Source organism: Anolis sagrei, chromosome 1 (assembly GCF_037176765.1).
Source record: "Anolis sagrei isolate rAnoSag1 chromosome 1, rAnoSag1.mat, whole genome shotgun sequence".
Taxonomy (NCBI): Eukaryota; Metazoa; Chordata; class Lepidosauria; order Squamata; family Dactyloidae; genus Anolis; species Anolis sagrei.
In genome coordinates, this window is record NC_090021.1 from 309,406,731 (window position 1) to 309,983,446 (window position 576,716).

Below are 576,716 nucleotides of genomic sequence, written 5' to 3' on the forward strand. Positions count from 1 at the left end.
TTGAGGTACAGCACTTACATTGACCCATTAATATGTCAATCCAGGTTTTTGGGTTGGCACTCTCAGAATTTACCTCCAGCACCACAGTTCATAAGTGTCTATTTTCCTTTGCTCAGCCTTCCTTATGGTCCAGCTCTCACATTCATAAGCTACTATGGGGAATACCATTGCTTTAACTATGTGGATCTTCGTTGCCAGTGTGATGTCTCTACTCTTCACTATTTTATCAAGATTGGTCATTGCTCTCCTCCCAAGAAGTAAACATCTTCTGATTTCCTGGCTGCAGTCTGTGTGTGCAATAATCTTCGCACCTAGAAATACAAAGTCTGGCACTGCCTCCACATTTTCTCCTTCTATTTGCTAGTTATCAATCACCACAATATAATTTCCAACCAAGTCTTTAAACTTCAAAATGAACAAATTAGCTGAGTTTTCTTTATTTTCTTACTTTTGAAAAAGTCTTTTGTTAGCTATACTGTTTTGGATTGTTGGGAAGGACCTCCGTTCTTCCCATTCTGGGTAACCTACAGTTTTTGAAAATCTGTTATCTTTTTTCCCTTCTCTGCTCACAGCTAAGGAACAATTGTAGCACTCAGTAGAGCAGAACAAACAACATACTTCCACCCGTGGGACAATCTTCAAAACTAAGCAGCACATGTTCTCATGCTAGCCTGTTGACAATGTAGCTTTTTATTTTAGCACATAATATAGAGCTCCAAAATCCACTTGAAAAAGGACTACTAGAAAGAGCTGCTTGGGGGAGGGGAGGAGAAAGATGAGAACAAAACCCCGGTTCCTTGGCAAGTCAGCCACTTGAAAGTGATCTCATTGCCTAAATGTGTGACAATGGAGAAACTGTATTTTATTTGGCCTTCACAAGCACAATATTCTTGATCAGAAATATGTTGGGGGCTTCAGTGAGAAGGCAAGTGTGTAGTAATACAATACAAAAGTGTTTAAATAACACACTCCAGGAATTAATATAAAAAGATCTGTGACAGAGACAGATTATTAGAAGGAAGTTATGGAAGGAAGACTAGTGGTGGAAATGCTATTTTTTAAAAACTAAAACTCTTAGGAATTCTCAAAATGATTGTCCAAGAAGTAACCTTTTCAATCTCTGTGAAAGATGAGTATTTTGAGAAGAAATGAAGGTTTTGGGCCTTTTCATATAGAGTATGATGGAGTGTCAGCTCACGACGGCTAGGCTCAATGAAGACAGAAGACTTGCATCATGTCAATCAAAGAACTTTACTATCAGATACTGCAACACAGAAAAGCCGGAATTGCTGGATGGCTGCAGGCCACCTCTTATATACCCTCCTACACATTTGAAACATACATTCCCGCCAACCACCAAACTCCCGCCAAAGCTTCCCGCCACCAAGCAAACCGCTGTACTCCAAGGCCACCACCTGCAGGGTCGTTATCAGCTAGGAGTGTCAGGAGTCTAGTTTTCGGCGCCGAAATCAGGGCTACGGAAACTGGATCCTGACATGACTTCCTCCTCCTCTTCTTCCTCCTGAAAGGGAAACGGAACATATATCTAATCGTTTTCTGGGTCGAGGGGCCCCAGGTATTTTTTTAATAGTCCGCAGTGAAATACCGGGTGTATTTTTCCCAAATCCTTCGGTAGCTTCAGTCTATATGTGACCTCGTTTATTTGGTTAATGATTCTGAATGGGCCTATATATCGTGGCGTGAGTTTCTTCGATGGCGTGTTAAGTTTGATGTTTTTTGTGGACAGCCATACCAATCCTCCTTCTTCTAGCTTGTCTCCCTCCCTCCTTTTGCGATCTGCGAACAGCTTATGTTGTTTTTGTGCTTCTCGCAATGCTTTCACCACCTTTTCCCAGTTATCTCTCATTTGCTGGGCCCAATCCTCCCCTCTTTCTTGTTCTCCCTCCGGCCATTCTGGGAGTCTAGGAAGGGGGGCTACTTCTTGGCCATAAATTATTTTGAAAGGTGACTCCTGGGTTGTGGAATGTGGGGCTGAATTGTATGCTAGCTCTGCGAAGGGGAGGATATCTACCCAGTTGGTTTGCTGTTGGTTTACGTATGTTCTGAGGAATGTCCCGAGAGTTTGTTGAGTGCGTTCTACCCCCCCGTTCGTCATGGGATGGAAAGCCGAGCTCAATGTCCTCTCAGCTCCTAGCAACCTCATGAACTCTTTCCAAAATTTCGCAGTAAATTGGACTCCCCTGTCACTAATGACTTGGTCCGGACATCCATGTAACTTGTAAATGTGTTTAACAAACAATTCCGCTAGTTTTTCTGCGGAAGGAAGTTTTGTGAGTGCAATAAAATGTACATTTTTTGAGAATAGGTCTAGGACGGTCCAAATGTAACGTTGCCCCTTACTTGGTGGAAGTTCCCCAACAAAATCAAACGCAATCGAACTCCACGGTCTCGTAGGCTCGGTTACTGTTTGCAAAAGGCCTATGGGTTTCTGTGTGGGGGCTTTGCTCTTAGCGCACGTTTCGCAGTGTGAGACATATGATTTAGTGTTACTTCTCATTCCTGGCCACCAACATTGCCTTGCCAGCAATTTTGTTGTTTTGGTGACCCCAAAATGGCCTGCACTTTTATTATCATGACATCTCTTCAACATTTCCCCCCTCAAAGATTCCGGAATGTACAGTTTTCTATTCACAAACACCAGTCCACCCTTCCATTCCACCTTTTTCTCATTATCTTTTAACCATTCGTCCTTTCTATAGGCCTGTTTCAATTCTTCTTCCCAACTCTCTCCCCCTCCACCTTCTACTCCCACTATCTCTCGATTGCGCTCGGCTTGGGCTCTAGTTACTACGGCCATGTTCCCCCTTTGGACTGATATGAGGCTCTCAGCGGCTCGCTCTCTTCCTCCCTCTTGTCGGGGCATACGTGACAGTGTGTCTGCGAGGACATTCTTTTTTCCTTGATGAAATTTTAATTCAAATTGGAAATGTGAGAAGTATTGAGCCCATCTGATTTGTTTGGCTGACAATTTACGGGGAGATGTAAGATACTGGAGGTTTCTGTGATCAGTCCAAACTTCAAATGGGGCGCCGCTCCCTTCTAGTAAGTGTCTCCAACACTCTAATGCTTTCATGATGGCCAGTGCTTCTTTCTCCCAGATAGGCCAATTTCGTTCTGTTTCGGTAAACTTTTTGGATAGGAACCCACAAGGTCTTAAGGTTCCTTCAGAGTCTCTTTGCATGAGCGCTGCCCCGTATGCCCAATCTGAGGCGTCGCAATGGAGTATGAATTGTTTGGCCATATCTGGGTGGGTTAAAAGTGGTTCCTCAGTGAATCGCTGCTTAAGTTGGTCGAATGCTTTTTGACATTCGTCCGACCACACTAATTTTGCCCCCGGGGATCGTGTCTTGGCTGTTTCCCCCTTCCCTTTTGTTTTGAGTAGTTCTGTAAGGGGTAATGTCAGCTGGGCAAAATCTTTTATGAATGACCTATAGAAATTTGCGAATCCCAGGAATGACTGTAACTGTTTTCGTGTGGCAGGTGGCTCCCAGACCCTCACATCCTCTACTTTCGTAGGGTCCATTGCAATACCTTTGTGGGATATTCTGTATCCCAAGAAATCAATCTGCCTCTTATTAAATTCGCATTTGGCTAGTTTGGCGAACAATTTTGCCTCCCTTAGCCTTTGTAATACATCTCTCACCAACTGACAATGTTCCGATTCATTCTTACTAAAAATTATTACGTCATCGATATAACAAAACACACCCCGGTACAACAAGGGGTGTAGCACCTCATTTATCATCTGCATGAATGCCCCTCCCCCGCCTTTTAGCCCGTAGGGACACACGGAAAATTGAAATAATCCCATTGCGGAAGAAAAAGCCGTCTTCCATTTGTCCTCTGGCTTGATTCTGATTTTGTGGTAAGCCTCCACCAAGTCCAGTTTTGTAAATATCCTCCCTTCCGACAGTCTGGATAGTAGGTCTTTGGTTAATGGTAAAGGGTAACAAGTTGTAGTGCTCACCGCATTCAAACCTCTATAATCTACACACAAGCGCAATGACCCATCCTTCTTCCGTCTAAATAGTACGGGGGCTCCGAGAGGGGAGTCCGAAGGTTCAATGAACCCCCGTGCTAGATTCTTGTCTATGTATTGTTTCAGTTCCTCCATTTCCCTGGCCGACATTGGGTATATTTTTGCTTTTGGAAGCGTTGCACCTTTATTAATCTCAATTTTAACCTCAACCCTTCTTTTAGGGGGTAGTTTGTCGGCCTCTTTTTCATCAAAGACATCAGCAAAGTCTCTATATTGTGGTGGAATGTTCTGTACCCACTCTTCTGGTGTGTTTTCCTCACATCTGCCACCCATCTTTGGTTGTGAGAAGCTTATGCTCCTCTCCTCCCAATTTACTTGGGGGTTTGCTCCTTGTAGCCATGGCATTCCCAAGATTACATGGTATGTTGCTAATGGGGCCACCACAAATGCCACTTCGCCTTCCCAGTCGCCTACTTTGCACTTCACTCCTCCGACCTCATATTTAGCTGGGGCTCCGGAAGCCACCGACCCATCTAATTGGGTAAATGCTATGGGGGTTTGCAAAGCTATGGTCTTACATTTTAGCTCTTCAGCTAGTTCAGGGGTCATGATATTTCTAGAACATCCGCAGTCTATGAAAGCTTTGCAACCGGCCCATTTATCTAACCCCTCTAGTCTTATGGGGAAAATGAGCATTCCATTGCTTTGACTCACCAAAGTTCCCTTAAGACTCTCAGACAGGGAGCATTCCTCTGCTTTCCTCCCGGCCACTGGTTTTGGTATCGGCCGTGAGAGATCCCCTCCCTTCCGCTGCCAGCATGCAGAGGCTCGGTGGCCAAAACGGCCGCAGACATAACATCCGGTTTGTCGGCTTTTCTCTCTGCTCGCTGGCTCCTTCTTTGGCGGCTCTCCCGATGGCTTCCTGTCCTCTCTCCTCTGCGGTCTGGATGTTATGGTAGTTCCTCGGTGTCGCTCAATTTGGCTCAACGTTGTCTCCACTCGTCCGGCTAGTTGGATCCAGCCCTGGATCGTCCCTGGATCGTCGCGATGCAGAGCCCATGTCAGCAGCTCTTTCCTCAGACCTTCCTTGAAGATCTCCACTTTAGTCTGGGCAGACCAATCTGGGACCCGTTCGGCCAGCATCTGGAATTCCTCAGCGAATTCCGATACGCTCCTCTGCCCTTGTGTAATCGTTCTCAGCTTGTCTCTTGCTTTGATGCGTTCAAGGGGGTCTCGGAAGCGTGCCTCTAGTGCAGCCAGGAATGCTCTCACCGACCCTAGGCATGGATCGTGTCGAGCGTGCAGTTGCACGTACCAGCTTGCTGCGCCTCCCCTCAATGCTGCTCCTACAATTCTCACTCGGCTGGCCTCCGACCTGAAGGTATGTGCATTATCTTCCAAATACCCTCTTACCAGTGTCAGGAAGAAGTCAAGGTCTTCAGGCTTCCCTCCGAATTCGGCACGTAGATCCTCCCTTCTCTGTTGTAAAGGCTGGAACTGCATTCCTTGTGAGCCTGCTTGCATCATTCCTACTGGGGGTGCGGGCTGCCCGAATGGTGCCTCTATTCGCCCTGCCCCGCGTCCTGCTCCGGTTCTCATGGGAAGGGGTTGCGGGGTTGTCGTCACTCCCCGGGACGGACCGTCTCCCCCTTCATTCGGTGCCGCTTGGGTCTTGCGTCTCGCTCCCAGGATCTGGCTGCTCCCTGTACTGGCATCCCACGGGGATTCCGTGCGGGGTGGTTGTTCCTCCAGCAGAGGGGCCAGGCGCTCCATTAGTCGGGACATCACGGATAGCGTGGTTTCCATGGCAGCTACTCTCTCTTCTAGGTATCCCTGCCTCTGGGGAGAGTTAAAGTCCATGTCGCTGCTGCCTCCCCCTGCGGTCTCCCTCACTCGCCTTTGGGTGACTCCGTTAGGATTAGCGAACGCTGTTGATGAAGCGAGTGCAGTCACTCTTTCGAGTTCTGCTTCAGCCTCACCCAGAAGCGATGTTGGTTTTCCTCCCATCGCCCCGAGGACGGTGTCTTCTTCCTCCTCTGCAGGGGATTCGTTCCCTTCGTCCATCATATCACCTCACTGCGGTTGCAGGATGGTGCCAGGAATTCCGGCTTAATGTCAGCTCACGACGGCTAGGCTCAATGAAGACAGAAGACTTGCATCATGTCAATCAAAGAACTTTACTATCAGATACTGCAACACAGAAAAGCCGGAATTGCTGGATGGCTGCAGGCCACCTCTTATATACCCTCCTACACATTTGAAACATACATTCCCGCCAACCACCAAACTCCCGCCAAAGCTTCCCGCCACCAAGCAAACCGCTGTACTCCAAGGCCACCACCTGCAGGGTCGTTATCAGCTAGGAGTGTCAGGAGTCTAGTTTTCGGCGCCGAAATCAGGGCTACGGAAACTGGATCCTGACAATGGAGGGCAATGCAAGGACTCTTTTATTACTGCATGTAGTGTACCATGAAACCTTTGTTTTTGTTCATACCTCTGCTAATAGACTGATATTTGTAAATATAATTCAATTCACCTGTTTCTCTGTCTAGCCTTCCTTTGTAATTTCCTTGTTCAAGGACTACAACCTTGAAATGCCATAGTGTGATGGGAGGCAAGCTCATGTGTTCTACGAATCCCTTGTAACAATGTGTTTTAAGCAAGCTGTTTTGAATGGAGAATGCTTTTTAAGTTTCACAGCTGGTTTTCCTATAAAAATATATTTGAATCAAAGATGCAGCTGCAAGAAAGAGGCAATGGCCAAGAAATGGCCATTTACTATTCACATCTGTCTTCATACTCACGTTGTAACTTCTGTATTGTGAATTCGAGAGCTCAATTCATTGTTTTCTTTTTCTTCAGTGTTTTTAAATTACATAATTATAGTGTCATCTGAACAAGTCACTTCACAGTGGTTCTTATGTTCAATATTGGTTTTAAAATATCGCGATGCCCAATGCCATAGGCACCAATCATATGCCTCTGTTCGATCTCAGGTCCGAAATGTGAGACATGAATGGGAACCATATTCCCTCAAAATTGTCTTTGCTATTTCTCCCCTTAATTAATCCAGCTTTTGTTGTCAATCTTTCAGAAAGAACAATCCACCAAAGCCCATCCAACCAAAGAACTAGGGTGGAGAGATAATCCTGAAATTTCCCCAAGACCTTACTGTTTCAGCTTCAGCAAATCTGATCAAAACTCAAGTCAGTTATTTCTGTGGCAGGTATCAATTTTCTCTGTCCAGGATTGAGAGTATATATGAAGTTTCTGAGAAAGTAATATTTGTCATAATTTAATTTAACCATTTTCTGATTTTATCCCCAAATTCCAGCACTTGAGCAAAAGATCCACACATTTTCCAAAAGAGCCTCTACTGCTGCACTGTCTCCAACTCCTGTGAAATGCAAACTTTTTAAATCACTAATTATTTGGGAAAACTGGAAATTAATTTATGGAGTGGTTCAAATGTTCCAGCAATTTCAATCTGGTTTTTAAGATTTGATTTCTGAATTAACTGTGGCTCTTTTTGCGTATGGAATGAGTCCTTTGTGGTGGCTTTGTGGATATTCAAGATAAGATTTTTTAGATTTGGGGGGGATTATGTAGAATATTTTAAGCATGGTCAAGGCTATTTTGATCCTAGAAATTATTTATTATTTATTATTCTTATGCACATTTGTACCGTCCTTCTCATGTGACTCAGGGGGACTCAGGACGGCTTCACAACAGGTAACCATTAGATGCCAACTCACAAATTATATTTTTAAAAATACATTTAAAAACAATTAGTTAAAACATCAATTATTAAAACATCAGTTTAAAATATGCAAATTCAAAATAATGAGATATAAGATAACATGTATTTTTGAACCAAAATGGTCTTAATTCTTCTAGTGGCTTTAAAAAAAACCTCTTGAATTGTAAGGAAATTATACGAGTCTCTAATTCTGTGTTTGTTTTATTTATCAAATCACTCATATTTATTGTTGCGCTTTAGACATTTGGAAAAGGAGCAGAGAAAACACCAATAGAAATAACATTTAATGTATATATTCCAGTAAGACCCCATGTTACAGGAGATACCTTCCCAGTGAGACTGCAGTTACATGAAATCATGGATATAACCAAACACCCAGAACACCACAGGATCCCTTTCTAGGAATTTCCAAAGTAATTCTGTGGTAACATCTGGGGGAATTATATCATAGAATTGCCCCAAGGATCGTTGCAAGTCCCTAGAGAGCACAATTTCCCTCCAGATATGGCTAGGTGAAACCATAGATATGGGTTCTGCAGTTACAGGACTCTTATTATATTTGTAAGTCTTGGAAAAAATTAAACACAATTTTTTAAAAATGTATGGAGTTTGTTCTGTGCCCCCAGGCAACTAAGGTGTCTCCTTTAATAAATTTCCTTAGGTATGGAATGCATGATAATTTTTAAAGTGGGGAGGACTGATCTTGCTGCCTCTCTCTTTCTTTTGCCATCCCCGCTGTTCCACAAAACCGGAGAATCATCTGAAACCTTACACAGTCAGTCCGCAAGTTACAAACATCCAACTTACGAATAACTCAAAGTTAAGAACAGGAGTGAAAATTCACTCTTCTAAGAGTTATCATGGGGTAAAGAGTCTCAATTGAAATTTTATCTGAAATCCTTGTTGCCACAACAAGCCAGATTTCTCAAATTTCAATTATTACAGAGACAGAAAGTGGCGTGAAATCTTCTGAACAGGGGCAAAGATGGCAAAACAAACACCACAAATGTGTTAACCCTTTCCTATGCTATCCAAACTAATATATACTGTTATATTGGCTGCAGTTACACTTAAAAATATACCTGTCCCAACATACATACAAATTCAACTTAAGAACAAACCTACACAATATATCTTGTTCATAACTTGGGGACTGCCTGTATACAGGAATTAAGGGTCCAGACATGGGTAGGCAGAAACAGACCTTGGAAATGTTACCTTAAAAAACCCAATTAACTCCCCAAATCCTCCATCCATCATGATCTCAAGCTCTGGAAAGAGCACACATGTGAGGTGTTATGGATGTTAAAAGACAATGCCCTGTGGCCATCTGCTTCTTATCTGTAAAAAGAGGTCCTACATACATGCTGACATGAATCCCTAGAATCCTTCCATGGAGGGAGGCAGATTGATTCACAAGTGGGCATCCTGATTAAGGATCATCCCTTGCAAGATGAGCAAAGTTTTCATCAGCACTGATCTGGCATTTGTTGCCATTTCATATACAAGTGTAAATGGAAAGAGAGGCTTAGTTCACAGAGGTCCCGATCCTTCACCCACATCTCTGGAGCTGCTGTCTACAAATAAACTTTTTTTAAATGAAGTTCTCATCAAATTACTTCCAGTTAAAAGACCACAAGCTATCATCATAACAGGGATGAACAGAAGATGGCAACGGTATACACAAAACATTGCTAGTAAACCAAAACAAAGTGGTCACAATGGGTTATGCAACAGCAACAAGACACATTTATGTCACATGTTGTTTGGTTCTTGGAAGTATTGAGACATTGCTGCCTCCTCGGGGGATTCCATTTGGTTTCTGTTAGTTTGTTACTTGGTAACATGTAACATCCATGTTATATGAGGTACATTCCAGTCACTCCCTGAGAAATAACAGATTGTAAGCATGCATCACTCTTCTTTTGTTTGGTGGAGTAGCTTTGTTTAAACTCTTCCCCCGCAAAAGAGCTTTTGCCATTAGCCAGAGGTTCTTTCCCCCACTTTTCTCTCCCCTGGTAGAAGCTGAAAATGCACAGATTTTTTGTTTCAGAGGAAATCATGATGTGCACGGGGCTTTCATTCAAGCAAGCAAAGAGCTGATAAAGAAAGCTAACAAAATTGCAGCAGGTGGATCTATGGAGCTGGTAGAGCTCAAGAAACAGGCAGTGAAGGCTCAAGATGACAAAACAGAAGTAGAAAACAGAAGTACAAGTGTATTCTACAAGGAGCTTTTTAAATGGGCCCTTGAGTAATTTGCATTTAGCAGGCTTTCAAGTCCGCTGTCCCTTGATATGGCTTGACTAGAATAGTGCCAATTTAGTAAGCTTTTCCCCAGAACATCAAGCCTGAGTCTTTAGTTTCAGGCTTCACTCTGTAAATAGTGAAGCGGGGGGGGGGGGGGGGACCCCCAATGGTTTCTCAAAGGGTAAACAGAAGCAAGAGAAAAAGCGAGGGTCAGTTATAAAGGTCATTGATTAAAGGGACTGGGAAGAGTCCACTGATGCTTCAAAACCCAATGTAATTGACAGAGCATATGTGAATAAATGCTTGCTGTGTGCTAATCTAAATTTGATAACAATTTAATAAGTTTCTTATTTCATCACAGGACGAACACAAAGCAACCCATCTATTTTTGTTATAAAATATAGAGGTGTTGGGGCAACGTAATCTCCATCTCTCTGTAACATAATTTAGGAGAACATTACATGGTACATATATTTGTTGTTGCTGATGAAAAAGGCCTGGTGTAAACTTTGCTTCAGAGCTTGGCTGTGAGGTATTCGTTCCCTTTCCATGTGTGGAACTGGGAGCCAACTATTCACTGTATCCATTCAGGTACAAAAACACTCCATCCATCTAACATCTTGACAAAAGTTGAAGCTGACATCCAAGTTCCAAAAAGCTTGAGAGACCAAGGACTTGGCAGGTAAACAGCAGAGCCAACTTGAAATGTCCGGGTGCTTCCACAGATATAACCAGTAAGCAGGAGAAAGTTCTCTTCCATTAATGAAGAGAGCAGGGTAGCAAGTTTAATGTGCCGCTATTATGGAACAAGACCTGAGTAGCGTTCTGAAAGTATTTGCACAGAACACTGAGTATTACTGTATTGCTGACTTTAGAATCCAAAAAAACTTTAGCAAAACAGAAGATGAAAGATACATTTTTTTCATCACAGAACAGACTTTTCCACACAGTTACTGTGGAAGATTGGGGCACTGCGGGTACAATTATTGATATTATCATTACATTTAAATTCCACCCTCATTCCAAGAAAATTAGAATGAATTTCTAATAGCTATTTCTAATGGTGAAATCCTAAATGTGCTTACTCAAAAATGGGTCCTACCATGTTTAGTGGGCCCTTTTCCAGATATGTAGGTAGCGGGTTTCAGATATAGCCATATAACAATCATTTGAGGTAAATAAAAGAGAAATAGCTTAAATAACATTACAGTAAAACCTCTACATCTATGGGAGATGTTCTTCAAGTTACCATAGATATTACCATAGATAATAGTGAACCCAATGAATGAATTCCACCAGAAATTATCATCTCGTTGCTTTGGGGAACCTATGCAATTTCTAGAAAACATCCCTATGGCAACTTGTAGCAAAAGTATACCATAGAATTGCCTGGATGACCAAAAAAAAAAACATCATAGAGAAGGTAGGTGAAATCATGGGTAGTGATCCTAAGGGTATGGAGGCCATAGGATATATGCAAGTAAACTCACCTTAGAGTTTCTGGGACTATCATGTATAAACTTTCAAATGCTTCTCACCCTGCATCCCAATCATGCACATAGAAAAGTAGCACCACGGGAAGACTAGTGGTGAGTCCAGGTGAGTGCAATCACCTTGCCTTTGTGCAAAATTCAGACAATTTTCATTTATAATATTACTATAGTTTCCCATCACATCTCTTGTGATTTCTCTTAACATAGAAAAGCCGTGGCAGGAAAGATAGAATAGTGATGCAGAATCTTGTGACTGGTAGTGCCTTGATGCATCTTATGCTTCAACTCTGAATTGGATACACCAATTTCCCAAAGACATAACCTTCTAATATGCAAACATGTGATCATCCTGTTTCTATGGTCATATTGCTGTGCTTTGTAAAACTAGATATATAAATTTCATTTAAATTATATATTGTAGTGTTGCTGTTAGATTGTTTTTACTGATTCCTTGGAAGGAGATCACCACAAATGTGCAATACAGCTGTAATTTCCTGATCTGAATTTTTGCAGAAACTCTGTACTGAATCTTGTCATAAAGGATGGAGTAGCCCATTGTGTCTCGCTCAAGATTATTTAAGATGCAAATGAATCTTGCATGAATGGATCCAATGAATCTGCCCCAAGATATACCACCCACCATAGTGAAAAATACCTGAATGCTGGCTGCTTGTAAGAGGGGAAGAAATAGAAATACTGTACTGAGTATGGATCCCTTCTTTTTTGCACAGAGCCAAGGAAAACCAGTTCATATATCTATTGATGACTATGTAACTTCATGACCATTCACTAACCCTTTTAAAATGTTCCCCATCCATTTAAATTTCTCGTGTAAATGTCTTTTACCATGTTTAAAAGTGTTTATAGTGTGAAAAAAATCTATAGTTTGTCAATAGACAAAACACTGAAGGATTTTTAAAAATGTGATTTTTTTTTTTATCTTCTACCCACAAACCAATTAAAAGGGGAATGGAAAATGGTTTTGGAAAGAGACACCTGGTTGCATGAAAGTCATACCTTGGGGACATGGGAATACATGCAACCATTAAGTTCTCCTCCTTCCTTGTTGCTCTTACGACATTTTGTTCTCCATTAACATATCACTCCAGTCAAACAGGAGTCAACAGGAATCATTTATGAAGCATAATAATGCTACAATGTTACACAGTTAATTCAGTAGCTTTGCTTATGCAGGTTGCTAGGACAGACACACTTCCATACTGGCAGTGCAACTAGGTGACACCCGTCCCTGTCTCTCATCATGACAGGAAGATAATTCCGCTTCCTATATGATGGAAAGGGTTACCTTTGTTGTGTTTGGAGACCTGAGGTCTCCAAAGGGAGAGTGCTGGATTTTCAGGCACTTTGTTGTTCTGTAGTGCCTTTCCTGTCCAAGGCTACAGGCCAACTGTACTAGGCTTGCCAGAACCACAATAGAAAGCAGAATGCACCACACGTACTCCAGGACTTTCTAAGAAACCTCACTTGGATTATGGATCTGCTAGGAAACACATTAGCCTTGTTGTCTCAGTGACACAAAAACACCTTCTTAACCCTGCACAAGAGCAAATAATTTTGCCCCTGTTTTATCACCTAACATAGGTCAACAGAACTGACGTAACAAATTTATATGTCACTTAATATGAAAATTGAAGATCACTAAATGTTGCTTCCTCATATTAAAGTTGCAGACCATGTACACAGGTATTCCTTATCCAAAATGCTTGAGACTAGAAGTGTTTAGAATTTCAGATTATTTTTTTAATTATTATTTTGGAATATTTGTATTTGTATATATGTACACAATGAGATGCCCTGGAGATGAAAACTAAGTCTAAACACAACATTAACTTACTTTTCAGATATACCTTATACACATACCACAAAGTTGATTTTATACATTTTTTCATATTTATGTGCATGAATCAAAGGTTGTGGGCACTGAAGCGCCAGAAAGCAGAGGTGTCATTATTTCAGTCACCCATGTGGAAAACTTTAGGTTTTAGAGTATTTCAGCTTCTGGATTTCTGGATAAGGAATGCTCAACCTGTATCAAAAGCGATCAACACTGGTCTTTTAAATCAGGGGTCCCCAAACTAAGGCCCATGGGCTGGATACAGTCCTCCAAGGTCATTTACCCAGCCCTCGCTCAGGGTCATCCTAAATCTGAAATTTCTTGAAAGCACAGAACAACAACAACAATCCTATCTCATCAGCCAAAAACAGGCCCACCCTTCCCATTGAAATACTAATAAGTTCATATTTGTTAAAATTGCTCTTTTAATTATTGTATTGTTTTCAAGTGGTTTTTGCACTACAAATAAGATAAATGCAGTATGCATAGGAATTCATTCATTTTTCTTCCAAATTATAATCCGGCCCTCCAGCAGTTTGAGGAAGCTGTTTTAGGGCTCTTCCACACAGCTATATAACCCAGAATATCAAGGCTACTGCATGGATATCAGACTCCTCCCAGTAGACTCAAATCAGGAAAAGTTTCATGACCACTACTTCTCTTAATGTTCCCCCAGCAACAGCAAGAGTTTCCCTTGGGATGGGAAATCCCAATGGGATGGCTTCCCATGAATCACAGAATCAAATCAAAGAGTTGGAAGAGACCTCATGGGCCATCCAGTCCAATCCCCTGCCAAGAAGCAGGAATATTGCATTCAAATCACTCCTGACAGATGGCCATCCAGCCTCTGTTTAAAAGTTTCCAAAGAAGGAGCCTCCACCACACTCCGGGGCAGAGAGTTCCACTGCTGAACGGCTCTCACAGTCAGGAAGTCTGCCTCCAGAGGCAAACCAAGAATGAGTAACTTGGAAGTCCCTGAATAGACTCAGAGATAGAGTTGACAGATCAACAGACAACCTGGCTAAATGGCACTACCTAGAAGAATCCTCCATCTTGTGCAACTGTAGAGCAGATCAAACAACTCAGTATCTGTATGTTTGCCCACAACACCCACAGAGGAAGAACTGTTTAAAGCTACAGACCGTACAGTCAATATTGCCCACTTTTGGTCTAAAATTATTTAGCCACTTGGGTTCCCTCTATTTTATCAGTTTTATAGTAATTTATTTATGCAATGCTTTTGACATGAAATAAAATAACCCACAATATTTCCTTTGAACTGGATTATAGGAGTCCACACTGCCATATAATCCAATTCAATGTGGATTTTATACAGCTTGGTGGAATGGACCTTAGTCTATTGCAATAAAACAACAGATTAACGTGGTTTATTCACATTTGTGGGCAGTTGTTCATATGGCAATTAATACCCGCTTACATTTTAAAGTACCACAAACTTTCTTTGCTGCCAAAAGAAGCTGGATGAACTTAGATTTAGTCAGCAGAATGAGAGAACTAGACTGCGCTAGCTGAAAATGCATTGGCTTCCTTTAAAAGTCACCAGGTTGTGCGCTGCTTCTGACTTTTCCACTCCTTTGTACTTCCTCTAAATTGATGTTTTTAGTTGCTTATTAGAAAAATATCACAAAGGTTAATTTTATCAGGGTATTCTAATGCCATCCATCTCACTAGAACAATCATTAGATTAGCTATTGTACTGTTTTTGCTTGAACCATTAAAACCATGTGTACATTACAGATCAGAAGCTATTTGCAATAATTCAGCAATAATTAAGCCAGGTGAAAGTGAGGAGACAGCTGCTTCAGGGGTTTACTAGGAACATCAAGAAAGGGAATATCTGGTGGGAATATTATACATTTTCAGCAACACTTCAAAGTTAAGATGATGCGTCAGTAAATTTAATAAAATGAGTTGAAATGGTGTGATGTTTAGACACTGGTTGTTTTAAGGGACAGGTATATAAACCCAAATGTTCTCAACCTGTGCAACAGGAGCTTACATGAAGTTTCACATTTAAAAAATTACAAATTGTGATTGTTTCCCTTCTACCAAGCAAGAATTAAACTCTTTCATTACATTATTAGGATGTTTTATTGTGCAGAAACAACATTATCCTCATGCTTTGTAATAAAAGTGGTTCATAGCAAGCAGTTAGCTGAACTTCTTCCAATTTTGGAGAAATCTGGATTAAGTTGTGTCCTTTGCTGAGCCTGGGTCAACAAACAGTGGGCCCCAAACAGATTGAAGTACGGAATGTAATCTCAGCTTTGCCTGTACTAAAGGAAATTCATTTCATTGTTTCAGATATAAACCATTTCTATTATTAATCACAGTAATGTAATCATTGCATAATACTTTTGAGGCCTCTTTTGTTGAAAAATGCCATTTCTGCATGCTGATCTCTATACTCAATTATAAAACATCTTATTTACACACAAAGAAATGTCTATTAATTATTTCCTGATTTTTTAAAATGTCATTGCAACTTTGAATGTAAAATGTTATATCTGTATCTCAGTAAAAGAAGTTGAGGACTGGTAAAGGAAAAAGCAGAAGGACATAGTGCCCCATAGAAAAGAGGCTTTGGCATTTTAGAGTATACGATGTACCTTCAGGGTATAACTTGCCTTATTTTAGATATACAATCAAGATGCTGTTTTCAGTCAATATTTGGCATGTGCTGAACTATGGAATTTGCTGTTTTTGTAAATACAGCTGTACGTAGCTGCAGCCAGAACCAAAAAATAAAATAAAATAAAAATGTGCAGATCTGTATTTCTTAAAGTTGAATTGCATATTCTTGTTGCTCTAGTACTTCTCTTTGTCTTTCCATAGCTTCACACCATTGACAGCCATGCTGGTGGCATCTTTTCTAGGAATATTTACATCCAAAGGAATGGTACTTTTGGTAAATGCTACAAAAGAGAAAAAGAAAGAGGCAGTTATTACTCATTTGCTGAAAAGGCAATAGGAGAACAAAACCAGAAGGGACCCCTTTGTAAACAGAGAGAACCTGACCAGAGTTACGTGTAATGTAGGAGTCATGTGGTCCTCTGAAAGTTGAACCACAAGTCCCAGCATCCACTGGCAACATAGCCAATGGGCAGGAATGCTGGGAGGTGAAGTCCAACAACTTCTGGCAACATTCTGTTTGAATTGCACTAGATGTGGAGCTGCCTTTGTGGAATTCTCGGAAACTTAAATTGAGGCTACAGAGAATACAGGGCACAGCTAAATGGCAATTATTTCACCAGCGTACAGAACTTAACACCTCAGGATCACTACTGGTAGGACAGCCACCTCCCTATAGATAACATCGAGAACAGGGCTGGGCAATGTGCGGCCACAGGCTGGATGCAGCTCCCCTCCCCAATGATTTTGTGGCCTTCTAGATTTATTTATTTTTGCTCCAGAATGTTACCAAATTTAGAGGTATGTGGAGGGCATTTCCATGAGACTCCTAAGTATCAAATAATTATTCTGCCTTTTTCCAAACTAATGTTGCCCTCAAATATAACAGAATGTCTGTTGGAAAGCATGAAGCACATTTCTACAACATTTTCTGGGTTTCCTGGATTAAACATGATGAACATGTGCCCATATACCCTAGAGCAGGTCTGCACAACCTACAGCCTCCAGGTGTTTGGGCCTTCAACTTCCAGTAGCTCTAGCCAGCTGTTCCACTGGCCACGGATTCTGGGAGCTGAAGTCCAAAACATCTGGAGGGCTGCAGGTTGTGCAGGCCTGCCCTGGAGGCATTCAGGAATCCAAGGATTTGTAGTTTTCTGAGTCAATAACCCTTGTCCACATGGAAAGATGGCAATGAACTGTGACTGTATTGACGACTTGGCTTGTGTAATGTGATGATGATTTTTTATTGTATATTTTAATGTATAATGATGATGCATTGTGCTGTTTTGTATATTACTGTATATGAACACATGTTGTGAACCGGCCTGAGTCCCTCCTCGGAGGTGAGAAGACCGGTATATAAAACTTCTAAATAAATAAATAAATAAATACTAGAGCTCTCTAGCAGGGTATCTCACACAACTACAAATCTTATGCTTCCTTATAATGGAACCATGGCAGTTCAAGTGGTATCAAAGTGCAAAAGAGACACAACACCGCTGGAAAAGGGTGGAGAGCTAACAATCGGAGAAAAATGGTTTATGCTTTTCTGTGGGTGAAAGCATCTTGTGAGTTAGTATAATTCATTGGCTTTGGAATTCTAACTGTAGATTCAATGGCCAAAATCAAAACTTATATCTTTTTGGCAGAAGTATACAGGCAGTCCCCAAATTACAAACATCTGACTTACATTGGACTCATAGCTAAGAATGAGGTGAGACAACAGGAAGTGAAAGGAATCTATCCATTGGAAAGGAAATTCACTCCTGTAAGAATTACCATTGGGGAAAAGGTGAAATCTTCTGAATAAGCGGCACAGATAGCAAAGCAAACACCATAGGGGTGTTATCCCTTCCCTATGCTAGCAAAAGCTAAGTATAAATATATATTTTGGTTGGAGTTGCACTTGAAAAATGTATCTGTTCAGACTTATGACCTTGTCACACAGCTCCTGGAGTTGTCCCACATCATCTTCTGTCATTGGGGGGTTTGGGGAACCCAGCACCCCACACCCCATATCACCTGGCTCTAGCTGTGGCGGAGAAGCATAGAGTATGAGTGAAGCATGCTGATTCCTCCAATTGATTATGTGGCAACATGGTAAGCTTCTGGCTGAGACATGCACTGGCTCCACCCTACTTCACCCACTGAGTCCCACCGGCATCGTTTGATGGGAGTGGCAGGGTGAAGTAGGGCGGAGATGATACATGCCACCAAAAAGTGCCCTTTGTGGTGAGTTTGTTCCATACAAATTCAACTTAACAACAAATCTACAGAACGTATCTTTCTCGTATCTTGGGGACTGCCTGTACTTATGTTCATGAGTTACCTAAGGCCTCAATGGCCAAGAGCACTGTACAGACAAGGACAACCAGGTTGCTCCCAACAGATGCAAGGAGGCTGTGAGTGTTGTTGCAGAACTGACCTTAACATAAGGCAGAATGAGACTGCCTTGGGGCAGCATAATATGGGTTCATCATTAAAGGGCAGCAAATTGTTAGTTACTTAACTTATTATGATTTCCCCTTTTCATTGCCAGGAAGGAGGAAAGGTGTTTATGAGATTTTCTGCTGGAGGTGTAAAAATAATTTGGCTACATTTAGGTGCAATGCACCATGACTTTAGATGTAGTGGCTGCCAATCATTCTGTGCCTCAGGCACTGAAGCATCTTAAGGTGAGTTGGATGGGTGAAGAATTAGCAGTATGACTAAATAACTGCTGAAATAGATTTGTACCTTTAGTGGTCAGGTCACTGGAGGGAAGAAAGGAATGTGAATATTGCTTGAGATCTCGTTTCTCAATGGATCAGAAAAATCCCTATAGAATGTGGACACTATATTACAGAGGGTTCTCATGAAAGGTGATATCCCGGGATGCTTGTCTGGAGATGTATAAAAGGTCTCTGCAACCAAATAAGCAATAAGGAAGAACCACTGGCTGTTTGTGGTGAACTTCACTAGTTTTAACAGTAACGTCAGGTTTTCTGACAGGATTCATGTTCCAAGGTTTGTGGAAAATGTGACTGCTTCCAGGCTTAGACCAGCTTGGCTGTTTAACAGGGCCACTGTGAACCAGTCTGGGAACAGGATGCCAAGGAAACAGACTGTTCCACAGGGAATTAGACTACGAGTATTTGCTTGTCCACAACTTCGCAAATCCATCTAAGTTTATGGCTTTGACATGGGACATGGCGTACCTTAAAGATTTTCACCAAGCACACACAGATATCATGAATTGTACACAGTGATCTTATAACATTTCAGGCAGAAGATTTAACTTGGATTTTCTTAATGAAGCATAAATTGATACAGATTGAGGCTGGATCTACACTACCATATAATGCAGCTGGGAACTGCATTATATGGGTTTGGACCAGGGCTGCACAACCTACGACCCTCGAGGTGTTTGGACTTCCAGAAGACCTATTCAGCTTGTTCAATGGTCAGGTATTCTGGAAGCCAAAATCCAAAACACTTGGAAGGCCACAGGATGTCCAAGTCTGGTCTTAACTGACCATATAATGCAGTTCGAAACTATACTATACGGTAGTGTAAAACCAACTGGAGGCATAATTTCCCCTGAAGAGCTAGAATTTCAGTTCACCTCCAGTTGGGTACTAAAAATCACTTGATACAAAGAAGACTATCAGAGGGGCTATTTAAATACAACTGAATGTGTGAGAAAACATGAAATAGGGATCAATTCATTCTGTGCAGGATAAACAAGTTTACTATTTGTCCACCATGGAACTTGCTGAGAATTCCTCCACTTTTAAAATGTACTATATATTGCTTAGCTGTAAAATATGTGAAGGACATTGCCTAGGAAGTATCAGCCAATCCTGGTTTCTCAGCTCCTTATCTAATTTAATTCCTCTTTTTACATGCAAATGGACAATTGACAAGTCATGAATATGTGTGCTGCATAAGGTAGGAATGAATCAGTAATATCACCTATATCTAGAGATGCAAGAAACATTGTTGTGTACCGAATGCAGCTGGCCCCAAACAGAGATGAAATGGGTTTCCCTAATGATTATGGAGTAAAAAAAGTACTCACCTCATAGGCATTGCAATTTTTGCAATGTTTTTGACAATTTGGTTTCAATGTAGTTCTTTAGGCATTAATTAATTTCAAAGAAACCTTGCCTTTTATGCAAGGTTTTACAGAAAATCCTAAGATATACCTTTCTTAGAGCCTATCCAAATTCCTGTTGCAAAAGTAGGACAGAAAAATACAAACTCCATAAGTGAAACTCCTACTAAGTCCCAAAATGCCATTTGCTGTTATCATGGAAGTACCACTGACTGTATCTGGCAAACTTTATTAGCGACTCCCATAGGACTCAGCACCAGCAGTTTTTGGAGTATCATACAAAGTTATAACATGCCCTTTCTTTCCCTACCAGTACCACCACCACCCTACCATAAATCTCATGAGCCAGAGGAAAAAAAAGGTTTGTTTTAGTTCTGAAATGAAATATTATATTTTCTGTTATATTTTTTGGGAAAAAACCCTCACTTTTGCTACATTGCTGTAATAGAAACATTAATTGGTTGTGTTGTACACATTTGCAAATTAGTTTGTAACATTTTTACAAACCGTTTAGGCATTAATAAGATTATCTTGCTAATGTCTTTGTTTTGTTTTTTTTTAGTCTACTGGACCAATATGGTAGCAAACATTAGTGCAACCTGTCAACCTGTCTTGCATGTTCACATGCTGTTGATAAGATGAACAAGCAGTTTAATCGGTTTCGTCCCATGGTCAAACAGCCGCCATTTCCAGTTTGTTGAAACTGCTCTCAGCTTCCCCAGGATAACCACACTACACTGAAAAGGTTTCAGTTGTTTATTCTAAATCCTATTAATAACTTAAGTTGGAATTGTTCATATTCTTTTCCAAAGATAGACTTTGAGAGTTCTAACACGTTCAACAATTCACAAGGAAAACTGTCAGAAAGCTCTATTGGCAGCCTTTTCCAGTTTCTGATATCATATATTTTAGGACAAAATAGAATATAAAACACAGGGTATTGGTTATTTTGAATGTGTAATTAATCAACAGATAACATTCTCATTTTTATAACAGAATATGACTGAGTGAGTGAAATACTCAAAGCACTGCAAACACCGGGAAGGACCTGGTGTTGCTCCGGCTTGTAGAGGGGCATGGGGAATCCGGCACCCCACACTCCGTATCACCTGGCTCCAACCTTAGGGCAATCAGATGGGGAAGCCGAGCATGTGTGGTGCATGTGGCTTCCTCTTATGCATTCTATGGCAACATAGGGGCTCTCTCGTGTTGCCCTGTTGGCAGCTGGTGCCGTCTCCAGCCTCCTTCACCTATGGAGCTGGCTTGGCCTCATGTGATGGGGGCCAGCTGGCTCCATAGGTGACCTGAGCTAAAATCGGCACATGCCACTGTTCTGATTTTCGGGTTTTCTTCGCTGACCATATCTTGCTCCTTCTTGACTATACACAAGGAACTCTGTGACTTACTTCTGACAGACCACATCAGTATCTGCCATCTTTATCTTACAAGATTTCCTGAAGCCAATCAGAAGCAGTTTTAGAACAAGCTAAACCTTGGCCCTTCCTCAGTCTGAGGCTGTTTAGAACAAACAGCATTCTTATACTGTCAAAAAGGACCATGAATCTCATCCCATAAGCAGAATGGGAAGTGAGGGGAATCATCTTCTTAGTATGGTGTTCTGTTTCTAAAGGAAATTGAGAATTTCACAACAGTTCTCATCCCACCTTAAAATTAAACAGTTCATATCCTGTCTAAAAATAGTCAGTTTTAACTGTTTCTGTGTGCAGGGAGAGCAGTGGAGTCAATTCTGCCCCAATATTACAATCCTACTATTTCTATACACCAAAAGTAGTCATGTGTCATTTGATTCACTCTGTGGGACTCAGTCTTTAAAGTAAATAGAAACCGGGGGAGGGGGGGGGGCTGCATCTGATGTGGCCAATAGTGAGACTTTATTACACAAACCTGTAATGCCACTATAGTCAATTTATCATTGATACCAGATACATATCACATTGCATACCCTTGATATCACACATTTCATCATTCGCATAATTGCATTGATTTGCCAGTTTATGGTCCTGTGATCACCTCCTTCAAATATCCTTTAACCCTGACTTCCTGCACTACTGTAGTTCCTTATTTATTTTATTTTTGTGAAATTGCTCAATTTCAGCATTAAAACAACAAAAAGGCAAATATATTTGTAAATATAAAAGAAAAAGAAACGAGCTTGGGAATAGTCGGGGGAGGGGGAGGGCAGGAGTAGAATACTGTTCCCTAACATCACTTTACTGTTGGCATGAGAAGCAGAAGGGACCCCATCACATCAAGATAGCAAACAGAAATATTGTGGGATTAGGAGCTATTGACAGATTTTATCCATTAATATCTAGGAATGGGATAATCATGGTGTAGAGGCAGACTGGCAGAAGAATGCACACAGTGTCTTGTGGTAGAGTGCAATCCAGATGTAATGCCAGTTTGTATGACTCATATGATGAAGTCTTTCAAGACAAGATTGTTTGCCAACTGGCAATTAAAAGTGCAAAACATCTTTGCAACCTTGTAAACACCTTGCTTGCTAATGAACAGCTGGTTGGATATCTGAGTTTTATGTTTAACAACACAACCCTATATGTCTCTATCAGAAGAAGGTTCTAGTAGGGTACAATTCAAAGTCCTGGCTTTGGCCTTTAAAGCCCTAAATGCCCCCGGCTGTTTATCTTTACGAACCACTGTGAAGAGTAAGATCTTCTGGGGAGGCCCTGCTCTTGGTACCGCCACTGTCACAGGAACGTTTGGTGGGGACGAGAGAGAGGGCCTTCTCAGTAATTGCCCCTCGGCTATGGAACTGACAAGATTAGATCTGCCTCCTCCCTCCTGTCCTTCAGAAAGATGGTAAAAACCTGGCTGTGGGACCAAACCTTTTGGGCAGTGCAATGAGGCAATAATAGTAGACCCACTCTGCTGACTAGAGCCAGCATGGTGTTTTGAGATAGTTTTAAACAACTGATTAAAGTAGATATAACTGTTTTTAGTGTTTGTGTATATTTATAGCTATTTTTAATGTTCCGGAATTTAATGCTTGCTGTTTATATATGCTATACTCTGCACTGAGTCCCCTTTGGGGTGAGAAGGGCAGAATATAAATGTTTTAAATAAATAAATAAATAAATAAATAAATAAATAAATAAATAAATAAAATACTAAATACTTATTAACATGAGAATATAAAATTACATCTTCAAAATGAAAACAAAAGCTTGAGAGCTTATATGGAAATAAACTATCTTCTATAACACAGGTTACATGAGATGTATTATTTCCATCCTGCTTATATTGTTTAGATTTGCACCTAAAATAAAGAGGCCTAAATACAACTGCTAGTCTCTAAATGGCAAGTTGATACATATATATATATCCCATTTATTTGAATGGTCTGCTTTCAGACTAACAGAAAGATTTAGGCACAGCAGCTTATCTTCCACATCATTAATGAGATAGGTGTTTCTCATGCCTAAGTTGTATATCAGGTTGGGTCATGGATTTTTATAGCTGAGCCCTTGTGACAGTCTATAAAATCTTACTAGCCTGTTAAGAAAATAACACTGAATGTCCACTAAAGAGATAATTCAAACCTTCCACTCTAAATAATGTTAAAAATAATTTGTAACAGAATGGTGGTAAATCAAAGGATGAATGCAGAAGTGAAAAAAATTACTTTGGCTACATCAAAGATCACTGGTATATCCAATAGTTTAACAATCTTATAAAGATTTGCTTTACTAAGGAAAAAAAAGTCTTACCTTTTCTTATAAATTGTAGAATAAAGAAAGAATAGCAATAGTTTTCTGGTTTGGCAGTCAAAATGTATTTATCCCCTTTATATCTGCAAATTAGATATTAACTGTCCCTAAAAAGGTACTTTTGGTGGCTGTAATGGTTAATGTTATTCATCATACCATTATTTTATTTCTTTTAAAAGATGCAAAAAAAGTCTGAAAATTAACAGATGTATAAGGCACCAGATTCTTTCCAATCTCAGAAGCTAAGCAGAGCCAGCCTTGGTTAGTGCCATCAGGAAATATTAGTTGCAGTAGTAAATATTCAGAAGAACACAATGGTAAAACCCCATTGAAGAAATCTTTCCAAGTAAACACTATGAGAGGTTCACTATAAGTAAGAGTCAACTTAAAGGCATATAACAACAACAAAAATGTATCAAAGAGCCTTAAGGGAGACCTTTCATTGACCAATTTGATCTCAAGATCCAATTCTGCTTTGAGAACAAGTGGAAACTATAATATTTCTCGTCGCTGTCTGTTTTGGGATTGGGTTCTGTTTGCAAATCAGGTTAATACATAACCATTTGAGAAGAGGCTGTGTTAGCTGCTACCTAGGCTATGAAGATTGTTTCATTCCCTTTTGCTAGCACTTAGAAATGTATCCTGGCTGAACTGGATTGATAAGCATTGGTGCTATTTTATTCATCTTGTTTGCTATGAAGTTATTTATTGAATGGTTTCTCTATGGAGCTGTTATGAATAGAGCTGCATTAATCTTGGAATGGCCATGGATTGTGTAGATGAAAAAGGAATGAAGGTAGGAATTATATGAAAAAGTCCTTTTCATAAACATGCTAAAACCACATGGAATAGTCTCAGAAGAAAGGTGCTTTCAGGAAACAACTCTGTTTGAATGTACTGGCGACCACACACTTGGGGATCCTTGTAGTCTTATTTACTAGTACATGGGTTGAAGACAGGGTAGCTCTAGTCTTATTATGTCCTCATCAGATGGCCTGCGGCAGGAAGCAGTAGTGCTCCACTTTGCCACAAGGCATGGTAAATCCGACAATGCCTCACCTCGTATTGCCCGCATTGCCTGCTGGGAGGATGATCACATGGAGGGAAGCAGGAACACAAGTGGCTCCCCCCCCCCCCATAGATACAGGCCACCCTCCTTCACTCACAATATCATCTGATGGGATCCGGCCGGTTCCATAGGTGACCAGGGCTTGATCGGCGTATGCCGCTGATTCTAGCCCCATATGAAGAGGTTGTTAGTCTTCCTCTTTCTTCTGCAGAACCTCATAGCCTGTTAGCTTCCCTTCTTTCCTCCTCACCTGCTCCCTTTCATTTTTCTAGGCTACACAGAAAATAATTTGAGAGTTTGCCTATCATCATTGGGAAGCAATGGTCCAAAAGCACTGTGAGCAAAAGTTAATAAATATTAAGCTTTGCACACAGCTAGCAGGTAGATTGCAGAGTTATGAATATTAATGGCCAGATGGGATAGTAAATCCTGTTTACCTTCTCAGTAGTGCAAGAACCAGAAGCTACATGATAAAGATCATAACAGGAATACTCTTTAAATATATTAAAAGAAAATCCTCTTAATGCAGTGCAATATGAACCTTTAGAAACTATTTTGTAAGCCAATAGATGGTGTGCTAATAGGACACCAGGGTTTAAGGAAGGATTGTGGGCCTACAATTTTTTTAAAAAGTCACTGTTACATCAGACATGACATTCAGGAGTCTGGTAACTTGAGTTTTCAGTCTTTTTCATCTTATAAAAGATATATTAGTAGTAATGCCTTAGCCTCTGAAATCGAGCAAACAATCCTGCTTACATTTAACACTGGGTCACCATACTAATGGTACTCATTGCTGCTGTATTTCAATTCTTCTGATCCATGTTCCTAATAATTTCTGGCAGAATGTTGATATAAACAGCCATCTGTACAGAAAGCCATTATAAATGGTGTCTAAACTAATGAGGGTTGGACTTTTAAAATTGCTGTGATCGGGATTTAAGGCGGGTGTAAAGTTTTAATACATTTTATATTTTAATGTACTTACATTGGGTTTTTGTTTTTTTAAAAAAAAAAGCATTGTTTTATATTTATTGTTAGCCATTTCGAGTGCCCACATCAGAGGGAAAACAGGATAAAATAAGGTAAATAATAGTGATTCTTATGGATATTTGTCACCTTCTTATCTTTTTCAACTACAGTGGACCCTTGATATCTGCCAGGATTTGGCACCAGGAATCCCTTGTGGATACCAAGATCAGTCCCATTATATACAATGGCATTATATACAATCTTCTACACTTTACCAAAGATCCACAAAGGTGTTATTCCCCCCCCCCCCCAGGCCGACCCATTATTTCAGGTTCATCTTCAGTGCTGGAACCAGTTGCTAAGTACCTGGACTCTTTTTGCCAACCCTTTGTCCCTCTCTGTGACTCCTATATCAAAGACACTAAGCACTTCATTAATGTTATAGAAAATCTCAAAATAGAGGAGGATAGTGTTTTAGTAACCATTGACGTCACTTCACTGTATACCAACATTCCATTAGATGAGGCCCGTACTACCATAGAGAATGTGCTCCATAACAGAACCAAGTCACACCCACCCACACATTTCCTTATGGATCTAGTAGATATAGTTTTGGAGAAAAATTATTTCCGTTTTCAAAATCAATTTTACTTTCAGATCTTTGGTGTGGCAATGGGCAGTCCATTGGCCCCCTCTGTGGCCAATTTATTTATGGCAAATTTAGAGAAGACTGTATTATTAAATCCATCTTTAAATATGTATCACACCAATATCATATATTACGGACGATTCATTGATGACATATTCATGGTATTTAAATCAACCGAGGCCGCAGTAGGATTCTCTAATTGGATTAACACCATACATACGTCTATTAAGTTCACCAGCCATCTCAACCTGTCACATATTAATTTTCTGGATGTTACAGTCTATAAAGATCACAATAAACTTTTGGTCAAGAACTTTAGAAAACCCACAGATAAAAATTCTTATCTTCATTACAACAGCTTCCACCACTTTAGTTTAAAAACCAATCTTCCATTTTCACAACTCCTCAGACTTAAACGGAACTCAAGCACCAAGGAACAGTTTATTCAGGAAAGTGTCACTTTAAGCCATGAGTTCAGAAATAGAGGCTACCCCAAACATGTAGTAAGAAAAGCATTAACCAAAGCTGATAAAACAGATAGGGCTACTTTACTGAAAGAATGCCCCAAACCCACAAAAAATCAAATTATTTGGACACAAGAACTATCGCACTATTCCAAACAGATTACCCGAATCATCAAAAAGCACTGGCATCTACTTCAAGATATTCCAGGTTGTCAAAAACCACCCATTTTCGGTAATAGGCGTACTAAAAATATAAGAGACTTGTTAATCCATACAGATTTAACCACGTCTACTACTACACCTAAAAGCACTTTAAGAGGCCATTACCCCTGTGGACGCTGTAAATGTTGTCCACAATCATGGAAAACTAAGGAGGTACACAACTATAGGAACAAAGTGGGCACCACGCTCAAACATTTTTCCAATTGTAACAGCAGTAATCTTATCTACCTTCTAACATGTGACTGTGGTTTGTGATATATTGGAAAAACAACAAGACCTCTGAGAATTAGAATTTCTGAACATAAATCCAGAATAAAATGTTTATCTATGGAGTCCCTCCTATATTCACACTTTACACAATACAAACATTCATCCACTTCTCTCAAAATTTGTGCTCTGGAATGCATCACACCAAAACCCCATATGAATTTGGAAGAACTATTATCCCAAAGGGAAATGTTCTGGATCTTTAAGTTGAAAACCCTTTCCCCTCAAGGACTTAACGAGTCACTTAATTTTAGCTGTTTCCTTTAAGTTTCTGATTACTCTTTATAAACCTGTGAATGACCCTTCAGAATTACTCGCAGTGTGAATTTACTCCTAGCAGAGTCACTTTTTGTATTAGCTACTTGGCATGATGTGAGTATATGTTATATGTTTGATGTATCCATTATCTTCACTACTGTAATTGTGCTGGAAAATACTTGTTACTCTATGTGATGTTATGTTTTGTTATAGATAAGAGTCTAGAGTTGCTGAATTTATCAACTCCTGAGGAAGGGGATTGCTTTCCCCGAAACAGGGTACAAAAATACCCGGGCACCCCTGTTGAATGCCATTGGGACTTTTCTTTGAAGACTTATTTTGAGAAGCAGTGCTCCATTTTTCACTGGACTTGAGTTGGATCTTTTCCATGAAGATTGCTTTGAGAGTGACGCTTCATCTCCATTATTGTCTTCAGCTTACATATAGCCTCATGACTCTATACTTACTTTGTTTATATGACTTTTTGCATTGAATATATCCCTGAAGCCTATACACAGTGGAATCCCTATCCAAACCCAGAACTGTTATGTTTGAGAGCGGTTGCTCCTTTTGATTTCTGTGTACCACTGAATTGAGCTTTGTACTGGGGATTTTGGTAAATAGAATATTATATGTTTTCTTGATAATACACTTTGACATTACGCATAGATTGTTTTGTGTTTGTACTGACCTTCTTATCTTTTTCAACTACAGTGGACCCTTGATATCTGCCAGGATTTGGCACCAGGAATCCCTTGTGGATACCAAGATCAGTCCCATTATATACAATGGCAGTAAATAGTGTCCTTTACATCAAATGGCAAAATTAAGGTTTGCTTTTTGGATTTTTATTTCTTTTCTAATTTTGGGGAGAAGGTGGTGTATATTTTCAAACTATGGATGGCTGAAACCATAGATAGAGGGCCAGCTGCACAAAATTCAGATTCATTAAATGATCAAATAATAAAATATTATCCATAAGAGTTCATTTGCCCCAATATTGAGGGAAATGATACTTCTGCACATACCCATTGCTAGACAACATGAATGGAATGATGTTATTGTTACTAATGCCCTTATTATGACTATCTAGTTGACCATTTCATAAACAAAATACCTGATTTGAGAGGTCTGATCCACCAAGAGCTTCTTCAGGTTCACAGTGAGGGTGCCATTCAATGTGGAACAACATGCAGTACCTGTAAGAGGTAGTCCATAATAATGCTACCTCAGGTTTCCATTCTGGCTCATCTTTACAAGCAATTATATCAGTGCTTCAAAATGGGTGAGACACAAGTTGGTGACTGTGGCAAGAAATGGGAAGTCTACAGTCTCAATTTGGGCTACAAATGGGTTATAATGAATTCACCACATCGCAATGTGACGTCAGATGTAGGAACTATGCAGACTTCCAGATAAGGCTGGAAGTCCCAACAGATTTAACCAGCATAGCCAGTGGTGAGGAATGCTGCGAGCTTCAGTCCAACAACATCTGGAGGGCTGTATAATCCCCACCCTTGTATAACAAGGACTTAGTAAGCATGGCATATGTTGTAATAGGTAGAGAAATTTAAGGATGTAATGTTGTTTTGAACACTGTAAGTGGTTATATAAATGAATACCACTTGTAAAAAAAGTGCTGGACATCAGCAGAGCCAAGGTTAACTGAGGGTTGTGATAAAAATATATATGGGAAGCTGTGTTGCTCTTGCCTTTCTCTAAAAGAGGTTGCGGATTTTGAAGGCCTTGGATTAAGACTCAACACAGCGCATGCATTAGAAATTAAATGACTTCTGGGAAAAGATTTGCCAATACACTGAAAGGATAAACACTGTATAAACAGGAAAGGGATACATTTACAACACTAATGCGAAGCATCTGCAGTTGCTAATCATTCGGTAATCTAAAACTAGAGAATAGTATAGTGGATATTATAAATAGTTTTTTGAGATTAATGTCAAGGTAACAGCCAGTAGGTGATTAGTCTTTTAATACATATACTGTGCATGTGTGTGTGCATATATACTGTCAGCCGAAAGTAAAGCTGCCCCTATGAAACATCACTAATGAGCACCTTTTTGTCTAAATTATGCTGTCAGGTAAACCTTTTCCTTCCTGAAAAATATTCAGACTAGCTCCCATAATAACATTATAAATAAATGGTTATGAAAATGAAAAGATACACTACAGTAACTATAGAGATTAAAACCTTGCATACAAAGAAAAGAGGAAAACACAAAGAAGGAGGTAATCTAATTGGTTTCCATTTTACTGCTAGGAACAATTTCACATTAAATGAACCTATGCATTTAAGTAAAAAATTCTCCAAAATATTCTCCCTTTCCTTTCCATTCCACAATTTAGAAAGTTTAAATCTTTAATTGGAAGGTTTTCTGTTCTAACTAGTGGATATTCAACATTTAGAAATCCCAGCCTGGTCCAATTCTGTACTTTCTTCTCACTCCAATTCCTTGTTTCTCTCCCTGCTCCGACTTGTCTTTCTCTCCTTCCACTCTAGTCCCCTTTCAGCCTTGGTTTGCATTACTCTTAGCAGGTATCAGGACCATTTCTATCACTCCTAAATACCCATATTCTTCATTCTCACCTGTGACAACAACATAGAAACATTTTCAAGAGCAGCAAACTTCTGTCTTAAAGAGAGAGGCTTTGACATTCAAGAAATGACACAGACATATACAATTTGTTCTACAGGGTAATGTGGGATGACAAGAGTGTTTACAGAAATACAGAAAACTGCTGTGAAGTCAAATCATGGGCCCAGTTATTTTTCTACAACAATTGGCAACAACTCTCCAAGTCTTCCCACAGCCCGACCTAAAGAAGTTTATGGTTTAACCTAGGATAACATGAATGCAAAACATCTCCTCTGCCAAGGAGCTACATGTTCAGTGTTGTTTACAGAGTGGATAAGTTTTAACTTAACTCAGCAGGCCAATTCCTAGGTGGCTCCCTAACCTTTAAGTAATATACTATGCGCATAAAGAATATCTACAGGTTTTAATGTTGAGAGAATCTGATAAGGTAGTAACTGCTAATTATATTCCATTTTATTATTAGTAATAGAAAGAGTTTTATTAAATAAGAGATAAAACCATATGCAAACACAGCCTGTCCAAATCTGTTTAGCCCACGTCCCCCAATGGCTTGATATGAACAACATATATATTGATATTTCTGTGTAACAAAACTGACTCCTGGATCCTTGCCATCACACAGTTCTCTTCCTGAATTGGTCACTATTTAATTGGAAAACTTAAATCAATGTTTGCAGCTTTTCTACAAGGCTACGACACTTGCAAAATGCCGCACCCAAATTTAATGGATAGATAATAGTATCCCAACTAATGAAGTGCTACCAGCACTGGTGATCTGTGCACCAGTGCTGGTTTGCAAGATATTGGCTACTGATCCATGGAAAGTTTCCAGGAAATGAATAGTTCGAGTCCATGGGCAGAAACATGTTAAGTGGCACATTATGACCAAAAAGAAAATTCTGGTCATGTACGTCTGATAGCTCAAGAGGCATTGAGCTGAAGAAAATCATTGCCCGTTTTGGTCTACCTGACATTCTACAATGTTTGATAGTTTATCGAAAATATCCCAATTTGTCTGATTTCTTCAACTGGGAACAGGATAGGAAAACGATCTTCCCATATTTAGAAAATACCTTCTAGTATTGGAACAGACAGCCTAGCAACTTAGTGGAGAAATAATGATCTTTGCTCAGTTCTGTTTCAGTCTTGTTTATAGATTCTATAGCTAACTTCACTAGAAACTGACTTCTCAGATTAGCATAGGAAAGATCAAACTATACTTTAAAAAGCAAAATGGGGACCTCAGCTTTTATGAAGCTCATCTGAGCCAAACTAGACTTTATCATACACCAGGTGCACAATCTAGGCCTAGTTTCTGTTACAACTACTACAGTGAGCCTCTGATTCCCCTCAATTTTTATCTGCAAATCTCCTTTCTTTCCTTCATAGATGCAGGTCATAGTCTCATTGTCATTGGATGATCTTGGGTTGTCATATGTTCTCTGTTTCACCCACCTCACAGGTTAAAGTTGTGAGAAGGAAAGCCATGTATCCTGTCTTGAGCTCATTAAAGGAAACACAAGTTATAAATGTTTCTAACCAAAGCAAAAAAAACCCCCAGAGAGTTCATAATCCTAGCTGACAGCTGAAGCAGAATTAAACACCGGGAAGGAAGGGCAACAAGGAAAGTGAACAGAAAGGGCTTTGCTGGAGATTCCCTGGGGATGAAAATTACAGTGAAATTCTTTACTAGCTTGGATTAAAATTCAAGCAGTCATAATGGTCACCTTGGGTCTGATATAAAGCATTAGAAACTCCCATGATACATAACCTGTGCCAAATGAATATGATCTTCAGGAAATCATTGTAACAGATATGGATCATAATAAAAATGCAGCAGATTTTCAAAAGGGCAAGATTTTATAGTTCTGCTCAGGTCTCCTGCTAGAGGTTGATTAAACTTGTATTTTGACATATGTGAGGATCACTTAGCACTGAAATGATCCATGCATTCATCAAGCTTTACAGACTGTATACTGCCCATGCTTCCTATAGCAAACTAACAGTAAGCTCTTGCCCCTCTATGCTATTCCATGCATATAGCTAAACTCCATCTATATGCTTGCATAACAAATTTTTTTTGTACGAGATTTTTGCATACGATTTTTAGTGTTACCTTTTGTAGGAAAGGTTCTCTTTTTGTAGACACTTTTATTAATTAAGTTATTGCCCTCTGCCCCAACAGAAAGCAGTCATCACGCACAGAAAATGCACAGGCCAGCCTGGAAACTTTTTTTTGTGCAAACCCCTACAGTTCTCATGCAAAAAACCAATTAAACAAACAAACCTACATATATTTCTGTGCAGAACAATTTTCTGAAACACTTCAGAGTGAGCAGAATAAAAGGTGAAACTGCATAAAATTCTCACTACTGTATCATTCTTCCCAGCTGGGTTTCCAAAGTGTCACTAAAGCCATTCCACAACAACAACAACAACAAAACAATAATGTTGAATGTTATATTTCCATCTTTATTTATTATTTATTTATTTATGCTATGTCTATCTCGCCTTTCTCAAACCCGAACATGACTCAAGGCAGCTTACAACCGGCAGCCATTCAATGCCGTAACAGTATACAATGTATAATTTAAAACATTTAAAGCAAGTTTATAAAAACATACAATAAAACCATATAATCCTTCCCAGGTGTACTCTGCTATGAATATCCTTCCTTTACCTGCACTCTTGCTTTTGTTAAATGCCTTCAAGAGGGCTTAAACCTCCAAGACCCCTTGTCATCAAAAGTCCTTCTCAGGCCCTGCAGATTCAGGACTATAATCTCCTTGATTGAGTCTATCCACCTGCAATGCACTCTTCCTCTATTCCTACTGTTGTATTGATTGGCTACCATATTTCTATTGGAACAAGCCCAAGCAGCATAAAATGGATGGAGAAGAATATTGAACAATGAAAGAAAACACTCTCCTCTGCTTTAGAAACATTCATAGAAATAACATGTCTAATTCCATGTTGTCTGATGTTAAATGGGAAAGTGAATGGCTGGCACTGTACAAGGTTGCTAGAAAATATTTTGTGCTTCATATACCATCACACTGACCCATGAAGCCTTATTGCAATGTATCTCCTTCAAAGACTGAGGCAATGCCATCAAAGAGAGAGATGGCATTACAAAACAACACAGCCAACAATTATTGTTTCATGTAGCATTCTAATGTTTATATTTAGAAAGGCACTATGCCAACCACTTACAAACTGAAGTAATATTTTGCTCAAGTAACAATTTAAACATTCAGGAATCCTTTAGATGGTATGTGTTCTAGTTCATGACCAAACAGAATAGTAATAGACTTATGCTGCATGGATTTTCTCCTTAAGTTTTCACTACACAAATATCACAGCTGAGATGGGCCACTGAAGAATTTAATGCAAGGTGTCAAGAATCATGATTTATTTGGAATTTTAGCACAACATTATTTATGAATTCACATAAACAAAAAGTTTTGGTTTATTGCCAAGAATAAATCATATTTTTGCAAGTCCCTTTCATGAACCAATTTAATTTCTTGCCCATAGAATTGGGAGTATATTAAATTCCTGAGTAAAAATGTTCTTTATGTTGATGGTCTCAAACACAGCCTCAGTTAAGATTATTACCCAAGTTGTTATTGTCTTGAAATATCTTACACACATACACAAGCTATTCAGATGAAAATAAAATCCAAGACATGCTCATTCTCTTGAGAACAGCCTCATTAAGTTCACCCAAGAGGGGAAGGTTATTTGCTGGCAAGAAAGGGACACCAGTTGGCCCAACTGACTTCTTCATATTAAATATTCTAGACAGGGTTATGTGCATTTTCATTGCTGGAAACCATCACATCTTTCAAAACATACCAATGAAGTATTTTAGGAAATTAGAATAAAGCTCTAATTATCTCAATGGGAAAATGGGGGGAAATCACTGTATTATTCCACTTGTTACAGAAGATCTATACTTACATCCTGAATTGGAAAGCAAAGAGCTGGACATAAAGCTGGTATTGGTTCGCCAGTTGGAAGATGCACCTTGTATAGCAGAAATATCAGCCCCAGTTTTCTTATCCTGTAAGAAGCAATGAAAATCTTCCTATGAAAGGCTTCATTTTGATGTATTTCCTTTTATCTTTTGAGATTAAAAACAGCCTAAAGCCAGGGTTATATAATGTGGTAAACTTCTTTTAAACTGATAAAATCTGGCTTCAGTGTTCAGAATGTAAATCTACTTGTTAGCATTAAATCTGATTTCCTTCCAGATTCTGTGTCCTTGTCAACACTTAGAATTCTGGGAGAGGTCGTCTCTTGTACTTGCTGAGAGTTCTGCACATATCTAGGGCAACATGTGGAATAAAATAGGAATCTCATTCTCATCCAAAGAACCTGCAAAGTGGCACTGAGTGAATGATAACTTGCCCAGCTTGTTACACCACAAAACAAGTGTTTTCAAATAAATCAATATATTATTCCACACTGAAAAAATTCTAAAGAGCAGAATACCTGTCTGACATTTTGCTAATGCAAACCCAGCACTAAGGATGCAATCTGATTTGCTGCTCATGCACTTGTGAAAAAGGCAGCACTATAATCTGAAAGGAAAAATGTCAGAGGACTTCTTGGAAAATGAAGTTGTTCATTCTTTTTCCTAAAAATTAACCCATCACTTGAGTATGGATCTTTTCTAGTTCTCTGAAGCATGTTTGAGGGTGCATGAGAAGATGCAGCAGGTGATATGGATCCCACTGACAGGAGTGGTATTGTAAGAAAATGGCCTTGTAAGATCTACCTTAAGGCTTTGTATGATCTGCCTAATTGATGTAGTGAAACGTATGTGCACTGTTGTACTAGTGAGAGGCAACCTTTCACACCATAATCTTGACTTCTAAATGTCCCAATCTTTTTGATAGCTTTTCTAGAGAAGTTGGACTTTTCAATGAACATTATCAGAACTTTCAGATAGAGTGGGCCAACAAGACCTCCTTACCATTCCTTCCCTATATTGTGGGCTGTTGTTTCTGCTAAGTCATAGAATCCTACAAGACAGGAGGAATAAACATGCTGTTGCAGGAGCAGCAGTTGGCCCAGTGACCAAAAGAAGGGATCTGGAAATATCTGGGAACCTACAGTGATATCAGAAATTTACAACTAGAGAGCACAGTGTTTTTGATGAAGATAGAGGTTCCTAAACATGTTCTACCTTGGTGCTAGCTTTCCTGTCCCTGCTGATGAAGGACATTTATAAATTAAATCAGGAGAAGCAGGAGAAGGAAATAGGAGGTAAGAAAGACTAAGGATTTAGGAACTGGTGAATTAAAACCCAATCTTTGAAGCATGACTTTATGTCTCTCTTGAATATGTCCTAATTTGCTTGCGTCTTCTGAATTGGGGCTCTCATTTCAACTTTTTCCAATAATTATTAAATTTGTTGAAACCTGCCCAATACATATAATTAAACTCAATTGTTTAGGTTTTTGAACTATCTTACACTTTGAGGACCATTGAAAGACAGTTGGACATGCAACACAATGTAGTTATCTAACTTAGATGATATTAGAGTCAGTTATCCAAACTCAAGTAGCTTAGATTCTTTCATTGAGTTTACATGGGTTGGCTTCAGTACACTGCAGTCAGACAACTAATCTTGGCTCACCAGACTGTACATGTTTTCTCAGTATTATCCACTGGCTTCTAAGTAGTTTCTAAAACCAATTTGTTGTTCTAGAATTAAAGCCCTAAATGGCTTCACTAGTGAAAGTCTGTCATTCCTTTCAGTATTTTTTTTTAAAGTCTGTGCTCAAGGTGCCTCCACTTGAAGATTAGACAGGTAGTACCAGGAACGGGTAGTCTTTTCTAGAGGGGTGCCTCATTTCTGAGCTTCCCCTTTAGGGACATTTTGTTGGAATAAAATTTACTGTTCTTTGATAAGACAAGCAAAGTTTCTCAGAATCTGAAAGAAAACATTCCTTGGGGGATTTTGCACAATGTCCTGGACATGGATAAAACCTAGAAATTGTAAGGGGATACTTGAAAGCACATCAAGAGCATTGGAAAAGAAAGGAGTAAGTGTTGTGTTCTTTTGACAGCAACAAAAAAGAAACAAAATTAGACCGATTCACTAATTTTCACATAAGACAGTTTCTGTGGAGATCAAGAGAGGGGAGCAATGAAAAGATATTTGCAGACTATTTCAAGCCAGTCAGCGAAACAAACAATGAATACTTTTCTTACTTGCTGTGGATCATTTTATTCCATTTGTAAACAAATATGACAAAAAGGAATATCACATGGGTTAAAGAGATGCCCGTGTCATAGACTTTATTGTCTAAATGAGGGGTGATAGTGAGGGGCTCCATGGCATTATGCTGCTTCCCCCGCCTCCTCCTCTTTCCTCCTCCTGAGAAATGCAGTGAAATTAAAGTTTGGAGCTGCTCAAAGCAGCTTTAGCATTCTCCTGAGGCACAGACCCTTTCTCTCCCACTGCCCAGACTATGTTTCTTGCCAGCCAGGCGTTCACCCATCCCCTTTCCTTGCTTCCAAAGTCCTATTTCCCTTCCACCACTCAGGGGCTGCTTTGATTGTGTTTTTCCTGCATGGCAGAAGGGTGTTGGACTGGATGCCCCCTGTGGCGTTCCACTGAAATACTGTTAAGTTTATTTTGGTTAACATTGTTCTTCATTTTAAATATTGTATTGTCTTCTTCTTTTTTCTTTTTTCTTTTTTGCACTGTGTGAATTAGTTCATACCAACATTCTCCATCCATCTGCCACTGGCCTGGCCCATGCCTAATTTTATACACATTATATATAATATATAAACATTTCTTGGGGATCAATGAGAAATGTTTCTTCGAAAGGATTCTGCGGATGAAAAGGTTTGAGAATTGTTGGAACATTTTAGTAGAATCAGCAGTGTATAGAATTCTTAATATCTAGTACACATATCTATACACATATCTAGACTACAGTAGAAGTAGAAATTGTGTTTCCTGCAGATGTTGTTGAAATGCAAATCTCAGTAGACCCAGCTAGTGTAGCCAATGTAGAGGGAGCTCCAAGTCAACGACATCTCAAAGACCATTACACTTTTCAGCATTGGATAAATTCATGTAGAATAAGGCTATTGTTGCCTTTTAAACAGAGATAAAATGAAACCTCTGTGTTGTTTAAAGGCTGACAAGCTCTGATTATCAGAAGCTGGGGACAAACAAAGAAGAGAGCAACTATTTTTACTGCACAAACTTACTAGGTCACTGTTGGAGACACAGTGCTGGCATTTCGGAGTCTTTCGTCTGACCTACCAAGATGAGTTGAAGTCTTTATATACTTCCAATGAATAGAATTGGCCCTTTGCTCTATGAGATTAAACATTTTGTAGAGTCTAGCAATTACAGCTTATTTCTTTAGTTGTTTCACAAACAAAGGTGGACTAAAGAGATAGGATGTAAACTTACCCTGAAGTCTTCAAGTCTGCGCTTTGAGTCTTCCAGATGCTGCTGTAAAGAGCCCACAATTTCCTTGTATTTACTGCATCTCTCGGCAATAACTTCTGTCTGAGTGTGAGAACCCTGTGGTCAAAGAGAAACAAAAATCCAGCATTAACATGAAATATTAACACTAGTGAAGCTGACAAAATTATGTTCATGGGATAAAGTGGAATACTTAAGATTCTGATATATGTAGATGTCACAGAAAGTTGTCTGATTAACTGGCTATTCAACATATAACATTGAATAGCCTTGTGCAACACAGCCCTACCTAATAACTCTAAAACAGTGGTTCCCAACCTGTGGGTCGCCAGATGTTTTGGCCTTCAACTCCCAGAAATCCCAAGAGCTAGTAAACTGGCTGGGATTTCTGGGAGTTGTAGGTCTAAACACCTGGGGACTCCCAGGTTTTGAACCACTGCTCTAAAAGAACCTAAGTAGGGACAGTCCTAGTTAGTACTTGGTGGCAGACACCAGGCACTGTAGGCTATTTTTAAGGGGAAATAACTCACAAAACCACCTTTGAGTACTTCTTGCCTAAGAAAACTCTATGGAATGTATGAGATCATGATACATCAGAAGGCAACTTGAAGGCACACACACACACACAGCCCTTTGTACAAGCACTGTACTGACACCGTTTAAAATAAAACTGTTTTAGTCCCAGGCTGAGGGATTCTGGGACTTCTAAGCCAAAAGGGGGATTTGTACATGTTCTTATTTTATATGTTTATTCCCGGATGTTTCTGGAGTTGGAAATCTTCAGTTCAAGAATCAAGAGGACCAGGTGGGCATAGACAAGCAAAAGATTTCTACTTCTACAGAGGCCACGCTGCTGCTCCAACTCAAAAAGGAAATTTGGTAGTTTATTATTGAATGAAGAACTTGGTCTCTCCAGCTGCTGATATCTTTCACTTACCATTCCCCTTCCTGTTTCTCTCAAACTTGCCCTGGAACTGAGGACAGTCCCATGCTGGAATCCCCCAAAGTATATACAATTACATGTGTTATCTTGTTCTGATTGAATGTCAGAATGAGAACTCAATACAACTCTCAGTTTCCTCATTCCTGCCTTGTTTTGTCAACATTTGAACAAGACGATACAAGATGGAAGTCTCTCAAACTGACTTTTTAATTCAAGCAAATCACCCTGAATTTATTTAGATAGTTTCACTCATCCAGCAGAGCAATTAAGCACCTGTTCAAAATGACATTAAAAAATTCAGTTCCTACTTAGTGAACTAATTTGTTTTAGTGGGACTTTGAATTGCTTAAGTACTTTGATTGTTTAGAGCCTTGTGACCCATGTCATATGCGAAGCATGGTACTAATTAAGAAAAGCAAACAATGGAATAGAACTACTGAGATATTTTGCATGTTAAATATCTAGCATGAATTTTGTCCCCAGTACAGAAAGGCATATTTACCCAACATAATGAACAAGCCTGATATTCAAACAGCTTTCCTATTGATGTTGTAGTCTTTACAGGCTTATCAATAAGTAATGCCAACTGTGAAACCTTAAGCATCCTGTGTGTCATCATTTGGGAAGCTGTTCTTGGGGACTGAATAGTATTATCTCTCAATAAACCCAACCAAACCAACAACTTTTCAAATATTAACACAAGTAAAAGCTGCTAACAAGCTAATACAAAACAAATCAGCTTATCAAAATATGGCGAACAGATCAGAAACTTTGGCAATGAGAAGATATAATCTCTAATTATATTATCCAACCTTAAAAACCCTGTTTGTTTGTTTTTTAAAAAATATCCAGCACTTTGGAATAGGAATCAAGGGAAGCTAAAAGGACTTATCTTAGGGGATATTCCATCAGAAAAAAAATGGTTGGAAGATAGGGAAGCTGTTCAATAATAATAATAATAATAATAATAATAATAATAATAGTAATAATAATAATAATAATAATAATAATAATAATAATATACTTTAATTATTTTCTGCACTATCTCCCTGAAGGAACTGAGGGCAGATTACAGTACACATATATGGCAAACATTCAATGTCATTATACAATTAACAAGAACAGACAGTACATGAACAGAGGTAAAGAATAGATCTATCCACCCATATAAAGAAAATCCAAGTAAATTGAAGAGTTTAAAATATACCTGGATTTTAAGGGTCCCAACACAGCTGATTTCCTATTGCACAAGATGATGTTAAATATTTTAATCACAACTTATTTTTAATAAATATTTTCTAAAGAAACAAAAGGCAAAAGAGTCTCACTCCCAAATCTCTGGAATCTTCCAAAAAGTTCAGTTTCTCTGGAACAGACTCCAAATGATCCAAGGCCACTCGTGTACTCTGAAGAATATAAATAAAAGAAAAGAAATTTGTGATACTTGGTCTCATTTATTTTTAGTATTAGGTATATGTTCTACTATAATGGAATTAAAGATGGCACACACACACACACACAGAAAAACAAATAAGACTATCTATTATGACAAAACTAAATCAAAGCACAGTTTAAAGTACAGGGTGTATCAAAAAGATGAACCTGATTTGAAATCTCTGTATTTCTGCAACCATCCACAACCTGTGAATGAACCTCTTACTACGTGAAAGGCTGGGTCATAGAGTTTGAAATAATTACCACTAGATCCATTGGGTCCATCATTTTGAAACACACTGAACAATTTTAAAACGTTAAGCAAATTATTGTGTGTCTATATGTGCCTTCAAATCACTTGTTGACTTATGGTGACCCCATGAATGACATAGGCTTTTCTTAGGGAAGGACTACTCAGAGGTGATTTTGCTAGTTCCTTCCTTTGAAATATAGTCTTCAGCACCTGGCAGTCTCCCATCCAAATAACCAGGACTAACCCTTCTTAGCTTAGACGATCAGATGGGATCTGGTGCCTTCAGGTTATTTAGTTTGCCCACCCAAGTGGTAACAACAAGTTTGTTCTCAGCAGCCGGTCACCTGCCAAAGGTTTGCATGAATTTTCTAAGAAGGTCTCTTGCTGTCAGTAGATACAGAACAGAGAGTCTGTCTAGCTTCATTGGCAAACAGTTCCAGATTCTAAGAGGAGCTCCCAAGAAAGTCATCTCATGTGCCTGACAGGGAATGGGAGGGAGAGACAGAACAGCCTCCCCATAATATCTCAAGGTCTGGATAGGCTCATATGGAGGAATAATGTCTTATCACATTTTCTGAAGGGTTATTCTCTATGGGCCACTGCTTCTTAAGCTTTGGGTCCCAACCCCAAACTATAAATACAATTTGTAGACATCAGTAAAATAGAACTACAATTACAATGTTTATTTTGTTCCAAGAGAATCTCTTTGAGCCAAAACACAATAACAACTGAAATCCTCATCAAGATGTTAAAACCTCACTTCAGATTGTCATAAAAGGAAACCTATATCTAGTAGTAACGAAGTATTAGCTATCTCTCAGAACTGAACACTATGCTGCACTGAGCATGTGACTGAACTTGTCATAAAACAGTAAAGCCTATAATTCAATTGAAGCTACTGCCATCATTACATACCAATAAACATATTTTATCACTTTGTGTTATGCCCAGAGATAAACATACAGACAGTGAAGATGTTTTAACAAACAACTTATATGATCCTTGTAACCAGTCCCAGTCAGTATTCCGACTGCATCATTTGCTGTTACCAAAGCCAGCTTCACATAAAGTGTGTTACATTGGTCCAAACAGGATGAAACCAAGGTGTATCTAATTTCTCAAGGAATGGGTATAATTGGTGTGCCAATCTTAACTGTGCAAACACACTCCTGGACACTTCTGAAAGCTCAGCACCCCAAGTTCAGGGTTTAGTTCAAGAGTATACCCAAGTTGTGAGCCTAAGATTTCATGAAGAGTATAATCCCATCCAGCACAGGCAGAATCCCTGTTCTGCCTTTCAACTGATCAGGAACATCTCTTAACACCACTGTTCAAAATTAGAGTCTAAGGAGATTGCTAAAATCTCAAACCCTGCAAAGAATTATCAAAGGGTTAGATTTAGATTGTAAACCAGCGAACTAGAAACAGTTAAAATACCAATTTGTATGCTGTTGTCAATGAAGAGCAGGATAGAAATACTATAAATTGAAAGATAAATAAATAAATAACATTCTGGTTTATTTGACTGGATCACAGTGTTCACAAATAAATAAGTGCAGAATCTGATAAGACTGGCTTATGTTCTCACTACCAAGTCCAGCTCCCAATTAAGTAACAGAACGACATGTATAGACCAATGCTGAAGGAAAAAGAAACTGAAATCAACAAACATCAATCTTGGAAATGGGTTCAATCATAAAAATAAAGTAAGATGATTGCAAAATCTTTCCAGATCCTTCCAGTGGCGCAGTGGGTTAAAGCACTGAGCTGCTGAACTTGCTGATCGAAAGGTTGCAGGTTTGAATCCGGGGAGCGGCGTGAGCTCCCACTGTTAGTTACAGCTTCTGCCAACTTAGCACTTCGAAAACATGTAAATTTGAGTAGATCAATAGGTATCACTCTGGCGGGAAGGTAACGGCACTCCATACAGTCATTCTGGCCACATGACCTTCGAGGTGTCTACAGATAACGCCAGCTCTTCAGTTTAGAAATGGAGACGAGCACCAACCCCCAGAGTCGGAGATGACTGGACTTAATGTCAGGAGAAAACCTTTACCTTTACCTACTTCTATAGGTACCTTTACCTACTTCTATATCTATCAGTTATTATTTTCAAAATAGTTTCACCTGTTATCACTGTATGTGTTAGCTTAAACAAAAGCAAACAAATACCCTAGAAAAAGGGTAACTACAGGAACCTTCCTTTTCAATAAAAGGTAGGTGCACAAATCAAGTACTGTATAAACTGTACAAATTAAGTTAGTCTACATAAAAATATTCAGGGTTTCCACTTTGATTTTACTAACACACAACTAACTTGCATAATTAGAACTGATAAACAGTGTGCAACGGGATTTTCAGCACAAAGCATTCTAAGTTATATGACATGTTTATTGAGACAACTAACCACACCATGCAATATACAATTAGTTTTACACCTTAAAATGGCCAAGAAGTTTTCTCACAAGGCGTTTCTTTACCTTGTCTTTCGCAAACGTAAAAAAAAAATGCTCAGAGGTGTCTATCAATGTCTTTCCCTCATTAAATTGTCCACCACTGTGCTTCTCCCACAAAGAAGCTGCACTCATTCATATTGCATGCTTCATTTATAGTGGCCTTATGTTCATCAAAGCCTTGATTTTCCACTCCATTAATTTATGATGAGTCGCATGGTTTGCTACTTCTTCCCAGAGCCGTTTGTGGCCCTGGTCTCCACAAGGGCTTGAAAGGTTGAGGGATATCTGGAAAAGGCTGCAGATTCTCAGCAAGCCTCCCTCTGTAGTTTTCAGGAATGGAAAAGTTAACTGCACGAGACAGAATAACCAATCCAAACATTCAGCCATCATCTCAGGACAATATGTTTCAGGGATATTTTGTTATTACCACATGAAAAAAAGCTGTATAGCTGCTGATTTTAAACAGAACCACTCGCCCTTAAACTATTTTTTTTCCTTTCTTTCATTACAGACACACTGAAAGTTTACATTAGCAATCCTGGAAAGTAACTGAATCCACTGGAAAGTCAGGCTTCGAAACTTCCATCTCCTATGGAGCCTGATTTGAAATTGCTCCCATTTTGAGGCAGCAACCCATAACTGTGTTACCGTAAATTGACATATTCAGACTTGAGACATGAACTGCAGGGACTGTTTGCAATTTCCAAATTTTCCATTTCTTTGATGGTAATTTGAAACTTTCTATTGTGTGAGTGGGACATTCTTAGCATGCTTGAAAATGAGAAGAGTTGAGTGTTACAGTGCAAACCCGGTCGTGGAGGTTTTATGTTTCAGTTTGCAATAAAACTACATGTGTTTCTGGCTCAATAATGGTTTTCCTACTCCTTCAGAGAACCAAAGCAATATGAGTCCCAATTTTATCTTCAGTGGCAGCTAAAAATATGGTCATTTCTGACCAGGGAAGTAGGAATAGACTTCTTGTCTCATTACGAGGGGCAAGAATAGCATGTTGTAAAGCTACAAAAGAGTGCTGTTTGCTGGGAAGATGGAAAGAACAGCAGAACAGAAACAACAGTCAAAGGGGAGGAAGAAATTTTGCTTTCAGCTGAACCATGGAAGTGGTGCAGTGATAATTTAGTGACTCGCACAACAACCTCCTTAATATGGATCAAGTACCATATTTGTATCATTAATGACGGCACTCTTCTCTATTAAAAGAGATAGGTTTAGCCATGCAGAACCAAATGCTAAAAAGGATGGTGGGCACACCTGACACACAGGGCAATTAAGTACGGCTAATTATTTCCCAGAAACCGCAAATGATGTGCCATAATGCATACAACTAATCTTGTAGAGAACAATCATGTCTGTCTGCTCATTATTTAACAGGGAACAAAGGGCATCGATACCGTGAGTTGATGAAGCTGATAAGTGGCAACAAACTCCAGTTGCACTGATAGAAGCCGCATTGGTGGTAATTTACTTAAAAGCACGCTGTTCTATCATGGGGTGAATGCTATTAATCTTTTCTTGTTTTCTTAACATAAAAGATTATTTACTTTCTAAGAGGTGTGCAGTGTTCTCAGAGAGAATGAAAAAAACAAATTACTCATTTTCCATGACTTCATATAAACACTTTGATGTTTAAAGAGCATGTGAACAGTTAATCCTTCTTAGATTGATGCATTCGCAGTGATAGGCAGCTACGGGTTTTCCCTAGGGACAGATCTAAATCAAAGTCAGATGCTACATTTTATTTTTAGTCTTGAAACCACAGTGATAAACATGAAAATAAAACAAGTTACGCTCCTCTATGCTTTTCATGGGTTTTGGCTTTATATTAAATACATAGGAAAATGTAGAAATAGATTCAGTGTCTAACAATAAAGGATGCCTAACTCCTGAACTAAGTATTGCAAACAGCTATTATTAGTATACATTTTTTTAGAGAAGGCTTAGGGACCAGTTAAGAGATCCTCAGAATATATGGTATAATCCATAATACGACAAAGTGTGCATATTTAAAGTGACTGAAATGTATTTGGTCACACAGTTAGGTATAACTTGACTAAAAGATATAGTTAGAGGTGACCCAAGGATAGTCTCTTTCAAATTGTTAGTCTATAGATATGTAGGAACTACAAGTCAGACTTGGCCACAGTGGTCCATGCTCTCATTACATCTCAGATTACTGCAATGTGCTCTATGTGGGGTTGCCTTTGAAGACTGTTCTGAAGCCTCAAGTAGTCCAACGGGCAGTAGCTAATTTTCTAACTGGAGCGACACATAGGGAGCATACAATCCTCTTACTGAGCCAGCTCCACTGGCCACTGGATGCTGGTTTGCTACAGAGCACAATTCAAAGTGCTGGTGTTAGCCTATAAATCCCTAAATGGTTCCAGTCCAGCTTACTTATCTGAATGTATATCCCTTTATGAGCCAGTTAGAGCATTAAGATCGGCTGAGAAGGTTCTGCTCTCGGTCCCGTCACCTTTGCAGGTGCGACTGGTAGGCATGAGCAACAGGGCCTTCTCCGTGATGGCCACTTGGCTGTAGAACTCCCTCTCCAGCAAAATCAGATAAACCCACTCCCTTCTGATGTTTAGGAAACTACTGAAAATGTGTTTTTTTCAACAAAAAAATCATTTAGGGAGTGAGGTGAAGTAGTCAAGATAACTTTGAGATTGGTGAAATGTTGAATGTTCTAGGTTTTATATTTGTCTGTGTCCGATGTTTTATAGTTCACTGGTTTTAATTCATTGGTAGATGCTATTTTAGTGATGTGATATTTTTAGATTTGTGAGGCATTGAATTTTGCCAGTTACTTGTTGTGAACACTTTAAGTCCCCCTAGGGGTTGAAAAAAAGAGGCAAATAAATAAATAATTAAATGATACAGTGAGTTGGATTGAGACTTAGACTTCATTAGCACAAGTTAAATTAATTTTACTGGGTCCACCCTCAGTATACCTAACTCTGCCCAAAATTTCTTTCCATTAACAGTGCCACATAATTCAGTTTGAAACTGCATTATATGGCAATGTAGATGAAGCTTGAATCATTTTTTTAAAACTCTTGCCAGAAGCTGATAAAAGACAAATCACAGTATTTCAGATTTAGGAGTCCTAGGTTAAGGATGCTAACCCTGTATTTCTTCCATTTCTAACCCAACTTCTTTGTAGGATGAAATTCAAACTGATGTATCAAGAGGTGGTGTGGTTAAATCATTCTGTGTGGTTAACCACACAAGCATTTAACAAACCAGCCTAATTATAGAAGACCTAGAAAAACTCAAAAAGCTACCCTTTTCTGTGGCGGCCCCCAGACTTTGGAACGCCCTCCCCAAAGATCTCAGACAGGCCCCCACCCTAGCCATTTTCAGAAGGAATCTAAAAACTTGGCTGTTCCGTTGTGCCTTCCCAGACTAGGAATCCCCACCCAAGTCCTAGTAGCACCTTAGCATAACAATGTGTCGCTGCACACCGCACTTTCAACCTTACGTGCCTCCTACCAGTTCAGCACTTTTAACCCTTGTACCCCAGTGCGCCAGCCGAACCAGTTTTAATAATGTCCTTGATGTTCTGTTCATTGTCGTTATTTGCTATTTGTTTGATTTGCTTAGTTATTGTGGAGTTATTTTATTTTGTTTATTGTTTGATTTGCTTGTTATTGTGATGTTACATTCTATATTGTATTGTGTCTTGTGGCTTCGGCCTGTGTAAGCCGCATCGAGTCCTCCGGGAGATGCTAGCGGGGTACAAATAAAGTTAATAATAATAATAATAATAATAAATTCTCCAATCTTTCCCCACATCCTGACAACATAGAATGAAACTTGATGAATCAGACAAAGATCAGTATAATCTACTATCCTTTTTCCAACAGTCTAATCCAGTATCCTCTTTCCAATCAGATCTTTCTAGGAAATATCTAAGTTGGGGAAGAAATCCATAATAACTTGTTTGTGTTTTCACTTGGTTCATTAGGGAGACATGGTGACCCAAATAAAGCACTTAGGAAAGTGGCCAGTCATAAACAGAGAAAGCAATTTCTCAAGACATGGAAAACGTTCATCACTTAGCATGCTTTTTAGAATCCCAAAATGATATTCTCCCTGCTCACTTGAAAGCAGTTTTATCTGGGGAAATATTCTTAAGAAATTAGATTAGGATGCTCATCACACCACTATTCCTATTGCTTTCGATTGTGCCTGGCAAACAGACCAGACCCATCAAGGTCTATTAATCTGAAAGGATGTCATTTTGAGAAGGGAGAAAGCTTGTTTTCTATCACTCCAGAGATTACAGGCACAGGTTGACACTATTGTAAACTACATGTCCCAGGATTCCAGTGGTGTCCAACTGCATTAATTTTACAGTGTAGATGCACCCTATGACATGGAGCAATTGATCAAACTACTTGTTGTTTGCTTGCTGTTTTGTTTTTACTGATGTGTTGTTGGAATTGGCCTCATGTAAGCCGCCTCAAGCCCCCTTAGGGAGATGGTGGTGGGGTATAAATAAACGTCTTCTTCTTCTCCTTCTCCTTCTTCCATCGAGACCATTGTTTGTGATACTAGGAGAAGCACCCCACTATTTATATTACACATTATCTCAATTAAAAGTGATAGGGATTAAGTTCCTAGATAATTCTTATAACAAGGGGTCAGAAATAACTCAGATTTCTTTACTATGGCCTATCTTGAATGCCCAATTGTACAGCAATCAATTTCATTGCTCTGCGATTCTGGAATAGTGCATTAAAGACAAAAGTAAGCTCTGTGCTCAAGGAATCTACGTGCCACACGCTCCATTAGAGGCCCCAAGCACTCTAAGATATATTTTGCTGATTAAAGAATGAATGAACCATTTATTGAATAACAATCCCTGAACCTAATGATCAGCTTACCAAGGCTACAGTTCCATCACGTCTGCTGATTTTCTGAGTTAAGCTTATCAGTTCTAAAAATAATTTTGAGAGGCAAGGTCCATCAAACAAAGGCCTTTTTTTTGTTGAAGTGCTAAAATTTTGGATCATCATTCCTTGACCTATCTTTGCTCACATTTTTTGTAATAGACCCAGCTTCTCAAGATGGCGTGCAGCTGCTGTTTTTAACTTCTCCAGCTCCTGTTTTATTATGACAGATGTGTTTTTCAGCTGTTTGAAGGAAAAGGGTGATAACATTGTTTGTTTATTGGATTTATATCTCACTTTTCTCCAAAATGGGATTCAAGGTGGTGCTGCTAAAATAATAATTTACAAACCTTAAAAGGAATTAAATATCCATATTATTTAAAAAGATGGTTTTAAAGATAGTAAAACACCTGCAACATATTTAAGACATGGTTCAAATAAAAGATATTTTGTTTGTTTTGTTTTGGTTTATATTGATTTTTGATTTTTAATTAAAATGTATGCTGTAAAAGAAGTTAAAGAAAAGAAAGCAGAACAGTAAAACATAATTGTTGTATTTCATCATTATACTTTCACTTGACTTAGCCGATGGTTTGTTGACCGAAATAAAGGCTACTGACTGACTGACTGACTGACTGATAATTAAATATTTCCAAAAGTTTGAACTGTAAAGGAAAAGAAAATGAACAAATGGAAAGTTCATACTGATAGAATTTGCTATGAGATAAGGAAGAACAGTGGAGTTCTAGACAGTAGCTTTGCTCTTCTCAAGGTTTCTTTACTTTCAAGTGGCACAGGGAATCAGATCAGAAATTATAAGGAAGCATTCGGTGCCAGAAGTATTTTAGATTTTGGATTTTTTTTGGGGGGGGGGGAGATTGTGGAATATTTGTATTGGAGATGTGCCCCAAGTCGAAACAAGAAGTGCATGTATGTGTCGCATAGACCCTATATAAAATATTGTTTTGGTTTGGTTTGGGTGTTTTTTGTACATTGAATCACAAGAAAGCAAAGGTGTTGATATTTCAGCCTTCTATGTTTGAGGTTTTGGGGTATTTGAGATTTCAGAATTCTGGATAAAAGATGCTTCATGTACATCTAGTCTAAGCACACCGGTGGGGTTTTTCACGCCTCCAGCTTTATATAGGATTGCTAATGATGTGTTTAGCTCCTCAGAAAACTGGATATGATTACTGTGATTAACAGTAAATTAATCACTGAGCTAAAGGGTAAGAGAACTAAAGGACAAGATAGCAGTCTGTTTGATTCAGGACCTCTTCACACGGGCTGTTTTTTGGTGGTGGTAGTGGCGGCAGGTTTTTGGCAGTTTGACCATGGAGCTCGATAGCTACCATCACACCCTAGAGAAGCACTTCCAGGGTGGCTCCATGACAAAGCTGGCAAAAAACTCTGCCGCTGCCCAAAAATTGCTGGTGGAGCACAACCGGAGGCTTACTGAGGCTTCTTCCCATGTGCTGAGGCAGTAAGGTAGCTTAGATGATGCAGGGCATGGAGCGATAACCAGTGATTCTGTTGGCATGTGTAAAGAAGTCGTGAGATAGTGATGCCCAAAGATTAGCCAGTGAGTGTCACAACTGAACAGGATTTTGCTTCAAAATTGGTAACAGCGAAGAAACTGCAACACTCTAAGCATGACAGGATAGGGGAGAAATGGGATTTAAACTAGTCCTCACTGCATTGTTGTTGTTCATTTGTTCAGTCGCTTCCGACTCTTTGTGACCTCATGGGCCATCCCACGCCAGAGCACCCTGTCAGCCATCACCTCCCTCAGCTCTTTCAGAGTCAAGCCAGTCACTTCAAGGATACCATCCATCCATCTTGCCCTTGGTCGGCCCTCTTCCTTTTTCCTTCCATTTTCCCCAGCATAATTGTCTTCTCTAAGCTTTCCTTTCTTCTCATGATGTGGCCTCACTGCATTAGATGAACTAAATTAGATACATACTAACTGAAGTCCCATTAATTTAATGAGCCTACTCTAAATATGATCCATATAAATTGAGATTTTATGGGCATATTGCAGAATGAAGAAACTGTCTGAAATAATACGCAGATGTAATAAAGAATTTATACTACAAGCCTTGCAATAGGAAGAAATTGTGTTTAGTAACTACTGCAATACATATTTCAGGCAGTAGTTTTAGGAAATACATGCTTCATGATTTAATATCTGTTACTTATATATTTATTCACTACTATAAACATGGTTGCTGAAAAGATGTTAGGTTTTTAACCTACTTCCTCCTTGTTATTAATGATGTATGCACTTACATAAAAAGTAAAAGAATGAAACTCTCTCTTATGTTCTCACTTATTCAGAAGTATCTACAGTCAGCCCTCCACATTTACTGGAGTTAAGAGTGGGAAGTAGAAAAACCATGAATAAAAAACATTTTTAACTGGAAGAAAACTACTCTAAGAATCTCTAGATCCTCCAGTGCATTACTATGATCAAGTTCCAGTAATGAGGACACAGAGACTCCTAAAATGACATATTAATACTATCTGCAAATAACACTATATAACACAATTTTTGTTCCTAGGTTAAAAATGTCATTTCATAATTTGTTTTAACATAAAAACCAGGAAAAGTTTCTTAAACTGCAAAAACATTATTATTGTGATACATCCTGCAGCACATTTTGTTATAGTTTTGCAATGAATATCTCACTGAGTCTCAATCAATTCAACATAGTTTGTGGCAGCCAGAAAAACAAACTACAGTAATACCTTGATATACGAGTTTAATTTGTTCTGTGACCAAGCTCAAAACTCAATTTGCTTGTATGTCAAAGCAAATGTCCCCATTGAAATGAATTGAAATTGTATTAATCCATACAATTTCATAAAAACCACACCAATTTTAAATTAAGTTATTTACCTTCAAGATCAGAGAAGATAATGGCAGAGTGGAAGAGACTACCTCACTCCCCTCCCCACCCCCCAGTTCCAGCTCCACTCATGATTGGTGAACTGGGAGCAGCTCCAAAGGCGTGCAGCATAGGTTGCATGTTGCTACTAAGTTGCCGCTACCAGTGTGTTCTTCCTTCTTTTCTTCCTCCCTCCCACTCACTCTTTTTTCTCCTTCCTTCCTTCCTTGTCCTCCTCTTTCCCTCATGAGAGGAGGCAGCCAGCATGTACACATACACCCCCCCCCCCCAAACACTAGCACATAGATTCACCCAAGGAAGAGCAGCAAAACTACTGCTCCTGGCATGATTCAGCAAGAGGGCTCCTCCAGCTCTGCCCCCTCACGAGTGCCATTTGAAGTGCAAAGGGAGGGAAGGAGCATACACATGCATGGAAGAAGGCAGGACTTCTGTGGTGATGCAGGAGTTCCATTAGGAGGCTTGAGGGTGGCACAGAGGTTTAGTCTTCGAAGGGGAGCATGCACGTGCTTGGGTATGGGGGGGGGAGCTGCATGCATGTGCACTTGCTGCCTCCCTCCCACTTATAAGGGAAAGAGGAGGAGACAGGAAGGAAGGGGGAAAAAAGAGATGCAGGGAGGGAGGAGGACTCCTTCATGTGAGGGGAGGGGGCATGCATGCACTCAGGTTTGGGGAGAAGGCTGTATCCATGCATGCGCTTTGACTGCCTCCCTCTTGAAATGGCAGCGGAGATGACAGTGGCCTTTTAGGCCTCTCTGGAGGTCTTCGTGAAGGGAGCTCAGGTGGCTCGTAACTCAAATCTTGACTTGTATTTCAAAGCCAAAAATTGAAGGAGTGAGGGCTCATATCTTGGAAAACTCGTATGTTGGTGCCCTTGTAAGTCGAGGTTTCACTGTACTTTCAAAGTAAATACCACACAATTAAACAGGATTAACCCGTTCAAACCAAGAACATATTTTTTTCAGATTTTGTTACAAAGTATAGTCAAATCTGCAAAAGTGAAACCCAGGAGGCTGAAGCGGGCCATGCTTGCAGGGAGAGAGTAGGGAGGGAGGGAAGGGCCTTAATGTGGATGATGACAGGGAGGCCGAGAAAGGTGGACCACAGCAGGGAGGCCAAGAGGGAGCTGCTCAGGGAAAATTTGCTTTGACATATGTGCTTTTTGAGTTAGGAGCTTGGTCACAGAACAAATTAAACTCGTATGTCAAGGTATCACTGTATACATATTGGTTTCTTTTATTCGATCCTATCAATGTTATGAAGTGTGTCACGCAGGATCTCTAGAATGAGATGTTTGACAATTTCTCATTGAGAAAACCATGGCATAGAAATTGAGAGCCCGCTGCAGAGAAGCAAAACAAAGTTTATGGGAGAAAATAGAGCCAAAGTCTAGCAAGGCAAGCAAGCCAAACAGTACCTATAGAAGATAAAATATGAGTTCAGTCTGGAAACCAAGATCTGAGGGTTGTGGTGGATGAAGCAATTGTGGGGTGTAGCTGAAGTTGCAGTAGCGTTTGGTATGTAGATTGAGTCAAGCTTCATTCTATCACATAAAAAGACTGTGTGCAGCCTAAAGCAATGTCAAGTAAACAAAATAAACTCCACCTTTAGAAAATATCCCTTTTATTGAAGCTAAACCACTAGGAATTTTAAAACAAACATTTGTTGGCACTGAATTCCAAAAAAGAAAAGAGCTGCCCGCCAAAATAACGGAACTTTCAGTCTAGACTCCAGATGTCTTTGGATGGGATAAAACACATTTTAATAATCTTAAAAGTATGACTTCCCTTCCATGTGCAAATGAATTATTTACCTCACTTCACAATCAAGTATCATAGGTCCAATCAGGCCCAAGGAAACAGGAGTTTCTGAAAGTCCTAAAGCAGCTAAAGTATATTGGGTCAGAGTAGGTGACTAGAAATGAATGAGTTCTAGCTCTGTGTAAACTACAAGAAGTTGCTGGTGATAATGCAGGTATTGATATGTCTGTCTGCTGAAACAGCCACTTGATAAAAGATTGACAAATGCACACAGCCTAGTAGATTAAGAATGCTTAACAAACCTTGGAAAGGCAGAATGGTACAAAAAATGGCACAGAAAACATTTTTCCATTAAGATTTTGGGAATACGGTGTGAGTGGAAATTTCCATAGCTGGGCCTAGTTCAAAATTGTCATATAAACCTGACTGCATCCCTGATCAATATAAAAAGAGGTATATTAGAAAAGAGATGATCACATTTTTTCGTGTCTCTTTTTCTTTCCCATGATTTTTATATCTCTTCTGTCTTCCCTCTTGTTTCAATTCTGCTGAAAACCAAGGGTTTTTATTTATTTATTAGGGGAGAGGAAATCAGCCAGCATACCACAACTTTTTGGTAGTGATGAAATTGATGTTTAAATGCCATGAAGTTTAGAATTGCTAGGTTATTCAGAATGCTTTCAAATGCTTTGAAGTAAACAAGGTAGAGAGAATTTTATTAGAGAAGATGAAATGTAGAACCTGAGTGTATAGGATATAATCATATTCTTATTCGAGATGCATTATTAGTTGCTTTGTCAATTATGCAAACTGCTGGTACCCTTTTATTCATATTGCATTGCCTTGTTGATTGCACTGTGCTGCTTTAATGGATTTTCCTTTATGTTCTTTTAAGTTTAAACCACTATTCACTTATTTTTTTATTTCATATCAATAAACAGTTAGAATTTCTTCTGAAAATCCCTGTCCCTAGATTACCTACATCCACTGTTGCACTCCAGCATTGAAAGCACTTTTTCACGCAGCACCACACCAGAGTCCAGTACTTCTATATGAAAATATTTATTGAAGAAAGCAGGTAAAAAGGGAGAAATGGCATTTCAAAAGGGAGCAGCGGAATAGGAAATACAAAATAGTAGAATGCCAAAGTATGTAAAATCAAGAGAACCTAAATCCACAGCAGTACTTTAACGAAAAATCCATCAACCAGAAAGCAAGAACTTTTCCAAGGTAAATCCTTCAAGGAAACACATTATTTATTTATTTATTTATTTAGAGCCCACTTTCTCTCCCCGAAGGGACTCAGGGTGGGACATGAACCAGATAACTTGAAAATGCTTTAATCATGAACTTGAGAGCAGAGACAGGAGGACAGCCATTCCTGTCTCCTCTGAAAGGCATGAAGTTAAGTAAATTAAGTTAAGTCCAACCAAGTAGCCATGAGATTATGTCGAACGCATCTGGGCCTCAAGGTCTTCTCACGGAATCTCTCAGAGAGTCTAATTAGCCTTTTTTTTTTACTCCCTCTGTTCTCAAGCCTAATCTAGCTTCTTGTGAAAACTCTCCATCAGCCAAAGGCTGTTTCCCTTTCCCCTGTGGAATCCAAAACATCTGCCCCTTCTGGGGTCTATTCTGGCTGCAGTTCTTTCCTGACACTGACAACCTCATTGACATGTCAGAGAAATCAGAAAAATCCTCAGCCACTTGCTGAGCTGCAACACCCACTGAGGTGCAATTCTGGCCCCAGATTAAAGTTAAGAGGATATGCTAGCAATGTTTAAACATTTGAAAAGATGTCATACTGAGGAAACTTGTTTTCTGCTGTTCCAGAGACTAAGGGCAGTTCTACATAGACACTTTATCCTGAGATCTATCTGAAGTGTAGAATTTTGGATTGGCTATGGGACGGCTTTTACCGCCAGACCCCAGTGCACTGTGGAGGTGAGAAGGAGTCCTGATCATCCAATGGTGCCAAACACCACTGAAATGGGAACATCCACATCTGTTGCGGGTGCTTTGAATGCACTTTTACTGCTTCTTGGCAGGGGGTTGGACTGGATGGCCCACGAGGTCTCTTCCAACTCTATGATTCTATGGCAAGGCTGGTCATCAAGCAGCACCAAATAAAGTTTGATGCTGTAGCTAGATAGTTAGGACTCTTTCCCTCTTTCATAGGAGCAGTAAAAACCATTGCTGGGCTGATTCAGAATTCAGCACTCTGGATTGCCCTGGGATAAAATGTCTATATAGAACCCCCTCCATGATTGGAAGCAGGTAAGCAACCCTGAGAAAGACTTGTGGATGGCACCACAGTAAGGTGAAACAGACAGTCTCTTCAATTCCCACTACAGCTAATAAATGAATGTTCTTATTCCTAGCTGCACGCACTAAACATATTTCAATGATTATTATTATTATTATTATTATTAACTTTATTTGTACCCCGCGAGCATCTCCCGAAGGACTCGATGCGGCTTACACAGGCCGAAGCCACAACACAATACAATAGAAACATAACAAAGCAAATTAAAAGCAAAACAAATCAAATCAAAATTAGCAATACAACAGTAACTATACATCGGGACAATATAAAAAAACTGGTTCGGCCGGTGAGAGGTACAAGGTTAAAAGTGCTGAAATGGTAGGAGGGGCGTCGGGATTAAAGTACGGTGTGCAGCAATATTAACTGTGCTAAAGTGCTATTAGGACTTGGGATGGGGGTTCCTAATCCGGGAAGGCACAACGGAACAGCCAAGTTTTCAGGTTCCTTCTGAAAACTATTAGTGTAGGGGCCTGTCGGAGATCTTTTGGGAGGGCGTTCCAGAGTCGGGGGGCCGCCACGGAGAAGGCCCTGTCCCGCGTCCCCACCAAACGCGCTTGCGACGCAGGCGGGATCACGAGCAGGGCCTCCCCAGATGATTGAAGCGAGCGTGTAGGTTCGTAGATGGAGATACGGTCACGTAGGTAGGGTGGTCCCAAACCGTTTAGGGCTTTATAGGTGAGCACCTGCACCTTGAATTGGGCTCGGAAGATGAAAGGCAGCCAGTGGAGCTCCTTGAACAGAGGGGTAGACCTCTCTTGATAATGAGCTCCAGTTAGCATTCTGGCTGCTGCACGTTGGACCAGCTGCAGTTTCCGAGCCGTCTTCAAGGGTAGCCCCACGTAGAGCGCATTGCAGTAGTCCATTCTAGAGGTGACCAAGGCATGGACCACCCCGGCCAGATCAGCCTTCACGAGGTATGGTCGCAGTTGGCGCACGAGTCTCAGTTGCGCAAAAGCCCTCCCGGCTACCGCCGACACCTGAGCCTCAAGTGTAAGCGAAGAGTCCAGGAGGACACCCAAACTGCGGACCTGAGGTTTCAGGGGGAGTGTAACCCCGTCCAACACAGGTAACCACCCTATACCCCGATCCGGCTTACGATCGACCAAGAGGACCTCTGTCTTATCGGGATTGATCTTCAGCTTGTTCTTCCTCATCCAGATCGACACAGCGGCCAGGCACTTGTCTAGCACCTGAGAAGCCTCCTTGGAGTTAGGTGGAAAGGAGTAGTAGAGTTGTGTGTCATCTGCGTAGAGATGGCCATTGAATTATTGCCACAGCCAGTTTCCTGTACTGCATGAAGTATGATATAAAATTATGTGGTCTCACCACTCATCTATATTATTATTATTATTATTATTATTATTATTAACTTTATTTGTACCCCGCTAGCATCTCCCGAAGGACTCGATGCGGCTTACACAGGCCGAATCTATATGACTGGATTCACAGTGGAAACACTGCATCCTGGGTAAATCTGTTTTAGCAAACCATACTTTCCATTAACCCAGTCCACAATCTGTTGCAAACAAATGGAATATGGTAAGATAACCTCATTTTATACTGCAAAATATGTCTCACTTGAATGACTGGCAAGGTTTTAAGAAGGTTATTATGGCACAGGTGCTAGGAAAGGAAAGCTTATTTATATAACAAGCATAAAGGCACAGAAAGAACACTGGTTGGGATTTTGTTTTTTTGTTTTTTGCCATTCAAGAAATATTTTCCATTCATGCATTTCTCAGAATTTCCTTAAGGATCATAAACCTTCATTGGCAACAAACTATTTTGTAGATGAATAATATTTTACTAGAGATTCACAAAGGTCATGAGAAAATTATATAACGGCAGCTCAAAAAGAGAAGAGGAATAATGTGCATTGCTTCTGTGGAAGAAATACACTCAAGGATGTGGCATGGATTCTCTTAATTAGAATCCAGTATTATTAAGCAGATGATGCTGGGTGTGTTCCTTACAAGTTCATGCAAATGCCTGTTATAATCATATATATATATTAAAAACTTTGTATACAGTGCAATCTATTTTATCCTACAGATTTAGCATATGCAATAATATAGTGGGGCAAGAAACTGTGAGCACTAGAAACATTTCGCTATGTTTATTTCAGAACAACTATGTTCAAATGTATCCTTGTGTGTTGTTTCTTAAAATATGGTATGAGGCAAAAACATATGAATGGCTTTTTGCATAGTTCAGTGGCATCTCTTTGACTCCCACACATGCAAATTTGAATTAAAACAAACATTTCAAATGCAAGGAACACAATGTTCCTAAAGAGAGCTCTAAGTACTGAAAACAGAGTAAAAACAATATTGTAAGGTATGTATGCTATACAGCCAAAAACACCTCCCTCGCCAGACACTGGTTTTCCAAAATATCTGCCTTAGAGTGAAAAATGAAGTGTGGCGACTATAAAATGATGCCTTTTACAACAAAGCTTCATACTTTGGATAATCATTCTAATCAGAGGGAAACTAGTGGCATTTGTGCAAAACAGCTGAACCACAGGAGCATTGCAAAATTAGAATGGAGAAGATGTGTTTCTCCAGATATGGATGGACTGGAGTTCATTTAAACTTCTTATGAGTGTCTATGGCAAAGAATGCTGATCTGAAATGCAGTCCAGCAATTTCTGGAAGGTCAGGTGTGTCTTACTGCTGTTGTCTCCACAAAAACAAAGGGCATCTTTCTATCTAGATGAGTGCTTCTCACTTTTCCTAATCCCGCGACCCATTAATACAGTTCCTGATGTTGTGGTGACCCCCAACCATAAAATTCATAACTGTCATTTTGCTACTATTATGAATCATAATGTAAATATCTGACATGCAGGATGTATTTTCATTCACCATATTTGGCACAAATACCCGATATGCCCAAATTTAAATACTGGTGGGGATGGGGGGGGGGGGGGGAGAATGATTTTGTCATATGGGGGTTGTAGTTGCTGGGATTTATATCCAAGAGTATTCTGAACTACACCAACGATGGAATTGAACCAAATTTGGCATAGAGAATGCCCATGACCAACAAAAAATACTGGAAGGATCTGGTGAGCATTGACCATAAGTTTTGGAGTTGTAGTTCACCTACACCCAGTCAGCACAGTGGACTCAAACAATGATGGCTCTGGACCAAACTGGGCACAAATACTCAATATGCCCAAATGTGAACACTGGCGGAGTTTGGAGGAAATAGACCTTGACATTTGGGAGTTATAGTCGCTGGAATTTATAGTTTCTGATGGTCTTTGGTGGCCCCTCTGACTCCCCCTCATCACCCCCCCCCTAGGGTTCCCAACCTCCAGGTTGAGAAACACTGATCTGGACAACCATATAGCTGAAGGCAGTTACAGAAAATAACCCAAAAACAACAATGACCACATAGGTCTTCTTGGTACTCATGATACTTGTTGAGCTATTCTTCACTTTTTGAGAAATTCATAATGTTTAAGCTGCCTGCAGGCAGAGAAAACAACCAAGACCTCCACTTTATCTATCGCATATCCCACACCAGAAAACTCTGGAGGGTCCAGAGGCCATTTTCCAGAGGCAGTTGCAGCATCTCCCACTGAAGGAATTTTAATATCACACTTCTGGTTCTTCTTTAAATGTGATTTTTTAAAAAACCAAGATGGGAAGGGCTTTGTGCTATAGAAGAAGCACACTCCTTGGTTTCTGGAGAGATAATCATATATATATATATATATATAGAGAGAGAGAGAGAGAGAGAGAGAGTGAAGAAGACCCAGAACATTAAATGATTTTGGAAAGTTGTATTTGGAGTACATGCCATTCGATTCCAACCCATGTCTTACATCATCTTCCTTATCTACATTCATGCACTCTAAGGACCTCATCACATTAAGGATGGGATTTGCCACAAATTGTGCAGAATCCGGTGGGAACCTGTTGCCTCACTCCCCACCTTGCCCCTCCCCCCATCCCACGGGGGAAGCATCTGCCACTGGCTTTCTTCCATTGAAACACTGGAAGCTCTTTGTGTTGCTGCAGTAGCAGCAGCTTACCATGTTTTCACTTCACTTGTGGCACAGAGCCCCGCAGGAAGTCGATCTACGTCATAAGATGGGAATCAGTGGGCTCCATGCCACACATGAAATGAAAGTGTCATACAAAGGGCATTTTTGCCCATCAGATGAAACCCCTTATAACAAATTAGGTGAAAGGAAGAACCTCTTTGCTTAAGGTATCTATGATAACACATATTTGTTAAACTCGGCTACCAATGACATTCCACTGACATGTAGGAAACCTAGTTGCAAACCCTTCTTTCAGTATGTGAAGGTGGAGTTCCTGGTTCCTATTAGGGTAATAACAAGCCATAAAACTTGTTCCTAAAGTGAAAAGACAGGGACAGGAACGAATGAATCTCCCTTCCCCTCCAAAAATGTCCCAAATTGGAACAGAACAATCCTTACGGCTTATTGTTATGCTATTTTTCTTTTTAAAAAAGAAGCTGAAAAGATAGAGAAATGTGTGGCAATAGCAACTTACAGAGAAAACAGGGAGATTGGAGAGACGTACAACCTTTCTAACAACAGAATGAAAAATTAAATTTTAGGCTGTACTTTGCAAAGTAATGCAGAGTTTTGGAGCTTGTTTCTCTGATCCTTTGCTTATGAGTTGGAGAAATCCAAAAATTCCATATGTACTCCTGACTTTAGTATACCAGGCCAACAAAGAGAGGGTTGTATAAAGAGCAGACAGCATTACTCATGCCTGCTGGTCATTGATCATGGCCACAGAGTTGTAAAGAAGCATATTCAGTGGATTCTCTGGGATTTAGCTCAGAATCCTGATGTGACATTCTCTGGTTTTAATCTTTAAATCACTTTTAAGGTTTTTAAATTAAATGTCTTAGAGGTTTTACAGCATGCTTTGTAAATATCCATGCTTTACCCTGCTCCCGCGTTGACAGAAATGTGAAAAATTGTATCAACCTGCAGAGCCAACCAGTCAGAATCCATACAGCTACGGGGACCTACAGCATGCAGACACTACTAAGGAGGGAAATCTTTAGAATAAATGTATTATTGCCTGCTTTGAGTCACTGCAAATAGCAAGGGGTAACAAAAATATATAAAACCCAGAAGTCAAATGAGACTTCTGGATTTTATATGGATTTGTTACCTCTTGGGTAATAAGAGGTGGGGAAAGTAATCCCCTTTATTCTAAAGCACTAAAAAATCACCTGCACCAGTATCACATGAATAAGCTGAGGACTAGTGTCAGAAAAGGGATGCATCTAAATTGTAGAATGAATGCAATTTGACACCACTTTAATTTCTGTGGTTCAATGCTATGGAATCATGGGAGTTTTGCAGGGTCTTTAGCCTCCACTGCTAAAAAGTGCTAATGTCTTACCAAATGACAATTCTGAAAATTCCAGGTAAAATGTGGCAATTAAAGTGGTATCAAACAGCATTCACTGAACACTGTAGATGCACCCTGGGACTACAATAACAAGCTATGAATTGACTATTTTAATGAAATACTTTGGTAATTAATTTGGGAAAGGCAAGGGCTGTAATTCACTTCAGAAGAAAGTAATTAAGTTATGTCTCTTACTTGGTACAGGGTCTTTTTCATGCTCAGTTTGGAGGGAAATGGGAAGAGAGGAAGAATATTTCATGAGTGACAGCCTCAATTTGCCTCTTTATAAGGTTGTAGTGTTTTAACACTGTCAGCAAGAAAATGAATGCCACAGCTTTTCTACTTAATCAGGTGTAGAGGGGATGTCTACCATGATGAAGCCCCTCAAAGACATTCTTTCAACTGGAGGCCAGTGGAGAGGTTTAGGTTGGGCATCCCTTATCCAGAATTCAAAAATCCAAAATACTCCCAAATCCGAAGTTGTTCACATGGTTAGTAAAGATAGTGACCCCTCTGATTTCTGATGGTTCAGTGTATGCAAATTTCACTTAAAGCACAAAGTTATTGCACAGGCTATGTATATAAGGTGTTTTCAAAACAAATTATTTTCATGTTTAATCTTGAGTCTCATCTTCAAGACATCTCATGATATAAAAATGTAAGTATTCCACCACCACACCACCCCCTGGCTTTAAAAACAGTAAACAATCATTAATGCAGAATGTCTCATATATTCCAATATTTTGCTTTAAAGTAGATAGATATCATACCCTGTGACTTTTTGAAGAGCTGGGAACAGTGAACCAAAATAAAAGAGCACTAGAATTCACATGGTAGAACAACTAAAATGAATGGAGATAAAATAGTCTAGAGCAGAGCTTCTTAAACTTTTCCACTCAGGACCCTAAGGAATTTTTACATAACCCTGGGTATATAGGCATATAAAATCAGATATAAAAAAATCAAACATTTGCAAGCCTTGCTAAAAAGGAGGATTTTCCTTTTTATAAAGTACAGCCAAAGCATCTTCTGCAGAGTCCACTGTAAACAATGCACAACAGATTCATGTAAATGTCTAAAACAGCCACTAAGTGATGTTCAGATTTTTTTTTCAAAACTCCACAATGAGTTAAAGAGCCAGATTTGGGGTTAGGACACATAGTTTAAGAAGGAGTGGTATAGAGTGTAAATCAAGACCCACCATCTAGTACAGACTTTAAAAAAAACCCTTTTATTCATCACCACTACTGATTTCATTCAGTAATATCCAGGGAGTTCTTCCAAGTGATGCTTTGCAACATTCTGTCCAATGTGGAGAAGTTATAGTACCATCGGTGTCCCTGTGAAACACTACCAAGCTTGCCTTCTGGATAAAAGTGCGTAGCAAGTTAACAGCACATTTTTTACTACTCACATCTTCAAGAACCTTCACAGTCTTGGAAAGAAAAACATACATTGCTCTTCAGACCGGTGGTTGAAGTCATAATATTGTTTGGGTTTTTGGTATCCATACAATTGTTCTTTCAACATCCCTATGGCAATTTCCAAATGTTCTGTTAATACTGACACTTAGACACACCTGTTATTTTTAAGTACAGACATATCCTGAAGTGTTGTCTAATTTATACTTCCTGTTGACCTTTAAAATATGGTTGACGTTACTAACACATCTCCATATTAAGTGACCTCATGCGGATGTACTACAGCTTTTTACACACTGTTTGGTTTATTACGGCCAACTGGCAAATACAAAACTCTTAGAAGCCGATTCATAGTTTGTAAAATCTCCTTAACTGGGCCAGACCTATTTAGCTTTTTTAATAAATGAAAATACTGCAAACCAAATTTGTGAAAAAATGCAATTGAAAGAAAAATAGAGACATGAAAACCATCCACTTACTGTTTCCAATGCTGTTATTCGTTCCTGAAAAGAAAAAGAAAACATTATCAGACCGTATAAAAAGATAACCAAAGAAATATGACATATTCATAAGCACACACCTGTAGAAAGCTCTTTTACAAACTGTGGCCATACAGAATTGCCTTTACATATGGTGGTATTGGTATTTCTGCTCCAGATACTAAGAAATATATTTTGATAGAGCAGTATCCAAACATGCCTGGGGATGGGGAAATTTTTATCATCATTTCTCCAGGAAAAGTTGAAAAATAAAGGTAACACACATATATCCACCTGAGCCAAACCTATATAAGTGTATCCATTATTATTCACAGATTGTTCACAACAACATGGTGTTGGAAAGACATTTCTTTCAACATCTTCCCCTTTTCAGAAATTCAGGATTACATCTAAACGCAGACAAGACAAAAAGTCGCTGCAGATCAAAAAGTCTCAGTGCGTTGCTCTGCGAGACCTGGTTGTGGTCCAACATTAAACCTAGGAGATGTTTTTCATATCTTAGGTTTAATCATAGCTTAACATTACCATGCTTTCTTTCGTTCTTTTGTTTCAAGCATTCATAGTTTAAACCAAGAATTGACAATTTTGAAGAGACTAAGGGCCAATTTTTGACCTCATGAATGCTTAACAGACCACACAGTAAGCTTATGAGTTGGAAGGGGCCCCATAGGTCCTTAATCAGAGTAAGATCTCTATCACCAACAAGTAGCTGCCCAGCCAAGTTTGCAAAATTTGTTTTTTTGTTTGTTTTTTTAATCTGTTTGTTTGTTTTGTTCCGTTAGAAATGTAATACAATGTTCTGGTTGCGGATGACACGATAAATAAATAAAGCCTCTTTTGTGAAGACATCCAAAGAAAGATACATTCGTTGTCAACTGGTTCCATGACTGAACTGCTTTTATGGTCAAGAAGTTTCTTCTAATGTTAAATTAAAACTATATTCTATTAATAATAATAGTGTTAGGTTTAGGGTTAGTGGTTATGGCTCACTAATGGAACACTGAAGAAGGAGACAGAAGGCCTGATTCTTGTCACCCAGGAGCAAGCCATCAGAACAAATATAATTAAGGCCAGGATCGAAAAATCAGCTGATGACCCAAAATGCAGACTGTGCAAGGAAGCTGATTAAACCATTTATCATATCCTCAGCTGCTACAAGAAAATTGCACAAACGGACTACAAACAGAGGCACAACTCTGTGACCCAAATGATTAATTGGAACCTATGTCACAAGTACCACCTGCCAGTAGTAAAGAACTGTTAAGATCATAAACCTGCAAAGGTAGTGGAAAATGAACATGCAAAAATACTGTGGTACTTTCAAATCCAGACTGACAAAGTTTTGGAACACAATACACCAGACATCATGATTGTGGAAAAGAAAAAAAGTTTGGATTTTTTATGCTGCCATACCAGGTGACAGTCGCATTGATGAAAAACAACAGGAAAAACTCAGCTGCTATCAGGACCTCAAAACTGAACTGCAAAGGCTCTAGTGTAAACCAGTACAGATGGTCCCAGTGGTAATTGGCACACTGGGTGCCGTGCCAAAAGATCTCAGCCGGCATTTGGAAAAAATAAACATTGATAAAATCATGATCTGTCAACTGCAGAAGACCACCTTACTTGGATCTGCGCGCATCATTCAAAAATATATCACACAGTCCTGAACACTTGGGAAGTGTTCGACTTGTGATTTTGTGATATGAAATCCAGAATATATCTCTCGTTTGCTGCGTCATACTGTGTATTTGTGTCAGTAAAATAATAATATCCTGCTTTTTCTCTCTACAAGGAGACTCAAAGCGGCTCACATTAAAAGCATTACAATACAATTTAAAATATACAAATTTTAAAACAGTATTAAGCATCATTAGTATTGAAAACAATTCAGATTAAATCCATAAAAATATATAAAACGACAGCAGTGCCTGAAATGATCTTAAAAACCTTCATCTTTAAATGCCTGTTTGAATAAAAAAGGGTTTTAACCGCTGCCAGAAGGACAGCAGGGAGGGAGCCATTCTGGCTTCCCTGGGCAGGGAGTTCCAGAGTGGAGGGGCAGCCACTAAGGAGGTCTGCTCTCTCGTTCCCACCAACTGAGCTTGAGATGGAGGTGGGACAGAGAGAAAGGTCTCTCCTGAAGATCCCAGGGCCCGGGCAGATTTTACAAAGAAATACAGTCAGCCAAATAGCCTGGACCTGGACCGTATAGGACTATAAAGGTCATAACCAGCACTTTGAATTGTGCCCAGTAACACACTAGCAGCCAGTGGACCTTCTGCAACAGCAGGGTTATTCGCTCCCTGCAGCCAGTCCTAGTTAGCAACTCTTTGGACCAGCAACCTGGCTGCAACTCTTTAGACTAGCTAATGTTTCCAAGCAGTCTCCAAAGGCAGTCCCACATACAGCACATTACAGTAATCCAGACGGGATGTAACTAAGGCATATACCACCATGGCCAGATCTGGCTTCTCAAGGACGGGCACAGTTGGCGCACAAGTTTCAATTGTGCAAAGGCCCTCCTGTCCACCGTCGACACCTAGGCCTCCAGGTTCAGGTTCAGGATGACCCCCAAATTGCGGACCCATGTCTTCAGGGGGACTGCAACCCCATTCTTATTCTCTGATTTACCTTCTAACTGAGCACGAGTACCTTTGTCTTATCTGGATTAAGTTCCAATTTGTTTGCCCTTATCCAGTCTATTACTGATGACAAGCACTGGTTTTAGGTCAGGACAATTTCCTTGGCATTAGTTGGAAAGGAATAGTAGTGCTGGGTATCATCTGCATACAGGTGGTACCATACGCCAAAACTCTGGATGACCTCTACCAGCAGTTTCATGTATAAATTAAACAGCATGGAGGACAAAATGGAACCCTGAGGAACAAGGCAATGGCCAATGGTTTGAACAGGAGTCCCCCAGCACCACCTTCTGGGTACAGCCCTCCAGGAAGGACCAGAGCTATGTCCCCCATGTTGTTTAACATATACATGAAACTGCTGGGAAAGGTCATCCAGAGTTTTAGACAGTGCCTCCCTGTCCCAACCCAGCGAGACTACCCAGAAGGATACAATGGTTAATAGCACTGAAAGCTACTGAGAAATCCAGGATTACCAAAAGGGGCACACTCCCTGTCTAGTTCTTTAATAGGTCACCCACCAAGGTGTCCGAATTTGTCTGTTCCATAGCCAGTCCTGAAACCAAATTGAAATGTATCTAAATAATCCATTTCATGCAGAAATCCCTGGAGTTGTGATGCCACCACACACTACAAAGCCTTGCTTAAAAATGAGAGGTTGGATGCTACCTGATAGATGCCCTTTATAAAGGGGTTTGGAGATGGCTTTATAAATATAGGTCTCACAAGTGCCTTCTTTAGACAAGTTGCAACTTTGCCTTCTTCCAAGAAAGCATTGATCACCCTCTCTACCTACCCTGACAGTAACGATCGAGCTGGAATGGAGCCACCCCAGCCCCCCAATCCAAAGCCTTAAAATTTTAAAAATTCTTACTGGGTCACCATGAGGCTGCCCCAGCAATGCTTCTGACGCATAAAAAGCACGTGCCAGGTGGTGGGGGTGAGGGGGAAGGAGGATTTTTCCCCCTGTTTTGTCCCAAATTAATCCTCTATTACCTGAGACATTGTTTGGATGCCAAAGGTAAAGTCTGATTGGGCCTGCATTTTGGGCCCTATCTGGTAGGGCCCTTAGGAAAATACACGTCTGAAGGATTTCTCATGTTGATCCTATTTATTCAATGTTATTTATGGAACTTATTACCTGTTTTAACAATTATTGTTATTTGTGAATTTTAATTGCTTGTTTTAATTGTTTTTTGTTTTTGTTTTTGCTCTTATTTATCTCTATTTCGTTTTTGTCTTTGTAAGCCACCCTGAGTCCCTTCAGGGAGAGAGGGTGGGTTAAAAAGTTGTTGTTTATTAAAGGAAATAGCCACCTATTTGTGCATATGGATAATTCTTCTGTGAGGAAAAGAACCACAGTAAATATACTGAAAACATAAAGCAGTTTTCTTTAGTTTATCCCTAAATATTCTGTGACATCTAAATGTATCAGAATTAGTAGCCTCACGCGCTATGTACCTAAATGATTTCCTATCATTCCATTCAATTTGCTCATTTCCATTCCACTTTCAAGACCATTTTCAATCTATGTTTCTTTTATCAGTCATATAACTTTGCACAAGCGCCTGCTAAAACTGTACTGTGCTTATTTGAAGAACTAGGGGCCACAATAATTTTATTTTGGAAAAAGAAAATAAAAATCTGGGAACATTTCCTCTGCTCGCGTTTATTTGTATGTTTGTGGTAGCAAGAGTCATCATGTGACCAAAGACAAAGAGGAATTGCTGGCAGGGCATCTGGTGTGAATTGGGTTCAATTGCCTTGGAATTCAGCCTGGTAATGTGACCAAGATAATCCAATTTGAGAGCCTTCATTAGAGGACATACAGAACCACTCATGCTTTTTTGAAAGAAAGGATTGTGTGGTTAATGGCTCTGAAGAAGAACAGCTCAAAATTCTGGACTAAAGATCAATTGAGACAGATCAGATGTCGATATTATATTTATATACATAGGGGTTTTTTTTTCATAAGACAAAATATTAATTATTCCTCTCCAAATTCAGAATTCTTCTTTGTAAAAAAAAAGTAACTTTTACAACCCTCATCTAGTACAACTATCTTGTTTTTGAGAAGCTGAGAATTGTAGTTTGAAAAGCAGCTCTCCCAAGCTTGGATTTCAGTCAATTTTTAAGAGGTTGAAAATGTAAAAACAGAACACAACAAAACAAAACATTACAAAAGAGATGTTATTTATGGACAAAGAAAGCATCACCATATATTCTTAATTAGCTGTACCTGGCCACGCATTGCTGTGGCCCTCAGAAAACAGAAGATTTCCAGACATGAAACAATCTAGGCTAGGGAAGTCCGCCCACCAAAGGTTTCCTGGTGGCTGGTAAAAGCCAGGCTTTGAAAGGTATTCCAGGTGAGCAATTGTAACATCCGCACTTGGCTCAAGTAGAAATGGAGGGGCAGGGTCAGGGAGTCATTTTCATGCATGCGCTGTAATGTCTTTTTGGTTTGGGGGTTTTTTAAAGTCTTTTCCACTGTGTTTTTGTTTGTTTGTTTATATGAGTGATGGTCACTCGTTGGCCCGATAAGTTTCTTGTGGCCAAATTTGGTGTCAATTCATCCAGTGGTTTTTGGGTTCTGTTAATCCCACAAACAAACATTAAATTTTATTTATATAGATTTGTAACACTCCAGAAAGGATATTGACAATAACCCTTCGGGATTGAGAAGGGCGGTATACAAATATCACAAATAAATATTAATAAGGTGGAAAGTGTCAATAGAAGGGCAACTAAAATAGTAAATGGCCTGAAAGCTAAACCCTATGAGGAGCAGCTTATCAGGATATGTTTCGGCTGGAGAAGAAGAAGTGAAGAGGTAACATGATAGCCACATTTAAATACTTGAGGGAATGTCAAATTGAGGCGGAAGCAAGATTGTTTTCTGCTGCTCCAGAGACTAAGACATGGAGCAAGCCATTCAGAAAAAGATATCCTAATCAAATATTAGGGGGAATAGACTTTCTTCTGGAAAAAATAGTGAAATACACTACCTCAGAGTTTAGTGGAGTTTCCTTCTCTGGAGGTTAGTAAAGAAAGCCTAGGTGGTCAGCTATCGGGAATATATATTTTATGTGGCCATGCCATTTTATGTGATCCTCCAGATGTTGGACTACATCCCTGTATTCCTCATCATTAGATATCATGATTAGAGATACAGTAACATCTGGAGGGCTGCAGTTGGTTCTGTTTATTCAGAACAGTGGGGTTTGAATTTAGATACAAGGCTTGTGAATATGATGTCTGATATAAAAACGTCCTTTAACCCAACCTCGGAGCCACAAGTGCTATTGGGTTGCAATTTCCAATATCCCTGGGCTTTATGGAAGATAATCAAAAGTGATGGGATGTATCATTTAATAATAACTGGTGACTCAAATTGGGTAAAAACTAAAGGACACCTAGTGCTAGATATATAAATTATAGTTGGTTTGTATCCACAGATTCTCCATCCATGGAATCAATGGCTCTTTGAAAGTAACCATAAGGCTGATGTGGCCCTTGATGAAAATGAGTTTGACATCCTGAACTAACACATGTGATCATCTAGGTCAGAATATGAACCACAGGAGTTTATTTTAGAAGCTCTACCCCCAATCTCTTGATAAACCAGAACAAACAAAGGTTAAAATGCTTAAAATATATATCTGTACCTAATATTAGCAGTCTGAAGTCTACTGTGGGTTCACCTTCCTTTCACAGGATGCTTCGGCAGGAAGTGTTGAGGTTAGCAATGCTTCATATAACAAGGAGAACAGGTGGTAGATTTACACACTACTCTTTGGTCATGAATGCCCTTCCTAAGGAGTAGGCAACCATGGAATTTGTCAAGTGGGTTGGTATCTGTTTATATGGAACTCAATATGCTATAGTAATTCCGTCACTGAGTCACATACCTCTTTTTAGAAAGATTTTAAGCTTTCACATTTCGGACAGAGGAGTGATGTTAAAGAGAATATTTTCCCAGTTATGGACTAATGTATATTTTTGTTGGTTTAATCTACAGAGGTTAGCCAAGCATTTCCTTTGGGGTTGGAAAGTTTTGATTAAAAGCAAATAGAATGATTGAAGGAAGCATTATATTTCTCAGTGGAGGAGTCCTTTCTCATGCTGTGTGTGGGTGCTTCAGTAATATGTTTGTTTTCAGGGTAAAAACAAGAGAGTCTTGTGGCAATATAACTTTGAAGAGTATTAATGTATTAAATTTCTTAGTTGTTAAGATATCACAAAACCATGTTGCTGTCATTTTTGTTGTTGCTGCTGTTGAAATCACAGCAACAACTACTCCTTCAAAATTCACTCTTAGTAAAAATGAATGCCCATACATGTATATCAGTGGTTCCCAACCTGTGGTCTGTGGAACACCAGTGGTCTGCAAGAACTAAAATACGGTCCACATCCTCACCATTACTACACCATTGCAATGCGAGAGACTGGTCTCGCGAAACACTCTTATAGTGCCAAGGCTTATTAAATTTGGTTTTCTGTGGGCGAGCAGATGGCAACTACTGGATGGCATATGTTCTGTATCAGAAACTAGAGTTGGTGTGGTCTATCCAATGCAATTTTCTGAATCAGCACCCCAAACCGAATTTAAAGTTGACCAAAACTGATTCGTAACCCTTTCGATACTAATGTTGGAGAGTGGTCCCTGTTCACAGGGTCCCTGATCAAAAAAAGGTTGGGAATCACTGGTGTATAGCAATGGAAGTATACATTCATGTACTAAGGGAAGAGAAGAGTTCATATGTGTGAAAACATAGCTTATAATCCATAAATGTTTATGTACAATGAAATGAGTAATTGCTCTGTGTGTTTACATGTGTGTGCATTTGTTCTAAACTAGGCTGGAGTTTTGCTTTTTTTAAAAAATCACATTGAAAAGTCAGCTGGCTCACGAATTAAGATGTTCTGGTCATACGGCACTAGCCAGAAACTTTTACAATCACAACCAACAACCAATTCAAAAATGGGTTCAAGAAAACTATGAATTGGAACTGAAATCTGACTAAGAATGGGCTACAAATGGTCAAATTTTGCCACAAACATTTGAAGCAAACCCCATGAAAACTGCAGAAGCAATATCAGAATCTCCACAAAGGTCAAGTTAAAAGATAAAATATTTTCATGCAAATAAAGTCTTCTAACATCCTACAGATGTCATAAAATGTGAGTGTGTATTAGTCAAAAAGAGGAGCACACATACATATTTACATACAAACAAAAGAGGCTAAGAGACTAATCCTTTTTTTCTATGTCCAAACAATTTAGGGAAAAATCCTAAGGGAATTACTTCATTTCACATGGCTAGCAGCACAAGAAGATATCAAGATTATGTGTAGTATACACATTCCCTTCTCATGTATTAACAGCTACAAATAGTGGGCAACATGGTACAGAGGGGGCAGAAGCAGTTGAACAAACTTTTGACTGTACATTCTTAGGATGAACCAAATTAATGACCTCCCACATTGTTGCCTTTTGTGGTTGCTCCACAATGTTTTGAAAGAAAAATGCATCTGCTTCCTTTAACATGTACACAGGTAAATCTAAGACTTTTTCACCTTTGACTTTCTTACTAAGTAACGCATCTCCACAATATTTACTTCAGTGGTCAAATTCCCTGCAGCAGGTATGTGCTGCCAATTAGTCTTATCTGCTATTGTCACCTTTAGAGATAAAAACCTAAGCATAATCTTGGGCTGCTTTGATAGATACATACTTGCCAATGATGCTCATCCAAAAATGGTATAACTTTACTATTTGATTATTTATTTTTTTTAAAAATTACAGTGTGTTATTGTTTACACGTCAAATACATACATAAAGCATATTATGAAACTGGGTTGTTGTAGGTTTTTCAGGTTGTTCTAGAAGCATTCTCTCCTGACATTTTGCCTGCATCTGTGGCAAGCATCCTTATTGGGGTATAGGGGTACGAGAGATCCTCATTTTGAGCATGCTTGCCACAGATGCAGGCGAAACATCAGGAGAAAATGCTTCTAGAACATGGCCATACAATCCGAAAACCTACAACAACCCAGTGATTCCGGCCATGAAAGCCTTCAATAATACATATTATGAAATATTGTAAAAGCCTATAAAATAATAATTGAAATAACTATTCTGTTTGTAATTAACATTTGTATTATTATCTGAGATGCTTATAACTTGATTTAATTATTATACTCTATTGCCATGACCAGCTGGTTGAACATGACACCTGAACATAACAGTATAGATTAAAGAAAAGCAAGATGTGATGTATAGCCACAAAAAAATGTCTGAGTTAGGGAATAAGCACTGGTTAGAGAATTTGTGGTGTTGTGTGCTTCTTCATTAATATTCCCATGTGATAGGAAATGCAATGCTCTCACACTCTCAAGACTCAGCTGAATTCTGGTTTAAACCCCATGGTTTTGAAAGATTCAAGCTTTCTTCCTGACTGATGTGGTCTGGCAACATTTACCCTTTTCCACGACTTCTAGGAATTTTGTTCCTGGTTCAACCATTTCATTGAGATATATTATTATTATATTTATTTATATGTTGCTTTTTTCTCTCAAAGGAAAATCAAAGCAGAAAAGCTCAGAAGTCTATGGAAACAAGGTCTGTGTATCCATTGTTTTACTATTGAAAAGGACAGGAAAGGAAGCTAAAACAGGTAATATCACAACCAGTACCACTCCATGCTTTCTACGTATGAAAAAAGTTCAGATGCAACAATGCTGGGGTTTGTTGCAAGTAGAGGGGGTACAAGAGATCCTACAGCAAGTAGACTCCGACAGAATGCAACACCCCCAGATTCAACCAACTGGAGCTTGAAAGTATCCTTGCTCTTGTGTGCTGATGTGCAGGCATATCCTACTGCAATCACCCACTATTTCACAAATGCTCAGTTTCTCACCAGCCCTTGTTTGAGTTGTTCACCATTTAGTACAAGAGATGCCATTTCACTATGCCACTGTATATAATTTGGCTTGAGCATCCATGGATTTTGGTATTCACTGGGGATCCCAAAATCAAATGAGAGCATATACTAATGCTTCATTGAACTGAATCATTTGTGAAACCACAATCTGCAAAATGTATACCTCAGCCAAGGAGCCCATAGTATATATGGTAGCATATTTTGAACAAAGACAGGTGCTGTACACATGGGGATTCATACATGCAAGACAATTATATGGAATACAGGCCTTAGTAGTCCTCTAATTCAACCTGAATGGAGCCCAGTAGCTGGATCTCATGTCCCTACATCTGCATTCCCAGTAGCTCGTAGTAATAATTTATTATTTATTTATTTGAAACATTTATATTCTGCCCTTCTCACCCCGAAGGGGACTCAGGGCAGTGCACAACATATATACCTTCCATGCCAGAACATAAAATAACTATAGATATACTTAATCCGGGGAACGGCGTGAGCTCCCGCTGCTAGCTCCAGCTTCCGCCAAACTAGCAGGTCTAAAACATGCAAATGGGAGTAGTTCAATAGGTACCACTCCGGTGGGAAGGTAACAGCACTCCATGTAGTAGTGCCAGCCACATGGCCTTGGAAGTGTTTAAGGACAATGCCACTAGAAATGGCTTAGAAATGGAGATGAGCACCAATCCCCACAGTCAAACTGGACTTAATTTCAAGGGAAAACCTTTACCTTTACCTATACATAAACACTGGCTCTCTGGGCCATCCTCCAAAAAATCGGGTGCCCTGACAAATTTGTGAAGATCCTGCGGCTCCTCCAAGATGACATGATGACAACAGTTTTGGACAGCAATGGCTCCCAAAGTGACCCATTTAAGGTGGAATCAAGTGTCAAACAAGGATGTGTTATTGCCCCAACCTTATTTTCCATCTTCATCGCTATGACACTTCATCTTGTTGATGGGAAGCTTCCCACTGGAATGAAAATCATCTATTGGACAGATGGCAAGTTATTTAACCTCAGCAGGCTGAAAGCCAAAATCAAGGTTACAACAACATCTGTTATAGAACTCCAATATGCTGATGACATCATCTGTGCGCATTCAGAAGAAGACCTACATTCTAAACACCTTTGCAGAAGCATATGAGAAGCTCAGCCTGTCATTGAACATCGAGAAAACCAAAGTGCTCTTCCAGCAGTCAACAGCCAATCCGTTTGCAATGTCAGAAATACAGCTTAATGGTGTAACAATAGAAAATGTTGACCATTTCCACTACCTTGGCAACCACTTCTCCATAAAAGTCAACATCGACACTGAAATGCAACATCATCTGAGCTCTGTGAGTGCAGCATTTTTCTGAATGAAGCACAGAGTGTTTGAGGACTGGGACATCTTTAGGGATACCAAGGTGCTTGTTTATAAAGCTATTGTCCTCCAAACCCTGCTATATGCATGCAAAACGTGGAGTATCTACAGACGTCACATGCAACTCCTGGAAAAATCCCATCAGCATTGCCTCTGAAAAATCCTGCAAATCTCTTGGGAAGACAGGCTGACAAATGTCAGCATGCTGAAAAAAGCAAAGACCACCAACACTGAAGCAATGGTCATCCACCATCAACTCTGCTGGACCTGCCATGTTATCTGAATGCCTGATCATCGCAGTTGTTCTACTCTGAACTCAAGAAAAGAAAACAGAATGTTGGAGGTCAAGAAAAGAGATTTAAAGATGGGCTCAAACCCAACCTTAAAAACTGTGGCATATACACAAAGAACTGGGAAGCCCTGGCCTTTGAGTGCTCTAGCTGGAGGTCAGCTGTGATCAGCAACACTGTAGAATTTCAAGAGGCACGAATGGAGGGCGAAAGAGAGAAACGTGCCAAGAGGAAGGTGCGTCAAGCCAACCCCAATCAGGACCACCTTCCACCTGGAAACTGATGCCCTCACTGCAGGAGAACATACTGGTCAAGAATAGGGCTCCACGGTCACCTATGGACCCACCGCCAGGACACCGCACTTGGAGGACAATCTTACTTGGACAACAAGGGATCGCTTAAGTAAGTAAGTACATAAACACTAAAATCAGTTACATATAATTTAAAATCGGTTATTTGAAACAATCTCAAAATACCATGCTGGCTCCGGTCAGTGGAGTGGGTTTCCCATTATTGCCATTGCACTGTCCCAAAGGCATGGTCCCACAGCAAGGTTTTTACCATCTTTCTGAAGGACCGGAGGGAGGAGGTTGATCTAATCTCGCCAGGGAGGGCGTTCCATAGCCAGACATTTTTCAGCACATTTCTCAATCATAAAAAACATTATTGGTGGTCAAAAAGGGTATGGCCTTTCCTACTGTGGCACTAAGATTCTGAAAGTGTTCCTCCAAGCAATGTCCTTCTGGCCTCATTTTCACTCAATTTGGGCAGCCAGACAAGACTTATCCAATTACTTTTTACACTAAGGTGCGATGATGATGATGTTTATTTATATATTGCTTTTTCTCACCATACTGAGACTCAAAGTGGCTCACAACTAAAAACATTTCAATACAACTTAAAATATACAAATATTAAAACAGTATCAAACAACATTGATATTAAAACAATCAAGGTTAAAAACATAAAAGCATATAAAATCACATCACAAAATCACAGCAGCTCTTGATTGTCTTAAATACATTGAGTTTTAAAAGCCCCTCTGAATAAGAAGGTTTTAGCCTGCTGCCACAAGAAGAGCAGAGAGGGGGTTATCCCTTCCCTGGGCAGGGACTCCCAGAGTCGTGGGATGCAACCTTGTAAATGGGAACTTACCTGCTGATATCATAAACAGTGCTGAGTTATTAGTTGTTTCAAGACTGAATTTTACCTTTATAGTATAAATAATGAAAATTAGCCCCGGTTAAAGCCAAACTTCTAAGACTGCTGGACTAGTTTCTGTTCTGTTCTGTATCAGAAAAAAAGAAAAGTTTCACCCAGATGTCTTGCCAAGGAGAATTGATAACAGCCACAATAAACTACTTACTTCTTCTGTTCTTTTATACCGTATCTTTTTATGCAAGCATGCCAGCATTGAAGGTGCAGTTCTAGAATTTCCAATTACTGCATAATGAAACCTAATGAGAATGGCCATTTTTATCAGGTGAAAAATAGAGCCAATTAGCTGATTAGGGTGGCTAGAATGGCAGTTGCCACCATCATAAAAAAATTCAGTTCAATAAGCATATCAAAAAAAGAAAAATAGTTAATGTGCATCAGAGGTACTGTAGAGTAATTTCATTTGTAATTATAATACTACAAATAGGTAGCTGCACTCACATATCTTCTCTTCCTCATAGGCTATATGGCCACAACCACTGAGGATGCTTGCCATAGATGCAGGTGAAATGTCATGAGAGAATGCCTCTAGAACATGGCCATATAGCCCGAAAAAATTACAACAACGCAATGTATGGCCAGAGGGTTGCTAGAGTGAAAACAAGAGAGGATTCTTGTATCTTTAACTGTTGTGTAAAAGAGGGGTTTCAGGGGTTAGCATCACACAACCAGGTAACATGCGACACCTGCTGAAATTCCCTCTTCTGCGCAACCATTACAAGCAGTGGGACACTCTCCAATTTTCACTATGGCGACCCTAGAAGGAAGAGTCCACAGAGCTCAGAGACTCCCCTTGCCAAAACAAACACGTAAGCAGATGCTATGAATGAACATTACCTGTGAAACTGGTAAGTGTCAACCATACACCTAATTCATCATTCGTACTGGTGTCACAGAGAGTACTTCTGTCTAAGCATAGCAGACATGTATAGCATATGAAAGGAAAGATCAACGGCTAAAGAAAAGTAAGGCACATTTTCTATCAGCATGCATTATCAGAAGGACTAAAAAAAATAGGTTGGGGGCATTCACAGAAAACAAGATAGCTAGGGGAAGATACTTTATTGGTTTTGTTGCTTGTGCCTTCAAGTCATTTCTGACTTATTGCAATCCTAATATGGGCTTTCTGAGACTGAGCATGTAACACTTGCCCAGAGTCACAGTGTGTTTCTATGGCCAAGTGAGATTTGAACTACTGTCTTCAGAGTTGTAAGTCCAATGCTCAAACACTATGCCACAGGGGCTCTCAGCATTACTTTAACAGTAGGTACTTAATATTTTTTTGTGTCAGAAGTGACTTGAGAAACTGCAAGTTGCTTTTGGTGTGAGAGAATTGGCTGTCTGCAAGGTCATTGGACAGCGAACGCCCAGATGTTTTGATGTTTTACCATCCTTGTGGGAGGCTTCTCACTTGTCCCTGCATGGAGAGCGGGAGCTGACAGAGGGAGCTCATCTGCACTCTCCCCGGATTTGAACCTCTGACCTGTTGATCTTCAGTCCTACTGGTACAAGGATTTAACTATTGTGCCACCAGGGGCTCCATGTACTTAAATATCCTGCATATAATAAAATACAAATATAATTAAATACAATATACAATTCAAGACAAAGGTACTCCAGTCTCAACTCTGCTGGACCGGCCACGTTGTCCGAATGCTAGATCACAGTCGTCCAAAGCAGTTGCTCTACTCAGAACTCAAGAACGGAAAATGGAATGTTGGAGGACAGGAAAAGAGTTTTAAAGATGGGCTCAAAGTCAACCTTAAAAACTCTGGCATAGACACTGAGAACTGGGAAGCCCTGGCCCTTGAGTGCTCCAGCTGGAGGTCAGCTGTGACCAGCAGTGCTGTAGAATTTGAAGAGGCACGAATGGATGACGAAAAAGAGAAATGTGCCAAGAGGGAGGTGCATCAAGCCAACCCCGACCAGGACCACCTTCCACATGGAAACTGATGCCCTCACTGTGGGAGAACATGCGGGTCAAAAATAGGGCTCCACAGTCACCTACGTACTCACTGCCAGGACACCGCACTTGGAGGACAATCTTTCTCAGACAACGAGGGATCGCCTAAGTAAGTAAGTACTCCAATATATAATTAACAGCGCAAAGGACACTGGCAAGAAAATATTGTAGAATTGTTTTTATAATACAGACTCTTTGCCAGTGCCCACCCAGGCCATTCCCTTACAAGGGAATGAATCAAAATCAAGAGAATAAATACTAAAAGTAGCAAGGAGTTATGAAAAGAGTGGAGAATCTGACTCACATGTGCAAGATTCAAATTTGTTGGACAAGTTGTCATCTTAAATTGTGCCCACCTACACATAATAATTATCCCATAGGGTGGCCTTAGTAGAAAGCAAGAAAAGAGTTTTCTGTTGACGTTACTTCTCTCCCCTGCTTAAAACTGCATTTTGCTGTTCAAGGAAGAGCCTTTTAAAATATGCCTTTTAAAAATAGCCAACTAGTTATACCAAGTAGCAAAAAAAGGAAAGAAGCCATGCTTCTCTTTTCACATAAAATGTAAACTGAACAGTGTGTTGGGATTAAGAAGGGACCTCAAGCTCCCTCTCCTGGTCTTTTTCTTTAATGCCTTAGAAGACATCAACAGAATTTGAGGGGGAAGACTTTTTGAATAGTTGGCTTTTCAAAAAATGAGCACAAAAGGAACAAATCCAGATTTCTTAATTTCTGATAAACACTAACATCATTTTATGCATATACAACAGGTTCACATGCCACGCCTAAATACAAACTTTCAAAACTAGACATAACACAACCATTCTTCCTTCTCCAAAGCTGGCAAGGTGACTGGACTTTCTGGAACAAATGTTATCATCATCAGTAATATTCTGCCAATTTTTCTTTCCTGTAGAGTGTTTTATATGTCATATTTCTGAGAAAAGTACAAAGATGTTCTTTTTAGGCAGCCAGTCTAAAAGCCCAATTCACATATATGTCTGGTGGCATGGTCCATCCTTGAAGACCAAGTTAAAGACTCAGCCACTCTGCTTGACAAGCCATTTTAGTGAAGTAGCTTCTTGAAGGGCTGCAGTAATTTCAGCACCATTATCAGAGACTCCTGAAAAAGAGAAGTCGTCCCAGCATGGTCAAAGTTGCCATAACCTACACGGGAAACTGTTTCCCATCTTCTCACAAAAGTTTGGGCTTTTTAGAAATTCTTAGAATACCCGGACAATGTCACTGTCGGGACATACTAGCTAGGGATTTATAAGGGTTGTTGTCAAAAAAGTTACTTTTCTAAGGCCAGCTTTCTACAAAGAATAGCTTCCACATTGTTTGCTTTCTACATACTTTTGCGTATTTCAAGGTGCACAAATGATTCTAGTTCAACGACTGCCATTGGGTGCATCTACACTGCTGAATTACTGCACTGGTGCTTCACCAAACTGCAACTCCCATGATTCCATAGTATTTTTTTCGTGTCAGGAGCTACTTGAGAAACTGCAAATCACTCCTGGCGTGAGTGAGCTGGCTGTTTGCAAGGACATTGCCCAGGGGACACCCGGATGTTTTGAATTTTTACCATCTTTGTGGAAGGCTTCTGTCATGTACCCGCATGGGGAGCTGGAGCTGACAGAGGAAACTCATCCACGCTTTCTCCAGATTTGAACCTCCAACCTGTCGGTCTTCAGTCTTGCTGGCACAAGGGTTTAACCCTTTGCGCCACTGCAGGCTCCTGCTTCCATAACATTGAGCCATGGCAATAAAAGTGCTATTAGACGACATTAGTTTTATTGGGTAGCTGCACCTTTACCTAAGGTAAAGGTAAAGGTTTTCCCCTGACATTAAGTCCAGTCATATCCGACTCTGGAGTGTGGTGCTCATCTCAATTTCCAAGTCGAAGAGCCGGTGTTGCCTGTAGACCCCTTCCAAGGCCATGTGGCCGGCATGACTGCATGGAGCGCCATTACCTTCCCGCTGGGGCGATACCTATTGATCTACTCACATTTGGGGTGATACCTATTGATCTACTCACATTCTGCCAACCCAACAGCTGGGTTGGCAGAAGCTGGGGCTGACGGGCGGAAACTACCACCCCCCGCCCCCTGGATTTGAACCTGTGACCTTTTGGTCAACAAGCTCAGCAACTCAGCGGTTTAACTCACTGCACCACCAGGGGCTCCCTGAACCTTTAACTACCATACTCTAAAGTGGTAGGTGCAAAGTACTCATGAGTCACAATGCAGCCTCTTCGCCCAAATTCAGCATCTTCCCCGCACTCCAGTGCTGCTTCTTTGACCTTCCAGCTGATCGGATTCCCTAGTCTACTATTCTCCAGGATTCAAAATGCCTGAACAAGACTCCTCCCTTCCAGCTAACAAAGTGCAAACTCTCTTCTTCTTAAGCCGCTCCTGTATTTTTTGAAAGCTCTTTTTATCCCACTGTTTAGCCACAAAGGATCTCCCGGCAGCTTATATAAGATCAATTAAGCTTGCCTCCAAGTTGCATTTTTCCCTTGCCCATTTATCCTTCCTTCTTATGTTTCCCACCGTACTGCTGCTTTCTCTAGCCAAGCTTTCCTGAAACTGTTGCTTTTTCAAAGCTTTGCTTACTCTGACTGTGTCTTCCACTTTTACTCCCTTCTCTCCACTATTGGGTTGTTTAACCAAAATAGTGATGGGAATCATGCTGCTCTCCAGATATCATTGGACTAGGACACTCAGTATTCCCTACCTTTGGCTGTGCTGGAGGGTTGCATGAGTCCCACCCGTGAATGAGATGTGTGGGTTTCTAGCCTAAGGCTTTGCAGCCCGCTTGATAGATCTGGTAACACTTAAACAGCTTCTCTTTCTAGTTGTGACCCCCTCCTACATTTCTGCTGAGATTTTGCACAGTTCCCATTGTTTCCACTAATTTGAATGTTCCAGAACATTCTGTGATATCACAGCTATTCAATTCAACAGCTAGGAATAGGGATGGTGATGAAATACTCAGTTGTCACCTTGCTTCATATGTAAAAAGGGAAAGACAGAAAACAGACTTTTAAAAGTGGTGCTTGAGAAGTGTTTGCTAATGGATAACTACAAGCTGGCAGAGGGGGAAAGCTAACATATTTCCCTCTGCGAATGATCTAGGACCTCAAGATCATCCAGCTTTTGTGAAGTTTTGACTTTGTTTGATCTGTCATTTGCATCCACAATTGGGCTTTGTGATAGGAAAGTGTACAGAGTGGAGTATATGTGAGAAGATCATCATGTAGGTAACCTTGACCAAAACCATGTAGAACTTTAAAGGCAATAAGCGACACTCTGTGTTGTCAAAGGCTTTCGTGGCCAGAATCATTGGGTTGCTGTGGGTTTTCCGGGCTGTAGGGTCATGATCCAGAAGCATTCTCTCCTGATGTCTCACTCACATCAGAGGGATGCTAATGACGAAACCCAACCTACGAACTATCTACTGACTCACTAAGAAAATACAACAAATGCTATGTTCAACAAAAGACAAGAGGGATCCTCTCATCTCTGCAGGAGTCTACCATATACCATGCAGGTGTGGACATGTCTACATTAGAACCACCAAATGCAGCACCCAAACACGAATCAAGGAACATGTAAGGCACTGCAGACTAATTCAACCTGAGAAGTCAACCATAGCAGAGCACTTGATAGAACCAACCTGGACACAGCATATTTTTTTTTTGAGAATACAGAAATGCTGGACCACTCAAACAACCATTATATCAGACTACACAGAGAAACTACTGAAATCCACAAGCATGTGGACAATTTCAACAGAAAGAAGAAAACCATGAAAATGAACATAATCTGGCTACCAGTATTTTAAAAAATCATCTAAATTAGGACAGTAAATAAAGAACAACACTCTGAAAACAGGGGAATTCTAGACAGGAAACAATCAGGGCCAGCTAACACCTCCCAACAAAGGATTCCCCCCAGGCAGGAAGCAGCCAGGCTTTGAAGCTGCAAGGTCTTCGCAATGCTAATCAAGTGGCCAATTGCAACATTCACATTTCCCTTCAATAGAAAAGAGTTATTTCTCCCACCCTGGACATTCCACAGATATATAAATCTCCATTGCTTAGTTTCCAATATACCTCTGAAGATGCCTGCCATAGATGTGGGCGAAACATGAGAAAAATGCTTCTGGGACATGGCCATATAGCCCAGAAAACTCACAGCAACCCAGTGACTATGTACTTTGTCTAAAAACTAACTGGCAACCAATGGAGTGATTTTACTATAGGTGTAGCAAAAAGTAGCATTACTAGGTTTTGAAGACCATCCTTTTTGCTTGCTGACGTGTTTGTCCCCTATCTTGAGTAGTAGAGCAGCTCTGGAGATAACAAGAAGCAACTTATTTTAATCCGTCGATATAAAGAATGTCCTGCTTTTATTCATGGAGGCACTCTGCCCTTATTATCTCGATGAATTAAAGTAGCACCAAAGATTTGGTTTTGTTTTATTCAGTAATCACAAACTCAGTCAGTTGCTGGACTTCAATATTTTACAGACCTGTAAATTACTTACAGAATGTCCTATTTGCAGTGTTTATTTTGCCATAAATTTGAGTTTAAAATTAAGTTGCACATTTCTGATAAAACAAAGTGATAAAACTTAATAACCACTGAAAGCAAAGTGAAACTAGATTTTACGAATTCTCTGCTCTCCCAAGAGCCTATAGCACTGTAAATTGAGAACTACTAGCCTAATTGCTTGAAGGACCCTGGCTACCTTTTGGCAACACAGCAACCCCTAAAGACAAAGCTAATTTTATCCTGTCTACAATCAGCAAAAGCAGAGATTAAAAGATCCATTAGGGTATTTAGTCAACTCTTTCGGCAAAACAAGGCTGTACTTTGTCCAGAACACTTTCTCCTGAAACTTCTGTCCAGTTTGGGTTTAAAGGGATTGTTAATGGACATTTATCTCGCAAGACATACAAAATTAAATCTAAAAGAACCATTATCTTCAGTATTTGGTTCCATTTGTTATCTTGGCTACAGGTAAGTTTCATAATGGTGTATTCAGCTACAGTTATTGAGTAGCAACCAAGAAGAAAGGATATTCCCCAAGAAGTCTGTTTTCTAACTTGTTTGCACACCAGCCCCCCCCCCCCCCGCCCCATAATGAGACTTGAAGTATTTCTGGTTGTTGCTTATGATGCTTGTCTTACTATTGTTATAATGTTGTGTTTATGTTGTTTTATATTTTATTTGTTATGTTTTTAACTGTATGTGTTAGGGCTTGGCCCCATGTAAGCTGCCCCGAGTTCTTTCGGGGAAATGGAGGCGGGGTATAAAAATAAAGTTATTAAAGTTATGATAAGTCAGCATTACAGAAGTGCAAGGCTGACTGGCCAATAATGCTGCACTGGAACCCCGATATAGTTAGCCCACATCTACCCTGGACATTGAGGACCAGCACATCATTGCATTGTCCTATCTGAGCTCTGCACTAGTATGAAAGCTATCCTCTCCTCAGTTGTTGTTGAACTGTAGTGGCTAAATACTAAGCTTTATTGGGCCTCACAACCTTACACTGTAAATACCCAAGTAATAAATTGTGCTAGCATTGCATAAAAGGGAAAAGGAGACCCCGAATTCGGCCTGATTCGGACCGCTTTTCCAAATTAATTACTCCCAATAGGTCTCCTAAGGTAATTTGGTGTAACCAGGTGAGCGGGCCCTCTGACTTGAAGGTGGTGTTGTTGAACGCCAGGTCTGTCAACGGAAAAACAACTTGGATCCAGGACTTAATCCTGGAGGAGCGGGCAGACCTGGCGTGCATCACAGAGACCTGGCTGGATGAAGCGGGGGGCGTAAATCTCTCCCAGCTTTGTCCTCCAGGTTTCTCTGTGCAACACCAACCAAGAGCCGGAGGACGGGGAGGCGGGGTCGCAGTGGTCTATAGAGATACCATCCATCTAACCAGGAGCCCCATCCCGCAGACCACAAATTTTGAATGCGTCCACCTGAGGGTGGGTGACCGGGACAGAGTAGGGATTCTGCTAGTGTACCGTCCACCTCGCTGCACTACAGTCTCCCTACCTGAGCTAGCGGGGGTGGTCTCGAGCCTGGCGGTGGAGTCCCAACGGCTTCTTGTGCTGGGGGACTTCAACATCCACGCCGAGACAACCCTCACAGGTGCGGCTCAGGACTTCATGTCCGCCATGGCAACCATGGGGCTGTCCCAACAAATAACTGGCCCCACCCACTGTGCTGGACACACATTGGACTTGGTTTTCTGCCAGGGATGGGAGCAGGGTGGCGGTGTGGAGGAGTTGTCCATCTCTCCGTTGCCGTGGACCGACCACTTCCTGGTTAAATTTAGGCTCACTGCGCCCCCTAACCTCCGCAAGGGTGGAGGACCCATTAAGAAGGTCCGCCCCAGGAGGCTAATGGATCCGAATGGATTCCTGACGGCTCTTGGGGAGTTTCCTGCCACCGCGGTTGGCGACAATGTCGAGGCCTTGGTTGCTCTCTGGAATGGGGAGATGACCAGGGCTATTGACATGATCGCTCCGGAACGTCCCCTCTCAAGTAACCGAGCTAAACCAGCCCCTTGGTTCACCGAGGAGCTGGCAGCGATGAAGCGAAAGAAGAGGGTTCTAGAGAGCGTGTGGCGTTCGGACCCAAGCGAGTCAAACCGAGCACGGTTTGTGTCCTTCCTGAGGGCATATGCCGCGGCAATAAAAGCCGCAAAGAAAACTTTCTTTGCGGCCATTATTGCGTCTGCAAAGAACCGTCCGGCGGAGTTGTTTCGGGTTGTCAGAGGTCTTTTAACTCCCCCCACTGGGGGGAGCCCTGACAACTCGGCAACGCGCTGCGAAGCATTTGCTCGGTTCTTTGCAGACAAAGTCGCTTTGATCCGTTCTGGGCTGGACACCACATTAGATGCAGTCTCCGTGGATGTGACACAAGCACCTGCTTGTCAGATTTTGTTGGATTCTTTTCAGTTTGTGAAACCCGAGGATGTGGACAAGGTACTTGGAGGAATGAGACCCACCACGTCCATCCTAGACCCCTGCCCATCCTGGCTTCTTAAGGAGGCCAGAGGGGGATTGGCCGAGTGGGTAACGGTGGTGGTTAATGCCTCCCTTCGGGAAGGCAAGATTCCAGCGAGCCTAAAACAGGCTGTTATAAAGCCGCTGTTGAAGAAACCATCACTCGACCCCACTAAATTGGACAACTTTCGGCCTGTTTCCAATCTTCCCTTCTTGGGCAAAGTCATGGAAAGCGTGGTGGCCTCACAACTCCAGGTATTCTTGAGAGACACGGATTATCTGGATCCGGCACAGTCTGGTTTCAGACCGGGACATGGTACCGAGACGGTCTTGGTCGCCTTAGTGGATGATCTGCGCCGGGAGCTAGACAGGGGGAGTGTGTCCCTGTTGGTGCTCCTGGACCTCTCAGCGGCCTTCGATACCGTCGACCACGGTATTCTTCTGAGGCGCCTTGCAGAGATGGGCCTTGGGGGCACTGCATTGCAGTGGCTCCGGTCATTTCTGGAGGGTCGTACTCAGAAGGTGTTACTGGGGGATTCCTGTTCAACGCCACGGCCGTTGACCTGTGGCGTTCCTCAGGGTTCCATCTTATCCCCCTTGTTGTTTAACATCTACATGAAGCCGCTGGGTGAGATCATCCGGAGTTTCGGGGTGCGGTGTCACCTGTACGCAGATGACGTCCAACTCTGTCACTCCTTTCCACCTGCTACTAAGGAGGCCGTCGAAGTCCTGAACCGGTGCCTGGCCGCTGTAATGGTCTGGATGAGGGCGAACAAACTGAAATTAAATCCAGACAAGACAGAGGTACTCCTGGTCAGTCGCAGGGCCGAACAGGGTATAGGGTTACAGCCTGTGCTGGACGGGGTCGCACTCCCCTTGAAGGCGCAGGTTCGCAGCTTGGGTGTGACCCTGGACTCATCGCTGAGCCTGGAGCCCCAGGTTTCAGCGGTGACCAGGGGAGCATTTGCACAGCTTAGGCTCGTGCGCCAGCTGCGCCCGTATCTTGGGAAGTCTGACTTGGCCACGGTGGTACACGCTTTGGTCACATCCCGCCTCGACTACTGCAACGCTCTCTACGTGGGGCTGCCCTTGAAAACGGTCCGGAAGCTTCAGCTAGTCCAGCGCGCGGCAGCCATGTTGTTAACGGGAGCTGGACGCAGAGAGCATACAACGCCCCTGCTGTCCCAGCTCCACTGGCTGCCGATTTGCTGCCGGGCCCAATTTAAGGTGCTGGTGTTATCCTACAAAGCCCTAAACGGTTCCGGCCCAAAATACCTTGCAGACCGCATCTCGGCCTACGAGCCCACGAGGGCCTTGAGATCATCCGGGGAGGCCCTTCTCTCGGTCCCGCCTGCCTCACAGGCTCGTCTGGCGGGGACGAGGGAACGGGCCTTCTCGGTGGTGGCCCCCCGGCTGTGGAACGCCCTCCCTGCTGAAGTTAGACAGGCGCCCTCATTGATGGCCTTTCGTAGGAGCCTGAAAACATGGCTCTTCGAGCAGGCCTTCAATTGAGTGTTGAATGACAATGGAATGACTTAGGACTACGAATTTGGCTATGACCCCAGGACTTGGCGAAGCGGATTTTTATATGTTATGTTGTATTTGTCCTGTCTGTATTGTCTTGGCCTACTGTACGCTGTCTTCTTTGTTGCTGTTCACCGCCCCGAGTCGCCCTAGGGCTGAGAGGGGCGGTCAATAAATGCAATAAATAAATAAATAAATAAATAAATATAATACTAGTGGTGCACCTAAATTCTATAATTAATGTAGTTCGATACCACTTTACTGCCAAGACGCAATACTATGGAATCATGAGAGTTGTAGTTTAGCAAGAAACTAGCAGAGAATGCTAAAGACCTTGTAAAACTACAGCTCCCATGATTACATAGCACTGAGCCATGGCAGTTAAACTGCATTAATTCTACAGTCTAGATGCATCCTAGGTCAGTGCAGAGTGAATAATCCTGACCCATCTGTACATCAACCTTTCATAAAACTGTAAAATGTTGTGCAGTCCCATGAGAAAAAAGAGAGTAGTGTGTTGCAAACTTATGATTGAAAGATAATCTAAGTGGTATTTCTCATCCTTTCATAGTCACCTTCCTGCCCCTGTAGCATACAGGTGATTTTCTCCATTTCCCATTTCATTTACTCATGACACTGGCCGGGTGAATACCTTCCAGGTACGGATATGAAGATGTACAAGAGATATAATTTACAGAGTAATCAGGTACCACCCTCCTCCCACTCATTGCTGGGAAAAGGTGTAAGGTTACTCCCAGAGCTTGGCCTGCTTGAACCTAGAACCCACTCCTAATGTGGGAAGTAATATAGTCAAATAATTCATATCATACAAAGATGGGAAGAAATCTCAGAACAAAGATTTTTTTTAAAAAAAAAAATAATGCATTGAATCAACGCATATCAACATTACAGATGGATTCAGTTAGAAATCTAAAGGTATTACTTTGTCAAGATGTGTAAACACTAGGACTCAAATGTTGAAGGCAAAGTGGTGTATTTTCAAGAGCAGACAAATGTGAAATTTGGAAGATGGCGAAAGTGTAGGCAGCATAAGTCACAGAACAAATGCAACTGGAAAATGGTGAAGACAGTTGTGCCTATTAAACATCACTGAGATTCACCATGAAACTGAGGTCTCCTGGGAAACTACATGCATGTTAGACAAGGAGCAGGCAAGCATACCATAGGGCTAGACCAAGATAATTCCGAACTCTCACATGCATATGGGTTTTAAAAAGTGACAGAAAAGACCTCCCCTGTATATATCTACATAGACAGTTTAACTTCTGATTTAGGGATTAGTATTTTCAAAACTGATTATGTATTTAGGGGGAGAATGCTCAACACTATTTTCAACTGCACTGATGTGAAGATTTAGGAAATAACTGTTCTGGTTGCATTAAGTGCTAATAAGACCTCAGCTGGAATGCTGTATTCATTTCTGGGCAGCACTGTTCAAGATGTCAGTCAGCAACTTGGACAAAATTCAGGGGAATTCTCTGAACATGGCAATTGGTCAAGAAGACAAATCGGAAGAAGTGAAGGAAATATGGTATTTGTTTTTAACCTACACAAATTAAGTGGGGAAAATGATGGTTACAGTATTCCCTTGCTAGTTCGCTGTTTGCTTTTAACAGACTTGATGTTTCGGGGTTTTTCAATAAATACAATAATGTACATATTTACACTGGAGCTGCGCCTCTCCTTGCCATGCGCATCATGGGAGATGCCAGCCTGGGAAGCCGCCTCCTGTAGGAGCCCCACTTGGCTAGCTCCTCCTCTTCACCTTCTTCCTCCTCTTCCTCACGCTCCCCTGCAGATGGGGGCCCTTCAGGGTTGAAAGTGGGAGAAAGAGGAGGAGGAGGAGGAAAAGAAGAAAGCCGCACCATGCCAGCCTCTGTAAAGTGCCGCCTCCCTGCCTCCTCTCCTCCTTTTCCTTTCTCCTCCCTCCTTCTCTCTTCTCCTTTCCCTCCCTTTTGCCCTCCTCTCCTTTGCCAACTGGAGCTTGGGATCCAATGGCAGCCTCTTTATGTCTGTCTGTCTGTCTGCCTGTCTTCCTCTCTTTCTCCTTTCTCCCTTGCAAGCTCTCTGGCTCTCTGGCCACAAGCTCCGCTCGAGATGAGGAGGAGGAGGAGGAGGAGGAGGAGGAGGAGGAGGAGGAGGAGGGAAAAAAGGAAGGTTTGGCCCTCTTTTTCTCTCTTGGATGGTCTCTCCCACCTCTGATGCATGACGATACTGAGGCAATAGCTCCCACCAGCAGGCAGGGGAGACTGCAAAGGAACACTTCCCCACCTTTGGTCATTACATCACAAGACCAACCCGGTGCAGGGAGATTTCCGATGAGGTGCCACATATCACCAAACTTACTACAGCTGCATTGGTTACCAATTGAGCACCGGATCACTTTCAAAGTGATGGTACTCACCTTTAATGGTCTTCCGATTTGTCTTCTTGACCAATTGCCATGTTCAGAGAATTCCCCTGAATTTTGTCCAAGTTGCTGACTGACATCTTGAACAGTGCTGCCCAGAAATGAATACAGCATTCCAGCTGAGGTCTTATTAGCACTTAATGCAACCAGAACAGTTATTTCCTCACCTTGCATGGTCTGGGGCCGATGTACCTGAGGGACCGCCTCACCTCCTACCAACTCCAGAGATCCCTCTGTTCTGAGGACCAAGATCTATTGGAAATTCCCAGTGTCAAGACCTTGAGTCTAACAGCAACCAGACGCAGAGCCTTTACAGCAGTGGCATCATCACTCCAGAATACTCTGCCACCTGAAGTCCGTGCCTTGCTTTCCGCAGGGCTTGTAAGACATACCTGTTTCGACAGGCCTTTGATTTTTGATATTGCTGTTTTTAAATTGTTTAAAATTGTTTTTAAATTGTGTTAGATTTTTGTAAGCCGCTCCAAACCCCAGGGGAGTGGCAGCATATAAGTTCGAATAATAAATAAATAAATAAATAAATAAATAAATAAATAAAATGTTAATTTGGTATTTGTCATTAGGGCTAAGAGGTAGAACTAATTACCCATTCAGCAATATTGATATGCAAGTAAGAGCAATTCAGGGGATGCTGTTGTTTTTATCTTTTTAACTTCTTAACTTTGAATTTGTTTTAATGGTTTTAACTGGGATTTTAAAAATGTTTATATTTAATCCTGTTTTAATGTTTGAATATTTGTATATTTTAAAAGGTTATGCTGATGCTTTTATGTTAAGCTGCATCGAGTTCCCTTTGGGGGAGATAAAGCAGAGTAATAATAATAATAATAATAATAATAATAATGCATGTAGACTTCTGCTAATGTAACAAGATTTTTCCTGAACCCTTCCAGAATTGCTTCAGAGGACCATTCAACTGAGAAAAATTGAAAGATTCTTTCAAGTGAAAGTCTACTTGCGCAAGCCTGGATGAAATCTATGGCAGCAAAGGAGACTGTCATGGACTGGTTAACAGCTGTTCCAGCAATAATGTTTAATGTGTTATTGGCAAGAAATGAATTGATCCAGTTTAATAGAGCTACATATTTTTAAACAAAATCATGTTGCCTATTGGTGCTGTCTTAAAATGAACACTGTTCCTTAGCCATGTATGTTATAGAAAAAAATTCCAATTCTCAGGCAATGTTTGCTATGTCATGAATGTTCATCATATACAAAGAAAGAATGTATGGATATGACAGCTTATCCACATACAGATTTGTATAAGATGGTAGAAGAAGACCAATGGCAGCTCACCAATGGCATGCTCACTGGCTGTAGTGAGTTCATGACAGAAGAAAGTTTTGATTCTAGGACATCCAGCTCATAGTCCATGCCCTAGATAACAATGGCCACATCAGTTCTCTTTATATTGAACAAGTTCAACTTGAGTGTTCACAACAAGAGTTCAGTAACAGAATATAATGATGTTTTTCCATTGTGGAATCCCCTTTGTTAGAAAAAGATTTATGAAAGGTTGCAGAAGAATCACTGCAGAGTTGCTTTTTTAGACTGTCTTTACCACACAACATCAAGGACACATGTCTGAAAAAATACCCACTATGGCATATATTTACATTATTATGAAAGAAGGATGAAACAGTCTACTATAAAATTCCTTTCTTATTTGTGTTATGAAGACACACTTACTCTTGTTTGCCAGATGTCATACATATTCATGTATGGAAGCATTAAATATAGCATTGGTCTTCAAGTAGTGGTGTATGATGCTAAAATGAATCATGTCCCCAATCATAGCAATTTTTTACACACAAAAAGGAGAAAAAAGAAATGGGGACAAAGAAATGTTCACCAGCAAGATACTGCTCCTTCACATAACAACTTGGGTTGATGAAAATGTAGCTTACAGGAATAATGCACACACACATAGTTTTATATTCCCACAAAACTTATAGGGAACCCATAAAGCCTTTATAATCCCCATTTTTAAAAACTAGTTGATTTTCCAGTCAAAATCAACACAAAAATGTCCAAACCACCATATGAACATGACAGGTTGGGACCCCACCAAAATGCAAAAAAAATGCAACCCCCCCCCAAAAAAACTCCCATAGACCCCTGTTAAAACCCCTATTAAGCCAAAACCTGAAGTGACACTACTTTTGGTTGTGTTGGGGGGGGGGTTGTCCATCACATTATACATCTTGTGAGACAGGACAATAATGCCACTTTTAGATGGGAGTAGGCATCTGAAGCTGCAAATAACAGTTCACTTAAGCTTGTTGCATTCCAGATAGAATAAAGATTTGGTTTGGTTTGACTACGTTTGCAATTTAGTCTTAACCACTGGACCATGGCAGTTTGTGAGATGAGTAGACGCAGTATAAACAACACAAGAAGTCATGTTTTTTGTTTCAGTTGTGGCTACAAAAGGTGTAGATCAGACAAACAATAGTCTCTAAAAACACATGGGAAATGCTACAGACTGGTTGGGTTGCCTATATTATAAAGTCATTGACTGGCAGTCAGCAACTAAAATCACTCAGTTTAGCTGCTGAGCCATCACAATCAAAATTACATTTGGTTCATGAAACAAACAAATGTGGATAGTCAATATTTAATCAGCAAAAAATAAAAAGAAGGAAATGGGAACAGTCTTAAAATGAGTTCATTTAACTCTAGATAACTACTCTTCCTCTCTTCAGTCTTAAAATGAGTTCATTTAACTCTAGATAACTACTCTTCCTCTCTTCAACGTCTCATGCTAAGGTCTGTCCACCCCTGTTCTCCTGAGACAGTTAATTAGAGATATTGGGGATTCAACCTGCAACCCAAAGAAGTTATTTTACAGCACTATAGGTTAGTATAATCCAATGACTGGAAATACCTGTAAAGCACCTATTTCTTCCTCCTTCCTGAGAGTCTTCTCCAATAGATCTATATAAGAAAAAAAGAAAAAAAACATGCCTGATGAATGGATGTATCTGATCAGTGTTACACATGAATTATCAGAACTACCCCCAAATTTAAAAGAGAAAACAACTTCATGATCTCACACGAAGGTAACACAATAAGAGAACACTAGTCTGATCTCACTCTTTTGTCCAAAGCAAGTACATGTATCATTGTAAACCAGACTGAGCCCCTTCAATTGCTCAGCAAATGAAGTAGTTTATTCATTTATTCATTTATTTATTTACTTTATTTATACCCAGCCTCTCTCACCCTGCAGGGGACTCAAAGCGGCTTACAAACTGTGACAAAAATTCAATGTCTCATCATAAAACAACCATAAAACAAACCATGTCAAACTATAAACAGTTGGTATATATATAAAAAAATTAACACACATAAACACAATAAAACAAGTTAAAAAACATAACTGATTAAAAACAGTAAAGTGCTGAGTCTCAGTTTCCATACATATTGACTTTCTCATGGTCATTATTCAAATTGTTGAGGTCGATTTCGTGTTATCTTATTCTCCGAACGCCTGTGTACAGACCCAGGTCTTTAGCCTTTTCCTGAACACCAGGAGGGATGGGGCCAGCCTGATGTCACTGGGGAGGGAGTTCTACAACCGAGGAGCCACCACAGAGAAGGCCTTGTCTCTCGTCCCCACCAATTGCACTTCCGAGGGGGGTGGGACCAAGAGCAGGGCCTCCCTAGCAGATCTTAAAGCTCTAATTGGTTCATAAAGGGAGATCCGTTCAGACAGGTTCCCCAATAACACATAGAACCTGGCCCTTTCTTTGGAATACAACAACACAACAACTATGATGGGGAAAACAACTAAGGGCTCTTCGGACCCTTCAGAATAAGAATCATGCAGTTTTACAGCAGACATGAGCTCCTCCTCCTCCTCCTCCTCCTCCTCCTCCTTTTTTTTGTATATTTAAGGCTAGCAGTTGGAAGATCACAGATCCAAACCACTGGGATCCCATACCCAGCTACAGAGTTTTTGCAGTTCTTGCAGGTTGCCCTTCCTCCTCTTGAAAATCCACCCCCTTTTCAAACCCATGTCTTCTTAAAAAAGAACATGCCTTCTTGGTTCTCATGTTGGAAGAAATCCAGAATAAAGACTAAACAAATAATTAAACAAATATAGCTGGAACATGGAAGTGACTTGATTGTGCCTCGGACACTTTGCTTCCCCCTTGCCTTGAATGCATGGAGATGCTTGAAGGGAAAGTGGTACTGGGTGCATCGCTAGCATGGAAAGCTCACAAATTCTCCAATATGCTGGCTGAATATGTTTTGCTATTTCCTGGACTTTTTTGCAAGGGAATCTGGTGATGTCAGGGTGACTGTCTATGCCCCCACTATTTTGCACACCACAGAGATTAGCTTTGTGCCAATCTGCTTCCTCAGTCCTGCTTTAAGGCAAATACATAGAAAAAGTCTTCCTCTGCAAGAGCCTCTTAATGGTGCTTCTTTCCATGATTAAAATGGCAAAATAGAGCTACCTTGCTTGATCTGATATTGTGTCATAAGCACTAAAGGAAGGGAGAGAAGAGGAAGAGGTAGGCAAGAAGTATAAGGAAAGCTACAGACATATCAAAAATATTTGCACAGCTGATGTAAATAACTCACTCACAAGAGTTATATTTTTCTCAGCTTTACCTAAAATATAGGAAATCAGCTAAATATAAGTTGTTGAGACTGTAACCCCTTATCCAGGAGGGATAAAAGTATATTTGTTACTTATTTATTTAGATTATTTTAATCCACCAATCCTAAAAGCTGTCTACATATATATTTAATCATTAAAATGTTCAAATTTACATTACAGCTCCATACAATGCTTAAAATTCATTTTGGAATACATCTCTTCTGAATAGCAAGAAGAAAAGAGACGATCTTACAGAATCCAAAATCTGGACTATTAAACTCATGGCCACTTAAAGATCATTGATATTCATTGTTTATATTATCAGGTGGAATGAAGTTTGAGCCAGAGCAGACAAAGCAGAAAACATGTTTCTGCAACAAAATACTTTTCAGATTGTTGGAGTACTAAATACATGAAAAACAATAGAAAGACCAATAAAGATAAAGTATTTCTGCTTCCTACAGTCTGAAAGCAAGTTGTCATCTTAATTGCATGCTGGTTCCAAGGGTTTCTAGCACCATATTCCAGAAGTAGTTCAAGTAATGACACAGGAAGGGATCACATTAAATTTTTACCTATGAGTATACAGACATTTTTCTACCAAAAATACAAAGGACAGTTCATTTTAAACATTTCTCTTGAAGGGCAAGTGTAGGAAACATAGAATCAAAGAGTTGGAAGACACAATCTCAGCTCATGCTGCCATGTTTTTTTCCAGCAATCCCTTCATAGAATCATAGAGTTGGAAGAGACCCCCTGGGCCATCTAGTCCAACCCTCTGCTAAGCAGGAAAATTACATTCAAAGCAACCCCGACAGATGGCCATCCAGCCTCTGTTTAAAAGCCTCCAAAAAAGAAGCCTCCACCACACAGAGACTTCCGCTGCTGAACAGCTCTCACAGTCAGGAAGTTCTTAATCAAACTATGCATTGCGGTTTGCAAAGGGTATTGTTAAAAAGTCCCTTTAACTGTTACATCGATAAAATTCAAGCTTTGCCTGCAGAAGGGAGTGGTAAAAAGCCACTCTCAACCCACTCTCTTCATCAGCCTTACAAAAATACATCCTTAAGGATTGGAGAAGGCTCCTGACTAGGAAAGATGTGAGGTCGGGAGCAAAGGGTTAACAGGAGATGCAGAGATTCAAGGAGAGTTGTCTTCAATAGATGTAGCAGAAATCTCCGAATATGGGAATATAGGAAACTGTCTTGTATTGAGTCAGATGATAGGGACATTTAGAATCATAGAGCTGGAAGAGACCACAAGGGCCACCCAGTCCAATCCTGACATGCACGAATATCAATCAAACTTTATCAATCAAACTTTATTTATATTCCACCCCATCTCCCCATCAAAACACTCCTGAGAGATGGCCATCCAGCCCATGCTGGCCTCCAGAGAAGGGGATTCTACCAGGCTCCGAAAGCATATTCCACTGCTCTTCCAACTGGGAAGTTTTTCTTAATGTTTAGGTAGAATCTCTTTTACTGCAATTTGAATCCATTGCTCCATATGTCACCAGAGCAGACGAAAACATGCTTGCCTCCTCCTCAAAATGGTATCTTAACTTTCTCTTCTCCAAGCTGAATATACCCAACTCCCCAAACCACTCTTAACAGGATTTGGCTTCTAGACTTTTTATTGTGGTCAACCTCCTCTGGATGGCTTGTTAATATCCTTCAGCTTGTTAACATCCTTCTAGAAGTTGTGGTGACCAGAACTGTACAGTGTTCCTGCTTCTTGGCAGGGAGTTGGACTGGATGGTCCAAATTTTATTTGCAAATTTGATCAGCATGCCCTCTGTTTCGTTGTCTAAATCATTGATAAAGATGATGAATAGCACCGGGCCGAGGACAGAATTCTGTGGGCATACCACTAGTCACCTATTTGCAGGATAAAGAATATGCAGGATGAAGGATTTGGGTTCAGCCAATTAACCAATTACACTGACCAACACACATTTGTGTGCCTCAAATGTTAGATCTGTTTCTGGGCATGTTTGAGCTGTTGATTCCAAATACAATGGCAGCTTTCCCCTATCAGCTCTAGATTTTGAGATACAGAACATACACCATATACTAGAATTCATCTGCTCACCCACAGAAAATTATGATAACCTTACCTAAGACATTAGGGCTGGTACAGTCTATCAACGGCAATTTTCCAAATCAGCATCCCAAATAATTCCAGGGACAGACCTAAAAACCAAGGATTTTTTGTTGTTGGCTATGCTATCAATTCACCTAGTAGTAGCACTGTCTAGTCCACATTGTACAGTATTAGCTTGCTTGCAAAAAAATCATAGGGACCTTTTCAAAGGCCTTACTAAAATCAAGATACAGTACATCCACATCACTCCCTTCATCCGCTAAGCTTGTAAATCTGTCAAAAAAGAGATAAGATTAGTCTGGCATGACTTGTTTTTGAGAAATCTATGCTCACTTTTAGTGATCGCAGCATTCCTTTATAAGTGCTGACAGACTGTTTGTTTAATGGTCTACTCTAGAATGTTTCCTGGGATTGATGTCAGGCTGACTGGGCAATATTTGTTTGGGTCCTCTTTTCCCCCCTTTTTGAAGATGAAGACAACCTTTGCCCTTCTCCAGTTTGCTGGGACTTCTCTTGTTCACCACAAATTCTCAAACATGAATGCCAATGTTTCTGAGATTAGTTTTGCCAGTTCTTTTAATACCCTTGGATTCTGTGCATCTGGCCATTGTCTAGAAAGCACAAATCAAGTCCATGGAATAGCTTTCTGGTCTGCAAACCACAGTTCATTTTTATGCAGGATATTTAAAATTTGAATGCCCTCTTATCTCTGCAGATAAAATAAGAAAAATGGCGCATCTACCTTATCCCTTCCCAAGGAGTGTGTGCAGTTCTCTCCAATCATTTTAACCATCAAGACAACTCTAGAAGTAGTAACGGTTGAAAGACAGTGACTGATCCAAGACTAGTCTGTGAAGGAGGATTGTAATCTCCGTCTCCTGCTCAACCATTATACCACACTATCTAAAAATAAGGAAAACTTATACAGGAGATAGGAGTCAACTGACATCTTCAGCCATGTACAGTTTAGCAATGGCAGCTACCAAGATATGAAGTTTACAGATTACACTCAATCCCAGCTGCATGTCTTCAGAGAAAACCAGCATCCAGGATCCAGAGTCATTGATTCACTGCTGAGATTTCTTTCACTTCTCTCATATCCGTGCCTCCAATGCCAAGTATCTAATTTTCTTCTGCTTCAGGTTTATATATTCATATCACAAATGATAAAGTATAATAGAGGTCTTTACAACAGTTTTGTGTGTAGTGGAAATTATGGGTTGAATCCAGATTATGTAAGAAGAATATAGGTTTCGCTGAAACCAGTGTGAAACATTCAATCTAATTTCAAAAGAAATTAAACTGAACTACCTTTATCTGGAGTAAATGTTTTATTTCTAATAGTGGTTCAGCATGTATCTGGAATTGATTTCTTTCTCTGATTTGAAGTCAGTCCCTGTTTTTTAAGGAATTATAAATAAAGCCACAGTAACACACTGATTTAAAAATAACACTTTGCTTGCAACAGTCAGCAGTGCATTATTCTACATGTTTATAACACAAATATTAATTGAAGTCCTTTCAATTCCTTTATCAACTCTTTGTGGTATAAATTGGCATATCCTCCTCATTAGTGCAAATCCTTCAGTTCCACCAAGCAGATGGACAATGCAACTGTGAATGACAGATAGCAAATCTGTAACAGGAAAACAAGCCAAGGCTTACAAACAAACCATCTCAAAGCTCAGTGTCAATATCTATGATCCATGAACCTAGCCACTGTTGCCGTAGTCAGTGCCTCTGACTCCTATGCAAAACCTGCCTGATTCTCAGTTTTTGCTATATTGCTTGCCAATGACCTTCTCAAGGGCCAAATGGAAGGCTAATGCTACCTCCTTGAAACTAAACCAGGAGCCAGCTTTGGGAATGTATATTCCGCTCATCCTCCTGGTCCATGGAATATCCTCTGCTTTCCCATAAATGCATGAAGCCTTTACATTAGTTACAGTTAAGTCTAGCTATACTTTCCCTTAAATTGTTTCAAGCATCACTATGGAAGATGACTTCCATTCCTGTGATAGTTGGGTTGAAGAGTGAATTTCAGCACACACTGCTTGTTTTTAGTTCCATGGTAAACATCAGCTCCTGAATTTCCCTCTTCTACCTAACTATCAAAGGCAAATAAAACATTTTCAGTTTTTTAAACTGGCTGTTGTTGTTGTTTATTTGTTCAGTTGCTTCCAACTCTTTGTGACCTCATGGACCAGCCCACGCCAGAGCTCCCTGTCGGCCGTCACCAGGCCCAGCTCCTTCAAGGTCAAGCCAGTCATTTCAAGGATAACATCCATCTTGCCCTTGGTCAGCCCCTCTCCATTTTTCCTTCCATTTTCCCCAACATTATTATTTTCTCCAAGCTTTTCTGTCTTCTTATTATATGGCCAAATCCTTCCCTCCAGTGAGTAGTCAGGCTTTATTTCCTGGAGTATGGACTGGTTTGATCTTTTTGTGGTCCAAGACACTGGTAGCCATAGATTAAAATGTCAAGATCAGAGCTCAGGAGTCCTAGGTTCAAATTGCCACTCAGTCATGAAATTAACTAGGTGACCGTGGGGCCCTCATATAGCTCAATATCACCTATTCTTCAGGATTACTGAAAAGACTAAGGGAAAGGAGGACCAAGCACATTATACCAAGTCCCTCAGGAGCCCCCAGTGGCACAGTGGGTTAAACCCCTGTGCTGGCAGGACTGAAGACCGACAGTTCGCAGGTTCAAATTCGGGGAGAGGCAGATGAGCTCCCTCTGTCAGCTCCAGCTCCCCAAGTGGGGACATGAGAGAGGCCTCCCACAAGGATGATAAAAACATCAAATCATCCGGGCGTCCCCTGAGCAATGTCCTTGCAGACGGCCAATTCTCTCACACCAGAAACTACGTGCAGCTTCTCAAGTCGTTCCTGATATGACAAAAAACAAAAAACAAAAAACCCAAGACCCTCAAAGGAAACGCAGTATCAAAATGCAGTTAACAAATGTATTGTCAAAGGCTTTCATAGCTAGAATCACTGGGTTGTCACAGGTTTTTCGGGCATCCTCACAACCTCTGAGGATGCCTGTCATAGATGCAGGTGAAACATCAGGAGAGAATGCTTCTAGAACATGGCCATACAGCCCAAAAAAACTGCAACAATGCAGTTAACAAATGTGCTTAACACTAGGCCAGTTACTAGTCTGGTAAAAGTCATTTATTTCAATAGGGTTTACTATTTTCCATGAGGTTCATATTGCAGCTGTTATAGCAACCACAGTGGTCATCTAAAGGTCGGCAAAGAAACTGGAATTGTCTCCATATTTTTCTGTAGTAAAAATATCAAATGTTGTTTGCATATGCATGCCATCTAAGCAGCAGTTTGCTGTCTAAATTTAACAGCACAAAACATATTTTGCAGTTCATGAAAATAAGCTTCACTGAGCGTTACTATAGACCTTTGGGAAAAGAACGTTGGACTAGAAACGCCTTTAGTCAAATCTAGCATGACTCTTCTTACATTGTTAAAAGAGAAGAGCATAAAGAAAATAGAATATAAACAGGAAACCTAAGAAATGTGGTCTAAATTCTCAACTGTTTTAATGGCACCTAATCATTCCAGCTCTCTCCTTACCTAGATGCACAGTTAGGGATCCTGCACACACAAAAATGGATGATAGAAAACTATGTTCTTCCAGACTGCTTCCTGGCATAAAGATAAATCGATCACACCTTCCCAAAATCAAAGTGAGCATACTGGCATTTTTTTCAAGGCAAGGAATATTTCTGCTTTTAAAAAAGGAAAAGGTTTGCAACTATTCTCTTAAGACGCACAAAATTCATATCAGCTCAGCTAAGAATGAACTATTGTCAACTATCAATCTTGGCAATATATTTCTGAGATGATTATAACCATGGGCTTGTTCAACCCCCCTCTCCCAAAATCAGACTAAAATTTAGAGCAGCACAACAAATTGATAGAAGTTGAAAAGGACAGCCACTAAGCAGGATCTTAAACCATTTGTCAGCACATTCTCCAGTTTTATTATACCAATAAAAAGCAAGGACTAGTATAACAATCTTCTGTTTAAGCTGAAGCTATTCAAAACAAAATCACATGTGCTTTAGCTGTTCTCTTTTTTCAATTCACCCAAAATCAACAGCAGATTCAGAAGTTTGTGTGGAAAATACAGGATCATATTTTAAGTCATTTTACCTTACCCACACAAGAAGGGCCACTGTTAGGCAGATGGCCATCTGCTTTGATTCCTGTGAATCATTAAGACACCTATCCACAGTATGGTGATGCCTTCACTAAGCCAACCCAAAAGACACAAGATTCATTTAGCTACAAATGACCTCAGTATTAGTTTTATGGTTAATATAGCTACTCTGCATTATTAAGGCACTAGGCTTCTGTCTTGATCTGCTGCCATCAACTGGTTCTTAAGAAGATAACATAAAATGTTAGCCCACAATGGTTTCAGTCTCCTCTGGATCAGAAATTGCTGCAGGAAATGCATGAGGAAGAATTAAAAACACTGCCAAAGAACAGATACTCTTTGTGGTTTGTCTCAGACGCTGAGACAACATGATGGTTGGGAGATAAATTCCCTAAGACTGTATCAATGAGGTTTTCATAATCCATCATAAGTCTTCCTTGTGTGGGAAACTACTGGAAAGGTCACTAAGAAAAGCTCTCTATTCCATCCCAACTGTTAGTTTTGGTGAATTTAGTATATGAAGATAAACAAAGTCAGATCAGAACAGAGAAAATGGATTCCTTTATGTGCTGGGCATGAGACATACAGATAGGAACATCATGTGTTTTCAGAAAATAGGTTGCTCATTAATATGCTATAACTTTGATCTGAACCGATAAAGAAGCAGTTCAATTTGGTATCCATAAACCTCTCTGCTGAGGTAGCTAAAAATGGTGCCAATTGCGATAGCATGTTTTGTGATGTGGAACAGCTGCTCACTAGGACCTGGATGGAAAATACCTATTCATTTCAGAAGGGACGCTGAGCAAGCATTCGTTGGGAACAGACTTGGAATGCATTTCAAACTCTCCTGCAAATTCTGCAAATAGCTTCCTGCACTCCAACAGCAGTTAATCTGGTATATATAATTTGAACAGCCCTTTTTGTACTGAACAAATTAGAATATCTTTTCATTATGTCGCATGGTTAAGGTCTTCTTATACTGCTAATACGATACAACAGACATTATATCATTGATATAATCTTCAAAAAGATATTTCTTAAGAATATAATGTCTTGATTACTAATCAAGATAGAGAAGCCCTGTGTAAACACAGCTTCTGTAAAGTTTTTTTTAAAAAAATATTGAGAGGTCAGATTAGCTGAACACATTTTTGTCCCACTTGGGATGCATTCAGTACTTTCTATTTACATTATTCGAATGTTAATCTGCATCATCTTGAGAACCTTTTGTCTAAAAGGACATATATAGATATTTTAAGACACAAATAAACAGACTCTACATTTAAGTTTTTGCCTGAAGACTAAATTTCAGAGGAAGTGATTGACAAAACCACCTCTGACTATGTCTTGCCTAAGAAACCCCAATGAACTGGCAGCCATTGCAGAAAAGGTAAACAGAATGACCTTTGCTAAATTTTGGAAACTTGAACTAATCCCTTCAAAAACTCAATGGCTAGACAAAATAATGGAAATAAAGGATATGGACAAATTGACATTCTTGTTAAAGAAGAACAATGGAAATGGAATGAAAATGACGGACTAGACGGTGTTTGAAGAATACATAAACAAGGATGTTAAATAAGAAGAATAATGACATACCAACATAAAATGGAGGAAAATATTTTCTTTTTATTGAGAAATTGTGGTATAATGGTTTAAGGAGCAAAATGAGGAAGAATGGAAGTCTAACACTCTTTTTTTCTTTCTTTTTTCTCTTTTTCTCTTTTTTCTTCTTTTACTGTGTCTACTTTTGTATTTGTATTTCATATTAAGATATTTTATGTTATTTTATGTAATTTACTAATAAAAAAATATTTGCAAAAAAAAAAAAAGAAGAGAAAGAAATTCCAGTGAACTCCAAGGGGTTGCCATAAGTCTATAGGCAACTTGAAGGCACACACACACACATCACAACTTAATCTTGCATTTACATCAGCACAAGACACACTTACACCAGTGAAATTCCATGAACGCAAAGAAATGACTATATGTAGATATGACAGAATCCACAGAAAAACATGACATACTGCCGTATGTGAAGTGAAAAGGACTTTCATAAAAGAGTCTCCAGTCATAGAAAAACATAGAGGAGATCAAGAAAAGTGACATAGGAAACTTAATATATCAATGTGGTAGAGAACGAGCTCCTAGAGATGAAATTTTCCTTTTTCACATAAACTCATGAAATCATACATTGCATCATCTCCCAATTTATGCTACCAATTTTTATGTGAATTCTCTATCCATATCGCATTATACTCTGTAATCGTTATTTCAAAAATCCAAACTTGTTGCAGGATTTCTTTTTTTAAAAAACAAGACATCAACATGTAAAAACTGCCTTACTAAGTTATCTTTCACCAGTAAAAGCACTGGTTCTATTATGGTCCTTTACTCTTGATAACCTGAAATGTTATTGGCATAAAGTTAAGGTTCTACATGTTGGAGACACTAAAACATTCTTGGACAGAGATGCATTTGCCTGAAAAGACTATGCATTTGTGGTGGCTGTTAGACTTGTCAATGTCTGAACATGCATAGCTACTGACTGTGATTACTAGGAAGCTTTTCTAGTAGCTCTGCCTTGTAGGTAGATATGCTCCTATCTGGAGAAGTAGTTGACCTTCATTACCCATGTACAAGTGACAAACTGTGATACATTTTATACGGGGGCTGTGTTTAAGGATGGTTCCATTGGCAGCAAGAATATCTTAACACTCAGAACTAGTTTTGCATCAGCTGCAGTGGTTACCAGTATGTGCTCAAGATTCAATGTAAAATAATGGCATCGTATTTTAAAGCACCGAAGTATTTCAGACTCCATTAACTACATGGTCCTGACCATTCTGCACATTGCCTGAAGGGTAAAAACTGTGTTTAATTCATAGTATTTTCATCATAGCAAAAATACATTGCTTATATTTTCTAATGTGCTTGAATGTGTCGTTTTGGGAGGACTTGGCCAAAAAAGCAAATTGATAAATACTTGGAACAAATACTCATATACTGTAAATACATCAGATGACAAAATGGCCACACTGGAATGGACCTGAGACTAAAATAAATAAGTTATTATATTTCTTATTTCCAGGATAATGCAAGCTTGACACATTTCACTGTAAACCTGTACCCATATAAGAAAGGAGAGCTATACTGGAATTTCATATCATTAATTCTTGGTGGCAGCAACATGTTGGACAACAGAGAGGCCTAGTTCATAATCCATTTTAAAGTATTTCTAATACGCAACCTCCAAGTTACCCCACAGGCAATTATTGACTAAATTATAGATTCACAAGTCACCTACACAGTGGTGTCTGTCAAGTTAAGTGGGCATTTACTGCTAGATTTTTGTGCAGTTGATAAATAGACTCTCAGGGGTTGTTTTCTGTGTAACTGCAGCTCCTGGCTTCAGTTTAAAGAATTGTTCCATTAAAAGGTTTTTTCCCTCACTGTGTTGAATGTAGTCAGAACATGTGGTTTTGGGGAAGAACAGAAAAGCTTGTGCATACACTGAGACAGATTGCCTATACTTTACAAAACTGTATCAAAATGCAGTTACAAGGTTTTCCTTTGTATACTGCCACAATATAGGTCATTTTCATGTTAATAATGATTTTTCATTCATCATATGGAATTCGCATGCTGCTATAGATGGCATCAGTTGCCAGATTCATTTTAAATTCAGCAAAAGACTTGGCTAGAAAGGAATGGTTGCATACCTGCAACCATGTTTCTCTGAGTGGTCATCTGTGAAATTTGCACCTGTGGTAGTTTCATGCATCTGTGCAGTAAGCTTGGATTCTTCTGGAAAGCCCACACTCTCCAGGTGGTAAATAGCCAGTGGGAGGGGATGTAGCCTCAGTTCCTGTGCCGGAGAATGGCAGGTGAAGAACCAAGGCATGATAGGTCACATGAAGTGTGCCTTAATTTGCAAAGGCAATTCTCGCCCTGCAAGCTGTTAAGTGGATCATTGATACGATCCATGATGACAGCCACTGAGAAGAAACTGGAAGCCCACTGATATCCTTCCTGTATTTCAGGAACAGTCTGGGAGACTTCCTGAGGTCAGAGCCCTGTGGACGTCCAAAAGACAGTGTGATCATTCTAGGGGCATAGAGGGTTCTAGAAAAAAAACTGGTAGAATTATGACTTGTGACATACGAAACCTGGAGACAATCTTTGGAAGAAAGGCAACATTCGTATGGAAGGTGACCTTATCTTTATGAAAGCAGAAATATGGCTCATCAGCCTGGATGTCATACAGTTCACTGGCTCTATGAGCAAAGTGATCGCAATGAGGAAAGCTGTCTTCCAGGACAAGTAAAGCAGGCCCACAGATACCATCAGCTCAAAAGGAGGTCTAGTAAGTCTGAAAAGGACAATTCTAAGCTTCATGAGAAGACAGGTGAGGTAACCGTAGGCCGGAGTTTCCTGTAGCCCTGAAGAAAAAGTTTGACCAAGAGATCTGTGAAACAAGAGGAAAGACCTGCTGCTCTTCTATAAGATGAAATGGCCACAAGATAGCACTTGAGAGAGGGAAGAAAAAGGCCAGCGTAAGAAAGGGAGGCTAAGAAGTCCAAGAGAAGAGGTATATGAGCTGTCACTGGATCAGCTCCTAATGACCTGAGAAAAGCAATGAAGCATTTCCACTTGTACAGATAAGAGCTCTTGATGGATGCTCTATGTACTAAATCAATAATGGCCTTTACTGGTTTTGAAAGGGCTGCAGCCAAATTCGCCAGGCTGTGAGACGTAGTTGCTTGCCCTCTGGGTGGAGAACTTGCCCACCTTGAAACACCAAGAGGTTCAGCCTGCTGCCAATAATCAAAATATGGGTAAACAATTCAAAGCTCAAACTCCTCAAGTCCAAAATTAGGCATTGCCCACCATCCCTTTTGGGAACCAGGAAATAAGTGAAAAAAGGGAATGTGGGAACATGGAAGAGTGAAGGGACCTGATTGCACCCTTCTCCAGGAGCACCCGAACCTCTTGCCAGAGGACTGTAGAGGAAGGCACTGTGTGCAAGTGGCTCAGAGCCGGTATACTGGCAAACTCAATAGCATAACCATGTTCCACTATCTGTAACACCCAGGCATCTGTAGTAATCTGTCGCCATGCTGGGAGGTAGGCTGCCAGTCTTGCTCCAAAAGGTTTGGGGAGGGGGGATATGGGAATCAGGTGACAGGGTAGTGAGAATTAGGGTAGCTCTTGCCCCAGTGGCAATGGGGGTTGCCATGGGGTGTAGTCCTACGAATGCTAAAAAGTCATTCAGCATTATCTTGATGCCTTCCCTTACCCTGTTGTTGCCATTTAAATGAAGAACTCCTTCTTCCCGGGGGTGTCCCTCTAAACTGTGGAGTGGTGCTAGATCTGCTGGGCGCTGTGCTTACTGGCTTTCTGTAATGAGAGTGCTGTAGGTCCCCTCCCTCTCGGGTATGAAGCTTGCAGTGAAAAGCCAAACTTGTGTGTGGCCTGATGCATCACATGGGTATGCTTGAGTTGCATGTCAGTGTCAGGGTTAAAAAGGCTGTCATCATGCAGGGTAGTTGTTTGCAGTCCATAGTCAAATAGGATTAAGTAAAGCGAATAGTAAAGTGAGCACAAGATTCCTTAAGTTGCTGTTATGGCGGACAAAATGTTTCTTCAAGTGGTCATCTGTGAAATTCGCACATCCCGTCCATCCTCCCCACTTTCTATCATGCCTTGGTTCTTCACCTGCTGTTCTCCAGCATGGAAACTGAGGCTACAGCCCCTACCACTGGCTATTTACCACCTGGAAAGTGTGGGCAGGGCTGCAACCCTAAAACGTCAGAGACTTTCCAGAAGATTCCAAGCTTACTGTGCAGGTGAATGAAACTATGACAGGTGCGACTTTTACAAAAACCATGAAGAAGAGCCAAATTTATCCTAACATTTTTTTTAAATGTTGGGGCAATTTCCAATACATATGGCAAACATTCATTGCCAGCAAAGAGACATATTAACAAATTAAATCAAAACAAAACACATCTAACAATATACAACAGTCTAACTATACTCTCAACACCAAATAAAAATTCTGAGTTTTGTAGTTGTGAGAAATATTTACTGTTCTCTGTCAAAGAGCTATGGTGCCATAACAATCTACAAAGAATTCTATAGGATGGAGCCATGGCGGTTAAAGTAGTGTCAAATTACGATGATCAACTGAGATTGAAAAATCACTTTAAAAAGGACAGGCAAGAAAAGATTGAAGAACAAGAAAATATTGTGAGTCCATATGGAACACCATTTTATCAAGATATTAATGGGTGTCTATCATGACTGGCAGGACTGAACATAGCAAGAAGGTTGAAAGTGAATATTGGAACTCAATAGTTGAAATTATATTTAATATGTGTATTGTAGATATATTTGTATAAAGACATATTTAACAAATTCTGGCTTTTTCCAAGAATGCTGGGTTACATCCCAATTCAGACACATGCAAGAAGTGAAAGTTGTGGGGCACTGCTGAAGGGAGTAAACTGTAATACAGAAGGGGAAAACATGTTTTCTCATTGCCAACCTGTCTTGCTAAAAGTGTTATAATAACTAGACAGAAAGAGCACAAATGATTTTCATGTTTGTTTCCTACATCTTTTTTTTAAAGCAAGCTTTCCATAGAACACGTGCTTCCCCCACACACAAAATTCCCAGAGCAAAGAGATACACTAGCTTCCTTTCTGAATGAATGGCTCTCGCTTCCTGCTCCAATACTCTTTAGAATTTCTACAGCTGTACAACAACAGCCGCCAACCTCCTATACACAATTGGGTGGGACTAATTCAGAACCGAAGAGCCAGAGACACAACTTAAAACAGCTGTCATAATGTTATTGTTATAAAACTTATGACTAAAAGGAAGGATTATTGTTTCTTTGGTTTTAATCCTTTGCTATTAATGAGAATTAAAATTCACTTTTAATTTTCACGTTAAGAATTAAGGCCCGGCAACTATCAGTGAAAGAAGAGGAAAACTAATAACGTGAAACAATTTTCAGCGTGTGACTGGGAGATACAGCTGGGAGAAACCTCCAAAGCTAATGTTTTCTTTGGAGTTATATTCAGATGGTTAATGGTTTTCATGGCCAATCTCACAGGTCGTTGCTCTCTTTAATTAGTAGCTTTTGCTAAACATAAAAAGCCCCAAGTAATTTTTAATACTGATTGCAGCTGCCTACTCCATTAACAAATTGTTGTATTAACACTGCCCACCTTGCACTGTCTATCTTTAAAGGTTTCTCTGGGGCGCCTTCATAGATTTTAATTAACTCCCCCTGCCCCCATCCCATGCTCATCAGTGAAGGCGCTGACAGCACTGAGGAATCAAACAGTTCGTTTTATTATCGCCTGGGCCAGGAGCATGCCCAGCAAAGCACAGAAAGAATGCCAAGCACACTCACAAGACACCTGGCCTTATCGCTGCTCCTTCCCCTCTGCACCTAAAAATCCAAAAAGTTTCATTTTTTCTTTTAAAAATCCAACAATGGATTAAAGCTTTTCCCTACCCTGTATATTTAGTCTGCACATTCAAGACTCAAGCAGAAGTTCCCAGAGCTTATTCTGGTACTGTCACTATCTTTAGTTGCCATGGTATTGCAGGCAGTAGTTTTTCAAACACACTTCTCCAACATTTGTTCCTTTTGCAGGCATTATCCTCAAGCACCAACACATGCAATCATTACAAATGGGGCAGGGTAGAAAAAAGAAATGGAATTCAGACTTGCCGGCTTTCGACAGAACGTGTGGCATTCGCTATCCTGATTCCCTAAAGAAACAACTTATCAAAGGTGAGGGAAGAGAGCGCACCGTATTTGCACTTAAATCTCTTAAGTTTAACAAGATTTGGGAAGGTTTCCATGGTATATCCAAAAATTCCTCCTGCATCAATGTTATCCTGCCTTTTATTTTCCCCATAAAACACATCTCTGCATTTTGAGATACATGGAGAGAATTTATGTATACAGAAATACATCAAGAAAACAGCACACATTCTCTAGTTTAAGGTAATTTTCATTACATATACTTCTCAAAAAAGTGGAAGTAAGGGGATACTGGTGAGGACACAGTGAGAGCCTATCAGTATAGTCCTAAAATAGTGGAACAGCAATGTTTAAAACTGATGTACGATAACCAAGTCTACCCTTTCCATGCCTCCTAGAGTAGGACAAAAAACAACACAACATTAAAATGCTTTCAGTATATCTTCACATCATTTCTCATTCTCATAACGACAAACCACATTTTGTTGTGTGCCCTTCAAGAAAGGTCACTGTTTCCTGCAAGGTGAAGAATATCAGAGTGTTGAGTTAAGGTAAAGCAATTTTACAGTCCATAGTATAAGAAGATGATGCATGTTCAGCACAATAAGTATCTGACCATTAACTTTCCATGAGTCAATCAACTCATAAAATAGCTACACTGGAGGAAGCCATCAGCAGGCAGCAATGAGAAAGGAAGTTATGCAAGAGAAATACTCTCTCTACAAATCACAACAGAAAATCTCCACTTGCATATGCTGATCAGCTCTTCTGGGCATCTAGCAATTTCCTTTGATAGTAAGACATTTCATACCCCACACTTCTGTGATGTCCAAGGAGGCATTGGTTTATAATGCTACATTTGGCTTTGATAAACTGGCTGTATTAGGGATGTACTTTTTTACACAAATAAAGGTGCTCCCAATGCTGTTGCTACTATCAAAACCTGAAGAAACAAGTTGTGGAATTCAAATGCTAACTTCCCTACAGAGCTAGTCTTATCACAACACTGGCAAAACTGCTGGAAAATAGAAAAATATTTAACGCTTGGAACATCTTCTAGTGCCACAAGCAATTCTTCAAATCAAGGGCATGGACCTAGTGATGTTCAAGATGACATCAAATTATAATTTTAAAGAAGTCAACCATACACCTTTGAAAGGCAGGAGAGGAAGGAACTGGCAGCATGAGAAAAATACAGCCCTTCAAGTGAGGAATTATTGCTTGCTCTTACTAACTGGTTGAGTTAGTTAACTGTACAGAGGGATTTTCAATTTGAGTGCCTGGAGTTAAACTCTTGAGCAAAGAGATCTACAGATATATTTGGAAACATACGAGCAGAAAAACATGGTGGGATAAATTGAAAGAACTGATCATGGATGGGAGGCAGGTGGAAATTAGCTTCCCTGCTGCTTCCCCTTCCTTTCTCATCCCAGAAAATGCTCTATGGTGTATAGGGGTGGAGTGGGATCTACCTCAATGAGACAAGCTGTAGGGTTAGCATAAAATGTGTGCTGAAGACACTCTTATCAACCAGAACATATCTGCTCTTATCAGATGTGAAAAATTAGTAACTAGATGAGTGATTACCAGAGAATATCAGGAACATCCAATTAGAGCTAAGAAATTATCCTGCTCGAAACCACTAAGAGTTAGTCAGTCAGAACTGACAACACTGGGCTAAGTGCACCTATCATCTGACTCAATAATAGTTACCTATGTTTCTATATTTGGTGATTTCTGCTGCCACATCTACTGAGGCTATTTCTACTTAAATATGTAGTCTCTTTTTTTCCCCTTGTCCCCCAAACTCACATCCTGCCCAATCAGCAATCTGTTTCAACCCTTGAGAGAGGATTTTTGGAAGGCTGATGTAGAGTGGGTTGGAAAATGAGCTTCATACTACTCCCTTCTGCAGGCAAAGATGTTTGAAAAGACACAACAGGCGAACAGCATGATCTTTATGAATGTATTACAAATATATAAGTCTAGACACAAGATGTTCTTAAATTTGATCCACCCGCTTTCCTACATGTTACCATTTGTGTCATATACTGTACATTGCTTCTGCTCAGGAACAAACTCCATACTCCAACCATAACAAAACTAGAGGTTGAAACATTAGGAGGAAATGTTAAAAGTGACTACAGCAGCAAAGTCTGAAACTACTACAAGCATAAAAATACTGGTAAGCTTGCATTTTATCAATATAACAGTTAAATAATCTGAAAGGACTGTTTAAAGATACCCATTGCAAACCACAATGAAGTGACACAAAGGGATTGTTGGGGCAGGAAATGAGGTAGGATGGGCGGGGTGGAAAAGAACAACATTAAAAGGGTTGATCATGTTCCCTATTAAGTGATTTGATCAATACATCCAGCAAATCAAGGCACAAATCACCAGAGTTCACCCCAGCCTGGCTGCCCATCAGAATATGCTATCGACACCTGGATATTATACACTATGAATGAATATAGATGTGATTGGGTTGTTGTAGGGTTTTTTTGGGCTATATGGCCATGTTCTAGAGGCACTCTCTCCTGACGTTTCACCTGCATCTATGGCAAGCATCCTCAGAGGTAGTGAGATCTGCTGGAGCTAGGAAAATTGGGTTTATATATCTGTGGAATGACCAAGGTGGGACATCTATAAGCATGTGGACAATTTCAACACAAAGGAAGAAACCATGAAAATGAACAAAATCTGGCTACCAATATTAAAAAAACTCAAAAATTACAACAGCAAAACAACAGAGAGGAAACACCTAATCACTTCTCAACAAAATATTCCTCCAGGTACTAACAAGCCACACCAAAAAACTGCCAGGCCATCAAATGCTAATCAAGGTGGTCAGTTGAAACATTCACACCTAGCTCCAACAAACAAGAGTTCTTTGTCCCACCCTGGTCATTCCACAGATATATAAACCCAATTTTCCTAGTTCCAACAGACCTCACTACCTCTGAGGATGCTTACCATAGATGCAGGTGAAACATCAGGAGAGAATGCCTCTAGAACATGACCATATAGCCCGAAAAAACCTACAACAACCCAGTGATTCTGGCCATGAAATACATAGATGTGATTATGTGGTAAAAAAAAATAGCAGGCTTTTTGATCAAAGGTGAAAGCAAGTGCTGATAAGCGAGTTCTGAAATTTTCAGTGTGGGCTGAGAACCAGACAATTCTGATTGTGTTGTGGCTCTAACAAACAGATATTGGCTACTGCCTACTACATCATCATTCATTAGCATCCCTGTACACACACAAATCACTGGGGTGGCTTATTTTGTAAGATAAACTATAAAACATGTCATTTTATAACTGCATTGGTGCTATTTTAAAATCAATATTAAACAAAAACCAAACAGCAAGCATAAAGCTCAGGGACAAAACTAACTCACTCTCCAATCTAGCATTCAACTTGCCTGTCAATACATCTGTAGAAGGGCAAAACAGTGTTCATTCTGTAGGTGAAGTGCTCTGCTTTAACATGAAAGGCAACAGTACCATCTGTGAATTAATGTGTGATGATAGTTGGGGAAGCTTCATGTCAACCTGCACATTTCTTTCTGGAAACTGCTTTCCACCACTTCTAGTTTAGCAACACAGAAATGAACTGGGGCACATGTGTCGTTCTTCTGCCAATGTGTCATTAGGACACTTTGTTTTGACTGTAAGATTTGCATTGACTTTTTTTCATAACATATGCTCGATTAACATTTGCAAATACCATTGTCTTTGTTCATGAGCAAGTGACTTAATCAACAGAAAGTTTGTGTACGGTCTGCTCAATTAGAGAGCTTGGCCAACGCTTTCCTCCCCTCTCCTGGGCTCCTGTTCCTTTCTGCACCACTGGGCTCCATTTTCTCCCACAGTGGGAAAGGTCCTCATGCAACTGACATGGGCAATCTGCCCATTGTCAAAGATCACATCCAGTTTGAATAAACCAAACTCTATTCACATGAGGCACCATGACTCTGTAAATCAGTAAAGTAGGTCAATAAGAACACCTCGGAGGAATGTTTTCCACAGCCTCTGAAGTAGCCTGGTTTAAAGTAAAGAAGAATGGTTGCACGTCATAGTTCCTAGAAACTCTATTGTGCAAGTCTTGAATAGTTCCCCCTCAAAAGGAAAAACATTACCATTTCGGAAAATGATTTAAATGCTCTACAAGCAAAACCAGAGAGAAATAAAAAGTTAATTTGTTTTAATTCACCTAGTACAAGATTTAAAAGGTAATTTGTCATTTCTGGTTTCAGAAAATGATACCGATACTGCTTATGGGCATGGCAGCTATAGAAGAATAATGGTATGGCTTATATAAAATGACATGACAGGAAATTGAATGCCACATTCTTTAGTAAGTTTTGAGTCTTAACATCCTAGTTTCGTTTTGTCTGCATGTTTTATTGCCTATTCATATTTATGCATGTCACAAACTTTCCTCTTGGCTACATTAGAAATTCAAATTATCTCCCTCTCCTCAGGTTCCCTCCCAAAGCATGCAAGAGTTGATCATTTTCTCTAGAGTAAGAGCTGTTTTCTTCAGGACCAGGCACTGGCTAGGATCATTTAAAGGCTCTTACCAAGTGAAAAACCAGTGACCAGAGACATTTTAATAACCACTTCAACTTGAGAAGGATGCTTCACCAGGCAGGCCAGCTGGAAGATATCAGAATGGAGAAATGAGTGATAGAAACTTTCTTCTGAATTCTTTTTTTAAAAAATGTGTTATTGGAATTAGTACCTGAGGGATGTCTCTGCAGCACCACTTCTCAATTACTGAGTGCTCAAAATAACATATTCTACAATTTCCCATCCTCAGGGCAACAGTTTGTGGAAAATCCAACTTAACAGGTTCTCTTTCCTTTACAAAAAGTAACCTATAGCTTTGACACAAACTCTAAAAATGAGTATTATTTATTATTTATTTATTTATTAGGAGCCTTTCTATCCCGTCCTTCTTGCCTCCGAAGAGGGACTCAGGATGGCTACCAACAGGCACAATTTGGTGCCAAACAATAAAACAAGCATAATACTCAATTAACCTACATTAAAAACAATTATAGATACATTAAAACAGTTTCACATCGTCTTCCAAATCAATCCATTGCCATAATCTAAAAAGTCAATTAAAACCATCTATTCTGCGAATGCTTGATCCCATAACCAGGGTTTGAGCTTCTTCCGGAAGCTCAAACCCTACCTATCTATCTCTATCTAATCTATCGATCTGGAGGATTGCTGGGAGTTGAAGTCCAGTAATTGAATTGGAATTGGAAATATGCATGGATTGGAATGCTCTCAAAGAAATCCAAGGAGAAGAAAGCTTGCATCTGAGAAACAGTGCATTTGGATCATCCTCCTCTCCTAAAGGGGATGCTGAGAGCTGTAGTTTGGAAGAGAGTGTGTAAATGCTATTGTGTGTTTTGTTTGCCAGGAGAGTCGTTTTTACGCATGCGCTGTAGCGTCTTTTTGCTTTTTTGGCTTTTTAAGTCCCTTCTGTTGTGTGTTTCAATGTTTTTATGAGGGACGATCACTCATTTTCCTGATAGGTGTATTGTGTCCAAATTTGGTGTCAATTCATCCAGTGGTTTTTGAGTTATGTTAATCCCACAAATTAACATTACATTTTTATTTATGTAGAATGGCACTTTATGAACTTTATATTAACTATAGTTGGCTAAAAAATTCCTATGGTATAATTCCCTAGTTGTTTGTTAGATAGGGAGACTTCTGTAATGGTCAAATGTCCAATTCCTCCGACATCACACCTGGGCTAAGTTCCAGGGCTCTTGAAGGCCTTGCTCCAAGTACTATGGTTCAGTGGTTTCATTCCAAAGACTTTGAGAAACAAATTGTTGTCCACAACTTTAATTAGAATGAAATGATGCAGCAGACAGGGTTGTGGGAAAGAGACCTCTTATTGTACACATTGCAAGGCTTGTGCTAAACACCAGGTCATTAGTGGCAGTAACCTAGAACCTTGGCTTTGCTTTTTCTTCTAGGATTTTCTTCTAAAGACACAACAAAGAGTGACAACTTATGCATCAGATTTCATCTCCTGCTTTTCAGTGCATTATACTGTGTAGAAGACACCTGAATACCCAACTTAAACTTTGGGATACTCTTAAATGAAGTTTTTGGAATGAAGGCTGAGAGGAGATATGATAGCCATGTATAAATATGTGAGAGGAAGTCACAGGGAGGAGGGATCAAGCTTGTTTTCTGCTTCCCTGGAGACTAGGATGTAGAACAATGGCTTCATACTACAAGAAATCACTAACCAAAAGGTTGGCAGTTCGAATCCAGGAAATGGGGTGAGCTCCTGCTGTTAGCCCCAGCTTCTCTCAACTTAGCAGTTCAAAAATATACAAATGTGAGCAGATCAATAGGTACCACTTCGGCAGGAAGGTAACGGCATTCCATGCAGTTATGCCGGTCACATGACCTAGGAGGCATCTACGGACAACGTTGGCTCATCGGCTTAGAAATGGATATGAGCACCATCCCCCAGAGTCAGACACAACTAGACTTAATGTCAAGGGAAACATTTACCTTTACCTTTAGTGTTCAACCTTCCCTTTTTGAGCAAGGTCTTGGAGCGTGCACTGGCCTCGCAACTCCAGGGATTTCTGGATGAAATGGATCTAGATCCATTTCAATCTGGTTTCAGGCCTGGCTCTGGTTGTCTTGGTGGATGACCTCCGCAGAGAGCCGAACAGGTTCACAAGTCTTCTAGCTACTAGCATAACACCAAAATATGCTTTTCTCCTATCTTCTAATCTGGAAGAAGAAGCACAGAACTCTATAGTAGCTAGAAGTGGCATCCTAGATTAAATCTCCCCTTGCAAGCTTTGATATCTTTTTCAGTCCTCAATAGGGGATATCTGATATTTCCAACAGCTCCAGGAATACACTCCAAGAGGAATGGGATTACTTGTTGGGGTTCAGCCTCCGTGTGAACCTGAACCTGATTCTCTGATTGTATTTCCTGATGCAACTGAACAGGCTACTGAACATGAATTTGTCACTGAAGGTTTGGAAACTGTTGATTCTCAGGTCAGTGGCTTGGAAAGTGAAACTACTCCTGATGGGAATGTTTCTGAATCAAGCGGTGATAGCTCTCCAGAGGAGCTAACACTTGCCTTTTTTAATGAGGATAGGAAAGGGCAGATTTGGAAAAACAGGAGTGAATCGCAAAGTCTGCGAAGGTCAAGCAGATTAAAGGAAAGGGAGGCACAGGCTTCAAAGTCTGGAGGCGTGTCCCGAAACAGTTTCTTTAGCTTTAAGTGTCTCTTCCCGGGCTCTCTCGTTAGATCAAGCATTGTTTAGACCGAGGCATTACCTTGGCAGATTTTCCGGTTTCCATGGCCTGCATTCCCAGAGGCTTCAAGTTTCCAAGTACGGTTAGTGAGATGCTAACAGGTTCCAGGTTTTTCTAGTGCTGCTTTTGGAATTGTGATCTGGTTCATAGATATTCCTGACTGCTGTTTTACTGTGGCTTTTTGGACTTTGTATTTTCCTCTATTTTGTAACCATTTTTTAATCAATAAAAAAGGATTGTTTTTTCCTACAGTCAAGTGTGGTGGATTAATATCTTATGGTCTTGTTTCCTGATCTGGGTTGCAAAAGTACATTGAATTGAACTAGGCATTCCAAACATAAACACAAGAGGAGAATATATTGTCAGATACAGCATAGCATTAAAGATGTTTGCTTCTCCTTCAACACTCTTTCATTCTAATAGTAAGATTATTAATAATCTATTATATTAAAAACAATAATGTGTTTTATGTAACCTCCTTACAATGAGATATTTCTTCTTTCACAGCTAATTTCCTCTAGAAATAGAAACACTTAATTGAACCTAACTGGTGCTGATTTATTGTGAAACACTGCTCCCATTTCCAATTTACAAAACAAAAACAGACAATAAAGAAAGAGGAGACTGAGGCGTAATGTTAGTCATTGTTGGATGTTCATGAGGTATTAAATATTAGGTGTTTTCAGTTATTGTACTCATTCATCAAAAGCTTTGCAGACAAGAGAAACATGTTTTAATTTGAGAATAATATTTTTCAGCTACTGAAAAAGGCATTATGAGTCACAAGAAGATGGGCTGTCATTGCACTTGATTTATTGTGTAAGTACATGCTATGGGGCAGTTCTGAGAAATGATGATAACTATTCTCAAAGCCGGTGTGTAACTATGGAATAGTCATCATTCCATCCTGCTATACACAACCCATCCTCCCACATCTACAATGCAGTCACAAGACACTCTGATAGCTCTACTTTTTAAAAACTCAATTGAGTCAGAGATGTTTCACTAAAAACATACTACTCAACTTTCCAGGAAAAGAATTAAATTTAAATACAATGTTCTCAAAGCAAGGCTATTATTTACAAAGTAAATATATGTGATCATCGATTTGAACATATGGCAGACACTAGTAAACCACTAGATTAGTGTCTACTAGAAACAGCGATATACAGAACATTATTTAGATCACTCTAATCTTCAAATCCTTTCTTGCTTTTTCTCTCTTCAAATTTACTATCTTCACATAAGCAAAAGTTCAGTGCAAGCTGAGGGCAGACAAACTTTTCTTAGAATTCTATCAGTTGCCTTTGAACATTGCAAAATACACATTCAATGTTTAAGTACAGAAGCATATGGGCATTTCTCTGTATATGCAGGTTGTGCAGTACAAATGACTTAGCTGTCAGTACAACCTAGCTATAAATTTTTCAGCCAACTTAACCTATAAATCAAACAGGCCAGAGGGGGCTGGCAAAGTGGATGAAGGTGGTGGTCAATGCCTCCTTAGAAAAAGGCAAAATTCTAGCTTGCCTAAATGAGGCAGCTGTGAGATCTATATTTAAAAAGCTACCCCTGAACCCCTCTATAATGGACAACTATCGGCCAGTGTCCAACCTGCCCTCTCTGAGCAAGGTCTTGGAGTGTGTGGTGCCTCACAACTCCAGGGATTTCTGGATTAAACAGATTATCTAGATCCATTTCAATCTTGTTTCAGGCCTGGCTATGGAGCAGAGACAGCTTTGGTCACCTTGGTAGATGGCCTCTGCAGAGAGCTAGACAAGGGGAGTGTGTCCCTGTTGGTTCTCCTGGATATCTCATTGGCTTTCGATACTATTGACGATTGTATCTTTCTGGGCTGTCTCACTAGGATGGAACTGGGAGGCACTGTTTTACAGTGGCTCCAGTCCTTTCTGGAGGGCCATACCCAGAAGATGGGTGTTGGGGAACTGCTGTTTGAACCCCCAGCCATTGACTTGTGGGGTTCCTCAGGGTTCCATTTTGTCCCCCATACTGTTTAACATATACACGAACCGCTGGGAGAGGTCATCCGGAGTTTTGGAGTCTGGTGCCCTCTATATGAAGATGACACCCAACTCTACTAATCCTTTCCACCTAATGCCAAGGAAGCTTTTCTGACCCTAAATCAGTGTCTGTCATCAGTAATGGACTGGATGAGAGCAAACAAATAGAAACTTAACCCAGACAAGAGAGAAGTGCTCCTGGCCAGTCAGAAGGCAAAACAGGAAATAGGGATCCAGCCTGTGCTGAAGAAACAGGTCTGCTATTTGGGGGCCATCCTGAACTCGGTGCCGAACCTGGAGGCCTAGGTATCTGTGGTGGCCAGGGGGGCCTTTGCACAATTAAAACTTGTGCATCAACTGCACCCATTCCTTGAGAGGCCAGAGCTGGTCATGATAGTACATGTCTTAGTTACATCCCATCTAGATTACTGTAATGTGCTCTATGTGGGGCTGCCTCGGAAGAGTGCTCGGAAATGTCAGCAGGTCCAAAGAGCTGCAGCCAGGTTGCTAACTGGGGTTGGCTACAGGGAACGGTCAACCTCCCTGTTGCAGCAGCTCCACTGGCTGCCACTCTGTTACCGGGCACAATTCAAAGTACTGACCATTAAAGCCCTAGATGGTTCAGGTACAGGCGATTTGGCTGACCGCATCCCCTTGTATGAACCTGCTGGGGCCCTGAGATCTTCAGGAGAAGCCCTTCTCTTGGTTCCACCTCTATCTCAAGCTCGATTGCTGGGAACAAGAGAGCTGGCCTTCTCGGTGGCTGCCAACTCTGGAACTCCTGCCAAGAAAAGCCAGAATGGCCCTCTTCCTGATGTCCTTCCAGCAGCAGGCTAAAACCATGTGACTAAAACCATTTTTTATTCAAACAGGCATTTAAAGGTGAAGGTGTTTATGATCTAGTCAGGGAATGCTACGGTTTTTAAATCTGAATATGTTTGATGGATTTAAACTGAATTTTAAAATACTGTTTATGTTTATTTTGTTTTAATGTTTGCATATTTGTATATTTTGAATTAGATATCAATGCTTTTATGTCAAGCCATATTGAGTCCCCTTTGGGGAGATAAAATGGATAATAATAATAATAATAATAATAATAATAATAATAGAACTGTGATTTCTACATACTGTCTTCAATCACACATAATAAAATATCCCTTCATTTGATGGCTTCAACTTAAAATTAAGTTGAAGCCACTACCAACATTATGACCACAATTCTACCTGCCAAAGGCATTCTCTGTATCATAGGATTCAACAACATGCAGATTCATCCTTAATATGGATAGTTATGAAAATATTCTTCAAATAAAACTAAGGCAGTTTGACTTTTTAAAAAATCATCAATAATAATTCAATTTAATGTGCTCAGAAACATGACAATCTCATGTTTTCAGATAAAAATAGTTTAAAATAATCTTTCCATGTGTGATCACTCTTTCTAATAGAGTACAATGCCCACATCCATGGGGGATATATTCCCAAACTTTGTATGGCTACATGAAACTGTACATAAGACAGAACCCCATTATTTTCAATGGAACAAATGACAAAGCTACTGACAAGCTTGCACATGAGGTTCTAAAGTGAATAAATAAAACCATGTATTTCAATCCCACAGATGTGGGGCTTGTAGTGTATTTCCATTTCTTATTGGGTCAGCGGAATTTTCTTTTTTCTAAAGTTTCAACATTTTACAGAATGATTCATCTCCAGTTCCAAGCAGATTAGTCTTATGTGCTGAGCGGTCACACAATTTTAGTTTCCCAGTTCCATCAATGTCTAACAAAAAGATAGTTGAAGAGTACTGACATGTGTAAAAAGCATTGTAGTAGCAATATGTGCAACACAGCTAGGAGACTTTTTAGAAGAATAGTTATATGTAGTAAAGTGCTGTATCAACCACTGTTAAGAGTTTCTTTTTCTCTTCCTTATAGTTGTAATTCAGATTTTGTCTAAAACCTGTAAATGGGAACTTACGAGATAGGTATACAACCAGCATTGGAAATTGGGTCTTAACACCTCACAGTCTCTCTTTCAACACCAAACAGGGAAACAAACCAATAGAAGATCTGGTGATTCAGTTTTGTGCAATTGTTTCTCAAGAGACAGTATTATTTTTTGGACTATACTGTTATTCTTCTATGAGTATCCACTCCATAATTATAGCACTCTAGCTATTCTTGAATGCATAGTCATCTCAGAAATAACTTCATTACTTAAAAAGCCTAAATACATGTTTGTAAAGCTGAGTGGAAAGCAGATTAGCATGAAAAAGCTGTCTTTCTGGACACCATGCATAGCTGCAAAGAAAAAATTCTTGTGAAGTACCCAGACCCATACTATATCAGAATTCTCTGATTCCTTGAGTAGTAATAGTGCAGGCATGGGCAAACCAACCCCCTGAGCGCTTATGTATGCTCCCTCATTTCCCCTGCCCTGTGGGCATAAATACGCAGTGGAATACTGTATCCTTATGCTGAAAGGATGGGGGAGGAAGGCATGAGGTGGCTGGGAGTCCTCCAGAGAGCTCTCAACTGCCACATACCTTCCTTGGGGGCCCCTCCCAGCATAAGGATGGGGCAAGCAGCCTCATGCTGAGAGAAGGACTCGCCCTCTAGGCGCCAGCCACTCCCATACCAACACCCCCTCTGATGCCCCCGATCCTCCCTCCCAGCCTGACCCACCCCACCTGCCCCAAAGTTTGCCTATGCCTGATATAGAGACACAATCTGTTGAAAATATCAACAGATAACCTCCAGCCTTCTCCATTTTCTAAGGATCAGTCTCTTGGTATATTTGTGAAATGTGATTGGCATACTTCGCAAACTTTTTTTTTTTCTGTTACTGTTTGTAATAAAACAGCTCTGCTTCTCTGATCATGTTGATTGATTCCGTTACTGGAAATTATTTCCAAACAGATATTTTCTGTGTACCTGACAGTGCAAAACGTCCAGGAAGGCACATACATCATTATAACTCTGTGTCTCAAACTGAAAGATAAGAGGCATTGTGAAAAAGAGCAGGTGCAGAATTAAAGCATCCCACAACAAATTTATTTATCTGTTAATTTCCAATTTTTTTAAAAAATGAATGAAGCTGGAAGAGCCCTGAGGCATTGTGTACATTACACGAATCATTAAAAACCTACATCTTTGGTACTGTGACAAGCAATCAAGGAAAAAGGAATCTTATGGAATATTTACACATTTATACAACTATTCTAGTAACATTGTCCATACACTGGGGAAGTAAACATTTTACTTAATTAATCAGTTAGCTGGACAAATCCTATGTAGGTTTATTCAGTTTTAGAATTCAATGAGATCGACTGCCAAATGACAGATGGTACTTCTTTGTATTTCTAAGTTACAAAACTGCTGCAGCAATTTGTGGTTGCAGATACTTTGTGCATATATCCCTGGGCATAAAAGTGAAATCTTGGAGTTGGTTTCAAACAGCAGAGTCTAAAAGAGTTTAGGAAGTAATGGAGTGTTCTAATTTTGTTAAGGTTTTTTGAATTACAATTCCAGTTAGTTTGAATGTCATTTTGAGATGGTTCTCCATCAGCTGTAGCAGTTAAAAACGATTCCACTCCCTCCTCTGTTCTTACTATTTATAGAATAGATGCACAGATCAATGCAATCCATTAGTGGATTGCATATAGAACAGCTTCTATAACTGTTTGCAATGTCTGCTTTGTAGAAGTATTTTACTACATATTCCATTTCCTCTTTCTCTTATTTTTTTCCAACTGACAAAAAATAAGGTGCATTAGGTACCAATGCATCTTAAGAGCATTGAAATGTGCCATTTGTAACTCAAGCTCAAAACATAGAATAGAAGCAATTATAATTTCAAGCTAAATATACTATGTAGCATGGCACTATTGCTTAAAAAGGGCCTAGGTGTTCATCAGATACATGAATATGGGACTTTCCCAAATTAATAAGGTCCCTACCTCTACCATCAACAGTCATAATGGACCCAAACCTAACCAGGATAATCAGAACAGCTCAAGCTACCTTCAAGCCATGCCCCACATAAGATGGCTAGACAACAAGTGTATTCAGGACCAACATATGTGCTAAAATTCTGCTCATACGGGACTTAAACTCTATGAAAGCACACTGTTTTCATGTTGTGTTCTCTGTGGCCTCTGTGATAGACAGTTCTACTGCTATTTGCAATGTGTTCAGCCATTGGACATTCCTGAAAGGTTGACTTTTTAGGCACATGGTTATGATAGAAGGAAAGGTAATCCCATATAGTTTTTAGTTCTGTCAAAACAACAGAGGCAGATGGAGAGACTGGGATCAACAACTATGTTAGAGAACATCAAGATGGGTTGATTATACAGTAGTGAGATTGGAGCAGAGGAATGCCACTTCTTCCCCTCCTGACAACCTGCACCCAAGTCCTAAATGGGAAAAGGCAGAATGTCATTGTGACTCATTGTGTTTAATCTCACTTTTGTGTATTTTTATATTTCATAGAAATAAGTTTTAATATGTATCTTTTATAGAAATACATTTTAATATGTGTATTTGTGGTATTTTTACAATGTGTATGTGTTTTACTTATCCTGTAACCCACCTCAAGCCACAAGGAGAGGCGGGTAAGAAATATTATTATTATTATTACTATTATTATTAATATTATTATTATTTCTGTCTTTTTAGCAAAGGTGACAAAGGGCTAGAGATTTCTGGCAGCCCTAGAAGATAAACAGACTGTTCATTTTACACCACATCCACTTTACACCACATCCATTTTATTAATTCCATGTTTTATCATATTGCTTTGTCCAGCTTGAGAGAATACTAGCACTGTACAATGAGGCTGAGCACTAGAGTTTTCATCTATCTTAATATCAAATAGTACTACATTGTGTGGAATTATCTGATCTGTATAGAAGACATTATGTTCTCTATGTAACTCATCCTGGCTTTCAAAGACAGAACCTGCAGCTCCTCTTCAATTGGAGGTAATATCACTGACTTGAGGAATAATGGATTATTACTTCTTCCTCCTCCTGAATTCCATTAGATTCACAATTGCATTTTACTCTAATACATCTTTAATTCTGAACAATGAGGATATTTTGATTTTTATATATACCCTCAAAATATTACTCTACCCAGAGATGCAAAATTTCTGGTATTTTTGAAGACCCTGAACAAATGAGTTCCTGCCATATTTTTTTTCTGTAAAAGGGAGAAATATTGAAACATATAGGGTTTTTACTCTTATCAAACCTAATATGAGTTATTATTTTGGGAATATAAAATCTGATTAGATAGAGCCGAACATATAAAACTATGCTCTTTGGTATGTTTCCAGGAGCTTCACAAGACTGAAAAAGAGTTGCTAGAGAATGGTGTCCATATGGCACTAACTTGACTTTACTTCTTAGTCATAAGAGGGGCTGAAAACCAAGCCCCAAGGCTTTGAAAAAGGACATTGTAATTATCTTGCAATGTAATTCTTTACTTGGTCTAGTCAGAAGTACTAAGCACCACTGAATGCAGTAAAACCATCTCCCAGATAAATCTGTGCAACATTACAGCCTTCTACATGCACCTAATTCTATTCCTCAAGTGGCTAAAGCATTAAACATAATTTTACATCAAGTACTGCTGAACTGTAAGCATTCACTTCAACTTCATTTGCACATGTTTCAGCAAAAAATATTTACATTAGTGCTTGCTCAACAAAGATCATGTCCTCTGGGAAACTGACCTAGCAAACAGAATCTTTTTTCCACCTTCAGAAATATAAACAGGCCCAACCTATCCAACTGAAAATGCTTTTAATAGAATTCCAATACATAGAAAAATGCAGTACCAAATGGTTTAAGAACTATAAACAATATTATAGAGTGATGCATCAAAGCAACAAAATATGTTTGGATCTATTAAACATTCATATTTAAAATTGTGCTTTGAATGCAGAAGAAACCACCCAGGTTTGAAACTTATCCTAACTGGATTCTTTGGCCCTGCTGAGCTGATATCCACTATGCCTGGATTATATCTGTACTGATGATTCTACGCCCTTCCAGACAGCAACAGAAATAAAAACAAGAATTGATGTAGTTATACTGAGTGTCACTCTCATAGCAACCATGCCAACTGCACAGCACTCATCCAATGACAACAGTCATGCTATGGCTTGCTCAAAACACTCCATCCAAAGGTCCAATGAACTCAAAGGAAAAACAGAATGCTCCCACAAAATATCCCTATTTATTTATGTATTTATTTATTTACCATATTTATATCCCGCCCTTCTCAACCCCAAAGAGGACTCAAGGCAGCTTTACAAATAGGCAACAATTAAACACCTTAAAAACATATAATTAAAATAAACATTTAAATTAAGATTTAAATTAATACACTTTAAAACACTTTAAAAGATTACAACCATTATTAAAACCATGTCATTCACAATCCATTGCACATATTCCACATTCTTCTATTGGACTTCTCTGAAGACCTGATCCCAAAGCCACATTTTCACTCTTTCTGAAGGCCAGGAGGGAGGGGGAGTGATCTACTATCACTGGGAAGGGAGTTCCACAGCTGAGGGGCCACCAGTGAGAAGGCCTGTCTCTTGTCCCCACCAGTAATACCTGCAAAGGAGGCAGGACCAAGAGCAGGGCCTCCCCTGAGGATCTTAATCTCTGAGGGGTTTCATAGGGGGAGATGCATTCAGACAGATAAGCTGAGCCAGAACTGTTTAGGGCTTTATAGGCTAAAGCCAGCATTTTGAATTGTGCTCAGTAGCAAACTGGCAGCCAGTGGGGCTGATGTAACAAGGGAGGTTGCATGCTCCCTGTACATGCTCCATGCACCCTCTGATGAGCAATCTGGCTGCTGCCCATTAGAAAGGCAACCTCATATAGAGCACACTGCAGTAGTCTAATCGGGATGCAATCAGAGTTTGGACTGCCGTGGCCAAGTCTGACTTCCCAAAGTATGGGCACAACTGGCACACAAGTTTTAATTGTGCAAAAGCTCCCTTGGCCACTATGATGAGGCCAGGAGGACTCCCAAGCTGCAAACCTGTGTCTTCAGGGGGAGTGTAACCCCATTCAACACAGGTTGTAACCCTATACCCTGTTCGGCCTTGCAGCTGACCAGCTGTCTTGTCTGGATTCAATTTCAATTTGTTTGCCCTCATCTAGACCGTCACAGCTGCCAAGCACCAGTTCAGGACCTGAACAGTAGGTAGAAAGGAGTAATAGAGTTGAACGTCATCTGTGTGCGACTTTCATGCATATGCGTAAGTGTAACTTACGCATATGTTAAGCCACTTTTGGAATGGCGCATAGAGGGCCATACTGTTGCATTCTGTCCAAAATGTTGTATGCCAGGCAGCCAACAAGCTGCTACTGTTCCTTTTTATCAGCGGGTGGGTAGATTGAGATTATAAAGACAAAGCTACTTTGAGTTCCTGGGATGAAGAACAGATAGGTACCCTCCTATTTGAGAACGTATCCTGGATTCCCTACCCTCAAACCTCCATATGCCTTTGTAAGCTGAACATGCATTTAGCTAGAGAAAAGATCACAGGTTCCAAGAACATAGGATACAATACCAAGCTGCTTTGAAGCTTCACAGGAAAGAGCAATACAACAAGTCAGAAGATGCAAGTAGAACTGTGTTTTGCCTTTTGAGATCTTGACATAACCTCCAAAAAGGCAAACCTCACATCCCTTCTGAGAATTCTGCCGGTTCAAATGCTTTGAGAATCAAATGAGGGAAGTGAAAAAGCAAAAGTGCAAAGCAACAGTCTTGGACTCAAGGATAACATTGGCCCTTGGCATCAGCTCAGAAAGTAGAGAAAATGATGACAGCTACTGTTTGGAACTGACAGATGCACCATAGAGGGAAAAAGCTATTCAAGTGTCAGTTTGAATGTCTGGGCACCTGGGGGAAATTGCCACACTTAGAACAGTGTCCTCTAAGGATAGTGGGAAAATTGGACACAGGGAAGGAGGACCTGCTAGAGCTTCAGTTTTTGTAATACTAGTGTTGGCAAAACTATCTTAAAGAGGCATGCTGGTATTTTTTTTTCAAGCATGTTTGACAGGAGAAAACCTATGTAGCTCAGAACTTAAATTGATTAAACCAAAACCAAACATACAGAAATCCCTTCCAGAACTCCATCAACCCACATCTGAAAACAGTAGTGATTTCATGTCTCTAAATTAAACACATATGTAAAATATTACATTTGGGAGAAAGTGGGTTGGATGCAAATCATTGGTCTTTGGAAACGAAAATCTGGGAAAAAAGAACAAGAAAAAATATAGGAAGGAAAAACTGAGAGTTCCCTTCTTTCTGACAAAATTAAAATTTGATCATTTGCACCGATTTGAGGGGGAAGGTTGGTACTCCCTTTTGCAGGCAAGTCATAGATTAATTTTAAAGCTTTCAGTTTTGTTCGCACATCAAAACTGGCAGGTGTTTTGAGATTTATAAGCAGTTTCCACAATTCCCATTTGGCCAAATTAAAAGCAGCAGGCATTTAATCCAAAGAGCAATACATAAATTTCTGACCTTGAAGTATTGCAGCTTCCCAATTATGGAGAGAAAACATACACAGCTTTATATAACTTTGAATACGTTAATTAAGGTTCTGTATAATTTGCCAGATCTAAACAAATGCATCTGTAGTAATGGAAATAAAACATACTAGATTAATTGAAGCTGGTTGTGTTAAAAGTAATCTTTATAAAGAAAAACAAATGCTCTCTCAACCTTTTTTCTAAGAACTGGGCTTGTGTTCCCAAAACTGTAATTAAAACATTCAGGGTAGGCTTTCTTGGGGTTGATACTGGCAGAGAACGGGGAAAATTGATACCAGACAAACCATTAGTACTTACAGTTCCCATACTGTAATACAAAATGCTGCATATTAAAACAAGCCTTTCCTTTTGCAAAACATGGTGGTTTTCGCAATATAGTAACTTGCTCATTGGTAAAGTCTAAAAGTACACAGCTATAATTGCTGTTATAAAGCAGGCCTGCAAAAGTACTCCCAGCAAGTCAGAGAATGTGGTACTGAACTTTATTTTGCCTGATATAACTCATTTTGCCTGATATAGGAGTTAGTATGGTGTAGGACAGTGGTTCTCAACCTGTGCGTCCCCAGATGTTTTGACATTCAACTCCCAGAAATCTTAACAGCTGGTAAACTGGCTGTGATTTCTGGGGTTCGTAGGCCAAAACACCTGGAGACCCACAGGTTGAGAATCACTGCTGTAGGTCATGCTCTCTCAGTCTTATGGCATGACAAAAGCAAATATGCTTTAAATAAATCTTGCCAAAATGCCCCTGTATTAAGCTATCCATAAGTTGGAGGTGATCTGAAGGTAACCAGAAAGAGTTTCAGCACTTCTTCCATTCTACAGACAGTCACCAGGTTACAAACATCCAATTTACAAACGACGCATAGTTAAGAATGGTTGAGACAACAGGAAGTAAGAGAAATCTACCCCCAGGAAGGGAAATTCACTCATGAAAAAGTTATCATGAGGAAATTATGTCTTCCCTGAAGCTCTATCATCAGTCCTTGTTTCCACAACAAGCTTTCAAAATTCAATTATCACAGGGACAGAAAGTGAGGTGAAACCTTCTGAAGTGGGGCACAGGCCCCAAAACAAACTCCACAGTAGTGTTAACCCTTCCCTATACGATCTAAAGCATTTAGATATTTATTTTATTTATTATTTACTTCATTTACATACCACTTTTCTCCCCCCAGCAGGGGATTCAAAGTGATTTCCAACATATTTATGGCAAAATTTAATGTCTCACATAACAGAAACCTAACAACGATAATTACATACAATTATCAATTAAATTATAAAATACAACATCATTTAACATTAAGTCATGGAACTAAAAACATATAAATATTAAAATCACACAATCCAACAATTGTGGTCCAGACCATTCCAAATATCTTATGTATTGCATGCTTACTGCCCAAAGGTAGTAAGTTAAACAGTTTGGACTACACTAATAATTTCTAATAAAATTGGCTGTTATTAACATAAATGCTATTTATTTTATTTATTTAGAACATTTATACCCCATCCTTCTCGACCTCCAAGGAGGGACTCAGGACAGCTTTCAACAGGCAACCATTTGATGCCGACACAATATAAAACACCAATAAAATACTACAAATACATAAAAATGGTTATAAATATACATTAAAACAGTTTGTCAGGCTAACTATAACTATATGACATTCCCTTTTACGTAAGACTTAGCCAAAATAAATTGTGGCATGCATCAACTGTCTTGTACATAATTAACTTCATTAGGAAACAATGTAAAATAGATCAGAATATAGGTATTCTGATCTATTTCACATTGTGTATTTAAAAAGTTGTTCAAGGAGAGTAGAAATAAAATTTCTATGATTTATTACAGTGTAACAAAATTCTGAATATGGAAGAGAAAATGTTTATGCTGAGTCCCAGAGAAAAAAAATCCACCTTCAAAAAATTACTAGAAAAATACCGTATTCATTATATTAATACAATTTGCTGAAATAAGCTAAATCCTGAGCAAACATACAGCAATACTCTTCTTTATTGTGCCTTGACCACCACACTCTTTGGATAAGCATTAAATATGAAACAGATGAAGAAAAAACAGAAGAACACCAAAATTGGATTTTACAGCTTACCTTTAACTTTTCATGCATTCAGACACTTGGTTAAAAAGAAAAAGTGGCAAAGAAACAAATGATCTAAAGAGAGCACAACATCCTGCAACCTCGCAAATATTCAATAATTATGCAAAATATAGCTAGTAACTAACACCTCCACTCATCCACAGCAACAAGACACTAGTTGCAAGTAGTTTGATTTCCACACCACTAGTACTTTGTGGACGCAGGTTTCATTTGGCAAAGTTTAGAACATGCAACAGCCAAAAAGCCCAAGCAAAACCACCATCCGCCCCTTTAAAGAGCAAGCTCAACTTTAAGCCATGACATCAACAATTAGATTCTATATGACTGCCACAACTTTGCAACAGCTTCATTCAAATTACTGTTTCATTTCTTAATAACAATTAGAGCTTGTTTTTTTCCCTCTTGGACAGCAGTTTTAAATTACTATATTGCAATAAAAGTTCCTGGCAAATTGCCTGGGAAACAGTGCTTCCCAATTTTTTTTGACCAAGGACCACTCTCCAACATTAGTACCAAAAAGGTTACCAAAAATTGACCAAAATTCTAAAGTTGAATTTTGGTCAACTTTAGATTTGATTTGGTTATTTGGAGTGTTGATTCAGAAAAATGCACATCAACTCTGCTTTCTGATACAGAATATATGCCATCCAGTAGTCGCCATCTGCTTGCCCACAGAAAACCATATTTAATAATCTAGAGCTGATGTGGTCTATCCAATGCAATTCTCTGAATCAGCACCCCAAATAACCCCAGGAACAGACCTAAAAAACAAAGGCACCAAGGCACTCCCGCTTCCAGGTGCCACATGGAATGGCTCTGCTCTGGAAGAGGGAGGAGGAGGAGGAGAAACAACAATCAACGGGCTTGTTGTCGCACGTTTTGTGAGTAGTCAGCCTCTCCCCTCCTGACATCCCTGTTGCCTTGGCACTATAAGAGGGCTTTGCAAGGCTAGTCACTCTCATTGCAACAGTGTACTAACAGTGAGGCCGCGGACTATATTTTATTTCTTGGTGACCACTGGTGGTCGAGGGACCACAAGTTGGGAATCACTGCTTTAAAACATACAGTAGTTTTGACTCTCTCTGTAGGTTATTATTATTACGTACTTTGGGAAAACCAGGTGTCAGAATCAAAAAGTAAGAAAAATAATAACATTTAAACCAGCTATAAGAAATTGTTTCCCTATGTATTAGTGTAGTCTTTAAAAGTTCCTCAATTTCAGTATTGATGGTAGTTAACATTCCTTGAGATACAGTCTTTATTCAAGTTAAAACAAACTGTGTGATCCAGTCATCATCTGCAGGATCTGGGAAAAACAACTACCAACTAGACAAAGTAACCCCAGTGAAAACATAAACTTTATTCAGATGTTGCAATATAGAGGCAACTTTTAAATTCTTCTGGTGAATTGCTTGTCATGAGAGAAAGGCAGAATGATTCTCCTCCCGTACCCAATGCGCTAATTCTTCTACAGATTGTTGGATGACCTAAAGAGGACAGGATGGAAAAGTCCGATTGCAAGAGTGCTGGTGTTGGACACTCTCCTATTATGAGGATAAACATGGCATTTTATTTTGTTTGAATAATCCATCATTAAAGCTAATCCCAGTTCCAAGTTTGGCCATAGACCAAAGGGAGTAACAGAGGGAATCAGTTACTCAAAAAAAGGTAAACTAATCATAGATTTATAGAACTAGAAAAGAATGCAAGAAGTTGACTAAACTCTGACACTGCAGAAAACTACAGCAAAGCAGATATGACGGTGCATTTAGTTCAATTGATAAAAGTCTGATCCCACTTAAACTGCTATGGTTCAATGCTATGCAGTCATGGCAGCTGTAGCTTTACAAGGTGTTTGGCCATCTCTGCCCAAGAGTCCTGGTGCCACATCGAACTACAACCCCCATGATTCCACAGCATTGAACTACGACAGATAAAGTGGGATCAAATGGCCTTAAATTACAGTGCAGAAGCACCCTGAGTGCCTATTCAACCTCAGCTTAAAATTCTTCAACAAAATCTAAATACGCACATATTCCCCATTAATGAAATTTCCCCTTTGCAATATTGATTAATGTGTATTCTAACATATTCAAAATGATTGATACTATGTTTTGAAAGCAAGGGTTGAAGTTACTAAATAAATTAACCATAGTTACCATTATCCTAGAAAAGAGTCTCACACAATATGGCAATTAACTCTGTGGAGGTAAGAGTGGAGAGAATTCCTGTAACACTAAGGAGGATGGAGCATTTCAGTATTTCAGTTCAAACAGCATTTCAACTCACATAATTACAATTACGAGTCCAAGATATATCACATCTGCACTGAAGAATTCTGAAGTTAAACTAGTTTTGAAAATACTAGTAACACATAAAGTATTTCCAGATGTGAAGCTGAAGTTGTTGTTTTTCCAGTTTCCTGTATCTGTAATATGTTAATGTATACTAGAAAGTGTACTCCATTTTTTTAAAAAAAAATGTTTCCTTTTTATATTCATTAACAATGTTCACACATGTACAGGAAGAGCGTCAGAGACAGGCAAAAGGCAGCTTTGATGATGTGCAAAAATGCTTTTGGTCCTAAGTCAAAAAACTTCAAATGGATTTCTAAGAAATTGCCACAGCCAGTTTTGGAACTATGACAATTTCCAATGTAATGTTTTCCTCCTGGGGTCCTTTTGAAATGTCTCTCGAAGAAGCACATAGATAAAAATGGCAGGGCTGAATCAGAACTTGGGAAAGTTACTTTTTGGGCTACGACTCCAGGAATCCTACAGCTAGCACAGCCACTGGAGGTTAGTATCAAAAATGTAAGTTTGGTAGTCCGAATTACCCTTCCTAGATTTATTGGAGAATTGGTAGGAATGCATCATGCTTTTGCAACATTTTTCTGAAAAATATACATGAACAGTGTATGTTACAGTACTTATAGTGCTCCAGACAAAGAGATTATGACCACAACCCGCATAATCAGATTTAAAGTCTTTATATAATCTATGTAATTTTTATACATAAGATTTTACAGAAAAACAGAAAATATAATCTATACATAAAATATATTCTCAAACTTCTATGAACATATTTTATTTCAAAAACATGATATGAGATTTCTGATATGAAACACTCAGGTTTGGTCATGAGCATACTTGTGCTCACATGTTGGACTTATAAACACATGAAACTGTCATGTTCAAGAAAATCACTGCCTCCACCAACAGACGATACCATCTCACTTAAAGGTTAAATATATCTGTGCAATATACACAGGACCCCTTTTTGTTCAAAAACATACTATCAAAAGGAACCCAAATGCACACGGGATAGCAATGGCCATATACCCTACATGGGCCATATACCCTGAAGTAGGCAAGAAGTTGTGCCTGGGCATCCCATGATACACAGCACCTTCTTTCCCTTGTCGGGTAACTGCAGTTTGTCCCACGTTTGGTAAAGTCGGGAAATGTTCCAGAGCTTCCCTGAAGCAGCTCTGCACTTCAGCATGTATGTGTGTGACTGGATCAACACTGCCATATAATCCAGTTTCTGATCCCAGATTATCTGCTTTGAAGTGGATTATATGTCAGCGTACACTCAAATAATCCAGTTCAAAGCAAATAATCTGGGATCAGATGCTGGATTATATGGCAGTGTAGATCCAACCTGTAGAATCCAGCCTGCTCTTTAATCCAGTTTCAGGATGTGGATTAACTGCATCAATCTGGATGATAGGGCAGTGTAGACTGATATAGTCTAGTTCAATGCAGTTAATCCACATTCTGAAACTGCATTATAGGACAGTGTAGATCCAGCCTGAGTGTGACCAGCTGGATTGATTCAGAACTGGTGCCACTGTCATATGGGCACCGGAAACCCTGCAGAAAAGGGACCTTGTTGCAAGTTCCTATAGTGCACAAGTTGTGAGATCCCCAAAGATGGATTAGGAACACATAAAGAACTGAGTTGGATTAGACCAGAGGCATATTTATCCTAGCATTCACTTCTCACAATGTCAATAAAATGTCTAGGGGACTTCTTGTTCTTCATGAATTTACTGAATACTCTCTTAAGCCATTTATGATGGTGACCCTTGCTACAAGTACATTTAGTACACTGCAGAGTGCTACTCCTACAAGATATGCCATTTCTTCACACAAGAGAAAAAATCTACTTAAAATCCGGTTTCTGCCTCCTGAAGAATTCTGGGGTTTGTAGTTTAGTGAGGTGGTAAAGGCTCCTCCCTAAACTACAAACCCCAGAATTCTGCAGGCAGAAACTGGATTTTAAGTGGATTTTTTCTCTAGTGTAATGAGGCTTTAATGACACCAGAATATAATTGCTGTCACGAGAAGCAATTGAGCTAGGAATTAGTAAAGCAATTTGTTTCCCAACTGAAAAGAAGCCACTAGGTAACAATACTTAACAATACTAAATTAAGGCTCTTAATTTACGCCTGCATAACATGCTAGGTCTTCGAAACATTAATAATATGCCATGGAAACATTAATATTCTATGGGGGAAGCCTAGTTGTTAACAATAGTTATGTAACCGCTGTTTTATCCACATATCAAATATACAATGATTTGTATCAGTTGCCATCAGTATCACCATGAAGTACTTCCCCTTTATTGATTTTCTAACAACACAAAAATGTGCAAAAGTCTTTTCAGAAGCAATTTTCTCAAAACCTCCCCTGCTGTTCTTTCACCTCTCCATTTTCTGGAACCTGTGAAAACCAAATTCCATTTCTCTGTGTGGTAGGCTAAGCATTTCAAGTTCAAAGTTTAAAGTGACAGTTTGTTCTTGTATATAGCAAGCACATGGCAAACTAGCAATGCCTCAGAAGTGCAAACTGATAGATGGGATCAGGAGAGGACAGAGAGAGAGAGAGAGAATATGTGAAAAGGGAGGTCATAGTCTCAAATCAGTAAAGCAGTTGTTTTGGTAGATTTACTTGAATTTCTTTGTTTGGAAATGGGGAGATACTTCATGGAAATGACTCCATAGTTGACATGAAATGCTGACAAAGCATTGCTTCTTTGGATTATGATAGAAGTTAAGGGCCTAAAGATATACTGGGAACAATGGCAAAATAAACGATTTGTGTCAGCATATCAAAAAAATAAACCCCATCAACGTATTTTTAGATTTAACTATAGAACTCAAGAAGCAGAAGGCTCTGGGGCAACAATTTTATACAGCTTTTAGACAAGTTGCTGTTTTATCAAATATTAGCATGGATGAGAGCTAACATAGCATATCAGAAGACAGATTTAAAGCACTCTACCATTGCCTAGACTACTTTTAAGGTAAAAGAAAAAGAAACTGCTAGTCACATCTGATATCAAAGGCAATGGCTTGCATTGTTTCTGGACAACATCCCAAAAATACTTGCCTCTAAGTAACTACTTCAGATGTTATTTTTCCAGCCAGAGATCCAAACACCGAAGCAACATAACTACTTGAAATCTATTGCTTCAGCCATTTCCCTTCTAATTACAACTTCATATTTAAGGAAAAGTAACTTTTGGAGGGGACACAAAAAACAAACACAATGGAACATAGATCTACAATGTAGCATAAAAGATACTTGAGGGAGACTGATAAAATTCACTAAGAAAAATTCAAATTATAATTCTGTGTTTCAGATTTGAACCTATTACAGTGGAACCTCAACTTAAGGGTGCCCTAACTTAAGACTGTTTTGAATTAAGAGCTGTTGTTTGGCTCTGGTTTTGCTTTGACATATGAACAGCGTTTTGAGTTAAGCACTGGTGCCAGAGGGAGTGCCAGCGCCAGAGGCAGCGCTAGCTTGAGAGTCCAGAGCTTTTGGGCTTCAAGGGAACAGCATCCATGCCTCGTGCTCTTGTCCACTTTGGGAGGTTGCTGTCTGCTTTGCTCTTGTCTGCTTTAGTTGATTTTGTGTGGTTTTTATTACTGGTATGTTTGGTTTCATGAAGAGAGAGGGAGAGGGAGAGAAAGAGAGAGAGGGAGGCTGGAATGAGTACAGGATAAAGAAAACGCTGCTTCTGCCTTTTCACTTTGTGCGCCCTAGCCACAACTTTATGTTTCTATCATTGTGCCTCAACTTTGTGCTTCTACCATTTTAAAGTTGGCATTTCTTTCTTTTTTTTATTTTATGTGAATGTGCAGGTTTTGCCTTACTGTTTCACTGGCCAACACACATTTTGTTGCCTCAAATGTGCTTCTTTGCCACAACTTTGTAATTTCGCTATTTTTAAATTGATCTTTCTTTTTTATTGTTCCACCTGTATGTGCATGAATACATTATTTGTATTACATTATATAAAGTACATTTTTATTTAAAAACATGTAACAAACAATTTTCCCCAAAATAAGACAATGTCTTAAATTATTTATTTCTCAAGAAGACACACTATGACTTATTTTTAGGGTATGTCTTATTTTTAGTAAGTATGGTACAACAATCTGCATTTATTCAAACATAGTGCTGAGTAAAACAGCAGCCACAGCTTTACTTCTTCCTCCTGAGGATGCACAACACCTAAAGCTGAGCATCCTGCTCATCAATTCACTGAGGAGATTTCCCAGGGGATGGGCCAAAGGGAAGCAGCTCTGCCAACAGCAGCCCCATTGGAGCCAGTGACTCTCTCACTCACTCGAGGAGGAAGCCTGGCCTAGCCCGAAGGGAAGAAATAACAGGAGGAGGAGGAGGAGGAGGAGGCGGCGGCAATGGCAGGAAGTGAGAGGAAGGGAGACGTGGACTCACTTCCACCACTGCTACAGAAAGTTCTTGAATTTCACTTTATATGTTTTCTTCTATGCCTCAGCTTGTATCACTAAGTCTTATTTTCAGGGTATGGCTTATATTGTGCAAATGTTTAGAAATCCTGCTACAACTTATTTATGGTATGTCTTATTTTGGGGAAAACACGGTAGCATTTCAATGGGAAAATTTGCTTTAATATAAGAGCAATTAGAGTTAAGAGCTTGGTCACTGAACAAACTAAACTCTTAATTCATTGTAGCTCCATCTGTACAATGAATTTTGAAGGGGAAAGGGGAAAGTATTAAACATCTTTAAATATTTCAAATTCTTTTGACATACCAGAAAAGACTATAATAAATATAATAAAACTGATCAACCAGAAAAGAGAATTAAAAGGAACTGGTGATTAAGGTGTAAGTGGATAGCAGCAAAGGACTGCCAAGTGGGGGGAAAACATATGTTGGTCACACCGCAGAATAATACAGCATTCACAAAACAACAATACTTTTATTGGTCCAATCAAAAATGAAGGAAATACCTTAGACCAAGTACTTGGCTTCTTCAACAGGTGAAGGTATTAAAAATTATAAAGGAAAAGAAGAAGAAAAGATGGAGTCACAGGCTTACGATTTGTCAATATGTTCTTTTTGTTATCAGTTAAGATAATCTGGAAGGATATCAATGAAAACAATGAAAACATTGTCTCTTTGGCCTTGGAAACAAAGAGTTGTGAAACCAGGTAATAACATTTCAATTATATTACCAACCGAAAAAGTAACTTCCCTTGAGATCTAGGTTATTTTCATCCTGGGTGATGCTATTCACCTCTTTCTTAGGCTGAAATATTAAATTCCCCAAGAAGCCTCTGTACTGTTGCTTGAGGTTATGATTTTGAACATTTTTGCCTGATGAAAAAGTTACTGGAGCTTCAAAGGCTTGTACTCTATATTTCGTGCATTTTTAGTTGGTCCAATAAAGACATCACTGTTTTGTGAAATGAAGGAACAATCTAAAACAAGCAATACATTGTCATTTTCCTCGTTGAGACAGAGACAGTGTTGAGAGGGGCAGTCGGTTGAAAATCTTTTGGGAGACCACAGACAGATGCAAGTCATTCTTTATCGTTAGGTGAACATTTTAAAAAAACCCCACATATTTGGAATGTTCTGTTTGTTTCTAACTAGATGTATATTATGCAAATGTAGAGAAATGTAACCCAGTATAAATATTTGTGATGCAACTCTATATACCAACTTCATAAATTAGTTCAATCTACCATCTGTTTGAGAAAGTTTGGAGAAATACAAAAGACGTTTCTTCTAAAAAAAATACAAGGACAAAAAAAGTTAAGCTTGCCCCTACCTATCAAAAAGATGGAGCAAACTTAGGACTCATCTACACCAGATAATTTAACCAGATGTAATGTAAAAGTGCTTTGGGTTCATGCCAAATCTAGGTCTACAGTATATACAGCAAGGGAGCATTGTTTGAGATGGTGTGAGCATCCCTTCTCCTTCTCTGTGATGAGCCCAGGGAAAGAGTGATGTCCCATCTGGACAGCAGATCAGGCTAAACTGGACCCAAAACCTGCTGTTCTGACTGCCACCGGATACTCCATGCAAATATGAGAAGATCAACAGCTACCACTTCCATGGGAAGGTAATGGTGCTCCATGCAGCCATGCTGGCCACATGACCTTGGGGGCATCTACGGACAATGCTAGCTCTTCGGCTTAGAAATGGAGATGAGCACCACGACCCACCACCACCCCCTGAGGCGGACATGACTAGACTTAATGTCAGAGGAAACCTTTACCTTTACTTTAAGCTTCCACAAATGGAGACCACAGGATAGTCTATAGACAAGTCAACAAGAACTCCTCTTCAAATATTTCTGAGCATTAGAAATCAGGAAAGTTAACAAAGTAGTACTAACTATTTAGCAATTATTTCAAGATAATTAAAGCACAGAAGGGAGCTAAATTGTGTCCCTACATCCAACCATAATTTGGGAGTGTCCGGAAATGGAAACACCTGAACTACCAATAGATTGCTTGAAATAGGAGTGAACAAGTGCACAGAGGTGAAGGCCAACCCCCTCCTTGATCCAAAATACTATATTTATTCAGAGTATGCTGTGCCACTTCCAGATGACATTTTGAGGGGGACAGCAACAAAAACAGGGATATGGGAAGAATGTGTCTGGAACATTTTTGCATATCTAAGGTGCGTTCACCCAAATCACCCAAAATTGTGCCAGATTTGCTTTTTTTAATGGAGGGATTGAGGGACTGGCAGGGGGCTTCAGGGGTTGCATGTGGCTCATAGACCATGCTTTAACCACCCTTGCCTTAAACAATGACTCATTGCTGTTCCGTTTAAAGAAAATAACTTCTTTTGCTTTATGATTAACATCATGGCCATCTGTTCAAAGCAGTGAAGCAGTCTGCAGTGTCTGTGAAAAATTTAATAACAATTCAGAAAATAGCAAAGTTGTCACTAGTTGCAATAAAACAATATCAGCAGAGCTGTACTCAACCAGAACATGGAGGATTCATTACCCTTTAACACTGTCCTGCCATGTGTTCAATTTATAACATGGGTCCCACTATTAGAAAGAACATCTCACATTACATGAAATCTACAAGCTTGGGAGGGAAGGGAAAGTGTAAGAACAAGGAAAGAGAAAAGATCTGAATAGACTGTAAGATAAGTGCTGCAAATGCCCCCCCCCCCCTTTCAGTCTATTCAGGTGCCTTCCTCTTTCCGAGAAAGATAATATGGGGAAGTCCTTTTGTTAGAGCAAATGCTTCCACCTGCTCTCTCTGCATCACTACATAAAAGGACCAAGTCCCTTTTTCTGAAATCAAAAGGAAAAGTGTATTACTGGAAACAGATGAATCCTTTCCCAAACTCTTCCTCCTTTCATTCACACATCAAAACTGATATCTGCTGTGGGGAATGAATGGGTTGCCATATATATATATATACTCTCTTTTTGGAAATAAACACGCTTCTTCTAGCAAGGGCATAGGAAACATATTATTTTCTGATGACAGTAGTGGTGACTTTTTCTCATATTAAATTTCCTTTCCTTCTTGCAACCCCAATATTGAGTTAAAACTTAGCTTTCATCTTCTGGAACAAGTTTTTATGTACCAAAGTTTATTCAATATTCCAAGATTTTAAAAAATCTATTTTGAAAATACAAAAAAAAAACCTACCCCCCCCTCCCAACAATTGTCTTAGAAGTAATTTATAAATGCTACTTATTATACAGATTATCTCTAATCCAAAATTCTTGGGACAAGAAGTTTTCCATATTTTTGCCAGATTTTGGAATGTTTGCATATATACATATTCCAAGTATAAACATGTAGTTCATTTATACTTCATATATACCTTATATGTTGGCCTGTAGGTAATTTCATACAATATTGTAAATACATTTGTATATGAGACAAAGTTTGTGTACATTGGACAACCAGCAAATGTTGTCACTATGTCAGCCACACATGTGGACAGTTTTGGACTTCGGAGTATTTTGGATATAGGAATTCCAACCTGCACTTGAATAAGAAAACAGAAATTAAAATACTAGTTGCTATGAGACATTTTTATTTGTCACAATTTTTTTTATCATGTCAGAAGCAACTTGAGAAACTGCAAGTCTCTTCTGGTGTGAGAGAATGGGTCGTCTGCAGGGATATTGCCCAGGGGGCACCCGGATAAATTTTTTTTATAGTGTCAGAAGTGACTTGAGAAACTGCAAGTCACTTCTGGTGTGAGAGAATGGGCCGTCTGCAGGGACATTGCCCAGAGGACACCCGGATAAGTTTATCATGTCAGAAGCGACTTGAGAAACCGCAAGTCACTTCTGGTTTGAAAGAATGGGCCGTCTGCAGGGACATTGTCCAGGGGATGCCCAGATATGTTACCATTCTGTGGAAGGCTTCTCTCATGTCCCCGCATGGAAAGCAGGATCTGACAGATAGGAGGTCACCCTGTCTCACGGATTTGAACTGCCGATCTTCAGGTCAGCAGTTCAGCCAGTGTAAGGGTTTAACCCATTGCCCCACCACGGCTCCTGTCACAAGTTACTTATTTATTCATTTATTTAGTATATTTATATACCGGCTTTCTCACCCCTGGGAGGAATCAAGTTGGTTTACAACATATTAATGGCAAGAATTCAATGCCAACATACATACATACATATAGTAAAATGAAATCACAATAACTAAACACTGACATATAACTATAAATTAAAATCAATACAACCATTAAATATAGGGATATACAACATGTAAACATTAAGACAAAGCATTAAGACATCCTAATACAAATATTAAAATCACATGATCCAAAAAACGTACACCATGGCCATTCCAATTGTCATAGTGCATATTTCTTGATTATTCTTTGCATCCAAATAATTTCAAATTCGAGGTAATTACTCAGGGTGTAGCTAATCATATCTCAAAGTGGAGGGCATCCTGATGCTTCCAAACAATGTGGCATTAATAAGAGAGGTGTTCTGAGCTGTTTCCAAAGAAGATGCAGAAAGTAATTTTTAAACTAATTGGAAATTCAAGGTAATGCCTAATTTAAAGTAAAATAAAATAAAAATATGTAATCGGCTATCTAATGCACACACAAAAAAGGTGCTTTCAAAAAGGCACATCAATTTCTTTAAGGGGCTACAGACACATTTTAAGAGAACTAAGGAGGGATATATTCCATTAGCTAACCTCATTATTGTTTTCAGTTTTAAAAAAAACGCCAAGAACTATAAGCAAGGAAAACAACAATATATATGGAGGCACATATTGTTGTTCCTCTGCTGTTTAAAAATACCCTTGTTGCAGGCAGGAGGTTTCCTTCATTTCATTTTCCTTCGCCTCTTGCACTACACACATAGATGCATGTTTCATTACCTAGCATATCCAGCCGTGAAAGAAACTAGCACGCCTGCAAACAGCTGATCTTGTTTGATACATTATTAATTCTGGAGTAACCAACGTTGAGCTCCTGGGAAAGAATTTGACAACCCTTTGCAGCAATATTTATGTTTCTGTCCATATTGCTTTTCTTATCTCCGCGAAGGTTCGCAGCTTGAATCTACAGGCACCTCTTTGTTCTGAGTTTTCAGTCCTGGTGGATGGCCATTTTGATAATACTCGTGCATAGGAAATTAGGGGGACTTGCTATCTCCCCCCCTCCCCCTTATCCCCTGACTGTTTGCTCTCCATTCATTTTTCTCACAACCCATGCTTTTTTACTTGTGTAGCTCTACCCAGTTACAATGCCGTGTCTTCTTCATGTGTGCTTCTGTTTAATTTCCTCTGGATATTGGTAAAGTGATCATTAAAAAAAATTCAATGTGCACACTTCAGTGCTGATCTCACTTGCCAACAATATTCCCAAAGGATGCTTTTAACCAAAAGTAGTAAAGTAGTTTCAGAGGAAATGTTTCCTCAGGGGAAATGTGGTATCATGAAAAACAGCCATTACATACTTACACACATACGTACAAAAATGTACTATTCTATGAAGATGTAGCTTGAGTACTAGATGTGATGGAACAGGAATAGAACACTATTATTTCATAGTCTTCTTTTGCTAAATGAACTTTCCCCTCAGAACTGTCAGTCAAAATCTTCACCAGTTGAACTGTGCTACAAGGAAGATTATATTCAAGAAAAACTCTTTCAAGTTTTATTTATTTTTTTCCTATAGACTGTTGGTGTTATCACAGATTCCTAGTGGAGGTACAAGACACCATTAATACTAAAAGTCGAAAGGGAAACGTTTTGTGGATTGGTTTGCAAAACAAGATTTACACTGGGTTGTTGTAGGTTTTTCGGGCTGACGTTTCACCTGCATCTATGGTAGGCATCCTCAGAGATTGTGAGGTCTGCTGGAAACTAGGAAAATTGGGTTTATATATCTGTGTAAAGTCCAGGGTGGGAGAAAGAAGTCTTGTCTCTTGGAGTTAGGTGTGAATGTTTTAGTTGGCTGCCTTGATTAGCATTTGATGGCCTGACCATTTTTAGGTGTGGTTTGTTACTGGGGGAATCCTTTGTTGAGAGGTGATTAGCTGTCCTTGATTGTTTCTTGTCTGGAGTTCCCTTGTGTTTGAGTGTTGTTCTGTATTTACTGTTATAATTTTAGAGTTTTTAATGCTGGTAACCAGATTTTGTTGATTTTCATTGCTTCTTCCTTTCTGTTGAAATTGTCCACATGCTTGTGGATTTCAATGGCTTCTCTGTGTAGCCTGACATGGTAGTCGTTAGAATGACAGACAACAGACAAGAGTTCTTTCTCCCACTCTGGACTTTCCACAGGTATCTAAACACAATTTTCCTAGTTTCCAACATACCTCACAAGCCCTGAGGATGTCTGCCATAGATGCAGGCAAAATGTCAGGGGAAAATGTTTCTAGAACATGGTCATACAGCCTGAAAAACCTACAACTCAGTGATTCCTGCTATGAAAGCCTTCAACAAGATTTACATTTTTAATTAGCTAAAAAAAAAAAAGCAAAATTACAGCCAGGGAAATTTTTATTCCAGTTGGCTTTCATCAGAAATTGTCTGTTAAGGGTTTTTAATAGTGAGTTGTTTTGTTGTCTTTTAACAAATGTCTACATTGTTTTATTTCTACAGATTGTTTGATTGCTTTGTAAAATAAGTATTATATATGTTTCACTAATATTTTTGTATGTTTTAAAACTGCTCTGGTTTTAATCTTCTGGAAGCTGCCTTGAGTCCCAATATTGGGGGAAAGGCACAACAACAATAACAGCAGCAACAACTGGTGCCTGCTTTTGATTTTCTAAAGAGGTCTTGTTGCAGTCGGTTTGAACACTCAGTTCCACATTCATGTCGTACAGCATCATTGTTGTTGGAAGAAATAAATGAATGTGAGAGAATATGAGAATTGTCTGAGCCAGATCTGTGCAGTTCTTCAAATGCTGTTGGACTTCATTTCATAGCATTGTTCTCCATCTTAAATGATGCCTAGGGCTCCTGGGCCTTGCAGTTCAAAAATATCTGGAAAGTTACATGACACACTCACAGAAATAGCTATGGGGTGAATTATAGTCTCCATTTCTCCCCATAAAACTATTCACCATTTATTGATCTGTGTATGTAGGATTGAAGACTTTCTACTAGCAGAAAGCCCCTTATTTTATGCAGATTTGGTTAAATTCAACATATCATCTTGGGAAAAGCAGGACCTGAATCAAAAGTGTTGATTTTTATTGTTGTTTGTTGTATTATGTATTTAAGCTCATGGATAATCTGTTATTAATGTTTTGAATTTAAATCATCTCTTCCTTATGCAACATCATTAATGTTCCTTTGCACAAGAAAACAAAGAATATGTATATTATACAGGGCATTTATATACTAGCTGCATATCATCATACTCCATCTCTAATGGATGAGTATGGTTGTCTTTCAAAGGTAGAGTCTTGGCAGTGGGTCCGTAAGTGACTGTAGAGATATATTCTGCATCCACATGGTCTTTTGCAATGAGGACACACATTTCCAGATGAAAGTTGGCCCCAGTGAGGGTTTGTTCGACGCGCCTTCATCTTGGCACATTTCTCCCTTTCGCCCTCTATTTGCGCCTCTTCAAAATCCACAGCACTGTTGGTAACAGCTGGCCTCCAGTTAGAACACTCAAGTGCCAGAGCTTCCCAGTTCTCTGTGTTTATTACATATTTTTTAGGCTAACTTTAAGCCCATCTTTAAATCTCTTTTGTTGCCCACTGACATTTCATTTTCCACTCTTGAGCTGAGCATAAAATTACTGATTTGGGTGATAGTGATTGGGCAATTGCATGGTGTAGCCAGTCCAGCAAATTTGATGGTGGAGGGTCTCAAATCATACACGAGGTCAACTTATACGAAATATATATGACACTGTTTTTCTGTGGTATTCCGCTTCCTTTGAGATAAGCACCACAAATCAGATTACTCTCATACCACTCTGTTTAATTCAGGAGTCAGTGGGCCAATCGATCCACAAGCTAATGGCACAAGAACTACGTTATTGAATGACTCAATATATTCAAAGTAGATCTACGAAAAAGCAACATGCCCTTCTCAATCGCATCTCCACATTACACATCCATAATACACATAATATTTTGTATTTTAATAATTATCCTGTTTATTTAAAAATTTGCACACCTCTGGAAGATTTCATTTTAGATCTGGCAAATAAATGGGAAGGGAGAAAGGGAGGCTCAATGTTGCTCTGATGTTTCTCAGCACTATGTATTAGTTTTATTTCCTCTCTATGTGCAAAAGTCTTTCTCTCATATATTTATTTTATTTCCTTTTGCAGCCATACCCATTTTCTTTGAACCTCCGTTTTTCACATGGACCATACATTCCTTCCAAACACTTCCCAACCAACATGTTGTTACATTATACCAGATACAGATATCATTTCTGCTACACATTTGATCATAGAAAAAAAGAAACAATGTTTTTGCTGATGTCCTTTTTAGTCAGATTGTAGTGGGCAAAAGACAATTTCAAATCTACCTTTTACTTCTCTAAGAGTATTGAACTGCGCTGAAATCCTTCCCCAAAATTTCTTCTTGACTGTTGAGGAAGGACAGTTGACTAAGAAACAGTTTAAAATCAGAAAAAGAGCAGTAAGCAAGGTAGTCAAAGCAGTCTTATTTCACTGAAAAGGCAATAAAGACAGGGAATAAGATGCTAAGTCAGCTGGACATTTTTATGGAGGGATGGGGAAGGGTCCAGTGAAAGAGTCAAGATCAATTTAATAAAAGAACATGCATGTTGAGCCAAGCAGTATTTATGGCCTGTCTAGCATTAGCTACGATCGTTTTTCTCAAAACTGACTAAAGATAAATTCCAGTTTATCTGAAAATCCCCCAGCAGATATTTTTGAAAGCCAAAAATATCAGAGATGAGAAAAGAAAGGTCAATTTATATAAAAGCTTTTAAAAATAAGTTTTGTGTGCTGCTACTTCAGCCCCAGGATAAAATATAGATTTCCAATTCTTTTTATGTCAGACATCAAAGGTAAACACAGATATTTGTACAAAGCAATGGAAAACAACATGAAAAAATACTTGACTGGGGATTATTTTCCGTAATACACATGATTTAACTATTCTCAGTTCAAACAATAGAAAAGTATGCTTCCATGAACATCTCTAAAATATGCAAATATACTTAATTCATACCCTGTGGGTCAAAAGATAAATTCCAACAGTTTTTGTTCCTATTTAAAATCAAAATGAAGTTCAACAGCATATCCTTTGAATACAGAATTTCTGATCTGAAAGCAGTAATGATATCAAAGGTGCTAAAATGAGGGGAAGGACAGAAAGAAAGTGAAAACAATTTTCATGTATAACATGAGAATTTGAGCTTTTTTATTGTTGAATGTTAACTTTTCCTTAAATAAACAAAATAGAAAATATTTCTGTAAATTATTTTTTAAAATGAGGTAAGATGTTCCAGACAAAAGTGAATAATAATAATAATAATAATAATAATAATCTTTATTTATATACCGTACTATCTCCCCAAGGGAAATACGGCAGTTTCCAGCATATAAGGCAACATATTCAATTGCCAAAAAGGGAACCATACAGACAAATAACATTAAAATAAACTTCATAAAACCCAACTAAAACATACACAAGAAATTTAAAACTTGCAACTTGAATTTTGTTTAAAGTTTATACTTGCAAGTTCTCCATAGTAAGGGAAGGAACAATAAAGCTGCAATAATATTGGCACCTCAACTAGAAAGAAAAAAGTGAAAGAGTTAAGAAATGGATGCCTCAACTAAGTTTAGGTCAGTATCCAACTGCTTGTTATCTTCCAATTATGTAGAGCAACTTGGGTATGTCTAAGGGTACAGTTCAACTCAAATATCATAACACATAATACAGCATTAGAAAGGAACAGGAGAATTTGAGCAAGGCGTACATTAGAGTATGCACTGTAGTAGGGTTTCCGTTTAAAAAATCAAAACCTTAGTTCTAGAGATTTCCCCATCCGTTCGTAGAATAGTCCACAACAAAGAATTTGTATATATAAGATTCCTCAATTCAGTTCCTGTTTTGTATGCACAGCAGCATTACCACAACATAATAAGAAAAATTAGGGGGGGGGGGAGCTATCAAACCATTATTTCCCATTACGGGAAGGGTTTTCTTTCCCACAGAAGGCCACAAATCAGAAAGTGAGAATTATTTGTTCAGTAAGAGGCAACAACTGATCCAGATGCAGCACAGAAGTATCATGATTACTAGCCACTGGTATTCTTATTATTTGTAAATGTGTTTAATTCCCTTGCAAAGCTATCTAGTTTGGTGACAGCTGCCACATGAAGTGGAGTGAACTCTGAAATGAGCCACTAAAGGGAATCAGGAGGCTGTCTGAACAGGGCTCTAAAATACACCCCAAAGACATTGAACTGAACATGCAGTAGCTAGAGAGCAGGCTCCTGGGATGTCAGCCACAAAGAAAAATCCTGCTAAGGCGAGTCAAAACACAATACTTTCCAATGTAAAATAAATAAAAGGAAACAACAAGAAAAGAGAAAAAGAGAATAGGTGACTGCTCACAAAGCAACTGTTAATTAGCACAACCGAACCAAAAGAAATCTTGAATTCTTGTTTTTAGGCTTCTTCCTGGGGTTATTTGGGGTGCTGGTTCAGAAAATTGCACTGGATAGACCTAAGCTCTAGTTTCTTAGATATGGTTGTCATATTTTTATGGGTGAGTAGATGAAGAGTGGTGTATGGCATATGTTCTGTATCTCAAAAGCTAGAGCCAATAGGGGAAACTTTTTGGAATAAGCAGGTCAAATATACCCAGAAACAGGTCTAACATTTGAGATATCAAAATGTGTGTTAGTCAGTGTAATAAATTGGATATCCTTCCTGGTATCCATATCAGGTCAATAGTTGCCCAAATCCACCTCCCCCCTTGTATTGTTTTGTTTACCATCGGGACAACATTTTCTTACTTCTAGTTTGCAGAAATTTCACAAAGATTATGAACATGATTCCAAGATTGCTCCTGTAATTTTCTTCCTTATACCCCACCTGGTCCTGGAATCTTTAATTCATTTAAAGTAGCTAGCAGCATGTATTTGTTGACTTGGCTTATATCCCACTTTTTTCATTATGTAAGATTCAAGGGGCATCTATTTCCCAATCTTCGACTGTAGCCCCCTCACTGTATCATTTATTCCATATTTACCAGGTTAGACATTCTTTGTTTCAGGGGGAAAGGCAGAGGCAAATAGACATACACAAGGATGTACTGTTTATACTGTATAAGTTGACCTCATGTATCTATAGAGGGCAGGTTTTGGGGTCCAAATTTGGATTCTGATATGACCTGTAGCTATGCTAAGGGCCATTCCATGGAGAGGGGAAAGCCCCAGAGCATCCCCAAGGGACCAGTTGCCCCTAGCCACTGCCACTGCCATTTTCCCACCCCAGCATTCAAAAATTCAGCAGAGAGTAGAGAGGGTTGGTGCTTCTTTGAATGCCTGGTGTGGACTAAGCTCTAGCCTTTTGTTGGTCTTCTTAGAGAAGGGGATAGTTTCTTTTTTGGCAACTGTTAAGGTACAGTACTTACAACAAGTGGTTTCCAAACTTTGGTCCTTCAAATATTTTGGACTTCAATTGCCAAAATACCTGACTGTTGGCAAAGCTGGTAGAACTTCTGAGAGCCAAAATCCAAAAAATTTGGAGGTCCAAAATCTGGGAACCACTAACTTATGACGTCATCAGACTTGCCGCCAAAATTGCCATAGATCATGGCAAATCATGTGGTGCCCGGCAGGGGTGCAGCAAATCCAGTGGGGGGAACCTGGCACCTCACGCCCCACATCACTGGGCTTTCCCCCACCTCATCCCACGAGGGGAAGCAACCAATGCCCAGCTTTCCCCCATTGATCCAATGCAACATGGGTAGTCTCATGTATTGCCACCACAGTGGCATATGCTGGTTCTTCAGCAGTTTTGCGACAGAGCCCCTCCGGAAGTAGCTCTACATCATGCAGTGGGAGTTGGTGGGCTGCATTGCAAAATCGCTGAGAAACTGGTTTTGCCGCCAAAAACAGCCCCATCTGGTGAGGTCATTATATTGTTCTGTAGATAAGTCAAATCAGGTGTGTTTGTGTGTGTATGCTAAAATGTCTTGTATATGTACGAGTATATACAATAGCACAGATATTCAGATGCTTAAAATAAATGACATGTTAACCTGCATGTACATTTTCTGTTTTCCCTTCTTCAGCATGCCATTTTTATTATTTTAAGATGTGCTGCAACATATAGTATACCACAATGGTTTAGTATTATTCTGGAAGCAGCAGTAGCATTAAACTATTAGATAATTTATTTCTATTTGCAGTTTAACTTAACATCTTTCATCACAGCTCAGAATTTTGCCTTCAAGAAATTACTTACAAAGCTTAATGAATACACCCACAATCAGATATGTCTTGAATTTAACCCTAAACTGCTTAGTATTCTTCTCAAAACTGACGTAATTGTACTCCAAACAAAACCATTTCCTACTTTGATTGCAAATGTAAAGAACAGCTATTCTGACATTAATTTTACATCATGTTTAAGTATTTCAATACTCTTCAAAAAACTTAACACGTACAACACAAACACAAAAGAACATCCCAGGGCAGTTTAGATTTATATCTTTCCTAGGTGAACATTTTAGCAATAATCATTTTGCACAAAATACCTTATATGCATGACACTACATGAGGCTCTAGTAATAAACAAGGTGTGTGTAACTATTAGAATAATTATAAAAATGAAGGCCCACAAAATGACTGCTCTGTCAGTATTTTCTGTGAAGAGAATATATTGAAGTATGCTATATTTTCCCTTCCACTCCCTTTTGCTTCAACAATTATGCCCTCCTTTCTCTACTTCACTTTTAAAGATTGTGCTATTATATCTGTGTCCTGGCTAATGCTGGTTAGTTCTCATAACCATACCGTGAAGTCAGGGTTTGTAATGGATTTGAAAACCATGCTTATGAGTCCAGTTAGCATTAATGAAGACATATAATACCTCTACAGTTTAATTAAACCATTAAAGGGAGAGGAAATTGTGTCATTATAGAAGAGGCAGAATGGAGTGTGTGAATCTATGACACTCTCTTGATAATTGCAAAATGGACCTAGAATCTTCTCACGGCACAGGCCAGAAACTGTAGAGTTTATAGGGACAGAAGTTACTGTGGCATCATTTTGATACTCATACAACAGAGCAAAGAATCTGTGGCTGAGATATAAGGATTTTGTAAATGATTTCATTCTTTAATTCATGCAGATGAAGGTAAACAGCAAAATTCTGCCACAGAATTATATAAGTCTCCTTGTATGGAAAGCTGTCTACAGTAATCCAATTAACGAATTAATGCAAATCAAAGGCCACAAGCTTTTCATTGCTTTTATCAAGTGAATATTTACTGTTTTCATTTGCCTCATTGATGTTTTCTTTTTTAGAGCTGTTTTCAAAGATTGTTCAGTTTAAGAGATTTGCTTTTTTTAATCTCGTAATTTTGTATTTTTAATTTAATATGAAACTAATTGACAATTACACTTCAAGGATGATGAGTCCAGCTAGGGAAGATTTAAAGATTAAAAGAGTATGCTCACAAGATCCATGCATTATACAAACATTTCTCCCCCCCCCCCCCCCCCCGCAATGCAATTTAGGAAAGTCAGGAACAGAAACTACGCAAAACTAATTGTCTTCGTTTTACACCAGGTTCTGCTGTCAAAAACAATTGTGTAGTCCATAATTATGAAACTGAAATGAGACAGCTGTATAAAATAACAGAAGCAAAGGATTATAATTATGGACCACAGCACTCACTTTTATAATTGGGGGAAAAGAAAGGGGTTCCAATATACATTATTAATTCCCTGCACTCAAATTCTTGTAGTGTGATAGATTTTGTGAAAATATGACAATTAAAATCAGAACTGCCAAACAAATAGAGAAAATGTACATATTTATATGCGTGACATTTCATGTAAGTCTTGCCTTAAAAATAGGGGGAAATTACTTTTACATAATTTTTCAAAATTGACTCAGGAAATACCATTTTAGATGAAAAAAATGTCTATGATATTCTATCCCTGCCCAACCATCAGCTCAAAAATTGATTCTCAGAGTTAAGCCTCAAATCCTAAATTTTAATTGTGCCCCTTTATCTTCTTTTTACAGCAGTGAGTCCATCCCACATACCAAAAAAAATATTATTATTAAAAAACCCTTTCCCCCTCAAAATCAATGCTTTTGAAAACTTGTAGAAATCATGATTCTCCTCTGGTGATGACCAAGTATTTCGTATTTGGAATTACCAGCCAATGCCAGAAGGGACAGAGAGTTTCATCTATGCTGATGATTGTGCCATTACTGCTCAAGCAGGGAGCTTTGAGATGGTAGAACAGAAGCTTTCCGAAGCTCTAGGTGCTCTTACTGCCTACTACAGGGAAAACCAGCTGATCCCCAACCCATCTAAAACACAGACATGTGCCTTTCATCTCAAGAACAGAGAAGCATCCCGAGCTCTGAAGATCATCTGGGAAGGAATCCCACTGGAGCATTGCAGCGCACCCAAATACCTGGGAGTCACTCTGGATCGTGCTCTTACCTACAAGAAGCACTGCCTGAACATCAAGCAAAAAGTGGGTGCTAGAAACAATATCATACGAAAACTGACTGGCACAACCTGGGGATCACAACCAGATACAGTGAAGACATCAGCCCTTGCGCTGTGCTACTCTGCTGCTGAGTATGCATGCCCAGTGTGGAACACATCTCACCACAATAAAACAGTGGATGTGGCTCTTAATGAGAGATGCCGCATTATCACGGGGTGTCTGCACCCTACACCACTGGAGAAATTACACTGCTTAGCCGGTATTGCACCACCTGACATCTGCCGGGAAGTAGCAGCCAATAGTGAAAGGACCAAGGCAGAGACATCTCCAGCTCATCCTCTGTTTGGGTATCAGCCAGCACGTCAATGACTTAAATCTAGAGATAGTTTTCTAAGATCTACATAGATACTCGCTGGAACACCTCAGCAAGCGAGAGTCCAAAAGTGGCAGGCTCAAACCCAGAACCTCAACCAATGGCTGATACCAAATGAGAGACTCCCCCCTGGGCACACAGAGGACTGGGCAACTTGGAAGGCGCTGAACAGACTGCGTTCTGATACCACAAGATGCAGAGCCAACCTTCAGAAATGGGGCTACAAAGTGGAATCCACGATATGTGAATGTGGAGAGGAGCAAACCACTGACCACCTGCTGCAATGCAACCTGAGCCCTGCCACATGCACAATGGAGGACCTTCTTGCAGCAACACCAGAAGCGCTCCAAGTGGCCAGATATTGGTCAAAGGACATTTAATCAACTACCAAACTCACAAATGTTGTATTTTGTCTGTTTGTTTGCTTTGTTCTGTTAGAAATGTAATATAATTGACTGGTTTATCTGACACGACAAATAATAAATAAATTTGGAATTACGGAGTAGTAGTGAGGTTCCCTTCCCTACTCTGCCCTACATTAAAAATTTCAGAGAGGTGGTCCACAAAGAGGGTTTCCCTGACCTTTAAAGATACCCAGCTCTTATTTAAATGGTAATGGGTCAGGACAATCTAGTTCTAAACCATCTCTCTATCATGGCTGATGAGAACAAGAAGATCACATTGTCTTTGCCTACTGGTGATCCTGATATCTACTGTGGGTTACTAGAAGTCCCACTTTCAACTCCCTTTTGATGCTACCAACTCAATTCTCTGGAACTATGCAATTTGTACTATCATAGCATTCTTAAGGCTCTAGAAGCCAAACTCAGTATATTAAATTGTGCCCAGAACTGGAGTTTTTGCCACAAACAGGTTGTGTTTTTCCTGTAGCCAGAATGTCTGAACACTTACAGAGGTCAACATTATTATAACTATTGTGAAAATCGTAATGCAGGTTATAAAATATTGTTATTATAGGTTTCATCAGAGGACAAGGAGAAGATGAAAAATCATAGAACCTGACACGAACAATTTTCTGTATATTAAAAGAGACACTCTTTGCATACATGTGGGCGATCATACTCCTGGTATTAAGCTCTAGAGACACTTGCAGTGCATTTAAAAGGAACTGTGCAATGCAGCATGTTCCAATAATTAAAATGTGTATTTACTTGGGAAAGTATCCTCTTAAATTGTGTGAGTGCTTGATTTAGTTGTAGATCGATTTAATGTAACCTGCAATGCTCTTTCTACTCCCAAAGGAGCAAGCACCACTTAAAGCAAAGGAACTTACAATACATTTAAGATGAACACTTAAAAGCATCACATTTTGATATACATATACAAGGTCAACCAATTAATATATTTTATCTATGTGCAAAAGGCACAAAAAACCAAAAGAAAATCTAATTCAAATTATTTAACTCTATGAGCTAAGACAACCTTATCTTTAGGGATATCAACCCCCAGTCATATTAGTGATCCGAGCACCTTAGATCTTATTGCAGCAAAATATGAATATTCTCATTTAAACTAGACCTGTATATGATTTTAGTTGGTTATCTGTCAAATTACATAGTTAAATATCATTTGTAAGTGACCTTACCCCTGAACCCCTGAGAAGAGTAATAACTATTGATGGGAACTGGTTTGTTATTCATCATATGATTACGCTGAATGAAAAACACAGAAGACTGGTAGAGATAGAACCCTAGGGAAAATGCTATCAGGAAAAAGTTTCCATCGCTTGAGATGTGAAAACGTATTCCGCTGTCATGTTCTATAAGCAGATTTTCAGATTCTCGTACTGTTTCTAAAACGGTAACGTCTGTTTGATCAGAAAAGGGAGACAAGCAAACAGATTGTGTATGTACATTGCAGGAAGCAACACACTTTCATCTCTCTCAAAGCTATTGTCTGTCTCCAGCTTAAGAAAATCTGCAAGACTTGGTTCTCAGGAAGTCTTAAAAGATTTACGGAAAAGTGTACAAATGCTACAGATCGAATTACCTTTTTTCCTAGCAGCAAAATGTTTTATCAGTTTGTAGAAAAGAAACATTCAGCGCGGGGGGAGGGGGGGGACTGAGCCATCTAGTTACCATTGAGAAAATGAGCCTCTTGAAAGATAAATTTGACTGGGAAGAGGGGAAGAATAAAATTTAAACAGCTGAAAATGCTAACACATAGACTTCATTATTCTTGGCACCATCTCTTTCCCCATTTTATTTTGTTTTTCCAATATGTTCTTCCCCACTGTATTGACATGCATAGTTGTAAAATTAACTGCAGTTGTGCTTCAACAAGCTTAACGTTGACAGCAGGCATAACGTGTTTCTTTTTGCAAAATTCTTTTCATGTGCTTCCATGACCCGGAAAGCCATTTCCTGTCTAGTACTACACAGAGCAGATATTCATATTTTTCCATTCTTGTGTGAAAATAAAGCTGAGGAACCTGAGACGTCAAGCGAGCTGAACGCTTCATAAAATGATGATCATTTGCACTGTTTGCTTTTATGCTTATTCTTATTTTATTTTAAAGTCATGTGAGAGGTAGTACAAAATTACCCAAATAAATAATTTTAAAATAGATTATATTGCTGTTAGCTATTTAACATAAATGCATGTTACACAAACACAAATTTTATTTGATATATAAACATGTACATATATTGCACAGAAATGGGGAGATGGAAGAAAAAAATCTTCTTTTTATATAGGACGTCTATGTATTTAGATTTATCTATTGACCTAGCTAGCTAGTTTTAAGCAACCAGCATCTGGACACTTTAGTTCACAGCACCACAACCTTTCTGTGTTTGGTACTGTGGTGCTATCTCTTTCAAGTACATGAGATATAAAGAGGGATTCCTGGATCAACACACTTAAAACCTTAGCAGAGCATGGGCTTGACCTAGCAAATACACAATACATACATTATTGTCCCCTTAAGAATGCTGATGACAGAGCTTTCTAAGTTGGCACATTGGATACAGCTTATTTTCATTTCAAGCACCATATGAAGACAAAACCTATCAATATATTTATAAAATACTGTTGGTTAATCATATCAATAAATAAACAGGTGTCCTCGAGAGCCAGTGTGGAGTAGTGGATAGACAGTTGGACTCAAACTTGAGAGATCCAAGTTGCTGAGTGATTTTGGATCATTTGCACTCTTTCAGTCTGGCCTATCTTAGGGTTCTAGTAAAAAGTGTAGTCAAAAATAAAATACACTGTATTCAGCTCAGTGTAGTAAATAAAAATACTTCCAGTATTCTGAGTGTCTTTAGGAAAGCAGAACAAAATCATTTATAAGTATCAAGATGCTTTCAGGACCCCAAAAATTTGCAGAATTACAAAATTAATGTTAGGAAAACCAAACAAACTACCAAGTAACCCAATGAGGACTGAATTTTCTCAGTCACCCAGAAACAGTGGGAGAGGGAAGAAAAACTGAAAGAATTAGGGTGGAGCAGCTGTAAAAGATACTGAAGTAGCACAAAGCTTCTCTATTGCTGAGGGTTGGTATTGAAGGAGTTCTGTTGATGAAGAGTTGCTGTTGGAGAGAAAGTTGCAAATATACAGAAGACTTGGAGAACAAGCCAAGTGAGAGTCTTTTGTAAGTAAGAAGGTTTCAACTACCTGGGAGTGTCTGGAAGAACTCAAGAAGAGTCCCAGTCTTCTACTATACTGTAAATATTCCTTGTATAAAGTCTCATCTACTATAAAGACAAGTTGTGTGGGTATTCTCCTTAATCGGAGGGGGAGTGTTTCTGGAAAAAAGGGGGTTTGTTTCTGTTACTTCATACAAAACGCTATTAATTTCAACGTGACATAGTATGTGTATGGGAGAAAGAGATTCCCAGCAGCCCTGATTTATATTTTCTGATTGGATCCAGTCTACCAAATGTTCTTCACATCCCTCACCAAGTTGCTACATTATCAAAGAAGGGGAGATGCACAGTGCCTATTTGGGACAATAGCTGTACATTAATCATAACATGTGGTTTGGCCTACAGGCAATCTCAGCCCTTTAATGAGTGCACAGGAATAAAACTTTTGTTTGTACACCTGAAATAGGTAATGTAGAAATGTAGAGAACACATGTTTTCAATTAAAGTCTCTTTGCTATACATGTGACACATACAATAAGCAGAGCACTCTTCAGATACATCAAAAATGTTAAACCTCTTCAAAAAGTTAACCTGGGGGAAAGTACATGTTTGTTAAACATATGGTTACGGAATATAAAAGAAAGTGGCAAAGCAAGCAGAAATAACTGTGGAACAGGACTGAGAGAAGTAACAAGATCCCATGAGGATGTTTCTGTAATATTTGTATGCTAATAGAGAAAACTTAAAACATAGAAAACAATGTATTTCTAAAGCCTCCAGAAAAACAAGGTGTTGATAATACATTCTGCTTTATAATTAAGGCATTTAGGTAACAAGATCCTTATATTTGTTTGAGATCTAAAAATTGTCTGTACTAAATACCTTTTCCCCAAAGACAACAGAATAATGTGAAAATAAATTCTAAGGCTCACCTTTTCACCCAGTACATAACTGATCACAATTCATTTTAATTGACACCAAGTGTGTTTTCTGGAGAAATTTAACATGCTATAGGGAAGAGATACCATTTACAGATAACGCTTATAATTAGACATTGTTAGATGCCATATAATGATTTCAAACGTATCTTATAACATTTTCTAGTTTTTTGTGCATGTGTTCTGCATGATGACTGGGATAGCAGTGGCATATACAATTATTTTATCTTATTCAAGAAAGGAAACCAGTTATTAAAGTCAGAATAAATTATAGACTTTATGCTACGTGAGCTTCTTAAAATTATGTTTTCTCTTCTTGTTTGATTCTTTCCTCATTATTGTTCTCATCAATCGTTCAATTGGAAAACCCATTTATTCTACTTCTTGCAATTTTACAAATCCTCGACTGCTTAGATGGTTTAATGTAAGGAAATATGGCACCTAGCAAAAGAGTAATGCTACTTGCTCTACCACAAAAAAGGACTGCTGATGAAACTATAGCCTCAACCACTTCATAAAGTTTGTCATTTTTGTTTATGTTCTAACATTACAGCACTGTGCCTTTAGACACCCCTGTTCCATATCAACGGCTGCTGGTTGTAAAGCGTCAGAGGAAAGACAACAGGACACGAGGTGTGTAGCGCCATGCACTACTGAGAATGAGGGATGAACATCAGGTTGCTACCATAAGTTTAAGTTGCAGCTTCGTGTTTCTGATAATACAGGGTTAGTCAAAATGCATAGGCCAATAAGCCATTCAATTCAATGGTTTATTGGCCTATGCATTTTCACTAACCCTGTATACTGTTCTTCCCTAAGCCAAAGAACCAGAATACTGAATTCCTAGTAGTTAAATCAGGATTGCATTAAACAGAAAGATTATAAACCATTTTGCTCCTGAGGTGGCATAATAAACGCACCTTTCTTTTCTTGGTAAACTTCTTTGAGGAGTTGCTCCTGCTTTTCTATCTGACCAATGAGATTTCGGTGCACTGTCTCTTTGCTCAAGGTCACTTGCTTCAACTGGTCTCGGCTCTGCAGCAACTGACGCCGGAGTTTCTTTTCCTTGCTCTCTCGCTCCTTCACTTCTTCACATAACCATCGGAGTTTAGTCTAAAAGAAAAGAATAGACATTAGCATAATGCTTGCAGTGAAAACCATTATCATAATGTTTCTCAACAACAACTTAACAGGAAACAGGAACCGTTTGCTGAATAAAAAATGAGGCAGGTTGTATTTACTGGACTGGAATATTTATATCTTACTCTATATAACAAGATCACAAAGGGTGGTGTACAATAAAATTAGTTTAACTTATCTAAAAAATATAAAACAGTAAACAATAATTTGATTAGAATAAAACATTAAACAGTTCGACGAGTCAAAACAGAATACAGTAGTTAAAATAGTTTCAAGAAGTTGGAAATTAAAACACTTGTGCAGATTTCGATAAAATCTGTTAGGCCCCCAAGACTCCTGCATTTTTAAGGGGTAACAAAATGCCAACAGAACTAATGCCAATCAGACCTCTATCTATATCAATATTCTCTCTGCCATCCTCTTTCTCATACATACACACATACATAAACTTTACCAGTTGATCCACATATTCCCACGAAAAGAAAGACTAGCAGTATGAAACCAAGTGAAATTCACCAAAACAAGTGCTGCCAGATTCTACCAATTACTATTTCCTATCAGGCTCCAAAGCTATGAATAAATTTTTACGTATTACACTAAATATGTGTGAGAATTAGTAAACTTGGTAATCTGTTCTTATTTTTCTTGCTTTCATTTCTATCGGGTTCTATTTCTTCTCTTTCTCATTATTTTCAGTTGTCCTCTGTGTGCAGAAGACCACTGCGTACAGATAAATTCTGCATTTGACAATCCTCCTGCCCTATGTCCATTCCTATAAAAGGGAGTGCAATCACCAGTTTAAGATATTTGTATCTTGCTTTTCAAAAGCTCAAGTCCTATTAGGCAAATTATTAACATTTCATTAACATTCAAACTTAATAAAAATCTACAAAATGATTAAAAGAATAAACAAGCCCATAAACAGAGAAGAAGACAGGCAAAAATAACAGCAACATATTTTTGGAATCATTAAGTTTCATGTCTTTTATGAAAACTGGAGAAAGAACAGTAGCTTGAATCCCATCATAGAGAACCGGCAATCTATAACTGGATATTGGCTTCAAAATATGACAGAAAATAAGGCCACTATCAAAAGAAAATGTTTCCTACAAAAGATACATACATCTCCCAATTTCCAAAAGCTGTTTCAAAATATCTCAAGTGGAATCCAGAAATGCCATTCTGTATATAGAAGACAATATTCCATTTACAGAAGTGATGTTTCTAGATCTCATATTCATACTAGAACCCCACATTCCGTTTTTAAGACATTCCGAAAATTCTGCAAACCGAAAGTGGACTTCTTGCTCACTGTTTCATTCTGGCGATGTCTTTAATGGGTTTAGTTCAACATAGATCCTCTATGTGCTGTCATATTTGCTTGTCAATGAAGAAATAACTGGGGTAGTTATTACACCCACACCAAAATTCAGTTAAAAACTTAGGGCCCTTCCAGACAGGCCCTATATCCCAGGATCTGATCCCAGGTTTTCTGTTTATCCCAGATTATCTGGCAATGCGGACTCATATAATCCACTTTAAAGCAGAAAACCTGGGATCAGATCCTGGGATATAGGGCCTGTCTGGAATGGCCATAAGTTGATAAGAAGTTTGGGACTCAAATGTAGGTGAAACATTAAGAAGGAAAGACATCATTTCATTATGTGTCATAAGAAAGTTATACTGAAGACACACTTTGATGCCATAACACAGTATTTTAGAATTTATATAGCAGAGCTAGAAATGATGCACCCAACAGCTACTTGGGAGCTTTGGTGGTCCCTTGCAGTCTTTGCCTCTCTTCCTTGCCCCATTTGGTCAAATTTTTAGTCAACAATTCAATCTAGGGTGTATAGCTTTCTTAATCCTGACTCAGAAACAGCAGAAAAGAGCTTCCAAAATCACCTAAATATCACTTCCAAATGGGCAACAACAAATGGGCCATTCCAGACAGGCAGTCTCTGAGGATGTGACATGAGCATCTGCTTGTCCGGTTTTAATGGATTCATTTCAATTGGTTCAGCTCGAGGATGTGGACAAGATCCTTGGAGAGGCGAGGCCTACCACATGCATCCTAGACTCCTGCCCATCCTGGCTGATCAAAGAAGCCAGAGGGGGTTTGGCAGAGTGGGTTAAGGTGGTGGTTAATGCCTCCTTACAAGAGGGCAAGATTCCAGCCAGCCTAAAACAGGCTGTTATAAAACCACTGTTGAAAAAAACATCACTGGACCCCACTCAATTACTCAACTATTGGCCAGTTTCCAATCTTCCCTACTTGGGCAAAGTCATGGAACGTGTGGTGGCTTCGCAACTCCAGGGGTTCTTGGTAGACACCAATTATCTAGATCCGGCACAGTCTGGCTTTAAGCTGGGACACGGTACTGAGACAGCCTTGGTCGCCTTAGTAGATGATCTATGCCGGGAACTAGACAGGGGGAATGTGTCCCTGTTGGTTCTGCTGGAACTCTCAGAGGCCTTCGATAATGTTGACCACAATATCCTTCTGGGACACTTCGCAGAAATGGGACTTGGGGGTACTGCTCTGCAGTGGCTCCAGTCCTTCCTGGAGGGTCGGTCTCAGAAGGTGTTACTGGGTGACACCTGTTCGACTCCACAACCGTTGTCTTGTGGAGCCCCTCAGGGTTCAGTACTGTCCCCGATGTTATTTAACATCTACAGTAAGCTGCTGGGGGAGATCATCCGGAGTTTCGGAGTAAGGTGTTATCTGTATGCAGATTACGTCCAAATCTGTCACTCCTTCCCACCTGTTACTAAGGAGGCTGTTCAGACTTTGAACCGGTGCTTGGCTGCTGTGTCAGACTGGATGAGGGCTAACAAATTGAAATTGAATCCGGACAAGACAGAGGTCCTCCTAGTCAGTCGAAAGGCCGAACAGCGCATAGGGTTACAGCCTGTGTTGGATAGGGTTACAATCCCCCTGAAGACGGAGGTTCGCAGCTTGGGAGTGATCCTGCATTCATCACTGAGCCTGAAACTCCAGGTTTCAGCGGTGGCCAGTGGAGCTTTTGCACAGTTAAAGCTTGTGCACCAGCTGCGCCCGTACCTTTGGAAGTCTGATCTGGCCACGGTGGTCCACGTTCTGGTCACATCCCGAATAGATTACTGCAACGCACTCTACGTGGGGCTGCCTTTGAAGATGGTTCGGAAACTGCAGTTAGTCCAACGGGCAGCAGCTAGATCACTAACAGGAGCTACATACAGGGAGCATAGCACCCCCCTGCTACGTCAGCTCCACTGGCTGCCTGCCCACTTCCGAGCTCAATTCAAAGTGCTGGTTTTGACCTATAAAGCTCCATACGGTTCTGGCCCAGCTTACTTGTCTGAACTCCCCTGCCTCTATGTTCCACCTCGTAACTTAAGATATCCGGGGAGGCCCTGCTCTCGCTCCCACCAAAATCACAAATGTGGCTGGTAGGGACGAGAGACATTTCTGTATTTTAATGGTTTGATGGCTTGTTTAATGGTTATTGTATTAATTGTTCATGTAATGGCATCGAATTGCTGCCTATGTAAGCCGTCCTGAGTCCCCCTTTTAGGGTAGAGAAGAGACGGGATATAAATACCAGAAATAAACAAATAAACAAACAATGGCAGCAATATGTCCTCCTAGGATTCACAAAGGCTTGAAAATAACCTTCTAGTTCTCAGAGTGCCCACCCTTACTACACCCTTACTTGTATATACCCTCACTGAAACCTTTTCGTAAGAAATTAACTGCATGAGGAAAATCTCTGCAGCTTCCTGACATCTGATGCCAAGAAATAGATGTAGAATTCAAAAAGATACTTGTACAATTCCATAAAGGGTTCCTCTTCATGCTCTGCTAATACTAGGTGGGCTTTTTAGGATTTCTGTCCTGTTCTTTATGAAAGGAGTTACATGGTGCCACGGGCAAACTTTTACAATCCTCCAAAAGGTTATAGTGTTCATAATAAAGGCAAAAAGACATTGAGTTTAAAATGGTTCTAGTTCAGCCATTATGAATTAGAACACTGCATTTAGCCATGATGACTATCAAGATAACAAGGGGAGGAGGAAGCATGCTTCAATGGAGATGATCAGTAGCTATGAAGATTTGTTTACATTGCACTGAAATGACAGTAACATATGGTCCCATTACCAGGAGTTTTAAGTGTGTTTTAAAGAAGAAAAGGGGAAAGTCCATAAATATTTCACTGTGCTTAAATGATTTCAGCTGTTGAAATCATATTTTCAAATTGTTACCTTATGAAAGAATGCTTCTGTCTTATATTTCCTTGCTCAGTAATAAGTCCCATATATTTGAAGTTAGCAGCAACATTCAAGCATTAAACTAGTGTTTGAAATAAGGAGCAAAGAAGCACATACTGTACTTCACCCCCTGCCCCAATTGACCTCCATACCAGCTTCATTTCAAAGCTTCAAGCGAATGTACTCAGAGGCCTCTCTGCAATCAAGAGCTATGAAGAAAAGCAGATACCTGTGTTCACTTGAATAGCCCCGTAGAACTACTGCCTATTACTCCAGTAAGCACTGGAGCGGTTGGGTGCTGTATATTATTGTTCTTTGAACATAGAGCCCCCACAGTCATACAAATGGGTACATTTCAAAGCATGGCTAAGCACAAGGAAATCAGGTTCCGACTTTGCAAGCGCAAACATGCTGAGCTCGACCCCTATTTGAAAACCTACAGGGAAATGCCTACCCCCAGCTACCTGTGGAAGCTGGGGGTAGGCACCTAAGAGAGAGAGGTGAGGTTTAGGGAAACTATTTAAGCAAGGCAGCTCCCATTCCATATCTCTCCAATCTTGGTGTTGACTTACTCACCTCTGTGGCACTGTGTGTCTGACTGTCGTCTAGGGGCCGGGTATGAATTTTTCCACACTATGGGTTGGGGACTGGGAAATTAGCTTTGGGTGTGGTCTGTGATTAGTTTTTTGTTATTGACAGGTTTTGTCAATATGGAAATTGGTGAACACCCATGGTGTCCCTTTAGGGTAGAAGTGAGTCATCTGGAACCACCTCTTTAGGTCTTTGTTACTGGAGAGGTAAAGGTACTCTTCTTGGAGGTGACCATGAACCTTACTCCCCCCCCCCCCCCGACCTTGAGGCTTGGGACTTGGGAAGGGGGAGACCTCAGGGCAGCCTGGGAAATAAACCAAGTTTGGAGTCTGGTGTCTTTGCCTGAGATAGGTGGTAGAGTGGTTTAAGAGGATACCTGCTGTTGCCACCTTTTCTACAGTACGCTTTTTGGTTAAAGATATTTCTGGTTCAAAGTTACAATAACTAGCTCAGTAAAGTTGGCCCAGTTTACCAAATGTTCTGGGGTGGTCTCATTATTTCACTGATGGGTCATCAAATTCTCTCCATTTACCTGAGGCAACTCTCAGGTTTTGTGTATGTATGTATTTATTATCTGTGTACTTACAGTGGAATTATTCCTGGTTTGTAGTGACTATGTTAATGCCACACACATCCTTATTGAAACCAAGTGAGAGTGGCATCACTTTTTTCCAATCTGTAAGCTCATTTCAGTGAAAGGGCAGACCTGTGACAATCACATTTGATATACGAATAGACATTGGTGTGCTAATCCTGATATGCAATTATCCTCACAAACTCACCTTCAAAAATCATGACTGTATCCACACAATCACATGTTATTCCTAAATGCAACATCTAGTCCTCACATGCTTCAAGTGATAAGATCACCGTGGAAGATCACAAAGGATTATTTTAGTTGTGGTAAAAATGTTTCTAGGGTTTCAAGACCATAAAACAAACAGAGACCCTGATCAAGACAAAAGGCAAATCATTTCTATATTTCTATATGGAAACCACAAAACATACCCTAATATATAACAGCTACCTCACCAACTCTCTCACAAAGAGACCAGATGCACACTGAATTGTGTACACTGAGTTCCTGCATTTGCTACAGGTGGTCAGTCTGAAGCAAAGCTGTGGGAGGAAAGCCCCTGGTCCCATATAAGTCGTCAATTTATTATCCCTAAGTGCACGGTCTGGTCCTTGGTCCACTCCAGCCATATAAGATCACCAAGCTGGAGACCACAAAAATATTTTTTAACAGCAGCAAAAAAATGCCTGGAGTTTCAGAATCATAAGACAAAGAGACACTCTGATCAAAATAAAAATGTATACTTCTGTACAGAAATCACAAAATGTACAGTAATACATCACAGTTATATCACAAATTAGTAGATCACATTTCTTGGCACCTGTGTATTTGGCAAGCCACACAGGTACATCCCATAATGCATCTTTATTTCTATTTCTTTTGCATGGTAACCTTTTATAAGGAAGTGTTCATTTTATTAGGGTAATGAGCATAAACTTAGTAAAGTTAGGATAATTTACTGAGGCCTCGCTTTTGCTGGCTTGATTCTGGTTAAACCTAGCATTATCAGTTCTCTGTGTTCTACCCCCGTCAGACTAGACACAACACAGGGATATATGGATAATGTTTTTTTCTATGTAAGGCAGAGGAGAGAAGACATGATGTGTTGGGGATGGCGGGAAACCCGACCCTTTTGCTTAAGTTAAGATCTTAATCAGAAACACAAATCCCAGTTTCTTCCTATTTGCATTATCACACGTCTTCAAAAATAAATAAAAAGAATTGCATACCGACAAAATAAAAACGAGTGGCATTTCATGGCAGGAAGGAGCAAAGATCTTCCATTTACCCCACCCTTCACGTCTGAAGTTGACTCAGACTGTGGGGACACATAAAATAACCCAGCTTTCTCAGAAAAGTGTGGGGTAGAAGGTTGATCCTTAAAATTCAGATTTAAGCCCTGAGGGGTAAAAAAGTTGTGTGTTATGTCAACACTGTATACAAGCGGATTTTTTTTTGTTTGAGGACATAACCCCTCAAGCTCTCATCTCTAGTATTACACTGAGTTAATAACACTCACCCATACATATGCAGCATTTAATGGTCATCAAGCATATTCAGCTGTTTCAGGCAGGGAGAGGAACCATGAAACCCTTCAGAAGTTGCTGATCTGCAACTCCCAGCATTCTTTACCACTATCTACACTGGGTAGTGTTGCAGTGTCTAAGCTGGAGGGAAGGCTTCAAACTTAAAGATATCATCCTCGGGATTTTTAAATTTCAACCAGTTTTGGTGTTCCAGACATGCTGAGGTTGGTTTTTTTTCTTGACTCTCAATGGCATCATTTTGCATCCTGTTAGGAACTGAACTCACCATGTACTTGAACTTACCATTAGGAATGTACTGTTACATACACTAGGGTGGTTTTTTTAAACCCTCAAACTATTTTATATACTCAGACCATTTTCAAAACAAGGCAAACTGCTCTTGAAACTGAGGGGACTTTCAAAAAACAATTTCATACACTGTGGGGATCTGGTGTTGAAAGGTGTGAGAAGAAAACAAACAAACAGTATGCTAGCTTGAAAAAAATCAAATAGCTGTTTGGTTTTCAGCACAAGTGAGAGAGGCTTCACTCCATAATTCAAAATCCAACATCAGGGCCAATTTACACAATAAAAGGATGAGACTGCATTACTTTATAATATAAATGGGAGATTACATGTAAATCCCTGGCCCACAAAAAGCTATGACACTGTTTGATGACTGTGACACAGAAACTACTTATATCAGGAAAGAGTGTAAACCCAGACATCTAATAACTTATGAGGAAAGAAATGTACATTGCCATCTCAAACAATTATGTTTTCTATTTAGCATACCATTAGCAGTCTAACACAGAGATACCCATATATCTAGGACTTGCATGACTTCCCTTTGTGCTTTCCAGCTGTCCTCAAAACATATCCAGTGCATTTGTATTTTTCTACAAAGTCTATGTAAATAGATGAGAAAAGGAACAAGTGCAGATGGTGCAAATCATTGTTCCACTTAATTTCCACAAGTCTTCATTGCCTCAATCTGTGTGCATTCATATGTACCTCAAATAAAGAATAAGAACTTAGTTTCCAAATTCCCATACCTTATTATCAATTATCATCAGCACCTCTATCATCCTATTTTGGAGAAAGGAAGGTTATAAACCAAATTATCATAAGCATCATTGTTATTATTTTGCCTTTTTTCCAGGCCAACTCAACGTGACTTAAATAAATTACAATAAAAACAGATACAAAATTCGGATAATTAAAAATATAATTAAATTTGCAGTGGGAATAGTTAAAAGCATGACATTTACAAAGGAAAACAATAAAAACAATAGACATCATGAAACACCCTTCCCCCTAAGTATGCAAGGAAACCAAGGAGGGAGCCAGTCTGACATCTCTAGAAAGGAAGTTCAAAGTTTGGGAGCAGTCACTGAGTGACAAGGCGCTTCACAATGTTCCTACCAGATGTACCTATTAGGATCCCTGGTGTGATGGGAAAAAAACCACCCCTATAAGATATCAAAACTAAGTACATTATAGTTCAAATTTCAAAGCAGTTAGACTGGAGGACAGACTGACTCAAGCAAGGAAGCAAAAACTTTGAGTTTGCAAGATCTGAACAGGGTTTCTTGGAGATGTCTAATTCACAGAGTTAATCTAAGTTAAATATGATTTGGTAGCAAACAAGAGCAAAGACAACAAAATACTCAACAGGATCTTCTAGCATCACAAAGGAACTACAAGAGCCAAATGCGCACTGATATTCTAGATTAACACGACTATGCCTTTGAATTCTAAGAATGACGAAGAATGCTAAAGACTATTTCAATGTTTTCGCACATTTAGCCGCAAATTCATGTCCTTTCCTGACATTGCCCAATTATTTACAGCTTTTTAACCTTAACTGAAGTGGGCTGTATGGATGTGGGGAGACGCTTTAGGGTCAGGTAACTCCAAAATTTCACTTTGCCTGCAAAGCTCACCACACAGCCCTCTAAATCTCAGGCAAAGTCTCTGAGCCCTTTAAAGTCTCCATCTGTAAATGAAAAGAACTCAGGCGATGAGAGAACTGGCAGCTAAAGCCATATTTCTTGCAAACCAATTATTAAGGCTGTTTGTTTTTGGGGTGCAAATGTAAAGAACTACAGTATTTCTAAAGGCCCCTTCATTTCAAGACTCACCTACTATTAACTAAAAAGGACTCAAGTGACAGATTTATGAATCAATTACTACATGCCCTCTGAAAGGTCTTCTTGATACTTGCTGCCTGGGATTTTAGCATCACCAATCTGAATAGTGAGTCTGTTTCCTCTACAGTCCTTGCCTTCCCATTCAAACTCTTATCTCCACTATTTATAGAGATATGTACTCTCAGACCATGCACATTACAAAACTAGCCCATCAATAAATCCAGTGCAATCTTGTTGGCAAACAAATGCAATTTTCCCCAAGTCAGTTGGTCAACTTTTCTTCTCTTGCTGTGACCCCAATATACTATGGGGATAAGTCTTGTCACATGAAGTAGAAGAAGTTGTTTAGATCATGAGAAACTTAATCGTGTTAAAAGATACAAGATAGAGTTGTCTAGAAAGTAAAAAAAAATCAATGATGAAAAGTTACTAGTCATCAGTTATGCTGGGGAGGAAAAAAGAAACCAAACCTTAAAAGCACAATGTTATCAGATGTTTTTAAGAGAATGTGAATTCCAAAGTTCAAAACTCAGGAAGCAAAGTGGAAGAGCCTGGAGCAAAACTTCCAGGGGAGTAAGGTGCTGATCTGTCTCCAAACTGGAATATGTTGTGATAGATCTATTCCTCCCAACATGCTTATAAAATCCCAGTACTTAGTTTATAGAGCTGACCACATTGCAACATTATGTTTTCACCAATGTCTCCCAACTTTTGTTGGGTCTGAATTACAGTTTGCAACCACAATTTTGGGCTGAATTTATATAATCGGTTGATTGGAGTTTACTGTGGCAAGTAGAAATTATTGTACAAATACAATGTAGCATTGATGTCTGGTAACTTCTAACAATTGCTTTTGTACTCTGGTGCTTTCAGCCTGAATCCTATTGGTAATCCCAATCAGAGCAGACACACTAAATTAATGGGATTTACTGAAGTGTTAACTCACCATTCCTCAATTGATCTATGCTCCTATTAGACTACCAATAGGAATTAGGCTTTTGCAAGTTAACAGGTATGTTTTTCATTTTTTAAGAAATACTGTATTCACCACACCCCAAAGTCGGACACAACTGGACTTAATGTCAGGGGAAAACCTTTACCTTTCTTATATTTACCTTTGTTTCTGCTAACCAGCGATGAGGGTCATTCTGTACCCCGGGTGTAAGTGATATTGCCTACAAGAAATTTGAAAAGTATGTAAGAACTAAAATTGCAAACATTGATATTTAAGACAAACACTTTATCTGAATGCCTATTTTAAACTTTAAAATTTGTTTGATCAACAATTAGCAGCATATATTTTTAGCTCAAAAATATATGCCCAATGGGCTGGGAATTTTTGAATAACACCTACCATTTTATATTCCACTAGTAACTGTTAATAAAAAATATTTCATAATGTCATAATGTTAAATGAAAGACATTTAAAATGAAGGCATTGCCAATTCAAGAGGCACTATGCATATTCTGCACTAATTTTGTTTACCATAGTGAAACTGATAAGCAACAAGACAGATTTAAAGAGAGAAATGGGACCAAAGTTACAACTGACTAGACCTGTAAAAAAAACTCAGACTGAAACAGGGAACAAAAGCTTTTGAAACATGTCTTCAGAAAAGGAGACTATTAAGTATATGTTATAGAGGAGAAGGCACTTGAGAAAGCAATCTCCCTGCCCTGAAAGGTGACTCAGAAATAAGGCATTTTTACAAAGGGGGAGTTACAGAAAATTTAATTATTCAGTGTATACTTCGAAACATTTAAGCAGCCGAGGAAATAACCAGCAAATACGGCGGAAATGGTTTTCTTCTTTCAATCCCCCCTCCCATCCCCCTCCCCGCCCCGTAAAATGGACTATCCTTCTGTCTAGCACCCCCTTTAGTCCCCTGCCTGGATAATGGAACAGTACTGAAAATGCAAAGCAGAGGATCAATACTCACATAGGCCCTTATCAATTTTATTTATGTTGGATACTTACTTGTATCACACTTTTCAACAGAATTCTTTGGGCACCAGCTCATTGCTCCAATTGTTAAATGTGAGCACGAAATAGAGTAAGAGCTACTCCTTAATTTGAGATGAGCAGGTGAAAAGGACAGGTTTCATTTGTGGAGTTTTCTAGGTAAAGCAGCTTGATGGAATATCTGCCTATTAGTTTTGCAATGATACAATTAATATCAACAAAAGTGTCACTAAATTATAAAAATTCAAAGTGTTTCCAAAGCCACAAGACATTCATCTAGTATGTTTTTCAACACTAGAACATTACATTACAAGTTGGTCCTCAGTTCATAAAATTAAAATGGCTATTGACAACAGTACAAAATGAAATTGCACACACAATGATATCTGCTGTGATTGTTCATATCTATCTTGTAAAATTATTTCTAAAATCATTAGAGAAAAGAGTCGACACTAAAGAATTGCTAGCTTAAAAACCTTCAAGTTTTCTTGAAAAGCTTCAAGTATTGAAAATGCCTCCCAATGCATGTGAAAACTGACATACTTTCAACTTGTCATTTAAAGCAATTGTTATTCTTCTTTTAGGTGAAATTCAACAAAAGAAAAGAATTAAAAATACATTTAAAATATTATCTTCACGATTTGCCAAAGTAATAGATTATGTTCTATGTGAGTGAAGAATTAGAAATGAGGGACATCTCTTTTTTAATGTATCATATGTATGAAAAGGAAACTACACACAGCAGAAACAGATTATGGTTATAATTCTGTATTTGAAGATTAAATGCTATTTAGAAAGGAAAAAAGAGTAAGTTAACAGAAAGTGGCAAACTAAGCTTTTCTCCCAAGGCTAAAATAATAAAGCTTGAAATCCTGAGGTTATATCATACTGCTCCAGAATAACAGGAAGCTATTATTTACAAGGAAATGCAACTAACTTGAAAAAAAAGTCTGATGATGGCTTTTTTAAAAAAATAAATGAGATGGACAATTATTCCTGAACTATATTACTATGTACTGCAATCTGGAGAACTGCATGATTGAATGCTCAACTATAAAGTAAGCTTCCAATATATATAGAAAACTAGATATTAGGAAAAAGGACTCTACTATAATCTTGTTGATGTGCTAGTTTTGTACAGTTTTGCATCATGTGGTCAACTACACAAACCATGAATTGCAATCTTAGGCTGAAATCCTAAGTGTGCTGGCATAACAACACTTAGGTGGTGGTGACCAGAGAAAATTAGAAGGAAATTAAGAATTAGGATGCTCAGAGCGAGCAAATTTTGTCTGCCTTCCCTCATCACTGCCAAGTGATTCTGGAAAAATACAGCTGCAGGAACAGGAACACACACTGCATTCTGACTACTGGCTTCATTACCTAATTTATTTTGGAAAAATGAATTAAATCTATGAATTATTTCCTCAAATGCATGGAGTGAAGTGCCTAGGAATAGACCTTTAAAGATGGACTATGTGTGTGGACAGTCATAGAAATGCAGAACTTGTGGACATGATAATGGGATGACAAGATCAGTTTTAACTATGATCCTTCAGAGACAAAGCATACAAAGCTAATGAAGTAGTCAATTAATGTTTAAGCTATCTACTTCATTCTCTCAATCTCCAAAATGCTACAAAATCCCTTTGTATATTGATGTTCAAGACTAATATGGGTACCTTTGATTTCTAGATCTATGCCAGCAGACATTACCATCCATCAAAGTTGATAATAAGATATTGTTGATATGAGGGTATACAATGGATAGTGCCATTTTTCAGAAGATAGGAGAGTCAAGTGTATTATCTAGTATCTTGTTTTCTAAGCAAAGGTCAACAAGGAGCCATGTGTAAAGTAAATCACATAAATGAAAACACTCTTTGTTGAAGTCCTTCTCCAGGCACCCTTTTGAAATGAGGTGAGCAGATAGAAAGAACGTCTTCTCCGGCATGTTGCCATAGGAATTTCCTCTTCAGATAACTACACTGGGCAGCTATATGGTAGTCCTTCCATCCCAGATTAAGACTTGCTATTCTCCCAGGTCTTTAGTCTCCCAACTACCACTTTATCTATCTATCTATCTATCTATCTATCTATCTATCTATCTATCTAACAGTTTATCTAAATATATATCACATTTTAGATTCGTGGACAGCTGCTGCCCTCTGATGTTTGCTTAACTTTAGCTTGATATTGTGGCTATTTTCAACTTCTATTATTCCAAAAAAAATGCCTGTATTTTATCAACTGTCCAGAAAACTGCATATATTGGCGAGACTTGTGCATTCAGGACTTACCTTGATCTGTTTTGTGTTCGGTTTTTGGTAGGGCCCCAATGTGTTTTCATCTGAACCTCCCAATATCAAGAGATCAGATATTTGTTTTTCGTTTTGTTTTGGTGTACATTATTTTTTGGGGGAGGACTTCATCTGTCCAGGCCTATGGGTGCAGGCTGTGGGCCTCCATACCTTACTTGGTGCTTGGTGGCAGGCCCTGCCTGGCCCCATGCAATCCAACCGAAAAGCCCACCTACCTTTCATATTGATTGCATTTTTGTTTCAGGATGGGCCTTTCCATTTCGTACCATCCAAATGGACAGAACGAAACGGAAATAAATGGGACAAATTTCAAACCCATGGCTAATATTGGGCAATGCAGAAATCTAATGAATAAGAAACATTCTATGTTCACTTTGTTAGTTCTACAAATCTGAGAATTCATAATTACTGTGTATTTCTCCACCGAATCCCGAGAAAGGACTTCACAAGCAGCATCAATTTCACTTCCTATCATAGAAAAGATGGATTCCTTTTCAGTTTGAAGACTTCGTAGTTGATCATGAAGCTGTAATTTGTCTTCTTCTATCCTCCTTAGGTGATCATCTTCACTATTTATTCTTTTATTCTGAAGCAAGAAAAACAGTTTTTTAAACCACATTAAACATGTAGCAAAATTATCTCTAAAATTCAGTCTTTCTCAAACGGAAAGAAATCATAACTCTCAAGTATATTTCTTCTTGTGGAAGAATGGGTGTGGGATCAATATGGGTCACATAATGTAAGTAGAAATTCAATGTATGCTACAAAAAATTACTATGATTGTTAAGATGTGTCTTTATGTCAGAATCACATAAAATGGGTAAAAACTCAATAGCCACACAGAGAGAAATGCACACAAGGAGTGGAATACTTTTTCAGCTGCTGCATTAGCAAGCCTGGAGTCAACAAGTAGAACAGTAGTATATCTGTGTGTCACATTTGACAGAATTGCTCTGCCCATGCTACAAAAACAACAAAAAAGTGGTGTCACTTTCACTGAAATTTGTTTTCGGAAAGAATGATTCAAAGACCAAAACCCAAACTTCACCTTTTTTCACTTGCAAGCCTGACCAACTAAAAATCTTAGTGTTTCAACTGCTACTACTTTGAAATGTTACGACCCAAGCAAGTCAACAATGATGATTATAGGTTTCACCAGCTACAGAATACAAGGTGTCTACTAAAAGTTCAAGAAGAGAAATGAAAATGAATTGCATTCAACAGCTCTGCTGTTGTCTATTAGTCCTAGAATTTCCAGATTCACAACAACTCTGTTAGCCAGGTCAGGTTGAGAAAAGGTTGACTAGCCCAAAGTCACACAATGAGTTTCATCTCTCCTTGGGACTTCAACTCGACTCTTCAAATCACAATCTAACCACAACACCACACTAGTTCTCTTCTTTATATTGCTATCAAGACAAACGGAAAGAAAATTGACATTTCAGGAAGCCCCTGGATTTCAGTGGGAAGGTTTTACCTTATCTATCTACTCCTTTTTCCTAGGCATATTGTTGCCCTGGCACAGGAAGTGTGATTTAAACCAGAAAGCAGCATATAATTTTTTTACTAAGCTCCTATTCTTTTTTTACCACACCCTAAACCATCTTAATTATTTTATTCTATTGTATAAATATTGCAAAACGTTTGTTCTACTCATTGGGCATAACTCGGGAATGGTATTACTCTCTTAATCATTCTCCCTTATTTTCTTTTAACTGAGGCTTTAAACTGAGCTGTCATGATTGGGACACTTATAGTCTTGGGTGAATGCTGTATATTCAGTACTGAAGTGTACAATTAAATCATCTTGCTTTTAGATAGATTTTGAAGTTGGATAGTTCTGGGTTCTGCTCACGTTCTACATTGAATAATTTACAGAGAGCATCAGCAACTCTGGCTCTCCTTGTCAGTTTTGAAAGACATAGAGACAAACTAAAGAGCAACAATAAAACCAACCAACTTGTGCTTCCTGGGATGGCCTATGTGTGCCTCAGGGTACCTAAGTGCGTTGGCTCTTTTCCGACTCATTTGTTTCTCACTTACATTTTCCACTTTGCTCAACTTTCTTTAGTAGTCAAATGGCAGCTTAACTGGGAGCTACTATTACAACATTATATAGAGGCTGAAAAAGAAGAGCCCTCCCCAGAAGCTGTATGCCTTTCTGAGGGGACATGAGTGTAAATTATTGCTGACACCCTACTTCGCTTTGAAATAAATTACAGAACTCTAGGCATGTTTGCAAGAACCTGAAAATAAAGAACCGAGGGCTCCAACACCAAACGTATTAGTTGTGGTGCAAGGTGGCTGCCATCTATCTTTGGGAACCTGGCGCTTTTTGGTAAATCTTAGCTTTTTCTTCTGACAAAATGGGAAACATTAATTATTATATAATTCTAGAGATATCCTGCCATCAATTAAATGGGCCATAATCCTCTGAACCTTCTCATTTACCTGGTTGGGGAGGAGATGAACCTTTTCCTCTTAATGGCAAAAGAAGCGTCACATGTAATCTTGGATATGGCAAAGAGACTGCAACAGCACAGACTGCCATTAATTCCATAATGACGAAAGTGAAAAAGAGACTGGTGTCTTTGTATCTACAGTAAAACCACGTGTAGATTATACCCAAATCTTATATCTATGTGACATAGGTAGCTAAGCAACTGCTTTCTTGCAAGGTTGGCTTAATCTGTCATATTTATAAGCATTGCTCATTTTTCTTTTAATCTATTTTGAGAGAATTCCAGTATCTTTGGGTTTTCTTTAATATGGCAAAACACCTTTTTCGAAATCACTGTTGGAATAAGGTGTAAAATATTATGTAGAAGTGATAAAACACAACATTAAGACAAATGGAATGTTTTATAATTTAATACTGCAGATTCATTACATTCATTGTCATAAGATATTCTACCATCATGATGAAAATTATGTTTTTAGCACCTAATATAAAATGGCTACCAAACATTTGATGTTTTCACACACATTTTACTAATATTAAGGAAGCTCATGAGGTGTAACAGCTAGTATGGTATACAGGCAGTTCCTGAGTTACGGACAAGATAAACTCTGTAGGCTGTTTTCAGCTGAATTTGTATGTGAGTCATAACAGGTACATTTTAAGTGTAACTCTACCCATTTATTTTTGCTTATGTTTTGGATCACATAGGGCAGGATTAACACCTCTGTAATGTTTGTTTTTCTGTCTGTGCTCCTGTTCAGAAGATTTTGCCTCAATTCCTGTCCCTATGACAATTGGAGTTTGAAAATGTTGGCTTGTCATACAAACAAGGATTGCTGATAATGCTTGAGTAGAGACAGCTTTTTCCCATGATAACTCTTACAGGAGTGATTTTCCCTTTTTAGGGGTAGATTTTCTCTCACTTCCCGTTGTCTCAGAGGCAGGAAGACATTAAATATTTCTAATGAAGATACAGACAGCAGTAAAAATCTCACAGTGGCTCTAACCCCACACCATACTAAACAAAATGTTTTTTTTAAAAATGCATGGAGTTTGACTTTAAATGCAACTTGGAGAGATGTTTGACATGGCATATTATTTATTTTTACCTGTGCACACAAATGCTTAAACATTTTCAAATATTGCAAAAGGCCCAGCACATGCTACCGGATGGCGTACCCACTCCCAGGTTCACCTACAACCCCCCAACCCCTTCCCTCGTATTTGTAACTAGGACTCATATGTCAGTCATGTGTTTGTAACTTTGAGACTTCCTGTAATGGTTTGAGTGTTGGAATAGGATTCTGGCTTTAATTCTCACTCCACTATGGAAGTTCATTAGGTGACTGTGAAGGAGTCGCATTCTCTCAGAGCGCTTCCAGATGGGGCTTAAACCCACTTTGGAGTGGGTTAAAGAAACCTGCTCCAAAGTTGGTTTAAGTCTCCAAGCCCTTCTGAAAGACCCAGGCTTTCCCAGGGGGCTGTCTCCATTCCAGTGTGGTAACTGCCCCCCCCCCACAGCAATTTGCCCCCCCACCACTTCCCAGGGTGTTATTGGTACGCTCCAGGAGGCCTCCAGTGAGGCCTAATAGAGGAGTGTTTTAAGTTTTTCTTTTTTTTTTTCTTTTAAGGCTTTGTGGGTTAGGGGGTGCCTTCCTTGGTTCTCCGGGTTTTTGGAAGCCAAAGTACCCAGGTAGCTTGTGAGGACTGACCCCATGACTGTGGAAGCAGTCCTGTACGTCAGTCCCCACTGGCCCTATACTTCTTTAGACACTTGATACTCCTTTAGACCTGGGCCTTTCAGGAAGACCCAGGTCTAATGGAGTATCAAAGTCATTTGGGACAAAGCACAGCTTACCTACTTTATCTCGGATTGTCTTACAACCATTCTGGCTTTTTGGCAGTGGATACATTATATAACAATGGTTATTTAAATTGTTTATAATTGTTTTCAAACTGATTAGTTTTGTAGGTTTAATAGATTTATATATTTTATTTTATTATTTAAAACTTTGTGGGCAGTTGTTATAATTTGTATATATATATTACTTTGCTTTTATTGGAATGCATCATTTGGACACCTCTGGTTATTTATTTATTTATTTATTTATTTATCATGTCAGTATCAACCAGACACCTCTGGTAAAAGTGTCACAAGGCTAGTATTTTGGGTCCTATCTGGACGGGCTCTAGTCTCACTGGGTAACCTTAGGTTAGTCATGCTGATTTAGCCTTGGCTAATGAGGTTGCTGAGAGGACAAATTGGGACGCAGCATATACTGAGTAAATTTTTTAAAAAGGAACATATATGTAACCAGCGCACAAACAGCAATAAGTAACATCCACCACACAGCATGAGGTGACACCATTTTACCCTCACACCTGCAAAGTCAACAATATGCAAAAACACAAGCAAAGAATCCTCTGGTTAAAAAAGAGTATGAGGCATGTGCGTACACTATCAAGATGAAAAAAATGAGAAGAAATAGAGAACTATCTTGACTTAGATTAAAGATCCATCTAATCCAGTATTCTGTTTGTCACAGTAGCATGCCTTCCCAAGTCACAAGCAGGACATGAGGCCCACAACCCCGTCTCACTATTGCTTCCCTGAATTTGGAGGGTCCATGACTAAAAGCCAGCAACCAAGTTAACCTCAATGAGTTCTATTAATCTTCTTTCAATTTTATCTAAATTGGTTGACAATATTTTTTGGTCATCAACTCTACAGGTCTACGTAGTGTTATTATGATCCTGGAGAACCTATGAGGTATTTTCCCCCGATAGTAGTAACAAGGTATTTTCTAGATATATACTGGAAAGGGGATGGTTATATGTTGGTGTTTTTCAGTAGTCTTTAGCCAGAAGGCAGGTAAAAAATTATGTAGAACACCCAAAGAACTGTATAATATGCAGATCTGGTAGGAAAAGAAATGAATCCCATGAAAGAAGTGATTCTTATGCTCGACTTAGTTCATGGCTGGATAAGTTGACAATTTTGTTGAGTCAGCTAAGGCTGCTTTTCTTGCTATTAAAAGACCTGTGAAATAGTTTATATTATTTCCTTCTGTTTGATAGGTAACTTATTTGTCAGCTTGAACTATGTAGTAGATTGATTCTTCATGTGAGATTCCAAATAAGTTTCCACCTTTATCTTCTATTTGCTGCAAAACATGCTGAGGACATGTCTCAGTAGCTTTCTGGAAGGAGAGACATAATCTTTCATCGAGGTTGGTGGATAATTATAGATTTTTTACCTTATGACCCTTAGAAATTATACTTTCTTGTCTGCTATGCTGTTGAAATATGTTACCTGTTGGAACCTGGATGGGTTTCTTTATAAGGTTGATTAATCCCACTTTGTGTAGCTAAATCTGGTGTCTTACACTGCAAAACCTTTGAGGAGGTAATGGTATCAATCTATTATTGCAAAAGCAGCAAAGAGTTCCAAAGAAATGTTAGAATTTAATGTTAGAATTCACAAACTGCAGCCCACTTCATCAGATGCATAGAGGAGATAGAGAAGACATTTGGACTTCTTGGAAATGCATTTCTGCCTTATCCACAGAAGAAAATTGAAACTGGATTCTATGATCACATTGATATATAGCAATGTATCAATTGGTGTCTTCCCTGCACAAAACTGTGGTCGATAGCAACCGAGTTCTTAGAGATGTTGAGAGCTGCTATCATTGTTGCTTTATAAACATTTCCCTGCTATTTTTGCGCTTTTTGAATTTATCCCAGAGTCATGGTTATGTGAAACCAATCGCTATGGACACAGCAGAACTTGCTTGTGCAATTATTATCATCCAAGTAATAATTTGAAATCTAAATCTTCTAAGAATGTTTTAATTTTGACATTCTGTAGGGACTGATGGATAGGGATCAAACCAGCCTACAGCACCAATGTTTAAAAATATTGCCATTTCAGAAGAGAACAACCTACACCTTTAATATGAAATTGTTCTTATTCTACATATATATTCAGTAATTTAAATAAAAGCAAGATCTTCCCAAACCAAAAGCAATGAAAACATGATGCTAGATTTGAAACAATACCGGCACCAGACTTCAACCTATATACTGGAGCGACTCGAGGAGAAGAAGTGTACCATTTATGTGCCTTGCTATGAGGAATAGAGATATAGCACTACAGTTCCTGTAACACAGCCCAATAAAATTTATTTATTTATTTATTTATTTATTAAGACCATTTCTACCCCGCCCTCACCCCCGAGGGGGGACTCAGCAATATAAAATCCATTACATAACAATTAAGCAGTGATATTAATTAAAATTACATAACCACATAGAACAGATCATGGAGTCACATAGAACAGATCACAGAATCACAATCATTCTTGGTGTCTTGGTTTTTGGGCCAGTTCTTCGGGTTATTTGGGGCACTAATTCAGAAAAGTGTATTAGATAGACTGCAACAGCTCTGGTTTCTTAGATTCAGTTATCATAATTCTTTATGAGTGGGCAGATAGTGATTGGTATAGCTATATATCAATCACTAGAGTCAATAGAGGAAAACTGGTGCCATGTTTGAAATCGGCAGGTCAAATATACCCAGAAACAGGTCTAACATTTGAGGCATCAAGGTGTGTGTGTGTAGAATATACAAACCTGCTAAAGGTAAAGGTTTCCTCTGACATTAAGTCTAGTCATGTCCACCTCTGAGGGGTGGTGCTCATCTCCATTTCTAAGTGGAAGAGCCGGCGTTGTCTGTAGACACCTCCAAGATCATGTGGCCGCCATGACTACATGGAGCACCATTACCTTCCCACAAAAGTGGTACCTATTTATCTATTCACATTTGCATATTTTCAAACTGCTAGGTTGACAAAACCTGGGGCTAACAGCAGGAGCTCATCCCGCTCCCCGGATTCGAACTGTCAACTTTTCAGTCAGCAAGTTCAGCATCTTTAGTGGTTTAACCCACTGTGCCACCTGGGGGCCCCATACCTGATATACATTTAAGAAAAATAATCTATGATTGTGGATTATATAATAGCCACTGCTGACAGTCACCATATGCACAGAAGTATGGAAAGATAGTTGACAATCTCTGCATTTTAAACATTCATGTAACTCTGATATCTGCCCATATTTAGAACTGAAGCATCCCAATGGAAAAAATAATGACTTTGTGTCTACCATATCATCATATTTGTCAGTTTCTTTTGCACAGTAACATTTTATTTTACAACAGTTCAGGTATGTTATGTGTGTGGATAGAAAACGCAAAGGTTTTCATTTGCATATCTTGGACATGGTAGAAGGCTCATTTTTCCCTTTTGCGTTCTTTGATATTTGATATATAAACTGCAATCAGGCTTTAAGCAAAATGAAACCAGACTGTTGAGCGGAAATAAAAAAATGAATACTGATTTGACATTTTGTTATTTGATGGATTTAAGTTTGACATTATAAAAGAGTTAACCCTGAGCAGCTACTCTTATCAGATCCAAAGAACACAACTGAATTGATCTAATCATGGCTCGTTTTAACCCAGGAAATTACTATGATTTGGTAAAAATGGAATTTGTGTTCTCGTGTTGTTACTTTAATTATGTCCACACAGCAAAAAGAGTAATCAAAATGCCTGTCAGCTTTCGCCATGACAGTCTTTGGAAATGGCTCAAATGCACCACCATAACTTTTATTTCCAAGCCAGCATTTTAAACAACATTTTAGTTCTGTAATTGGCTGGAGAACACAGACAACTATCAGTAATTTCCCAAGGATGATATTTTTTAATCCTTCATACTGAAGGATGAACCTAGGGTTTATTAAAAGAGTATAGAATGTTTTGTTCAAAATTTTCATTGGAACGTTACATTATTAATTTGTCACGTCCTGGTAATGTACTTGGAACATGTTAAAATCCCACTGGCACTTACCCCTGGCACTTCCTACAGAATAGCAATTAAGAGATCTCTGAAGCAGTAGCAAAAGTATAAAACCGGTGTGGAAGCCAAACTGAAGTAAATTAAAGACACATCAAGGTATTAACCCATATGCCAACAAAGCCTGGGTCAGAGTTGTATGTTCCTCTCCTTCTCCCAGGGCAAAACCCAACATGTAGTCTTAGGCAAAGGTTTAGAGCAAAAGCTTATACAAAGGAATCCTTACTGTACAGAAGCAAGTTTCGCCTCTGCATCGAGGACAACCTATCAAAAGAAATAGTTTCTCACAAGAAAATGTTGGTCTCGTGTCCCCCTCTCTTTTGAAATGACATGCAAAGTTGAATATTACAGTGTATTTCCTCTAGTTTAAACCAAACATAACCTCAACCTCCTCCGTGCCTGTTCTGAGCTCTGTGCACCACAGATATTCACTGGCAAACTGCTCTTGTGCCAACAGCTACATTCTCTACATAGAGGACAATTTGATAGTAATCATCAGCTGTGCCAACTCAGAGCACATGAACTAAATTACACTGAGGGTCTATCTTGTCCTCACTGGTTCTGTAGAGGGATTGCATGACCAGATCATTTTTTAAAGCTGATGGGCTGCCAAACATTGGTAAAAGTTGACTTGTCTATTACCATCACTCACAATGAAATGTGGTAGCTTCAGCTGTCACTACACAACTAACCTACTCTAACTGAGCTTTCACAAAAACACAACTCTCATCTACTCCGCCTAGTCAAGAGACATACTTTTGATCTGAGTAAACTCTGATATTAGTAGACTATCAGTTCTCAAAGTCAGGACTTCAAATGGTATTTCACCCTATTTTCTTTCTTTCATCTTTCATTTTATATGTTTTTGAAGAGAAAGGAGAAACAGAGGAAAGCAAAAAATATGGAATAAACTTAAGAAGATGTGTATAGTATAAAATAAAGTGTGATTTTGATGTAGCAGGTTGGTGTTAAAGGTGAGCCCCTGTCTAAAAAGGCTTCTTTTACATTACCGGTATCGTTTAAGATTAGAGAGTTTCATTTACCCTTCCATCCAGTTCCTGTTTCATCAGCTGATATTTTCTCCTACATTTTACATTTTCTTCTTCTTTATGGGTTAGTTCTTCTGTCAGCTTATCACATTCCATTTTCATTTTTTCTACCTGTCGGCGATGTGCTTTTACCAAATTTCTTTCCTCTGTAAGTTCTTCCTGTTAAAACAAAAAATAAAATTACAGTGTGTCTGTGCCTTCAAGTATGGGCTGTGACATGACCAAAGCTCACTGCCCTACAATCAGTGCTATGGGTCTTTTCCCTGACAGTTTGTTCTTAAACAAATTTAAAAGATTATACATTCTACCAGGAAGAAATGTAGGGAAACCATGTAGATAAATTGAATCAGAACCTTGATCCTACCATCTAAACTAAGCTGGGCTGTCAGGGAAAAGGATAGGAGGTAAACTAAGTATAATTTACACAAAGAAATAGAATAATAGAATCATAGAGTTGGAAGAGACCTCATGGGCCATCCAGTCCAACCCCCTGCCAAGAAGCAGGAAAATCAAATTCAAAGCACCCCCGACAGATGGCCATCCAGCCTCTGATAGACAGGGTAGATGACCTCAATTTGGAAAAGACTGAGTAAATGGCTACAAAGTGGGAATAAAAGTCTTATCTCCTTCATGGTGGAGCGACTGCTGCTGTGACTATGTTTTGAGGCATGCATCTGTCCCATGTTTTTTTTTAAAACCAATCACTAGTTATCTGCAGAGGCTGCTATCCTAGTCTAAAACACAATATTTTCCCTCCAGTTTGTTATATAAGGAAGGGACAGGAGTACTAAGGTTTTCTGAGGAGAGGGCAGTGCAATTATAGTGCCAGCTCCAATCTTGCTGGTTGGTTGCTATATTTTCTTTTATTGTGTTGGGCGTGTCCCCGTGCTTCAAGAAGGGGACTCAACAGATAATAATGTGGAATAAAAATCTACAGTGAAGAATTAATGCAGTTTGACACCACTTTGACAGCTCAATGGAATCATGGAAGTTGCAGTTTGGTGAGGCACAAGCACAATTTAGCAGAAAAGGCTAAAGACCTTGTAAAATCACAACTCCTGTGACTACATAGCATTGAGCCATGGCAGTTAAAGATTAGATCTACGCTGTCCTACATCCCAGGTCTGATCCCAAATTATCTGCTTTGAACTGGATTTATGATTCTATACTGCCAAATAATCTGGAATAGGCAGATAATTTGGGATCAGATCCCGGCCCGGAATACAGAGCAGTGTAGATCCTGCCGAACTGCACTAATTCTGCAATATGATGCAACCTAAACCAAACCTGTACAGCAAAGATGAGAAAACAAAGGTCCCTTCATAAAGGTTTTGTGGCTTTCAAAGTCCACATCCAAGTGCCCCCACACACCCTCTAAGGAACATGGAAGCAATTTTTCGTTGTGTTTAGCCTCCCTGCAAGGTCATTTTAGGACCATGACAAGCCTTTTCTACAACAGAAAGTCAACACCTAGGTCATTTCCAGCTAGGACAAAATGCTCCCCTATTTCTCAAACAGCCCGGAGAGGGATGCAAACATAGCAAAAAAGCTTCTCCTCTCTACAAGGCATTGGGGGCATTTGGAGGGGCATTTGGAGGGGGGGTTGGTGTGAGGGTCAATCTCCTGGGGGTTGAATGCAGCTTCCTAGACATCACCCTCACACCAGTTGGCCACCCATGGTTTACACCTTTGGAAAAATCTTGTAGAAGGGCACACATTACACCATGAAAAACTACAGCAGTTACGAAGTAGCTCCTTACATTCCATGTTTGCATAATGACATGTACTTACTTACTTACTTACTTACTGGCATGTACAATCTATCACATACACCAAAGTTTTCCTCCCTATGCCTGAATAATGCCCCTTTTGTGAAGGTATTTTGTATGACAATACAGTATAGTGCCAGCATCTTCTCACTGTTTGCTCTAGAGATTAAATCAAGGAATCACACACATCTCAACTTCCTGAGAATCTATTTCAATTTTTAGTTCGTTTTAAATCCTAGATTCTAGCTCTTACAGCTGTTACTCAATTTTCAAACAGTGTAGGTAATATATGCGTAATTTCACAAGAAGGGGAAATGGATGGGTAAGAACTAAACAAACATAGATAGCATTTTAATGCTCCGGATAATTTTTGATACCTTCTTGTCGCAAGTAAAATCAGAATAAATATATTAAGCAAACAATTGCTCATGCACTTCTCCCGAGTACACATCATCACCAAAATGAGAAAGATGACAATATGCACCAAGAGAAGCAGACTCAGAAAGGTCAGGGGCAAGTAAAGACATGTGACTTTAGCCTCCATATCACACCTATCTTAAACGTACTTGAGTGACTTCTATCATTTTAAATCTGAAGACTACATTTGAGAAATTGAACCTTTTTTATTGGCAACCTGCTCACCACTTCTTTGCCACAAAAAACACAGAACACTAGTCAAAGGTAGGAAATGTAAACCATCCTACACAAATACCTTTAACATTCCAATGTGACTAGCAGCTTCTTCCTTTTCTTGACCAAACAGCTTCATCATCTCTTGGACACGTTGGTCATGTTTTGTTTTCACCTGCTGCAACTCTGTGTGAAGTTCTGCCAGTTCTTGTTGGTGGACATCTCTCTCCAACTTCAGCTGCTTGCTGACAGCAGCCATCTCCTCCTGATAAGATTCCCGTTGATTCTGAAGTTCTGTCAGGGACTTCTGCATCTCCTTCTTTGATTTCTCCTCTTCTACTATTCGGTTGGTCAGTTCAGCTCGAATTGCACTCAGATTTTTTATAGCTGCTTGCATTTCTAGCAATCTTGCTTGGTCCTTTTCATGGATCATGTTAATAGATAAAAGCTCCTCTTCTAAGCGTTGTTTATCTGTTCGTATCTGGCTCTGTGTTAGGCTCTGCTTTTGAAGCTCACTGTCCAGTTTATCTGCATTTTCCCTGACCGCCCTGATCTCTTGTTCAAGAGCTATCTGTAGGGATCGAGATTCACTGAGCTTTACTTCTCTACAATGCAGCTCCTCTTCTTGTTTGGCTCTTTTCTCAAGAACATCAGTCAGCTCCTTCTGAAGATTTTCCATCTGGTGCATGGTAGAAAGAAGCTGACTCTTCAAGTCATCCTTTTCTTTAAGAGCCTACAATTCAAACAGAGGTAGAAAGTTAGAGAGAGAATCAAAAGCTCGCTAGGAATCGAATAGTAGATGTGGTCAACTTGTTGCCTTCCAGATATTCCTGACCTAACCAGAATTGCCACTGCTGGGAGATGATGGGAGCCAGTGTCCAACAAAGTCTAGGGGCCCATGGGTTGCTCATCCTGTACTATGGGGAAATAGGGAATGGTTCAAAACAATCCTATTGAGAAAGTATGACACTACACCAAAAAGAATGGCAGTTAACATTTATATTAATTTTGCCACTGTCTAAAAATCTCATCACTGAGATGTGGCTGTGAAACAGCTGAATAGCAGGAAAAAAGGAAATATAGTACCTTGTGGTAGTGAGGAACCCAAATAACATACATTCTTATTTGTGGGATACTACCTGAGAACCACTCTAGAAATAATGGAAAGGCATCTTTGGAGAAAATATTTAGGCCCTAAAACAAACAAAACCACTGGCATCCTATATGTCTCCTACTATTCAGCTATCTATATCCTTTTATTCAATCAAAGGTCCCAAAATATATGAAATCAAGTACTTCTATTTTAATTGGTGAACTTCTATAGGAGATAACTTGCGGACTGTTATAGGAGAAACTAAATGCCACATAAAGAGACTATGCATCTCTTTTTTTCTACCTAAGTGTAGTGCCTTACATTTATCCTTGCTGGAATACATTTTGTTAGCTTTGGCCTAGCTATCCAATTTTGAATTCCAATCCTATCATTTATGGTATTAGCTACCCCTCCTAATTTGGTTCCCTATACAAACTTGATAAGCATGCCCTTCATGCCAAGTCACTGATAAAGATGTTGAAAAGCACTGGGCCATGACATAGCCCTCTGGCATCTCACTAATCACTTCTCTCTAGGATGAGGAGGAGCCATTGGTGAGCACTCTTTAGGTTTGGCCAGTCACCCAATTACAAACCCATCTAAGAGGCAGCATTGTCGGGTCCACAATTCAGTGTCCCTTCTGTCACTCTGACCTTCTTTCCTGTCATGTTGAAGGCTTCCTTGTTAATCATGTACATTCTAGCAGTCCAACTTACTGCCTCAACACCCACAGCTAGCCTCACTCTTTATATTTTAGACTTAATGTTGCCCCTCAGTTGATTGAACATACCAGAGTTATTTCAGATTATAGGTTCTGTTTGTACTTTTACCTCATTTAGTCAGGCAATTTTTAAACCCTGCTAAATAGAACTTGATTTTGACAGATTATACAGCAAGTGAATGATTAATTAATTATAAGGCATAAGGCAATGGAGTCCACCTACTTTTCAAATCTGGAATACATCACATTTGAGCCTCTGGTGCATATACATTCATTCTTCATATGTTGGTTGGCTATTCTCAAATTGCAATGAAATATTTAATTACTGGTTTAAAACATTTAGCTTTCTGGTGGCCATCTGGCATACCTAGCTTCCTTATATGTTTTTACCTCTAGGGTGGAAGAAATAATCTACTATTTTCATAGTATTAATTTTCCACCCATACTTATTACTGCATCAAAATTGTGCTATCTATTCAAATCTCTGTTACTGGACATCACTCATGAACATTTAAATGAAATGCTAATTACTATTTTCAAATGCTAATTTTCTGCTTGATTACTTTAAAAAAACCATACAATTTTCTAAATCACAAATTGAAAACTATAAAACATTAGAATTTTAGGTTGTTAATGGTGTACTGCCAGTGAACAAAGAGTGCAACAAGGCAGAAACAGCAGGGGAGTGGGACACTTCAAGAACCTAAACACTGTATTGGATGATCTATTTGTGTTAGAGACAGCAATCTTAACATGCCTATATTCAGTAGATGTGAGTTTCTTTCCATGAGTTTAGACATAGCACATATTCATGTTATTCCCTGTTTGTTGGACTTTATCAAATCTTCTCTGAGTTTCAGTTTCTTCATTCTCTAGTTCTCTCTCTATCTCCTCAATGTCAGAAGAGCACATATTGCATAGCCTCCCTCTGAGGTATTACAAAAACATTTATCACTTGTTTGTAAACCTATTCCATTTATTTATCATCAAAGAAGAGTGAGTCTGCTTTAATTCTAGACAATGTATGTGTAGGATAACGATGCGGGAAATAATTTGATAATTTGAAGCTGTTGATCCATTTGGTATCTTGAGAAATTTTAGTGACCACGGGATGATATTTTATCATCAGGGAACCTGTACAGTCATTTCAAGGGAAGATGCAATTGAAAACTAGCTTACTTGTAAGACTAGTAAGCAAACCCTTACTAGTTCAGAGTTACTTTGCCTCACCTGGAATACTGCATTCAGTTTTGGGTGCCTCGTTTTAAGAAAAACATAGACAAGATGAAGGAGGTTATGAGAAGGATTACAAGGATGATATGGAGAACTAAATGTATGAGGAAAGGATGGAGGAGCTGGGCTTGTTCAGCCTATTGAAGAGAAGACTGAGTAACATGAGTGCAATTCTTTAAATATCTCAATGGTTTTCACAAAGTAGCAAGGGCAGGGCTATTCTCTGCTTCCCCAGAGATAAGAACCAAATCTAATGAATTGAAGTAAAGGAGAGTAGATTTTGACTGAAAATTTGAACTTTTTGACAGTAAGAGTGGTTTGACAAGAGAACCAATTGTCTAAGGAGGTGATGGAGTCTCCTTCTTTGGAAATCTTCAAAAGATGCTGGGCAGTTATTTGCTGAGGATGCTTTGCAATAAGCAGATAATTGGATATGGTGGCTTATTAGGCCCATTTCTACTTTATGAATCTATGCTTCTTTGGGGCAGCTCTGTATTGTATCTAGCAAAATGTTTGCTGTTTGGAAATCATCTTCAAGGCATTAGACTGTTGTACCTATCTGCTACATGATACATGAGGAACAGCCTGCTTTTCTATCACATGAAGAAGGAAACCTCCCTTCAAGAAGTTGATTTGGATGGTCCTTAAAAATCAAATTTTAATCTTAATTATTTTATACCTAAAATCCAAGCAGATTCCAGAGTCATAGAATCATAGAATCATAGAATCAAAGAGTTGGAAGAGACCTCCTGGGCCATCCAGTCCAACCCCCTGCCAAGAAGCAGGAATATTGCATTCAAATCACCCCTGACAAATGGCCATCCAGCCTCTGCTTAAAAGCTTCCAAAGAAGGAGCCTCCACCACACTCCTGGGCAGAGAGTTCCACTGCTGAACGGCTCTCACAGTCAGGAAGTTCTTCCTAATGTTCAGATGGAATCTCCTCTGTTGTAGTTTGAAGCCATTGTTCCACGTCCTAGTCTCCAAGGAAGCAGAAAACAAGCTTGCTCCCTCCTCCCTGTGGCTTCCTCTCACATATTTATACATGGCTATCATATCTCCTCTCAGCCTTCTCTTCTTCAGGCTAAACATGCCCAGTTCCCTAAGCCGCTCCTCATAGGGCTTGTTCTCCAGACCCTTGATCATTTTAGTCGCCCTCCTCTGGACACATTCCAGCTTGTCAATATCTCTCTTGAATTGTGGTGCCCAGAATTGGACACAATATTCCAGATGTGGTCTAACCAAAGCAGAATAGAGGGGTAGCATTACTTCCTTAGATCTAGACACTATGCTCCTATTGATGCAGGCCAAAATCCCATTGGTTTTTTTTGCCGCCACATCACATTGTTGGCTCATGTTTAACTTGTTGTCCACGAGGACTCCAAGATCTTTTTCACACGTACTGCTCTCGAGCAAGGCATCCCCCATTCTGTATCTTTGCATTTCATTTTTTCTGCCAAAGTGGAGTATCTTGCATTTGTCACTGTTGAACTTCATTTTGTTAGTTTTGGCCCATCTCTCTAATCTGTCAAGATCGTTTTGAATTCTGCTCCTGTCCTCTGGACTATTGGCTATCCCTCCCAATTTGGTGTCGTCTGCAAACTTGATGATCATGCCTTCTAGCCCTTCATCTAAGTCATTAATAAAGATGTTGAACAGGACCGGGCCCAGGACGGAACCCTGCGGCACTCCACTTGTAACTTATTTCCAAGATGAAGAGGAAGCATTAGTGAGCACTCTCTGTGTTCGTCCACTTAACCAATTACAGATCCACCTCACCGTAGTTTTGCCTAGTCCACATTGGACTAGTTTCCTAGCCAGAAGGTCATGGGGGACCTTGTCGAAGGCCTTACTGAAATCCAGGTACGCTACATCCATGGCATTCCCCGCATCTACCCAGCTTGTAACTCTATCGAAGAAAGAGATCAGATTAGTCTGGCATGACTTGTTTTTGATAAATCCATGTTGACTATTAGCGATGACTGCATTTGTTTCTAAGTGTTTGCAGACCGCTTCCTTAACAATCTTTTCCAGAATCTTGCCCGGTATCGACGTGAGGCTGACCGGACGGTAGTTGTTTGGGTCATCCTTTTTTCCCTTCTTGAAGATTGGGACCACATTGGCCCTCCTCCAATCTGCTGGAACTTCTCCCATTCTCCAAGAACTCTCAAAGATGGTTGCCAATGGTTCCGAAATGACTTCCGCTAGTTCCTTCAATACTCTGGGGTGTAGTTGATCTGGCCCTGGGGACTTGAACTCATTAAGAGCGGCCAGGTATTCCTGGACGACTTCTTTCCCAATTTGGGGTTGGATGTCCTCCAATCCCTCATCCACTCCATCTTGCTGAGGTTGAAGACTCTCTTTTTGTGAGAAGACCGAGGCAAAGAAGGCATTAAGTAGTTCTGCCTTTTCCCTATCCCCTGTCAGCATTGCCCCATCTTCTCCTCGAAGAGGTCCTATCGCCTCCTTGTTTTTCCTTTTTCTACTGACATAAGAATAGAAGCTCTTTTTATTGTTTTTAATGTCCCTGGCAAGTCTGAGCTCGTTTTTTGCTTTAGCCTTGCGGACCTTTTCCCTACAGGTGTTGGCTATTTGTTTGAATTCTTCTTTGGTGATTTCTCCCTTTTTCCACTTCTTGTGCATGTCTCTTTTGTGTCTTAGCACAGTTAGAAGTTTTTTGGACATCCAAAAAACTTATCAACTTATCAAAGCTGAAAATAGTGTATTAGCATACATCTTGTTGTTATAATTTGCCTTCAAATTATTTCCAATCTATGTCAACCCTAAGGCAACCCTATTGCATGGTTTTCATGGCAAGATTTGTTCAGAGAGAGTTTGCTTTCTGCTTATACTGAAAGAGCATGACCTGCCCAAGGTTACCCATGGGTTTCCATGGTCAAGTGAGAAACTTGAACCCTGGTCTCCCAAAGTCTTAGTCCAATGGTCAGACCACTACAATGCACTGGCTCTCATAAGCTCACATTTAGCAGATCCGAAATCCAAAATCTAACCAGATAAACATACACAAAAAGTATAGGTACCATGCTAACTACAACTAAACCTCAATTGGCCTATCAGCATCCCTTTTTCTGCATCTGGGTTTCAAAATGGCACAGGAATCATTGAAGCGATGGATGAGACATATTGCCCTGGGAAAGCTCAAAGCCCGCTCAAATTCATCATGTTCCCCTAGATCCCTGAATTTACCATACACTGAGCCATTCAAGTCATGTAAGTATCTTAACAATCTCACAGTGCCTAATTACCATAGACTCTTCACAAAAGGGATACTAAATCTATTTCCATCAGAGCTGCTATATGGCAGAGTATCTGGCATCTCCTACTCCCAAAGATTATACCCGTGTGGTAAAAATGAAATAGAATCACTAGAACATGTTTTGTTGCAGTGTCACTATTACTCAGTCCAACGTGGCTAATTCTTACACCCAATCTTTACCCAATTGTCTGACAATTGCCCGCAAGGGAAAGTCAGACATCTTTTGGAGGATAAGCACCATGGGGTGACCCTCATGATGGCAAAGTTCCTCACAGCGGCAGCAAGACTGAGAAAGAGCCTAGTCTCCGAACAAGGTATTACCTGACACTGTGTAGTATGCGTCTGTATAGTATATTTCTCTGTTTATGAGGGATCTGTAAACTTCTCGATGTTTATTAATTATTTATTTAACAGCTGTTGGTCCATGAACTGTAATAAAGTTCTTACAACTAAACATGACAAATTTATATCACATTGTAGACAGTTCCAGAAAATCATAAGACAATCAGAGCTGAATCAAATTAAAAGTCTGTTTAGCCTAGCATCTTGTTTTTAACCATGGCCAAAATATTTGATTGAATTAAACCACTGTATTATAAAATACTATTGGATGTCTCTAATAAAAGGAATCTGTTCTCCATCTTCTTCAAAAATTACCAGTAACTGGTTTACCCAGTGGCCCATAGTACAAGCAAAGAAAGGGTACCTCAACCCACAGTGACAAAGACCCCACCCCTCAGAATATTGCCAGCAATGATGAATTTTAAAACCTGTAATTAGTAAATAGGTTTCATGTATGTATATTTTAAACAGTCTTGAAATGGGTAGAGGGGCGTGTTTCTAGAATTACTGGATTGAAAGGAAAGGAAAGAATAAAGAAATCCCATACCAGATTGTTCTTCTCCATCAATTGGCTGTGAAGTTCAGTCTGCTTTTCTAGTTCATGTTCCAGTTTCTTACACTTTAGCTTCCAATGTCTAATAGATTCCTGAGCTTTCAGTTTTAACTCCTCCTTCTTCTTTTCATTCTCTAGCCTGAGCACTTCGGATTGTCTGAATTCAGCTAGGTACCTCTCTGCTTCTTTAGTTGTCTCTTCCAATTGGTGAGCCAGTTCTGTGACCTGAAGTTCTGCCGCTCTACGCTCGTTCTCACAGACTCTGTAGTTACTCTGTATCTCTTTCAACTGGCTCAACATCCTTTGCTGCTGGGTCTCCCTTTTTTCCAAGTCAGAGGTTAAAACCTAGAAGGCATCAAAACAAATTTAAGGATTGTCCTGGGGAATACAGGAACAGCACATATATTTGAGACCATATCAGAATCAAACACCTTCAAGCACATAAAGCAACAGCAGAAATATACTCATTCAAGACACTCTTCCCTTTAGTTTCCAATGAAACAATCCATTGAAACAGCTGTACTTAAAGTGACCTGAACAGGTCTGAATGCCTATGTGAAAAGAAAAACATATGCTTTGTCCTGTTGAACTTGCTCACACCAAGACAAAAGGAGGAAGAACAGATACTTGACACAAAAAATATCTCCTGAGAAAGGATGTCGTTATTTCGAGAATAGTGGCTATCTATCTTTGTATTTTCAAATATTCTAGACTTCAACTCCAGGAATCCATTGGTCATGCTCACTTGGGCTTCTGGAACTTGAAGTCCCAAATACCTGGAGGGCCAAAGGTGGAGACCCAATTCTCTAGAGATTAGCAGCTTTAAAAATTTATCCTTCACCCCAGACCTTTCCAAATTGTACACAACATGTCAGTGTGTCAGCTGCTGAATGTAGGTGTGTTGCACAAATGTAATGGGAAACTTCTATGTGAAAGTCTATGTGAAATAAGCATAATTATTTTAAAATATTAATGTTTTTTCCCCGTTGTAACTATACATTTTGTTATTATAGTTTATATATGAGCCCACGTCTTTTATAAGAGGTTGGTTGAACTTCCGGTTGTTCTGAATTACTGTGCTGTGAAAAAATGGATGTCTAAAATGTGTATCACCAACATGAAATGTCTGGAAAGCTCTGTTTTACACTGTAATCCCTTCTAAATTATTTCTTCTGCCAAAAAATCTCTACTTGTTTGTCATAGATAACTATGCATTGCAGGTATCAATAGAAGTAGAAGGTGGTATGTGGCATGTTGTCTAAGTCTCTTGGCCACACATGATTAGTAATTGTGCCCCCAAAATAGAACTTACTCTTTGAAACTGTATAGCAGAGGGCACTATAGTTTCAGATAAAATGTCTTAAAGGGAGGTAATATTACAACAAAAAGAAAAACAAAGAAAATCAAGCTGCTCCATTATAAAAATCTGAAAACACTCAATCACATAATATTTGTATTAAAGCCAACTAGAATATTACATAATGTTGAAGTTAAAAAAAGAAAAAGGCATGTGTGTCACTGTTGATTTTGTCACTTTTTAAGTTTCACTACAATAAAGTTTGAAAACCACTGGTACCAGGGAGATATCAAACTTGGATGGCTCTGAGGTGCAATTAAATAAATTCATGGAACTATCACTGGGACCCAGTCAAGATGGCTAAATATCACCTTTATGATCAGAGACAGAGTGTTTTTATATATCACTACAGAAAAATGTAAAGTGGAATATGCATCCATTGACAATTTGTTGGTCACTGTGAGAAAAACGACCTCTGAGGATGCTTGACATAGATGCAGGCAAAACATCAGGAGAGAATGCTTCAAGAACATGGCTATATAGCCCGAAAACCCTACGGATTATCTGGATCTGGCACAGTCTGGTTTCAGACCGGGACATGGTACCGAGACGGTCTTGGTCGCCTTAGTGGATGATCTGCGCCGGGAGCTAGACAGGGGGAGTGTGTCCCTGTTGGTGCTCCTGGACCTCTCAGCGGCCTTCGATACCGTCGACCACGGTATCCTTCTGGGGCGCCTTGCGGAAATGGGTCTTGGGGGCACTGCTTTGCAGTGGCTCCAGTCATTTCTGGAGGGCCGTACCCAGAAGGTGTTATTGGGGGACTCCTGTTCAACACCACAGCCTTTGACCTGTGGGGTTCCACAGGGCTCCATATTGTCCCCCATGCTGTTTAATATCTACATGAAGCCGCTGGGTGAGATCATCTGGAGTTTCGGGATGCGGTGTCATCTGTACGCAGATGATGTCCAACTCTGTCACTCCTTCCCACCTGCTACTAAGGAGGCTGTCGAGGTCCTGAACCGGTGCCTGGCCGCTGTAATGGTCTGGATGAGGGCGAACAAACTGAAATTAAATCCAGACAAGACAGAGGTACTCCTGGTCAGTAGCAAGGCTGAGCAGGGTATAGGGTTACAGCCTGTCCTGGATGGGGTCGCACTCCCCTTGAAGGCGCAGGTTCGCAGCTTGGGTGTGATCCTGGATTCATCGTTGAGCCTGGATCCCCAGGTTTCAGCGGCGACCAGGGGAGCATTTGCACAGCTTAGGCTCGTGCGCCAGCTGCGCCCGTACCTTGGGAAGTCTGACTTGGCCACGGTGGTACACGCTCTGGTCACATCCCGCCTTGACTACTGCAATGCTCTCTACGTGGGGCTGCCCTTGAAGACGGCCCGGAAGCTTCAGCTAGTCCAGCGCGCGGCAGCCATGTTACTAACAGGAGCAGGACGCAGGGAGCATACAACGCCCTTGTTGTTCCAGCTCCACTGGCTGCCGATCTGCTACCGGGCCCAATTTAAGGTGCTGGTGTTATCCTACAAAGCCCTAAACGGTTCCGGCCCAAAATACCTTTCGGACCGCATCTCGGCCTATGAGCCCACGAGGACCTTGAGATCATCTGGGGAGGCCCTTCTCTCGATCCCGCCTGCTTCACAGGCACGTCTGGCGGGGACGAGAGAAAGAGCCTTCTCGGTGGTGGCCCCCCGGCTGTGGAACACCCTCCCTGTTGACATCAGACAGGCGCCCTCCCTTATGTCCTTCCGCAAGAGCCTGAAGACATGGCTATTCGAGAAGGCATTTAACTGAGTGCTACAGTAATTGCTACAGTAACTGGAAATGACAACTGGAACGGAATATAGACTACGAGACTGGTTATGATTCTATGATAAGACGGAGCGGATTATCTTAGTGTAAATAGATGATTGTGTATTAGTGATATGTTGGTTTTTGTCGTTGTAGCTTATTGTAAATTGTTTTTATATGTTGTACACCGCCGCGAGTCACTCTAGGGCTGAGAGCGGCGGTTAAAAAATGCATCAAATAAATAAATAAATAAATACAACAACCCAGTGATTCCAGCCATGAAAGCCTTCGACAAAGCAGGATAATCTTTTCAATTCAGTCTTGGATACTAAAGATTGGGATTTTACACAATTGAAAACAAGGCTTTTGATGCCTTGGTATTATAATGAAAGCCTAAAACTGAACTGTTTAAATGGAATATTTTCAACAGTGAAAAAGCCGTGTCCGGGCTTTAGTACACATGTAAGTTTTTCAGACCATAAAGCACACAAGAAAACCTTTCTTTCTCAAATACCCAAAAAGTGATTTTTATACACTCAGTTGAGTTCAATCACAAAGGAAGATTTGTATTAATTAAACCTAACCTCTAAGGGCTGTGGAATTTGACCCTGACAGATGTGAAGGGACAGAGACAAAAGCAATCAGAAATCATTACATTTACCCTTCCACAAATTTTGTGAAATGCCTCACCTTCAGACTCCTGTGCTAGATTATCTTCCTTTCAACAGCTATAATTGCTTCCCATCTGGTGATAATATTAAAAGACACCAGTCCTAAATAATTGCGTCTTCAGCTTTTCTGGGTCATTAAAAATAATTATTTTTTCAGAAACTCTATGAGAAAAGATCGTGTACATACAACTAACGTTTCCATGTAGTAGTTAATGAAACAAGATTCAAGGCTTAAGCAAAGTACAGAATATTGTTAAATTAATTGGAGACATTTATCTTATCGTGTAAAAAAACCAAAACAATGAGCTCTATTTTATTAACAGTTAATACTTTCAACAGCAACAAAAAAAAAAACCCTATCAAGCTCTTCACTGAGATTATTTGCCTTAAGGCACAAGGGTATATAATTAATTCCTTGGCATTACTATCTGTCTGATTGGAATCAGAATGACCCTGCTCTCTGCCACCAAAACATTTACATAAAATGTATGTCCAAGTATTTTATCATCTTGCAAGCAAAACACAATTTTTCAGGAAAGAGAAGTATTTTTTTTTTCATACAAGAATTGTACAAAGGAGAATCATTGCATTTTGAAGCTGAAAGAGTCTACAAGGGCCATATAGTTCCCTACCATGCAGGAGTAAAGATAAAGGTTGTCCCCTGACATTGTCCAGTCATGTCCGACTCTGGGGGTTGGTGCTCATCTCCATTCCTAAGCCAAAGAGCTGGCGTTGTCCATAGACACCTCCAAGGTCATGTGGTCGGCATGACTGCACGGAGCATCGTTTCCTGCTGGAGCACGGAGCATCGTTGATCTGCTCACATTTGCATGTTTTCGAAATGCTAGGTTGGGCAGAAGTTGGGGCTGACAGTGGAAGCTCACACCGCTCCCCAGATTCAAACCTACGACCTTTCGGTCAACAAGTTCATCAGCTCAGCGGTTTAACCCACTGAGCCACAGGAACATACAACTAAAGCATTGCAGAAAGATGTCAATTCTTCTTTTCTTTGAAATTAAATGCTGTCTATATGAATCTTTGGCACATCCGCTGATTATCCACCCTATTTCTATTCAGTACTGTAAATATGAGGATAAATGCTTTTTATCTCTTAATGGTTTGCTATACAATCAAAATGCATTTGTTACTGATTAATGTAATGGCAACAGTCAAAGACCAAATGTGCTTTAAGTCCACTGATCACAGCAGGCAGATTGGGATCTGGCTGCCACTTTGGGTGCATCTACGCTGTAGAATTAATGCAGTTAGACATCACTTTAACTGCCATGCTATTAAATCATAGAAATTATAGGTATCAGCTCTCTCTGACAAAGTGTGTTGAAGCCTTACCAAACTGGAATTCCCAGGAGTCCATAACATTGAGCTATAGCAGCTAAAGTAGTGCCAAACTGCATTCATTCTGCAGTGTAGATGCACCCTTAAACAAGGGAAACTTCAGAAAAGGCTCAGAATAGATGCCATCTCCCATCTCCCATCTTTTGTTTTCACAATTGAGAGTCATGATTGAGGAAACAGGTGCACTGAAACTGTCACAATAGGAGTGACAAATTAATGTGGGATCCAAAACAGGTCTCCTTCCATGTTGTCTCTGGCACTTTTCATAACTAACAAACCTTCTTTCGTATACTAATGTCCCTCTGATTGAGCTGGTTTTATTATATTCATTGGCACAAGAGAACTTGGAGCCCCTTGTGCCATCAGGACTGCTGACCAAAAGATCAGCTGTTCGAATCCAGGGAGTGGGGTGAGCTCCCATCTGTCAGCCCCAGCTTCTCATGTGGGCACATGAGATAAGCCTCCCACAGGATGGTAAAATATCCGGACATCCCCTGGGCAATGTCCTTGCAGATAGCCAATTCTCTCACACCAGAAGTGACTTGCAGTATCTCAAGTCGCTTCTGACCTGAAAAAAAGAGAACTTCACCATAGTAATACCACTGTTAGAGCAGCCACCTTGCTTTAGTTAAAATGTACCATATTTTATTTTAAATTTGTTATTTTTCCATTAATGTGTACTCTTGAAAACTGGAAATGAATAATAGATGCAACTCTATTTCTTTTAAACTAGTAAAGAACAAGCTATTATATATCAACAAAATCAATTTATACACGGGCAAGGTATTGCACTACGCTGACACCAAATAAAGACTTCAGATATTTTATATTTTCTTAAGTGTGTGTGTATGTGTAAGAGAATGGAACATGACTGGGAATACTTCCTTTAGACTCCTGTATAAAGCACCGAAAAATAAGACTGCCGGACATGGTACAAGAAAGTAATGCCAAAAAAGCATAGTTCTCCTACTCTGACTACTTAGGATCAAAGAAAAATCTGGAGAAATAAAGAAATTATGTTTATAACAGATGGAAGAAATGTACAAGTTATGAATTATTTTTTTCCACAATTTCCTGACCTGGTAACTGCTAAAAAAATAAAATACTCATATTTACTTGAGTCTAATGTACCACCAAATCTAATGCGTACCTCAATTTTCAAAACCCTGAAATCAAAAAAAGGATTTGCTGGCAAATGTAATATAAAGTGGCAAAAACTGAACTCTTTGTAATTTGCGGGGGGGAAGTGTGGCTGTGTGCTTATAATTTCTCATTTGAAAACAAAAGTGTTCGAATACCAAAGCTTTTAGCAATGGAAAAGATAATCTTGGAGTGCATCTATGCTGTAGAATGAATCCACTTCTGGCTTAATGTTATGGAATCATGGAGACTGTAATTTGGGAACATGGGGGCTGATGCCTCATCAAACTACAAATCCCAGCATTGCATAGCATTGAGCCAGGGCAATGAAATTGGAAATGCCATCCCTCAAATAGGAGCCCCAGGTGCTCCTGAAGCAGCTTCCTATTTTGCCTTGGCTCAGCACGGAGACTACCATATTACATGAATCTAATATCCACTTGATAATGGAGAAAGGCTGGGAGTTTCAGAAAAACATCTATTTCTGTTTTATTGACTATTCTAAAGCCTTTGACTGTGTTGATCATAATAAATTGTGGCAAGTTCTTGGTGGTATGGGGATCCCAAGCCACCTTGTCTCTCTCCTGAGGAATCTGTATAAGGACCAAGTAGCAACAGTAAGAACTGATCAAGGAACAACAGACTGGTTCAAGATTGGGAAAGGCGTACAGCAGGGTTGTATACTCTCACCCAACTTATTCAACTTGTATGCAGAGCACATCATGCGATGTGTGGGTCTTGACAAATGCAAGGCTGGGATCAAAATTCCTGGAAGAAACAACAACCTTAGATATGCAGTTGATACAACTTTGATGGCTGAAAGTGAGGAGGAGCTGAGGAGCCTTCTAATCAAGGTGAAAGAAGAAAGCACAAAAGCTGGGTTGCAGTTAAACATTAAAAAAAAAAAAACCAAGATTATGGCAACCAGACTGATTGATAACTGGCAAATAGAGGGAGAAAACGTGGAAGCCATGACAGACTTTGTATTTTTAGGTGCAAAGATTATTGCAGATGCAGACTGCAGCCAGGAAATCAGATGACGCTTACTTCTTGGGAGGAGAGCAATGTGCATATTCTTTCAAGTCACCTATTGACTTATGGTGGCCCCATGATTTTTATAGGGTTTTCTTAGGAAAGAAATACTCGGAAGTGGTTTTGTCAAGTCCTCCTTCTGAAATAAGGTCTACAGCACATGGTATTCATTAGTAGACTCCCATCTACTACTGTATACTATCCAGGACTGTTTGTGCTTAACTTTCAAGATGAGACAGGATATGGTACCTTTAGGGCAGTGGTTCTCAACCTGTGGGTTAGCAAATGTTTTGGCCTTCAATTCTCAGAAATCCTAACAGCTGCTAAACTGGTTGGGATTTCTGGGAGTTGTAGGCCAAAACACTTGGGGACCTACAGGTTGAGAACCACTGCTTTAGGGTGTTTAAGCCCTGAACTAGCCTTACTATAATGCTTCCAGGTAAAACCAGTGTCTTTGGCAAGACAACAGTAAATACTGACTTTGTTTTCTTGCCTAATACTAATAATACTTTATTGGTATTCTGCCCTCTCTCCCCAAATGGACTCAGGGCCTTACAAAGCAGCTTGGTTACCTTTGGTCTCCCTGCTCACATATGGCTCAGTCTTTAAGCATAAAGGACAGTCTGTCTGCTTACCCCATCCTTTGTCCCAGCATCCCGGGCTATAGAGCCATGTTCTAGAGGCATTTCTCCTCATGTTTCGCCTGTATCTATGGCAAGTATCCTCAGAGGTAGTCAGGATGCCTCACTACCTCTGAGGATGCTTGTCATAGATGCAGGCGAAATGTCAGGAGAAATGCCTCTAGAACATGGCTCTATAGCCTGAAAAAACCCCACAAGAACCTAGTGATTCCAGCCATGAAAGCCTTCGACAATAAACTGACTTCTATTGCTCTAAAGCAAACATGGTTATGTTTGTTGCCAACATCACTACCCTTGATTCACTTAAAATAATTTTAAGTACATGATAGTGTTCAAAGATGGCTTACCATAAAATGCTAGCAACTTCAAAATAGTACATTCATATTTAGAATCTAATAATTTCAGTTGCAAAATTTAGGATAGTTTGGGTTTTTCCCCCCCTTCTGGGATTTTTTCTGAAAGATAAAAACAGTCAGATTTTGTGTTTCTGGCCACCCATATTCTACCATACACAAACCACATCAAGAGAATATTCTGCAATGCTGATGGAAATATATCTAGTGTCTACAGTTATCCCCAAAATAATACTATCCACTAATTGCCACTTTTTGTATTCCAAGTCTAAAAGCTTAAAAACTGTTGAAAGTATTTTAAGGTTAAGAAAATTCATGTCCCATTCCAAAGCTAAAACGTTTGACAGCTGAAAAATAGAATGCAATTTGCCAGACCAACACTACCACACAAATAAATGGCATCCTTCATAGCAAATTGTCAAAACAACCTGCTTAACACTATTTAAGTAGTTGCAGGCAGATTGTTGACTGGGGCTGGTTACAAGGACTTAAATTGTGTGTTTTATTTTGCTTCAACAGAATACTTTTTAGCTCTTCAGTTTTTTAAAAAACAATGTTAAGTTGTTTTTATTTAGCTAATCTCAGATTTTCTGGTGTATACTGGCACATAAATACTTTTAATAAATCAAAAAATCAATCAATAAAATAAAATACTGATTTGTAATAAAGGAACCTCTCAAGTGATTGGATAAATACTTCCCTTTCCCATACAATATTTGATTTTATGATCGACTAAAAGAGCAACGTTTATACCAATTTCTAAGTTAGAAATGTTTTTACTGCTTTAAAATTTGTATTAAAAGATGTGTATTCAATTATATTAGAGTAAATTAGAAATAAATTACAGCACAAAAATTTAATCACCACAAGAAGAGTACAGTTTCTTGGAAGATGGAGATGAACTTAATACATGAAGCAGAGAACCAATTAGAGAAGTTAGATCTTCAACTAAGGAAATCTTCCCACAGATTGCTATGCATCAAAAGTAGTAAATAGACTGTATCATAATTATTCATGTGAACATGACAGAAATATAAATCTTAATGCCACAAGTTAGAATCTTATGCAACTTTTATTTGCAAACAAAACTGCAGATAGAACTGAATGGCTCTAGTCTTAACTGATCACTGAAGTAACTTTACAATTGATTGTAGCCAATGGATTGCTGTTTTTAAATTGTTTTAAATTGTTTTTAAATTGTGTTAGATTTTAGTCATTCTTGTAAGCCGCTCCGAGCCCCAGGGGAGTGGCGGCATGTAAGTTCGAATAATAAATAAATAAATAAATGTTCCAAAAAGAAGTGTCCCTGTTTTTACTGTACTTTCAATAGAGCCCAATTAAAATGATCACAAATCCATTTAAACACTAATGCAGATAAGGTGGTTGCATCAAATAAGCCTTGCATAAACTAAATATCTGGCCCATCATCTTCTTTCCAGCTTTAGATGATTTTCCCACCTCCCTCTCACATTGTAATGAGATTTTCAAGAAGTCCACATTAGTACCAATGGGTGACCTAAAGCCGCATCGAGTCCTGCGGGAGATGCTAGCGGGGTACAAATAAAGTTAATAATAATAATAATAATAATAATAATAATAATAAAGCCTCTCACGTGTCAAAGTCAACTAGATGGCAGTTGACAGCAACAACATTCTAAGCAAACCATAATAATTCACAATTGCCAGGTTAATATGCAGATTGGAACATATATATCCATCAGCACATCTTTTGTATGCTCAAAAGTTGCATACAAAATGAGAATATGTTCAAGGAAAGGTGTCTAGAAATGTGTTGATATTAGAGAAAACACAAGTTCGTGTGTCTGTGTGTATTAGGCTTCATTTTGCGTGTTCTGTAAGTTGTAACTTACTCAAAAACTGAAAACAACTGATTTATGACTATGTACAGGCAGAAATGATATGGAATAGAAAAAAAATTGATTTGTTCATGGCTTGCCAATAAATAATATTTCTCAAAGACAGTAAACCCTTTTTTGAGTATTACAACCATACAACTCCACTGAATTAATGAATTACATTTTATTTTTTCCTAAAGCTTCCTTGAATTATGTAAAAGTCAACCATGGGCTTTTTTTCAGTTCAGCTGACTCAAGGCTGATGAAAATGAAAGAGATTAAATCAGTGACAACCACTGATGAGGGGGGTACTTGGAATTCTTATGAATACAAATGGCCTATGAAGGTTAATGAGGTTCAACATGAGTTTAAAAGAACAGGAAGGATGTATTTTGTATGTACAGTTCATCCGCCAATTTAAGATCTAGGTAACTTTTTGAAAGGTACATTAGTGCAAGCTAAATTAACTTTTTTATTGTTGATTGTAAAATATCTCTCCATTGCTTTTCCAGTCAAATGTCACAGTTAGGTCAAAAGAAGTTTGGAAAATAACACAAAGTAAAGTTAGTATCTCCCCAGAAATATCAATATTTGCTTATGCAAATATGCCTTGACTACTGCAACGCTCTCTACGTGGGGCTGCCCTTGAAGACGGCCCGGAAGCTCCAGCTAGTCCAGCGCGCGGCAGCCATGTTGTTAACCGGAGCGGGACGCAGGGAGCGCACAACGCCCTTGCTGTCCCAGCTCCACTGGCTGCCGATCAGCTACCGGGCCCAATTTAAGGTGCTGGTGCTAACCTACAAAGCCCTAAACGGTTCCGGCCCAAAATACCTTGAGTACCGCATCTCGGCCTACGAGCCCACGAGGACCTTAAGATCATCCGGGGAGGCCCTTCTCTCGGTCCCGCCTGCCTCACAGGCGCGCCTGGCGGGGACGAGGGAGCGGGCCTTCTCGGTGGTGGCCCCCCGGCTGTGGAACTCCCTCCCTGCTGAAATCAGACAGGCGCCTTCCCTCATGGCCTTCCGCAAGGGCCTGAAAACCTGGCTCTTTGAAAAGGCCTTCAACTAGGGATATGTTTTTGGAATGACCACCGGAATGGACTATGACTATGAGACTGGCTATGACCCAAACTAGACGAAGCGGATTTTTATATGTTGTGTTATGGTCTTATGCTACTGTAAATTGTTGTCTTTTTTGTGTTATGTACACCGCCACGAGTCGCCTCCGGGCTGAGAGTGGCGGTTAACAAGTGCAAATAATAAATAAATAAATAAATAATATGCAAAGCAGGCTATAGAATATATGCGAAATGCAGAACTGCTAACTGCTTCGGAAATACACACATGCATAACACACACACACACACACAATATACACCTGTACATATGTGGTTAAGTTTGCTAAATGCAATCAATGCATGCTTCTTTATGGTGGCATTGGTAGTGGTTTCTTTGTCATCCTGACACCTCTCCTGGGCAGTCAGAGAAGCACATATGATTCATTGCCTTATAAAACAGTGGTTCTCAACCTGTAGGTCTCCAGTGTTTTGGCCTACAACTCCCAGAAATCCTAGCCAGTTTACCAACTGTTAGGATTTGTGGGAGTTGGAGGTCAAAACATCTGGGGACCCACTGAGAGAAGCATTGTTATAGAATCATAAAGTCATAGATTTGAAAGAGTCCAACCCCCTGCCAAGAAACAGGAAAATCACATTCAAATAGAATTATTGCATTCTCATAACAACTCTGTGATATGAGAAACAGTGGCTCAGATCATGGGACTGTCTGAAACTACCTGGGAAAAAACATTTTCTCTCCCTCTCTCTCTCTCTCTTGTTGCTATTTTGTTTTTGGTGCACTGCCTGTCATTAATCTTCATGCCCAAGATGGAATATGTTGATCTCTCCAGAATCAGACCAATAAGTTAATCATTCTGCAGCACTGTCATCTGAACAGTTGTAAACAATTTAAACAAATTTCAGTCACTTGCCAGATATACTTTATTTTGACAAATAAAACACACCTGAGAGTTAATTATATGGTTACAAATCTGTTCATATTTACCACTGGAGTACTTCTCTGCCCTAACAATCTTCACCAAAAATTCTCATGTCATTTTGGAGGACTATGATGCATTTAATTTGCCCCCCATAAAGGAAACATAAGGACTATACATTGCACCCTAGTCCTCAATATAAGAAACCTATTTGGAACAGAAAATATAACTCACTCAATGTAAGCTTTCTTACCCTATTGCATGAGTTTCTCACATCTAGGCTTAAGAAGGATTTCTGTCTTAATACAACTTATTATCTTTATTCCAAAGCCAAAGTCCACTGAAGATGAAAGGAAATGAACACTTGACCCAACACTTCTCAAACAAGAAAAACTAATTGGGCCTATGACTAAAGTTATCTAGCATGCTTCATAGTTGAGCAAAGGTTTGAACACAGGTCTCTCTGGTTCTACTCAAATCTTTTATATACAATACCACAATCTCTATAGTTGCTTTAACTCTTGATTTGGAATGAGGTAGACTGAGTTCACTGATTCCAGATCAAGTGATGCAAGCTGATCAGCACCAACGATTTACTCATCAGGAGGATCTGGCCAAATGCTCCAGATATGAAAAATCTTTATAATCTGAACAGGATAAAAAGGAATCCTGGTGCATTACCAGTGGTTTAAAAAATGAGTGTTGATCTTTGGGAATTTTTACTTGATGGTTTCGCTCTGCACACATGAATATGTCCTTTCTAACTTCCAGACTAAAAGAATTTGAGAAATGCAGGTCATCTCTGCCTAAGCAAGTGAAGGAGGGCATGGAGAACTCATACACTTGGCTTGCAAAGAGGTATTTTGAGAGACCGCTAATCATTCTTAATCCCTGTGAAAATATTTGGGTTCTTGTATCCAATTAAGTACTTCTGGTCTACCTCCTAAAAACATATATAGTCTATAATGGAACATCATACCGCAAGAACAACTGTCTTGTAAATATTACTTGTAAAGAACAATGTACAGTGATGTTACTATATAAATAAATTGGGGGGGAGGGGGGGGGAGGAAGAGGAGAAGTAGGGGAAGGATTTTATTTTCTTCCAAGAATCTCAATCATGTAGTCAATCATATGTTTTCCTTGGTTCAGTTCTTCATGAACTATGCCTTTTTCCACAATGCAATATTTTCCAGCTGACCTTTGGTGAAAAGGGGATTTCAACACAGAATTCTACAGCTATGGGGCTCTTTTTAAAAGGGAATATAAAGTCACATCCTTAACCACTCTGAACACAAGTATCCATATGTTTCCAGTGCCTACAACCATTTTAAAGTAATAAATATTCATATTCATATTCAGAGTGCAAGTGATTGTGGATATTCATATGTAGAATTATAGAAAAAACTTGTCACGTTTAAGTGCAGCCTTGAAAATTATTTCTATTTTATCTACAGCATGAGTGACTGTTCAGAATTTCCTCTCCTCCTCTCCCACCTGCAGCCCTCCAAAGGCATCTAAAATGTTTGATGATTCCCAGCACTAAGGAACAGCTTTTAAGAGTGCATGAGGAAGGGCATACTGAGGAGAAGGCATCCTACACTCATTCCATTGATCAAAGCAGTTTCATTAGGGGAAACATCACTAATAGATCCTGGCCATTGCCCTGGATGGGTTTATTGTTGTTTGCCATCTCACTCATCCACACCTATTTCCTACAGAGAAATGCAAGTGTAATGTGACTGCATATGAATCCAACCATCTAATCATTTCCCAAAAAAGTACTAGCATTTTCCTAACCATATTAGGCACATTTACTAATAACATCTGACAAGACATAGTTCATGCCTTTAGAAAGAGATAGACTCTTAGCAAATAATGACCTGAATATTTCCAGGTACCCAAATCCCTATAAACTCTCTGCTGTCTCCAGGCTTATAAGAGTATCTAGCAAACTTCATGAAGACACTGGGCCACAGTTACTTGTGGGTTTGAGGTGGGGAAAATTGCTCACGATCTGAAGTCCTCAGGGTCCCTATTTTAAATCCAAAGAGCCAGAGTAATGGCACTTTAAATTAGGAAAACAATTCAGAAAAGACTCTGCTGTTTCCCGAATCACCAAACGGCAATGAGCAAGCTTGCCCAACTCCATCTGGGGAAAGCACAGAGCTATATCAGCTTTGCAGATGGAAGTGGCACTATAAAGAACAGATCTGATGGAATGATGTTTTACTACTGTAGTTTTCAAGTTCACAGCCTTTTGCATCTTAATGTCGCATCAAGAGGGAAATAATCCATTTCCTTTTTGCCTCCTGCAGCTGCTACTACTGTCTCCCTTGGAGGGTAACGGCAGGAAGCACAAGGTCTATTGTATGATTTGTTCTTGTGAGAAAGACCACTAAACCCTTAGATTTATAAAGCTTACAAAAGCAGGCTGTCTCAGCCACCTTGTAGTATCAAAGCTTGTAAAAAATAATCAAAAGGAACACTTAGATTACTGGAAAACATTCAGCATCTAAACACCATCAAAAAATAATCTGCCACAAAATTAAATTCTTACAAGGCAACATTGTTTTCCTTGCATTTATTACTTTATTTAGCATCTTATTATATTCACAGAAACTGCAATCAGTAATTTCAACACTTCAACAGGTAATCATTCTCGCAAGTTGTTCAATCTTGAAATCCTTCGGGGAGAAATATTAATATTTTATTATACTGAATTTTATTCCTTTTATGGGAAATAAGAAGGCTATGAATATTAGCTTGTAACAAATTTAAAGATCGATCAGTCAGTTTTCCAGTAATGTACATTTTGTATCTGGAGCCGTTCTCTAGTTATTCTGCCATCTATTTCAGAGAAGTCCTTATTAGAATTGTACTTGCAAAGTTATTGCTAAACTCTGATCTGTTCTTAACGGTCTGAGCAAGCTGGCAGCTTCCAATACAATCCTGATTACATAATTATAAAGGAAATTAAACACTACTTTGAGATGCACAGCTATGCCAAATTAAACACTGCTTCTCTAATGGCTACCCATTTATACTATTCAAACTTGATTAACTGGATTTTGATCTTCAAAGAGTAACAGTGTGCTCAAGATTATTTTTTAAATCCCGATGGAAAAGAAGTCTTAACTTTACAGACAGCTCCATAACACCAGTATCTTAAAATAAAACACAAAAGAAAGATAGCTTTTTTTGGCTAAACAAAATACACAAAAGGCATTGTGCAAGCATTTGAAGCTCCACTGGCTTCTCCATCATGCAAAAAATCATACAGGAGAAAGGAAAAATCGGTGATGGTACTTGAATCAAAATGTAGGTTTTACTGTATTTTGTACCTGATGTCTCTGCTACATATCCATTGATCTGGAGGGATAACAATGCAGGCAAAGGGCACATTGTATTTGAATGCTAAGTTCACAGTCCATCACACAGAAAGCATCACAGTATCAATTAATACAAAATGTCCTAGCTACATTTTTAATCACTCCATCTATAAAAATAAAGTATTAGCATTAATACTTTCAGTATTACACAAAGAGTAACAACATTGTTTCCTGAAAGCAAGTGTTTGGGGATTTAAACAAAGTCCCCAAAAACAGCAGGTGCATCTGTTCTAAAATTGCAACTAAAATTAGTCTACACATTAAGTTGAAACAAGGAAGACTTAGAACAAATAATACCAGAAAAATGATTTTATAAGAGTACAAGTGCCCACCATAATCATCAGTGGCAGGTTCTATTCCATTTTACTTTGTAGTTGGATCAAAGTAATTAACCAATTTTTGTGTGTGCTTCTACTCTACATTTCTTGATTCAGGTTTTTGATGTAAATTGTCAAGTAATTAACCAAATAAAACACTATGTGATTATTTAATCTAGAATCTGTTATCCAACAATAAGTGATAGACTGTACATTTTGGCTACAGCGCATCCAAATAATTCTGAACAACATAATCTCACTGAGTGTGTCAACCATTTTATACTGACTACACAATGATAGAATGATGTTCATGTGATTAATAGCTTGGTAAATTCAAGCTGTCTCCACAGAGATCCAGAGAGAAGCTAAATCTGCTGGCGATAGCAATACGTCTATTCTTTTCACAGTCAGAATCATTCTTATATGGCATTATTGGGGATCACTAGTTTGACTACAAACTGAAAACAACTGCAGTATTTATGAGGGGCTCAGCCTTTTGTTGATACATACGTCAAATTCTATCAGGTACCAATTGTTCTAGGGAAAGAGGTAGAAGAAAGGGGGTTTTTCCTTTTGCTCTTTCTCAGTACATCAACAATTTTGTGATGGAGGTTGACTTTATATCAACACTAGACAGAAACTCATACACATAGAGATGTGGATCTCCTTGTTCAAAAGGATGTGGCCAAGTTCTTTCTTCAAAAGACAACTTCAGTCTATGTCTCTCTCTATATGTAAGTTAAAGTATGTGTGTTTGTCCCAAAAAGGCTCCTACATAGCTTGATGGATCTGGTATACATACTCTTCATTACTCAATATAAAAAAATTAAGAGTATGAACTTTAAAAAGCCCACCCCTTATGAGTCTAGAACAGAGGGAAAGGAAAGGAATAAAGCAGATTGGCTGTGGTTAGGTGAAGTGGCCCTCTGTCATGTGATTGGAAAATAAAGGGAGTAGAGAGGATTGGATGTTGATAGGTGACATGTATATGATAGGAAGGAAAGAAAGAAAGAAAGAAAGAAAAACGGTGGGAGGGAGAAAAAGGAGGGAAGGAAGGAAGAGAAAGGAAAGGGGGAAAGATATGAGGGGAAAGGAAAGAAAGAAAAAGAAGGGGAAAGGAAGGAAGGGAAAAAAGAAGGGATTAATAATAATAATAATAATAATAACAATAATTTTTTATTTCTAGACTGCCATCTCTCCTCGAAGGGACTCAGGACTTTTTAAACACAAAAGAAGGCAAACATTCAATGCCCTAATGAACAATGCACAAAATAATAGTAAACTTCTAACAAAAGAATTAAAATACCAAAATGAAAACAAAATAAACATAATCCAATAGGACATAATAACACTAATAGCAAAGCAGATTGGCTGCTAGGTGATGTGTACATGAGAGAGGGATGGATGGATGGATGGATGGATGGAAAGAAGGAAGGAAGGAAGAAGGAAAATAAAGGAAGGAGGGAAGAGAAAAAAGGAGGGGAAGGTAAGGAAGTAAAGGGGAAAGGGCATGATGGGAGGAAAAAGAGAAGTAAATTAAATGAAGGAAAGGATGGAATAAGGAAAGAGAAAAAAGAAAGAAAGAAAAGAAAGGAGTGGAGAGGTGCATGAGGGAAAGCAAGGGAAGAAAGGAACGAAGGAAGAAGAGAGAGAGAAGATGAATGAGGGAAATGGAGGAAGGAAAGAAAGAATCACAAAGAGAACTTGCCCACTGCAGCAAGAGAATTGCAATAGAAATATTGTGAGGTAGGCCTTCTCAGAGCTGGAGAAGAGAGAAAGCAGGCTGACAGTGGCCCTACCAACACCCAGACAACACCAGATATATACCCTAATCTCACATAAAGCTGATTAAATGGCAAGCTCACATCTAGACTAGAAGTGAGGACTTGTAACAATGAATATTTCCAGCACATAACAAAATAAGTTTCAAAAATAAGAATTCTAAGCCTAGCTTTCTTCTGAACAGTCTATGTGAGCCCTCATCTGCAATCTGATCTGATCCAAGCCAACCACAAGATTATCACCTGATTTCCAAATTTGAAAGTTCATGGTTTGGTCATATACACTTTTTCATGACAACATTAAAATTAAAAGGGTCTGGTATTTTATTTTAAAAATATTTACCTCTATTTGCAGTCCAAGCTGTGCTCTTTCTTTGTCCTTGCGCTCTATGCATCGCTTTAATTCTTCTATTTCTGACATAACAGCACTGTGATTTAGCTTTGCTCTCAGTTCCCAGATCTCTTTCTCCATCTCTGTTTTCCCTGGATCAGTCCTCTCTGTCACTGGAATACATGACACAATTGGGCTATGAAATACTACAAGAAGCAAATAAAACCTGCACATATAGAGTTTGCATGGATGCAGTGATAAAAGTTAGTAGGTCAAAATCTACTACATAGAAATGATAAGCTATCTCAATTTGCTTCTACATCAGGTTACAAAGAATTCCTACATCAGCACCATTGAAAGAATGGCAAATGTACAACATCAGGTTTTGAGTAAATGTTTCCACAGCCTACTAGTGTAATTGGTTTTAATGATCATTTTCAGATCGGGTTCTGATTTTTCTTAACAAGGCATTCATCATCTCCGTGCAATACGATACTGTGATCACTATGAAAGAAGAAATCCATGATCAACAAGATATAGACCCTAATAACTATTATACAAAATTAAGAGAGCATTTGCTAAAGGCATTGCTTCCATCAGCAGAATCAGAAGGGGGAAATCAGCCGCATGAACTCTCAAAACAGGCTCTCAACGGCTGGGAAGATCATCAGAGCATAAGAGCAGGAGCTGATGCTGTGGGATACAAGGGGGAGAAGGAAGCGAAATGAGGTTCTGCCATGGTGCAGCTGTAGTGGGAGCACAATCTTGCATTTAATCTAAAAGTTGCAATTCATATTCCTTCAGCAGACAATAAGAAATTGGATCCAAGCTGGTTGAATGTTTGCCTGGTAAAAATCAATGGATAGAATTTCCAAAATTTAACAGAGAATTAAATTCTTGTAAAATAATAATAATAAGATATTACTTCTGAAGTCTATGTACACCAAAACCATCTCCACGGTATACGTCTGAAGATATTATGAGAAATCAAATATTTTAGAGAATATGAAGTAAAATAGGATTAGACCCTTTTTAGGGCTTTGCATGTGAAACCAAAAAAAAAAAAAGACCTACACATAATACATTTTCTATTTGCAAAATTATGATAGCTCTGTCAATACATATGTAGTTCTCACAACTGATTTTAGCCTCTCACACGCACGTTTCAACAGAAACATGTCTATAAACATCTGTAAATTTCAGTCATGAGAAGAATTCAATACAAAGATGCTGTGGAAATTAGACATTTGGTACATGACATTATTTTTAAATGGTTTGGCAAAATGCTTGTAGACTCCCATCCTACCTCCTTTCTGGAAGTTTTGGCAAAATACAATTTATCATTACAATCACTGAATCCATGATACTGTCACAATGTGGCACAATAATGGACGGAAAATGGAGTGGACAGTTCTAATAATAATATAATAATAACAAAACTTTATTTATACCCCACCACCATCTCCACAAGGGGAACGGGGGCGGCTTACATGAGGCCAAGCCCAACAACACATCAGTAAAAACAAAGCAGCAAGTAAATAAAACAGTACAATTAATATAACTTACATATAAACAACAACACTGAGAATTTAAAACCTTATGGCCAGACCAAATGTAATAAATTAAAAATTTTAAAATAAACACTGGGCGTGAACAGAGGTAAGATGTATCTAAGCAGGAGGGTTTTTAAAGTTCTACCTCTTTGCTTCCTCCTGTCATTTTCCTGCTCATTCGGCTGGCTCTGATGTATGGCAACCCGAGAAATTTGATGATGAAGATTCAGGCGCTCCTCTTCTGCTCTAAGGAGTTGGGAACGGAGATCCTCAATCTAACAGACACGTACACACATACACAGACAAGTAGCAACTTTTAAGCACACTAGAAAATGGTTTTATTATTTACTTATTTACTTACTTACTTACTTCATTTATATACTGCTTTTCTCAGCCCTTGGGCGACTCAAAGCGGTCAACAATAGCAACATTCAATGCTCAACATCATAACAAGAATTTAAAAACAGTTAAAAACAATGATATAATAAACAATCAATTAAACATAACTATAACATCTCATTAGCGTCTCATAGGTAGAATCAAGATCCAATCTCACAATCCGTTGTTCCATATTCCTATATTCAATACACTGCCTATTCAAATGCCTGCTCGAACAACCAGGTCTTCACTTTCCTCCGAAATGCCAACAGGGAGGGGGCCGATCTAATTTCTGTAGGAAGGGTGTTCCACAGCTGAGGGGCGACCACTGAAAAGGCCCTGTCTCTCGTCCCCGCCAGACGTACTTGTGATGCAGGCGGGACTGAGAGCAGGGCCTCCCCAGACTATCTTAACGTCCTAGCGGGTTCATAGAAGGAGATGCGTTCTGACAGGTAAGTTGGGCCAGAACCGTTTAATGCCAGCACTTTGAATTTTAGTCACATGTGAAAGGATACATTCATGGTTATTATCAATGAAGCTATCCTAAGCTACAAACAAAACATGGCCATATTTGTACCCGACAAAAAACTAAATCTCTCTTTTAATTGGATATTGCAAATTATCAGGTGGTGCTATTATATCCTTATCTGTGTTCAGGCCCAAAATACATGTTATACTAAAAGTCCTTGACTAGATCTGTTTTATATGAATCTGAAAATGACTGGATTCATACATAACTCTAAAATTTTTAGTCAAAAAAAAGCAGAAAAGTGAAAGGTGAAAGCTTAATCGATCCTAGGAGAACCTTAAAAAAGCACCAAACCGCTCTACTCTCTACTGTGGCATCACCTCTGGCCTGTGTGGGAAACTGGCAGCAGCAGTCAGGGATGGCTGACCTTCTGAGGTAGTGCTGGTGCTTTTCTTTCTCTGAGGAATGACCCTCGAGTTATTCACGTGTCGTATCAAAATCCAGAGTTTTGGTTCAAAGCCTGCTCTTGCTTTAGACATGAAGTCAATGTATATACAAGTACATACAGAAGTTGCCAGGGGCTGCAGATTGTTTAAAAGAGTGAGAGCAAGTAGCTAATCCTTCCTTTACCATTCCATTTTCATATTAAATAATCCATATCCAATTACTGTTTGCTCAGCAAACAGTAGTGGGGGGGGGGGGGGGTTGCTGTTTCCACAGAATAAACAGTAGCATATACATGCAGGCAATCAGAATACACAAGTTGTTGAATGAGAATCTAGGGGGTTTTTTTGTTTGGTTTTGCTTCTGAAAAAAAGTATATTGCTAGATGCCAGAAAAGAGATTAGGCACTGCAAGGCAATTCACTTTCACAAGTTATAATTTGGTTGTGCAAAGAAAGCGGAACAAAATAGCTCCAGGACTGGGAGGAAAGTGTCCAGCCATTCAATTTACTTATTTTTAAGGCAAGATTTTTTTTCCCCTGCTCTTTGAAAATACATCAAAATGTGCCTGTTGGAAAGCCAAACGTTTTGTACAATCACAATATAAACAGGGAGATAGGGTAAATATAAACTGTAAATACAATCTTTAAATCACCTTATTTTTATAGGTAGGAACATATGTGTGCACAAAGGATATCTGATATTTTCATTTGACCCAAAATGAGAAACTAGATTAAATCAGATAATCAGCTAAAATGGCAGATGACTAAGCTCTGCCAACAATATTGGGAGAGAAAGAGGGGAAACCACACAATTAAAGACTATGGAAAGCCCTCATTAGTCATGAACCAACCTATTGCTGTGTAAACACAACTTGTTTCAAGAACATCAATTACAGAAGAAGAGTCAGATACAAATACAGAGAAATCACTGAAAACAAACATAGCAAAATGCCACGTAAAAGAAGACCTTGGAGACACAAATGATAATTTACTTAGCATGGGAAAGTTCCGTTGTTATACTCCTCCCTAAATCCCCCAGACAACATGGCTATTGGTTCTGGGGGTTATGGCTTTTTCCAGTCTTTGTAGATTTTTATCCTGCATCATTTGTACTCCTTCTTGGTTTTTTTTTTTTTTTTTTTTTTTTTTGCATGGCATTAAAATGCTTGATCCATACAAGCCATGAAATTCTGTAGGTGACTGAAGACATTTTTTCATCCCAAGCTACATTATACTAAGAAGAGTAGGCTAGCAAGTACAAAACAATAAAATGAATATTTTTAAAGCTTTTAGACAATATATTTGATTGGTAGAATTGTTATGCCATGAGAGAAATTAAAACAGTAGGTTTTAGTTAAATTTCTTATGCTCATTTTGGTAGAAGAACCTTACATGAAATGTTCTCCTGTAATTGAGTATGGTATAGACTATTCTGGATGTTTTATCACACCTCCTTCTGATTGGCTATTGAACTATTTTTTAGCCACTTCAAAAAGTGCTGCCTACTGTAAAAGGAGATAGATATTCCACAAAAGAAAGCAGCTACCTGGTGGAGAAGAGCTTCTCGGCTGTTTTCTGACTGATCCAGTTTCCTCTGGGAACGTTCCAAATCCTGTTCAAGCTTGTTTGGATTAGAAGCAGTGACAAAATGCATTCAATTACTAGTAATGTTATGAATTTTGAAGATAAATGCTTAATATACCAGAAACACTCTGAATGTTCATTTCTTGAGCAATACTATGATAAGCTCACCAAGTATCTATTATCTCAGTCGTAACTTGGATCAAATTATCTGTTTACAGATACTTGAATTTATTGTATGTTTTCTACCTAAAAACTAGATCACATAATTGAATTTCTAATATATCTCCCTCTCTCACCAAATAACCTCCATCTTCAAGCGGAGCAGAGTATGGTTTTAAGGGATCCCATTGGAAGATAAGAAAACTAATATTTCAGGACACATTGGGGGGGGGGGTCCAAAACTCTCAAGTACAATGGTCAACATATGCCTGTAAGTAATCCAAAACTCAATGTGACTCCTTGAAATGTGCATTGCTCTTAAATTCAAACCTAAAACAAACAAAGCATATCATTTTAGGATCTGACCCAGTTACCTTTTGCTTTCCAAATGCAACTTCACATGCTAAATGCCCTAATATTTCAACTGTTACAAACAACACAATCCTAAGAATTCTACATATCTGTGTGAGCTTGTGGTTATGCACATGTTCACACAAATGTGAATAACGAATAAAACTGATGGATTCTAACAGAGTTATATGAGTTCTTGACACAGTCAGTGGCCTTACATTCAAGTCATGACTAATTTGTCCTACTGATTTCAGTACATCTTCCTTAGTCTGGATCCAATCCAGTATCATTTAAAGATGTTTCCTTCTTGTCTGGCTTGCTATGCTTCATCTAATGATATAGGAACTTGCCAGAGAAAAAATTAGGATCTCCCAGGCGCTCCTGTTTGGGCAAATCAGTTTCACCTTCACTCAATCTATGCAATACCCACTTTTTTCCATATTGCTTATGATGTTCAGTACCAAAATATCAATGGGGAAATCTACTCTGCTCTATGCTTTGGATAGAGCGCCTCATCTAGACTTCAATACTCTATATTTAAACTTTGATTTCTTCCGCCTTGTTTCCCTGATCCATTTTTTCTTGTTATTCTGTTTTCCTACTTTTTCAAAAAGGCAGTTGTTTAAGCTCATTGCAATTGTATGAGGCAGATAAGGTTGACGGGTAGCAATCTGCACCCAGGTAGTCTTCATACCTTTGGGGGCTGTTTAGCTTGGACCTAAGACATGTAAATGGCAATTACAGACATATATTAAATTATCCATTTTTGTGTGTCAGGAGCGATTTGAGGAACTGCAAGTCGCTTTTGGTGTGAGAGAATTAGCCGTCTGCAAGGACATTGCCCAGGGAACGCCCGGATGTTTTACCATCCTGAGGAAGACTTTTCTCATTTCCCCATATGAGAAGCTGGAGCTGACAAATGAGAGTTCACTCTGTTCGCCAGACTCGAACTGCCTACCTTTCGGTCAGCAGTCCTGCTGGCACAACCCATTGTCCCACCAGAGACTCCATTAATTTATGAATGATATAGAGACTACAAGTAGGGAGAAGTTTTCCTTCTTTCTTGATGCCAGCACCCACAATCATCCAATAAAGCTAAATGCTTAAAGATTCAAAACATATAACATATATAGCAACTGACTGGACACAATACTAACGGAATGTTGAACTAGATAAGTCTTTGGTCTGATCCAATATGCCTCTTCTTATGTTGTTGTTGTTGTTGTTGTTTTACAGTAAGTCATTTCCAACTCACAGTGACCCCAAGGAAAGTCTATTACATGGTTTTCTTAGCAAAATTTCTTTAGAGGGAATTTGCAATTGCCTTATTCTGAGGTTGAGATAGAGTGACTTCCCAAGGTTATTCAATGGGTTTCTATGGATGAACCATGGTCTCTCAAACTACTAGTCAAAGACTCAAACCACTACAACATGCTGGCTCACGTGAAACTCTATTCATGTTGCCAAATTCCCTACAAAATTAGAATTGTATGAGTCATATGATGAAGAGTGAAGAACGAACAGTTCTGCCTATTCTCTCCTCCTCATCTCCCAACCACCAACATAGCCAGGGGAGACTGCACCAGTGGGGAAAAAAATAATATTCCACTAATACCAATAAATAGATAGACAGATAGATAGATAGATAGATAGATAGATAGATAAATGCAAACTTACTTTGATTTTTTCACCTTCTATTTTCAAGATTTTACTTTTTAATGCCATGTCTACTTCATTAGATTTAGCATCTTGTTGCTTTAAAGCCTTGAAGGAAAGAAAAAAAAAACATGAAACCCTTAGTTTATAATCACGGCAACAAATCTGCCATTCAATTTTACAATAAGATATCCTCCAGAGCTGACTTTTTGTGTGGAATTATTGGGATTGGAGGGGGGGGGGGATATTGTTAGAGGTATCAATGTGACCCTCCAGTATTCGGGAAGCTGGTGGTACCACTGCATACAGTATTTCCCATGCCCACATGGCTATGTACACAATTGTGTGGGTTTGTGGCAAGGTCATGTTACAAACTCCGATGTAATAGATTAAATGCAAGGGTACAACTGATCCACCATATCCATGAATTTTGTACCCATATATTAAAAATATTCCCTCCACCCTGCCCAAAAACAAACAAATAAAGCAAACCTTGAATTTATTAGTTTTTAAAAGGGACATCAGTTTACTGTGCCATTGTATATGATAGGATTTGAGCATCCATGGAGTCTGATATCCACAGGGAATCCTGGAGCTAATCCCCAGAGGATACCAAGGGGACCATTGCAATTTGCAATTTCAATAAATAACTCTATATAAATAAAAATGCAATGTTCATTTGTGGGATTAATATAACTCAAAAACCACTGGAAAAATTGACACTTAATTTGGGCACAATACACCTATCAGGTCAACATGTGACCATCACTCTTAAAAACACTGAAAAACACAGCAGAAGGGACTTTAAAAGCCAAAAAAGCAAAAAGATACTACAGCACATGCACAAAAATGACTTCCCTTGGCAAACAAAACACACAATAGCATGTCCACACTCTCTTTCAGGCTACAGCTCCCAGCATCCCCTAGACCAGACCGTTTAGGAGAGAAGGATGATCCAAATGCACTGCTTCCAAGCTGCAAGCTTTCTTCTCCTTGGATTTCTTTGCATATTTTCAATTTCCTATTCCTGGACTGCAACTCCCAGCAATTCTTGAGATACATTAGATAGAGATAGGTAGGTAGATAGATTGATTGATCAGGAGGACTGCTGGGAGTTGCAGTCCAAGAATAGGTAGAGAAAGAAGAAAGGGGAGGAAGAGGAAGGGAAATAAAAGGTGTGGGGGAAGGAAGGCAAGGAGAAGAGAAGAAAGGAAGGAGAGAAAGAAAGAAAAAAGGGAAGGAAGGAAGAAAAGAGGGAGGGAAGGAAGGGGAGAAAGAAAGAAGAGAGAGAGGGAAGGTTGGCCACAGCAACGTGTGGTGAGTACAGCTAGTAAATAAATAAATGATCAAATTTATTGCCTATTCCCCGAGTAGCTCAAGGGAATGATGAATTAAGAGCTCAATCCACACATCTCATCCCCATCACTTCTACAATGCAGCAGACTATTAAAATAAAACAGATATTGTATCTTTTGTAAGAAATTTTTCCTGCAAAGCCCACTGGAGCATTCAAGTAGCACATCCTAGTTATTTTCAAAATGGCTAGCAAAATGGCTAGTTGGAAATAACAGTAGTATTTTCAGGGCACAGAAATTATGCTGATTATATGTCTTGTAGAAAAGAAAGCTGTTAGAGACACAGAACAAATATGAACTTGTTTTCTGGCTCTGGGTGTCTGGGCATTGTAGAAGATGTTTGATTTGACACCAATTGATACTCTTGTGGATATTGAACATTTAAAACCCCTGAAACTCACTCGAATTGCAGTGGGTTCAGAAAACACCCCACAAATCAGTACAATGCACCTGGATAACTGTTATAAATTGTATGAAAACAGAAGTGAAATTAGGATTATTTCTGGCTTCTATTTCCATGGCTAAATATAAAACAGGCAGGGTTTTACTTTTAAAATGTCATATAGCACAATGACAAAAAGTGCAGTTAACACATTTATCATTATCATAATCAAACTGACAGGATTTCCAACAGGTTTTTTTTCCAGGAAACCTGTTGCAAAATGTCACAATTCTCCTGAATACCTTTTATGTGCTAATAATGCACACATAGTCCTGAACATCGAACACCTTCAGAATTGCTGACAGCTTCAACATGTTCATAACATATCACATTTTCCCAACACATTTCAATCAAGGAGTGGCAGAGCTGAAGCTTTCCAATATTTTGTTATTAACATTCAAGCTCTAGCCAATACACTACTCAGAGTGCAATCATCTTTCCTTTCTGTTTAGGTCAGTTCAAAAAAGGTATGAGTTGCATTATATGGGGTTAACTTCTGGGCGTTTTAGATGTTTTGGGGATTTTGTGCAAGGAGAAAGCTGCTCATGTGTTTTAGGGAGAAAGAAAATATTGTTGCGTGCTTTCACTACTTACAACTTGGCACTATTGCTTTATTTGATGTGTACCTTCAAGTTATTTCCAACTCTAAGGTGATCCTGATCAAAGAGTTTTCTTGGCAAGATTGGTTCAGAGCAGATTTGCCATTGCCTTCATCTTAGGATGAAAGAATGTAACTTGCCCAAGGTCACCCAAAAGATTTCTATGGCCAAGTGGCAATTTCAACTCTGGTTTTCTGGAGTCCTAGTCCTACCCTCAAACCATTATACTAAGCTGCTATTCTACTGTTGCTGTTTTCTCTGCTCAGTTTTATGGCTCTCACTGCTCCTCGGTGTTAGATTTGTTAGTGTGCTATTGTTGTGGTGGTTTGTCAGCAGCTTAAAAAGACACAATGCTCACTGAAAAAGCAAACCCATTATTTAAAAGCACCTTTACACCACAGAAGCCTCTTTGTAGCCCAGTTCAGTGTTGCACCTTCTTTTCAAAGGACATTGTGGAGCCTGACAGCCATTCCTGATACAACATAAATATGGCAAAGTCAGTGGAATAGCAGAGTTCTTGGTATTCTTGGAGTATTCAGTGGCAAAATTTTGCTATAGAAAAATCAGACTTTATTTTCCATTTATAGGGCAAAATAGTATGTTATCAGTGTTTTCAAAGCTCTTGCACTTCTATATTCTATGCTGCCTCACTTTAAGTAGCCTAGGAAAGAAGTATAACTCTTCATCATCATAGGGATCCCTCATGGCCTAGTATGATTATCTTCCAGAAGCAGTCTTGGCAGTTGGTCCATAGGTGACTGTAGAGACTTATTCTGGATTGGCATTCTCTATCACAATGAGGACATTGATTTCCAGATGGAACGCAGTCCCAACAAGGGTTTGCTTGATGCACCCTCCTCTTGGCACGTATCTTCATTTCACTCTCTATTGATGCCTCTACAAAATCCATAGAACTGTTGGTAAAAGCCGACTTCCACACTGTCTCTTACTACGGAATACACGTGACATTGCTTGTAGTCATCCTGGTTTAAGGGGGAGGGGGGGGGAGTCTGGTAAGCCTCTGGCTCCGGCATGGGCATACTAAGCTCTGCGGACCAGACACAGCCCTCTGGGCTCTTATGTTCAGCCCTCAAAATGCCCCCCATCCACTAGGCATAAGGATGTGGCAGCTTGCCGCATCCTTATGTCGAAAGGATGAGGGAGGGAGGTAAGCAGCAGCTGGGAGCCCTCTAGAGTGCTTACAAGGGTGTGATGAGTGAGAACAGAATACTATGGCTGGGGGGAACAAAACATACATTTTATTAAGGCAGGGAACATGGGTTCAACAGTAGAGAAACTGTGCCAGTGTCAAATTTGCAGCAAGATGAAGAAATGAATATGGCAGCAAGTTGTGAAACCCTTCTGGCTGAAGTAAATACAACCAAAAAGAAGGTCTTGATAGAAGAATCCAAAATGAAAAGTATCTAAGTGGTTCAATGGGAAGTTCTGAGACCCTAAAAGGAAAATCTGAATCTAAGCAGCCCCCTTGGAAACCTAAGTCCCTTTCTGAGTCTCATGGCCACTACTGCCATCTCTTTGGCTCAGAAAGAAATTCCATGCTTGGAAGTAGAGGAGCTCTGACAGAAACAGCACCATCACAAATCTTTAGATTCTCCCATGCAATTCCTCCTCCCTGCCCAGGACCCACTACCAGCAACAATGAAGAAAGATGGGGCACCAAATGTATGTGGAGCAGAATTCCTTGACCCGAATCAGGAGTGTTACTGAGTTTGTGCAGATTGCTGTCCTTTTCTCACCAAACACCTATAAATAAGACCCAACTATTTGTGATGTGAGGGCTTTTCTAGTCAGCTTGAACACCATAAACATCTCAGAAATTGGTGAAAACACTGCAAAATGTTCCTTGATGTTTAATTTATGGATGAAGTTAGGATTAAGGTTATGTACAATCCAGTTTTCCATAGGTCAATTCAAAATCCTAGTTTTGAAAGTTTGGCAGGGCTTCCTCATAGGTTAAATGGGTACTACATGGCACAACTTAAATGGCAAATTAACCTCAAATAAATTGTAACAAAGCTTCCCCCTCCATTAAATAAACCAGAATAGATCTTTGAGCTCACAAACAGTAGTTAACACTGTTCTTTTAGCTTTCCCAGTTCTGAAAATTCATCACATGTATTAAATGGACGAGTGACGATCATAGCCTGAAATACATCGCTTTGAGACTACAGTGCAACAGGCAGTATAAATTCCAGAGAAGTGTTGCCTTGGCACCTGCAAATTTGATGCTTGCACCTAGGAATTTGAAGCAGTCCTTCAACCCTGACAAAGGCAGGCAGAGAGGGCAACTTTTCTTCCAGGCAGGAAGCTGCCTTACAATTTTAAACCCAAGGGAGTGACCATAAGTCACACCAATGTCTCAAAGTGTAATGCATGAACGATTTAAAATGAATCAGAAAAAGAACCGGGATTCAAAACTATTGAATGAGCTAGCCTTTAGTCTGAATATTATCTTGGGTATACCCCATCCATATCATATGGTATCACAGTTGAAGGCCACGTGTTTTGGTAGTAAAACATCCACAAGTCAGTCCTTAGCATATCCAGCTTGTTTTTTAAAGCCAGGCAGCAGACAATGAGCAGAACCTCACTTTGAGAGACTCGGAATTGCTGCTGGTGAAAGCATATAATATTGACAAAATGGACAGATAGTCTGGCCTGACGAAAGGAAGCTACCTCATTCTTTACCTCATGCTCTACTGCTTGGGAGCATCTTATATACTGACTCTGCAGTGTAATATATACTAGTGCAGGGAAAATAGAAATAGCAAGCAACTAGAGAAGATTTCCCCAATTGAGAAAAAGAACCCAGCATCTTCATATTAAGACATCTTAACTCAGAGTCTTGGAAATCAATATGCTACCTCAGCTTAACAAAGCAGCACTGAAGGATATTTAGGTCATTAAACAGCAATGACATGGAATAAAAAAGCAATCTCTCACCCCACTGGTACTTTGAAATATGCCACGCCATTTTATTTTCCAGGTATAGTAAAAATAAATAGTCCATAACTATATTGGTTTTAAGAAAACTGCATATATGACAGAACAGCACACACAGGCTCGTTGCAAAACATTTGAGAGAAATAAAACTACTCCTAGAGCAGGTCTGCAAATAAGTTCACAATACATTTGCTAGACTGCTTGCATTTGGTACATTCATGTTGCCACTTTAGCCTAAAAGAAAGAATACCCTGACCTGATCATGATGTGCTATCATACCTTCTCTGTTCAGATATAACGAAAAATGTTAGCTGAATGGTCTCTTGTGTTGACTGCAATGCACCACAAAAATTGGACTAAAAATAAAGTGCAGGGCATTTGGCTCTGACTTGTTTATGCTTTTGTGTGCCTTAAAGTAATTTCTGATTTATGGTTACCTTACCACAGGATTCTCATGGCAGGATTTGTTCAGAAGGAGTTTGGCACTGTCTTCCTCTGAGAGTAAGAGAGTGTGACTTGCTCAAAGGCATCAATAGGTTTCCATGGCTGAGTGGATATCTGAACTCTGGTCTCCCAATGTCCTAACTAGCTCAACACGCAAAGCACTTCACCAGATAAGCTCCTATATAAAAGGTAAAGATAAAGGTTTCCCCTTGACATTAAGTCTAGTCGTGCCCGACACTGGGGGTGGTGTTCACCTCTATTTCTAAGATGAAGAGCCAGTGTCATGTGACTGGCATGACTTTATGGAGCACCATTACCTTCCCGCCAAAGCAGTACCTATTGATCTACTCACATTTGCATGTTTTCAAACTGCTAGGTTGGCAGAAGCTGGGGCTAACAGCGGGCAATCACCCCGCTCCCCAGATTTGAACCATCAACCTTTCGGTCAGCAAGTTCAGCAGCTCAGTGGTTTAATCCACTATGCCACCATGGGCTCCAACATATCTTCTACATATCTCACTTATTAATGAAAAGTCAATATGTTCAAAGTCAGATCACTATCTCTTTTTAACTGTTCAGCTGTTACTGTGATCAAATAAACATGCTGTCACTCTCCCAGTGCATCACAGCTAGGCTTGAACAAAAACCACAAATCAAATTCAACATGTTTGAGGGGAATTGTTAGCTGAATCTACAGAATATTTCATCTTTAGCTTAATGTCGCTGTTGTTGAAACACAGGCAATATTCCTTGTATTAGAAACCTGAGGGCTTTAGCACAATTTTTTAAACCACCCTTTTTGCTCTACATTTTCTAGGGAAAATTGCTTTTTTACACATGTGGTCTGTGTACCAAATCAGGATCAGAGTGGGATCAGGGTTGGCTGGATGTCACTGCTGTGCAGGTGGGGAGGCAGTTACCTAGGTCTGGAAATCATGTAGTCAAGTGTCACTTTTTTTAAAATTTCAGTCAGCACAAATCCAAAAAAACCAAAAACTAGTATTCTGTGTATATATGAGTAGGAGATAGGCAACTATCACCGCAGGAAGCATTTTACAGGGGTTTACCTTGGCATCCACCTTTTTTTAAATCAGTTTATGAATGTATATGTGTGTGCAAATGTTTGCATATTTGAATATACAAATCAACATCTCGGTTCTAGAATTCCTATAAGCCTTTGGCTATTTGAACATGCTGAGATTAAGACAGTCTGGGCAGGCCCTGCTCTCGGTCCCACCTCCTTCACAGGTGCACTTGGTGGGACTGAGACTTATCAGAACAGGTCCTTCTCAGTGACGGCTCCTCAGCTATGAGACTCAGGTGAAATCACGTCAGCCCCTTCCCTCCTGACCTTCAGAAAGAAAGTAAAAACTTGGCTCTGGGACAAAGCCTTTGGCCAATAGTGCAGTGCAACAAATGAAGTGAAATTATGTGCAATAATGACCAGAACAGCTTTTGGCTATGTCATCAGATTGCGTGATTTTAATAATATGTTTTAATGTTTATATTGCTTTTAATTGATCTTAATGTATATGTTTTATTGTCTGTTGATATGGCATTGAATTGCTGCCAATTGTAAGGCTGCTGTGAGCCCCTTCGGGGTGAGAAGGGCGGGATATAAATATAGTAAATAAATAAATAATATACACAGATACATGCATATGCTGATGTTGTTTTTAAATGCCACCACAAGGCAAACCCCTTTAGTATGCTTCCTGCTATGAACTTTGCCTATTTCTCATTTCTGGGGGGGCGGGCGGGGGAGAGGGAGGCTGTTATATTTATTATTTAGTATTTTATTAACTTTTATTAGATACTATTGTTCCTCCACATTTGGAGCACCTAGCTCAGTCACTCACTTTCTCGTTCACTCACTAAGAGGGCCTGGGAATTGGATGACAGGAGTGCGACAGTGTTCTGGCCTAAAGTAAATGACATGCACACACATACTGGACAGAGAGGTCCAGGGTACAGAGGAAAGGAAAGCAGAGTGAGTGAGCTATTTAGTCAAAGTACAGGTGTAAAGTAAAGGAAGAAAGGCAATCAGTTGAGAGGGTTTCTTTTTTTGTGAAAATAGATATATTCACAAGTATGCAAAAAAGAAACATTATAGTATGAAACACCCTTTTGTACTTAAGTGGAGAAATGTATGGTTGTCAATATCAAATTACACTTGGATTATAATAGCTATGTTTCATGTTAATGAGGTTATGTCAGGTCAGGATACCGCACACTGGAGCTGGGATATAGTCTTAGTGTGGCTTCAGTCTTTGTTTTCTCTAACAGCAAATCTCCCCATGCTGCATGGAAAAGTGCTTCTGATGTTGAGAGGACTTTAAAAGTTTGTGATATGGAGTCAAATATCCCACAGGCAAGCTCAAGCTCTTGGGTATGCTGAAAGCAGCACTTTGGATCCCAGCCCATATTTACTAAGAAACAACCCATTGTTCAGGCTTCAGATTAATGTATTTTAAGTAAGTATCTGAATAAAGCAAGGCAATTCTTCTTAAATAATTAATTTTCATAAATAGCACAACACTTTAACTTAAAAAAAACCCAAAGTTGATGACAGACACTTTCCCCAAAGAGGCTAATATCTAAATAAACACTGATAATGTTGTGAAGTGACAAATTCAGATAAGAAGGGAGAGCAATTATAGCATCAATGTTACGGTGTCAAGAGCAATTGTGTTTGCTGCTATATTTTTCTAATTAAAAGTACAAGACTACCGAAGAATAAATATGAAGCTGCACAGCACATGTGCAATATTGTTGAAATTATTCCCAAAAGGCTCCTGTTTAAAAACTCTCTCTTCTTTTTAACTCCAGGAAATTTCAGAACCATGAACTAAACAGCAGTCCTAAGATAAATCAATGGATAGCATGTTTTGCTAGCATCGCCAAATCTACAGAAGAACAAATATTTCCAAGAACTATGCACCCAAATTCAGTCAAAGGAAATCTTATTTTAGTAGTCTTCTCAAACTCTCTGAAAGTATCCACAAAGATACAGATGGGTGCAATTCTGTAAACATGATACACTTGGAATTTTAAACTCTAGAGGAATAAAACTTTCACTCATTTCATGTTCGGAGTTATAAAATGGTTTGTGTGTTGTTTTGTTTTAGGAAGCTGTTCTCACCAGGACAATCAAATGTTTACAGGATAGTCAAGAAATCTGTACAGGAATGTGAGAAAATCAGGGAAGAAGGAACAATGTGCAGAAATGGAAACCTAACCAGAACTCTACTACCCCTTCTGATGCCCAAAATGGTTTGGAAGAATCTATGTGCTTCTGGGCGTGTACATATAGCAAAGGGGTCCTTCCATGGGAATGCAAATCCTAGCCCATCAGGGGACATCTATAAGTGTATCAGCATCTGGGAGCATGACTAGCCTGCCTCTAGTTTGCCTTTGCTTCCCTTGCTTGTTGTTCTGGTTAGTTTTTGCTTAAGCTGACCTGGCTTGAACTCCTGTCTGCTCTCTGGTAGAAATGCATTGGTCTGAATGGGTCTGAATAGTGAGTCTCTTAACCTCATTTCTGGAATGCCCTTTCTCTGAATGCAATTCTTGCCTGAACCATGGCAACTTAGACATTGCCACCAAAAGCTGCCTGGCATGAAACTACCCATACTGGTAATCTGGAGTACTCAGAATTCGAGGAGACTCATTGATCCAAGCACTTCCATTCCAAATTGGTTTTTTTAATATAGCTATCTACTAAGTGTTGTGACTTATCCAGCCACGGAGTGTTCCTCTCATCACATATATTATCCCCTGATATAAGACTAAAATCATAACATGTAATCCTCTTAGGTGATTACCATATTGTGTCTCAAGACCGATGAAAGTCAGAGTCCCTGCCCATGGTAGATTTCCAAATGATCAATAAGCAAATGTGATGTATAGTCATTGTGTGCCCTTCAGCTCAAAGTTTAAAAATTCACTTTAGCATTATTTCTTTGTTCTGAAACTTCTATGAGTCTGTACATTCTGTCTCTTGTGTCACCTTCCATTTGCTACTAAAATTCAAAGTGTCCCTCTCACTGCATTTAGCTTCCCAAGTACCGCTTCTCTATGTTAACATTCTGAAGTCTGCCCACCAATGTCTTAGGGCATTGGAAAATACTGCAATCATACTGTGGAGGCAAGCAACAGAAGGTGGCTATTTTTAGTTTGCACCTTACTTATCTTCAGCAACTTTTGGCAATTCAGAGACACTGGACTGATTCTATTAGAGACCAAATACAACATTAATTAAAGTCTAGAAGCTACACTCTTTCTTTGAATTATCTCAGCATATGTAGTTGGAACTGGTAGGTCTTTCAAAGCGTTCCTGCAATAAAAAATAAGGGGTTTGGAAACCCCAGTACAGCTCTAAGAATCCTGCAATCAATGTTGCTACTGGTCATGTTGGCTGGAGGATTCTGGGATGCGTAGTGCAAAAAGTACTTTTCCAACCTCTCATAAGGATTAACACTCCCGTATACAACACGTATACATTTGACTGTAGACAAGACCACAATGGGATGATTAAAACATATACATCTCTAACATTGTAAAAAGATACAAGTTCGACAAGTTCCTTATGGTCCGCAATTTAGTCAACTTCGCTGCTGTTCCAGAATGGCAAAATACTGACGTCTTGTGGCCACTATGATTATGCAGGCCTTTCACCAAGATGTATCAGGGTCATAAATATTTGAGATGAAGTGGGGGAAAAATAAGTGGTGAGAAGCAAATTTGATGCCACATAATTCAGTCATCTGGGAATAAATGACTTCTTCCTCTCAACACACAGCTGTGTAGTCTAAGCCACTCCATATTTTAAAGTGGCATCCCTTGGCTTTGAAAGGTTATGAAATTTCTTTTACTCATCCAATCCTCTAATACAGGCTTCTCAATCTAGGGGAAAATATGTTTTAAAAGACAATTTATGATATACACAATTCATTAACATTTTTAGTCACCAATTTAAATTATCACATTCTATAATAGCAACCTAATAGATAAATCCCGGGATGAAATCACTACCAGCCTTTGATCATTACAAGTTGATCATCTTTGCAGAGTTGTGGGTAAGGATCAACAATGCCTCCTTTTCTCATTATACTTACTTCTGGAGTAATGCTGGCATAGTATACACATGCTTGTCTCACACTGGGACTTATGCCACTTTGAAGTGTGAAATAGAATGGTGCTGCGATAGCAGCATCCACACAATAAAGATGCTATGTAAGAGTTGGCTAGTATAATGTGAGCACTAAGGAAGACTACTATCATCTTTAACGATACATCCTAAAGAATGCGTTAAACATGGCGATGCATATATTTTATCATCAGTATAAGAGACAGTATTGTGAGCCAGCATGGAGTAGTGAGTTAAGTGCTGGACTATAACTCTGGAGCTCAGTATTAGAATCCCTGTTCAGCCATGGAAACCCACTTGGGCAAGTGACACTCTCTTGGCCATAGGAGAAGACAAGACAAACCCCTTCTGAATAAATCTTGCCAAAGAAACTCTGTGATAGGGTTTGTCATAGGGTAGCCATGTTGGAAACGGTAACAACATCACAGGCAGTGCCATTTGTGGATGAAAATTACTGTCACAGTACTATTGTGTTTATGTCCTGTATAAAGGAGTTGAGGCTTTATTTGGAGGAATAAAAATCCCAAAGCTGTTCTACCAATTATAACAGTGAAAAAGATTTGTTTGGGAATAAAAAAATCCCTAAAGCAGAAGACCACTTAAATTGGAATAAGGCTTCTGTGATTTTTTTTTTTTTTGGTCGTGTCAGGAGCGACCTGAGAAACTGCAAGTTGCTTCTGGTGTGAGAGAATTGGCCGTCTGCAAGGACGTTGCCCAGAGAATGCCCAGATAAGTTAATGTTTTTATCATCCTTGTGGGAGGCTTCTCTCATGTCCCCGCATGAGGAGCTGGAGCTGATAGAGGGAGCTCATCCGCCTCTCCCCGGATTCGAACAAGCGACTTGTCTATATTCAGTTCTGCCAGCACAGGGGTTTAACCCACTGCGCCACCAGAGGCTCCATTAAAAGCCCCAAAACCAAAAGCTGTAAGGAAAGCTAGAACTTTCTTCTGGCCAAAAACCCTTTTTGAAAGCCCACTGGCCACCATCAACTTAAAAGCACTGATAAGCCCTTGGCTTACTTGAGGTATCTTAGGCAAGAGTGTGTTGGATTAGCCCTCAGGCTTGTACACTGAGGGAACACTAAAAGATTATTATTTAGATTATACGCTGCCACCATAGACTCTTGATTGTTGCAGGAAACTGCTTTTAAAACTTCACCCACAGAGGCACACATGAGGCAGTTGTTGTGAACAACAAAACAATTATGTTTATTTAAGAGAACTGGAACAATTCAGGTATCAAGCTTAGCTGTTTCAAAATACTGACTTAAAAGCGTGTGGTTACTTAAAACAGTTCAGACTTAGTTACACATGATACACTTCTCTCTCCCTCCACAGAATTCACGGACAGGATTTGCTTCTCTGACAGTAATTTCTAAACTCCTCCACACATACAGTCCTATCCTGGATCTACCTCTACAATCCTCCACCAGCTATCTCTCTAATAGCTGTAAAAACCTACTCACTAGCTATCTCTGCTAGCCAACTGACCAATTTCAGGCCTCCCACTAATCCTCTTTACCACTCCAAACTCCTAACACCTTCTCCCTTTGACACCCAGATTCAATCTCCCTTACAGGGTTTCAAAACCTTCCCTTAAAGTCATTTTTTTTCTTTTGCCAAGATGGAGACCAGAGCTCAGATCTTTCCAACTGCAGTTATGGTAACCGCTACACTAATTTTTTTCTAAGACTAGATAGGCTGCTGGGATGATGTAACACAGTTTGTTTTTTCTTCACTTTAGATTTAAATGGTTTTTTATGTTTGATAGACAACTCTAGACAGTCCAAGTTAAACAAGAAGCAGTAGCATCAAAATCCAACTAGGGGAAAAACAAAGCATTCCAGGGTTCTGTACTGGGCCCATTTCTGTTCAACGTCTTTATTAATGACTTAGATGAAGGGTTAGAAGGCATGATCATCAAGTTTGCAGATGACATCAAATTGGAAGGGATAGCCAATACTCCAGAAGACAGGAGCAGAATTCAAAATGCTCTTAACAGATTAGAGAGATGGGCCAAAACTAACAACATAAAGTTCAACAGAGACAAATGCAAGATACTCCACTTAGGCAGAAAAAAATGAAATGCAAAGATAAAGAATGTAGAACGCCTGGGTCAACAGCAGTACATGTGAAAAAGATCTTGGGAGTCCTTGTGGACAACAAGTTAAACATGAGCCAACAATGTGATGTGGAGGCTAAAAAAGTCAACGAGATTTTGGCCTGCATAAATAGTAGTTTAGTGTCTAGATCCAGGGAAGTCATGCTGCCCCTCTATTCTGCCTTGATCAGACCACACCTGGAATCACAATGTGTCCAGTTCTGGCCACTACAGTTGGAGCATGATGTTGACAAGCTGGAATGTTTCCAGAGGAGGGCGACTAAAATGATCAAAGGTCTGGAGAACAAGCCTTTTGAGGAGCGACTTAAAGAACTGGGCATGTTTAGCCTTCAGAAGAGAAGGCTGAGACATGATAGCCATGTATAAATATGTGAGAGGAAGTCATAGGGAGGAAGGAGCAAACTTGTTTTCTGCTGCCCTGAAGACTAGGATGTGGAGCAATGGCTTCAAACTACAGGAAAGGAGATTCCATCTGAACATAAGGAAGAACTTCCTGACTGTAAGAGCTGTTCAGCAGTGGCACTCTCTGCCCCAGAGTGTGGTGGAGGCTTCTTCTTTGGAGGCTTTCAAGCAAAGGCTGGATGGCCAGTTGTCAGAGGTGCTTTAAACATTATTTCCCTGCCTCTTGGCAGGGGGTTGGACTGGATAGCCCACGAGGTCTCCACCAACTCTATGATTTTATGAAATCAACTGGGAGCTGATGTGACAAAACGAACCTCTAAATATAAGCAGAAGGCTATTATACAGAAAGACAGACAACACATGGATTGTCTCTGTAGAAGTAAATGTTCACTTTCTTCCCATACTAACAGACCATCCCAAGCAATTTGTGAGAGGGCTGTACAAAACTACTCTTTTACGCAAGAAGTGCTGATAAACTTGAAGGGCTAAGTATTACCTTTACTCAAATTAAAATGTACATTATCTTCTTTCTTCTTTTTTTGACCTCTAAAGGGAGAGTCACTGTTTCAGAACAGAAAGCGTCAATCCAAATTAATCCTCACCAGCTTATATTGCACTGTATAATCTGCAACTGCCTTTTTTAAAAGCACATAGGTCACCACATGTATTAAAGCAACCAAATATGAAATTAAACTTTTCACAGGCTCTGTGAGACACCAGAGTAAAGTCAGCCAGAGATGACTATCCAAATAATCGCCCAAGCACTTATATTAAATCTAAAATTATGAGGCCTGTATTTTATCTCCCTGGCTTCTCAAGTATTAGGGTGGAGCAAACCCACTACCTCTCCCTGTACACATTTCAGGCATTATTTTCAAAGAGAGAGGCAAAAGGGGCCTTAATTTTCTTTTCTATAGCAAACAATTGCTCAGTTTGTCTCCACAGCAGACTCCTTATACTCTGCCAGAAGCGTTTTGCTTCAAGCATAGCTGATTATACAGCATTAGGAGAACCGGTTACCCATTACATCATATTTGGGCTTCAAGCACACAGTATTCACAAGACGGTTGTTAACAACGCTTTTTAACAGTTTAAACCTTAGATGTAACTGAAATTTGTTTTAAAACAGCTTGCCTTCAAAAGCTGATGTGCATTCCCAACCAAAACATTTAATACTTCCTGCCTCAGGGATGAGAACCTCTTTCATGTATTGCTGTCTGACAGTTTGCTTGATCCCCAGCAAAACACATATGCAAGAACGGTAGTCATCCCTGTAAATAATTAGCAGGGATATAGATAGCTAACAAGTTGCAGCAGCACAGCTCTGTCTGTGCAAAAAGGCCTTTATGCATACCTCTTGGAGATGAACAGACATATGTCCCAGTTGATCCTGGCGTCTTTCTACCAGCTGCCTTTCTGAGCGGATTTCTTGTTCTATCTCCTGGAGTCTTCTCTCTACCCGTTCCGATACCTTCAAAAAAGCAGGGGAGCGCTTGTTAAAATTTGGACTTAAAGACAGAAAAACAGCTTTGCCCCTTCCCCATACACACACACACACACACAATGATGGAAAGATGGTAAAAGAAACTTGAGATATGCAAGGGCCCAAACATAACTGTTAAATCCTTTGTATGAGAACACAAGAAATGGAAAATTTTGCTCCTAGAAGTAATACAAACTGGAAGAGTCTATAAGAGGGAGAAAATAAAGATAATTCACTGAAAACACTGAATGATAAGGAGCCCCCAGTGGCGCAGTGGGTTAAACCTTTGTGCCAGCAGGACTGCTGACTGAAAGGTTGATAGTTCAAATCCAGGGAGCTGGGTGAGCTCCCTTCTGTCAGCTCCAGCTTCCCATGTTGGGACATTAGAGAAGCCTCCCACAGGATGGTAAAACATCCAAGCAACATCCTTGCAGATCGCCAATTATCTCACACCAGGAGCGACTTGCAGTTGCTCCTGACACACACAAAAAAACTGAATGATAAAACAATAAAAACAAAACAAAACAAAAGCCTTTTGTTATATCCAACTGGAGTCCTTTCATTCAAATAAGGGTCTTTGACTCAACTTGGGTTTTATCAATGGAATAGGAAAAGAAGCTATTTCTCTCACTCCTGAACCCTCAGATCTTTGAAAAGTTGGTAACTCTTCAGGACAGAAAGAAAAGTGGTACAGACTGATGCAAGATCAAGAAAAGTCATCTCCCATCCCTGTTGTGATGATGACTGAAATTAACTTCCCCTCCCTGTGGTGCTCATGAAACGCTCTCCTGGATCAAAAAGCCTTATATCAGTACAAGCCCCACCGTGTTACGATTTGCTTGCATGTGATACAGTCTAAAGTCTTTTCAGTGACAGAACAATTTCTTGATCTCTGATTCAAGTCAATGCTCCTCCTCGGTACTGAGCAGTTGTTATATGCCATAAGCACAAGATTTTATCACAATCGGGAGGAGCAGGTGTCAGCAGAATAGGTTATCCAAAGAGCTGTGTGAAGGGAGTCTGAAAAAAGATGGCATTGTTTGAGCAAAGGGAGTTTTGACTTTCTTTGAAGTAACACAACAATGCACAAGTTCTTAACTTTTTCTTAAGAGGAGACAACCTCAGGGTTATGTAGGGCTGCAGAAATCTCAGAAATCAGAGCCTGGATAAGCAGGACTTCTGTTCCTCAGTGGGATTCGCAATTTTTCAAGTTCATCTGCTCAGTTTGAGAGGAGTTGCTTTATCATATTGGTTTTCAGATAGCACACTAAAGCCCAGAACTAGGGTTGTCTGTACTCCTTCACAAGACACAAAGCCTTGACAATCCATCACCATGCTGTCATCCCAATCCAGCAAAGGACATGCAAGGTTATTTAGGTGCAATTATTGCAGATGAAATTCTGTGCTCCATCTAAATCTTATTAGAATAGCAATCTGAGAATGTGTGTGTTTTTTTAATATGAACAGAAATATTCGGTCCCACCAAGGTCACTAGCTGTGTGCAAGTGGAACTTGGCCAGGGACAATATTTACCAATCTGTTAAAATTCCCTCTTCTGTGTAAAATCGCACTAAATTTCCATGTACAGATGCCAGGCTTTTTGTTGTTGTAACTTTACTAAATGACAAATCAAGAACTGAATTTGAATAGTTTCTGGCTTCTAAATAATAAAAAAACATGGCTGAATGAATCAGCAACTTTACTAATATGATCAGAAGAATGATTTGTTGTGATTTCTTTCTTTTATAGAAGGGGACAAAAACAGCAAAGTCTCAGTGGAATAGAGTATCTAGCTACGACATAGGCTCTTCTTATCTATTTGCAGACACTACCCTCTAGTGGCAGATAACATTTTAACAGTTCACACAAACACTTTCTTCGCACCACACGTATAAAAAGGGATGGTTTTAAAACCATCCCAAGTAGGGATTCATATAATCCAATTTAAAGAACTGTATTTGCATAATTATGTATATTTTGCATAAGTCCTTTTGAATATGAACTGCAAAGCATACATTTAAGTTCAATATCATAACAGAACGGCATCATTATTGCAGGTTCATTGGTTTTTGGTTTGATGCTTGCTCTTACATTTTGTTATAATGTTGTTGTTTTATTGTTTTATGCTGTTGCTTATATATTTTAATGTATTATATTTTAACTATGTTAATTGGGCTCACCCCAAGTCCCTCCAGGGAGACTGAGGCAGAAACACCTATTAAAATGAAATATAGTACATGCCATTTTTCCTGGCATTCTTAAGGTACCAGCATGCCTGCAACATTTTTTTAAAAAATTGGCATCCTTAAATTTTTAGCTACTATTATTTTTAATGGCAACCAAAAACACACATCCAATATTTCACAGATGAAAACCAGGATATGTGTGATTAAGCAACATCAGTGTAGCAAAAATTGAATTAATGAGGAAGATATTAATATTATTAATGAAGAAGACCACACAATCCAGGAATTATTAATGAGTTAGACTACATAAGCTACGACCCCTTTCACTGCCCCTGTATCCCAGGATCTGGTCCCAGATTATCTGTTTATCCAAAGTAGGGACTCATATAATCCAATTTAAAGAATTATTTGGGATTAGATCCTAGGATATAGGGCAATGTAGAAGGGGCCTAAGAGAAGTATCCGCCTGTGTCTATAGGAAAGGATAAGATTGCACTACCCTCTCTTATCTTGAACTACAAACTACTTTTGCATTTTGGTCCCAGTTTACAGCAACTGAAGCTGATGACAAGGGGAGAAACAGGAGGAAAAGAGAGAAACTGTGATGTTTTAAAAGCAGGTGAAAAAGTAGAATGGCAAAGGATTTGTTGAGACTGCACCTGCCAAATCAGGACATTTGAATGGTATGAATGCATTGTATACACAGAAGAGTCTACTCAAACTCTACTGCATGCATCCAAAAGTGTTAGAACTGTAGCCAAGAACCTCTTCTGCTCATGAAAAGGCCTGATAGAAGAGCTTTGTTTAAACTAGAGATCTGAAGAGTCTTTCTGTGTGGTCAAACTCTTGCACAAGAGTTTGCACAAGTCCTTCTACTTCCTTGCTTGCCATATTTCTCATCTCTTAACGCGATCCCCAATAAATTTGCAGGAAAGCTACTGAAAGATTTTGCACACAGCAGAGTTGGCTAAACAGCCATAATATGTTTTCCCCTTCCGTTCACGGTTCTTTGGCCCCAAGTCCATAGTTTGAAAATAATTACATTATTATATATTCCTTTTTTGTTTAGTTCAAGCAGAATGTTTTCGACAAAAGCAATCTGTGTTGCATTCTTCTGGAAAGCGCTCTCCTTGCTTTCTCTTTTTGGAAAAGAATAGATGTTTAAAAAGTATCAAGGAATGGATGATTAATCCATGATTACTGAAGGTTAATGCCCAATTTATTGGAGCCAAATTACTTTTCAAACAACATTAGATGGAAGGTTTTCAAGCAACGCTCCAAAAGAAACCAATCATTACAAGTACTTAAAAAACAGCACGCTAGAGTCAAGGGCAGTTAAAAGTCTAAGCAGTTGTAACCATGGAAGAGAACTGCTGAGAACTGAAATTGCAATCCACAAACCAATATGCAACAGCAACTTCCTCCAGAATATAGATTTTTAAATCTAATATGGCACAACATATAAAATACTACCTACTGAAAAGATAAGAAAAAAGAATGCATGTTAGAAACACTGAGCCCCACAAACATCTTCCTTTTTCTTTAACTGCATCTGACATATTCTCCAGTTGTCATTATTGTCTGTATTCTCTTTTATCAGCTGCTTTTAACATGTCCCAGGATGCATCTAGAATGAATGTAGTTTGACACTATGCAACCATGGAAGTTGTAGTTTGATGAGACACCAGCACTCTTTGGCAGAGAAGGCTAAAGACCATGTAAAGCTACAACTCTCACGATTCCAAAGGACTGAACAAATGAAGTTAAAGTGCATTCAAACTGCACTAATTCTTCAATGTAGACAAACTCCATGTTTCTATTCCTTCTTCCACTTACCCCCTTTGTCCTCTGAGGACTTCTATTGCTGCAAACAGACATCAAAGTGGAAAACTAACTTGCATTTCAGTATAGAGAAAGAGGAAAAATCTTGCCGAATTGGTTCAGGCAAAAGCAAACTGCTGCACCCTCTGCAAACCTGTGTGTTCCTCCTCATCAATAACTTTTCCCGTCTGGACTATACTCTGATGTTAATTAGCCAGACATGAGCCAGTTTTTGTTAATCTATGCAAAGTTGGAGAATATGATTTGAGAGTCCTTCATCTAAACTAAAGTATACTGAGTCTGTAAGGAAAAAAGAGGCTATTTTGGGACCCTGGTCCTCTCCAAAGATTGCAATATTTAAAATAACATTTATGATTATTTGTACCTATGTTGTAATCCACCTTGAGCCATGAGGAATGTTAGGGAAAAATAAATTATTATTATTATTATTATTTGAAACACAACAAGATTCGTACACAACAAACAAAACTACTATGCTGATTGTTGTATTGGATCACATGGCAGACAATTATTATTATTATTATTATTATTATTATTATTATTATATCAGAGATGTTAAACTTGTGGTCCTTCAGATGCTTGGGCTAGTTTGTATAATGGCCAGAAATTCTGGGAGCTGAAGTCCAAAAAACCTGGAGGGCCACAAGTTTGACACCACTGGCTTAAATGAAAATATCATATATGCATGTATAAGTCGATCTCAAGTATCTCAAGTATATGTCAAAGTTATGTTTTGGGGGCAAAATTATGGCTTTTAATATGACCTATGGGTAAAACAAAAGTCACTGCCTAGATAGCAGAAAGCAACAATGCCACTGCAGAACCCAGCTGCCCTAGGATGCCATCTCCATTTTATTTTATTTTGACAAAAGAATACATGGATGTATAGGGTAAATAATCAGACATCAACTTCTACTTTCCTTTTCTTTGTTTTGTGAGGATAGGTGGTTTGGTGGCCTTCCATCCAATACCACTCCCAAACACAAAAGCATTCCTCATGGAAGCATTTAAGAGTAGATTATTTTCTTCAAGAGTTTTCATACAGTATGGAGGCTGCTGCTTTTTCCCATGTTGTGTTGGCTCCAATGGAGCCAGCATGGGGCCTCCCCACAATAGCAACACTTTCCCCATGTGATGGAGATAGCATTGCCAAGAGGGAGCTGTGCATGGGGCGACAGGTTTACTCCGCTGCTCCATCTTTCCTCCCAAAAGCTCAGCAAAGTGGGATGCTTCACCAGGGCTTTCTGGTGAGGTCCTACCTTTAATAAGCTGAAAGCCTCATCTGATTTACTTATCTCAACAGAAAAGTTAGAACTCCACACACAGAATAGATGTCCTGAACCCTCTGGTTTATGCTGCTGCAATAGAAGCTACACTATAAGAATCACAAGCCCTGTGAGGTTTTGCTTATTTAGAACTGATAGAAAAGGGTCACTGAACAACTTTTAAAAATTCACTGCACAGGTGCTTCAAAGTACATACCCTTGTATTTAACCCACAATTTATGAGACACAGTCCAGATCTGTTCACAAGCTTTCTTTGAATTTCAAGAAAAAGCTGGAAGGTAACATTCTTTTAAGGCGGCCAGTGTGAAATATTATTATTATTATTAATAATAATAATAATAATAATATTATATGTATTTATACCTGCTTTATCTTCCCCGAAGGGGACTCAAAGCGGCTCCACATAAAAACATCATCATAACAATTTAAAATATAAAAATATACAAACATTAAATATAATATAGGCAGCACAAAAAAATCCTGTTAAAAACCATTAAAACAAATTCAAAGTTTAAAACCTCAGCATTCCCTGAACTGATCTTAAACACCTTCAACTTTAAAAGCCTGCCTGAATAGAAAGGTTTTACTCTGTTATTGGAAGAACAGTAGGGAGGGGGCCATTTTAGCTTCCCTGGGCAGGGAGTTCCAGAGTTGAGGGGCAGCCACTGAGAAGGCCCTCTCTCTCATTCCCACCAAACAAGTTTGAGCTGAAGGTGGGACTGGGAGAAGAAGGTCTCAGGGCCCCAGCAGGTCCGTGCACACAGTACATATAAAGACTTTTTTTAAAAAAATAATGGTTTGAATATTGGACTAGGACAGTGGTAGACTATAGTTTGAATCCACGTGTGGCCATGAAAACTATTGAGTGATTTTAGGCAAGGCATACTCTCAATCTCAAGGAAAGCAAACAGGAAACCTAATATTAATATATCAGAGGCTTCTTGACAATTCCATGACAAAATTGTTGATTTATTCAATGAATCTCGATTTCACTCTACTATGGATTTCTACATATTCACAAATTAAATCCTCCAGCTGAATTATTCATTACAGTATATATATATTTGTATCACTTGCCTTAAAAGTTGAGCTTACATATGAATGAAATGGAAAGTGGATCATTTCAAAATTAGTTGTTTCCTCCCTTATTATCTTTTTAGTTTGTAGATTAACTTCTCAAAGAGAGATGAAGACCAAATTCCACTCAGCCCAGTTCTTTGTGACAAATGTTCTACCAAGTTTCTTTTGTGCTATTTCAGTTCTGGCTGCTGTCAAAAGCATTCCCATCAGCTCTTTTTGAGACAATTGTTTATTTTCTTCTCCAAAATGGAAAGCAATAAATGTTCTCTCTAAGGAGTAATCCCCTCATTTGTCATGCATAAAATAAAATCTATTACTCGGTTTCAGAACTCCTTTATCTTTGGACGTTCTAACCTCAGTATGCCACTTTCCATACAACTTTCCTTGCAGACAACAAAAAGCAGTCTAAAACATAGAAGGAAGTAATGGATTTTTTTTATAAGAGGCGCACCCATGAATACAGAAAAGCTGGAATGCAAATTAGATGACAGTAGATTGTCACAGTTGCAAAAAAATGCAGGTACAGTATTTGCCTTTGCTAAATCTTTGAGATAGACTGAAGGGACACTAAGATCCTTAACAGTGTTTGAAAATGTATGTGTTCAGGCAAATTCCTAGAGCTAGATGAATTATATCTTTAGTTTATTAATTGATATGGAAACCAAGAATATCCTGATTTATCTTGTCTAGCATGGAAACTTGATTCAATTGAACCAAAGCTTCTTGGTTCAATTGAAATTCCCAACCATTTTACTCAATTTCTGCCTCAACAAAAGAATTTTAAAAGTACTGCATAGGTGATGTCACAAATTGACAAGAATGTAAATCCAAAATTTTGTCAAGGATGCAGGGGAAAAGAAAAAAACTGTAAATATCACAATGGATACTCCTGGAACCAGAGAGACTTCAATAGAAAAAGCATGAAACAGTATGAATTATTGTTATTATTATTATTATTATTTACTATATTTATATACCGCCATTCTCAGCCCGAGGGTGACTCAGGGCAGTTTACAAAACGGCACAATTCAATGCCCACAATAGCATAAAAACAGTTAAAACATTTAACATAACTAAAATTCAGTAAATAATAATAAAACCGATAAAAACATAGATCCTCTGTGTCTCATTACCAAAACCATTATCCAATCGCATTGTCCAGTCGTACTGAGTTCAGGGTTTATCTGCTACACTGAATTTGAGGAAAGCCTGCTCAAAAAGCCAGGTTTTACCTTTTTTGTGAAATGTTAAGAGGGTGGGGGCCAATCTAATGTCCCTAGGGAGGGCGTACCACAGCCGAGGGGCCACCACTGAGAAGGCCCTGTCTCTCGTTCCTGCCAACCGAATCTGTGAAGAAGGCTAGACCAAGAACAGGGCCTCCCCAGAAGATCTTAGATTCCTAGATGGTTCATAAGGAGAGATACATTCGGATATGAACATACATGAAAGCTCCCAGTTGGGTTTCTGACATAGCAACACCAGGTATAAAAATATTTGTCTGCTTAATCTAATATGGTCTTCCCAAACTGGCTACAGACCTCCCACATCTCAAGTGGAAGTCTACCACTTTAACCCAATCTCTTTGATGGGAACTGGCCACTTGTTTGTTAAGATTTCCTTGTGTCTAGCTCAACTTTTACTGAAATGAAACTCAGAATAATAACATTTAAATGTTTCAGCCCTATACATATCACTGTCTAAGACTGTATACAACCTAATGTAAAAGCATTATAAAAATCTTATACTCAATCAGAATTCAACAGTGCAATCATCATTAAAACAGACCACCAGCCATTTTTTAAATACTCCAAAACATGAAATTGTCCACATGGCTGAAAAAGTACACAAACTTTGTTTTCTGCAGAAAATTATTTTAAAATATTGTGTATAAAATTACCTTCAGGCTATGTGTATATGAAACATAAATGAATTTTGTGTTTAGACTTTGGTCCCATCTTCAAGATATTACATATGACTATGCAAATACAGGTACCAACTGAGCATCCCTTATCAGAAATTCCAAAGTCCAAAATACTTTAAAATGGCATCTTGTTTTCTGGTGGCCCAGTATATGCAAACTGTTCCATACATATCAATATTTTTAAAATATTGATTATACAATTATCTCCAGGCTACATGTACATGTTGGTGTTAAATGTCCTTTCCTTTATACATGTAAGAAGTTCCATATGTATAAAAGTCAAAGGTAAAAATGGACACCTTTTCCAGGTTACTACAGATGAACAGCAGTATATTTCTATAACACTGTTCCATCTCTGGCTCCCATTTGTAGCAACTAGGCTTAGAAACTGGAAATTCAGTAATTCCTCTCCACTTTAAGCTCTGGAAAATCACTCTCTCCATTTCACCAATGCCACAGAGAAAAGGTTCCCATTGGTATCTGGGAAAACTGAAGCATTTCAACTCCTACCTATTATTCAAAAATTGCTTTTAATTTAATGCTACTTTTATTACAGTTGTATTTCCCTGAACTCTGAAAATTTTCCCAAATTGCAACATGATGATCAGAAAACCTATATGATCATTGCAAATCCTGTAAAGCCTGGGTTTTACATACGGAATTCTTGGATTTGGCACTCAGAAACATATTTCTTTCCTCAAACACATCAAAGGAGCCAAACTTTCACGGTGATATATATGCATTGAAATATTCAGATGAATTGTTTTGCATTTGTATCAGCATTGCCTCAAACTGTGTTAGCAGATGTGCTGCTCTCTTTAGATTTACAAAGCAACCTTTACAAGTTACGCATCCTCTGTTTCCAATATCTTTGCTATCCTTCACTTGCATCTGATAAAGAAAGATGTCACTTATTTTAGAATTACAGGACTCTCCAGTATAAATATTCCACAGGAATAGGGATTTTAAAGTATACTTAAAGTATAGTTAAAGATTTTAAGATTAATACTACTACTGCCACTACAACTAATGTTGTTGTTATCTAAAGATATAGCTCTACAAGCTTCGAAATACTATAATACTTTTGAGACGAAGAAGATAATGTTGCTGTGTGAAGTCATTTAAAATCTAGTTCTGGGTGGCGGTTCTGTCGATACCATGGATTAATAAAAAGACAAATGAATAGGACCTAAACCAATTCACAAGAATAATAATAAAAAAGTGGAAAACAATAGGAAAAGAAGATCACAGTAGAGATAGATTGCCTCAATTAAGGAAACCAAAGCCCTGAGTTTGCAAGACCTGAGAAGGGCAGCAAGAGATCAGGGCTTCTTGGAGGTCAGTCATTCATAAAGATTGCCAATGCCATAAGTCTATATTGAATTGGTAGAAAACAACAAGAATGGACAGCCCTAACTTTTCTATCACACATCATTCCTCTTCCCAACCCTCCCTGGTTTCCATTTTCCCGCTCATACAGATACTCAATATTGAATCATATAATTTAAAAATACTCCAAGAGATAGCTAGTCCAACTATGGTCACTGAATCTGTTCAGTTATTTCTGAATATTCTCGCTTCTCTTTATTTCCCCTCCCAAGGCCCTTTTGTATCTCTGCAAGTTTTTAGGGTACTGTTTCATTATCCAGGCAGAGGCCACAAGGGGCCGCTAGAGAGAGAGAAAAACAGTCCATTTTACTGGGGTGGAGGGTTGGTTGAAGTAGTAAAACCATTTCCCCCTGTTTTCCTATTCCCAACCATGTCTTGTTGTGGAAAGAACCCTCATTTATGACATGGGAAGTAGGGAAGTGGAATAACCAACAAAAACAGGGAAAGTTGTTTTCCTTCTTCAACCCCACCCCCCACCCCAATAAAATGGACTGTCCTTTTCTCCCCCTTGTGGCCTCTGTCCAGATAATGGAACAATGCCGTTTTTAGGATTTCTCCATGCTCAATGATATCATCCTCTCATGCAGAGGTGTTCTGGCATGGATACACAAGACCTTAAGTTTAACAGAAGCAAGCAATGAAAACAACACTTACAACCAATCAACAGCAACATGTGTGAAAATGAAAACCAGAGAGAGTGGAGAAGGGAATGGTGTGTGGTAGAAAAGTATGGCAAATGCATATTAATTTTAATTATTATGCCAACAACATTTTCATCCCAGGGAAAGGAATAAGAAATTGATCTTGTTTAGCCTTCTCCTTGATCTTTGATACCAACCTTACTGTTAACAGTCAACCCCAGAGCCTTTTCTATCTCCCTCAGAAAAACCAGAAACTGCTCAGACTCAAACAAATGGGGATAATATATATTGAGGCAGAGGAAGGATAAATATACTCCTTCTTCATGAGATAGCTCCTTTTCTTCCCTGTCAGGTGTATCAGGAGAAACAAGAGAGTCCATCATTCCAACAGCAGTGACAGAAATCCCATTTTCCTTTTATTTTTTGAGAGGAAGAAGCTATTGAAGACACTTGCTCCATAATATCCCCTCTCCTGAGAGGAGGAAGAGGATTCTGATAGTCAACCATTTTTAGAGTATTTTACATGCTTCTAGATACTAGAAGGCTCCTGAATGTAAGAGGTATTATCACCGAGGCTGCCTTTTCATTTGGCATCCAATATGTCCATCACCTTGAGGCTCCAACGGAGTCACCACTGCTTCCCCACCACAGCCCTGAACCCACAGCTACAAGCACCTATTTTGCAATCCGCAAAATCCAATTACATGGTTCACAGTGGAGTTGCTGCCCATTAATGACTAGAAGGAGAGCACCTGCCTGTGTGACTGAAGAACAGCACTGTCGGCCACTACCATGGCCCCAAAGCATCCCACCTCTGGATCTCCAGAGAGCACCACCTGGTCCAAATTCTCTGTGCTCTGGAGCAACATCCTCTGCTCTATGCTCACTAACCCTTCATACACTGGCCATAAACATGAGCTGAACTACCCCAATTAGGACGGGAATCAATCTGGGACAGAGAAAACCATCTGCTGACTCATCAGCAGCCACAGACACTGAATCACACATAGTCCATAAGGACAATACTGTGCATGCAGAAATTTCCAGAAACCCATAATAAAATATAAAATTAGTCAAAAAGTAAAAAAAAATAGTCAAAAATGAGATTTAACTGGCGCACTCAAGCCCTGCCCTGAATCCAGCAACGGCAGAAGGAACTGAAAAGATGGGACTCTTAAGGTGGTAAAGATTACTCACAAATAACAAGCTCTGCCTGTCAAGTGAGAGGGGCAAACTCTGTAAGAATTTTCCTCCTCACACTGCAGGAAAATACAGTTATTATTAAGACCCTTGTTCTTAATACCACATTCTAAGGCCTTTTAATATTTGTTGAAGAAGCAAATAAAAAAAGAGGCCGACTCACTCATAGTCTGAGGAAAATCCTCTTGCGAATTTGTTCTTGGAGATCAAGCAAAGAAAAGAGGAACTGTCAATTCTAATATTACGTCTCCTCATTTTAGTAAGCATTTATAGTAAAATTAAGCAAGGGGAGTTTAAAAGATCAGTCCCTAATTAACCAGGGACACCTTCTTAGCCAATTAAAAGATTTTAAAACAATTTATAGTCAAACTACTGCAGCCCAACTCAAATGGAGTCAATGGGCCTTATTCCCAGATAAGGGTGCACAGGATTATGGCTACAATAATAATATCCGATACACATCTCCAGGAATTTTCTTGTAGTTTATGTTGGAAAGACGCACACTGGCAGACTAATGAGGTCTCAATTTCAGAGACCAGCATTACTCAGATAAAAAGTTAGTTATAAATTGTTTTTTTCATTCCCCAGAAGGTCCGTCATAATTTGCTTCACACGAAAAAATATACCAAAATACCAAAATAATTATAAAATTCACTTTGAGAGATAATATATTTTTAAGGAGTCCACGGCGATGTAGGGGGCTAAAGGGCAGAGCTGCTGAACTTGCTGACCAAAAGGTCACAGGTTCGAATCTGGGGAGCCACATAAGTTCTCGCTGTTAGCCCCAGCTTCTGCCAACCTAGCAGTTTGGAAACATACAATGTGAGGTACCGCTCCGGCAGGAAGGGAACAGCACACCATGAAGTCATGCTGGTCACATGACCTTGGAGGTGTCTATGGGCAATGCTGACTCTTTGGCTTAGAAATTGAGATGAGCACCAACTTCCAGAGTTGGACACAAATGGAGTCAATGTCAGGGGAAAACCTTTACCTTTACCTATATTTTTAAAACAAATATTTCAATTGCAATGGATTTAAATGAAAGTTTCTTTATGAAGTATATAAAGTTCAGTCAGAAGGAATTAGTAGTGAGCATGTGTGAAAGAGACAGAGCTCAAAAAGACAGAACCACTCATCTCCCATGTTAAGTAGACTAGAAACATTATTTTATAATAACAAGTCCCTGCAGTTTCTAATTTCCCTTATGTTGCAATGCTTACATTTTTCATTAGGTGAAACTGTGTAATCAGAAAAATAAAAACATAGTTTAATAAGTGTTCTTCAAGTATCCAGTTTTCTTTTTTTAGAGGAGACAGAAATAGAAACAAATTTCCTCAGTCCTAATGGCTGCTCTTCAGAGTTTTACTGAAAAGAAAGCCATGGAATACCTCCAAGCTATATTCAACACAAGGACAAGGGGTTCCTTGATTCTCCCACAGCAGTCCACTCTACTGATGAAAGAACATCACACTTTACACTGTTCTAATGCCTTTAAAACAGAGAAAAGGAAGAAAGCACTGTGTATAAAATAAAACATGACATTAAGACTCCAACAACACAAGCAATTGCTGATTACCCATGTCAATAAAAGATGTGGCATGCTCACAAATCAAAAGGAGATGTGGAATGAAGGAGAAAAAATATAGGTGAAGGAAGAGAGCTCTAACAAGATACTGAAGTGAAGGATGTAGTCAACAGCTTTACAGATTTCCACTGCAAACATCAGCCTTGAATGCTCTCTTTTTCCCTTACCATAAACTGAAGTGAATGACTTAACCAGGGATATCATGGCTTTGTTCCTGGACTCACTCCTGCTATCAGGAGCACTCCACAAGTGGAATACTAATCATGAATGCTCTTGTTACACAAGGTAGGAGGAGAGCTTTGCCATTTTTCTCTCCTATGGCACCTTCCCAAATCTGCTGGGGTGAACAAAGAGACCATTTGGAAGAATACGGGAGGTTACAGAGAGGAAAGGGCTGATAAAAATCAAAAACATCCTGCACCTCATCTAAGCTTCTTCTATATGGATTACCCTGATCCAAATTCCTGTATTATTTGAATGCAAGGACTACAGCTATCCAACTCAAAATCAGGCAGAAAAGAACAAGACTCAATTTCAGATAAAACAGATTCTGAGGACTCCAGAAACAGGTTGATAACACCTACAGCATAGACAGAAAACATGGCCATCTAGATACTAAAGGTAAAGTTTCCCCCTTGACATTAAGTCTAATCATGTCCGACTCTGGGGGGTGGTGCTCATCTCCATTTCTAAGCCGAAGAGCCAGCGTTGTCCGTAGACACTGCCAAGGTTACATGGCCGGCATGACTACATGGAGCGCCAGTACCTTCCTGCTGGAGCGGTACCTACTGATCTATTCACATTTGCATGTTTTTGAACTGCTAGGTTGGCAGAAGTTGGGGCTAACAGCGGGAGTTCACCCCGGTCCCCGGATTCAAACCACCAACTTTTCGGTCTGCAAGTTCAGCAGCTCAATGGTTTAACCTGCTGTGCCACTGGGAACACCTGATACTACTGGCCTGCTATTCATAACAGCCACTACTAATTATGTTGATTTGGACTGATGCAATTTTAATCCAACTGTAACTGGAGTACTTTATTTTCTCAATCAATCCTTTGCAAGGATTATGTGCCTGTAAAGCACTGTAGTCTGAAAAGGCTATATAAATGTTGAATACTACCATCATTATCATCCATTAATTTAAGCAGCCCAAGAAGCATTCTTCAGTTTTGCAGGAAGTCAGTGCTTTTTTTCTGAGCCAAGTGAGAAAACCAGTGCCTAAAGTTATTAAGGTTAATGTGGTTGGATGTCCATCTAGAGACCAGTCAAATTAACAAAGCCAGATTTAATCCTGCCCTAGGGATGAACTTCAGGAAACAAAATGGACATCAGGATGCACATTGCAGGAATGCAAGAAGCTGGCTAATTCTCATATCTTGCCCCCACCTCCTTAAAAAAGGCTGATTTTTCAAGGCACTTACTGTTTCCTGTCTTTGGGATTCATTGACTCTGTCACATAAATCTTCTAACCTCCTTTTTGTTTCTGCATCAGTGCTTAGATAGGACAGAGGAAGAAAATGGATTTTAAAAATCAGTTCACAACAGAATGTGTGCTACATTAAGCAAATGATTTTTAGCATTAATATGAAATTATCGCGACTATTTATTAAACATTATTCCAGACCTTGCTTGTGTAACTTATCTAGCTAGTGGAAACTCTCAAAATGACACATTTACAAAGAAAAAACATTTCCTAGACCAGAAAACAAAAAAATAGGGACATCACTTGCTCAGTTTTCAGACATGTGTTTATGTTCCTTCACACCAATTGTTTTTAAATAGGCAACAAAGCAAAGCTAATCTTTTTTTTTAACAGTGTTATTTAGACATATTTATTTCTGGGAAATGTCTACAGGTCCAAAAAACATGCCTGATGTTGCCATTCTGAGCAACTGTTTGAATAAGGGTCTACACACAAAGCACCAGAAACTAAGCTGTCCATCCCATACTTTCCAATTTTGTGGTGAATAACTCACACAGTTTGTTACCTCTTGGAATGTGGTCACATCAAAAATGTTAGTTTAAAGTACAATCCTACCATCCCTATGGTCTAATCATATAATCACACATCTGCACAGATAAAGCTGGGAAGTGGCTCCTCAAAAAAAAAACCCAGAACTGGTGAATTACTAATCGCAGACCAGAAACTTTATTATAAAGAAGGCCTGCACAAACTGGTTGGGAATTATGGGACCTGAAGTTCAAAACGCCTGGAAGGACACAAATGCCTGCCCTTGTCTATTGAAGGACAGATTTTCTACTGGATCCTTTTCTGGGAGAAAAGCAGGACATAAATAAAATAAAATAAATGTTCAGCTACTTCCAGTTTTAAAATGCAGGAAAAAACCCACAGCTTGTTATTATTATTATTATTATTATTTATTGCTCACTTTTTTTCCCACAAGGAGACTCAAAACACAATGTAGCCAATAGAGCCTTCATCATCTGTGGTTCTCCAGGTGTTTGGCACTTCAACTTTCGGACGCCCTAGCCAACTTGTCCAATGGTCAGGAATTATGGGAGCTGAAGTCCAAAACATCTGGACACAGGTTATGCAGGCCTGCAATAGAAGGTTAATGGGAGGCAAACTGGCTCCCAGGAGCTCGGACTTGTCTGCTTCTAGCAGAAAGCTTGTGTCCATAAAGGACACACAGGATATTCTTTTTAAACATAAAATTATGAGGGAGCAGAGTTGTTTTCTGGAGACTAGGACTCGGAGCAATGGGTCCAAATTACAGGACAAGAAATTCCACCTGAACATTAAGAAGAACTTCCTAACCGTAAGACTAGTTCAACAGTGGAACTCTCAGCCTTAGAGTGTAGTGGAAGCTCCTTCTTTGGAGGATTTTAAACAGAGGCTAGATGGCCATCTGTCAAAGGTACTTTGATTGTGCTTTTCCTGAATGACTGAGGGTTGGGCTGGATGGCCCATATGGTTTCGACCAACTCAATGATTATATGATTTAATATAAAATCTAGGATGGTGAGATCAGTTCTTGGTGAAATTAGTTCTTAAACTATAATTTCTATGACAGCACACACATACGTTTTCCTACAAAAGGAAAACATGATGTGTAAGACAGATCAATTCATTATTGCCCAACAAAGATAGTCTACATCACCAAGCATTGACTTGATGAGAGCCAATTAAAAAATATACTGTCTGAAGAACACCAATACTGAGGACGGGATGTCTGTTTTCTACATTATTTTTCCATCTGTTCTATGTGCCAAAGTCATGCTTTCTGTTCATACCGATTTCTTCTTGAGAGCTCTCTGCTGAGATCATCTTCTAAACGAACCTGTTCACTGCTGAGGTCTCTAAGTGACTGGTGTAAAGAGTGCAACTGCAATAGAACCACATACAGACTAAAATTGTGCATGTTAAATACATTTGCTTGATTCAGCACTGCTGTACACCACTAAACTTAAAATAAGCATGTTCTGCATCTTTATAAAATTTGAGGACAAGCTATATATGTTTACAAACCATCTGTTTTTATAGCAAAATAGGTAAGAATTTTAGGAGTTGCAGGACTACTCCAAAAGATTTCATAACGAGTTGTAGAAAAAAAGACCCAAATGCCATTTGGAGATTTTGTTTCATGAATCGTCATGTAACTTTCAGGGCAATTTAGAACCGGGCCCATACCTTACAGCAGGAGTTCTCAATCTTTTTCAGCCACTGAGCCCGTTTGGAAGCAAAAGGTTTTGTAGAGCCCCAAGAAACGTTCACATATATTATATCATATCATATATCATATCATATTATAATGTATATATATCAGGCACGGGCAAGCTTTTTGACCAACATAAATTTAACAGTATTTCAGTGGAAGACCCCAGAAGCCATCCAGTCCAACCCCCTTCTGAAATGCAGGAAAAGCACAATCAAAGCACCCCCTATAGATGACTACCCAGCCTTTGTAATAATAATAATAATAATAATAATAATAATAATAATAATAATAGAGCAACCCCAGGAGCCATTCAGTCCAACTCCCCTATGCCATGCAGGAAAAGCACAATTAAAGCACGCCCTAAGCAGTGGGAGGGAAGGAAGCAAGCAAGGCAAGGGAGAAAGTATCTGGGAGCAAGGGAGGTGAGGGAAAAAAGGCTTTTGGCAGCAAGGGAGATGGGGGAGAGGGAAGAGCAGGAAAGAAGAGGGAAAGCTTGGAGACAGTGGAGGAGTGAGGAGGAAGAGGAGGAAACTGCTGAGCCCCTCAGTATGCTTCACAGTGCCCCAAGGGCTTCACAGAGCACACTTTGAGAACCACTGCCTTACAGAATCTGGACCAATCTTAGATGGGTCTATTTCAGCTTAAATTTTAAAATATGTGTAAATATATTTGTTGTTCAATATTTTCTTTTCATTCAGCTTGACTTTCACTCTTTCCACTCATAAAGGTTCATTGCATCACCATTAAAAAGCCTCTTCCAGAGTTCATCTTAAACTTGCAGAACATGACTGCTACTTTGCCTTTGCTTTCCTCTCCTTCCCATGAAGTGCATGAGAAGAAGAAACATCTCTCGGGTCTATCTAGTTCAACATTCTGTTCACAGAGTGGTCAACCAATTCTCCACTTGCAGAACATAACTGCTACTTCACCTTTCATATAATGCTTTCATCAATTGATATAGAGAGGCACATTGCTTCTGTCACTGACTGCATGGTACCCTGGTTTCCATATAATTATGAAATTAACAAAGCTATCCTTTCTTATCCTTTTGTACTTTTGGATAGACACCAAAATAGCCAAGGAGAGGTAGACTCAAATTTGCATTTCTAGAGACATTCCAGTGTATCTCCTCTTCACAGAATTCAATTTCACCTGAATCACTAAGTTTGGATTATGTCACCAAAATATGTCACTGGGGTCTTTATAATTCCTGTGTCTTTGTGTGGATATTGAAGAGGTAAAACAAGCCAGGAGAGTTTCCTGCACTTTTGGTAAAACATGCCTAGCTTCCAAAAAAATCGTCTGTTAGTTCATTTTATTAAAAGTAACTGTTAAAAAAAAACCCTCTCCGTGCTTAGTTATCTAATGTTGAATGAGAAATTGGAGTTTCTCTGATTTCAGGCTTAGTCTGAGAAATGGCTTCATACAGGTCATGACATAAAGGGAGTTAAAAGTGAGTGAGTAAACTGGAGGGTATTGTTCACATAAGACATAAAAGTTTTATAATAAGCAAAGATGCTGGCAGACTTTATGAAGGATACACACAAAGGTTGTCAGCCACTCTGTAAGGTTGGATAGAGATGCACAGGTTTGCTACATTGGGTGCTTATTCTCAGATAATACTTAGCTATTTTAAATTTAGGAGTTATGGATCTTATTTTGTGAAATGTATGGATCATGGAGCCCCCGGTGGCGCACTGGGTTAAAGCACTGAGCTGCTGAGCTTGTTGATCGAAAGGTCGCAGGTTCGATTCCGGGGAGCGGCGTAAGCTTCCGCTGTCAGCCCTAGCTTCTGCCAACCTAGCAGTTCGAAAACATGCAAATGTGAGTAGATCAATAGGTACCGCTCCAGTGGGAAGGTAACGGCGCTCCATACAGTCATGCCGGCCACATGACCTTGGAGGTGTCTACGGACAACGCTGGCACTTCGGCTTAGAAATGGAAATGAGCACCACACCCCAGAGTCAGACATGACTGGACCTAATGTCAGGGGACTACCTTTACCTTTACCTATGGATCATGGACGTTGGATCTTATTTGAATAAATGTATACTAACAAGTTTCTCTTTGCTTAAACTACAATGCTGTGTACAGATTCTTAAGGGCAAAAACATGAGGAAAATGTATTTTTAAGTAACACTGTAGAAGACTACCAAAGTGCAATGGAATAATCCAGACAATGGAAGCACTCAATCTTCCAACAGCTCTTAGCAGCCATGATTAGTAGGGGTTTCTGCTGGTCAAATTTCAGGAGACCCGCAGATCCGTTTTTGCTCGCCTCCCAAAAACGGGTGGGATGCCAAATAGCCGTTTCCAGTTTGCTGCTGAAAGATCCAGTAAGGTCCAGCCCATTGGTGTGAATGGGGAACTTACGAGGCTCCCTTTTCCGTTCCTGGGAGCCTTTCCTTTCTTCCTTTTAAGGGAGCCTGGGTGTGAGTAATGGGGTTAAGGAAGCATCCTTCCTAGGACGGTTTCCTAGCTCCCTTTCAAGGAAGTCTGGGTTTGAGCAACAGGGTTAAGGAAGCAGTCACGATGTTAAGAAGACTCGTCACGATGTTCTTCTATTTTGATTGGCCCAACAGGCAAGGCTCACAATGAAATCCCATGCAAGCAGAACATGGCAGCCTCTCCACGCTATGTGATGCCAAATAGGAGAAGAGTCATGTTCGGCTGCCACGTGGTCCCGTAACAGATGAAAAAATGTGACAGCTGAGCTCTTACCATTTTGGCCATAGCCGAATAAGCCAGATTGGCCAAAGGGAACTGACCACTCCGAATCCATGCACAAGCCTAATAATTAACATAGTCAATTATATAAAAAATAATCTGGGAATTACAGACCAACTATGTCTGGAGGGCATCACATGCCATGTTGGATGTGAAGAATCATCAACATTCGTATACAAAGCAATTAAGGACAGAGGAAATTCTGTGGTGCATGCCTGCTGTCTTGTTTTTCACCTGTTTCTTAGATCTATGTAACTCAAGAAGTTTTTGCTTCCTGCCTGCATGTAGAAGTCATGGCCTCCTTCACAAAAGTATTTAGTGCTTTATTATCCTTTGTTTGAGAAGAGAGCAGCATAAAGCATATATTAGCCTTAAGATGCCTTACACACAGACATGAGAGTCAGCATTAGGAAGTCTTCAACCAAAAATAGGTAACTTTCTTTTGTTTATCTACTCGTATATGTAAAATGTAATACCATCAACAATAAAAGTAAGTTTTTATCTTTTTAATCCTTTCGAGGGCATCCTGCATATTTTCTCTTCCATTTCCTATCATAAGCTCATACAGAGCACTAGGTACGTTGCACTATACCTAATATTCCTACATGTTCTGACCCCAGAAAAACTGATTTAAGAGCTTCCACCCTTAAACAGGCCTTGCAGCAATTTATCATTCTCAGCATGCTGAATAGCCATATATTAAGAAATAGACCAAATTGCAACAAGCAACTAAAATATAACATTTCTAAACTGTATATACACTGTACTGGCAGCGTTTAAAGGCACACGGAATATAACAATAGTCTTTACTGACTACTCTTTGAAAATAATTTGCCACCCTTTCTCAGAAGGTAATACAATTATTCTTCAGGACCAAGATAATAACAACAGCTCACTCCAATTTACTGTACCAGTTTCAGACTAAATTCAAAACACCAACAGCAATAAACTATTTTAATTCTGAAAGAAAGGAAAGTATACGTTTGGCATTAATGAAGTGGCCACCATCAACTCAGAGTAGCGGGGAATTTGTGATGCTGTGAGGTAACTCAGCTCAGATATTGTTCCACAACACTGCATAAACAACAAGTGATTTGAAGTATCTGTCATGAGGAGATATGTAATAGGGCTTAAATACACTCAATTAGCTTGACAGTTGAAATGCAAACTCCATCATGTGGAAATATAATAAAGATGTTAGAGCCAACATTTTGTAAAGAATTACACCTACCTGGTCTCTGTTATCTCCTCGATCAACAAATCGAACAGCAGATCGAGACCGGCGCTGTCTAGCACCCAACGTTGCACCATAGTCCTTGAGGGGAGAGGTAGGCTGGAAGTGACGACCTTCTTCACAAAACAAAAAGGCAAATCAATATGACTTGCTTGTAAAATTCACTCAAATAGAAGTTCACAGGTGTTAGATCAATTATACCTGTATGATGTTGCCCAGACTCTAAATTCATTTGCAAAGGATCACCAGAAGATTTTGTGGGTTGGTGAGGCACTGTGATAAAGATCTTTTTCTGTGGTGGCCATATTGTTATTGAGATCCCGCATCAAAAAACATGCCTGTTTCCTTTGTTTGTTGTTTTAAACTATCTCAAGCCCCTTCTACACTGACATATAAAATCCATATTATCTGCTTTGAACTGGATTATATGACAGTGTGGACTCAGATAATCCAGTTCAAAGCAGATACTGTAGATTATCTGCCTTGATATTCTGGGTTATATGGCTGTGTGGAAGGGCCCTCAGTCAACCTCAGCCTCTTCTCCTCCCAAATCCACAATCCTGGATTTTCCTTACAGGGCTGTAGTGAGGATTATTGAGAAAATAAATGACTGGCACCTTGAATTATCAGCTTGAAGAAAAGGTATATTATAAATAAATTGACTAACTGATTTGAATTATATCCTCCCAATGATTCAGAAGGTAATTATCAAAACATCACAAAAAACTGCAATGTAAACAGTGATCTTAAGAGTTAGATCTAAGAACAATGTAGCAGGAAGACCACAATAATCTAATATAGAAACTGACTGCTTCGGATAGTTGATGTTTTCCTATGACTAGTGACAGTAGTCCCAAATGGGGATAGGTTCTTATTTAAAAAGTGAAGAACCTTCTCTTTATTATACAGAGAAAAAGCAAGTTACAGCCTTTCCAGAAATCCATTCCTTGTCTTAACAGGTAAGGATACATAGTACTATTCTAAATTACAATTTACTATAATACTGCAGAGTGGGGGGGGGGGGGGAACCACCAAGTATTTTGATATTCTAATAGAACAATCCAATAGTAAGTTGGGCTAAATTTAATTAGGCATCTACCAGGTGTAGTGTAACATTTCATTAAACATACCTGGAGCAGTACTGTCCAGGTCACTTGCATATAAACTTGAAAGAGATGCACTTCTTATACCCGAATTTCTCAATGCACGTTGGCTCCTTAATTCGCCTAGGGATTGTTCCAATGTTTCTTTAAGCTGAATTAAAATAGAAACTTGTTAGACTGACAACAGAAAGAGATTATGTATGAAAAAACTGACACTGTACACAACCAATTAAATAATAATTTAACAGAATAAGGGACAGCAGAGAAGAGAAAAACGCCTGTCAGTCAGTTAGGTTCAACTATTTCTATCATCCATATTTGTGTCTGTCCCAAATAACCATAAATAATACCTTGATTCAAATCCTTTGCATTTTATTTCTGAACTTTCTTTTTTTTCCCGCATGAGAATATACTACAGTGTGCACTACAACCAGGATTAACATGTGTCATGCTTCCAGAAACTACTTTATGATTTACATGACCCCAAGTCCCATTGATTAGAGTCAAGTGCAAAACAGGCATTTTAAAAGAAAATGGGGAACTGAATTAGAATTATAAAATGACTTGCCTTCTTATTACTATCATCAGAACTCAGTTTGCAGGTGTTTCACACAAAAATCCATTAATGTTTTTGTTCATTTTAATACAGTAATTTAGAGTGGAAGGCAAAAAAAGGAGGAAAGAAGCAGAAAAGGGAACATAACAGCACCTTTAAGGCTAGGCTGGTTTTTATTTTTGCATGAGCTTTCTTGGATAAAAACCCACTTTGTGGGATGCAGTACTGAGTGAGAACTCTGGATCACTCTGAAGCCCTGTTGATATCACTACTGTTCTGATACTTACTGTAAGATCTCATTCTATCATCTGGCCACTCCCAGATTACTGTACGTGTCTACAAACTAGGTTAATCTTTACTGTTTATTTTTTTAAGTCGAGAAAGAACTTTAAATGTATTCCTTTCTTCCTCACCTTGCTAAAATGTAAAATGTAAAAAAAAAACAATTGAACAAGAGAAAGAAGACTTGGAATGAATAGCAATGGATGGAAAGATACTAGAAAGCATAACCCATAAAACATGTTTATACAAGTGATCAGGAAGCAGTATCAACATATTTCATACATACAGAAGTCCCAGAATTATGGCATGCATCAGCAGTCCAAAGGGTTGAAATGGGCATCTTGGGCCTGATATGTCTAGTTCTGTGCAACATTAGAAACAAGCTGATACTTGTTTCAGAAATTTTCCTCCCATCCCAACCTATTCCAGTTTAGTGTTATTAATTTTTCAAACCACAACAAAATATTGCCTTGATAAGAATTAACTGTTTCTCACGGCTTCCTTACAGAGAAAAATCATCCATCTGGAAGCACCTAACATTAGCATTCAGAAGAGTCATAACTGAGCACACATTTTAAAAATAAGTGGTTACAATTAGTGCTATTTCACAGCTATTATCCAGAAATCAAGTTAACAACTTAAAACAGTTTCTATAATAGTATTCTTCCTTTCCATGAACAGATTGGATAATTAGCAGTTATACTGAGGTTTCCACTATTCTCACATCTTAATATTATATTCAAGAAGTGAAAGAATTCCAAATCTGAAAGCTCTGATATAGGTATTAGAACCTCACTGAATACAATAGGATACTGACAGCTTAGCATCTGAAAAATATGTTACACTATCCAGCCATTTTTCATCTATTTTGAAATCAAAAATACATAAATACACACACACCCATAACACGGAGAGAGGGGTTAGGCAACTGGGACCTTTCAGATGTTTTTGAACTGCAACTTTTAAAAGCCATGTCATAGAATCATAGAATCATGGAGTTGGAAGACACCTCATGGGCCCTCCAGCCCAATGCCTTGCCAAGAAGCAGGAAATTGCATTCAAAGCAACCCTGGCAGCAGGCCATCCAGCCTTTGTTTAACAGCCTACAAAGAAGGACCCTCCACCACACTCTGGGGCAGAGAGCTCCACGGCTAAACAGCTCTCACAGTCAGGAAGTTCTTCCTTATGTTCAGGTGGAATTTCCTTTCCTGTAGTTTGAAGGATCCTAGTCTCCAGGGCAGCGGAAATCAAGCCTTTTCCTTCCTCCCTATGACTTCCCCTCATATATTTATACATGGTAATCACGTCTCCTCTCTGCCTTCTCTTCTGCAGGCTAAACATGCCCAGCTCTTTAAGCTGCTCCCCATAGGGCTTATTCTCCAGACCCCTGATCATTTCAGTCACCCTCCTCTGGACACATTCCAGCTTGTCAACATCTCCCTTCAATTGTGGTGCCCAGAATTGCACACAGTATTCCAGGTTAGGTCTTATCAAGAAAGGATAGAGGTGTAGCATGACTTCCCTGGATCTAGATATTATGCTCCTATTTATGCAGCCCAAAATCCCATTGGCTTTTTTAGTGGTCGCATGACATTGTTGGCTCATGTTTAACTTGTTTTCCACGATAAATCCTAGATCTTTTTCACACATATTGCTGTCGAGCCAGGCATAATATCCATGATATTATGGACTGTTCAAGGGAAAATGTGTTCCAGTTATTAGAAGTAATAAAGTATGGATCTGTCAGGAAAGAGTGTGAATGCAATACTGAGAGAGGTTGGTGGAATGTTGAAGATTTGAATAAAGCTGGAGTATGAAGATGGGTAGGGAGTAGTGAAGACTGAGTGGTCTATCAGGTTTAGTTCATGACTGGAGCTTAAGAGCTTGAATAGATAAGACAGTCAGAACAGATCTGGATTATCTAGGAGATGAGAATGAGTAATTAAGTTCTTACGTTTAAATTGTTAACAAATTGTTATTTTAGCACCAAACTCTTCTGGGCCTCCAAGAATACAATAATTTTGAAACCTTGGGTTCAGACACAGTCTCTGTGATGATGGCAGCTAATAAAAAGAGGTGATATCCTGCAGGCATAGGAAAAAAAGGAACCACAAGGGCAACTAGAAGGTCCCCACAGTTGATGGCCATGGTAGCAGGACCGGAGGAAGTCCTTACATTGGAGTAGAAAATCACTTTGCCTTTGCTACCACTGCAGTGTATGATTTTAATAGGCAACGCTGAATAAACCACTTAAGAATCCCCAAGTGAGGATCCAGTACCATTCAAAGCCAAATCTCTGTTTTCATGTCTTGACTCTATCTCATGCATGTTTAAATTTTCTTCTTCTGACTTTAAATCTGACATAAAATCATCTTTCTTTCTTCTTTTTGTTTTTGGTATCTTTGAGGGTTACATGCTTTGATTTCCCTGTCCCATTTTCTTGGTTTCTCTATACATGTTCTTGAGTCTGTTCTATTAACTGCTGTTCCATCAGATTTTCCATCTGCTCTCCACAAACGTCTATATTCATTAAGTTTGCATTGTCATCCTTTCTAAAATTCATGGCAGTTAAATTAAATTGAGAATTCAATTTCATTACATAAATGATGTTATTCAAATTCATTGCAGTTGATATGTTTGAATCATTGAAGGTAAATTGAATCCTTTTTTCCACTTCCACATTAATTCATTCTTTAATTTTGCTTTTTATTACAGAGGTATTATGAGGTTGCTGCTGATTTAAGTTCTTAAACTCTTCTTGTTTCACTCCAGCTACATGTAAACAAATTATTTCTCAAGAGGGCTGAAGGAGCAATCCAAAACCACTGGGATAATCCTTCTTGCCAGCTGATCATGACAGATGACCCAAATTTCAAATCCATTTCAAATATTCCCTGCTTGTCTCGTCCCTTCAGTTTTTCTTCTTCTGCCTTGCCAGCTGGTCGCAATTATCTCTTTTCTCTCATTGATGCATAGAATCTTCTGATTCAATGTGGCAACCAGAAGACACAATTTTGCTTAAATTTCCTAATCTCTTTCTCCCTCTAAAAAAACAATGCAGCAAGTCTATTGCCTTAATTTTTTTTTCTTTTTAATTTTCTTAGCTTTTTTATTTTTCCCAAGGTAATTATTATCCTAATCCAACAGTTTTAGTTTTTGTTTTCTTCAAGGGGGCATGGAGAATTTCCCATCTGAATTTTTTCTTTATGAGTTCCCCTGTCAATTCCCCTGTCAATTCCCCTGTCAGTTCCCCTGTCGTAAATAAATAAATAAATAGAGGACAACCTATTTATTTATTTATTTACGACATTTATATGCCGCCCTTCTCACCCCGAAGGGGACTCAGAGCGGCATACAAGTAAAAAGTAAATACAATATATTATATTATTATCATAGCACAATATTAATATTATATATTGCATTGTACTATAATATTATACTGTAATATTATTAGTAATATTACATTTAATATAAAATATATAATTATAATATAATTTTATTAGTAGTAGTAAATTCTATTACATTATAATATTATAATATTATATGTATATACAATATATTATATTATATTATATTATATTATATTATAAGCACAGTGCAGGAGATAAGATGAAACTGCCTTCCTGGTCCCTCTCTTCATTCTAATCTCAGAGCAGCGGTTGGTGCTGGGGGGAGGGGGGGCTCCCAACTGATGACACTGGAGGCAAGATGGAACTGCCTTCATGGCCCTATGTTTTTGGACCGTAACAACCATAATCCTCCAGCCAGCATGACAGCAGGATTCTGGGAATTATAGTCTAAAGGTAACATGTGAACATTGTGGATTCCTGTGGCATCATAGAATTATTATTATTATTATTATTATTATTAATTTGTATACCGCCCTATCTCCCCAAAGGGACTCAGGGCGTTTTCCAACATATAAGGCAAAACATTCAATTGCCAAGAAGAAAATCATACAAACAGGTTAGAATAGAAGCATCATAAGACAACAAAAATCCAACTAAAACATAACAATAAAGATTTAAACCTAATGCAATACTACCGTTTACTGGCTGTCTGCATTCAGCTTGGAAGGGAAATTAACAAGAAAAGAAAAGGCTGCTGTACCATTTGGCAGTCCCCAGCCTTCCTCAGCCATCCATCAACATCTACAACAGTGCTACTGAAAATGGTGGTCTCTGAACCACCCAAGTCATTGAGTGCCAGTTTCTGAGAAGCTTCCAAGAAAGAAGGAAACAATTATAGGCAATGTGCATGTATTTAGTGCTGCCCTCTGCACATCGAAAAAGAGTAAATTCCAGCCCCACATCAAATAGAATGAGGAGCACTGATCTAGATTAATTTAATCTAAACCACTAAGCCTCAGCAGAAAGCAAAAAAAAAAGACACATATATTACATTTTAACGAGCATCAGGTAGTATATTTTAATTTTATCAAGGGCTGCTTACATTTGTAATTGCTTCTGCTTGCTCACTGTTGTACTCTCGATACTGGCCTAACATCTGGTCCACATGTCTCAGGTTGCGATTAGTATCCTTGAGATAGATATCGGAGAAAAATGTAATTAAATAAAAAATCCCAGTTACAAACATGAAAATACTGTAATCTCTGCTACTTCTAGAATCATTCCTGATGCCAAATAAGATAACTCAATTTGGGGATGTTTATAATGGAATAGGACTTACAATCATTGGATACAGAAAGCTCCTGCAAATACTAATGTGGATGAAGAGATCTTTCCACTACGACACCAAAATTTCTCTCCTATTATTAGCCAATTTAAATCTCAACAGTTTGTGAAGTTAAGATATGTCACTCTAAAATGCTTTTGCCTGCCTTTTTCTACCTGCCTGCCCTCTTAGTTCATTAATTCATCTCATATTACCCTTTTAGCCTGTTTGAGGTTTTACTGATTTACTTGATCTACAACAAAATGTGCCTCCTTGTGTTCTTAATAAGACTTTGATAAAACTCTTCACTAGAGCTATTTTGGGGAGAATTCAAACCATATTTTTTACTAAACTGACTACTAGTATCAAAAGCTTTCTGGGAAATAAGCCCACTAATTTCATTTTGACAAAAGACATGCAACATGTTTTGGGAGGTAAATTATTCACAACCTGCAAAGTGCTTGCTAAAGTATGGATCTTCTCTGTGACTTCTTCAACACCATGATTTCGAGTTCTGGTTGCTCTAACAGGACCCCGTCTTCCAATTCTACGGTGCGCATGGTCAGAACCACTGGAGGAATCTGCCATTTGTATCTTAAAGAGACAAAAATAATTCAGAAAACATGAAACATTTGCAACATAACAATTTCTAATATTTTGTCATAATTTAGCTTCACAAGAAATGAAAATGAAATGAAACTCAAGCCTACTGGGTTTGGATTGTTCCACTAGAAGTTGACTGGAAGTTAACTATAGAACTGCACTGGAGAACATAGAGATTCCAAGAAACAACATTTTAATCAAATCTACAAATCTGGATAGCTGACTATATCCTCAAAAATATCAATAACATGACATATTCCTTAAAAAGCCAAAAATGTAGTTTCTTTGGGATTTGTTGAAAAGGCTGAGATTATTTCACAGTAATTTATCACGTTTCTATTTTGTTTGCTTTTTATAAAACATGAATGGGTTCTTGTTTTGGTTTTATCAACAAAATTATATTGTGCTAATCATGGAGTGTAACACTTGCCTCACTTATATAATAATACTTACTCCAAAATTACGGCACTCACAGTTAGAATTTCATTCAGTGCTTCCATGTGAAATTATCAGTAGCAAACATTCAATTCACATACGCATACAAAAACATTAAAAGCATTTATCTCAATATTAAAATACACCATTTAAAATCATCTTGGCTGATCTTGCATTTCAGAAAACATGCAAAACAGAATTGGAAAACCTTTGGTCCTCCAGATCTTGGTAGTTTTCAACTTTAACTTGTCAACTTTAAGCAGCCTGTTCAATGATACGCATGATGGGACTAGGAGCACATCAATAGTTAGAACTCAGGTTTCCACTCCTGATATAAACAAGTTAGTGGGTCACTGCTACGCAGAAACCTCTCCATCTTGCTTCAGTGTCAGTACTACTATTGTCTGATGCTCAAGAGCATTGATAAATCTACTCCCTGCACTCACCATGGTTCCCTTCCCAATCACTAGCTGGAATTCTAGTTGTTACTCCCAGCTACATTAGGTCCACTGAATCAGTTATGGAATGGTGAATAGACAAATCCCATAGATTTAATGGTCCTTCTCTATTCAAACCTAATTATAGTATTTAGGCCTCTCCCAAGTACAGAAGTGTGGGCTTATATATAAAGCATACATCCACGTGAGTGGCAGTAAGAGAAGTGGAATCTTTTCATGATAGTCCTGCTAAGACTGCTGCTATTCTATTCACTGCTTCTGATCCTTTCTGGTTCAAACTCTTGATCAGATTTCCTCCTCTATTTCTGAAAACCTCAGAAAACCTACTAAATATGTCTATTTGTGGTGTTGAGGAGGTGCGTGAGCAGAGAAGGATCCCTGAACTGAAAACTGTACTAATGTCCCCCGTTCTCAGTTCTTCTCTAGGACCCTTGGATGGGCAGTCATATACCACCACCTCTTGCCCTGTAGCCCATCGCAGATGATAACAGACATCATCATGTCCCTGATTGAAGTTCATCCTATCCTGAAAGTACAAGCTGAGATGGAGAAGGAAAACTTTCTTAAATCACTTAAATCTTAAATCACAGCTAGGATTCCTTTTTCTTCTTTCCACTCACCAGCAGTGACCAGTGCTGCAAAAGGGGATGGGAGACGTTCAATCATCTGTAGGCCCAATTAGGCCATTAGTCTGAAAGTTTCCCTTATAGACGATCTCTCTGCATATCTTTCATTCTGGTTTTGTTGAAGACTCAGTAACTACCCTGACATGAAGCATGACAGAATCACATGAACAGGTCTTATGCCGTACTATTAAAACAGTATAGCAATCGGATCACACTGTTCTAAGCACCACAAACATTGTGACTTGTTCATAAAGTCAAACTTAAAAAAGAAACAAAACACAAATCCTATTTATCTTCAGTACAGCATCTCCCAAAACAAATGGTCAATTCAAAAGAATAGAAGCCACATTGTTACAAAGAAAAGGAAAGGCTCACTCAGAAGAGACTGCCAACAGCAGCAACAAAGACAGAAAAAGGAGAAAATGCAATTGACTGAAGTAGTTATACTCATTCCAAAATAGGACAATTTTTTAACAGTGCTCATTCCCACTTAAATAACTAAATAAACAAAAAAAAGTGTTTGGGCCAGTTTTTTTCTCCAAGAAAACAGACTTCAAAAAGGGCTGTGTTAATCTTTGCACTTATTAAATGCATTATTCTATCATTTGCAATCATGCTTCACCGCTCAAAGCAATTTTGGCCAAATTGTTTACAGACTTTATTTTTCAGATGTCTGCTATAAATTGATGAAACATAAATACAATAATAGAAATTGTACATAAAATAACTTGAGTGTTCTACATTAGGTGTCCTAAAATCACATCTGATCTTAAAGAGAAAAATAAACCCATTTTGCCTGTTTCTTATTTATTTATTTGTTTTACAGTATTTATATTCTGCCCTTCTCAACCCAAAGGGGACTCAGAACAGATTACAGAACACATATATGGCAAATATTTAATGCTGTTATACACAGACAAGACAGACAATTGTACATAAATAGAGGAACACATAGGATTTCTCATCTTCAGTATCTTGGAGGCTGTGGGTTGCTATTGCTTGGAGGGGGTGGTGGCTATTGCTCCACTTTCCCTGCTGAAGAGCTTTGTTTGTAAACTTCATTTTTCTCACATTTCCTTATGGGTGCCTTTAAATATCTCCCTGCTGAAGTGGTAACTGTTTATCTACTTATATTGCTGTTTTTGAAACTGATAGGTAGGCAGAAGCTGGTCTAAAGGCCAGGAGCTCACCCTGATCTGGGCTTCGAGATGTCAACCTTTCAGTTGGCAAGATTTACTGCAGCTGGTAGTTAACCTACTGTGGTAAAGCCTGGCCCTTACTGCTTCACTTCTGTTAAACACAAAGGTTTTTAGCTGTCTGTGAGTGAGAGACATTTCCAAGCTTGTGCTCAATCATTTCCCCAAATATGTACCAAGCACCAACTTCCTGGAAGGCAAAAAAATGATGTAAATTGTGGGGTATTCTTTAAAAACCTTTGCCTGTTAAATCTTCACACATCTTTTGCTTAAACTGCACTATATGTATGGTTTTCAAGCATGGCCTATAGTAGTAGCATTCGAGCTTTGCAGAGACAGAGTCTTTCATTAATCCAAATATTATGTTTATTTTTGAAATCTGTATTTCAGCACCCTATTCTTGGGTTGTTTCTTTTTTTTATGGTACAGTTATGCTGCTATTTGGGCCTATCTCAGATCAGGTCAAGCGCTAATACAAGATTTCAGCCCACCAGCTGGAAATCAACATTCAAGGTCACGCACACCCTGTGTTCTGGCAGGGCTTTTTCAGGGGTCAAGTCATTCACATGAGTAGAAAGCAAAGCCTGGAACACATATTCTATATTGTCAAATACAAGTCTAGACATTTTAGTCGAAAAATCAACTTCAAAATCCGGGTTGACTTATCAACTGCTCAATGTGAGCACTGTGCATTAACTCTTTTAAAAAAAGGAATGCTTATTTTAAAAAAGCACAATGATGAAAGGCACAGTGATGAAAGGCAAGAGGTTACTCCATCTTGGAAAAACTTAAAAGAAGCCCTAAACATCCTCAGTTCTATTTGCTAAAGCACCGCTTCTGAATGCCCGAGGGAACATTTCCCCTCTCTGTGGAATGACCCTTAACTTACACACAGGACTTATCCAAATCTATGCTTTTGACCTCAAAACCTGACCTTGACTTACACATGTAGTCAATTTATATGGTATATAAATCCCACTATCTGCATATTTTGAAAAATATCAGTACAGTACAAAAATAGGAAAGCTTTTACAGAGTCTGTCCCCCATTACCAATCTTCTTGCCGGTAGTCCACCTTTTGTAAGCTTCCAAAGAACTCTGCAAATTGCCAGATCTTTGCAGATCACCAGAGAATGTTCCGCCTTAAAGTTACACGACAGAAAATGGCTCTATACAAGAAATACTTCCATCTATCAAGCCAGTAGCAAGCAAACATTTATGAAACCGTTCAACTGGCCACAACTTCTTCATCCTGCAATCAACAGGAAAAGGAAGTTGAGTCATTGGTATCAGCTTAGGCTCAGATGAATAAGCCAATGAGCACTAGCATCTTTGTTCTTATGTCTAGACTAAAACACTGAGAAAAGTAGATTGAAGGGGGAAGGATTTTCTCATATTGCTGTACTAATCCAAGCCATTCTGGATTCCAGTGGAGAAAAACAAAATAAATAATGTTCTACAGCACCCCAACTGTAGTTATTTATTTATTTATTTTTATTTGACTTGTATACTGCTACTCCCAATTTGGCTCGGAGCGGTTTACAGCAGTAGATTAAAACAACACAATTAACTTTAAAATACAATAAAACAAGAACAGACATAGTCCCGAGTTATTCACCCATTGAAAGCTTGTCGGAAGAGAAAGGTTTTACAGGCTTTCCGAAAAGCAAGTAGGTCTCAGATAGATCGGGTTTCAACTGGCAAGGCATTCCATAAATAAGGAATTATAGTTCAGATCATACTATGTCATGATTCAACTATGCACACATGCACAAGACTTGTTCCAGAAATGTTACATCTATTGTGTGATAAGTACAGCCTTCAATTCAAGTTCATTTCCTCCTCCTCCTCATTATTATTATTCTTTGATATACAGCAAGATTAGTACAGAGCAAACAAGATCACTGTGCCGGCTTTTGTATTTGATCAAACGTTGGACACTTCCCAAGTGTCTAGGACTGTGTGATGTGTCGGCGAACAATGCGTGCAGATCCAAGTAGGGTGGCCTTTTGCAGCTGACAGATGGTAATTTTGTGAGTGCTGATTGTTTTTAAAAGCAAACGAAGGTCTTTAGGTACTGCACCCAGTGTGCTGATCACCACTGGGACCACCTTTACTGGCTTGCCGGAGTCTTTGCAGTTCTATCTTTAAATCCTCATATTATTATGATTGTGATTATATTTATGTATACCCCACTTTTAAAATTCCCAGTTAAAAACCGTTAAAACATATTCAAAGTTTTAAAAGTTTTCAACACAGCTAAAGAATGCAATCATGTGGAAGAGTAAATAATTTGTAAGTAATGACAAAAACATTAATAACAAATAATATTTCTTGCAAAATTAAACCAGGGTCAAAAATATAATGGCTAAGCTTAGAAGTAAACCTTAGAGCCGTAGCAAACTACTGGAAGCGAGAGCGAGCTTATGCTCGAGCTCGCTCCGAAGCCCCGCCTTTTTTCCCCCAAGGCTGCTCTCTCTCTTGCTAGTGTGCCTGTTTTCCCTTGCTAGGGAAGCGATGCGAGCGTACTCTCGCAGTTGGCAGAATTCAACTGTGAGCGTACGCTCGCATCCCTGCCCTCTCCAATGGAAAACAGGAACGCTAGCAAGAGAGAGAGCAGCCTCGGGGGGGAAAAAGGCGGGGCTTCGGAGCAAGCCCGAGCGCAAGCTTCCTGTAGTTTGCTGCGGCAGGAGCGTATGCTCGCAACGCTGCCCTAGCAAAGGGAAATAGGCGGAGAAAGAGGTGGAGCATCGCTCGTGCTGGCTTAGTTTGCTCTCGCAAAATCCTAGTTTGCTACGGCTCTTAGAGCCGTAGCAAACTACTGCAAGCGAGAGCGAGCTTGTGCTCGAGCTCGCTCCGAAGCCCCGCCTTTTTTTCCCCCGAGGCTGCTCTCTCTCTTGCTAGTGTGCCTGTTTTCCCTTGCTAGGGAAGCGATGCGACTGTACTCTCTCAGTTGGCAGAATTCAACTGTGAGCGTACGCTTGCATCCCTGTCCTCTGCAATGGAAAACAGGAACGCTAGCAAGAGAGAGAGCAGCCTCGGGGGGGGGGGGGGAGGCGGGGCTTCGGAGCAAGCCCGAGCGCAAGCTTCCTGTAGTTTGCTGCGGCACGAGCGTATGCTCGCAACTCTGCCCTAGCAAAGGGAAATAGGCGGAGAAAGAGGCGGAGCATCGCTCGTGCTGGCTTAGTTTGCTCTCGCAAAATCCTAGTTTGCTACGGCTCTTAAAACTAAAATATTAGTCGAAGATGGCCACTAGCAACTTTCCATGCAGCTTTTGGAGGATACACAGAAATAGAAAAAGGTTGTAACAAGACAACTTCAGTAACACTGTCAGGTCTTTTCACAGCCACAGAAGAAATCCTACACCAGAAATCTACTGAACACAACAATCAAATAATCTAGCCTCATTTGAGCCTATTTAAACTTGTTTTTGCTTCAATTCAAGACTAGGAACAACCGCCTATAATTTCATATTTTACATTTTTCAATAATGATGGAGAACTGTTTCTCACTAACAAGGCAAAAGAAGATTGTGCTGTCATGCAAGGCAGGTCTAAATGAATGTAAAAATCACATGTATATTGCTTCACTAGCAATTCAATGTCAGTGAATGCTTTTGATAGTGTTCTTTGTAGGTCTTTAAAAGTGCCTTTGTGGTAGAAATCTTCCAACTGTGGTTGGATTGCATCTCCAAACAATCCTGGGATTTGCAGTCTAGAAACATCTGGAAGGTCACATGATTCCCAATTCTGTTTTAAAGCTTCCAGGGCAGCCACAAAAAACAATCACAAATAAAACACTTGAAGTCTAGACACACAGCATCCACATGGAAACCAGTTCTAAGAAACATATGAAATACAATTGTTTCAAAAAAATAAATTGTTTTAAATTGCTTTTAAATTTTGTTAGATTTTAGCCATTCTTGTAAGCCGCTCCGAGCCCCAGGGGAGTGGCGGCACATAAGTTTAAATAATAAATAAATAAGGGGAAAATTGGTGTTCTTAACGTCTTGACAGGCAGGATATAGCTATACTTACTCAAAAATAATCCCAACTGAGTTCAATGGAGTTGACTACAAGTTACACCAGGCATGGGCAAACTAACAATAACGTGGTTCATTCCAGCACAGGGCACTCCCCATTTGAGATAGTTTACAGACACAATCTGTGCACCTTGCCAACCCCAGAGGTCATCCAGTCTGCGATGCTATTCAAGCTTACTAACTGCAACATTCACACTTGCTTAAAACAGACAAGAGTTCTTTCTCCCACCCTGGGCATCATTTCGTGTGTTTGTGTGTGTGTGTGTGTGAAGGTTTCCCCTTGACAATAAGTCTAGTCATGTCCAACTCGGGGGGGGGGGGGTGCTCGTCTCCATTTCTAAGCGAAAGAGCCAGCATTGTCTGTACACACCTCCAAAGTCATGTAGCTAGCATGACTGCATGGAGCATCATTACCTTCCCGCCAGAGCGATACCTATTGATCTACTCACATTTGCATGGTTGCTAGGTTGGCAGAAACTGGGGCTAAGAGCAGGAGCTCACCCCACTCCCTGGGTTTGAACCACCAACTTTTCGCAGACAAAACATCAGGAGAGAATGCTGCTGGAACATGGCCATACAGCCCAAAAAACTCACAGCAACTCAGTGATTCTGGCCATAAAAGCCAGGATAATAAATAATTTAAATAAATAAATAAATATTGTTGTTGAAAATAATTTTTAAAATATAAAACATAAACGTTTGCCCATGCCTGAGTTATATATACAGTAAAGTCTCGCGTATCCAACAAAAGCGGGTTGGCAGAACATTGTGTAAGCAAAAATGTTGTATTTTGGTGTGAGAGAATTGGCCGTCTGCAAGGACGTTGCCCAGGGGATGCCCGGATGTTTTTGTTGTTTTACTACTAGCCGGAGCTGACAGAGGGAGCTCATACGCGCTCTCCCCGGATTCAAACCTGCAACCTGTCAGTCTTCAGTCCTGCCGGCACAAGTGTTTAGCCCACTGCGCCCCCAGGGACTCCTAATGTTGGATAATAAGGCCGGATTAAGGAAAATCCTAATAAACATCCAACTATGCTGTGTTTTTACAAATTAAGCATCAAAACATTGTGTTTTATAACAAATCAACAGAAAAAGCAGTTGAATACACGGTAACGTTATGTAGAAATTACTATATTTACGAATTTAGCACCAAAACACCACAATGTATTGCAACAGCCGTGGATCCAGGCGGGAGGTAGACTGCGTTGGATAATACAGAACTTTGGGTGAGTGAAAGTTGGATAAGCGAGACTCTACTGTACAACCAATCCATCCTTATCAACAAATTAAATCAGCCAAGCCTTGTCTTCAACTACTGTAGGGATGAGACTTCCTACAGGCAGGTATCCAGGAAACACAGCAACAGTTAGGAGATGCGACCACAATGTCAACAGGAAATTACAATTCCCATATGTCTATACAACCTTCAAACACAGGCTGGAGAGTGAGTATAGCTGTCATCTCAAGAACCTCTAATTCAGCATTTCTCAACCTGGGGGTCAGGACCGCTGGGGAGGGTTGCAAGGGGGGTGTCAGAGGAGTCACTAAAGACCATCAGAAAACACAATATGTTCTGTTGGTCATGGGGTTCTTTGTGGGAAGTTTGGCCCAATTCTATAGTTGGTGGGGTTCAGAACGCTCTTTGATTGTAGGTGAACTATAAACCCCAGCAACGACAACTACCAAATGTCAAACTCTGTTTTCCCCAAACTCCACCAGTGTTCACATTTGGGCATACTGAGTAATCGGGCCAAGTGTGGTCTGTTGTTGTTAATGCGTTCAGTCGTCTCCGACTCTTTGTGACCTCATGGACCAGCCCACGCCAGAGCTCCCTGTCAGCCATCACCACCCCCAGCTCCTTCAAGGTCAGTCCAGTCACTTCAAGGATGCCATCCATCCATCTTGCCCTTGGTCGGCCCCTCTTCCTTTTGCCTTCCACTTTCCCCAGCATAATTGTCTTCTCTAGGCTTTGCTGTCTCCTCATGATGTGGCCAAAATACTTCAACTTTGTCTCTAGTATCCTTCCCTCCAGTGAGCAGTCGGGCTTTATTTCCTGGAGGATGGACTGGTTGGATCTTCTCGCAGTCCAAGGCACTCTCAGCACTTTCCTCCAACACCACAGCTCAAAAGCATCAATCTTCCTTCGCTCAGCCTTCCCTATGGTCCAGCTCTCACATCTGTAGGTTGGATGGTAGGATGGTCTAGATCCATCATTGTTTGAATCCACCGTGCTCTCTGGATGTAGGTGAACTACAACTCCAAAACTCATGCTCAATGCCCATCACACCTTTCCAGTATTTTGTGTTGGTCATGGGAGTTTTGTGTGCCAAGTTTGAATTCCATCGTTGGTGGAGTTCAGAATGCTGTTTGATTGTAGGCAAACTATAAAACCCAGCAACCACAACTCCCAAATTACAAAATCAATCTGCCCCCAACTGCACCAGTATTCAAATTTGCCAAATCTGATCTAGTGAATGAAAATATCCTGCATATCAGATATTTACATTACGATTCATAACAGTAGCAAAATTACAGTTATGAAGTAGCAACGAAAATAATTTAATGGTCGGGGGTCACCACAAAATGAGGAACTGTATTAAGGGGTTGCGGCATTAGGAAGGTTGAGAACCACTGTTGTAATTCAAGCCTCTCACCCACATTTACTCAGGAGTAAGTCTTAGTGATATATAGTATAGTCTTTGCAGCCTAAAAAGAGTGAAGCACAGTCGCAAGGAAAGGCATTTTAAATCAAGGGAGAAGAGCCAATAGTGAAGTTCAGTATCTGAGAGGTTCAACTCTGCTTTAGGTTCACATTGCAACAGAGGTACATTTACACCAAGCAAGGTACATTTACACCAAGCAGTAGTCTGTTAGGAATTGTAGGAGTTGAAGTCCAAAACACCTGGAAGGCCCAAGTTGGCCCTTTCCTGATCTACACTACAGTATGGCACCACTTTAACTGCCATGGCAACATGCTATGAAATCCTGGGAGTTATAGTTTCATTCTGCCTTCTCTGTCCACAAATCCCAGCCCTGGTAGCGAAAGCGGTGTCAAACTGCTCTACTTCTCTCTCCCAATTAGCACGAGGAGTTTGGGAAATCTGACCCACCTGACACGCCTCCCGGGACACTCAACACGCATCGGCTGCATTCACACGTTCTGGACCCGCAGCGTGTCTCTCCCAGCGCCTCCACGAGAGCGGGCGACTCGTCTCCCTTTCCAAAAGACACCCGCGGGCTCTCGGGTCACGGGACCTCTCAACCGCCCAACAGCCCGCTACCTCCGCCGCTATGGCAACTTGAACTAGCCGCCCTGCCACCGAGGGAGAGCGGCCTCACAAGGCGCCAGGGCTCCCCTGACGCCTTGCATACTGGGAATCGTAGTTCGTGGCTGACACATCACAATTGCGACGCGCCGAGTGCAGGACTACACCTCCCGAGAGCCACCGCGGCAAGCGCTCTGGGATCCGCCTCCTGCATACGACCCTACCAATGTAGCCCTGCGGGAAGGGTGGCGGCCAGGTTGTGGCTGCTTCTTAAAGACACAGGCGCTCATTCCTGTCGAATAGACTGCAGCTTGACACCACTTTCTGCCTTGGTTCAGTGCTATGGAATCCTGCGGGGTTGCTGTTTTACTAGCTTTTACTAGCTTTCTCTGCCACACAGACAAAACATCAGGAGAGAATGCTGCTGGAATATGGCCATGCAGCCCAAAAAACTCACAGCAACCCAGTGATTCTGGCCATAAAAGCCAGGATAATGAATAATTTAAATAAATAAATAAATATTATTATTATTATTTATTTGCTGGTGCCTCACAACAAATCCCAGTATCCCACAACATTGAACTGTGCCAGTGACAATGGTCTCAAACTGCATTCATTCTATATCCAGTTGATCTTTGCACCCCTGTGTTTTGATCTATGTATTATATGTTGCAGATGCAGACTGTAGCCAGGAAATCAGAAGACGCTTACTTCTTGGGAGGAGAGCAATGTCCAGTCTCGATAAAATAGTAAAGAGTAGAGACATCAGACTGGCAACAAAGATCCGCATAGTCAAAGCCATGGTATTCCCTGTAGTCGCCTACGGATGTGAGAGCTGGACCTTAGGGAAGGCTGAGCAAAGGAAGATCGATGCTTTTGAGCTGTGGTGTTGGAGGAAAGTTCTGAGAGTGCCTTGGACTGCGAGAAGATCCAACCAGTCCATCCTCCAGGAAATAAAGCCCGACTGCTCACTGGAGGGAAGGATACTAGAGACAAAGTTGAAGTATTTTGGCCACATCATGAGGAGACAGCAAAGCCTAGAGAAGACAATTATGCTGGGGAAAGTGGAAGGCAAAAGGAAGAGGGGCCGACCAAGGGCAAGATGGATGGATGGTATCCTTGAAGTGACTGGATTGACTCTGAATGAGCTGGGGGTGGTGACGGCTGACAGGGAGCACTGGCGTGGGCTGGTCCATGAGGTCACGAAGAGTCAGAAGCGACTGAACGAGTAAACAACAACAACAACAACAAATAAAATGTACATTTACAAATTTATTTATTTATTTATTTATTGCATCAGAAGCAAACCAAGGGTACAATTGTAAGGTATTTAAGTCCAATATGTAATGGATCATAACACGCACAGAGGCATGAAATGTATTGTAATACTCCAATTTACCAGTTATTAGCAAAACCTACTCCAGCAAAGGATCACCGCCTTGTCGGGGCGCTGGAGCTTGAGCACCTCAATGATGTCATGAGCGAAACCGTGAAGGGACACCCAAGACGGGACGGTTGTGACAGAGAGGTCAGACCAAGCGTGATCCCTGGGGAAGGCAATGGCAAACCACTCCAGTATCCTTGCCAAGAAAACTAAATGGACCAGTACAACCAGAGATATGTCGGTATGCCATTGGAAGATGGGACTCCCAGGTCGGAAGATGGCCAAAATGCTACTGGGGAGGAGCAGAGGATAAGTTCAACTAGCCCCAGATGTGATGACGCAGCTAGCTCAAAGCCGAAAGGAAGGCTAGCGGCCGACGGTACTGGAGGTGAACGACGAATCCGATGCTCTAAAGATCAACACACCATAGGAACCTGGAATGTAAGATCTATGAGCCAGGGCAAATTGGATGTTGTTATTGGTGAGATGTCAAGACTAAAGATAGACATTCTGGGGGTCAGCGAACTGAAATGGACTGGAATGGGCCACTTCACATCAGATGACCACCAGATCTACTACTGCGGACAAGAGGAACATCGAAGAAATGGAGTAGCCTTCATAATTAATAAGAAATTCGCTAAAACGGTGCTTGGATACAACCCAAAAAATGACAGAATGATCTCAATTCGAGTGCAAGGAAAGCCTTTCAACATTACAGTGATCCAAATATATGCCCCAACCACAGCTGCTGAAGAAGCAGAAGTAGATCAGTTCTATGAGGATCTGCAGGAACTACTGGATAATACACCAAAAAGAGACATTATTTTCATTACAGGAGACTGGAATGCCAAGGTGGGAAATGAAATGACAACAGGGATCACAGGCAAGCATGGTCTGGGAGAACAAAATGAAGCGGGACGCAGGCTGATAGAATTTTGCCAGGAAAACTCGCTGTGTATAACGAATACTCTCTTCCAACAACCTAAAAGACGGCTTTACACATGGACCTCTCCAGACGGTCAACACCGAAATCAGATTGACTACATCCTTTGCAGCCAAAGGTGGCGGACATCCATCCAGTCGGTGAAAACAAGACCTGGGGCTAACTGTAGCTCAGATCACGAACTTCTTATTGCCCAATTTAGAATAAAACTAAAGAGATCAGGGAAAATACACAGACCAGTTAGATATGATCTCACTAACATTCCTAGCGAATATACAGTGGAAGTGAAGAACAGATTTGAAGGACTAGATTTAGTAAACAGAGTCCCAGAAGAACTGTGGACAGAAGTCCGAGACATTGTTCAGGAGGCAGCAACAAAGTACGTCCCAAAGAAAAAGAAAACCAAAAAGGCAAAATGGTTGTCTGCTGAGACACTGGAAGTAGCCCAAGAAAGGAGGAAAGCAAAAGGAAACAGGGATAAGGGGAGATACGCCCAGTTAAATGCGCAATTCCAGAGGTTAGCCAGAAGAGATAAGGAACTATTTTTAAATAAGCAATGCATGGAAGTGGAAGAAGACAACAGAATAGGAAGGACAAGAGACCTCTTCCAGAAAATTAGAAACATTGGATGTAAATTTCAGGCAAAAATTGGTATGATAAGAAACAAAGATGGCAGGGACCTAACAGAAGCTGAAGAGATCAAGAGAAGGTGGCGAGACTATACAGAAGATCTGTATAGGAAGGATAATAATATTGAGGATAGTTTTGACGGTGTGGTGAATGAATTAGAACCAGACATCCTGAGGAGTGAGGTTGAATGGGCCTTAAGAAGCATTGCTAACAACAAGGCAGCAGGAGACGACGGGATCCCAGCTGAACTGTTTAAAATCTTAAAAGATGATGCTGTCAAGGTGATGCATGCCATTTGCCAGCAAATATGGAAAACACAAGAATGGCCATCAGACTGGAAAAAATCAACTTATATCCCCATACCAAAAAAGGGAAATGCGAAAGACTGCTCAAACTTCCGTACAGTGGCCCTTATTTCTCATGCCAGTAAGGTAATGCTCAAGATCCTGCAAGGAAGACTCCAGCAATACATGGAGCGAGAGTTGCCAGATGTTCAAGCTGGGTTTAGAAAAGGCAGAGGAACGAGAGACCAAATTGCCAATATCCGCTGGATAATGGAGAAAGGCAGGGAGTTTCAGAAAAACATCTACTTCTGCTTCATTGACTATTCTAAAGCCTTTGACTGTGTGGATCATAATAAATTGTGGCAAGTTCTTAGTGGGATGGGCATCCCAAGCCACCTTGTCTCTCTCCTGAGGAATCTGTACAAGGACCAAGTAGCAACAGTAAGAACTGACCATGGAACAACAGACTGGTTCAAGATTGGGAAAGGCGTCCGGCAAGGCTGCATCCTCTCACCCAACCTTTTTAACTTGTATGCAGAACACATCATGCGATGTGCGGGGCTGGATGAATGCAAAGCTGGGGTGAAAATTGCTGGAAGAAACATTAACAACCTCAGATATGCAGATGACACCACTCTGATGGCCGAAAGCGAGGAGGAGCTGAGGAGCCTTCTAATCAAGGTGAAAGAAGAAAGCGCAAAAGCTGGGTTGCAGCTAAACGTCAAAAAAACCAAGATTATGGCAACAAGAATGATTGACAACTGGAAAATAGAGGGAGAAACCGTGGAGGCCGTGACAGACTTTGTATTTCTAGGTGCAAAGATTACTGCAGATGCGGACTGTGGCCAGGAAATCAGAAGACGCTTACTTCTTGGGAGGAGAGCAATGTCCAATCTCGATAAAATAATAAAGAGTAGAGACATCAGACTGGCAACAAAGATCCGCCTAGTCAAAGCCATGGTATTCCCTGTAGTAACCTACGGATGTGAGAGCTGGACCTTAGGGAAGGCTGAGCGAAGGAAGATCGATGCTTTGAGCTGTGGTGTTGGAGGAAAGTTCTGAGAGTGCCTTGGACTGCGAGAAGATCCAACCAGTCCATCCTCCAGGAAATAAAGCCCGACTGCTCACTGGAGGGAAAGATACTAGAGACAAAGTTGAAGTACTTTGGCCACATCATGAGGAGACAGGAAAGCCTAGAGAAGACAATTATGCTGGGGAAAGTGGAAGGCAAAAGGAAAAGGGGCCGACCAAGGGCAAGATGGATGGATGGCATCCTTGAAGTGACTGGACTGACCTTGAGGGAGCTGGGGGTAGTAACGGCCGACAGGGAGCTCTGGCGTGGGCTGGTCCATGAGGTCACGAAGAGTCGGAGACGACTGAACGAATGAACAACAACAAAGCAAAACCTAAATGAGAATTATATTTGTGGGGAGGGGTGTATACATTTTGGCTTGTTGTAGGCTTTTTCAGGCTATATGGCCATGTTCTAGAGGCATTCTCTCCTGACGTTTCGCCTGCATCTATGGCAAGCATCCTCAGAGGTAGTGAGGTCTGTTAAAATTGTTCCTCTAGAACATGGCCATATAGCCCGAAAAAACCTACAACAACCCAATGATTCCGGCCATGAAAGCCTTCGACAATATGTGTATACATATTCTGTTATTTGGCATTTCCTTATTTTAACATTTTAAATGTGCTTATGATTGTTAGCCACTCAAAACTGTCAGGTTAAGGGCTAGGGTTTTTAAAATGCCAAGCAGAACTGCTTTAATATCTTCCTATTAAGTGATGAGAGTGAAATGAAATGATCATTAGCTCTTATAAATACAAACTAATGACCATATACAAATTCAGGAGAAGGGTTTCTCAAGTAGTCAAGGATGATTTATGTAAAAAAATAATAATGACTACCATTGTAAGAGATAATTGCAAGCGAAACAGATTACCAGATGGGCCTTTAGAATAGTTATTTTCTAATCCCTTGATACCAAAATAATACCTTGCTTTGTAGAAGTAAAACTGTTTTGGTAAAAAGAGAGTCATTAGACCAAAGCTACTGTGGCTCTTCAAATGTTTTTCAGCTGCAATTCCCTTGATCCTTCAATTGTTTTCATACTGCACCTTTCACGATTCTACACCATTTGCTATCCTGACTAGGATTTATGAAAATCACAATCCAATCTCCATGGAATCAGGGTTGGAAGAAACCACAGGGGTCATCCAGTCCAATTGCCTGCCATACAAGAATACACAATCAAAGCACTCCCAATAGATGGTCATCCAGCCTCTGTTTTCAAACCTTCAGAGAGAGAGAGACTCTACTACACTCTGGGGCAGCATATATCACTGTCGAATCACTAATACAATCAAGAAGATTTTCCTAATGTTCAGGTGAAATCTTTTCTTGTAATTTGAATCCATTTCAATATCCAGAGCAGCAAACCACCCCCCCCCCAAAAAAAACCAAAAAACAAGCTTAACCCCTCCATTTAAACATGTCAGTCACGTCTCCTCTGCAACTTCTTTTCTCCAAGCTAGACATACTCAGTTTCCTAAGCTGCTCCTTATAAAGCTTAGCTTCCAGACCTTTTGTTGTTGAACCACAATACCCACCCACCCACCCACCCCCCAAAAAAAGCTCTCGAGTTTGCTAAGGGCTTTACAACAAATACTTTATTTTTGTTATTATTTTCCAATACTTTTTTTTTAACTTTTGCAGTTTTGAAGCATCAGAGTTTTTGAGCAGACTGGCAATGGCTTCTTCCACACAAAGACTTTATCATTCCAAGTATTTATTTATTTATTTCCTGCAACAGTTTAATAAAATACATACATTTTCCAAACTTTCTGTTAAACTTGTATATTTTTATGCACTGTGTCTATTTCTCTATACAAAATGTATAACCTTCCTTGTAAAATGTAGCGAGATGTAGCCCAGAGACATTCATCTCTTTGTAAAGAGCAGGCTTGTTTACTGCTGCCCTAGAAACTAGGACTCTGTGCTATGGGTTCAGATTACAGAAAAGGAGATTCCACCTGAATATTAGGAAGAACTTCCTGACTGTAAGAGTTGTTCAACAGTGGAACTCTCTGCTCTGGAGTGTGGTGGAGGCTCCTTCTTTGGAGGCTTTTAAACAGAAGCTGGATGGCCATCTGTCAGGGGTACTTTGAATGTGCTTTTCCTGCATGGCCCGTGTGGTCTCTTCCAACTCTATGATTCAATGATTCTGTGATTCTATGAAGAAGGGAGGGGACTGAGAATAGTGTCCCATAGAAAATGAATGAAGTTGGAAAAAAATATCTTGAGGGAAGGAGCTGGGTTTTTTTCCATAGAAATCTGATAAGGGAGCAGAAAGTTTACAATTCTGTTTCACAGTGTGTTTTTAAATTAATTAAAGTAAAGCATTATCGAAAGCAAAATTACATTGTAAGGCTTTCAGCTACATATCATGTTGTAATCTCAGTAATACAGGGGATGAAAAAAGAGGGAAATAATTGCTCATAAATTTCAGTAAAAGCAGATCAAATATCTGCATATCAGGAAATTTGTAAATTACATCAAACCATTAGGAAGAACTTCCTGCATCAATTCTACACTGTAGAGGCATCCTCACTTAGATGTTGCAACAAACTTGAAATTCCAGGATTCCATAGGAAAGAGCTATGGAGTTCAATGGGGGCATCTACACTGTAGAATTAATGCAGTTTGACCCCACTTTAACTGCTTTCGCTCAATGCGATAGAATCATGGGAGTTGTGGTTTTAAAAGGTGCTTCACTGAATTGTATTCCACCACATTGAGACATAGAAGCTAAAGTGGTGACAAACTGTGTTAATTCTACAGTATAGATCAGCATTTCTCAACCTGGGGGTCAGGACCCCCGGGGGGGTTGCGAGGGGTTTCAGAGGGGTCACCAAAGACCATCAGAAAACATATATTTCTGATGGTCTTCCCTTTTGGCAGAGAAGGCTGAAAATCTCCACCTGTCATTCTCTTCCTTTTTGGAAATAGACTGCGAATCCTCCCACCAAAACCCCTTCTCCGCTGTGATTGGCTGGCCTCTTAGCCAAGGGGAGGGTTGTTTCTGAGACTCCAAGAAGGGAGGGGAGAGCAGGCATGCTGGGTGCATGGCAGCGTGGTGCACATGTACGGTGAGGGAGAGCGTGCGAGGCTGGAGGGAGGCTCTTGCCAGCAAGTCCTTTCACGGCATGGGAGTTCTGTGTGGGAAGTTAGGCTCAATTCTATTGTTAGTGGTGTTCAGAATGCTCTTTGATTATAGGTAAACTATAAATCCCAGCAACCTCAACTTCCAAATGCCAAGATCTATTTTCCTCAGTGTTCACATTTGGGCATACTGAATATTCATGCCAGGTTAGATCCAGATCTATCATTGTTTGAGTCCACAGTGCTCTCTGGATGTAGGTGAACTACAACTCCAAAAGTCAAGGTCAATGTCCACCAAACCCCTTCTAGTCTTTCTGTTAGTCATGGGAGTTCCGTTTGCCAAGTTTTGTGCAGATCCATTGTGGGCTGGGTTCAGAGTACTCTTTGATTGTAGGTTAACTTTAAATCCCAGCAACTACAACTCCCAGATGACAAAATCAATCCCATGCAACCGCACCACTATTCAAATTTGGGTGTATTGGCTATTTGTACCAAATTTGGTATAGTGAATGAAAACACATCCTACATATTAGATATATACATTACGATTCATAATAGTAGCAAAATGACAGTAATGAAGACGCAACAAAAATAATGTTATCGTTGGGGGTCACCACAACATGAGGAACTGTATTAAGAGGTTGCAGCATTAGGAAGGTTGAGAAACACTGGTGCAGATACACCCCAATTGGTGTCAAAGGCTGGTTCTACACTAGTCATATAATGCAGTTCAATCTGCGTATATCAGACATGGGCCAACTTCAGCCCTCCAAGTGTTTTGGACTCCCTCAACACCTCAGCAAGTGAGAGTCCAAAAGTGGCAGGCTAAAACCCGGAACCTGAAGCCATAGCTGATACCACATGAGAAACTCCCCCCTGGGCACACAGATGACTGGGCAACTTGGAAGGCATTGAACAGACTGTGCTCTGGCATCACGAGATGCAGAGCTAACCTTAAGAAATGGGGCCACAAAGTAGAGTCCACGACACATGAGTGTGGATATGAGCAAACCCCAGACCACCTATTACAATGCAGTATGAGCCCTGCCACATGCACAACGGAGGACCTCCTTATAGCAATACCAGAGGCACTCCAAGTGGCCAGCTACTGATCAAAGGACATTTAATATAATGCCAAGCTTTTAAACTTTGTGTTTCTTTAAAAAAAATTACAACTGTACCCTTGGTTTGCTTCTGATATAATAAAATGAATACTTCCACAATTCCTAACATCCCATGAGCTGTTAGGAATTGTGGGAGCTGAAGTCCAAAACACTTGGAGGGCCGAAGATGGCCATGCCTGGCCTACATGCTCAATGCAGAACCAGCAAAAGAATGCTGCAGTCTTCCAACCCTGCTCTATGCCTATGAAACGTGGACTATCTACAGATATCACATGCAACTCCTGGAACGATTCCATCTGCATTGCCTCCAAAAAATCCTACAAATCTCTTGGGAAGACAAGTGAACAAATGTCAGTGTGCTGGGAGAAGCAAAGACCACCAGCAATGAAGCGATGGTCCTCTGCCATCAACTCCACTGGACTGGCCACATTGTCTGAATGCCTGATCACCGTCTCCCAAAGCAGCTACTCTACTCCGAACTCAAAAACAGAAAACGGAATGTGGGAGGACAGGAAAAGAGATTCAAAGATGGCCTTAAAGCCAACTTTAAAAACTGTGGCATAGACACTGAGACCTGTGAAGCCCTGGCCCTTGAGCACTTTACCTGGAGATCAGCTGTGACCAGCAGTGCTGTAGAATTTGAAGAGACAGGAATGGAGGGCGAAAGAGAGAAACGTGCCAAGAGGAAGGTGCGTCAAGCCAACCTCAACCAGGACCGCCTTCCACCTGGAAACCGATGACCACATTGAGGGAGAAGATGCAGATCAAGAATAGGGCTCCACAGCCACAGATTAACAGATTAGAGAGATGGGCCAAAACTAGCAAAATGAAGTTCAACAGCGACAAATGCAAGATACTCCACTTAGGCAGAAAAAATGAAATGCAAAGATACAGAATGGGGGATGCATAGCTCGAGAGCAGTACGTGTGGAAAAGATCTTGGAGACTTTGTGAACAACAAGTTAAACATGAGCCAACAATGAGATGCGGTGGCAAAAAAAGCCAATGGGGTTCTAGCCTGCATCAGTAGAAGCATAGTGTCTAGATCCAGGGAAGTCATGCTTCCCCTCTATTCTGCCTTGGTTAGACCACACCTGGAATATTGTGTCCAATTCTGGGCACCACAATTGAAGGGAGATATTGACAAGCTGGAATGTGTCCAGAGGAGGGTGACTAAAATGATCAAGGGTCTGGAGAACAAGCCCTATGAGGAGCGGCTTAAGGAGCTGACCATGTTTAGCATGAAGAAGAGAAGGCTGAGAGGAGACATGATAGAAATATTTGAGAGGAATTCATAGAGAGGAGGGAGCAAGCTTGTTTTCTGCTGCCCTGGAGACTAGGACACAAGGGAACAATGGCTTCAAACTACAAGAAAGGAGATTCTATTTGAACATTAGGAAGAACTTCCTGACTGTGAGAGCTGTTCAGCAGCGGAACTCTCTGCCCCAGAGTGTGGTGGAGGCTCCTTCTTTGGAGGCATTTAAACAGAGGCTGGATGGCCATCTGTCGGGGATGCTTTGAATGCAATATTCCTGCTTCTTGGCAGGGGGTTGGACTGGATGGCCCATGAGGTCTCTTCCAACTCTATGATTATATGATTCTACATCACTTGGAGAACCATCATCCTCGGACTAGGAACGATCGCCTAAGCAAGCAAGCATGCAAAGAAGCAGTCTGGATGAAAGGCAGCAAGTGTAGGTGTAGCTTCCCCCAGTTGCCGGTAGATGGCAGCAAAGTCAAGCCCGAAAACGGCTTGATTCCATCGATAGAGATGGGCTTTTGGAGACAGACTTCTTGCAAAGGTCCCGACGCCGCCTCGCAAGTGCCTGAAAGTAAGTGTCTCTCATCTGGAAGTAGAGCTCAGTGCTCGAAGGGACTCTGGAGAGCAGTCTGCGGAGAGGGGAGTTCCTTTCTTTGGAGCCTGGCTGGGGGATTCTGGAAGTTCGAGTCCCAAGGAAGAAACGCGTCTCAACAAAGGCACCTATTTGGGTAAGTGGCTTGCGTGGGGATTTTGAGCAAGAGTAAGGAGAGGCGGGGTATCCCTTATCTGAAAGGCAATGGAACAGAAGTGCTTGGGGTTTATCCCCCCCCCCCATTTTTGTTAAATTACTAGTCCCTAATGAGAACATCTTTGAAATAGGACCCAGATCTAAACTTGACATTCTTTTGAAGTTTCATATACATTTTTTAACGTTTTATACACATACAGGCTGTTAAAGGCTCCCCCCTCAAACTACAAACTCCAGAATTCTGCAGGAGACAGCCACCGGATTTAAAGTGGATTCATTCTCTAGTGTGATGAGCAAGGGAAACCAGTTTTTTGATTCTGGAGCATTTCACTGTATTTATTTATCATGTCAGGAGTGAACCAAAACAGTTGTATTGCATTAAAAACAAACAAAACACAAAGTTTGCAGACTTGGTATGCTATTAAATGTCCTTTGACCAGTATCTGGTCACTTGGAGTGCCTCTGGTCTTGCTGCAAGAAGGTCCTCCACTGTGCATGAAGCAGGGCTCAGGTTGCATTGCAGCAGGTGGTCTATGGTTTGCTCTTCTCCAACCTCGCATGTCGTGGTTTCCACTTTGTAGCCCCGTTTCTTAAAGTTGGCTCTGCATCTCGTGGTGCCAGAGTGCAGTCTGTGCAGCGCCTTCCAAGTTGCCGAGTTTTCTGTGTGCCCAGGGGGGAGTCTCTCATTTGGTATCAGCCATGGCTTGAGGTTCTGGCTCTGAGACTGCCACTTCTGGACTCTCGCTTGCTGAGGTGTTCCAGTGAGTGTCTCTGTAGATCCTAGAAAACTATTTCTTGATTTAAGTCATTGGAGAGACTTATTTTGCATAGAATTGTGGGGGAAAATAGACCCATGCAAGCTGGCTTCAGGAGAGGCAATAGCTGTACATCGCAAGTGTTGAACCTGAAGATGGCTTTGAAAGGCAGTAGATCACAGGAGCTGTCTTCATAGACCTGTCAGCAGCTTACGATACTGTAAACCACTACCTCCTCCTGAGAAAAATGTATAATATCACAAAGGACTACCACTCCACCCGCCTCATAGGAAACCTGCTACAAAACAGGAGCTTTTTTTTTTTTTTTTTTTTTGAGTTCCAGGGCCAAAGAAGCAGGTGGTGAAGAAGAAACAGAAGAACAGCCTGCCTGAGGGGAGCGTGCTTGCTCCATCCGTGTTCAACATTTACACAAATGACCAGCCACTGCCAGAAGGGACAGAGAGTTTCATCTATGCTGATGATCGTGCCATAACCACAAAAGCAGGGAGCTTTGAGATGCTTGTTTGCAACATCATAACATTTAACCATGCAATTCTGTTTGTGTTTACTCAACATGAAAAGGACTGCAGTATTCCACTGGATTCTTATGGCTGTATTTCTTTTACTGGAAGACACACTTCTCTCCCATATAAACATATCATATCAGGAGTGAATCAAGGGTACATTTGTATTGTATTTAAAAAGCAGTGAACAATTCTGGCTCACCAGACCCACAAGGTTCAGTTTCAGACTCAGAATCAAGCTGAGCCTCAGATTCAGCCACAACATACAATTATGCCTTGAGTTAAGAGTTTAATTTGTTCTGTGACTGAGCTCTTAACTCAAATTGCTCTAATCTCAAAGTGATTTTTTCATTGCAATGATATTAATACATTCTGCCCCCCAACCCCCCCCCCCATTTTTACTTTATAAATAACAAATAATGTGTAAATGGATATTCACATGGAACAATCAAAAAAGAAAAATCAACTTTAAAATGGTAGAAGCACAAATCATAGAATCATAGAATCAAAGAGTTGGAAGAGACCTCATGGGCCATCCAGTCCAACCCCCTGCCAAGAAGCAGGAATATTGCATTCAAATCACCCCTGACAAATGGCCATCCAGCCTCTGCTTAAAAGCTTCCAAAGAAGGAGCCTCCACCACACTCCGGGGCAGAGAGTTCCACTGCTGAACGGCTCTCACAGTCAGGAAGTTCTTCCTAATGTTCAGATGGAATCTCCTCTCTTGTAGTTTGAAGCCATTGTTCCACGTCCTAGTCTCCAAGGAAGCAGAAAACAAGCTTGCTCCCTCCTCCCTGTGGCTTCCTCTCACATATTTATACATGGCTATCATATCTCCTCTCAGCCTTCTCTTCTTCAGGCTAAACATGCCCAGTTCCCTAAGCCGCTCCTCATAGGGCTTGTTCTCCAGACCCTTGATCATTTTAGTCGCCCTCCTCTGGACACATTCCAGCTTGTCAATATCTCTCTTGAATTGTGGTGCCCAGAATTGGACACAGTATTCCAGATGTGGTCTAACCAAAGCAGAATAGAGGGGTAGCATTACTTCCTTAGATCTAGACACTATGCTCCTATTGATGCAGGCCAAAATCCCATTGGCTTTTTTTGCTGCCACATCACATTGTTGGCTCATGTTTAACTTGTTGTCCACGAGGACTCCAAGATCTTTTTCACACGTACTGCTCTCGAGCCAGGCGTCCCCCATTCTGTATCTTTGCATTTCATTTTTTCTGCCAAAGTGGAGTATCTTGCATTTGTCATGTTGAACTTCATTTTGTTAGTTTTGGCCCATCTCTCTAATCTGTCAAGATCGTTTTGAATTCTGCTCCTGTCCTCTGGACTATTGGCTATCCCTCCCAATTTGGTGTCATCTGCAAACTTGATGATCCTGCCTTCTAACCCTTCATCTAAGTCATTAATAAAGATGTTGAACAGGACCGGGCCCAGGACGGAACCCTGCGGCACTCCACTCGTCACTTCTTTCCAAGATGAAGAGGAAGCATTAGTGAGCACTCTCTGTGTTCGTCCACTTAACCAATTACAGATCCACCTCACCGTAGTTTTGCCTAGCCCACATTGGACTAGTTTCCTTGCCAGAAGGTCATGGGGGACCTTGTCGAAGGCCTTACTGAAATCCAGGTACGCTACATCCACGGCATTCCCCGCATCTACCCAGCTTGTAGCTCTATCGAAGAAAGAGATCAGATTAGTCTGGCATGACTTGTTTTTGATAAATCCATGTTGACTATTAGCGATGACTGCATTTGTTTCTAAGTGTTTGCAGACCGCTTCCTTAACAATCTTTTCCAGAATCTTGCCCGGTATCGACGTGAGGCTGACCGGACGGTAGTTGTTTGGGTCAAGCTTTTTTCCCTTCTTGAAGATTGGGACCACATTGGCCCTCCTCCAATCTGCTGGAACTTCTCCCGTTCTCCAAGAACTCTCAAAGATGGTTGCCAATGGTTCCGAAATGACTTCCGCTAATTCCTTCAGTACTCTTGAGTGTAGTTGATCTGGCCCTGGGGACTTGAACTCATTAAGAGCGACCAGGTATTCCTGGACGACTTCTTTCCCAATTTGGGGTTGGATGTCCTCCAATCCCTCATCCACTCCATCTTGCTGAGGTTGAAGACTCTCTTTTTGTGAGAAGACCGAGGCAAAGAAGGCATTAAGTAGTTCTGCCTTTTCCCTGTCCCCTGTCAGCATTGCCCCATCTTCTCCTCGAAGAGGTCCTATCGCCTCCTTGTTTTTCCTTTTTCTACTGACATAAGAATAGAAGCCCTTTTTATTGTTTTTAATGTCCCTGACAAGTCTGAGCTCGTTTTTTGCTTTAGCTTTGCGGACCTTTTCCCTACAGGTGTTGGCTATTTGTTTGAATTCTTCTTTGGTGATTTCTCCCTTTTTCCACTTCTTGTGCATGTCTCTTTTGTGTCTTAGCACAGTTAGAAGTTCTTTGGACATCCATTCTGGCTTCTTTGCACTTGTCCTATTTTTTCTCTTTGTTGGCACGGTTTGCAATTGCGCCTTGAGTATTTCACTCTTGAGAAATTCCCATCCATCCGTAGCTCCCTTGTCTTTTAGTATCTGTGTCCACAGAATGCTGCTCAGCGTTTCCTTCATTTTTTGGAAATCAGCTCTCCTAAAGTCCAAAATGCGGGTTTGACTTGTCTTAGTTTCGGCCTTCCTTTGTACCTCAAATTGCAGGAGCACATGGTCACTTGCCCCTAAGGATCCTACCACTTCGACCGCATCGATCAGGTCCTCCGCATTTGTTAGGATGAGATCAAGAGTAGCCAATCCCCTTGTTGCCTCTTCTACCTTCTGGACCATGAAATTGTCTGCAAGGCAAGCGAGGAATTTGTTGGACCTTGTACTCTTGGCCGAGTTTGTTTTCCAGCAAATATCGGGATAGTTGAAATCGCCCATGACTACTACATCTCTTTTCTGTGCCTGTTTGGTCAACTGTTGGCAGAAGACTTCATCAAGATCTTCCTCCTGGCTTGGGGGTCTGTAGTAGACGCCTACAACGACATCTTTTTGAGTCCCAGTTCCCTTGATTCTTATCCAGATGATTTCAAGCTGGTTTCCCAGATTGCTGTCTTGAATTTCTTCTGCAGCATAAGAGTTTTTGACATATAAGGCTACTCCGCCTCCTCTCCCCTTTGTTCGGTTTCTGTGAAAGAGGTTATACCCCTCGATATCTACATTCCAGCGATAGGAATCATCCCACCAGGTTTCAGTGATGGCTATGATATCATATTTGTGGTGTAGTGCTAGAAGTTGGAGTTCGTCTTGTTTATTTCCCATGCTCTGTGCATTAGTGTAAAGACATGTGAGCCCCTGGGATCTTCCCTTGAGCTGTTTAATTGGGATTATTATGCTTTTGGTACTTGGTCCTTGTTGTGTTTGTGCAGCCCTCCGTTTAGCCTTCTGGCGATTCCCAGACATTATGGGTAAAGTAGTGTTCGCAAGGCTGTTGTCCCCCTCCCCCGGTGGACCTAGTTTAAAGTGCGTCTAATGAGGTTTGCGAGTCTGTGAGCAAAAAGGTGTTTTCCTACTTGTGTGAGATGCACCCCATCCCTTGCCAGTAGGCCATCCTCCTGGAATAGCAGGCCATGGTCAAGGAAGCCAAAGCATTCCTCCTGACACCATTTTCTAAGCCAGTCATTGACCTGTACTATTTTTCTGGCTCTTGTGGGTCCGTGTCTTACAACAGGGAGGAGGGATGAAAAGACCACCTGTACATTACATTCTTTTAGCATTGCTCCTAGAGCTCGAAAATCATTTGTGATCTTTTGAAGCGTATGCCTTGCAGTATCATTGGTTCCTACATGAATCAACATGAGGGGAGGACGGTGATAGGGCTTGAGGAGCCTGGTGAGCCTCTGAGTGATATGGTGTATTTTTGCCCCCGGTAGGCAGCATATTTCTCGAGCCATCCCATCTGGTCTGGAAATGACAGCTTCCGTTCCTCTAAGGAGGGAGTCGCCTACTACCAAAATCTGTGACAAGGAAGCACAAAGTACAAAGTGAAGAGGCAGAAGCATCATTTTCTTCGTATTGCACTTATTCCAGCCTCCCTCCCTCTCTTGCACTCTCTCCCTCTTTCTCTTCATGAAGCCAAACATAACAGGAATAAAAAAACACACAAAATCAACTAACCCAAAGTTCTTCATTTCAGGCAAGAGTAAAGCAGACAGCAATCTCCCAAGGTGGACAAGAGCGCAAGGCACAGAGTCTGCTCTCTTGAAGCCCTAAAGCCCTGTCCTCTTGTTCAATGTAATACCTTTCTGACCTCAAACCAGTTACTTGCATAGCTCATGCAGCAAAACCAGTTCCTTCGAAGCTGGATTATAGAGTCAGTGTAGGAGCACCCTGAGCTATGAGTTAAAGTGGTGTCCAGCTACATTGATTCTACATTGTAGATGCCCATCAATCCCTGGAATGAGGTAGGATGAATACCAGCACTAAATTGTTGGGATGGTATTTGTGAAAAGTCATATGGAGGTGATTAAAAGGGATTTGAAATTTTGTCCTTTTGTTTTGCTTACGGCATTCTGTCAGAACAGGGAGATGCAGGTGGAGTTTTTATTTTTCCTTAAGGGACACAAGCTTTTCTCTGTTCCTTTTTTTCAGGGAAATAAAGTTACTTATCTTCCTTTTCTCTCTGCGTGATGAAAGATTGTACAAAGCCATGAAGTCAGTAATGCAACATTAGGTCTAAGAAGATGAGGTGCCTCACTGAATTTCTTCATTTGCTGATTCTGCTGGAAATGGGACAGAGAAGTCAGAGCACCGAGGAGTGCCCTTCCTCCTGCGAGTGCTTGGATGGGATTCACTACAAAATTACCTGCCGGGAAATACATTTCATCCCCAGCCTCCCACAAGGAACTCAGATTTTGTGAGTATCCATTGTGTTGAATATGTGGGTGAGAGGCAGATGTGTAAGTGACTTCCCATCTTTGATGGATGTGTTTTATCCACAAGTCATTGTATTCAGACATTGGGCTTTAGGAATGCAGAAACTGTAAATTATAGTATATCTTCATATATATACACATTTCATGTATAAGTCAAGAGCTGGTTTGGGGGCTAAAATTATGGATTTTTATATGACTCATGGATAAGTCAAGAGCCATTCCATGGAGAGCGGAAAGCACCAATGCTTCAAGGGTGCAGCCACGCTTGGCCATTGCCATCATTTCCCCACCTAGGCATTCAAAAAGGATAGAAGCAGTGCCACTGAGGAGAAAGTAGAGGAAGTCAGTGCTTCTTTTAAGTTATCCTGGAATGGACTAAACTCTTGCCTTTTGCCACTCTACAAAGTGAAGGGGATGATTCCGTTTTTGGTAAAGGTTAAGATAGCATACTTGTGTTACTCCATGGATAAGTTAACCTATTTTTATTGATTTTTGACTAATATTTCTAGACTTATACATGAGTATCTAGAGCACAACTCTCAAATGCAAGGCCCACGGGCCGAAACTGGTCCACCATGTTGTTCTATGTGGCCCACGAGGTTTTGAATGCCAGGGCAACATAGTTACATTTATATAGTCTTACAATTACAGCCTTTTGAAGGCAACCATTAGGCTGATGTGGCTCTTGGTGAAAATGAGTTTGACACCCCTGATCTAGGGTAATGTTTCCAACAAAAAGCATGTACTTCTGATTGGCCTTGTACTATCATTTACTCCAGAGTTGCTAAAGATGGTACCTTAATTCAGACGGTACCTCCAAGAATGAGAGACTAAACTTGGAACAGTTACCTTTTTGACTACATCTCCATGAATCCAGTCCAACGGAGGTTGAACGTGGAGGATTACTGTGGGAATGGGCAAAACTACATTGTGTGTAATGGGGGTGAATATATTAGTAGGGTTGATGTGAGTTTTCTGGGCTGTATGGCCACATTCCAGAAGCATCCTCTCCTGATGTTTTGCCCACATCTGTGTCAGGCATCCTAAGAGGTTGTGAGATTTGTTGGAAACTGGACAAGTGAGGTTTATATTTCTGCGGAATGTACAGGGTGGGAGAAAGAACTCTTGTGGGTTTCAATGGCTTCTCTGTGTAGTCAGACATGGTGGTTGTTAGAGTGGTCCAGCATTTCTGTGTTAACAAATAATATGCTGTGTCCAGGTTGGTTCATCAAGTGCTCTGCTATGCCTGACTTCTCACGTTGAGTTAGTCTGCAGTGCCTTTCATGTTCCTTGATTTGTGTTTGAGCAATGCTGCGTTTGGTGGTCCCAATATAGACTTGTCCACTACTGCATGGTATGCAGTAGACTCCTGCAGAGGTGAGAGAATCCCTCTTGTTCTTTGCTGAATGTAGCATTTGTTGGATTTTATTAGGGGGTCTATAGATATTTTGTAGGTTGAAGCTGCAAGGCTATTCAATGCTAATCAAGGTGATCAATTGCAACATTCACACTTACTTCAAACAGACAAGAGTTCTTTCTCCCACCATGGACATTCCACACATATATAAATCTCACTTTTCTTGTTTCCAACTAACCTCAAAACCCCTGAGGATGCCTGTTATAGATGTAGGCAAAATGTCAGTAGAGAATGCTTCTGGAACATGGTCATACAGCTGAGAAAATTTACAGCAACCCAATGATTCTGGCCATGAAAGCCTTCAACAACACAGCAGAGTTGCTGTTGACCTGTTTCTGGTCTGGTCAGCTTTCAGAACAGGCAATAAAATCAACATAATCTAAGATTTACCTCTGGATTGGGGGACATGAGAGAAGCCTCCTCGCAGGATTGCAAGACATCCGGGCATCCCCTGGGCAACGTCTTCGTAGACGGCCGATTCTCTCAACCCAGAAGCAACCAGAGACGACTTGAAGCATGCAAACAAGGAAGCAAAACAACCAACAGTCCTTTTCAGGACCAACCATGACAATAATCGCAATCAACATCGAAGGCATGTCAGCTGCCAAAGAACAACTGCTCTATGAACTGTGCCGAGATAAGAAATGTGACGTGCTGTGTGTCCAAGAAACACACAGGGATGAACGACAGAAACGACCCAAAGTTCCAGGAATGATCCTAGTAGCGGAAAGACCACATGCGCAGTATGGAAGTGCTGTCTTTGTCAAACCAGGCCTCCAAGTCAGCAGTGCCCACAACACTGAAGAAAACAATATCGAGGTTATAACAGTAGAGCTTAATAACATCACCATCACCTCTGTGTACAAGCCCCCAAATGAAGATTTCTGCTTCTCCTCCCCCAAGAACTTTGACAGGCACCAAAGGGCAGTAGTAATTGGTGACTTCAACAGCCATAGCCATGTATGGGGCTATGCCCAAGAGCACAGAAATGGAGTGGCTGTCCTGTCCTGGTCTGAACTGCACAAACTATCACTCATCCATGATAGCAAGCTCCCACCATCCTACAACAGCAGGAGATGGCACCGAGGTTATAACCCAGACCTCTTATTTGTGAGCGACAGCATCGTACAGCAATGCACCAAATCAGTGGGACCACCAATCCCAAACACACAGCACCGACCAATAATATGCCAACTGTTCCCAACAATAAGGCCTCAGGAAGTTCGATTTAAACGAAGATACAACTTCAGAAAGGCAGATTGGACTAAATTCTCAGACATGTTAGACGACATGATCACATCGGTCGCGCCAATCCCTGAGGAATACGAACATTTTATTGAAATAGTGAAAACCTGCTCACGGGCCTCTATACCGAGAGGCTGCAGAACCCACTACCTCCAGGGCATTACTCCTGAAACAGCTGCCTTGTTGGAAAACTATTACAGGCTCCACAACGAAGACCCATTCAGTGAGCAGACTCTTCAGGCAGCGCAGAGCATTGTGTCCTCCATCTCTGAAGCCAAGAAAGAACAGTGGATCAAGTTGATCACAGAGGTCGACATGGGTAGGAGCAGCCAGAAGGCGTGGAGGCTGCTGAGACGACTGAGCAACGATCCCTCACAAACTAATACCCATGCCAACATAAAGGCAGATCAGATAGCACACCAACTCTTGAAGAATGGGAAACCCAACCTTGCCACCAAAGTAGGAAAGAAACCAATAGCCAGACAACCAGAGATTGAGAACAACAACCTCCATGAACCCTTTACATCTACTGAATTGGACATGGCTCTCAACAAATGTAAGAATGGCAAAGCAGCTGGCCTGGATGATCTACGGATGGAACAAATCAAGAACTTTGGTCCAAAAGCAAGGCGCTGGCTGCTGGAGCTGATGAACAACTGCACTGCATCCTGTCAGATCCCCAAAATCTGGAGGAAAGCAAGAGTCATCGCCATCTTGAAGCCAGGCAAAGACCGTAATGACCCAAAAAGCTACAGACCAATCTCCCTGTTGTGCCACCTCTACAAAGTTCTGGAAAGACTTATTTTGCATAGAATTATGGAAAATATAGACCCCTGTCTGATTCCACAGCAAGCTGGCTTCAGAAAAGGCAAAAGCTGCACATCGCAAGTGCTGAACCTGACCCAGCACATAGAAGATGGCTTTGAAAGGCAGCAGATCACAGGAGCTGTCTTCATAGACTTGTCAGCAGCCTATGATACTGTGAACCACCACCTCCTCCTGAGAAAAATGTATAATATCACAAAGGACTACCACCTCACCCGCCTCATAGGAAATCTGCTACAAAACAGGAGCTTTTTTTGTTGAGTTCCAGGGCCAGAGAAGCAGATGGCGGAAACAGAAGAACGGCCTGCCTCAGGGGAGTGTGCTTGCTCCATCCATGTTCAACATCTACACAAATGACCAGTCACTGCCAGAAGGGACAGAGAGTTTCATCTATGCTGATGATCGTGCCATTACTGCTCAAGCAGGGAGCTTTGAGATGGTAGAACAGAAGCTCTCCGAAGCTCTAGGTGCTCTTACTGCCTATTACAGGGAAAACCAGCTGATCCCTAATCCATCTAAAACACAGACATGCGCCTTTCACCTTAAGAACAGACAAGCATCCCGAGCTTTGAGGATTACCTGGGAAGGAATCCCACTGGAGCATTGCAGCGCACCCAAATACCTGGGAGTCACTTTGGACCGTGCTCTGACCTACAAGAAGCACTGCCTGAACATCAAACAAAAAGTGGGCGCTAGAAACAACATCATACGAAAGCTGACTGGCACAACCTGGGGATCACAACCAGACACAGTGAGGACATCTGCCCTTGCGCTATGCTACTCTGCTGCTGAGTATGCATGCCCAGTGTGGAACACATCTCATCACACTAAAACAGTGGATGTGGCTCTTAATGAGACATGCCGCATTATCACGGGGTGTCTGCGCCCCACACCACTGGAGAAATTACACTGCTTAGCCGGTATTGCACCACCTGACATCCGCCGGGAAGTAGCAGCCAATAGTGAAAGGACCAAGGCAGAGACATCTCCAGCTCATCCCCTGTTTGGGTATCAGCCAGCACGTCAACGACTTAAATCAAGACATAGTTTTCTTAGATCTACAGAGACACTTGCTGGAACACCCCAGCAAGCGAGAGTCCAAAAGTGGCAGGCCCAAACCCAGCACCTCAATTCATGGGTGATACCAGATGAGAGACTCCCCCCTGGGCACTCAGAAGACTGGGCGACTTGGAAGGCACTGAACAGATTGCGCTCTGGCACCACGAGATGCAGAGCCAATCTTAAGAAATGGGGCTACAGGGTGGAATCCTCGGCATGCGAGTGCGGAGAAGAACAAACCACTGACCACCTGCTGCAATGCACCCTGAGCCCTGCCACATGCACGATGGAGGACCTTCTTGTGGCAACCCCAGAGGCACTCCAAGTGGCCAGATACTGGTCAAAGGACATTTAACCAAATACCAAATTTACAAAATCTGTGTGGTTTTTTTTTCTTTTTTTTTCTTTTTCTTTTTAAACTCTGTGTTTGTTTTGCTCTGTTAGAATTGTAACACAATGGTTGCTGATGACACGATAAATAAATAACCTCTGGATTTTATGTACTAACCAAATAGTTGACTGTTCCCAAAACATGGGCCTTTAGCTTTACTACATGTTTGGAACACAGCTTTGGTTTTCCTGAAAGCCGATACTTGGAGATGTTACAGAACATCTCCTTGCTTTTAAATTATATTGCTCAGTTGGCATTTTCTTTTTAATGTTGGCTTTGAACTATGCCATAATTGAGGTTCAAAAAAATGATTGGCCATTCAGGTTCTGCTTGTTGCATGAACTCAAATTCTAAGGCTTGTAAAGCTACAATAAAGCTCAAGAACTGAAGATGTACTTCACCATTCAAAATGCCAGCACTAATTGGTTTCTCTTTCAGTTTGTTCCAATTGTTTCAGAAGTGGCTAAAGGGTTTGTTTCGAACAAATGAGTCATACAGGCTTTTTGTAATAATACTTTTGTAGTTATATATAGGCATATATTTTTCAACAAAAACTAGATCTAGACCAAGGGTCCTCAAACGAAGGCCCAGGGGCCGGATAAGGCCCTCCAAGATCATTTACCCAGTCCTGAAATGACCTGAAAGCACACAACATTAACAATCCTATCTCATCAGCCAAAAGCAGGCCCACACTTCCCATTGAAATACTAATAAGTTTATATTTTCTAAATTTGTTCTTCATTTTAATTATCATATTCTTTTAAGTATTTTTACACTTAGTGAAATAAGACATGTACAGTGTGCATAGGAATTCATTCATGGGTTTTTTTTTTCAAATTATAATCCGGCCCTCCGACAGTTTGAGGGACTGTGACCTGGCCCTCTGTTTAAAAAGTTTGAGGACCCCTGATCTAGACCAATGTGCAGATATTCAGACAATGCCCATATCCTGATCCGAAGGGGAACACTTAAAGTCTTTTACATGACAAATAATTAGTACAGAGTTAACAAAGCTTCTGGCAAAGAAGCTCTTTTTTTTCAAAGTCTTTTTTATGCCTGTCCAGACCACTTTTTTCTTCATCCTCTGTCTTGCTGGAAGGTTTTCAGCAGCATTGGCATTGGGAACATGGTGAAGGAAGCTGGAGAAACACAGCTTTTTAGTGTCAGATTGCAACATCATATCTACAAGAAATAAATGCAATATTGAGGTTGGGAAGACAGGATTTTAAGCTTACTGAACATGCATAAACTGCAAAAGAGGGAGAACAGATAAGTCTTCCTTGTCATCTTCAAACAGTAATGTTAGAAAAGAGAGCATCGATCTGTAAGTTTGGTCAATAAAAAAGAAATCCTAAGAAAGGTGGAACCTGCTAAAATAAAAAAAAAATGCCCCTGGATGCATTTGGAAGAAGATTTTAGTTGAAAAGGGTTTTCTTTGACAAGGTTTGATCTGGTTGCTTAATTTTATGTGTGTATATTGTCAGTTTTGGACAAAACTTTTTCTTTTTTAAAATTAGTGTTTATTGAAGTTTTGCATATCTTCTATATACATAGTAAAAGTGAAAAATGTGTATATGGCGGTGGTGTCTACTTACACAGACAGCCTCCAGCCTCCATAAACAGGCTATCGTTCCAAGTGCTGAGAAGCCTCCAAAGGTACTCCCTCAATGGACATTGTGAAGCCCCCAGTGGCACAATGGATTAAACCCTTGTGCCAGCAGGATTGAAGACCGACAGGTTGGAGGTTTGAATCCAGGGAGAGCACAGAGGAGCTCCATCTCAGCTGCAGCTCCCCATGCGGGGACATGAGAGAAGCCTCTCCAAAGGATGGTAAAACATCAAAACATTCAGGCATCCCCTGGGCAATGTCCTTGCGGACAGCCAATTCTATCATACCAGAAGTGACTTGCAGTTTCTCAAATCGTTCCTGGCAAGAAAAAAAACCTGACATTGTAGGTTGTAGTGAGCACCATGAACATGTAGCCCCAACACTGCCAATGTCCTCTCCAAGCACCACGGCCTGTCACTCGAGGAATGCTTTCATTCGAGGAGAATGTCATCCTAGATTTGAAGTGTTTCCTCCACCACATACAGGCATCCCAGGGTTCCTTGTGTGGAATTTGCATGACCCTGCCCACTGCCTCTCCCTTAACCCTTTCCTATGGTACACAGCAATCACAGAAGAATTGATCAGCAACTGAAGAGACTGGAGAGGTTTGGGGCACTGACTCAACAAGATGGAAGCTGTAGTTCACCCTGCATCAAGGAAGAGCATTGTGCTGGTTTTTTTCTAATAAATAGTGTTACTAATTAACTACATAATACTACCTTTCACCTCAAAACACAAACAATGACTTTTTCAAATAATGCAGGCACTGCTGGGTACTCAAACTAGTATAAAATAAAACAAAGAGAGAAAAGTAAAGGAGAAAGAAAAAGGAGATAACGCATAAAAAAGCAATATATATATATACTGTATGTATGTATGTATATACATATGTGTGTGTATGAGAAAGTCAGAAAAATCAGAAAAAACAAAGTTCTGCACTGCCAGTCTTCTTCATCATGTTTAATTTCATCTTTTTTTTTCTTTCCAATCTTATTTTTGTTGTTGTTATTGTGAGCTTCACTTCTTCTTTCTTCCCAATGTCAGACAGTGCTTCTTATCTTTGTAGAACTTGTCTAGATCAGTAGTTCCCAACCTTTTTTTTTTTTACCATGGGCCACTTTGATTTTTTTTTGTTGTTAGCAGGGACCACAAGATTCGCAAATAATAAAGTGTGTTAATCTAGAAATAAACTTTAATCAAAACTTATTAACATATTCGTTAAACTGAATAGTCACATTTGTGAGGCTTGTGTAACAGGCTGATTTGCCTGAAGCAGTTTTCTGCAGAGTCCACTGTAAACACTACCATGTTGTCACGAAACAGATTTGTGTAAATACCAAGGTGGGAGCTCAGAAACCTTAGCCACGTTTTTTTCATGGCCCCACCATTTAAGAAGCAGCGCTCCGCCCAAAGGAGGAGGAAGGGGAGTCAGGCCCAGAGATGAATGCCTCCTGCAAGAAAGAGTGAGGGCTCTTCCACACAGCCATATCATCCAGAATATCAAGGCAGAAAATCCCACAATATCTGTGTTGAACTGGGTTATCCAAGTCCACACTGCCATATATTCCAGTTCAAAGCAGAAAATTGGGATTTTCTGCCTTGATATGTTTGTAGAGTTTAAAGGACATAGAATGACAATACGATTGGCGAGACTGTTTTTATTATTTATTGTTTTAATGATTGCTTATGTACTGTCTAATTATGATTTATGTTTAACTATCCGTCCCCTGCCACACGTTGCTGTGGCCCACATGGGGGTTCTGTGTGGGAGGTTTGGCCCAATTCTATCATTGGTAAGGTTCAGAATGCTCTGTGACTGTTGGTGAGCTATAAATCCCAGCAACTACAACTCCCAAATGTCAAGATTCTATTTTCCCCAAACTCCACTAGTGTTTACATTTGGGCATATTGAATATTCATGTAGAGCTTGGCCCAGATCCATCATTGTTTGAGTCCACAGTGATCTCTGGATGTAGGTGAACTACAACTCCAAAACCAAAGGACACTGCCCACCAAACCCTTCCAGTATTTTCTGTTGGTCATGGGAGAACTGTGTGCCAAGTTTGGCCCAATTCCATCATTGGTGGAGTTCAGAATGCTCTTTGATGCCATTTATTAATTTGGAACATGATAGTCTACTGTATCTCCCTATATGAGCCTGCCTGAGTTGTCTTATTTTTGATGATGGGCTTTCTCTTTGTCCCAGCACTGTAACTGCACACTAGGAGAAAACCTTCTCAGCTACTGCTCCTATGCTATGGAATTCCTCCCTTGTGAAACTGAGTTCCCTGTTTTGGTCTTTGCCCAGGTAGGCAAAAATAGGCTTTTGGCTATTAGTTGGTTGTGGTAGAAAGGTCTTTTAATGAGGAATACTGTTCCTTTCACTAAATTAAATTTTTTCTTTAAACATTTAATCTTTGTTGTGCTGTCGCACGCTGGGCCTGTACATTACACTGTACACAGGACATAAATTCTCTGTGCCCAACGGGACGCCGGGGCTGCCTCAGAATAAAAGGCCCTTAGATTTCCCCAAACAGAGTCTTTAGAATGCTTAAAGTAAGTCCAACAAAGTTCTTTTATTAAGGAACAAACAGGAACAAACAGGTACTTTAACGGTTTTCTTAACAGTCTATAGGCTATTTCAAATCTTGTCCACTAGGAACAGGCACTGTCTTCTTAACTGTAACTAACCGATGGGGAAATCCTAGCTTCTAATCTGGGCAGTCTGTACTTGCCTCTGTTGACGTGGAGCCCCTGCACCCGGTACCAACTGCGTCTGGCTTCCGCGAGTGACCCTTGCCTCAACAGAGCTTTGTAGACCTCCAGGGAAAAAGAAGGAGTTCAGGTTGCTGTGATGGCCGGCTGGAGTCCCTCAGCCAAGCTGTGGCTGTATGTCTCCTTGCCAAGCCGTAGGGCTGTATAACCCCAGCCAAGCTGTAAAAGACGAAGCTTTTCTACAGGAGCCACTTCGTTCTATGTCCTGTGTGAAAGGCTTCTCTGTGAGAACTAACTCAAAATGGCTTTTTTCCCTCCAAAACTCAAAAAGGGGCGGGATCAGGGAACCTAACTATAACTGGCAGGTGGCTTACCCTATAAATGCAAATTATAACAGGAAGCCCCCTGCTACAAATCCCAAGCATGGGATTGCACACAAACATGCAAACACAGCAAATAAATCTGGAGCTCCTGGAACAGCTGTTCCAGAACACTCCTGGCCTTGATTTCTCAATGATGAGAAATCTACACTATAATAAACGGACCCAAACATCGTGAGTCAAATTCTTATACTTTAGAAACATAGCATTTAAAGTCTTTCTATACAAACCAATCATATGTTTCCACCCACCCCCCATGTGAGACACATGCAGTACATTAAACAACCATGAAACCTTTTCTGTACTCAAATACCTATTGACACTGGGTCCTATCTGGGGGCACTTTTAACTTAGGGATGGTGGCATCAGATGGAGCAGTTTCGGCCCTGGCCATAACAAAACCTAAAGAGTCTTTGCGTCTGGCATAAGCCACAGCTGCGATAGCTTTCTCTGAAGCGTTGCAAAAGACATGGAGTTCAGTGTGTGAGCCTTGCAAAGGGCTCCTGGCCGTGAATTGACATGGGATGCTCAGCTGGTGTAAATCTTGAGCCTGAACGATTTGCTGTTTGGTCTTGGGATCACACTGCATCTTGCATCTCAAAGACTGCAGTCTTTTATCTGCTACTTGTCTGTTGGGAGGCAGGGTAGGCCGGTCTGCTTTGAAGGGCAAAGGGGCGATCCAATTCCCTTCCTTGCTGAGAGTGACCTCGGAGTTCATGACGTTCAGGAAAGCTTGCTCATCTCGGGAGAGCACTGTGTTCTCATCATCCCGGGACACGTCGAAGATGAAAGAAAACTCAGATGAAACTCCTTGGCAGCAAACAGAAATGTGGCTACGGCAAGTTTGCATGAGGGTGACTCTGCCACAGCTGAGGGTGTTGGGTTGATCTGGACACAGAGAAGACGGAGGATGCATTCTGTCGATACATACAGGTCCCTGTATGGTCCATCCTAAAGGAGTCTTCTGTGCCAAAGGTGCACCAGGACGACCTCTCTTTTCAGCTCGGATGCTCATCAAGCTGGGGCAGTTGGATCCAATGAGCAGGACTATGTCGATGCCCGGCTCAAAGGGTGGAATGAGGTCCTGTAGTCCTTTCAGGTGAGGATGTGCTTGCACCATCTCTCTGGTAGCAATCTGTTCCTTATTGCGTGGGATGGACGCACACTCAATAAGATCAGGCAACTCAAAACGAATGTCCTTGCCACATGGCGAAATGATAAATCCAGATGCAACGCGGCCCTGTCTTCGTTGCTTGCCTGTACAAGTAGAAATACAATAGTCAATAGTCTTTGCCTGCCCCTTAAAGATTTCAAAGAAGTCAGGGGTGGCCAGGGAACCATCGCTTTGGTTGTCAAGGGCCACGTACATTTTCTTCTTCATCCAAGGCTTGCTGGCAGGAAAAACCTCTGCCAAACAAATGGGGTGGCAAATCCTAGTTTTCTTTGGGCTGCCGCACAGCTGTGTTCAGGCCACAGATGGTGCCTCAGTGCCCGATGAAGGTCCAGCTGAATCTTCTGGGGAGCGTTGACTGGTGGCCCCGCTCTTGACCTTGGAGGGTACAAAATCCTTGTCATGCATGGCTGAGCAATGCTTTTCGGATTGGCACACCTCGCACTTAACCTTTTCTTTGCATGACTTTGACTGGTGGGGAGTTGCACCGCAGCACCTGAAGCAGATCCTGGACTTCTTGAGGATCTCAACCTTGTCTGCGTGAGGCTTCTTGGCAAACTCCCTGCAGTCGGCCAAACTGTGGGGCTTTGCATGCAGTGGGCACAAAACATCCTTGGGGTCAGCTGGAGATGAGTTGGTCTCCGTGGACTTGACGACGATGTTTCTTTTGGTGCCACTATCTGCAGGTTTCTTAGGGTCTTTAATGGGCCTGTCCGTCCTTGGAGTCCCATAAAGAGTTGGAAATCCCGTCTGTGGGTCGTTGAGTTGCATGGCTGCATTTGTAACAAAGTCCACAAGATGGGTGAACGGTGGGTAGACCTGATGGTTGGCCTGTTTGAATCTGAAGACTTCTTTGCCCCACTCTTCTTGTAAGGAGAATGGCAGCTTCTGGATGATGGCAGTTTGGGACAGGTGTTGGTCCAGACAGGCAAACCCTGGAAGTTGTGGGTTTCCCTTCGCAGACTGAAGCTCAATCAACAAGTCTGATAAGTCCCAAAGCTGTTCAAAGTCCTTAGGTTTGAGCACTGGGAACTTATGAAGTCTGTCCATCAGCGAGGCTTCAATTTGGGTGCTGGACCCGTAGCGCTGGTCAAGCCTTGTCCATGCAGTATCCAGTGCTCTATCTGGTTGGTCGATGAGAGCTGAGAAAATCCTTCTCACCTGCTGAGCCGATACTGGACCAAGCCAGGCGATCAAAAGAGTCAATTGTTCCTCAGAGGAGAGTCTTAAACTCTGAATGGCTCACTGAAAAGTCTTTTTCCAAAGTAGGAAATCTTCTGGCCGGTCAGAGAATTTCTCCACACCTTTGTCCCTCAAATCTTTTCTCGGGTTCCTAAACAAAGACTCAAGCTGCAACTGAGGAGTCTGAAGGAACGGAAGGGGTGTTTGGTCAGGGGTAAAGGTGAAGTTCTTCTGAAATGTAGAAGGCCCATTCCAAGGAACACCTGTGGCCTCAGGAATGGGCGAAACTCTGATTTCTGGGCTAGGCTTTGGTGCCTGAGTTGATGGCTGTGGGCTCCTGGCCCTGAATTGCTCGACCAGCCTGCGTGGCGCGATGTCGCTATCCGCAAGCACCAGGTTGCCATCTTGGAAAGCAACGTGGGCTGGCAGAAGAGGCGTGATTGGAGGCGTTGGCAAAAGGTTGACATTTTCTTGAGACAGTTCTCCTTGCAGTGCCTTTGCCAAGATATTGGCACGGACCCTTTTCTGCGCTGCCTCCTGCTGGATGCGCGACAACTTTAATTTCGCCTCTAACTCGGCTTGTGACTGCCTTTGCTTCGCCTCTAACTCTAGTTGAGCCCGCTCAAAGTTCAGGCCTAGGTCTGCCGCTGCAGCCTCAGCTTCTGCTTCTAGGATTTTTTCTCGCAGTTTGAGACGCCTTGTTTCTCTGTTGTAAAAGGCCACCATAGATGAGGAGCTGCTTCTGGAGACAGACGATCCTGACGCGGAGCCATGTCTGCTGCTATGCCTCCTGCTGGTGTGGCTGTGCTTGCTTTGGCCAGAAGCACCTCCCTGACTGCTCTGCACACTTAAAGCCTTTGAGGAACCTGAGATGTGAGCCATGACAGCAAATTGCCCAAACAGTATAGCAATACAGGTAAAATGCCAATTGGAGCAGTCAGTATATCAATAACCAGCAGTCAATGGAACACACAATATGGAAATGCAGTAATAAAGCAGTCAGTGAATCAATGCAAGTATAGCAAGCAATATATCAATGCAATTTCAATAAGATGCAGAAAACAGCATAAAAATGCAATTGTAACAACAAATACAGCAAGCAATGTAACAGTGCAATTGGCACACACAAATGGCTTACCACTTTAAGGCAAAGAATAAACATAGCAGACGCAATAATTTAAATGCACATCAAACTCTTGCTGAAAGGCTGTAAAAAGCCAAAGGCGGTTGCAAAAAAACCCTTTCCAGGAATCTGGAAGCCAAGCACCAAAGGCTTCTGCAGAGCTGAGCTTCAAAAAGGGCGGGAAAAGCTTGCTCCTGTCTGGAAACTGTAGCTGGACCTAGCAGAGCTTGCTATGTAGATACTTTAGAAAGGACAGGAAGAATGTTGCAATTCCGTGCAGACCTGCTGTGCAGAAGCTGGAGGAGAATTGTAGCAACTTGCAAACTGAGTAGATCTTCAAAATGGTGGGAAGAGAGCTGAAGCAAAGAAGGAGGCTGCCAACCCCTCCCTTCTGGTCTTCCAAAATGGCCAAAAATGAAGAAGCACGAACAGATGGGCTCCTCTTCAAGATGGCCGAAACTCCTCAGACACACACACAGATGGATGGATCCAGGTAATGAAGACTTGAAATGGCTTGTACAAACTTCTTAAAACACTGTTCTGTAGCTGTAAAGCCTTTTTCTCTATTCCCGGGCGGCAGAAGCCACCAGCTCCGTCTTTTACTGTGCTGTCGCACGCTGGGCCTGTACATTACACTGTACACAGGACATAAATTCTCTGTGCCCAACGGGACGCCGGGGCTGCCTCAGAATAAAAGGCCCTTAGATTTCCCCAAACAGAGTCTTTAGAATGCTTAAAGTAAGTCCAACAAAGTTCTTTTATTAAGGAGCAAACAGGAACAAACAGGTACTTTAACGGTTTTCTTAACAGTCTATAGGCTATTTCAAATCTTGTCCACTAGGAACAGGCACTGTCTTCTTAACTGTAACTAACCGATGGGGAAATCCTAGCTTCTAATCTGGGCAGTCTGTACTTGCCTCTGTTGATGTGGAGCCCCTGCACCCGGTACCAACTGCGTCTGGCTTCCGCGAGTGACCCTTGCCTCAACAGAGCTTTGTAGACCTCCAGGGAAAAAGAAGGAGTTCAGGTTGCTGTGATGGCTGGCTGGAGTCCCTCAGCCAAGCTGTGGCTGTATGTCTCCTGGCCAAGCCGTAGGGCTGTATAACCCCAGCCAAGCTGTAAAAGACGAAGCTTTTCTACAGGAGCCACTTCGTTCTATGTCCTGTGCGAAAGGCTTCTCTGTGAGAACTAACTCAAAATGGCTTTTTTCCCTCCAAAACTCAAAAAGGGGCGGGATCAGGGAACCTAACTATAACTGGCAGGTGGCTTACCCTATAAATGCAAATTATAACAGGAAGCCCCCTGCTACAAATCCCAAGCATGGGATTGCACACAAACATGCAAACACAGCAAATAAATCTGGAGCTCCTGGAACAGCTGTTCCAGAACATTTGTTATGAGTTGGAATGGGTCCTGTGGGAGAAACATAGGACTACATCAATAGCATCAATCATGATGGCATACTTCTCTGGAAAGTGTCTTTACTTTTGGAGCAGTGTTTTATCTGAATGGTTTTCAGAATGCTATTGTTACTCTTCTGAGATTTCATCAGCATACTTGTTTTCGTGTCCTGAGCCAGGGATAAAGATTTAATTTTGAAGAGCTCATGCAATAAGAGCCCCCATGCCAATAAACAGGAAACCAGTTCTGGGGATGCAGTGGTGATTCATTGAAGCATATATCATGCTAAAAATGGAATTGTGTATTCGAATTGCTATTTAAGTGTCATTATCAATTCTTAGCTTGGTTATGTCAGTAAAAGTCCTTGGCAGACATTCTCAATGGAAGAAAGAATGATAAAATTGAAATACCTACTGTAGCATCTGTAAACAAGGTACTTAGGTTAATAATTTTCTACATGGCTTTGTGAAAATGCCTTTTGCAGTCGCTCCAGCCTTCAACTTCCAGTTCTTTTGTCCTTCTCCTGTAGATCCAAAAGTAATACATCTTAAATCACTAATTGCACAGATGGCACAAAGGTACACCTGTTATTCCCAATTATCTCATTTTCCTATTTCAACTCCCTCCCACCCTGAATTTTGATGCCTGATTGGTAATTGATGTTGTTCTGAGTGTTGCCTGTGACCACTGGAAAATTGTTCATGGCTAAATTGGCAATATTACTTTGAGGAATTTTTAAGTCTCTCCATGGGCAATTCCGGCATAGGTATGTTTTGTTATGTGAGTTAGTCATCCAACAGTCAGAGTCAGATTAACTCTGTGGTTAATCATTGTGCACCAAAAGCAGCCTGGATTACAACATTTCAAATATTGTCAAATGCACCATGGGCCATCATCTGGCATCCTGTCTAGAGAACATGATGTGAAGAAGGGGCAAAGTTTTAGGGATGCTGGGGAAAAAAGGAAGATGAGAACTCTATTTTATATGGTGCAGTGGTGACGGAGGAAATAATCCAAAATTTTACAGTTAAGAAGTATTTGTATGGTGGCCTGCAGGTGTTTTTAAAGAAAGGAAGTAAAAATATAAACACCAAACACAAAATATAAACAGTACATATAATCTGCACACGTATAATATCCTACCACTAGCTCTGAGAAAGTACTAGCTGCCATCTTCAAGATTGGAGATCGATGTTTTTGAAATGTCCGCTGCCAGGTTTTCTGTTTTTTTCTTAGTATGTAAATGATGAATTTCCTAAAGAATATATCTCCATATGAGAGCCATGATCATGATGTTGGTTTCTATCCCACCCTTTTCCTAGATTAGGATTTGGATAAGCTTGTGATGTTTAAAAAGGGCATCATTAAAAATCCACAAGATAGAAAAGTTAAAACAAGATTTAAACAATAAAAATTAAGGATTAAAACATACATCATTAAAACATATATACACATCAGCAGCACAACAATTAGCAATACCCAGCACATTGTGTAAGGTGGGCCTTAGAGGTCCTATCTACACTGCCGTATAACGCAGTTTTGGAATGCAAATGAACTGCATTGAACTGGATTATATGACATTGTAGACTCATATAATCCAGTTCAACTTGCATTATATGACCCTAAACTGACCATTATAATGTAGTTTGAACTGCATTATATGGCAGTATAATGGTTCTTTAACTTGTTATGATACAATGTAAATTGCTTATTTTAACTTTTGGTTGTGTAATGTGTAGTGTTGTTTTTTTCTGTTTAAAATTTTTATGGTCATTGTTTTTTATATAGGCATTGAATGTTTACCTGGTTTGTTGGAAACCACCCTGAGTCCCCATAAATAATAATAATAATAATAATAATAATTATTATTATTATTATTAGGCCATACAGTCACTACTCCAATGCCTTACAGAATAGAAACATCTTTATTTGTCTGCAAAAAGAAAGTAATAGAGGTGGAATCAGTCTAAATGTTCTGTGAAGATCTCGGGGGTCAGCCACCGAGATGGTCATGTGTTCCCACTGGATGCATCTGTGGAATGGTGGAACAGGGGAAAGTGCTTCCCTGACAGATGTCAAACCATTGGAAGTCTCTGAGGAGCAGCAGTGTGCACCTTGTAGAATGCTTTGTCATATTGCTAATAAGAATTGTTACAGCCTGTAGGGATAAAGGAAAAAGTACCCTTTGTTCTTACGATTCGTGTGGGCACAAATGACATTACCAAGAACACTTTTGGGCAGATCACCTTGGATTATGAAGCCTAAGGCAAGAAAGTAAAGAGTTTAGAAGTATAAGTAGTATTATAACCAGTTCTGCCAGTGAAAACCAGAGAACTATAGGGACCCTCAATTTACTGAGTCATCTGAGGTTGCAAATTGGGAAGACTGCAGAGCCTGTGGACATTGGGTGCATCACCCCACATGAGCTGCTATTGCCTGGGCAGGCTTGTGTTTCATCAGCCTCCATTGGACACCACTGCGTCCCACCAGCCAATGAGTTTCTGAATTCCTGAAGGTTGGCCAAGCTGGTCTGGGCTTCTGGGAATTGAAGCCCTAAATACCGGAAGGACCAAAGTTTGGGAGCTACTGATTTAGATAATCCATTTAATCCAGAAACCTTGGATTTGAGAAGCTACCATGTGCTCCATAACCTTGTCTAAAAATAGAATGAAGAAGGAAATGATTATGGAAGAATTTAGAGAAATAAAATTGACGTGGTTCCATTGTATACAATTAGAACAATGGTTCAAAAATTGGGTATAAAATAATAAAAAATTGAAATAAGCTTAATCAATTTGAACAAATAATACAAAATTGAAGGGATATAGAAGAACATAAAAACTTGAAAGGGATAACTAGTATATAAGATAATAATTGAAATAAACAAAGGAAAAATAAAGAATAACGCCCTCAAGGAATCTGGAAAAAAGATTTAGGCATGAAAATAAAGGAAATTGAGTGGTTACAATTATGGAGACAAAGACATTTGAAAAAATTATCAACTGTCAATATTACTGTAAATTTATATGGAAATTGTACCTAACACCAATAAGAATAGGAAGTATAAATAAAAAACTATTCAAAAAATTGCTGGAGAGGATGCCAAGAATCGGGAACATATATACAAAATGTATGTGGTGGCAATGTAAATATGTAAGTAATTTCAGGGTGAAAGTATTTAGAGAAATAGGGGATATAATGAACATTAAAATAGAAAGAAGTTGCAATATAGCTTTATTATCATTTTATTATAACTAACAGCTGAAAAAAGAGGATGATAAAGATGCAATAACAAACTTATTAACAATATTAAGACTGCTTCTAGCAAGGATTTGGAAAAGAGAAATAAATATATAAATAGAGGAGTTGTATAAGGAAGTATGAAAAGTGGCAATAAATAATAATGGCATGTAAATTAAAAGTTAAACATTTGTTGTTGTTGTTGTTGTTTATTCGTTCAGTTGTTTCCAACTCTTTGTGACCTCATGGACCAGCCCATACCAGAGCTTGGGCTGGTTAAAAGAAGGAAATGGAAACAAAGTGATTTTGATGATGTATGGAGAAAAATTATTGAAAAGGGATTCAAAAAGAAAAATGGAAAGTTACCTCTACAAGAGGATATTAAATTTTGGGCAGATGAAATATAAAAGCAGTGGCTCGGGGGAGAGGAACACGCTGGTGGGGGACAGAAAATATGTATAAGCTTAAAAATAACAGTAGATACCAAAAGTTAATGTATGGTAGATTGTATTGAATATTATGTGTCTGCTGTAAAATCAACGATGTATAACAAATGTATTGAATTATGATAAAAAAAATTGCTGTCTGCTGATTGCTGAGAGCTAGTATCATCTTTTTTAAAAAAGATTTTTTACTTTTTCTCTTTCTTTTTCTCTCCTTTTTTACACTCTTAGTTTTTGCTGTAACTACTAAAAATGCACAATAAAAACTTATTAAAAATTAATAGAATGTTAGAGATTTTAACACTACCAATTTTCAGCAGGAGCGGATAACTATTGAGTAAAAATGCACATTCACTTGTGAAATAGCACTATATGTCAACCCTTCTTCTGCAATCTTGAACTGACCATGGATGTTGGATTTTGGGCAAAAATGTAATGATTCCACTTTGTTTGGAACTAACTATTGGCCTTTGCTTGTTGATTAAATATGAAAGACTGAGAAAATGAATTTCATGTAGAATTTAATTTAGATTAAGGATTTAAAAACATTGAAACAAAGATTTTGTCTAATATTATTTTAGGTACCTTTAGCAATGCAGCCCTCTCATTTGAAGTATATTAACAGAACCAATGAGCTCCACGAGGATTAGGAAGGGCTAATTCCCCTAACCACACTTTTGTTCTTTCTCTCTGTTGTTTCTTTTCTCTTCACTCCAAGTCACGTTTTCTTTCTCACTGGTCTTTCTCTTCATTCCCCCAGTGCCTTTCCTTCAGCAAACTTTCTTTCCCACATGCCTTAACAACTAGCAGTCCATAGTCCCTCATGCTTACAGTTTGAAGAGTCAAGTAGAAAGAAACATAGTGTGGAACTGAAGTGATTACTATTTTCCCTTTGGATAAACATTCATTTGAGACCTGCCAGCAGTTCCAAATCTAGGGACGTTTAATGCCCTGTCTTCCTCCTTCTGCTCTCTCTGAAATGATAAAAACATGGTTTATTTTAGATAATCCTATCACATTACAGAGCATGTGAACACATTCTATCTTTATGCTTAAAATAGTTTCTGAAACAATTCTCTCCCCATGGCAGACTTGCCGAAATGGGCTGAATTTTTTCCTCCTTTGTTTGAAACTGAGAATGCGGGTTTCTTCCTCTCAGAGTTACACTTCAGAATGTGTAACTAAGAAACAGCAGCAAAATAAACCTCTTGTTCTTATGTGCCAGGTCACGAAAGGTGCTTGGAAGATCAGTAGACTGTGAATTCTGCCGTATTTTTACAGTGGTTGAATATGGAGGCAAGTGTGTCACTTCCAAATGATCACGCACTTGCGGTTGTTTTCAAATGAGCAGTGTATTGTAAAGTTAGCCTTTTGGCCATTCTCCTTTACTGTAAGATTGCTCTGAAATGTTTGAAAGATGAGAGGTTTACAGTTAAATCCTCATCATTGGATCTTGGTGCTCTTGGTCCAAGAGCACCAAGGCAGCAGGTTTCTAAATCTGAATGTATAATTATATTTGTAAAGCAACTCTGTAGTACTTGTGCCTCATTCACTTGTGGTAGCTGGAAGCCTTCCGAACTCCATATGCTTCAGTCAAAACCTGTGAAAGAGATCATGAGGTAATGACTCCTGTACTAGGCATCAAGTAGGACAAGACATTAATGTTCTATAACAGTGTTTCTCAACCTGGGGGTCAGGACCCTGGGCGGGGGGTTACAAGGGAGTGTCAGAGGGATCGCCAAAGACCATCCGAAAACACAATATTTTCTGTTCGTCATGGGAGTTCTATGTGGGAGGTTTGGTCCAATTCTATTGTTGGTGGGGTTCAGAATCCTCTTGATTGTAGGTGAACTACAAATCCCAGCAACTACAACTCCCAAATGTCAAGGTCTATTTTCCCAAGTGTTCACATTTGGGCATATTGAGAATTCGTGCCAAGTTTGGTCCAGATTCATCATTGTTTTGAGTTCACGGTGCTCTCTGGATGTAGGTGAACTACAACTCCAAATCTCAAGGTCAATGCCCACCAAACCCCTCCAATATTTTCTATTGGTCATGGGAGTTCTGTGTGCCAAGTTTGGTTCAGTTCCATCATTGGTGGAGTTCAGAATGCTCTTTGATTGTTGGTTAACTATAAATCAAGCAACTACAACTCCCAAATGACAAAATCAACCCATCCCCAACCCCACCAGTATTCAAATGTGGGTGTATTGGATATTTGTGCTTAATTTAGCCCAGTGAATGAAAATACATCCTGCATATTGGATATTTACATTACAATTCATAACAGTAGCAAAATTACAGTTATGAAGTAGCAACAAAAATAATTTTATGTTTAGGGGTCAACACACAACACACATTAAGGGGTCGTGGCATTAGGAAGGTTTAGAAACACTGTTCTAGAGTGAAAAACAGCAGTGGAATTCAAACAGGGGGGAAAATCAGCAACTTAAACCACCTTCCAACTGCCACATGTGTTCAAAACACAATCTTGTACATTTTTCTGAAAATTAGGGAACAGATTTAGGCACAATCCTGGGCTCCCATTTCTTCCATATAGTCCTGGCCATATCAAACCTCTTCTCTGTAGGGCTTACTTAACATGCTGGGTTTGAACATGATTATGGTTGGTGGTGTTACGACCACTAATAATGAGAATGCTTGATTTGTTGAGTTTACATTACTTCAGCAATGGCATTCATAACACTCCATGGGACTGCAAATAATGGCAAGAAAGTTGTTACTGTTAACTCCAGGGACATATGTTATAATTGGCATGTTTAAGTCTGTTGTTTTGCATATATTATTATTGCCATTTTAAAAAGAAAGTTCTTTCAAAAAGTTACAGGGTTGCCTAATTCTGTGGTCTGTGTAATTTAACACGAATGTATTAGCAGAAACGCTAACATTTCTAAGTGCTGTGTTAAACTGTGGAAAGCAGAATTTCTTTTGAGGGCAATGCAACAGATGGTTCCTCTCCTCTGCCCTTCAAAGTTCATCATAGCCAAAATTGGTCAGTTTATTTAGGCACTTGAGGCATATAATTGCATAAGCATCTCTCCTCTTCCATATCAATAAAATGAAACAATAATTTGTTCACCAATAATTTGTGCCTTTTTCAGAATAGGATGGGGATGGGGCAACACTACTTCTTTTGAAGTTTGGAGCATTGAAGCCATTTCATTTTTAACAAGTCAAGATTGACCAAAGATGAGAATGATAATAGAAAAGGCTTAGCCTGTTTCATCAACCTTTACTGAGCTCATCAATTTGTGTTATTTCCAACAACAATAGAAAAATTACACCAATTTGTGGACAGTTTTTCACCACAAATTGACCAAGTCATCCCAAACTTGCTTCAAATGAAGCAGTGTTACTGACCTCCTGAGCTCTTAAACCCCAAAAGACCTCAAGAACAAATGAAAACAAAAAGGTTGAAAATTTCCCCAAATGGCAGGCAGAAGCATTATAATGTTACTTCTGGAGCACCAAAACATAACAGTGCAGTCCACCAGATGGAAAATAAATAAATAAACATGTTGACTTGTTTCTATTATATACCGTTGACAGATAAAATGCTGTGTTATACTTGGATTTATGTTGTTGGCCCAAAAGTGGCACATTTATTTAGTCACTCTATTTTAGGGTTTTTCCACTGCTTTCTCCAACCAAGCATTTTCAAGATTCATACAAATCCCTTAATCTCACTGCATGCTGATTGTGTCTGGTGAAGTCTGTAATCCAACACTTCTGGAAAGTGCTAAGATGTAGATGTAATATAATAAAAACTTTATTTATACCCCGCTACCATCTCCCCAAGGGACTCGATGCGGCTTACATGAGGCCGAGCCCACAGTACATCAACAAAAACAACAACAGCAGTAATACAAAACAATAAAATAAAACTCATAAACAAAAAATAGGCAGTCAAAGATGATGATTATGATGATGATGATGATGATGATGATGATGATGATGATTATGATAATGTTTCTTATCTACCTCTTCCTGTGGATTGAGGTGGGGGGAAAACAAATAACACACCACATTACTTCAATTAAAAGAGTATTTAAAACCAATACGTATTGAAATCCATAAATAAATACTTTCAAATCCATAATTCAAAAATAAACTGGATAGCCTGATGAAAGAAACTGGATTTTTAACAGTGTTTTCAGCTGATGAAGGTCTTCTGACAGGTTATTCCATGATCCAGGGACAGCTGAAGCTGTCCTTATAGTATGCTATAGCAGTAAAATGGACAAAATTCTCTAGTCCTCCAGATTTTGCTGGACTGCAGCATCCCCCACTCTTCATCATAGCTGTTGGGACTTGCAGTTTGGCAACATGTGGAGGGCCACATCATTCCCATCCTTGCTTTAAAGCACCATGTCTAACAACCTGTTGGATCACTTTTCTTTCTTCCACCCTTTTATCCCGTGCAATAGCATGTGCTGTTAGCTCATTTCTCAAACACCAAGAATGACACAAAGTTAGCAATATAACATCTTTAAAATACCTTTCAAAAATTCTAAAAATAATATCTAGAATGTATTACTCATTACACCCAAACTTCTAATGTGTTTGGACCCAGTTATATTGTTTTAGAAATATAACTCAATTCTTCACATCTGTGTAAACGGCTTATTTAATTGTGAATATGCATAAGGGAGCATATGACTGAATTCTAGTTCCAAAATTCTCTTTCACATCTCTTTCACAGCAGCCTGTAGTCAAGAGGTTTTTTTTAAAAGTGCTCTTTGTATATTTGAGTACCTTCCCTTCAAGCAACTACATTGTTCTAATAATTGGAGTTGTGGGAGCGTGGGAGCGTGGGAGCTGTTTTTGAGCTTAGGAGTGTTCTATTGTCACTATGGGAAATATAGTTGGCCCTCCACATTTGTATGTTTGATTTTTCATGGATGTGATTTAAATATTCCTTCTAGGAATCTCTAGCTTCTCCAGTATCAACTTCCACTGGAGTACTAGAGTCACACTGGGGGCCCTAGATATTCCTTGAGAAAACACATCTCCGGAAATCTCTAGGCCCTCCAGTGTGATTTTATGGTCAGTTTGGAGGACCTAAAATTTCCTAGAAAAGTGTTGTCTTAAGAAGAAAGACAGTATTCTTTCTATTTGTGTTACTTCACTTTCACTGGGGTCTTGTGCCCCCAACATCAGGAAAAATGGAGGGATGACTGTCTATTCTCTATATAAACCAGGGTAAAACCAATGCTTAGATAATTCTGCCATACTATCAGGACTATTTGTGAGGATCACCTCTCTTCATCTCCGAGCTCAGTTATTCTTTAGCCGTGTTTCAGACAAGGGCTGGATGCTGATGGATGACTAGACTGATTCTCAGCTAATCTAAAACTAAACTTAGCAGGAAGGATGGGGTACTGAGCTTTAGACTACCTCTCTGAAAACCAGGATTTAAATCCCCACTCAGCCTGAGTGTGTTAGGCTCTTCTGAACCTCTTCTGAACAAATCTTGCCAAGAGAACCCTGTAGTAGGCTTGCTTTTGGTGGAAATGACTTGAAGGCACACAGCACCAAAATTAACCTTAGAAACTGAGGTAACTTCTGTTGAGTAGCCAGAAAGAGCTAGAATCAGAAGCACTCTTTGACAAAGTAGGTTTGAAATAATGTCTCTTGGAGTTCATAAAGGTCTCTGTTTACAATGCCATTTTCTATTTTTAAAAACAGAGGAACAAACCTTTATCCCAAAGGGTTGCTGTAAGTCAGTGGTTCCAAACTTTTTTTGACCAGGGACCACTCTCCAACATTTGTGCCAAAAGGGTTACGAATCCGTTTTTATTCAACTTTCGATTTGGTTTGATTCTCTGGGGTGATGATTCAGAAAATTGCATTGGATAGACCACGTCAGCTCTAGTTTCTGATATAGAGCAGATGCCATCCAGTAGTCACCATCTGCTTGCCCACAGAAAACCATATTTAATAAGCCTCTGCACTATAAGAGGATTTTGCGAGATCAGCCACTCTCTTAAATGAACTGCTATCTTGTGAGTTAATGGTTTTGTATTTCACTTAGAGCAGTGGTTCCCAACCTGTGGTCCACAAGAACTAAAATATGGTCCATGACCTCACTGTTACTACACGGTTGCAATGAGGGTGTTAGCAGCCCATCACCCGTTTGCAGCATTTCAGGAAACCATGAAGACAATTTGAAAGCTTGCTCTCATTGCATCCATCTTTTTGGCATAATTAGAATTGTCCTCATACAGATTAGGAATTTGCATTATACTTGTTACATAATACAGCTGATTCTAAACAGTAGATGGCAGCAGGTTTCTAAATCTGAATGGTATAATCAACAATAGAAATGAATGTATCATTCCACATACTTCCACTAAGCTATTCTTCTATAACTACTTATACCAAGGTTAATCCAGATTTAGTATGCCTCTTCCAAATGTTACACCTCTTAAATGTTGCTGGTCAATGTGCATTTATATGATCTATCTATTTACAATTCTTAAATTAAAAACAAACAAAACAAGTCAAGATATCAACAGGTATTTTATACACATGATTTCTTCTGATATGAAAACATGCAGATTTTGGAACCATGGAAGACCTGGCATGAATTGCTTGAATATATTTATCATCCTTAAATGGTGACAGTATGAAAAAATATGTCAACTGTATATTAATGGTGAGAATCATGTGGCCTTCCAGATGTTGCTGGATTGCAAATCTCAGCAGGTCTGGCTAGAATAGTTAATGGTAAGAAATGATGGCATCTGGTGTCCAGTAATATCTGCCAAAACCTATCCAAGCTAAAAGAAAAACAGCCTTCATGCCATCCCAGCTGTGGAAAACTCTTCCATTTCATAAACCCTGTTTTCCTTGGTTTTTTGATGCCAATAGAAAAACGCTTTCTGGTTTATCTTCCCCTCCCCGAGAATATTTCATTTTAGCCTCAGTTCAAAATGATAATCAGAGTTAGTCCTAGCTCTCCCTATACTTATCTTTGGCTTCCACTAGATTTTAGCTGTCATAGTGACTGCCAAAGTTTATGTCCACCCATTGTTACAATTAGCAGTATGTTCATGTTTAAGTTCCCTTCTTTTTCTTGGTACTTCTTTTCTTGGTTTGACTATTCTCTACTTCTCCATTCTTTCAAACCCATCTAGACTTCTATCAGATTTACTCTGTTCTGATCAATTTTCATTTGCCAGTGTGCTTTTGCTTTTTTCCAATTTCATTTTCATTTGCTCGACTCTTGTACTGCTTTCCCTATACCAGGTAAAATCCAATTGTTGCAGATAATTGAATGTTGACCTTAACCTACATTGGCTGCTTTATTTGAATCAGGTTCTTGGCTGTAACCACTCTTGATGTCCTCTAAAGCTAGTGGAAGAGAGGCATAATTTAATAAAAATGCTATTAGATAAAGCCTAGTTTTAATAAACTTTCCATCTGGATTTCATGTTCATCTCAAAATACAAAAGAGAGTGCTGTTCAACATTTCATTTCCCTTGGTCCAACTTTAATTTGGTTATTTCCCCACCATTCTCAAAGAGATAGTCACATTAATCTATTTCAGTATGAGAAAAGAAATAAAAATGTGCTGGGAGAGAATATAGGATAGTAGAGTTGCTAGATAACCCAAAGTTATCGTATCCCATCTAATTCTGAAAACAAAGCAAGATCTGCCTTGTTTAGAACTAAGGTGGGAGACCACCAATGAATATTAGTTGTTGTGTGCTGTATTTCAGAGGAAGGAACTGGCAAAATCACTTCTATTTATGCTATTGAAATTCATGGAGCTGTCACTAATCGATAGGAAGTTTGACAGTGCACACATGCATACACCCATATACGAAGGTTATCCAGAAAGTAAGGTTACAAGGCACATAGCACTCACGGGGAATTTTCTCAAGAGAAGTTGGTATCTGTTGTGGCTCAGCTAGAGCCTCGGGAAGAGCAGGAAGAGGATGATGGGTTTCAGATTCCTGAACATGTTCCTATTGTTGATACAGATGATGTTGATGCTGAAGATGAGGAGTTCCAGTTTCCCATGGGAACGGATGCTGTCTTAGAAGATGTTTCTGATTTTAGTAAAACTTCACAGGTGCGGGTGGAGGTGGCGAGCCAGCCTGTGAGCTCTCTGCCTGCTGATTCTCAGGCTGCTGATTCCCAGCTCCAGGATAATGAGTTATTCGACCTTGAAGGCTCTGCAGATTTAGATAGGGTGGATTGCTTGCAATTCAGGGTTGCAAACAAGAGAGAGGTTAGAGGTCAGAGGAATGCTTTCATGCTGGGAAAGTATATTTAGTGAGCTAATTGAAGGCAACCTTTTGTCAGTGCAACTTCAGCAAACACCCTGATAACTTCTTTGGATTGACTGGGCTTTTGGGCAATGCTTTGGCTTCTTGGGACTTTGATTTGGATCTTGGCTTCTGGGGACTCTGTCATGCTGCCGTGGAATCTTGTTTGATCAATGCTTATGGATAATGCTTCATGTTATTTGCCTTTGGACTTTGGAAACTCTGCCTTTGCATTTAAGACTCCAAGGTCATGTGGCCAGCATGACTGCATGGAGCGGCGTTACCTTCCCGCTGGAGCGGTACCTATTGATCTACTCACATTTGCATGTTTCGAACTGCTAGGTTGGCAGAAGCTAGGGCTGACAGCGGAAGCTCATGCCGCTCCCCGGAATTGAACCTGCGACCTTTCGATCAGCAAGCTCAGCAGCTCAGTGCTTTAACCCACTGCGCCACCGAGGGCTTCTTTCTCTTTATAACATAGTGTTTCAATAGTTGAGGTTTAGGCTATAGGATATGGATAAACAGATTTCTATGCCCTCCAACTGTCTTGATTTAGAATCAAAGATTTCAAAGAAATCACAAAGTCCATCCAATTAATGGATCATTATAAGTCAATATGCAACTTGAAGGCACGTGCATGAACTGGCAGTGGAGTTGAGATCCAAATAGCTACAGTAATTTGAGGCTGGGTTGATAAATATGGTATGATCTTGAAGCAAACTTGAAAAATTCAAGTGAGAGTGTATTTTGAAAAGAATAGGAGTAGGAAGAAAAATATTTGTCTTGAAACAGGGAAGTAAAGTCTAATTGCATGCATGCTCAGTTTATTCCGAAGTCAATCATCTGGCATAATTATCTGCTCAAAGATAAATATGTACAGGGACCTTTATATTGCAATTCCAAGCATATCTAGTCAGAACTTCATTTATTTATTTATTTATTTATGCATTTATCTATTCCTTATCAATTCATCAATGCACAATGGACAAAAACATTTAACGTGCTATAGAGGAAGTCTTGTCAGGTCACTTATCCAACCTAGGGCTCATTTGTACTGACTCCTTAATCCATAACCTATCTGGAGCAGTAATGCTCTAGATTGGCCCTGGAGGCATCCATATATTTCATTCCCATTCCATGGTGGTGGGGAGGTGGAGTCCGGATGATCTAGCCAGGCCAAGAATTCCTTGGCCCTGTTGGATCATCGCTTTACAATTACCACTGCCAGATTAGAGCTTTTAGCCATTGCAAGCATCCCATGTGGACAAGCCCCCCTCCTTCTTTCTGACTTCATGAACATATTTTCTGATGTCAATATGAGGTGCCCATGATATTCAGGAGCCCTCAAGGAGATCTGTGTCTGTCAAGCAGCAGTAGTGGCAATGGCCCTGATTTGTTCCCCTTTCCCTGAGCAGATCAATGCAGAAAAGGGAAATGGTGATGGCAGCCCATGTTGACAGCGGAGCAGTTCATATTGGACCCAATCCTACTGTCCCAAACTCTGGAATAGCTTTGAAATTTCCTTAACATGGGGCTGAACCAGTTAACCCGGTTTACCTTCACAATAAGGACCAGAAGTTCCAGAATATCATGGGGATAGCCAGTGGCAACTACACAGCAACTATTCAGCCTAGGTAGACAAGCCACTAGTTTCACAGGTGAAGTTCATGTAACAAAGCATCCAATGAGTATCTCTAATATCAGTTAGGGTTATATTGGAGGATATAATCTGATATGGTTCAAAGTCATTTTGAGCATTGCAGTTCAAAATCAACACCTTAAATTGAGCACAAAAATAAACTGGAAGCCAGTGTAATTCTTGTATGATCAGCATTATACTGTCTCATAATCACACACTAGGCAACAATGCCTGCTGCATTTTGAACAAGCAATAGCTCATGAAGATTTTTTAAATAGAGTTCTGCACAGAAGGCATGGCTCAGTTTCGCTAGCCTCTACCTTTATTTCCTAAAGAGAAATAATCCCAATGATTTTCTAGGCGAATGTATTTCTGAATGTACGGTATGTTACTATGGGTGTTACAGGCTGTGCCGTACTTCAAGACTGTGTTTGTGTAGAGTTGTAGCTTTAATAAACTTTATGCAGTTCTGCAATATTTAAACATTTAGGGAGAAAAAACACGCACAAATAAGTCACTATTCATTTTGCAAGCTTGCTACATAAACCTGCACTAATTAGGATGATGGGATAATGATGTTTGTGGAAGAGAAGGGTATATTTCAAGCGGGTGGGATTGTTTCCATGGAATCTTCATGAAGGAACATTTTTGTTCATAAACTGTAATAAGTAGAAAGATTCATAGTAGGCCTGTTTGATTAAGAAAAAATTTGTTTCTAAAATCGATTTGTAATTGGGGTGTTTTTTTGTTTCGATATTTAAAATATTTACAAAACTTTCCAAAAAAATGTTTTGTTATTTACGAAATTTCGTAAATATTTACAAAACATTTTAGAAACAATTTTTTTCTTGATCAAACAGGCCTAGTAAGTGTGAATGTTGCAGTAATGGTCACCTTGATTAGCATTGAATGGCTTGGCTTTCATTTCTCCCACCCTGGACATTCCATAGATAAACTGAAACTCCATTTGCCTAGTTTCCAACAGACCTCTGAGGATGCCTGCCATAGATGTGGGCAAAATGTCAGGAGAGAATGCTTCTGGAACATGGTCATACATACAGCCCTGAAAACTCACAGCAAAAGAGCCTGAAAACTCACAGCAAGAGCGCCATCCGATCGGCTCCGGCTGCTGCGCCCTCCTCCTCCTCCTCCTCCTCCTGGCACTTCCTGCAACACAGCTGGGAGGAGGAGGAGGAGGAGGGCGCAGGAGCGCGCGCGCCATCCGATCGGCTCCGGCTGCTGCGCCCTCCTCCTCCTCCTCCCAGCTGTGTTGCAGGAAGTGCCAGGAGGAGGAGGAGGAGGGCGCAGCAGCCGGAGCCGATCGGATGGCGCGCGCGCTCCTGCGCCCTCCTCCTCCTCCTCCTCCTCCTGGCACTTCCTGCAACACAGCTGGGAGGAGGAGGAGGAGGAGGGCGCAGGAGCGCGCGCGCCATCCGATCGGCTCCGGCTGCTGCGCCCTCCTCCTCCTCCCAGCTGTGTTGCAGGAAGTGCCAGGAGGAGGAGGAGGAGGGCGCAGCAGCCGTGTTGCTCGCGCCGCCCCTTCGCCCCGCCTGCCCCATTTACTGCTGGGTGCTTGGGAGCGCCGGATTGGCTCCCAGGCACCAGCAGCACAGCAGCCTCCATCCCATTAACGAGACGAGCTGAAGCTCGTAAAAAAAATGGGGCTGCTGTTTCGATATTTTTAAACCCTTCCGGGTTTGAAAATATGTTTTGAAATCGCGTCGGATATGGTAAATATAACGATTAAATTACGAAATAACGAATTAACGAACTAAAACCGACAGGCCTAATTCATAGGTATCAGATATTTGAAGGAAAACTCTCCCTATCTGTCCGTTTACATTGAACATTTCATAATGTGTGATAATTGCAAAGAAAACAAATAAAAGGAAAATAAAAATTCAAAAGTATGCTTGGGAAACAGAGACCCACAGGAGTCTCACGGAAGTAATCAGACAATGTAAGGGCACATCCAGTGGGACTCCGTGGTGCTCCATTTCCTAAGTGCTTGAAGATCTCTATTAGGAGTCTGGTGTCAAGACAGAGTAAAGTAGAGAAAAGACGGGAGAAGATGGTGAAATGACGTGGAATGGATGGCCATCCCAGAAGACGGGGAAAGACAGAAGGGAACAGGGTGAGATGTTTTCCCCCACTTTTCCCTGGACTGTCTGATGAAGTCCCTGATAGAGGTCTCCGGGCTCCGTTTCCATGCACTAAGGAAATGGAGTGCTACAGAATCCCACCAGAAAAACCCAAAGCCCTTGGAATGAAGTCTTTAAAATACCTACTGAGCAGGATTTAAATTATGTTGTGAGGAGGAGGTTAGTGATATTCTTGATATTAAAGGAGGGGATTTTTAGATCTACTTCTAGGTAGGGATGAGAAGATTTTCCTTGTGACATTTCTCAGATGTTTGGTCTACTTTATCAGGAGATCATATTAAAGAGAGATATTGTGTGATTAACTAACTCCAGTGTTGCATGCATGCATATGTTCTTCTGCCTCAGTGTCACAGAGATTCTTCTGCCTCAGAGATATTGAAGAATTGGCAATATATGGGGGGAAACCCATATAGTTCCTTATTCTCATGCTCCCTCCTTCTCCTCAAAACATCCTCTATGAGACCTATAATGAAGTAATGAAATGACCTACTCTTTTCTCCTACTTTCATTTCTTTGTTGTCCTGGGCAAAAAAGACCCAGTGGGATCTGTTATATTTGTTGTAAAGTGTGCGTCTAGGCACTTGTCAAATTGGCAAAAGTTAACAAGTAAAATCAAAATGGCTTCTTTTCTGCAATGCTTTGATTCTAATTTGCTAATATCAAAACAAGGTTTTTCAAAGGAGAAATGTCCAAGACAAAATTAACATTAACAAAATATTTACTGAGTATGATTTTTTTTAAATAGACTACTAGTTCCTTATTCTGGTTGGTCAAACATTGCTTTGTAAAATTTTGATTAATGCAGTGAAATTGTCTTCAACTCTCCAGAAATGATATTAACTGAAGAACTTCGTTTCCTGTAGGAGGTTTATGGAAACCCATCTGAGAACAATTCCCAGTGAAGCATTTTCCAATCTTCCCAACATCTCTAGGATGTAAGTATTTCCAATACTATTCCATCCCCATATTTCATTATAATCTGTTGCTCCTTCTCAAGTTCCATCATTCTTATGTCCACATTGAGTTGTAGGTATTTGTATCTCTGTCTTAAATCCTACATCAGAAAGCATATGTCTTGCATATAGCTATGTCTCAATACTATAGTTATTCTCCTCAACACTATCATGTAAGTGTTACAAGATGTATCCAACTGTTTTCTCCTAGCTAGATATGTTGTAACAGACATCCTTTCCAGTACATCCATGAATCCAGTAAAAGAAACTGGATTCGGCCACATTGACCTCTGTGCTCTTCAGCAACACAGAAGTGTAAATGTGGAGCTGGCTGTGTAAAAGGTGTATTTGTGGGGTATTTTGGTTATTCTGAAGTTAGTTGATAATTCCTACATTTGCATCAACCCCAAAAGTGGGTTATAATAGTGTATATCTGACTTATCCTATTTTAGCTCATTAACAGCCTGCCAACCTTTGTTTTCTGTAAGACTTACAAGGATCACAGCGCAGAAGGATATGTTAACTCTTTCTTCCTTCACCACAATGCTGATTAAAATTGTGCTTCCCTCATTTGTTATTTTAATTCAGAAGGAATGCTGTATTCAGTAATAATGATTTGTATGTATAGACGGACCAGCATGGTATAATAGCTTGTGTGTTGGACTAGGATACTGGGAGACCAGGGTTCAAATCCTTGCTCAGCTATGGAAGCCTGCTTGGTGACCTTGGTCAAACAAATCTCTCTCGGCCTCAGAGGAGGGCAAGGACAACCCCCTCTGAACAAATTCTACCAAGAAAGCTCTGTGATAAGACTGCCATAGGGTTGTCATAGGGTCAGAAATTACTTGAAGGCACTCAACAACAGAAGAAGCAGGGAAGAACATAAACATTATATTGATGTCAGTGGGAAAGTATGTAGCAATAAGGCTTTGCCAGTTTGATGGTACCAAATAATTCCAAATGTTCAATTTAAGTAACAATGATGTTAGAAAGATTTCAGTCTATCTTCATGGGACTGAAACATCACAGAGGTCGCAAATGCTTTCATGTGTAGAATGGAATCAGACCAACATATACATAAGAAAGCGCTGCAATGATATGTGACTTCAATTATTGTCAGAAGTACTCTAGAGCAGGACTTCCTAAACTTTTCTACTCACCACCCTTTCAGTCCAAAAAATGCTTATATGACCCTGAGTATATAGTTAAATAAAATAGGTATAAAATTCAAACCTGTTCTGATAACGAATTAACATTTGCATGACTTGCTAAACAGTTCGATTTTCCTTTTTTAGGAAATACAGTTGAAGTATATTCTGTAGACATTGTCAACATTGCAGAACAAATTCATATAAATGTATAAAATAGCCACTAGGTGATGCTCAGAAAACCTTTACTGTTGCCAACTTTTTCCACACCCCAACATTGAGCTAAGGGGACCACATTTGGGGTTTGGATTCACAGTTTAAGAAGCAGTCCTCTAGAGAAATACATGTTTCGTTCATAATGAAGATCTAACATTTTGGCACACCCTAAATGGCTGAACACTAAAATTGTTTACAATGGAACTGATCAGAGAAGTGACTCTGGAATTAATTCTAAATTGCTTCCAAGAGCTGGTGCCAAGGTGACAAAATTATTGTCCAGTTGGAAGGAGTGACTATACTGCTAGCAAAATTATTTTATTTAAGTGGAGGAACTGCCAAGGGAGTCCAACAGTCTTGCTTTTGCTTTGCCTCTGAAATTAGAGGTCAAAAGGAAGCTGATAAAGAATATCAAGAAGTAATATCCTTACAAATAATTGAAAATTATTAAAAACCACAATCATGGAAGCTCCATTAGATTGTATAGCATGTCCTTCAACTATCCAAGTTTGGCATGGATTGTTCCAATTAATCTGTCATTCGATTGCTTTTAAGATGTCCCAGTTCTCTCTCCTCCTCCCATTTTTGCTTATTGTCTTCATTCTTACTTCACTTGCAGCAAACTAAAGTCAAACTTAAAAAGTAGTTTACAGCAAGTTAAGTTTCAGAGGGAGAAGGAAAGAGGGGATGTAATCTAGCTCTTCCCAATAACCTCAGGCAAAAGCTGCAGTCTCTCCTAACTTGACCACACTCTGATGTTGTTTGCCATCATTCCCCAGTTGCCATCTGTGAAGTGGTGAAGGTTATGGTATACTTTGAAGTAAGAAAGCAAGCACAGAATCCAAAATGTCACTGGAACGATTAAGGAGAAATAGCGCAATAGATGTTAGAAAAAATACTTATTTTAGCTGGCAGATTTCTTGTGCAAATACAGAAAACAAAATAAAAAACTCAGAAGTTATAAATGAAGAATATCAGGAACAATGAGTGGCACAAAAACTGTTTTTGAGAAGTATGTGCCAAAGCATATTAAAAGGTAAAGGTTTCCCCTGACATTAAGTCTAATCGTGTCCAACTCTGGGGGGTGGTGCTCATCTTAATTTCTAAGCCAAAGAGCCGACGTTGTTCATAGACACCTCCATGGTCATGTGGCCAGTATGATTGCATGGAATCTCCTCCTATGAACCAGCTAGGATATTAAGATCGTCTGGGGAGGCCCTGCTCTCGGTCCTGCCTGCGTCACAAGTATGTCTGGCGGGGACGAGAGACAGGACCTTCTCAGTGGTGACACCTCGGCTGTGGAATGCCCTTCCTACAGAAATTTGATCAGCCCCCTACCTGTTAGCATTTCAGAAAGTGAAGACCTGGTTGTTCGAGCAGGCATTTGAATAGGCAGTGTAACGATTATAGGAATATGGAACAATTGGATGATGCCACTGGATCTTGATTTTAACTATGCGACAATAATGAGATGCTATATGATGTTTAATTGATTGTTTATCATGCTATTGTTTTAATTATTTTTATCTGTTTTATGATGTTTTAAGCATTGAATTTTGCTATTGTGAATCGCTCTGAGTCGCCTGAGGGCTGAGAAGAGTGGTATACAAATATATTATATAAATAATAAATAATAAATAAATAATGTCATTACCTTCCCACAGAAGCGGTATTTATTTATCTACTCACACTTGCATGTTTGCGAACTGCTAGGTTGGCAGAAGCTGGGGCTAACAGTGGGAACTCATCCCGCTCCCAGGATTCGAACTGCCAACGTTTTGGTCAGCAAATTCAGCAGCCCAGAAGTTTAACCTGCTGCGCCTTCAGGGGTTAATTTTAGGTTATATCAAAAATAAAGTAAAATACAATAAAAAGAAACAGCACCCAACAGTTGTCTAGGCAGGCAGCTGGACCCTTGGATGAAAATAAAGTTAAAACCACACTAAAGGGGGAATAATGATTTCAGATAAGTTGAACAAAGTATTTGTTTTTGTCCAGTTGGGAAGATGTAGGGCAGCTGCTTTTCAGAAAGGAAGTTTAAACAGAGTAGGTAGGTAGTGGTGGCAGTAGATGAGATCTTCAGCTTTAAAATATACATGACATTTGACATTCTTTCTTGTCATTAACATGCTTCTAAATAACTTATGTAGGATCACATGACAATATGTGTTTCAAAAGGCAAAGTTTGTGTAATTCAAGTGGGGCGTGCCATATTTTCCTGTTTTGGGTTGTTGTTGGAGCCAGAGGAATTGAAGCCTTTTATATATTACCATCTGGCTTTTCGTGGATATTGGAAAAACCAACAAGTGCTGTTTCTTCACCTTTGGCCAGCTTCATCATGTGTACCTGTGATGATGCAGATGACTGAGTTATTTTCAACCCATGTTGGCAAATGCAGTCTAAACAAAGTTTACAATCCTGTGCCAAGATCTGACCACATGCTAAAGGGGAGAAGGCATAAGGTTTTCCACTGAGTTTGTTTGAGAGAACCAAGTCCATAATATTTGCCTGAAATGGCACTTTCTATACCTGTCTTCAAATTAATGTGCCAATCACTTTTTACTTAGCAGATGAGATTATCACAGCATGAACTGAAAGCTAAAATGTAAGACTATACAACTAGACAGACACTCAATTTTGTAAACCCTCCATTACCATCACCAGTTTTGGATGCTTCAAAATTGGGAATTAAAATAGAAAATAAAATTACATACCCCTCTAAAAAAACAAACAAACCCCAAGACACATTAAATGTTATTCTAATATATACAATGAAGAGAAGAGAACACTCTGGTGGCATTTAACGAAAATGACATTGGAGACACCGGGAATTTCTTTTATCAGTGTTAACATACAAGATTATTTGAGATTTTTCATGGATATGTTTTTTCCTGTTCTAGGTTGAGAATCTCTTGCTATATCTGAAATTCCAAAATCTAAAAGATTCCAAACTCCAAAATTCTCCACATGGGCTAAGATAGGGACACCTTTGCTTTATGAGGTTCAATCTTTGTTTCATGCACAAATTATTGAAAATATTGTGTATAAAACTAATTTCAGGTTATGTATATAAGGTATATATAAAAAACATAAATGGTTTTCATGTTTGACTTGAAATTCATCTCCAAGAAATAATATTATGCATGTGCAAGAATTCCCAAATCCCCAGTAATCTGAAATGTGGAACATTTTTGATCCCAGACATTTCAGATAAGTGCTACCTAACCTGTATATCAATGTAATGGAGAAGTATAGGCAGGTGAGGTAGATGAATAAGCCCGCAATTTAGTTTTCAAACTAGAAAGCTTCCATAAACTAGAAAGTTTGCAGATGACACCAAATTGGGAGGGATAACCAATACCCCAGAAGACAGGAGCAGAATTCAAAACGATCTTAACTGATTAGAGAGATGGGCCAAAACTAACAACATGAAGTTCAATAGTGACAAATGCAAGATACTCCATTTAGGCAGAAAAAATGAAATGTAAAGATACAGAATGGGGGACGCCTGGCTTGAGAACAGTACATGTGAAAAAGATCTTTGAGTCCTCGTGGTCAACAAGTTAAACAGCCAACAATGTCATGTGGCAGCAAAAAAGCCAATGGGATTTTGGCCTACATAAATAGATCCAGGGAAGTCATGCTACCCCTCTATTCTGCTTTGGTCAGACCACATCTGAAATACTGTGTCCAATTCTGGGCACAGCAGTTGAAAAGAGATGTAGACAAGCTGGAATGTGTCCAGGGGAGGGCGACTAAAATTATCAAGGGTCTGGAGAACAAGCCCTATGAGGAGTGGTTTAAAGAGCTGGGCATGTTTAGCCTGCAGAAGAGAAGGCTGAGATGGCCACGTTTAAATATGTGAGGGAAAGTAATAGGAAAGAGGGAATAGGCTTGTTTTCTTCTGCCCTGGGGACTAGGTCATGGAACAATGGCTTCAAACTACAGAAAAGGAGATTCCACCTGAACATTAGGAAGAACTTCCTAATTGTGAGAGCCATTCAGCAGTGGAACTCTTCCCTGGAGTGCAGTGGAGGTTCCTTCTTTGGAGGCTTTTAAGCAGGGGCTGGATGGCCATCTGTCAGGGGTGCTTTGAACGTGATTTTCCTGCTTCTTGGCAGTGGATTGGGATGGATGGCCCATGAGGTCTTTTCCAACTGTATGATTCTGTGATTCATAAGGGAATTTTTGAGTGCATGCTGATGTTCATGAAGTGGGGTGTTGTGTGGTTTCTGGGCTGTATGGTCATGTTCTAGCAACATTTTCTCCTGACATTTCATCTGCATCTGTGGATGACATCTTCAGAGGAAGATTCCAGCCAGAGATGCAGACAAAACATCATGAGAAAATGCTGCTAGAACATGGCCATACAGCCGGAAACCACACAATGCCCCAGTGATTTAGACCATAAAAGGGGAAGGGGGGGGGGGGGACGCTGCTTCCCTTCACATACAGAGCCTGCTTGTGCCACCTAATGTTTGGAGTAGAAAAAAGAGAGATGTTTCTCTGTGGCAGTGTGTCCCTGTGGAGTTTGTAATCTTATTTTTAAGAAATAAAAAGGGGCAGTGTATTCAAGGATAGCTGTATAATGTGAACGAAATCTTCCCAGGACTCCATTGTCAAGAGCCTCAGCTTTTCATTTCTCAGTTGTATTCCAGGGTACAGTCCGTTCTTTTAATTTAGTCACTGGCCTTGAGAACTCAGGCAATTTCCATGCACATCACTAAATCCCCCCACCCCAATATTTATCTCTACCATTGGTATAATTGAATTTTGAGAACAGAAAAAGGAATTGAGCTGTTTTGTACACTTATGTTATTTTGCAACTAAAATACTAAAAAAATAGCTAGATCTGTTTGAATAGGGAGGGAATTGTATTAATGTTTTCCATGAAGGATTTTTAAAAAGATCACAGTGGAGAAATATATCAAATGTACATTCAACTAGTAGTTAATCTATATAAAGAAAAATGTAATGTTAGTTTGTGGGATTAACATAACTCAAAAACCACTGGATGAATTGACACCAAATTTGGACACAATATACCTATCAGGCCAATGAGTGACCAACACTCATAAAAACACTGAAAAACACAGCAGAAGGGACTTAAAAAGCCAAAAAAGCAAAAACGCGCTACAGCTCATGCGCAAAAATAACTCCTGTTGGCAAACAAAACACACAATAGCATATCCACACTCTCTTCTGGACTACAGCTCCCAGCATCCCCTAAACCAGGCCCTTTAGGAGAGGAGGATGATCCAAATGCACTGCTTCCAAGCTGCAAGGTTTCTTCTCCTTGGATTTCTTTGAAAGCATCCCAGTCCCTGCATATTTCCAATTTCCTATTCCTGGACTGCAACTCCCAGCAATCCTCCAGGTAGATAAATTAGATAAAGTTAGGTAGGTAGGTGGATCGATCAAGAGGACTGCTGGGAGTTGCAGTCCAAGAATAGGTAGAGAAGGAAGAACGAGGAGAAAGAGGAAGGGAAAGAAAAGGGGAGGGGGAGAGGGAAGAAAGGGAAGAGAAGGAAGGAGAGAAGGAAAGAACAAAAAGGAAGGAAGGAAGGAAGGAAGGAAAGAAAGGAGAGAAAGAGGGAGGGAAGGTTGGCCACAGCAACACGTGGCAGGTAAGCTAGTACTCATATAAATTTGTCGGTATCCCTGATGCAAGAGTGGTGTAGCAATTATATAGACTAGGCAGTATACCACAAAATAAATATAACAAAGCCAGTACGTATGGTTTCTTAAATAATAGTCTGGATGGTACCCATGGATTTTGCAGTACAAATTCAGCCATCCACAGCTGGAAAATATTCCTCTTGCCAAAATAAAATATCCAAAACTCAAAACATTTATTTTGCCATTTTATGTAACAGACATCATTTTACTATGCCATTTTATATAATGGGAATTGAGCATCTATTGATATAGGTATTTGTAGGGGCCCTGAAATCTAATCCCAGCAGGGATGTCAAGGGCCTGGTTTAAGTTTATATGTATCCATTTGCTTCCTTTCACTTCTGCTTCAGAGAGATTGTGATGGAAATATTGGAATATTTTGGTTGTTTTTTTCAATTAAATAATCAAAAATGTTTATGTCCAAACTGGTGACTAGAACAGTGGTTCTCAACCTTCCTAATGCTGTGACCCCTTAATAGTTTCCTCAGGTTTTGGTGACCTCCAACCATAAAATTATTTTCGTTGCTACTTCATAACTGTAATTTTCCTACTGTTATGAATCATAATGTAAGTATCTGATATGCAGGATGTATTTTCATTCACTGGACCAAAATTGACACAAATACCCAATACACCCACATTTGAATACTGGTGGGGTTGGGGGAGATTAATTTTGTCATTTGGGAAATCTCATTTGCTGATATTTATAGTTCACCTACAATCAAAGAGCATTCTGAACTTCTCCAATGATGGAATTGAACCATTGGCACACAGAACTCCTATGATCAACAGAAAATACTAGAAATGCTTGGTAGGCATCGAGCTTGAATTTTGAAGTTGTAGTTGACCTACATCCAGAGAGCACTGTGGACTCAAACAATGATGGATCAGGACCAAACTTGGCACAAATACTCAATATGCCCAAATGTGAACACTGGTGGAGTTTGGGAAAATAGACCTTGACATTTGGGAGTTGTAGTTGCTGGGATTTATAGTTCACCTACAACCAAAGAGCATTCTGAATCCCACCAATGATAGAATTGGTTCAAACTTCCCACACAGAGACCCCCATGACCAACAGAAAATACTGTGTTTTCTTATGGTCTTTGGCGACCCCTCTGACACCCTCTCACGACCCCCCGCCCTGACCCGGGGTACTGACATCCAGGTTGAGAAACACTGGACTAGAATATCCCAAATTAGATATACCAACAAATCACATCTAGTTGAAAATGGAAACAAATACTTTTGATGCCTTTGCAATTGAATGGAGAAAAAGGAAAGCAGAGGAAATCTATGAGTCTACGACTTCTTTACAGAGCACTGAGCCACAGTTTAGAGTTATATCTGATAACGACTATTACTATTTTATTTGTTGTGTCAGGGCAACTAGTCAATTATATTACATTTCTAACAGAACAAAGCAAACAAACAGACAAAATACAAAATCTGTGAGTTTGGTAGTTGATTAAATGTCCTTTGACCAGTAGCTGGCCACTTGGAGTGATTCTGTTGTTGCCGCAAGGAGGTCCTCCATTGTGCATGTGGCAGGGCTCAGGCTGCATTGCAGCAGGTGGTCAGTGGTTTGTTCCTCTCCACACTCGCATGTCGTGGATTCCACTTTGTAGCCCCATTTCTTGAGGTTGGCTCTGCATCTTGTGGTAAATGACTATTGTGAAAAAAAATTAAGTGTAAAGGAATATTAACATTTGGGAGCACTGCACAAATGCAGTTACTTTTTGACTTGCTGTTTTGCTTTGTTTGACTTGCCCTTTTGTCTTTCTTATTAGCTATATCAGCATTGATGCAGTGCTACAAGTGCTGGAGGCGTCGTCTTTCAACAGTTTAAACAAAGTTACGCATATGTAAGTAGAGAAAGAAAAACGTGATCAATGTGAAACATCCTTGGTGGTCATTTTGTAAAATAAAATCTGTATCATTTTTAATGCCATCTTTGGGCATTAAGTAATGAATGAAGCTATAACATTAGGAATACGGAAAGTTAATGCTGGGACTAATTGTAAGCTGTGCTTCTGTGTAGCAACACTGGTTGTGAAGCCACGGTTTATGTACAATCATGTTTATAACAATTAACACAGAAGTTCACATTTCTGTCCTCCTAGATAAATTAGATTTATCCGCAGGCCCCTTTATCTGCTGGCCCCATAATATAGCACAGTAATTTAAATATAATTACAGTATAGCCCCCAAATCCTGAGCTTATAGTGGAAACATGAAACCATGCATAATAGTGAACCCTATTGAAATGAATGAGTTCTTCTGGTACTCACAATAGAGTTTTTCTTGAAGACCTAGAAATTTTCTAGAGATATCATATCTAGGAATTTATTTGGTCCTCTGGGCTAATTCTATGGTAGCTTACAGTGAAGTATATCTTAGACTTCCTTGGAAGAGATCAGAATTGGCTGGGTGAGGGTTTGTATGGTGGCCATAAACTTGTTTCTTGGACAGTGTTCGGAAAGAATGTTCCGTAGACTTTCAATTAAGCGGCACCTATGTGGATTGGTAGATACGAGATAAATGTAATTTTTGGTAACTTGAGAGTTACTTTTTTTTTAAAAAAGTCTACTAAAAATATATCTCATATTACAGCATACCATATACTCTGTATTGACTTGACATTAATATTGAATTGCAGTAATTAAAAGCAAATTTGGACAAATAAAGACAAACTTAATGTAACATTTCTGCTAAAAATAGATTTTATTCTAATTTTTATACAAAGTATTAGTTCTTTTTGCTAGTTGCTTGAGAGTTCCAGTAAATGAGAATCTACTATATAATCCTACTTTTTCTCATTTATTTTCTTAGTAAATGCTCACAATCAGAAAGTTGAAACATGGTAGGTTGACATTCGCTTTTAATTCAAAAAGTAGGAGACATATAAAATTAACTTGAATTAATAAAACATGAAAACCTTGACTGTGTGCATAGCAAAGTGCTGTGTGTGTATATGTGCCTTCAAGTTGCTTATCGACTTTTGGCAGCCAAATTAATTTTACAGCATTTTCTTGTGCAAGCAATACTCAGAGATAGTCAATGTGTTGTCGAAGGCTTTCATGGCTGGAATCACTGGGTTGCTGTGAGTTTTCCAGGTTGTATGGCCATGTTCCAGAAGGATTCTCTCCTGATGTTTCACCCACATCTATGGGAGGCATCCTCAGAAGTTGTGACGTCTGTTGGAAACTAGGCAAGTGGGGTTTATATATTTGTGGAATGTTCAGGGTGAGAGAAAGAACTCTAGTCTGCCTGAGGCAAGTGTGAACGTTGCAATTGGCTGCCTTGAATAGCTTTGAATAGCCTTGTGGTTTCAATGGCTGGCTGCTTCCTAACTGGGCAAATCTTTCCTTGGGAGGTGTTCAATAAGAAACAATTAGGGCCAGCTAACACCTCCCAACAAAGAATTCCCTTAGGCAGGATGCTCCTGGAACATGGCCATACAGCCTGGAAAAATCACAGTAACCCACTCAGAGAAGGTTTGAAATACAGACTACAACATCTGGTATTTCTTGGTGGTCTCCCATTCAAGTACTATCCAGGGATTAACCTGCTTACCTTCCAAGATCAGACATATTTGCTGCTTTTTAGCACATTTAGGCTATTATAGCAGTTAACCTGAAGGGTGTTATTCAATGAAAGAAAACTCTTTTGAAATACATTAATTAGAATTGCTTTCTGAATTCCTCATTACATTTAGAGATTGGTAGCTTCTGCGTAAGTATTCTCCAGAGTGCAAGATTGACTGCGGGACAAGTTAATTCTTTATTAGATGTATTCATGTTACCTTACATTTTAGAAGTCTTCACTTCTAAAATAAAATTTATGAATTATTACTATAGTTCGTTTCAAAGTTACTTTTGATTACCTTAAACAGCTGGCGGAAAAACAAGCAATAGAGGGCTGTTCAGATTTAAGGGTGATATGTGACAAAGTTTATTTGTAAAGTACAGTCAGTGGCTAACAGCACAAACTGTATATTTTAAAAAATGTTTTTAGAAATGTGGGGATTTTTTTTCTATCACAAGGGTGAAATGACCTGTTCTGGTTTTCACAATCACTTGGGAGAAAGAGCATAAGGAACATCTCATCCAAATTGTTGTCTCCAACCATGGTTGGACAAATGCTCTTTAAAAGCCTAAAAGGAGAACATAATTTCCTGCTGTTTTTCACTGACATTTACACATTGTCAGAGCACAAATTCAAAACGAAAAATGGCAAACCTCTTCTGAATAAATTTTAGCAAGAAAACCACATAATAGGTTTGCCTTATGGTTTCCATAAGTCAAAACAACTTGGGCTCCATCTACACTGCCATATAGTTGGTTTTATTGCTAGTTAATTTAATGTTAGTTAACGTTCCTTGATCTGTGTTTGGGAGCTGTGTTTGGTGGCTCCTATGTAGACTTGTCCATAGCTGCATGGTATATGGTAGACTCCTATAAAGGTGAGAGGATTCCTCTTGTCTTTTGCTGAATGTAGCATTTGTTGGATTTTTTAAGTAGGTCTATAGATAGTTTGTAGGTTGTGTTTCTTCATCAGGAAACTGATGAAGGGACTACCAAACGCAGCGCCCAAGCACGAATCAAGGAACATGAAAGGCACTGCAGACTAATTCTACCAGAGAAGTCAGCCATAGCAGAGCACTTGATGAACCAACCTGGACACAGCATATTATCTGAGAACACAGAAATGCTAGAGTACTCTAACAACCATCATGTCAGACTGCACAGAGAAGCCACTGAAATGCACAAGCATGTGGACAATTTCATCAGAAAGGAAGAAACCATGAAAGTGAACAAAATCTGGCTACCAGTATTCAAAAACTCCAAAATTAGGACAGTAAAAAACAACACTCAAAAACAGGGGAATTCCAGAGAAGAAACAATCAGTGCCAGCTAACACCTCCCAACAAAGGATGTCTCCAGGCAGGAAGCAGTCAGGCTTTGATACTGCAAAGCCATTCAATGCTAATCATGTGGCCAGTTGCAACATTTACACTTGCCTCAAACAAACAAGAGTTCTTTGTCACACCCTGGACATTCCACAGATATATAAACCTCACTTGCCTAGTTCCTAACAGACCTCAGAATCTCTGAGGATGCCTGCCACAGATGTGGGCGAAACATCAGGAGAGAATGCCTCTGGAACAAGGTCATACAGCCCGGAAAACTCACAGCAACCAAGTGATTCCAGCCATGAAAGCCTTCGACAACACATTTATTTAATATTCTTTATTTTTTAAATTCATAATTGAAGTGATTTACATTTTGTCATGTGCTCAAAATTCCATCCTGACCTTAAAGGACCAAGTAACAATATTTTTATTGCAACTGAGAATACATACAAGAAAGCCAAAGTTGTGCTATGTAACATAATTGAATCGTGGTCTATAAACTAGTAATTGATTTCAATTCTTTTTGTTTCATTTTATTTTATTTATATCCCACTTTCCTCCCAGCATGGCACACAAGATCACTCACAGCATTAATTAAAACAAAGTACTTCTGAAACTTAATGTTGACAATAACAAACCCTAAACAAATCTTAGTTAATTTGTTGTCAAAGGCTTTGGCTGGAATCACTGGGTTGATGTGGGTTTTCCAGGCTGTATGGCCATGTTCCAGAGACATTCTCTCCTGATGTTTCACCCACATCTGTGGCAGGCATCCTCAGAGCCTCTGATGATACTTGCCATTGATATGGACAAAACGTCAAGAGAGAATGCCTCTGGAACATGTCCATACAGCCCAGAAAACTCACAGCAACCCAAATCTTAGTAATAATGAGCTCATGTGATTGTTCTTAGTGAGACCAGTTTATTATTCATTATTATTTTGTTAACAAGCCAAGAGCCTAATGAAGCTCATTTGTGAAAAAGGTTGTGTGTTTCTCAAACTCTAAAGGTAGAGATTCACATAAGAACAAGAAACACTAATGTTCCTTGTGGAAATTTGGTTATGTCTTCAACAGAGAAATCCGAAACGCTAGAAGCTTAAGCTACATACATCCGGAGGCCTTTATCAATCTCCCATTGTTAAAAAACCTGTAAGTACTTCAAGCAAAGTCTTTGAGAAATGCTATCCCTGCACAGTCTGGATGGCTGCAAATTTATTGGCCTTCCCTCTCTATGGATTCTGTAGCCATAGTTTCAACCATTCATGGCTTGAAAATACCGCCAAGAGGTACCTTGACTTTCTTTCTCATTTCATATAGAAGGGACACCATTTTACTGAGCTATTGTATGTAATAGGACTTGAGCATCCATGGATTTGGGTATCCATTGGGGGCAGGGGAGGGGGTCCTGAACCAAAACCAGTCAATACTAAGGGATAACTTTATTCATCTTCCTCATGGTTGCTTCCTTAATCACAACATCAAGCCTGTCAAATGTTTTATATTTCAAAAATAGATTTTGTGTGTGGGGGGGTGTGGGGTTTGGGGGGGGAATATTTCCACATCAGATACAGCTTTGCTAATTCTGTATACTCCAGCACAACATATTTTTCTTTTTTTTTACTTTGTCCTTTGTTTTAGTGTGATTATGAATACTGGACTTGGAGTTTTTCCTGATCTCACCAAAATTGAATCAATGGATATGAACTTTTTGCTGTGAGTATGTACCATCCCAGATATACTGAGCCAACAATGGTCAGCATTGTCTTTTTCAGATACATGAACATCTTACTGTATGAAATACTAGTGATCAGGTGGGGAAATGAATTGCCAACTGATTATTCCATTCATGATATGAATATAAGTGAACAAAATAAAAATATTTCATTTACTTCCAAGGAAGGAGTTTCTACCACACTCCGAGGCAGAGAAGTTCTTCCTAATGTTCAGGTGAAATCTCCCTTTATTTGTCCCTTTGATTCAGTAGGTCGACTCTAGTTAAGTGTAGGAACTAGATTCAGGCCTGTGGAGGATACAGGTGAAAACCTGGTGATTTTTTTCAGTGCAAACTACTAACTTCAAGTGGGATTTCTGAGAGATCATTTTTTTTGTGTGCTGGATATTCTAATTTATGACACAATTAGTATTGTAGGGCAACCCCCCCCCCTTTTTGTGTGTGTGTGTTTTGGAATTTTAATGAATTCTAGTGGAGGAGATGGTATTCTTGGGATACAGGCTAGTAATAACTCTTCACCAAAACCAGTTCTTTGATTAATCAAATTCCCAAAAGGCAAAACCGCAAATGTAGGGAGATAAGGCTTCAGTAGTCTGCTATTGAAGCCTTGGTAGTTAATGTTTCCCATGCCTGGTTAAGTGCTTCCACTACAGGTATTACTTCAGATATATAGGAACTTTCCATGGTACAGGAACATGGTCCCAAACAGGTGTACATCTTTTAAAACTGTCCAAAATCTGGAGAAGATTAACAGCTCCCCCAACACACGAGCAACCAACTTCCATGGCCTTCCATGGGATCCAGTTTGTATCACCCAATGGATGCTAAGATGGAATTCCAGCAAAATAATTTGGGATGACCTAGCCAAAGATTCCTTTCAGTTGCTAAAATACTAGCAGTGGTGGTGGTAAGAATACAAGTAATAAAACAGCAATAATACGGTTTATACACTAGTGTGATAGTGTTTCGTTATATATATTTTCCAAAAGTCAATACATGTTAAGACATATTGCTTCCTACATATATAAATACTGTGTGGATAGATGCAGATGTATCAGAATTATGTTGAAATTGTATTGTTTTATTGTACTACTAAAGCTTTTCCATCTTTTTTCACAGGGAAATTGCTGATAATCCATCCATGAGTTCAGTACCCGCAAATGCATTTCGTGGGCTATGCAATGAATCCCTTATGATGTATGTTGGTCCACCACACTTTCTGCACTCATTTGTTGCCTCTATCATGAAGTTTAACCTTAATGAACATTTAAAAATAGCTGATAAGTGAAGAGTTAACATAGATAATTCAAATACCTGTGTGCCATCCTTTTTTCCAAAAATGTAACCATGATTATGTGTTTAAGAATTTTAACACAGCACAAAAAAACATTGAGGTAGTATGAACACTGAGGTTTTCCTTACCTTTTTTCCTCTCTTAGAGATTTCAGAATCCTATTTTTTAAAAATAAATGTTTACTAATCTACTTCTCTCACTTTGGTTACTTAATGCTTTGAAGCTTTCTTAAGATCTTATCATATGAGTAGGAGGAAAGCAGGGGAAAACGAAGGGAACTGCCTTTCCCCGTTTCCTACTGTCTTTCCCCATCTTCTGGGATATCTAACCATCCCACATCCTTTCCCCATCTTTTACCCTTTTTTCCCTGCTTTCTCAGGTTTGGAGTCGGGTAAGACCTGACTCCTGAAGATGGACCTCTGGCTCCATTTCCATGTGCTGATGAAACAGAGACACATGGAGTCCTACCAGGAGTGCCCTTATGTCATATGATGACCTCCATGGGATCCCCATGAGACTCTGTTTTCAAAGTGCATGGAAATATATAATGCACCCACCACATTTCTAAATTTCTAAATTGTTCATATTGGGACATGACTTTTTTCATAAGTTCCCAGTGAAAATTATCAAATGCTTTCTCAGCATTAAAAAATAACAATGCAATCTCTCTGTTTGGATCTTGTTTAGCTACCTCCATTACATTTAAAATAGTTCTCACATTCTGATTTAACTACTGTCTGGTAGGAAGCCTACTTAACCAGATTTTTTTTAATCTGTTCGCTAAAATCTCTGCAAATAGTTTATAATCACAGTTTAGTAATGAGATTGTCCTATAGTTTTTCACTTGTTCCGCCTCACTATCCTGGTTTAATCTGAGAATTATATTTGCCTCCACCCAAGAGTCTGGAATCTCACCTATCTGCAGCAGTTTGTTTATTACTGATAGTATGATTGGGGCCAATTCTTCTTTATATTCCTTATACTTAGCTGAAAACCCATCTGGCCCAGGAGCTTTATTTATTTTAGCCTTATCAATAGCCCCACCTAATTCCTCCAATGTGGTTGTTTTATCTAAAGCTAAATTCATTTCCTCTAGTTTCTCTTCAGATCATATACATTTTTCACCTTTCACTTTTTGAATTTAGCATTAATCTTTTTTGCATCTTTAAATGATTATTTAAAGGGTGCTGCACCTCTCTTTCATAATAGTCCAGATAGCTACCTCAACTTTGATAAGTTTTACTATAGGCCACAGCAACGCGTGGCAGGGCACAGCTAGTTTTCCATATAATTGCTGGTTAAATGTATAATAGAATTTTGTGTGCATTTGGGTCATTTCCAGTTTAAGGCTGCCCTATTAACAAGATTTGTTCTGAGTGTTTTGCCTTTGTCTTCCTCTCAAACTGAGATGGTGTAATTCATTCAGGGCCACCCAGTAGAGTTTCATGACTGAATGAGAATTCAAACCCTGGTCTCCAGAGACATAATCCATAACCAATACACCACATTGGCTCTCAATAATAAAATACTGTGCCAGATGACAAAAAAAAAATCACTTGCAGTATTAAACTAAGAATATAATAATTCTTAGCTATTATTAATGTCAAAACATAACAATTTATATCTAACCAACTACTAATGGTGTAATTTTTGTTTTATCTACAGAAAACTCTACAATAATGGTTTCACCAGAATAGAAGCCTATGCGTTCAATGGAACAAAGTTAGATTCTTTGTAAGTAAATAATCATAATTGACATTATGGATTACTTAGAATTATACAATCATAGAGAGCCTTCTCCTGTACAATATACCCTAAATACTTAGGTCCTGCAGGAGGCAGTTATTCCAACCAGCCAGAACCTGATTGGTGACTGTCACCCAGAGGACTTTTTCACTGGCCGCCCCAAAACTGTGGAAAGACCTGCTGGAAGAGCTCCAACAGCTAAATGAGCTGTCAGAATTTAAAAACCATCTATATACCGATCTCTTCCAGCAGACCTGCCCAGACAGTTTTTAAACATGAATTTTAAATAATAATAATAATAATAATAATAATTCCCCAGTTTTCCGGTTTAAACCAGGGTGGGTTTGGCTTCCTCACTTTAATCTTAAGCATTAACTGGAAATTATAGAGACAATTGTAGTTTTTAACAAATTGTGCAAGAAATATAAGCAACAAATCACAGTTTGCTGGACAGTTGATTCATTTCATTATAAGTATAAACACTTGAGCTCAGACTGACTTTCCAGAAGATAAAAATATTTTCTCCAAAAATCTGGAAGATCATACATATGTTTTCAATTTCTGGGATAATACAATACATACTTAGAAAGCAGGTGTTTCATATGGAAACTTTCTGCCTTTCTTTTCTTTCAAAAATAAACTTGTAATGGTCATGTATACCATATTTTATATTGAATATATAGTACATGATATATTGTAATATAGGACCCCCCCTGTGGCACAGTGGGTTAAATTGCTGTGCTGCTGAACTTGCTGACCAAAATGTCGGTGGTTTGAATCCAGGGAGCGGGTTAGCTCCCACTGTTAGCCCCAGCTTCTGCCAACCCAGCAGTTAAAAACATGCAAATGTGAGTAGTTCAATAGGTACCACTCTAACGGGAAGGTAATGGTGCTCCATGTAGTCATGCTGATCCCACATGACATTGGAAGTGTCTACAGACACTGCTCTTTGGCTTAGGAATGGAGATGAGCACCACCCCCCAGAGTCTGACACGATTAGACATAATGTCAAGGGGAAACCTTTACTTTATATTATAATATATCAGAATTACATTATAATTATAATTTACATTCCACATGCAATTTATAAAGTGGACCTCATATCCAGACAGACTTAGCTACATTTTTAGTAACTGTTGAGCCTACACTATGAAATCTATTAGAATTTGGAATATTATAACTAGCTAATTATTCCTTTTTCTTCCTTCAGGCACCTGAATAAGAACAAATATTTAAGTGCTATTCATGAAGATGCATTTTTGGGTGTTCAGAGTGGTCCAAGTCTATTGTGAGTAGTAGGTGGGGAAGATGCATTGTTATTAAATGGGATTTGTGTTTGTGTTTGTAAGGGTCTAATCAGCATGCAAAATAAAAAAAATGATTTTATGAACAAATGAAGAAATGAGAAAGAAATAAAACTATCATGGGTGATCACTTGTGATTGACTGTGATTGTCTTGCAGAAGTAGAGTCTTGGCAGTGGGTTTGTAAATGCCTGTGAAAACCTATGATAGATCCACACAATATTTCACATTGTGGTCATAGATTTCCATATGGAAGGTGGTCATGATAAGGGTTTGCTTGATATGCCTTCCTCTTGACACATTTCTGCCTTTTGCCCTGTATTTGTGCCTCTTCAAAATCCATAGCATTATTGGTAACAGGTGATTATATACCAAGTGTCCATGAAGAGTTGGTGTTTTCATGCATATTTCAAAACATTACTGAATGCTCAAAGAGTTCCATCTTCCTATGTCCATTTGGTTGGACAAAGCCACATCCTATTGGAATGGCAAAAACAGCAAACATGTCAAGTGGCCTAATAAAGATGTTGATGCAATGAGCATTGTCTCTGTCATCCCAGCTCTTGACTTGAAGTAGTGACATAAATTATATATTCGTCAAGGTTGCTGTCAAGATAAATCTGTGAATGATATCTGCATGAGGTCTAGAATTGGGGTATCTCTATATGCTCTGTGTAGTCAGATTTTTCAAACGTAGACTGAATAGTAATGTTAGCCAAACTGCTGGTACTATTGGACCAAGGTATTATAGTCAGACGTTGAAATGAATACCCAATACAACCTTTCTAAAAATACTGGTTATAGCAGGAGTATGAATGACATGGCACCATATTAGTTCCCTTGCAGAACCACACCATGCCTCAGATTCCTCCCCCCCCCCCCATTTATTTTACTAAAAACATATTGGGTTGGGGTAATTTTATAATTATAACAAAAAAACATTATTTGTATACCACCCAATCTCCCCAAAGGGACTTAGGTTGGCTTCCAACATGTAAGGCAAACATTCAATTGCCGGAAAGAAACCATACTGACAATTACATCAAGATAAACACATTCAACAATAGAACACAACTTAACAGACAAAATAACAACTAAAAGCATCATACAATTAATCAAATTCTGTTAAAACACACTAAAGATAAAAATATTAAAAAGCCATTTCATTGTAGCTCCTTCAATAGAAGTTCAACAAAACGAATGGCAAGAGTTACAATTTGATGTGGCCAACTATAAAAGGGCTGGGCATTGGATAGTACAAAGAGGAATTCATAGGACCGGAGAAGTGGATGAAGTGCAGGACAGAGTGCTAGCTGGGTACCTGGGAACTAGGCCTAGGGACTAATCATTCTCAAAAACGTGCTGGAACATCCAGGTTTTCAAATCCCTACAAAAGGAGGACAGTGTGGGGGCCTGCCTAATCTCCCTGGGGAGGGAGTTCCAAAGTCAGGGGACCACCACAGAGAAGGCCCTCTCCCTCATTGCCACCAACCATGCTTGTGATGGTGGTGGAAGTGAGAGGAGGGTCTCCCTAGAAGATCTTAGAGTCCATCCTGGTTCATAGGGGGAGATGCGATAAAGATAGACAGGGCCCGAACCGTTTAGGGCTTTGTAGGTCATAACCTGCACCTTGAATTGGGACCAGAAACATATTGGCAACCAGTGGAGCTCCTTCAGTAGGGGCATCGTGTGCACCCTATAATTAACTCTAGTTAGAAGCCGGACTGCTGACCTTCTCTACCGAAAACAAGTATTTTTATTAAACATGATTAAGCAGATGTAATTAATGCTTATTCCTTATAATCTTATATTGCCTTGCCTTCTCATTCATTCCAAAGAAGTTGGAGTTTTTGACTCCACGGTAGTTGGGGGAGGTCTTGGCCATTGCCAGAAGTCTTTGCTGACATCAGAAAAAGTTCCCATGCGACATGAGAAGAGGAGGGAGGTGATCTCCTTCATTTCCCTAGGTTGTGTGGGCAATGGCTAGGAGTTCTCTTTATCAATAGATGCACAGAGAATAGGGGATGGTGTCACTGGCCTGTGTGGAACTGCCCCAGCTGTTCACACTAACCCTGAAGCCACACTGCCATATAATCCAGTTCAAAGCAGATAATCTGGATTTTGTATAGCAGTGTAGAAAGGGGCCTAAGACACAGAGCAATGGATTCAAATTGTAGAAAAAGGGATTCCACCTAAACATTAGGAAAACCTTCCTTGGAGTTTGAGCTGTTTAGCAGATGAATATGTTGCCTGGGAGTGTGGCAGAATCTCCTTCTCTGGAGGCTTTTAAGCAAAGGTTGGATGGCCAACTGTTGGGAGTGTTTTTATTGTGTGTTCCTGCATGACAGAGGGTTGGTCTGGATGGCCCTTGTACTGTCTTCCTACTTTATGATTCTATGAAATCAAATACATTTATACTAACTGATCTCTAAGTATTTCTAATGGTCATTTCTAAAGCCCGGGATCCAAATCTAATTCATGAGTGCTGTCTCGAATATTTCAGGTAATTGTAAACCATAGACACTTCGCTTCATGCTGGTGATGTGAGACTTAATGTTGGCTCCTTTAAAGCATCCTTTAAAGCATCAACCTTAAGGGAACTGTGTAAGTTTGTATGTATTGTTACTCAGCGATGATGAGAAGCCACTGTTCCGTTAGGCAAAAGAAAGACTGTAGTTTGAAATCCCAACTAGAATAGATGCATTGAATCATGTGCTTAATTATAAATCACAGAGTATATCCAAAATGATCAGGAACAGAAGTATTTGGGATTTTGGATTTTCTTCTAGATTTTGGCATACCTTGGAGATGGGACCGAGGTCTAAAAAATAATCTTCATTTATATTTCATATACACTTTGTAGACATAGTTTGAAGGTAATTTTATACAATATTTTAAAATAGTTTTGTACACAAAACAACATTTGTACACACTGAAATATCAGAAAGTAAAGGTCTATCTCAACCACTCACACAAATAAGTTTGAATTTTGAAGTCGTTCAGATAAGGATAATTCTGGATAAGAGATGATCAACCTGCATATGTTGCAAATCCTATTGATTTAGATGATCAACCTGCATATCCTGCAAATCCTATTGATTTAGTACTCTAGTGGAAATTAACAATAGAATACTGGCTTTTGAATTAGCTGCAATCGCTCACATATTTTCTAAAGGGCAAAGTAAACACTATTAACAGCTCCTTTTTGCAATTAAGGCAGCAATGAGAACCTAATCAAAAATCATCCTCCAGTTTGAGGAATGATTACACACTCACTCAGTCCTCTTCATATAATGAGAGTTTGGCTTGAATTCAGAAGCCCAAAGAAGCATAATTTAGCAGCTGTGTCAACCAGCGCAGCTGCCTAAGTTCCAAGCAAAAGAAGTGAAGTCCTGGACAAACTGAGCAAAAACAAATGAGGTTCATAATTTGATCATCTTTTGTAGTATGTGCTGTTCCAAACTCAGGCACAATAGTAATGGTTGCTGTTATCCAATGTTAACAAGAATTTAGATGCAGTATTTTCCAGATTTTGAAATAGTCTTCCCCAAGGAGACTTCATTTGCCTCCTCAATTGGCTACAACTAACTCAGAAAAATACAAGGATAAGAAGCACTCATATATAGTGGTTTGAATGCAATTTTCCTGCTTGTTTTCTACTACCCTGGAGACTAGGACGCGGAGGAATGGCTTCAAACTACAGGAAAGGAGATTCCACCTGAACATTAGGAAGAACTTCCTGACGGTGAGAGCTGTTCAACAGTGGAACTCTGTGTCCACTGTGTGGTGGAGGCTCCTTCTATGGAGGCTTTTAAACAGAGGCTGGATAGCCATCTGTTGGGGGTGCTTTGAACACAATTTTCCTGCTTCCTGGCAGGGGGTTGGACTGGATTGCCCACGAGGTCTCTTCCAACTCTATCATTCTATAGGCTATGATTCTTACAGGTTGAGCAACAAATCCACTTTGCTAACCATATAATTAAATAGTCCAATAGATTTAAAAGAATTAAACAGACTCTGGCTTTCTGATCTCCTGTTGGAGAATTTTTGCTCTGCACCTTGATACATATTTTTTTCATAAGAACTGAATATAAGATTAATGTGTTGTGTTCGTAGATGTATTTCAAGCCAGGTTGAAGGTCAAGACTTTGGATCCTTTGCTGTGCAGACATTTACAGCTATACTTGCATGCAATCTCTGAGCTATCATCTTCTGTTGAATGTATGGAGACTTGGGAGTGAGTATGATCCCAATTGCTGCCTCTACACAACAACATGTTGCTGAATGAATATTCAGTGCCTCAATCTATAAGATGAAAACAGTGAATACCAAAATTTGAGAGTGTGACATTCATAGTTTTACATAGAAACACAGTAAACTGTCACTTGCTGTCATGGGTAGTGTGTGTTAAAAATGCCAAACATAACTATGAGATGATAGATATCAAAATCAAATGCAATTGGGTGTCTAATAGAGGTATCAGATGTTTTTCTAAACGCATGAACTTTCAGAGAATATCTGAAAAATATTCAACATCAAATTAGAGAAACCGCAATGAAGTCATTTCTGGCAACTGAATTATCTAGATATTAGTATTTATGTCTGCGATGAAGGTGAAGGTTCATATTATTAAATTGCCTCACAAAGTATATGGCTTTGCAAGGAAAATGCAAAGTACAAGATTATTAAATATGAAAAGTGGCAAAGATAAATTGTGCATTTTATTTGAGTGCCCCCCCCCCCCCACCCCAACCAAGCTTAGCATTGAGAACTAAAGTAAACAGCAATTCAGGGCAATATGTCATTGTGTTTCCTGCCTTTATATAACTACTAGCTTGGGGACCCGGCGTCGCCCGGGTTATTAGAGAAAGTGGGTTATGGCGGTTCCGTATGCCAAGTTTGGTCTTTATTGGTCTTTGGATAATGGCAGCATTATTTTCAGGAAGTGAGTGAAGGTACTTGAAGTCCCATCATCCATGGGCCATCCTCCTACAAACAGCAGCAGGATATAGAGTGGGTCATGGGGGCTCTGTGTGCCAAGTTTGGTCTTTATCAGTCATTAGATGAGGGTGGCAGTGGTGTCAGTAAGTGAGTGAAGGTATTGCAAGTCCCATCATCCAAAGTCCATCCCCTTTCAAATTGCAGCAGGATGTAGAGTGGATCATGGGGGCTCTGTGTGCCAAGTGTGGTCTTGATTGGTCATTAGAAGAGGGTTGCAGCAATCTTTGGAAGGGAGTGGAGGTACTTGAAGTCCCATCATCCATGGTCTGTCCTCCTCCAAACTGCACCAGGATGTAGAGTGGGTCATTGGTGCTCCATGTGCCAAGTTTAGTCTTGATTAGTCATTGGCGAGGGTCTCAGTGGTCTCAGGAAGTGAGCAAAGGTACTGTAAGTCCCATCATCCATCTCCAAAGTTTTCCAAATAACACCAGGACGTAAAGTGGGTCATGAGAGGTCTATGTGCCAAGTTTGGTGTTGATCCGTCATTGGATGAGGTTTGCAGAGGTCTCACAATGAGAGTGAAGGTACTGGAAGTTCCATCATCCATGGTCCACCCTTCTCCAAAACTGCAGCAGGAGGTAGAGTGGGTCATGGGGGCTCTGTGTGCCAACTTTGGTCTTGATTGTCATTAGATGAGTTCTGCAGCAGTCTTGGGTAGTGGAGGTACTTGAAGTCCCATCATCCATGGTCTGTCGTCCTCCAAACTGCTCCAGGATGTAGAGTGGGTCATTGAAGCTCCATGTGCCAAGTTTAGTCTTGATGAGTCGTTGGCGAGGGTCTCAGTGGTTTCAGGAAGTGAGTGAAGTGACTGCAAGTCCCATCATCCATTGTCAAATTCTTCCAAACCGCACCAGGATGTAGAGTGAGTTATGCAGGCTCTCTGTGTAAATTGTGGTCCTGATCCATCATTGTTGGCAGTTATAATGGTCTTAGGAAGGGAGTGCAGGTATTGCAAGTCCCATCGTCCATGGTGCATCCTCCTTCAAACTGCACCTGGATGTAGAGTGCGTCATGGAGACTCAGTGTGCCAAGTTTGGTATTTATTGGTAATTGGATGAGGGTTGCAGTGGTCTGAAGAATGAGCAATGGTACTGCAAGTCCCATAATCCACGGTCCATCCCCAGCCAAACCACACCAGGACGTAAAGTGGGTCATGAGAGGTCTCTGTGCGAAGTTTGGTCCTGATCAGTCATTGGATAAGGTTAACAGTGATCTCCGAATGTGAGTGGTGGTACTGCAAGTCCCATCTCCATGGTTCATAGTCCTCCAAACTGCAGTAGGATGTAGAGTGGGTGATGGGGGCTCTGTGTGCCTATTTCGGTCTGTATTGGTAGTGTTCTGACCCAGCCCCCTTTGGCCTTTCCTTTCCTCTCTTTCTCATCTCGGAATGTTGGATTTGAGGCTGGCCAATCAGAGACCATATGCAAATTTCCTTCTGTCATGCCCCGTTTCTGCCATGAACCCTCTTCTCCACCAGGGGCTCCTATTGAAGCTGGCCAATCAGAGACCATATGCAAATAGCACCACAGCGGCAGCCAATTAGAACGCTGCCACATACACCTTCCGCCCTCCGCACCTCTGTCCGATACAAACAAACACTCTTCTTTATTATATGTATAGATTACAGGAGGAAGAGTTAATTGATTTATGAGTTAGAATAATTTCCTTTTTTTAAGTGTGCTTTAATTTTTTTTAATCAGGATACACATAATGAATGTATTAGGGCTAGCTTTTTGTGACACTGCTGAGTAATAAATGCTTGTATGAAAGAGAGACATTCTCTTTTTCTGACACACTGGTTGACCTGAATCCTGTTGGTGACTTATATTTGCATAACTAGTACGTTTCTGTCTAATTTGAACATTGCACAAGAAGCTATTCAATGCTTCCTTGTATAATGATCTCCAAAAAGTAGTTTTAAATGGCTGGAGTATGTTTCCAAGACAATTTGCTGATTTCTTGTGGCAACAGAATGTGTCCAGTCAGTATCTACAATCAGGGGAAGTGAATAGATTGTACTCTGTCCACCATAATCTTCAGTGACCACTTGTGGAAAAGGAGATCCATGAAATCCTGTCCTCCACAGATACCTTCCCAGGCACTGCTGAGTTGTATTTTGAAACAAATCAGAATTAGCTGTGGTATGAATTGATAAAACTTCTTTGTACTAATTTCTGCAACCAGTGTCTCACAGTTCTCTCAACATCTTCATCAGAAGCATAATGATGTCCCAGCAGATCTTCTTTCATTATCAGGAACAGATGGAAGTCAGACAGTTCTAAATCTGGAATGTATGGAGGATGAAATATGGTGGTGAGATCCAGTCTCTGAAGTTTCAAATCTGTGCGCTTTCATTTCAGGCGTCAGCATCCTGGGTACCCATCATGCACGGATCTTACGATAGCCAAGCAAAGCAATAATGTGACCCACAAGTTCTTGTGATTATCACTGAGTGATGAGTAATACAACATCATCCTGAATCAACCTATCAACCTTTTGCTTGTGAAATTCAGTGGTTGCTATCACAGGATGTCCAACTCTTTGTTTGTCATGCAAGTCAGATGTTCTCACCTCAACACCTTTAAACTTTCTCGCCCAATGACGCACAGTACTCACATCAACACAATCACCATAAACAGCTTGCATTCTCTGATTAATCTCCTTTGGGGTGACACCTTCTGCTGTCAAGAAATCAATGACTGCACGTTGCTTAAGTCGCATTGGGGTTTCATACTTTGCCCTTTAACAACACAACTGTTCAATGCTAAGGCTTCCCGCCAAAATGGAACTGTAGAGGAGAGTCTACTGAACAAGCCAGTATCTGCCACATACCAGTACTGCCATCTGTTGAGGAGTTATGAAGGTGGAGGCATTACTTTTCATTCAATCCTCGTATACAAATTCGCCTAACCTACACAACCTATCTTGTTTGTAACTTGGGGCCAGCCTGTATTGTAGATAAGGGGGTTGCACTGCATTTAAAGAGATCTATCACGTTTCCCCTCTGTTTTCTGTCACATGGCGTGAACACCTTGTAGATGTAGGCTGCAATCTAGTATATACTCTCCCAGCTTACTGAAAGACTCTGAAGAATAATTCCCCGTTCTCTGCACTGATATTTTCTCCTTCATAGGAATAGGCAGGATCATGGGAGATATCTGGCTATGTCCCCATGTGTACTTTCAAGTCACCTGTCAACTTTCAGCAACCCATAAAATTTCATAGAGTATAGATGTGAAACGATTACAGTGGCACTGAGTCTTCAGGAGGAGCCTGACAAATCTTGGCGGTGATATCATTCCATATGGGGTTTTTTTTTTCTGCCTCCACCCCAAGAAACGGGGAATGGTTGTGATGGGGGCCTTGGACACTATTCAGTAAGTGGGAAAGGGTTATGGATGTTACAGAGAGAGAGAAAGGAAATATCAGCTTTCATAGTGCTCAAGCTTGAAGAATTGGGTCATCTGTTTACTTTGAGCAAAATAGCATAATTCAAAACATTAACACTGAAGTAGTTTTTAAAAATTCAATTAGAAGTGATTACAATGGATTCACCAGGGTTCTAGATTATTATTCTAGTTGTGTTACTAGAAACCTAGATCCTGAGTGAGAAAATGTAACCATCTAAGTGAGGTGCTTTCAGTGAGGATAGAATTCAAAATCATAGCCATCTTAGCCTGGAATATCAACATACAAAGGGATCTTGTAGCAATTTTGAGACTGAGAGAAAGAGATTTTTGCATAACATTTTGTAGATTGTTGTAGATTCTTCAGGCTATATGTCCATGCTTTTAGAACATGGCCATATAGCCTGAAAACCCTACAACAACCCACTGATTCCGGCCATGAAAGCCTTCGACAATACAACTTTTGTAGACTTAGGCTGCAGCTACACTGTATTGTGCATGTGGCAGGGCTCAGGTTGCATTGCAGCAGGTGGTTAGTGGTTTGCTCTTCTCCACACTCGCATGTCGAGGATTCTACTTTGTAGCCCCATTTCTGAAGGTTGGCTCTGCATCTCGTGGTGCCAGAGCGCAGTCTGTTCAATGCCTTCCAAGTCGCCCAGTCTTCTGTGTGCCCAGGAGGGAGTCTCTCATTTGGTATCAGCCATTGGTTGAAGTGCTGGGTTTGAGCTTGTCACTTTTGGACTCTCGCTTGCTGAGGTGTTCCAGCGTGTGTCTCTGTAGATCTTAGAAAACTATGTCTAGATTTAAGTCGTTGGCGTGCTGGCTGATATCCAAACAGGGGGTGAGCTGGAGATGTCTGTGCCTTGGTCCTTTCATTATTGGCGGCTACTTCCCGGCGGATGTCAGGTGGTGCAATACCGGCTAAGCAGTGTAATTTCTCCAGTGGTGTAGGGCGCAGACACCCTGTGATAATGCGGCATGTCTCATTAAGAGCCACATCCACTGTTTTAGTATGGTGAGATGTGTTCCACACTGGGCATGCACACTCAGCAGCAGAGTAGCACAGCGCAAGGGCAGATGTCTTCACTGTATCTGGTTGTGATCCCCAGGTTGTGCCAGTCAGCTTTCGTATGATATTGTTTCAAGCACCCACTTTTTGCTTGATGTTCAGGCAGTGCTTCTTGTAGGTAAGAGCACGGTCCAGAGTGAGTCCCAGGTATTTGGGTGCGCTGCAATGCTCCAGTGGGATTCCTTCCCAGGTGATCTTCAGATTGCTGGAACTAGCCTTGCAGCCTTTATAGGAAAGGAAAATACATAATAATGTATCATCTGCTTTGCTCATCTGTTAAATTTTAGAAAAGATATTATTTTATACAAATATAAAAGGACCTTAGGAAAAAAAGAAAGAAACAACTTGAGAACTTTCAGAGTCCTACACAATTTTAAAGCAATAAAACTTAAGGCGGTGTCTGTTATGTAATATCTGTTTGAGGGTCAGCATACAAGGATTTATGCAATTTATGCAATTATTTCCTGACACTGGCAGAACAATTTCTGGAATGGGGAAAAGGGTAGCTTCTCACCACCACCGCAACACACAGACCACTCAAAATCAGAAAGGAAATACTCTGACACAGATTTTTGGAAGTAACAAAGTACTGCAAGAAGGAATATAGGAGGGGAAAGTCCCCTTGGGAAACAGGAAGTGGACCCTAAGTGACCATCCCACAAAAGCTTCCAAATGTGTACCAAGGGCCAGGTTTTATTAACTTAAATAAAGTTATTATCTAGAAGGCTCCATTAAACATTGAAATAGACCCCAAACCAGCAACAACATCCCTCAAAGACCCAAAGGGTGTCCAAGAGTGCTGCAGCATAACTTCTGCTCTCTCCAAATAGTTACCATATTGAGAAGTCCTCTGGAACTTCAGTGCAGACCCAAATGGCACTGTTCCATCCTCTGGATTTTGAAGCATTTGGTCTAAAGCAGTGGTCTCCAACCTTTTTGGATCAGGGATCACTTGACCAGGGACCACTTTGACTAGGGGCCACTCTCCAACATTAGTACCAAAAGCATTATGAATTGGTTTTTGGTCAACTTTAGATGCAATTTGGTTATTTTGAGTGCTGATTCAGAAAATTCCATTGTATAGTCCACATCAGCTCTAGTTTCTGATACAGAACATATGTCACCCAGTAATCACTGTCAGCTCACCCACGCAAAACCATATTTAATAATCTAGAGCTGATGTGGTAGTACTAATCTGTCGTGGGTAGTCAGTCTCTCCCCTCCCAACATCCCTGTTGGCTTAGCACTATAAGAGGGTTTCACAAGACCAGTATCTCTTGTTGCCTCGTGGTTTTGAGGCAGTGATGTAGTAATGGTGAGGGCATGCACCATATTTTCATTCTTGAGGACTACTAGTGGTCCACGGATCATGATTAGAAACCACTGGTCTAAAGGGTAGTAAAGAGTAACTTTCTGAGTAGGCTCTAACAGCCTGTGATCTTAGTTGAGAAGAAGAAGGTCTTCCAAGAAAAAAGTCCAAGTAAGCTGATATGGTCACAGTTGGTCCTTCAAGCAACTGCACTATAGATCATTTTGAACCTTAAAAATCCATGCCAAGACTTCATGCTGAATTTGAAAGAAGTATGCACCCTATCACAAAGGTAGAACAAAGCTGGAATTGCACACTCCAGTCTTCTGGTGCTGGGTAGATTTTATTGGTCCTTCACCTCTTGCCTTTTCTAAACAACAAATATTGTATAATACTGTGTTCTGTGCAGTAGTTAACATGCATAGGCTTTTGAAAAGAAACTGAAAGAAATGTGACCCCTTGTAACATCTTCTATATGAATACTTCAATGTTAGGAATGCAATTTTACCATGGCAGGGCTTTCTTCGGGTCTGTATAAAGTGCACATCGTGCCTTGAAATATGTGGCCTGGGATTGGCAACATTCTGAAAAAAATGCTTTTTGAATAAAAGTCATTGAGGGGTTGAGTTGAATCTCGTCTAGATACTCTTCCTGAAGTGCTAGCAAACAAATAGCACAGTCCTTGAGATCTGTACCTTTTCATTTCATTTATGGCCATTCCATGGTTGAGATATGTGTACATGTTTTATGACAGTTAATGGACTAGTGTATATATTCTTCTTAAGGGTAACAGAAGTCAGATAGTGTTCTAAATGAATATCCATTTTGTGGGAAGCTAAAAACCTTGTGGCAGAAGACCTACCTATGCTTGCTATGTCCAATTGAGCATCGATATCTCGAGTGCATTGCACGAGCACTTGTTTTGTCCAAGGTCCTAGATCATTCAGAAATTGTAAAGGCAGGCTGATTTTAGCCAACTATACCACTAACCATGATGACCTTTGGTCACACTGGACTTGATCCTCTAGACCAGTGGTTCTCAACCTGTGGGTCCCCAGATATTTTGGCCTTCATCTCCCAGAACTCCTAACAGCTGGTAAACTGGCTGGGATTTCTGGAAGTTGTAGGCCAAAACACCTGGGGACCCACAGGTTGAGAACCACTGCTCTAGACATAGGCGAGGAAATCTACTGGGATTCATCCAGTTTATTTTTGACCAATAATTGAATTGTCTCATTAAGATTTGACCATTTGCTGGGGACATTCCTAGCTCCACCCTTATTCCCGCCGTCAGTGTTGTTCTGGAAAGGCCCAGGAGGGTGCAAAGCTGCTTAACTTGGAAAGCTTCGATTCTGACCAAATTGCTGTGCCCCCGAATTTCAGCCCCAAATATAAGTGTTGGCATTATTTTGTCTTAAAGACTTCCAAGGCAGGTCTAATTTTGCCTGGGTATCTATGATGGTACAGCTTATAAATAGAACCTGCAGCTTTTGTTGCTCTTTGTAAACTATGAGTAAAGTGATTGGCCCAAGCACCAGAAGAAAACATAATGCCTAGATATTTGTAACAATTGATTTGTTCCAAATATACGCCATTCAGGGACCATGTGCTTCTATAGCATAAATCTGCCAGTGGATACTTGTGCCATGATGAGATAATTTAGGATCTTTTCCTCCATATACAGTATGGTAATAACAGTACCAATCTACCTGACAGGTTTGTTTCAAGATTTATAAAATAAATTTTATTAAAAGTGGGTTGAACGCTCAAAAAAACGTGAGATGGACAGGTAGATAATAACACAGTGTCTGAGATCTTATGCTGTGCAGATTCAGTGTAATGCTCTGTTCCCCAGTGCTACATCCCTTCTGTCCCCAGGGCATACTATAGTGATTAATTACTGGCAGAGAGAAGAGGGATGGTGGGATGTATCTCTGGGGCACATTGCCTGGCTGGAGGAGGAAAAAAGGAACCCAGGCAGCACCTAAGTGCGGTTCTGCAGCAAGAATAAATTCGGTGTCTCCTACCTGCATCTCCAACCACACCATAGCAGAATATATTGAATGTAAGAAAACTGGTGGTAGAGGCACAGAGAACACAAGTATGCATAGCCTGAGGTTATGTGTATGTATGTCTAGACATTCTGTGTTCTGATATTTTATTTTGACAGAGTGGTTCTGTGACACTCATGATTCATGAAACACTTTAAGGAAACTTGATCTAATCAATTATCCTTTATTTTTCTTTAAAAATATCATCAGCGATGTCTCCCAGACAGGTATAACTAAACTTCCAGCAAGAGGGCTGGAAAACCTTAAAGAATTGATAGCTGAAAATACCTGGACCCTTAAGAAATTGCCTCCAGTAAAGACTTTTCCTTACCTGATAAATGCGGCTCTCTCATACCCAAGTCACTGCTGTGCTTTCAAGAACTGGAAAAAATCAAAAGGGTGAGTCTTACAATTTAGACTAAATTCTAAATAGCCTGGGCCCTAGGTATCTAATAAGCCATTGCCTTTGACATTTTTGTTTATTGGTTTGTTTAAAAAGTAATTCTTGCCATGTCTCAGGCTTCCAGGCTCTCCAAGGCATTGTACAACTGATGAAATAATTATTTAGAGCTAGTATGCCCTTCTTATTCACAGATTCATATCCACCGTTTTCATTTATCCTTGTGGTCTCAGCCTGTCTGAACCATATGAATGTCTTTATTTGCTTTTAATTACTTCATTTCAATATTAATATCAAGTCAATACAGAGTTTATGGTAGATGATATAGTATATGATATATGGTACAGTATAGTAAGGGGTATAGTATTAGGCTTATTTTTAATATAAACTCTCAAGCAACTAGAAAATACATTGACTTAGCATCTACAAATCCCCATGGGTGCCAATTAATTGAGAGTTTATTGTTAACAATTATTCGCTTACAATGTGCTTGCATAATAAGAGATGTTCTTGAGTTCTAATATGGATAAAGAGCATGGTCTCAGAGCTTTTCATGCTTTGAAGAATGATATGTTTAAGCCTAGATCCTGAAAAATACTTTCCCATTATTACGTTTGCTTTGCCTAAATCCATTTCCACTTCTTTGTGTGTTTATTTATTTAGAATTCTGGAGTCCTTGCTGTGTAATCAAACTAACAATTATAACTTCCGACAGAGAAGATCTACTGGTGCCTTCAGTGGTCCGCTTTACCAAGATTATGCGGAAGATTATTTAGATCGGACTGATACTGTATATGACGAGACCTCCAAATTTAGTGATGTTCGTGCAAATTCTCATTATTATGTCTTTTTTGAAGAACATGACAATGGCTTCGGCCATGAGCTCAAGAACCCTCAAGAGGAGAATATTGCAACATTTGACAACCATTATGAATATACTCTTTGTTCAGGTACTGATGATATTAGTTGTACTCCAGAACCTGATGAATTCAACCCATGTGAAGATGTAATGGGCTACCAATTTCTAAGGATTGTGGTATGGTTTGTGAACTTGCTGGCCATTGTAGGCAATGCTTTCGTTCTCTTTATTCTACTCACCAGCCATTACAAGTTGACAGTCCCACGATTCCTGATGTGTAATTTAGCCTTTGCTGATTTCTGCATGGGATTATATCTTCTCCTGATTGCTTCAGTGGACCTTTACACTAGGTCAGAGTACTACAACCATGCCATTGATTGGCAGACTGGGTCTGGTTGTAGTGCTGCTGGCTTTTTCACTGTCTTTGGTAGTGAATTGTCGGTCTTCACCTTGACTGTAATCACCCTAGAGCGTTGGTATGCTATCACTTTTGCCATGCGCTTGGACAAGAAAATCCGCCTCTGGCATGCTTCTGTTATCATGCTGGGTGGTTGGATGGTATGTTTCCTTCTTGCTCTTTTACCATTGGTTGGCATTAGTAGCTATGGAAAAGTCAGTATCTGCCTTCCTATGGACACCGAAACACCCTTGGATCAAGCCTACATTGTATTTGTTTTACTGCTGAATATCATTGCTTTTGTTGTAATTTGTGCTTGTTACGTAAAAATCTATATTACTGTGCGGAACCCTCAATACAAGTCAGGGGACAAAGACACCATCATTGCCAAAAGGATGGCTGTGCTGATTTTTACTGACTTCCTGTGTATGGCGCCAATCTCTTTCTATGCCTTATCTGCTATTATGAACAAACCCCTGATAACTGTCAGTAACTCAAAAATCCTGCTTGTCTTGTTTTACCCACTCAACTCTTGTGCTAACCCATTCCTCTATGCTATCTTTACCAAAGCTTTCCAAAGGGATGTCTTCATTTTGCTTAGCAAGTTTGGATTATGTGAGCACCAAGCTCAAGTCTACAGAGGCCAAACGGTCTCCCCCAAAAATAGCGGTGGCTCCTATAGTCAGAAGGGCAGTCATGGGATGAGTCAGAATCTCCCACATCTTCACAGCAATTCTCCTGCTTCATCTGGAAATTACTACCCAGCAGTTATGCTGCATAGTCAAGGGACCATGCCAGACAGTAAGATGACTGTGTTGTAGACGCTGGATGCGTAAACGATGATCAGACCAATAGGAGCTTGGCTTAGATATGTAGCTGATAAGAATGTTTTTAGTTTTTGTGTATTCTGATTTTTATGTGCCTTAAATCTAGCTGTAAGAACATAAGAAGACCCATATTGAATCAGAACAGAAACTGTTTCATCCAGTCAGGTGCCTATAGCAAGCCCAAAGCAGAACATTAGCATTCGCCTGCTATGATTTCTCACAGAAATTCAGAGACATTTTGCCCATGACAGGAGAAAACAGTACGGTTTGAAATCCCTTATAAGGAATTCTGAAATTCCAATATGCTAAATTGTCTACATGGGTGTCTTTAGGTGCTACAAAGTCCTCCTTTGGGGGGAGAAGGGCAGGGTATGAGTACAGTAAAAATAAATAAATGAATGAATGAATACAGAGGGATGTAGGTAATATCAGTCCCCACAGGACCCAGAAAACAACATCTGCATGTGTAAGGGAAATTTACACATTTTGATGTCCCTAACAATTCTGGTCCTAGTGTACTAGTTACTTTGTGTCCCAAATAACTATAATAACAATTACAATTTACCCGAGTATCCATTAATGGATCAAAAGCTGGTGGACCAAAAGCTGAGCATCAGCCAATGCTTTGTACCCAAAAACGGTCAAGGGGTAGAATAGCACAGTATTCTGGGTCCGGAAAAGTATGCAATACTTCCAGAGAAGTATGCCATAATTTTTGGCGTTAGATATTTATGGTAAATCCAATAAACCCTTTATGCAACTGACTTTTCTGTATCTGTTGAACTGAGAGTTGTTAGGGAGCAGCAGGTAGAACCACTGAAGGTTGATATCATGTATTTCAATCTTAGGGAAGCCTTTGCATCCTCAGAGATCTAGGAGAACCAGCTGTTTAGTATATTCTCTCTCTCTCTCTCTCTCTGAATCTGAGTATAATTTAATTAGTGGGGTGACCATGGTAGTTTCCATTCCAAAAGAGGTCTAAATCCTGTGGTCTTAAGGTGGTGTTAAGATCCAGATATTCTTCTTTGTGGTCTCTGTGCCTCATGCAAATGTGTCTTATGTTGGAAGTGCAACAATGCTTAGCACTGAAGAATCAAGAATGCCTCACAGTGGGCTGTAGTAATTTGAGTGACCTAAATATATTCTCACTCTCTACCTATCCTGGCCCCTTGTGATGCATGTTGATACACCTGGGATATTTCTCCATCTTTTCTCCTTTCCATGGGTTCTCCTCACTTCTCTTCCCCTAGAATGTAACTAGAGTCGATTGGCACCCCGAGTAACTTTCCTGTTTTAGAATATAATTCCTAAATACAACTTTTTCTTCGTGCTGGCCTTATGGCTGTTGGCAAATTGAGAGAGAAAAAATCCAATGGTATTAGATAGAATCCCAGCTTCTTGTTTGATCAGTAGCACTCTGAGAAGAATAGAAAAACTCCTAAATCGGCATTAGCCAACTTGACAACATACAGATGTCTTGTACTGCTGGGCCAATTAATTTCTGCTTGGATGCAACCTGGTCAAACGGTTCAGGACTATGTATTGTATATAAAAGACACAGCTGATGAGCTGAGACGTTATAAATGGGAACTGGATGACCAATTCCTTAATGCATGCATCTTTAAGTGACTGCTGAAAAAATTGTGCTGGTTTTGAAGGCTCTATCATGTGCAAGCTGCTGACAGAGAAATTTACTAGATCTAAGATTAAAAGGAGATGCTCCTCCCACAACAGATCCTGCCTTTTTGGGGATAAAAACATAGTTTCAACCTCACTAAGTCTTGCTTAGCTGTTAAATGGTATTCATTATAGGCAAAGCCACCATTGACAAGTTCTAGAACTTGGTAGTCCTGGCAGAAGCCTTAATTTGTCCTCTCTTCCACACATGATCCATCTTGCCAACACTACTACTCTCCTCAGTTTCTCTCTGTCTACCATTCAGATTGCCCTTTGTGGTTGGATCTACACTACCCTATAATCCAATTTTGGAATGTGGATTAACTACATTTATTTGGATTATAGGGCAATGTAGACTGATATGCAGTTAATTCACATTCTGGAACTGGATTACAGGGCAATGTAGATCCAGCCTGTATTGCTGAGTAGTTTCATTTCTCTCTAACTTTAAGCTGTTCTTTTCTGGCCTATAAGGCCCTTTTTAAATCTGGTTTCCATTGTGGCAGCAAGTTGCCCTTTCCTGATGGGTACTCACAGTGTTTATTTTACTAGGGTGAATCATATGTCATCCAGCAGTACCAATTTGTTGCTACTTCATTTCACAGTGTCTGAATAACAGAACCTACACTTGAAATTTTAGTGCTGGGAGCAGTTCTTGAAGGTTGCTGATCAAGCCATCCAAAATAACCCTTTACATTTGGCATGTGCTTTGTTATGTAACTCTATGTTATAACCTTTTTTGAAAATGTTGACTGTGACAACTGTTGGTTTGTCTGAATTGTTAACTTCAGATATGGATCCCTTTTCAGTATGGTCTGCTGTCAGTTTTGAGGATCTATCTCTTTCACAGATAGATCCCTCAGTCTCAATATCTGCAGAATCTACAGCAGAAGAGGGTCTGGGTTCTTCTTCAGTCTCAATAGCTCAATAGCTCAGATGGCTTTCAGTCCCATCTGATGGAAGAAAGAAAAGATTTCTCAAGTCTAGGATTCTTGCAAGATGAAAGACAAGAAGCAGCATGATTCTCCCTACAATCTTGGCATTGCCTTCTTTGAAAGTTTCTAAATCCATTTAACAAATTTCTGTATTACCAGTCATTAGTACTGACAATTTAACCATGCCGGCAACCACTTCTACCTCAGTCTATGGAACAGTCTCCAGTTCAATTCATTGATTCCCAGCCTGTTTTCTGATCACCTACTTTAACTTATCACTCTTATTTTCCTCCAACTCACTACTCCTGATCATTTTGGCATCCTTCCCCTACGGATTGTCACCTTTGGATTGATTTGCTTTTTTTGAGGAATGAGTTCCTTCCTATCAGATGCACTCTTCTTTGTACCAATATGTAGCTCATTGTACCATTGTGAGTGGGGGGTCATACCAGAACTACTGATGTCACAAACCCTATTGGCATGAACTTCCTAGATCTTATTAAATTTACTCTCCTTCTCACTGGCATCAAAATTTTTATTGAGACTATTTGTAATGCAGATTATCATGTTACCCTAGGGATGATAGCCAGCCCTGTTCATTTCCTCCATTGGAGGACCACTCCACCTGCTATAACTGTAGTATCTTTGCCTAGATCTCTGCTGTCTCCCACTCACACAACTACTTTTAGTATTTCAATCCTCCATTGCATTCTTGCTTATGTCCTCCAGTTATACTGCACCTATTCTGAGTGTTTACTTCTGACCTCTAGATCACATCCTTGGTCCTTAGTTTCACTGGTGTTTTCCTAAGCTCCACTGCCATTATTTTCAATAGTTTCTGCTTTTCTGGCTGCCTCTGTCATCTGTGCCTGTTGCTGCATCCGAACCCACTAGTTGTCTCATCTGAAGTTGATTACAACTTCTTTACCATTGCCATCATCCTGTGACATTTTCCCCAAACATGGCTGTTGAGGACACTAATCTGGTTGATCCACCTGCTCCTCCTCTATATGGATGTAATACTGTTTGTAGCAAAGTCTTGAGGCTGAAAGTAACCTTAGTTCCGGTTCTGGTACTGGATCCAATTTTTCATAGAGTAAACTCCCAGAATACTACACGTACAATGATGCCTCTCTTGTCTGCCCTCCTTGACCTCATCAGAGAAGTTTGAGCAGCCATAGTAAGATCCAGCTTCTCTGCCTCCTACATTGGACACAATCTGCTGGTAGAAGCCCTGGTGGCACAATGGGTTAAACCCTTGTACCAGCAGGACTGCTGACTGAAAGGACAGTCGTTCAAATATGGTGAGCTCCTGTCTGTCAGCTCCAGCTTCTCATATGGGGACATGAGAGAAATCTCCTACAGGATGGTAAAACATCTGGAGATCCCCTGGGTAACATCCTTGCAGACAGTCAAGCCTCTTACACTAGAAGTCATTCAAGTCTTACACTCAAGTCACTCCCGACACACACACAAAAACCTCTGAGCTAGTGGTGGCACAAGAGGGTTCCCTCTCGCTCTCACAGCTGCCACTCCTGATCATCTTTTAAAAACAGTAACAACAAACCAGTGATTCTAGGACATCAATGTCATTGTTTTTTTTGAACCTCAATTTTTTGAAAAATAGTGCATTTTAGACTAGGAGATTAAGACGCGGAACAATGGCTTCAAACTACAATAAAGGAGATTCCATCTGAACATTAGGAAGAACTTCCTGACTGTGAGAACCATTCAGCAGTGGAACTCTCTGCCCCGGAGTGTGGTGGTGGCTCCTTTCTTGGAAGCTTTTAAACAGAGGCTGGACGGCCATCTTTCGGAGGGTGCTTTGAATGCAATTTTCCTGCTTCTTGGCAGGGGGTTGGACTGGATGGCCCATGAGGTCTCTTCCAACTCTATGATACTATGATTCTAGATTCGGTGAAATCTGGTATTAGCACATGCTTTGTTTTCATGCCAGCTCTTTTGATGTTATCACTTTCTGGTGATAGCGTAAGTGGCTACCACAAACACCTGGCTTCTAAAAAACATGACAGAAGCTCAGTTCCTGAATAACTGTGGTCTTATTCTTTACCAACAGGTCTATAGCAATTCAGAAACTGAGTTTTTGCTTGCTTGCTCAGAACCTACATGCCAGTCATGACAGATGAAATGTTCAGCTGCATATTATCTTCAATCTGGGGTTGTTTTTTAAAGACCCTTTTAAAAAAGGAGAGAAAAGTAACTTAACTAAGTTATTATTGGTATAGCAGTACCTAGCACTAAAATTATGCTGACATTCCCAATTTTAGAGAAAGTGTTTTACTTCTTCTCTGTAGAGACTCTTTGGCTCACCAAAAATGGGGTGCAAGTGGGAAGCATTTTTCTGCACCTCTTTCTGAATTGCTTTTTATAAGATTTTATTTAATTAGATAAATGTTTTCACACTTTTTGTGCACTTTAGATGGTTTGATGAAAATTTCACACCAGTATGGATTTTGATACTGCCCAGCTTGGCTATTTTTGCATATTTTTTCCAATTCTGTAAAGATAAATGTTGGTCATGAACAGAGTCCTTCCATGTGAATTGCTGCTACTGCTCATGCAAGTGGTTTGTTCATTTGAACTGTTGATTGTGGGCATATCTGAAAATATTTTGTTTTACTCTGTACTAAATGGACAGGAACGTTATCTTGTGCTTGCTTAGAATTGTAAGTTGACGTAGGAATCCATCTATGTTAATTTATTTTCAGAAAAGGCTGTATCTTCATGTCAGTCTTTTTAACATATGTAAACTAATTTCTATAGGTTCACTGAAAAAATCATATACGTGTACAGAGATGGTAAAGAAATTAAAGATGAATGTGAAAAAATCTAATTTTTTCATTGGTTTGGGATTCAAATTTGTATACACGTTGTCAGTGTAAATTTTATTAATGTGGCATTATAAAAAAAATTATGCACCCACATGGTTACCATAGTTTTTTGTTATTTATGAGCCATTAACTAAATTAGTGATGGATCAAAGTAAGCATAAGGAAAAGGAAATAGCTCTTCAAATATTGTTAGGTTACAACTCTTTCAATCAGATGGCGAAAAGAAGAACAGACTGCTTCAGGGGAGCATGCTTGCTCCATCAATGATTAACATTTACACAAATGATCAGCCACTGTGAGAAGGGACAGAGAACTTATCTATGCTGATGATTGTTCCATCACCGCTCATGGAGGCAGCTTTGAAATGGTTGAACAGAAGATCTCCAAAGGTGCTCTTACTGCCTATTACAGAGGTAACCAACTGATTCTTAATCCATCTAAAACACAGACATGTGCTTTTCACCTTAAGAACAGACAAGCATCATGAGCTCTGAAGATTACCTGGGAAGGAATCCCACTGGAGCTTTGCAGTACATCCAAATACCTGGGAATTACCCTGGACCATTCTCTGACCTACAAGAAGCATTGCTTGAATATCAAGCAAAAAGTAGGTGCTAGTAACAATATCATATGAAAGCTGACTGGCACAACCTGGGGATCACAACCAGATACAGTGAAGACATCTACCCTTGTGCTTTGCTACTCTACTGTTGAGTATGCATACCGAGTGTGGAACACATTTCACCACGCTAAAGCAGTGGTTGTGGCTCTTAATGAGGCATGTGGCATTGTCACAGGATGTCTGCACCCTACACCACTGGAGAAATTACACTGATTAGCCAGTATTGCACCACATCTGCTGGGAAGTAGCATTCAATCATGAAAGGATCAAGATATTGACATCTCTGGCCCATCCCCTGATTGGATCTCAGACAGCATGCCAACACCTTAAACCAAGAAATAGTTTTCTAAGATCTACAGAGGTTCTCTCAGGAACACCTCAGCAAGTGAGAGTCCAAAAGTGGTAGGCTAAAACCTGGAACCTCAACCCATGGCTAATACCAAATGAGAGACTCCCTCCTGGGCACACAGAAGACTGGGCAAACTTGGAGGGCACTGAACAGACTGCTCTGGCATCACGAAATACAGAGCCAACCTTAATAAATGGGGCCACAAAGTAGAGTCCATAACATGAGTGTGGAGAAGAGCAAACCACAGACCACCGATTACAATGCAATCTGAGTCCTGCCATGGAGGACGTTCTTATAGCAACACCAGAGACACTCCAAGTGGCTAGCTACTGGTCAAAGGACATATAATATAATGCTAAGGTTTTTTAAACCCTTGCTTCGCTTCATTCTTGCTATATTGATTACTGTCCAGCAACATTTGGGAGGCCACACAACCCTGGCCTCTGGCATGTATCTGAAAAAGAAGCGTACTTTTGTTGTTTGTAGAGGCAGTGTTGTTGCTTTGTGGGGGCATTGGGAGGTGCAGTTCACAGTGGGTGAAACCATCAGAGTGGATAGCACTAATTATTCACAACTATTCAGTAGATATTTATTATATTTATGTCCCCAGTACCATGTCCAGCCAGCAAGCATTTCTTCTTGTTCCTCCTCCACTTGTAGGTTTTTGGTGACTCTCAAAGTCATTCACACTCCCTCAGACATTCTCCATGACATTACCATGTGGTGTGTCTCAGTTTTTTTGGGGGGGAGGTTGACTCCTCCCTCCCTGCCTCCCATGCACCACCTGCCCAGTTGAGGGAGCTGACACCATGAGTTACTGCACTGGGTGACACCACTCCTAGTGATGCCACTACAGGCAGAACCTCACACAGAAAATCCTTTGCGGTCTCTGTGACTCACACAAATGAATTAGCTGTGCCTCTGCAGGACATGCTTTGGAGCCTTCTGTAACAGCATTGTAGATAGTCTACATTTTGCAGGCATATAGCAAGGTTGGGAGGACAATAATAATGGCTCTAAAGTACTTACAAAACTAGGTGGCGCTGGTGCTTTGCTTCCTAAGTGTTGCTAAAGTTCTGGTGGTGAAAATTTCAGAGCTCTAACAAAACACTTTAGAAGCAAAGCACCAGCACCCTCTAGTTTTGTAAGTACTTTAGAACCATGGATTGTCCATGCCTACTAACTGTACAAAGCATGAGGAAATGAATTATATATTTCCTATCAATTGACAATACATTATATAGCTAATATGGGAGGAGAAATCAATATTGTTTGATGGAAGAGGTAAGTGCCCAACAGAGTTTGGAGCATTTCCCAACAGAGCGCTTGCAATATCTGGATTGCAAATTAATTTATTAATATTAACCTTAGGAAATTCAGAGTAATTAATTGTCACTAACACATACAACTGAAATATTTTGATTGGTTCATTAAAGTTAATTGATTTGTTGCTGGAACATTATTATCCAGAAGAGAACCCATGGAATGTAGATAGATCTACATTAAGGTTGTCACAAATTACATGACAGGGCACATTTTGATTCCGACTCACTAAAGGTGTTTGTTCTGTTGTTTTAAAGTTGCCTTCCCACCATAAGTCAACAGGTGACTTGAAGATACACATACACATATCCCAACTTGGAACTTTTCCCCAAATAAACTACAAGGCTCATAGCATGATTCTTATTTGTGGATAGTGGTTGTACAAATCATCAGAAACCTGTCAGTTGGAAAAAGCTGTCCTGGAGTTTAGGATCTCACATCATAATTGAGTTTTCTCACTTATCATCATTTCACCTGTACCTGCCAAAATGCACACTTACTAACTCTTCAAATGTCTTGTTTCTTACACTGCACTGGAGAAAGTTGGGTAGAAAATAAGTGTCTTGTTGGAGTGTTTGGAGTCCTTGTTAGGGAAGAGTAACTCCTAGTGATGCACACTTTCAGGAAATGTTGATGCCTTGGGGAAAACAGGATTTTACTTTGGGAATATAAAATTCATTTTATATATAGCTTTGCTTACATCTCTCTCTCTCTCTCTCTCTCTCTCTCTCTCTCTCTCTCTCTCTCTCTATGCATGCTGTCCCCTGCCATTCATTGCTGTGGCCCAGTCTGTGTATATGTGTTTTGTGGGTGTATATATTTGTGTATATGTGTATATATGTGTGTTTGCATTTATATATGTGGTTTTGTGATGCATTGTAATTTTTATTTTATTTTTTGGCTTTTAAAGACTCTTCTGCTGTTTTTCAGTGTTTTTATGAGTGATGGTCACTTGTTGGCCTGATAGGTGTATTGTGTCCAAATTTTGTGTCAATTGGTTGTGGTTTTGAGTTATGTTAATCCCACAAACGAACATTACATTTGTGTTTATATAGATATATGAAGCCGCTGGTGGCATAGTGGGCTAAAGCACTGACCTACTAAACATGCTGACCAAAAGGTCGTAGGTTCGAATCTGGGGAGCGGCATGAACTCCCGTGGTTAGCCATTGCTTCTGTCAACCTAGCAGTTCAAAAACATGCAAATGTGAGATCAATGGATACTGATTTAGCAGGAAGATAATGGCGCCCTGTGCAGTTATGTATATAACACAAATACCACTAGTATAACATAAACAATGATATAATTCAACAACAGTATATAAATATGCTGCACTGTTAACCTCACAGTGACAACAAACAGTATGGTGCAAACTTATAGTACAGTTGTATTTTCTTATAGGTAGCTTGAGTAACAACCTACCACAATTCAACAATATATATACATGCTGCACTTAGCCAGAACTAAACTCAAAGCAGAGTATCTCATACCAACCCAAAAAGATTTGTATCTCCCGTGGAGAACATACTTTCATGTGCATAATTTTTCCACCAGAGGAAGGCCTGAGGTAGGCCGAAACCGGTCGTGGTCGGCTGTCCCACAAGCGACTTATAAGAAGACACGACTGTACTATAAGTTTGCACCACATTGTTTGTTTGTTGTCGCTGTGGGGTTAACAGTGCAGCATGTATATATATTGTTGTTGAATTGTGGTAGGCTGTTACTCAAGCTACCTATAAGAAAATACAACTGTACTATAAGTTTGCACCATACTGTTTGTTGTCGCTGTGAGGTTAACAGTGCAGCATATTTATATACTGTTGTTGAATTATATCATGGTTTATGTTACACTAGTGGTATTTGTGTTATATACATTTCACTCAGGAACCCATCTATATTATTGTATATTGCCCTGTGCAGTTATGCCAGCCACATTACCTTGAAGGTATCTACGGACAACGCCGGCTCTTCGGCTTAAGACATGGAGATGAGTACCAACTGCCAGAGTCTGACATGACTGGACTTAATGTCAGGGGAAAACCTTTACCTTTATGTTTACTTATATGGCCTTTAAAAATGATTTTTGGCTAGGCAATATATGAGCATCTTGTCTTAAAAACATTTTGCATCATTGTAAAAGAAAATGCGTAACAATTTTTTCCGGTTGAGGAGTGGTCTTTAAACAAAGCTAAAATATCTCATTTTCTAGTCCTTCATATCTCTTAATTTCTCTGGTGGAATGCTCAAATGAAGTTCTGAATGTTAGAAGCATAAATTACTAACTCCTTTTGAAATCTATGCTAAAAACAAGAGCAGTAACTGTAGTATCAATTCTTTAGAACACTCAACATCTCCTAGTGTTTAAACTTCACTTTTACTCTTTTAATTCTTCAGACAATTTCTTTGCACTTTTGCTGCCATCTAGAGGTGTAGGTTTAGAGGGAAAAAGGAGATCTCAACTTTAAAGATTACGATATTTCTGAAAATATGACTTGGGTGTATTTGTCACAATTTGTTGGGAAAACTTTCCAGTTTGCCCTTTAGGCTCCAGGGATTTTACCTCCAATGTGTTAGTTCTTTGCCCATTGTGCAAACTTTGACATAGAGAAATTAACATGTAGGGAAGTATATGGAAGGGAAATCGCTACAGGGTGAAACATCCCCTATTTCAGCGAAATTAGTCACTGTATGCCTTCAAATCATTCTCAATTTATGACCATCTTAAGGCTAATCTGATAGGGCTTTCTTGGCAATTTGTTCAGAGGAGGTTTGAAGCTGTCTTTCTTTGAGACTCAATGTGAATCCAAGGTAGAATATAAATGCAACTTTTGCTTACACTATTATTTCTTTATAATAGTGATGCATAGGAGGTAACCTATAGTATCCACTATATCATATGTACTGCATGTGAATTAAAACTAACTGTTCACTCATTGATTAATACAACTTTTGTCCCACTGATTCAATAGATTTATTCCAATTGGGACTAGACCTAAACATAGCCCTACATATGTCCAACTCTTTTAGCATAATACTGGTATATGCTGTGCTGATCATCTGTGTTAAGGACATCATAAAGTAAACACAACTAGATTACACATAAAGGTATTTTAATACACAAAGTAGTAAATAAAAGTGGCAAGCTTATTTTAAATAACATCTTTAATTAATTTTTTGCAAAGGCAAAATATTAAACTTAAAATAGGTCTTAGTACATCAAAATACTAAGTTTTCTAATTGCGTTCCAAGCATGGTCTTTGAAACACATCGTGTACATCCCAGGAAGTCTCCTTGATCTTCAATTGTACACACAGAATTTTACAAACATAATAAATATATTTACCCCCTTACACAGAACAGTATATGTACAACAGCAGTTGACAATTGTAGCTCAGAACAGCAACTAAGGATATTTCCCACTCCCCTATATTGTTTTGGTACCATAGGCACACAGGAGGAAATGAATGTGTGATACTCCAACTCATGGGCAGCCTTCGTATATTAATCCACTCTGAAAAAATGTTTCATTTTCTAAAATCCAAATCAAGGAAAGCTCTGCAAACAAACAAATGGTCTTGTGACAGCCAAGAAAACTAATTTCTCAGCATCACTAGTCCACAAAGATTCTTCTATTTTCTAAAAATGGGTATTTAATTCAGATCAAGCTTGCTCTAGCTCCTTTCAGTTTAAAAATGTGTATAAGACAGAACAAAGTATGCTATGGAGATACAAACAACCAATTATATCTGATTTTTTTAGAAAAATCAAGGCAAGAGGGCTTGTTGTCAAGCAGAAGAGCAAGCATTTCACTGTGAAAAGACTATTTTTGCCTTCTGCACTAGAACTAGAGTTTTTTCAGTGGTGATAGTAATTACTCTATAGGGATTATTGCTGTTCAGTGTGTGGATAAGACCAGATACAAAAAAACCCAGTGGTGCTATCAACTTTTAAAAGTATCACTGGAGTTTGGTTATATCAATTGTTACATGTTATTTGCTTTTTGTGGCAGCTGTGCTTCAATCCTCTTGAGAAGACAGCTAAAATGGCAACTATTTGTGAAATCATGATTCATGTTCAGGGAAATGACAAAAAGCAGACTCCAATATAGGAGAGGAGCAAGGGAGATAAAAACTTAAGACTGCCACTACAGAGCCAGAAGAGGGGGTGGGGTGAGAAGACACCTTACACACTTTAACTTTAAATAGCCCAATATAAAGTTCTTCATGACAGTATCCAAAGCCTTAAAAGCAAGATTTAACATAGATGTTTCAAGTGATTGCACATTCTAGAAAACCAGTAAGATTACACTCAAAATGTTAAGTTACACTTGAAGCTCTGTAGGGAATCTACCACAAAACAGAAATATCTGAAGACTGCAAAGGCACAAGACCCTCACCTTTGTGTATCACTTGTAAATCTCCCATTGTCTCAATCAAGTCTTTAGAAGTTGCTTTCTCCATCTTAAAAGTTTAAAAAGGTGCTCCTATTATCTGTGCAAATCTAAACATAAGCCCTTCTTGCAAACCGTTAATTGCTTCAGAAAGTCAAGATACTGAACTATTTAAATGGAAACTAATTTCACGCCTAAGCAACAACAAAATCAAGTATACATATAGCTGAAGGACTAACTGTGGGAATCCCTTGCCTTCCCAAAGGAATGATGATTTCAATGGAAACTTAACAAAACGATCTGCTGAATTACATTGTTAAAACCATGATTAAAATTCAAGTACAATAATAAGTGTAAGCAAACTATATTCTTATAGCAAGCTGCTACGATAAAATGAAATTAAAAACATGCTTTTTGATTTTAAAAAAGGAACACTTGAAGCAAGTAAGAGCACAAGTTTGGTATGTGACTGGCTTTGAGAAGAACTTTCTCGGTCCTTTCACGAACACCCTCCTCGTCAACCAAAGCACATATCCCATAATCGATTCACAAGACACCACGCCTGCATCCAGACAGACCTACCTAAGTCACTTTTAAAGCTGTGGTTTCCTTTAAAATAAATAAAGAGGCAAGAGACAAGCAGCGCTTTTCAGTGCCCATTATGTACACAATGCTCAGTCATTTGTACAGTGTCTGGGTTCCAGTAAGAAATAGGTAACTGTGACCAACAGGGATTTCACAGTGCAGTATTTCTGGCCTGGTTTTAAGCCTGTGTTTAACCAAACTAAAAGGCCAGAAGATACTGTGAACAGGCCACAACGTACAGAAGGGGAAATGGCAAACCATCTCAATGTTGTCACAAACCTGGCATGTAAACTAGTGGTATGTTTTACACAATGGGAAAAATGATGCCCACACATGTTTAATTTTAGATTTAAAAACCCCCTCTGCCATCAAAAGATTGCAGTTTCAGTCAGAAATGAAGATAAACAGAATTCCAAATCTGCCATGATGTTTACATAGTATATGGGACTTGGATGCCTTATGAATGCCACTGCGAGTAAAGCAATGAATTAGGTCACCTTCACCAAGACCCTGGATGTAGAAAGCCTAACTGCTATGTACAGTGGATTTCCTGTGAACAGCAAGAACGAATGCATTTGAATCGAAATGCAAAGAAATACTTTGGGAGGAAAAGGAAAAAAAAGATAGTATTTAGTTCTGATTAAATTGCACTGGCAATTTTGTTTAACAAAAACACCCCAAAAAGGTTTTGTTTTTCACAACATAAATATCGGAAAAGGGGAAAGTGAGTAATTGCTACTCTGTAGACTCCGTTGGTCAACTCATCCCTTCATGGCTTCTTCTCTTTGCTGTTTTTAAGTGGGTGGCATACTTCAACTAGATCTTGCAATGGCATACCATCTGGAAATGCATGTTTCCTTCAATATAATTGCATCTTGCCAAAACCCCACCACAGTGAACCGAACCTAGATTCCTGAATGCATAGTTTCTACAGAGCCTTGCCACAGCAACAAAGAGAAATTACTCCTCAACAACCAATTTCTGCTATCTGTTTAAATTATAACTTTGTTCAATTATTACAGCTACTGTGATTCTGTTCATGTTACGAACATTATTTAATTACCGAGGGAAAGTTGGAAGCTCTTTCAATGCTGCAGACCCTTTTCCAAAGTGCATAGTCACCTACAACTTCTGATTTCATTGCCAGCCGCGTACATTCACATGGCAATGAAAATACGTCTTAAGTTAAACAGTGAAATTATTTACAGAAGATTGAGTTCTGACTAGCAACAATTCAATGTATAGGCTATTCACTTTGTCCGATCTTCCTCTAAAGACCTTTTGGAAGACAGCAGGGAGACCGAGACATCGGAACCAAACAGCTTCCATTTACAGGTTTCTTTAAAGCACAACATCCTTTTTCAAAAATGAAAGATTGAGAATGATTACATTTGAGATACAATCAAGATCTTTTGGTACCAGGATTACAATTTATATAAAGGGCCTAAATCTGTTGCTAAAATTATGAATGACCCAGCACAAGAAATTTCCAAATAGTTTACTCATCCAAAGTAATCCAAACCTTGGACAACTCTGTCCTTACCAACTGGTTAGAGACTTTCTCAACAGTTTAAGCAAGGCTCTTTCCAACTCCACTCCGAGAAGGAATGGTTCAGCACAATTTATACGCATACACACACTAAGCTTTTCCCATAGTATTGTTACCAAAAAAGAGAGTTCCTTCAAATCAGTGGAAGGGGAGATTAAGCATCACATGCTAGTTATTTATCTATTGGTAGAATTGGTTAATTAAGATATTAATACAAAACCAGCTTTCAGGCATAGCTATCTGCACCAATGCCCCAGTTTTCCCAATTGAAGTAGTGTCAACATTGCCATTTCTCCTAGTAGTCTCAGTTCTACTGTTCCTTCAGGCGCACAGATAGAGATTTCTGTCAACGTGTATGTCCAAATCTCAACCTTTCCCATTTTTTTGCTTTTGAGTTTGTTTTGTGTAAATTTCACCATTCTGCATCTCCAATGGCTTTGGAAAAAACATAATCTCTTCCATTAAGATTCATGATTCCATCTTTGAGGTGAAACTTCCACTTGTTCTTACTTCTATGAATCTGTGGAGGGTAGAGAGTCAAAGTGAGAAACATACCAGGCTAAAAGTCAGTATTTGGTGTGCTGCTCCATCCATACAACAATGTACTGGAAACCAAAGACTGACGTGCTTTTTTGGTTGCTATATTGCTACTATAGAATATGTAACCTTTCCTGCAAAAAAACAATTAAAAGCCCTTTTTTATAAATACGAAAGCTTATTCTAAAAGTATTACAAGTGGGCGTAAAGGCTTTTCAAATATTCCAAGTATGCTTCATCCAAAGTAGCTAACTGCCAGGACAAAATCTGAGACAAAGTCCATTTCCAAGATACAGATAGACATCTTATTTTGAAATATTGCTTTACCTTCCCATATTATATGCCAAAAATAGCTACCATATATACTCTAGTACAGTGGTTCTCAACCTTGGGTCCCCAGATGTTTTTGGCCTTCAACTCCCAGAAATCCTAACAGCTGGTAAACTATCTGGGATTTCTGGGAGTTGTAGGCCAAAAACATTTGGGGACCCCAGGTTGAGAACCACTGCTCTAGTATAAACCGTGTTTTTCAGCACATTATTAATGCTGAAAAGGCCCCCTCCACCTATACTCGAGTGAGGCCTCCTCCTCTGTCGGCACAGCAACCCAGCTGGTGTGTGGAGACAAAAGGAGAAAAAGCTGAATAGCTCATCAGCCACACATCTTCTCACCGGGCCTGGTCTCTCCTCTCGGCACAGCTGTCAAGGAGAGGAGAAGCTGCATGCCTTCCTCTTCTTCCCTCTCAGCACAGTGACCCAGCTCAGTCTCTGTGCCGAGAAAGGAGAGGAGTGTGTGGTATCTATTTTTATTTTGATATTTACCAGTAGCTGCTGTATTTCCCACCCTAGGTTATACTCAAGTCAATAATTTTCCTCAGTTTTTTTGTGGTAAAATGAGGGGCTTCAGCTTATATTTGGGTTAGCTCATACTCGAGTATATATGGGTAAGTATAAATTCCTTCTTTATAAAAAAAATAATTAAATTGTACTCTGCTAACAATGTGGTAGGACTGAGAAATAATCTAGTATGTCAAAAGCTGCTAGCAGAGAAATCTCTTCACATTTTAGCCATCTGTAAATCCAGGACAGTGAGCTTCACAGCTTGGCTGCAGCCACGGGAAAAAAAACCCCTCCTCCTTCCATTCTCACCACATTTCTATTGGTGAGATGCAGAGAAGAACCTCACTTGGAGACGAATTTTATTTTAATTAAAATATCTGTATCTCATTTCATTTCAGGGTAGCATATAATTAAATTGTCTAAACCCATTTATTTAAAACACTCAAAAATAATTTGAACAATTTAATAAGTTTCAAAACAAGTACATGTACAGATTTGGATAAAATTAATTAGGCCTTAAAGGCACGATAAAAAAGGCATTCCCTTTTGCTCTTACTAAAATAGCTTTTAACAGGATGCTTCTTAATATTTCTTGTTTGTTATCACAGGCTTTTAGCTATGTCGTAAAGCCTGCTTTGTCCCATATTGGAAGAAAGGCAGACAAATAAAATAATTCCTGCAATCTTCTGTTGAATATTTTAAAATAGTAATAGTAGCTTCCATCCAGTGGTGTTGGATCTCCCAAAAGATTGGAAAGCGCTGACAGAATAAGTTGCTCTTTCCCCCCAATTGCACCCCTCAAATCTGTTCTCGAGTGTATCCTCTTAAATATACTTTTCTTTTTTGCAGAACAAACGAGTATTGGAGGCATGCAGGTTTTAACAATCATATTAGTCCAATTACCTTGTCATATTGGCACACAACAACATTCTCAGTGTCAAAGAGTTCCTGGCCTTCTTCATCGCTAACATCATCTTCACTATTGAGAGGTTCCTAAAAACAATCAATTTTCATTATCAACTCTATTAAAATTTGCACATCCACATGCAAATCATGGATAATGCCAACACAGCTATTCTACAGGCTCCACCTTCTCCCACACGTAATTTAGATGAGGAAAGAGCCACTCTAAAGGTTTTCCTGCTGAGTGTTCCTCCAATTATGAGGGGATATGCAGCAGATGTGGGACACTTCCTGCCATTTTACAATCATCCTGAAGTTTCAGGCTTCATTTCTGTTTTGCCAAAGAGAATATTCAAAATGTTGGGAACAACAGAGGAAAGAAATCAAGATCACAAAATCAAAAGAAAACTGAAGGGAGACTATTGAAGCTCTATATAAAAAACAGTATAGGAACCTGTTTCTTTAGTCTGCCTTGGAAACGAAGTTTAGATTCCCTGAATCAACATCTGAGAAGGCATCAGCAACAAATAAAATGCCACACAAATGTGACAGGAAGTCAGACTGAATATTTTAGTCCTCTTGAAATAGTCTTTTTTTAAAGGCAAATTTTCTAAAGTGAGATTGCAAGGAATAGAAAATACATCTAAGTTAAACAGCTATAAAAACTGTTAGATTATAATTATAATTCTCACTTTATCACAAGACTGACCCCCCTGAGTACTAGAGTGAGAATAAGCTTTCTTCTATGCTTTTGGTAATGCCCAGAATAGGCAATAACACTTTGAAATTAGAAATGCTCAGTAAAACAATGGTCACAGCTATGTTTATGTATACAATATTGTTTAAGATCACTGAAATGTACAAATATTAAAAGATATATGAGAAGTGCTCCATATAGGGAAATGTATACCTAGAACGCAAGGTCTATGAAAGATAATATGCTGAGGCAGGTAATGTCAATGGAAGAGGAGGTACCTACACTTCTATGTGACATGAAAACTATCCCCCATACATTATGTGTAACTGCATAAATTAATTGTGTTATTTAATAAATATGGAAAAGAAATATAGCATTACATGCTTGTTCTTCCATAACATACATTTCCTGAAAGTGCAAAGATTATTATTTCTAAAGAGAGTTACAATATTGATCTGCTTATTAGACAACACTGCTATTTGTAATCTCAGGACCTCAGGTGAGAAAATTGTGAACTTTAAGATAGATTTTTCTTCCAATTTTTGTTATTGTGTTTTTGCAAACTTCACGTTTCACCCAAGGACACAGATACTTGAGGCCACTCTAACAGAAGATGGTACCAGCATTCAAAGGACCAGGACTTAGAATAAATATAAACACTATTCATTTACGTTCTGCATACATGTTTCGTCCACAAAAGCAGTATAGACTTTCTTTTAGGTAATGGCCAATTCAGTTATAATTCACACATTAAGAGTATTGATAATACATTAACATTACCTCTTCAACCTGGCCATCTTCACCTCCATCCTTTTCTTTATCCTCCTCTTCATCATCATCATAATCTTCTTCTTCCTCTTCATCTTCTTCAGACGATGTATCCCCTGCTCCATCCACCTGTAACACTAAAGGTGCTTGCGGCTGTGCTGGTTGCTGTTGAACTTGCTGCTGCCCTGCCGCCGAAATCTGGGCCTGTGCTTGTGTGGGTGCAGCCATGGTTGTAGGGATTACCTGGGTTTTGTTTCCAGTAAATAAGATTTGCTGGGGTTGGATAATCACACCAGTTTGCTGTGAGAGCCCTCCAGGAATGGGAGCCAAAACCTGTCCAAAAATGAAAGCACAAGTAATTACTGCATCAGTCACCATTTCTAATGTTTTACTTATAGTATTTACATATATAACAGCAAGACAATCCTTGACTATCTTATGAGACTGCATAAACCATGTTTCCTGCAGCACTGCTAATTTATATTTGCATTTAAGCATCAATGGAGAATTCCTTTTCTGAATGCAGCCTAATCTGAAAAACACTTAGAAAAGAAAAATGCAATGTGGGCAGAGCTCAAGTCTTGTTTTTGTTTTGTGTTTCTTAAGTAGTGGCAAGGACCTCACTGCAACAAGAGGTAAGAAACAAAAAGAAAACTTCACATTTTTTTCTAAGATTTTTCAAATCCAGGGTGTGGTTACTGCATTCCTAAATACTGAAAAATTATTAAGTCTGCAAGTTCCTAAAATATTATCAAGCACCAACTAGACATCAAAAGGGTTGGTATTGCTAAACTAGGGACTGGTCCCATAGCAAGGAAGCTTCTTTTCCACATCTCACACAGTAAGCTATGAAGAAGTGAGGGGTGAAGAAAAGAGTCACTCAAGCAGCTCAGAGAAATATACAGAGAGGAAGAAATATACAGAGAGAGGTATTCAATCAAGTAATAGATCAGAGTCCAGAACTGCTTTAGCTTTAAATGTTAATTACCAGCAACATGAATTATGTTACTACACGTGAATCAGAAATTAATTCCAGTATATGTAACATGATACCATTTGTTATCCCTTCACCTTTAAGTCTTCTTTAACTTTCAATATTTGAAACCATCATTTCTTAGATTAAAGCAACAGCTCTCACTGTGAATGTTAGACTTGCTTAAGCATGTGGTAAATCAGCTGATGTGTGTGAGGAGAAAAATTGATGTAGTAGGATGATCCCCTTCCAAGGTCACTTTGTCTTTCAAGCTTTAATCTCTACTATATCCATGAATCCAGGAGTGTTCCACTAAACCCAATGGCACTAATTTCTGAGGCAACACTGCATTACGAGATGCTGTTTTAAAAGGATTTTAAGTTTACAATCGGAGGGAAGGTTGCCTTTAAGACACACTCAGGGTCAAATAATCCTCAGAACTAAAATAAAGAGCTTTTACATGAAACACAGAAACTCCTAGTGCCTGATGAGGAAGGGGGGAAGTTAAGAAACAGGAAGGATCCTCACTTCCAGGCCAAGGAACAGAAAGATTACTCAACAAGGAAATGAGTTTGAAAGGGGAGGTGGGGGGGGGGGGGAGGGTGGAAAATGGAAAAGAGACTAAGTCCAGAAGGCAGGGACAAAGGAGTCTAATCCACTCTAAAATGATATAAACATGCATTTTAAGAAAGGAAAAATGAGTTAAGGGACAAAGAAGAGAAATGGGGCTAGGCTGTAGATAGAACAGGTATTGAATCCACAGAAAATCATGTATGTTCAGAAATTCTGCAAAGTAAAAACACTTTTTAAAAACAATCTTACCTGCTGAATAACAGGTGACTGCACCCCACCAGGTTGCATCTGTGGTATAACTTGTTGCTGCAGGACAACTTGCTGCTGGGGCTGAATGATGTACTGAGCACCATTAGCAGTTCTAACCACCTGTAGAATTTGGCCTGCAATAAAATGAATCCATTTTGGATATTTAATGAAGTTTGCTTTCCCAAAAGCAAATTCCTGCAACAACTGGTATGCACTGGACACATGGAATCAGGAGTGTTAAAAACAAAGAATATTTGTGATTCAAATTCATTTCTCCACAGATCATGCGTAGACAAAAATATTTGTATAGGGAATTATGTAAATTGCAGATATGAAATTTACATAATCCAGTCCCCCATACCTCCCGCATCTTATTCATAACAAATGAGAAGCAATTCTAAGAGCTGCAGAAATGCTACTCTTTTGCTTACAGGGGCATCCAGTTTGTGAAGCAGGAACTCCCACTGGATTGTGTTTCCACATATGCCCTGCCAGTCATTCAAACAATGGGATTTCTCCCCAGCATGGTATACAAGGTAGATTACTATAGCCCAAAATATTATATTTATAAACCTTGTCTAGTGTTTCGTTAGGCAGTCAAGTGTATCAGCTACACTTACAACCTTGCAACTAGTTGGTATCCATATTTATGATGGAGGCACGATCACCACAAGAAACGTCCTCCAAACCCACATGAAAATACAGATGGCCACACTGAAGTATTAAGTCCAGTGGTACTGGTTAGTGGGATGCTAAAAAAAAAGTCCAGCTGCTTCCCATCAGTGAACCATGGCACAAATAAAGGTGGGAAACAGAGCTAGGCATGACAACATAGCTACATGTCCAAAACAGAGTTTCAGCTATCATAATCTATAAATTTTAGATTTATTTTAGCCTTTTCTGTCTTGTGTTCAGCTGGCAACCATCTTGATTAATCCGATGCCCTAAGCTGAAGAGCCGGCTTTGTCTGTAGACACCTCCAAGGTCATGTGGCCAACATGACTGCATGGAGCGCAGTTACCTTCCCGCAGAAGTGCTAGTTATTGATCTACTCACATTTGCATGTTTTCAAACTGCTAGGTTGGCAGAAGCTGGGCCAAACAGCAGGAGTCACCCTGTTCCCCAGATTCAAACTGCCAACCTTTTGGTCAGCAAGTTCAGCAGCTCAGCGGTTTAACCCACTGTGCCACCAGGGGGCCCATTGATGCTCCATACCAGTACAACTTCCTGGACAAGAGCAGCAGCTTCTGCCAGCATTCTGTATTCAGGTGTTGTAACTGTCATAAAATCCAGTTCAAAGCAGATAATCTGAACTTTATATGGTAGCATAAAAGGGGCCTCAGTCAGAGGAGGGAGGGATGATAGAGAAAGCTTGCTTTCAGTATGACAACAATTGTAAATTTGAATGCAACAATTTCATTTTTTAGTCTGATTCCAAAGACAAGTTAGGGAACAGCATCATCCTTCAAGATGTTACAAAAGGCACATCTACTTTTCGGAAGTTGTACTTTTAGAGATTTTTCTGTTACATAGATTTTATGTATGTATTTATAAATGTACTGATTTTTTGTAACAAATAAACAAAAAATGCTTTAGGGTACTGGCTGGAATCCTGCTAACTGGGTCCACTAGAATACACTCATTAAATCACTTTTTGAATTGTAAGTCAACACTATGATAAATGATTCAGTGCTTCACCTCCACTTAGGGCTAACAACAGAATTTAGGTTACCCCACTGGCATAATTACACCACTATGCCAATGAATCTGCCACAGAAAACAGAAATATTACCTGAATTTGTGAGTATCTGCTGAACCGGAGTAACACCAGCAGGCAAAGCCAAGGTAGCTGCAGTAGCAGCAGCACTCTAAAATGTAAGGAATTAATTTTAGCATCAGAAATATATAATACAGCCACACTGAAAGAGAAATCCAGATATGAAGAGCAGAACCTTTGTGTCTGGTAATCCTTTATTTATCAGAATGCTGATGGTCTCCTTCCACATATCAATCTTGAATTACTTGTCAATTACTTGAATTACATATCAATCTTGAATGACTTTTGGAGTATCTCTCATCTGGAATTCCAAAAACTAAAATACTCCAAAATCCAAAAATTGTTCACATGGGTGACTGAGAAAGTGACACCTTTGCTTTCTGATGGTTCAATGTACACAAACTCTGTTTCATTCATAAACATATTAAAGTTAAGACTATTGTATATAAATATGTGTGTATAAGATATATATAAAACATAAATGAATTTAGTGTTCAGAATGGTGTATAAATACCTTCAAGATATGTATATAAGGTATATATAAAACATAAATGAATTTCATTTTTACAATTGGGTCCCATTTCCAAGATATTGTTATGTATATGGAAGTATTCCAACATTTGAAAAAATCCCAAATAGGAAACACTTCTGATCTCAAGCATTTTGTGTAAGGGACAATCAACCACTTTTTCATACTCAGTAAAAAATAACGCAGAACAGTAACTCCATAGGTCTTATGCACTAGAGCTTAAAGAGTAGGCAAAGAATATGCATCCCATCTGAAACCCTGTAGCTGCCTTCTGCAGAATTCAGGGGCTTTTAGTTTAGTGAGGCCCAGGTTCTCTCCAGTTGAGCAGCTCCTCCCCTAAACTATTATTGAGTGCCATTCAATTAGACTTTACAAAACATATAAATAAAAATGTCTACAATAAAATATTGTGACTAGAATGAGCTCTTCCTTTGTGTAGACAGAATTTACTCATAAACATTATTCATACACATACCATGTATCATATCCTCTTACCATGCCTGATGTATTCATGTGCATTAGCTTGGGATCTGGCACAATAACTTGTTGTTGAGGAGCTAAAACACAGAAGACATAATCAGTGCTGGGGATCACAGGATACTTTGCCACAACTTACTGTATTATTTTGTTCAAATGAGGCTGTTCAACTATTCATATTGTGACCATAAATACATACACCAATAGAAAAAAAATCCTAATAAATTTCAATGTTTTGAAAGGATGCTATCACATTCATTAAGGTTTATAATTACTCATATGCTTTCAAAAGAAGTGGGTGTTTTTGTTACATTAATTTTACTAAATAGTAACAGCTAAAATTCTATATTGGGAGACCTACCTATGATACATTTGCCTACTCCCTTTCATCATCTTCCTGCGTTCTCTTCTAGCCATTTAGTGGGTGATGGAAAGTAGGCACATTGAAGAACTATCTGGCTATGGTTCCATAGACAGATGCAAAACAGCATCCTCTGGGAGCTTCAAAGATTACTAGGTGGTCTTGGGCAATGCCTCTGTTACTCCGCCTTTGCCCATGGCGACATAGCTAGACGCATCTTAAATAGGACTGCATTCAACCAGCCATTAAATGGTGGCTGAATGGGAGGGACAGTTTGCAAGAAGAAGGCAAACCCTGTGCTATGTCGTTGATAGTGGATTCCTCCCTCAGCAATGATCAAAACATCCAATACAAAGGCAAAACTGAAAGTATGTCACTAACAGTATGTCACTGTGTATCCTTTACATTATACTACATGGAAAAGAATGTATCCAACCACTTTGAGCAAAAGTCCTCACAATCATTTTAAAAATTCTTTTTTTAGACCAGTGGTTTTTTTTAGACAAGAAGAAGCCAGTAAGGTATATTGGGTCTACCCTACACTGAGCAAGCTGATGCAAAGGCCTTCCATTTCAAAAGCCCAAGACTCCAGTCCTATTAATTATGAATGTTACCTATCTATTCTTTAAACCCCTTTGCTTTACTGACCGAATGGCCTGCCATACAAAAAAAACCCCCAAAAAACAAAACACAAAACCCTAACAGACTCAAAATATGGCTGCTTCTTACCTTACTTATTTATTTGTCGTATCAGAAGCGAATTGAGACTAGTTATAATGTATTAAAAACTACAAATGAAGCTAAAAACTTGGCATTATACTAGATTTTCTTTAACCAGAAGCTGGCCACTTCGACAACCCCTGGTGTCGCTATAAGAAGGTCCTTATTGTGCATGTGGCAGGGCTCAAACTGCACTGTAGTAAATGATCTGTGGTTTGCTCTTCTCAACATGAGAGGGACATGATATAAGCCTCTCCGCAAGAGGGTAATACATCTGGGCATCCATGGGCAACGTCTTTGTAGATGGCTAATTCTCTCACACCAGAAGTGATTTGCAGTATGCAACCAACCATACAAAGAAATGAGACCTTTTCAGGACCAACCTTACCTTGCTGTGTAGCAGGAATAAGGACTTGCTGTGCCTGGGACTGCTGAACTGTTTGTTGTTGTTGCTGTGGTGGGTGATGGTGATGATGGACATGTTGCTGTGGTGGATGATGTTGGTGTTGTTGCTGATGTTGCTGCTGTTGTTGTTGCTGTTGTGCTTGCAACAAAAGCTGCTGTTCCTCTGAATGAAATCCATCTACAGCCTTGGACTGGAGCAGTTTGTTTTCCCAGAGCTGCATTGATTAAAGAAGTGCATCCTAAGCTATTTTCTTTTCATTGATACATATTAGTTGCTCAGTTTGCATCATCATCAACATTGTCGACAGACTGAACTATTCAGATTATATTCCTTTCTAGGGGAAATAATCACAGAGCCTTAGAAAAATTAGGTCCTGTCACTTTAGCTGCATTATGCATTTGATTCCCATTCCACCCCTATTTGCACTAACTACATATGTAATCTTTAAACCATATGGTAATAATTTAGTTTCTTCTGGAAAAACAAAGAATAAAGGAAAAAAGAGGACAGCTGGTTTCATAAGCTCAACTCTAGACAGCCCTAGTTTAATAAAGTCAATAAACCATACCTATTATTTTCCAGAAGATAGTGTATTGAATAGATGTTAATAACAAAGTGTTCTGTTTGGAAATTGCTTTGATTCCTTACTGACTGATGCACTATTGGGATATCTCGTAAAGAGCAACGTCTCTCTACAGAATGAGGAAAGGGAGGATTGTAAATAGGTATGCTTTGTGTTTATGTTGACATTACACTGACACTTTTAACTGTAACTTGTTATATGTATTTTAATTGTTTTGTGTTTTATTTCTTGTTTTAACTCTGTCGTACTTCACTTCAAGCTGCAATGAGAGGCAGGTGATACAATTATCATTATTATCATCATATTATTAAGTCACAATGCATTTTAGAAGAACCAGCAAAGCACCTCCACAAAAGGTTGCCAAGAAAAAAGGGCAGGCTGGATTGCTGGCAGAGAAACCACAGTAAAGTCTGCTTCCTCCACAGATGAAGGAAAGGAATGCCATTGAACTAAAAATGTTATATCCAAAACATACCTGTGAAGTTCATTGCTTACCTAGCTTACCTCTATAAAATAGACAATCTTTGACTTTGCAGAAAAGAATAACCCTATAGTGAAACACTTCCATTCACCAGAAAGGCAAGTTAGCGCATTTATCTGATAGTGATTCAGCCATGGGCAAACTTTGGGCCTCCAGGTGTTTTGGACTTCAACTCCCAGCAATCCCAGCCAGTTTACCGGCTGTTAGGAATTGTGAGATCTGAAGTACAAAACACCTGGAGGGCCGAAGTTTGCTCATGCTTGTGATAGATTCATTTACATCCTTTTCCTGCAATACTGGGGTGCAAAGTAAGACTATCAGGCCTGACTTTGCAAGATAATTCAGAAGGAGAAGCTACACTTTTGGTTACCCAAAAAAGTGGGGGAAATGAGTACTGGCTCTTTGGACAAAAAGATGTAACTCAACACGAAGTACAGCTATCTATGCTATTTGATTCCAGCAGACAAATGAGCATTAAATTTTGCGCAAGTGAGAAAGAAAATGTTTGTGAAGAAACATTCTGGAAGGATACAAAGAACTTGACAGATTTAGTGGCAAAGTTTCTTTTTCTCTGTTGAAACGTCTCTGAAGATTCTTCATCCTTAATTCCATTTCATGTTTTCATCTTTATCTCAATGTGCTTTTAAATGTGTATTGTATACGTTTGAATGATATTGGTATTTTGCCTTTTGTATTAATGAGTCTCTGACCATGCAATAAACTTAACAGAATTACTTATTCAAAGGAAGACAGTGTGACCAAAATTATGAAAATCACAAAACATGATCTGAATATTTCATTTTTGAAAATGTTACATAACAGTCATCTCATCCTAAAGTACAGGGTGAAATTTTGGACATAATTTCAAAGCAGTATAGTTCATGATGGCAGCATGACAAATGTTGGAAAGTGTTTATTTACTTGCCAAGTTTTACTAATCATTTTGGGCCAAAAACAAATCTTAAAAATAACTGTGCAAATGGAGAATATATCATTAGGGGTCACTGTCTTGCGAATGACTAAGGGTAGGGGTTGTTTGTTCACTGGGAAGGGCATCTAACGATAATCATTTGAAACTTGGTGCCCCACCCTTTCAAGAGGTAAGGGTTTTATAGGTGGTCTGTGGTTGCAGAGAAACAGCAATTTCAAATCAGGTCTCTCTTTTTGAAACACTGTATTATCAAAAGCTTTAGATGAGCCACTACCAGATGCAATTTGTATAAGATAACTTCTGTTATGGGGATGTTATAAATCACTCTTCATCGATCTGGCACACAGATGAGTTGGACTACGAGTCTATAGACAGGGTTTCCAAAAATGGAAATCAACTGTTCTCAATTACATGTTACATAAATACTAGCAGCAACATACAGCCCTTACAAGGCTAGTAAGTTTTATGCACAAACAATCTCAGTAATTTTAAATTAATATAACTTACTGTTTTTAGTTCCACAAGGACTTGCTCATCAACACTTGCATCCAGAAAGACTTCTCGGACATCATTGATAACATCTTCAATTACTGATCTATACAGTTTAGGCTTTTAAAAAATGATGATAAGAACCTCTGTTAACAAATTATTCAGTACTGCAAAGTAATTTCAAAAAGTAATTTCACTGAGGTCTTGTAGAATTCAAACTACTGTTACAAGCCTAATCTTTAGAGAAATTTATTTTCTTAAAATTTTATCTTAAAAATATAATGATAATTCATTGTGTAATGTTTTAAAGAGTATTAGCTCTTTGACTTTGAAAATTATTAGATATGCTAAATTCATTCTGCATTTCTGTGACAGATTATAATATATCAAGAGAGTATTTTACATATTGTAATAACTCTTGCAGCAGAAACGTTATCCAAGTTCTTGCCTTTTAATCCCTCAAAACCTAGAAATCACAATTTAAACCAAAAAAGTAATGTGTTCTAATCCAGTCAAGTCCAATTAATATCAGTGGGACTAAGCACTGAAATTCAAAAAATAGCCAGTATTAAGAACAGTTTAGTAGCACTGTTTTCAACTAGACACTGTCTCAACACTTTCTGCTAGTTTAGGAATCAGCTCAAGCCTCAACACCTCAATGATGAGAAAAATGACCACTTTCTTTTCATATTGCACTTCAGGACAGAGATAAATCAGTAAAAAAATTACACATCAATAAATAGATGACTTTGACAACCGAAATGTTTTTATAACACATTTACTAGCCAAGATTGCAATTTCTAGTTCTTATAGTCACCCAATCACTTACATTTGTTTCACTGCATACAAGCACAACACAAAAAATGCTTTAAGCGAAACAAATAAGAAAAGCTAACGGGTGTCCAAGTAGAAGAACCGCAAATAAAATCAAGAGCACCAGCTCACAAAACACCAACTCAAATAGAAAAGCTCTGCTGCTGCGAATAGTGCAATGCTGCAGCTTCCCAGCGACAAAGAGAGCGCTTTCCCAGCCTCTGCTTGTGCTGCGCAGGCACCTCCCAGCCTGCTCTCCGCAGCTCTCTCCCTATTTAAAGGCTGATCTGGTGTTTAAATGGAGAGGCGGTGACGTGGGGCTGGAAAGCACCTTCCCATCCTGGCAGAGTCTATATTAGAGAGCGGCAATGGCTCTATATAAACAGGGCAGCCACAGGGAGGAGGAACACAAGGAGCAGGGAGAGAGAAAAGCAAGGGGAAGCCATGATGGATCTCAGAGCACAAAATGAGAGCCGCCTGGACTCAAGGGTTTGTCAAGCAGCGATTTATTTTGCAAGGGGGGGGGGGGGATTGGAAAGGGCTTTTTTTTAAAAAGTGCATTTAGTTTAGATTGTATTTTTTTTTCTTTAAATGTAGTAAACAATAAAAAAATCAGGGAGGGGCAGGGTATTTTTTTTCTCCTTTCTTTCTTTCGTGTGACTGCTTATTGCAAACCGATGTGAAACCGAGATCCTGAAAAGTGTGCCTGGTAATCAACACAAAAATAAATACAATAACTGGTAGAGAAAAGAGTGGCTTTCTTTACAAATAAAAGGAAGAGTGAGGGAAAGACAAAAAGCATTTGACTGCCGGGGTTGTGGGGGGGATCCGGAAAGAAAAATTTAAGAGAGAGAGAAGAGGGAAAGAAACAGTTGAAACGAAGTGTGTAAAATGATAAAGATGAATAAATAAAATCGGAAAGGGGGGGGGGAGAACAAATGAATTCCTTCAGAAGAAAAAAAGAAATACTGGACTGGATTGAAGAAAGAAAAGACAGAAAGAAGATGAACTGAAGAAAGAGAAGACACAGCCATATAACCCAGAATATCAAGGAAGAAAATCCCACAATGTCGGCTTTGAACTGTGTTATCTGAGTCCACACTTCCATATATCCCAGTTCAAAGAAGAAAATTGGAAGGGGGGGGGATACGAAAGGGGCCTGAAATAAGATGAAGACAAAACAACAGGAAAGAGTGATTTCTTCAGAAGAGGGGGGGAAAGGAGATGGAAAGACAAATACTGAACTGCCCGCATCTAGAAAAGGAGTGGAAAGAAAGACAAGACGATGGATAGCAGTACAGAGTGGTTTCTTCATCCAGGGCCCTTCCACACAGCCATATAACCCAGATCATCAAGGCAGAAAATCCCACAATATCTGCTTTGAACTGGGATATACAATACCATATATTGGCAGTTCAAAACAGAAAATGTAGGAAAAATAAAAAAGAGGAGGGAGGTTAAAGAGAACAATTTGACAGAGATATAGAAAAAGGGGGGGGGGGGAGGAAAAAGAGTGATAAGATGAATAAAGCCATCACTATTGGACAGAGTTATAGAAAAAAGGTGGAGGGGGGGGTTAAAAGGGAAAAGGGGGATAAGATGAGTAAAGGACCAAAGAGTTGTTTCTTCAGAAGGAAATATTGCTCTGCCGGGCTGAGAATTCAAAGTGCTTTTCAACCTTGGCGTCCAGCAGAAGAGGCTAAAAGGGGAGCAAATGGGGTTATATCAGGCCTGGGCAAACTTGGGCCCTCCAAGTGTTTTGGACTCCAACTCCCATCATTGCTAACAGCCTCAGGCCCCTTCCTTTTCCCCCTCAGCGCGGCTGAGGGGGAAAAGGAAAGGGCCTGAGGCTGTTAGCAATGATGGGAGTTGGAGTCCAAAACATCTGGAGGGCCCAAATTTGCCCATGCTTGGGTTATATACACACACATGAGGAAAAGGAAGGGGAAAGAGGGCAACTAGGCGGCTCTTCTCCTCCACTCCCGTCCTTGGGTGCAAAGCAGGCCACGGGGCAGCTCCCCTTCCTTCCTTCTTGCTCTCCTTCCTTCCTTCCCGCCCTGCAGATCAGCCAGTCCCCAGTCCCCCTTCCCGCCCCTCTCCCGCGCCATCCTGAGGCCTTCCCTCCCGCCTCGCCTTCCTTCCTTCCTTCCTTCCTTACCACGGGGTTTGTATTAGTCGAGCTCGCCATGGCCCTTTCCTGAGGGAAAGCAATCTACCGTTCAAGGCGGCAGCACCAACCCCCCCCCCCTTCCTCCTCCCTCCCTCGGGTTTGTTTCTTGTTGTTGTTGCTTCCCCAGCCGGCCCCCCTCCTTCCTCAGCCGGCCTGAGAGCCCCCTTACGAAGCCGCTCCCGCTTTTTTTAAAGTTTCTATATCACCGGACCGCCCTCAGACGGCGGCCCTTGGGCTGCAGCCGCCAGCCAGCCAGCCGCCCGCTCCGCTCGCTTCGCCCCTTTATATAGCGAGTGCCGAGACGCTGCGCGAGCGGCCAGGGAGAAGGGGGAGGCCGAGGAAGGGAGGGGCGGGAAGCCTCGCGAGAAGGAGCGGGACTTCGCCATCCCCCTCCCTCGCGCCCGCCCAGCTACTTCCGCCTTCGCCTCCTGGAGAGTTCTGATTGGTCGCTTCATCCCCGCTTTCCCGCTCTTTAAGGTTGAGAAAAATGACCATAGAGGTAGTAACGTTTAGAGCGCTGCCACTTCTCAGGCCTACAACGCCAGCAGTATGATAATCCTTCCCGCTCTTTAAGGCTGAGAAAAATGACCATTTATTTTATTTATTTATTTGTCGTGTCAGGGCAACCAGTCAATTGTATTACATTTCTAACAGAACAAAGCAAACAAACAAACAGACAAAATACAAAATTTGCAAGTTTGGTAGTTGATTAAATGTCCTTTGACCAGTATCTGGCCACTTGGAGTGCTTCTGGTGTTGCTGCAAGAAGGTCCTCCATTGTGCATGTGGCTGGGGTCAGGGTGCATTGCAGCAGGTGGTCAGTGGTTTGCTCTTCTCCACACTCACATGTCGTGGATTCCACTTTGTAGCCCCATTTCTGAAGGTTGGCTTTGCATCTCGTGGTGCCAGAGCGCAGTCTGTTCAGCGCCTTCCAAGTCGCCCAGTCTTCTCTCATTTGGTATCAGCCATTGGTTGAGGTTCTGGGTTTGAGCCTGCCACTTTTGGACTCTCGCTTGCTGAGGTGTTCCAGCGAGTGTCTCTGTAGATCTTAGAAAGCTATTTCTAGACTATAAACTATGACTATAGAGATAGTAATGTTTAGAGCGCCGCTACTCCTCAGGCATCTGTATAAGGCCCTCAGGAATCTGTATAAAGACCAATTGGCAACAGTAAGACTTACTTTTGGCGATCCCTTGTCCAAGTAGGATAATCTTCCAGGATGGGTCCGTAGGTGACTATGGAGCCCTATTCTTGCTCTGCATCATCTTCCACAGTGAGGGCATTGGTTTCCAGGTGGAAGGCAGTCCCAGTCGGGGTTGGCTTGACGCGCCTTCCTCTTGGCACATTTCTCTTTTTCACCCTCCATTCGTGCCTCTTCAAATTCTGCAGCACTGCTGGTCACAGCTGACCTCCAGCTGGAGCACTCACAGGCCAGAGATTCCCAGTTCTCAGTGTCTATGCCAGAGTCTTTAAGGTTGGCTTTGAGCCCTTCTTTAAAACTCTTTTCCTGCCCGTCAACATTCCTTTTTTCATTCTTGAGTTCAAAGCAGAGCAACTGCTTTGGGAGACGGTGGTTGGGCATCCGGACAACGTGGCTGGTTCAGCGAAGTAAGAACTGACCAAGAACTTTCCCAATCTTGAACCAATAGACAGGTTCAAGATTGGGAAAGTCATACATCAGGGTGTATACCTATTCAAATTGTATGCAGAACACATCATGCGTTGTGCACGGCTTGATGAATGCAAGGCTGGGGTAAAAATTGCTGGAAGAAACATTAACAACCTTAGATATGCAGATGACACCACTTTGATGGCTGAAAGCGAGGAGCTGAGGAGCCTTCTAATCAAGGTGAAAGAAGAAAGCGCAAAAGCTGGGTTGCAGCTAAACATTAAAAAAAACAAGATTCTGGCAATCGGACTGATTGATAACTGGGAAATAGAGGGAGAAAACATGGAGATAGTAACAGACTTTGTATTCCTAGGTGCAAAGATTACTGCAGACGCAGACTGCAGCCAGGAAATCAGAAGACGTTTAGTTCTTGGGAGGAGAGCAATGACCAATCTGGATAAAATAGTGAAGAGTAGAGACATCACACTGGCAACGAAGACCCACATAGTTAAAGCAACGGTGTTCCCCATAGTCACCTACGGATGTGAGAGCTGGACCTTAGGGAAGGCTGAGCAAAGGAAGATAGATGCTTTTGAACTGTGGTGCTGGAGGAAAGTTCTGAGAGTGCCTTGGACTGCGAGAAGATCCAACCAGTCCATACTTCAGGAAATAAAGTCTGACTGCTCATTTGAAGGAAATTAGAGGCAAAGATGAAGTACTTTGGCCACGTCACGAGAACACAGGTCAGCTTGGAGAAGACAATGGAAAATGGAAGGAAAAAGGAAGAGGGGCCGACCAAGGGCAAGATGGATGGATGGTATCCTTGAAGTGACTGGCTTGACTTTGAAGGAGCTGGGGGTGACGATGGCTGACAGGGAGCTCTGGTGTGGGCTGGTCCACGAAGAATCAGAAGCGACTGAATGAACAACAACAAACTTCTCAGGCATTGAAAGTGGACACTGTGACAATCCTTCCCTCTTTTTAAGGCTGTGAAAAATGACCACAGAGGTAGTAACGTTAGAGTGCCGCTACTCCTCAGGTATAGAAAGCGGACACCGTGATGAGGCCTACTTCAATGGTCCTTCCCGCTCTTTAAATCTGAGGGCCCTTCCACACAGCCTAGAATATCAAGGCAGAAGATCTCACAATATCTGCTTTGAACTGGGTTATCTGAGTCCACATTCAGATAATGTGTGATTTGCTGCCTTGATGTTCTGTGATATAGGGCTGTGTGGAAGGGCCCTGAGAGAAATGACCATAGATGTAATAACTTTAGAGGGCCGCCACTCCTCAGGCATCTGTATAAGGCCAACACTGTGAGTCCTCTTTGGTCATTTCGGCCTACTTTCCCGCTCTTCAGTGGAGAAGCCTGGCTACAGAGTCGCAAAGGGTAGAGCGTCTCCAGAAAGAGAACGCGGTTTCTACATATCTTTCTTTCACCAGCCAGGTTTCTTGGCGGGGACTTCAACTCCCAGAGGCCTTTGCCAGCGTGGCCAATTGCCAGGCATTCTGGGAGCTGAAGTCCAAAAGGAGGAGCCAAGCCAGGAAAGGACGGCGCTCCCTCCTTACGGCCGGTGTTATGCGATATAAAATGACACGTTGTCTTTCCTGTCGGCTTCCTTTTCCTTTCCTCCGCAAAAAGGGCGCCATATATATTTTGGTCTATTTTGGCTTTTGGATTATTTGTATCTTAAAGGTAATTGTTTCCCCCCGACATTAAGTCCAGTCGTGTCCGACTCTGAAGGGGTTGCTGCTCATCTCCATTTCTAAGCCGAAGAGCCGGCGTTGTCCGTAGACACCTCCAAAGTCATGTGGCCGGCATGACCGCTTGGAACGATTTGTATTGTATTTGTATGTGTTGTCTGTGTCAGGCATTGAATGTTGGCCTTTTTATATTGGAATCCGACCTGAGTCTCCTTAGGGAGATAGGGCGGAATATAAACAAAGATTATTAAGATGATTATTATATAAAGGTAAAGGTTGTCCCCTGACATTAAGTCCAGTCATGTCTGACTCTGGGGTGTGGTGCTCATCTCCATTTCTAAGCCGAAGAGCCAGCGTTGTCCATAGACACCTCCAAGGTCATGTGGCCAGCATGACCGCATGGAGCGCCGTTACCTTCCCGCCAGAGTGGTACCTATTGATCTACTCACTTTTACATGTTTTCAAACTGCTAGGTTGGCAGAAGCTAGGGCTGACAGCGGACGCTCACGCCGCTCCCCGGAATCGAACCTGCGACCTTTTGGTCAACAAGCTCAGCAGCTCAGTGCTTTAACCCACTGCGCCACCAGCCCCCCCTTATATATTATATTATTATATAGGGGGGGAAATAAGGGACGTTTCTAATACCCCCTTTGTCCCTCCACTCTCAATGTCTTTAGAAACTAGAGTTGGAAGAGACCCCAAGTGCCATGCAGCCTAGCCCCGTTCCCCCTTGCATAAACACCATCAAAGCACCCCTGACAGATGGTCATCCAGCCTCTGCTTATAAACCTCCAGGGAAGGAGATCCATCTCACTGCTAGATAGTTCTTATTGCAAGGAAAGTCTTCCTAAAGCTTAGGTGGGATCTTCCCCCCCTCCCCCTGCCATTTGAACCCGTTACTCTATATCCTAGACTCCAGAGCAGGGGTCCTCAAACTAAGGCCCAGGGGTCCTCAAACTACAGCCCCCCCCCCCAAGGTCATTTACCCAGCCCTCGCTCAGGGTCAACCTAAATCTGAAATGATTTGAAAACACATAACAACAACAACAATCCTATCTCGTCAGCCAAAAGCAGGCCCACACTTCCCATTGAAATACTAATAATTTTATATTTCTTAAAATTGTTCTTCATTTTAATTTTTGTATTGTTTTTCAGTGTTTTTTGCACTACAAATAAGATATGTGCAGTGTGCATAGGAATTCATTCATTTTTTTTTTCAAATTATAATCCGGCCCTCCAACAGTTTGAGGGATTGTGACCTGGCTCTCTTGTTTAAAAATTTTGAGGACCCCTTCGCTAGACCATTAGAAACTAGCTCCCTCCTCAATGTGATATTCTAACATTCCATCCCACATTAAATTAAATGTGTTCAGCTGTTTCCGCACTAATTGGGAGCTCTGAAGACAATTGCTCCCCGATTCCACAAACCTCAGTTTCTGTACATTTTTGAAACAGTTTACATATGGAAGTAGCATCATATGATGGGCTCCATGGGACTCCGTCTGTAAAAGTGTGTAGAAATAGGGACTGGATGGCTATCTGTCAGAGGTGCTTTGCTTGTGTGTGCCTGCATGGCAGAATAGGGTTGGACCTTATGGTCTCTTCCAGCTCTGTGATTCTGTGTTTCAAGTCAGTCTCCAGCCGTCCCTTCTGTTTAACACATTTCCTGGAATGGGGGGAATGAGGTCAAACTATATAAACATTTTGTGCTCTTTCATTTGGCCTATTTTGGTACATTATTTCACAAATACATACTTATGGCCCACCTCATTACCTTTGTTCCTCTATCTCTGCCCAGAAACTCTCCACAACTTCTTGTAGGAGGAAGCAAATTACATCTCGAACATTTCCCAAATCAACAGAAGCATCCTCCTCCCCACACCTTCCTCAAATAAGATCAACCTTTGGAAATTGCTCCCATTCACACTTATGGCCTATCTGTCAACCCATTAGTATCATGCTTAGGATTCATTCCAATCCCATCCTCCTAAGCATCTGTTCCCACCACCCACACAAATACTTCCTTCTTTTCCTGGCTTCCGTCTTGAGTTTCCAGAAATAAAAGTTAATTTTCTGCAATGCCAGTTGTTGTTGAAATGGTTATTAATACAACCTGCCAATAACAGTCCCATGGGCATGAAAGGAAGGAGTCTATGTTTTGCTTTACTTTCTTTTGTTTATGCCAAACAAGTAGTAATCACCCTAGTTAATATTTTATAGTTCAGAAATCAATAAGCATGTTAGGGGCTGAGGGTGATTTGAATGGTGTATTTTTTATTTATTTATATTTGCGGGAAGGGGTTACAAACCAGAATTCTTTCCTTTGGGGCCAAGCATTTGATAAGTAATTGGAGCAGTGCAATAATAGAATGCTGTCCTGAAATGGTTTTTAAGCAACCCATTTTGAAGTGGATATAAGTTATTTTAACATTTGTATATATTTATGGTTTTACGTCCGGACATTGAATGTTTGCTGTATATATGTTGTGCTCCACCTTGAGTCCCCTGTGGGGTGAAAAGGGCGGAATATAAATGTTTTAAATAAATAATAAATATTCCCAGAGTGGGTCCTGATAGATCTACAGATGAGGCAACGTCCCCAGGGCTAGCCTTGATCATATCAGGTAAAATAGAGAAGAGGAGCCCAGGGCTCGACTCTTCAGAGAATATCATGGAAAGGCAATCCGAAATAATCATGTGGCTAGCTATATTTCTCAATGGACACACATCTCATAATTCATAATTGTGGCATCTAATAGACACTATACTATTGATGCAGCCTAGAATGGTGTCTGCATTATGTCCTGAGATTGAATGATGGAGGAGAGGTCAAAGGCATTAAAATAAAATGGAGTGTAAAAATGATAGTGTTATTCTTGTCCCTGTTTTATTTGTCTTTGTTATTTAAAGGTATTTTTTTCCATACTTCAGCCAAAAAAGTCTCTCACAGCACTTTACATAAAAAACCAGTAAGACAGGCTTATCCCTGCCTTTGGGCATATGCTCTAAAAAGGAGGGAAGTGCAGGGAAGAGGAAAACAAACAAACTTAGACAGGAAGCTTTAAAGATCCATAATAAAACATAATCCTTCTGAGGTTGGAGGAGTGATTGAATTTGATATCGGCAATTTCAATAGGATATCTGCTTCTCATCTGTCTCTACTTCATGCAGATTGATAGATAGGCGCTGCCAGTGATACTGAGGTAGAGGGGAGCTTATTGAAACTGGGACCCAGTCACACTACACAATCATGGCACTATTATTTCACTTTAACTGCCACGGGCTGCATCTATACTGTGTAGAATGAATAACAACAATAACTTTGGGGGGCTGGTGTGCAAACAAGTTAGAAAAAAGGCTGGTCAATAAAGTGCATAGATTATATAGCAGCATCGGGATAGAGCAGTTATAACAAGGTCATTATAGCTTGAATAGTGCTGTAGTAAATACAGGGTCTTGATTTTAGGCCATGGTTAGAGGCCATTGGGAATTGTCAATCAAATGCACAACAAAACATCCTTGTCTTTAAGTTCCTTACAAAATGTGGATAAGGAGGGTGCTAGCCTGACCTCCCTGGAGAGAGGGTTCCAGAGCTGAGGGGCCACCTCCGAGAAGGCCCTCTTGTCCTCACCAACCACGCCTGAGATGGGTGGGAGCGAGAGAAGAGCCTCCCCAGAAGATCTTAGAGAATGTGTGGGCTCATAGGGGAAGATACGGTCATGAAGATAGGCAGGTCCCAAACTGTTTAGAGCATCTCGTAGGGATTGGAATGCGGTTTGACACCACTTAAACTGCCATGGTTCAATACTATGGAATCATGGGAGTTCAGGAGGCATCAGCTCTCTTTGGCAGAGAAGGCTAAAGACCTTGTAAAGCTACAGCTCTGGACTAGGTGATCTCTATAACTTTGAAAGCTTACTTTTTGTGTGTGGTTTACATTTTTTGATGACAACCCTTTGGTGTTTTTCTGATCCAAGGCAGTTGACTATTGGGCATCAACTGCAACTGCCATCATTCAAGGCTTGGAGCGAGTGAGCTGGGTCCTGCTTGGTCAGCTGGAACATATTATTTGACTAGCAGCCAGAAAGAAATACCAGGGGGATTATCAAGTGCTATGAAAAGGTGGTGAAAGTGCAAGTCACAGTGAAGGAAGCCTCTTCTGATTGGGTTCTTCATAATGTTTGTGTAGCTCTTGAATTCATACATTGGGAGATGGCAAGCGAATGCTTCCTCCACCTCCACAACTCAAAAGTTATTTCTTTACTCTCATTCAGTGGATGAGGACATAATCCGAAAGGAGAGTCACTAAAGTGAAATCTCAACTTTTTGCACTTCATCAGCATATTCTGATATTCACTATCCAGGAAAATTTCATATACAGTATCTCATTGCTTTCTTGTTGCTTTTGAAGTCACTATATTGACAAAGAAACATAGTAGAATCCAAGAAAATTATATACTTTATGCCTGTTAAATTCAAGCTATGGTGCGTAGAATTTTTTTAATTATTTACTACATGCTTATCTCACTTTTTCTCTAGAGAACAAAAGGAGACCTATAGTGTTGTCTGTTTCTCTTGGTTCCATCCTCAAAACAATCATTATGGCATATGTAGAGCATATCTTAAAGAACTTGCAGCTGCATGATCAAAGATTATAGTGCAGGGTAAGATATGTGACATATTGATTATTCTGAATTGCCCACAAACACGCTGTACTACTAGCAGCAGTAAAATACAATAGTTAAAAAGAAATTGAATCATCAAAAATCTGGGGGGGGGGGGGGGGGGCATCCCTTACTCCAGCATCTTGGCCAAAAGTAGAATACTGGAAACTAGTTGAAAATGATCCAATATGGTGAGATCCAGAAAACACTTTCTTGCTGATTGTTTTATTAACTACCTTCTTCAGGCATGTTGAAACTCTGCTTTGTTTTAGCTAGACATTCACCACACCCTCAACCCACTCAACCTGTTTTCCTGTGGCATTTTTAGTAAGCTACGAAGGACAAGGGTCTGACATACATATATTGTGGAGCTCACCTTGCCCAAAATCCTGCCCACATCACCTAACTTTCTTTTTGTGTCAGGAGCGACTTGATAAACTGCAAGTCACTTCTGATGTGAGAGAATTGGCTGTCTACAAGGATGTTGCCCAGGGGATGCCCGGATGTTTGATGTTTTACCATCCTTGTGGGAGGCTTCTCTCATGTCCCTGCACTGAACAAGCAATAGTTACATCCACTGGATTTGTATAGTGGGTCCTTCAAATCTGCGAATTCAACCAAAAAGAGATAATTGCATCCCATATTATTAAATAGTGGCAATGTAAACACAGATACACTGTAGTGTGCGTATTCATGTTGCTGTCGTTTAATACTATGAGAAAATGTTGATCATTTCCACTACCTCGGCAACCACCTCTCCACAAAAGTAAACATTGACAATGAAATACAACAACGCCTGAGCTCTGCAAGTGCAGCTGTTTTTCCGAATGAAGCAGAGAGTGTTTGAGGACCGGGACATCCGTAGGGATACCAAGGTGCTTGTTTATAAAGTTATTGTCCTCCCAACCCTACTATACACCTACTATACTATACTGTCTACAGACATCACATGCAACTCCTGGAACAATTCCATCAGCGCTGCCTCCGGAAAATCCTGCAAATCTCTTGGGAGGACAAGCGGACAAATATCAGCATGCTGGAAGAAGCAAAGACAACCAGCATTGAAGCTATGGTCCTCTGCCATCAACTTCGCTGGACTGGCTACGTCCGGATGCCCAACCACCATCTCCCAAAGCAGTTGTTCTACTCCAAACTCAAGAACGGAAAACGGGATGTTGGCAGGCAGGAAAAGAGATTTAAAGATGGGCTCAAAGCCAACCTTAAAAACTCTGGCATAGACACCGAGAACTGGGAAGCCCTGGCCCTTGAGTGCTCCAGCTGGAGGTAAGCTGTGACCAGCAGTGCTATAGAATTTGAAGAGGCACGAATGGAGGGCGAAAGAGAGAAACATGCCAAGAGGAAGACGCGTCAAGCCAACCCTGACCGGGACCACCTTCTACCTGAAAACGAATGCCCTCACTGCGGGAGAAGATGTTGATCAAGAATAGGACTCCACAGTCACTCCAGGGACCCACTGGAAGACTATCCTACTCAGACAACAAGGGATCACCTAAGTAAGTACTGTGAGACATGATCATCTCGTCTTTTTCATATCCACACATCATCTTGGAACCAAACTCTCTTGGATGCAGGGGGCACATTTCATAGCATCCAAACCAGAGTGATCCATCCTGAGCAATTTTATCTGCAAAGTGCTGGGTAAGTTGTTCACAGCAAGCAGTCGAATGAGCCAGATCCTCCTCTCAGTCCACACATAAAAAACTGCTGACTAAAAGCAAAACTACTCCTTCCTTTTTTTAAAATCTCATGTGCAGGATTGTTTTTTTTTTGTTTTTTTTTTTAGTGAAGAACTCATAATAGTCTTGTATGTATTACAAATCGTGCTTCCTGAATTTGATGTCATGACTACCAGAGAGAAACTGTAGGCTTGCTGTAACACTTGTTTATGCAATTGCACAGGTTATGAAAATTACTGCTTTGGACTGAAACACTGATAATTGCAGGTGTGCTGCTTTCTGACCAATTCAGAAAGTTGTAGTCCACAGAATAATTCTTCTAAGCACCAAATAAAAACTGTTCATATAGCAGAAAGCCTCTAGAACATGGCCACATAGCCCAAAAAAACCTACAACAACCCACTGTTCATATAACATTTACAAAGAGAGTTAACACTTGCTGGAGTTTAGCTACTGATGGAAACCTGTCAAAAATTATGAGTACAGTAGTTTCTGTCCACTGTTACTGGATTTGGTTTCCACTTAATCTTATGAACATCCAAAACAAAAGTTGATTATGTGTGTGGAATTAATCAGATATTGTTTTTAGTAGAGTTTTGCAATTAAAAACAAGATTGTTTATCGGTTTCTTTCATAATAGAATAATATGTTGTTTAACTTACTTAAATATGATATTTTGTGGTCACTGAATTACAGTCCCAGTATTTCACCACAAGGTGGTGGAAAAGTTCACCACAAGGGAAAATATACAAACCGATTTGTCTTGTTTGGAAATCTATACTGAAGCATCTTCTATGGTTCCAGCAGATGAATTGACTATTCCAATATACTTAGAGCAGTTATGATTTTAAATTTATGCATGGGGTTTTTCCTGTTCTGATTTGATATGATGGTTTTTCTGGAACACAGTGTGGGAAAGTTACATATTTAGGACTGACTTTCTTGCCAGCATGGCCTTTGGCTTTCCCAAATTCTGTCCTGGTAGTTTTGAATGAATCCTAAATCACAATCAAAGAAAGAGCAGAATGCATGATATTGGGCAGATGTAATGAGTTTTATAAATAGTAATATGTTCATAATTTTCAAACTTCATGTGATTTTTATGTCACTGTGGAGTGCCGTTATAATCCTTGGCCTACTATCTCTCCCCATCCACACACATACACCTGCGAAAATGAAAATATTTCAACATTTAGTAATATATTTATATTCCATTCTAACTCCCTGAGGGGACTCGGCAGATTACAGAACACCTATATGGCAAATATTCAATGCTTTTATAAAATTTATAAATTTGGTATGTCCTTATGTGCACCTTTTTATTACCTCCCCGCTTAAAGTGGTACCTATTTATCTACTCACATTTTCCACTAGGATGGAAGTGTGCTTTTGTCAGGTTAGACAATACATAAACAGAGGTAAATACAGTTTTCCCATCTTTTTCCATTTCATGACCATGGGTGTGTGTGTGTGCATGCGCGCTGTCATTCCATCTTCTATGATGAGGAGCTTTGCTGTCCATAGACTTCTCCCGATTGAGTTGTTGGTATGTCCTTATGTGCACCTTTTTATTACCTCCCCGCTTAAAGTGGTACCTATTTATCTACTCACATTTTCCACTAGGATGGAAGTGTGCTTTTGTCACTTGTAACTGACCTTTGTTTTAAAGTTTTAAAAGCATGCTTCCATGATGCCTTTTACCGCATCTGCTGTTGGTCTATCTGGCTCAAAACTTTCAAAAATGCTAAAGATCTAAAACTGGATCAACATTGCTAAATCATGCAGTTTTTGTTGTTGTTCATTCATTCAGTCGTTTCCGACTCTTCGTGACCTCATGGACCAGCCCATGCCAGAGCTTCCTGTCGGCCGTCACCACCCCCAGCTCCTTCAAGGTCAATCCAGTCACTTCAACGATGCCATCCATCCATCTTGCCCTTGGTTGGCCCCTCTTCCTTTTTACTTCAATTTTCCCCAGCATAATTGTCTTCTCTAAGCTTTCCTGTCTTCTCATGATGTGGCCAAAGTACTTCATCTTTGCCTCTACTATCTTTCCCTCTAATGAACTGCATTACATGGCCAGTGTAGATGCAGACCGAACTGGATATCACTTCCATATAATCCACTTCAATGCAGTCAATCTGCATTCTAAAACTGCATTATATGGCAATGTAGATCCAGCCTAGGTCTTCAGAACTCCACTTCTGGTTTTGGAAAACAAATCATCATCGTCATCATCATCGTCGTCATCATCATAATCATCCTGCTTTCCTCTCTTGAAATGCAAGGGCATTTTTTAAAAGTTAAACAATATTTATAAGGTGAGTTTCAGTTCCTGGAAAGAAAGATTGCCGTTTGGGGCAATGCAGAACAGTTAGGGGCTTTGAGAAAAGCCTTGGAGGCTCATGTAAGGTCCCATGGGAAGAGGAGAGAGTTTAAGAATAAGACACAGCTAACTAAGAAGTCTGGGGAATTAAATCAATCAATTGGTACACCAGGAACAGACAATGCAGCCATCCCACATCTTCAATCTAAAGTTTCTTTGTAGGTTAGATTTATATATGAAAAGCTATGTGTTCACCAGTGCTGGAACGTGGCGTTGTTTTATAGTTTTGAAAAACTAAACAGTAGAAATGTAATGAGGAAGCATGTTTACCTTGCATAAAGGTGAAATGAAGATAAATATGAACATAGGATTTATAAACAGGCCTTCACAGCTGTTGTAACATGTACCATGTTATACTCCGCCTGCTCAGTCGTTGAGAACTTTGGATCTTTGGACTGTACTTGGTCTGGAAGCTCCCCCGCAGCCACTCCTGGGAGTGCACAACTCCAGTCGTTGTGCTCGCAGGTTCATTGGAACATGCAAGCCCCCTCATCATGACAAAGGGACAGTCCATCAAGGGGTGTTCGACAAGTACTAGTTGGCATGTAATCCAAAATAACATCCGGGTGTCCCCTGAATAACGTCCTTGCAGACAGCCAAATCTCTCACACTAGAAGCGACTTGCAGGTTCTCAAGTCATTTCTCCACAAAAAGAAGAAGAAGAAGGGGGAAGGGGGGGGGGGAGGAAGACGGCATCAAGTTGAGAAAGGCTGCTTTGGAGTCATTATATAGGAAAAGCAGTTTTCCATGCTAAGTAGACCAAATGCTTTGGGCTGCTGGTTTTCTTTCCTTGGAACTGCCAAAAGCAAATGAGTAATGTAAATCAAGACAAATGTTAACAGCCCTTTCAGTTAGAAATTCTTTCAAAAGAAAGGACTTTGTGTTTTGAACTGAAAAGTATATCAAGGCAGGATTGCCTAATCTTGTGACAAAATGACTCAATAAGCCTGATTATAGAAATGAGTCATTATTCAGCTAAATTTATTTCTGATATTATTAGGCAGCTTGGAAAGATAACTTTTAGGAAAACTCAGATAGATTCTGGAAACAGTAGACCCCAAAAGTAACTTTTTAGGCTCTGGAATATTATAAAAATAGTTCAGAATGTCCCACCACACACACACAACCTTATACATGTAACGCCTGTTCAACAAGGTAAGATTCCTACACGAAGTATCACTGTGCAGTGCTTTCCATAGCAGGCACATGCACATACCTGCAGCATGTCTTTGCACATATATGAGCATGTATCTTGGCATATTCAGAGTTTATTTTCATAACTTTATGAAGCTGTAGCTATATTGCAGATATGCAATGAAACCTGCAGTAGTGAATTTTGTGAAGATGTACACCGGAGCACCGGCAATAGTGTTCCAATATGCATCTGACACTTCTGATGTGCAGTGAATACTACTGATGTACATTGGACACTCCTGTTATGCTCCAGTACTTCCCAGCCGGTGCCTGGATGTGTATTGCCCCCCCCCCCCAATGGGTATCATTGCCCGTTTTGCCTCAGGTTGGGGTCATTAGTGACATTATCATTGCATTATGGATGCCCATACATTGCCAAGGCATCCCATGGGTGAAATTTGATTGTAGAATCACAGAACAGGAAGAAAGCATGTTGGCCATCCAGAAAAACTTGCTGCCATGCAGGAATAGAGTTATCTAGCCTGTTTAAAAACCTCCAGAAAAGAAGACCTCACTACACTCCAAGGCAGCATATTCTACTGTTAAACAGCTCTTACCATCTTTCTTTCAAATGTTTTTGTGTAATTTCTTTTCCTGTACTTTGAATGTTGTGAAACTGTTCAATTCTGCAGACATGTAAGATCATTTTACGAAGATGTATGTTCCAAGCAGAATGCCAACTGATCTTTGCCCTCCTATGAATACTGGTTTCAGTAACGCTTATCGGTACGTAGAAATAATTTCAGCCAAGACAGAATTTCATTTGCATTTATTAAACAGTTTCTCTGACAATTAAGCTCAAAGTGACATTTCTCTGAAACACTGAAAAGGAAGGGGAAGTCATAATAATATGTCTAAAGGATCAGCCAGTGTGTAGACTCTCATAATACAACATCAAAGGTAGAAATCTTACAAAACATGTAAAAAAAACCCACTCAATCACAATAGTGCAAGAAGTTAAAACTATGTCTCTGTATGGAGGCAGTGTAACATAGGCTGAGAACACAAACCCTTTATATATCATAGCAAGGCTTAAAGTTGAAGGGCTCCCGAGTCTACTTTATGAGAAACGGTTAAAAAAAGGTATTCAGCAGTACATTAAACGGAGGGTTCCATTACTTCCTGTACAGCTAGCAATACAGGTTGAGCATCCCTTATCTGGAATTCCAAAAATCCCAAATTGTCTACATGGGTGACCAAGATAGTGACATTTTTCCTTTCTGGTTCAGTGTATACAAACTGTTTCTTGCACAAAATTATTAAAATATTGTATAAAATTACTTTCAGGCTCTGTGTATAAGATGTAGATAAACATACACGAATTTCATGTTTAGACTTGGGTCCCATCTCCAAGATCATTTTGTGCGCATATGCAAATACCCAAAAATCCGAAAAAAAATCAAAAATTCAAAACACTTCTGGTCCCAAGCATTTCGGATAAAGGACATTCAACCTGAGAATTGCTTTTGTCCTTAAGGAAAGAATTTGTTACAGAGTATTTGACATTCTGTAATCTTGTAGATACAGGCAAGGTGAATCTACAGTATGTTCTTGGGCAACAGTGGCAATTCAACTGTGATGCTTCAAGGAACTCTCCAGTTCAGAAGTCTTGTCATCTCATTTACAGATGGTTCTGGGTCTGCTGACTTTGAATTTATAGATGCTAGCTATCATATATATCCTTGGATCCATAACTAAAATAGTGCATTCCACTTAAGGATCACTACTGTAAGAGACTGGTGCTTGGGCCATCTTGACCTCTTGGGCATAATTCACAAAGTGCTCGTGTTTACTTTTAAAATCCTCATAGCCTATGATCCACATGCAATAAGAGGTAACCCTTTTCTTTCCATCCTTGTCCACTAAATTACTTAATCTAAAAAGCAGCTGAAATGTGACTTTCTAAATAACATATACATTAATCTAATTCAGATCACACATATTTTCAAAGAGTACCACCCAATATATACCATCAGGAAATGCTTCTAAAACTTTGTTGCATGCCTTCAAGCTGTTTGTGATTTGCAGCAACCTAAGGTGAACCTGTCAAAAGGTTTTCTTGGCTAGATTTGTTCAGAAGGGGGCTGACATTGTCTTCTTCTTCAGCTGACAGAATATGACTTGTCCAAGGTCAGATGGTGAGTTTCCATGGCTAAGTAGGGATACTCTAGCCTTCAGAGCCAAACCACTACATCCTTTGGGATGCCAATTTTGGGGGATTTAAAAAAATGGGGAATTTTTAAAAAATGAATCATAGGTAAAGAAATATTTGATTATTTGATATTTAATTGCTGGCTCCTGAAAGTATCAACCAAATTCATTGAAATGAGTTTGCCCCAATCTGGTGAGAAAATAAATGCAGATGTATTTGCTATCTCTAAGGAACTGTGTCCCCAAATGGATAGTAGAGTGTTCCATTTTGCAGACATTTCTCTTCATAAGCAGTAACTGTATTTTGTTAGCTATTGGAAGAGGACAAAAACTAGCTGGATTTGAGGTTTCTCTGTTTCACCTTCCCATCAAAGGGCTGAAGGGTATAACTTTAAAAAAATGAACCGTGCATATATACAGTTGGCCTCTAGCTATATGTTAAGAATGGTGACGTGTGATATAGAAGACCTAGCTGAGATACTCTATGTGCAGTGACCCTTCTTCGTGTTAGAGTAGGGCAGTGCTTCCTTCCTGCTCCGTAAAGTGAGATATTTTTGACATATTTGTGGTTGTAGTGCACAGATATGGACAAAAAACTGATACTTAAAGTAGAAAATAAAGGTAAAGTAGCTGATGTAGATCAGCCAGAGGTTGATGGTTTAACTGATGATTTAGAGAGGGATTTCCTGTGGCACAAAGTGATGGGCCCTCAAATCTGGGAAATTCAGGTCTTGGAAATGATGGTTCTCTCCCTGAGAAAACTGGCTTGGAGAGTGCAGGGCCCCAAGGCCAGTCAGAGGAGTCAGAAGTAGCAATAGCAGATAAAGAATTGAGTGAAGAGCTGAGTGATAAGGAGGTTCCCAGGAGAAACCACTTGCAGCTACGGAGATCAACAAAAGTCTTTGTTTACAAATCGGAGCTGAAAATAGATTGTGTCGGTATGAGAGATTACATGAGAAAGTTGTGGAGAAAATTCACAGGAGATGTAATGCTTTCATTGGTGTCTATTAAACAAGTTGGTTATCTTAAGGGCAGTTCAGGTAATGTTGCATTAGACTGAGAAGCTAGGCCGGAGTTCCTGGTTCAAGTCAAGCTTTGGTTTTGGATTTTAATGTCCTGGAAGTTTTCTATCTTCCTGTTAATGTATTCCTGTTCAAGTTTTACTAGTTATACCTTCTTGCTTGTGGACTTATCCTGTACCTGTGATTTCTGTCTGTTCTTGGACTTTGTAACCTCTGGAACTTCATGAGACATTTTAACATGGCTGCTCAGCTCCTGGGAATTTATCATTTTTCACCTACTGTTGTATGACGTTTTACAAGGTTTACCTGGATTAAAGCACCTGGAATCTTATCTACATCTCTTCAGTCAAGTTGAACATTGTCTGGCCACATATATCTGGTGTAAGTACTGGTTAAATAGAGAGCTACACGACACTCCCACAACCTCACAGTTGCAGCCAAGTTATTGAGCTAGAATACCTGTTGCTAAACGTTTTTGGATAATATATCCTCCTTTCTTATTCCTGTTTTTTATATGCTTTTATGTGTTTTACAATAAACTGTTTGCTTATATTCCACCACACTCTTGTGTGGTGCGGTAATCATAGATGTTTCCAGGTCTGGAGTGCAACGGTAGCTGGGGTAAGTGTTATCTGCTGGGGTTTGGGTCCAGAATTCCACAAGGACACCAAAATCCATGGATGCTCAAGTCCCATTGTACACTGATGTAGTAAAATGGCATCTCTTACATAAAATGGTGAACAACTCAAATGAGTTTGAGGACCTGTGAAATGGTAGGAAGCTACAGCAGAATACATCTACACATCAGTCTCGTGCTCAGTCCATGACAAAATCAAGTTTTCCTTTTCTGCCCCCCCCCCCCCCAAATAGTATCAAGATGGTTGGAACTGTCAACACAAAATTCATGGATGCAGAGGGCCAACTGTTAATAAATCTCACAATAAGAACAAATAAATAATGAGGAACTCCTGTTCTTTTGTGATACCCATTTGTTGCTCTCTAAGGAGACTGCCTCACATTATTAAATGGTGGAATTGGCTTTGATGGTTAATTAATTATATATGGGAAGGGGATACCAAAGTGATACAAACATTTCCTGAAGCAATAATATGGGGCACCTATAACCCATCAGTCATTTTTCTTTCCAACAGAATGTCCAAACAGAAATACTACTACTTTGTAACAGTGCTATTCTGAAGGGCATTGCTGATATATAAAAATAGCTCATCCTGTGAGTTGCTCATGGTACGTTCATTTCATAAGTGAAGCTAATGTTGCCAGTGGTAACTCTTCCCTTATAAGAAAAACAGCTCTGGAGATGCAATTTTAATCTGAACTGCATCATGGTATGTACGTGTGTTAAACTCTGTTCCCATGCACTATGGCCTCACCCTATATTTTTCTCTTTCATGTAAAGATATAAAACCTGATCCCATTAACTTTGGCCTTCCTACGAATTTATCTGAAGTAGACATTTGTTGAGAGGAAGGAGAAAAATTGTAGACAGGACTCTATGTTCTTACTCCCTCTTTCTCCATTTCTCCCTTTTCTTTTCCAACATGTAGCCAAATTCTACCATATGAAATAGACTGTGAATATACTAAGCATAATAATGATAATAATAATTCATTTTGTCTAGTAGATATTCAAATGGCTCTAGCCACCATCATCCCAAACATCCTGCTGAGGCATACCAAGGCTTTTTATAACTGTATCATCTAGAAACTAGGATTATAAACACTATGTTTTCCCATTCCTCAAAGTGAAGATTTTTCCATATGCATGTAACTATTATGCAGAAAGTCCTGAAAACAAAGCCATTATGTCTAAATATTATAAAGCAATAACATCCGTTATTGATAGCACACAGAAATTTTGCACTGTAGTCTTCCTAGGATGAGATGTAGTGTTTCAAATTAGCATTGTCAGCATCAGCCAAAAGAACTCAGTCAAATAAACAGAACCATTTTCCACCAAGTTCACTAAAAGGGGGAGTTGTAGTTTCTTGACAAAAATTGAACTAGGGTAACAAACAGTTGCGACTCTACTTAACCATCCAAGAAAAAGTTCAGATGACGTTTGTTTCCTCCAAATATATGCCAAACCAACACTGATCAAATTTCAGCCAAATCCCCTCTAAGGGAAGCTATGGCTTTTTCTAAGGAATAATCCTGCATGTTGCATCAACTGAAATAAAGTAGTTTTTCAATGACTAACAACCACAAAATGTGCAATATTTAAACGTTTTCTCTCAAAGATGACAAATAGAGCAGGCCAATTGACCTGCCTTCTACCTACTGAAATGCCCAGTGGTTGCATGGGTTGAGATGAAAATGTTATTACACGTTTTCACTGAGATGTGAATATTATAGGTTAAAAAAAAGGAATCCCATGGTGTATTTCTCATTTGTCCATTTCTCTGTTATTCTTCAGACTACCTGGGAGACTTTTTCTGAGGACTAAATTACCATCTTTTTAGGACATGTCAAGTACTTACTAGGAAAAAGTTTATTAACAGGACTATGGCCATACCACTTCAGCTGCAGTTCTCAAAATACTATTATTTCACTGCAGGAAGTATAGTGGTATGGGTGAAGGCAGACTTAGATGAACTGTAAAGCCCTACATTCATTGTGGGCTTCTATCAAAGTCACGAAGCTGTTGTAAACAAATCTCAAGGGTTTCTTCTCTAAAGAAGGTTCCAGAGGGCAAGAAAACCTTACAGCCCTTTAAATATTTCCTGGATCTTCTGCCTGTGCAGGTAAGCTGCTGTGTTTTCTCTTCTTCAAGCCCTGTTGATTTTACTGTTCCAACTGAAGATGGACCTTTCCCTCATTGCACAGCACAGTCCTTGGGGTTACTGGTGTCTTCTGCCACCTTGCCTGCATTCAAGCTCTTCTTCTGCTCTATTTCCACCTGGAAAGAAAATGGAAATGAACGAACTATCTGTTTTCTGGTTTCTGTCAGCAGTAACTAAAGTGATAAAGGCCTAGAATAATTGTCCACATCTAAGACTCTTATTTGCCAAAGTTGCACAAACACTCCTCAGAATTACTGGAAATATAGCTAAATGGTATTGAAAAACTGCACCTGTGCATACAAACCAGCATGAGCACTGTGGTTCACAGAGGAGGCCCTGCTCTCAGTCCCACCCCTGTCTCAAGTGCAGTTGTTGGGAATGAGAGAGGGGGCCTTCTCTGAACTCCCTCCCCAAAGAACTAAACATTGCCCCCTCTTTCCTCTCCTTTAAAAAGATTTTAAAAACCCATTTGTGCAACCTAGTTTATAAAGAGGAGGAGGACTAGCATATCATACACACATTCTTGCCCGGACATAGGATACCTATCTCAGTCTGATGATGTAATACATCATACATGTTTTGAATGTATTGTTTTTAATTGGTTTGACTTCTTGTGTTTATTTAGTTTAACCCTCCATTCTGGTTGTTTATAAGTTTATTGAGTCTATTTATTATACGTTTTGCCTTGAGTGCTATTTATTTGTTTTTTGGCACTGAATGTTTGCCATGTCTGTTTTTCTTGTGAACTGCCCTCAGTCCCTTTGGTGAGAGAGGATGGTCTTATAAATAAAGTTTTTAAAATTATTTATTATTAGTATGCAAGAACTTGAATTATTGACATAGTATTCAATATGACAGGAAAAGCTCTTAAACCGGGTGGATATAAATTAGTGTATGGGTTGGTTCAGGTAGGTGGAGCATTAGGGCAGCAATTCTTATCTTTCATTTAAAAATACAGCAAAAAAGTACTGAAAATTCTGAAGTATTTTTCTTTTCTTCCTGTCAGATTCATGGCTAAATAAAATGCTTTATATCTTGTCAGATAAAAGGTCAATTTCAAAAATTGGAAAGCTTATTATTTGGGGCGACAACTCCCAGACTCATCCAGGTAACACAGGTAAATTATGAAGGTTGGCGGATTCTGGAAGCTGTAGTCCAACACATTATTTTTTCCAAGCCCTGGGGAGGGTCTGATAGTTCACTGCAGTGAGTTCTTACTATTAAGAGTTCTTTTGGAACTTATTCGTTCTCCCAGTCCTGACAAAAGAGACGTATGAACATTTATGTTAGTTGCATAATCATACCTTATAACTGTAGTGTGCTGAATAGTTGACCCATTTCCTGACATCAGATTTGCCTTCCACAGAGATAGACCGGATGGTGGCCTTGGATGCAGAAGTAGTTGGCATATCAAATTCCACGTCCACATAGTGGACAAAACTTGAAGGCACTTCTCGGTCTGAGCCAAGTTCCAAGTGGCAGAAAAAACAGTGAGGATGACCTGAAGCTATGGAGGAGTGGAGAAGGAAAACAATGCAAACATTAAAACTTCTCTGTTACAATATAATTTGCATAATTATATTGTGAGCCGCTCCGAGTCTCCTCGGGGAGATGGGACGGGATACAAATAAAGTTGTTGATGATTATGATTACAACTGAACATAGCATGGGAATGTTCCTTTTTTGGATTATAACTATTAGATTCCCCAGTCACAATGACATACTAGTTGGAAGACTTTGAAAAGTGTCACCTTTCCAATAGTTTTCAGAACACTGCAAAACTCATGGGGTTCAGTGTCAATTAGTCCTAAAACCAGGTTACTTTGCAAGGAGATAAAAGCCTAATGGGACTTGCCAAAGATCCTAGTAAGATTTGGGAAATGAATGGAGTTTCACATATGATCAGACTGCAACTACTATCAAATCTGGCCAGCAGAATCACTGATGACAGAGGATGGGATCTGCAGTCCTGACAGCATTGGGAGGGTCACATGTTACCCACCCCATTCTAAAGAATTAATAATAATAATAATAATAATAATTTTAATTCTTATCTGCCTTTAATTATTGTGGCTCGAGGCAGGTTACAACATAGTTAAAACACATAATCATTGTAAGTATTCTATAAAATACACATTTTAAAATATATTTCTATAATAAATAAATAAATAACTTTATTTTTAGCCTGCATTGGAGATAGAATGACACCTTGTGGGATGCCATCTAACCGTTCCTTTTTTGAGGAGCACCTATCCCCAAGCACCACCATTTGGTACCAGCCTGCAGGAAAGTGCCTCAGATTCCCAGCCCATCCAGGAATTCCAGAAGGATACCATGGTCAATTGTATTGAAAAGTGCTGAGAGGTCTGGAAGCACCAACAGGGACACACACATGTTGTCTGCATTAAGACTGAGATTATCTACTAAGGCAATCATAGCACTCTCAACTCCATATCCTGCTCTGAAGCTAGTTTGAAATGGGTCACGGAAGTGTGTGTCATCCAAGACTGTCTAGAGTTGGAGGGTCACTGCCTTCTCAATCACCATACCCCCAAAAGGTTAGACTGTCAATCAGAATTTAAGGTCTGTTCAGCATTTAGGAATATAAAAAATACTTCCTGGAATGCAGAGAATTTATGTCAGTGAGTGGAGAACTATAAAGAGGTCCAAATATCCTTTAGAAAGGACAATAAGAGAGGAAACCCCTATTGAAAAGCTACTGTATAGTTGTGTCTATGTCTTTTTGGAAGCCCTCAACTCTAATCTGGCTACAGCCTTAAATCTACTAGGTGAACATATCCAAATCCTAAAAATTTAATCGAAACACATTGATTCAGAAATTCTTTTTAATGAATAGAATCCTCCCCTCCCTAACCCCATATAAAATATGTAGATTGATCTATAAATCTCTCCCTCCCCCTTTTCTCTCGCTCATATGTGTATGTGTGTGTGTGTGTGTGGGTGGGTATGGTGGAATTAACTTTGCAGGATATGTGCTTAAAAAGTATCTCACTTTTCAGATTCTACTGCTCACTGTAATGCATTTTGAGAAAAAGAGATATTCATTATTGTCTGATATTGATTAAAGGCCAGTTTTCTACAGTATTCAGATCCCAAGCTGTGATTTAAATCCCATTCTTATTTGGTATGCAATGGCTTTCTCACATTCAACGCTGAAACATATTATATGAATCAATGTTTTCTTAACACTTGTTGTTCTGCTTGCCTGCTACCTAACTAAAAAAAAACAACACTCTTGTAATGAATTACTGAATCGTGTCCAGCCTGTAAACAAGGCTTATTGTATCAGTCAGCAGCAGCATGCTGCATATGAATCAGGGAAAATGCCAGAGAACTTACCAAGCTGTTCTTGGAACAATCATAGCAATGCTCTTTGTGGAATACAATTGCTCTGTTTTGATCTTACAGCTCCAAATTGGCCAAACATAATGGTTTTTTTGTAGGACTAGTTTTGTGACATACAAAAACAGCTGTCCTTTAAACACAACATAAGACAGCTGCACAGTTAACAACATCTGCCTTGTGTTTAGCAAGGCGTAACTGGTGCCTGTATGCATCATTGCAAACTCCATCTAGCAAGACCCAAATTGGGTTGATTTTATGAGAAGCCGGAAGTACATATTAATCAGGTTGAGGCCTCAATCTGTACACATTTACAAATAGAACAGAATTTTCTTGTACGTATAAAGGATAGAAGTGTCGTATAAACCACTATATTCAGCATTTTACATTTTATAACAAAACACACTATTATCCAATCAAACTAAGTGATTTATTTCACATTGTGGTGATACACCTATCATATCCACACAAATCTAATGCACACCTTTTAAGGTCAAATTGCATTGTGAAAATTAGGGTGTGTATTAGATTAAATGGTGTCTTAGATTTGATCATGTAAAACAGTTATCTGCACCAGGTTTTGCAAACTGTTGGGTAATCTCATGAGCCTAGGCTCCTTTGTAGCCATTCAGGATGCACGGTCCAAGGGGCAGCAACCAATAAGAATGCTGTGCTGGCGCTTTCTCAGCCAATGGGGAACCTTCTTGGATTTCCCCCCTTGCTAGGGCTGCAGCAAAGTGGAGAAACTCTGAGTGATGCCTCCATTTAAGGAGGCTGCAGCTGCAACCTGGCACTCAGGCAGGTTGAAGGTTGAGAGCTGAGCATGTAACTGTGGACATTATTGTGGCAGCAGGTGAATTAGGAGGGTGGGAGGGGCCAGGAATGTTGGTGGATGTGTAAACCACTATATTCCACAGTCCTCGGCCCACCAGGGGCTATGGCCCCTTTACATGGAGGTGCCACTTGGAGATCCTCACGTGTGCTGCAGCCTGAGTGGGTGGGTGGGTGGGGGGGAATCCAGGGACATTCCCTAATGGCCATTAGGTTTGCTTAAATATCTGGATCGAGTAACTTACTATGAACAGGTGAATACTGTCTTACTGTATCTCATTCTTAATGTAATTTTTATGCAAATAATAGTGTGGGACTTCAACATTTCTTCCCTGGAACCAATGTGACATCACAGAAATGTCAAGAACTACAAATGATAATGGCTGTTTTCTCACCCAAATGATGACTTTTCACATTCTTCTTGTAGGGAAGAAAAACATGAACCTCTGAGGAATACCCGTTTTTTTAAATTAAAAAAAACTTTGATGAAATTAGTGAAATTTCTCTTAAGACAAGGTTTTCCTCCCACACAGTTTGAAACTTATGTTGGAATGCTTTTTTACTCATCAATATCCCAAAATGCTCTACAATTTACTGCAAGATGATCTGGTTGAAGGAGCAATAAACTCACCAGAGTTTTTGTCAGGCAGTCGATTTATCCTCCACACAATAGAATTAAAGGCATGCTCATATTTGGCAGTTCCTAATGTTACTCTCATTACTGGTTCAGAACCAGAAACACCGGCGGATCCAAAGCTAGCACTTTTGTTCACCTTTGCTTTCAAGGACTTTTCACCAAGAACACTGTCCCTGCGGAAGTTTTTCACCCACTCCTGTGGCACAGGATAGCGGACCATCACATTTTCACAGGGAACCTGGTTTAGTGGGTCTCTGTTGGAGGAGAACCCTGGGGACATCATCAGCCAACTCTGAAGCTCCACCTCAGCCCCATGGATGCTAGCTGCCACCCTCAAGGAAAAGGGCAATGTCTTCTCAGAAAATGCCGTCCTAAAGCGCATTAATTCAAACCTGCAGGCATCCAAGGGATTAAACAGAATCGCACGGGCAGTGGCAAATGCCTCCTCATCCACACATGAGTGGAAAAGGCAATCATGTATCTTAATCCACTTGGTGGTGGTGGTGGGCATGATGTCCTGCCGGGAAACAATTTCATTCCCTTTGACAAGGATGTCATTGAGACCCAGCCTGCATTCTGCTAGGCCAGAAAGAAAAGTGAGAACATAGATTCTTGTCAACACATTATGCTGCAAAATCCTGTTGTCTCCTTTGGCCAAAGTGCCATAAAACTCATCCTTTACATCCACAGTAATCTCCTCCTCTTGGTAGTTTAATCCCACAGTGCTCAGGTCTGTCGATGAAGCAGGCAAATCCATCAGTGTATCCTGGACTGACCTGATGAAGCTGAGGAAGTCTTCATAATTGGTGGTGCCTAACTTGATAACCTGTTCTCTCTCTGCTATGTGCAAGACAGATGGTTTTGGCTGGTATTTCTTTTTCTCCTTGTAGGTGGTTCGGTCTATTCTCACACTGTGTATCCTTCCATTCTCATCATAGTTCTGGAGCTTAGGTTCTGAAATTTCATGGTTGATATCAAGTTTGAATTCCTTGAAAGGCTTTTCTAGTCCTTTCTCATAAAAGAGCTGCAAGCATCTGCTCTCAGTCAGTCTGACATAAATTGGTCCCCAGTGCCTAGAGGACATGATATTCTTTTTTTCTGGTATCCTCAACATCATCGGCCAGCCATCTTTTCGCTGAGGTGGTCCCAAACTGGATAAGGTATGGTCCAGCTGAGTTGGTATGCTAGGGTCATCATCAGGTAGAGTAGGGCTGCTGAGCTGATCAGGATCCCCAATCTGAAGTTGTTTCAGTTGTTCAACAGCATCTCTGTGCCTGAGATGTTTACTTGATTCATTGAAGCTGATAGTATCAGCCTCCTGATGGAGAATAATGAGGGAATCTCTCTGGCTTCTACCAGAGTTGCCTGAAGCAAGGTAGGTCTGGGAACGTTTGTCTCGTTCCTCAAAAAAAGAACTGAATGGGTTGATGGGGGAAGGTTGAACATTATTTAGAGAATCATCAAGGAATGGATTAGTAGCACTCCAAGGAGGTGCCCCATCAACTGAATGTAATCTGCTTAAGGAGGAAAGGTCTAGTTTTTGAACTTTAGTGAGATCACCCAGTGCACTTCTGGGACGCTCTCTTTTTTTAAAAGATGAGGAGAGGGTACTAGAGGTCACAGCTATGATCTCTGTTGCTGTTGTTGGTGGTGCTGTTGTTATTGATGATGCTGTTGTTACTGTTGCTGCTTGTGATAGTGTTGCAAATGGTGGTGTGTCTGGTTTCACAGGAGATACAATTGGTGGAGAAGTACATCTGGCTTCATCATCCTCAAATGTCACCCAGCTGGGGAAACGAGCTGTTGTTGAAATTTCGCTGTGGCCATTAATGGATGTACTGTTCAGGTGCCAGCTGGTGGCTTCCATACCTAGCTCTTCATCTTCTAGAAGGGATGAGGAATTGTCTAAAAGAAAGGATGGGGAAAAAAAGAGAGTGTCATGACCATAATAAAAGTTCTAGACAGCTTTTTTCCTTCCTGTATTATTATAACTTGACATCATTCAATAAAGCTAAATGAAGGAAACTGCAGTAAGAACATATGTACTTGCCCAAGTTATAATTAAAACTATATAGGGGTTGTTTTTTGTTTTTTTTAGTAAGATGTACTTAGCTAACTTTAAAGAAGGTTTAAATAGGTTAGTGGCAGATACAAACTCTGCTTTGTCACTAACTTACTACCAACCAGGATTCTGTTTCTTTATTACCCTACAACAGGGGTGTTAAACTCATTTTATTTTTTGAAGACCACATCAGCTTCATGATTGCCTTCAAAGGCCCGTTGAATCCATAGACAGAGAATGTATGGAAACAGAGGGCCAACTAAAATTTCTTTCATAGTGGCTGGTGCACTTCAGTTTTTACTCAATTTGGGTCCCCAGATATCATTAAATGATAACTTCCATCACTTTTGATTATCCACCTTGTGGACTGTGGATAATGAGAACTGCAAATCAACTGCACTTGTGACTCTGAGGTTGTGGAAAGGTTAAAGGACATTTTAAAGTTAGACATCATACCCACAAGTCTTGTATCTAAATTCAAACCCCACGATCTTGACTAAACAGAACAAACCGCAGTCTTCCAGATGTCACTGTATCACACACACATTAGGTCTAGTCACGATGTCTAATGATGAGGAATATAGGAGTTGTAGTCCAGCATCTGGAAGGCCACATAAAATGACATGGTGGACCAAATTTGGCCCACAGGCCTTGAATTTGACACATATACCCTACAAGATAACAAATGGATGAAGTTCATATTCAAATTCAGGACAACCAAAACAATACCTTCTAGGTACATGATAACTTAATCCAGTGGTTCTCAACCTGTGGGTCCCCAGATGTTTTGGACTTCAGATTCCAGAAATTCTAACAGCTGATAAACTGGTTGGGATTTCTTGAAGTTGTAGGCCAAAACACCTGGGGACCCACAGGTTGAGAACTATTGCTTCAATTCTTTCATCCAGCCAGCACTCAGAATGCACATAACTGGACCTATGCTTCTATAAGCATGGAAAACTTTGATAAATAGTAAGCATGCATCAGCAAAGCATGCAAATTACATTTACAGGCATAGCCCTACCCAACCTTCAGTATTTGCAATTATATTAACGTGCTGGTGATGAAGGCATAATTGTAGGCATATTGGACATTTTGTACAAATTACCTAAGGATGGGATAGAATAATACAGTTAGGTTTGATAAGTACACTCTACAGTAGCACAAACAGATGCATATCATCCCATCCACAAATATTTTAAGTTGATCACGCTGGCTGAGGGGCTGCGGGACCTGTATGCCAATAAACCAGTATCTTAACATTTTGGTTAGAGCTGTACCTAGACCACACGAAGGGGTGGTGGTGGTGGTGGAAGAGGAGGAGGAAAGGGAAAACAATGCAAATGCTGTTTACATATGTTACACATCTGACTTGATTCCTAGCCATTTCCCAAATAACAACCACTAGCTAATGTGTGAATTAAGATGTTCACTGCATGCCATATTACCTCCTGAGCTAGACAGAGGTCCATAATCATTAATTTTGTCCACTCTGCTTAATTCTATAGTATGGCCAGAAGGTGGTGCCATACAACTAGACTTAAACAAATTTTGAGTATATTTTCAAATTTGACATATTTAATTGCAGGAGCATTCCTCTTCCTAAAGTGAAATGGTAGAATTGTACTGCAGGGATTCTTACTGCTTATCACAGTTGCTGTCACAATACATTAGCTACCTCATTAGCCGCTTTTCTATTCAAAGACACTTGCTGGCTGGCATACAATGGTATTTACTATCTGAAAGTATTTTGATAGTTGGCATGTGATACTGTATGAACGTAACAACAGCTGACAGATAATTTACATTGGTTGGTAGACCCATTCAATCAATTTTTAATGGTGAGTCAACACAAAGTTAAATCCAGTGAATTTAATATATCTACTCTAATTTTGGCCAATGTGAAACTGTCCAACAACGACAAACAAAACACATTAAAATGCAAATCAAAACTTTTCCATTTTTCATTTGACAACATGAATGATGAAATCAGAACACCAGCCATATTTGAATGTTTTGTTTCAGCTATAGTGAAAGTCAGCTTTAGAAATAAGTCTGTAGGTAGGGCTTCAGCCTTCATAAAGGATACACTATTCCAAGCTCTTCTCTGTATAAGTATGACAACAAGTATCCCCCATTTAGAGGTGAAAAGAAGACATTTTTGAAATGGCATATGTGTGTAGCATGATTGATGCTCATTTCTTCTTGTTGGAAAGGAGAAGTCTGGCACCTATTTTAGCACCACTTAGAAAGCAGAGCTGTTTTCTCCCTCATTTGAAAACTCAAAAGATGGTGTCTGCCAGAATGATCAATGATAATGATCTCCTTCAGTTTAAAATTTTGGCCTAGTGGTTCCCTTAAAAGGACCAGAACTATATTTAGGCAAAGGGAGGTGTCCTTTTTAGGCAGATTTCGTTTGTGTGTGTGTGTTTATATGCCTCTAAATTGCCTGTCAAATTATGGAGACCCCATGAATCTAATAGTGTTTAAGAGGCATGTACACACACAACAACAACAACTTCAGTGAACGTGTGTTCTGCAGCTTATCATACAGGAGAAGCACTTTCATGAATACTGCAGGCTGCGTGGGTTGAAAACTGCATGTGATGGGGGAGAAGCAGAAGAATTCATAAGAGGACCAAGAGTTAATAGCACATTTCCCACCACCTTTATCTGTGCTTTGCTGGCTAGAGAGCTTATTGTTTTAAGTAGTGTTTGAATGAATTTCATAATATTCTCAAAACTGGAGAGTGGAAGACAGCTTTTGATTATCCATACAAGATAAAGGTGAGCAATTATTGGAGAAGCAATATGAAAGTGTCTGTGTGGACAAACATACACATGTATGTAGACAGGCACACAGAGCTTAGGACTGGTTTGCATGTACACAGAATCTTAACCATACACAATGTGTACTAAACTGGCACACTTAAGCTATGTTATTGGCCACTATTTTCATGTCTGATCTACTGGGATTTGATATGGAGCATTTCCAAGGAAACTAGTAGCAAACGCATTAAAGTTTTTGAAATACAGGATGCAATTGTATACTCCGATTTCAATCCAGAAATCAATAGGAAGAAACTGAATGATGGCAGAAATGTCTGTGCCCCACAACTATATGGAACTAGGCTTTCAGAGAGAGACAATGGGCTGTCTTTATAAGAGTGGTTGATTAAGATACTCTGTAATCCCAATGAGGAGAAGTTGAAGGAAACCAAGTGTTTAGTCTGGAGAAGAGAAGACTGAGAAGTCATACAAAAGCCATGTTCAAATATCTGCAGGCCTATCATATAGAAGATGGAGTAAGCTTGCTTTTTGTTGCTCCAGAGGCACAGATTCCAATTACAAGAAATAAGCTTTCATCCAAACATTCGGAAGGATTTCCTGATGGAAAGAGATTTTCAAAATTGGCTATACTTACTTGTGGATGACTCTCTTCTTCACTGGAGATTTTTAAACGTGTGGTTGGATACCCATTTCAGAGATTTACTGTAGTAGTAAATTCTTGCGCAGGCAAGGCTTGGACTCAGATGACCCTTCTGACTATGATTCTATGATGTATTCATGTAGATTTTAAAAAAGTCTTCTAATTGTTTTATCTCATTTCTTGCACACTGAGATTATTTTTCTTGCCAGTAGAATGGTTTTGGCATTTTGACCTGCATTCCTAAACTACATACAGACAGTATGTCATTGTTGCCTGAATTCTACTCTGCCCTGCCCCTAAGAAGCTCAGGGAAGCACTTTATTCTAAGCACAACATTTGGTTGTTGAAATTAGGCAGAAAGATACCAATCTCACCAAGGCTATCCAAGGGCTTCACACTGAGAGGGAGGTGAGACTGGATTTCTATGTATTTTCACATTTACAGTCTCTAAGTCAGGATGGAGCAAGACCATATATGTTTCTTCAGCTCATTGTCACCTTTTTGTTGCTACCATGTTTGCCACTTCAATGTTAAAACAAATGCTTCATAGAAGACACAAATAAAGGTTGCAAACAAGCATAATCACTAATAATTTACTCCAATTGTGTGGTGGGTAAGTTCCAGCTATCTATCACCCTAGCCAGCATGGCCAATGGGGAAACATATGGTTTAGTTAAATTTAAGGCAGTCTCCTGGTTTCAATACCTTCTACTAAAGGAGTATTACAAGAAGGATAAAGATCTAGACTTCACAGAGAAGGATAACTTCTGGGGCTTTATGTATATATACCTTGAAAATTAATAAAAATTATTATACAAAAAAAGAAAACAAACAAGCATAATCACTAATAATTTCCTCCAATCCTATGGTGGGTAAGTTCCAGCTATCTATCACCTTAGCCAGCATGGCCAATGGGGAAACAGATGGTTTAGTTAAACATCATCCAGGAAATCAAAATGTCTTTGTATGTGCATTCAAGTTGCATGTCAATTTCTGGCAACCTCATTAACTGGAATCCACGAATTGCAAGTGTGGAGAAGAGCAAACCACAAGATAACTTACTAGAATTGCAACCTGAGCCTTTTCACATGTACAATGGAGGACCTTCTCTGAGTGACACCAGAGGCACTCCAAGTGGCCAGCTTCTGGTCAAAGGACATTTAACATGATGCCAAGTTATTTTTTAAAAAACTTTTATCTGTACCCCCAACTTGCTTCTGACACAATAAATAAAATAAAATATTAATTCTGTAGGGTTTTCTTAGGCAAGGAATACTTACACCTAGCCTAATCTCACGTTTAAATCTACTCGAGTATTAGTGAACTAGGAATTCAGACAAAATTATAGGAGTCTTGTGGCATGTTAATAAAATTGTTGATTTATTGGTATATAAGCTTTCAAGGACCACTTTATTGTCAGAGTGACCTCTTGAGATTTAAAGTCCCAAATGCTTAAGAGAAGAGCTGACAGTCTGCTAGAGCTATTGGTCTTGAATTACACCTCACACATCTTAACTGTCTGCCTCATCTCAGACTCCTATAAGAGATGGAATACATGCAGGAAGTTAGTTGCTCCTACAAAGGCTGTATTAAGTGTTGATGTCAAGAATATGTCAAAAGGCTGAGAAAGCAACCCACATGCTTTTTCGAAGTATGTTGGAACTTGCAGCCTGGAGATTTTACACAGGATTCATTATTAGTAATCCTGCCCTTTTCTTCAAGAAGTAGAATGACAAACACCAGCAAGAAGTGCATTAAGATATCCAGTGTGCATTAAAGCATCAAAGGGACAGCATGTTCAGGCAAGCTCGCTTTGGTATGGTGCTTCTTTCTTGCTCTTTATCTCATACACAGTCGGTTGCTTGTCTTAAAATCTCACTAAGCACAGTCGTTCTAAGACAGAAATTTTCACTTTTACCTGGTGTAAGGAGAATATATTCTCACACAGAAAATTACATTCCAGTTACTGGAACAATACGAGTTCAAGATCAACAAGAAGTTTTTAGTAAGACAAATATCAAGAAAAAAGAAGCAAGTTTTTCATTTAGAGCTCTGGCGGGCACACGTGCTGCCTGAGAGTAATTTTTTTGTGCTTGCAGCATCCCCTTCTTTGGCCGGGTTGCTATGACTTTGCCTCTCAATCCAAAGCCCTTCCTAAATGGGCTGACTGGGAAGCCAGTGATGGTGAAATTGAAATGGGGAATGGAATATAAGGGTTACCTTGTGTCTGTTGATGGGTACATGAACATGCATCTTGCGAATACAGAAGAGTACATTGATGGAGCGCTATCTGTACACGTTGGTGAGGTTCTGATAAGTTGCAATAATGTCCTTTACATAAGGGGTGTGGAAGAGGAAGAAGAAGATGGAGAAATGAGAGAATAACTATTTTTGGAATTGTGGTTTTTTTTAAAAGTTAAAGCTCTTTCATTGTCACATTTTTAAAGGTTTTGATAAAAGTTTTTCTTTGTTCTGGTAACAATATTTCTGGAGGAAAAATACTGTTGGCAAAGGAAAGTATTGCTCTGAAAAAATAAAGATGCTACTTTTGATGGTTAAAAAAAAGAAAGAAAATAGAAACCACTTGACCTTCTGTCCTGGAAACCTATGTAAGGAAACATGTCTTACAATTGTATCATCTATTCTGTTAATATTTGGACAGTAGACATAAATTAGCAATTATAGAGTAAGAATGAGTTACATATTTATACATGAGAAGTCTGGTTGCAGATATTGATTGAAAGCATCATACCAATTTAATGAGTGATAATTGATGTTCAAGGCTAGAGTTTACTCATGTCTAAGAATACAGGATGTGAGAACAGATTTATAACTTGGCATGAAGGCAAGATGGAAAAGCACTGGTCATTTCTATTTTCAAAACAACATCACCCAGGCCAACCCTCATTGGTTTTCTTCTGGACTCAAAAATAGCAACACTGACTTCCTGCTGTTGGTGCCCAGGAGTGTATTTCCCAGGGATTAAATGTTACCCTGCTTAGTAGTATATATTCTGCTCAGTGTTCCTCAGACTCAGTATATCTTACATTTGCTGAATATTATAAGCAGAAGGAATGCACACAGTGGAAGAAGGAAGGACACAAGCATAAATTACATAAGCTGGCCATTTCTTGGTCTTTCAGTTGGATGCAACTTACGTTCAGGCATCTTATAAAAGTACTCCACAAACTCACTGGCTGTCTTTTATATTACCTGCAGAGAGTCACCAGCTTGGTTGCTGGTAATAAAATTATTGACATTCTTTCATATTTATTGCTGGGGGTAAGATGCTTTTCTTTGAAACTGAACACACGAAAGCCTGACGACAGCTCAATCATGCCACAAGAAGCATCAATATGGATCCATGAAGGGAGGAGTGATATACTCTCCAGAGCTATGACATCTTCCCCCAAACATCAAAGAAAAAAGGAGGCTGCTGATTATCAGGAGGGAACAGGACTAAAGACCTCTCACTGGTTGCTTTGCTGACCTCAAAGGCTAGATTACTTGAGGTTGATGCTGCTGTTTGCAATTTCTTCTACTCTGAAAATGGTTTGACTGTGAGGAAATGGAACAGAACATTGTTGATCTCAAGCTATCAGGCAGGCTGAGGTCACTGGCAAGGCTGATGACCAGATGTAGTCATCCTATTACATGTAGAGATGTGCATGTGATAAAGCAGCACGTATCTGAGAATTGTTTATTCCTTTCACAAACAACAGCATTAATGAAGTTGTGACTCTGTTTGTACGGTCTCATCTCACTTGAGTGTGAGGAAAACTGCCTCCTACTGAATAAGCTGAGAAAACTTTAAAAACAGGATAATAATAATAATAATAATACTTTATTTATACCCTGCTCCATCTCCCCCAGGGGAATTCGGGGTGGCTTACATGAGGCCACACCCATCAAACACAATACACAAAATATTGTGTTTAATATAATTAACAGTATAATGACAGTTTGTTATCTTATTTCTGGATATAATTGTCTTGCAGATTACTGGCAAGTCATTCTGCTGTTAGGGAAGATAGCATTTTTTTACAATATTGTAAATAAGATACCTATATAAAAGACAATTTTCTAGGCGACAGAAAACTTTTAAGGATGATTTTTTTTCCAAAGCCAACCACCAGCCGCATTTTATACACAGTGCTTTGAATTGCCATATATACTCATGTATAAGTCAACCACATGTATAAATCTAGGGCATGTTTATGTGGCCAAAATTATGGGTTTTGATATGACCTATGGATAAGTCAAAGGTCATTCTGTGGAAAAAGAAAAGCATCACTGCTGACTCAAGGGGCCAACTGTACCTGGCTGCCACCACTATTTTCCCATCCAGATATTCAGAAAAGGCAGAAGTGGTGGAGAAGCAAAGAAAAGAGAGGGAGTCAATGCTTCTTTTAGCTTGTCCCAGGAGATACTAAGCTGTCCCCTTTTCTACTCTATTCAGACAAGGGAATGGTTCCCTGTCTGATAAAACTTAAGGTACAGTACTCACATGGATCCATGGATGATGATGATGATGCTGATAAAAACTTTATTTATATTCCACCCTATCTCCCTGAGGAGACACAGGGTAGATTCCAACAAACAAACAAAAAGAGGCAAACATTCAATGCCTCAATGCAACAACAGATACAAACGTAATAGCCCAAAATAACCCCATACATGACAAGAACTTATAACATGACATCTATAAGTTATTCACTAAGATATGTGAGCTAATTGTGTGACCAGTGATGTTAACTGGAAAACATGGTCTGACAATAATGGTTTTCCGTCAGAGGTCTAATAGAGGTCTCTCATCATCTAATACTCCTCCTTTCTGTATGCTATTAGCAAAAGTAAGTTTTCAGGATTTTTTTTTGAATGAGAGAAGGGAGGGGGCAGCTTTATTTCTTTAGGGAGGGAGTTTAAAAGGTGAGGTTGATCATGGAGAAGGCTCTCTCTCTCGTTTCCACCAACCGTGCTTGAGATGGGGGCGGGACTGAGAGTAGGGCTTCTTCCGCTGATAGCAGCGCCCAGGTAGGTTTGTAGGAGGCGATGAAATTAGTCAAATTAGTCAAACAGCCTGGACCCAAGTCGTTTCGGGCTGGATAATTTGATTCAGGTTTTTTGGATTGATTTCTCAACTAACATTTCTAGACTTACATATTGCATTTAAGGTGAATGCATTTGTGAATGCATTCAGTGAATTAGGCTGAGACTTATGGCACTTTGTGCCAAAATTGTATTTGGAGTTCTATTTCTTCCATGTTGAATCAGACTGAGCTCCCCCCAAATAAATATGCAAATGACTGCAGTCTTAAGGTCAAATGGAACACTATGTTAAACACACAGTGTGCAGCCTAAGACTTCTGTTTACTGGACATTGAGCACAATAGCCTCAATGTGGATTGGAACTAGCATTTATGGGAGACTCAATATTTTCCCATCTGATTTTTCTCCCAAAATCCCCTGTTCAAGTCCACTGGTTAAAATAAGAAATGGCTGAAATGTCAAAGTTAACTGAATCCAATCATTTAAAAATTGGTACATAATAGAGTCCCTTTAAAAGGCAATTAATAATTAAAGTCCTTTGAAAGAAGTTCTTTAAAAATGTCCAGATTAACACAATTCACAATTTAAAAGCTGATAAATTATAATTAGAGTCCATTGTAAGAACCGCTCTATACTTTCTATTTACTCCACCTGATGTTTGTGGTAAGCATATCATAATCTTCCCTCAACACCTGCTTTCACATCCACCACTCTAATGTGTTTCCGCCCAATATGTCTGGCAAAAAAATAACATAAAACAAAATCCAGGGCTTGCTTTAAAGTGTCTTTGTCTGATTTGTTGTGAGGAAAAACAATCAAGAATTATGTGGCTGTGCCTATGTTTTAAATGACACAACGGACAAAGCATAGTGTGAAGCTTTGTGGTTTGTTCAGCCCAGAAACCAAAACCAGCATAACCAATATTTTGGAATTCTGGAAATTGAAGTCTAAAACAGCTGGAGGACCAAAAATTGAAAAGCCCGGGTTTAGAACTTCTCTCTGGAAGCAAGGGTGACTGAATACTGTACATCAGAAAACCAATTTTATACCATACGACAGGGTTCCTTCTGCTTCTAGTTTGTGGACTCATGGGACACCAGCTGTAGCTTCAAGAAAAGAGAAATAGCACATAATTTTCCAAGTAAAAGGCCATGCAAAATTTCTTGTGCATGCCAATTTCTGCCCTAAAGTTGCTTGTCACATATTGGTGGCTCCAAAAGGAAACAAGATGATTTCAGCCCTGCTATGCACCTTAGGGCTGCTGTAATTTCCCATCTTGGTTTTAACTAGATTCAATGCTGTGCATCCATGCTATTAGCAGTTTTTAGAAATTATGTTAGATTTCATAGAAATGTAAGTGGCTCAATCTGTGCCTAAACACTCTGTACCCTGAAGATTTGGTTAAAAAAACAATGTCCAAATTTTACTATTATTAAGCAACTAAATGCAGGTTATAGCCAAGTGAAAAATCAATAATAAGAAAAAACAGTGAAAGATAAAAACAGAAGGTTGCAAAATTACTTTAAAATATATCAAGATACATTAACTAGGATGGATTGAACTGAAGTGGACAGCAATTATTTAATTTTATCCCAAGTAGAGAGATCAGATACAGGTTGTAAACTACTTAGCAAGTATTTTTTTATCTTGGAAGTATCATATAATATATAATGTAAGAAATAATGCCACTTTATTTTACAGAAATATCTGTTGGGAACAGCAACCTTCCACAAGCCTTCTGTACTAGTTATTTGTTATGTATATAATTGAGAGTGCCTACTATATTTTATGTATGCATTGGTATGCAGTTTTCCCCTTAACTCTATGTTATTTGAGGTTGTGGGAGGGACTACAGACCATGTGACTAGATCTGGGACTATTCAGACTGAGGCTCCATTTTAGAAGTCAAGATGCAAAAATCAGTATGCATTCGAAGCTAGTTGAGTACAGTATGCATCAGAAGAGAGTTTTAGACTGTATGCAACAGAGAAGAGACTGAAAGAGAATGCTTAAAGAATAAACTAAACTTTGAACCAATAAGCAATGTATCTGTATGCTGAATAAATGAAGCTTTGTAAGTAAATCAACTACGTTAACTTTAACAAATACTACTTGAGAGCATGATTTAAAAGCAATATATTTTATGGGGGAGTAGGTTCTTTTTTTGGGGGGGGGGCAACTAAAACAACACTTCTGAAGATCTGCTATATATTTTGTGCATTGGCATATCTTTGTTCCTAATAGTTTAAAGAGAAACACAGGGATATCAGTCTAACAACTGAGAAGCCTAAATTGCTTTGCATGAATACTAGTGGATATTTACCACTAAGTAGAAGAGTGACTCAAGCGAGTTTTTAACTCTTCTCAGGAAGATCATACTTTACAAAAAGGTTATGATTATTCCAAACAGTGTGAATGCCAACTGATCTCCAAAAAGCTTCCAAATGGCTATGGAGATTCTGGTTTTCCAAAAGGTTATGATCTCTAAAAAGGTCATGCTTTTTCAGAAAATATCAAAAACACATTAGGATTGAAGGAGCATTTAGCTAACTTTCAGCTCACAACAAAATACTCTGGCAATGTACAAACAATTGAAAAAAGTAAGTTACAGAGTCTATTAACTATTCCTAGTCTGGATTAGTGTTATCCTAGAGTCGTCAGGTCATAAGTGACCTGAAAGGCAAGCAGCAACAACTACTAGTTTTTTACCACAGTGCTTATGGATGCCTCATATTTTCTGTGCCTGGGAACCTACACTTGGATTCCAAAAGTATTCTATCTTATCATTTTTTTCCAAATCACCAAAAGCAGAGATTTACAATGCTTTTTTCCCATAACAAGATAGGTATTCATCTACTGACCTTCATCTCTGAAGTGAGAGACCTTGACTTAGTTAGGGATCTCTCTATAAGAGTTACTCCCACCAGTCAGCTAAGCAAGCCTCCATAAGAAAGCTTCAGCTGCTAACCCAACTGCTCACAATTGCAGGAAATTACCAGAAGGCAATATTGGGTTGTTATCATTGAGCTGTCACTTGATTTTGTTGCTTCCCCTTCATTTGTGTGCAAACAGAGCCATCCAAGTTCATGGGGTTGCCAGGGGTCACATCACAGAAGTCCATGAAACGGAATTAACCAAGAGGCCACCATTTCCTCTCCCACAACATTTCACACTCACCTTCTCCTGTGAGTCACATGGATGAACAGGGAGGGGAGGAAGTTTACACTAAAGAATGTTACACACTAAAGTCTCCTCTTTCAGAACAAAAGCTGACCTCCAAGAAAATCACAATATCAAAAATGAGTAATGAACAATGAGCAATAAACAACAGCATGCAATTCATGACAATGACACTGGATAATTATCTTGGAATTACATGCTAAGAAGAGTAGGAAAGCCATTCTTCCTGTCCCATTTCACTCCATTAAGAACAACAGTTCAATATTTTCTTTCTGTTGCTTCTTGAGTTTGACTCCTGGCTATAGATTTATGGTTCCACATATGAGATGCAACAATTGGGAAACATATTCTTTGAGCTGTTTTAAAATGATTTCTGATATGACATTCAAAATCCTGTAGGGCCAGAAATTTTTGCTAGTTGCCCAGAGCACTGAATGGATACAAAAACCCGATTCACACTTTTAAAAAATCTATACTGTGGAGAAAGTTTCATGTGTGAAATATCATTTATGCAGGCCTGGCTTCCAAAACAAGGTTGCAAGGCCATGGTTGAAATCACTAGATTATCTCAGGATCTGATACAGAAGGCTTCTCATGCTGCTACCTCCACGATACTGAGATTTTAGTGCACATGTCAACCAAATCTTACACAGAAAGACAGAAGATAATGCACCAACAGCTGGATGATTTATTTGAAGTACTTTTAAAATTAAAATTACTATACTATTATGTAGTATTTCTACTAGGGCCATGAAGGTTTTGTCCAAAATTAAAAGCTAGCAATTAAATATCAGAAACATAATAAAATTGTGAAAACAGCGTATCATTAAAAACAGCAAACACACAATAAAGCAGGTTATTGGAATTGTTTCTAATGACAGAAAGTGTGGGGCCATTTACTGCCCTAAGGATGAAACATTTCACAAATTAGAAAGACATAGGGGAAAGCCCTTAAGCAACTCTCTAGGTAAATGGTAGTATTTGCATGTAATTCTTAATAAAATGCAGATCTATTGTAAAGACACAACCTTAGATAGCCAGACCCTAACCTATGATAAGCATCAACACGTAAAACTATGTGAAACCACTTGGAGATGTGGATCTGATTTGTTGATTTATATCTTTGCTTTGTATATATCAGGTTTAAACTACTCATGAGAAAAGTGGGACATTAAATAAGTACTACAGTGTATTCTGTGTTGCTCTATATTGAAGATCAATCAGAAACCAGAATAGATGCAAAATGCAGCAAGCAGACCTCTAGCTAGAACAGAGTACTGATATCATATCACTCTAATATCAGAAGATCTGTAATGGTTACCACTGAACATAGTTTACCACTGAACTGGATGGGGATAAGCTGCTTATCCCCATCCAGTCAATTTCCTAATCTAGATATCTTTCCAAGGCAATAAGAAGCAAATCAATATAATGGTGCACATCTCCAAATGACCTCTCCAAGTTGTTTCACATGGAAACTAAATAAGAGAGAAGAGATACAATTCTGTAGCAGACAAAAGACATTGGAGGTAATAGTGATCTCCAAGTACCATTATATGACATAAAGATTGGGGAAACTGCAAAACACTGCACCCAGGGACCCCCCCCCCCCCAATTCCCACCAGAGAATCCAGGAAAATACCATGACTGACAGAATTAGAAGTCAATGAGACGTTTAAGAAGGACTGTTCTTCCCTCTCTCTGTTCCCAGCAAAGAGTGCTTATCAAAGTGACTCAAGATGTTTTCATTCACATACTGGCCAACACCCAAGTGGAATGTGTCTATATAATGAATTCCATATAGATGTATCTATGGATACACAGCCACAAGTTTACCTAGTAATTTAAATTAAAATGGCTAGATAGATCTAGGCAAGGTTTATCTTTAACCCAGGTCTCTCAAGCAAGCAGACACTCCACTATAGTTAAAACCTCAATGAAGGGATTTCTTCCCAATGCACCCTTTTCATCTGATTTGTCTCCCTTCTCCCTTAAGCCTATGTTTTAGATTAGCTCCTTTATCTCCATAACCAAGAAGATGCTTAATTGAAAAACAATTATATTGCAGACAACACAGCCGTCTGCAAACCTAGGTTTTCTGAACAGGAGGGGGAAAATTCTGAACCTGTTGCTATAGCAGCAGGGCAAACAAGATTCAATGGCAAAATTTGTTGCTTGTTCTATGGAGCCCATCAATTCCGAACCCCTGTTCAAGCCACAGCGAATATATTTTAATGAACCAATGTATTGCTGTTAACTCTTTGATAAATTGCTGCGCGGGAGAGAGATGAATAGAGGCAGCTAAAAGATGGGATTAGTGATGCATGGATGGGGAAGACAGAACACTACCAAAAAGAAAACAAACTGAGAAGTTCACAAATAAAATAACTATAGACAAATCACACTGAAAGAACTATATACCATGAACGATAGAAAGCAAACTATGGCAGGCTTCCACTTCTGCATGGCTTAGAAATGCAAAATCATTGCAAAAGTAGGAAAACTGTGAAAACTTCTTTTTCAGAGAATCATAGAATTGGAAGAGATCACATTTGGTCCTACTCCCTGCCATGCAAGAATACACAATCACAGGTCTGCCAACAGGAGTCCTCTTTAGTAATATCTACCTGATCTGGTGGAATATGGCCACCACTAAGAACATCTGTTATTAGTAGATTTATTGGCGAAAGCTTTCGTGGCTGGAATCACTGGGTTGTTGTAGTTTTTCAGGCTGTATGGCCATGTTCCAGAAGCATTCTCTCCTGATGTTTCTCCTGCATCTATGGCAGGCATCCTCAGAGATGGTGAGGTCTGTTGAAAACTAGGAAAATTGGGTTTATATATCTGTGGAATGTCTAGGGTGGGAGAAAGAACTCTTGTCTGCTGGAGGCAAGTGTGAATGTTTCAATTGGCCACCTTGATTAGCATTTGATGGCCTGACAATCAATTAGTAGATTGTTTATGAAACTGGAAACTAATGTCAAACTAAGCAAGAGGCTATCAAAATTGCTGTTCCTAATCTGAGAAAAACTTAGAAACTTTATCTTTGGACTACAAAACCGACAATCACCCAGTCTCAAAATGTAATTCTGCCAAGCTTTGATCTAAATGAGATACCATATACCATAGTACCCTAGGCAAAAAGCAAGCCTTGTGGGTAGAATTACTGTTATTACAGTGTGAGTTTATTACAATTTGCCTTCAAGTTGCATGTTGATTTATGGTGACCCCATGAAGTTCATTGAGTTTTCTTAGGCAAGGAATACTCAGAGGTGGTTCTGCCAGTTCCTTCTTCTCTAATATAGCCCAAGGCACCAGGGCTGAAGCTTAGCTTCATAGCTCAGGATCTTGTGCCTTTAAGGTATTTAGACTTCTATTAAGTACAAATGCCACTATAAGAGGGGTGAGCAATATCATGGATCATATTTCCCCATACACACACATTTTAGCCAAAACGGACTAAATCACACCTACAGAGCATCGAGAAAGCATACTCAGGGTCACGGGGGATTGCTTGCCCTGTTCGAACTCAATATCTAACTATCAATTAGGAAAAATAACCTTTAAAAAAACCCAGTCCTCAGCTTCCATGGACAACTCATAGACATCAGATAGGCAGGGATAGAAATAGTATAAGAAAACCGTTACTAAATGGTATACTTTACAAAAGTTGTGACTGAGCTGTGTGGAATTGGAATATGGATGTTTTGCCTCACTAGAAGAAGCAGGCAAAGGGGTTAAGGCAACATAATCAAAATTTGAGCAACCGGTTTGAAAATTTGAATCACATTTTGTGTTCTTTGAAGCCTTATATTCCATAGGGGAATGGTTTTCCCCTGACTTTAAATCCAGTCGTGTCCGACTCTGGGAGTTGGTACTCATCTCCATTTCTAAGTCGAAAAGCCAATGTTGTCCGTGAACACATCCAAGGTCATGTGGCCGGCATGACTGCATGGAACGAGGTTACCTTCCCACCGGAGTGGTACCTATTGATCTACTCACATTTGCATGTTTTTGAACTGCTATGTTGGCAGAAGCTGGGGCTAACAGCAGGAGCTCACCCTGCTCCTCAGATTCGAACCAGCGACCTTTCAGTCAGCAAGTTCAACAGCTCAGCGGTTTAACCCACTGTGCCACCAGCAAGGAAATCGGACAACTAGGTAAGAAGGGCTAGTCAGAGCAAAAATCTGTCTTGTCATGCACATTTTTTTTCATAGAGTCCAGCCATATGATTCTGGGTGTTGTTGTCTAGTATTAGATCTAAGTTCCATTTCTAAACTTCCAAGAGACATAAAGTCTAAACTTAATTATGTTATGCAATAATAATCCATTATATTCAATGGCATTTATTCTGTAAAAATGTGATAAAGAATTCAGCAGCTGAATATTTACTTATTTAATGGTCGGAATATGTATATTTACTAATTTAATAGCCAGAACACCTTTAAGTTTGTAATGTGTCACTGAATTGTCAAATAGCTGTGGGGAGGGTTCAGAAGTATTCCACTCAGTACAGCTTTTGTGTTTAATGTGATCTTAAATGGTTTGTGGACTCCAAAAAGCTGGAAGCCTGGGCTAGTCCTTTTTGTAAGGGTTCCAGCAGTTCAAGTTAGAACAGAAAAGTTGTTAGATCTGCATTCCTGAGACTATTTCAATCTTTATGTGTCTGGTCATAACCGGCCCCTGTAGGCTATATAATGGCTATAAAAGAGACAAGGAGGAAGGGCTAAAACAACTTCTCTGCTGTTTCCAAGATTTCTACAGCTGAGTTGCATTATAGAAGGAACTATATCCATGGTTCTGAATTGTTCTAAAGTACTTACAAAACTAGGGGGCGCTGGTGCTTTGCTTCTACAGTGTTGCTAAAGTTCTGGTGGTGAAAATTTCAGAACTCTAACAAAACTTTCAACATTTCATTATTATTTCATTATTGGCGATTTTTATGACAGAACCATTTATAACAAAATTTTGAAAGTTTTGTTAGAATTCTGAAATTTTCACCACCAGAACTTTAGCAACACTGCAGAAGCAAAGCACCAGCACCCCCTAGTTTTTTAAGTACTTTAGAATCATTTAGAACCATGCCTAGAAGGGACAATGTATGTTTTTAAATGACAAGGTGCAAGTGCAACTGGAAATACATTGTATAATGAAATTCTAGGAAACAACCACCCACCAGGAAAAAAGGGAAGGCTTGAAAGTTATTGTTTAACAGTAATTTGTTATAGTTCAAGGACCCTACAAACAGGATTAGTTACTGATACACTTATTTCTGAAAAAGGCCTTTTTGACTTCCTCTTTCTCAAAGGTTATTCTAAAACACACAAATATCTGACTGCTCTGAGCACAAGTCTAACAAATACATTAAAATGCAGCATACATATAGGAATGCAAACTTATAATGTATAAGAGAATTGCATAAAAGTATGTCTTGTCCATATTTATGTAATTTTATGCAATGTATTTAAAAGTAACCAATTACACAGAAAAAGCATGCCAACACAATATAACCAAAACAACCAATTATGCTCATTATGCTGAGAAGTAAAAAGTAGCAGATTGCAAAAATCCAGTTCATGTTTGTCTATTCAGAGGTCAAAAGGAATGGACAATTCCAGAATGAGTATGCACATTCTAAGAAATCCAAAATTCACTCTTTAATCTGTAATAGCACTATCAGTTATGATAATGATGTTACCAGTGGTGAAGATCGACAGAAAAACACAACAATCACTTTGCAAGGACACTGTTCTATTCCATCTCCATATTCACAGGGCCCTGCCACACAGATGAATAAAATCCCACATTATCTGCTTTGAACTGGGATATATGGTGGTGTGAACTCAGATAACTCAGTTCAAAGCAGATATTGTGAGTTATTCTGTCTTGATATTCTGGGTTTTATAGCTGTGTGCAAGGGCCCACAGTTACCTCTGTAAATTAGGTATATGTTGCTGGGAAAGTTATGCATGTAATTTAGTTATATGTTATTGGAGAAAGGAACTTATTGCATTCAACTTATTACTTTCTAGTTCTGTGGAGAGACAAGCCCTTCTCCAAACAAAGGGACAACGCAAAGACCTTACTATATCACTGTGAATATTCACACTGTTTGTCCTATACCGGATCAAACCACTGATCTCCAGTCTTCCACTACTGGCGATCCTAAAACCCCCTCTGTTAGATTCTTTTCAACTCAAGCAATCTAACGAGGTTTCACCTTCAGCTCCTTTGCTGAAGAAATATTCACAAATACTAAGAACTGACTGAATCTACACTACTTCACACCACAGAGCCCTAACTGACTCTGCCCTCTTCTCAGGGTCTCATCCTCCTGACTGAAAATTAACTGTCACTTTCAAACCTTTTTCTCCTTAAGCTCCGCCCACCTCCTCTTCTTGCCTTGTCACCATGGCAACCTATCTCTCACAGCTAGGACATGGCAACCAATGTAAAACATAAATACAGTTTAAACACATTATAAATAACACTTTATAATAAACATTATAAATACAGTTTAAACACATTATAAATAACACTTTATAATAAACATATCTCTACAATCACAAACATACTTCAGGCCTAGGAATCCTAGGGCCCTTCCACACAGCCATATTACCCAGAATATCAAGGCAGATAATCCAAAATTTCTGCTTGAATTGGATTAACTGAGTCCACACTACCATATAATCCAATGCAATGTGGATTTTATGCAGCTGTATGGAAGGGGTTCTAGATGCAATTTGTGCATCATGAAACAAAAAGCAAAGCATGACAACACCACTTTGTAAATAGCTGTTATTACTGGATTTTCTGCATGTACATGGACATGCACATACAAGGTGCCCCACAGTAGCCCATGTGCACTGAATTCTGCTCTCCACATGGCCCCTTTAAACATTTTCCCCTCAGTGTGGACTGCTTTTATATCAGCCATTCTCAGATGACTAGATGACTAGAATAATGTGCAAATGATCTGTCACCATGCCAATTCTGGGATTGGGCGCTACATATGTTATACCCACCATGTGGCTGAGTTATTGAAGCATTACCCCAGCCACATGAGAGCCTATGTAAGGGTTTGTTCTCATAGCCAACATCAGGAAGTTTTTAAAGCAAAGCCTTGTAAATGCTTCCAACATTGCTGAGATAAGTCAAGAGCACAACTCACTCCTGCAGGTTTGATCCACATTTTGAAGCTGTCAAGCTAATGAATAAAGCAAAACACATACGGGAACAGGTCACTGGTAGTAACAGCATAGTCTAGCTATATGAACGGATCCTGTTGAACAGAATCCACAGATGGACAGAACATGTGTTTTAGTAATTGTTTTTCCGTTGAACAGATAAACATCATCAGAGGATATATTATGCAATGAATGATCGATTGGGTCCAAACATAATAAAAGGGTGAAACTAAGGTTCTTTTCATACTTAAGGGAGCACCTCACCCTTTATACCTGAAGGCTGAGGTTTGCTGAAGATGCCCTCAGACCAGTGGGAGCAACCGTTGAAGGACATGGGAGAGGGCCTTCCTTGCTTTTTTTACTTTAGAGCAGTGGTTCTCAACCTGTGGGGTCCCCAGATGTTTTGGCTTTCAACTTCCAGAAATGCTAACAGCTGGTAAACTGGCTGGGATTTCTGGGAGTTGTAGGCCAAAACACCTGGGGACCCACAGGTTGAGAGCCACTGCTTTAGAGGCTAGATTGGATTTGGCAACATGGACTTTTGGTGCCAAAGAATAATACTAGTGCCAAGGAAAAACCTAGAGCCCATCCGCTGGTTTTCAACCGCCTAGAGTCACTTAGACTCTTACTGGGGTCATAGCAATATTAGCTAATATCATATAACATCAATTAGCACTTTCGATAGTCATTGTTTGTCATTGTTATCATTGCAAGAAGAACGATTTAGAATACCTAGGCACCTGCCATCTGCTGCTAGATCGCACCAGCACTTTCTCCCCTGCCCTGTCCCTCTGTGCCGCACTTTATATTGCTAAGTAGAGCACTTTAGACCTAGCACCTTATTAACTGTGCCTTGAATGTGTTGCTGCTAAGAATTTACGATCATCTTTGCTCATTGACGGACTGCTCCTGAATTCCTGCACTTTAAGAACTAGCTTATCAATTTTAACACCTGCATCGTTGCTACCCATGTGGTCCCCTGCCCCCCTTTGGATACTGTTCATGTTACTTTGGAGTGGTGGAGGGGGCGGGAGAGGAGGTAGTCCGGAGCCTGGGATTGAGAGTGTGGTAGGGAGGGGGGAGGAGGGGGAGGGGGGATGCTGGCAAGAACCAAGAAACTTAACAAGCATAGGAGAAAGCACTCTTATGGCTCAGAACTGCGGCATGGAGGGGGGGAGGTGTTCCACTAGCCGAGGGGCCCCCATAGAGGTCGTGGTGGGAAGGAGGAGATGCGGGAGAAGGAGACCTCGAATTCGGCCTGATTCGGACCGCTTTTCCAAATTAATTACTCCCAATAGGTCTCCTAAGGTAATTTGGTGTAACCAGGTGAGCGGGCCCTCTGGCTTGAAGGTGGTGTTGTTGAACGCCAGGTCTGTCAACGGGAAAACAACTTGGATTCAGGACTTAATCCTGGAGGAGCGGGCAGACCTGGCGTGCATCACGGAGTCCTGGCTGGACGAAGCGGGGGGCGTAAATCTCTCCCAGCTTTGTCCTCCAGGTTTCTCCGTGCAACACCAACCAAGAGCCGGAGGACGGGGAGGCGGGGTCGCAGTGGTCTATAGAGATACCATCCATCTAACTAGGAGCCCCATCCCGCAGACCACAAATTTTGAATGCGTCCACCTGAGGGTGGGTGACCGGGACAGAATAGGGATTCTGCTAGTGTATCGTCCACCTCGCTGCACTACAGTCTCCCTACCTGAGCTAGCGGGGGTGGTCTCGAGCCTGGCGGTGGAGTCCCAACGGCTTCTTGTGCTGGGGGACTTCAACATCCACGCCGAGACAACCCTCACAGGTGCGGCTCAGGACTTCATGTCCGCCATGGCAACCATGGGGCTGTCCCAACAAATAACTGGCCCCACCCACTGTGCTGGACACACATTGGACTTGGTTTTCTGCCAGGGATGGGAGCAGGGTGGCGGTGTGGAGGAGTTGTCCATCTCTCCGTTGCCGTGGACCGACCACTTCCTGGTTAGATTTAGGCTCACTGCGCCCCCTAACCTCCGCAAGGGTGGAGGACCCATTAAGATGGTCCGCCCCAGGAGGCTAATGGATCCGAACGGATTCCTGACGGCTCTTGGGGAGTTTCCCGCCACCGCGGTAGGCGACAATGTCGAGGCCTTGGTCGCTCTCTGGAATGGGGAGATGACCAGGGCTATTGACATGATCGCTCCGGAACGTCCCCTCTCAAGTAACCGAGCTAAACCAGCCCCTTGGTTCACCGAGGAGCTGGCAGCGATGAAGCGAAAGAAGAGGGTTCTAGAGAGCGTGTGGCGATCGGACCCAAGCGAGTCAAACCGAGCACGGTTTGTGTCCTTTTTGAGGGCATATGCCGCGGCAATAAAAGCCGCAAAGAAAACTTTCTTTGCGGCCACTATTGCGTCTGCAAAGAACCGTCCGGCGGAGTTGTTCCGGGTTGTCAGAGGTCTTTTAACTCCCCCTACTGGTGGGAGCCCTGACAACTCGACAACGCGCTGTGAAGCATTTGCTCGGTTCTTTGCAGACAAAGTCGCTTTGATCCGTTCCGGGCTGGACGCCACATTAGATGCAGTCTCTGTGGATGTGACACAAGCACCTGCTTGTCAGATTTTGTTGGATTCTTTTCAGTTTGTGAAACCCGAGGATGTGGACAAGGTACTTGGAGGAATGAGACCCACCACGTCCATCCTAGACCCCTGCCCATCCTGGCTTCTTAAGGAGGCCAGAGGGGGATTGGCCGAGTGGGTAACGGTGGTGGTTAATGCCTCCCTTCGGGAAGGCAAGATTCCAGCGAGCCTAAAACAGGCTGTTATAAAGCCGCTGTTGAAGAAACCATCACTTGACCCCACTAAATTGGACAACTTTCGGCCTGTTTCCAATCTTCCCTTCTTGGGCAAAGTCATGGAAAGCGTGGTGGCCTCACAACTCCAGGTATTCTTGAGAGACACGGATTATCTGGATCCGGCACAGTCTGGTTTCAGACCGGGACATGGTACCAAGACGGTCTTGGTCGCCTTAGTGGATGATCTGCGCCGGGAGCTAGACAGGGGGAGTGTGTCCCTGTTGGTGCTCCTGGACCTCTCAGCGGCCTTCGATACCGTCGACCACGGTATTCTTCTGGGGCGCCTTGCAGGGATGGGCCTTGGGGGCACTGCATTGCAGTGGCTCCGGTCATTCCTGGAGGGTCGTACCCAGAAGGTGTTACTGGGGGACTCCTGTTCAACGCCACAGCCGTTGACCTGTGGCGTTCCTCAGGGCTCCATCCTGTCCCCCTTGCTGTTTAACATCTACATGAAGCCGCTGGGTGAGATCATCCGGAGTTTCGGGGTGCGGTGTCACCTGTACGCAGATGACGTCCAACTCTGTCACTCCTTCCCACCTGCTACTAAGGAGGCCGTCGAAGTCCTGAACCGGTGCCTGGCCGCTGTAATGGTCTGGATGAGGGCGAACAAACTGAAATTAAATCCAGACAAGACAGAGGTACTCCTGGTCAGTCGCAAGGCCGAACAGGGTATAGGGTTACAGCCTGTGCTAGACGGGGTCGCACTCCCCTTGAAGGCGCAGGTTCGCAGCTTGGGTGTGACCCTGGACTCATCGCTGAGCCTGGAGCCCCAGGTTTCAGCGGTGACCAGGGGAGCATTTGCACAGCTTCGGCTCGTGCGCCAGCTGCGCCCGTATCTTGGGAAGTCTGACTTGGCCACGGTGGTACACGCTTTGGTCACATCCCGCCTCGACTACTGCAACGCTCTCTACGTGGGGCTGCCCTTGAAGACGGTCCGGAAGCTACAGCTAGTCCAGCGCGCGGCAGCCATGTTATTAACGGGAGCTGGACGCAGAGAGCATACAACGCCCCTGCTGTCCCAGCTCCACTGGCTGCCGATTTGCTACCGGGCCCAATTTAAGGTGCTGGTGTTATCCTACAAAGCCCTAAACGGTTCCGGCCCAAAATACCTTGCAGACCGCATCTCGGCCTATGAGCCCACGAGGGCCTTGAGATCATCCGGGGAGGCCCTTCTCTCGGTCCCGCCTGCCTCACAGGCTCGTCTGGCGGGGACGAGAGAGCGGGCCTTCTCGGTGGTGGCCCCCCGGCTGTGGAACACCCTCCCTGCTGAAGTTAGACAGGCGCCCTCACTGATGGCCTTTCGTAGGGGCCTGAAAACATGGCTCTTCGAGCAGGCCTTCGGCTGAGTGTTGAATGACAATGGAACGAACTAGGACTACGAATTTTTGGCTATGACCCCAGGACTTGGCGAAGCGGATTTTTAGTATAAGTATATGTTATGTTGTATTTGTCTGGTTTGTATCGTCATGTCTACTGTACACTGTCTTCTTGTTGTTGTTCACCGCCCCGAGTCGCCTTCGGGCTGAGAGGGGCGGTCAATAAATGCAATAAATAAATAAATAAATAAATAATAGAGCTACACACTCATGACTATTATGCATTAATGATCCCTACGTAGTCCCTACTTTAGGGGCTACATAGAGATCATGAACCCCCCCATGCCCACTTAATGAGCAAGTCAGAATGATCAATGAGAATCTGTTCCCACTGACTGAGTAGCATACCCCCCCCCCCCCCCAATGAGGGCAGTCTGTAATGGAGAACCCACCTCTACCTCTCTGCAATGGATATTGCTCATGGGAAGAAGTGGAAATGGCTGCTTCTCAATTGACAGGGAGGGGAACAGACCCTATCCAAGAGCAGCAGCTGATTCCTAGTAAGTGGCGACTGTAGGGATTGGGACAGGAGTCAATGAGTCACACTGTAACTGCAATGCTTACACATTCATAAATCCCATTCAGGATTCCAGTCATGGCTTTTTACTAGTCTTTATGACCTAGTTGATTTCATTCAAATTTGCATATGTACATGGTCTTAAAATGTTCCCTATTAAAATGCTTTTAATATGTTTACTTTCACTTATTCAAATTATTTTAAATTGGTGACACTGACTATGTGCCAACCTGAGGTGATATGATACAGGGCAGAATATAAAACTATAAAAATTAAATAAATCATGTTCTAGAAAAGCATCAGACTTAGATGACAGTTGGGCAGAGCAGCCATAGCTTTTCATCATTCTTGACATTTTAGTATATAATTCGTTCTTACATCCTTGAAAAAGTAGGATTCAAGGGGCCCGATAAAAAGATTTTTACATAATCGATCTAGCAAGCCTGTCCCCAGGGAAGCAAGGCCCAAAGAAAGGCCTTCCCTGAAGACCAGAAGCCTCTAACAGGATTGTGTGGCAGATTATAGCCCTCTGAATATACCCTGAACCTATTTTGTATGCAATATCCTAATCAGATGTCTCTGGCTGCAAATCTAAGGGCAGCATGTTTTACATCATCATATAATCTCCTCGTTGACAAGCCAGGTTGACTACAGCAGGACTTCTTAAACTTTTTCCATTTATGCTTCCTTCTCACCTGAGAAATTTTTCTGTGGCCCAGGAAAATAGGTATGTAAAATACATATAAAATTATACATTTACTGATAATAAATCAGCATTTGCAAGGCTTGCTAAATAAGATGGTTTTCCTTTTTATGAAGTACATCTGAAGCATTTTCTGTAGAGTTCACTACAAAAACTCCTTTCCCCATTAAGGGCAAATGAATTGTTTTATATTTGTCACTAAAGTGCATGTGTATTTATTGGTTTTATTCACCAGCATTTTAAAACATTTCTCCACGAACAATTTACAGCTAACCTGCAACTAAATATTTAATAAACAAATGTAATATCACCATTGCAAATGCAAAGCTTCTCAATCCCAGAGTGTGTTAACATTTTCCCCTAAAAAATAACCAGGAAACAAAAGCTGCCATGAAATGAGTAGGATTATTCATCAACATCAGAGGATGAGAAGAAAAATTCCAAAACGAAGCTTGGATTAAGAAATGCATAAACAAGATGGATGAGTAAGAGTATTGTTTTTGGAAAGACGCAAGGTGTCAAATTTCACCCACCCCACCCCAATTGCATGATAATGAGGAAAAGACAATATCATATAAGAGTGTACTATCCACCCTCCATGAAGCATGAAAATATATACTATCAACATGGAAATATATACTATTTTTGTAAATACTCCAAAACCTTAATCCAAACTTTCTGGAGCAGGACCTCTTTTTCAATTATGTGAACTCAGTGGAAGAGAATGCTCTGGTGTGATTTTCGGTATAAATACCAAGTCCTCAGGTGACACATGAATTAAACTCATGGAAATGTTCCCAAAAATCACCTCCATAATTTAAATAATAAATAGTGTCACAGTGGTTGGAGTATGGGGAAGAAGTGTACACAGGAGAGGAGAGCCAATGTGTTGGCACTGTTAGAACTGCAGCTATGTTAGGACCTGAAAGACCTCGGTTCACAACCCTGCTGCCACAAAGTCCAACTTGGAATGGACATTTCTGCATAATCCACCTCACAGGATTGTTGTGAAAAGGGAGATGAAATATGACACTTTGGGTTACTTAAAAAAAGATGGATTTGAAAAATAACATTCACAATGTTTCATTTAGTAATTTACGTGTTTACCTACATGACAAATTCAGGCTGATTTTCAGCATATGCAGTTGCTTGCTACACAGAAAGCACATTGACTTTTCTCCAACAGTTAGAATGTCATATAGTGGGACTGACTCTTGTGAATATGCATTTCCCAGAAATTGCTCCCACCCACTCCCCACAAAATGATGAGGCAAGTCTTGAGGTTAGCTAGAAATTGTATTTAATAACAAAGAAGCCCTATGTGCTAAGGCCAGATGACTTGGGACAAATATAGTCAGTCAATAGTAATTCAGACTTCTCTTCGCAATTGCTCTGAAATATGGGCAAAAACCAATAGTCAACTAAGTACATTTCTAGTTGAACTACAGGATGTTCCCCTTGCTCTTATAAGCTTCCCTTACCCAAATCTTCTTTGGAAAGATATCCTAATTCCAAATTGAAATTTAATGATTTACTAGCAACCCAGTCCGTTTGGCAGAGTCTATATTACAACAATGCTCAACAAGATTCACTGGAAAAGGCAATACTTCTCCGTAGTTTTAGGGCACAGGGCACCCACAGAATTGAAAGCCCACACATTAAACTTTTTTAATCTAAGAGAATAACTCTCTAGGAACAGTTAGGTCAGTGGTTCTCAACCTGTGGGTTGCCAGATGTTTTGGCCTTCAACTTCCAGAAATTCTAAAAGCTGGTAAACTGGCTGAGGCTTCTGGGAGTTGTAGGGCAAAACACTTGGAGACCCACAGGTTGAGAACCACTGCGTTAGGTCCTCCAATATGATTCTAAGGTGAACTTCATCTGAATTTCCACCAGCTGACCAGACAAAATTTGCACTGGAGGACCTAGAGATTCCTAAAGAGAACATTTTTAATCAAATCCATGACTAATCAAATTCTCAAAAGTAAATCTTGCAAATGTGGAAATATTGTAATCCTTGGTAAACTTGAAAGCCGTAAGAAAAGAGAAATATCATATTATAGATGAATGTATTCAATAAGGGAAATAACAGACTAGAGCAAGACTTTTGATGATGACACTCTTGGAGGTCTGACTTGAAGGCAAAAACACAATTCTACTATGAGCCTTAGAACTAGCTACAGGATCAGATGTTGTCTAGACTCAACTAAAGAGATTAAATCTACAAGCAATTACAACCCTCTCTCCCACAAGCCATGCTCAAGCCTCTTTTCCACTCATTGTATGTCTTTCACACAGCAAGCAATAACCTGTCTTGTACAGACTTCCAGAGAAAGGTGACAATAAATAGCTATTCAAGCCACCTTTCCAAGAATTTAATTACGCAGCCAGCCTGACAAGCCCTGATGAACTTTATTGTTTGTTTTCAATCAAAAACTGATCAATAATAAGCACCCAAGGTGAACAGATGGCACTAAAAATATATTACTCTTTCATGTAGGGAGAGAAATCAGATATAAGAATGTTAATGTTTATTTTGAAACAAGACTGCACACCCCAAGATTGAGGGGGGGGGGGGGAAGCAATATATTCTGAAACAAGACTATACTTTTACTCCCCAAGAAAAAAAGCAATGCAGGCATATCTCACTTAATAAAGTAGATGTATTCCTTCTTTATCAGATAATTTGGTACTAAAGGCAGAATTAATATGGAATGAACAGAGATAGGTTTCAACAATACAGATGTATTTTATTGAATCCAATTTTATTATCTTTTATAGGTTTTGTTATTTTATGGTTTTTACTAATTTTATGTCTTGTTCTATGAATGGTTTATGTTGGGGTGATATTTTAATGATTCTGTAGGCCACCTTGGATCCAACTGGAGAAAGGCGGGGTAAAAGTGCCATAAATAAATAAATAAATAAATAGGAGGAGTTCAATATATTTCAGCATACAGTTGGCTCTCTGTATCCACAGATTTTGCATCCACAGATATAATTGTTCATTAATTGAAGACACACACACACACACACACACAAAAGAAAACCTTGAATTTGCCATTTCATATAATGGGCACCATTTTATTATTCCATTCTATACAATGGGACTTGAGCATCAATTTATTTTGGTATCCAACGGGGGTTCTGGAACCAAACCCTAGTAGATACCAAGGACCCAGTACACTTTTAAATTCAAAATAAAAACGTGAAATTAAATAACCAACTCAGGTAAGCCACACATATTGTTGTTCTTTATTCGTTCAGTTGCTTCAAACTCTTCGTGACCTCATGGACCAGCCCACATCAGAGCTCCCTGTCTGGTGTCGCTACCCCCAGCTCCTTCAAGGTCAAACCAGTCACTTCAAGGATAACAGATCCATCTTGCCCTTGGTTGGCCCCTCTTTCTTTTTCCTTTCATTTTCCCCAGCATCATTATCTTCTCCAAGCTTTCCTGTCTTCTCATTATGTGGCCAAAATACTTCATCTTTACCTCTAATATCCTTCTCTCCAGTGAGCAGTCGGTCATTATTTCCTGGAGTATAGACTGGTTTGATTTTCTTGCGGTCCAAGGCTCTCTCAGAATTTTCCTCCAACATCACAGCTCAAAAGTCTTTCTTTGCTCAACCTTTCTTATGGTCCAGCTCTCACAAACATAGGTTACTACAGGGAATACAATTGCTTTAACTATGCAAAACTTGGTTGCCAGTGTGATGTCTCTACTCTTCACTATTTTATCAAGATTGGTCATTGTTCTCCTCCCAAAAAGTAAATAGCTTCTGATTTCCTGGCTGCAGTCTGAGTCTGCAGTAATCTTCGTGTCTAGAAATACAAAGTCTGTCACTGCCTCGGTCACGTTTTCTCCCTCTATTTGCCAGTTATCAAACAGTCTGCTTGCCATAATCTTGTTTTTTTTTTAAATGTTTAACTGCAACCCAGCTTTTGTACCTTTTTTTCTCCTTGGTTATAAGGCTCCTCAGCTCCTCCTCACTTTCAGCATATGTAAACAAAACATATGCAAACAAAATGTTTTAAACCATCTAAAGACCCTTTCTAATATGTTTAGAAAGATGTTGGAAGGAGCTAGCAAATCAGGCTAATCTGCTCTCCTCCTTTCTCTTCTTTTATTGCTGTTAATGTAAAGTATTCTTCAGGCAGCTGCTCTTTACTTTGCCTGTTGTAGGCAGACTCACATGCCTTCAGTAGGATTAAGTAGCACACTTCCCATGCTTTCTCAGCAGAAGCACGATTGCATTTTTACTACAGACATGCTGCTAGAACTAGAAATGAAAGTCTCTTTCTCTAGCCCTTTTTCAACACCACTCAGTGTTAATGATGCTAATGATGTGGGAATAAAAAGACTTTAAAAAAAAGGAACTTCTCAGTCAGAATCTTTATTAGCTGTAGTAAACTATTTTAAACACTTATCATAGACATTTATTTTTAGAGTCTAAACCTATTTAATCAGATGTACCCAAGCCCATGAAAACTGCCACTACAGTACATATTTACTTGTCTAAGATGTCACTGGAATCTTCCCTGGGACATATTCAAAACTATTTTGAAAATAAATAAAATATATATCAAGATTTCTTTGAAAATTATACAAATGAATGAAGCCTATTTTGTTAAACTCATGGCATGATTACTCTGGCAAAACTGCAATAAATTTGCTAGACTGAGTTATTTTTTAATGAATTATTTTCTTTATCGTGTCAGGGGCGACTTGAGAAACTGCAAATTGCTTCTGGTGTGAGAGAATTGGCTGTCTGCAGAGATTTTGCCCAAAGGATGCCCAGATGTGTTACCATCCTGTGGGAGGCTTCTCTCATGTCCCTACATGGGAAGCTGGAGCTGACAGGCAGGAGCTCACCCTGTTTCACAGATCTGAACTGCTAACCTTCAGGTCAGCAGTTCAGCCGGCACAAGGGTTTAACCCATTGCACCACCACGGTGCATATAAAGAAAAAACTGAATTATACATACTGTCATTTAAACCTTCCATTTGTTACAGAAATCTGTTTAAAACGTTCTGTTATATCTGGATTAAAAACCCAACAGAGTTTGAATCCGGGGAGCAGTGTGAGTTCCCACTGTTAGGCCTAGCTTCTGTCAACATAGCAGTTCAAAAAAATGCAAATGTAAGTAGATCAATAGGTACTGCTTCTGTGGGAAGGTAACAGTGCTCCATGCAGTCCTACTGGCCTCATGACCTTGGAGGTCTCTACAGACAATGCCGACTTTTCTGCTTAGAAATGGAGATGAGCACCCACTCCCCCAGAGTCGGACACGACTAGACTCGACTAGACTTAATGTAAAGGGAAAACCTTTACCTTTAATATTGATTGTCAATTTGATTGAAATCCACTTTTGGCTGGAATGTAAACTTAAAAAACAAACTCTTTCACACATCACTGTTAGAATAATTGAGATCATAATTATACAGTTCTGATCGTGTTTACTCCAAAGTAAATCCTGGTAGTCTATGTCAAATAATACCATATATAGTGGTAATATGTTCAGGATCATATTGCTATTCTATGCAAGGAAGCCTCTCCAGTATCCTTTAATGACTTTTTTTTTACAGTAGTCCCAACATCCATCAACTAGACTAGAAACAAAAGACAATATTTTGATTTGTCATAATTCACACTGATGTGTCAGTAGTTGTGCAATAGTGATCAGAATGTGGAAGGAATGGTATTTTGTTTTGTAATTCTACCTATATAATGTGATAGGGGATGACCTTTAATTTTGTTATACAATGTACAACGACAATAAAGTTATTCTAGTCTATTGTCTGAACTCAGTTTTTTCAAACAACAATATACAGTCTAAAACTTTATATTCATTTCAACATCCATACAATACTTTCTTCATTACACAAACCTAGTTCATATATGTTGTATGACTGATGACATTCTCGATGGTTGACAACTGGCTGCAAATTACCCAGATTAAACTGCAAGTCTCAATCTACATTCTGCTCAAATTTGCTCTTAACAGAACAATGTTTTTACACTTTATACTAAGAACATGATTTAGCCTGGAATGTGCCATTCAGAAATGTTATAAAGGGCAGAATGCAAAATGCAGCCCTCTTTACTATATTTTTACAAGAATGAAAGCCAATTTAAAAATGATTGCAAACTATTTGGTAAAACAATTGAGGTTTCGTTTTAAGATAACAATGTTAACACCTACCCATAATATTTAACAATATCCTTGGTATTCAAAAACCTCAAGATCTGTTCATGAAACACAGAGAAAAGTTAAACCATCCCAGGATAAGTCCATTATCCATGCTGCTGCACTGATTGAGTCAACTAGAAGTTGGAAAAAGTAGTTTGAAAAAGGTGTGTGCCTGACTGTGGAAAAGGAAGCCCTGTATCGTCCATCTCTGCTCTCAGCTCAAATCTCTAGTTAAGAGCAAACAGTCATCACCTCAGCTCAGTGCTCTCTGGTTACAAATTTAGTTAAGACTTTCAATGTCACGGTTTCAAGCAACGCAACATGCAACCCATTACTCAGCCCTGATTCTTTCCTTTCCTTCCTTATCCCAAACATCTGCTTTTGGTTTTGTGTTTCTTTTTTGCCAGTCACCCCACATTTCAAATGAAAGTAAGCCAAGGATGACCTTGTGCTCCTTACCCGAGAGGAAGGTGCTGTGGTGCCAGTCAGTTCGGCCAGCTCCTGGGGAACGACTGCCAAACCAAGGGCTCCCTTTTACTGCTCTCGGGTTGTCTGTGGGAGTGGTGTGCAGCGAGGTATGCATCATGCATGCTTGAGCAGGACCTGTGGCTGTTTGCCTGCCTGTCAGCCGGCCTGCTCAGTGCTTGTGGGCAGGGCAAAAGTGTGCAGCGTGTGTGAGTGAGCGAGTGCAATGGCAGAAGGTTAATTTCAAATCTAACCAGGCACACTCAAGAGAAAGAAGCAATGGGAAGTCTAGCAGGGACGGGACAACATGATCTTCATAATAGTAACAACCTCTAAATCCTATGAGCCAGGCGAATTTATTATTTTAGTAATTCCCAAGAGGAATGGGAAATAAAGGGTTTTAGTGGGGGAGTTTTCAGAACGAACAGTAGAATGAATACAGTTTGATTGACACCACTTTAACTGCTCAATGCTATAGAATCTTAGGATTTGCAATTTGGTAAAGCACTCCAGCACTCTGTGGCACAGAAGGCTAAAAACCTTATAAAGCTACAAGAAGCTTTTTTTTTTGTAAGAGAAAACTTTGATATGACAGACAATGTTCATCCTGTGGTAAAACAAATGAACTCCGTTTATGCTCTAAGGATTTCTCATTCCACTGAAATGAATAAATTGGAAAGGCAGCTTTTCTTGAAGAACAAATTCATTATTCATGGCAGTTCTTTCCATGGCTATGAATAACATAGGAAGCCAGTTTATAAAAATTCTAAATCCCTATTGACTATTGCCACATCTATTATCCTATTAACTACTGCCAACATTACATTCCTTTCCTTGACATCTGAATTGATGTCCTGCTTAGTCCCATCAGTCTGCTTTTAAAGTTCCAGCAGGGAAAATGTCAGTGCTGGATGGCATTTTGATAATATTTGTAGGAAACCAATTCTTTTCCACTAAGGCAGCACAGAAAGATCATTTGGAGGAACATCTTAAAGCAGCTTTGTGTACAACAATGTTATCAGCACCAATCATCCCTTTCTCCCGGAGACAACCTGAGATTAAAGTCAGGATTTAAAATCCACATTATCTTTCAGCAACTAGTCAATATACCTTCTCAGAGATATATGCCAATTCTCTCAAAAAGTTTGCTTTTCAGGTTTAAATCTTTGTGGAAGGAGAGTGCTTGTTGGATCTAACTAAGGTCATAGTGCAAAAGTAGAAATACTTGTTTACTTACATACTTCAAAAGTTTGTAGCTGTGTCAAGAGCACTCTGGCTCTGAGTTTTCAGTTCCCTGAGGGACACGCTTGGACAATGAAGTCCCATATTCAAATTCATATGAAATCAGGCAGTGAGAAAAAATCCCATAGAGGTACTGCCTTTTAGAGTAAGAGCATTACGTTTTTCTCACGTCCAACATAAGTGCAATTTAATTACATTCTGTAGTTTGTAAACGGTTAATTGGGCACACCACATATTTTCTAACTTTCCAGTCTTTTCATTTGCAAGTTCTGCCCTTCCCATTGCACCCCTTTTGCCCAAGTCCTCCAACCTCAGTGTGCTAGAAAAGGGAAATATAAATTGAGGAAACTTTCATATGGAATTCTAGCTTATCTATTATGTTTATGTGGAATTTCCACTTATATGTAATTTTACATAAACATGCACCTGTTTCTGGAAGACCCTGATTTTGTTGAAGAGCATATCTGAAATAGTATGAACAAAACAACTCCGAGATAACGTTATGCAGAAGAAAACATCCTGAACTATGAACATTCACCTGACCATCATTATAACAGAGAAAAAATATAGCTCGAGCGAAACTCTATCTAGCCAAGGCAATGCATCAAAATTAATTGACTACATAAAGTCAGATAAATAACCGAGAGGTCAATACTGACTCTGAAGGACATGGAGAGTTCTACAACTGAGTGAGGAGGAATTGTCATGCGACAACTAACACCTAGACCAGTGGTTCTCAACCTGTGAGTCCCCAGGTTTTGGTTTTGGTTTTGGCCTACAACTCCCAGAAATCCCAGCCAGTTTACCAGCTATTAGGATTTCTGAGAGTTGAAGGCAAAAACATCTGGGGAGCCACAGGTTGACCTAGATTCTTCACAAGGTTGGGAAGAAGAAAGCCATTGCAGAAACAAATCCCATTTGCAGTTTTCAAAATCGCATACAGGAGATATACATTCACATTCATTTCGTTTAAGAGTGCCACAACATGCTTTCATGAGGCACAAAGACAACATGGTGATAACCCTGAGAATACTGTCTGTGCTAATAATATGATTTGGACGGCATCATATCACTTTTCACCAACATGGACTTGGAAAGTGGTCTAAATAAAGACCAAGGATTGAGGTAGCTAGTCAGAGATCAGGATCGAGGGACTTAAACATAGAACGAATCTAATAGAAAAAATTCTTTCAGTGTGCAAGGGATCTGGGACTGGGATGAAGGAGCACCTTCCAGCAAGAAATGACCCTGAACGAGGTAACCCTAGAAAAATTGAAAAACAAACTAGTTGTATTTGAATAGCCCAGTCCAAGCTCCGACCTCAATTTAATTGAGAATCTATGGCACGACTTTAATGTTGTTATTCACCAAGAGTCCCAATCCAATTTGAGAGCTGCACAAATTTTTGCCAAGGAGGGGCAAAAAGTGCAGGACTCAGCTATCAAGTACTGACTCAAATGGGTGAATATTTATACACCCAGAATATAACAGATTGTTTTTATTTAAACTTTGGTGCTATGGTAAAAGTATTTTGCACTTTTACAGTGTAGACTATTTTGCATACATTAAAATAGATTTAATTGCATTTAATTACATTATGTATACAAAATAGAGATGTAACAATGCAATGAAATCTATTTTAATTCCAGTTTACAACAGAAAAAGGAGTCTTTCTGCAATATATTTTCCTGGAGAAGATAGTAGTAGTAATAGTAGTAGTAGTAGTAGTAATTTTATTTTTATACCCCACCAACCATCTTCCCAAGGGGACTCAGGGCGGCTTACAAGGGACATCATCTTGTGTTTTTCGTTAAGCAACATTAATGTTAGCTGCAACAAGCAACATAGTTTATAAAGACATGCACAAATGTTTAATTGAAGACCATATCTGAAAGTGGTCAAATCGTAGGCAAAAACCAAAACATTGACATGCTAACTTTATTTTGATGGACCACTGTACAACTCAGTCAGAATGTAGATTTTACAAAAGGAAATTGTCCCCTCTGTGAAGTTTAAAAATATTATTTTATATTACATGCGCTAGTGTTTTCACATTTACTTTCTCCTTTTCTTACTTCTCATCTTCTAAATTTTAGGATTGCCATAAAACTTCCACTTTTGAAGGATTTTGAAATGATTAAAGAAATAATCAGAAAATATTATGTCACACCATGCCCCAATCTGTGATGTTATTACTCTTATTCATAACACTACTTTTGCAAAACAAACAAACAAACAAACAAACAAACAAAACAAAACTTTGCTACATCCTCACTGCTTGCAACTTGCTAACTTCTCATCTCTGATCTTGGTAGAATGAAGCCACATCAAATTTGGGGGTTTTGGGGGGGGGGGGGGGGACGGACACGGGACTACATGTATTTTGTGATACATTGCACCACCTCCTGGCCACAGGAGGATAGGACCATTAAGAATTCATGAGAAGGAAAGTCTGATTCATCTTATTGTCAAATGCATAAAATATATCATTTAGGAAAGTTTGAAATATGTGATATGTTGGTTGCAATAAATATTTTGCACAATGATCCATTTCTGACTGTTTTATATACGCTATATGCAAAACACTTCTTACAATCAACGGTTCCCTGGATCTACAGAACAAATAGACTGAAAACAAAAATCCTCCTAGCTACTAGATACAAGAAATCCAGACTTACAAATGACTTATAGTTAAGAATGGGGGTGCAACAACAAGAAGTGAGAGAAATCTACCCTTAGCAAGGGAAATTCACTCCTGGAAGAGTTATCATGGGGGAAAAAGTGTCTCCACTGAAGCTTTACCATCAATCTGTGTTTCCACAACAAGCCAAATTTTTCAAAATCCAATAATCACAGGAACAGAAAGTGAGGTGAAATCTTCTGAACAGGGGTACAAGCAGCAAAACAAACACCACTGAGGTGTTAACCCTTCCCTATGCTATCCAAAGCTTATAGATATGGTTAGAGTTACACTTAAAAATGTATCTATTCCAACTTACATACAAATTCATAACCTGGGGACTGCCTGTACACAGTAAATACTCAATTATTATTTTGCGTCTATGGGAATTATCAGGTGCCAGACAAATGTAGTTTCTGGTTTCTTGAAAGTTACTATTAAAAATAGGCCTAACTAATATTATACAACATTCTATATTATACCAGAAACTCTGTATTGACTAGATGTTAATATCAAATGGAAATACAGTAATAAAAACCAAATAAAGAGAAATAAAACCAAATTCAACTTAACGTAACACAGTTCTGCTTTATTGTGTTTATTATCTTGTCAAATTAGTTTAATTCGTTTGTGATCAAGATTGTAACTCAATTTGCTTGTATGTCAAAGCAAATTTCCCCCACTGAAATGGACTGACAATTAATTAATGAAATCCAGCCCCTCCCCCCCACCCCAATTTCCCCCTTTAAAAGCTCAGTCACAGAATAAATTAAAATAATTTTAGTCTCCCTCTCCCTCCCTTCCTCTCTGTTGGAGGCCTCGCCAGCCAGTACATGTCGCAAACCAAGCTGGAGGCCTCGCTACAGTGCCTGGCAGAGGAGGAAGCCCCGTGGGGCTTGCGGAGGCTCTTCTCCGTCCACCGCTCCACTGAAAGAAAGCCACAAGGAGGCCCTGTGCTGGGGCGAGCCGCATGCCCAGCCGCAGCCAAAGGAGGAGGCTCTGTGCCCCATGAGCAGGCACTGTGCTGGGCCTGGGGGTGAGCCACATGCATGGCCCATGGCCAAAGAAGGCTCTGTGCCCCACAAGTGGGTCCAAGGAGAGCAGTGTGCCTGGCCGTGGTCTGAAGAGGCTCCATGTGTTGGAAAGTGCCCTGAGCCTCCATGGGGAGACAGGGCGGGATACAAATAAATTCTCTTCTTCCTCTTCTTCTTCTTATTATGTGCAAGATGGCAAGTACTCTCAAGCTAGCACTACCTCTTGTGCTTCTGCTAGCGTAACAATATCCACCATCTTGTGCAGGACCTGCTCACAGGGGTGTGGGATCTTCCCCATCTCGTGACTCAGATTCCCCTTTCCCATCTCGTGACTCAGATTGCTGCTCACAAGCTGGAACAGAAAATCAGATAACCAACAATGGACATATTGACATTTTTGCTCCCTGTGAAATCTCTTTGTCTTCATATCTCCCAAAACTTTAAGTAGAACCCTTGTACCACAGCACTTTAGACAGTTTGCTCCTTTGAGCATTCCTGTCACGATGTCAGGGCTCTGCCGATACAGAGGCAGAGATGAACCAAATAAACTCCCAATTTAGGCTAAACAGTTTAATTAAAACAGCACTTACTTCCTGCCTTTTAAATAGTCCAAAATATAAAACATAGCACCCAGCCACAGAATATAAAACAAAAACGGATAGCAAATGCTACACTGTAGTCAAAGGGTCCAGTCCAGTGGTAACATGCCGAGAGTTCAATGAGCAAAGTCCAGTCATCAAGAGTCTATACTGTAGTTGAAAGCCAGTCCAAAGATTCAAGGTTCCAGGGTTCCAAGAGTACAAAAGACAGGTCAGGATAACAAAATCCACAAACCTGGGGGAAAACCAGCAGCATCCGCCACCAAAATAAGACAAATACTTTCCCCCCAAAGATCAGTTCCAAGGTTAGCTCCTTATATCCAGGAACACTCAGCAGCAACCTATCCCTTGAATGCCTCCACCCTTAATTGCTTTTACCTGTAAACTGTTACTTACAAATTACTCAGCCCTTTAGAACTGAGACTTACACTAACTCTTCCATCACCAACTGCTAAGCCTGCCACCACCAACCACCATGATACATGAAAATTCCCATCATCAAAATAATCAATAATAATTATTTAATCTGCATTTCATCACTGGATTTTAACTTGTATTTTAACTCTGTGTATCTTGCTGTATGTTTCTGAATAGTGTTTTATCCCTTGTTTTAATGATGTTGTATCACACCTCGGGCTTCAAGGAGAGGTGGGAAATAAAATTATTATTATTATTATTATTATTATTATTATTATTATTATTCATGGCTCAAAGTGTTGTACAACACAGTTAAAACACTGTACAACTGAAGACTGGGCCTTTGTTTTACAGGATCTGTCTACACTTTAGTATCACATATAGAAGGAAGTACACTATATACATGGCAACTGAAGTTTTTGACCTCCTTACAGAGAACAGAATGATCTGGAAGAAGCGACAGGCTGTATTACATGTTCTCCTGATTTGTCTTGGATCTGGGGCAAGAGAGTTAACATGCCGCTCCAATCAATCAAATGAAGTCTGTGGTATGTGACAGCTCATCTCTCTCATTAAAAAAGAAAAAGAATGAGGGTCCTCCCCATCTTAAAATACATGGTGCTGAACTACTAATTGCTCTGGGAGCCCCAGCAACCCAACAAAAGGTTTTCAGAGTGAATGTATTATGTCTGATTCACTGAGGTCACGATTTGAAAGAAAGCTCGGCTTGAATAAATCCCCCATCGCAGCAACACCAACAGTTTAATGAAGATGTGCTCAGTCACCCTTATTAACAGAGATGAGGAGGCAGAAGGGCTGTTCTGCTGCTTTTTTCAGCAAAACACAATGGAAGCTAATTTCAAAGTGGTGTTTTGCTTGATACTCTTTAAAATTCATAACCATGCCACAGAGTTCATACATCGGTTAAAAGACAAAAAGGAGAGAGATATTTGCATTTTAAGAAATGTTTACTTATATGCAATTCAGTTTTGTAATTGGGATATCTACTGGAAAAAGTAGAGAGTTGTAATAGCATGTATTTGAACAATGAATCGTTTCTCTCCTACTCCCAAAATGTCTTTTACAAAACCACCTTAGATATTTTACAAACTTCTAATTAAAAGTAGTATCAGAACTTGGCCTAAGCAGCCACTTCTCAACTCGATCTATATTTCTATCTACAGTAGATTCTCGTTTATCCAACATAAATGGGCCAAAAAAATGTTGGATAAGTTAAAATATTGGATAATAAGGAGGGATTAAGGAAAAGCCTATTAAACGTCAAATTATGTTATGGTTTTACAAATTAAGCACCAAAACATCATGTTTTACAAGAAATCGACAGAAAAAGCAGTTCAATACACAGTAACATTATGTAGTAATTACTGTATTTACGAATTGAGCACCAAAATAGACAAGGGCTCTTTCTTTCTCCCACCCTGGACTGTGTTGGACAATACATAATGTTGGATGAGTAGAGGTTAGATAAGTGAGACTGTACTATATCTATCTGTCTATCTATCTGTTCTGTTTTTTCCTTCAGATTTGGACACAAGGCAGTTTACAAAAAAGCATACAATAAAACACAGTTGAAAAAATACAAATTTACCATTAAAACAAAAAAATAAATGACATAATTTAAACCATTTAAAATTTTACTTTAAAACAAAAATTAAACATGATTACTAAGTGTTCTAAACTCATTTCTTTACAACTATAGAAAAATAAATGGAAAAAAAGAATACCATAGCTTCAATTAAAAAGAAGAACACCCCACAGCATTGCCACTTTCAGCAGAAGGTTAAGACTGGTTTTACCATTACCATATTGTTCACATCTGAAATGTCCATAGGATCAGTTGAAATGTATTTGTTCGTTGTGATATGACATTAATAACTGAGAAATGCTCTTTCAAATTCTGCCCCAAGAGATTTTGCTGCCCAGGGCTGAATAGCAAATTACATCCCAGCTTCACAAGTTGAGGCACAGAGAATCCTAGGACAGTCAAGTTATCGTGGCGGCAGAAGCAGAAAATTACACACATACCTTTCCTCTGACAGTAAAAATATAATTGAAATGTTAAATTACTGTCTGCCTTTCAGAATACCCCAAATTGCCTTCATGAGGAGGTTAATTCAGCATCTTCCATGCCCTTGCCATCCACATATGGCAACATTTGTAGGTGCTGGCCAAATTCAAATTGTGCAGCTATTCCCAGAATGGAGATCATACTGAAAAATCCCAACTGTCCCAATTTTTGGCAGGAACAGTTCCAATTATTCAACTGGTCCAACGAGCGGCAGCCAGACTACTCACCGGAGCGTCATACAGGGAGCACACCACCCCCCTGCTGTGTCAGCTCCACTGGCTGCCGGTTCAGTTCCGAGCACAATTCAAGGTGCTGGTTTTGACCTACAAAACCCTGTACGGTTCCAGTCCAGTGTATCTGTCCGAACGTGTCTCCCTCTACGTCCCACCCCGGAGTCTGAGATCATCTGGGGAGGCCCTGCTCTCGACCCCACCGCTATCACAAGTGAGGTTGGTGGGGACGAGGAGCAGGGTCTTCTCGGTGGTGGCCCCTCACCTGTGGAACTCACTCCCGGGAGTAATTTGGGCATCAACATCCCTCCTCTCCTTCAGGAGGAAAGTAAAGACGTGGTTGTGGGACCAGGCCTTTGGGCAATCTGACAACTAGATAAGGACAACCAAACGGCTAGGACTGACAGGACTGACAATGTGGAATTGGAAATTGGACTATGAGATAGCGAACACTGACCGTCTATGAGGAGTAACTGGGTTTGCATTGTTTTATTGGTTTTAGGGTTGTAATGCAGGAATTGTTGTTTAACTGTTCAACTGTTTAACTGTTTAATTGATGTCGTCTCTCATGGAGTCCGGCGAGGTCTCAGACCTGGTCTCCCTGCTGGTCCGGAGACATAACTACTGTTATGTGATGCTGGCATCGAATCTGTGCCTTTGCAAGCCGCTCTGAGTCCCCTTCGGAGTGAGAAGGGCGGGGTAGAAGAAACCGAAATAAATAAATAAACAAATAAATAAATATTCTTATTTATTTCTTTACAGTATTTATATTCCAGTCTTCTAACCCAAAGGGAACTCAGGACGGATCACAGAACACATACATAGCAAACATTCAATGCCGATTGTACAATAAGAAGACAGACAACAGATAGTTATATACATAGGTTTTCTCATATTTTGGCATCTTTGGCGGATGTGCTCGGTTCTGGTTACAGAGGAGTGCTGTCTCTCCATCTCCTTGCCAAAGAGCTTTCTTTGTTCATAAACTTTCCTCCTTTTTCTGATTAAATGTCATGCCTAAAATACCTCCCCACTTTAATGTGGTTCCTATTTATCTACTCACATTGCTGTTTTCGATCCGCTAGGTGGGTGGGGAACTGGGCAAAAGGTAAGCAAATCACCCTGACCGGGCTTTGAACTGTCAACCTTTCAGTTGGAAAGATATACAGCAGCTGCAGTTGGTGATTATCCTGCTGTGCTAAATAGCTGGCCAGCCACTTTTCAGTCTCTTTGAAAATGTCCTGGTTTCTTTCCTCTTTCCTTTGTCCTCAGCTTACACCTGTTGTTGCAAACTGAATTCAAATTCCCCAAAGTACTTTGTGTTCAATTAATTCAGCAGGAGGATGAGGAGAGAAAGAAAAAGAATCAGGCAAATGCAAATTTCTGCAGCCTTTTAGCTTGTGTTCTTCCCTGTTGCCATCTTAACCACATTTGGTTGATTGCCACTGGGAGCATATGGGGGCTTTCTTTAAGGGTGTGTATGGCAGAGGTGGATCTCACTAGATCACAGGGGCAGATACCTCCTTGGCACTCCTGGCATCTTCTAATGTGGTTCCTTTCCTGTCATCCCAAGGACGGCTACCCATGTGCTGAGCCAACCCTATTCACAGTTGTAATAATAATACAATAATAATGTTGTGGCCTTCTCTGCCCTTTCAATATTTGTATATTGGTGTTGTCTGTCAAGCAGAATGAACGTGCAAGTGGGTGATATGTATAGGGTTACAAATCAAAAATTTGAAAAGTTAAGAAACAGAAAGGCCTCTGCGCGGATAGGCAAATTGGTCATTTCCAAGTCCTCTGACATTTGAAGTGTTTAAACACAACTTCTTTCTGTTGTGCCTAGGAAGAAATGTGCACAAACAAAAAGAACAGAACATTTTTTCACCCATCTCCAGTTGTGAGTCTCTCTGTTACGTGCCCATGGTTAATTCAATGGCATTAGGAAGGCTACAAGAAGAGAATGGAGCAAGCGTACCTATCAAACAGAGCAGGATATTTTTTACATTTTTTACAAAAGGGATGCAGGAGGGGAGAGGGATACTAAGCAATAGCTCTTGCTGAAGAAAATGTCTGCTTCATACACGGAAGAGAAGCACTGAAAAGGTTTGCAGGGAATTTAGCTGATCTCCAAGGATACCCCGTACTTTGCACTGATATTACGTTGCTTAAGGCAACAGAGCCTCTGCAAACAAATCAGCTCAGGACCAAGAGAAGAAAAGATTCATGAAAGCAAAGCCTTTAGAGACCCAAGTTCTTTTGTATGAAGTTCCACAACTAGATCCTAACGCCATGGCACAAAGGAGGCTTTGCAAAGTATTCTGGGGAAATCAAACTGTCCCACTTTCAGAGCCAAGGCATTTTACGCTACAGAAAAGATCTGCTTTTGCAGGGCTGTGAAATCAATGAAACCAACAAACATCCTGCCCACCTCACCACAACACATAATTCCTAATCCTTGTATTGATAGTATTTACGGAGCCAAAAGTCTGAAGTTCTGTGCTCAGAAGGCATGTGCATCTAGAGACAACTCTTTAAAAAGTCATATTTTGGGGGGCGGGGGGGGGGGGGGCGCGGACTAAACTCTGAACCACTGAAGGGTTTGCCAAAGCCAATTTATAACTAGGATACCCACCTCTAGAAGACTTTCAATATTATAAAAGCTCAGGATTTGATATTTACTTCAACACTACTAAACAGAAGTAAGCATTACATTGCAGATATCCTTATGTATTGTGAAGAGGCTGTGACTATATTATAGTGAATACTAGTATTTACAAAATTTTGGACAATAATAGATTCATTATTTGAATATCAGCATATCTATGAGGTCACCGCCTGTATATTCCCCTCTGATGGGCTAGCCACAGCTTCAAGCTGACTACTAAACTGGAAAATTGGTGTAGAGCAGTGGTTCTCAACCTGGGGTCCCCCAGATGTTTTTGGCTTTCAACTCCCATAAATTCTAACAGCTGGTAAACTGGCTGGGATTTCTGGGAGTTGTAGGCCAAAAACATCTGGGGACCCCAGGTTGAGAACCACTGGTGTAGAGGGAAACACTTCATATGTGTTCCTGCATGGAAGGGGACTGAACTGGATGGCCCTTGCAGTATTCCAACTCTATGATTCTTCCTCTGTTGCAAGTATCCAAGAGTACGGTCAACCTCCTGCAACTACTCTTTGGCTTTAAATAGAAGGAAATTCAATCAAGGATGTTCCATTATGTGTAATTTTACATTCTTTGAATAACACAGAAACACCAGCAAATGTTGACAGCTAGATAAAGGAGATTATATGTTTATATTTGACAAATAGGAATTTGCCTCACTAAATGCTGAGACCTTGGGGAACAATTGTTGCTCATGCTCTGCATTGCAAAATGTTCTAGATGCAGAACCCATTGCATTCCTATATGGGGTCACAGAAGGCATAGCTAGGAAGATGGATGACTTAACCTGGCATATGGTACTTACTTATCATAGAGTGATAAGTATATGGTAGTTACTTACCACTCTATGGCAGCAGTTCTTAACCTGTGGGCCGCTGACCACCAGTGGGCCGCAAGTATGAAAATCTGGTCTGTGAGCCTCCTTCCTCTTTCTTTCTTTATTTTATTTTATTATTTCCACTCCTTTTATGCCACCTGCCACTCATTCCCTATCGCTGACCACGGCATATGTTCTGTATCAGAAACTAGAGCTGATGTGGTCTATCCAATGCAATTTTCTGAATCGGCACTCCAAACCAAATCTAAAGTTGCCCAAAAATTGATTTGTAGCCCTTTTCATACTAATGTTGGAGAGTGGTCCCTGATCAAGTGGTCCTTGGTCAAAGTGGTTCCTGGTCAAGTGGTCCCTGATCAAGAAAAGGTTGGGAACCATTGCTTTATGGCCAAAGACATTCATCATTCATGGGAGTCTACTGATTTTAAACTAGTTTCAGACGTTTTGTGTAATATGTTATATTGTACATATCAACGTGAGAACTGTGTTGTCTGACAGATATTTCATTTTATTGTGAGACGTTTACTTAGAACCAAGCTAATATGACCAACTAATTTTGTACCTAACATCCACAACTGATTAAACTGCTAACAGGGGTCAGATTGTAGTAATAGTTATAGTAGCTGTTGTTGTTGTTGTTGTTGTTATTATTATTATTATTATGGAGCCCCTGATGGTGCAATAGGTCAGGGTTGCTGACCAAAAAGGTTGGAGGTTTGAATCTGTGAAGCAGGGTGAGCTCCCGCCTGTCAGCTCCAGCTCCTCATGTGGGGACATGAGAGAAGCCCCTCACAGGATGGCAAAACATCCAGGCGTCCCCTGGACAACATCCTTGCAGATGACAAATTTCTCACACCAGAAGTGACTTGTTTCTCAAGTTTATCACAAAAAATACTATTATTATTATTATTATTATTATTATTATTATTAATGCCCTGTTTTATCTCTCCTGCAGGAAACTCAAAGCAGCTTAATATAAAAGCATCATCAGCATAAAATTTAAGATATACAAACATGTAAACATTAAAACAGGATTAAATAAAAACAGTATTTAAAAATCTCAGTTAAAATCCATTAAAACATATTAAAAGTTATAAGCCACTGATAGTTATCTGACAGGCTCCAACAAGATAATAATAGCAGCCATAGTTACATGTAATGGGTTACTGATAATCATCTTCTTTTCCTAGTCTTATACCTGATCTGGCTGTGTAGCAGAAATAGTGTTAGCCATTAATGCAGCAACTTTCAAAGGTATGGACCAAGACCCAGAGTTTTTAAATATCACTGAGCTATATGCTGAGTAGGAGAAGCTCCCACATATTCTGATGATAATAGGAGTAACGTCCCAGTGAGACCTCTGCTGCATATTGAAGTTAATGTACAACCTCTGGATTCCTCTTAGCAACCTTGAGTCTATATACAGGATTTCTGCAAGAATGGGGCTGAGATACAAGATCAAAGACTGGGTGAAAAAAAAATAGGTATTTCAAAAGAAAACAATGGTTCCTTGTTTATCTGCTAAAGCAAAAGCCTATCTTTCAGCCACTTTTTTTTTTTTAGGATGACGCTTATCTAAAATTGAGAGGACTTATAGGTTGGTAATTCTTGTGATCAATTCCTTATGAACAGAAACCACAATTGCCATTAATCAATAATAAAAGAAATGGTATTCCAGTTTCCCCAAATTTACATTTCTTTATGCCCCCCCCCCACCGGTGGCACAGCGGATTAAACCACTGTGCTGCTGAACTTGCTGACCGAAAGTCAGCAGTTCAAATCTGGGGAGTGGGGTGAGCTCCTGCTGTTAGCCCCAGCTTCTGCCAACCTAGCAGTTTGAAAACATGCAAATGTGAGTAGATCAATAGGTAGCGCTTTGGCAGAAAGGTAACGATGCTTCATGCAGTCATGCTGCCCACATGACCTAGGAGGTGTCTAAGGACAATGCCAGCTCTTTGGCTTTGTAATGGAGATGAGCACCACCCCGCAGAGTCAGGCACGACTAGACTTAACGTCAAGGGAAACCTTTACTTATTCAATGCAAGGTTTAGGACCTGTCAAACTGCTGGGAGGGGTAGGCATCTTTAAACCCCACCCAAAGGCAAACCACTTGGTATACAAGTTGGTGATCATAAATTGGATAGGAGTCTACTTTAAAACATAATCACCTGAAATGACATGAGTGTAGCTGATGAGGAATCCACACACAGCCAAGTAGTTAATAATAATGTGCCAAGATGAAGGCGCGTCAAGCCAACACCGTCCAAAACCGCCTTCCACCTGGAAACCAATGCCCTCACTGCGGAAGAAGATGCAGATCACGAATAGGGCTCCACAGTCACCTACGAACCCACCGCCAGGACACCGAACTTGGAGGACCATCATCCTCGGACTATCAGAGTAGAGCTGATCAACAGCTCAACTCTGATCTTGCAAATCCAAATTGAATAGGCCTTACTTACATTTATGAGTAATCACTCTTAGGACTTTGCACTTCAAGATTCTGTACGATCAATATTCCAACAATAAGATCAGAACATTTCTGCTTTCTCATTTCCAATTTCTTGTGCATCACCAAAGGCAGTCTGGGGTTAAGTTGCTGGCATTTATTACATTCATGAACATCTATTAAATTATATCTTTGCTCTGAAATCAGCTTCAAGAGATTTCAGGAAATTATAGTGGTGCACTTTTTAATTTCCATCCCCATTTCTGAGCCTCTTTGATAACAATCAGTAAACCTCAAGGCTGGAGTGAGTAAGTGTCTGGGCAGGCGCCTACCTATTCCAATATTACCTGGAGCTCCAATTTCAATCCAACTGGTGATTTGAGCCAAAAAAAATCCCACTGGCTAAACAAAGTGTTTTATTCTTTTCTTGAGCATGTGAGGTGTTTTGTGAGAAACAAACACAGAAATAATAAGCTAACAATCATAAAGTTTGTGTCTCAACAATACATACAACTGATTTTTTCATATAGGCCACAGAAATGTATGTTTTATAAACTGGTGAAATTGCTGGTTGCATTATTTTTAGCAGGTTTGTCACACATTTTTATAGCACATTCTCTTATTTAATGCAAATTATATCACCACACAGGCTTGAGCTCTATGCTACATTCCTAAACTGGCTCCCAATAGATGTAATGGACTACATTACCCAATAGACATGTTGCTTGACAGCTTTGTAGGAAACCAGGCTGGGGGAAGAAAAATGTCTTTAGTACTACTTCACCTAAAATAATCAAAATACTCACATTTTAAAAGTTAAACAGTTCTGTCTACCCATTTACACTAATAATAATAATAATAATAATAATAATAATAATAATAATAATATATTCTGCTCTATCTCCCCAAAGGGGCTCAGGGCAGATTCCAAACATAAAAGGCAAACATTCAATGCCTGAATACAACAACAATACATCCATACTAACAAAATTTATACAACCCAACATATAAATACGAATTATGACTTAAAAGCTAAAATTAAATAAAAAGCACAACCTGTTATAACAGACATAGGACAAAACATCAAATGGAAACAATAATTTCCCATTTCTTTGGGGCAAATTGATTAATGATTGCTCAATATATCTATTGAGCTGGTGAGGTGAGCAGGGCACAGATACGGATGGCAACTATTAATCAGACATATAATGGTAGTATTGCCAACTACTATTCCTTCTCCACATAAGCCAGTGAGCAAAGCTGTTCACTTCAGCTGTTTTTTGAAAGCGGGGAGGAAGGGGGGCATCTTTAATTCCTTAGGAAGGGAGTTCCAGAGATGGGAGGCAACCACAGAGAAGGCCCTTTCTCTCGTTCCCACCAATCGTATTTGGGACAGGGGTGGAACTGAAAGGAGGGCCTCCTCTGATGACCGCAGTGTTCGAGTTGGTCTATAGAAAGCTGCACTTCCTAAGCTAACTCTGGGCACTTCCAGATAGATCTTAAACCCGCACCAAAGTGGGTTTAAGAAACCCACTTCAGCATGGGTTTAAGTCCTCATGCCCACCCAAAAAAATCTGGACTTTCCTGGTAACTCCTGGAGTGGCATGAGGCCATCCAACCCCCCCCTCCCCCGCCACCTTAAAAGTACAAAATGCTTTTAATTATAAAGTGTAGATGCACCCATACCTTCATTTAAAAATAGAAAACCATTTGAGAACAACTGCTCCAAGGAAAATATGAAAGTGGAAGAAGTTATGTCAGGCATACATAATGTTGTACAAATATCTGATAGGCAGCATGAAGGTGAACACTCCCTACTGTTTGGATTGTCTTCATAGTCAGGGAGACTTGATATTTAAAGTGGTACAAGAGAAAGAAAGCTGATCCTGAGCAACTGACCCACTTCGGAATGTTTTTGTGTCAACTGATACATTTTGAAGTTCTCACAAATTCTGTATAAATCAAAAATGTGTATAGTTTTGTGACTGCATGCTCTAATTTCCAATGAGAAAATACGTTCACTGGGGGCTTGTGTTTTACTTCCAGTCTTTAAAAAAATCAGAGAGAGATTGAGAGAGAGAAAGAGATGTAGAACATACCAGAAGCTATTTCAGTGATTTCTGTGCTCTTTGTTGTCTTTGTCTGTGTCAGCAGCGGGATGCAAGCTCTTTGAGCCAGAACCCTTATAGTGTGACAGAACTATGACAGTATCTCATTGCTATCTGTTTAGTGAGTGATGGAAATGAAATATCCCCTCCAGTACCAACCTCAATGTTTTCTTTCTGGATGCACAATAGAAGATATTTTTCTCCTGCTAAATGTCTTGCACTCTGCCAGCTTTTAACAGAGTGGAGAATTGATATTTTCACCTCTGTTGCATGTTATATAGAGACTCTGCTCAAAAACAAATATTTTTTTACAAAAGCCATAAGGATGAGTAAATCTCAGATGGATCAAACTTCTCATTTTGCCTGAAAAGGCTAGAATGGTGCACATATTGTATAACACTATGTACTTGCACTGTAGTCACACAAGATATATGGATAGATACACAGATGTTACCAACCCTACAAACAAAAACATTAAAAGATTTGGGTTGTTGTAGGTTTTTCGGGCTATATGGCCATGTTCTAGAAGCATTCTCTCCTGACATTTTGCCTGCATCAATGGCAAGGATCCTCACGGCCATATGGCTGTGCTCTAGAAGCATTCTCTCCTGACGTTTCGCCTGCATATGGCAAGCATCCTCACAACTTCTGAGGATGCTTGCCATAGATGCAGGCGAAATGTCAGGAGAGAATGCTTCTAGAACATGGCCATATAGCCCGAAAAACCTACAGCAAGCCAGTAATTCCAGCCATGAAAGCCTTCGACAATACATTTGAAAGCTTTGTTGAAATTATAATCGTTATTAACAACAGAGACACCTGAGTCTTGCACAAAGAATGTGTAATGAGACTGTGCCTTGAATATTTCTGAACAAGGAATAAAAAGTTGTTCTTTATTTCAGTGCTAATAGCAGTACTGTTTTGCTATCCTGAAATTCATATCCTGGGACTTCTTTTCAAAGCAAATAAAACAGGATTTACATGCCTGATCAACACTTGCCATAACACTGTCCAAGAAGACAATAAATAATTCAATTTTTGAATCCATCACAAATTGGCTAATGAGGATTCACGTCTTTGAAGATGCTAAGTAACAAATCAACACTCAACATTAGCAACACAATATTTGGGGGGAGGCCATTAAAGCAAAGGCAGAACAAACCCTACAACAGTTTTTATTTCTTAACAATTCATTAAAGAACAGTGACAACATTTTGACCTAAATGTTTTCTCCTTACATTCCTCTCTTCTTTTATATGAAATCTGCTTCCAATTAGCTTTCTGTGCATCAGAATAGCTAGGTCTAAAACTGATCCTCTAAACCTCTCATCACAGCTGAACCACATACTTTTGCTTCTTACCGTTACGATTTCCTCATCCCTTCCCTTGCTTTTGATGCAGCCACATTAAGGTACAAAGAAGTGGAGTCTTATTTCTGAGTAAGGAGCCCACCCCAACCCTTCTGACTCCTTGTGTGGTCCTGCCAGTTTCTGGGGACAGAGCTTGATTATAATGATGGGAAATGCCAGCTTTGGATACGGTTGGCAATACACCCACTCCCAACAGTTTTCTACAGTTGGCAATACACATAAATCCAACACAGGGAGCATATGAGACAAGTTACAAGGAATAGCAATCTGTTCTACCACTAAAACCCCATGGAGTTGATCTTCTGCCATTCAAAAACCACATCAGGAGATGGCAGGCTAATCATCCATGTAGTTAATTCACAAGGAGATGCTAGCTCACTGTGGTGCTGCAGGATCAAGTTTTATACAGTAGTCAGTGAACACTTCTGTTCTACATGTTTACAGTACTTTGACCAATTCTAGCTTGCTCCTGACCACAGGGGCCATACACAAACACACACACAACTCTATATTTGCCTGTTGCTCTTGTTTTCCAACACCACACCTTGTTAGGAAATTGAGGGCTTTCTGCAGCGTCCGCACTCTACGTGGGATTGTCTTTGAAGACTGCTGGGAAGCTTCAAATGGTCCAACAAGTGGCAGCCAGATTTCTAACTGGGTTTGTGTACAGGAAGCACACAACTCCCCTGTTACGTCAGCACTGACTGCCAGTTTGCTACCAAGCACAATTCAAAGTGCTGGCTTTAGTCTATAAGCCCTGAATGGTTCTGGCCCAGCATACCTGTCTGAACACATCTCCCTCTATGAACCATCATGGAAGTTAAGATTTTCTGAGGAGGCCCTGCTCTTGGTCCCACCTCTTTTGCAAGGGTGGTTGGTGGGGACGAGAGACAGGACCTTCTCAGTGGTGGCTCCTTGGCTCTGGAACTCTCTCTCCAGTGAGATTAGATCAGCACCCTCCCTCCTGGCCTTTAGGAAGAAAACAAAGATGTGGTTGTGGGACCAATCCTTTGGTCAGTAAAATAACGTAGTCCAAAGAATAATTAGGAAATAATGTGAAATGACAATTGGAATGGCTACGGTATACAATTTTTGGATCATGTGATTTTAATATTTATTCTAGAGGGTTTTAATGCTTTGTCTTAATGTTTAAATGTTGTTTATGCCTTATGTTTAATGGTTTTGATTATTTTAATTTATAGTTATATGTATTTGTTTAGTTATGATTTTTTTCTTTCCTTTCTACATCTCTGTTGGCACTGAATTTTGCGATTAACATGTTGTAAACCAGCTTGGGTCCCTCCCCCCAGGGGTGAGAAAGGTGGTATATAAATATAATAAAGAAATAAATAAATACAGTCATTGAGTGCTATGTTTTTCTTTTCTCAATCCTACAATTAAATCCCTCCCACTCAAAGAAGAAGACCACACGTTTCTGTCGGCTTTTTGTTTTTAAGAAGTCTCTGTCATAACTGTGCCTTGATGCAAACTGTCACACTAAACTACGGCCCATCACAATGTTGTCTGACTTTCCATAGTGCATGATGATAGATGGATTAAAAAGAGCCAAAAAGAGCATGCCAAACCCAATAAACATCTGCTTATTTGCAAAGCCTTCCCACAATGTTCAGATTGTCCTGTTTTGTTCAGTGTATCACTGTATTTTACCCAGGGAAGCTGAACGTTTCAATTTGAGGCAACTGTCCTTGGAACTTATAATGTATTTTCCTACAGTCTTTAATTACAAAGCACTGTGGTATTGTCCCCCAAACCCAGTGTTCTGGATGCATAAAACAGTCAAAGAAGATCAATTCTTCACATAAACCTTTATGGTCTCTACTTTCAAGCAGACTGAAAATGGGAACCAAGTTTAATTCTAAATTACACATTGGAATCTAACCCTGTTTTGCTTTCAAAAAGTCACACAGAATGAAAAAGAGTTCCCTGACCTAGACACAACAAGGAAAAGCTGGAAACTTGCAAGGTGGAAAAAGTCTATACTTGTGAATGAAGAAAATGAACATGGAACAGCAATAATGCTCCAGTTGCAATTTTAAGTGATCGGTAAAGCATGTGTCAAGATAACCATTGCTTAATGAGAGGAATTCTTTGATAAATGGAACAACAGGAGTTTCAAGAAAAGAATTATAAGAGAATGCAAAGTTTATGCATCAGTTTTTGTCCTTTGTTGTATTTTAATAGTGTACTTGTAATAGGCTGGTAAAGGATGCATCATAAACTGAGACTGACACTAATGGTTTTTTCAGGCAAATGGGACCAACAAAAAGGGAAGCACATAAAAAGCTTGCTTACCAGTTGAGTCTGCTGCAGATACTCCCCCACTGGTCAAATCTTCTGTATTTACAGATTGAAGATCTGTATAAGAAGGAGTGATACTTGGGCTGCTGGTGTTCTCTGAAGTAGTTGTCCAACTGCTATCTGAGGTAAGAGGCTGTTTTTCAGAGGATCCCAAGGGGGGACATGCCCAGCAGAATTTTTTTGGAGGAGAGTCTTAAGAGAGAAATAAATTTGTGGGAAGTGAGAGGCATCAAAAGGGAATAAGGGAGGACCATAAAAACATAGAGTATTACATGGTGCAAATTATCACTGGAATGTTTGTCTAATCAGTTATTGAATATCCTACTTTTTAACAAAGATGAAAACAAAATACTGCAAGGAGCCCATGATAATACTAAAGGATAATGAAAAAGCCAACCAAATCAGGTGGCACAAAGACAAAACTAGCAGCACAAAGACAAAAAGAGGATAGTCTGTCTACTGTCAATATGCTGTCCACACAGTGAAATACATTTCACAGACTATGGCCTGTGACAGAAAAAAGGTTATTCACCACAGCTGATGTAAAATGCATACTGATATCTGATGTCTATCAAATTAAGATCAGGAAGAACTATTTTCCCAATTTTCTGAAGGGTGTACTTAAGGCAAGCCATTGTTTTAGTCAAAGCTGAAGCCCAAAGCCTTCACTATTCTCCTCTTCTACATAAAGAAAGTGTGGAGGTATCATGGAGGTTTGAAGTTTATGAGATGAATTACCTAATTCACAATAATCTTAATTTTTATATTGTTGCAAATTATCTGCACCAAACCATAGTCTACAAGTTGTACACATACAGGCTTTTTTCAAGTAATACCATTCTTTGCAAAATACAGCAAATCCCATTGCGTATACAGATTATCTACTAATTGTATGTACTTGAATTTTAAGCAAACAGATATGATCAACAGACAGATGGGTGAGGAAAGGACTGGGCTTGTTTCCATCATCCCTTTCACCTCTTCAAACACTTGTTCAGAACATGTGAGCAAAGCTGTTCTTTCCACCTCGAAGCTCCAAATCCAAACAGTTTCTATCATTTGGAATATGAAAGCTCACAGCAGAATATATTTTCATAGTTTCTAAAAACAAGCTCTATCTGGCTCAATAATTTTTCCAAATTTCTTTTGACTATCCTATACATCCTTATAGAGGAATGACATTCATAAATCGGAATGGGTTCCATGTAGCTTGTTGCTAATAAACCGATATAGGACTGCAATGTACAATTTTGCTACAATTTCTCCCCTCTTGCACAAGATAGTACTTTAGGAGATTCCATCTGAACATTCCTGACTGTGAGAGCTGTTCAGCAGTGGAACTCTCTGCCCCGGACTATGGTGGAGGCTCCTTCTTTGGAGGCTTTTAAACAGAGGCTGGATGGCCATCTGTCAGGGGCGCTTTCAATGCAATTTTCTGCTTCTTGGCAAGAGATTGGACTGGATGGCCCACAAGGTCTCTTCCAACTCTACAATTCTATAATTTGTTTGGATTTTAACATGCATTCAAGCTCTCCCCATTTTCAGTCAGTGCCTTCACTTTTCCTTAACTACACTGTCATCTTGCTTAATACTTTCCAGCTTCAGAGTGGATATATAATAAGCATTATGTCAGTCTTGCTTTATTGTGCCTCCCCAAGGATGCGAGATAAAAGTCCAAGTTATTTGGGCCATTTAGAATCAGACAGTCCTTGAGAGAAGCCTAGGCAAAAGGACACAAATCACAATAGAGCTTTTTCTTGCTCTCATTTTCAAGCCTCAGTGCATTTCAGAATGCTGCACAATCCAAAAACATATCCGACTAGTGACCTACTGACCTGTGACCTCAATACAACAGACAACTTAAATGAGGCCATGGGTGATTTACACTCCATGCCCTTACATTAACAATGTAATGTATGACATTTCCATCTATCCTGCTATATACCCCACTGGTAAGAATCAGGTTAACATGCAAGTTTTTCAATCAGCAAGGTAATTTACCACAATATCATTGCTGCTATTCTTTCCTAAGACCTGTGTCACACTCTTAATTTAATTTATATCCAAGCGTTTTCCTAGCACAGATAGAAAGCAACTTAGGCTGAGGCACATAGGTTAGAAAAATTGAGCAAATTAGACACATTTATTTTAAGTATTTTACAATGATTAGCATCCAGCAAAATGTTTTGATTACAAGAGATAATAATATCAGGAGGGAATCACGAAATATCTTTTGAAAGGCCCAAGCCAAGTTCTGGGAAATTGTCATAGTTTTTCTGCAGGACTACAAACCTCTAGGTCAAATTATACAGAAGACTCTATATTTTGTCATCAAAGGAATGGTGAATTATATTTTTCCTTTAATTTGTCCTTGATGTCAATCAAATTAAGTACTGTATATACTCAGGTACAAGTCTAGAATTTCTAAATTAAAATATGGATCCCCAAAAACTAGGGTAAGTTATTCACAGGTCAGCATAAGTACTGTGCCTTAAGTTTTAACCCCAAAAAGTAACCATCTTTAGTGAGAGGTAAGAGCTTAATTCCCCCAGGAGAAGAAACAACTCCTTCTACTATCTCTGCCATAGTCATGATTTTCAAAGCTGGGTGGGAAAATGGTGCCCTCGATTTATACATGAAGTTAATTTATTCACAAATATATATGGTATAAACTAATTCATAGTTCATGTTACCCATAATAAACCTTAGTAAAGAATGTCATTCCAACCTGTATGAGTTTGCTCCAGTGAAGTGCTAGTCCAGGGCGCATCCTCAAACTGGACCCATGAGCTAAAGGATGAAGATAAATCAGGCTTTGGGGAGGGACGGTGTTCAGGTGAGCATACTGATGTGGATTCCACAGCTTGTTTGTCCACTGCATCTCCCAAGTCAGCTTGTGCAAGAGTCTGAAATTCTTGATCGAGGTTTTGGATGCTTTCTGAGGATGTATCAGAAGAGGAAAGAAATCCCTCAAGTTGCTCCTCAGTATGGTCTGAAATGACAGCCAAAATGTAAAAGAATAATGTACCAAATGTGTCATGATTTCTTGCTTTTTTGAAGAGAAGTTTTTTTTCATTCTTTATAAATGTCTATGTTAAAAGAAGACTTTAAAATTTTCAGACACTCAGAGTGGAAATATTTGCTATGAGAAACATAACAGTAAAGCAGTTTGGGTCCAGGCTATTTGTCTAATCGCATCTCCCTATACAGACCATCTTGGGCACTGAAGTCAGTGACCTGCTCTCCACTCAACTCTTGCTCCCACCCCTATCACAAGAAAGGCTGATGAGAATGAGAGAAAGGGCCTTCTCCATGATTGCTCCCCATCCCTTCCAAAAGAAATAAAAACAGTCTCCAACCTTCTCTCCTTTAAAAAAAAAAACCTCCTAAAATGCACCTTTGCACTTTGGCATATGTGGAAGAGGAGGACTAGGGCACCTTAGACCACTGTCACTGAAATACTGCCTGGCCTCTTTGTGCCTCATGGCCATTATGGTACATTTCAATAACAACTAGAACAGCCAATGCTCACCCAATTCTAATTGTTCTATTATGTTAAAGCTTTTAATGTTGACCATGTTCTAAAAATGTAATCTGCTTCAAGTGATTAGCTGTTTTATGTCTTTCAGTTTGATGTTGAATTTCTTTATGTAATTAACTCAATGATGTTATTATTTTGTATTATGTTTTATTGCTTTAATGTATTTGTATTTTTGGGGCATTGAACGTTTGCCTTTTTGTGTGTACATCACCCTGAGTTCCCTTGGTGAGATAGGTTTTATTATTATTTATTATAAGACATTCAATTCTTCTCTCTCCCCATTATAGACATTTTGAAAGGTATTCTGCTACTTCCCTGCACCCTCCTGCAGTTGTGCTATGCATTTACCCATCCCTGTTAGACAGTGATGTGAAGATGGGACAGTCAGTGTTGTAATGGTACATTCTGAAGTGCAAGGACTCACCATGACAGTTCCCTTAGCCACAACCCAATTTATTTTTTTTATTAAATGCATGAAAATGCATGTTTGCCTCTTTCCTGATCAGATCTTTAGTAAATCTTGTTTTTATTTATGTGCCTCCAAGTTGTTTATGACTTATGGTGACCTGAAGATGATCCTATCACTGCTCTTTCTTTTAAAAGCTAAATCATGGAGAGAACACTTATATGTTACCTAGCAAGAATATTTTCATAAGAAGCTGTTTAAAAAATTGTCTCTAAAAACAAAACATCTAGTCAACCTCAGAATAAGTCTGTGACCATATTGACCAATAATGACTCCATCCACTCTAAGTGCATTGTTTAATGAAACAAAGTTTTGCTAGACTGCTTTCCTCTGAGTTCATTAGTCTTGTCTCATAAAGTACTGATATTTTATGAATTCTCATCTTGAGGAAATTTGTCATCTGGAAAAATGGAAGAGAAAAGGAAGAGGGGCCAACCAAGGGCAAGATGGATGGATGGTATCCTTGAAGTGACTGGCTTGACTCTGAAGGACCTGGGGGTGGCGACAGCCAACAGGGAGCTCTGGCATGGGCTGGTCCATGAGGTCAAGGAGAATCAGAAGCGACTGAACAAATAAACAACAACATCTTGATAGAGAGAAGATCAACTTCAAACCTTAGCAGTGAGGAAGATAAATCTGAGAGAAGTGCTAATCATTTCTTCAAGATCTTACTCGGAAAGCTATGCCAATACAGAATTCAAAAAGCACAAAATCCCAAGATACCATCAGTCTGCCTCTCCATCAGAATTAATAGAGGTAATGTATATAATGAATTGTGATATTTCATTGCAACCCAGAGAACTCTGGGCCGAGTCCAAAAAGTAACATGTTTCATTTACCAACATGGTCTGATCTATGACAACAGCATATTTCATCAGAGGGAATGAACCTACCTTGCGAGGGAGCAGGTAAGTGGTGCCCATCATTGAAGCAGACCCAGTCAGCCTGCTGGGAAGCAATGACATTTGCCAGTGAGGTCATGATTTTTGCTGGTTATTATGCATCTTCACATTACTAGTAGACAATGCGGTCAGCAGAGGGCAAGTACCTTGCCCCTTTTACAAAGTGCTTGTTCTCATCTGAAAAGCAGTAGCTGTCAGGAAGAAGAAAAGACAGAGATGTACAACTCAATCACACAAATTCAATTTAAGAGGGGAAATAACAGAAAAGAGCAGATTTGCCCAGAATTCCCCACTGGCATTCTTCAGAGGAGATGGATTTCAGTTCCCAGCACATCCCAACTACAGTGGTGATTATGTCTGTGGATAATAGTGGTGGTGGAGGCTTCTTCTTGGAGGCTTTTAAACAGAGGCTGGATGGCCATCTGTCGGGGGTGCTTTGAATGTGATTTTCCTGCTTCTTGGCAGGGGGTTGGGCTGGATAGCCCACGAGGTCTCTACCAACTCAATGATTCTATGATCACCACTGCAGAATCAGTCATGTAACCATCCAGATGTTATCTGACTGTGAACCCCAGCAGCCCTCGCCAACATAGCCATAGGAACATCGGAGTTGCAGTCCAACAATAGGAGGGTCACATGATCTCCCATTCTATTCTATAGTAATTATAGTGAAATAATATGGGGTTCAGGTTTCTTGTGACAAACTCAGTCCCAGTTGCGTCCTAACAACTTTAGTTCCATCTAAATTGCCATATAATGCAGTTTGAACTGCATTATATGGTCAGTGTCATCTCATATAATGCGGATTGAACTGGATTAAACTGGATTAAATGAGTACACTGCTGTATTATCCAGTTCAATCTGCATTATAATGGCAGTGTCGATTGGGCCTCAGATACACAGAGTAGTATCCCTTGCTTTCCCCAGCAAAATGACTCACTTCTCATTGCAAAATCTAAACAATAAAAAGGTACTGCGTAACCAGAGGTTTTATGTGCAGACTGCATTTTAAAACATAGTTCTAATATAATATCAATTATAATATTACACTCAACATTAATTATATAGAGTGCTGAGCCATAGCAGACAGAGCCCATTAGGAAATAAAGCCAGCATTAACACACAGATTGCTGAATATTTATCAATGCAAAGCAGGCAAATGTTCATTAGATCTCCAAAAATGCATAAAATAAACATACTTTAGAAATTTCATTTCTAAAAACTGTCTAGTAGCATGTTCTACAGCCATAAAACACATATATACACACGTACATAGATATATATTTATCCAATTCAACTTTCGTGCTTGCAAAAGTTGACTGGTTCATGCTCCCTTCCAAAACACTTGGGAGTCCAGAGATTCCTGAAAAGATTTAATCAACTGTTTACTCAGTCTGGTGTCCTGAGGAGGTGGATCAGAGATATTCCTAGGACAATGGGATAATCCCTAGCCCCTCACCCAGCAGGTTTCAACATAACTTAAGCAATCATCTGGGTTTTCCCTTGTGTCTGGATTCATGGATATGATTTATTGGAAATAGATACACAATCAATATATTGAGGTTCACAGGCCAGGACAGACCCAGGGTACCCAGAAGAACTCTAATATCTTATGGTGACATGTATATGCTTATGGAACTGTTGGGGTTTGTACATCTGGGAAGCTGTTCTGGCATCCTGCTGGGAGGGAGTCTACTGAACAAGCCAGTACCTGCTGCATACCAGTACTGCCATCTGTTGAGGAGTTACAAAGGTGGAGGCATTACTTTTAATTCAAACCTCATATTACTGTGAATAGCAGAGTGTGTTTCCAATTTATGGCGACCCTAAGACAAACTTATCACTGATTTTTCTTGGCAAAATTTGTTTAGAGGGGTTTTTGCTTTTGCCCTTCTCTGATGCTGAGAGATCTTCCCAAGATCGCCCCAGCAGGTTTCGATAACTAAGTAGGTTTTTAAAGAGTGTTTTTCAGTGTTGTAGTCCAAATCACTACGCCAAGCTGGCTCTCTAGCACCAAATGGTACCCTGACCCTAAATAAATCCATGGAAACCTTTTAGCAAGGATTTTTGTGGTTGGGCCATGGCACAAAAACAGATTCTGATGCTGAGATGTGAGCCCTGGCAAAACTGAAGCCCTCTTGGAAATTCTCCCCATCTCCCACCCCACTCATGTTTATTTAAACATTTATACTATTTCCTTGCTCAGTGCAGAGAAGCAAACTGACAAGTTTTGTTCAAAACAAAGAAGTCTGACTATAGCCTTATAACTGTCTTTTCCCATTAAAGCTTTATGGTGCTATTAAATGTGAATGTGTGTGATTTTTTGTTTTTAAAACCTATCTCCACAAAATACAAGTGGGGCTTTAAGCAAGCAGGCTAAGTTGCTGTGGCCTCTGTTCAAGACATTTAAGGTCACAAATGGTGTGTGTTCTTTCTAGTATTGCCCTTGAGACCGGGAGGGATAGTTTGACTTCAATATCTTGCAGTATTATTTTCCTACCTGACTAATTTAAACTGTTCTTTTGGCTTGCTTGAATAACTGTAACATGAGTAATTTCCAAATAGAAGGCTGATCTCTTCCAAGCATTTTCGGTGAGAAACTCTTGATGGAACTCTAAATAGGGCAGGACATGAAGAAGTAAAACTCTTTATCTTGAGTTTCACACACTTAGTGAGCCTGAGATAAGGCTTTCGACTCCCTTCCTTCCTATTCTTTTTAAGTGTCCCTAAAAGCCATTGGAAAGAGACAGGAAGATAGGCCTCAGCTAAGATAAAATGGCTTGGTTCTCTGGTTTGACACTGTTTATATCCCACCCCTCCCTGCACTGCATCCTGTCAGACCTCCAAAATCTGGAGGAAAGCAAGAGTCATCGCCATCTTGAAGCCAGGCAAAGACCGTAATGACCCAAAAAGCTACAGACCAATCTCCCTGTTGTGCCACCTCTACAAAGTTCTGGAGAGACTTATTCTGCATAGAATTATGGAAAATATAGACCCCTGTCTGATCCCACAGCAAGCTGGCTTCAGAAAAGGCAAAAGCTGCACATCGCAAGTGCTGAACCTGACCCAGCACATAGAAGATGGCTTTGAAAGGCAGCAGATCACAGGAGCTGTCTTCATAGACTTGTCAGCAGCCTATGATACTGTGAACCACCGCCTCCTCCTGAGAAAAATGTATAATATCACAAAGGACTACCACCTCACCCGCCTCATAGGAAACCTGCTACAAAACAGGAGCTTTTTTGTTGAGTTCCAGGGCCAGAGAAGCAGATGGCGGAAACAGAAGAACGGCCTGCCTCAGGGGAGCGTGCTTGCTCCATCCATGTTCAACATCTACACAAATGACCAGCCACTGCCAGAAGGGACAGAAAGTTTCATCTATGCTGACGATCGTGCCATTACTGCTCAAGCAGGGAGCTTTGAGATGGTAGAACAGAAGCTCTCCGAAGCTCTAGGTGTTCTTACTGCCTATTACAGGGAAAACCATCTGATCCCTAATCCATCTAAAACACAGACATGCGCCTTTCACCTTAAGAACAGACAAGCATCCCGAGCTCTGAGGATTACCTGGGAAGGAATCCCACTGGAGCATTGCAGCGCACCCAAATACCTGGGAGTCACTTTGGACCGTGCTCTGACCTACAAGAAGCACTGCCTGAACATCAAACAAAAAGTGGGCGCTAGAAACAACATCATACGAAAGCTGACTGGCACAACCTGGGGATCACAACCAGACACAGTGAAGACATCTGCCCTTGCGCTATGCTACTCTGCTGCTGAGTATGCATGCCCAGTGTGGAACACATCTCATCACACTAAAACAGTGGATGTGGCTCTTAATGAGACATGCCGCATTATCACGGGGTGTCTGCGACCCACACCACTGGAGAAATTACACTGCTTAGCCGGTATTGCACCACCTGACATCCGCCGGGAAGTAGCAGCCAATAGTGAAAGGACCAAGGCAGAGACATCTCCAGCTCATCCCCTGTTTTGGGTATCAGCCAGCACGTCAACGACTTAAATCAAGACATAGTTTTCTTAGAACTACAGAGACACTCGCTGGAACACCCCAGCAAGCGAGAGTCCAAAAGTGGCAGGCCCAAACCCAGCACCTCAATTCATGGGTGATACCAGATGAGAGACTCCCCCCTGGGCACTCAGAAGACTGGGCGACTTGGAAGGCGCTGAACAGATTGCGCTCTGGCACCACGAGATGCAGAGCCAATCTTAAGAAATGGGGCTACAGGGTGGAATCCTCGGCATGCGAGTGCGGAGAAGAACAAACCACTGACCACCTGCTGCAATGCACCCTGAGCCCTGCCACATGCACGATGGAGGACCTTCTTGCGGCAACCCCAGAGGCACTCCAAGTGGCCAGATACTGGTCAAAGGACATTTAACCAAATACCAAATTTACAAAATCTGTGTGGTTTTTTTTTTCTTTCTTTTTTTTTTCTTTTTCTTTTTAATCTCTGTGTTTGTTTTGCTCTGTTGGAATTGTAATACAATGGTTGCTGATGACACGATAAATAAACCCCTCCCTTTCCACACCCAGAAAAAACACCATATATAACCCTCCCAAAACCAAAATAAAACTAATCAGTGTTGAGTGTCTAAAAATTATGCCCTACAGTTGGACAAGTTGAGCCTGGATGCCCGGGTTTTGGTGGTGGCCAGGGGAGCTTTCACACAATTAAACTTGTGCACCAGTTGCACCCATATCTTAGGAAGTCAGACTTGGCCATGGAAGTCCACGCTCTAGTTACAACCTGAATAGATTACTGTAACGGGCTCTATGTGGGGGTGCCTTTGAAAACTGCTTGGAAGCTTCAAATGGTCCAATGGATGGCAGCTAGATTGCTCACCAGAGCAGCGTACAGGGAGCATAAAACTCCCTGTTATGTCAGCTCCACTGGGTGCCAGTTTGCTACCGAGCATGATTCAAAGTGCTGGATTTTGCCTATAAAGCCCTAACGGTTCTGGCACAGCTTACTTGTCTGAACGGATGGATCTCTCCCTATGAACCACTTCAGAGATTAAGATTGTCTGGGGAGGCCCTGCTCTCGGTCCTACCAGTGGTGGCCCCTCGGCTGTGGAACTCTCTCTCCAGGAGAGATCAGCCCCCTACCTCCTGGCCTTCAGAAAGTGAAAACATGGCTTTGGGATCAAGCCTTCGGAGAATAATTGTAGTGCAACAGATGAATATGAATATGTGCAATGACTATTGGGATGGCCCCAGATTACAATTGTGAATGGCATGGTTTTAAATAGTGAATGTAATGTTTTAAAATGTTTTAATGTGGATTAATTTTAATATCAATGTTTATTTTAATTGTATGTTGTTTTTAAGGCATCGAATAGTTGCCTATTTGTAAAGCCTCACTGAGTCCCCTTGGGGGTTGAGAATTGTGTGGTATAAATATGGTAAATAATAATAATAATAATAATAATAATAGCTAAATTATAATCAGAGATTGGAAGATACAAACAATTAAGGTTGTTCTAAATAATTAATTACCCCAATGCAATAACAACCAATTTTCATTATAATAGTAACATAACATGAGGTAAGTTCAAAATTTTCATAATGTAAATGTAACCACATTAGTTACTTTTCTTGTTATGGTGTATGTGGTTTCATTTATACATGATGTTTTTTACCACAGGTCAGCATCTTGCTTTTATTTTCCAAAGTGTAATAGGACAGTAAAAGCAATGATTAAAGTTTCATTTCAATAAACATAGCAAAGTATTTTACTTTGAAAAATTGGAATTGTAACAATAATTAACTTCCAGGGGGCATGATTGAAGGTGCAATTGCAACTTATTAGTTGTTAAAAATGTCTTCCAACATTTTGACTCCTTTAATGTTTTGATTGCTTTCAGGTTGAAGTGAACAATAACTGAGACTAGATGAATAGTATTTTAGGTGTGATCTTCACATTCCTGTTAATACTGCCTAAATAAGGGTTGGCACTTCAGCCGCACAAAGCAAAACGTCTTTGTCTCATGAGCAAAGTCCTAACCACAAATCTGACTCAAATATATGAGCAAAATTCTAGTGACCATGTGAGTCACAATGCCAACACAGCAGCTCACAGGTTTAGGTGGCAAGCAAACTTTCTTTCTTAGGGAATAAGTCTTTCTCCTTTGCAAACACTAGGATCCAGCCTAGCCCAGGGTTCACCAAATTGTGCTTTCTCACTCCACACAACCCCACCAGTTTATTTTCATTCACATCCGAGAAGGAAAGAATGAATTTCCATACAAGCAAGGAGAGCTCAATGTCAGAATGGCATTATTAGAGCTAAGTGCAACCCCCCAACCACTATACTGTATAGCTTTCATTTCTAGTATGAAGCCATTTCCAATTAAACCATGCCTCCAAATCTAGCTTTTCCCCCAGTTAAACCATGCCACCAGATCTATATAATTCTACACAATCTTTTAAATATGGAAAAAGTATCACACCTCAAAATAACAGCAGAGAAGACACTGTTGGCCATGCCCTTGCTGCTGCTACAAACTATTTAATTGGGCTGGTGTGGACACTCAAGAGGTGGCCCTGCAGCAATACGTGAACTGCAGAAGCCTAAATGCCTCTCTTTGAGGAAAATCAACCTTCAAGAAGAAGCATTTCAGCTCCAATAGCTCTCTGGAAAGATGCTCTGGTTACAACTTTCTGGTCTCTCAATTTGAGATGGCATTCCCCAGTTTTGAGGTGGGAATTGATCCAAGAAACCTCATCAGCATCTCTCCTGTTGTAGCTGGTACATTTTGTGTAGTCTATCAAACTTTCATAGTCTATTTAACTATATGAAAAGCAAACAATATTATGTGTACTGTAGTGTCCCAAAAGTCAATTGGGGAGGGCCATTTTGATGATCTTGTTTGCTATTTAAAGACTTCCCAAAGATACTCAGTATTAAAATGTTTTGCCAATGTAATTCAGCCTAGACTACAATTTAGTAGGTAGCATAAAAGGCTGTTGACAGCAGCCTAATATTGCCTGCCATTAAGGCAGCAAAGATATGCATGAGCTGAGGGATGAGAAAGAGGAAATTGGCAAAGGTTAGATGTGTGAAATGAAGTCAACTCTGACCAACTAAAACTGTGTTATAGCATATTTGTAAGGAGCCATGGTGGTGCAATGTGCCAGCTGAACTGCTGACATGAGATGGGGTGAGCTCCTGTCTGTCAGCTCCAGCTTCCCATGTAGGGACATAAGAGAAGCCTCCCACAGGATGGTAAAACTTCCAGGCGTTCCCTAAGCAATGTCCTTGCAGACGGTCAATTCTGTCACACCAGAAACAACTTGCAGTTTCTCAAGTCCCTTCTGACACGATTTTTTAAAAAAAGCTACAAGATTCTTTGTTTTGTTCGAAAGGGGTCACTGATTACTACAGCAAACTACAAAGTTTCCAAAGAGTCTTACTGAAATCATTCGTTCATGCTTACTGAGAGTACAACCTCTTTGGGTGCTTCAGAGTAGGACTCTAGAGAGATTTAAATTAGTATTGTAATATTACAAACAGGATGGAGCAAGCTATGTTCTCTTGTAAAATATCCTCATCAGAGTTGTAGCAGAAAAATCTATTACCTGGGCCACATAAAACAATATCCAGTTATGGAAAGAGTTGGCTTACAGTATTACTCATTGTGTCTTGATGTTTAATACTGATATTGCATTATTTATGCGTGCAAATGTTTTCCTGTTATATAACTGCACTGCAGTCGCAAGTATGATTTTTATAACTATTCACTCACTGCAAATACACAGTTGACTTGTTGAGCAAAAACAAAGTTCGTTCTCTGTAACATGTGTCCCTCCATCTATCACTGGCATTGAGATAATTCATAGGCTCATATATATTTAAGAACATAAGAAGAGCAAAAACCTATACTATTCAGCACTCTGCTCTCAAAGATGCCTAGAGTAAATGCATAAGCTGCACACCCTTCCACACATGTTCTCCAGTAATGAAGATTCCCTCTGACCTCAAAGAAAGTATGGTTAGCCCTCCATATTTGCTATGGTTGGGGGTACAGGACCACCATGAAAAAAAAACCACGAATAAAGAAATTGATTTTTTTTTAAAAAAAAAACTGAGGTTGACCATAGAGTTAAAATGAAAAACCTAGATATTCCTAAAGAACATTTTAAATAAAATCTGTGATTAATCAAATTCACAAAAATAAAAATGTGGAGGGATAACAGATAGATACAAATTTGGCACAAATACCCAATATACCCAAATTTGAATATTGGTAGGGTTTGATTTTGTCATTTGGGAGTTGTAGTTGCTGGGATTTATAGTTCACCTACCATCAAAGAGCATTCTGAACTCCAACAATGATTGAATTGAACCAAGATAGGCACACAGAACTCCCATGACCACAGAAAATACTGGAAGGGTTTGGTGGGCATTGATCTTGAGTTTTGACGTTGTAGTTCACCTACATCCAGAGAGCACTATGGAATCAAACAATGATAGATTGGGAACAAACTTGGCATGAATACTCAATACGCCCAAATGTGAACACTGGTGAAGTTTGGGGAAAATCTACCTTGACATTTGGGAGTTGCCAGGATTTATAGTTCACCTACAATCAAATGGCATTCTGAACCCCACCAACAACAGAATTGAGCCAAACTTCCCACACAGAACCCCCTTGCCTTGAAGTGACTCACTGTCGTGAGCCTCCCTCCAGCCTCAAATGCTCTCCCTCACCGACACATGTGCACCAAGCTGCCATGTGCCAAGCACGCCTGTTCTCCCCACCCCACTTGGGAGTCTCACAAACAGCCCTTCCCTTGGCTGAGAGGCCGGCCAATCACAGCAGAGGAGGGGTTTATGTGGGAGGATTCACCATATGTTGCCAAAAAGGAAGAGAAGGGCAGGCAGAGAGATCTTCAGCCTTCTCTGCCAAAGGGGTTCCTAAGACCATCAGAAATATATATTTTCTGATGGTCTTTGGTGATCCTTCTGAAACCCCCTCATGACACCCCCCCCCATCCAGGGGTCTCAACCCCCAGGTTGAGAAACACTTACCTAGAGGCTCCCAGAGAGGTATTCACTCAGGTAAAAAAAAAAAGAGTGACTTGTTTATTTGAAGTTTTTCACTTTTACAGGGATTTTGTTCCACTAACCCCAGTGAATGTGGAAGGCTGGTATTGTGGGGGAGGACAAATATTTTTGTTCCTGCCTTGATCTGCAAAGTAGCATACCAGGTTGTGACATAACCTAATTTTCCACTTGCACTACAGAAGGAATAATGTAACAAGAGTCTGTGTCATAGGGTGCTTTTCATGGGCATCTGAAAATAACAACACCAGAGGCTGACTAGTTCCTTCACTGGTGTTAGTAATGTACTAATTAGAAACCCACCAAGGGAAAGTGAACCTCTTGGATTCAAAATGTGTAGCTGCAGTTGTTTGAGAAGCATGCCTTTCCACACTAATGATTTCTGTCTCCCTCTAAAAGGCAGAGCTTTTCGTGATCTCCCAGTGACTCATCTGTTCATTTAATTTCAGCTCAAGCAAAATTACTTTCTTTATATGTAGCCAAAGAATACTTTTTTTCTTCCCAGCAATACGAGGGGGAACCCAGTTCTAGTAGTAAACACAAAAGTGACACGAGGCTACATTCAACAATTGTCTTCAGTTTTGCACAGCACACAAGTGGAAATGCCTATAAATTATGCCATTGTATATACCCAGAAGTCTGCCATAAGCTGAAAAATGTCTCATACAGCACAACTCATGGAAACAGTGGCAGAAGTCTATGAAACAGGCAATCTGTCACAAGAGGAAAAACGATTCACTGTTACATAAGCAATTATTTTCTACAGGTCTTTAATTTAAAATCCTTTCTTTGTCAGGAAGGAAGGCAAAAAAAAACCCCAAGCAAATATAATAGCTCTTATTTATAGTAACAAAAGCTTTCAGGGGGTAAGAGATTGCCATATACCTTCATTTGGCATGTGGTAAAATACCTTTCCGAATTTTGGTAACAAGGGCTAAGGACATTATTGCACCATTGCCTTTTAGTATCGCAATCCCAATTTCTTAGAAAATGGAAACATGCCAGGAGTTACCTTTTTCTGGTCCCTATAATAGCGCACTATTAACATATATCATGCTACCTGCTTATTGCACTAAATCAGAAGGCATTCCTCTCTCTCCCATGCTTTGTCCATCCAAGCACAGGCACTTTTTTGAACTGGAAGAATTATGCAATTTTGCTCAACATTGCGAGAATCCACCATTTCATGTTTTTGTTAGCATGCTATTTTGCAACTGTGCAGTATTGCTTTTCTTGTTTTCTGAACCAGAAAAGCATTAACCTCTCCTTACCTCCCATCATAATAAATGTGGACACACTGCTGACTTCAATGAATGACAAATGTATTGCAATCCTACCCTTTTTATGCTGCCAAGGCATGGTGTAGTTATCAGTACTCCATAGTCTTATTATTATTATATTAGTATCCCATTTTTATCTCTGTAGTTGAGACACAAGCTATTTACAACAATAAAAAATACAACTAAAAATCTCCATATAAATATTAAAATAGAATTAAACCTACACATTGGTTAAAATCACTGAAAACATTAAGACCAGTTAAAATACTTTTGGGGCGCTTGGGCCAGAATGGCAGAACTCTGGGGGTTTTGGTCAGTGACAATGTTTGTTCATTTGAATCCAGAGCACCACACACGAATTGAAAGTGTGCATCCACATTTAAAAGGCTATCCTTGTTAACACATCAACACTGTTAACAGGTATGGAATTGACTGGATGTTACAGTTATTAATACTGTTTTTTACTGTTTTAATGAATGTTTTACTTATTGTTTTAATTGTTATTATATTGCTGTGTTATATGTAGTGGCATCAAATTGCTGCCAAATGTAAGCCGACCTGAGTCCCCCTTCGGGGGTTGAGAAGGAACGGGATAGAAATGCCGGAAATAAATAAATAAATAAATAAATATGCAAATGCACGTAAACACACCAAGTAGTAACTTTCCAGGAAATATCCATGCAGTATATCCCACATGAAGGAAATATTTTATACAACAATGAGAAGCAGGATACTGCCAGGAAAGAACTGCAAATATGTGCAGTTAAATAAAAACATTATGGGTAAAAGAAGCAATAGGGACAATTAATGGCAATCTACCTGGAGATCCTCCCCATCAGTTTGCTGGAAGTTCAATGGCCAAAGTTTAGGAAAAGAGAAGAGGAGCAGATAAATGTTAACATACCTATAGTGCTATGTGGATTCACCCGATAGTGTGGCACCACTGCAAGTTACCTTTCAGACCATTCGCAATGCTAGAACAACACACAATCAAGAATCTAATTTGACTAAGTGTGGGATTGTTAGCCACCTTGAGTCATTACGGGGAGAAAGGCAGGGTACAAATAATGTTAATAATAACAATAATAACAACAATAATAATGTATTTCCCAGTGAATGAAAAAAAAGGAGGCAAACAGTAAGGCAAAACCTGAAATACTACTAGTATGCAGAAACATTGTGAGATAAACTTTGAAACAGCTACAAAAATATCCTAAATGACTAGTTTAACACAGCAGGGCAAGAACTTAAAATAATCACCATGGCAATCTATACATGTCAACTTTGTGGAAGCAAGATGGAAGACATCATTTCTTCAAAAAATAACAGAGGTGTTACAACTAAAAACAATTGGTTGATCTAATAAAAGTATTGCACTAAGTATGGGTTCCACATCTGGCAACAGTGATGTTACAAAATGACCATCCCTGATCCAGAAATCCAAAATGTTCCAAAATTCAAAAGTATCCACATGGGTGGCTGAAATATTGACATCTCTGCTCTCTGTTTGTTCAGTGTTATAAATATTTCACATAAAATGACCTTCAGGTTATGTTTATATGAAACAAATGAATTTCATGTTTAGATTCGGGTCTCATCTCCAAGATATCTCATTATGTATATGCAAATATTCCAAAGTCCAAAATCCAAAACACTTCTGGGCCCAAGCATTTCAGATGAAGGATACTCAACCTGTACAACACCAACAACATCTCCATACACTACTGCAACATCCATTTTCCAGTTGAGGGGTTAGAACTTGATATTTAAAGGTGATTTTGTAAAAACAATGTATTTATGATCATTATCTTTAACAAATGGATCATCCCAAGAATGTGGCCATCTGACTTGGGGCAAGGAAATATAAAGCTGAGATTCTCTGTGAGCTGTGGTTGTCTAGCAACAGGAAAGGGTTAGGTTTTGTTGGCTTCCTCTTAGTAGAGAAAAAGGAGCAGTGAGAAAAAAAGGCAAAAATACAAGAGTCATCTCCAATCACATTGGAAAACAAAATTAAGATAGTGCCACAGAGAAGCTGCATGTCTGTTATTCTTCATTGCCTTCAACTTGAATTGCTTATCAATGAGAGATATCCAAGTCACCCTATCCTCAACAGCCTTTCTCAGGACTTGGAGACTCAAGGCCAGGGGTCCTCAAACTAAGGCCTGAGGACCAGATACGGCCCTTCAAGGTCATTTAGCCGGCCCTCGCTCAGGGTCAATCTAAGTCTGAAACAACTTGAAAGGACACAATAACAACAATCCTATCTCATCAGCCAAAAGCAGGCCCACACTTCCCATTGAAATACTAATAAGTTTATATTTGTTAAAATTGTTCTTAATTTTAATTATTGTATTGTTTTAAAGTGTTTTCTGCACTAAAAATAAGATATGCACAGTATGCATAGGAATTCATTCACACATTTTTCAAATTATAATCTGACCCTCCAATAGTTTGAGGGACTGTGACCTTGCCCTCTGTTTAAAAAGTTGAGGACCCCTGCTCAAGGCCATTTGCTTGCCTTTTACCATAGTTGAAATATTACGCTTTTGAGAAAAAGCCACCTTCCGTAAAAGCTGAAACCACTGACTACTATGGCTGTGGAATAGCTGTCAGCATTTTGGCATGAACACCTTCTTTCCGTGCCAAGAGAAACCACTATGGGCAGTCCCTGGAGAGTCTACAGGTTAGGCTCAAGAAAGACCTGTGCAAAGAAGACCACCAACAATGAGATTGTTTTTCCTCTGGGGAAGAGTCCAAAAACAAAAAAAAAAAAAAAGGACAATTTACCCTTTCGGGGAATTATGAGACGGTCCCCCACACTGCAAAAGGTTGTGCTTCTCCTTCAAGCTTTGGTTTTTGGAAATGTTGACAGCACTGAGATAATATCAGAAGAACCAGGCCAGTTTCAAATACTTTGCTACTTTACATCTATAGAAAGAGACTGGATTGTAAATTGAAACATTTTACTGTTTGCAATACAACAAGATCCTCCATTGTACCTGAGGCCAACAATGTAGCTTAGGAAGTGTAGCCCACAGTCCCTGTGGCAAACCACAACATCAACATCTTGATATGGTTTCCTTCCATACAATGTGTCAAGGCAACTATTATACATTGCCTGGCCTTTATTTACATCTTCACACAATGCATAAATTATAGAATTCATCGCCATGGGATGCAGCAATGGCCACCCATTGCTGTTATCCAGTCAACTAAAAGGCAACTGGATAAACACATGAAGGGCACATCCATCAACAGTTAACAATTGTGATGGCTATAAGAAGGGCATGTAGATGTTTCCACAAGAATTTATTCTGTTTTTGCAATCTGTTTGTAGGTTTATAAGAGGCATTCAGTTGATCTGTCTGAGCATGTAAAACTGTGTCTTGCAGATGTGGGAGAAAGTTACTGGACCACATGGGTGTTTGGTATTACAAAAAAATTATTGTGCTTTCATTTCTGAATAAAAGCATGAATTTAAACCTACAGTTCAGGTTTATGATTAAGGCTGCACCTGCACTGTAGAGTTAATACAGTTTGACACCGCTTTAACTGCCATGCCTCAATTCTATGGAAACACTGGGGTCATAATTTGCTCAGACACAAGCATTATTTGATAGAGAAGGCTAAAGAACTCCTAAAAGTTTCCACAGAATTGAGCCATGGCAGGTAAAGTGGTATCAAATTGCATTCATTCTACAGTGTAGATGCATCTACAACAACAACTAACACTATGATTATAAGTAAGAACAAAAATTTAGCTCATCTTTCTGCCAGGGGTCAGACAGTAGGATTAAAGATCCAGAAATGCCATGGAAAAGTTTGTTATAAATTCTATGAAAATCTAGTCTCTTGTAATGCTCACAAATCCATCTGAGGAAACAAAATCCATTGCTCATTGGTTTCCATAAAAATTCAGGCATGCTGCAGGATCTAAAGGAATGCTTTTAGCATTATTTTAAGAAAATACTAGTGTATACACCCATTCCTAATGATACTGAATTTAGAAAAATCAAAGTGAAGCATGTTCAACCAGCCACAAAACTAAAAGGCACTGAGTTTTGTTCATGCATTTTTTGGTTTTGGGATCTCTAAAAAGAAAATGGGGGTATTATCATAATAAAGGGGCAGCCACTTTGAAAGTAGCAAGGTATAATTATCTTAAGAAAATAAATAAGAATAAAAATGTATTGTAGAAAAAGTTAATATAGGTTTGTAAAAGGGCCTTATTACAAAACAATGAAACTAGAAGAGTTGTTTTCACATAGCTGCAAATTCTTTCCCTCCTCTTACTTCGTATTTTTATGCTTTCCTCTTAAGTAATATACTTTTTCAAAGTCTACTTTCAGTTTCCTTGAGTTTCAAAAGAAGTTTCCACAAGATAAAAGGAGCTGGCAGGGAGAAGATACAAACTACACATCCAATGCTAACAAAACGAGTTCTTGGCCTTTGTGAGATGGAGGGAGGGTTTGTAGATATTTAGATCACTACACTTTTACAGCTGACACTACACAATCCTACTACACAATCCATGTATAGTTTTTATAAACTACTATACCAGCAGACAACTGCTCATTGGAGGGAAGTATATTAGAGGCAAAGATGAAGTATTTTGGCCACATGATGAGAAGACAGGAAAGCTTAGAGAAGGCAATTATGCTGGGGCAAATGGAAGGAAAAAGAAAGAGGGGCTGACCAAGGGCAAGACGGATGGATGGCATCCTTGAAGTGACTGGCTTGACCTTGAAGCAGCTGGGGGTGGTGACAGCAACAGGGAGCTCTGGTATGGGCTGGTCCATGAGGTCATGAATAGTTGGAAGCAACTGAATGAATGAACAACAACAACATACCAACAGAAGAACTATTTTAGTAGAAATAACTGAAGACTAGATGCCTGCAGTCAAAAGGTTGACCAATTAAATCATCATGACTTGTACAGGTTGAGCACTCCTTATCTAAAATTCCAGAATATGAAATACTCCAAAAATGATGTTATCCACAAGGGTGGCTAAGATCATGACACCTTTGCTTTCTGATGTTTCAGTGTACACATTAACTTTGCTTCATGGACAAAGTTATGAAAAATATTGTGTATAAAGTTATATTCAAGGCTATGGGTACATAAACAGAAATGGATGTTACCTTTAAGACCTGGGTCGCATCTACATAATATCTCATTGTGTATTTATTTGCAAACACAGTTTTTCCAAAATCCGGGAAAAAAACCCAACTCCACAAACTTCTGGTCCCAAGCATTTTGGATAGAGGATACTCAATCTACATTTGTCTTACTTGTTTGACTAGATAGGGTTGGATTTAAAAAGATCTTGACTGAGACATGAAATTTACTGAGCCTGTGACAATCATGCATAGGCTGACGTGAAGAAAAAAACATAACAACTTTACATCTGCATAAAATTATATGCAGTAAGGACAAGATATTAACAATTACAGCTACTCTCAACACTCTGATCATAGCTCTCACAACTCTTTCTGTTCTTTTTCTCTTTTTCATCTATTCTTCTTAAGGGTTTTCTGGCACTTTGTACCCTGGCTGCTGTATGTCCTTTCCTTAGCCAACTTGTATCTTGGCTTTTTGCCTTTAACTTTTCCAAGGATGTTTTGCAGACTTCAGTCTATCACACAAAGCTTCTAGGGTATATGTAGTCAAACTGCCAGCTTCCTCTTACCTTTCAAAAACAGGCCTCAAAACATATATAATTCATCATAGTGCACTCAGGTGCTGCTTCGGCATTCCATATTATCAGAGAGTATGGGATACAATCAAAGACCTACCACAAGCACAATCCAATATCATACAGACAACTTACTTCAAAATCCATTCCCTTCTAATTTCAACTGGAGAAAGTATAACATAGGAAGGCTAACAATGTGTGGCATGGAAATTATGGAGGATGCTTAGTCTTGGAAACAGGTTCAAGTTTCTTTTTTCACATCAAGGTTTTATTTCTTTTAATGAAGGGAAATATAGCAATGCAAAAGATATTGTGAGAAATAGCTCCAAACAACTGAGGTCGAGACAGAAAATCAACAAAATGCTCCTCTTCCTATAAACACTGGCCATACCACCTTAATGGAAACCTGTGTAAAAAGAACTAGGTCAATAGACCAGGCATGGGCAAACTTTCTAACTTGGGGGCTACGTGGTGGGCTGGATGGGCCAGGAGGGAAGAAGAGAGGAGTTTCTCCCAAGTCCCGTCCCCCCAGCCCTTTCTTCTTCTCTTTTGGAGGCAGTAAGTGAATTAAAAACAGGAAACGTTTGGATCCCAAAAGTGTTAGCCTTTGTTAGGATGAGATGGTGAACAGAAGAGAAAAAGTGTATCCATTAGGTCCCATATTGTCTACTCCTGATATAGAATCGTAGAGCTGGAAGAGATCACCGAGGGCCATCTAGTCCAACCTGCTGCCATGCAAGAAGGCACAATAAAATGCACTTCCGATAGACAGACTCTGCAGAAAAGCCTCCAGAGAAGAAGACTCCACCACATTCCGAGGCAGCCTATGCCACTCTTCAACAACTCTTACTCTCAGTAAGTTCTTCCTAATCATTGCAGTCGAATCTCTTTCCCTGCCATTTGACCCCATTGCTCCCTTGGGCCCTGGTCTGTAGAGCAGCAGAAAGTCAGTTTTCCCCCTCCTCCTCAATGGGACACACTTTTAAATCTTGCAACATGGTTCTTATGTTCCCTCTCTACCTTTTCTTCTCTCGGCTATACATCCCCTAGGAGGCAAGAAGGAAGGAAAAAGAGAAGGAAGGAAATAAGGAAGGAATGGGAAGATGGATGGATGGATGGAAGGAAGGAAGAGTGGAAGGAAATGGAGGGAAGGGAGGAAAGAAAGAAAGATGGAAGGAAAGACAAAAGGGAAGGAAGGAGAAAGAGAGAGTGGGAAGGAAGGAGGAAAGGTGGAAGAAAAGAAAGGAGGGGAGAGGGAGAAAGAGGGAGGGAAGAAGGAAGAAAAGAGAGAAGGGATGAAGGATAGGATGGTGAGAGATTGGAGGGCCTGAGAAAAGAGCCCAAGGGGCCACATCCGGGCCCCGGGCCTGGGTTTCCCCATACCTGCAATAGACTGATGACCCTGACTGGCCTTCCATTAGACAAAGTAAGATGCCATATAAGGCAACTCATTTTGATAGACAACAGACAGGGGTGTTTTTTTTTTTTGGGGGGGGGGGGGTTGGGGCAATTTAAGCATTGTATTTTTACTGCCAGGGAGATAATGAGACCCTTGTGGATTTTCTTCTTCAAGTGCCAGAGTAATGTGATGTACCTTGGAATCTAAGCATCTTGAATTGTGCATGGAGGATTTTTCCCCCACACATTGGCTGCTGTGAATCAGGTGGCAAAATGCCACTGCTGAAATCTGTCTCCTGCTCTGCTCAATGGCTCCTCTACTTCAGACTTGGCAAACTATTTTTTTTCACATACACAGTATTTATTTCGACAGTTTCTCCTCATCAGGAAGAGAATCAGCAAGTGGGGCACCACAAGGTTCTGTCCCTGGCTTAGTTTTGGTTAATATCTTTATAAATGGTTTGGAAGACAGAACAGAGGACCTGCCTATCAAAGTTTCAGAAAACTGGGAATACCCCAGAAGGCAATATTGGGATCAGATTAGACAGCTAGGCCAAAATCAACAAGATACAGTTCAACCTTGGAGGAAAACAAGATATTCAAATATAAGGTGTGTGACATTGACTTGAAAATAATAATAATAAATAATGAAATTTCATTTGTACCCCGCTACCATCTCCCCAAGGGACTCGGTGCGGCTTACATGAGGCCAAGCCCACAGCACATCAATAAACAAATGCGATAACAAATAGTAAATACAAAACAGTTAAAATAAACTCAAAAACAGAAAATACACAATAAGCAATAAACAATAACAATTTCAATAACATACAGCATTTAAAACCTATGAAAAGAATCTATGGCTCTTCGGGCCACAGTGGTGCAACGGCTTAAACCCTTGTGCAGTTGAACTGCTGACCTGAAGGTTGGCAGTTTGAATTCACAGGACAGGGTGAACTCTTGCTGTTAGCTCTAGCTCCTGCCAACCTAGCAGTTTGAAAACATGCAAATGTGATTAAATAAATAGTTACTGCTTTGGCAGAAAAAAAGGCAAAAAAACAAAACAAAAAAACAACAACAACAAAAGGAAGACAGTCCAAGCAGTCTTGCTGGCCACACAACCAGGCTCCTTGGCTAGGAAATGGAGAAAAGCACCTCCCCTAGAGCCAGAAATGAAAGTAGAAGCATTTACCTTGTTTGTGTTTGTGTGTCTCATTGTTTGTGATTGTAAGGCACTGAATGCTTGCTGTATATACTGTAATCAGCTCTTGAGTCCCCAAGGGGAGAAGGGCAGAATATAGATAAAGTGTATTATTGGGAGACCGCAAGCAATGATCTGGAAAGGATTCTAACTCTTGGATTTTTGCCACAGTTCTTTGGATTTGCATACTATCCAAAGGGCAAGGAGATAGACTAGATGCCCTTTGCATCCCTTCCAAGTCTATGATTGTATTATTGTACTGTATTAGCAATGTTTCTGAACCTTGCCAAAAAAAGTCTAAGGGAACCAAAGCAACTTCAATTAAAAATGACCTTTCACTTTTCTAAACATTAGAACACCACTCAAAATATGAATCATACAAGCTTGGATAAGTTAAGCTTACAAGTATTTAAGTAATTGATGTATTGTGAAGAGTGAGGCCACAATGTCAATACATTGTCGATTGGAATTGGCTGAAACCTTCCTCCCTATTGACTGATGTCTGGGAAATGAATGAATTTAGAAGAGAGACAGACCAGGAAATAGGGTGTCCAGGGTGGGAGAAAAAACTCTTGTATGTTTGAGGCAGGTGTGGATGTTGCAATCGGCCACCTAGATTAGCATTGAATGGCCTTCCAGCTTCAAGCCTGGCTGATTGCTGCCTGTGGGAATCCTTTGTTTGGGGGTGTTAGCTGGCCCTGATTAATTCTTGTCTGCTTTTTTTTTTTACTATTGCTCTTTATTTACTGTCCAGACAGTAACAAAGGATTCTCCCAGGTAGCAATCAGCCAAACTTTGAGGCTGCAGGCTATCAGCATTGAATGGCCTTGTAGCTTCAAAGAGTAGCTTGTTTCTGCCTGGGGGAATACCTAGGGAGATTAGGCAAGCACCCACCTTGTCAGCCTTTAGGAAACGTTTGAAAACTTGGCTGTTCCACCTTGCTTGTGATGAATGAATAAGAAATCCCCATATCATGACCATCCAGCATAAGGCACTTTATCTCATCCCTGGCAGGAACATTAAACCCCATAGCTCGTCCCATCCATATCTCTCCCTCTAGATACTACTCCCTTTTCCATCTCACTCAATCTCCCGGGGCACTTTGTTCAACTCCTTTGTTTTTAACTTTTCACCATACCTCATACCTGGTGTTTTATCCCACTGTGTTATTTTTCTTTCTTGTTTATATTTTATTTGAGTTATTATTTGCTGTATGTATTTTATTTTGTTTATTGTATTTGTCAGGCTTGCCTCATGTTAGCCGCCCCGAGTCACTGAGGTATGATGGTGGAGGGGTATAAATAAAGTTTAATAATAATAATAATTGTTGGGAGGTGTTAGCTGGCCGTGGTTGTTTTATGTCCAGAATTGCCCTGTTAGTTGAGTGTTTCTCTTTATTTACTGTCCTGATTTTAGATTTTTTTTAAAAAAATACGGGTAGCCAGATTTTGTTTATTTTCATGGTTACCTCCTTTCTGTTGAAATTTCAATCAGGAGCAGCTAACACCGACCAACAAAGGATTCCCCCAGGCAGAAATCAGCCAGTCTTTGAAGCTGCAAGGCTATTCAATGCTAATCAAGGTGGCCAATTGCAGTATTCACACTTGCCTCAAGCGGATAAGAGTTCTTTCTCCCACCCTGGACATTATTCCATGGATATATAAACCTCACAGTCCTCGTGGACAAGTTAAACATGAGCCAACAATGTGATGCAACGGCAAAAAAGCCAATGGGATTTTGGCCTACATCAATAGGAGTACAGTGTCTAGATCCAGGGGCCAAAACTAGCAACATGAAGTTCAATAGGGACAAATGCAAGATACTCTTACCTAGGCAGAAAAAATGAAATGCCAAGATACAGAATGGGGGATGCCTGGCTAGACAGCAGTATGCATGAAAAGGATCTTAGAGTCCTTGTGGTCAACAAGTTAAACAGTTAACAATGTCATGCGGCAGCAGAAAAGCCAATAGAATCTTGGCCTACATAAAGAGATCCAGGGAAGTCATGCTACCCATGCTCTATTCTGCCTTGGTTAGACCACACCTGGAATATTGTGTCCAATTCTGGGCACCACAATTGAAAGGAGATATTGACAAGCTGGAATGTGTCCAGAGGAGGGTGACTAAAATGATTAAGGGTCTGGAGAACAAGCCCTATGAGGAGCGGCTTAAAGAGCTGGGCATGTTTAGCCTGAAGAAGAGAAGGCTGAGAGGAGACATGATAGCCATGGATAAATATGTGAGGGGAAGTCATAGGGAGGAGGGAGCAAGCTTGTTTTCTGCTGCCCTGGAGACTAGGACTCGGAGCAATGTCTTCAAACTAAAGAAAGGAGATTCCATCTGAACATGAGGAAGAACTCCCTGACTGTGATAGCCATTCAGCAGTGGAACTCTCTGCCCCAGAGTGTGGTGGAGGCTCCTTCTTTGCAGGCTTTTAAACAGAGGCTGGATGGCCATCTGCTGGAGATGCTTTGAATGCAATATTCCTGTTTCTTGGCAGAATGGGGTTGGACTGGATGGCCCATGAGGTCTCTTCCAACTCTACGATTCTATGATTCACTTGCCTAGTTTCCAACAGACCTCACAACCTCTAAGGATGCTTGCCATAGATGTGGGCGAAACGTCGGGAGAGAATGCTTCTGGAACATGGTCATACAGCCTGGAAAACTCACACCACCCAATCATGTATATTGAAGAGGGAGAGGGGGCGGGATATAAATAAAGCATTATTATTATTATTATTATTATTATTATGGTGATTTGAATGCAATAGTCCTGCTTCTTAGCAGGGGGTTGGACTGGATGGCCCATGAGGTCTCTTCCAACTCTTTGATTCTATGGTGATGATGATGATTGTCCCCCCAGGCTGCCTACAGCACACCGTTCCTGCCCTGCTTGAGGGCAGGGAGGGAGGCTTGGGCGGGCTCTCTTGAGTGGAAGTCTTTCCTGGTTTGACTCATTCAGACTACAAGGTGCGCATTTGGGTTTAAAGCAACCGGAGGGAGAAAGAAGAAGCCCAGCCCAAGCTCTCTCTTCCTCTCGCCGGGCTTCCAACCAGCCAACCAGCCAGCCCGCCCTGAGCCCGGATCAGCTAGCCTTTTGTTTCCTTTCCTTTACCAAGCCGGCAGCCAGCTTCCCCCTTTTGCATTGCGATCAAAGCGAACACAACCCGCCTTACCTTTCGGGACCAAGCGCCTCCTGTTTGGCTGCGACCTGCTCTCCTTGCCTTGCCCTCCACTTGCCTCCTTTGCTTCCAAGGGATCTCCCTCTCCCTCCTTCCAGGAATCAAGGTAAAAGGGAAGCAAGCAAAGGGAAACCCAGACCAAACCCGGCTCAGCCGCCGACCTCTCCGCCTTCCCTCTGGAGAGAGGAATCAGGGTTAGAGAGGGGTAGCTCTGGTGGGCGGGACTCCGAAGCCTGATTGGCTGGAGAGGGAGCAGGTGGGCGGGGCGGCCCCTCCTTATCCTCAGCACCTAACTGGGAGTGCATAGCATGCATGCCCTTGCCACCTGCTACCTAAGTGAGCACTTGGAAAACTGAACTGCATCGGGTTGTTGTAGCTTTTCCAGGCTATATGGCCATGTTCTAGAGGCATTTTCTCCTGACGTTTCGCCTGCATCTATGGCAAGCATCCTCAGACGTAGTGAGGTCTGTTGGAACTAGGAAAAAAGAGTTTATATATCTGTGGAATGACCAGGGTGGGACAAAGGACAATCAGGCACATCTAATCACCTCTCAACAAAAGATTCCTCCAGGCACTGCCAAGCCATCAAATGCTAATTAAGATAGTCAGTTGAAACATTCACACCTAGCTCCAGCAGACAAGAGTCCTTTGTCCCACCCTGGTCATTCCAGACCAATCTCGTTTGTCTTTTGAGATCATTTTGAAGTGGTTTCTCTTTTCTTTTTGCTATTTGCTATTTTGCGGTGTTGGAGGAAAGTTCTGAGAGTGCCTTGGACTGCCAGAAGATCCAACCAGTCCATACTTCAGGAAATAAAGCCTGACTGCTCATTGGAGGGAAGGATAGTAGAGGCAAAGAGGAAGTACTTTGGCCACATCATGAGGAGACAGGAAAGCTTAGAAAAGACAATGACGCTGGGGAAAATGGAAGGAAAAAGGAAGAGGGGCCGACCAAGGGCAAGGTGGATGGATGGCATCCTTGAAGTGACTGGATTGACTTTGAAGGAGCTGGGGGTGGTGACGGCCGACAGGGAGCTCTGGCATGGGTTGGTCCATGAGGTCACAAAGAGTCGGAAACGACTGAACAAATGAACAACAACAACAGAAATCTTGTTGATGGGAAGTTTCCCACTGGAGTGGAAATCATCTATTGGACAGATGAGAAGCTATTTAACCTCAGCAGACTGAAAGCCAAAACCAAGGTTACAACAACATCTGTTACAGAACTTCAATATGCTGATGACAATGTTGTCTGTGCGCATTCAGAAGAAGACCTACAAGCCACTCTAAACACCTTCGCAGAACCATACGAGAAGCTCAGCCTGTCATTAAACATCGAGAAAACCAAAGTGCTCTTCCAGCAGTCATCAGCCAACCCTTCTCCAATGCCAGAAATACAGCTTAATGGTGTAACAGTAAAAAATGTTGGTCATTTCCGCTACCTTGGCAGCCACCTCTCTACAAAAGTCAACATTGACACTTAAATTCAACACAGCCTGAGCTCTGCGAGTGCAGCATTTTTCCGTATGAAGCAGAGAGTGTTTGAGGACCGGGACATCCGTAGGGATACCAAGGTGCTTGTTTATAAAGCCATTGTCCTCCCAACCCTGCTATATGCCTGCAAAACACGGACTGTGTACAGACGTCACATGCAACTCCTGGAACGATTCCATCAGCGCTGCCTCTGGAAAATCCTGCAAATCTCCTGGGAAGACAGGTGGACAAATGTCAGCATTCTGGAAGAAGCAAAGACCACCAGCACTGAAGTGATAGTCCTCCGCCATCAACTCAGCTGGACCAGCCATATTTTCCGAATGCCTGACCACCGTCTCCCATCTTTAAGGCCATCTTTAAATCTCTTTTCCTGTCCACCACTATTCCATTTTCCATTCATTACTTGGGAGTATAGTAACTGCTTTGGGAGATGGTGACTGGGCATTCAGACAATGTGGCCAGTGCTGCAAGCTCATGCCTATTTTTTGTTGTTGAGAGATTTGTGAAAGAACCTCTTTGGCCTCTGTATATTATATCTTACATATACAGAGGCCAGGATGACCGCCCCCCCCCCCCCCCGCTTTGGTCTGTTAGGGTTGGGCTTTTAAATATAGTGTGATTGGAATTTTAAGGTGGGCATAAAACTTTAATAATTTTAATATTTTAATGTTTATTAGTTTTAATAGCATACATTATTGGTTTTTGTTTTTTAATTTTATATTTACATTTTAATGTATTCACATGGTTTTCAATTAACATCATTTTATATTGGTCATTAGCAATCAGGAGACAGGCAGGATAAAAATCAATACTGTAACATACATAAATAAATGATGTGTTCAAAGCAAAATCTTTTCAACTTAGGTTTTTCTTGCATGTATGGTTTTCCTGCACAAATAGGCTTCCATAGCTTCCATAGTGTTGATTTTCCTATATTAAATTTTCATTGATTCTGTGAATTCTGTCCCCATTGTTCTCTTTAGGAAAAGTACCAGGGTGAAATGACTTTTAGCTTTCATCACTGTTTTCAATTTCTAGTTTCACATGGTTTGACAGGAGGTTTATTGTAGCTACTTTCCAAATTACAAAACTTGTGTGCTTATCATGTATGTCAATATGCTCACATTTTGTTATATCAGTGTAGGTCTTTAAAGGAAGATTGATATAATAATGATGATAACAAGATAACAATGCACAAGGGTGCTTTGAATGTGATTTTTCTGCCTCCAACTTTATGAATCTATGATTCTATAAAATTTGTTACTTGCCTCTTCTCATGACTTAAGGCTGGGTACAGCATATTTAAAACACATGGATAAAACATAATACCTTTAAAATACATATATTAAAATACGCATAGCTAAGATTTACATGGATACTAATAAAATGTAAAGTAAAATGTATAGTTTAAAATTGGCTGAGTAGGCCTGCTTGAAGAGACAGATCTTCAGTTTTGTCTTGAATGCTGACATCTCATTTAGCTGTTGGAGCTCTTCTGGCAGGTCATTCCATAGTCTTGGGGTATTCAATGAAAAGGTCCTCTGGGTGACAGTCAGCAGTTGGGTTCTGCCTGGGTGGAGTTAGCAGAAGACCTCAGTAGAAGGGGTGGATTGTGTAGGATAAGGCGATCCTGTTGGTAACCTGGACCTAAAGCATGGAGGGCTTTAAAGATTATAACCAACACCTTGTACTTTGCCTGGAAACTAATTGGGAACCAGTGGAGTAGCTTTAGTATGGGTATAATATGCTCACTTAAAGATGTTCCTGTAACCCATCTGGATGCCATGTTTTGAACTAATTGGAGTTTCCCAACTTGGTACAGAGGTATATATATAGTGCATTGCAGAAGTTCAGCCTTGAGGTTACCAGCACATGCACTATCACCTTTAGGTCCTCCAGTTCTAGGAAGGGGCAAAGCTGGCGTATCAGTCGAACTTGGTAGTAAGAACTTCTGATCATCACATCTACCTGGGCTGACATTTGGGGGGACTGATTGAGGAGCACTCCCCATACTGCGAACAGTAATAGAATCATAGAATCACTGAGTTGGAAGAGACCTCGTGGGCCTGAAAGAAGCAGGACAATCACATTCAAAGCACTCCAGACACATGGCCAACTAGCCTCTGTTTAAAAGCCTCCAAAGAAGGAGCCTCCACCACACTCCGAGACAGAGTTCCACTGCTGAACAGCTCTCACAGTTAGGAAGTTCTTCCTGATGTTCAGGTGGAATCTTTCCTGTAGTTTGAAGTCATTGTTCCGAGTCCTAGTCTCCAGGGCAGCAGAAATCAAGCTTGCTCCCACCTCCCTATGACTTCCCCTTACATATTTATACATGGCCATCATGCCTCCTCTCAGCCTTCTCTTCTGCACAGCTCTTTAAGCCGCTCCTCATAGGACTTGTTCTCCAGTCCTATGTATCATATAGGTATTATGATTTGATAGTGACAGAACAGTGTGAACAAATCTATAGATTTGTATAGATATGTGAGCAGAACTCCTCTTCTCCCTGTTAAGCACGCTGCATTCTGCCCTTCACAGAAGTGTTCCCATCAACACTATTTATTTATATATTGCCATCTCTTTAATGCATCTCTTTTTAATGTTTAGTCTTCTTGACTTGTTATGGTCATTACAGAATGCACAGTATTACTTATCTTCTGCTATGCACAGTATCATTTACCTTGAAGCTATAATAATAGTGCAAGCTAATCCATTTAAATAAGCAATTTAAGAGAATGATTTGCATTTATACTTCAGCAACAGCAACATCAACACATTATAAAATTCCCTTCTGTTCATTATAAGCAGCTGGTGTTTTCTTTGAAAATGAAAAGCATTCATATGAAAATGTAGGGAGTTTTGCCTCAGAATTCCCACACTCTCCCTATGTGGCATAAAAACGGGAAGCTTTTTATTCTAATAAGGCATCGAAGAGAAACATTTTCCCTGTTGGCCACCTTTGACTACAAAGCAGGCCACAAAATAAGGATCTGTTTTGTTCTGACAGTGTGTGCACCAGAAATGCACCAAAATAGTCAGATCCCCATTTCTGAACAAACATTTGCATTGTGCACTTGGCAGTGCAATAGAGCACATTAAAAATGTCCAAGGCAGCTTGCAAGTTTAAGAATAATTTTAGTGTCTCCTAGTTACCAATTCTGTGATCCCTGGTAAATAAGTTTAAAATTGGCAAGTTGTAAATCAATAGCCTTATTTGGGATAAGATAACTCTTTTCAAGTTGTTTCCAAAAGTCGTGTTCCATTTTAATTTTTTAATACCAGAAGTTCCCTAAAACCATTGGGGTGGAATTTGGTCACAGTATAGGCCAGGAGGGGCCTTCACTAAAGAGTCCCAGAAGTAAACTTCCAGTTTATCTCCTTTTGCAAAAAGATTTTCTGGAGAATAAAATGTCTGGAGCACTGTGAGCATGGCAAAATTGGCCCCTATCGTCCTAGAAGAGTCTTTGGGGTTGTTTGGACCAAATGGTTTAGCAGTTATTCCCAAGCTTTTTTTGACCAGGAACCACTTGACCAGGGACCATTTAACCAGGAACCACTTGACCAGAAACCACTTGAGCAGGGACCACTCTCCAACATTAGTACCAAAAGGGTTATGAATCGGCTTTTGGACAACTTTAGATTCAGTTTAGTTATTTGGGATGCTGATTCAGAAAAGTGCATTGGATAGACCACATCGGCTCTAGTTTCTGATACAGAACATGTGCTAGTTGCCATCTGCTCATCCACAGAAAACCATATTTAATAATCTAGAGCTGATATGGTAGTCGTGATCTTTGGTGGGTAGTCAGCTTCTCCCCTCCCAACATCCCTCAGCACTATAAGATGGTTTTGCGAGACCAGTCGCTCTCATTGCCACATGGTTTTGAAGCAACGGTGTAATAATAGTGAGGCCGCAGACCATATTTTTGTTCTTGCGGATCATTGGTGATGCATGGGCCACAGGTTGGGAACCACTGGTATAAAGAAAAACATTTGGGACGTTTTGGATAACAAAAAGGATTCAGGGGGTGCATGAGGCCCATGGGCTATTTTCCCCTTCACCTTGTATCTAAATGCAGACTCAAGCAGCAATTCTTGTTCTTTAGAGAAGTACAATCCCTTCGAGAATAAATTGATTCCTGGTTGGATAAGATACGTTATCAACCAACATAAATCCAAAATATTTTGCTGTTGGACATTGGGCACCAGGTGGCACCTGCCCTTCACATAGTACTCAAAGCACCACTCTGCATCTTCAGCCACTGGGAAAAAACACACCCAGTAATAGCAAATTACATGACAAGCAATTTGCTTTCCTACATAATCACTAGTATCTGTTGTCCATTATGGCTGCCTAACTCTGCCTAATGTTAGGGCTGGGCCCATTACCATTTTGATTCATCTTTGGGAAGACTCTAGAAAGATGCAGGCGCTTGTATAGTTTTGGTGGGTAAATTTCTATTTGTACAACCTGATCATGTGGACAAGTTGTTTGGCCTGGTGAGGGAAACTGCTTGTTTATTAGGTTCAAATCCATCCTGGTTGGGAAGAAAGGCTAGTCATTTGTGTGCTAGAGACTGCAAATGATGCTTTCAAAGAAAGGTGTGTTTCAACACCTCAAAAGTAAGCCTTTATAGCCCTATTTACAAAGACTTACTAGTTTCAGAACCCTAGATAATTATCAACAAGTTTCTAATCTTCCTTTTCAAAGTAATGTTTAGAGCAGGTGGGGAAATAATAAGTACTGGGTTTGGATAAAATTCATTAATTTTAACTATCCCAATCTGACCTCACTTCTGGTTTTGGGACAGAAACCTCTTTGGTCACCTTCATGAGTATCATATGCTATGGAATTGGTGGGTGGTGCTTATTTTACTAGACTCTCAATGGTATTTGGTATCATTGATCATTGATATGTCTCTGGTTTATTTGGCTGTTGTGGCACTTAGGGGAACTGTTTGGGTGTGATTCTGGTCCTGTTTGGCCAAATTATAACTGGGGCAGGCTGCAGGGAACACCCAGCCTGCTTGCTGCAACAGGTCACTGGCTGCTGGTCTGTTTCTAAGCACAATTCAGTGTATAGGCAGAACCTATACAGTTCTATATGGTTCAGGTACACATAATCTGAAGGACTGTATTTTCCAATATGGGCCTGAATAGGTTGCAAGATCTTTTGGGCTGGCCTGTCTCTCTGTCCTACCATTTCAATAGGTACATCCATGTGTTTTGGAAGAGCAAATGGAAGAGAGGCTTTTGATGGTGGCTTCTAGACTTTCTTCCTAGACAGGGGCGGCTCAACCGTTTCGCAAAGTAAGCCGTTGCGGAACACTTCATTTCAGCCAGGGGCGCCTCCTCCTCGCCCCTCTGCTGCTCCGTGGCTAAAAGGGTTCCTTCCTCCGAGCAAGAGCAGCAAAGGCGCGAGGGGGAAGCTGCCGCCGCTGAGGCCCTCTTCAGCAGGAGCCTCCTCCTCGCCCTTCTGCTGCTCCATGGCTAAAAGGTCCCTTCCTCGCCAGGCTGGGCTCCCAAGCCTGGCGCCCAGCCTGAGGAGGAAGGAGGATGTAGCAACAGAGGTGCGAGGGGGAAGCAGCTGCCGCTGAGGCCCTCTTCGGCAGGAGCCTCCTCCTCGCCCCTCTGCTGCTCCATGGCTAAAAGTTCCCTTACTTCCCGGGCTGGGCTCCCAAGCCTGGCGCCCAGCTTGGGGAAGAAGGAGCACGGAGCAGCAAAGGGGTGAGGGGGAAGCTGCCGCCGCTGAGGCCCTCTTCGCCAGTAGCCTCCTCCTCGCCCTCAGCGGCAGCAGCTTCCCCCTCGCCCCTTTGCTGCTCCATGCTCCTTCTTCCCCAGGCTGGGCGCCAGGCTTGGGAGCCCAGCCTGGCGAGGAAGGGAATTTTTAGCCACGGAGCAGCACAAGGGCGAGGAGGAGGCTCCTGCCGAAGAGGGCCTCAGCGGCGGCAGCTTCCCCCTCACCCTTCTGCTGCTCCGTGGCTAAAAGTTCCCTTCCTCCTCAGGCTGGGCTCCCAAACCTGGCACCTAGCCTGGGGTGGAAGGAGGACGGAGCATCAGAGGGGCGAGGGAGAAGCTGCCACGGCTGAGGCCCTCTTCGGCAGGAGCCTCCTCCCCGCCCCTCTGCTGCTCCGTGGCTAAAAGTTCCCTTCCTTCCCGGGCTGGGCTCCCAAGCCTGGCGCCCAGCTTGGGGAGGAAGGAGGACGGAGGAGCAAAGGGGCGAGGGGGAAGCTGCCGCCGCTGAGGCCTTCTTTGCCAGCAGCCTCCTCCCCGCCCCTCTGCTGCTCCGTGGCTAAAAGGGTCCCTTCCAAGCCTGGGGAGGAAAGAGCACGGATGGTCAAGGGGGAAGCCGCCGCCACCAATGCCCTCTTTGGCAGCGGCCTCCTCCTTGCATAGATATATATGTGTGTGTGTATATATATATATATATATATATATATATATATATGTGTGTGTGTGTGTGTGTGTGTGTGTACACACGCACACATACATATACATACACAGGCCTGGGCCAATTTCGGCCCTCCTTCCAGGGTCATTTGGGAATTGTAGTTGCTGGGATTATAGTTAACTACTATCAAAGAGCATTCTGAACTCCACCAATGATGGAATTGAACCAAATTTGGCACACAGGACTCCCATGGCCAACAGAAAATATTGAAAGGGTTTGGTGGGCATTGACCTTGAGTTTTGGAGTTGTAGTTCACCTACACCCAGAGAGCACTGTGGACACAAACAATGAAGGATTTAGATCAAACTTGGCACAAATACTCCATGTGCCCAAATGTGAACACCTGTGAAGTTTGGGGGGGGGGGGGGGGAAATAGATCTTGACATTTGAGAGTTGTAGTTATTGGGATTTATAGTTCAGTTACAATCAAAGAACATTCTGAACCCCAATAACGATAGAATTGGGCCAAACTTCCCACATTGAATCCCCCATGACCAACAGAAAACACTTTTCCAGTGGTCTTTGGCGACCCTTCTGACACCTCCTCATGATCCCCCCAAAGGTCTCAACCCCCAGGTTGAGAAATGCTTCCTTATAGCCAACCAGACCAACTCCCTTCACCAGAGCAAGAAAACAATCAAAGCCCTCCTGACAAAGAGCCATCCTGCCATAGATATAGATAGATCTATAGGATTCAAACACACACACACAGAAGATATAATATCATAGATGTGAAAGGGATCCCTAAAGAAGGACAATGATATGTTTTATGTTCCAAAGTAGGCAAACCAGACAATCACCACATTAACACTGACAAAGAAACAACAAGAAATACTGTTTACCCACAAGCATCAAGAAATTACATAAGAAACCAACTTTCTCATTACTTTCTTTTCAAGATGACCAGACTGGATCATAGCAACGTGTGGCAGGGGATGGCTAGCATATATATATATATATATACACATATATATGGCATGGACCAACTTTGGCCCTCCATGTGTTTTGGACTTCAACTCCCACAATTTCAAACAACCAGTAGGAAGTCCAAAATACCTGGAGGGCCAAAATTTGTCTATGCCAATATATATCTATATATCTATATATCTCTATCTATCTATCTATCTATCTATCTATCTATCTAGATCAGTGATTGGTTGGGGGGGGGGGGCGCCAAAATACTGTTTGTTTACCATTGAAAATTACCTAGGACCGCCTCTGTTCCTAGAGAAGTTTAACTGATCCCATCCCTGCAGTTCTTCTCCACAGTTGAAAACATTTTATCTTGGCAGGTCTTTGAAGGCTGGTCACTCTAGAAGAACATGCTGTACTACTTATTTGCTGTTTTCTTTTTGATGGTCATGCCTTTAATTCTATTGTTAGTTTAATTATATATTTATTTTTTAAATACGTAAATGTTTTAGCTGTTTCTATAACATTGTAATCTGCCTTGAGTCTCAGACTGGGAATAAGTTAGGATACAAATATAATGACTATGACAACATTGTTTCCAGAATGTGGTCCCTGAGGATTGCTGTTCAGCCTCATTATTGTTGATTTATATTGTTCAGTAGTGCTCTTGATTTTTGCCATCTACATAAAAACACTGGAGGAGGTCCTCTGGATTTATTATTGGGGTAGGAAATTTCTCCATGAGACTATGAAAGGTACATTCTCTAGAAAAGCCCATTTGCCAACCAGGTGAAATTGAGCTGAATATCATCAACATAGTAGTGACTCCCAACTCTGTTTCACTTTCACAATGGATTGCAAGCAGACTCTTATTTATTTTCTGTGGAACTTACCTTTAACAATCTCATCAAGCCATTCCCTACCCCAATAATTGTCTCAACTGAGGAAAATGTTCCCCAATGATTATTCTAGTGAGCTCTTGGGTGCTTGCAACCACATTTCCAACATCTTATGTATAATCTCTTGGTCTGCTTATCTGATGCTCCATTGTTTTAGTTTTTCTGAGGTAACATGGTTTACTTGGTCAAATAGAGCAGGTATACCTTAGGTATTTGGTTAGCAGACCATCTATGAATTTTAATCTAGTGAACAGATATTTATCAAACCATCTGCCCTAGTAAATATCTTCTTTCAAAGGATGTGTTGTTTAGAATTTCAACACCATCAGAGTTTTAAGCCATATTTTTCTAGTATATTTGGTGTATTCTTACAGAATAGATATTTGTCAACGAGTGCAACAAGCTATAAAATCAAGGGTACAAATAGTTATTGGTATGTCCCACTTTTGACACTCCTTGAAAGACATATCAATAAGCAACCAGTTTTCCAATGACTGCATTCTTCTTGCATTGGTTTTATCAGATGTCACATATTTTGGTGTACTGTTTCTCTGACATGGCAGTGTCCTGAAACTGGAAGCCAAAATTTTGCCAAGGCTTGATGGTGTACACGCTATATCCCTCTAATTCTGTGCTTACTCTCTAAAAGTAACTTGTCAAGGCCTAAACATTTCACAATAATATAACTGCTGCATTGGAACATCCTTGAATATTGGAGAAGGAACCTCAATAGGGAGTCTTCCAACTGAAATAGCCAACAGCTGTGGAGTGAGATCATATTATGTCATGTTGTTCAGTTTTCTCTCATTTCATTCCACTCCCTCCTGTGTGTTTTTTCTCTAGGCTGAACCAAAATCAACTTTTACTTGAGTTCAAAAGTAAAACAAACAAAACAGGAGTGCAAGTTGATTAAGGTTAAACTCCTTGTAACCCCACTTGTTTCACTTGTAAAGGTTTAAGCTAGTATCTCTTCTCCTGGCTAGAAATCCAATTTGTGAAATAAACACAATTATATCACCTGCAGATACTCCGTGAACATATTGTAGTTTCCAAATCTTTATTCACTTTCTTATTGGAGTGTATGGATATGTTTAAGTGATTTCTAATTATCCTTGATAAATTTCCTTGGTTAGTTTTTGAGTCCAGAGTCTGCACATCCTTTCAGGCTAGGCTGAATAAATATCTGTTCCTTGCATTCAAACCTGGTTTATGTCCTGATCTGGCCATTTGGAAGTAGTGAAGCGCACCCAGCTCTGGACCCAAATCTCGTGGTTAGCTGAAATCACTCAATATTCCTTTTACTCACCATCCCTTTCTGTATTATGCATAGGAAACAGCTGTGCTCACAGACATAACACTCCAAGAGTCTTTTATTTTCCTTCTTCATCCTTTCTCATCTTCTTCACTATATGGCACCCCCAGTGGCACAATGGGTTAAACCCTTGTGCCGGTAGGACTGAAGACTGACAGGTAGGAGGTTTGAATCCAGGAAGAGCATGGATGAGCTCCATCTGTCAGCACCAGAAACGACTTGCAGTTTCTCAAGTCGCTCCTGACACACACACACACACACACACAACTTATTCACTGTTGCCAGAACACAAGTTTGCTTATCGTGGATCTCTGCAAATTCCCAGAAACTTAGAACCAACCCACTTTACTCAGTTTCACCCAAAATATCATCATGGACTTGATTTACACATTTCATTTTAAATTGTGAGCACATTTCTAAGTTAATTTCTTCATGATGAAGTCTGTTTTATGGATGTTATTGTGTCTGTTTAATCCTATGACTTAACATACTTGGTATGCACCAAATCGTGCCTATCCTATGAGCTAATCAGTTCTCAACAACACCTTCTGTAGCTCAAATACTAATTTCCAGAATATATATTTATCTATTGTCAATTTCAATGTGTTCCATAAAAATCCCTTGAGAAATATGGGCGTGTGAGAATTACTGGAATAAATTTGTTCAGAAGTGTTCTTTCCAAGCTTCAAATAGCCCTTATATATCTTCGAGTGCATGCAAGTATGTACATTTGTCTGAAAGAACATTGTTACCTAATAAGAAAAAAAAGAACAAAACTTAATTGAACCAAGTACTATATTTTAAAGAAGTATGGACTAGCAAAAGAGAGTCACCATGGTGTAGTGGTTTGAATATTGGACTATTAGTCTAGAGATCAAGGTTCAAATCCTAATTCAACCATGGAAACCTACCAAGGGTGCATCTACACTATAGAATTAATGTAGTTTGACACCACTTTAATTGCCGTGGCTAAGTTCTATGAAATCATGGGAGTTGTAAATTTTGCATAGCCTTTCGCCTTCTCTGCCAAAGAGTGCTGGTGAATCACCAAATGACAAATCCCAGAATTCCATAGAATCATAGAGTTGGAAGAGTCTTCATGGGCCATCCAGTCCAACTCCCTGCCAAGAAGCAGGGAAATTGCATTCAGAGCATCCCCAACAGACGGCCACCCAGCCTCTGTTTAAAAGCTTCCAAAGAAGGAGCCTCTACCACACTCCAGGGCAGAGAGTTTCACTGCTGAACAGCTCTCACAGTCAGGAAGTTCTTCCTAATGTTCAGACGGAGTCTCCTTTCTTGTAGTTTGGAAGCCATTGTTCTGCGTCCTAGTCTCCAGGGCAGCGGAAAACAAATTCACTCCCTCCTCCCTCTCACATATTTGTACATGGCTATCATGTCTCCTCTCAGCCTTCTCTTCTTCAGGCTAAACATGCCCAGCTCTTTAAGCTGCTCCTCATAGGGCTTGTTCTCCATAGCAGAATAGCATTGTCCCAAGGCAGTTAAAGTGGTGTCATACTACATTACTTCTGCAGTACAGATGCCCATGTAGAGGCACAGATGTATACGTGCAGGTTTTCTATAATGGTTGGGTCCTTTCCTCTGGCCTTTTCACATCATTATAAATGGATGTAATGCTACCACATTTTGTGTTGCTATGGGCTCTTGGAGGCATGAAACAAATACTGCTGACATTGCCCTGGGTGCATTACTGCTACAGGACCAAAAAAACTGAATTTTCTCTCTCCCATCACAGCCCGTTATCCCAAATGGTTTCTGGGCTTTCCCAATGTCCTCTAGAACAGGGCTTCTTAAACTTTTCCCACTCGCAACCCCTTTCCGCCCAATAAATCTTTATGTGACCCAGGTATATAGGCCTATAAAATAATTATAAAAATCAAACATTTACTGATAATATAGTAGCACTTGCAAGGCTTGCTAAACTGGCTGATTTTCCCTTTTCACGAAGTACAGCTGAAGCATTTGCTGCAGAGCCCACTGTAAACACAGCATTTTGTTTGTGTAAATGGGTGGCATTCAGAAACCGTTTACTGATGCCAATTTTGGTGACCCCAACATTGAGCTAAGGAAACCCTATTTGAGGTCAGGACCCACAGTTTAAGAAGCAGTACTCTCAGATTAGTTTGGGGGATTCATACCTGAGTCACAGTGAAGAGAGGATTACCTCCTCATTTCTCTGCAGTGGACGTAACCTTTTGAATCCTGGCCCAAGTAAACAAAAACCTATGGCAATTGCTTTCTATAGCACCATTAGTGAGGGCTAAGGCCTGCCCCAGGGAGTTTCCTATTCAAAATTCTACAGATAAAAGGGTAGAAACTAGTAGGCAACTTAAACTTGGAAATCAATGTATGGTTCTTTCAATGAAATGCTCTTGGGTTCAGTGAGGTACAGGAACTAGGAGGAACAAAAGGTGGCATTATGTCAATATTCTGGGAGGCGGTTAGCTTGGCCCATAATAAAGGAAATGGCAATGTCTTTTAAGGAAGCAGACCTTTGGGTGGCTGCAGGGAGTGAAGCTGGGTATCAAAGGTCACTGGCAGGGACATATTTGGATATATGAAAGATAAGCAAAAGTAAAGATAAAGGTTTCCCCTAGACATTTGTTGTTGTTGTTTATTTGTTCAGTTGCTTCTGACTCAGCGTGACCTCATGGACCAGCCCACGCCAGAGCTCCCTGCCAGCCACCACCACCCTCAGCTCCTTCAGAGTCAAGCCAATCACTTGACATTAAGTCTAGCTATGTCTAACTCTGAGTGGTGTTCATCTTAATTTCTAAGCCGAACAGTTGGTGTTGTCCGTAGACACCTCCAAGGTCATGTGGCTGGCATGACTCATGGAGCACTCTTACCTTCCCATTGAATCAGTACCTATTGATCTACTCACATTTGCATGTTTTTGAATTGCTAGACTACCAGAAGCTGGGGCTAACAGCAGGAGCTCACCCCGCTCCCTGGATTCAAACCGCCAACCTTTTGGTCAGCAAGTTCAGCAGCTCAGATGTTTAACCCACTGCACCACTGGTGGCTCCTATGAAAGATAATGGGAGGCAAAGTCACAGTTTTGAAGAAAAGGACTAGTAATTTGTGTTAGAATCAACATGGAGCCAATGCAGGTTCTCAGGAAAAGGATATGAGTGTAAATAACCTTGCTTGTACACAATCTTGGTACTATAAGGTGGTACGCACATATCAGAGCATCAAGCTGAGAGAGGTGCCAAAGTGCATATATACGAGTTTTAGCTGAAGAGACAAACTCCTTTTTTCTCAGGGAAACCTCCTCACATGTCTAGACTCTCAATACAGGGGAGCACAGAAATAAGTGTCAAAATTAATCCAATGACTGTTCAGCATACTGCATGGCAAGACAGTCAGTCACTATATAAGATGTGTAAAACAACAGCCACAACATTAAATACAAACAAACACAACTTCCCTGTTGTAAATAGCCATATAAAATTGTAAATTGTAAGACAAATATCAAAATCTACTGTACTGGAATGTTTATTAGGGCCAAAAAGCACAAAAACTATGCAAGATTTTGCAACTGTAAGCCTTTTTCAGCAAGCAAAGACATTTTAAACGACACAGATAGGTTCCTCTGGTTGCTTTGCCCAATGAAGAAACAATCAGTTTTAAAAATGTGTATAATAATAACTGTGTCATGTTGGTTAGCCTAAATGTTTTAGGACCATAACATGGATCCTTGTATTAGCCCTACAGTATCTGGATTGCTGCACCCTCTGCTGGTTTGCAGAATGATGTACTCTATATGAATACTTCCTTTCTTAATGTTAAGATGCAAAACATTTCTTGTACTTCAGAAATAAAAGCTATTTTGCCAGGTTTTCAAAACATGGTACATACAGTAGACTTTCAGTTAATTGACACCTGTGGGAATTGGTAGATGCCAGATAAATGGAGCTTAGACACCCTATAGACATCTGCTTAGAAATCCTGGAGGTTAGTCAAACTTACATCCAGATAAGTGAGTAAAGCAGGGATGAGGAATATGCAATTCTCCACATATTGCTGGACTGCAAGTTCTAGCAATCCTCAAACCTCTGCTTAAAAACCCCCAGAGATGGAGACCCCATCATACTCCCAGGCAGCAGGTTTCACTGCCAAACAGCTCTTACAATCAGGAAATCCTTCTTAATGTTTAAGTGGAATCTCTTTTCCTGCAGCTAGAATCCATTGCTCTGAGTCCTAGTCTCCAAAGAAAACAAACTTGCCCCTCTTCCACCTTCAATATGACCTCCTTTCAAATATTTAAACATGGCTATCATGTCTCCTCTCAGCCTTCTTTTCTCCAAGCTAAAAATACAAAGCTCTTTCGGCCATTTTATATAGGGCTTGACTTCCAAATCTTTGATCATTTTCGCTGCCCTTAAAGGAAAAAAGTGCCTTGCCTATGAATAACAAGCTGGTGATTGACAGTTGGTCAATCACCAGCAGTGATACAATCTACTAACCAAAAGGTTGCCAGTACAAAGCTCCGGGTTGTTGTGAGCACCCAACTGTCAGCCCAGCTCACTGTTTACCTAAGCAGTTCAAAAACAGCTTAGAGCTGTAAGTAGAGAAATTAGGTACCGCTAAAACACGGGGAGGTATTTTATGACACCATAAAAAGAAAAAGATCAAAAAATGCCCAGCGACCAAAAGGAAGGAGGAAATCCTGATGGCTCTTCATCATAGAGGATGGAGTGACAGCACCCCCCGTGGCTTGGTTCAAGCACAAGCTCCAAGGTGCCAAAAAAGCTGGACGTCGACAAAACATACCTTCTTTCTGTCTGTCTGTTCTGTCTGTCCATTGAATGCTTGCTGTATATGTGTACTGTGATCCGCCCTGAGTCCCCTTGGGGAGATAGGGAAGAATATAAATAAAGTGTTGTTGCTATTATTATTATTCCAATTCCCACCTGCAACAGAATGTCTTCAGAGCTATGAGCCTGAGCAATCAAGCTAGCAAATTAAGTCTGTTTTTACCTTCCAATGATCAGTCATAAAAAGAAAGCATGCAAGACATTCAGCAAGGTTGTTGTAGTTTTTTTGGGCTATATGGCCATGTTCTAGAAGCATTCTCTCCTGACGTTTCACCTGCATCTATGGCAAGCATCCTCAGAGGTTGTGAGGCCCGAAAAACCTACAACAATCCAGTGATTCTGGCCATGAAAGCCTTCGACAATACATTCAGCAAGGTACTCAAGTGCTAAAATGAACAAATGTATTTCATCACTTGAAGGGGCACCTCTTCAATTTGACCCTAGGGATGTAATCTTATGCATATTTAGTTAAATTCTTCACTATTTACCTCTGAGTAAGCATGTATTGGACTTCACTGTAACATAGAAAAAGGGGTTCAACTTAAATCAAAATGTATAGTTCTTGAAACAAAATGGATATTAGGAATTGTTCAGTCAGAAATCATACTTATCTTTTTTGATTTCATAAAGGAAACAGGTTTTCATACAGCATTACAGGCCAATCACAAAAGTGGCATATTTATTCAACAAGATATAGTACAAAATGAATCTGTACACCTTTCTATTAACAGAATTTGTTTACACAGTTATATTACACTTTTCCAGCCTTTATACTGCATCATTTTAAATAGAAAATAAAATGTACAAAACTCCTTAGATACTCTCAGCAACTTAGGCTAATTGTAGACAAAAAAAACATCTTCTCACTAGCCCTCTCCAACTGTACATTTTCAGTTGCATTTTTGAAATCATACCAAGCCATTAAAAACCTAGGGAAATTATGTTTTATCATGCTCTGGGAGAATAGGGAGACTTTCCATCCTTGTAATCTAGATAAGATGGAATTTAATCCTCTTTGAAACAGCAAACTGAGTGCAAGTCCTGTCTTCAATTTAGTCTGATCATATGCATATTTACTTGGCATTAAGTTCTGCTGTGTTCAAAGAGATGTACAACCAGGAAAGTGCACGAAGAACTGCAAGGGTAGTTCCACTGAAATCAAGGGAACACATCAGTTCATGACATTGGTACCCTACTGTTGCATATACAAGAAAGAGTGCTTCTTTTATACTCAACACCATTTGCTTGAAATTTCATGCAAATTCTATTTTTTCACCAAACCCAGCATCACATGAAGTCAGTTATCAGTCAAGAACATCTTTCAATGAGGTTATCTAGCACTGAATAAAAACCCAACTTGGTCTAACAGTGTGGCTACCTTTAGCTGGAGTACTGTACGTTCCCATTTGGTTTGGTAAAACATGTGAGGAAAACCTTTCTCCTAATACATAAGCAAGCAATCTTGAAAGACAACCTCTCCTCTCCTACTTTATTCTCCGAAGGACAGTAGTCACAAGTGTGAAATATCTGCTCTCATACAACTGCCCTTTGAGTAAGCGATGTCTATGACAACCACCAAGAAAAGGAAGGCAGAACCTTGAAACCTCGAAATAGGTCTGTGGCAAAGCAACCAGTTATTTGAAATAACCAAACATAATTGCTTAGTTCCTAGTTTAGAGATTTTTAAGACTTGAGTAAACTCTCCACTCAAAAGACTACCACTTTGCAATGTGTAAGTCTCGGGACAAATGTCTGTAAACATGGAGAGCACTACTTACATTCAGATATGCAATGTTTTATCAAAATGGTATATAATCATGTTATCACGTTTGCAACACCTTATGCACTTTTCAACAACTTTTACAGAGAAGTGGGTCAGATACTGAGAAGTTTTAGCAACTCTTCAGCTAATTCCTTTTTATGTTCTAATCCTTGGCCATAAATATCCATGAGGGAGCAAAAGAGACAACTTTTCACTGCATAACCTCTGCTCTTAATAATTTGATTTATGTCAATTAACACATGTAGGTTAAGACCTATAACGCTGTTTCTCCCTTTACTTCTTACATGGTGCCCTCCCTTGCAGAGTTAAATTAATGGATCATGAAAATCACACCCCATAAGAAAACTTACAAGTCAAAGCCTAGTTTCCTAGCATAAACTGAGTGCAAACAATCTTTGTACTGACAAATACTAGGTCTAGTTTAAAAGAAAACTTGAAAGGTTAGTTAAGCATAAAAGAGGGTGTTCGAAGATATCCTTAGAACTACTCAATATTCTTAAATCCCTGAGTTAGTTGAATGTTCTTCTCTGTATTTCATTAACTACATCACATCCATAATGGATATTCTTAAAATTGAATGAGCAATGAAAGAATATGAGAAAACACATTTATTGCTTATATTGCATTTTTTTCCAGTGGTAGGGGAGGAATCAGTTGATTTCTTTGGGTTGTTTATTCCCCAAAGTCTTTCAATGAAGTGTAGATGTGGCTGTGGTTTGCTTCATCAGATGGGAATAGCAAATAAAACCCTGTTAACTATCAAAACAAAGTAAGAATGCAATACTGAGCTGCAGTAACAATTAAATGTAATGTTGTTGTTAAAAGACTTTGAAGACTATGTAGTTACTGTGATCTTGAGAAAGTAACCTTTTATTTCTATCACAAAGAGGAATTAAGTATTTTTGGAATTCTGTCTTCAGTACTTAATACAAATGACTAATATTTGTACTGAGTTGAACATTTTCAGAGCTGCAAGTTTTACTACATTTGTTTCTAGGAATGTGAGTACTGAAAAAGTTTTTTAAAAAATGCTGCATATTGCTGTTCTGAACTGCAGACTATAAGGACAACTTCAATTTTGCCAGTTCTTTGATCGAATTCTAAATTTGAATCTATCTCCCCTATAAGGTTGTCCATTTTCATAATACTGTTGTTATGCTACAGAATGTCCTCCTGCTGCTAGATCTTGCCAGTGATTCTATAATAAATTAAGAGCAAGGCAGTCTTGTTCAACACTATTTAGCCATTTGAGAGACACCCAGTGTCTCCCTTCTAAAGGATGATCTTGTTCATCCGTGTATGAATCAAAGGCTTATCTAACAAAAGCTCTTTGTGTGCAAAGGTAGGTTGTATGCTTCGTAAATGTTTTATATGCAATCCCGCTTCCAAAGAACAGTACTCAAAAGCCACAGAGTTTTCAAGAGGCCAGAAGCTAATATAATGATGCTCTCGAAACAGTCATGTGCATCTGCTACAGTGTTTTTATCTTAGTTCTCAGTCAGAAAACTATCCTTGTAGCTTTAATATGTGTAATTATTTTACTTCAAAAGGGTAGTCAAATAAAAAACAGGGCTCCTACAATCTTGTTACAGCCTAGACTATGTTTTAGTTGAATAGCATGGCAAACTTTGGAATTATATATGTTTACTATAATGCAGGCCTTAGTTTCTGCTTTGTGACATTAAACTTCAGAAATTCCTCCAATCCTTCTAACAGACAACCCTAATCTGCAAGAAGCTTAAAAATCACATGTCCTCTAGCCAGATTATGACTGTCGCAGGGAATTCAAATGGGTATGATTTAAATGGTAAAACTGGGATTAAGTAATACCTTTAGAGTAGCTTTGTATATGTTCACATAGTCCTGTCTGGGCTGAATGTGCCTGTAAAAGAGATTATTTTAGAGAGGTATGTAGATCACATTTTAAATAGCTGCACAATCCCCTGCCACAATAATAGCAATTTAATTAAGTCTGGCTCATTAAAACAACATCATGATCAACTGAAATGCAAACCAGCAACAAATTGGGAGGGAGGGGAAAAGTGGGAAAGAGAGAGAGAGCCATAAATGGGGCTTTCATAGATTCATTAACACTGGTTGTTTTTCCAGTCTATTGTTTGGTTAATCTTGCCATATTTGTGGAACAATTGAGAAAAGGAAGATTAAGTAAGTCATCGTGTGTATCTGGGAGAACCTTGCAAGTTGCAAACAGGCTTAATCAAACATTTGAAATTTTGACACACATTGTCTGTTTTGCTGAATTTGATTTTCGCTTTGTAAGTGTAATTCATGTTTCTAAACCCTGCTACTAGGAGAAGACTATATCCAAATGGAGAGGACAGGTACAGACCAAAGAAGCATATTTGCCATTTTTACTGATTGTCTTTATCTCCATCTTATAACTGGTAGACCCAAGTTACAGCATCCAAAGGGTGGAAAATACCATGAAGGAATTAAAATGATTAAGAAATAATTTAGGTGAGTCAGAAAGTAAATCAAAGTTTATCACAATGCCAAACACACTTTGAAAAGAGTGTCATTGTTTAAAAAGTACTTAGTGGAAGAGCACAGGTCTGATTTTCTTGACTCAAGCAAGCTTCACAATATTTTCCTTTCTGTGCAGGCCAACTTTCACAGGACGTTCAAACTACCGAGGAATATTTCAAAAGAGCACTGAACAATGTGGGTACAGCAGGCATCACTTTTGTAGCAGTACACTTTTTTTAAGCGGCTTTGTTATTCCATTGGCACTGAAATAACATTCAACTCCATCTTGAAGGAAGATACACATCCCTGAAAAAAAGGCATAGCTCTAAATTGCTTTCAGAACAAAAACTGTGTGTCTGTGTGTGTTTCTCTTGCAGACGTGGCAATTTGATCTGGTCATAAACTCAAGTGAGCTGTCCAGGTTGGAAATCAAGTCCACTTCACCAAGGCTCCTGGCTTTGCTACTGGGCTGGCTGATGTTCTGGGGCAGGCTCCTGGGGAGGCACCGCTGGCCTTGGCCCTGCCGGCCTGGGGATTGCCTGATGCTGCCTTTGCCTGTATGCTATAATGGTGCCCAAAAGCAACGCAATGATGGTCATGAGGTAGAGGTCCCACTCAGGGCCCAAGATCTGGTCCATGTCAAGTTGTAAGAACAGCTCTTTGATCTAAAAAACAAAAGGTATTTGTGAGGGAATCAGTTAAACCACAAGTGTCAAACTGAAGGCTCACAGGCCATGTCATTTTACGCCTTCTCTATGGTGACCCCCCCCCCCCCCGGAATTCTCTCCTCAGGGAGATTAGACTGGCACCCACTTTGTCCACCTTCTGTAAAGATCTAAAAACATGGATGTCCCACTGGGCTTTTGATTCGACAATTCCCCAGATAATTTTGGCCCCTAGCTATGATCCAAAACCAGTTGTTGTACATTTGCTGTTGTCCCCTAACTAGAGATATAGTGCTCTTTTTACATTGCCCCCCCCCCCCATTCCCTAACCCTGTCATCTGGCTTCAGTACTTTATCCATCAGCCCTGTCCTTGCAAAGGATTTGCACCAGCCCGCCCGCCCGAGCTCAGAAACTGTTTACTACTTAGGCTATTGGTGAATAATGAATGTTTTATATTGTGTATGTGTAGTTGTTTTAAATTGTCTGAAATTGTTTTTATGAGTTTTGTTGTGTTATATTTTAACCATGTTGAATTTGGGCTTGTCCCCATGAGTCCCTTTGGGGAGATGGAGGCAGGGTACAAAAATAAAGCTATTATTATTATTATTATTATTATTATTATTATTATTATTTGAAACACAAACAAGATGAGTCCACAGCAGACAAGATCACTCTGCTGACTGTTGTACTGGATCACTTATTATTATTATTATTATTATTATTATTATTATTATTGTAGTTTGTTTTTTGCACAAGCCCAAGCCCACCTTGCTCTAATCTGATCATGCCCACCGTATTCCTAGTTACTGCTTGTTGAGATGGGTTTGATACACTTTTACTATGTTTTTATACTCTGCTGTTTTTAACTTTTTTAATTAGATGGTTTATGTTATATCATATGTTAGTATATTTTTAAATGTATTTTAGCTGGTAAATTTTGTTGTATGCTGAGCTTGGTCCCCATGTAAGCCGCTCTGAGTCCCTTTGGGGAGATGGTGGCGGGGTATAAAAATAAAGTTATTATTATTATTGCTCCTCTGTATTCATGGATTCTCCATCCATGGATTCAATGACCCCTTGAAGACAACCAAACACTGAAGTGGCCCTCAATGATAATGAGTTCTACACCCCTGCATCGGAACTTTAAGAAGTCTTTTAGAAAAAGAAGAATACTTTCTTGGGTCATTACATCAGTATATCTGATAAGAAACCCACTTTGCAGCAGAGTAGTGCTACTTGGGAATTCTGTTCTAATATGATATCTTGCTCACTGCATTTTAATCTAGTACCTGTATGAGAATCTCAGAAAGGCCTTTTTGTTTGCTTTTCCTACAGAGTATTATACATGCCAAGTATTTCAATTTTTAATCAAGGTTATTGTTGTAAGTACAAATGGCTGCAGAAAGAATTTCTACTCAATCACTTCTAAACTATTATTTTCCTCTCTCCTAAAAAAGTACCCTTTGCACTGTTACATGAAAGGAATGCTTATTTCCTGCACTTATTTAAGGGCAAGGAAATTTAAGTGATCACCCAGAAGGGTATCTAGGTGGATGAAAAGCTTGAGTCCAAATTTCATCTTGACCTATCTGCTCATTTTTTAGTGTAATGATTCGCAGAGCAGAAGAAGGGCATGCAGGGCCATCTGAAGGGCAAAAAGTCAGTGCCCAATGATTATCTGAAAATAAATTCCAATCAACTCAGAGCTTTTATCTGATGGGAATACCAGCAGTTGAAAGGAACCAACAAAAAGCACTGTACAGCCTGATATTTATTTCAAAAAAATTAAATGACCACGAAAAATAGTACTTTTCAGATCAATGATTTGTACATCAGAAGATACACTATATGGGACTTTTCTGGTTGGGTGCTAGACTTAGAACGTGTGTGATAAACATCTTGGATCACACTGAACTGTCTCTGTCAAGATTTTGTAACACTAAATGTGCAGTCATTAACAACCCTCATCCTCCTCACTAGATGAATAGGAGTGAAATACTAGAAGTACTAAGTGTGACAAAGAAATGTAAAATCCAATTGCAGTGGAAGCAGAATAGAAACTAAACATGGAACATTAACAAAATACCTTAAAAACCACTATCACCATAAATTATTCTGTCAACAAGTATTCTTACACTAACACTGTGTACAGAGGAAGAATTGTTTGAGGCTACAGACAATGCGGTTGCTGTTTGGTCAAAATATATTTAGCTAGTTGTGCTCCTTCTATTTTTATCAGTTTTATACTAATTTATGCAATGCTTTTGATATGAAATAAGTAAATAAAACCAACATTGTGTTACATAATATTAATATTTCAAACCATTCGCTCAAAAGAAGAAAAATGGCTACATCATTCAACATCATTCTTTCCTCTGCATTACTTACATTGGTGTCTTGTACATACTGGAAGGCATAAATAATTCCAAGTTTACAGAGTGCAAGGAAGACAGGAACTTGAGCATCTGGACTAGCATCAGCTGCCATGTCATAGAAACGTTTTGCAAGGTGAATATCCTGAAATATAAACATAAACATACTAAGATGTGTTTATAAAAACAACAACTCAAATCAGTCGTTGTCATTGTGCTGATATTGATTTGCAAATAGCAGTGAGGGTTATTTTTTTCCCTTTCCCCAAGCTACTTATTTCCTAAGAACTATTCAGGTGTGGTAGAAAGCATAAAGTCTCTACACCATTCAAAATGGATTCTTGTGCTACAGCAGATTGACAAATAACGACACTACATCCCAAGCTGTGCTTACCTGCTTGATACCCAGACCTTTCTCATGCATATACCCCAGGTTGAACATAGCTTGGGCACTGTGTTGTTGCTCTGTTGCCAGCCGGTAGTGAATAAATGCAGTTTCATAATCAACTTCAGTACCAAACCCATAGAAATGGTAATCACCAAGTTTCAGTCTAGCAACAGTATAACCTATCAAGCAAAAAACAAAACACAATTATATTAATACCTATGGGTTATATAGGCAGCCCTACAAGTTTACAGGTATGACTTCTGCAGATCTGACTATTCAGGGATTGTTTTAAAATATTATCTTGGTCCTCCAATATGATTCTGTGGCTACCTTTCACTATAGGTTCACCATAAAGTCATGCTGGAGAACTTAAGAGTTTCCAAGAGAAGTGTTAATCAGGCAAAAAACAGTCATTCTTTTACTTGTGAGTTTTTGCTTTCATGGGGGTCCTGTGACCTAAACCCCAGTGAATGTACAGGACTGAATGTACTGCAAACAGATGACATTAATCTCAGAACAAGATTTACTTAAACATCTGTCTGGATCTGAATCTTAATTATAATCCTAAAACTTGGGTGCCTACTGCTTTTATGCAAAAGCACTGGAAATAGTACCTTTTGAGAACAGTGGGTTAAACCCCTAGCTGCAGAAAAAATTGCTGACCAGAAGGTTAGCAGTTCAAAGCCGCGGTCGGGGTGAGTTCCCACTGTTAGCCCTAGCTCCTGCCAACCTAGCAGTTTGAAAACATGTAATGTGGGATCAATAGGTACCGCTTCAGCAGGAAGCTAAAAGGTGCCCATAGAGCCATGCTGACAAACACACGACCAGGATGAACTTCAAAAATTGTGAGGTCTGTAACCTAAATTGATTCCACCAGTTACTGAACACTGCTGGTACATCTGATCAATAGGAGACGTAGGTCTGGTATCAATTTAGTTTTCTAGTATGCAGATTTGCCTGGATTCTGTAGTTAGTACCAGAACATAGGGAGATGGCACAAGAAAAATTCATGTGGCACCAAGTAATAACATTTATGCAAGCTGGAACATATTTACTACCCTATATCTTGTGCTAATTAACAGTTATCACGATAGTATCTTTCCCTTGTTTACCAGTATGACCAGGCATTTCCTATAAGATGAAACAAGGTAATTTCAATGGTGACTGACCTTGAGAGGCTGCTCTATTCCAATGAAGTAAGGCTCTAGGATAAGTCTCGTTTTCTTCAATTATGCTAGCTTCTTCTGCAAATATATTGGGGGGGGGGGGGGAATGGAAGAAATAAGATACAAGTCATCTTTGAATACACGAAAGTTGAAAATCCCAAATGACTTACAGCAGTGGTTCTCAACCTGGGGTCCCCAGATGTTTTTGGCCTTCAACTCTCAGAAATCCTAACAGCTGGCAAACTGGCTGGAATTTCTGGGAGTTGTAGGCCAAAAACATCTGGGGACCCCAGATTGAGAACCACTGACTTACAGTATTCTGATGTTACTCTATTGAGCAACTCTGGGAACAGAGTAGTAAACGGATAATGGCTAACACATTTAAAAATCTCAGGTGCAAGCGGATCACATGGATTTATACTTTGCAATTCACAAGATTGCTTCTCCATCACTATGCTGCCCTCTGAGGTTATCAAATGTCTAACTCCCATAACTTGCTATGACATGACAGTAAATAAAATGAAAATAAATACATACTTTAGAGAAAACTCCAAAAATTGATTCAAATCATACATCCTACCAGTTGCTATAGAACAATGCAAAGTGGCCTTTCAACAGTACCTATTTGCTAACTCTGACAAATTTAATAAAGACCTTGTATTCAGAAAATGCTTTGGCAAGTGAACTCCCTTTGAATAGAAAATATTTTAACTGGGTGTGTTTAATTTTTCATGCTTTTATTAAACTCATGTGCATCACTTTTACTGAAATGTATGTACATCTATTTATTCTGTTAACATGAATTAATGCAGTAATTTCTATGGAATGATAGAATAATGTGGGTCTTTTGCCTTGGCAATGAGGCACATAAAACACATGAATTTTAAGTTGTACTCTAGTTTGTTCCTCCGCACCCAAACATGTTAGTTTACATGCATTCAGGTTTTATTCTTGTACTATGACTTTTTTCTGTAATGATTGTCAGTTCGAAGACTAACTTTACTCCAAAATAATACAAACAGCTTGTCAATAATCTTGCTTCTTCAGGTCAGGTTCCTAAGAATTAGGCTGCTTGGGTATTGAGAAATGGTCACAATTAACATACATGAAGCTATTACCATAAACAACATTCACCTAGTGCCTTACTTTGATCAAGAATGAAGGCAGCATTGCTTTGTGCAACTTCATAACCTTGTTCTGCCAAGAGAAGATACTGCACAACTGCAGAATTTGTATCACCATCTTTGTAGCTGTTGTAAGCATTCATAAGCCTTTCGGACCAACGGCCCCTTTCACAGACATTCTTAAATAGCTGTAAGGGAAAAACAGAACAGAACACACCAAACATCACAGATATCCAGAACAGACATAACCTTCAAGCCGTTTTAGAAGTTAGTACCACGTTAAAAATAGTATTGGCCACATAACCATACAACACAAATGAGAGGAAAAGTTGGAAGTGACAAGCAATAGATAAAGCAATGATAAACATTGGTTAAATATTGATTTGCAGCAGGAAGCTTTAGTTTTAATACTTCTCCTTTATAAGAACATACTTTCTTGGTCTTGCTGCTCTTAGAAGTCTTCACTTCGTTTTACATCAAGAATAGAGTGGTAAGCAAATAGTAAATAATGCTGTAAGTTACAGTCCAACAACATATGGTGGGTTCCTGCCTCTATATTGAAGTCCAGAAGCAAGTTTGTAATGTGGGCTTTTTTATGCTAAACATCCCAGAAGATGAACATGAAGCCTCAAGCACCATATTAGGTATTTGACTAGTTCATACAAATAACTTATTTTAAGACGTGTAACACCCTTTCATTGAATACACTGAATTTGTGCACAAAATGCTGCTTGGCGGCAGCTGCAATTATTTTTGTTCATGTTTGATTATATGCAGTTATTGACCCTTACCTCAACAGCAGTATGACAGGAACGCATCACTCCTGTGCCAGTGGCATGCATTTGTGCCAGGTTATAGAAGGCGAGAATGTGGCCTCCTTGGGAAGCCATATTGAAGTATTTATAAGCTTGCTTGTAGTCTCTCTTGACTCCGATACCATCTACAAACGGAAAAGGGGCAACAGAAAGTTACATCAGTTGGAATTATTAAAGTGGTATCCCTTGGAGTTATTGGATTCCACCACTGGTTTATCAACATTCACTCCTTAAAGTGCAGGAGCTCAATTATTTATTTGAAAAGATCACCCCCCCCCCATCAATATATATGGTTAGGAAGGAGCCTAAGAACTATGAAATGTTTTGGGTTTTCAAGATGGCTACTAGTCATGTGCATTTGGGGCAAAAGGCATACTGTTTTCGAGTCCATTTCTGTCTGATCCCTCATTTCGTTTACCAGAAAGTTACCTGAAGATGGAGGGGGGTTTCTGTTTCATTCGGCAGAGATTCAGCCCATACAGTGGGAAACTTTAAAGGCTCAATCTGCAGCCATTTTAAGGCTTATCTGCATTAAACCTATCTCAGTTGTAGATCCCATTTACAACTGCAGGGCTGCTAAGTTTCAAAACAGTTCACCAATTTACTGATTTTTTTTTATATAATTGTATTGTTGAAGGCCTCCATGGCTGGAATCACTGAGTTGTTGTAGGTTTTACAGACTATATGGCCATGTTCTAGAATAATTATTTCCTGATGTTTCACCTGCATCTACGGCAGGCATTCTCAGAGGTTGTGAGGTTGTAATTATTTTAAGTTTTAAACATAACATTTTAAAAAATAAGACAAACTGCAAGAGAGGGATCTGGGAATTGTAGTCACCAGTTGTATCCATTCTCAGCCAATCAGAGCATGGATTTTTTATTGGCTGAGAGACACAGAGAAAAAAAACTTCAACTCCCATCATGCTTTGAGAGGAACTTTCAATGGCCACCCTATGCCTAGTGCCACTGGGAAAGCGTGATCTAAGGGCCCTCTCTGGAGGAGGGGGGAACTTTAAAAAAAAAAAAAACAACGGAGGAGGCTTCTTCTGCTGGGGAGAGAAAAAGACGCCACACATCCCCCTGCCTCAGGTATTCTGTGGACTGAACTCTTTACGAAAATATTGTCTCTCTGAAATTGTTTCACTGGTCTTTTCATCGCTCTCTTCCCCTTTCTATTTTTGGAAATTACACGAAAATGGCCATCTGAAAACTACAAATCTTTTCATTAACAATTATTTATGCCCAACTCTAATGATTAATGCATTCAACTGAGTACTACTTTTACTATCCTTTCTCCATGACACATTATAACTAACCCCACATCTGTCCCAGTATTCAAAGCTGTCTTGGCCTAAATTTTATCAAGTGCCACAGTATGTTTTTCTTTATGAAAGAATGCAAATCTTAGTGAGCTAAGAACAAGACATGTCAATCACCCTCAAAGATGATACAAACTAGATTTCTATCTGTCAAAAATGTGAACCCCGTACTTTGTCAGTCACCCTATTTATTTAGTTTGGACATTTGATAACAATAAAAGGTCCCAATTTATAGGCAATGAACATCGGATTGAGAAGGCTTACTGTAATACATGGAGCCCAGTTGAAGCTGTCCATCCACCCATCCTTGCTCTGCTGCCTTCTGGAAATATTTAAGTGCCAATTCATAATTCTGCAAGGAGACACAAGTATTTGTGAGGAATACTAGAATTCTATCTTAACTTGAAATACGCAGATATCTTTATAATAAACCTCTTCACTGAGTAGACAAATCTTGGTACTTGGAAGAGGAAGGCCCCTCGGCAGTTCTGAAAACATTTCAGAATGGCAGCTGATGCAAGAGAAGGTTGGCATAATCAATTAGGAAGGCCTATGATCCATTCTATGATTAAGCATCATTTTCTTCAGGTATCAAATATCTCTTTGGAGATTTCAAAGTTCTTTGAATGTTTTGGGTGGCAGAGTTCCACAATTCAGTTTCTGTCAATTTCAGGGACCATGACTCAGGCCCCATCTACACTGCCATATAATGCAGTTTGAAACTGAATTATATGGTCAGTCTGTAGACTCATATAATGCAGTTTAACAGCACCAAACTGCATTGAGTCTACACTGAACATATAATGCAGTTTCAAAATGCATTATATGGAAATGTACATGGGGTTTCAGAGACTGTTTTCCACCTCTTCCATCACCACAAACACTGTACCTCTTCAAGTTATCTTATCTCTTGCTATTTTCATTCCTTCTTTTATATTTACTTTTCCCATAACTTCCTACTTATTCCCTTTGCCTCTACTTCCATTTTTAAAAAATGTATAATTATTTTAACCCTAACTTTCAAAGCCTCCTGTAGTTGATTTTTCAAGGTAGAAGTAGCCACTACTATGGCTAAAAGCTGAAGATGCTCTTTTTTTTATTCCTTCCCTCATTGCATCTCCATTATTTCTATACTTTTCTCACTCAGTGAATCATTCCATCTTCCTGCTTTTCTCTCCTTCTCTCCAATTGGCAGATCACAGCTTTATTTTCCAATTCCTGCTCTCAAAAATGTTTATTCACTGCCCTGCAGGGATCTGCATAAAGAGGTGCAATAGGCAAATAGTGTCACTATGGCCTATCAGTGTCTCCAGCTCGCAGGATGGGGAACACTATATTTGAAAATAAGAAAGACTATGCTAAATATAGACCCACAAGATCTGTTAGCTTGCTTGGGTTTCCTATTTGAACAGAAGCTCCTCTTTCTAGGCTTCATATTACGTCAACCTCAGTCTTGCTGCTCTAATAGTTTAGAGATATCATTTTCTTTTCATTCCTGTTGCTTCAACCACTCAAAATTCTCTTCCTGATTTGAACAAGTTTGTCTTTCTTCCCTTGTTCGAACTATTTTCCGGGATATTTGTAAAATCTTAAAAGTTGCTTTTTCTATGAAATCTTTGGCACTATGCTCATCTGTCATCTCTCTTTCACACAACTACAATTATAGCACGTATATGCCACTTCAACTAGCATATTTTGTGGGAGGCATTTTGAATTCTCTGCTAGAGAGTTGTTGTGCCTCTTCCAAACCACATATTCCAGGATTCCAAAGAGAGTACCAATGAAAGTGGTATCAAAATGCTACAATTCTGGAGAAAAAAACCTTAACAGGTTTATCTTGTTTTACAGTATTTTACTTATTTCTCCCAGCACAGGATCCAATAATGCCTATTATTTCACAATTTACCTTGCCTCCCCCCATGTTGTTTTCTCTCTATAAAATTATAGCCTTTACCCCCCCTCCAAAAGCAAATACTTGTCATTTTGTACCATGTAAGCACCATGCATACTGATACTATTAAAATGACAATAGAAGTTTAACTTATGTTGCAAAAAGTGGCTTTATTGGAAGGTTAGTACTGTTACTCTATCAGGAAGACTTACCACTGGAACACCTTTTCCGTACAGGTAAGCCATTCCTAGACCACTCTGCCCTACTGGATTACCCTGGAAAACAAAGAAATATTAAGGGAGATATAATTACAGGATGACCTCTGCATCTTCAGAGGATACATTTCTGGACTTGCATGGATACATGAAACCAGAGATCTTGTGAACTCTACTGAACTGAAGTACTTCCGGCTCCAAAATCTTATGGAGTCACACTGGAAGGTGTAAAAAATACCTAGAGGTGATATGTTTTGTAACTCTTGGAAAAATGAAACAACATCAGTGCCATGGATATTGGAGTCATGTTGTGTAAACTTGGATCTTTATCTTCACTAGACATTTTTTAGATTTAGACAGACATCTAGGCTTTCTAAGGTGTCATTACACATTAAATAAATACATTTTATTACTTAGGCTGTATGTTAATATGAAGTTGTGACTTAGGTTAAAAACAAGTAGTACCATGTTGGAACAAAGTAAGAAACTGTTCCCTCAAGATACTACAAAGACAAGACAATATTGGCATTTCTCAGGTGGTCAATTGGCTGAGTTATATTGAATTTTCCTTATGCAACAGCACAAAGCTTATATTGTATTTTCAACTGAAATATACCATATCAGCTGCTTTCTTGAAGTACTGAAGAGCTGTCTCATTGTTCTGAGGAACAATATCACTTCCTTCTGAATACATCTGGAGAAACAAAATGCAACAACAGGTCAGATTGTGGAAAGACAAAAGCTTAAATAGAGTTGCCACTGTAAGTAATAAGGTATTGGAATTCTTCATGCACAACTAATTTCTTTTATTCTTTAGCACAAACACAGAAATGGCAGTCACCTAATGTAAAAATATGATTAAGGGTTTATGTAAAGATCTAATTTGCAGACAGATAAAACAAAAGGAAGATTTACTCTGTAAATTTTGGAGAGATGCCTCTTTTAAAGGGCTTTTGCTCATTATATCTGTTACCACTGCTGGAGCCAGGATGGCGTAGTGGTTTTGGCATTGGGTTATTACTCTGGAGAATAGGGTTTGAATCTTGCCTCAGTCATGAAAAGCCATTGGGTGACCCTGGAAAAGGCACAGTCTTAGCTACACCCCCCCCCCCTTGAAATAGGTTTGCCTTAGGAGTCCTGTAAGACGAAAATGCCTCAAAGACACATAACAAATTTGTCAGAGAGTATGTGTGCTGTAGTGGTTTGGGTATCTGATGACCAAATGAAACTTACTGGATGATTTCAAACACATCACACACTCTCAACCTCAGAGGAAGGCAGTGGCAAATGTCTAGCCAAATCTTGCTCAAAAAAACCTCTATGACAGGTTTACCATAAGCCAGAGACAAGAACAATAACATCGGTCAGAACTGAAAAGTTCACCAACATGTTTTTGCAGTTACTTTCTTCAAAACATCATTGGGTTACCAAGTGTTTAGATTTTCACTGATCTTTTTCATAATCAAAGTGAAGTCACAGCTACTCTACATATAAATTTAAAAAGTCTTTTAAAACAGTTTAAGCTCAAGTGAACTTAGAGAGAACTTAGAGGGACCTTGATAGTAATAATATTATAACTTCCAAATGGGCTGCACCCAATATTAGCATATATTACCTTCCCCAAAAATGCCATTGCATGGGAGTTGCCAGCACCAGCTGCTTGACTGAAATATTCAAAAGCTCTCTAGAAGGGAGGGAAAATTATCAGTTAATTCAAGTGAGAACATCTGTCCATTAGTATGTCTCTTAATGTAATGGAGTAAATATGTATATATTTTATAAACAAATTACAAATACATATCAAAGACAAAGTGCTAATTATCTTATTTGTTTTTTTTTTTAAAAAAAATCCTAGCTACTTGATATGCAGGGAAGATGCCACTCTCTCCATAGCATGCAGCCTGAGAGGCACTTCTTTAGCCTTGTCACAGTAAAGAAAGTAAGCCTAATAACTAAGCTTAACTAAGCATCTGAAGCTCAAGAAACATTGAATGAAACAAGTTAAGACTGCTGGACAAGTGATTTCACCATTATTTAAACAGGCTTCCTATAAAATGGAGAAAGAGGACTTTTCATAAGTAAGAAGTTTGAATGTGAGGTAAATTCAAAAACTCTATGCCCCATATTTGATCTGGAATGATACCTTTTGTTCTATCACTTGAGAAACCCAATATTTATTTAAAACACTATATTAAACTGGTATATTTTTGTGAATTACACTGTGAAGATGTTGTGAAAGCTGAGTGACTAAGTGAAGTGACACTGGAATATTTTTTAACGCAAAGGACAGTGCACACATATTTTCACCCCCTTAGCCATTTTGCTTTATCTATATATTCAATCTTTGTTTGACTACATCATTGTCAACTATTAGTTGGTAATTTTAATGATCAACTGTGTTGCTTATTCAGCCAAGTTAGCAGGTTTAATATGTGTTCAGATAAATAACATGGAAATATGCCAGTTTTAGTTGATGACTCATCCCAAGAAAAGTTGGAATACTTGTTGTGTAGGAACTAAGAGCTTGTGTTTTTACCTTCCTTAACTCAAGGTTTCCATTAAAAACTGAAAATTTTTTTGGTTCTCTCATTTTTGTGTGTGTGTCAGGAGTGATTTGAGAAACTGCAAGTTGTTTCTGGTGTGATAAAATGGGCTGTCTGCAAAGATGTTGCCCAGGGGACACCTGGATGTTTTACCATCCTATGGGAGGCTTCTCTGATGTCCCCGCATGAGAAGTAGGAGCTAACAAATGGGAGCTCACCCTGCTCTCCAGATTCGAACTGCTGACCTTTTGGTCAGGAGACCTGCCGGCACAAGGGTTTATCCCATTGAGCCGGGGGGGCTCCCTCATGAACCAATCTTACTACAGTAACTGTACATATATGGGTTAATATGTGCAAAGTGTATTACAAATTCATTTTTAAAAGATACTAATATTTTATTTTTCTAAAACAACTGTATTATTTTATAACAAAAGCAAAAAAGGAGACCTGATGATTTTGCTCTACTCCTCTTCCTCCATGCAAATGCAATTGCCCGAGTCCAACCTGGAATATTAATTCAAACAGTTTTCTATAAAGCCAAGCCACCCACAAGACACACAAGAGTAGAATAAACAAATATACAGCAAGAGTATAATGTGCAAATCAAGAGGCTCAGGAAATATTTTAAGGGGAAAAAGCAAAATTGCCTTAACAAACATAGCAAAGTGGATACCAACAGCTACCAATAAATTGCTGACACGTGAAATAAATAAATAAATAAATAATGACTACTACTACTACTACTACTACTGCTGCTACTACTACTGTTCTGGGTACTGTTCAGAACTGACAAAACTACCTTTCATAGAGATGGTAAACCTAGGCCAAATCAAAAGGTGCTCCATTTCAGCAGCAGTTTGTCTATTAAGCAGGGATAAATACTTTCTATCTTCAAGAGCCCAAACCTCATTATTTTTCCATTTAACTCTTTCCTCATTTCCCCCTTCTGGTTTTTCTCTTTTTTCCTTTTCTCCTTAGTGCTCTTTTTGTTCTCTCTCACCTTCCAGCAGCTATATTAGGTTTTATGGAGGAAAAAGACAAGGGGGGAATTGGTGTGCATTCACACGTGTGCGCATGAAACAGAAAGGAAAAGGCTTTCATTTATTGTTAACATTTAAATGTCCTACAGAGGAGCATTGCTTATGTGAGTCCCTCAAGTTGAGAACCACTTTGCTAGTGGAACACCATCCTTTGAAAAGATAGAAAATGCTTCTGTGACTCTTTTTTATTGTTTTTGATGATGTCTTTAAAAATGCCATACATTTGCACTGTACCACATGTACCAACAGAAGGAAGAGTAATGCCGTACAAATGAAACTGGGAGGCTTCGGGGGCTGTATTTACTTTGGTCACAATTGGCCCCAAAGCCTCCTATAGAGATGAAATACTGTAAAAAACAGGGGCCGCGTGGACTTTACCCATCTTTTTGTATTTGTCACACTGCTATCATTCCCACCATTAGCAACATATTATTATTGAAGAGAATTACATTTTTTGTAAATATACTTTTTAATGAAATACAAGTTAAGCAGTTTAAGGAAGAAGCTTGAAACGGGAAAGCTTGGGAGAGGAGAGGAACAAGATGGTAGGCAAAGCTCACTGACTAGCATGTTTAGAGAAAACATGCCCAACAGGTGCACTAGCTACATGTCCTAATAGTTTCTAGATGATCATTTGTATGCTATCACAAAACCATTTTCAAAGAGCAATTTACCATCCTGTTTTGGTAAACTAATCCATACCTGTGCTTGAACATCTCCCTTCTCAGCTAGAAACTGGTAATATTGTATCAAATCTTCCTCTAGCATCCCACTTGCCATTCCTGGATTTTCTACTTCATCTGGCAGGCGAATTCTCTGTACCACTGTGCCTCCTGTCAGAGAGATGTCACTTGCCACTAGTAAGAGAAAAAAAGGAAAAAAAAAGAAGGCAAGTACATTCAGCAGTTTGTCCACATATAATTGCCTGCAAGATATGACAAATGTTTACACAAACAATTTAGTGTAGATTTTGCATTATTCTGCACAGCTCATTACACATAATATGCTCCCAAGTATATAATTAAAAAGGAGTTTCGATTAATTCAGTTACTCTATTGTATGAGAACTGGATATCACTGCTTAGCATTCTTGGATGCCTTCGAAAGCAATCCACACAGACCTGGCTTACTCCCTGATGTCAGCACAACCCACTTGTGTATGTGGATTGTTCATACAGTCATCCAGACTTCAGATGATAATGAAGATGATAATCATTATATTTGCATCCTATTTCCTTTCCTAAAGCGCAATCCTATGGTTTCAAGCGAGTGTCTCAGGACCGTCAGGATATTTTGCCATCAAGAGTGGAAAAGTTGGCCTTTGAAGATGGAGACGTAACCTCAGACTTCCACTCACCAAGAGAAATTGCCACCGTTTTTTTCATTAGGTTGAAGTCAATGAAGTGGGAAATGCATTAGGAATGTGCCAATGCACATGGAAAGAGTGTGGATATGCAAGATCCACAATACTCCGTAATAGGCAGAAGATATATCAGTCTTGGAGCTGGAATAACACATTTTCCACCAACTATTGACAGAGGAGGGCAAAAACTGCCTTCATCTTCCCCTTCCATCAAGAGCTGTCAGTAGCTTAGGTACTCTCCATTGTTTCAATTCTCTCTCAAAGTTCATAAAATTGCACCCCAAATTTCTCCACGTATATTTAAACACAGTATTTGAAATGGCTCTCAAAAGAACACAGGACTGCCAGAAAAGTTAACAGGACAGTCTCTTACGGGTCTCAATAAAGAATAGGGACTACCTTAACTAACTGCATATCTGCTCATAAACATACACGGACACTGTGGTCATCAGAGGGGGCCCTGCTCTTGGTCCCACCTCCGGCTCAAGTGTGTTGGTGAGAACGAGAGAGAGGGCCTTCTCCATGGCCGCTCCCTCCCTATGGAACTTTCTCCCTATGGAAATAAGAACAGCTTCCTCACTTCTCTCCTTCAAGAAGAAATTAAAAACACACTTCTGTTTACTGGCCTTCAGAGAGGATTATTAGCTCCTATTAACTTTTTACGGCTTCTACTCTGCCTGATGAGGTTAATAAATAATAAAACTTTATTTATATACCGCTCTATCTCCCTGAGGGGGACATAGGGCGGTTTCCAAGTAACATCACCAAAACATACAAAGTAAACAGCATGACATAAAATTAACAAAACAACATAAACATAAAATTATCACAACAACACATATATATTAAAAATAATCCTGCCTGTTCAGAGCAATTAAAAGGTCGGGCCGAGGCTAGTGCAAACTCTAAATATGAGAGGACCGGGAATTAAGTACAGTGCTATAACAGGCTATCAACAATAGCAGGTATGAGTCTGTGGCTGCTCATTTCCAGGGCCTATTAGAGGGATGCCCGGGGTAATAGATAGGTAGTATAAGGCCATATTCAACAATGTTTGGGCATGAGCTAGAACTGGTCATTCTCAAAGGCTTCTTGAGATCATATTGCTTTAACACATTGCAAAGCCACGTTTTTGTTTATTTTTATGTTGGTTTTTATCAATTGTGTTATTTATAGAAACCTATTGTCTAGTGTTTTAATGATTACTGTGATGGTGTGAATTTTAATGGTTTGCTTTTAATTGTGTGTTTACTGCTGTTTTATTGTAATTTTTTCTGTCTTTGTAAGCCGCCCACCCTGAGTCCCTTTGGGGAGAGAGGATGGGTTAGAAATAAAGTTGTTGTTGTTGTTGTTATTATTATTATTATTACAACAACAACAACAACAGCAGCAGCAGTACTCTGAGTTAGCTGTAGTCTCTGAACACTTCTGAAATGTTGAATTATGTAGAGTGTATTGTGGTAACCCAAACAGGATATTAATGAATATGCCACTGCAGTCAGATCTGGCACCTAAAGGAACAGGTAGAATTCGCACCCCAGACTTAGTTATACAAGCTACAAAAACATTTAGGTGTTTGATAATTTCACTTTCTCAATGACTTCAGTAAATGTGAAAGTGGTGGGGGCGAGGAAGGAGATAGATCCACTTACTGCCACTAAACAGCTTCTAACAGATTATCCCTGAAGAAATGTGGCCCTCAACAGAAAAACATCCATCGTGCATAGATCAATAAGGTATGAATCTTCCCTTACAGCAGAGAGATGAAATACTATAAGAAAACTAATTCATATGTTAAAGCCATTCATGGCGCATGAAATAGATCAGGCTTATTCAAGAAGACTTTTGAAACTTTTGGTTTAGGGTGGTTATACTGTAATATACAATACAGTCAAGTATCACATTTCATATAGCAGAGTTAAGTGATAAAAGTTTTTTAAAAACCCACTAATATAACAAGCTGTTGCAATAGTGAGGAGAGCATTCATTTTCTGTTCAAATCAAACTCAAGATCAAATATCCATGTCTCCTTGTACCTTACATGAAAAAAGCAACTCAGAAGTGCGTATACTAAGTAAAGTCAAATTAAATATGGAAAAAACATACCATGGTTGGCAACCAGACGATAATGTGTGAGTGCAGATTCACAGCTCTGAAGAACTCCTATCCCAGCCCAGTATCGGTAGCCCTGGAAAGGAGCAAATCATATTATTCAAATTATTAAAGGATAAAAATCTGGCACTATACAAAGATAAAGCTTGCTATTATATAAACAAAAGTATTCAAGAAGATGGTGATCCTGAGAAAAGGTGAAGGATATGATCATATTCAAGTGTCCTATATTCAGCTTTTATTTCAGTTCAGGAGCTATAAAAATTCTACTTCAAACAAAACGGGATCCATACTTTGCCTTCCATTAATATGAAAGCTCTTTTCATTCACATTTTTCATCCAAAGCAAGAGTATCACTTGAACTCAGGGATACGAGTCATACAGCCCTCCTGATGTTGGAATACAAGTCCCATCAACTATGTTCAGCATAGCTAGTGGTGAGTAATGCTCATACTTGTAGTACAATATTACCCAACGGGTCATTTGACTCCCATCCTTGCTTTAACTGGAATCTCAATCTTGTTGGAAGACTATGAATCACTGCTTTACGGGTTACAATGCCACATCCCCCAAACTAATGCTATGTAAGTAGATAAGGAAATATATTTACCAAAATCATATGGGCTATCAAATTTCCTCCAAGAGCTCCAAAAGTGTAATAAACCAATGCCTAGAAAAAGAGAGAAAATCTGGTTAAATTGATTTTGTTGGCATAATTTACAGAAAAACATAAGGAGAAAAACCTCAACTGGAATTATAAAGTACCTTAGCCTGGCTGGAATCAACACCAAGGCCAGAGGCATAGAGAAAACCAAGGGCCTGAAATGAAAAGAAACAACAGAAATCATATGTGGCAATTTCAGTATTGCTTTAATGTTTATAACTGCTTTACAGGGTTACTCTTTTTGTATTTCCTTTTAATTAGTAATAAATGAAAGTCTTGTTCATCCTTCCTACATAGGTAGTCTAGTCAATACAACAGAAGATAGTGAAGTGATCACAGCACTTTCCATGCTTCATAACACTATTTCAAAATCTAATGCAACATGGTATGATACAAGGTACATTTTGTGACTGATAATGTTTCTGCATTTTAATCAATTCTGTATGGTAACTGAAAATTAAGCCTGCAGTGAGGACACAAGAGGAAATCCTAATAAAAATGTGACATTTTACACATATGCTTGCTGATCTACAAAATATGTAGGTTTTTTGCCAGATTAAATTTCATTCTGACTCTGAGAAGACATGATTGGTACCAAAATGTATCTTATGCTATTATATGAAGAGATTAAGGTGGGCTGACAGGTTTTAGTGTTCTGATGACTGAATATTCTGAAAATAAAACGTGTAATTCGGACTGGTATTTCAAAGAAATACTAATTAAACCTCATTTCACATTCTGTGAGGATTTCCATGACCACAAGGCTCACATAGAAGCTCTGATACTACTTGAAGTCTTTTAGCTAACTTGGCTAAAGGCACAAGTATCACAATGTATCTCGACACCTAATGTATATTTTTCCACAGGCAAACTATTGTAAAGGTAAAGGTTTCCCCTTGAAATTAAGTCTAGTCATGTCCGACTCTGGGGTGGTGGTTCTTATCTCCATTTCTAAGCCAAAGACCCAGCACTGTCTGCAGATGCCTCCAAAGTCATGTAGCCGGCATGACTACATGGAGCGCTGTTACCTTCCTGCCGGAGCAGTACCTATTGATCTACTCATATTTGCATGTTTTCAAAATGCTAGGTTGGCAGAATCATAGAATCAAAGAGTTGGAAGAGACCTCATGGGCCATCCAGTCCAACCCCCTGCCAAGAAGCAGGAATATTGCCTTCAAATCACCCCTGACAGATGGCTATCCAGCCCCTGTTTAAAAGCTTCCAAAGAAGGAAAAAGCTTCCAAAGCTTCCAAAGAAGCTGGGGCTAATAGCGGGAACTCACCCCGCTCCCTAGATTCGATCAACCAACCTTCCAGTCAGCAAGTTCTGCAGCTCAGCAGTTTAATCCACTGCACCACCAGGGGTTCCACAAAATATTGTAGGTAAGAATAAATTAGGAGTGAAGCCTTTTACCTGCTTGAATTGGAGGAACCTGTCAGCACCTTAGCACACCTTCAGTTATAGCAAAAGAAATATAGTCATTCTTTTAAGAAATAACATGAAAGTATAGCTGATATTAAGGAGTAAACAAAGCAACACAGGGCAAGCCAAGCACAATTATACATTTCATACATTATTAATAAAATAGGTCTTTAAAATATACGCACTGTCTGCCCTTTCGGAGAACCTTCTTCAGTAAGTTTCTCAAAGAGTTCTTTAGCCGACTGAATGTTTTGCTTCAGGTAGTCCCCAAACAACATCGCATAAGACACTTTTTCCATCGCCTTTGTATGATTCATATCAGCTGCCCTCAGAAGATATTGATAGGCTCTTTAAAAAACACACACATGCACTCTCAATTATTATTTTGAGTAAACAGAGAAGACTATCTAGATCAGTGGTACTCAACTTGTGGGTCCCCAGCCAGTTTACCAACTGTTAGGATTTCTGGGAGTTGAAGGCCAAAACATCTGGTGACCCACTGGTTGAGAACCACTGATCTAAGTGAAGAGGGGTTCCTTAATGTTACATGCAGTGAAAAATTATAAAGTTTTAGCTCAGAGCTACTGGAAATGATGCTCAAGTGAGCAGTTCTAACATGCTATTAACATTTACCTGAAAAGAAGTGTGTCCTGCAGTAGTTTGACATTATTAAAATTATCTTTTTATCACTTGTATAGAAGGCATTTATGTGTTAGGGCAATGAAGCTGCTAGTTCCAGTCCTGGAGGCAGCAAAGAACTACAGACTGAGTATCCCTATCTGGAATTCCAAAATATGAAATACTCCAGAATTGTCTTCCTAAGTGGCTGAGATAGTAATATCTTAGTTTTCTGATGGTTCAATGTACATACCACTTTGTTGAATGCTCAAAATTATTAAAACATATTGTGCATAAAATTACCATCAGGCTATATGGATAAGGTGCATATGAAGCAAAATCAGTTTATGTTTAAAATTGGTTCTCATCTCCAAGATATCTCCTTATGAATGTATATGCATATACAAGTATTCCAAAGTCTCCAAAATGCTTCTGGTGTAAAGCATTTTGGATAAAGTATACTCAACTTGTTGCATAAAATTATGACTAAAAACTTTGATCTCAAAAAAAAAAAAGTAACTCACACTTTCTTTTGGGATTTTTTACTGCTTTCATTAAGCATTTTCATTCCACTTTGATAAACATCCTCTGCTTCTTGCATTTGTCTTCTCTTATTAGACTGTTCTTCAGCTAATAAAAGAAGAAGAGATAAAAAATGAAGACTTCAAACATTAAGATATTGCTCATACTTTTTCAGGCCAAATATTTTGATGACTATAAAACATTACACCACCATCTATTTCACACCGTTTGGCTATGCTTTAAGAAACTGTCTGCTTTCTTGTTCTGCAGTAGAGAAGCAAATGCTCAGAAATAAATTAAACAAATTACAAACTGGAAATAGTCAAAACAATCGGTTTTTTTTCATGTCAGGAATGACTTGAGAAACTGCAAGTCACTTCTGGTGTGAGAGAATTGGCTGTCTGCAAGGACGCCTGGATATTTAAACTTCCTGTGGGAGGCTTCTCTCATTTCCCCACATGAAGCTGGAGCTGACAGATGGGAGCTCACTCCGCTCTTCAGATTTGAACCACTGACCTTTTGGTCAGCAGTCCCATTGTGCCACTGGGAACTCTGAACGATATATAGCTTGTTGTTTTGTGGCTAAATGTGGTAACACACATTTCGTGCATTTTAACATGTCTGAGTTAGGGAAAGGGCACTTGATAGGTGAAAGCTATGACTTGGAAAGAATATGGAGAGCTAAGATCCATCAACATTACATCATTAGTATATACAAAACTTTAAACAAAACTGGCAGCCACTCCACAGCATTGCGGACTGTTTTAACAGATGGCTGGACCCCAAATACTTAAATGAAGTGTGTCTAATACTGAAAGGAGAGAAGACAAAGGCTCTAATTTTGCTCAGCTGAAGATACCTAACTGCCCTCACCAAATGCAAGATGAAACTGGTCGTGGTGAATCAGATGTCTCCGGGAAGTCTGTAAGTAAAGTCTGAAGGTAGTTGGATGCTTTGGGTTTCATTCAAGAGGAAAAAGTAGGGTAATAATAATAATGCTAGCCTCTATACTTAATTTATTCTGAGAAATTGGCACCTCGATGTACACTATTATTGAATATATAAGTTCTTCCAAAAATGTGATGTCCTATTAAAGCTAAGTCACAGCAAATCTAGTATCTACTTTTATTTCTACTAGAGTTTTAAAACTGTATATATTATGCTTTTACAACATGGCATGACACCTTGGATCTCATGCTAGGAGAAAGGTGGGATATACATTAAATATATGAATCAGATATCATTATCCTCAGTCTCTATTGTTACAAAAGCACAAATAAAATTTCCCCAAATACCATTTATCAGGAAATTCCTTGTAGTCTAAACAGTAAGAGTGAGGATTCAGATCTACTTACTTTCACAGAATCCCCACTTTTGATCACTTTTGTAATCATAGGTTGTTGCACACCAAAGCCTGCTGTCTTCTCTCCCATCCGTAGTACACTCTGAGTACTCCTTCTCCAGGAAAAGGAAAGGGAAGTGGCATGGTTCACCATCTGCAGTTCCTCCAATAGCTGTCAGAACTAAAAACAAAACACATCACATTAAGCTTCCAGAAATTTAATATACCTTGAAGGACTTGAACATAAAAATTTTGTTTCCTAACTTTTTCTATATTAAACAGAACATGTGGCTGCTGTAAGCTTTTTCCTTCTCAAATGTATGTCTATAGAATATTTATTTCCCAACAAAATAGATATTAATGTCTAGAAACTGCTGAATGTGTAGTAATTAATCGGATCTATGTAGCAGGAGGCAGGCATTCTGCCAACAGCTAGTAATCATGTGCAGTGAAAGAAATACAGATGAACCAAGTTGCTTCACCATATCCAGTTGCTGTTGCATAACAATTTTGTCAGACAGAGTTGAATCAATACACTCACTCTCCCTGCCACATATCACAAATATTGTGTACATATTTCCCATAATTAATATTCGTTTGTGAAAAGCAGTGGTATTCCCAAAAACTTCAAATTTCAACTGGGATAGTGTAAACAAAGTGGGCAAAATCTTTTAAAACAGTTACTATTTAAGGCTAGTGAGTCATGAAATGTGATGTTGCAAAGAATCTAGTGAGGACACGACAGCCACGTTTAAATATTTGAATGGACAAATTCATTTTCTGTTGCTCTGGAGACTGAGCAATATATTGAAACTGCAGAGGGGAAAAGCATCTAAACATTAGAAAGAAGTTCCAGATGGAAATAGATGTTTGCCAGTGGAATATGCTGCCTCAGCATGTGGTGGAGTCTCTTTCTTTGGACACTTCCAAGCAGAAGCTGAATGGTCATCTGCTGGGAGTGCTTTAATTGTTCTTTCCTACATGGAAAAACATGGGGTTTGGGCTGGAGGCCTTTGGGGTCTTTTCCAACTCTGGAGTTCTATAATTTATCAGGATTTTCTTTCCATAAATAAATGTATGCTTCTTTTCCTGAGGAAAACAGCTCTAAGTTTTGCCTTATTCTTATCATCTGTTTTCAGGTGCTGAAAGTTACATAAAGTCATCGATTACAGTTGACGTGGCATTAGAAAAAAGTGAAAATCAGGTGTCACTTTTTTTTGTGATAACATAGTATGAAACAGGTTTTCTCTCTTTTTGGAGAAAATTCACACAGGTGAATGGAGGAAGGGAGCAGATTTATTTCTCATTTTAATAACTATAGTTTACGGAATTATATTGCCACTTTTCCCGAAACTGTGATCCTCCACATCTAGAACCTACAAATATAACCTATGATTTATGCACATATTTTAAGCGCAACAAGTAAAGAGATCACACATAAAAAATTACCTGGTTTTTGCACTTCTAACTCTTCCAAACCCTTATTAAGTAAAGTTGACAGTTCCAGAGAATCTAACTCCTCTAAAAGCCTTTCCTTCTCTTCCTCTCGGGTTGTGAAACTTTCTCCATCTTCTGTATGAGTTTCTGGTTCCTCAGAGTCAATGAAGATTTGACCTGCTACCACTTGCGTTCCTGCTGGATGGTCTTTCACTTGTTCTTCAGAAGGCAATGCTGTCTGCAGAAAATAGGACATAAATAAATAAATAGGTCAAGTTTTTAATCACTGCTCAAATTCATGCAATCCCATCTATCTAAAAAAACATGAAGTTCTCATTTTAGCATGGAAATAAACAGTCAGAAATTACTCCCTTCAGGTTATGAAGAATATTTAGAAATTGTGGATGATTTCTCTCCAAAAACATGTCCAATTAGATTCCTTTCTTGGCTTACTTCTATCATCCACTACTTCAGTTGAGAAGATAAGGATGTACTTCCCACTGCATCCATGCATTTTAACCATAAATATTCCATGCTGAAGAGGATGATATGAGCTGCAGTCCAACATAACCTAGAGGGCTGTCCTTTGCTCACCCATTTCAGAGTGTTGTTATTAGCAATTGAAAATATCTTGGTATTTCTTGGATTGGAAAAGAAGATCATAAATATAAGAAGATGGTCACCTTTGATTCAAATGACTCTTCCTGAGCTCCTTCTTCATCTGCAAAAGTAAACAAATATGAATGAATGATATCCAGAGGCATTCACTGTCTCATCTGAATACTTATTAGTTTTAAGACTTATAATGTTAGTATCTGTTATTCTTATATACTCAAGCCTAGAATGGTCAACATATCCTTATTTGTTTTGTGGAGGTATCTAAAAAATGTTGTTAACTGCCAGGATCTCTAGAATTGTACTTTAACCTTCTCATATAGCCGACAGCTTCACAGAAAAGACCACAAGAGGAATTACTTTCTGCTTAGCCTTGACATGCATTATGTCTTCCTCTGGAGCTCCAGATTACAATATCAAAATTACTATATACTTCATCCCACTAGAGAAGAAATCAACTTAAAATCCAGTTTCTGCCTCTTGCAGAATTCTGGGGTCTGTAGTTTAGGGGGGAGCCTTTAACAGCCACACTAAACTAAAAACCCCAGAATTCTGCAGGAGGCAGAAACCGAATTATAAGTGGATTTTTTCTCTAATGTGATGAAGGAGTATAAGTGGTTCTTATGAGTGATACTTGGCTTATCGAGCGATTCATCTGTAAAGATGAATCCTTACTCCTTACATTTTACTGTCTCCTGAGAAGCTGCTTTAGACAACTGAAGGACTTTCCTGACTGTAAGAGCTGTTCAACAGTGAAACTCATTGCTTTAAGAGTGTGGAGGAGGCTCTTTAGAGCCTTTTAAACAGAGGCTAGATGGACATCTGTCAGGGGAGTTTTGATTTTAATTTTCCTGCATGGGAGGGGGTTCGACTAGGTTGTCAACCTGTGGTTCCCCAGCTGTTTTAGCCTACAACTCCCAGAAATCCCAGCCAGTTTACCAGCTGTTAGAGGATTTCTGGGAATTGAAGTTCAAAAATCTGGGGACCCACAGGTTGAGAACCACTGGACTAGATGGTCCATGTGATCTCTTCCAACTCTATGATTCCATGCTGCAGAGCAAAATTATTGAATCTGTTCTTGCATTCCTCCAGTGAAGATTCTTACTGGATCTCATTTCTTCTGCGAATGGAAGAAGCCCTTCTATTTGCAGAAAGGACATTTCGGATCTAACCCAAAGTATCAAATGGCCATCCATCATTAGGATTAAGAGTTCAAATCTGTAATGCAGGTGGTTTTCCAGATTAAGTTCACTGAAGAATTCGGTTTACATGTCACAGAGGTCATGCAACACAGTTTTGTTCCTGTTTTTGTATTTTCACATTTTCCTCCTTTTTTCATTGCTTTGTCAATTTATTTTATTTAAACAAGTAGCACAAAAATACAAAGAGCTGTATGGCAATCCATCTGCTTCAAAACTGGAAGAATGTTTATAACCTGTGAGAAATCAACTATTTAAGGAGAAAAAGAAGAAACTGTGCAAGATAGATAATCCTGTCAAAGGAAGATACTGAAAGGGATTAAATGTAAAGAATTGTGTGTGGTGAAGCCAGAAGGGCACCTTAGCAGAGAAAGAAAGTTAAACAAAAAAAATCACATCATGTCAAAAGACTGTTCAAAGTTAGGCAAAAATGGCACATACAGAATTGCAAAGTCAGTGTCAACAAATGAATTTTCATAGAGCTTGCTTTCATAAAACTAACTTAGCTGTGAAAATTCTTAGTTTCACTCAGGAAAAGCAACAAGCCAAAACTTTGAAACACAAGACATTTCGTATCTGAAGAGAAGCAAAAATAGCTCCACAAAAAAATCCCTTATCATTCTTAGGTCCTGTTATACTGCCATAAAATTCAATTCAAAGCAGATAATCTGGACTTTGTATGGCAGTGTAGAAGGGATGTTAGAATTTATGAATTAGGAGATGATACAAACTAAAGCATCCAAATTTTTAACTGGCTGAGTTTTTAAAAACCTGATCAATATTTACAGTAACAATATGCTTACAGACATATTTTTCTTTCTGTTATGAAGTTGAAGTAATATTGTAAATAGTGATTTCAACAGCAATATTATTAAGAGGAGGTACAAAAATAAGGCAGGATGAGGTAATAAAATGATTAACAATGAAAGTATCTATAAACAAGTTAAAACTATGTTTCTGAACAAAAAAAAAACAAAATGCAGAAAAAGGTTTAGTGAGAGCCCTCTAAATCATGAGAAAGAATGAATATATTCTTGTTTTTATCTTGAGAGAAAAGCAAGCAGTGTTTCGTTCTTGTTGCATCATGTTAACATCTCTCTGAAGCAACAAGCTCTATAGTTGGGTGCAGACAAGCATGCACTGATTGTTAAGAAAATAGATGTACTTTCCAAGGCAAAGTATTGAAGGAAAGGGGTGCTTCTATTTGTTTAGTTGGCTTTCAGCATTTATACACTCTTCCTTTTAAACAGGCAGCCAATATGTAAAATCAGACCAGTGACAGAAACATTTTCTTCTTTTTACCATTCCTAACACAAAACTCCTAAATCTTAGACCAGGCTTTTTAGCTGCTGGTAAGCAGTATCTAGAATCCAAGAGATATAAATATCAATTTATGGCTACCTGAAAGCACTCTCTGTTCATCTCAATATGTAAAACAAAATAAGGAAACATGTTCATTATGATTCCCATGAGATAAAGCGTAAGGATCACAAACAACAGTAAGGATTGTTTATTTAAGATGAACATCCAAGGGTGCATCAACACTGTAGAATTAATGCAATCACTTTAATTTTCATGACTCAATGCTATGGTCATGGGAGCTGTAGTTTGATTTGAAATCAGCACTCTTTAGCAGAGATGTCTAAAGCCCTTGTAAAACTACAATTTCAAAATTCCACAGTTAAAGTGATGTCAAACTGCATTAATTCTACAGTGCACCCCAAGCTTGACTGTATTGTAATGATACACTTTCCAGGAGATTACCAATATGGTATTACTTCTATATTGTTTAAACCAAACCAAGTTGAATTCCTACTGTGATAAAGAAAGTTGACATCATAAACACATGATTTGAATGCTATAACTTTTGTTTTGGTATCAAGAAAGAAGCAGTCAGCAACCTTAAATGTTGTACTGATATATTTTCCAGCTATATTACTTAAAATCCTGATTATAAAAAATTAGCAAAATTAATCAAGTTATCGTATTAAAACAGAGCCAATGGTTTGAGTATAAGAATAAGGCACATGCCCTTCCTATTGCAGTTGGTCAAAATTAAGACTGCAGATATTGAAAGGCTTTTTACTGATATTGGTCCATACTAACCATCTAGAGTTCATGTCTGCCTTACAGCCAATGATAGAAGTGTCCTCTAAGGAGCATGCTAGTTATCCAAACCACCCTGTGGGGGAATTCTACATTTCAGTCTAATGTCACTTCTTTATACAGTTTGTTCACAATACATGAATCAAATAATGCAAAATTGATGACTTGGCCAGCTGAGGTTAAATGCTGCAACTTGTGAGTGGGTGTTTCTGATCTTGTGAACAGCAGATCCAGTTCCTGTGTTGACAGGACTGAGCAATTGGTTCATTATCTTATCCAAATATGTGATTAGTAATGTGTTAATCCTCACTAACCATCTGCATTTTTCCCATAGGTGTTTTTAGAATAATCAGTTTGTGAAGCAAAGTGAGAAATAAATCAAGGGTGCTAGCTGTTTTACCCATATATGTTTTATCTATGTTTATCAGGGTACTTCTGTTCTTAAATATGTCCAAGATGCTGAAAGGCATTTTTCTCATCGCAAATCTTTGTAATGCTCAGAATTTTTCTTACATGCCAAAGTATCAGTTAGCAAATAGCAGTCAGTTTAGGCTTGGAAATAAAAACATAAATAAAAACAAATATTACATTGAGTTCAAAATTTTGTTGTGCTCAACTGTCTCCAGAAAAATCACACTTTAATTTAAGAAATACTATAGTTATGTCCCTATCTTTGGAAAAGGAGGAGACTTGTTTTCTGCTGCCCTTGAAACTAGGACTAGGAGCAACGGATTCAAATTGCAGGAAAGGAGATTCCACCTGAACATTAGAAAAAATTCCTTGACAGTATGAGCTGTTTAGCAGTGGAACTCTTTGCCTCAAAGTGTGGTGAAAGCTCCTTCCTTGGAAACTTTTAAACAGAAGCTGGATGGGCATCTGTCAGGGATACTTTGATTGTGCTTTTCCTGAACGGAAGGGGGTTGATCTAGATGGCCCATGTGGTCTCTTCCAACGCTATTATTCTATTATTCTAATATTCTAATTCATCACTTGCATTGCTATGTTCATGCTTTTCAAAATAGGTCTAACTGGCTTGCAAAATACTACATTTTATTTACAGCATTTATATATCACTTTTCTCACCCCTAGGGGGACTCAAAGCGGTACATGAGAGATCACCATAGATTTTTTTGAGAACATGGTCCTATTGCATTCAACAGGAGACTTAAGCATCTCTCATTAAAACGAGTCTAACTTGCTGACAAAAATGAAAATAAACACAAACTTAAACTTGCCTTCTAGGGACAAAAATGATAAATATATTATACACTTATCACATAAAAGCAAAAGTAAAGCAACTATATTCACCTTTTAAAAAGCATAAAATTACTGGGCTAAGAAAATACTGTAAACATCACAGTTATCTTGTTATATCTCAGAATGGCTACCATACCTGTAGGAAATAAGCCAGACTGACTTGAGCTGCCATTTTTTTACTTGATAAACAAACTCTTCTATCATGAAAACATATAATACAAAAAAAAATCCATTCAGAAAAAGGACATAATTTCCCAATATAAAGCTACTACTAGTAATACTCATATTAAAACATCACTTCCATTTCCACTATATTTCCAGTAGAAGTCAGATGCACTGATCTGTTATACTTTTGGAATAGATAAGAACTGGTAGTAACTATAGTCTTAAATGGATACTGGAGTTACAAAGTCATCCACACATTTCTTATTTCAATGCAAATCCCTAATCACCTTTTTGAAATCCCTTAGTGCTGAACAATGCTACGTCACAGGTAAAGATCTAGATTGTCTTAAAAGTAGTGCCAGTCTATCATAAATGCAGGATATATGACCATAACAGTCTGAAGATTACTCTCAAGTGCAATAACTTATCAGCAGACCACTTTTTAAAAGAACTCCCTTTGATTCAGAGTGTATGTTTGTGGGTATTGGAATGGGAAGTATAGCACTATTTTCTCATTTCTTCTTTAACTAAAGCATAGAAATAAGCTAATCACAATTCAAAATATGAATAAGAATGTGCAATTTCTCTGCAATCAGTTTTTCTAGGATCTACACCTGGGACTACTCAAAGCTGCTATGGTGAATAATAAGACAAAGGACACATAAAGCAAACTTCCCTGTTTGTTAGATACTTTCAAGGTCAGAGATAAAACATACTACACACTTTAGAAGAAAAGGTAGTAATTACCTGAGTAACGTAATAAAACACCACAATAGTTTCTATCACCGCCCTTTGTTTGCTTACCAAACTAATGAAGTGACCTCTAATTTGCCACTCGGGTACAAGTACACCTCAGTGAACAAAGTTGATATGTTCCTAGTCATTATGTCTTTAGCAGAAAATTTGGCAGCAGAGGCACAAATAACATGGAAAGAATAGAAGTAGATTCCTATAGCTCAAAAAAGAACAGTTTAACATGTTTCAGAAAGTTTTTTTTATCTAATAATAGTAATAATATTTAAATACAAAATGAATCAAGCAGGTTACATCAACATTTCCTAAGTAAATAAAAAATGTTCATGCATGCTTTACATGGTACAGACAAATGTCAGATTCTGGAAGAAGCAAAGACTACTGGCACTGAAGCGATGATCTCCGCCATCAACTTTGCTGGACTAGCCACATTGTCCTTATGCCTGACCAAAGCAGTTACTATACTCTCAACTCAAGAATGAAAAGCGGATTGTTGGTGGACAGAAAAAGAGATTTAAAGATGGGTTTAAGGCTAACCTGTGGCATAGACACTTGCCCCTTGAACATTCTGACTAGAGGTCAGCTCTTGCCAACAGTGCTATGGAGTTTGAAGAGAACTGAATGGAGGGTGAAAGGATGAAACGTGTCAAGAGGAAGGTATGTCAAGCTAATCCTTATTGGGACTGATGTCCTCACTGTGGAAGAACATGTGGATAAAAAATAGGCCTCTACAGTCACCTATGGACTCACCACCAAGACTCTGCACTTGGAAAGCAATTATACTTGGCCATGAGTGATAGCCTATGATAATGATTCTGACAGCAGCTGCTGTTTATCTTATTTTCACACGGCTGAAGCACGATCAACTACAGCAGAATCCCTTTTCAAGCTCAAGATCCACCACATTGATTACAGTAAACATGGTAATATATTTTGACACTGACAACTGATATTTTTCCCAGGCTTCCTCTGTCATCATCCCAATTCTAGAGGACATCCAGCTAGAGCAGCAGTTCCCAAACTTTGGGCCTCCAGGTGTTTTGGACTTCAACTCCCAGAAATACCAGCCAGCTTACCAGCTGTTAGGAACTGTAGGAGCTGGAGTCCAAAACAACTGAAGGCCCAAAGGTTGGGAACCACTGAGCTAGAGGATTAATAATAATAATAATAAGCATTAGTTATATCCCACTTTTCTCCCCATGGGGATTCAAGGCAGCTAACATCTATCTACTCTAAATAGTTTAAAAATAGCAATACAAAAATTAAAAAAAAATTAATAACAGTGTAGTAAAAATAGAATGAAAATACATCAAATACATTAAAATGGCATTTAAAACTCATATCCCCCTCAAACCCTCCCTCCTTCCCTAGAGCCACCCCTTCCCCAAAAGCCTGTTGGCAGAGGAAGGTCTTGACCTGCTTATGGAAGGCCAGCAGGGATGGGACTATTCTGGTTTCTCTTGAGAGGGACTTCCACAGCCTGGAAGCAGCAATCAAAAAAGCAGGATGGGATATTAAAAAGACTTAAAAAAAAAAGACCTGCTTTGTCAAGTGATGTATGCCTATATCTGGAAGATCTGGTCTCTGCGCTGTTACTTCATTGATCTTTAAACTTCTTTGTTAGGCAAGTCTGTCAAGAATATTTGCAATTGTACTAACTGCTTCCGTTTGATAGGTGGAACCTTACCAAGTACTGTATGGCATCTTAGGAATCACACTGTACAATCCAACTAATCTACTATATATAAGCTCCACAAAGTTATGTTGGTGTATTCCATCTACCAAACAATAGTAGACATGAAATATTTGATATTATTCCCAGAGATGAGGGAGGAACAGTCCTTTCTAGTCTCCTCTTTCTCATGAAATTGCATGGAAGCTGATCTTAATGTTTCCCAAGAGGCGATAACCTGGTTGCTACCCCTGTTCTGGCATAATAAAATACATTTTGATAACAGGTGCTGTATAGGAATATGTGTCCATGAAGGAAGTAATAGACCCACTCTATTCTGCTTAGAATAATAGACCCATTCTATTCTACTTACACTCTATTCTACTTCTATTCTACTTCTAGCTTAGAGAAGACAATTATGCTGGGGAAAATGGAAGGAAAAAGAAAGAGGGGCCGACCAAGGGCAAGATGGACAGATGGTATCCTTGAAGTGACTGGCTTGACCTTGAAGGAGCTGGGGGACGTGATGGCTGACAGGGAGCTCTGGCGTGGGCTGGTCCATGAGGTCACGCAGAGTTGGAAGCGACTGAACGAACGAACAACAACATCCTACTTTGATCAAACCTCACAGAAGATTGTGTTTGGTTCTGGGCATTACAATTCAAGAAGGATGTTGACAAGCTGGAATGTGTCCAGAAAAGGGTGATTAAAATGGTCATAGGTTTGGAAGCCAAGCCCTATGAGGAAAAGCTTAGGAAACTGGATATGTTTGTTTACCTTAGAGAAGAGAATGTTGAACGGGGACATAATAGCCATGTTTAAATAGTTGAAATGTTATATTGAGGTTAATATATTGAGGGGCCAAGCTTGTTTTCTTCTGCTGTAGAGACAGAGCATTGGGTCCAAATTACAAGAAAACAGATTCCACCTAAATATTAGGAAGGACTTCCTTATGGTAATTGCTGTTGGGCAGTGGAATATGCTGCCTCAGAGTCTCTTCTCTGGAGGATCTTAAACAGAGGTGTGATGATCAGAGGTGCTTTGAATGGGTGTTTTTGCATGCCAGGGTTGTACTGGATGGCCCCTGTGGTCTATTCCAACTATGATTTTAAATAATGTAAGCAGTACCTCCATAGCACCAGACAGTTAAACATGGGAACAAGAATGAGAAAGAAACAGGTATCCATTATAAATGACTTTTATAATAACTCACCCCTTTAAAAGCTTTATTGGATCTGAAGGAACTCAGAATATTAGTAAATAAATCTGGTATTTCTGGTTCTGTGGAGGAATTGCACTATACTAGACCTTTGAAAGCAAAGACTTCTACATCCCCATTGCCATCCTTATAACATAGAAAAATAGCAAATGTATTTCTGCTCTGCTGGTGAAGACATTCAGAGTACTTCAGCTGAATACCACTCTTTGCAAATCCTAGATTAGCTAATGCTTAGATGTTGTCCTTGTGGCTCTGAAGACTGAGATAAAACTATGAATCTGGACCAACTAGGATGTGAGTGTTATATGTGTAAAGTGGAAAGATCAGCAAATATTATCTGTGTTTTTTAAGCTTGTTACTAGGAATATTAAATACTCTAGGGTGGGCTGCATATTCAAAGTAGTCAGTTAATTGATGACCCTGGACAGAAGCGATGGGAACTGCACTCTGTTAATATCTGGAGAACAACTCTGCTTCTCCACACTGTTGAGTGCTCACCAATTTGATTCAAAAAAGCCTGATGAAGCCAAAATGAAAACTGTATGTAACATTTGTGGACTTTACTTTGGCATTTGTTCCCCACCTGTTTATTAAATAAAATAAAATAAAATCCCCTGGTGGCACAATGGGTTAAACAATTGATCAACATGTTGGTGGTTTGAATCTGGGAGCAGGATGAGCTCCCGTCTGTCAGCTCCAGCTTCTTATGCAGGGACATGAGAGAAGCCTCCCACAAGATGTAAAACATCAAACATCCAGGCATGCCTCTGGGCAATGTCTTTGCAGACGGCCAATTCTCTCACACCAGAAGCAACTTGCAGTTTCTCAAGTCGCTCCTAACACAAAATAATAATAAAAGCAAAAAATAACAAAAATGTATTGCAAAACACTCTGGAATATCTACGACTGATACAGTTTGAGCATCCCTTATCCAATATCCAAAATTATCTGCATGGGTGGCCTGAGATACTGATTGTCGCCTTTACTGATGACAAAAACTTTGCTTCATGCATGGTGTAGCTGTGTATAAAATGACCTTTGGTCTATGTGTATAAAACTATAAAGGGAACATATAAATCTCAACTCCAAGGAATATAAAAATATACCAAGGTAGATCTAGATTGTAAGCCTGAGGGTAGCAAACTGTCAAATTGACAATTAGTTAGCCATGCTGAGGGAGCCTTTGGGGTTGAAGAATGGAATATAATAAATACTCTAAATAAATAAAGATAATAACTATGTATATGTATGTGTAAAAGCAGTCATGGGCAAACTTGGGCCCTCTGGGTGTTTTGGACTTCAACTCCCAAAATTCCTAACAGCTGGTAGGCTGTTAGGAATTGTGGGAGTTGAAGTTCAAAACACCCAGAAGGCCCAAGTTTGCCCATGCCTGCTTTAACATTATTTGTTACCTCCTGGAAAGTGTGCTATTACGAGGGTTGAATGAAAGTAATGCCTCCACCTTTGTTACTTGGGTTTGGATGGGAATATTTTAATAAATCAAACGCAGAAATAATCCTTAGAATGTGCTCTTTAACGACCACTATTCACTTTTCCATATAATCACCAGACAATTGGATAAATTTCTGCCAATGATCAACAAGTTTTCTGAAGCCGTCACAGAAGAAGTTGGCACTTCGTTTCCGCAACCAGCGTCTCACAGTTCTCTCAACGTCTTCATCAGAAGATCTTCTTTCATTGTTGGAACAGATGGAAAACAGGCAGTGCTAAATCTGGACTGTATGGAGGATGCCGTACGGTGGTGAGATCCAGTCTCTGAAGTTCTGCTGTGGTGGCATGTGAAGCGTGTGGTCTGGCATTGTCAGGAAAACATTCGCCCAACGACGCACTGTACTCACATCAACACAGTCACCACAAACAGCTTGCATTCTCTGATTAAACTCCTTTGGGGTGACACCTTCTGCTGTCAAGAATTCCGTGACTGCATGCTTAAGTTGCATTGACCGACCGTCTACGCAGGGTTCCATACTTCACACTTTATCAACACAACCATTCAATGCTAAGGCTTCCCACCAAAATGGAACTGTAGAGGAGAGTCTAGTGGACAAGCCAGTACCTGCCGCATACCAGTACTGCCATCTGTTGAGGAGTTACGAAAGTGGAGGCATTACTTTTCATCATTCAACCCTCATACACTTGAGCTGATACAATTTCAGAAATGACCAGTCATTCTTTGCTAAGCTTAGGGGAGCATCCACTCTATGGGATTAATGTAGTTTGACCCCACTTTAAGTGCCATGGCTCAATACTATGTGGAGAAAGTCAACATTGACACCAAAATACAACATCGCCTGAACTCTGCGAATGCAGCATTTTTCCGAACGAAGCAGCGAGTGTTTGAGGACCGGGACATCCATAGGGATACCAAGGTGCTTGTTTATAAAGCTATTGTCCTCCCAACCCTGCTATATGCCTGAGAAACGTGGACTGTCTACAGACATCACATGCAACTCCTAGAACGATTCCATCAGTGCTGCCTCCGGAAAATCCTTGGGAAGACAAGTGGACAAATGTCAGTGTGCTGGAAGAAGCAAAGACCACCAGCACTGAAGCAATGGTCCTCAGTCATCAACTCCGCTGGATCAGCCACATTGTCCAGATGCCCGCCCACAGTCTCCCAAAGCAGAACTCAAGAATGGAAAATGGAATACTGGAGAGACTTAAAGATGGGCTCAAACCAACCTTTAAAACTCTGGCATAGACACTGAGAACTGGGAAGCCCTGGCTCTTGAGTGCTCCAGCTGGAGTTCAGCTGTGACCAGCAGTGCTGTAGAATGTGAAGAGGCACGAAAGAGAAAAACGTGCCAAGAGGAAGACGGGTCAAGCCAACCCTGACTGGGACCATTTTCCACCTGGAAACCAATGCCCTCATTGCGGGAGAAGATGCAGATCAAGAATAAGGCTCCATAGTCACCTACGGACCCACCGCCAGCACATTGATCCTGGAAGACTATCCTACTTGGATAACTAGGGATTGCCTAAGTAAGTAAGAATACTATGTAATTGAGGAAGTTTTAGTATTACAACAGGCATGGGCCCTCCAGGTGTTTTGGACTTCAACTCCCACCATTCCTGGCAGCCTCAGGCCCCTTCCTTTCCCCCCTCAAGGGCCTGAGGCTGTCAGGAATGGTGGGAGTTGAAGTCCAAAACACCTGGAGGGCCCAAGTTTTCTCCTACCTGTTTTACAAGGCATGGAGCCTTCTCTGTGCGAAACCACGGGTGCCCCACCAAAGCACAAACCCTAGGGTTCCACAGCATAGGGCCTCAGCAGTTCAAAGTGGCGCCCAACTGAAGGAACCCCTTTCACCCCAGGCCCACCCGAAGCGCCATTACTGACCCGCGGCAGCCAAGCAGACCCCCGCCGCCAGCAGCAACAGCAGCACCACCGCAGCGGAGAGCCACCGCGGAGAGGCCCGCCTTCCCGGCCGCTCCATCTATCTCCCTGGGACTGCTTCCTCCCGGTGAGGCGAGGCGACGCTGACAGGAAGGGCGCCTGGGTTTGGCAGCCTCGGCCCCGCCCACCGACTCCCCCGCCGGGTCAGCCAATCGCGCGGCGCGGCTCCGTCCAATCGCCGCTCGGCGCCGGAGATGCCGCGATCCTATTGGCTGTCGCGTTGTTCCGACATGGCCGCTCGGAATTGGATGGGAAACAACTCGCCTTTCCCAATACTGGGCCGGCGCGTCAGTAGTTTCCCCGAGGCCGACCAGCTGACTAAATGTCATAGAGGTGAGGCATCGTTGCGTAGGGCAAAACAAGGCATCACTTCGGGTTCCTCATCGCAGCCGGGAAAATATCCCACATAAAATGGGACTGAATTTTTAGCTAGTTTTGCACTCATCCTTGTTAACATTTGTGGCCATTTCAATTCATTCTAATTGAATGATTTTTTTTATTTCGTGTCAGGGCAGCCAGTCAATTATATTACATTTCTAACAAAACAAAGCAAACAAACAGACATGATACAAAATTTGTGAGTTTGGTAGTTGGTTAAATGTCCTTTGACCAGTATCTGGCCACTTGGAGTGCTTCTGGTGTTGCTGCAAGAAGGTCCTCCCTTGTGCATGTGGCAGGGCTCAGGTTGCATTGCAGCAGGTGGTCAGTGGTTTGCTCCTCTCCGCACTCGCATGTTGAGGATTCCACTTTGTAGCCCCATTTCTGAAGGTTGGCTCTGCATCTCGTGGTGCCAGAGCGCAGTCTGTTCAGCGCCTTCCAAAGTCGCCCAGTCCTCTGTGTGCCCAGGGGGGAGTCTCTCATTTGGTATCAGCCATTGGTTGAGGTTCTGGGTTTGAGCCTGCTACTTTTGGACTCTCACTTGCTGAGGTGTTCCAGCGAGTGTCTCTGTAGATCTTAGAAAACTATGTCTACATTTAAGTCGTTGACGTGCTGGCTGATACCCAAACAGGGGATGAGCTGGAGATGTCACTGCTTTGCTCCTTTCATTATTGGCTGCTACTTCCCGGCAGATATCAGGTGGTGCAATACCGGCTAAGCAGTGTAATTTCTCAGGTGGTGTAGGGCGCAAACACCCCGTGATAATGCGACATGTCTCATTAAGAGCCACATCCACTGTTTTAGTGTGGTGAGATGTGTTCCACACTGGGCATGCATACTCAGCAGCAGAGTAGCACAGCGCAAGGGCAGATGTCTTCACTGTGTCTGGTTGTGATCCCCAGGTTGTGCCAGTCAGCTTTCGTATGATAGCGTATGATTTCGTTTGATTTCGTATGAAGCGACCACAGAAGCAACCAGTATAGAATGAATTGAAAAGCAGCCTCTGTATTTTAATGCAATGTTTTAAAATATTAATTAAATTAATTAAATTAAAAATCTGCTCTGGGAGCAGAGTGAAGAGAGGGGACCCAGGAAGACAGTTCCATCTTGTCTCCTGTGTTATGCTAATAATATAATATAATATAATATAATATAATATAATATAATATAATATAATATAATATAATATGTTGTAGTTGTTCATTCGTTCAGTTGTTTCCGACTCTTTGAGATCTCATATTATATGAGCGCTCCAGCTGGAGATCAGCTGTGACCAGCAGTGCTGCAGGATTTGAAGAGGCACGAATGGAGGGTGAAAAAGAGAAATGTGCCAAGAGGAAGGCCCGTCAAGCCAACCCCCACCGGGACCGCCTTCCACCTGGAAATCAATGCCCTCACTGCGGAAGAAGATGCAGATCAAGAATAGGGCTCCACAGCCATCTCGATAAAATAGTAAAGAGTAGAGATATCACACTGGCAACAAAGATCCGCCTAGTCAAAGCCATGGTATTCCCTATAGTAACCTACAGATGTAAGAGCTGGACCATAAGGAAGGCTGAGCGAAGGAAGATCGATGCTTTTGAACTGTGGTGTTGGAGGAAAGTTCTGAGAGTGCCTTGGACTGCGAGAAGATCCAACCAGTCCATCCTCCAGGAAATAAAGCCCGACTGCTCATTGGAGGGAAGGATACTAGAGACAAAGTTGAAGTACTTTGGCCACATCATGAGGAGACAGGAAAGCCTAGAGAAGACAATTATGCTGGGGAAAGTGGAAGGCAAAAGGAAGAGGGGCCGACCAAGGGCAAGATGGTTGGATGGCATCCTTGAAGTGACTGGACTGACCTTGAAGGAGCTGGGGGTGGTGACGGTCGACAGGGAGCTCTGGCGTGGGCTGGTCCGTGAGGTCACAAAGAGTCGGAGATGACTGAACGAATGAACAACAACAAGCCACCTACAGACTCACAAGAATCCTGGAAGACAATCCTACTCGGGCAAGGAGGGATCGCCTAAGTGAATATATATAATATATTGTATATACATATAATATTTGTAATATTATAATGTAATCCAATATAATACTACTACTAATAATAATATGATATTATAATTATATATTTTATATTATATGTAATATTATTAATAATATTACAGTACAATGGTGTTGTACAGTATAATACTGATATTGTGATATGCTAATAATATCATGTATTGTATGTATATATATATCTTGTAAGCCGCTCTGAGTCCACTTCAGGGTGAGAAGGGCGGCATATAAATGTTGTACATACATACATACATACATACATAGGTGTTTAATATATGCGCTCTCCCCTCCCCCCCCCCCCACTTTAGCCCCACAAATGGAAGACTAGCATGCAGTCGCTCTCGAACCGGAAATATAAGTCAAAGTTCACCTTAGCCCTTTGCAGTTGCTGAAACCCTCTAGGCAGGAGAGACAATGCGCGTGTTGGGATCAGCAGGAAGGACTGCATCGCCCAGAAGTCGTTGCGAAAAAAAGCCATATGTCCAGTTGCATTCACTTCTCCGCTTATGGGTTTTCCATAAGGACTGTTTGGAATAGATATTATACCGGGCACACACGCATATAGGCTGATAATCCCTTATCTGAAATAATAATATTTCAGATGGTGGTGATCAGCACACTGGGTGCAGTGCCTAAAGACTTGGCCTGCACTTAAAAACAACTGGCACTAACAAAAATACCATCTATCAGCTGCAAAAAGCCACCCTACGATCTGCAGGCATTATTCGCGGATACATCACACAGAACACTTGGGAAATGTCCAATGCGTGATCCAATACAAATGCCACCAGGACTGTGGCGCAGCTGGCTAGGGGTCATCTGCATTAAGATCACTACTGACCAAAAGGTCATGAGTTCAAAGCCAGCTCGGGTTGGAGTGAGCTTCCGACCAATTTGTGTAGCTTGATGTCAACCTTTGCAGCCCGAAAGTCAGTTGCACCTGTCAGGTAGGCAATTTAGGTGCTGCGTATGTGGGGAGGTTAACTTAACTAATTTACAAGCCCATAAAAATCTTCAGCAAGCATGCAGGGAATGAAGAAGTACTTCATCATAGGGACGGTGAAGCAACAGCTCCCCTGGTGGCCAGAATACCTTAATCAAAAGCTGGAATGTTAAATAGCCTCTGTGTGTCTGTCTATATATGTTGTGTGTCTATGGCGTTGAATGTTTGCCACGTATATGTACATTGCAATCCACCCTGAGTCCCCTGTGGGGTTTGTGTGTGTGTCAGGAATGACTTGAGAAACTTCAAGTTGCTTCTGGTGTGAGAGAATTAGCCCTCTACAAGGACATTGCCCAGGGGATGCCCAGATGTTTTGATGTTTTACCATTCTTGTGGGAGGCTTCTATCATGTCCCTGCATGGGGAGCTAGAGCTGAGAGGGGAAGCTCATTCGTGCTCTCCCTGGATTCGAACCTCCGGCCTGTCAGTCTTCAGTCCTGCCGGCACAAGGGGGCTCCAATACATGTGCTGAAATATATTTCAACTACCAGGCCACCCATCTCCTGTGCTTTAGAAGTGAACTTCATCTTGTCCTTCTTCTCTGACAGCAAAATAGAGCTTTGCAAAAGTTATTTGCAACTTTCAAGTGCAATTTGAATGGTTCTTCATTTAGCACTTGCAATGGATAAATTCATTAATTCACTACATCGACTCTACATGGAATGCTTTGTAAATAATGTAAATGCTTAGAAGTGCCCTAATTTCATGCTAACCTTATGGCACCTGGTTTATTTTTTATTTAAAAAACACCTATTGCGTGCAGAATTGCATATGTTCAGATATTTAAATGCATGCTGTACTGCATAAATTATGCAAATATATGCCCACTGACTAGAAATGAGGCTGACCTAAGATAAAACAGTAGTCAAGAATAAAAAAAACCACAGTCCTGGCTATTCTTTCCAGCAGCTCCACACCATTAATTACTATAAATGTATTAACATTAATGATCTCACCTGGTGTGAAGAAGAGTTACTGTCTCAATTATATATTCTAGAGTGCTATTGGATATACATAGTATATGTTGTTGTTCATTCATTCAGTCGTCTCCGACTCTTCGTGACCTCATGGACCAGCCCACGCCAGAGCTCCCTGTCGGCCGTCACCACCCCCAGCTCCTTCAAGGTCAGTCCAGTCACTTCAAGGATGCCATCCATCCATCTTGCCCTTGGTTGGCCCCTCTTCCTTTTGCCTTCCACTTTCCCCAGCATAATTGTCCCCAGCATAATATACATAGTATATATACAAAGGAATCTGGTAAAAATGAGCAGTGATTGGATTGAATAGACCTAAATGTAGAATAATCAACTGGTTAGAAAAATATCAGCATGGCTAATAGGTTGTGGTGTGTGGAGAATGGATTACAACGTCCATATCAAGACGTATAAATCTCTGTAAAAGATGTATAAATCTCTATACAGTCTAGGCCAGTGTTTCTCAACCCAGAGGTTGTGAGGGGGTGTCAGAGGGGTCATGAAAGACCATCAGAAAACACAATATTTTCTGTTAGTCATGGGAGTTTTGTGTGGGAAATTTGACCCAATTCTATCATTGGTGGGGTTCAGAATGCTCTTTTATTGTAGGTGAACTATAAATCCCAGCAACCACAACTCCCAAATGTCAAGCTATAAATTCCACCAGTGTTCACATTTGGGCATATTGAGTATTCGTCCCAAGTTTGGTCCAGATCCATCATTGTGTCAGTCCACAGTGATCTCTGGATGTAGGTGAACTACAACACTAAAACTCAAAGTTAGTGCCCACCAAACCCTTCCAGTATTTTCTGTTGGTCATGGGAGTTCTGTGTGCCAAGTTTGGATCAATTCCATCGTTGGTGGAGTTCATAATCTTCTTTGATTATAGGCCCTGTGGGGTGAGAAGGGCAGAATATAAGTACTGTAAATAAATAAATAAATAAATAAATAATCTTGTTTGATGTGCACTAATTTTGTTGTGTATTGAATAATACTATTACTAATAATAATAACTTCTGAATTCAGACTGACAAGAGTTTTGGAGCACAATAGTCCTGACCTCACGATCATGGGAAAAAAATAATGCATAGATTGTTGATGGTGCAATCCTAGGCGACAGTAGAATTGACAAGAAGCAACTGGAAAAGATTACACGATACAAGTATTTAACTATTGAACTGCAAAGACTCCAGTAAAGGTGATCCCAGTGGTGGTTGGCACACTAGGTGCAGTGCCTAAAGACCTTGGCCTGCACTTAAAAACAATTGGCGCTGACAATATTATTTATTATTTATTTATTATTTATTTAGAGTATTTATATTCCATCCTTCTCACCCTGCAGGGGACTCAGGGCGGATTACAGTGCACATATACATGGCAAACACCCAATGCCAATTAGAAATACAACAGATACAGAGGCAATTTAACATTCCAGCTTTCCGGCTTCCTGAGGGTATGCTAAATCCCGGCTCAATTCTGGCCACAGGAGAGCTGCTGCTTCACTGTCCATTTCACCGAGTCCTTTGATGGAGTACTTCTTTATTCTTCTACACGCTGCTGGAAGGTTTTATGGTGTCGTAAATTAGTTAAATTAGCCTCCCCGCATAAAGCGGTATCTAAATTTCCTATGTGACAGATGCAAATGTCTTTCAGGCTGCATAGGTCAACAGCAAGCTAGACCAATGGCTTGAAGCACACTCTGACTCGGGCTGGCTTCAAACTCATGACCTCTTGGTCAGTAGTGATTTAATGCAGCAGGCTATCAGCCAGCTGCGCCACAGCTTGGTCCACATCTGTCAGCTGCAAAAGGCCACTGTACTCAGATCTGCATACATTATTCGTCGATACAACACACAGTCCTAGACACTTGGGAAGTGTCCGACATGTGATCAAATACAAAAGCCAGCATAGTGATCTTGTTTGCTGTGTACTAATCTTGTGCATCGAATAATAATGATCAACTTTATTTCTATCCCGCCCTATCTTCCCAATGGGGACTCAAGGCGGTTCACAACCTACAGCAGCTAACATTCAATGCCATAAAGTATGACCAAAAACTACTGCAAAGATTTTCAAAGTTGCAATTTAACCAAACCCTGAACTGTTTTTTCTAGGAGTACAAAATGAGAAAGTGAAACCAATAAATACAAAAACATTTCAATATATGGTAATTGGGGTGAGGATTTTACATGCACAAAACTGGAAACACACATGAATGTCAACAGCAGAAGCATGATTACGAAAGTTTTGAATCTGGCAGAAATTGATCAGCTGGAAATTAGGCTTAAGGGGAAAACCCCAAAACAACACAATTATTGGCGGTAGACTTTGAATAAGGTTGAACCAGGAAAAACCTCACCTCAAAGATCTAGACACAACAAATAGCCAGAGGGCCGAATCTAGAGTTGTTATTTTGGAAGACGCCCAGGATACACCTTCAAAATAATAATATTTCCTACCCAGGAAATGTGAAATCACCACAGAAGACCAAGGGGGAGGCGGGAGGGAGAGCAAGGGTTCAATTTTATTGCATTATGCCTTAACCAAAAAATCCTGGGAAAGCCCAAATTGAGCAAAAAAAAAAAAAAACAAAACCCAAAAAAACAAAACAAAAAACACCCTGTGCGATAACTGATGCCAGTGTATCCCAGATCCAGAGCGAAACTGCCTCTGTAACATGCAGAATACATTGCACATATCTGCCTTGGCTGGAGCACATTAAAAGGGACAGCCAAGAAACACTCCAAGGGCATAGCTGGGCAGCAGGGGCTAACTGACCCCCTGGGTGGGCAAGTTGATTGTATCTGCTACTACTTCCTACTACCCCCCCCCCTTAATCCTGTAGATCAGGGGTCCTTAAACTGTTTAAACGGAGGGCCAGGTCACAGTCCCTTAAACTGTTGGAGGGCCAGATTATAAATTGAAAAATACATGAATGAATTCCTATGTTTTTAAAAACAATACAATAATTTAAATGAAGAACAATTTTAACAAATATAAACTTATTCATATTTCAATGGGAAGTGTCGGCCTACTTTTGGCTGATGAGATGGGATTGTTGTTGTTGTGTGCTTTCAAGTAGTTTCAGACTTAGGTTGACCCTGAGCGAGGGCCTGGTAAATTACCTTGGAGGGCCGCATCCGGCCCCCGGGCCTTAGTTTGAGGACCCTTGCTGTAGATAGTGCACTGATGTGCACCTCTCCCAGAAAATTGGAGGAAGGGATGGGACCTGCGAATAGGCTACCTTCTGTGGCTAATGTAATCACCATCCTGGCTTAAGACCAGTTTCAGGCATGGCAGTCTGATCTGCTTGGTGAAAATAATTGAATAATACTAATCTTATTTCTCACAGAATAATTAAAGCACACAAATATGGCATAAACACTACAGATACACATATTAAAACATATTTCTATAAAATACATGTTAAAATACAAAAAATAGATATTAAACAAAGGGCTTACATTTAAAATTCATGCTTAAAAATGGTCTGTATAGGCCTGCCAGAAGAGATAAGTCTTTACGTGGTTTTTAAATTTCGACAGCTCATTTAGCTGTTGGAGTTCTTCCAGCAGGTTGTTCCATAGTCTTGGAGTGGCCAATGCAAAGGTCCTCTGAGTGATGGTTGCCAGTTGGGTTCTGCCTGGTTGGAGCAGATGCCCCTAAGAAGACCTCAGTGTTCGGGGCAGATTGCATGGGAGAAGGCAATCCTGTAGGTAACCTGGACCCAAAGTATGTAAGGCTTCAAAGGTCAAAACCAACACTTTGTACTTTGCCCGGAAACTAATTGGTAGCCAGTTGATTGCCTTTAGGATAGGTGAAATATGCTCACTCCCAGTACCTGTAACCAATCTGGCTGCCATATTTTGAACCAGCTGGAGTTTCCGAAATTGGTGTAAGGGTAGCCGTATGTAGAGTGCATTTCAGAGGTCCAATTTGGAGGTTACCAGGGTGTGCACAACCATCTTTAGGCCCTCCAAATCTAGGAAGGCATGCAGCTGGTGTATCAGCTGAAGCTGGTAGTAAGCACTCCTGACCGTCTCCTCTCCCTATGCTGACATTTGGAGAGACGGATCCAAGAGCACTCCCAATCTGCGACTACTGTCTTTCAGGGGGAGTGTAACCCCATCTAGGACTGGTTGACACACCTCCATCCCCAGATTAGGACCCATGATGGCAAACACCTCTGTTTTTACCTGGATTCAGTTTCAATTTATTGTCGAAGGCTTTCATGGCTGGAATCACTAGGTTCTTGTGGGTTTTTTCGGGCTATAGAGCCATGTTCTAGAGGCATTTCTCCTGACGTTTCGCCTGCATCTATGGCAAGCATTGAGTTGGAGATCATCCATGAAGTTTCAATGCTGTATCCTGCTCTGAAGACCTCACTACCTCTGAGGATGCTTGCCATAGATGCAGGCGAAACGTCAGGAGAAATGCCTCTAGAACATGGCTCTATAGCCCGAAAAAACCCACAAGAACCCAGTTTCAATTTGTTTTCCCTCATCCAGCCCATTACCTCCTTCCATCATTCATTCAGAAGTGACACGTTATCCTAAGTTGAAACTGTTTTTGAAGGAATGGAGAAATATATTTTGTTTTCTGATAACACCCATAACGCCAATGGATGATCTCTCCCAGTGGCTTCATGTAAATATTAGAGAGCATTGGAGAGAGAATGGCACCAAGTGTCTAGGCACGTTGTGAGATACCACACAACAGTTCCTTTTTTGAGGGGCAGCTATCCCCGGGCGCCACCATTTGGAACCTGTCTGAAAGGTATGACTGGAACCACTGCAGCACAGTGCCTCTGATTCTCAACCTCTCCAGGCGTTCCAGAAGGATACTATGGTTGATGGTGTCAAAGGCCATTGATAGGTATAGAAGTACCAACAGGGACACACTCTCCCTGCCTGTTGAGTTGGAGATCATCCACAAAGATCACCACAGCAGTTTCAATGCTGTATCCTGCTCTGAAGCCAGTTTGAAATGGGTCAAGGAAGTGACCATCTGGGGTTGAAGGGCAAAAGCCTTTTCAACCACTTTGCCCCCAAAAAGAAGGTTAGACACTGGTCTGTAATTATTAAGATCCAGGGGATCCAGAGAGGGCTTTTTCAGCAGCGGTCTTGTGCTGTCGCATGCTGGGCCTGTACATCAGACTGTAGACAGGCCATAAATTCTGTGTGCCCAACGGGATGCCGGGGCTGCCTCAGATTAAAGGCCTTTGGATTTCCTTAAAACACAGAGTCTTTAGATTGCTTAAAGGTTCAACAATGTTCTTTATTAAGGAAAACAAACAGGTACTTTAAAGCTTTTTTAACAGTCTATAGGCTCTTTCAATCTTGTTCACAGGGAACAGGCACTATCTTCTTAACTGCAACGAATGGGTAAATCCTTAACTTCTAATCTGGGCAGTCTGTCTTTGCCTCTGTTGGCGTGGAGCCCCTACACCCGGTACCAACTGCGTCTGGCTTCCGTGAGTGACCCTTACAAAGCAGAGTTTTGTAGCCTTCCAGGGAAAAAGGAGTTCAGGTTTTGGTGATGGCTGGCTGAAGTCCCTCAGCAAAGGAGCTGTAAGGCTGTATGATCCCCGGCCAAGCTGTGGGCTGTATAACCCCGGCCAAGCTGTAGGGCTGTATAACCCTGACCAAGCTGTAGGCTGTATATCTCCCCGGCCAAGCCGTAGAAGACTAAGCTTTCTACAGGAGCTCTTGGTATTATGTCCTGCATAGAAAGCTGCTCTGTGTGGACTGACCCAAAAAGGCTCCTATTCCCTCCAAAACCCCAAAAAGGGGGCGGGACCAGGGAACCTAACTATAAATGACAGGTGGCTTGCCCTATGATTGCAGCCAAAAGAAGCCACCTATCTGCAGAGTCCCTGAAACTTAGGACTGCAACAAACATTCAATGCAAAGCAAACAAAATTGGAGCTCCTGGTGCAGTTGTACCTGCACAGGGCTAATTACTGCTTCTTTTAAACAGGATGGAAAATTTTCCTCCCTGAGAGATGCATCAATAATTTGTTGTATTTGAGATCAAATTTCATCACCTCCCTTGATGACCAGCCAATATGGACAGGGATCAGGAAGGCAGGTTGTCTTCCTTACTTGTCATAGCAGCTTGTCCACATTAACAGTACTCACCAATTGAAATGGATCCAGTCAGGCCCATAGCCAGGATTTTGATTCTTCTACACTGACCATGTAATGCAGTTTCAAACTGGAGCTGATGAAAGTGGTTTCACTTTGCAGATGATTACATAAGAAATCTTGGAACCTGTTTGAAGCCAGATAGTGATTGCACAAACCACAGAGCACTAATGCACATTAAGAGCTTTCTTTCACATACTTATGTGGGAATTTGTTGCATGCCTGCCATAGTTTGGAACTGGCTTTAAACTGCTTCAAATGATCAGTGTTGATAGGAACTAAGGTAAGAGGGTCTTGCAAGGAGAAGGGTGGGTTGCTGTCTTTAGAGCATGGATCCATTTTAAATCCAGTTTCTGCCTTTTGCAGATTTCTGGGGCTTGTTGTTTAGGGAGGGGGCTTTAAACTGCTCAGCCAGACAAGTCATGGACTTCACTAAACTACAAACCCCAGAATTCTGCAGAAGGCAGAAACTGGATTTAAAGTGGATCCATGCTCTAGTGTGATGAGGCTAACAGAGAAGTATGTCCAATACTGAACTCACTGCCTGCACATTCTACCTGCCAGGGCTCTAAACAGCCTCAAACATAACCATTCTTCAAACAATAGTGGCTCCAGCTGCTTTGGCTTTTCCTGTGCTCTTTCCAGTTCTGTAACAGCATTTTTCATATGTGGTGACAATGATATAAACGGTGTGTAACATTCCAAATGAATGTCTCAATCTCACCATGGATTTGTACAAGTCCTTGGGAATACTGGAAGTTTTATTCTTGAATCCTTTCATAATGACCTCTAGCATTGATTTTTTTTTGTTTTTTTCATAGCAACCGTACACGGCCACACTGTTGGGATAAACAATCAGGAACTCTTCCAAAACACATACACAGAAAGGTGTGACAGACATGCAGCAGGTCCTGAAGGGAAAATATCAGAATTGTCCCCTGGACCAATGGAAGGTGCACAGCTATGGCTGCTCAACCAACATCCTTGATGTAAACACATTTACTATTGCATTTCTGCTTCCACAGTTGCATACCAACATTTTTCTTGTGTTTTATGTGGTGTGTGTCCAATTTATCTTGGCCAAGAAATGACAACCTTAAGATGTTTCCATATATTTCCCATAACCTATCTCAAATGCTTGGATGAATAAGAAAGACCTTTTTATAAAAACTTGTTCATTCACATTGTTCACACGAAATGACATTCCAATGTGATTTATCAAAGAATTATCCAAACAGACTGAGTTCAGGTGGAAAATGAACTTAGGAATTAATTAACTTTCTTGGATAACATCAATTGAAGAGTCAGTCCAGAAATGTACCTTAGAATAATCAGCTGACTAGTAACATAGATATCGTATATGGAAAAACCACCATTCTTTCAAAACTGAATTTAGAAAAAACAACAAGAAGCAAAATGTCTCAGCAACATTTCATGCATAGGCTGTCTTCTAGTAAATTTAACACATCAACATTATATGAATAAAATAAGCTTCTCTTTCTCTGTTCACTGTGAATCCAACTATGTCTCTACAATGCACAAATATTTCTGATGAGTGTCTTGGGTTTAACCCCATTTTGGCAAAGTTGGGAAATACTCCAGAGTTTGCGTATCCCAAGGCTTTGCATCAGTCTGGACAGGATTGGGTCTGGACAGCTGGATTGGGTTCATGATTAATCAGGATTGTCCTTGCCCAAATTGGGACAGTTGGAGGCCTTGCAGTTGTACCCTGGCGGATTGCTATCAGGAGAAAGCAGCACTTGTCCCCTTGCCTCAGGTAGCTAGGTAACTTTGACTACAGCTGCTTAGACACTCTTTATCAACCCCCTTTCTATAAACATTGCCAAGAACATACTACAAACTATTGATCTGACTCATCACGGCAGCTTTGATGTCCCCATTCCACCCATATTTAGGCACTTCTTACTATACATTGGATTCTTTTAAAAGAGAATCTTAAAAAGCATCAGCTCCATTCTCTGTCCAGGCAGGCACAGCATCAGGGAGAAAAGATGGCTTGTCCCTGGGTCATGGTCATCACTCTTTGCTGGCTATGGAACTCCATGCAACAGCCTGGCAGAAAGAGAACCCACTGGTGCCAGAATGAGTCACACATATGACCAACAAGAAGGACATCAATCGACCCCCTTGTTCTTGATGAATGTGTGGGTGCCCTGTTCTGACACATCAGTGAACCAATGGTGGGTGCTCACATGGAGCCAATAAATAATGCGATTCTAGTCTGAATGGATACCAGACCTAGATTCAGCACATGCATGTTGAATCTGGGGTTGTGATGGGGTAGATTTACATTGGAGTAGTCTATCCAGTGTGGCCGCAGCCCTAGTCTTTGGAGCCACAGAAAGCAAGCTTGCTCCATCTTTGATATGCTATCCCTTCAAATAGTTTCATTGCTTCTTGAGTTGTGAATGGTGTGAACTTTTAATAAAATTTATCTGATATAATCTGTAAATTTGAGCCCTGCACTGATAAAAAGTTGGAATATACATAAATATGATAACCACAACACCCCAGAATTGCTGTAATTGTGGATTGCACACCTGAACTCTCTGTGCCTATAAAAACTCTCTGGGACCATACACGAAAGCCTCACTAGCAATGTTATTATATCGGAAAATGCTAGGAAAAGTAACCTTTTTGTGTTATACCTCCCAGAATCCCTCAGTCAGCCCCAAAATTGCCCTATTTTGTTTTCCAAATTCTGGAATAACAGTGTGAATTGTATATCTGCTTGTCCAACTAATATCACTGTTCACATAATTCTTGAGAGTCACACCATTATTTTGGGGGCAGAAACTTTCAAAAAGCTGTTTGTCTTCTGAGTGGCTGAAAGACTGTGGGCTTAATAGTACAATTAATATTAAACTTCATCTGGAATTACTAGATTCAGGTTATGTGTAGCTGATGAAGCTACAAAATCTAGTTACAAATATATCCTTTTGTTTTGTCTCTAGCTCCTATCTGAGTTTGAATTCCCATCACAATTCCCATTTCCTGCTCAGTGTTCTCTAAGGAAAGATCTTTCGTCCAGTTTATGTCTGTGGTCCTTTCAAAGGCCATTTGGAATACATTGCTTCCCTGAATGTTGGGCTAGGCCAAATGTGAACTGTGTGGTGTCTCACAAATCAATTCGAGCATTTCCCAAGACTCTAAAAAGTTCAATTAACTCTTCAATGTGCCATTATGTAAGCCTAATGGACTATTAGTAATGTTCAATAAATTACTACTCTGGAGGGGAGCTCAAGTGTGGTTTGGCAGCTAGTTGGCTTAATAGTTCAATTTACAACTATCCACTAACCATTTACTCTGGAAATGGCCTGGAGAACTTCCTTAGGGCTTAGGGTTACCTTTAATGATTCCCTTTTAAAGTATCAAGTGTATATAATCGTATAATAAGAAGTTCCTTAATATGAGTGGGATGGGAATATCATGGCTTCCATGATGAGTCAGATCAATCGTTTGTTGTATGTTCTTGGCAATGCCTACAGGGAGGGTGTGGACAAACAGTGTTTAAGCAGCTGTAATCAAAGATACCTAGCTTTCTGAGGCAGGGGGACAAGTGTCGTCATCAGCTTGCTTTCCTCTTGTAGAAACCTGTATGTCCTTCAGTTATCTCAATCTGACAGAAATAATCCTGATTAATCATCTAGCATCCCATTTTTTCACCAGCTTTTAAAACTATCCTAGTTTTTCTGTCCCATTCCCCCCCTTGTTCTGATATTACTTCATTGCTGCAAATGGAGTTCAAAGTGTAAAGTGCAAAAGTAGTTTATATGCAACTCAGCAGTGGAAGAGGAAAGATGAAATGTTACGCTTCCCAGTAGGTCCAGACAAAAGCAAACCGATCTCTTAGTTCATGTGTTCTATCTTATTAATAACTTATGGATTGAAAGAAGCATAGAATAATACAGTTGGAAGAGACCATATAGACCAGTGGTTCTCAGTCTGTGGGTCCCCAGATGTTTTGGCCTTCAACTCCCAGAAATCCTAACAGCTGGTGAACTGCCTGGGATACCTGGGAGTTGTAGGCCAAAACACCTGGGGACCCACTGGTTGAGAACCACTGATATAGACCACTTAGTCCAACCCCATGCAGGAAAAGCATGATCAAAGTACCTCTGTCAGATTTCCATCCAGCCTCCAAGGAAGGAGCTTCCACCACACTCCAAGGCAGAGAGTTCCACTGCTGAACAGCTCTTACAGTCAGGAAGTTCTCCTTAATGTTCAGGTGAAATCTCCTTTCCTGTAATTTGAACTCACTGACCACACTCATGACCACACTCTGATCATTCCTGACCACTTTCACCCATGAAATGCTGGAGTATATGTTTGAGGTTTTGACTTTTTTTTAGATTTGATTATTCACAGATTTGATTAGAACCTTTTTCAAGTTATCTCTACATTCTCCATCATGACTGTATGGACAATGTCCTCTAGTCATGATAAAGAACCTAGAGATTTGTAGAGAGAACATTTATTGATGAATCTCATTGTGATTCTATAGTTCAGCTTCCAGCAGGTTGATCACAGAGCCATACTGGAAGACCTGGGACCTTGTCAGACGTGATGCCAGAATGAAAGTGTCTCACTATGTCCCTGCAGCAGTCGCGCAGGGTGTATGGGGACCTGTGGCCCTGAGCCCCTCTCCATTGTGGCTTCCTCCCTGCCCCATCATGTGAGGGAAGTCTTTTTTTGGTGACTTGATCCATATTTTCCTATGGAAAGATGGGGAGCCTGCCATTGTCCATCACTGCCATTGTTTCGATGAGGGCGACTGGAGTCTTCAACTTCAGACACAGAGCTGCCGCTGAAGTAGTTCTCTGGGGTGTGATGGGAGCCATCTGGTTCTTTGGCTGAAGTTGTAAACTCCCATTGCCGCCACCAAAAAAAGGTAAGTGTGAGTTACTTAGACTTTTTTTAAAAAAAGAGAGGCGTTCTCTCAAATTAAAAATAGCTTTTTTCTCGATTCACTTTTTTCACTATCATGTAGGTCTTGTGCCCCTAACCCCAGCAAATGTGGAGGCTGTTTGTATTTATTTACTGCTTCAAAAGTCTGTTTTTTGCTAGCTACTGCCAATGTAACTTTGCTCATAAGATAGACAGAAGCAATGAACTTGTGCTCATTATCTTGTTAATGTAGATATGTCAGCCAAGAATCCCCTTATGGATGTGGCTTAAATACTGACTGCATCATGCCTTTTTAATCTGAGAAGAAACAGTGTCTCCTACTAGGTTATCTAGCATAGTGGTTAAAGGTAAATGTTCTCTTGATTTGGACCACAGGGATCAATTCGTGTGATTTCATTAGTTCATTAAAAATACAATCAGGTCTTATCACAGTCTTCTTAATGGAGGCAGCCTTTTCCACTGAGGAGCCAAGTTTCCTGCCATCTCATTAACTCTTGAGCACAGTACAGACTGCAGTTATCTTCTCAGTTAATAACTTTTCCCACCTCTAGCAACAATTCTCAACTGTGATTCCATTCAAAGAATGAGCTTATATTTATAGAAGCTGGCTAAATGAAATGTGTAGGTTTGGCACCAAATATGTGGATCTTTTGGAAGCCTAACTCTGAAAAGAAACCAATTCACTCCTAGGCAAATGTCTTGTTATATTAACATGAAAATCAGAAGTGTTCCATTGGCATTAGTGGAAATGAGTTTCAGGAAAACTTGGGATTGCTCCAAAGTTCTAAACTTGAAAATTGTATTTTTAGGTAGTCTGTTTTATTTAGATATAGTAATATAGTAATAGCAGTAGTGGCAGATAATAATATGAATACTAATTATTCGTTAATAATAATAATTGTACGAATACTAATTATTCGTTAATAATAATAATTGTAACAATTAGATACATTTATCCCATACCTTTCCTCCAGTGATCTCAAGGCGCAGTTCTCCCACTTTTATCTTCACAACAACCCTGTGATGTAGATGAGGTTAAGAGAAAATGTCTCATCAGTGACTCAGAGTTGGATTGGAATTCCTGTCCAACACTTTAGTTTTCTAGTTTTATGGGTGAAAATTCTGTATACTTCCCACCTCACCCTATAGATACACTCATCAGGGAGTCAAGATAGGCTTAAGCTGCCTATTCTATTTATAATGTTGAGAGACAGGGCAGTGAAACCATTCATGGGTTAGTACTCATGATCCATGTCATTCAGCATTTTGTGATTAACACTAGCAACAACTATGAAGATGCTAATACTACTCCATCTTGAAATATCAGTGCAGAAAGAATGAGAAAATGCCTCTGGGTGTTTCTGTGCTGCACAGTTAGAAACCACTTTCAGGGCTTTGTGATATGGGATCCTGGAATGTGTAGTTTTGTGGGATATCTAGAGAGCTCGAATGCTGTAATTCTCGGGAGAGCACTAGGCCGGATCCAGACAAGCCTTTATCCCAGGAGAACCCACGTTTTAAAAAGACAGGGTGTGGACAGACAGGCCTGTCCACACCCACCCTAGAAAGCATGCACTTTCTGGGGTGGGTGTCCAGACGTTCTCTTAGGACTAACTCAAGAGAACATCTGGAGACCCTACCCCCCTACCCCTAAGATCTGCAAAGCAGATAATGTGGTATTCTGGGTTATAGAGCTGTGTGGAAGGGCCCTCAGTTCAATGTGTAGAATTAAGTTGTACTCATTTAGGAGAGATGAGAGGAAAAAGGTTTAAAAAACTTACCCAGCCTGCAGTATACTTGCAGAGCAGCCCTCCCAGCACGTACAAATGATGTGCCAGGAAAGCCGGGGTGGGGTGGGGGTGGAGGTTGGGTAAGGTTTTTTTTTTTACTTTTCAAAAGGGTCTGGGGTCTTGGGCAGAGGGGGGTGGATATTCCCACAATTTACTGGGCTTATTTAGCCCAGTAAACTGTGGGAATGGTGTCTGGTCTGTAGTCTAGACACCGGAAGTAGTGGCTTTATCCTGCGCCTTCCAAGAAGGCGTGGAATAAACCTGCTATCTAATTAATTAACTACAAACCAGGGTTTTCCTGGTTTGTAGCGAATTAATTTGGGACTGTCCAGGACCTTGTCTGGACAGCTCCTTCTTTATTGCAGTAGATACCACAATAAGGGTACTGTCTGGACGAGCCCTTAGTCCTGCAAATGACTAAGGCTTTTAAAGGATGGATCCACAGCAGTTAAAGGGTTATCAAACTTCTATAATTATCAAGTATAGATAAAATCATACTGTCTCCTTCTGAATCCCAGGGAGGAAAAAGATACTTTTAAAAATGGCATGATGTTGTCTCTAACCTTCTGTCACCATATATTCAAACATTTCTCCCTTTACTGCTTGGACAAAGCTATTAAAGGCTAAAGAATAAGAGTGCAAGCTTGATTGGGCATTTCATTAAACAATGTGTAAAATAAAAAGGTGACATTGTATTGTTGTGTGCCTTCGAGTTGTCTCCAACATACAGTGGCCCCAAAGCACTATTTCTAAGCTAATGCCTGCTGAAAATTTAAGCCCCATACAAGTTTCGTTGAAATGGTAAGGCCACTGCTAATGGTGGATTACAAAATCATTTTGGATTTTTAAGTTGCCTTTTATTTTTGGAGGACAAGAAAGGAGATGGGAAGAGCTGAAGGTCAAGAACAGGTCAGGGAATTCTTTCTCATCCAGAAGGGTAGGAAGCATGTGCTCCTTTCAAGCACATTTTCAAAGGAGAAAGGGAACCGTTTCATGATTTGAGCTGGTTGGAAAGCCACCACTGAGTGGCATATTCAGCAGGTCTGCTTGGCAGTCATCAGAGCTGCAGAGAGATTAAACAGTGGGGCAAGAAATAATTGGGACAATAGTAATTTGAAGGAGTGTGAGGTCCCAGCTGTTGCCTCATTTATTTTCATCCTGACCAATGACTTTTGCCTGGCTTTGGGTGGAAAATGCATGCTTGTTTATATAATGGTGACTCTTCCATCTGTTCTGTACAAAGGCCTGTTTTCTCTTGTAGATAAAAAGCTATTTGTGATCTGTCTCCATCAAGATTTATAAATATTTGCTCACATGTCTCCCAAGTCACTTAGTGGTCTTTCCCTGATTATTTGCCATGAAGGTTTAAAGTGGGCTGTCCATGTTTAGAAGCAGAATGTGAGACTCTAGAGGGGGGAAAATGGGGAGATCTACCTCTTGATCTACCTCTATCCTGCCTTTTTAGAAATTTTAGGGGGATATTTTGCTTTATAGTTGAAGGCAGAACAAAGAAGCAAAAATAAACAACCAAAACAAAATCCCTTTGACTCCTTTAATAGAAGAGCAGAGCTTGTAAAAGTCATTTCTACTGTGATTTCACGCTTGATTTGCTCTTTTGTCTTTCTTAGCAGTCCGTGGCATCTGCAGAACTCTTCTCCAGTTTGTCACTTCAAATGAGTTGATTTTCTTTGTCACCTTTCTACAGTCTAGCTTTTACAGCCCTATATTGTGGGCTGAAAGCACACTTTCCCACACTAGATGGCAGTACAGCATAAACTGTGACATTCCACCAGTTCAAAAGTACCCTAGCTTATATTCTCCTTCAAAATTCAAGTACAATAAGACTTCCTTCCACAAAACGATAAACAAACAAATAACAAAATCAACAGTACAAGAACAGACTTTTACAATGGTTCAATTGTATTTTGGATTTTAGCTTCACAGGAGTTTGAAAAGATAAAAGACTCATCCTTTTTTAAAAAAAGAAAGAAAGAAAAGTAGCTGTGTATATTTTTGGCACACATTTGCATTGTATAATTACTGGATCCGACATCTGAATATATTGTATTGTCAAAGGCTTTCACGGCTGGAATCACTGGGTAGTTGTAGGTTTTTTGGGCTATATGGCCATGTTCTAGAAACATTCTCTCCTGACATCTCTCCAGACCTCACAACCTGGATGCCTGCCATAGATGCAGGCAAAATGTCAGGAGAGAATGCTTCTACAACAACCCTCTGAATATATTATTTTAACCTTTTATTTTAAAAAAGTTTCTCTGGAGGCATTAGGAATCATTATGGAAAAATTATTTATACCATCACAACATTAGGGTCAATATTGTTTTTGAAAATGAGATTGCTTGAGTTTTTGTGCTCTAAGCCCTGGAGAAGAAGTGGCCAATCTCTAAGATATTGGATGAGATCTCACAAGCCTAAGACTGTAGGACAGAAAGGTGTGTGCAGCAGTAGGGTTTTCCTATGCCTGCATAGATAACTAAAAATATGTCAGGCTTGAATTGTTGGCTTCTTTCTTGTAGAAAACCCTAGGAATATGAAGAATATATTGGTAATAAATAAACAAATGGACAATTTATTTATTTATTTATTTTCAGTACTTATATTCGGCCCTTCCCACTCCAAAGGGGACTCAGGGCAGATCATAGAACATACACATGCAGCAAACATTCAATGCCATTTATACACAACAAGACAGACAATTACGTATACATATATAGATGTATATATATTGGCTTTCCCCATCTTTCGGCATCTTGGAGGCTTTGTACTCAGTTCCGGCCCGGGGGCGGGGGGTGGGTGGGTGGGGTGTTGTCACTCTATCTCCCTGCCAAAGAACTTTGTTCATAACGTCCTCCTTTTTTAAAAAATTGAATCGCTGGCATTTCTTATGGGTGCGTCAGAATACCCAGCCCTTGTTGTCAATAACACTAGCCTACATTAGAAGAGAGAGAGAGAGAGAGAGAGAGAGAGAGAGAAAGAGAGAGAAAGTATAGGAACATTACTTCATAATCAGAATGGAAAGAATTTAAGGTTTTTTTTTTAAAGGGAAGAATGAAATGAAACTAATCCAGGCTCAAGGGTTTCCAAATACATCAATCATACATTTTGAATGGAAAAAAATTAAGAGATTTAAAATGGGAATCCAAGAGAAATAAAAATAGACTGATATCCCAATCCCACCTCCCTTGCTTGATTGTACTGTACATTTGTAGTTTCAAAAGGATACACAATATACAAGTCAGCAGTGGTTTCGTTTTGGAGATTTTGCTTACCGCAGAGTATTTTCTATTGGCTCCTTGTATGAGGAAATTTTTATGCCCATTTGTCAGGTCATTTTAATCCAATATCAAATAAAAAAGAACACGACAAAATTTAGGAGTTTTCAATTAGTATAGATGCAGCTTTTTAGAAACTAATTTCAGTGATGGTCTTTCTTGACCAAGACACAGGTTTTGCTTGTTTCCCCATTTTCTATTAAGCTTTCACTCAGCATACAGCTTTCTATTTCCAGAAAATACAAAAATTGACCCCTCCAGATTCTACAATCCCAGCTCATCTTTGTTTTGGAATCAAACTTACCACCCAACTATTATGATAACATTAGAGTATGCAACAGCTTCAACAAGAGCTTCACATAGATTGTTAAAACTGCTGGCTAATGCTTTTCTTTCCTTGGATAGTTATAACAAAGACACTTTTTAACATCCTCTTACTTTTTCACTTAATCCTGGGCATTCTGGTGGCTTATGGCCCTTTCTCAGTTTTGCATTTAATGAAGATATTGTGCCATGTAAGCATTTCAGGGCTTGTGAAGGACTATTAGCTGTCAAATCTTGTTTTGTAAAGCCCTTATGTGGCAAACTTTGACTAGTGCAAAAATTGAATCGGTTCTGGACACTGTAGAGCGGAGCTTTCCAAACAGTGTGTTGTGACACATTAATATGTTGGATGCAGTATGTAGGTGTGTCATGTGAATGTAACAAGAAACCTCTGAGTCTGTGTGAAATAACCGATAAACCATATATATTAAAAACTGTAAACAAAATGTTTTCATGAGATATGTTGTGGTCCCCCATGCATTTCATTATTACAATTTATGGATGTGCCTGTATCTTTTGTAAGAGGTTGGTTTAACCACTAGGTTGCTAGTAAAACCGAATTACTGTGTCACAAAATGATGCATATCTAAAAAGGTGTGTCACCAACACAAAATGTTTGGAATGCTCTGCTGTAGACACATGTCATAGTAATAACATTAACTGGAATAGCAAAACATATTTTGAAGAGTATTCAAGAACTTCTCTTTGTTCAGCATGCAAAGTGAAGATGCAATCACCACCTGGGATCATATCATGAATACAATCCACAGGGTTAAGGATTGCTTTCGGGTTGTGTCCACCTAATCTTATTTCCCATATATCCAGATGAACCTGATATATACTTTATCCCCATATATTCCATACTAGCTTACTTTCTTCTTAAGATTTGGCAGGAAAGCCATTGCTTGTGTCACAGTGATAATAATTGTAATGGGGGCTCAGATGGTGAGGGGAAGATTTTCTCATTGCCTGCAGTTAGGTCGTGGAAATTAACCTTGATGCCAGTTGTCTTCAAGGAAAAGACATTTCATAAACTGGACACCAAAACAAAGCAGGTGGCTGTCCATGTTAGTTCCTTCCAGCAGTTCATATATGAGAACAAGGGCATATGTGGCCAAGTAAGATAAGTGCATGGTCAAGATTGTTAATAGTTTTTAATGAAGATAAACATAAAATCTAGCAGTGGTTTGCTTTTACCTGAGCCTACCGGAAGAGTAAAATTCTGCCACTTCTGCTCCTTTCTCTTCCGCTAATTTCATTGAATATAAACTACTTTTGCACTTTGGACTTAGATTTCACATGAAGTGAAATGAAGAAAATGGGAGGAAGAAATAAAAAATGGAAACATTTTAAAAGCAGCTGTGGGTTGACAGAAGGTTAGTTGGGACAATTGCTGCCAAATTGGGACAGTTGGAAGATATCAATATTGCTGTGTCACGTTTCATTCCCACCAGTGGGATGTAAAGGAAGACCCCTCTGGCACGTTTCAGCACAGTACTTGGTCAGACATATATAGGGAGAAGTGGTCTTTCAAGTACCAACTATCAAGTCCCTTGACTGTCATCACCGGTATCATGAAGTCAGACCGGAGGCAAAATTATATGCCTTATGAGGTCATTTGGCCACCCTCTCTTGCTATGCTCTGCTGAGTGGAAAAATATTCAGTACAACTTTTATTTTATCAAACACATAATGTTTGTACCAATGTGAGCTGGTCTGAGTCCCTCTACGGAGGTAGAGAAAATCGGGATATAAAAGTTTTAAATAACTAAAATAAATAAATGGCTTTGCCCTCTGCATGTGTTTGACCACATTTTATGCACCTGAATGTCTTTTATAATTGGATTTTAATTGGTATATCCTGTCCTTCACCCTTTGCAATACTTGAAAGACTGCACACTACAGATTATTTTATTTTTGCTTATTTCACAATTACATGGAAGTACAAGGTGTTTTAAAGTTTTTTGAGTTTTTCTAATATGAGAGCAATTTTCACATTTTTCTGCAAAAAACCCTTTGAATATTCTCCCCCCTTTTTTGTGCAAAATATTTTATTTTTTTACAAAAGTGTTTTTATAGTGTTCATCTTTGAACTCTCAGAAATGGAGTCTTATGAAACTTGGCAGTGCATCATTTCAAACATTCCAGACTCTTACCTAACCTTTTTGGTGGTTGCCCCACACCAGTTCCCAATGGCATTATAGAACACCTTTCCTGTTTAAACCCCCATTTTTTCCCAGCACTGCAGTAGCATTGCTAGAAATGTTTCAGACTGACTCTTACAGTTCAACTCAGTTCATTTTTAGGTTTCCCTCTCTTCTGTTTTGTTTTGGTTTGCTGTTGTACTTCTGAGTCTAATTTGATCTCTTATGATCGCTTTCTTACTGTGGTTTCTTACTCAGGTTCGGCTAACGTTTGGGCAATTCCTGTCCAAAGTAGTTCTTTTATGGCAAAGTAGTTATTTATTATCAGCATTGTTTAAAAAGTGCATGGATTGCTGTTAAAAAATCCTGGGAAAAGGCAGACACTCCAAATGTAGGTGAGGGCCCCAGAGTTGGTTCATGTCCTTGCTTCAGGGCTTTCACACTTCAGGAAAGGCTAAATCATCACTTGCACCTCTTAGCACTACTTTATGAACACACTTTGTTGATGGCCACTAAAGCAGGAACTGAGAAGAATAGGCCTCTTTCTGTGGTCTCCATTACTGTGGCATACTAAGGAATTGCTGGAAATTTGAGTTTTCCCAAATTCATGCAACTTGTTCCTTCTCTTCATAGCTGAAAACAGGGAGAAGAGATGGGGGAAGCAGTCAAATTATTGTTGGGTTTTCTTCTGTGTTCTCATTAGGTTTTTCATGCCATGACAATTTTATACTGGTCACTATACATCCCCAAATTTCAGGTTTCACATCAGAAGTTTCTCTGAACCTCAAACTTGATAGATATATGTCTTTTACAATTTCTTTGGAGAGTATTAAATGTGTGATCTTGTTAACTTCTAACATGTCTCCTATTTAGCTGCTGCTTTTAAAGCTGCGTAGATGCTTTTATTGCTTTGTAAAAACATACCTACATCTAGGTAAAATTTATAACAGCTTTGCTGCCAATTATGACCTCTTCCCTTGAACATTTTAAGAGTGCCCCAGAGCAGTATCTTGAAAAACAAACAAAATACTATTGTATAGTCCTTTTGCTTGAACAAAAGGTGATTTTGATCACTAAAACACTTAAAGCATGATATACCGGATGTCAGCAAGCTGTGACTCCATAGAAATATTGAGTGTGGCAGAGAAGGTTTTTATTTACCTGATATAACAATAAAAATGGCACATTCTCTCCACTACCAATATAGCCTAACAGAAAATAGCAGCAGGCATTCATTTCTTTGTCTTTGTCACCGATGAAAAGTATTTTATCTGTGTGGATATGGGCACACAAAACTGTCTACCCATTGACAATTCTACCCCCTCCCCCTTTTTTTGGAAAAAAATCCTTCTATCTTATTTACTATTGTCTGTTTCATTACTAGTTGGTAAACCTGCTGCTTTCTCACCATACAGGAAGCAGGCTTGTGCAATCTGGGTCCAAAATGGATGCAAACTGTGATCCATTTCGGTGTCCCAGATTTCAGTGAGGGTCCTGATCCGTTTTTTGGAGACTCCCAAATTTGGGAGGATGGAAATCCATTTTCAATATGGGAAGTTGAAAGATTCATTTTCTATCTGTCCCATTATGGCTGGGGGTGGGGGGTGGGGGGGAACTTCCCGGCTTCCCTTCCCATCATTTTAGGCCTCTTTTGTCTTCATATCCTTCATTAAGACCTGGAATGGAGCCTCCAGTGGTGCAATGATTTGAATAAGGGGAGCGGGGAGAGCTCCCATCTGTCAGCTCCAGCTTCTCATTTGGGGACATGAGAGAAGCGTCCCACAGGATGGTAAAACATCTGGGTATACCCTGGGCGACGTCCTCACAGATGTCCAATTCTCTCACACCAAAAGTGACTAGCAGTTTCAGAAGTCGCTCCTGACGAAAGAAAGAAAAAGTGTGGATTAAAACCATCAGAGTTAAGATACCACTCTTTCTGCAATGCCACTTAGTTCCAAAAAGCTTTTCCTCTTGGACTTGGAGGGTGAGGAAAATTAATATAATCCCAAGCAAGCACTAAGATTGCCTCCACAACTGTGACAGACTTGAGAAGCAGGAGCAAAATCTTGAGAAAAGGAAGAACTGAAAGAAAACAGGCTTTCGCTAGCTTACAATGGCCTCACTGTGAGTTTCCTGCGGCAATTCTTCTTTTGTCTGTAGAGGACTGAGTCTAATGCTTAGTTAAAACTGTTTCTTCTCTACTCTCTTGATTTGCAGGCTCTGGAGTGGTGCCTTTCCCCCTCTCACGCCTTTCTGCTTCGGATTAAAGTTGTTTCTACTCTAGAGGAAACAGGCACTGCGGGCAGGCTTGGCTCTCTTTCCCTGCAGCACGTGGCTTTCCAAGGCATTTTAAGGAGGCTTCTCCACTTCCCCTGGAAGAAAGAGCAATAGACGTGGAGCTGTCCTATCCTGGGATTCCTTTAAAAAGCCCTCTTTTTATCTTGATTTGCAGGATCTGGAGTGGTGCCTTTCCCCCTCTCACACTGTTTCTTCTAGCGGCTGCCTCCCTCCCGCTTGTAACCAAAGACAGCCAGCTTTTGAAAGCCACTGTTCTGTTGTGGCAAAAATAACCTCCAAACAAACAAACAAACAAACAAACAAACAAACAAACAAACATGGAGGCTGAGTCCTTGCTGTTATGGCCAGCCAAACAAGCCGGATCAGCCAGATTAGCCAACAGGAACCAGTCAGATCGAATCTGTGCACAAGCCTAACAAGAACCAATATCTGCTAATAGGCCCTCAAAGAAGAATAGTCTATCATCCTTCTAGGCAGTCTCAGAGGTTGTCTGTGCATGTTTTATTTTATAAAAAGAATGGGGAATGGTAGAGAGCTTACAAAGTTTGTAGCTGATCTCTGTCTTCAGCAGTATGGCAAACAGTTCAATTTCTTCTCAGATTATAATAATTTGCATCTATGTTTATAAATTGGCACATGTATATGTTATGCTTTTCTGTTATGCCCAAAGGAGATACTTGGTTGGGGACTGACAAGCTGGAACATGTTCAGAGAAGGGCGATCCAAATGGTCAAAGGTCTATGATGAATGGCTTAGGGAGCCAGAGACGGTTACCTAGGAGAAGAGAAGGCTGAAAGGGGACATGAGAGCCATCTTTGAATACTAGAAATGATATCACACTGAGGCCCTCCTGAGGCAAGTTTGTTTTCTGTTGTTCTAAAGACTAGGACATGGAGCAAGCTGCAGAAAAAGAGATTCTACCTAATATTAGAAGAACTTTGTGATTGCAAGAGCTATTTGACAATGGAATATACTGCCTTGGAGTATGGTGGAGTCTCCTTCTCTGGAGGTTTTTTTAAGGAGAAGTTGGATGACCATCTGTTGGATATGTTTTGATTGTGCTTTTCCTGCATGGCAGGGAGTTGGAATGGATGGTCCTTCTCATCTCTTCCAACTTTATGATTCTATTAATTGTTTCTAACAATTTTTCTTGTTTTGATAATTGCTTTAATGGTTGTAATATTTAAGACTATTTTAATATTTATATGTGGTGGGTTTTTAAATTTCATAGTTTTAAAGGCTCTGTGCAGCTTTATCAGTCCTGGGATAAAAGTGAGGTGATGGTGATGATGATGATGATGATGATGATGATGATGATGATGATGATACACTTGACATATCTCTGTAATCCAATTTTACTGGAAGATACCACATACCACAGGTAGGTGAATGTCATGAAATAGTTATCTTTATGCACTGAGTTGGAATGCTTGTGTGTCTCTCATCATTTCTGTGTTTTGGAATTGGTAACATCTCTAAAGCAGGCAGTCTGTGTTTCTTTAGATATTTTTGGATTGCAGCATGCATGATTCTTGCCCATTGGTCACACTGGCTGGGGCTGATGGGAATCAGAGTCCACAGGCTCCGCAGTCTAAATCTTTCTACCAAACTAGTAGGATTATTTCTGTCAATATGAAACATGGCTTTTCCCCTGCCTTTTTGGATGTACTTAAAAAGTTATGCAGCCAATTAATTTAGGCTGCAAAAAATAAAACCAGCATTAAGAGAATAAGTGAAGCATTAAGCTCATATTCAGGATTTGGGGACAGCTCTGTGTTACCTAAGTAACCATCATACAACATGTTCTTAATGTTCCCTGTTGGCTGACAAAGGTGGGCTTCATTTTTTTCTTCATTGTCTGGGGAATTTAGATACCCATTAAAATAATATTCAATATAACACTGTACAACCGTGACCACATAGACAAGTTGGAAATAGAGGTTTGTTTATTTTGCTTGCCTATCTTAAAAAACAAAACAAAAACAAAACCCTGAAGAAACTGTGTTTCATATCAGGATTGTGCAGCCAAGTGTTCCTTAAAGGAAAATTGTTTGTCATTGTACAAATGCCACTTAGTTCCAAAAAGCTTTTCCTCTTGGGCTACAAAGACTTGGAGGGCGAGGAAAATTAATATAATCCCAAGCAAGCACTAAAATTGCTTCTGCAACTGTGACAGACTTGAGAAGCAGGAGCAAAACCTTGAGAAAAGGAAGAACTGAAAGAAAACAGGCTTTTGCTAGCTTACAATGGCCTCACTGTGAGTTTCCTGCACCATTTCTTTATGCAAAATAATTTCAGTGTTCAATTCATTATTGCCTTCAACATAGCTGATTCTTGAAACACATACAAATGCTGGGAATAACAGACCTACTAACTGTATCTACAACTTACATACAGGTGCTGTGATACAGTCATCAACAGCCAGCATAGCCTAAACCCACAGCATTGCAACAATATGTGTGTATGTACTTTTAAGTTGTGTGTTAACCTATGACAATCCCATGAATTTAATAGGGTTTTGTGTGTTCAAGTGCAAGTTCTACTCTGCAACAAAACCACAGACTATGCATATAATTCGATTTGGAAATAAAAAGCCCTGGCTAGCTACAGCTTTATACCAGGATTGGATCCCACATGGGTCTGGATCTAGGCATTGATCAAGACATCTGTTGGTCATTGATTCACTGATCTAGTCCAGCACTGGGTTCATTGACCACTCAAGATCTGCACATTGCACCATTACTATCTGAGTCCTGCATTGGGACCCCTCCACTTTTCCTCCAGTGCACTATACCAGATCCCGGATCCAGACCCATGCAACTGCCCGTTACAAAGTTATGACAAATTGATGGTGCAAATTCTATTCTGGACTTGTGAAAATGAGCAATATAGCAAATTCTACAATGAAGTTGAGACTATTAATAATGTACCACAGCACACAAAAAAGCTGTAATGATCAAAAATATTGTCATCTCAACCTCCTAAAGGTGTTGAGAAGGGAGGCAACAACCAGGTGTTCCTTGATCTTAGAGAGAAGTTTTATTTAAAACATAGGTAGAAAAAGAAAGAATTGGAGCACTCGAGGATGTCAAGAATGGGACTTGGGCAGGGAGGGGGAAACTACATTCATTTTTATAGTTTCACAATACTGTGCTACCCTCTCTGAGGCATCATTTAATCATTGTCAAGCTTAAGTGGTCAGGGCACTAGAGTGGTTCTACATCATTAACACATTGCTTATCTTACACCCTCCTGGAGTCCAGTTCTAATCAATCAGCACTCCCAGTTCTGGCCCACCACATAAGACTATTGTTGACGCACATTCGGTGAAGGGAGGGGATCGACCGTCTCTGGTTATCAAAGTTGCTTGTTTCTAGCAAGGCAACTGTGTACTCTCAATACAGCAGAATAGAAATGCTTCTGGAAATTAACAATGTGGATAAACTTTATAAAGGCAGTGTGGGTGGGCAAGCCAGCTGAACGCTAACCATTGGGCAAATGAAAAACTGCTTCAAGTCCCATTGGCTGGCCCACGATCCAACAACCAACCAGGAGCAAAAAGCTCAGGGAGCCATGCCAGTGTGCTTGCTTTGCTCCTGCCCCAAACTGCAAAATGGACATCCACTAGTATGAGGGGTGCCTCATTTTTTGGCAAGGTTTTGTCAGTTCTTCCCTCTAAAATATAGCCCACAGCACCTGGTATACCCTTCATTTCACAGATAAAAACCAGGACACATATTGCCAAGCAACTTGAGAGCGTGGTCAAGATGGCAAAATTGATTGATAAGGAAGAACGCATAAGCAGGGAGATGCTGGAGCAGTTTTCTTTTGCCTGAATGTACTAGGGAAAAAAAGATGGATACATGGTGGAATTCTATAAGGAAATCATAGAAATACTGAGCCCTGAGCTGTATATTTTATTCAATAATATGTTGGAAGGAGAGAAAACACTTGACACCTGGAGGAAAGCAGAAATTATATTTATTCTGAAACCACAAAAAGACGTGCAAGATACAGGATCTTATAGGCCAATTAGCCTACTAACTCAAGACTATAAAATATTTGCAAACATTTTGGCCAATAGACTGGAAAAAGTATTACCCAAAATAATAAAAACAGACCAACATGGATTTGTTAAAGGTAGATATAGTGGGCATCCAATCAGAACTATGCTAAATACCACGGAACATAAACAAAGAAAGAAACTAGCTCTCCTAAAATTAGATATACATAAGTCATTTGATTCATTAAACCATGAGTTCCTATGGGAGGTCATGAAGAACTTTGGAGTAGGTGATCCATTCATAAAAGCAACTAAGGAGCTATATAGAAAAAGAATAGCTACAGTCAGAATAAATGAAGGAACATCAGGGGAATTTCCAATCCAAAGAGGAGCAAGACAAGGTGGCCCACTTTCATAAAAGTATTGCAAGGATAGAAAGATGTAAATTTGATCGGGGGGGGGGTGGTGGTGGTGGTTTAAATTGAATCTTTATGCTGATTACCTTTTGGTGATATTAACTAACTCCTTAGTAGGAATAAGAGAATTAAAAATGATCTTAAGTGACTATGAAAGAAATACAGGAGTGGGGATAAACATAAAGAAATAGGAAATTATGTATTTCAAAGTAAACTAGAAAAATAGACTAGAAAAAAAGAGAAATAGACCAAATGATGTACATATTTAGGTGTGGGTCTTAGTTGGCAAGTCAGTGATCAGTGTTTGGAATGCACTTGCCCAAAAACTATCACAGATCTCTTTGTCAAACAAGGGAAGAAGGATCAACACATTGAAATTGGGAATAGCTAGGTGAATTGGGAGATATACCGGGATGGAGGTTTGCAGTGAATCTAAATGGGAAATGCTGAAACACATACACACTGGCCTAAATCCAATTGCTCATGTATGTTCAATTAGGTCTACTCTAGTTGGGACTAGGGATTGGATTGAGGACATTATCTCCCAGCTCTGGGAGATAAAGAAATTGTGGTACCACTATTTTCTATGCTATTTTTGAGGTAGTCATGGTTAAGACATAGTGGGAGGTCAAGTCCATTTTATCTGAAGTCTTCACATACCTTGGCAGCCAGTTGGTTTCCTGCCCAACTTGCCATCCTTTGGCACTGCCCATGCAGCTGCCCATTCATGGACTGAGTCCCTGGCATTTCCCAAAACTCCCTCTTGATGTTAAATTTATAATTTCACACTTATGTAGAGTTAGTTCTGGTTACCAAAGGAAAACCTGGTTCTTCATAATGAAGCAGTGTTGAAGTCTTGGCAAAGCCACCAAAATTCTTGGCTGGTTTTGCTTCTCTTTTCATGTAGCCATAGGGGATAGCCTGCTTATTCTCTGGTTTACCTCAAAGGGAAAGTAAACTGTCTCTTGAAGTGTATCTTTCTACAGGGTCAACATTCTTACTCTGTCACTTTTTCATAAGCTGATGCCTCTCTGTGCTGGTTCTCAGCTGTCTGACAACTGTGCCTGAACAGTACATATTTTTGTCATTTCTCATTGTTTCAGCTTTAGGTACACAGTTTTAAAATAGCATGCATAAAAATAGAGACAATAGAAGGCAGTGAGCTATTCAGGGAGAAAAAAGTACCATCTTTCTGCAAGGAGCAGGCAAAGCTGTGTTCATTTGTAAAGGTGTTGGGGGACCACGATTAATGTATTTTGTTCTATATCAGGATGCCAAATATATGAAAAAAACATTTTGTTAATGATCCCCATTCACATTCAAGTGCTTACCTCTATATGATTGGGAATCTTATTATCAAAGATGTTAAAACACTGGGGGTGTTAAAATGTGAAGTGTGTAAACTCTGCAAATGGACTTTGATCATTGGTACGCCTTTGACTGATAAGAATTTGGTAGAAATTGTTCTGGTAACAGTTCATAAAATCGAGTAGAAGATGACTTGAAAAACCATTGCGATCATCAAAGTAAGCAGTAGCATAAACAAGATTTTGATTGTTATGGAAGGAACAATTAAAGGCTTTAAAACAGAGCTTCTCCTCTGTGAAACCCCTAAAGACTACTGTGATTGCATTGCCACTGAAATTTGGTAGTTGCTGCAGTTGCTGTTACTGAAATTTGACATTTTTGGAAGCAGTGCTGAAATGTCAATTGCGATGGCATACTATGGCTTCTATAGAGCTGTATGCATGGCAGAGCATCTTTTTTGCTTCTAGGTCCTCCAGCATGACTGGAGGAAGTTGACCATAAACAAGAAAACAGTTTGAATCAAATCTGTGAATAATCAAATCCACAAAGTCAAAACTGCAAATGAAGAGGGGTGATTGTAATGTTTGGCTAGTGGATAGCAAATCCAAGAATGAGATTAAACACCTCTATAACATTTTACAAAGTAGTTCCTTATAAAAGGCGAAAATATTTGTAGTTGAAATTGTACAAACCAACTGAGAGTCATTTTGGCTTGGTTTTAAGTGGCTGTTTGATTTCCTCAGCAAGCTTATGACTGAACCGTCTATGTGTTTTATCTCTGCCAAGCACTCCTGCTATATCAAGGAACAGGCATGGAAATGTTGACCTGCAGAATGTCTCTGCACTTTAGGTTTTCCCAGTTAAATTTTATGCTGTTCTTGTGGGGGTTCATCTACTTACAGCAACTGTGCCACAGTCTTTCTGTTCTCTCTCCTATTCTCCTATCTATCTATTACAGTTCCCACTAAGCATGCATGCACACGCGCGTGCACACACACACAACTGTTAGCACACATTGATATAGGTTTCAGAAGGTTGTCTTTCAACATATATGGGGGTTTTGCTTTCCTCTCTCAAACAAATCCATAAATCTGTGTCATTATAGTTGTTTTAAGGTACAAAGGTTGTTTTGAGGTCATAGAATCATAGAATTGGAAGAGATCACATGGGCCATCTAGTCCAACCCTCTGCCATGCAGGAAAAGCATAATCAAAGTACTTCTGTCAGGTCATATCACTTCACTTTGTTATAGCATTGTTATTCCAGGCTAACTGCAATGACTATGTGTGTGGAATTCTGAGGATTGTAGTTTAGTGAGGGCCAAAGACCTTGTCACACGACCGCCAAAAGTGTCCCATGTCTTTCTGCTTCGTTGGGGAGTGTAGGGAATCTGCCACCCCACACGCTGCATTGCTGGTCTCCTCTGGCAGCAGATCCCATGGGGAGAAGCATGGTGCATGCATGGAGTGTGCGGCTGCCATCCATTAAAGTCAATGGCAACATGGGAAGTCTGTGTTGCTGTGGTGGCGGCACACCTGTTCCACCTTCTTTCATCCACAGAGCCGACACGACATTGTGTGATGGGAGCCAACTGGCTCCGTGGGTGACTGGGGCTAGATCAGCATATGTCACCGATATTAGCCCCATATGATGAGTTTGCAAGAGCTCTGGCTAAAGAATGAATGGCAAATCCCAGCATACTGGTGACAATAGGATTGGTGCCACTCAGAGCAGTAGTTCATGGTGCCACCAACATGGACCTCCTTCCATACCACATTACTGTAGCTAAAATACCAGAAATTCAATGAAACCAGCAACTATAAAAAAAACTAGTAACAACAAAGACAGCAGTGTATGCTTGTAATCCTTGCAGATCAAACAACACCATTTGAAAAGTAATTGTATTTGGGTCATAATGACAGTTTTTCTACATTGCTTACATAGTTACATGTGTAACCTGACATCATGTAGTCACTGGGCAATGGAGGACTATTCAGCTTCTTTTTGGGGAAGATGACATTCCTGACCTCCTTCCATCAGTGAGCGAGGTTGCAATGGGGAACTGGAATGACTGTCCTACATCTGATTGTCATTGCCACTGGAATAATGCATGTGTTGTGATGGGTAGGTTAAACAGCATGTTACAGAACTTGGGATCTCACAATGGTGCTGCCATGTTCAGCACCCTTGTTCATTGCAAGGTGTTGTTCTAATTGAACAGAGCTGGCTTTCTGCTTTTTGTATGATACACATGTTTGCAATCTTTTATCATATTTTTTTCTAGATACCTATAATATACAACAATGTACAAGGAAATCCAATAAAACTGCTCAGTCACCTGAGAAATAACTGTAAATAATTTTTCAGTTCACCTTTTCTGTCAAAAAAGCTACATTTCCCCATTAGATGGCAGTGCAGCATTAACAGTAAAATCCCATTATCACTTTGTTGAAAACTATTGGCATTCAAGAACTGTCATCACTTGAGGACCAAAGCATCATTCTTCCCATGAATTCCAAGTGGCATATATGGTTTCCCTTCTTCCTAATTTATTCTGACAATAACCAGATAGTCGAGTTGAGAGTGAGCAACTGACTGAAGGTCAATGTATTGTCGAAGGCTTTCATGGCTGGAATCACTGGTTTGTTGTAGGTTTTTGAGGCTGTATGGCCATGTTCTAGAAGCATTCTCTCCTGATGTTTCGCCTGCATCTGTGGCAAGCATCCTCAGAGGTTGTGAGGTCACCCATGGATTTGTGGGCACTAGAATTAGAAACTTCAAATCCAGATCTGCAGAGACATCATGGAGGCTTTATATTTTGGGAAGCAAGTAGCTCGAAATGCATAGTTTTGGACAGAACTCTGTAGACATCACTAGGGAAAACTATACTGAGGCTTATGAGTATAAACATACAAATGATCAACACATGTTCACATACATTCTACTGTCAGAAGGGATTTTTTTTAAAGGGAAGACTTTCCCCAAGTTCCACATTCCACAGATATATAAACCTCACTTGCCTAGTTTCCAACAGACTTCACAACCTCTGAGGATGCCTGCCATATGTGGGCGAAACGTCAGGAGATAATGTTTCTGGAACATGGCCATACAACCAGGAAAACTCACAGTAACTCAGTGATTCCGGCCATGAAAGCCTTTGACAACTCATTTCTCCAAGTTATTATATATATATAACATATTTGCAGAATAATAATAATTATGATGACCCTAAACCTATAAGGTTCAAGGTCCTTTAGAGTGACTCAATGGTAATCTATGGTGAAAATTATTCATTTCAATAGAGTTCATTATTATCCATGATTTCCTGTTTCCACATATAGTTCAGGAATGTATCCCCATGCATACTGGAGTCATATTCTTCATTGTAATGGGCAATTTAATGAAAAGAAAGAAAAATTCCTATATTTTCAGTGAGGTCAGAAAAAGGTTCAGTTCAAGAACAAGCTACACATTATTTTTAACATGTAATATATATCTAGCCTCACTCCCACCCCCTCCGCCCCTGAGATTGTACTCTATAGCAGTGCACCACTCTGGACTGGAATGACACTGAACAGAAGGGGGAACCTTTAACTTCTCCCCATGTACCTGCTCTCTAAAATTAACTCATCTCAAACATTGAGTCTAAAAAGGAAATTCTTCCATCAACAAGCCTTATGGTAATTCCCAATTTAAATAATCCTTAGCTGCCATAAGTACAGCCTAAAAACAACATAGGAGAAAGCAGTGTTGCTGTTTTCATAAAAATAGGAGTTGATGTGATGTGAGGGAGGCAGTTCTGGATCCAATATGCACTAGCTGGTTTGCCCCAAAATTTTGCTTCAGGAATAGAAGACAAAAGATAGTTAAGGAACAGTTAAGGGAGAACAGCAGATCTAGACCCTGCTCATGGGTCCATCCATATGTTATTGTTATTGTGGTGTAGTAGTTGTATGCCTCCAAGTTATTTCTGAGTTATAGTGACCCTAAGCCAGTGGTTCTCAACTGTGGGTCCCCAGGTGTTTTGGCCCACAACTCCCAGAAATCCCAGCCAGTTTACCAGCTGTTAGGATTACTGGGAGTTGAAGGCCAAAACATCTGGGGACCCACAGGTTGAGAACCACTGCTAAGGCAACCCTATCATGGGGTTTTCTTGGCAAAATTTTATTCATTGGGGATTTGCCATTGCCTTCTTCCAAGGCTAAGACTGTGATTTGCTCAAGTGGATGTTATGAATGTGTAAGGACTTCAACCCTGGTCTCCCATATTCCTATTGAAACATTTTAAGCTCTATACCACACCACACATTTTGGCCTCAAGAGTCATGGTAGGCATATTAAACATGGAGATGAAATTATTCTGTTCGGTTTGTCAAAGCAGGAGAGAAATTACCTCAAGGTGGCAATATATCCCGATGATGCCCCTCATTACATTGGCTATCATCCTCATTTCACAGGTTCCAAACAAACCGTTACTTTTCATAATGATATGACAATAAGAAAATTAAACACATTTTACTAATAGCCCTTGTAGATGCACATCATAGTAATAATTGAATCACAATTATGCAGACAAAGGGGGGAAAAGCTACTTACAGATAAATTGAATAGTAATTTTTCTCATTGCCTGTGGCATGAATGTGTTGTTTGCTCCAACTGAAACCCTCTGGAATGCAATTTTGATGGCTGGTGTCCATGCTTAACACAAAGCTGGAACCCAGTTTGCAGTGCTGTAAACTGTAACAGCGAAGTTTTGCCAAGTATCTTTATTTTGCCTACTAAGTACTCATTACATTGGGGATTAATAGAAGTCATTTCATCATAATCTTCCAGAATTTCCATCTTAAACGGGAATAGGAAATGGCAGAACTCTTTGCTGCTCACAAGGCATGGCATTTTCATGGAAATTAGCCAGTATAATCTTGCTGCCAAAGGACTCAGCTTTTAGCCTTGTTAGCTAAGAAATGCCACACTCCATGCATGGTGGACCTCATCTCACAAACCTTGCCCAAAGTAGGCATAATTATTTCTGTGCCCTAGAATTGATTGGAAGGATCTGTAAGCTATGTATGAATCCACTTGATTGGGATGTATTCTCTTTATTTAGCCTGGGCATGTGTGTTCATTCTCTTGGTTGATATTTTTCTAAGGAATTGTTTATTTTGTATAGGGATGGCAGAGGGGAGCAGCAAAGCAGCTGCCTCTCAGCTGGGGCCTTTGGGAAATTCCTGGACGCTGTTTGAGAGCACTTTATTTCCCCTCTGTACTTTCCTATGTGTGTTGTTTGTAGCACTGCCAATTTTTTCAAATAATAATAATAAGGGACAGTCAAAACTGTGAAGAAAGGCTATGCAAGCCTAACCCCAGATCTTATGTGAGGAAGCCCTCATGTAAAAGTTCCAGGCTTCTGGGAAATCTCAAATTTCATAAGAACTCCCAAACCCATGGAAATGGATAAAGGTGGAAAGAAGGAGTTTAACTGCTACAAAGAAGAGGTGGGAACCGCATTCACAAGAAACTGCTCCCCTTCCTTTTATGTGTCATTTGAGGGCCATGCGTACAACTAATACCTGAAAATACATGCTTCCTCTGTAATGCTCATATGGGACATTTTTTCAGGCCCTTTAAAAAAGATGCTTCTCTAACAGTAAAGATTACCTGGCAAGTCTAATTGTTTGTTTTTAAAACAATGGAGACCTAAAATATAGCTTGTTCCTTAGGTGAACCTAATTGAGATGAAAAATAAAATAAAAAGTTTTCTGCCCCATGTTTTCAATCATCTCTACAAAAAATAGGCCACATGAGCTATACTTTTCTCCCTCTCTCAATTGGAAAACATAAATTTAGAAAATTAGTGTCAGTTGGAGGTTTTAATGACAATGGAACATTGAACCAATATGGGTTTTTGTCCAGATTTAAATGAGCCATCCATAATAGCGGACTTGTTTGGGAGCTTGGGTTTAGAACCAAGCATAGCTCCTTTTAAACTTGAACTAAAATTTAATGTGGATTCAGTGTGCCACTAACAGGACAGTCACCATGTGAGGAAGGGGCAGGAGAATGGCACTTTTGGCTTGGCCTGGCTGGAGGGGAAAGCAAATTCAGTGGAAAAGCTTTCTGGGTTTGGCCACACCAGTTGTCATCATTTGGCCGATGGAGAGCAGTGAAAGCCATCTAGTGTCAATGGCTATTTAAAGGAAAGCATTTTCCCAAAATGTAGCAACACTGGAAGGAGGGGAGACTAATTGTAAGTTATGATTTTAAAATCATCAAATCAGTCCCTAGGTCAATGGTTCTCAACCTATAACTCTCAGAAATCCCAGCCAGTTTATCAGCTTTTAAGATTTCTGGGAGTTGAAGGCCAAAACATCTGGGGACCCACAGATTGAGAACCACTGCTGTAGGTTGCAGTCACTTACTTAATCATATAAAATCTGTATTGTGATGAGTCCGAACTAAAATGTGAGGGTCATTGTGAGGGTAGGGAGATCTCTGTGCATCATGGTCATCATGTATATACAGTGTTGGATTGAGGACAAATGAGGTGCTAGTTAAGTTATGAGACCTCTTACTTGGGTCTTGAAGAAGGTAGGCCTGATAGACCTACACTGCCTGCTTTGTGGCATATTCTCACAGACTGTCAACTCTATCATTGTTGTAGTTCAGCGTGACAGTAGTGTTGCTACTACTGGGAGAAGGGGGAAAGGGCTGCTCAGGTGGAGGAAGAAGAACAGCAGTGAAAATGGATTAGAGACATCTTAATGGCACCAACAGATTCGGAGGATTTCGAGGGTTTCTCGGAGTGTGAAATGGAGGATGGGGAGGAGAACAGGGGAGTCAAACGGTCTACTCGGGAACCCGATTCTGATGAGGAGTCACAGAAGAAGCGCATTCGGGATATACTTAACACTCCTACATCTGATGAGGAATTCATGGGCTTTAATGGGAGTGATGGGACTTCAAGTGAGGATTACTGATCATCGAGTTGCTGTGTTTATCCTGCTTTGTATCCTGTAAATTCGGACTGAATTCCTCCTGCTGACTACAGACTGTTTCCTGGATTTACGACATCGTGCTGTGAACTTCTGGCTTCAACTCCTGAATGTGTTTTTTGACCTTGGATTGTTTTTTCGACCTCGCTTTGTGTGATTTATCTTTGTGACTCTGTTATCTACCAACATTGTTGGTTTCAAGCAGTTTGCTTCTGTTTTTCGTTAACGCGGATTATATTCCTGAATAATCCGGTTTGTTTTCTACTTGAGTTTTTTTACATAGCAATTGCTATAGATTTTTGTTGCTGTTTGAGACATTGAAGTAAGTGTCCTTCAGCTTTGTTTGTTATCAATAAACCTGTGTTTGGCTCTTAACTCTGTGTCTGGCATTTTTGAGACTGCTGGGTCTCGACAATCATTATGTCTGAAATCACTTCAAAACACAAAGCCTTCAAATTTAGAATGGTACTACATAAGCAAAATCTATTGTAAAAAAATCTTTTGGCAGGAATATGTCCCCAACCCCTGGCCAACGGAGCCCTGTGCATAAGCGCACCTAAGCCCAATGGTTAATATGGCCCTGTGTATATGAACCCAACTTGAGACCACCTCCTTTCTCAGATGTGTGTTCCACATAAAGTTTTCCCTTCCTCTTCTCAAAAAACATGACAAAAGGTTATTCCTCATAAAATTTTCAACTCCTTCGACCTTCACATCTCTACTGAGAACATTGGTCTATCCAACTAAGCAGTGTCCACTTCAACAGATGGTTTCTCTTCATCATCTCAGTCAGAGAGGTCTTTCTTTGTTCTTCTGTCTGAAATAATTTAATTGGCCATACTGAAGATTGAACCTGGGACCTTCATCTCTTTACAAAGCATATGTTCTCTCACAGAGCAATGTCCCTTAGCCATATCTCAGTCTAATAAGACAGGTTTCTACTTGTGCGCTTGGTCTTTCAACCATGCAAGTGGCTGCAGTGGAGAAAAAATAATTCCACATCTGCCAGATTCAATCCAGATGCCTTCTCCCTATGCTCTGTACAGAAATAGGTAATTAGCTTTGGCAGAGGTGACAGTGCTTAAATGCTGCTCAGCTGAGCATCCCTTCAAGCTTACTAAGACTTTCTTCCCATTTTAATTTAATTTTAATACAAAATGAAATGATCACTCAGCTGCAGAGCTAGGTGAAATGTACAAATGGTGCTATGGAAGCGTCAACCTTTAAAAATCCATCTTCACTTTTATATCCCAGCTATGCCTTCAAGTGCCTTAAAAAAACCCCAAGAAATGTTCTGTTCATCACTAGGTGGCAATGTAGCAACACCAATGGAGGCTTAGCAATAAAGTTTTAAGCCATTCAAGGCCTCAGTGAAAAATGCATTAATTATGGTAACTACTTAGTCACAATAACATAGCCAACTTAAACAAGATACACGGGGGCATTTTCTACCTCACAGACCTGCTCCTGGGATCCCTTCTAATGGCTTCATCCTGTTTAACTTGGACTGTGCAACGTCCAACCTTTTGGCTCCTTGGCTGATATTGCAGCTATCACACCTCCCTACAACAAACAAGTAAAAGTGTGCCCCAAAGTTCTGTGGTTGAGGAAAGAGCCCCAGCACTATACAGTTCACAGTATATGGAAATCAAACCAAAAAGAAAAAAAGGAGAGCAGATGATGAACTTAGTCCAAAAATTCTACCTAATTTATTCATTGGTGAATTACTTGAATTGCAGGCTCTCATAATATAATTTCAAGATCATTAGGCTAAATGGTATTTGCCTTCAAGTTGACTTCTCTGACTGTATCCTAAGACTTTCTTGGCAAATGTATTCAGAAACTGGAAATTGACTTTCTGTAAATCTGAGAAAGAGCACCTTTTCCAAGATCAGCAAGTGAATTTCTATGATTGAGTGAGGATTTGAAACATGGTCTCTCACAGTCCAACGGTCCTCAGGCAGTCACACAACACCGAAATCAATGTTTATAACTCATTCCACCATTGACAATCTGGGGTCACTACAGTCAACATTTGTTCTGAATAGGCTGAATGGGAATTGGGATCCCATAGGTGAAAAAATGTTGCATGCAGTGGAGACTTTTGGTTGAAACAGGGCTTGTAAGTTCCTTCAACATTTCAGGGTTAAGCCTCCCCTAGAACAATAGAATCAGAGAGTTGAAAGAGACCACAAAGTCCACCCAGTCCAATTGTCAGGCATATAGGAACTCATAATCAAAGCACTCCCAACAGTTGGAACCCAGTCTCTGTTTAAAACCTCCAAAGAAAGAGACTCGCCAGATTCTGAGGTAGCTTATCCCACTACTTGGACCACAAGTCACATTAGCTAGTGTATAGTTTTCCAGTGAAGACTACATAGTCTCACTGAATACAGACCAGTTACAGAATTGTAACTTTAGGATAAAATTATGTAACAGCAAAACAGAATACCTATCTTTCTTTTTCTCAAAATAGAGGATTCTATTAGCATCAGAGTTCCCTTTTCCTCCTAGTGGTAATATATCTGATCGTGCAATGTATATTCAGCCCAGGCTGTTGAGTGTGTACACATTCAGATCAGGGCCAGCGTGTTCAGCATCCTGATCTTAAGCATGTTACAACTAAATCCTATAGACTTAATAAGATTTCCTTTTTATTAAGGGCCTTTCTACACTTGGCTAAAAACTTGGAAGAAACTGGGTTAAAAGAGGGGCAAGGGTGGCTAAACAACATTTAGCCAAAGTGCGGGTGGAATTGGGTTAAAAGCTGAAAAGCATGTGATAAAAAATATGCTTAAAATCTGATTCCACCTGAAAAATGTGCACCTTCGCATGACTATACCTCTGCAGTCATGCAAAACACGTGTTTTTCTTGTCTTCCCCCTGTATGGACTGCTCCAGAGCATGTGCACCTTTTAAAAGCCTGAAACAGCTGATTAGCTGATTCGGCTGTCAAATGGACACATAGGTGGTTCAAAGGAAGCACAAATGGAGAGCAATTAGAACTCTCTGAAACTCTTTATTTTAATCTTAAACAGAAGTTGAATTAACAATTGGGTGAAGAAAGAGATAAGAAATCTGCTTGTGTTTACATTAAGATATTTGCATGAGCACATGTGAGGTCCAGCACATAACTGAGTAATTTTTTTAAAACAAAACTTCTTCCTAATGTCCCCCATCCTCCAACCATCTTGATCTGCTTCAAAGGAAGATGTGAGGATGGTGGGGTACCATTTCCATGGATGTACAGGTCTGTCTGAGGACCTGCTGTCAGGTCCCAGGATTTTTTGCGCCAGATTTAAAACAAACATTTTGATGCTGCCTGGAAGCAACTTGAGAATGCATTAGATTGCAATATTGCATTCTTGTGCAATTTATTTAGTCACATAATACCCTTGATAACCACTGCCTTGCAGCAATTAGAATATTAAACATAAACTTGAATTCAAATCCCCATTAAGTCAGAATTCTCATGATGGTTAATGTCTCTCATAAGTGATGTTTTACTGACACAGACCTATCTCTGTATGATTTACCATCCTCTTTTTCAGATTAGCCAATGACCTTAACCACAATCTGTCCCTTATGGTGATTGTGTAGATGTGATTGGGGTTGGATAAAAATAACATTCGCATCCTGAATGTCTGGAAGAAGTGTGTAATTGAATATAGTAGATTGTGTTTGCTCATCTGAGAGCTAGCTTGATGCTGAATGGAAAGATGATCGCTCTATGTGGAACCTTTGATGTGTCTCCTATCCAGAGACTGGAATCAGTGGCTGTCAGACAAGAATGAGTCATGAGAATTGCTCTAAAACTCTGGCCAGCTAAACCTTGATGTTTATCTACACCAGTGATTCCCAACATGGGATCCATGGACCACCAGTGGTTCACAAGAACTAAAATATGGTCCACCTTCTCACCGTTACTTACTTAGTTGATCCCTTGTAGCTCGAGGATGATTGTCTTCCAGATGTGGGGTCTTGGCAGTGGGTCCATAGGTGGCTGTGGAGCCCTATTTTTGATCTGCATGTTCTCCTGCAGCGAGGACATTGGTTTCCAGATGGAAGGCAGTCCCAGTCAGGGTTGGCCTGATGTGCCTTCCTCTTGGCACGTTTCTCCCTTTTGCCCTCCATTCATGCCTCTGGAAGAAGCCTGTGTGTGAGGTTTTTTTTTTTAATGTGTGGAGGCCAGTGCACAGGTCCCATCTAGTGGTATGGTTAACACGACGACCATGGCTTCTCAATCTGTTACAACCTTCTTCCGCCTTCACAGCTGTTGTAACATATACCATGTTATCATCTGTCTGCTCCACCATTGAGGTCTTTGGGTCTTCAGATTATGCTTGGTCTGGAACCTTCCTGGGAGTGCATGACTCCGGTGGTTGTGCCCGCAGGTTCATTGGAACACGCAAGCCCCCTCACCACAACAAGGTGATAATCCATCAAGGGGTCACCATTACTACACTGTAGCAACAAGAGCGACTGGCCTCACAAAATCCTCTTATAGTGCCAAGGTGTATTGAA

At 39.9% G+C, this 576,716-nt stretch overlaps 5 protein-coding genes and 1 pseudogene across 9 annotated transcripts; 2 read left to right on the plus strand and 4 right to left on the minus strand.

Annotated features, from left to right (window-relative positions):
- Positions 1-13,806: 13,806 nt before the first annotated feature.
- Positions 13,807-263,936, minus strand: CEP128 (centrosomal protein 128). 4 transcript variants are annotated; one of them, XM_067462949.1, is made up of 25 exons: positions 263,669-263,936; positions 253,650-253,793; positions 252,978-253,064; positions 247,715-247,838; positions 246,582-246,697; positions 242,199-242,290; positions 240,365-240,437; positions 225,684-225,800; positions 210,874-210,960; positions 208,649-208,723; positions 205,956-206,085; positions 204,270-204,430; positions 186,296-186,646; positions 179,167-179,817; positions 176,680-176,844; positions 167,667-167,843; positions 164,089-164,148; positions 153,656-153,848; positions 90,460-90,509; positions 62,130-62,153; positions 40,102-40,179; positions 37,816-37,929; positions 34,332-34,434; positions 28,871-28,952; positions 13,807-16,291 (listed from the first exon to the last, which is right to left on the minus strand). In XM_067462949.1, the coding sequence occupies exons 2-25, from the start codon at positions 253,785-253,787 to the stop codon at positions 16,249-16,251; spliced, it is 3,291 nt and encodes a 1,096-aa protein (XP_067319050.1). In that variant the 5' UTR covers positions 253,788-253,793; positions 263,669-263,936; the 3' UTR covers positions 13,807-16,248. The 4 variants fall into 4 exon arrangements, with proteins under 4 accessions (XP_067319050.1, XP_067319049.1, XP_060613245.2 ...); XM_067462948.1 differs by having other exon boundaries at positions 246,582-246,700; XM_060757262.2 differs by lacking the exon at positions 28,871-28,952 and having other exon boundaries at positions 246,582-246,700.
- A 16,345-nt stretch (positions 263,937-280,281) lies between these two features.
- Positions 280,282-345,730, plus strand: TSHR (thyroid stimulating hormone receptor). The gene is made up of 10 exons (XM_067462951.1): positions 280,282-280,541; positions 311,723-311,794; positions 320,646-320,720; positions 324,847-324,921; positions 325,411-325,485; positions 326,624-326,701; positions 328,464-328,532; positions 329,755-329,832; positions 342,895-343,083; positions 343,748-345,730. Exons 1-10 carry the CDS (start codon positions 280,369-280,371, stop codon positions 345,159-345,161), a joined length of 2,298 nt encoding a protein of 765 aa, XP_067319052.1. The 5' UTR covers positions 280,282-280,368; the 3' UTR covers positions 345,162-345,730.
- Positions 345,731-356,069: 10,339 nt separating this feature from the next.
- Positions 356,070-375,057, minus strand: GTF2A1 (general transcription factor IIA subunit 1). Its single transcript, XM_060757224.2, has 9 exons — positions 374,714-375,057; positions 371,761-371,862; positions 369,241-369,472; positions 367,790-367,851; positions 366,781-366,856; positions 364,989-365,122; positions 363,206-363,526; positions 361,729-361,818; positions 356,070-359,969 (listed from the first exon to the last, which is right to left on the minus strand). Exons 1-9 carry the CDS (start codon positions 374,741-374,743, stop codon positions 359,862-359,864), a joined length of 1,155 nt encoding a protein of 384 aa, XP_060613207.1. The 5' UTR covers positions 374,744-375,057; the 3' UTR covers positions 356,070-359,861.
- Positions 375,058-388,730: 13,673 nt separating this feature from the next.
- On the minus strand, positions 388,731-478,754 carry STON2 (stonin 2). Of its 2 annotated transcripts, XM_060757202.2 has the most exons (7): positions 478,551-478,754; positions 456,700-456,899; positions 454,528-454,791; positions 451,794-451,991; positions 398,775-400,685; positions 395,254-395,456; positions 388,731-394,065 (listed from the first exon to the last, which is right to left on the minus strand). In XM_060757202.2, exons 2-7 carry the CDS (start codon positions 456,785-456,787, stop codon positions 393,982-393,984), a joined length of 2,748 nt encoding a protein of 915 aa, XP_060613185.2. In that variant the 5' UTR covers positions 456,788-456,899; positions 478,551-478,754; the 3' UTR covers positions 388,731-393,981. The 2 variants fall into 2 exon arrangements, with proteins under 2 accessions (XP_060613185.2, XP_060613194.2); XM_060757211.2 differs by lacking the exons at positions 451,794-451,991; positions 454,528-454,791; positions 456,700-456,899; positions 478,551-478,754 and adding an exon at positions 431,754-431,947.
- LOC132763603 (small nuclear ribonucleoprotein F pseudogene) lies at positions 406,313-406,657 on the plus strand (annotated as a pseudogene).
- Positions 478,755-495,113: 16,359 nt separating the features above from the next.
- Positions 495,114-534,276, minus strand: SEL1L (SEL1L adaptor subunit of SYVN1 ubiquitin ligase). Its single transcript, XM_060757189.2, has 21 exons — positions 534,097-534,276; positions 522,436-522,473; positions 521,765-521,990; positions 520,329-520,496; positions 518,976-519,081; positions 518,019-518,181; positions 516,513-516,566; positions 516,358-516,417; positions 515,742-515,823; positions 512,976-513,130; positions 511,681-511,737; positions 510,306-510,374; positions 509,307-509,384; positions 508,688-508,750; positions 506,849-506,936; positions 505,240-505,388; positions 504,471-504,636; positions 503,328-503,402; positions 502,165-502,337; positions 501,787-501,915; positions 495,114-499,397 (listed from the first exon to the last, which is right to left on the minus strand). Exons 1-21 carry the CDS (start codon positions 534,191-534,193, stop codon positions 499,194-499,196), a joined length of 2,400 nt encoding a protein of 799 aa, XP_060613172.1. The 5' UTR covers positions 534,194-534,276; the 3' UTR covers positions 495,114-499,193.
- Between the last annotated feature and the right edge of the window lie 42,440 nt (positions 534,277-576,716).

Bases quoted from the DNA above. Each gene is read 5' to 3' on its own strand.
- SEL1L (XM_060757189.2), bottom strand. From the start codon at position 534,193: ATGGAGCGGCCGGGAAGGCGGGCCTCTCCGCGGTGGCTCTCCGCTGCG. The intron at 520,497-521,764 runs GTAATTTTTTAT...TTTTGTTTTTAG, and splicing joins GTTAGAAGTGCAAAAACCAG to TTCTGACAGCTATTGGAGGA. The intron at 502,338-503,327 runs GTCAGTCACCAT...TTTGCTTGATAG, and splicing joins GAATAGAGCAGCCTCTCAAG to GTTATACTGTTGCTAGACTG.
- STON2 (XM_060757202.2), bottom strand. From the start codon at position 456,787: ATGACCTCACTGGCAAATGTCATTGCTTCCCAGCAGGCTGACTGGGTC. The intron at 400,686-451,793 runs GTAAGCAAGCTT...CCTTTCTTTTAG, and splicing joins ATCTGCAGCAGACTCAACTG to ACAATTCCTCATCCCTTCTA. The intron at 394,066-395,253 runs GTATGATTATGC...TTTTCTTTCCAG, and splicing joins CAGCACACTACAGTTATAAG to GTGGAAATAGAGCAGAAGAA.
- CEP128 (XM_067462948.1), bottom strand. From the start codon at position 253,787: ATGGCAGATTCCTCCAGTGGTTCTGACCATGCGCACCGTAGAATTGGA. The intron at 179,818-186,295 runs GTATGGGATTTC...TTTGAATTGTAG, and splicing joins TGATGGAGAAGAACAATCTG to GCTCTTAAAGAAAAGGATGA. The intron at 164,149-167,666 runs GTAATTATGAAT...AATTTCTTGTAG, and splicing joins ATTCGGTGGAGAAATACACA to GCAATATCACTTACACCCGG.
- GTF2A1 (XM_060757224.2), bottom strand. From the start codon at position 374,743: ATGGCGAGCTCGACTAATACAAACCCCGTG. The intron at 371,863-374,713 runs GTAAGGAAGGAA...ATTTTTTAAAAG, and splicing joins CGACTAATACAAACCCCGTG to CCTAAACTGTATAGATCAGT. The intron at 359,970-361,728 runs GTAATTGGACTA...TACCCTCCACAG, and splicing joins TTGTGTGCCAATATGACAAG to ATTCATAGAAGTAAGAACAA.
- TSHR (XM_067462951.1), top strand. From the start codon at position 280,369: ATGAGGTGCCTCACTGAATTTCTTCATTTGCTGATTCTGCTGGAAATG. The intron at 311,795-320,645 runs GTAAGTATTTCC...CTTTCTTATTAG, and splicing joins CTTCCCAACATCTCTAGGAT to CTATATCAGCATTGATGCAG. The intron at 329,833-342,894 runs GTGAGTAGTAGG...AAATATCATCAG, and splicing joins CAGAGTGGTCCAAGTCTATT to CGATGTCTCCCAGACAGGTA.